General features: G+C 43.3%; 152 protein-coding genes across 166 annotated transcripts in view; 82 read left to right on the plus strand and 70 right to left on the minus strand.

The window, feature by feature from the left end:
- Positions 1-4,063: 4,063 nt before the first annotated feature.
- On the minus strand, positions 4,064-5,416 carry BCIN_06g01430 (hypothetical protein). Its single transcript, XM_024693342.1, has 2 exons — positions 5,015-5,416; positions 4,064-4,948 (listed from the first exon to the last, which is right to left on the minus strand). Exons 1-2 carry the CDS (start codon positions 5,066-5,068, stop codon positions 4,388-4,390), a joined length of 615 nt encoding a protein of 204 aa, XP_024549128.1. The 5' UTR covers positions 5,069-5,416; the 3' UTR covers positions 4,064-4,387.
- Positions 5,417-6,182: 766 nt separating this feature from the next.
- Positions 6,183-9,184, minus strand: BCIN_06g01440 (hypothetical protein). Its single transcript, XM_001560245.2, has 2 exons — positions 8,991-9,184; positions 6,183-8,800 (listed from the first exon to the last, which is right to left on the minus strand). Exons 1-2 carry the CDS (start codon positions 9,112-9,114, stop codon positions 7,131-7,133), a joined length of 1,794 nt encoding a protein of 597 aa, XP_001560295.2. The 5' UTR covers positions 9,115-9,184; the 3' UTR covers positions 6,183-7,130.
- Positions 9,185-9,614: 430 nt separating this feature from the next.
- BCIN_06g01450 (hypothetical protein) lies at positions 9,615-12,373 on the plus strand. The gene is made up of 2 exons (XM_024693343.1): positions 9,615-10,132; positions 10,202-12,373. The coding sequence occupies exons 1-2, from the start codon at positions 9,870-9,872 to the stop codon at positions 12,333-12,335; spliced, it is 2,397 nt and encodes a 798-aa protein (XP_024549129.1). The 5' UTR covers positions 9,615-9,869; the 3' UTR covers positions 12,336-12,373.
- A 538-nt stretch (positions 12,374-12,911) lies between these two features.
- BCIN_06g01460 (hypothetical protein) lies at positions 12,912-16,763 on the minus strand. Its single transcript, XM_001560248.2, has one exon. It carries the CDS (start codon positions 16,448-16,450, stop codon positions 13,445-13,447), a length of 3,006 nt encoding a protein of 1,001 aa, XP_001560298.1. The 5' UTR covers positions 16,451-16,763; the 3' UTR covers positions 12,912-13,444.
- Positions 16,764-16,792: 29 nt separating this feature from the next.
- BCIN_06g01470 (hypothetical protein) lies at positions 16,793-17,754 on the plus strand. Its single transcript, XM_024693344.1, has 4 exons — positions 16,793-16,995; positions 17,062-17,131; positions 17,225-17,408; positions 17,474-17,754. The coding sequence occupies exons 2-3, from the start codon at positions 17,113-17,115 to the stop codon at positions 17,356-17,358; spliced, it is 153 nt and encodes a 50-aa protein (XP_024549130.1). The 5' UTR covers positions 16,793-16,995; positions 17,062-17,112; the 3' UTR covers positions 17,359-17,408; positions 17,474-17,754.
- Positions 17,755-20,307: 2,553 nt separating this feature from the next.
- BCIN_06g01480 (hypothetical protein) lies at positions 20,308-21,951 on the minus strand. Its single transcript, XM_001560251.2, has 3 exons — positions 21,771-21,951; positions 21,300-21,695; positions 20,308-21,241 (listed from the first exon to the last, which is right to left on the minus strand). The coding sequence occupies exons 1-3, from the start codon at positions 21,831-21,833 to the stop codon at positions 20,864-20,866; spliced, it is 837 nt and encodes a 278-aa protein (XP_001560301.1). The 5' UTR covers positions 21,834-21,951; the 3' UTR covers positions 20,308-20,863.
- Positions 21,952-28,313: 6,362 nt separating this feature from the next.
- Positions 28,314-31,026, plus strand: BCIN_06g01490 (hypothetical protein; the record flags this gene model as incomplete). Of its 2 annotated transcripts, XM_024693345.1 has the most annotated exons (3): positions 28,314-28,605; positions 28,769-30,266; positions 30,319-31,026. In XM_024693345.1, exons 2-3 carry the CDS (start codon positions 28,790-28,792, stop codon positions 30,804-30,806), a joined length of 1,965 nt encoding a protein of 654 aa, XP_024549131.1. In that variant the 5' UTR covers positions 28,314-28,605; positions 28,769-28,789. The 2 variants fall into 2 exon arrangements, with proteins under 2 accessions (XP_024549131.1, XP_001560305.2); XM_001560255.2 differs by lacking the exon at positions 28,314-28,605 and having other exon boundaries at positions 28,643-30,266; positions 30,319-30,806.
- Positions 31,027-31,502: 476 nt separating this feature from the next.
- Positions 31,503-32,811, plus strand: BCIN_06g01500 (hypothetical protein). Its single transcript, XM_001560257.2, has 2 exons — positions 31,503-32,387; positions 32,494-32,811. The coding sequence occupies exons 1-2, from the start codon at positions 31,547-31,549 to the stop codon at positions 32,592-32,594; spliced, it is 942 nt and encodes a 313-aa protein (XP_001560307.2). The 5' UTR covers positions 31,503-31,546; the 3' UTR covers positions 32,595-32,811.
- A 33-nt stretch (positions 32,812-32,844) lies between these two features.
- On the minus strand, positions 32,845-34,891 carry BCIN_06g01510 (hypothetical protein). Its single transcript, XM_001560258.2, has 2 exons — positions 33,653-34,891; positions 32,845-33,443 (listed from the first exon to the last, which is right to left on the minus strand). The coding sequence occupies exons 1-2, from the start codon at positions 34,706-34,708 to the stop codon at positions 33,285-33,287; spliced, it is 1,215 nt and encodes a 404-aa protein (XP_001560308.1). The 5' UTR covers positions 34,709-34,891; the 3' UTR covers positions 32,845-33,284.
- Positions 34,892-40,303: 5,412 nt separating this feature from the next.
- BCIN_06g01520 (hypothetical protein) lies at positions 40,304-41,556 on the minus strand. Its single transcript, XM_001560260.2, has 2 exons — positions 41,081-41,556; positions 40,304-40,994 (listed from the first exon to the last, which is right to left on the minus strand). The coding sequence occupies exons 1-2, from the start codon at positions 41,312-41,314 to the stop codon at positions 40,866-40,868; spliced, it is 363 nt and encodes a 120-aa protein (XP_001560310.2). The 5' UTR covers positions 41,315-41,556; the 3' UTR covers positions 40,304-40,865.
- A 671-nt stretch (positions 41,557-42,227) lies between these two features.
- On the plus strand, positions 42,228-44,182 carry BCIN_06g01530 (hypothetical protein). The gene is made up of 2 exons (XM_024693346.1): positions 42,228-42,792; positions 42,842-44,182. The coding sequence occupies exons 1-2, from the start codon at positions 42,517-42,519 to the stop codon at positions 44,051-44,053; spliced, it is 1,488 nt and encodes a 495-aa protein (XP_024549132.1). The 5' UTR covers positions 42,228-42,516; the 3' UTR covers positions 44,054-44,182.
- A 34-nt stretch (positions 44,183-44,216) lies between these two features.
- Positions 44,217-46,867, minus strand: BCIN_06g01540 (hypothetical protein). The gene is made up of 5 exons (XM_001560262.2): positions 46,612-46,867; positions 46,267-46,544; positions 45,852-46,205; positions 44,730-45,786; positions 44,217-44,672 (listed from the first exon to the last, which is right to left on the minus strand). The coding sequence occupies exons 1-5, from the start codon at positions 46,790-46,792 to the stop codon at positions 44,350-44,352; spliced, it is 2,193 nt and encodes a 730-aa protein (XP_001560312.1). The 5' UTR covers positions 46,793-46,867; the 3' UTR covers positions 44,217-44,349.
- Positions 46,868-47,086: 219 nt separating this feature from the next.
- On the plus strand, positions 47,087-48,635 carry BCIN_06g01550 (hypothetical protein). The gene is made up of 2 exons (XM_001560263.2): positions 47,087-47,615; positions 47,673-48,635. The coding sequence occupies exons 1-2, from the start codon at positions 47,153-47,155 to the stop codon at positions 48,362-48,364; spliced, it is 1,155 nt and encodes a 384-aa protein (XP_001560313.2). The 5' UTR covers positions 47,087-47,152; the 3' UTR covers positions 48,365-48,635.
- Positions 48,636-49,025: 390 nt separating this feature from the next.
- BCIN_06g01560 (hypothetical protein) lies at positions 49,026-51,068 on the plus strand. Its single transcript, XM_001560264.2, has 2 exons — positions 49,026-49,406; positions 49,554-51,068. The coding sequence occupies exons 1-2, from the start codon at positions 49,168-49,170 to the stop codon at positions 50,878-50,880; spliced, it is 1,566 nt and encodes a 521-aa protein (XP_001560314.1). The 5' UTR covers positions 49,026-49,167; the 3' UTR covers positions 50,881-51,068.
- Positions 51,069-51,616: 548 nt separating this feature from the next.
- BCIN_06g01570 (hypothetical protein) lies at positions 51,617-54,992 on the minus strand. The gene is made up of 2 exons (XM_001560265.2): positions 54,584-54,992; positions 51,617-54,459 (listed from the first exon to the last, which is right to left on the minus strand). The coding sequence occupies exons 1-2, from the start codon at positions 54,760-54,762 to the stop codon at positions 51,942-51,944; spliced, it is 2,697 nt and encodes an 898-aa protein (XP_001560315.1). The 5' UTR covers positions 54,763-54,992; the 3' UTR covers positions 51,617-51,941.
- A 7,319-nt stretch (positions 54,993-62,311) lies between these two features.
- BCIN_06g01580 (hypothetical protein) lies at positions 62,312-64,552 on the minus strand. The gene is made up of 6 exons (XM_001560270.2): positions 64,099-64,552; positions 63,927-64,046; positions 63,735-63,874; positions 63,559-63,666; positions 63,126-63,482; positions 62,312-62,999 (listed from the first exon to the last, which is right to left on the minus strand). Exons 1-6 carry the CDS (start codon positions 64,227-64,229, stop codon positions 62,416-62,418), a joined length of 1,440 nt encoding a protein of 479 aa, XP_001560320.1. The 5' UTR covers positions 64,230-64,552; the 3' UTR covers positions 62,312-62,415.
- A 548-nt stretch (positions 64,553-65,100) lies between these two features.
- On the minus strand, positions 65,101-67,144 carry BCIN_06g01590 (hypothetical protein). Its single transcript, XM_001560271.2, has 2 exons — positions 66,561-67,144; positions 65,101-66,507 (listed from the first exon to the last, which is right to left on the minus strand). The coding sequence occupies exons 1-2, from the start codon at positions 66,706-66,708 to the stop codon at positions 65,426-65,428; spliced, it is 1,230 nt and encodes a 409-aa protein (XP_001560321.1). The 5' UTR covers positions 66,709-67,144; the 3' UTR covers positions 65,101-65,425.
- A 2,176-nt stretch (positions 67,145-69,320) lies between these two features.
- BCIN_06g01600 (hypothetical protein) lies at positions 69,321-71,446 on the plus strand. Its single transcript, XM_024693347.1, has 10 exons — positions 69,321-69,426; positions 69,478-69,563; positions 69,617-69,895; positions 69,981-70,033; positions 70,084-70,118; positions 70,177-70,324; positions 70,444-70,579; positions 70,664-70,754; positions 70,802-71,222; positions 71,305-71,446. Exons 1-10 carry the CDS (start codon positions 69,361-69,363, stop codon positions 71,340-71,342), a joined length of 1,353 nt encoding a protein of 450 aa, XP_024549133.1. The 5' UTR covers positions 69,321-69,360; the 3' UTR covers positions 71,343-71,446.
- Positions 71,219-72,671, minus strand: BCIN_06g01610 (hypothetical protein). Its single transcript, XM_024693348.1, has 2 exons — positions 72,315-72,671; positions 71,219-72,256 (listed from the first exon to the last, which is right to left on the minus strand). Exons 1-2 carry the CDS (start codon positions 72,451-72,453, stop codon positions 71,376-71,378), a joined length of 1,020 nt encoding a protein of 339 aa, XP_024549134.1. The 5' UTR covers positions 72,454-72,671; the 3' UTR covers positions 71,219-71,375.
- An 883-nt stretch (positions 72,672-73,554) lies between these two features.
- Positions 73,555-75,685, minus strand: BCIN_06g01620 (hypothetical protein). Its single transcript, XM_024693349.1, has 2 exons — positions 75,106-75,685; positions 73,555-75,044 (listed from the first exon to the last, which is right to left on the minus strand). Exons 1-2 carry the CDS (start codon positions 75,257-75,259, stop codon positions 73,732-73,734), a joined length of 1,467 nt encoding a protein of 488 aa, XP_024549135.1. The 5' UTR covers positions 75,260-75,685; the 3' UTR covers positions 73,555-73,731.
- A 4,546-nt stretch (positions 75,686-80,231) lies between these two features.
- On the minus strand, positions 80,232-82,394 carry BCIN_06g01630 (hypothetical protein). Its single transcript, XM_024693350.1, has 5 exons — positions 82,034-82,394; positions 81,359-81,980; positions 81,101-81,302; positions 80,996-81,048; positions 80,232-80,940 (listed from the first exon to the last, which is right to left on the minus strand). The coding sequence occupies exons 1-5, from the start codon at positions 82,191-82,193 to the stop codon at positions 80,358-80,360; spliced, it is 1,620 nt and encodes a 539-aa protein (XP_024549136.1). The 5' UTR covers positions 82,194-82,394; the 3' UTR covers positions 80,232-80,357.
- Positions 82,395-83,002: 608 nt separating this feature from the next.
- BCIN_06g01640 (hypothetical protein) lies at positions 83,003-85,321 on the plus strand. The gene is made up of 4 exons (XM_001560279.2): positions 83,003-83,579; positions 83,645-83,799; positions 83,865-84,079; positions 84,129-85,321. The coding sequence occupies exons 1-4, from the start codon at positions 83,372-83,374 to the stop codon at positions 85,141-85,143; spliced, it is 1,593 nt and encodes a 530-aa protein (XP_001560329.2). The 5' UTR covers positions 83,003-83,371; the 3' UTR covers positions 85,144-85,321.
- A 172-nt stretch (positions 85,322-85,493) lies between these two features.
- BCIN_06g01650 (hypothetical protein) lies at positions 85,494-86,516 on the plus strand. The gene is made up of 4 exons (XM_024693351.1): positions 85,494-85,617; positions 85,678-85,782; positions 85,835-86,084; positions 86,153-86,516. Exons 1-4 carry the CDS (start codon positions 85,577-85,579, stop codon positions 86,366-86,368), a joined length of 612 nt encoding a protein of 203 aa, XP_024549137.1. The 5' UTR covers positions 85,494-85,576; the 3' UTR covers positions 86,369-86,516.
- A 237-nt stretch (positions 86,517-86,753) lies between these two features.
- BCIN_06g01660 (hypothetical protein) lies at positions 86,754-88,709 on the minus strand. Its single transcript, XM_024693352.1, has 3 exons — positions 88,404-88,709; positions 87,796-88,357; positions 86,754-87,635 (listed from the first exon to the last, which is right to left on the minus strand). The coding sequence occupies exons 1-3, from the start codon at positions 88,577-88,579 to the stop codon at positions 87,000-87,002; spliced, it is 1,374 nt and encodes a 457-aa protein (XP_024549138.1). The 5' UTR covers positions 88,580-88,709; the 3' UTR covers positions 86,754-86,999.
- Positions 88,710-89,911: 1,202 nt separating this feature from the next.
- Positions 89,912-90,801, minus strand: BCIN_06g01670 (hypothetical protein). The gene is made up of 2 exons (XM_024693353.1): positions 90,467-90,801; positions 89,912-90,398 (listed from the first exon to the last, which is right to left on the minus strand). Exons 1-2 carry the CDS (start codon positions 90,764-90,766, stop codon positions 90,342-90,344), a joined length of 357 nt encoding a protein of 118 aa, XP_024549139.1. The 5' UTR covers positions 90,767-90,801; the 3' UTR covers positions 89,912-90,341.
- A 66-nt stretch (positions 90,802-90,867) lies between these two features.
- BCIN_06g01680 (hypothetical protein) lies at positions 90,868-92,155 on the minus strand. Its single transcript, XM_001560283.2, has one exon. It carries the CDS (start codon positions 92,028-92,030, stop codon positions 91,083-91,085), a length of 948 nt encoding a protein of 315 aa, XP_001560333.2. The 5' UTR covers positions 92,031-92,155; the 3' UTR covers positions 90,868-91,082.
- A 94-nt stretch (positions 92,156-92,249) lies between these two features.
- BCIN_06g01690 (hypothetical protein) lies at positions 92,250-95,843 on the minus strand. Its single transcript, XM_024693354.1, has 6 exons — positions 94,822-95,843; positions 94,568-94,766; positions 94,298-94,517; positions 93,770-94,241; positions 92,791-93,725; positions 92,250-92,724 (listed from the first exon to the last, which is right to left on the minus strand). The coding sequence occupies exons 1-6, from the start codon at positions 95,505-95,507 to the stop codon at positions 92,510-92,512; spliced, it is 2,727 nt and encodes a 908-aa protein (XP_024549140.1). The 5' UTR covers positions 95,508-95,843; the 3' UTR covers positions 92,250-92,509.
- A 148-nt stretch (positions 95,844-95,991) lies between these two features.
- Positions 95,992-98,428, plus strand: Bcmsy1. The gene is made up of 3 exons (XM_001560285.2): positions 95,992-96,347; positions 96,400-96,840; positions 96,891-98,428. Exons 1-3 carry the CDS (start codon positions 96,103-96,105, stop codon positions 98,284-98,286), a joined length of 2,082 nt encoding a protein of 693 aa, XP_001560335.1. The 5' UTR covers positions 95,992-96,102; the 3' UTR covers positions 98,287-98,428.
- Positions 98,429-98,593: 165 nt separating this feature from the next.
- On the minus strand, positions 98,594-100,600 carry BCIN_06g01710 (hypothetical protein). Its single transcript, XM_001560286.2, has 3 exons — positions 100,372-100,600; positions 100,161-100,323; positions 98,594-100,109 (listed from the first exon to the last, which is right to left on the minus strand). Exons 1-3 carry the CDS (start codon positions 100,418-100,420, stop codon positions 98,726-98,728), a joined length of 1,596 nt encoding a protein of 531 aa, XP_001560336.1. The 5' UTR covers positions 100,421-100,600; the 3' UTR covers positions 98,594-98,725.
- A 710-nt stretch (positions 100,601-101,310) lies between these two features.
- Positions 101,311-102,490, minus strand: BCIN_06g01720 (hypothetical protein). Its single transcript, XM_024693355.1, has 2 exons — positions 101,702-102,490; positions 101,311-101,620 (listed from the first exon to the last, which is right to left on the minus strand). Exons 1-2 carry the CDS (start codon positions 102,211-102,213, stop codon positions 101,569-101,571), a joined length of 564 nt encoding a protein of 187 aa, XP_024549141.1. The 5' UTR covers positions 102,214-102,490; the 3' UTR covers positions 101,311-101,568.
- A 4,849-nt stretch (positions 102,491-107,339) lies between these two features.
- BCIN_06g01730 (hypothetical protein) lies at positions 107,340-108,099 on the plus strand. Its single transcript, XM_024693356.1, has 5 exons — positions 107,340-107,530; positions 107,577-107,587; positions 107,637-107,728; positions 107,782-107,862; positions 107,917-108,099. Exons 1-5 carry the CDS (start codon positions 107,444-107,446, stop codon positions 107,952-107,954), a joined length of 309 nt encoding a protein of 102 aa, XP_024549142.1. The 5' UTR covers positions 107,340-107,443; the 3' UTR covers positions 107,955-108,099.
- Positions 108,100-108,672: 573 nt separating this feature from the next.
- BCIN_06g01740 (hypothetical protein) lies at positions 108,673-109,943 on the plus strand. The gene is made up of 2 exons (XM_001560291.2): positions 108,673-108,848; positions 108,904-109,943. Exons 1-2 carry the CDS (start codon positions 108,722-108,724, stop codon positions 109,737-109,739), a joined length of 963 nt encoding a protein of 320 aa, XP_001560341.1. The 5' UTR covers positions 108,673-108,721; the 3' UTR covers positions 109,740-109,943.
- A 21-nt stretch (positions 109,944-109,964) lies between these two features.
- BCIN_06g01750 (hypothetical protein) lies at positions 109,965-112,585 on the plus strand. The gene is made up of 2 exons (XM_024693357.1): positions 109,965-110,089; positions 110,144-112,585. The coding sequence occupies exons 1-2, from the start codon at positions 110,039-110,041 to the stop codon at positions 111,893-111,895; spliced, it is 1,803 nt and encodes a 600-aa protein (XP_024549143.1). The 5' UTR covers positions 109,965-110,038; the 3' UTR covers positions 111,896-112,585.
- Positions 112,586-112,669: 84 nt separating this feature from the next.
- On the minus strand, positions 112,670-114,099 carry BCIN_06g01760 (hypothetical protein). Its single transcript, XM_024693358.1, has 3 exons — positions 113,702-114,099; positions 113,238-113,625; positions 112,670-113,175 (listed from the first exon to the last, which is right to left on the minus strand). The coding sequence occupies exons 1-3, from the start codon at positions 114,059-114,061 to the stop codon at positions 112,877-112,879; spliced, it is 1,047 nt and encodes a 348-aa protein (XP_024549144.1). The 5' UTR covers positions 114,062-114,099; the 3' UTR covers positions 112,670-112,876.
- Positions 114,100-116,010: 1,911 nt separating this feature from the next.
- BCIN_06g01770 (hypothetical protein) lies at positions 116,011-117,150 on the plus strand. Its single transcript, XM_001560297.2, has 2 exons — positions 116,011-116,158; positions 116,215-117,150. The coding sequence occupies exons 1-2, from the start codon at positions 116,057-116,059 to the stop codon at positions 117,019-117,021; spliced, it is 909 nt and encodes a 302-aa protein (XP_001560347.2). The 5' UTR covers positions 116,011-116,056; the 3' UTR covers positions 117,022-117,150.
- Positions 117,151-117,161: 11 nt separating this feature from the next.
- Positions 117,162-119,704, minus strand: BCIN_06g01780 (hypothetical protein). The gene has a single exon (XM_024693359.1). It carries the CDS (start codon positions 119,544-119,546, stop codon positions 117,738-117,740), a length of 1,809 nt encoding a protein of 602 aa, XP_024549145.1. The 5' UTR covers positions 119,547-119,704; the 3' UTR covers positions 117,162-117,737.
- Positions 119,705-121,064: 1,360 nt separating this feature from the next.
- On the plus strand, positions 121,065-122,137 carry BCIN_06g01790 (hypothetical protein). The gene is made up of 2 exons (XM_001560299.2): positions 121,065-121,530; positions 121,621-122,137. The coding sequence occupies exons 1-2, from the start codon at positions 121,226-121,228 to the stop codon at positions 121,895-121,897; spliced, it is 582 nt and encodes a 193-aa protein (XP_001560349.1). The 5' UTR covers positions 121,065-121,225; the 3' UTR covers positions 121,898-122,137.
- Positions 122,138-123,318: 1,181 nt separating this feature from the next.
- Positions 123,319-124,298, minus strand: BCIN_06g01800 (hypothetical protein). Its single transcript, XM_001560300.2, has 2 exons — positions 124,115-124,298; positions 123,319-124,060 (listed from the first exon to the last, which is right to left on the minus strand). Exons 1-2 carry the CDS (start codon positions 124,245-124,247, stop codon positions 123,414-123,416), a joined length of 780 nt encoding a protein of 259 aa, XP_001560350.1. The 5' UTR covers positions 124,248-124,298; the 3' UTR covers positions 123,319-123,413.
- A 1,904-nt stretch (positions 124,299-126,202) lies between these two features.
- BCIN_06g01810 (hypothetical protein) lies at positions 126,203-127,133 on the minus strand. The gene is made up of 3 exons (XM_024693360.1): positions 126,806-127,133; positions 126,634-126,721; positions 126,203-126,574 (listed from the first exon to the last, which is right to left on the minus strand). The coding sequence occupies exons 1-3, from the start codon at positions 127,064-127,066 to the stop codon at positions 126,354-126,356; spliced, it is 570 nt and encodes a 189-aa protein (XP_024549146.1). The 5' UTR covers positions 127,067-127,133; the 3' UTR covers positions 126,203-126,353.
- A 449-nt stretch (positions 127,134-127,582) lies between these two features.
- Positions 127,583-130,930, plus strand: BCIN_06g01820 (hypothetical protein). The gene is made up of 5 exons (XM_024693361.1): positions 127,583-127,691; positions 127,753-127,884; positions 127,947-129,178; positions 129,246-129,533; positions 129,588-130,930. The coding sequence occupies exons 1-5, from the start codon at positions 127,629-127,631 to the stop codon at positions 130,780-130,782; spliced, it is 2,910 nt and encodes a 969-aa protein (XP_024549147.1). The 5' UTR covers positions 127,583-127,628; the 3' UTR covers positions 130,783-130,930.
- A 76-nt stretch (positions 130,931-131,006) lies between these two features.
- On the minus strand, positions 131,007-133,760 carry BCIN_06g01830 (hypothetical protein). The gene is made up of 4 exons (XM_024693362.1): positions 133,549-133,760; positions 133,315-133,490; positions 133,128-133,226; positions 131,007-132,992 (listed from the first exon to the last, which is right to left on the minus strand). The coding sequence occupies exons 1-4, from the start codon at positions 133,705-133,707 to the stop codon at positions 131,174-131,176; spliced, it is 2,253 nt and encodes a 750-aa protein (XP_024549148.1). The 5' UTR covers positions 133,708-133,760; the 3' UTR covers positions 131,007-131,173.
- A 1,910-nt stretch (positions 133,761-135,670) lies between these two features.
- BCIN_06g01840 (hypothetical protein) lies at positions 135,671-137,781 on the plus strand. The gene is made up of 4 exons (XM_001560306.2): positions 135,671-136,155; positions 136,334-136,625; positions 136,686-136,904; positions 136,954-137,781. The coding sequence occupies exons 1-4, from the start codon at positions 135,917-135,919 to the stop codon at positions 137,278-137,280; spliced, it is 1,077 nt and encodes a 358-aa protein (XP_001560356.1). The 5' UTR covers positions 135,671-135,916; the 3' UTR covers positions 137,281-137,781.
- A 203-nt stretch (positions 137,782-137,984) lies between these two features.
- Positions 137,985-139,919, plus strand: BCIN_06g01850 (hypothetical protein). The gene is made up of 4 exons (XM_001560307.2): positions 137,985-138,417; positions 138,512-138,780; positions 138,855-139,347; positions 139,434-139,919. The coding sequence occupies exons 1-4, from the start codon at positions 138,370-138,372 to the stop codon at positions 139,743-139,745; spliced, it is 1,122 nt and encodes a 373-aa protein (XP_001560357.1). The 5' UTR covers positions 137,985-138,369; the 3' UTR covers positions 139,746-139,919.
- A 600-nt stretch (positions 139,920-140,519) lies between these two features.
- BCIN_06g01860 (hypothetical protein) lies at positions 140,520-142,086 on the plus strand. The gene has a single exon (XM_001560308.2). The coding sequence runs from the start codon at positions 140,885-140,887 to the stop codon at positions 141,821-141,823; it is 939 nt and encodes a 312-aa protein (XP_001560358.1). The 5' UTR covers positions 140,520-140,884; the 3' UTR covers positions 141,824-142,086.
- A 701-nt stretch (positions 142,087-142,787) lies between these two features.
- On the plus strand, positions 142,788-145,175 carry BCIN_06g01870 (hypothetical protein). Its single transcript, XM_024693363.1, has 3 exons — positions 142,788-143,276; positions 143,340-144,413; positions 144,473-145,175. Exons 1-3 carry the CDS (start codon positions 142,853-142,855, stop codon positions 144,994-144,996), a joined length of 2,022 nt encoding a protein of 673 aa, XP_024549149.1. The 5' UTR covers positions 142,788-142,852; the 3' UTR covers positions 144,997-145,175.
- Positions 145,176-145,637: 462 nt separating this feature from the next.
- BCIN_06g01880 (hypothetical protein) lies at positions 145,638-146,875 on the minus strand. The gene has a single exon (XM_001560310.2). It carries the CDS (start codon positions 146,756-146,758, stop codon positions 145,850-145,852), a length of 909 nt encoding a protein of 302 aa, XP_001560360.2. The 5' UTR covers positions 146,759-146,875; the 3' UTR covers positions 145,638-145,849.
- Positions 146,876-158,939: 12,064 nt separating this feature from the next.
- BCIN_06g01890 (hypothetical protein) lies at positions 158,940-162,030 on the plus strand. The gene is made up of 4 exons (XM_001560317.2): positions 158,940-160,070; positions 160,132-160,412; positions 160,529-160,606; positions 160,704-162,030. The coding sequence occupies exons 1-4, from the start codon at positions 159,941-159,943 to the stop codon at positions 161,376-161,378; spliced, it is 1,164 nt and encodes a 387-aa protein (XP_001560367.1). The 5' UTR covers positions 158,940-159,940; the 3' UTR covers positions 161,379-162,030.
- A 2,346-nt stretch (positions 162,031-164,376) lies between these two features.
- Positions 164,377-165,804, minus strand: BCIN_06g01900 (hypothetical protein). Its single transcript, XM_001560319.2, has one exon. The coding sequence runs from the start codon at positions 165,734-165,736 to the stop codon at positions 164,561-164,563; it is 1,176 nt and encodes a 391-aa protein (XP_001560369.1). The 5' UTR covers positions 165,737-165,804; the 3' UTR covers positions 164,377-164,560.
- Positions 165,805-166,399: 595 nt separating this feature from the next.
- Positions 166,400-168,182, plus strand: BCIN_06g01910 (hypothetical protein). The gene has a single exon (XM_001560320.2). The coding sequence runs from the start codon at positions 166,541-166,543 to the stop codon at positions 168,134-168,136; it is 1,596 nt and encodes a 531-aa protein (XP_001560370.2). The 5' UTR covers positions 166,400-166,540; the 3' UTR covers positions 168,137-168,182.
- A 2,849-nt stretch (positions 168,183-171,031) lies between these two features.
- On the minus strand, positions 171,032-174,052 carry BCIN_06g01920 (hypothetical protein). Its single transcript, XM_001560321.2, has 2 exons — positions 171,664-174,052; positions 171,032-171,561 (listed from the first exon to the last, which is right to left on the minus strand). The coding sequence occupies exons 1-2, from the start codon at positions 173,587-173,589 to the stop codon at positions 171,262-171,264; spliced, it is 2,226 nt and encodes a 741-aa protein (XP_001560371.2). The 5' UTR covers positions 173,590-174,052; the 3' UTR covers positions 171,032-171,261.
- A 331-nt stretch (positions 174,053-174,383) lies between these two features.
- Bcgo1 lies at positions 174,384-178,413 on the minus strand. The gene is made up of 8 exons (XM_024693364.1): positions 177,838-178,413; positions 177,327-177,493; positions 177,102-177,273; positions 177,022-177,050; positions 176,878-176,968; positions 176,766-176,827; positions 176,383-176,673; positions 174,384-176,328 (listed from the first exon to the last, which is right to left on the minus strand). The coding sequence occupies exons 2-8, from the start codon at positions 177,476-177,478 to the stop codon at positions 174,672-174,674; spliced, it is 2,454 nt and encodes an 817-aa protein (XP_024549150.1). The 5' UTR covers positions 177,479-177,493; positions 177,838-178,413; the 3' UTR covers positions 174,384-174,671.
- An 812-nt stretch (positions 178,414-179,225) lies between these two features.
- Positions 179,226-180,675, minus strand: BCIN_06g01940 (hypothetical protein). The gene has a single exon (XM_001560325.2). The coding sequence runs from the start codon at positions 180,607-180,609 to the stop codon at positions 179,878-179,880; it is 732 nt and encodes a 243-aa protein (XP_001560375.2). The 5' UTR covers positions 180,610-180,675; the 3' UTR covers positions 179,226-179,877.
- A 1,461-nt stretch (positions 180,676-182,136) lies between these two features.
- Positions 182,137-183,383, minus strand: BCIN_06g01950 (hypothetical protein). The gene is made up of 2 exons (XM_001560326.2): positions 183,034-183,383; positions 182,137-182,982 (listed from the first exon to the last, which is right to left on the minus strand). The coding sequence occupies exons 1-2, from the start codon at positions 183,112-183,114 to the stop codon at positions 182,491-182,493; spliced, it is 573 nt and encodes a 190-aa protein (XP_001560376.1). The 5' UTR covers positions 183,115-183,383; the 3' UTR covers positions 182,137-182,490.
- Positions 183,384-186,253: 2,870 nt separating this feature from the next.
- Bccab1 lies at positions 186,254-188,234 on the plus strand. The gene is made up of 3 exons (XM_024693365.1): positions 186,254-186,675; positions 186,741-187,023; positions 187,093-188,234. Exons 1-3 carry the CDS (start codon positions 186,367-186,369, stop codon positions 187,935-187,937), a joined length of 1,437 nt encoding a protein of 478 aa, XP_024549151.1. The 5' UTR covers positions 186,254-186,366; the 3' UTR covers positions 187,938-188,234.
- Positions 188,235-188,503: 269 nt separating this feature from the next.
- On the minus strand, positions 188,504-190,680 carry BCIN_06g01970 (hypothetical protein). The gene is made up of 2 exons (XM_001560329.2): positions 190,432-190,680; positions 188,504-190,369 (listed from the first exon to the last, which is right to left on the minus strand). Exons 1-2 carry the CDS (start codon positions 190,453-190,455, stop codon positions 188,768-188,770), a joined length of 1,626 nt encoding a protein of 541 aa, XP_001560379.1. The 5' UTR covers positions 190,456-190,680; the 3' UTR covers positions 188,504-188,767.
- A 602-nt stretch (positions 190,681-191,282) lies between these two features.
- Positions 191,283-196,536, plus strand: BCIN_06g01980 (hypothetical protein). 2 transcript variants are annotated; one of them, XM_024693366.1, is made up of 3 exons: positions 191,283-192,192; positions 192,649-195,269; positions 195,326-196,536. In XM_024693366.1, exons 1-3 carry the CDS (start codon positions 191,768-191,770, stop codon positions 196,012-196,014), a joined length of 3,735 nt encoding a protein of 1,244 aa, XP_024549152.1. In that variant the 5' UTR covers positions 191,283-191,767; the 3' UTR covers positions 196,015-196,536. The 2 variants fall into 2 exon arrangements, with proteins under 2 accessions (XP_024549152.1, XP_024549153.1); XM_024693367.1 differs by lacking the exon at positions 191,283-192,192 and having other exon boundaries at positions 192,483-195,269; positions 195,326-196,501.
- Positions 196,537-196,937: 401 nt separating this feature from the next.
- On the minus strand, positions 196,938-199,322 carry BCIN_06g01990 (hypothetical protein). Its single transcript, XM_024693368.1, has 4 exons — positions 198,925-199,322; positions 198,377-198,863; positions 197,710-198,329; positions 196,938-197,659 (listed from the first exon to the last, which is right to left on the minus strand). The coding sequence occupies exons 1-4, from the start codon at positions 199,007-199,009 to the stop codon at positions 197,157-197,159; spliced, it is 1,695 nt and encodes a 564-aa protein (XP_024549154.1). The 5' UTR covers positions 199,010-199,322; the 3' UTR covers positions 196,938-197,156.
- A 2,138-nt stretch (positions 199,323-201,460) lies between these two features.
- On the plus strand, positions 201,461-205,696 carry BCIN_06g02000 (hypothetical protein). Its single transcript, XM_001560333.2, has one exon. The coding sequence runs from the start codon at positions 203,385-203,387 to the stop codon at positions 205,218-205,220; it is 1,836 nt and encodes a 611-aa protein (XP_001560383.2). The 5' UTR covers positions 201,461-203,384; the 3' UTR covers positions 205,221-205,696.
- Positions 205,697-205,856: 160 nt separating this feature from the next.
- Positions 205,857-207,609, plus strand: BCIN_06g02010 (hypothetical protein). Its single transcript, XM_001560334.2, has 3 exons — positions 205,857-206,228; positions 206,397-206,606; positions 206,705-207,609. Exons 1-3 carry the CDS (start codon positions 205,947-205,949, stop codon positions 207,134-207,136), a joined length of 924 nt encoding a protein of 307 aa, XP_001560384.1. The 5' UTR covers positions 205,857-205,946; the 3' UTR covers positions 207,137-207,609.
- A 909-nt stretch (positions 207,610-208,518) lies between these two features.
- On the plus strand, positions 208,519-210,563 carry Bcap11. The gene is made up of 2 exons (XM_001560336.2): positions 208,519-209,024; positions 209,147-210,563. Exons 1-2 carry the CDS (start codon positions 208,685-208,687, stop codon positions 210,349-210,351), a joined length of 1,545 nt encoding a protein of 514 aa, XP_001560386.1. The 5' UTR covers positions 208,519-208,684; the 3' UTR covers positions 210,352-210,563.
- A 332-nt stretch (positions 210,564-210,895) lies between these two features.
- BCIN_06g02030 (hypothetical protein) lies at positions 210,896-212,814 on the plus strand. The gene is made up of 4 exons (XM_001560337.2): positions 210,896-211,209; positions 211,323-211,594; positions 211,737-211,847; positions 211,996-212,814. Exons 1-4 carry the CDS (start codon positions 211,112-211,114, stop codon positions 212,655-212,657), a joined length of 1,143 nt encoding a protein of 380 aa, XP_001560387.1. The 5' UTR covers positions 210,896-211,111; the 3' UTR covers positions 212,658-212,814.
- A 2,972-nt stretch (positions 212,815-215,786) lies between these two features.
- Positions 215,787-222,911, plus strand: BCIN_06g02040 (hypothetical protein). Its single transcript, XM_024693369.1, has 6 exons — positions 215,787-216,483; positions 216,545-216,605; positions 216,734-216,835; positions 216,892-217,092; positions 217,141-217,782; positions 217,844-222,911. Exons 1-6 carry the CDS (start codon positions 216,218-216,220, stop codon positions 222,380-222,382), a joined length of 5,811 nt encoding a protein of 1,936 aa, XP_024549155.1. The 5' UTR covers positions 215,787-216,217; the 3' UTR covers positions 222,383-222,911.
- A 1,076-nt stretch (positions 222,912-223,987) lies between these two features.
- BCIN_06g02050 (hypothetical protein) lies at positions 223,988-226,359 on the minus strand. Of its 2 annotated transcripts, none has more exons than XM_024693370.1 (5): positions 226,124-226,359; positions 225,997-226,066; positions 225,722-225,939; positions 224,897-225,644; positions 223,988-224,842 (listed from the first exon to the last, which is right to left on the minus strand). In XM_024693370.1, the coding sequence occupies exons 1-5, from the start codon at positions 226,255-226,257 to the stop codon at positions 224,165-224,167; spliced, it is 1,848 nt and encodes a 615-aa protein (XP_024549156.1). In that variant the 5' UTR covers positions 226,258-226,359; the 3' UTR covers positions 223,988-224,164. The 2 variants fall into 2 exon arrangements, with proteins under 2 accessions (XP_024549156.1, XP_024549157.1); XM_024693371.1 differs by having other exon boundaries at positions 225,710-225,939.
- A 1,625-nt stretch (positions 226,360-227,984) lies between these two features.
- On the minus strand, positions 227,985-229,568 carry BCIN_06g02060 (hypothetical protein). 2 transcript variants are annotated; one of them, XM_024693373.1, is made up of 3 exons: positions 229,337-229,568; positions 228,358-229,294; positions 227,985-228,297 (listed from the first exon to the last, which is right to left on the minus strand). In XM_024693373.1, the coding sequence occupies exons 1-2, from the start codon at positions 229,473-229,475 to the stop codon at positions 228,588-228,590; spliced, it is 846 nt and encodes a 281-aa protein (XP_024549158.1). In that variant the 5' UTR covers positions 229,476-229,568; the 3' UTR covers positions 227,985-228,297; positions 228,358-228,587. The 2 variants fall into 2 exon arrangements, with proteins under 2 accessions (XP_024549158.1, XP_024549159.1); XM_024693372.1 differs by having other exon boundaries at positions 228,358-229,568.
- A 686-nt stretch (positions 229,569-230,254) lies between these two features.
- On the plus strand, positions 230,255-231,946 carry BCIN_06g02070 (hypothetical protein). Its single transcript, XM_024693374.1, has 4 exons — positions 230,255-230,657; positions 230,722-230,874; positions 230,923-231,510; positions 231,569-231,946. Exons 1-4 carry the CDS (start codon positions 230,434-230,436, stop codon positions 231,717-231,719), a joined length of 1,116 nt encoding a protein of 371 aa, XP_024549160.1. The 5' UTR covers positions 230,255-230,433; the 3' UTR covers positions 231,720-231,946.
- Positions 231,947-232,266: 320 nt separating this feature from the next.
- On the minus strand, positions 232,267-234,000 carry BCIN_06g02080 (hypothetical protein). The gene is made up of 2 exons (XM_024693375.1): positions 232,624-234,000; positions 232,267-232,560 (listed from the first exon to the last, which is right to left on the minus strand). Exons 1-2 carry the CDS (start codon positions 233,789-233,791, stop codon positions 232,481-232,483), a joined length of 1,248 nt encoding a protein of 415 aa, XP_024549161.1. The 5' UTR covers positions 233,792-234,000; the 3' UTR covers positions 232,267-232,480.
- Positions 234,001-234,764: 764 nt separating this feature from the next.
- On the plus strand, positions 234,765-236,763 carry BCIN_06g02090 (hypothetical protein). 2 transcript variants are annotated; one of them, XM_024693376.1, is made up of 3 exons: positions 234,765-235,191; positions 235,301-236,597; positions 236,696-236,763. In XM_024693376.1, exons 1-2 carry the CDS (start codon positions 234,998-235,000, stop codon positions 236,436-236,438), a joined length of 1,332 nt encoding a protein of 443 aa, XP_024549162.1. In that variant the 5' UTR covers positions 234,765-234,997; the 3' UTR covers positions 236,439-236,597; positions 236,696-236,763. The 2 variants fall into 2 exon arrangements, with proteins under 2 accessions (XP_024549162.1, XP_001560397.1); XM_001560347.2 differs by lacking the exon at positions 236,696-236,763 and having other exon boundaries at positions 235,301-236,664.
- A 16-nt stretch (positions 236,764-236,779) lies between these two features.
- On the minus strand, positions 236,780-238,204 carry BCIN_06g02100 (hypothetical protein). The gene has a single exon (XM_001560348.2). The coding sequence runs from the start codon at positions 237,779-237,781 to the stop codon at positions 237,023-237,025; it is 759 nt and encodes a 252-aa protein (XP_001560398.1). The 5' UTR covers positions 237,782-238,204; the 3' UTR covers positions 236,780-237,022.
- Positions 238,205-239,273: 1,069 nt separating this feature from the next.
- Positions 239,274-241,327, plus strand: BCIN_06g02110 (hypothetical protein). Its single transcript, XM_024693377.1, has 3 exons — positions 239,274-239,692; positions 239,745-240,047; positions 240,204-241,327. Exons 1-3 carry the CDS (start codon positions 239,370-239,372, stop codon positions 240,985-240,987), a joined length of 1,410 nt encoding a protein of 469 aa, XP_024549163.1. The 5' UTR covers positions 239,274-239,369; the 3' UTR covers positions 240,988-241,327.
- A 610-nt stretch (positions 241,328-241,937) lies between these two features.
- Bcsec21 lies at positions 241,938-245,330 on the plus strand. Its single transcript, XM_024693378.1, has 5 exons — positions 241,938-242,117; positions 242,165-242,475; positions 242,521-243,835; positions 243,886-244,704; positions 244,758-245,330. The coding sequence occupies exons 1-5, from the start codon at positions 242,042-242,044 to the stop codon at positions 244,988-244,990; spliced, it is 2,754 nt and encodes a 917-aa protein (XP_024549164.1). The 5' UTR covers positions 241,938-242,041; the 3' UTR covers positions 244,991-245,330.
- Positions 245,331-245,503: 173 nt separating this feature from the next.
- BCIN_06g02130 (hypothetical protein) lies at positions 245,504-247,260 on the plus strand. The gene is made up of 5 exons (XM_024693379.1): positions 245,504-245,937; positions 246,011-246,153; positions 246,205-246,481; positions 246,540-246,942; positions 246,992-247,260. The coding sequence occupies exons 1-5, from the start codon at positions 245,630-245,632 to the stop codon at positions 247,088-247,090; spliced, it is 1,230 nt and encodes a 409-aa protein (XP_024549165.1). The 5' UTR covers positions 245,504-245,629; the 3' UTR covers positions 247,091-247,260.
- A 529-nt stretch (positions 247,261-247,789) lies between these two features.
- Positions 247,790-249,947, plus strand: BCIN_06g02140 (hypothetical protein). Its single transcript, XM_024693380.1, has 5 exons — positions 247,790-248,307; positions 248,364-248,620; positions 248,680-249,074; positions 249,134-249,250; positions 249,370-249,947. Exons 1-5 carry the CDS (start codon positions 248,041-248,043, stop codon positions 249,573-249,575), a joined length of 1,242 nt encoding a protein of 413 aa, XP_024549166.1. The 5' UTR covers positions 247,790-248,040; the 3' UTR covers positions 249,576-249,947.
- Positions 249,948-251,090: 1,143 nt separating this feature from the next.
- BCIN_06g02150 (hypothetical protein) lies at positions 251,091-251,596 on the plus strand. The gene has a single exon (XM_001560354.2). The coding sequence runs from the start codon at positions 251,284-251,286 to the stop codon at positions 251,536-251,538; it is 255 nt and encodes an 84-aa protein (XP_001560404.1). The 5' UTR covers positions 251,091-251,283; the 3' UTR covers positions 251,539-251,596.
- A 25-nt stretch (positions 251,597-251,621) lies between these two features.
- Bcyap3 lies at positions 251,622-253,341 on the minus strand. The gene is made up of 3 exons (XM_024693381.1): positions 253,057-253,341; positions 252,783-253,006; positions 251,622-252,706 (listed from the first exon to the last, which is right to left on the minus strand). The coding sequence occupies exons 1-3, from the start codon at positions 253,165-253,167 to the stop codon at positions 252,199-252,201; spliced, it is 843 nt and encodes a 280-aa protein (XP_024549167.1). The 5' UTR covers positions 253,168-253,341; the 3' UTR covers positions 251,622-252,198.
- A 3,972-nt stretch (positions 253,342-257,313) lies between these two features.
- BCIN_06g02170 (hypothetical protein) lies at positions 257,314-257,995 on the minus strand. Its single transcript, XM_001560356.2, has one exon. It carries the CDS (start codon positions 257,815-257,817, stop codon positions 257,464-257,466), a length of 354 nt encoding a protein of 117 aa, XP_001560406.2. The 5' UTR covers positions 257,818-257,995; the 3' UTR covers positions 257,314-257,463.
- A 2,235-nt stretch (positions 257,996-260,230) lies between these two features.
- On the plus strand, positions 260,231-261,325 carry BCIN_06g02180 (hypothetical protein). Its single transcript, XM_001560357.2, has 3 exons — positions 260,231-260,498; positions 260,667-260,870; positions 260,954-261,325. The coding sequence occupies exons 1-3, from the start codon at positions 260,340-260,342 to the stop codon at positions 261,164-261,166; spliced, it is 576 nt and encodes a 191-aa protein (XP_001560407.2). The 5' UTR covers positions 260,231-260,339; the 3' UTR covers positions 261,167-261,325.
- A 2-nt stretch (positions 261,326-261,327) lies between these two features.
- BCIN_06g02190 (hypothetical protein) lies at positions 261,328-263,952 on the minus strand. Of its 2 annotated transcripts, XM_024693382.1 has the most exons (9): positions 263,706-263,952; positions 263,618-263,638; positions 263,438-263,562; positions 263,185-263,375; positions 263,098-263,132; positions 262,893-263,013; positions 261,967-262,839; positions 261,699-261,906; positions 261,328-261,624 (listed from the first exon to the last, which is right to left on the minus strand). In XM_024693382.1, the coding sequence occupies exons 1-9, from the start codon at positions 263,766-263,768 to the stop codon at positions 261,579-261,581; spliced, it is 1,683 nt and encodes a 560-aa protein (XP_024549168.1). In that variant the 5' UTR covers positions 263,769-263,952; the 3' UTR covers positions 261,328-261,578. The 2 variants fall into 2 exon arrangements, with proteins under 2 accessions (XP_024549168.1, XP_001560408.1); XM_001560358.2 differs by having other exon boundaries at positions 261,328-261,906.
- A 2,578-nt stretch (positions 263,953-266,530) lies between these two features.
- On the plus strand, positions 266,531-268,089 carry BCIN_06g02200 (hypothetical protein). Its single transcript, XM_024693383.1, has 3 exons — positions 266,531-266,766; positions 266,825-267,399; positions 267,449-268,089. Exons 1-3 carry the CDS (start codon positions 266,671-266,673, stop codon positions 267,888-267,890), a joined length of 1,113 nt encoding a protein of 370 aa, XP_024549169.1. The 5' UTR covers positions 266,531-266,670; the 3' UTR covers positions 267,891-268,089.
- Positions 268,090-269,306: 1,217 nt separating this feature from the next.
- BCIN_06g02210 (hypothetical protein) lies at positions 269,307-271,073 on the plus strand. Its single transcript, XM_024693384.1, has one exon. The coding sequence runs from the start codon at positions 269,792-269,794 to the stop codon at positions 270,941-270,943; it is 1,152 nt and encodes a 383-aa protein (XP_024549170.1). The 5' UTR covers positions 269,307-269,791; the 3' UTR covers positions 270,944-271,073.
- Positions 271,074-272,343: 1,270 nt separating this feature from the next.
- BCIN_06g02220 (hypothetical protein) lies at positions 272,344-276,228 on the minus strand. The gene is made up of 3 exons (XM_024693385.1): positions 275,318-276,228; positions 273,715-275,169; positions 272,344-273,658 (listed from the first exon to the last, which is right to left on the minus strand). The coding sequence occupies exons 2-3, from the start codon at positions 274,822-274,824 to the stop codon at positions 273,131-273,133; spliced, it is 1,638 nt and encodes a 545-aa protein (XP_024549171.1). The 5' UTR covers positions 274,825-275,169; positions 275,318-276,228; the 3' UTR covers positions 272,344-273,130.
- Positions 276,229-276,824: 596 nt separating this feature from the next.
- On the plus strand, positions 276,825-278,695 carry BCIN_06g02230 (hypothetical protein). The gene is made up of 2 exons (XM_024693386.1): positions 276,825-277,953; positions 278,056-278,695. The coding sequence occupies exons 1-2, from the start codon at positions 277,539-277,541 to the stop codon at positions 278,502-278,504; spliced, it is 864 nt and encodes a 287-aa protein (XP_024549172.1). The 5' UTR covers positions 276,825-277,538; the 3' UTR covers positions 278,505-278,695.
- Positions 278,696-280,661: 1,966 nt separating this feature from the next.
- Positions 280,662-282,467, plus strand: BCIN_06g02240 (hypothetical protein). The gene has a single exon (XM_001560367.2). The coding sequence runs from the start codon at positions 281,161-281,163 to the stop codon at positions 282,199-282,201; it is 1,041 nt and encodes a 346-aa protein (XP_001560417.1). The 5' UTR covers positions 280,662-281,160; the 3' UTR covers positions 282,202-282,467.
- Positions 282,468-284,312: 1,845 nt separating this feature from the next.
- On the plus strand, positions 284,313-285,849 carry BCIN_06g02250 (hypothetical protein). Its single transcript, XM_024693387.1, has 2 exons — positions 284,313-285,013; positions 285,070-285,849. The coding sequence occupies exons 1-2, from the start codon at positions 284,555-284,557 to the stop codon at positions 285,199-285,201; spliced, it is 591 nt and encodes a 196-aa protein (XP_024549173.1). The 5' UTR covers positions 284,313-284,554; the 3' UTR covers positions 285,202-285,849.
- Positions 285,850-288,616: 2,767 nt separating this feature from the next.
- BCIN_06g02260 (hypothetical protein) lies at positions 288,617-289,683 on the plus strand. The gene is made up of 2 exons (XM_001560373.2): positions 288,617-288,947; positions 289,015-289,683. Exons 1-2 carry the CDS (start codon positions 288,662-288,664, stop codon positions 289,617-289,619), a joined length of 891 nt encoding a protein of 296 aa, XP_001560423.1. The 5' UTR covers positions 288,617-288,661; the 3' UTR covers positions 289,620-289,683.
- Positions 289,684-289,732: 49 nt separating this feature from the next.
- Positions 289,733-291,883, minus strand: BCIN_06g02270 (hypothetical protein). Its single transcript, XM_001560374.2, has 2 exons — positions 291,308-291,883; positions 289,733-291,244 (listed from the first exon to the last, which is right to left on the minus strand). The coding sequence occupies exons 1-2, from the start codon at positions 291,421-291,423 to the stop codon at positions 290,062-290,064; spliced, it is 1,299 nt and encodes a 432-aa protein (XP_001560424.1). The 5' UTR covers positions 291,424-291,883; the 3' UTR covers positions 289,733-290,061.
- Positions 291,884-291,912: 29 nt separating this feature from the next.
- Positions 291,913-293,550, plus strand: BCIN_06g02280 (hypothetical protein). Its single transcript, XM_001560375.2, has 2 exons — positions 291,913-292,503; positions 292,579-293,550. Exons 1-2 carry the CDS (start codon positions 292,451-292,453, stop codon positions 293,255-293,257), a joined length of 732 nt encoding a protein of 243 aa, XP_001560425.1. The 5' UTR covers positions 291,913-292,450; the 3' UTR covers positions 293,258-293,550.
- A 1,737-nt stretch (positions 293,551-295,287) lies between these two features.
- Positions 295,288-296,043, plus strand: BCIN_06g02290 (hypothetical protein). Its single transcript, XM_001560377.2, has 2 exons — positions 295,288-295,514; positions 295,566-296,043. The coding sequence occupies exons 1-2, from the start codon at positions 295,399-295,401 to the stop codon at positions 295,927-295,929; spliced, it is 480 nt and encodes a 159-aa protein (XP_001560427.1). The 5' UTR covers positions 295,288-295,398; the 3' UTR covers positions 295,930-296,043.
- A 118-nt stretch (positions 296,044-296,161) lies between these two features.
- On the minus strand, positions 296,162-297,534 carry Bclys12. Its single transcript, XM_001560378.2, has 2 exons — positions 297,468-297,534; positions 296,162-297,377 (listed from the first exon to the last, which is right to left on the minus strand). The coding sequence occupies exons 1-2, from the start codon at positions 297,490-297,492 to the stop codon at positions 296,326-296,328; spliced, it is 1,077 nt and encodes a 358-aa protein (XP_001560428.1). The 5' UTR covers positions 297,493-297,534; the 3' UTR covers positions 296,162-296,325.
- Positions 297,535-298,599: 1,065 nt separating this feature from the next.
- Positions 298,600-302,016, plus strand: BCIN_06g02310 (hypothetical protein). The gene is made up of 2 exons (XM_001560379.2): positions 298,600-299,369; positions 299,421-302,016. Exons 1-2 carry the CDS (start codon positions 299,270-299,272, stop codon positions 301,523-301,525), a joined length of 2,205 nt encoding a protein of 734 aa, XP_001560429.1. The 5' UTR covers positions 298,600-299,269; the 3' UTR covers positions 301,526-302,016.
- Positions 302,017-303,230: 1,214 nt separating this feature from the next.
- BCIN_06g02320 (hypothetical protein) lies at positions 303,231-305,969 on the minus strand. The gene is made up of 2 exons (XM_001560380.2): positions 305,290-305,969; positions 303,231-305,217 (listed from the first exon to the last, which is right to left on the minus strand). The coding sequence occupies exons 1-2, from the start codon at positions 305,446-305,448 to the stop codon at positions 303,793-303,795; spliced, it is 1,584 nt and encodes a 527-aa protein (XP_001560430.1). The 5' UTR covers positions 305,449-305,969; the 3' UTR covers positions 303,231-303,792.
- A 42-nt stretch (positions 305,970-306,011) lies between these two features.
- On the minus strand, positions 306,012-308,870 carry BCIN_06g02330 (hypothetical protein). Of its 3 annotated transcripts, none has more exons than XM_024693389.1 (3): positions 308,402-308,870; positions 306,452-308,313; positions 306,012-306,395 (listed from the first exon to the last, which is right to left on the minus strand). In XM_024693389.1, the coding sequence occupies exon 2, from the start codon at positions 308,302-308,304 to the stop codon at positions 306,739-306,741; it is 1,566 nt and encodes a 521-aa protein (XP_024549176.1). In that variant the 5' UTR covers positions 308,305-308,313; positions 308,402-308,870; the 3' UTR covers positions 306,012-306,395; positions 306,452-306,738. The 3 variants fall into 3 exon arrangements, with proteins under 3 accessions (XP_024549176.1, XP_024549174.1, XP_024549175.1); XM_024693390.1 differs by having other exon boundaries at positions 308,378-308,870; XM_024693388.1 differs by having other exon boundaries at positions 306,452-308,870.
- A 2,842-nt stretch (positions 308,871-311,712) lies between these two features.
- On the minus strand, positions 311,713-313,158 carry BCIN_06g02340 (hypothetical protein). Its single transcript, XM_001560384.2, has one exon. The coding sequence runs from the start codon at positions 313,033-313,035 to the stop codon at positions 312,133-312,135; it is 903 nt and encodes a 300-aa protein (XP_001560434.1). The 5' UTR covers positions 313,036-313,158; the 3' UTR covers positions 311,713-312,132.
- A 133-nt stretch (positions 313,159-313,291) lies between these two features.
- On the plus strand, positions 313,292-315,753 carry Bcnog2. The gene is made up of 4 exons (XM_001560385.2): positions 313,292-313,457; positions 313,511-314,261; positions 314,628-315,382; positions 315,436-315,753. Exons 1-4 carry the CDS (start codon positions 313,360-313,362, stop codon positions 315,683-315,685), a joined length of 1,854 nt encoding a protein of 617 aa, XP_001560435.1. The 5' UTR covers positions 313,292-313,359; the 3' UTR covers positions 315,686-315,753.
- Positions 315,754-315,896: 143 nt separating this feature from the next.
- Bcfab1 lies at positions 315,897-324,552 on the minus strand. The gene is made up of 7 exons (XM_024693391.1): positions 324,357-324,552; positions 316,815-324,300; positions 316,666-316,764; positions 316,533-316,614; positions 316,425-316,477; positions 316,320-316,368; positions 315,897-316,265 (listed from the first exon to the last, which is right to left on the minus strand). Exons 2-7 carry the CDS (start codon positions 324,048-324,050, stop codon positions 316,177-316,179), a joined length of 7,608 nt encoding a protein of 2,535 aa, XP_024549177.1. The 5' UTR covers positions 324,051-324,300; positions 324,357-324,552; the 3' UTR covers positions 315,897-316,176.
- A 427-nt stretch (positions 324,553-324,979) lies between these two features.
- Positions 324,980-329,804, plus strand: BCIN_06g02370 (hypothetical protein). Its single transcript, XM_024693392.1, has 4 exons — positions 324,980-325,446; positions 325,504-325,668; position 325,751; positions 325,808-329,804. Exons 1-4 carry the CDS (start codon positions 325,264-325,266, stop codon positions 329,560-329,562), a joined length of 4,104 nt encoding a protein of 1,367 aa, XP_024549178.1. The 5' UTR covers positions 324,980-325,263; the 3' UTR covers positions 329,563-329,804.
- A 237-nt stretch (positions 329,805-330,041) lies between these two features.
- Positions 330,042-331,588, plus strand: BCIN_06g02380 (hypothetical protein). Its single transcript, XM_001560389.2, has 3 exons — positions 330,042-330,477; positions 330,544-330,923; positions 330,979-331,588. The coding sequence occupies exons 1-3, from the start codon at positions 330,426-330,428 to the stop codon at positions 331,426-331,428; spliced, it is 882 nt and encodes a 293-aa protein (XP_001560439.1). The 5' UTR covers positions 330,042-330,425; the 3' UTR covers positions 331,429-331,588.
- A 593-nt stretch (positions 331,589-332,181) lies between these two features.
- On the plus strand, positions 332,182-334,517 carry BCIN_06g02390 (hypothetical protein). The gene is made up of 4 exons (XM_001560390.2): positions 332,182-332,609; positions 332,663-332,936; positions 333,030-333,978; positions 334,041-334,517. The coding sequence occupies exons 1-4, from the start codon at positions 332,504-332,506 to the stop codon at positions 334,224-334,226; spliced, it is 1,515 nt and encodes a 504-aa protein (XP_001560440.1). The 5' UTR covers positions 332,182-332,503; the 3' UTR covers positions 334,227-334,517.
- A 2-nt stretch (positions 334,518-334,519) lies between these two features.
- Bcerg9 lies at positions 334,520-336,878 on the minus strand. Its single transcript, XM_001560391.2, has 4 exons — positions 336,469-336,878; positions 335,353-336,412; positions 335,120-335,302; positions 334,520-335,071 (listed from the first exon to the last, which is right to left on the minus strand). The coding sequence occupies exons 1-4, from the start codon at positions 336,534-336,536 to the stop codon at positions 334,934-334,936; spliced, it is 1,449 nt and encodes a 482-aa protein (XP_001560441.1). The 5' UTR covers positions 336,537-336,878; the 3' UTR covers positions 334,520-334,933.
- A 154-nt stretch (positions 336,879-337,032) lies between these two features.
- BCIN_06g02410 (hypothetical protein) lies at positions 337,033-339,137 on the plus strand. Its single transcript, XM_024693393.1, has 4 exons — positions 337,033-337,982; positions 338,036-338,257; positions 338,319-338,768; positions 338,829-339,137. Exons 1-4 carry the CDS (start codon positions 337,786-337,788, stop codon positions 338,956-338,958), a joined length of 999 nt encoding a protein of 332 aa, XP_024549179.1. The 5' UTR covers positions 337,033-337,785; the 3' UTR covers positions 338,959-339,137.
- Positions 339,138-339,282: 145 nt separating this feature from the next.
- Bcadp1 lies at positions 339,283-343,737 on the minus strand. Its single transcript, XM_024693394.1, has 3 exons — positions 342,859-343,737; positions 342,697-342,809; positions 339,283-342,643 (listed from the first exon to the last, which is right to left on the minus strand). Exons 1-3 carry the CDS (start codon positions 343,002-343,004, stop codon positions 339,651-339,653), a joined length of 3,252 nt encoding a protein of 1,083 aa, XP_024549180.1. The 5' UTR covers positions 343,005-343,737; the 3' UTR covers positions 339,283-339,650.
- Positions 343,738-343,749: 12 nt separating this feature from the next.
- BCIN_06g02430 (hypothetical protein) lies at positions 343,750-345,298 on the plus strand. The gene is made up of 2 exons (XM_001560394.2): positions 343,750-344,053; positions 344,111-345,298. The coding sequence occupies exons 1-2, from the start codon at positions 344,021-344,023 to the stop codon at positions 345,266-345,268; spliced, it is 1,191 nt and encodes a 396-aa protein (XP_001560444.1). The 5' UTR covers positions 343,750-344,020; the 3' UTR covers positions 345,269-345,298.
- Positions 345,299-345,703: 405 nt separating this feature from the next.
- On the minus strand, positions 345,704-346,818 carry BCIN_06g02440 (hypothetical protein). The gene has a single exon (XM_001560395.2). The coding sequence runs from the start codon at positions 346,532-346,534 to the stop codon at positions 346,028-346,030; it is 507 nt and encodes a 168-aa protein (XP_001560445.1). The 5' UTR covers positions 346,535-346,818; the 3' UTR covers positions 345,704-346,027.
- Positions 346,819-347,616: 798 nt separating this feature from the next.
- On the minus strand, positions 347,617-349,518 carry BCIN_06g02450 (hypothetical protein). Its single transcript, XM_001560396.2, has one exon. It carries the CDS (start codon positions 349,465-349,467, stop codon positions 347,710-347,712), a length of 1,758 nt encoding a protein of 585 aa, XP_001560446.2. The 5' UTR covers positions 349,468-349,518; the 3' UTR covers positions 347,617-347,709.
- An 823-nt stretch (positions 349,519-350,341) lies between these two features.
- Positions 350,342-352,018, plus strand: Bcgst4. Its single transcript, XM_024693395.1, has 9 exons — positions 350,342-350,571; positions 350,626-350,713; positions 350,766-350,837; positions 350,889-351,061; positions 351,111-351,119; positions 351,250-351,301; positions 351,361-351,507; positions 351,562-351,656; positions 351,702-352,018. The coding sequence occupies exons 1-9, from the start codon at positions 350,518-350,520 to the stop codon at positions 351,747-351,749; spliced, it is 738 nt and encodes a 245-aa protein (XP_024549181.1). The 5' UTR covers positions 350,342-350,517; the 3' UTR covers positions 351,750-352,018.
- A 579-nt stretch (positions 352,019-352,597) lies between these two features.
- Positions 352,598-354,455, plus strand: BCIN_06g02470 (hypothetical protein). Its single transcript, XM_024693396.1, has 3 exons — positions 352,598-353,069; positions 353,130-353,728; positions 353,823-354,455. The coding sequence occupies exons 1-3, from the start codon at positions 352,977-352,979 to the stop codon at positions 354,208-354,210; spliced, it is 1,080 nt and encodes a 359-aa protein (XP_024549182.1). The 5' UTR covers positions 352,598-352,976; the 3' UTR covers positions 354,211-354,455.
- Positions 354,456-356,192: 1,737 nt separating this feature from the next.
- On the minus strand, positions 356,193-356,979 carry BCIN_06g02480 (hypothetical protein). The gene has a single exon (XM_001560401.2). The coding sequence runs from the start codon at positions 356,929-356,931 to the stop codon at positions 356,263-356,265; it is 669 nt and encodes a 222-aa protein (XP_001560451.2). The 5' UTR covers positions 356,932-356,979; the 3' UTR covers positions 356,193-356,262.
- Positions 356,980-357,034: 55 nt separating this feature from the next.
- BCIN_06g02490 (hypothetical protein) lies at positions 357,035-358,209 on the plus strand. Its single transcript, XM_001560402.2, has 3 exons — positions 357,035-357,274; positions 357,338-357,467; positions 357,526-358,209. The coding sequence occupies exons 1-3, from the start codon at positions 357,257-357,259 to the stop codon at positions 357,573-357,575; spliced, it is 198 nt and encodes a 65-aa protein (XP_001560452.1). The 5' UTR covers positions 357,035-357,256; the 3' UTR covers positions 357,576-358,209.
- A 348-nt stretch (positions 358,210-358,557) lies between these two features.
- On the plus strand, positions 358,558-360,897 carry BCIN_06g02500 (hypothetical protein). The gene is made up of 5 exons (XM_001560403.2): positions 358,558-359,541; positions 359,595-359,698; positions 359,751-359,805; positions 359,855-360,558; positions 360,634-360,897. Exons 1-5 carry the CDS (start codon positions 358,985-358,987, stop codon positions 360,705-360,707), a joined length of 1,494 nt encoding a protein of 497 aa, XP_001560453.1. The 5' UTR covers positions 358,558-358,984; the 3' UTR covers positions 360,708-360,897.
- A 518-nt stretch (positions 360,898-361,415) lies between these two features.
- BCIN_06g02510 (hypothetical protein) lies at positions 361,416-363,838 on the plus strand. The gene is made up of 4 exons (XM_024693397.1): positions 361,416-361,878; positions 361,960-362,135; positions 362,200-362,553; positions 362,609-363,838. The coding sequence occupies exons 1-4, from the start codon at positions 361,695-361,697 to the stop codon at positions 363,554-363,556; spliced, it is 1,662 nt and encodes a 553-aa protein (XP_024549183.1). The 5' UTR covers positions 361,416-361,694; the 3' UTR covers positions 363,557-363,838.
- Positions 363,839-364,732: 894 nt separating this feature from the next.
- Positions 364,733-367,023, plus strand: BCIN_06g02520 (hypothetical protein). The gene is made up of 2 exons (XM_001560406.2): positions 364,733-365,519; positions 365,587-367,023. Exons 1-2 carry the CDS (start codon positions 364,956-364,958, stop codon positions 366,682-366,684), a joined length of 1,662 nt encoding a protein of 553 aa, XP_001560456.1. The 5' UTR covers positions 364,733-364,955; the 3' UTR covers positions 366,685-367,023.
- A 550-nt stretch (positions 367,024-367,573) lies between these two features.
- On the plus strand, positions 367,574-370,172 carry BCIN_06g02530 (hypothetical protein). Its single transcript, XM_001560407.2, has 2 exons — positions 367,574-368,810; positions 368,867-370,172. The coding sequence occupies exons 1-2, from the start codon at positions 368,045-368,047 to the stop codon at positions 370,036-370,038; spliced, it is 1,938 nt and encodes a 645-aa protein (XP_001560457.2). The 5' UTR covers positions 367,574-368,044; the 3' UTR covers positions 370,039-370,172.
- A 122-nt stretch (positions 370,173-370,294) lies between these two features.
- BCIN_06g02540 (hypothetical protein) lies at positions 370,295-371,640 on the plus strand. Its single transcript, XM_001560408.2, has 3 exons — positions 370,295-370,866; positions 370,982-371,082; positions 371,164-371,640. Exons 1-3 carry the CDS (start codon positions 370,709-370,711, stop codon positions 371,409-371,411), a joined length of 507 nt encoding a protein of 168 aa, XP_001560458.1. The 5' UTR covers positions 370,295-370,708; the 3' UTR covers positions 371,412-371,640.
- A 417-nt stretch (positions 371,641-372,057) lies between these two features.
- BCIN_06g02550 (hypothetical protein) lies at positions 372,058-374,552 on the minus strand. Its single transcript, XM_024693398.1, has 3 exons — positions 374,219-374,552; positions 373,546-374,169; positions 372,058-373,417 (listed from the first exon to the last, which is right to left on the minus strand). Exons 1-3 carry the CDS (start codon positions 374,330-374,332, stop codon positions 372,242-372,244), a joined length of 1,914 nt encoding a protein of 637 aa, XP_024549184.1. The 5' UTR covers positions 374,333-374,552; the 3' UTR covers positions 372,058-372,241.
- A 53-nt stretch (positions 374,553-374,605) lies between these two features.
- Positions 374,606-377,560, plus strand: Bcmef1. The gene is made up of 2 exons (XM_001560410.2): positions 374,606-377,070; positions 377,133-377,560. Exons 1-2 carry the CDS (start codon positions 374,711-374,713, stop codon positions 377,185-377,187), a joined length of 2,415 nt encoding a protein of 804 aa, XP_001560460.1. The 5' UTR covers positions 374,606-374,710; the 3' UTR covers positions 377,188-377,560.
- A 46-nt stretch (positions 377,561-377,606) lies between these two features.
- On the minus strand, positions 377,607-379,022 carry BCIN_06g02570 (hypothetical protein). The gene is made up of 2 exons (XM_024693399.1): positions 378,539-379,022; positions 377,607-378,479 (listed from the first exon to the last, which is right to left on the minus strand). Exons 1-2 carry the CDS (start codon positions 378,618-378,620, stop codon positions 377,635-377,637), a joined length of 927 nt encoding a protein of 308 aa, XP_024549185.1. The 5' UTR covers positions 378,621-379,022; the 3' UTR covers positions 377,607-377,634.
- Positions 379,023-379,233: 211 nt separating this feature from the next.
- BCIN_06g02580 (hypothetical protein) lies at positions 379,234-380,859 on the plus strand. The gene is made up of 3 exons (XM_024693400.1): positions 379,234-379,427; positions 379,492-379,579; positions 379,833-380,859. Exons 1-3 carry the CDS (start codon positions 379,371-379,373, stop codon positions 380,501-380,503), a joined length of 816 nt encoding a protein of 271 aa, XP_024549186.1. The 5' UTR covers positions 379,234-379,370; the 3' UTR covers positions 380,504-380,859.
- Positions 380,860-381,429: 570 nt separating this feature from the next.
- Positions 381,430-383,892, plus strand: BCIN_06g02590 (hypothetical protein). The gene is made up of 4 exons (XM_024693401.1): positions 381,430-382,447; positions 382,529-382,782; positions 382,837-382,964; positions 383,019-383,892. Exons 1-4 carry the CDS (start codon positions 381,961-381,963, stop codon positions 383,731-383,733), a joined length of 1,584 nt encoding a protein of 527 aa, XP_024549187.1. The 5' UTR covers positions 381,430-381,960; the 3' UTR covers positions 383,734-383,892.
- A 280-nt stretch (positions 383,893-384,172) lies between these two features.
- Positions 384,173-385,529, minus strand: BCIN_06g02600 (hypothetical protein). Its single transcript, XM_001560413.2, has one exon. The coding sequence runs from the start codon at positions 385,366-385,368 to the stop codon at positions 384,439-384,441; it is 930 nt and encodes a 309-aa protein (XP_001560463.1). The 5' UTR covers positions 385,369-385,529; the 3' UTR covers positions 384,173-384,438.
- Positions 385,530-388,285: 2,756 nt separating this feature from the next.
- Positions 388,286-390,121, plus strand: Bcrpn5. The gene is made up of 4 exons (XM_024693402.1): positions 388,286-388,482; positions 388,544-388,600; positions 388,653-389,372; positions 389,421-390,121. Exons 1-4 carry the CDS (start codon positions 388,396-388,398, stop codon positions 390,036-390,038), a joined length of 1,482 nt encoding a protein of 493 aa, XP_024549188.1. The 5' UTR covers positions 388,286-388,395; the 3' UTR covers positions 390,039-390,121.
- On the minus strand, positions 390,122-391,625 carry BCIN_06g02620 (hypothetical protein). Its single transcript, XM_024693403.1, has 2 exons — positions 391,047-391,625; positions 390,122-390,985 (listed from the first exon to the last, which is right to left on the minus strand). The coding sequence occupies exons 1-2, from the start codon at positions 391,114-391,116 to the stop codon at positions 390,201-390,203; spliced, it is 855 nt and encodes a 284-aa protein (XP_024549189.1). The 5' UTR covers positions 391,117-391,625; the 3' UTR covers positions 390,122-390,200.
- Positions 391,626-392,254: 629 nt separating this feature from the next.
- On the minus strand, positions 392,255-393,331 carry BCIN_06g02630 (hypothetical protein). Its single transcript, XM_024693404.1, has 2 exons — positions 393,258-393,331; positions 392,255-393,209 (listed from the first exon to the last, which is right to left on the minus strand). Exons 1-2 carry the CDS (start codon positions 393,284-393,286, stop codon positions 392,495-392,497), a joined length of 744 nt encoding a protein of 247 aa, XP_024549190.1. The 5' UTR covers positions 393,287-393,331; the 3' UTR covers positions 392,255-392,494.
- A 5,450-nt stretch (positions 393,332-398,781) lies between these two features.
- On the plus strand, positions 398,782-404,452 carry BCIN_06g02640 (hypothetical protein). The gene is made up of 3 exons (XM_024693405.1): positions 398,782-400,087; positions 400,436-402,504; positions 402,553-404,452. The coding sequence occupies exons 2-3, from the start codon at positions 400,956-400,958 to the stop codon at positions 403,737-403,739; spliced, it is 2,736 nt and encodes a 911-aa protein (XP_024549191.1). The 5' UTR covers positions 398,782-400,087; positions 400,436-400,955; the 3' UTR covers positions 403,740-404,452.
- Positions 404,453-404,823: 371 nt separating this feature from the next.
- BCIN_06g02650 (hypothetical protein) lies at positions 404,824-405,461 on the plus strand. Its single transcript, XM_001560422.2, has 2 exons — positions 404,824-405,253; positions 405,317-405,461. The coding sequence occupies exons 1-2, from the start codon at positions 405,076-405,078 to the stop codon at positions 405,352-405,354; spliced, it is 216 nt and encodes a 71-aa protein (XP_001560472.2). The 5' UTR covers positions 404,824-405,075; the 3' UTR covers positions 405,355-405,461.
- A 2,339-nt stretch (positions 405,462-407,800) lies between these two features.
- Positions 407,801-408,476, plus strand: BCIN_06g02660 (hypothetical protein). The gene is made up of 2 exons (XM_001560424.2): positions 407,801-407,883; positions 407,939-408,476. Exons 1-2 carry the CDS (start codon positions 407,864-407,866, stop codon positions 408,300-408,302), a joined length of 384 nt encoding a protein of 127 aa, XP_001560474.1. The 5' UTR covers positions 407,801-407,863; the 3' UTR covers positions 408,303-408,476.
- A 102-nt stretch (positions 408,477-408,578) lies between these two features.
- Positions 408,579-410,399, minus strand: BCIN_06g02670 (hypothetical protein). Its single transcript, XM_024693406.1, has 3 exons — positions 409,765-410,399; positions 409,174-409,705; positions 408,579-409,125 (listed from the first exon to the last, which is right to left on the minus strand). Exons 1-3 carry the CDS (start codon positions 410,326-410,328, stop codon positions 408,704-408,706), a joined length of 1,518 nt encoding a protein of 505 aa, XP_024549192.1. The 5' UTR covers positions 410,329-410,399; the 3' UTR covers positions 408,579-408,703.
- Positions 410,400-411,059: 660 nt separating this feature from the next.
- BCIN_06g02680 (hypothetical protein) lies at positions 411,060-412,173 on the plus strand. Its single transcript, XM_024693407.1, has 3 exons — positions 411,060-411,435; positions 411,485-411,720; positions 411,774-412,173. Exons 1-3 carry the CDS (start codon positions 411,213-411,215, stop codon positions 412,119-412,121), a joined length of 807 nt encoding a protein of 268 aa, XP_024549193.1. The 5' UTR covers positions 411,060-411,212; the 3' UTR covers positions 412,122-412,173.
- Positions 412,174-412,631: 458 nt separating this feature from the next.
- BCIN_06g02690 (hypothetical protein) lies at positions 412,632-413,681 on the minus strand. Its single transcript, XM_024693408.1, has 3 exons — positions 413,158-413,681; positions 412,871-413,102; positions 412,632-412,809 (listed from the first exon to the last, which is right to left on the minus strand). The coding sequence occupies exons 1-2, from the start codon at positions 413,231-413,233 to the stop codon at positions 412,900-412,902; spliced, it is 279 nt and encodes a 92-aa protein (XP_024549194.1). The 5' UTR covers positions 413,234-413,681; the 3' UTR covers positions 412,632-412,809; positions 412,871-412,899.
- Positions 413,682-416,934: 3,253 nt separating this feature from the next.
- Positions 416,935-420,824, plus strand: BCIN_06g02700 (hypothetical protein). Its single transcript, XM_024693409.1, has 13 exons — positions 416,935-417,824; positions 417,887-417,939; positions 417,992-418,526; positions 418,576-418,796; positions 418,849-418,991; positions 419,045-419,414; positions 419,473-419,545; positions 419,603-419,661; positions 419,708-419,717; positions 419,782-419,988; positions 420,060-420,162; positions 420,215-420,306; positions 420,363-420,824. Exons 1-13 carry the CDS (start codon positions 417,008-417,010, stop codon positions 420,668-420,670), a joined length of 2,991 nt encoding a protein of 996 aa, XP_024549195.1. The 5' UTR covers positions 416,935-417,007; the 3' UTR covers positions 420,671-420,824.
- An 840-nt stretch (positions 420,825-421,664) lies between these two features.
- BCIN_06g02710 (hypothetical protein) lies at positions 421,665-422,666 on the plus strand. The gene is made up of 3 exons (XM_001560433.2): positions 421,665-421,746; positions 421,810-422,298; positions 422,362-422,666. Exons 1-3 carry the CDS (start codon positions 421,716-421,718, stop codon positions 422,499-422,501), a joined length of 660 nt encoding a protein of 219 aa, XP_001560483.2. The 5' UTR covers positions 421,665-421,715; the 3' UTR covers positions 422,502-422,666.
- Positions 422,667-423,166: 500 nt separating this feature from the next.
- On the minus strand, positions 423,167-424,180 carry BCIN_06g02720 (hypothetical protein). The gene is made up of 2 exons (XM_001545162.2): positions 423,957-424,180; positions 423,167-423,894 (listed from the first exon to the last, which is right to left on the minus strand). The coding sequence occupies exons 1-2, from the start codon at positions 424,024-424,026 to the stop codon at positions 423,419-423,421; spliced, it is 546 nt and encodes a 181-aa protein (XP_001545212.1). The 5' UTR covers positions 424,027-424,180; the 3' UTR covers positions 423,167-423,418.
- Positions 424,181-424,302: 122 nt separating this feature from the next.
- On the plus strand, positions 424,303-425,887 carry BCIN_06g02730 (hypothetical protein). The gene is made up of 3 exons (XM_024693410.1): positions 424,303-424,442; positions 424,513-424,698; positions 424,813-425,887. The coding sequence occupies exons 1-3, from the start codon at positions 424,377-424,379 to the stop codon at positions 425,461-425,463; spliced, it is 903 nt and encodes a 300-aa protein (XP_024549196.1). The 5' UTR covers positions 424,303-424,376; the 3' UTR covers positions 425,464-425,887.
- A 1,608-nt stretch (positions 425,888-427,495) lies between these two features.
- BCIN_06g02740 (hypothetical protein) lies at positions 427,496-428,464 on the minus strand. Its single transcript, XM_024693411.1, has 3 exons — positions 428,085-428,464; positions 427,713-427,954; positions 427,496-427,656 (listed from the first exon to the last, which is right to left on the minus strand). The coding sequence occupies exons 1-3, from the start codon at positions 428,370-428,372 to the stop codon at positions 427,620-427,622; spliced, it is 567 nt and encodes a 188-aa protein (XP_024549197.1). The 5' UTR covers positions 428,373-428,464; the 3' UTR covers positions 427,496-427,619.
- A 209-nt stretch (positions 428,465-428,673) lies between these two features.
- BCIN_06g02750 (hypothetical protein) lies at positions 428,674-430,838 on the plus strand. Its single transcript, XM_001560436.2, has 3 exons — positions 428,674-429,474; positions 429,611-429,774; positions 429,821-430,838. The coding sequence occupies exons 1-3, from the start codon at positions 428,956-428,958 to the stop codon at positions 430,521-430,523; spliced, it is 1,386 nt and encodes a 461-aa protein (XP_001560486.1). The 5' UTR covers positions 428,674-428,955; the 3' UTR covers positions 430,524-430,838.
- A 2,202-nt stretch (positions 430,839-433,040) lies between these two features.
- BCIN_06g02760 (hypothetical protein) lies at positions 433,041-435,297 on the minus strand. 2 transcript variants are annotated; one of them, XM_024693412.1, is made up of 3 exons: positions 434,265-435,297; positions 433,914-434,198; positions 433,041-433,844 (listed from the first exon to the last, which is right to left on the minus strand). In XM_024693412.1, exons 1-3 carry the CDS (start codon positions 434,455-434,457, stop codon positions 433,360-433,362), a joined length of 963 nt encoding a protein of 320 aa, XP_024549198.1. In that variant the 5' UTR covers positions 434,458-435,297; the 3' UTR covers positions 433,041-433,359. The 2 variants fall into 2 exon arrangements, with proteins under 2 accessions (XP_024549198.1, XP_001560488.1); XM_001560438.2 differs by having other exon boundaries at positions 433,914-435,297.
- A 13-nt stretch (positions 435,298-435,310) lies between these two features.
- BCIN_06g02770 (hypothetical protein) lies at positions 435,311-436,528 on the plus strand. Its single transcript, XM_024693413.1, has 5 exons — positions 435,311-435,404; positions 435,483-435,641; positions 435,737-435,766; positions 435,894-435,944; positions 436,029-436,528. Exons 2-5 carry the CDS (start codon positions 435,605-435,607, stop codon positions 436,094-436,096), a joined length of 186 nt encoding a protein of 61 aa, XP_024549199.1. The 5' UTR covers positions 435,311-435,404; positions 435,483-435,604; the 3' UTR covers positions 436,097-436,528.
- Positions 436,529-437,068: 540 nt separating this feature from the next.
- On the plus strand, positions 437,069-440,639 carry BCIN_06g02780 (hypothetical protein). 2 transcript variants are annotated; one of them, XM_024693414.1, is made up of 4 exons: positions 437,069-437,950; positions 438,011-439,931; positions 439,995-440,156; positions 440,299-440,639. In XM_024693414.1, the coding sequence occupies exons 1-4, from the start codon at positions 437,318-437,320 to the stop codon at positions 440,319-440,321; spliced, it is 2,739 nt and encodes a 912-aa protein (XP_024549200.1). In that variant the 5' UTR covers positions 437,069-437,317; the 3' UTR covers positions 440,322-440,639. The 2 variants fall into 2 exon arrangements, with proteins under 2 accessions (XP_024549200.1, XP_024549201.1); XM_024693415.1 differs by having other exon boundaries at positions 439,995-440,639.
- Positions 440,640-440,870: 231 nt separating this feature from the next.
- BCIN_06g02790 (hypothetical protein) lies at positions 440,871-442,820 on the plus strand. Its single transcript, XM_024693416.1, has 4 exons — positions 440,871-441,071; positions 441,132-441,998; positions 442,056-442,182; positions 442,302-442,820. The coding sequence occupies exons 2-4, from the start codon at positions 441,146-441,148 to the stop codon at positions 442,537-442,539; spliced, it is 1,218 nt and encodes a 405-aa protein (XP_024549202.1). The 5' UTR covers positions 440,871-441,071; positions 441,132-441,145; the 3' UTR covers positions 442,540-442,820.
- A 570-nt stretch (positions 442,821-443,390) lies between these two features.
- BCIN_06g02800 (hypothetical protein) lies at positions 443,391-444,378 on the plus strand. The gene is made up of 2 exons (XM_024693417.1): positions 443,391-443,555; positions 443,614-444,378. Exon 2 carries the CDS (start codon positions 443,710-443,712, stop codon positions 444,283-444,285), a length of 576 nt encoding a protein of 191 aa, XP_024549203.1. The 5' UTR covers positions 443,391-443,555; positions 443,614-443,709; the 3' UTR covers positions 444,286-444,378.
- A 225-nt stretch (positions 444,379-444,603) lies between these two features.
- BCIN_06g02810 (hypothetical protein) lies at positions 444,604-445,440 on the plus strand. The gene has a single exon (XM_024693418.1). The coding sequence runs from the start codon at positions 444,654-444,656 to the stop codon at positions 445,344-445,346; it is 693 nt and encodes a 230-aa protein (XP_024549204.1). The 5' UTR covers positions 444,604-444,653; the 3' UTR covers positions 445,347-445,440.
- Positions 445,441-445,945: 505 nt separating this feature from the next.
- Bcdps1 lies at positions 445,946-448,923 on the minus strand. The gene is made up of 3 exons (XM_001560445.2): positions 448,167-448,923; positions 447,751-448,115; positions 445,946-447,700 (listed from the first exon to the last, which is right to left on the minus strand). Exons 1-3 carry the CDS (start codon positions 448,837-448,839, stop codon positions 447,023-447,025), a joined length of 1,716 nt encoding a protein of 571 aa, XP_001560495.2. The 5' UTR covers positions 448,840-448,923; the 3' UTR covers positions 445,946-447,022.
- Positions 448,924-449,050: 127 nt separating this feature from the next.
- Positions 449,051-451,629, minus strand: Bcspe1. The gene is made up of 4 exons (XM_024693419.1): positions 451,361-451,629; positions 450,911-451,306; positions 450,309-450,857; positions 449,051-450,254 (listed from the first exon to the last, which is right to left on the minus strand). The coding sequence occupies exons 1-4, from the start codon at positions 451,569-451,571 to the stop codon at positions 450,085-450,087; spliced, it is 1,326 nt and encodes a 441-aa protein (XP_024549205.1). The 5' UTR covers positions 451,572-451,629; the 3' UTR covers positions 449,051-450,084.
- Positions 451,630-452,919: 1,290 nt separating this feature from the next.
- On the minus strand, positions 452,920-455,324 carry BCIN_06g02840 (hypothetical protein). Its single transcript, XM_001560448.2, has one exon. It carries the CDS (start codon positions 454,878-454,880, stop codon positions 453,228-453,230), a length of 1,653 nt encoding a protein of 550 aa, XP_001560498.1. The 5' UTR covers positions 454,881-455,324; the 3' UTR covers positions 452,920-453,227.
- A 1,709-nt stretch (positions 455,325-457,033) lies between these two features.
- Positions 457,034-462,865, minus strand: Bckog1. Of its 2 annotated transcripts, XM_024693421.1 has the most exons (4): positions 462,685-462,865; positions 461,871-462,589; positions 457,821-461,464; positions 457,034-457,768 (listed from the first exon to the last, which is right to left on the minus strand). In XM_024693421.1, exons 2-4 carry the CDS (start codon positions 462,420-462,422, stop codon positions 457,549-457,551), a joined length of 4,416 nt encoding a protein of 1,471 aa, XP_024549206.1. In that variant the 5' UTR covers positions 462,423-462,589; positions 462,685-462,865; the 3' UTR covers positions 457,034-457,548. The 2 variants fall into 2 exon arrangements, with proteins under 2 accessions (XP_024549206.1, XP_024549207.1); XM_024693420.1 differs by having other exon boundaries at positions 461,871-462,865.
- Positions 462,866-465,432: 2,567 nt separating this feature from the next.
- Positions 465,433-472,207, plus strand: BCIN_06g02860 (hypothetical protein). The gene is made up of 4 exons (XM_024693422.1): positions 465,433-466,349; positions 466,455-466,848; positions 466,896-467,178; positions 467,234-472,207. Exons 1-4 carry the CDS (start codon positions 466,089-466,091, stop codon positions 471,108-471,110), a joined length of 4,815 nt encoding a protein of 1,604 aa, XP_024549208.1. The 5' UTR covers positions 465,433-466,088; the 3' UTR covers positions 471,111-472,207.
- Positions 472,208-488,129: 15,922 nt separating this feature from the next.
- Positions 488,130-491,723, plus strand: BCIN_06g02870 (hypothetical protein). Of its 4 annotated transcripts, none has more exons than XM_024693425.1 (5): positions 488,130-488,479; positions 488,838-489,041; positions 489,342-489,903; positions 489,965-490,454; positions 490,572-491,723. In XM_024693425.1, the coding sequence occupies exons 2-5, from the start codon at positions 489,030-489,032 to the stop codon at positions 490,576-490,578; spliced, it is 1,071 nt and encodes a 356-aa protein (XP_024549209.1). In that variant the 5' UTR covers positions 488,130-488,479; positions 488,838-489,029; the 3' UTR covers positions 490,579-491,723. The 4 variants fall into 4 exon arrangements, with proteins under 4 accessions (XP_024549209.1, XP_024549210.1, XP_024549212.1 ...); XM_024693426.1 differs by having other exon boundaries at positions 490,584-491,723; XM_024693424.1 differs by lacking the exon at positions 488,130-488,479 and having other exon boundaries at positions 488,551-489,041.
- Positions 491,724-493,637: 1,914 nt separating this feature from the next.
- On the minus strand, positions 493,638-494,898 carry BCIN_06g02880 (hypothetical protein). Its single transcript, XM_001556218.2, has 2 exons — positions 494,036-494,898; positions 493,638-493,967 (listed from the first exon to the last, which is right to left on the minus strand). Exons 1-2 carry the CDS (start codon positions 494,454-494,456, stop codon positions 493,735-493,737), a joined length of 654 nt encoding a protein of 217 aa, XP_001556268.2. The 5' UTR covers positions 494,457-494,898; the 3' UTR covers positions 493,638-493,734.
- Positions 494,899-495,480: 582 nt separating this feature from the next.
- Positions 495,481-496,652, minus strand: BCIN_06g02890 (hypothetical protein). Its single transcript, XM_001556217.2, has 3 exons — positions 496,502-496,652; positions 496,186-496,248; positions 495,481-496,109 (listed from the first exon to the last, which is right to left on the minus strand). The coding sequence occupies exons 1-3, from the start codon at positions 496,502-496,504 to the stop codon at positions 495,927-495,929; spliced, it is 249 nt and encodes an 82-aa protein (XP_001556267.1). The 5' UTR covers positions 496,505-496,652; the 3' UTR covers positions 495,481-495,926.
- A 117-nt stretch (positions 496,653-496,769) lies between these two features.
- Positions 496,770-497,821, plus strand: Bcplp2. Its single transcript, XM_001556216.2, has one exon. It carries the CDS (start codon positions 496,913-496,915, stop codon positions 497,684-497,686), a length of 774 nt encoding a protein of 257 aa, XP_001556266.1. The 5' UTR covers positions 496,770-496,912; the 3' UTR covers positions 497,687-497,821.
- A 360-nt stretch (positions 497,822-498,181) lies between these two features.
- Positions 498,182-499,446, minus strand: BCIN_06g02910 (hypothetical protein). The gene has a single exon (XM_024693427.1). It carries the CDS (start codon positions 499,097-499,099, stop codon positions 498,572-498,574), a length of 528 nt encoding a protein of 175 aa, XP_024549213.1. The 5' UTR covers positions 499,100-499,446; the 3' UTR covers positions 498,182-498,571.
- A 4,050-nt stretch (positions 499,447-503,496) lies between these two features.
- Bcpex4 lies at positions 503,497-505,279 on the minus strand. The gene has a single exon (XM_024693428.1). The coding sequence runs from the start codon at positions 504,852-504,854 to the stop codon at positions 504,351-504,353; it is 504 nt and encodes a 167-aa protein (XP_024549214.1). The 5' UTR covers positions 504,855-505,279; the 3' UTR covers positions 503,497-504,350.
- A 326-nt stretch (positions 505,280-505,605) lies between these two features.
- On the minus strand, positions 505,606-509,627 carry BCIN_06g02930 (hypothetical protein). The gene is made up of 2 exons (XM_024693429.1): positions 509,332-509,627; positions 505,606-509,209 (listed from the first exon to the last, which is right to left on the minus strand). Exon 2 carries the CDS (start codon positions 508,993-508,995, stop codon positions 506,425-506,427), a length of 2,571 nt encoding a protein of 856 aa, XP_024549215.1. The 5' UTR covers positions 508,996-509,209; positions 509,332-509,627; the 3' UTR covers positions 505,606-506,424.
- Positions 509,628-514,052: 4,425 nt separating this feature from the next.
- BCIN_06g02940 (hypothetical protein) overlaps positions 514,053-514,668 on the plus strand; it is a 2,953-nt gene continuing 2,337 nt past the window's right edge. The window contains exons 1-2 of the mRNA XM_024693430.1: positions 514,053-514,565; positions 514,616-514,668. The exon at positions 514,616-514,668 is cut by the window's right edge and continues 911 nt beyond it. Of these exons, the coding sequence (XP_024549216.1) occupies positions 514,089-514,565; positions 514,616-514,668 (530 nt within the window). The 5' untranslated portion in view covers positions 514,053-514,088. The remainder of the gene's footprint in view (positions 514,566-514,615) is intronic.

The following is a 514,668-nucleotide window of genomic DNA, read 5'->3' on the forward strand; positions in this document are numbered from 1 at the left end:
CATGCGCACAAAATATGGAGTGCATGGATGCCACATGGTCTGTAGGAATAAGATTATGGAGGAATCTCTTCCTAAGCGTTGATGTGTGATGGAGGAGGAAGTTGAGGAAGAAGATTCAGGGAAGATTGATGTAAGAAGGTCGATGAGCCTCATTTCTGGTCTTTATGTACTGGACATATCTCCCAGTTTTCGTTCACATTTTTCACTCTTGGTACCGATAAGTTTGCGGCCACACTTTCTTTCTTGTCTTTCTTTAATCGATCGCATTCGTTTTACTTTTGGTCACTTTGCGTACTTGGCATTATTGAATGACGTGCGTGTTTGTTGTTCGTTTTTGCTGCTGGAACTTCATTGGATTGTGAGAGTGCATTCTGATACACATTCTTTACTTATATCACACACTCCACGTCTCGGAGAAACTATCTTTAAATACTTATTCCAAATCACCGAATTCGATTACACTGCGTCACGAACATTGCCCGAAATGTCTTCCTCAGCTGCCTCCTACGATCTCACCTCAAACCCTCCTTTCACACCAAAAAGCAGAGCACCGGTTCGATCCTCTTCAACTTCCTCCACAACCTCCTCGCCATCACCATCACCCTCATCTCACATCTTTCAATCTACTCCCAAACCACTCGTTCTCATGCGTTCCTTCTCTGCATCCTCGACATCCTCCATATCCTCAACGCAATCCCGAACTTCCCAGCCCTCATCACCATTCCTCGAACCACCTTCACGATATGAATCAAGACATCCTAGTGAGCTCATCTATAGACGAATGCCGGATAGTCCCAAACCTCATTATTTTTATGAGAGACCTGGGTTTTTCATCCCAAAGAGATCGGCGCCTAAAGCGCCGGGTGAGCCAAGGTCAAAGGTGATTTTTATTGGAGGGATGGATGGGAATGAAGAGGACGATGATGAATGAGTTGCGTGTGGTGGAGCTCTGTTCGTATGAAGATTTCACAAGAAGTATCAAGAAGTATCGGGAACGGTGCGATGAAGAGATGATGACGCGACACGTTTATTCGATTCGAGGAAAATGGAATACTGCACAAGCAATCCTTCCCACCAAGGTCATCGAGATATACGAGTCTAGAGTTTCTGGATAGAAACCTCAATCTTTCATTCTTGTTTGGGTTGGGATTGGCGATGGACACTATATTGGGGGGTTGGGATAAAATACATGAATTGGGGCGCTATCATTCGTTTATACCAGGGTTTACCATTCTTTTTACCATATCTATCTATCTAACATTCGTTGAATATGTATGGGCATATTTTCATTTTACACCAGTACCCGACACTCGTTTATATTGGGGGTTACATTTCAGGAATTTATTTCAATCATTCATTTCTCAGAAGTACGAGCTTGTTTTGAAACCTTGTTGAGAGTGATTGAGAATCGTGATATTAAGGGGAATCCTGTGATCATACTTATGATTGATGCGAAAAGTAGTCGTTTTGATATCGAACACTATTTGAATCATCCTCATCTCTTCTAACCCAGTGATAGTTCATTTCCTTCATTGTATCCCATTCATATACCACATCTAATTGACACCTCAATATCCATTTCCCAGCTTCTCCGCCCAATCTACCCTGACTGTAACTATCCACCCTCTTCCTGAAACTCCTCAAATCCGCCAGCGAATTTTATATCTCCTCTTCACACCAGGCGTTATTTGCCTTACAAATAAATAGCCTTTGCCAGCGGTTCTCTTAACCGATCGATAAAATCTCTCTTCAAAATATGTGTCTCATTGTCTCTCCTCCTCTCCTCCTCAACTTCACATCCTTCTATACCACAATAACAACCAGTACGAGCGACCTCCTGCATTGCACCCCAAAATCATCAAGATGCGATATACTCAACGTACAAAAATCCGGTATGTAATCCGAAAAATGAAAAGCGCAGTCAGCAGAGCGCACGAAACAGAGATATTAGCTAGATTAATTTTCAAAAGCTATTTCTTAGACATAAACTAATACAGTTTCACCAGCAGGATAGAATTCCAGGTAAAAATCATGATTCGGTGGTTGATTCGACGTCGGACGTCTTGTGTACTGTATACATAGCATCTATGTATCAAAATACAAACTATACTTTTCCATGATCTACCCATAGTATGCATTCTGTGTATGGTCTGCTGTATCACATAGGAAGAGGTATAGAGATGGGAATAAATTGAACGCCATGGCTTTCCCTCATCATTCGATCCGATGAAGATTAATCCAGCCGGATGAGTAGCTTTAAGAGTGCGATATCCCGGAGCTTGAGTATAGAATCAAATCATAGGATTGATTATAGCGTCTCTGATTTATTTACTTGCTCTTTATCTAGATCTAGATCTCGAGAGCGAATTTTATTGCTAATGTGTCGATCATGAGAGTGGATCAAGCAGTTCGTGAAATACACTCTAGATTCGGTGGAGATTAGTCTTTGAATCCTGATGTTCCATGGTTTACTGAGTCGTTGGTGGAATGAATGGGCAGTTAGTTGATGGATATGGGGGAGATAGCGAGATTCCAGAGACCTTGTTTCTTCTTGGTATGAGATGAGATGGGGTGCTCTGGAGTGTTATGCCAGGGTGATGATGATGAAGTCTAGAGAGTAGAAAACATCATCACCCTTTTGGTATCTAATTACTTTCAACAGATTTATCAACCCGAGGAGGGGGAAAATGTTATTAAGGAGAAGAGGACGGATGTTCACGGGCCGTGGGAGTGTTTGTTTGCTGGGAGAGAATTGATATGTCCTGCTCACTATGTATAAGTCGACATCAATATTGACAACGTACGAAACTTCCATACGAGAAATTCACCACAGTCCCATAATTCGATTCTCCGTTGGAGACTACACGATCCACACAAGCATGCCCAACTTTTCCCATCTCTACACGACGCCGCTCAAATCAACACAACTTGAGCCGAACCGCGAAGTATTGTCAACGAGCCAGCCATTACCCCCATCCTCATCTGATCCTTCAACCTTGTGACTTTCCCACTTTGCAATATCTCGGGCTGTCAAGATTTGCAATATCTCTTGCTCAAACTCTTGACTCGTAACTCGCAAAATACAAAATCTGAAATACTATCTATTACCTTATCCTAATGCAGAACACACTCTCTCTACAAACCTCCTCCTATCCTCTCGCATCCTCATTTTTCCAATCCTCCACCCCCCAACCATCCATCCTTCCCATCATTAGGGGGAAACCCCCAAACCCCCTTCCCTCGCTGCGCTCGAATCTCACCCCCCGTCAAAAGATCCACCTTGAAGTATCTACATAATTTCCAATACTCAATATTATACCTATACTCGCTCTGACACTTGCAGCTATGTAATAAAAAAATATTATTTAATAAATTATTTACTAACCATTAGGGAATGCGTGAGCGGGACATGCTGAAGATGTTGGAAATACTAGATATATAGTGCGGAATTGGATAGATGTGCATCACATAGATAGATACAGAGATGTAATAGTAGTGTAAACACACACACACACACACACATATATATATATATATATATATCTAACAACAGAAAAACAGACAAAAACGAGAAAGAAAAAGAACACATACATACTCTATACACACTAACCCTAGTCCTAGCATCTCGGGTCTCCAGTTCTCTTCTAACTATCCGGTTGCTAACCTTATGATATGACATGATATGATATGATATGATAGATATTTAATTTAGTGGGAGAGGAGAGGCATATCAGATATGTGTATGTGTATGCATCTGGTTTCTAGATTGACTTTACAAGATCCAGATCGAAACCCCCATTTTAATTTTGATTTTAATACGGATTTTGATTTCAGATATCAGACATAGCTGGAAAAATACGGGGTTGCTAGTCTTGAGATTTCATTGTGCTTTTCCTTCATACTGATGCTATCTCAGACGTATGTATGTGTATTTGGGTTTAATACTAGGAAATAGAGCGAGCGAAGATGGTTCCAATATGTGTCTGGTCGGCGCTTGCCATGTTTGTTTGTTTATTCGTCGCGAGGTGAGAGAATTCGGAATGGAAAGAACAGTGCATGTGTGTGTGTAGATTATCGCATTGATTCATTATCCTATCCTATCCTATCCTATCCTATCCTATCCTATCCTATTTCATTTTATTTCATTTCGTCCTCGTTATCAAAGATGCATAATGACATATCTTATCCTATTGATCCATCCAGAGCAACCTTATCTTTTTCTCATTCCTTTCTTTCCCAGCCCCAGCCCCTCATCTATTCATTCATTCCATTCCATGAAAAAGTAAAACATTAAATCGGCCGTAACTCCCCATCTCCTTCCCATCCCATCCCATCCCATCCAATCCCATCATAACATAACACATCCCCCTTTCCCTAATCCTCCCCCTCAAACATACGTTCTCCTGTGACTTCCACTTCGTCTACTCCTGTGGCTTCCACTTCTGCGGTGACCATGTCTCGTCACATGGGTTTCCCTAACATAAACCTTCTCATCTCTCCTTCCCGATCTCTCATGCCCCTTACCCACCATACAAGCCAGCAAGCTCGTAATGAAAAAGAAAATGCAATTCATGATTCCAAACGCAAAGCACGCTTTCAGCATCGCGCACGTCTTGTCAACTTTGACACTCACACCGTTGATATTCGCGTTTCCAAATGCTCCGAAGTTGATGTAGTAGCCGGGAGTAGTGGTCAGGTGCGAGCAATCTGAGTTGGTGATGAAGCGGAGTTCGTAAACGCCGGCGATGAATGCCCCCACGAAACAGAGATCGATGAAGGAGACGAAGAGCGCGTTGGAGCGGGCGCGGTGGTAGGTGAAGAGGGTTGCGATGGCCCAGGCGCAGGCGAGCACCGAGACGATGAACAGCACTAGGATGTAGTTTGGAGTGAGCGCATTGTTGGATGCGTAAATATTGACGAAGAATGCGAGCATTCCTAATGTTGGGATCTAATGAGGAAGAAAAAAATTGTTAGTTAAATGTGAGGAGAGGGGGACTAATGAGTAATCGCATACCAGAGTTATGATCTCGCAGAATCGCCAAAAGGCGAAGAACATTCCGAAGAGCATGGTAAGGAGTTTTGTTTTATCTCTTCAGATTTTGGTCGAGAGGTGAGGAATATATTATTATTGATGCGACAGCGACGGTCAAATTTTTGCGATTATTTTTATATGTGATTATTGCGGTGGTGATATGGTTATGGTGGAAAAATAGCTTGGAGCTGAAGTCGGCTTATCTTATGCGACAACGACGATGACGATGATGAGGATGACGATGCTAGATGCCGAGTCCCAAACGTACGAATCAAATTCGCTTTCCACACAATGTGCTTGCTTACTCAATTCGCAAGCAGCAGGAAGACAAAAGCAGTGAATACTTGATAGATAAAAAGAAAGAAGAAGAAGAAAAACTTCGTCTAACAGAAGGTGCGAAGCTATGTCCTCTTATCAAATCCCAATCCCATTCATACCCACAGACACCGACTGAATGAATTGAGGTTGGGGATGGATTTGCCCTGCTTTTGGCTACGATGCAGCCTTGTTTTATTGTCCTATTTAGGGATGGATGGGGGGAGGTAGATGGTTGGTGGATATGGGTTCTTGGGTTTGGGGATGGGATGAGATGTGAATGGTGGGCTTTGCGTGTTTTGTTTGCCTGCTTGCTTGCTTACTTGCTACTTTCTTGCCTCGAGCTTGCTTGTCTGATTCCTTCGAGACGCAGAGGAAGAGTTGCAAGGGTGGAAAACAAGAATGTGGAGAGCAGGATGGATATGCGATGCGCTGGGTAAATGCTGACGACAAAAGTGACAAGGCTCGCTTTGGGAAAAGTTTCTTTTCTTTTCTTTTGCCTTGGGATCTGGATTTGGACGGGTCGCGTGTAACGGTAAGGGTAACGGTGTGTGAAATACGGAGTGATCTGTGAGGCTTTATATGACGTCGGTGAAGATCAGGTTGGGTTGATTTAGATTCTTATCGATAGCAGAATCTTGCTTGCTTGTTTGCTTGTTTGCTTGAATTGCGTAGTGGTTTAGATTATCTCGTCTCGTCTCGTCTCGTCTCGTCTCCTTTTCACACGATATACACTTCGCTATATTGTACGCGTACGGTACCGATGTCTGTACAGTCTACCATTCACAAAATGTGCACGTCAAAACACCAAATTAAAGAGATGGCTGGATTATGATGGGTTGTGATGGATTATAATGGGAATACAATCCTAGATACTGGATACTAGGCAAAAGAGTCCTTTGTATACATAATTAGACTATCTACGGACTATACCTACATTTACAAGCTGCATCCCGTTTTACATCACAAATTTACTACCAACTGACAGTTTTTACCCCCCTTCCCTCTCCCAAAATTCAATTTCGTTGCTCTCATAAAAATGGCGGGGTTGGGTTTAGTGTATCAAAATAAAAGAAGTGGCAGGTTATTGGCGCCCAAAGATCCTTGACTACTAGGTAAATGGTAAATGCAGGGTGACAACATCGGTTTTTAATATCCGATGAACTCGAAACAAAATCCAGATGTCAGTGAGAAGAGAAGGGAAAAAAAAAAGAAGAAAAAAAAGGCACCGAGATTATCATGTTGGAAGGAGATCTTGGGAAGCTGGGTAGTTGGGATAATCCAGTATTACATTTTGATCTAGGATCAATTGGATGTTGAGTCTAAAGTTTCATTATGTTTTTTGCCAACTCAACAATATGATTCGACTATTCTCGACTTTTCCAGGTACCGATGTACCGACAGGCACAGTGGTGGGGAATATCATATGTACCTATTCGTTGTACCTGTTCGCCGAGTTGATGAAACTTATTGCTTCATCGGCGGTGAATCGTCAAGAGCTTCCATAACTTGTTGTTGACTCCATTTTTCGCTCAATTTCTTCGCCTGATGTTTCAATTGCCCGAAAAGTGCAATTTGAGGGTTTAGTGCATGCTGCAGGCCAGGCTCGTACCGCTAGATCGATTGTTAGGTCCAGATTTAGTCAGATTTGTGACGGCAGCTCCAGTATTTCGCACGAGTCATGTTTGGATTAAGAAAAAAGGGTATCAACATTTTAGATCAGCCTTCTGCCAATTTCTGTTCGATCTTGGCCGTTTCAAACTTGCATCTGGGAAGCAATTGTTCAACTCCGCGAGGCGTCTTCGCCAACCGTATATCCTCTTGCTACACCACTTCTCCCTTCTTCAACAACCGCAGCAACTTCTCTTTCTCTGCCTTCATCAATAGCCTCTTTATCGTAGTCACTACCCAGGCCTGTCCAGGTCCGCTTCTCTCTTAGATATTCTGCACCAGGGCTAACCTCTCCATTGACGGTCGCCATTTCCATCTTTGCTCTCTTGACTAGTTTGTTTGATGCGTTGGGTTGTAAGCCATTTTCCAACGCTTTCTTGGGCTCTGAAGAAGTCGTCTGAGAGGAGCGCATAGGTCGAGAATGTGAGACATATCGGCCAGTTCGAAAATCGAATTCGGGAGGCATAGATTCTTCCTCGGAGTCTTCTGCGTCCTCGGTTGGATTTACTGCTTCAGAATCCTGAGTTTTTGTTTCAGTAGGGTCCGCAGACGAAGTAGGAACAGCATTAGCTTGCAGATTCAAAGCATTGAAGTCTGCAACCCAATCCCCACCCCAAACTCGCTCATCATCACTCTGCAGGGCCAATGCTAATTCGAAGGGTGTAATAACTGGTTTGAATAATGCTTCCCCTTCTACCAAACTACTCTCCCAGCATCCTACCACTACCCATCCATCAATCTCACTGAAATTCGCCAACTTCGCAGCATTGACCTTACCCACCACAAACGTGTAGGATTTCTTTCCCTTTGATCGTATGAGTGATGCCAAGGAATTGACCGTAGGTAGATAATTCGTTACGCTCAAGGTGTTTATCAGAATGCCAAATACTGAAGAAGAAGACTGCGATGTCAATAAGGCATATCTCCGCATGAGTGCTCTTGCTGTGTTCGTTTTCGTGGTTTCGTTTCCGGTCGTAGAATCCGTAGAATATATATGCATCTCTTTAACTCTACTCGACAACGTAAGTAGTAACGCAGATGGTGGCTCGCTAATGTGAAATAAACTATAATCCTTCATATCCACTCCTTCATCTAGCTTTCGATTCGGTATTGTGGCACTGGGATTGTGTGTGATTTCTGGCGCAAGTATATTTTCAAAGCCTCTATCTCGTAATTGGGCGACTAAAGATGAAATATGCGAATGATATGTGATATCAGCCATAATGACAATCTTTTCGGATTTCTCCTTGTATGTGTTTTCGAAAGCTTGAATGACGGATTCGAGGTTTAGTGGGCGAGATGTGAAGACGTAAATCACAGGCAATCGTGCGGTAGGAGATAGACAAGCGCGGCCATAATGAATGACGACCTGCGCATCGACATGCTCAGCGGCGATTTCATCCACACAACAAGATCCATAAGATGTATCTGCCAATATGTATAATTTATGTCGTACATTCGATGTCGCGACGTTCGCGGGTGGACTGCTGAAGTCGGTTTCTAGGCTCGAGCCTTCATCCTTTGGGATTCCGCTCGAACTTGGTTCCGCAGGTAATTTTCGAAGTCTACTCTCCAGTTCCTGGAAAACCCTAGGTGCATCTGATAACATTCCATCCGAAAATTGTAAAGCTATTTTCTTCCACCCTCCTTCTCGAATCTCATTCACCGTCCGCGAAATCTCGTAAACGTCGTACAACTCTTCGTCGGAAAGTTTAGGGAGGTCATCTTTTCTGATCGAAGGTGTGGGATCTTCGAATATATGTACCTCTGGAGTCGATAGAACTGGTGCGGTGGTTAGTTGTTCCATCGTTTTATTTCGTATGTCTGAGAAAATTCATATGGCGGGGTTGAAATTATATTGCCGTTTTCACGGCGGGGAAGGGCGGTGAGCATGGCAATATATTTTACCAAAGAGTCCACTCTCTTTCTCGCACCCTTTATTATTCTATCATGGATCGAAATGTCTACTTACTCACAGCGTACAGCTCAAAGTCAACAAATACGATCTCGAGAAGCTCTGTTGACGGCAGAGCTAGTCTTGCAGCGAGTGCTGACAATAGAATATCAAGATCCAACCATAGCGATTCTTGACACATCAACACTGATAGAGTCTTAGAAGTGAGCTTCGAGTCGTTTGAGTGGTTCTGATTCTGTTTTTACTCTGCCACTGTGTCGATGTAATCGTTTAAACGATCGATGATGAAGGTGGTATCAGATACCAGGAATTGATACTTCGCATTTGTGCATCGGTAGATACTGAGTCACGACATGAAATCTCTCTGCTCCTGGATCTGAAGCTGATACTCGTTGCAGACATTCCTGTTTTTGGTTCCGTCACATTCGGGTGATGGCAAGGGCTGTCAGCGAAGTACACGTGCTGTGCGAAAATTGCCAGAAGGGATTTCCGTTAAAGATGCTCATAGCATTGGCTCAAATATATCAATTCACCGTTCATTGTCTGGAGAGTTCCAGCGCAGGTTATAGTCATGATGCAAAAACGGTACACCAGCATCATATAGCTAGTTCACTAATTGACAAGCCGATCGATGAACAGTATTTAGAAGATTTACAGTAAAGGGGCTTGTGAGCCTTACCAGTTTTATAACAGGGGTTTTGGGTAATGCCACACTCAGGGGCGATAAGACGCCGTCGTTGTGCAGGGCAGTGCTGCTCAGCCCTGGCTTTACAGCGTTAACAGGTGGTTGGCAGAAAATCTATTAAAGATGATTTAAATATTCCTTCTTCACACTATACACATCCACAATGAGCTAATCGCCCTTTCTCTTCGTGAAACAATTCAGCGTTCCAATTATCAGCTCCATAATTCCTTCATTTTAGTATTTGTACGCTCATGGATTATTCGAAAGTCTCCTCAATGGAAAAACGTAAAGTCTCATCAACATCCGTCTATGGCATTGATGATTCCCAGATCCCCGAACCTCGGTGCTTTGCGTCAGGTGCTCCAAAGCATTTCCCACGCCGCGAGGGGAAAGAGATTACCGATGCAGATTGGCCTGGTCTCAAATCGATCATCCATCGTCTGTACATCATCGAGAATTTGACATTCCCCAAAGTCAAAGAAACGCTCCATTTAGAGCTGGGATATAACATCACGTGAGTCTAATTCGCAATCAACTTCGCTCATTTTGATTGAAATTGAGAAGTCAGATCTGACGAAAATAGGAAACGACAATTTACTAGAAAAATCGAAGTCTGGGGCTTCAGAAAGAACTTTAGGAAAAGTGAAAGAGATGATATTGTGAAGAGTGGAGAAATTCCTCAAAGATTTATACACGACTCGCGAATAACCCAAAAACGAATCGAGCGCTTGCGGAAAAGGAATGGTGTACAAATGCGCCCAGGAATTGAAAGCGAAGATGACGAGATATTTTTCGTACAGAACCAGGACGTTTCCAAAAAAACGAACGCACCCCAAGAAGCTTCATTGGACGTTGAATCCTGCTATGCCATGATCGGGGACCAAAACACACCACTTCAAAACCACGACATGATCATTAAACAGACACCTATTTCAGAGTTTCGTCATGACATAGTCACACCCAATATCGAAGATCAATGTTCTTTCGGTCAGTCTGCTGAAGATGATTTCGAACATTCATGGTTGGCTGAATTATTTGTGCAGCTCGAGACTGCAGAGATAATTGCGTCCACAAGTCTTGATAATGAAACCGAGCAGGGTGTAAAAGAAACACAACACCTATCTAGAACTGAACTGAAGGAACCTTCCAGACCATATAGTAGCACTTCATCATGCGGTGGGTCTTTCCTGGCTCAAGCACGTAGCCACTCTTCACATCACCATTCCGCTAGGAGTACCTCGCTACAATCCCACAATCCAGGAATGCATCAACTATACTGGAGTCCCCTATTTGAGATTAACATCTTCCCAACATTGAGAAACTTCAATAAACGATCACAAGAGAGCTGGTTCCATTTATTTGCATCATTCAAAAGAGAGTCAATAGTGTGTAAGGAGAAATTTTCAAAATTGAAAAGAGTGTTGCCACCGAATTCTCCGGCAATCATTTCAACCTTAGAGTGCATGGCTTTTGTGTATCACCAACTCGGCTACAGCAGAGAATTCGAGATGACATGCAGAACTCTCTTGTATGCAAGACAAAACGAACAATGTCCTAACACATACAAAATGGTAGAAATATGTCTTTGGATTGTCGATTCCTACATTGTTTCACATGATCTAAAGATCGGGATGAATTTGCATACCATCCTACATCCAAGGATAGAAAATGCTATGGATTCTCGACATCCATTACATATTCATTCATCTTACTTGATGGCCGAAATTCTTTATCGTCTTTGCCAGTATAACGAAGCTGAAGCTACAATCCGCCCCGTAATGCAGATAGCTTTGGCCGCATTAGGGCCCAACCATCATTTAACTATAAGAGTAATGAATTTACTCTGTTGGATTCTGCGAAAAAATGGCTCTCTAGCAGAGGCCGATAAGCTTGCTAGGTACTGTCTTCAAGTTTTGGATAAGTCGGAATTGCTCGTGGCTTGGCTGAGATGCGCAGAAATACTCATGCAAATATTGGAAACTAGGGGACTTTACAACGAAAGTGCCAATCTGTGTCATCGTATATTTGAGTTAGCAGTCGAAGCGTTTGATAATAAAAAGTATACATCCTTTCTTTATCACACGAAAATGGCCAGAGCCCTCTTGAAACAAAATGAGGCATCAAAGGCAGTTGATATGCTAAAGGGCATCCAAAATTCCCCTTACGCAAATGGAGGGAAGAAAATATTTATAGAGGTAGAGTTTAAAGTTGTCTTAGGTAGCGCTCTTTGGAAACGGGGAAGTGTCTGGGAAGCTATAGTCTGCTTCAAAGAATTACTGAAGTCAACGGTCAGAATGTACGGATGGGACCATTCAGTTGTTTTTGTACACTGCAAGATGATTGTAAATTGCTTGGTACAGCTTTTACAATATGATGAAGCTTTGAAGTTTTTTGAGAGATTTCTGGAAAAATGTAGAGGTTTTGTTAAGCAGGGCTCATCCATTGCGGGATGGATTGGTGAAATCGAAGATAGGATGTACAAAATGCAAGGAGAGGGTAGAGATGGCGACAGCAGTATTTCTGAAGATTATGAGGAAGACGAAACATGTTTTGAAAACACTGAGATGAAAGATTATGATATTCGTGAAGAAGGAAACGATGACGAGGTTCAATTTGAGGGTCGTGGGCCAAGGTTGGATGATATATTCAATACGGAACGAGACATCTCTAAGGACATAACCTTTGAGGAGCTAGGTCTTGAAGATATCTTAGCATAGTATAGGGTAATAATAGAGGAGCTTAATAAACTTGCACAATGGTATCCCAAAAGTTGAAAGTTTTGGTCAACTAGCACAAACAAGCTAGTCGCGCAACAATGCATGCACATGCCATTTCCCGACTTACAATAGCTTAACCTCTGGTATTACGAGTACGATGTGAGCTTGGCTTTTGATAATCCCAACGCCAGAAACTGTTTCTTTGCGTAGTTGACTGACACTGGGCCATAGCCTTGATTTAAGAGGAAAAAACACCATAAATGACCTATGATTTCGAGATATATCTGACTTGCAGGATTGCAAACAGTCTTTGGCATAAGCAGGGCTAGATGTATACTTTCCGCTCTCGGACTCCCGGCAGGATAGTTATGTGGCGTGTGAATTCAATATCTCAGGAGAATAACTATGGTTTCCTAATTTTTATCCCATTCAAAACGTGAGAATCTCTTATCATTATTGTTCTTCTTGGATGGCGTCAGATTCGGACTCTTAAGCATTCATCTTGCGCTTTCCTGTAATCCCTCTACACCCCCCCAAAAGAATCTATCTCACGACAGTCTTGCACATCACACCACTTGCAAGAGTTCTATGTTTCAATATTGAATTCATACAAATACATGTCGTATCTATTCGTCATCACCCATGACCTTTTTCTCCTCCCCCTGCTCCCAGCCCCTCTCTAGAAGTTTCGTTCATCAAGCATTCCCAACCAGCATATCCTCCCAACCCAAACCAAGATTAAAGAAATAGACGCCAAAGCTTTCCATCTACAAGTAGTTCCAAATTTCAAACGTCCCGACAGATCTATGATTTTCTTTCGGAGAATAGAATGAAGCTGATGAATATAAACAGGAAAATTCCCCAGGAAAAGAAAGAAAGAAAGCCTGGGAAAACAGAAGGACAATAAAGAAGAAAAAAAGAAAAAATCCACCATGACACCCCCAAAGCAACCATTGAATTTTGGGTATCCATAGAATGATCTACCGAATCTGATCAGAACACATTGAATCAGATCGGGTTAGAAAGAAAAAGAGAAAAAAAAAAGAGGGAGAGAAAAGAAGAAATAATGTAAGGAGAAGAAAAATTGATGTTCTAATGCGATGCGTCCCTCAAGCCTGCTCGTCGAAATCCCGAATGTGCTTAGTGTACATCCCTTGCTGACCGGAAAGTTGTGCATTTCTTCCTTTCTGATGGCCCTTGTAATTCTCAACAGGACTACTATTTCCACTGCTACTCCAAACCGGGTCTTCTAATTTCTCAATTCCAGGTGCATATCCAGTATTGCTTCGTTGCGGAAGGCCAGGAGGATGAGAAGAAATTACAGGAGAGGCGACTGGAGTAGAAGAAGCGCTTTTGTGAATTCTCAATCCCATTATTTCTCCCTCATTGCCCGAGGGTGCGAAATAAGAAGGATTTTGGTGCGTAGGTGTTTTAGCACGAGATTGATGACTAGAAGAACCATTGCGGCTTGAACTTGGGTAGTTGCGTGTAGATCCATAAGAGGAAGAAGGGGTTTGCGGAAGAGGTGATTTGGGGGGGAGAGACGGTGGGTAGTTGTTGGGGGTGGTATAGTATTTGTCGGATGATCTTGAGGAATATTGTGGATCAATGGCTTGTTTTGGAGGGGCAGGGAAAAGTGAGACGGTCTTCGGTGTTGGTGATTGTCTAGCCTTGGGAGATATATCTCGTGTGCGGATGCTCAAGTTTTCCGGTCGTTGAATAGTCTGGTAACTTGCTTTGCTCTCAGTGACAGATACAGCAGTTGAGGTACGAGCGGTATCCATGTCATTGGCAGTTTCTGCTTCAGAAAATGTGGTTGTTCTAGCCATACTCTCGTAGCTAGAGACGGAAGACAAAGATCTACCTGTGGCAGTCGGCTCGAGTCTCTCTGGTACAGAATCAAGTCCATTGTTTTCAAAGTTTGATTGCTTTCGCCATGCTGAAGACACGGTCCAGCAATGACTTCGACTGTGTTCAGCTTGCTGTCTGAGTGATTGGTCCTCAATCCATGCAGGTTGTTGCTCTATTCTGCCGGACAAGAAGTATTCGACTTCGTCGGAATAATCTAATCCTGGGGTGTCAACAACGAGTGTTGATAAAGTCTGCAAGATGAAATAAACAAGAACCCAGCGGGCTCTACGAGCGCTTCTTGGATCATATTCGCCGATTCTGTCTGTCTTCTCCCATTGCATATACGCTTCCACCATTTCATTGCCCTCGTATTCGTCTCCAAGGAGAAAAATATTTGTTGCCTCAGTATATGCTAGAGCAGATTTTCTAGCTTCCAATGGTGTGATTCTCCCTAGAGTAGGTGGACACGATTGTGGCAGTTGAGCATAGGGATGGGGAATGGAAGGAATATTGTGATGACTGTCGAATCGCTCGATCAGACCGACGAAATCACAGTCATGGCTATTAGGACGAAAATCTGGAGAACCAAGGCGAACGATGTTGGACCTGCGACTGTTAATCTTGGATGAGCCATTCCAGACAACTTTTCGATCAACTAGATAATCATAAAGTGCATAGAAATCGGTGGCGAGAGTTCTGACGATAAGTCTTGTAAGCCACCCATCGACGTTCCTAGAATCCGGCGGCATAGGAGGCCACGTTCCAAACATATCCGAGTAATGGTCGCGAAAGAATCCCTGGAGTCTGACAAAAGCCTCACGAGAGCTTACGCCATGATGACCTAAAGCTTCTGGCCAGTAGGATCCGTAGTCAAACCTAGCCAACAAATCCTCACAATAAGCTACCTGACTTAAAGTTTCGACGCTGGCCTTATCAAGCATCAGCTTTGTAGCTGGTGAAACACTCTTCCAGCTGGGTAATGAGGCAACTTGGTTATACATTCCTGCACAGTGTACAAATGCCTCGTGCCATCCTTGCTGCCAGTGTATTTTCTTGTGTTCGCTCCAGATTAACGTGCTACAAGCCAACTCCGGGTCATCACGAAGATCGTGCCATCCCATTGACTTCGTGTAAGTGACTGGAATATGTGACAGGTTCTGGTTCCGAGGCATGATTGCCAAGAAGCGCTCGAATACATCGGTGATTGCTTGATGCAAGGTGTATCCAACAATTCCTTTGCCGGAACATACAGCAAAGACATTTCTCCAGGAAAGCTTATATCTTAGTAAATCCTGCCTTGAAACATTTCCAGCAGATGGTAGTACAAATCTATACGAGATTTGGGAGGAGTCGAAACTTTTACTGGATTCGGATCCTGGAGGAGTCGGTTGTCGAGGTCTTTGAGGCCCATTTCGGTAGGATTCGGAGATGCTCATGTTATCGATATCGTCTGTCAAACCGTCGCGAAGTAGTGAATCTACTAATGGGGATCCTATTGTTTCGATCAAATGAGAGCCCAGTCTAAAAGCGGGTTGTGGTATCTCATTGTCTTCTGCCTCACTGGCGTAAAACACCAAAGCGTCTCCTTTTGTGTCCCAAAGATCTGGATCTCTGACATCAAGTTTATCCCACAATACAACTGGTTGTCCTTTTCGTCTCCACAACTTCATTTTTTGAGGTAGTGGCGGAGCGTCTCCCTTGAGAGCTCTACCTCGCTTGTAGGATGGCTGGCTTTCATGACTGGGGGCTCGTCTTAAGGGGCTGGTAGGTCGCTGATTCATATAGTGCATTCCGTCTGCTGCCAATTCATGCTTCTCCTCTCCATTTGGTGTTGTGGGTGGGGTTTCATTTGGTACGTCTTTGCCTTTCTTCTTTTTGAAAACGTTTGCGAAATTGTGACGGAAACTCTCGCTGCTCTTCTCCATCTTTGAACGAAAAGCTGATTTTTCGATTCCAGAGGTTTCGATGATCGGCATCTCAGGTCTTCTGATTCGAGCATAGCCAGGATTGAATTCGGGTTCATAGTGACCGCTGTTGAGTGATCTCGCTGAAGGATCATCTGATTTCATAAAATCATGATGATCTGAGAAATTTACTGAAGCGCCATTATCCATTCCATGAAAATCGGAGATTGATGGATCGGATTTGAAGGAGGGGGTACGCTCTTTTCCTTTGAGTGTGTCATCTTTGTTCAGGTAGTCATATCCTGCTTTGTTGTTCTTGTCCACCTTGACCTTCCTAACATAGGCTGATCGTCCAGACATGACGACTATTGGCCTGTCGAAAGAGGTTTGTGTTGTTCAACAGGTGGATGGCGAGAGTTGAGTTGGAAGTTTGAGAAGTGCAATAAGAGTTTCGAGTGGAACTCAAGTAGTTGGTTTTGGTATGTGAATCATCCAGTAAATTTCGAAAGCAAAGGCAGTAAAACAACTGAGCCCTGCAAAGAAAAATTGAATGTAGTGAATAAGAGGTAAATGGATTGCCAGATGAAGTCGAACTGCCCTTCACAAAGAGTGAATAGAGCAACTCTTTTCGGTCTATTAAATTTGTAGATAGGAATTATTTGGTTAGAAGAGCAAGACGGTATTGCTTTTCAATTAATTATTGTTGCGTGGGTGTTGTGATATTCGGACATATAGTTGTTCCGAAATAAGAGGTTATTCGGATGGAACTTAGACTTCACTGTCGCCATTCACTCCAGACAAGGACAACCAAAACACACTTCCAAGGAACTTCCAAAGTGAAGACACTCAGCTCCCATACCAAGATCTAAATATATATGAATCGAAGAGCGGCCGGTATAATTAGGGTTAGGCGACTTTTCAACACTCCGAAGATGCTGTGATGCTCAGAGAACTAAAATATAATGATACAGAACGAGAGGAAACGAAACAAGTGAAGTCAATGTTGAAACTTTTCCAACTGGATGATGGTGGGGAAGAGAGGTAAGTTGTACTGGGGAATGACACAAGGATTAGGATGATGATTGCTCTTAGTCTATTGCTTTTTTTCTTTCAAGGCTGACAATGTACTACCAGGAAAGAGCTTCCTTTTCCCCATGCAATGTGTGAGATTTGACATGAATGATATGATCTTGCATATGAACTGGGGGTCAAGATACATGAGTTGCGCTCGTAGTCGAGCTAGTCGCACGAAGAAGGAAACTTTATAACTGGATCCTCTGGTGGAGCATCTCGATATTGGCAGTCCCCCGCAACTTTGGTATGGCACCCCTCTCTGCTTTCCGTCCCCTTGGTATCCTTTATCTGACGGAAGAGACTGGATAGGTTAGGCTGATTCAAAACGGAAGACGGAATACCACGCATTCCAAGAAGCTAACGGTGGACTCAAGGGCTAGAATATGAGACCTTGTAACCTTTATTGGTTTATATGGGAATGTCTGAACTAGAAACTCAGAAGATTTTTGCTTTTCCCAACCCTAATAATACTCTGTAGGTTATCTTTCAGATCAGCACCTAAAAAGACTATAGGGTTTTTAGGGCTTTTGTCTTTTCGATAACCTCATTTACTTATTAATTACAAGAATCATTTGAATTTGAATCAACCAAAGCTATTCTGAAGTCTTCGAGTATAACATTGGGAGCTTAGGTATAACATTTGAAGCTTAAGCATAAAACTTGAAGCTTAAGCCATGATTAATCTTGAGTGTAATTAGTTGAAAGGTGTGCTGCGTTGCTATATTGTTCAAGAGAATTGGATTGGTTATACACACCACTATGATGTTCTTACCGAAAATGGTTTAACGGGATTGTAAAGATCGATAAGGGGCTTGGCGTTTAGCTGCTTTTTTTCCAGACAGATGCTTTCGTTTATATCCAATGAGTGGTTCATGTACGAGGTATGTATTCAAGGATACAGCGAAGCACACACACACATACCAATGTCGAAGGCAGGATTCGTCAGGTCGGCGTCGCTTGGGGGTCGAGGAAGAGGCATGTGAAGGAAGCAAGACAACGCTTCCGGATAGGTATGCATAAAGTAAGCATAAGGCAAGAGGAGCAGGTCGACGGCACCGTTCAGTCTGCCGAGCTATGGACTCCCGAGCTTCCCCTACGAGCATCCTTATACTAGACTTTTCCCTTGCTATCACTTACCACAATTGCCTTTTTTCATTGTTTGTTTACAATTTCGAAATCTTGAAGCAGGCGAGCATCATTCCTTTTCTTACTCAATGCAATTTCAAATCCGTTCCCAGGCCGCACCTCGCAGCACTTATCCGTTATCTATGTCAATTTCAGTGGGTTTGTCTTGATTTATCCATGATGTTTGCATTTACGATCTCCACTCTGGTGACAGGGTAGGCACGATACGTCCAGCCCCGCTGTCTGCCCTGGATTGTTTATGGGTTTAGAACCTTTTAGAGCTTCGATTGCATGAAACATCCGGAGGGGGATCAGGAAGGCCTGGGGAGAATGAATAGGAGGTCTCTTCCACATGGTTCATCTTATCTCATGTGCTTACCGTGTTATTTGTAAGGACAGCTTCACAATTGGCCCGTCGAAATTGAACTTGACTTCGTGCCTGTATGGATTTATGGCTCCGTTCGCTGTCGTTTCTGAACCATTGTGCAGCGTTCCATCGAGGTAGCGACGTAGTGGCAATTAACTAGACCTCCTGCACTTTCGCAATTCGGCCCCGAACAAATGATCGAGGAGAACGCCTTCTCGACCTACCTAGCTACCTAGCTAGCCACCTGGACATCATGGCAAGATCGGTCTGATCCAATCGGGTCTCTTTATCGACGATGATAAGAAGTGCATGCTGGGAAGTTTCTCCTAACTGTTGTCAATAAGATGGGCTAATCAATTCAACTCATCGCGTTTCGAATTTCATCTATTTAACATTTGGTACCGAAATTTACGTGTACTTGGCTTACATTGCTAACATATTTGGTCTTCGGACAAACCCCAGCAAAGTATTCACGTCCGACGACTGTCCGGATTCATTTAATGCTACTTGTTATCTCGGTATCCAGACCCGGATCTAGGAGAATATCACGGATGGCAGGGTCAAACCCCGTCAAACGTCAAGTATTTGAGAACAAACACCGTCGGAGCCTCATTCCCCTTTCTATCATCATCGTACGAGGGACTTGTTACATTTGTACGAGGTACTGCACGTCAGCATTCGTATCCACTATGCATGGTCAACACAATGTACACTCGCTGTCCGTTACACATTCAGGCATTCACTCACCTAACCTTCCATTTCTCAAGTCTCAGCTCATCCCATCGTCAATTGTTCGCATTGGAAAATCAAGGAATCGAATCTCAACTCAACGTTATACAGCATGAGTTTCCCATTCCCAATGCGTGCATCTGCCAGCTTGTTGTCAAGCCATCCATCCAAAAAGAATCGATTTGCCCCGCCGCTATACGCGTAAGACCTCCAATTTCTTCTTAGCGGGCAGCTTACCATGTAAGTGCGTCAGTTGTGAGCGATGTCACATCCCATTATGGCAGTACCCTCCAGCCTTCCCGTGATAAGGCAATCCCCACAGCTTACAACGTTTTACTTCTCTGAAAGCGGCAGGTAGTCGTTCCAATGTTTCTCTGCTCTGCCGGGAGAAAATCAAACAACATTGCATATCTTGGCAGCATTGGAGAGAAGTCTACTCCTTTGTTCTAGGAGCAAGAACTCGCTCATATTTCAATTATGATTTTCCAAAGGCCCACAAGGCATTGATCACATCAGGGTCTCTTTGAAAATCAATGATAAACATGATCACCTTGTACGTAGATCGCCTCAGGCTTTTCTGGGGACGAGGCACTGTTCCACAACGAGCCAATGTTCCACATTTTGGTGGGCGGACCGAATGGATTATTCTTTCATGGATGTGATCTAGATCAGAAATCCACATGTGGGTAGCATGCCTTGCGAGTTGCAAGATCTCGGTTGTAATTCTTCACAACACCGGTAGCACCCGAAGAATCTAAATTCGTATTATGATTTCCTGCCCCTGAGGAACACATTGAAGGGCAACCTCCTAAGTTTCAGTTTAATTTACGTTTGATTATTGGTAATTCAGGGTGTCCCAATCTTAGCATTGCAGTCCAGCGCAGGAGTAATTGTATCCGCTGGTTTATGGCATGTTTTTCCATAAGTCAAAGACTTCAATTCTTGTGGGCGAGCACATTGATATGACATGTGTACTGCTACACAGCACATGTATAGGAAGTTTACATACATGGAGGCTTAGTCTGTCCTATGCTGTGGCCTGTCCTCTGCAGAAGGGCTGCAGGAACAGGTGCAAATCTGATCTTTCCCTTGTCTGTCACTCACAATTGTCTCTATATCCATGTAATTTTTTGTCCACCTGTTCTTATACTGATTGAAGTTGAGACCTACGATGATAGTTCAATATTGTAGAATGCAGGAGGATGCGGCTATGCCAATATCGCAAGTTCGTTCCGAGGTATGACTATGGTAAGCTTTGACAGTGAGCCCCTCTCCCCCTTCCTCACCACGAGGCAATTATCAAATAGCAAAAGCATAAAACATATGAAAATCCATCGTCACAAATAAACCCATCGCCAAAGATAAACCCATCGCCACAGATAATAAACCCACCGCCACAGATAATAACCCCATCGCCACAGATAATAACCCCATCGCCACAGATAACCCCCTGAAATAGATATAATCAACCACGTTGATCAATTCTCAGTTTCATTGGTTTTTTTTCTCTTATCCATTCTATCACTCTCTCCTAGAATGTAGCCTTCTCCATACTTGAAGAACCCTCGTTTCAACCCACTTCGAGTCGATTTTGTAGGCTTATCCGGCTTTGAATAAGATCGAAAATCGGCACGCTTCAAACATATACGACACCCACATGGCTTGAGGGCTGCATTGTTCGTTGCGTTCTTTACCAATCGAAAAATTTTCTTGCCTTTCTTAGTGGTTTTGCCACTATCTTCCCACATCCCATTCGCACATAGCTTATATCGCGCCTCTCTTGTCTTTGCAGACAACGACTTCTTGCCAACATCTGACATATCTATAGCTGAAAAAGCTCTGCCAATGTTTGCCTCCTATCAATCCCAGTCAATAACCATGTGAATATTGGATAGCTAGTTTGATCAAACTTACATGCTCCTTGATAACTCGCGCTGCTCGAGTCATACCATTCTTCATTGATTGTTTATATCTATCATCGCCAAGAATCCCTTCCTTTTGTTTCTGTTTTCTCGCCTCTTCTGACATTTCGGGTTTTGATCTCTTAACTTTCTTCGTTACCTCATCAATGGTTTCGATGTAATCTTCGCCCAGTGCTTCATCATGTTGCACCTCTTCTGCAGACTCAAACTCCTCTTCTTCATCTCCCCCTTCCTCTTCCCCGCCTCCCTCTGACTCGCTGGGATCAGCATCCGCAGCCGCATCGACTTCGTCCTCACAATCTGAGACAACTACTTCATCCTCATTGATATCCGATGCAGACGAATCACTCTCACTTGGATAGTAATCCTCGTTGTCGTTAACGATGACCTGGAAATGAAACAATTATCAGCTGATGATTAAGTATATAGATAATCGACATGGTCGATTATAGCTGATACGTACCTCGCCTGATGTTAACTTTCTTCCGGGTCCAGTAAAGTTGGACTTTGCTTTTTTGCCTGCCATAGCAACTATATGCTTGTCTAGAATTGGTATCGCAAAGATTGTATTGTTGAAAGAAAAAGAAAGTATTTGATGTATAATGGAAAGAAGAGAATCAGAATAAAAAACTATACCCGTTCTCTTATATGGACTTGATTTTATGTTGAAAGGTGAACTATTTAAAAGTGAATCTATATCGCTTTATCACATGCAAAAATGAAGTTCTGAACGTGGGGTAGTTTAAGATTAAGATGCACAATCTCTTTATAATATTAGAAACGCTTTCCCCAACAATCAACTGTCAATATCCCTTCCATGGTGTAACGGTTAGCACACCAGATTTTGATTCTGGAGATATTGGTTCGATTCCTATTGGAAGGTTGCGAATAGAATTTTTTCATTTCATGATCAGTTTAAACCTGTTGTGAAATGTTATCGTATTCTTTTTGTCGAATTGTTTTTCCAGGTCTTTTATCCCCTACAGGTTTGCTTCCAAAATATTCCATGCAAGGACTATGAATGTGAATTAATGTCCGTTCCGGAAAATATCCAGTTGCAGGACCCTCTAGTGGTTCCCGATCGAAGGTTCGAATTGCAACATCTAATCGGCAGCCATGCCAAAGTCCACAAGGGTATTAAACAACTCCACGATTGTTTTGGCGCATCACTCTGTGCCACAAGCAGTTTTTTCAATCATGACTAGAATTGAATGGACTGACATCTTCCTGAACAATCGCGTGTAAGTACACGTTTCACCGCCATTTTTATTCTGCCCACACGCTCACAAATACGACGCGCTAATAAGGGTTTGGAAGTACAGTACCAAAATATCATTGCAAAAATGAGTCGACCAAAAGACCATGCGATGAGACACATGGACAGTTTCCTCCTGTAGTATACAGGAAATTGAGACGAGTCTACTGAGATATACTACATTCACTGCCATTGATTACGTTGAAGTTTAGCAACGATGATTTCTGGGTCTGGAAATGCCTGTTTTGTAAGGGTACTTGTGAGGCTATAGGCGCTATTCTATTTGTTCAAATACATATATCATATGATATGAAATCGCTAGAGAGCCGGTACAATAAGGAGGTTAAGGGGGAGGAGGTTGGATAATTTGAGGTTACACTAGCGTATTTGTCTTTTTGCAAACTCAACCACAACTCTTGAATAAATAATTAATTGTTGTTCCCATCAAGGTATCCAATACTCCGGGCTGCAGTTCAACAATATAAGGGTTTCAGTGTCCAAAAGCAATTAGAAATCTGAAAATGATTCAATATTCCAATCAAAATCAATATCTTAAATGATTTGAATGTTCAAATTGATTTGGAGATTTGATAACCTTCATTATTGGATTGCAGTCCGGACTATTGGACACCCTAGTTCCCATGGTAAAGTTGAGCTTTTGTTAGATATTTCTAGCAATGGATTAACTTGGAATCGATCTTTAGCGACAAGTAGCTTGAAAAGTCTTGCTATACATGCTCGGCTTGTTGCTCGGCTACGTGTTACCCCTTTCCTTTTGCCTAACTACCTATGATGCTACCGACACAAACATTAAAGCACCAATGATCCACCAGCAATACTGAATCGACGAATTTTGGCGGCCTCGATAATGGTTCATCACTGTCGCAAGTTGCGAGCCAGGTGACTAGACAAACAACTTGGAGCTGCTGGAATCAACTGGACTTTGTCAGAACGGGGTATCATGAATCTTCAGCAAGAGTGGACCAGGCTCTTGGTGTCACCCTCGAAATCCTGTTCTTCATTTAAACCAGGCGAGTCTCACACTATATCTCACATCATGCCTCCCATGTGGTTTACCAATCCAGCTTTGATAGAAACGGAGACGCGCAAGTTTTTCTTCGGGATCCATACACCAGGATTCGGTTCGTTCGTCTGGTAGTTTAGCTCAAGGTCTCCAGGTTATGCTCACCACGGCAAGCATCGTCAGATATTATGCGTTGTGATTTGCCTTTGATGTTTTCATTCGTACATGGGTATAAGTGCCGAAACTAACTTCCATCAGCCTGCTACTGTTCGAGATCCCCGGGGATACCTAGATTCCCGATTCGATAGACATCTACGTCCAGGCTCACAAATTGGGTTGTTTCTCGTCAGCGTAGTCCTAATTGTTCATAGTGACCGACATGACCATCGCCGAGCTCATTCTTCCCCAGACCAAGTTAACCATGCTCGGGGAAAGATGGCAAACGCTTGCCCAGCTGAACTCGGAATGTGCGCGAGAGCTATGAGAGCCATGAGTCGAGTCATATTCAATGACTGTTTTGGCCGAAGGTCAATAAAGAATCTTGATATGATACATGGTTTAGTCGTGTTCTTTCATCACGCTGATATAAGGGAGAACTGTTGCATTGATGCAGATATTTAAGAAGTGGAAATCCATCGCCGTAGCCTGTGCCTCGAACGGCGGTACAGTGATTCTACGTGTTTAACTGAAGATAGGTTCTGTTGACAACCAAAGAAGCTTTACCAAATATTTTTATTGAAATTTACTGAGACAACTAATAACACCTTGATGAAATTGAAGATATCAGAACCAACTTCATATCAACCCCATGTCGAGGAACTTCCTAATCCTTCACTGATCACCAAGTCTCTCCTACCAAACTACAGTTCTCGATATTTTGTTGCTCGTCTGATTTTCAAACCTGTTTATTCAGATATGTTCGATATCATCATAATCATCATCGCCGTCGTCATGATCACCTTCGCCATCAGCATCATCATCTTCACCGGCTCGAAAATCAAGGAACCAGATCCAAATCCAGATATGCAACAAAACAAATGTAGAGTCAAGACCACGATTTTCAGACATCAAAGGAGTAGTCTTAGAAGAACATCAAAATACCAACACAGCATTTCCAATGCCGATCTTTGAATTCATTCGTTTTGTTGCTTATCTCATTTCTAAACCTGCTTTTTGTTGTTCAAATATGCTGTTCAATATAACATCATCACCATCATCAGTAGAGGAAATAAAACCAAGGAAGTATCATCAGATATGCAACAGAATGTGAAATCAAATAAAAAATCAAGAATACACCATTAGATGTGCAACAAAATATAGACGCAGACGCTGTGCTGAAGATGTTTCTAGACTTCGAAGCTTCAATGTATGGAGCAGACCTTCCGATCCACAGGTCTAGACTCGAAACATATACACCAAAGCGAATTGTACTCATATCTCTAGGAGTTCTAGAACCATGCCAAAGTTCACAATACATATTTTCGAATTCAAACTGTTTTGTTGCTCATCTCATTGACCGCAAACCTGTTTTTGTTGCATGCAGAATTGGTATCCAGGTACTCGGCCCTCCACATCCGCCGTCATCACCATCATAGACAACCGTCGATGATGATAATAGATCGTCGCCAGCCACAAAATTCAGCCATGGCTTTTCTAAAGCAAGGAATTTTCACAACAGATGTGCAACAAAAGCGCCTTCTGGACGACATGTACTCATTTTCTTTATCCTCCTGTGTAAAGCAAGGAAATACATACATTTGTAGATGAGCAACAAAATACCGAAACATCTCTTCCAGACATATAGAAGCAAGGAAATTTCGTTTCAGATGTGCAACAAAAGTAACTTTCTTCTCAAATATGACTTCTTCCCATCAAAAACCAAGGAAATAAATCTATAGACAAGCAACAAAATCTGCCCTCCTTCGAATTCATGAGACATGAACCTCAAAAAAGCAGGGAATGAACTACAGATGAGCAACAAACCAATTCTGCCTTCGAAATACAACATCCTCACGGCAAAAAAAGCAAGGAAATCTGACCCCAGACCAGCAACAAAGCCATTCTTTTTCCAAATCCATATAACATGAACCTCAAAAATCAAGGAAACAAATCTACAGACAAGCAACAAAAAGCTTTTGGTGCGATATCATCAAGGAAAAGAGGCTCAAGTGGTTCAATGTTGTGAAGATCTATAAAGCCTGGAACATTACGGTAGTGGTGGCGGAGCGGGAATGGCTACCGGTGTGGTATGTTATGCATTACATCAACCTTAATACCTTGATTTGCGAATTTACATCGTCATTCTTCAAGATCTTGTTGGCTGGTCAATTAGTCGTTGTAGAATCTGTATGATGATGACTTGGGTATAAGAAGGAAAGTAGTCTACTAAATAATTTCAAAAAGAAACATCAATTGTCTATTGATGCAGACATATCATATGTTCATTCATTATATTAGGTTATTTAACCCACCGATTTTTTTTTTTTTTTTTTTGATTTTTCGAAGCCCAATCACGTTGATTGTCCAACACGCTTTTACTCTGGGAGATCTAGAACATAAACGATCGTATCATAGACTCAGGAACCAGATCTAGCTATGGGCGAATTCTTGATGTGAGGCTAGGCCGTACAGAGCATGAGCTCTGATATTTCTCAAAACCAAGGCACGAGATGACTCGATAGTCAGCAATCGAATCGAAGACGCTTTATCCGATGTTTATCCGTTCGGAAGCATTGGTCCTATCGACACAGAACAAGAGAGAGAGAGAGGATCAATTGATCTCGATTCAATAAACGCCGAGCTCGATTAGTGATCAACGCAGCGCATACTTCACTCACATGGGTGACTAGATATTTAGGTGGGTGGGGGTAGACTTTCAACCCGCATCAAATCGATTTAAAGCCGAACCTGTGTTGAGTCTTGGAAGGAAGGATTCTGTCTACTCGAATGCACCAAGCGACCTTTGATACGGTGGAGTGTTGGCAGGGGATGTTTTGTCTACCTCTGGTTAGTGGAGGTTCATTATTAACAATCGATGGTATGAGTGAAGCTGTATAAACTCCACTAGATTCGTACTCACTATACTAGCTTGCTGAGCGCTGTGTACAAAACATTGCTTTCAACTAATATTCACACCACATGATCAATTAACATCCAGCTAATTGTTAGTCGACTCGGGTTACCGAAGGATCTCAGGTTCTCTCTCCCATCAACCGATGCTATTCTTTTACCACTCCAGTCAGTACTCGGCCAATTTGTGGAGGTAGCTCATGCCGATCTGAGTAATCTGGATCAAGATATTACATGGCACCTCCGGATTTTCCCCGCCTCCGCCTCTCCACTACGCGTATATGCCATTTGCTTACGTCGGAACAAACGGGCATTCTCAACGTTTTGAACCTGTTTCTGCACGATGATGAAAGACATAACAGCCGGGCTTCACCCCAGTCTCCAGATAAGCGCCTCATTGCCTTGTGCTTCATAATAGGGAGTAAGATAGATTGCAACGACAGCGAGTAGACGATTAACAAGCATGTAGCTTTTTTTGAGACATAAAATAAAATTCCGTATCGATTGAAGAGACAGGATGCGTTGTGCCGAAATCTCAAAGTCAATCCGAGTGCTAGACTGCTCTTTGGCAAATCGGCCTCAGTCGCCAAGCGTTGCGCTTATCTGAGCCACAGTGATAGTGGCAACCCAGTCCCATAAGCATTGGTATATACACTCTCCAAAAAGCTTTTTCATTTATTGGCAAAGATGCTTGATTGAATGAATGCCGAACATGAGGCGGCTCATTTAACATCAAGGAACTTGTGACAGATTTACTGAAATTCACATCTACTCTACATTTTAATACCAATATCTATGATATCTAGAGATTCAAAAGAGGACGATACAACAAATCCATATCGCCTCACAGCTCACATACATACCCATAATAAATACTTTTCCCGCACGGTGAAAACTGGGGCAATGTCATTCAAAGATGCAGATGCAGATGCAGATCAACGTCGGTGTTGAGGGGGAAACTCAAACCCAAATCGCAATGCTTGAAGGACTGCATGAGGGGGTGCTTAGCGATCCTGAGCGATTCTTGCCATCAATCAACATCTCACTGAAAACACAAATCCTACGCTTGAGTGGGCATGCCGTTATTTCCGCATTTTCCAAGTCAGAAAGTCCATCAGAAATTTGTATGACTCGCAAGATCATTCTGGGGCGGTAATTCTAAATCTAAGTATGTTCCAGTGTTGTTGGTCCTCGAAGTAAATCAAATTGTTCTCAAATTTTGAATTTAATGTCCATTTTTATTATTATTAATATGGATGTGTGTTACCTATTCTACTGCAACCTCGCTCCACTCGCTCTGTTATTCGTGCGAGTAAGTAGAGAAGTCGCTCTATTCACACTCTTTATCAATCTTGGTTGCTTCTAGTTCTAACTCTAGGTATGTCTGACACGAACTATCGGCCGAAACTCAAACTACAATACACTCGTATGATAAGTTTACTCGTGTAAACCTTGAGCCCCATCAATTTTTTGCAGGAGAAGACAAGTCCCGCAACTTGATTGGCTGTCACTTCCAAATCAAGATGATGGGGTTGATCCTACCCCCGGGGGGTCTCCAACAAGAAAAGTTGGGCAGTCACATTGAAGGGGCCCTGCATATAAAATCCAGAATGACGTACGAAGCGGGAAACCATGAATTGATATTAGATACATTGAACGAATTCACTCCTACTTCATCTTCTGCATCTCCTTCATTGAACTTCTTGCACTCTTCTTAATATGATAATATGATATTCTCTTGAACTATTATCGAAAAAGATCAACTAATTTTTTGCTTTTCTTTTCGGACATTTTTATACGAGGCATTCTCATTAGTGTTTTTGATACCAGGTCTAGAGTGCGGGGGGAACGAAAAGTCCTAGAAGCTCTTAGATTCACTGCTTTGACAACTAGTTCTAGCCCTGTTTTTAGTATCCATCTTATCAATCGATAATCTTTTTTATCAAGAAAGTATGTATCCCGCTGAGCCATATATATTCCCCTTCAAGAACCAGAATTCCTTCAAGGAGTTTCTTGCCAATACCCCCTCGCACCTCTTACGCACTCTTGCATCTCCAATCTTCAATATCACAAAGGAAAAATCACACCAGGAGACTAACGATTCATCGAATAGTATTAAATAATACAAAATTAAATGGCGGGTGGTATTCATACGCCAACCTCCAGTGACGGAAAGGTCATACTGGAGTCCGACCTATCTTCACAATCATCCAAACATGGCGATGCAGGATCTCACCTCGAAAATCCTAGTACTCAACCTCCCCGTGCAAACCGTGTAGCACGTTTCCCATCCGGTGACAATGAAAATGCAGTAACGAATGTCAGAGAGTCCGACAAAATCGAAATTAGCGAAGAAGATTGCTGGGGCCAATTGGGATATTCTTTTCCTTCCTGGAAAAAATGGATGATTCTGTCGGTTATTTTCATGGTCCAGGTTTCTATGAACTTCAATACTAGTTTATACTCAAACGCCATTGGTGGCATCGTCGACGAATTTGGTGTCAGCGCACAAGGTGCAAGAGCTGGTGCTATGATTTTCTTGGTGCTATATGCATTCGGTTGTGAATTGTGGGCTCCGTGGTCTGAAGAACTGGGTCGCAAACCTATTTTACAAGCTTCCCTATTCTTGGTCAACATCTGGCAAATTCCTGTTGGAATTGCTCCCAACTTTGCCACTATCATGGTTGGCCGTGCGCTTGGTGGTCTCTCATCGGCAGGTGGTTCCGTTACTTTGGGCATGATTGCCGATATGTGGGAATCAGATGATCAACAATATGCCGTTGCATTTGTAGTGTTCTCATCTGTCGGTGGAAGTGTTTTGGGACCCGTTGTTGGTGGTTTCGTCGAGGCTAATCTGGCTTGGAGATGGAATATCTGGATTCAACTCATCTTCGGCGGTGCCGTACAACTTCTTCATTTGGTTCTTGTACCTGAGACTAGATCGACCATTATGATGGATAGAATCGCCAAGAAGATGCGAAAGAGTGGTGAAAACCCAAACATTTACGGTCCAAACGAAATCACGCCATTCAAGGAGCGATTCTCCGTTAAAGAGACCTTGATTACTTTCATCAGACCTTTCAAGATGTTCTTGACAGAGCCAATTGTCTTAACCTTGAGTTTGTTGTCTGGATTCTCTGATGCACTTATCTTCATGTTCATTCAATCCTTTGCTCTTGTTTACAAACAATGGGGCTTTGGAACTGTCGAACTTGGTCTCTCTTTCCTTCCTATTCTTGTCGGATACTTCATCGCTTGGTTTGCATTCATTCCCGCCATCAAACGCAACATCAAACAACGCGCCAACAAACCAGACGATGAACACGCTCAATTCGAATCTAGACTTTGGTTTTTGCTCTACACGGCACCATGCTTACCAATTGGCCTTATTGGTTTTGCCTGGACTTCTACAGGTCCACCAATCCATTGGATTGGTTCATCAATTTTCGCAGCGATTGTCGGTATTGCCAACTATAGTATCTACATGGCGACGATTGATTATATGATTTGTGCCTATGGACCATATTCAGCTTCTGCTACAGGTGGAAATGGATGGTCAAGAGATTTCTTAGCAGGTGTTTTGACCATTCCTGCTACCCCCTTCTTCCAGAGTATGTATTCCTTTTATGACCTGTGTCGATAAATGCTAACAAACAATTCTAGACATGTCATCCGACCCATCTCTCTCACTTGCCTACGCCTCTACCATTCTTGCATGTATTTCCTTCGTCCTTGTGATCGCCGTCTATGTCATTTACTGGAAAGGACCTGTTCTCCGCAAACGCTCTCCTTTCGCCCAACAGCTATCTGACGCCAAAGCTGCCCACAATGAAGTAGTTCACGAGAAAGGAACCCACATCGGTGAAGGATCAACAGCGGTAGATGGCACTCATCTGTCAAGAATGCCAACCGGAGCAAGAGCAAGAAGTTTCGCTCGCAGTCAACAAGATCTACGAGTAAGACAAAACACGGGAAGCAGACCGCAAAGTACGCATGAGAAGAGTAATCCAAATAGTAGGGCAAACTCCAGGGCAAACTCTAGGGCAAACAGTCCAGTCAGGAGGGAGGTGGCGGAAGCAAATCATGCAGCGGTGATTCGGGAAGCGATGAACCATGAACGAAATGACTTGAATGAGAAGAGTATGGTTTAGAAGTAGAAGGTAATCAGATGAAAGCAATGAAGGCTGCTAATGATGGGTAATGTCACAATGGCATTTCGGCGTTCGGTATCGATATCCTAAGTTAATCGCATTTATAAGCAGTGGAGTTTGAAAGGAGCCAATGATGGGAGAGGAGGAAAATAGGATTGTATAGAAATGATGGTACCCAAGATGGTAGATAAGTACACGAATAAATGAATAAATGAAATCATACTGCTTGTCCCAGTAATATGTGATTCATTGTGAAACTTCTTTGCACATATTCGAGTTTGAAAATGATATTGTACCAACAGCTTCAAGGAAACATAGCGGAACCATGGCAATTTCCCAGCCCTTGAACAGAATTCCATTGAGAGATACTATTTCTCCAAGGGTTTCAAGTTTATGTCTCACAGAGATTTATAGTAGATATAAGAATATCATCAATTATAACAGAGTGAGTTGTGTTCGCGTCAACCCGTGAAGGGCAAGCAATAACTCATCAAAGTTTCTATGCCAGTATTGATGAAGACGCTGAAACTTTCACTTGAGTATTCAGACAATAATCAGAATCTATCGACAAACACAGTACTGAACAGAAAGAGAAGAAAAAAACAAACAAAAAACAAACAATTGAATAAAAAAGCAAATAGCTAAAACAAACAGAAAATCAAAATCGCAAAAAAGCGCGTTTGCGTTTACCGACGTGAATCTTCACCAACCCCGCCGTAAGGTTATGTTATCAATTAATAATGGCGGCTAAGAACACTGAAACTGTCGCCAAAAAAAGAGCAAGGCCTAAGAAAATCATTCTTGATATATCAGCAACATTTTCGCTATCTGACATATTGACTTCGAAAGCTGAGAAGTCTGAAGGATTGAAATTTGGGATTAATAGTACGTGGGCAATACGAAGAGTGAGTGAGAGTGAAAGGAAAGCATCTCCATCTCCATCTCCATCGACGAAATCGAAATCGAAATCGAAATCGAAATCGAAATCGAAATACGGAACATCTGCCATTGTAGCCGCGATTGCGTCTGCGCCTACTACGACCGAGGACTCAGAAAAGATTGCCATACCTGCGATATCTACTGCGATTGTCGCCATACCCGCTACCACCGAGGGAGAAAGTGACGTGAAATTTGAGGGGGTCATAGATTCATTGGATCCGAATATGCCGGGAACACCAAGCTCCAGGAATCGATCTTCTCTGATCGCAAACACAAATACGATGATAGCTTCTCCGATAATCGCACAGGTGCAGCGTGTCCAAAGCATACGTTCTGTATCTACTCAAGAATCCTCTTCCTCTTCCCCTTCGCCATCTCAATCTTCCAAATCAAGATCCTCCCAATCGCAGCCCAAACCCGCTCGAACAGCGGCGAAACCCACGAAATCCGAGCTCCCCCTCAAAGCTTTAAATCAATCTATAACCTCGCGTCTGACCACGCCTTCGGGCGCCCGCTCTATGGGTAAAGGAAGGGGAGAAAAACCTCTGCCGGGAAATTATCAAAGTGTAGCGAGGAGAGTTACGATGACGATTGTGGCCTTGCCCATACTGTTTGTTACGAGTTGGGTGCTTTGGGATAGGTGTGAGTTGTTTTGTTTTATTGTATTTTTCTGGGGCTTAGAAGAGGGGAGAGGATGGGATTTGGACAATGAATCAATGAATATCTGCTAATGAATATGCGACAACAGTAGTTCTAGGACAGGAGAAAAAATCACTTCTCCGCGAACCGCCCATGGTACCTGGACCACCGATGGCTGCGGAGATGGAAGCGCGGAATAACAGGGAATAATTGAGTGTGAATTTAGTGGTGAGTAGAGGATTCAATGAGATGTCTTTACGATTTATGAGGGTTGAATGTGGTGGATACATATATTGTGATGATGGAAGCTCCGTCTCCCAATGAAAAGTCTGGTTATTCATGGATAGATGGATGGATAATGGGACAGGAGTTTATTTTGGACGGAATGGCATGAAAATGGCGAGAAATAATATTTGATACCCCTTCATCAGGATAATATCGTTGCTTGAAGCTGTTGCGTTGTGTCCTAGTGGATGCGCATTTATATGACTGAAAACTTGGAGGTTGGATGCATTGAACCGATCATTTGATAAGGTGTAATCTTCTGTTTGGATATTGGCAGCATGCTTATTGTGCATAAAGCACAATGCTCTTAGTTGGAGTGTCTTCGTTCTATTATATACCCACAGCTGCCCCGCTCTCCAAGACCCCTAAAGAGACGTTGTGGAAATCCACTAAATACCCCTTTCTAGAACATGTAAAATTTAACTCCTTCTCTTTTGCTTCTTTGTCTCCTTTCTTAAATTCTTAAATATGGGGAATCTTGCGCTCCAATTCCAAACTCCAATGAATGCAACCAATCATCTATCCAAGCCCCAAACTCCGTACGCAAATGCTAGTGCAAATGTCCTCATAAAATATACCATATTACAACATTAAAGAGTTCATCCATAAAAGTTCTCAAATTAAATCCATCCCCTTTTTCTCTTTCTCAATAATTTCCTCGTAATCGACAAATCCGGCTCCTTCACCGTCGCGATCAACCATGTATCCAAATTTGGATCGGTGGTCCTTGATATAGCTGGGGATGTCATTGTTGTTGTCGACTCTTTTGTACCACTGTTGAAGAGAGAAGGTCAGTGAAGTTCTCTTTCGTTGGTAAGAGATAAATAACGTGAAGTTCAAAAGGTGAGTGAATTTGACGAGGCTCGCTTGAGACCTCTTAGATTCTTCAAGATAGAATGAATCTTCAACCATAATTCCAAGATTTCACCTGGCAAAATATTCCACCGCTCCAAACCTCGAAGGAAGAATCATTGTTCACGTACCTGACCAAATCTATCCCATAAATCCTTCCCTTTTCCGACTCTGTCCACAATTCTATCCGTCATTCTGAACTCCTGCTTATTCAGATTTGTATGACTGAAACTCTCCATCTTTCTTCTCATCTCCTTGAGTGTGCTAAAACAACTACTGCAGTGCCAAGCCGCATTCCACAAATTTCCTACCACTTTACTATCTCTTTCGTCCACGTGTACATGCCCTCCATGACGACTACGGAGACTATGTGGTTTGATGGTATTTTCCAGACCCTGGTAAAATGTCGCTTGGGGATGCGCCCACTGTTCTCCTCGGTGTCGAAATTGAAAGGAATAATAGTAGAATTGTGAGCGCAGTGTAAGGATCAAGGGGAAATTGCAGTTGCGTAGGACTTGAAGGGTAGCAGGTCGAATTACCTCGTCAATATCGGAGACGAGTATCACATCTCCTTCGATGGGCTTCTGTTCGTGCTCCAGCTTGGGGAATACCTGGGTGAACATGGCGTCTCGTTGGAACTTCTCTTGGATCCATGCATTCGCTTCGTATTCTTTGGAGCCGGGTAATGTGGTGTTGGCGACTGGGGGAGGAGCATCGGTCAAAACGTGATAAATGATTTTATCCTCGAATGCGGAGAACTTTGCTCTGTTTTCTTGGAAGGTCATATTTTTTGCAAGACCGGTAAAGGTAGTTGGTGCTTCGAGAATGACGAAATAATCCACTTCGGTGTTCATTTCATTGAGACGGATTTCTAGCCAATCGAGCTCGGAATTGACCATGAAAAGATCGTAAATCTTACGTTTTTGCGAACGATGGGGATAGGGTGTAAGGGAGTGAGAAGCACATAGTTGGTCTGCGCTGGAGGCGGGAAGGAAATTGTTGGAGATGTGACTGGTACGTTGTTCGAAGGATATATCTTCTTCGGTGATAGTGAGAGGAGAGGATTGGATCCGGGGTAGTAGTAAGTAGGTGCAGATGTAGAACAGGACGAAGACAGAGAGTATTTTAAAGATACGAGTGGTTTGGTTCTGGAGAAAATATCTCGGTTTGGAAAGCTGTATCGCCATTTTGGACAGCAAAATATTATGAGATCTCGGAAAGTAAATCAGAAGAAAGAAGGTAAAAGAGAGAGGAGAGAGAAGGATCAAATGTAAATTTCACAGCTTTGCCATATCTGAGTGAGATTTCTTGTACAACAAATGCAATGCCATACCTAAACCTATTCGAGTAAATCGTAAAGAAACATCACCGAGGAGCTTGCACTGCACAGTCCTTCGTGGCACAGCGTTTGCATTTGCTTCATTTCATCTCTTCCTTGCGGAGATTCTTCACCCTAAACTCGCTAGGCTGAAGGAGTGGTCTGCGCGCCTCGGGGAAATTGGCTCGGTAGCCACCAACCGATAAAATATCGCAATTATTCTATTAAACTTCGGCCCAAGAACAGCAATCCCCAACGAATTATGGTCCCAATGCCTCAAGTTGCACAAAATCACTAATCGGGGGTACAAATAAGTGTGAACTTCCTCGAGATGAAATTGTATCTCCTGCCTCGTATTACTAGCATCAAGTAAGCATCAGCCTCCGACAGTTCGCTTGGTGCATATATTTCGTACAAAGTGCACCGAGGTATCCTTACTCGTGCCTTTGACTGTCATGGAGGCCGTGGGTCCGGTTTTTGGCTAGTGTCCGTAAAATGTGTAAACGGGGATGGGATTGACATTGAAGAGCCACATATAATTTTGGAATGAAGAAAAGGAAGGGGCCGTTTATTGGTTGGTCCGTATGTCACAAGCCTGGTGGCTTTCTTAGTCTCCCCTATGTTTCAAACGATGTAAGGTAAGTCTGTGTAGGAATCTACATGCACAACATTTGGAGATATGAAACGGATTTGAATCCTTCATGCATACAAATAACTCTGGAAATCTGAGCCCTTTCTCCAGTTTGGTTGTCTTCGTCTTCTCACGAAATACCAAATCAACATTTGGCTCCGAATAATGTGCATTGAGACAAACCACTGTCAGAATCATTAGGTTTTGCGAAGTAGGGAAGCACTAGTAAGTTGAAACCCTGGGCTTTGACTTTGTCCGATATAAGAATTTCATCAGGGATGGCAAGGACCAAGTAATCTTCAAGGCATTCTCTCATGCGAAAACGCACTGCCCGTTAAAATTCGAAAAAAACCTTATTGCAACCCTCACCATGAGTTGCCTCCACATGGGTAATAGGCGGAGGAAGGTGACGGTGTAGAATACCAGTTGCGTGTTTTTTTTAAACTCGGTAAGATTACTAAACTCAACTCCACAGCGCTATTTAAACGGGACCTGATCGTCCAAACTAAACGGTAACGATATTCGAGAACAAAGTAATTGGGGCTTAGACCTACCGAGTACATTAATGGCCCAATAAGATGATTGTTGTCTGTCAGTTAATTTAATTGGTACCCATATATTTGATGAATATTAACCCCTCACATACTCCATTATTCCGTATTTTTATGCTTGTTGATTAAGCTTCTATTCTTTCAGAAGGCCGGTGGGGGATTGTCAGGTCAGAAAGCCGGTGGAGCTGTCAAGGCAGTAGGGGGTTGAATACATCAAAGACTGAATGTATCTCCGTGGGGGTGAGTAGGATTTGTATGTCCACGAAGATACGAAAGGAAAACATCGGTTGCGATGGGGAAGAGTTTGGAAATCGCCTCGTGTCCGCAACAAATGTCTGCTCTCATAACCAGACAGTGTGAAAGAGATGCGGGAGCAAAGGGAAGATGAGAACTGCAATAAGTGACACCAAAAAGGATTCCTTGGGTTGTTCATGCACTCTCTCTTCATTCTTTCGAGAGGCGTGTAAAACAATCGGGAGTGTTCTAAGCCCTCCCTCTTGAACCATTCATCAGTTGTTACGTTGGACTAATTGGAACGCATAAAACTTGTTAGCAACCGTTTCTCAAGCGATGGAAGAACAATGAGACAGCGCATTGAAATGCGAACAATCTCAACCACCCATAACAGCACCAAAATGCTGTAAAAACATCCCCCTGAATACTGGCTGCAAGTGGCAACTTTAGTCATTTTAGCCGTATGCAAGAAAATTAGGGCACTGGGGAATTACAAGACATGAGGCCCAGTCTCTGCTCGTGTCGTTTAGCACCTTCCTAATTCGTCCTCATTTCCACAGCAATGTAAAGAATTGAGCGAGTAGGTACCCGAGAAGCATCTGCCTTTTACAGTTTGAGAATGATAGGAGAGAATGACTAGACTTATTCTGTTTGCAAGCTTAAACCTTTGTCGGAATTCAGACCCCTGTTAAGTATCTTAGCTTAGTGTTGGAGAGAATATCATGGTTACCCATCATTGATGAGATACTGAGGCTACTGAAGTGTGGGTGGGTTTTTGCCCTGGTGGAATCTGAAGAAAGGAAGTGGACAAGATGACGGAGAAAAGATTCAAGCTAGATCGAATATTCTTTCATCTTGTGGAGAGAATTTAGCTTAGGAGAGGAAACTCTGGTCGTATTTGCACCAATCGGCCACGAAATATGGAAATAGAAAGCTTTGCACTATCACAGTTCTTCCATAGCCAGTTGTTCGAGTGCTGCCTATTCTCATCAAGGCAGCAAGACTGCGTTTTCTTTTCAGGTAACAGATCGTCTTCACGGACTGCAACATGAAGACTGGCGATTATAATCACTGCAGCGATTGGTTATAGTCATTGCTCTGGGGGTTTTGAACAAGAAATGCCAATGCTGGACTTTCATATTGATTTCAGTTGATTGTGATCAAGTGCTCTATTCACACTTAGCTTTTCGCTCTGGAATTACCTCGAGGCATGCATAATTTTTCGTGGACGGGCAAATATGAGGAAGCGTGCAAGTCACTTTTCAACTTGTCATAAAACTACAAGCTCTTCAACTTCAAGCCCGGGTCGTACTAGATTTAGTAATACTAGTGGCCTAGATATAATAGGTACGGCACCATGAAACCCTGCTAGCCATTTGAAGTGCATGTAGAGTTGGTTCTTCGAAGTCCTCAATTTCGAGCTAGATAGATCCAATGACCGTTGCACGAGAATTTGGTACGGCTGAGCCACGACCACACAGTCTCTTTTAATAAGCCTATAGTTGTGGACTTGAACTTGAACGCCTTGGACAATCCTTTCCGCTTTGCACAAGTTCAAGTGTGATTTAGTTGATCATTTGAACCCACACTACTACGCTTAGGCGTCGCTACCAGCACCGTTAGCTTTGATTTGTTTGCGGCTATCAAAAACAGTACCTCATGGCTATACTCACAAAGATAGTGCCGACCTACCCGCATTTATTTGAGTGGATATTGGTAAAAATTGGTCTATGGAAGATCATAAACTCACGAGTTCTTTGCAGCATGTTTTGTTCTTACCTTAACTATCTCTACTCCCAGGACTCTTCAATATAATAATCGCGAAAGCATTATGGGTCAACTATATGACAAACTCGAATTGCCCAGTTGATGACACACCCAGTTGATGACACATTTGAAATGTCTCTCAAATATCCTAACTGCAAAATACCCGGCATGCCACACCTCTTCGTCCATTTAGAAACGAAACATGACCCTCACCACACAACACTCTCCCATATCTATCAAGCTATCTATTGTGTGACGACGCATATGAAAGGCATTCAGACGAGACGAACAGACTGTTTTCGAGATCAAAGTTTGTCATGCTGTGAAAGAACCGCTAAAGTGAAGCTCAAGTAATGAACGATATCCAGATTCAGACAGTTAAAGGTGATTATAATATCATGACGCTGCTATCGGTGAAGATGACCAAACATGTCCAGACAGCCAAAATACTCTCAGTGTGGCTATTATTACAGGAGATGTTTCCATGGTACGAGAACTACTTGAATATCATGACGCTGATACCGACCTAGACAACAGATATTTTGGAAACCCTTTACCTCTTGCGAGTTGCCGCAAGTTATGGACGAACTGATTTTTTTTTAATAAAAAAACAAATCTGCTTTGATATGGTTCAGAAGTGGTACCAATTCGGCCACATTCAATCCCTCGATCAAAGGAATTCACGATGCACCTACAAAAATTCATTTGCAATTTCCGAAGCTCATTACGAATAGTTGCATTGAATGGCCATCTCGAAGCTGCAATGCTCTTTACGCAACCACGTTACAATACCATGTTACCATATTTAGAAGAGGAAATCAAGAAAAAAGTTCGCGCATCAGTCAAAAAGGGGAGCATGGTTTTAGTTTCAACTCTCTCACCGAGCCATCTCTAGAATTACCACCCTCGATTCTATCATCGACGATCTAAAGGAAATTAAGATGCTGTCCATGTTCATTGCAATCGCGGGTTTCATTGGCAAGAGGCAGAGGGTACAGCACTGCACTGAAAAATTTAGCCTCATCTCAGAGCCAACATCATATCCTGCGTCTATTGTCGAGGAGTGTGGCAGATTTCGACAAAAACACATTGACAGAACGGCTTTATTATATACTATTGAAAGTGGAGATCTCCTAACTCTACGTCTCCTGGTCGAAGCCGACTGCCCTGTCAAGATCATCAGAGACCGCTGAAACTAATAATTACAACTCTTCCCCAGTCCTTCTAGAAATGAAATGCGGATGGCCACATACTCTAGAGTACCTGTTCAGTATCAGAAGTGAAAATATTGATCTGTTAGATGAGGAGAAATTTCCCCTTGGCTCGAGTGTCAGAAACGATTTCACGATTGGACGATATCATCGCAGACATTCACAAGAACTATATCAGCTTCGGCATACACAGGACAGATATCCAATCACCATAGCCTTTGAATCATTTCGACTTACACTCCCTAGCGAGTCATTACATGAGCGTAGGTTTGGGAATTTTATGCTAGTTGAAGAGGGAGAGGAGGGAAAGACTCAACTCATCCTTCGAAAGGTTGACTATAATCAGAAGTAGCACAGTACTTAAGTGATTAATGCATTGAGATCACACAGAACCATGTTCATTAAACCCCAGAAGAACATAGTTCTCGCTTAAAGAGTATCCATGCAACTTCGTGTACAATACAACAGTGTGCAGCCTTTACAATTGAGCAAAAGCAAGTAGAAATTAGGCGGGATCCCGAAGAATGAATGGATACAGAAAGAAGTTTGAAGGAAGAGAGAACATAATATGGACATCAAATATCAAAACTTCCAAGCGCAACCCTTACGGTGTTCTACAATACGAACGATACGGTCAACACAAGGGCGGAAACTCACTTGAATTGTTTGAAAGATGTAAAGACGGAAGATGAGTAAATAGTGATGCACCTCAGGCTTTTACCGATACTTCTGGAGTTATGAGCAAATCTTGGAGTTGGGGATTTATGCCCGTTTCATCACTTATGCTCAGTATAGCTTGGTAGATGAGTGGGATGCCAGCGCCAAGTTGTTTTGTAAAACACGTCATGCTAGAGATGATATCTTTTGATTTCATCCCAGCTTATGTAGTTCATAATGTCTGAGAAACGTAATACATCTGTTGAGACCCGATTTCCTGATACATGTCTCTGCGTTGAGATCCAGAGCTACTAGGCTACCAACAATTGAAAGTTCGCATTGCAAGAGCTTACTACATTGAACGTAGAATGCAGACTCTCATTTACCCACCTCATCCATTTTGTTAAGTAACGTGCACATGTATATTGACCGATTTTCATGACCCACTTGAGCACAAAAGAGTTACCAGAATCTCAACGCATCCATGTAAAGGTTGCAAGGAAGAAGTTGAGGATGGGCTAGGATGCTGGCGTATGGTCTTGATGATTGGAATTCCCTGAATTTGGGGACTTGTTTATCTGGGGTGAAGTTGCATGTATTCGCGACATCAATTCGATTGGTGATTGGCAATATGAGGAGACTCGATCTTTTTTTGAACTGAATGTTTGAGTTGTGCTTTGTATGTTACAGCGACCCTTTTTCTTGATTTTTGAGTAAATATCTCCCAGTGCTAGAAGTGCACTTCATTTTTCTGTAAATTTTACTCAACGATGAAGATTTTGTGTGTGAATGCGAGCATCGATTGTGACCCGGACTGAAAAAAAGATTTTTGCGCTCTCAAAGGATGTTTCTTTGTCCAAGACTGCAATTATTTTTGGCCATAGGGAGCTTCGTGTAAACTTCCTAGAAAACGCCGCAGACCGTCGGATCATTTCCTTTCATATACTGTTGTAAATTTTATTCCACCAAAAGTCATTATGGTTTTTGACCAGGTGCTCCAGCTCCTATAACTCCTGGCATCTCTTGCGCCCCTTCAGCCTTCAACTTTTGCAATGTCTGTTCGCGCTGGTGTTCCATCACCCTTCGTTTCTTGAAGTATTGAACCTGATGAGGGAGAGGGCGAAAGTCAGTAATGAGCCAATCCATAACGGCAGTTCGAATGTCTCTCTGCGGCGAAAAAAGAAACTTACCCAGCTAGTTGCACAATTTTTCTCGAATACTCTCGCCTCTGATCCGCAAGACTTTTCGGCTTTGGTATTCTCCGTGAGGCTATCAATGATTTCATTTTTATCCAGACACTTGAAGTATGCATCTCTTGCTTCCCAACATTGCGATCTCTGACTTCGGTCGGGTGCTATGGGCGCACCATCTGCACCGATCTTTGGAGGTGGCAGAGAGGCTTGTGAAGAGCTGAAAATTCCCATGTTCAATTGATGAATAGAGTCAACCGTGAGACTTTCGAGAAATTGAGCCTTTACTACCTTGGTATGCCATGTTTCTATGCGGGACGGCAGAATAATTTGAGCTAGGCCTAATTGGCTTCTCCGCTTTTACCTCCTCCCGGTGAGCTTGATAACTTTATCATCTCCAAAGAGCATTTTTGAATTCTCCCAGAGAGCTCATTGTATGCTCGAGGAAACCTAATGTTTCGATGGACTGACTCGTCGACAGCAAGACTCATATCGAATTGAATTCTAAGACAATGATATTATCTTGCGTGTAACTCCTCCCACTTATTAAAGGATAAGCTTCGGAAAAGGGATTGTTTATCTGAATCCGGATAGCTCTATCTACCCAAAATAGAATATGCCCAGCGCCTTCAAAGCCATTGCTCTGTCCAATTGCTCCATATAGAAAACAAAAGCACCGAAGAGAGTCAAGCATTCAGTTCCAATATGGTGGAATACCAACGTTGCTAGGTATATTAATAGTAAGGAACCAGATAGTGTCCTATTTGGAGATCTGGACGACTTCCGCCCTCATTGGCACCATACGTTCCATATGCCGATCTTTACCTTATTACCTGACATTGTGCAGGTCTAAGAGCAATATGCGATAGCGTTCTCTCATACCACTGTCGCGTCTGCAACAAGCTTTAGTGCAGATTGCGCAGCTATTTCTTGTAGAGCGAAGCATCATGGCATCCTCGATGAGCCTGATACCGTTGAACAACGCATCCTCAATAACATCACGGAGTAATCATTGGAGCTCACCGGCGACAATTCCCCACTATCGAATTGCCTTAGGCGAACACTTCCATGGCCTTGGCCTCTTGCTCGCGCATAACATTTCCATATGAGGAACATTTCTCCCTCTCACCAATCTTTGACGACACAAGGAAGATATCTCCCACGTCATGCTTGCACCATATTTGCTATTTGACTGATGAGTCCACTAACCTTGAAAGTTTCACTAATACTTCTATTCATAGATGAATACAACACTCGACTACAGATAACATGTCTTTCCCGGTACTTTTGTACTTCAAAATACCTTCATTGTTTTGGATGTGCATTTTACACTGATAAACCACTTTGCAGACTTTTATGGTATTGAACCCCTCTATACTATCTAAGAGCCGATTGTGGCCGTTCCTAAATCAACATTTTGATCTGATGTCGTGGGCATGGTCATGGTTATGAATGGTTTGATCCCGGCTCCAAAAGGTCGAGTTCGAACAAAAGTTGGGCATAGATATCTCGAAGCTCTACAGTCCAAGGTAAATGGAGGTTATCGCAGCTCAAGCTCGTCATCTTCAGATGATGGCGTGCAAAATTCTGTGGGATTGAATTTATTGGTTCTTGGTATCACGTCTGGAACTGCTATGGATGACATTGATTTTGCGCTCTGTCGTTATACCCAAGAGTCTCCAGAAGCACCACTGCACTTGGATCTAATTCAGGTATACAGGAGCATTTATCCTACCAAAATAAGAAACTAATATTTCCTAGTATGATTCGGTTGTCATGCCCTCGAAGATTCGATCCGAGATACTGTCCATGTTACGAGAAGATGCCGCCCCGCCAAGTATGTTATCACAAATGGATGCAGAAATGGGACATACTTTTGCGAACGCTATTCATATATTCGCACATAAGCATAGAATTTCAGTGGATGACATTGATTTGATTGGATCTGGTGGACAGCTCGTTACCTTGACAGGTGCTCCACCACGGGGACAACATCGATCGAATATGTGTCTAGGAGAAGGGGCCGTAATATCTGCAAAAACAGGTATAACGACTGTCTCCGACTATCGAACGGCAGAGCAAGCAGTCGGCAGACAAGGCGCTCCTCTATTCGCGTACTTGGTCGGCCTCCTACTACACCATCCTACCAGATTACAGATTTGTATAACAATTGGAGGGATAACAACTATATGTTTCATCCCATCGGACAAAAAAGGCGGAATAGACGCAATGTACGATTGGGATACGGGGCCGGGCACTTGCATGATCGATGCAGCCTATCGTCACTTTGGCCTCGATCCCCAAAAGGACCAATCTTCTTTCCTACATGGTACAATCTGCCACGAAGTAGTGGAGCAACTTCTTACCAACGATGAATACCTCAGTACACGACCCCCGAAAACTACGGCTAGGGAAATCTATGGTGACGCTATGGCCTTTAAAATTATAGGCATGTGCGCTTATCGAGGTTGTTCCCCTGCAGATACAATATCTACCATCACACGCTTCACCTCCGCCAGTATCGCCCAACAAATCCTTCTTTTTGGTCCTGGTCGCGACGCTGTTAACGCAGCTGATATAACTGTCGATGGCCGTGGCATGTCCCACACTCCCCTTATATCGGATCTTCAAGCCGAATTTCCAGGAGCCCATTTTGACAGCTTCGATAAAACCGGTATCCCATTAAACGCAAGGAAAGCAGTAGGCTTTGCGATGCAGGCAATGGAAGCATTATTGGGAAGAGCGTTACCAGTTCCGACAAATGCGGACGTTAGAAGACCGAATACTATTACTGGAAAGTTGGCGCCGGGGCTTAGGTGGAGAGAGGTCATGGAGAAGAGTGTTAGATTTGGAGGGAATGGGAGAGGATGGGAGGGACTTCCCGAGGTCAAGGAGTTGATTGTTAGACAAAGAGATAGGAGTAATGTCTCGGATATGGAAAACGAGAAGGAGGGGTTTGTTAGGTCGGTATAGATTCCGCGGAAAGTTTCATTTTTCTTACTTTCTTAGTAGATAGTTCTAATGAGCATACATACATTTAATTTATAATTCCGAAGTAGGGAGAAAGTTATTCATCAATGGCTTAATATCCCATCGAAAACATTCTCTCCCCCAAACAATCTCATTGCTCATAATATAGGGAATTTTCAACGATTATTCAACCACAACGTTAAAACCCCACAATCGACCACGTCGATCCCCGCCCCCTGCCCCCAGCGCATCTCCATCCACGACGTCATCTCGCATCAACTGAGTCCAGATTTTAATATTCATTTCCTAATGGGTGCTGTCTCCGGGAACTCGACATGAGGAACAGGTGGAGTTGTAAGGATATCGTCGAACTTGGGTTGCTCATTGTGCTTCGTGATCAATACTTTCATTAAGTCTTCATTGACGGCGACCTTTGCTTCAGCCACACTCAAGACTTCTTGGTCAATTTCGCTATTTAACCCGAAAAATCTATAGAGCAGCACATTCTTTTGCTGGCCTTGTCTATACACTCTGGCGATTGCTTGCTTCTCTAAGTTCCTGTTCCACCAGGGCTCACACATTATAACAATGGAGGCGGAGGTGATGTTTAGACCAATACTGCCTAGAAGAATTAAAAGTCAGCCATACTTCTTCATATGACAGGAGAATATATATATACTTGATCCAGCAGTCATCAACAATGGGACATTGCTCTTTGATTCACCATAAGCCTCTTCTATTTTCGGTCTCTGGTCGGTAGGTGTGGTACCGTCATAGCGCAACGGTTGTATTTTGTAATCTCTCAAAAGACCTTCCTCCACAACGTCGAGGAATTTCAAGAAACAGCTAAACATTACCATTTTTCGTTCTGGGTAGGTGATTGTGAGATGACGGTAAAGTTCCATCAACTTGCTTAGTCTACCCGATTCTTTTACAATGTTTGGGCGTCGCTTGACTCTTTTGAGCCAATCCTTTCTCTCTTCAGGCTTTTGGTCATCTAGTTCTTCTCCTGAGAAAACTTTGAAGTGAAGGCTCTCCAGATGATGAAGACGCTGCCAACGCTCGGCTAGATATTCCCCCATCATGGGATGTCCAGCCTTCACCTGCGCCTGGATTGCATAAGTAAACAGTCCTAGGCCTTGTTCTTTGTCCCCACCATCAATGACCACATCTGGCTTTCCTATGGCGCATTTCTTGTACTCAAACACGAACTCCTTAACTGCCACGGCCTCCTGTGGATGGAGGTTAAATGATATTCTGAAAGAACTCATTGGAGGCAAGTTGAGGATTGAGGAGGGATGTACTATGGTGAAAGCCTGCATGAATCTTGATAAGCAAGCCAATTTCCTAGCGCTAGTATTTCTTTCACCAGGTAGCCCAAATACACGAAGGAATTCTCTTTGAGTATTGAAGGGGTGGCCCTTCAAGAAGTTCAAGTACCCAAAGATGTCTGTCCATCGGTTATGCGGCAAGGTTCCACTCATCACGAGAACTCGTTTCGCCTTTAGAGCCATCAACGCGCGTGCCCATGCTAAAGCTGGCTTGTTAACCATTTGAGCTTCGTCAAGGACAAGTAACTTCGGCTGTAAATTGATTTCATGCCACATATCACTTTGGATGGACGTAGTTGGTCTCTTCGGTCGAGTGGCCTTGCCATCATTTGCATACAGCGCGATGTCTCCCGCGAAATTCTTAGGCTTGCGTTTATTGGTCTCGACAAAGTTGTAACTCATGACCTAGCTCCCGTCAGTCCAGGTACACAATCGACGACGTCGATGGACACTACCACAGAATCACTTACCAAGACATGGCATCCCATGCCTTGCACATCATGTGCAGTAAGACTGCTGTCATGTAAATGAAAAGCTGTTAGACCGTGGCCTTCCTTCCAGGACGAGTTGATTGCCTTTACCCACTGTGGGCACAATGCCGCGGGACAGACAACATAACTCATTCCCGGCTCATCCTTCATATGATACATAGTAACAATGGCCTCGATAGTTTTACCTAAGCCCATGGCCGATCCATTCATGAAACCCCTAAATGGGGAGTTCAAAGAAAATAGAGTCTGTGCAACAATTTTCCTCTGGTAATCGTGTAGTACTATGTTCATGTTCGGGGGTTGCTGGATTGGTTCCACACCGTAAAGTTCCATCTATAATACCGAGTAATTAGCCATCTATTTTTCAGATCCAAGGTTAACATGCGAGACTAACGATGTGATCCATATAGCCAAATCCCAGATAATCCCAAAGCCCAAACACGATACCATTAACAAGGACATGTTTATCGTCAAAACGTGCGGTTTCTTCTTCTTCCTCTTCGATTTCTTCTCCTTCTGACTCTACTGAACTCGGTGGTCTGTTGGGTTTGTAAGGTCTGTGGCCTTGTTCAACATTGTCTATATCGCTGACGGCATCCTCGTCTTCTTCGCCATCGTTGTGCGCAACCTGGCTTGATGATTGTTCTGTGGGAAGTTTTGCACTCGGGATCTCTAAAAATAAATATCTGTTAATAAGTATTCATAGAATGATAGAGAATGCAAAGGGTTATAGACATACTTCTAGCTCCGAATGTCTCTTCTTCTTCTTTGGTTCCTATCAACCCTCTTCCAGGCCGGAGGTCTTTCACGAAGAGCTTGCTGGTCTCCTCAACTTTCTCGAGAGTAAGAATACCGGCCGCATTGATGGTGATTTCTTCTATTTGTTTGAGAAGTGCTTTCTGCTTCTTTGATAGACTCATTCTTACGGCTATCGACCGGGTTGATTGAATGCTTTTGAATTAAAGAGACGATATCCTAGGATCTTGGAGAATATCGAGGGAAGTTGTAAAAAGTCTAGGAAAAGGGAAGTATTCGTTGGTTTTGGGAAGCGTTCTGTGGAAATTGAGATAATTGTCTCCTTTCCGAGTATCAGAGAAGCAGAAAACAAGATTGGGAAGAAAATACTGAAGGGGGGGGCTGTGTACAGCAGTGAATTATGCCGCGTCATTCAGATAACAAACACCTCACCTTTACAATCTCAACATATCAAAATTGTACTATTGATTTGATTGATTTGATTTTTCTTTCCATCAACTTTAACAAACTATACACACAAGCTAATGATGGATGAAACTAATCCCCCAAAGTTCCTCGATCTTTTGGAGGAATATGAGGCTGATGATATCGCCACCAAGATTTCTGAGATACAGACGAGTATGCAGGATATCCAAAGCAAATTAAGCAAGAGGAGACCTGTTCAGAGGGAGAGAAAGGCACTTAATATAAAGGTAAAGGATTTGGTCGAGCAATTTTTCAATGTTGGAGTCCGGCCCATTATCGCAAATTCAGATGCAAAAGGACGTGTTTTGGATCTCTCGAAAGAGAGTTCCCTTTTATTACGAGATATTTTGGTGCTGGCCACAAGTGGTATGGATGCACAAGAGTTGAAGGGCAAGATTATGGATCATACGGCGAAGTTCGCAGATTCGGTTTGGAAAAGCAGTGGTGTGACACACATCGACGCGGTCGATAATGAAGATCACATGTGGCAACCTGATCCAACCATAACCCATTATGAAGATGGTGAGATGTCTGGGTTGCTTTCTGTTACTGTTTTTGGCTAACTCAAGTCTACTTTAGACAATGGTGAGTTGGATAGATTCAACGAGACATTTTTTATCCCAGAGCTTGGCGCAAGCGAACGGCATCGACAAAATCAACATGCAGAAGACGACGACCCTTGTGCGATAACGTTGGAATACAAATGGGAAGGACAGGTGTTTTTCGACGACCAGAATGAAAACAAAGAGGAAGACACATGTGGACGAAGAGGAGAAGATGTTGATATGGAAGAGAAAGTAGAAGAGCCGCCAGCGATGCTTCAGCCATGGTATAATCCGAGCGTATCCAGTTCCAAAAGTGGTCATTCTCCACCGGATTCTGATGACGAGAGTGAAGGAGGACCAGAATCCGACGTGGAAGAAGGTTCAAACGACATGGTCGATGGCCATAATGATCAATTGAACATTGAACCAAAGACACAAACGAGGTTATCTTCACCCATGGATGCATATGAGGATGACAATGAACAATTGAATGAGGGAGGACAAGAATCCGACGTGGTAGAGGGTTCAAATGACGTGGTCGATGGCCATGATGACCAATCGGACTCTTCACTATCCCGTGCGATAGAGGAACCCAAGAGATTGGAAAGAGTTATGTCAGCTGAAAGAGCTGAAAGGGCTGGGCGTGGCAATAGTGGTCAAGTTGGTGTGCGTCGCGATACTATGGACGAAGATGAGGACTGGGACCCAAGCCCTTTGGGGCTTTGATAGTTATATCGAGGAGAGTAGAGCCAAGTCGACCACGTGCAAGCCACTTGGCATCTATATCATGGAGAGCACGGCCAGTGCGACCACTTCAAACACCAGGACAGCGCGACAGTGAGGGATATATGATTGAGTTCGTTAGGTCAAGGTCCATGGAGCGAGAGAATTCAAGATATATGCCATAGCCACGTCGCTAGAATTTACCTCAATGGGAGTGGGATAGTCTTCTTATATGATGCATTGCCTAGGTAGTATAAGAAATTTCAACAATGCAAATAACTCCGAACATGATTCAGTATTCTGGGAAATGACTGATATGATATGTTATCGACCGCGTTCTTTGTATATATTCTCAACTCGTTTTATATGATTCAATCAGCCACTAAGACTTTTACTCTTGATTTAAATTTCCAATTCCAAATGTACTTGTAAATAATAGTATGACACAGTAAGAATATGTACTGAATTGTGACTTCTTAAGCGAGTTTGATTGCAGTAATCTATGACAGTGAATTGTAATACTGTAAATGGGCGGTCTCGGAGCGAGGTCGGAGAGATACCATTAAATCCTAAACTGGAAACAGTTTCAAAAACACGCATTATAAAATCTCACCTTTCACTTTTCTTAGAGACCAACCCACATTACTTTTCTCAATTTAAACTTGCAGAAAACTTCAGCCTCGGGATCAAATTTATTTTGGTCGATAATACATCCAGGCCATTTGCTCGTAATCAACGACGTCGCAAGACCATAAGATACAAATTCCTCTCATATTCTCACGGATACGTTTCAAAACATATCAAGCATGGCTTCTTCATCCAGGGTCTCCAACAGGCGTGCAGAGCGACAACAACAGGCACCAGAGCCCATTAAAGGTTTCGCGTTCACAGTACGAGGTGTCGCACTCGAGGATGGATTCGAAAACCGTGGTGTGAAAACTACAATTTGTGCCAGTTCCGAGAAGAAGAACCAGTTCCAAGAACTGAAGGTCAAGGCACAAAATGGGGAAGAAGGTATCCTAAGAGACAAACCAGAATTTACAAGGTTCGTAATCGCTGCACAATCTTATACTGCTTTCACCTCCTCTCTCTCCAACTCAAGTGATCTTCACGGAGCTGGAATGCAACCTTTCCAAGCATAAGACTACACTTTGATTTGCAAAACATTACTGACACTTGATTCTGGATATAGTAGAGAGCTGGGGGGTTTGGAGGCTGGGTTGAGTGCTTATCTTGTAGTAGGATATGTCCTGCTTGAAGAGGACCACAATAGAGCTTTTGATCAATCGGAGACCAATAAGAAACAACCGGTGGGAATCAAGCAACCAAAAAAATTTAGAAAGTTTGATGATAAGACGATGCCAATTTTGGTAGTCACGGAAGTGATCGACGCAGTCGATGAGAACTATCAGATGAGATACTATGCGTTAATGTGTCCAAAGAATGGTATATCCACACCACAAAAGGTCAAAATGGATTATGTCTATTTCTTTCACGAGTTCCGCGACCTCGAAACTTCGTTGAAGACAAGAAAGACCACTTGGGGACGATTAGCACTCGCTGCCGCCGTAAGACCAGACGTCTTGGCAGCTCCAACGAAAAGACAGGTTGACTTCAAAAGAAGTAAGGCTACATCAAAGCTAATCTTTGAACGCCAAATCTCTCTGGCCAACCATTTGATTCTATTAGCACAGAGTTTCGCAGCTAATCCAAACAAAGCGATCTTGGACGATATCGATGCGTCAGTCAAAGACGCCATTGCGGACTTCCAACACAGACCCCCGCCCAGCTGTGTTAATATTAGGAATTTCTGTGAAGTACCGGGAGATATATCCATCGAGGAGGCGCGGGGAGTTGTAGCCGAGGTGCAGAGTTTGTGGCCAGAGTTGGGTGAGGTTAGATGGGAAACAATAAGGTTGATAAAGCGAGGACTTGATGTTGCTGAGATTGTGCTGGAGTATCGATTGGTCAGGGCAGTCATAGCGGAAGGTGATCATTTATTCCGACACCATTCTGATTTTGATGAATGTCCATCCGAAATTGAGGAAGTTCCCTCCGAAGATGGCGAAGGAAGAATGGATCAAGATGGAGTTGCTGATGATACAGTGATGCCGGATGCATATGATGAGGTAGGAGACGAGGCACTCGCAAGCAAGGTGGAGGGAATTGTTTCGACTGCCGGTAGAATGATCCCACTTCCGGAATCGACAATGTCGATTCTCACTAAGGGAGATCGAACAATACTTGGAGGGGTGGTGAAAAAGCTGAAAGAACTACTCAGAGCGATCGTTGATGGAGACCAAACAATTCTCGACGCTTGCGGAGATACAACACTTGGTGCATATTCTATTCACGAGATTTGGGGAAAATTCTCCGACGCTATTGACACAGATACCTGCAAGATGGCATTTATGACCGTTGTGAAGCGGTTGATGATGCACTTGATGGAAAAGAACCGAGGGGTAAGAGATATGTTGGAAGAGTTGATTTTATTATTGGATCGATTGCTCGAAGGATGAAAGAATGAGAATTTTACGGGGGTTTGAGCAAAGGGAGACAGATGGTTATCGTGAGGTTTTGGAAGGGGATAATTACTGAGGGAGCTTTGAATGAAACAAGGTTATGGTTTATATAGTCGTCTTCATATTGCTTAATGAAGGGAAATTAACAGAAGAGAATGGCAGACAGAAAATAGATTAAGCGTTCAATGAATTTATCTCGTTTAATCGTTTTCATTGCTATATATGTTGGTGCAAACAGCGATGGCGTGGTAAGAATGGAGAATCTTGCCACATGATGCCAAATCCTGCCATTTGATAGATAAAGTAACTAGTGTCTATTAAATATATCAGCGTGCCACAGAAGTGGAGATATAGCTAGCAAACTCCATAGAAAAACATGACGTTAAATCCACCTCGACTGCTGTTTCAATCTTGTCGATTATATCAATATCTAAACTATCTCCTCAGATTTTCGCTTATTCTCCTTCTCCTAGATATGTGGTTAGGGGTAGATAGCAAACAATAACGAATCTGATCAAAAGTATGCATGTCCAAAAACACCTCATCAATCTCCCTCCTAGATATCATGCATCGAATAAGAGATAATGATGCAAAACTTGTGACAAACGACCTTGTCGATTAGATCAAAAACTAAAGAATCTCTCACTTAATGATGTGTAGCGTGCGTAAGTAGCAAGAATAGTGGGCTTGGAGTTGATCACAAGATGCTTGGGCTATAGTTGTATTGAATATATGTGTATGCAAGTTTTCATATGATTGATTTAATTGACATAGAAGAGATAATATCTAATAGCAATCTAATGATATATGAGTAGGAGATGGCTCAGCTAACAGCTCCAGCGAGTGATATAATCAGAAATATCATCAGGTAACAATCTTGATACCGCGCTCGACATTTCCTCCACAACGATGCACAATATTGTATTCTCAGATTCTCACAAAAAAGTGGCAATAGCACTATGATCTCAAAAAAACTAGCCACTCAAGATGATGACATTTCCCTTGTGTCTCCTCCTGGGAACAAAGGTGCGTCGATAGGTTATTGCGACGCGATACAATCACTGAGGCTCATCGACATTGTCGATTGTATCACGTTTTCTCTTCCTCTCCTGAGACTGAGCGTCACTTCTTTCCGGCTGGTCGATTAAACTTCGCTTCCGAATCTCCGCTGGCATATAGCCTGCAGAAGAGATTTTGTGAGTTTTTTTGATGTGACTCCGCAAGCTATTCCTACTTGCGAACTGGCGCTGATGCTCGCATCCGTCGAATGTACACCTGGTTGGAAACCCATGTGTGTGTCTATGAGCAGCTAGCTCTTTGACAGTGTACATGACGATGGGGTCACAGCCCCATGTTTCCGCATCTTTGCAGGGCTTTCTGGTAGCAGCATGATTGTGATTGGTGTGGTTGGAGAGGTCATGTTTGCTTGTAAAACTGGCCTGACACCCAGCACGATTGCAGGTAAACGGTCTGGGTACCGCCAGTTTCGCTTCGATCTTCTCTGTAGTACATCCGTCGACATGTTGGGTCAGGGTAGGCTTTGTGATGGTGGAATAATCACAAGTCGGGGTGGTGCAAACGAATTGAAACGGTGTTGGTGAGTCTCTAGTATTGCCAAATTGGCAAAAGGGACCAATTGAATCTTCAAGTGAGACTCTTCCTTCGGTACAGCTCAACCATGCTCGCTCAAATCGTGAGTTGCATACGATGTTAACTCTCGACCACTTTGCAACGAATCCATGAGCCGAAGTTACCTCCCCTGATTGATTGTCGGGTTCATCTTCTTCAACCCCCAATAATGCATGCATCTCATCCAAGTCTACATCACCGTCATCCTCGCCATCGCCATCGACGTGGTCGATGGTCTGCGAACCGTCGGATACCATTGGTGCTATTAGAATTTGAAGCTTAGCCAAGTCTGAGGAGACAACTTCAACTTCACTAAGGTCATGTTCCGTCATGTCAAAGGTCGCTGCGGTCATGTATCCCTCATCCTCGACCATGTGCGACAACTGATCAATCTGATCTTGAGACAGGAGAGCAGGGTCAATTTGACTAATAAACGAGGTCTCCAAGGGGTGTGGCATGGGAGAAGCCGGAGTTGATTCGGATCTAATGGACGCTTCTTTTGTGGCACTCGAGGTCACTGAGGAAGCAAGCACCATTGGATTGGTCGGCAAGTCTCTCAAAATAGTATTCGATGTCGTCTGTCTAGTGGACGGTACGGTTTCCCAACCCTTCTCTAATCGACCGTGTCGCATCGCGTTTCTTGCGTTTCGTCGAGAGTTGGTAGAGTTCGGATCAGGGTCATCAGGGCGATTCTCTGCTTGCCATAGCTGAACCTCTTTGAGTGGGATTGGTTTTTTGTAGAGAGCAGCCATGTCTTCGTTGGTTACCTTAGGCAGGCCTCGCGGGGTAGGCATGACCTTCGCACGCGCATTGAAAACGAGAGCAGTCTGTTCACCAGCGTAGTCTCTCGATATTCCCCTGTTAAAGGTGGCTGTGCTGTGGTTTAATACGGCTGCGACTGAAGAGCTTGTGATGCCTACACCGTCGAAAACTTTGCTTGGTAGATGAGCGACATCTCGAGCAGCCCCGGTTCTCAAGCTGTGTCCAGTAATAGTGCCGATAATGCCAGTCATTATACCCATAAGCTTGACTGTCTGTGTGATCTGATTCGCCTGTGCCGGAACTTCCAGGCACAATCGAGAGTGAGCTAAGGAAGCCATGAGGGGATAGGTGGGCTGCACCCACTCAATCGCTCGACTTTCTGATGCTGCTGCGTAATCAATGACTTCTTGCAAAGACGTGGCACCGACGGGCATGACCAATCCATGTCTCATGGCGTGCAGAATCATAAGCGTGAGCGGACAGATATGATTTGTGTCCTCATCATCAAGAGGTGACAGATACACAATGTCATTGTTGCGCGGGGTATCTCTCTTGAACTTGGTATATCGCAATGTGAATTGAGCTTCAAAGTCTTTCCAGCCGATCGTTCCCGGTGAATCTGTTGGAATGGCGATCTCCACATCTTGCCACCTAGCGTATTCTAAGGTATACGATAGCGTCGATCTGGCAAGATCGCCCACGCGACATGCAAGTGCTGATGTGAGCACCACACTGAACAATTTGTAGATTGTAATATCCCAGGAAATTGTGCCATTCTTGACGTGAAAACTTAGCCAAGCTTTGCTCATCATCGACAGTGTCGATATACCAACTCGAATTCTTTCTGCCCACTTGCCAGTTGTCAAACGCCCATTTTTCTTGGCATCGTCATACCAAGTATGGATTCGTGCCTTCTCTTGAGGTGTGAGACTCCGATTATATGTAAAGATTGAGTATTCCACAAGAACTTGAATCATGGCGGCAGCAGTTGAGGCATTGGGTACTGCTTTGTTCCTTCTGTTAGGTACGATGACTCCAATAATCGAGTCCATGAACCTCAACATATCCTCCCCGCTAGGGGCAACCTTGAGATCCACTTGCTTGAGGGAGTGTGTGCGGAAGTTGTTGAGTCGTTGAACGGCACGATGCTTGACGTCCTGGGTGTTTTGCCTCCCTGTGCCGTAGCTGAATGATTTCAATTAGCACGTTGAATGTGAAATGGTAGAGTAATGCAAAAGGCGGATGTTTCAATGCACCGAAAGACATGGAATGGCAAGAAAGGTAAGTGGATATATGTCTTCGTACTTACGATAATTGCTTGGAGGTCTTTTTACTGCTCACTCTGAGTTCTTGGGCGTTCTCTATGATTTTGACAATACTCCTCTGACCAAGGATTCTGCGAGACTTTTCGACAGGAACATCGTATTCGAGATCGGATGAATTGAACTCTTCATCAACAGGAGCCCGTCCAGCATTGGAAATAGACATGGCTGAGGAAGTATAACACAAAGGATTGATGGCTAAGTATGAGGAAAACAATCAGCAACGACGTCGTCGTTTGCTCTTTGCAGGATATCGAATATAGGTTGGAGAATAAACACAATTGATGTTGGGATAGATGTGAACTCGATCTCATCTTACCAAGATGGTGTGGAAATGGAGGAGTAAAAGATGGAAAGAAAAAAGGAAAGAGGGGAAAGCGGGGATAAAAATTATCCATGTTGCTGCCTGTGAATGAGGAAATTTCATTCAAAAGGGAAGGAAGAGCTCTGTATTTATGTGCGGTTGATGTACAATAGGGATTCAATCCAAATGGGAAGGAACGATCGTCGTGTTATCGGGATTGTTTTGTCCATAGTCCCCGTACCGGGAGTCGAAACTAAAGCGACAGTGTCCACGATTCCACAATAGTAAACCTTTTGAATAATACAAACATCTTGATTTTGAACAATAATAAACTGTTTTTTTTTTTCAATGAACTGAGTATATAACGTAGAACAGAGCGAAGGATATTTAAACTAACTTCCCTCCTCTGCTCTTAAAAGCCTACGGAGATGAAGGAATTATCCAGTCTGCAAGAAGAGGAAAACCCGGACTGGAGGTTGTAGAGTAAGACATAGGTCTATAGAGCTCCCACATTTGTATACTTATAATGTTGTAGAGAAGCTCCGCTCCTATTATTGTCAATGGTTCTCATTGATTATCGCTGTGGGAAGCATATCGACGTTGTCGATTGCGAAGTAACTATGAGCCACATAACTTTTTCCTAAATGGAAATATAGAAATTGATCTTTCAATTCCATAGATTATAGGGAACAAAAGTAGATGGATATAAAGATAAAAATATGACAACAACAGGATACCGCTTATTCTATAAACAATTGAATCTCAACAAAGTAATTAGGATCAAATGCTTATTAAACGATCCAATCATAAAAAGGTATATTTTACTGTCAGGTCTTCGTATTTTATATCGCAGAACTTGTTGGATGGCATGTGGTTTATATGCTTACAAATATTTCTTCTTGGCTTACCCGTAGTATAGCTATGGGATTTGTGATTCAAGGAGTGTATTTATTGTGATCTTCATGTTGAATATGGACATAACCTAGATACTTATATTAGTAAACACTGAGGTTAACTAAATAATTAATCCACCTGTACTATTTTTCTCAAATGGGGCAGCCTCGCAGCCAGCCCTAAATAGCATTGTACATATTTACATTCTTTTACAGATAAGTATATGTAACGAGTGCTGTGAGGTATTCTAAACATCAGTTAGGGGAATTTCTCACGGAAACTCCCTATACCTTCCCTATACTCAGTATAGGGAATTTCTTAAGGAAATTGGAGAAGATTAGCTTCAAAGGGGGGCAGCCCGGAATAGAGGGTAGTCCCAAATAAAGGGTAGCCCCAAAAATAGAGGGTAGTCCCAAATGGAGGGTAGCCCCAAAAATAAAGGGCAGCCCGGAATAGAGGGTAGTCCCAAATAAAGGGTAGCCCCAAAAATAGAGGGTAGTCCCAAATGGAGGGTAGCCCCAAAAATAGAGGGTAGTCCCAAATAAAGGGTAGCCCCAAAAATAGAGGGTAGTCCCAAATGGAGGGTAGCCCCAAAAATAAAGGGTAGTCCCAAAAATAAAGGGTAGTCCCAAATAGAGGGTAGCCCCAAATTAAGGGTAGCCCCAGATTGAGAGCAATCCCAAATAGAGATTACCTCCAAAAAAAAAAAAATGTAACCTCAAATATAGGACATCCCAATTGATGGGGGCAAGCCCCCAAACCCCCAGTCCTCGCTCCGCTCGTTTTCTTTTCTTCCTTCCTCAGGTCAATTTTACGGACGATGACAAATGTAGCCGCTGACGCGCCTACATTTGCATCGTCCGTAAAATTGTTCTATGGTGTAATGGTTAGCACGTCGGATTTTGATTCCGGAGATATTGGTTCGATTCCTATTAGAAGGTTCTCTCATGAACATTCTTTCTTCCATACCCAGTTTGAAGCTGGGATTCAAGGATTTCTCGTCTTTCTTTTTTGCAAATTTTTTGGCGAGCAGTGGAATTTTGCTAGTTTGGGAAGCGGTGGAGTGGGGATTCAGGGCTCGTTAGAGTGGTGGGGTGGGGTGGGGTGGGGTGGAGATGAAAAGGTTGCCACTGAAAATGGAATGGTGGGGCGAAGTGTATGATTCCTCAAAACAACCTCTTCTAGTTTTCAATTGAATAGGAGGAATCCTTCGATTAGGAACGGAGTTGGAGGACAAGGTATCTTTTTGAGTGTTTTCAGACTTCTTAAGGCTGTCCATTTCATCTACCCACTGTCTCACCCTCGTATGCAATGATACAACGTATCGTTATGTTCGCAGATTTTGAATCACTCTCCGTATAGTTTACCAATGACGCTTCGATTTGATGGAAATTAACACCTGTATGACCTATTACCATCCAAAACCTATGCAAAGTGACAGTCAACAATCATAGACTGTCTTCCAGGGTCTGAGCATCGAGTCTCCTGGCTTCGTCTCCGTTGGGATAATATTGACTCATTCTGATTAAGTGATGCGCGTTAGAAGACGTGTATCAGTCTTGTTGATTAACTTCATGAGAGGGGAAGTAACAAGAAATCTTCTTCCCAGAACGCTTGTTCCCAGAATCCGGTTTCAATTCTGTTGTTTCGAGGAAATCCGTTCATAACCCAGCTAAGACCTTTGAAAGCACTATGGCTTATTCCCCTTTACTTTATTTCAACGGCATCTACAATTGATATTCTGCAGCTATTAGCCTCTTTCATGTTGACCAAATCGCTTGAATTGTACTGGTAGAATGTTGTTGATGTAAGTTGTATGGGATAAGATCACCAAATGCTTGGTAGGCCATTTCGCAGGCATTGTTCAACGTTTCTCGAATCGCTTTGACGATTTCTGGCTCTGGCTCACTACTGTTCATAAGTAACGTATTCAAGATCAGATTCTTCTACTTCTTTTTGCACAATTCGAAATCCGGGTGTTTAAAAGGAAGGTTTGAGTGTCCCACAACTTCCAAGTCTCGTTGGGACTTCAAGCTTGCTATTTGTATAAGATGGATACGGATGATGTAGCACCTACTATGGTAGATCCTAATGTTAAAATTTGATTCTGTCTAAAGGACTAGCTATGTATAGGAAATAGCAGACCTTAATCGAGGGCTACCAAAAAAGCTAGTCTATTTCACACTCGCTTAGGATTACAATACAGTAGCCATTGAATTGAAGTTATTCACTACGTTCATACACTTGCTTCATTAATACACATTAACGAATTCATATGCCCAGAAAGTCTCTAATGTGGCCCCACTGGGTTAAGATCAGAGAGGAGGCCGCCATCCAAATCTATGAAATTTCAAATTGGACAATTCTTCGTCGCTCTCGATGTTATGCATGGATGTGGGCATGAGAATCTTGCAAAACGAATCCCCGAGTTGGTAATTTTGCCAATCTGTACTAGTAGTTCGTTTGCTAATGCCAATTTCTGATAAATAAAAGTCTGTCGGACACCATGCTCAAAAGAACAGGCTGCGTTAATTGCTTGCGTTCATAGCTTTTCTCACAATGCCATCTAGAGTGAGGATATCTATGCTTGAATTCGACATTGAGTGAACCTGACATTCTATTGTTGATTACTGATATGTTATCTTTGCGATTAGGGTACTCCAGCCTTACATTTATCCAGTATTGATCAAGTTGATCAGTGCTTCAAGTAGAGATCAAATTGGAGATCAAAAGCATACTGAATATTTCTAATGCATCTTTAATACTTGCCGCCATGGAAAGACGCTGTCGATTCCATAGGCCAATCTTTCGAATTAAGGGAAGAAAACTATGAGGAAGGAAGACTTGATAGGAAAAGGACTACGAGTGAGATTGAAGGAGTGATCGTTATAGCTCTAAAATAAAGGCGACAACATCATTTGTATTCTGCCATGAGAGTATAGAAAATTATGACAGATGAACGATTTCAAGCAGTCATCTTGCAGAACACTATAAGCATGCCTGATGCGAGAATAGATGTACTCCAATATCCCCCTCATACAGAGGCATCATGAAAACACAAGGCTCATTTGATTGTCTGCTCAATGAATGCAGGTCGATTAGGAGCTACTGTACGAGTGAATTACAATCTTACATGAACTAGCATGCACTCTGGGGAGAGACAGGAACCGAATAGCCCAGAAACCACCAAACTCGAAACACTGTAATTTCAAGAGAAATGACTCACCACACCAGGGCTCAGAGAGGAATGGGATACTGCGGCAGATATTCCCACCTGAAAGACCGTTTGGAAAACCTTGGGTATAGGACTTTATTATGTTTCAGACTTTATGAGGAACAAGAACCAAACCAGGACGGAAGTAGAGTATGAAGCTCTATGATGATATTAAGACATGTCATCTCTGAATGCCAGAAAAGAGGATCTGAGCTATCTTTAAAGCATCTGATAGTCTAGATCTTCGAATTATCGCTTGATCGGGTAGATGTCTCGACCCTATGGAAGTATTTAAAGAGTATGGAAGCACGCCACGAGATATTTGACGATGTTGCAACTGGTTTATTCTCAGTTGTTGAGGAACTGGTCCTCAGTCACTCTATCTTGTCGTCGCAACTTTCATGCACACCCAAAGCCCTTGGAAGCCCCGCCATGGGAACACACATTGTCCCTTGGAACAACTGATCCAGATCACCATGGGGCTGTGGCCGGATTCAAAGCAGATCTTTCTACCTATATAGGAGAAAGTCTTATTCTACTTTCCAGAGTTTTCGAATAGCTTTATTATTGTCTCCTTGCCAAGAATAAAAGCTGTACAACACGATATGGAGTGATTAGAGGCAGGTCTGTTAACTTGATGGTGGGTTCTGTCTACCTCTTCCTTCTCGAATCATTAATCAAAGTAGTTCATTTCTATCATACACTTACTAGATATGACTTCAAGAAGCCTTCGGTATATTATCTAGAATATTTTAAAGGGATGAAGCCTTACCCGCGATGAACTATCGTACAGCTTTTTGATTGTCCAAGTTACAGTCTCCGGATGGGACTGCTACATTATTCGCCTACGAAGTACTCTCTGTTCGAAATGCCACTCAGTTTTTGACCGGCAGATTAGGCTCACTGTTCAAAACATGAAATTCAATTTCTCTGGTTATTTCTATGATTGTTGAATAAGTCTACTTTTCTAGCAGAGGAAGACACCCTACACGGCAGAAGCCATCTACACTGCCAACGATATCTGCACAAGCTGCCGTATTGAAAGATACGAGGAGTATAGTCTAGAGGGTTCTAGCTGTTAATCGTGTTAGAATGACGCAAGATAAGTCACAATTGCCAGCACTGCAAATATGTGCCGTTCTCGTCATGACTGCATGACTACAGTGCGGCCTCACTGAGGCTTAGCAATTTGGACAATGGAAAATCATTCCTAGAATTTATGATTTTCATGTTCCAAGAACTCATCTCCTGCATACCACCCCTCAACAATCAATATTCGGGCCGCTTGACCCTTGGGAAAGATTCAAAAATGGTCGACCAGTGAACTTTGAGCCGTGAATATTGATTTGAAGAGCGACTCATGTCTCCAACAGTCCCAAACCATAACTAAATGAGTATCAATAACGGCCTGGCAGTTTCGATGAGCTGATATACTATATTGTGATATAGAATATCGAGCATCGTGTTGTAAACTTAATCCAAACGAGGTATATACAGCATGAAAGCGGGAACGAACTACAAAGTCGAATGACCAACAGTTTACTGTCATGATGCATGACGGAGCGGAATATCACGTCCTTCTTGGATGCATATCATAAACCCATACACTTCTTGTGTTCGTGTATACGAAGTGTTCCCCTCCACAGAACGATCATTGCCGTTGAGGATATACATGCACAGTGGAACTCTATGTCGGCGGAAGAACCCGGAGAGCGGGATGCACATTTCCCTGAATATATCTTCTCGAATTTAATCACAAATCTACGTTAAATAGAGTAGTAATATTTGAAACAAGCAGGCCAAAAGGTTGAGGCATTTTTTTGCACATTGAAGTTTATACTTGAATATATTTGTTGATAGAAAGCCAATCGAGAGGAAAACTTAAAAAGATGTTCTTGCCCCTGTCCTGTGAATAAAAGGCCTGTTTAAACTCTAATAAATCGTCACAACCCACCACCCCCACTCACCCCCACCCAGCAAAGTTTTTCACATACTCTCATCTTCTGCTTGAATTCTAGAAGAAATATAATATAGTTTTTGATCTCTCCTTTCAACAATCAGTAACCAATCAGGTCGCTTAGCTCAGTTGGTTAGAGCGTGGTGCTAATATCTGCTCTGTTCATTCAGATAGGTTTGGCACGCCAAGGTCGGCGGTTCGAAACCGCCAGTGATCAGTTCTTTTTGCCTTACTCAAGAGCTTCATTTTGACACCGAGTTAGTCGTAATTAGTTGAATATTGAAGAATTTGTGATGGAATGAAGTTGAAGCAGGCCTAGAAGGGAGACTTTTGCGATACTGAGTCTAGACCATTGAGATTTTGTTTCTTCACATGCAAAATTAATTTCACGCAGATTTCCTCAAGAAATCTTGATCTTTGTGAAACCCTTGGCTTCATTGTTGTATCTCTTTGAATTTGGATGTGGTGGGTTTGAAGGATGCACAACCTTGATGAGTGGGTTCCACCGTGCCGCTGAAAAACTTTTTTGTTAAGTGGAGAATTGCTGCACGAACGGACCGCAGAAACTAATAAGTGCATTAATAGGTGAATTTTCGGGAGTTGAGTTGAATGATGTAACTTTCTTCATCTTTGCAGATATCATACGAAGGAAGTATAAGTCGTATGATTCATGTAGTCGTCTGTGTAATCCGCGGACAGAATCTCTATGCATTAGACTGACTGACTGATTGACTGATTGGCTTCAAAAACCAAATTAATGAGAGGTCAAGACTCTAGATATCAATTTCCTTACAAGATTCGTAATCACCTATGTTCACGATGCGATCTCTGAGAAATGAAACACTATCTATGCACCCTTGCGATATGCAACCCAATCTAGCCCAACGAAAAAAATTGGCATTATATCCAAGCCACATTCATGTCTCGTATTCATATCATTCTCAATCATAAACCACATTCTTATCAACTTTTCCAGACCGCGTTTGTATCATTATACTCAAGCATCTTCTAGTATCGAAAAAGGGTTCAAAAAGGCAAAAGTTTATTGACTTGGGCCTAATCCGGGATCGAACCGGAGACCTCTTACAACTTAGATTGATTAACCCAAAGCAAGAATTCTACCACTGAACTATCAGGCCGAGGAGGGAGATGCTAGTCTCTTTTGATGGAGGCTGATGAGCTGTCTGGTGTTATCAAAAAGAAAGTGATGGGTGGGTGGGGAGCTGTGAGTGAATGTAAGGCGAGCCGCGAGAGTAGTCTATCTAATTTAGCTATCGGGCTGTAGGAAGCTGTATTATACGGCTATACGAACTTCACACACGATATCAAAATCGAATATTCAAAGATGTCATTGCGAATATGATTCGATTATTTCTACTCGACTATCATGTCATGTTGCATCTTGCCGTGCTTGCTTAGCCCTCAACTACCTATCACCTCAGACTTACCCTCAAAAATAAACCAACAAAGCCTCACTCGCCGCAACCGTAAAGCTCGCAGTGCCAGTACTTCCCACTGTTCCCGTTTCAAAAGTCTCCGTTCCACCAATAACACAAGTACCATTGGCGACGATTTGACCTCCAAATGATGGATTGGATCCCTGATCCACCCTACTCAAAGCACTTCCCGCAGTCAACCTCTTCGCCTTTGTTCCTTTACCTGCTGTCAATCCCCCAAGAACAAATGTCTCACTTCCTCTTGTCCCAGTCCCGGCGTAACAATCACTGTTGATCAATACTGCTTTGATTGGAGCCTTATCACTGTTGTATAGTACGTAAATACCGTAATTAGAACTGCCGGAATCGATCTGTTGGATATAAGAAGATCCGGCGAAAGCTGCAGCTGCAAGCCAAGCGCCATAGTAAGGGGCACCAGCGTCATATCGACCCCACCAGCAGTAGTAACAAGCGCCAATGGTTCCGTGATGATAATATATGGTAGTGATGTTCAAAACTGTGGCCTGAAGTGTGTAATCGAGGGTCCAAAGGGCGGCCCCAAAAGTTGGAGAGACAGTTGCAGCTCCTCCGCCGGAGACTTAACGTAAATATCGTTAGTATCTGCTTAAATATTTACCCGAAATCCCATCGAGTCATACAAAAATTGGGGAAGAAAAGAATGAGAATGAGAACGAGAATAACCAAAAAGAAAAGAAACACATACCGGAATTTGTCTCCCCCAAAACATATTCCTTCCCAACGGCATTCGCTGCCTTACCATCTGTTCCAATTGGTGCCAGATTACTAACAATCCCACTGTGGCTCATCAAACTCTGAAGAGTGCCACCTGGATAATTATGATGTGCATAATCTTTCACATAAGTCCTTACAGTGGCGTTCCCACTAGCGATGAGTTCAGCAGCTCCCCATGTAGGTGGTGAAGCATTGGAGTTTCCAGCTTGAATTATATTTGTGGATTGAAGAGCTGTTCCTACTTGAATGTCCCAGTTGTTTTGAGAGGCGGCATCAATAGCAGGGGTCCATGAGGGAGATGCGATAGGTTGGCCATCACTGGTATAATCTGGATGGGGTAAATCAGATTTGTATTCGATGCCATGTTGATTAAAGATTGGATGATATAGTGGAAATAGACATACATTCTGGTTCATTACCAAGTTCAATGGCTTTGAGATTTCCCATACTACCCTTTGCGGATTTTGCTGCCGCAATTGTATTTGTGATATCATTATGACCACGATTTAGTCCTTTGGTCACCTCAAGTCAGACGGAGAATCATAGAAAACTTAGAGTTACAAAGGAAAATGAAATTTACCTAGCACCACAGTCCCGGGATATGTAGAGGCAAGTTTCATAAAATTAGGACCAAATGTCAATGAAGCTGGTGCATCGACAGATGAAGCAACACTGTAAACAACATATGCATTTGTATTTGCATCATACGTTGCACGATCTCTATTGATTTCTATTAATTCTGAAGTCTCATGAACTCTCGGAAATAACATACTGTGTGGTACCACCAATTCGAATAGGAGGCCATGTTCCACTCAAATCTTTGAAATTCGCTAAACATTGGTTTGTAGCTGTAACATTGGTAAAGTAGGATGGGTATGCAAAGAATTCGAAACTGATAAAGTGTTAGTGAAATAGCTATGAGATATCATGACATAGAAACTTACGATAGACCAACAGGAGCAGGAGCAAGTTTTGCTGCACTGGCTGCTGCTGTCGATGGAATTGCATAATTTACTGTGGCAGCTTGCGCAAAGGCAGGCAACAAAACCCAGAAAATTTCCTTTAATAATGCCATCTTCGGCAAGATAACGAGATCTATCCAATATGCTTCCAACTCAGTTTCATCCGAATTTTCAATGCCAGAAATTGGGGCTTCAAGCACATACTTATGTCACCCTTTCACCCGCCACCACAATCTCGCGGTGTACCTGCATTTTTACTTTGATCCCAGTATTGTAGCATGGCAATGAGCATCCAGAAGATGTCGGGCTCAATTACCCCGGATTTTCTTGGGTCGTCTTTCAGCAGGGTGTGAAGATACTTCACAAACGAATACTCCAACCGTGCAAATAAAGTTGCCGTCGGTCAGTGCCGAATGATGAAGATCGTCAACTCTCCTTCATCTATCAAAGTGCGGGGTGTTCGGGGATGAGTTCGGATTCCTTGTATTTATCCGGACAAGTAATCAACTACTTGCATATTTTCGGCTCTTCCCGCAATTAATCCTCGAATAGAGTAATCGAACCCCTCCTATACAAATATGGAAGAAGAATGAAAATAATAATACACAAGTACGTGCTAAAGAGAAGCCGGCCGTGCTCGGAATACATTGTGTGCTGGTTTGACCTATCACGTGCCTTTGTCTGGAGGACATGTTGGCATAGCAAATGTTGATTTCTGTCGCTTGACCAGCGAGCAAACTTCGCAACTTTTGTGAGACGATTGAAGAGTTTAGTTTCTTCAAATCATTGCTAAGTCTATAATTAGGATTCTTTGGTATTATTCTCAAACTTGCACTCAAGAAGTCTGCTTCAGCTAAGTCCTGTTAGTTCTTTCTTTTGGTGAAACCCGGAGGGCTTCCACGGCCCCCTTCCCCCTCCCCCCTCTCCCCACACCTCCTCCAAACCGGAGGAGGGTGATATCGTTTCAGAACACCCACTCCCCAATGGTCCAGCCAAAATCTATAAATTAATTACTTATCACATGATTGAAATTCCCGAAGCATTTTGTGGTGAGGGACCCTGTGGTATGTGTGTATTGAATGAAAGAAATCTGTAATATTTACATGTAAACTCCACCCGTCCAGTTTTATACCGATCCAATCTAATTTTGGTCCATGACCTGTATATCTAATTATTGATCCCATGCCCGCTATGCTATGCTCATTAAACCTTGGGTCAATTAATGTCCCGCGGTCGGTATTTTTTAAAAGAATGAATGTACACCTTATCGCTAACCCATCACTGCGTCCAAAAATTGAATTGAATTTATTCAGTGCGCATCCTCGTCCTTCCCAGGCCACATTATCATCTTCTTTGAGAAAGCTTTGATATGAGCAAATACGATCAACATCCATAACAGGAATAGCACAATTCCCATTGCAGTTCCGACACCTAGTATTGGAGGGCTGTTTAATCTTTCTCCAATCTTTATAGTTGCAATAGTGAATCCCACATTTGGGAATACGTAGGCATACCAGTTCAGATGGAAGTCATTTCTCGAAAATGCTTCAATTGCTGCAAAGGTTGCGATGGCGAAGAACCAAAATGCGAGAGCCCAGAGGAAGATTGCAGACAAAAGTGCGCCAAGTTGTAACATATCAGGAATTGCAGCTGGATTGGTAATGCCTGGAAGGTTGTAGTATTCGGTGAAGACCTTTGTGGTTGTCGCATCTTGGGCCATACCAATGAGTGCAAGGGCCGTGAAAGACGGAGGTCCAACTGCGATAAACATGGCAGGCCGAGATGCATCGGCAGGAAGTCCAGAAGTGAGGAGTCGACCGAAATAAATCCCATACATCATGATAGCCAACATCATTCCAAGACCTTGGAATGTAAGACCAGCCACCAACATTTGTGCTGCAGATTCTACAGGTTGCGTCTTGGCAATGGCGGATGCGAGAGTACCGACCAACATGGCAGGGAAGATGGGAAGAACCCAACCTGGTAGGACGTTGGTGATGACAAGTTTCTTGACAGTAAAGAGGACATGGTAGTAAACGATGGCGAGGAGTGTGGCTCCAATAGTATATAACCAGAAAGCGAATCGTAGGGCACCGATGAGCCAAGGGCCAGTGTTTGGGATACCATATGCAGTAGCGTTCGTCATCATTGTCGCCATGGTGAGAAATCCTGTAGCGAAAAAGAATCCTTCGTGTGGGTTCGTAAGTGAATGTGTAAATGTGCCGGGGTACATTGAAAACCGAGCGATCAGGAGTGCGATGATGGTTAAAAAGACCATTATGTTGATAACAAGCATAGCTTTTCCTAGTGTGAGGATTGCGTCCGATTCGATAGGAAGGACAGAGAGAGTAAAAGCTACTCCTCCTGTAGACATTGTACATGCGAACCAGGCTTTCAGAAGTTAGTAATGCAGAATACATAGGGAGACCTGGAGCTTCAAGTACCATAAGTGAAATGTCTTAAGCGCTCGGAGAAAGTGAGGTTCTGAATAGGTTCTTCCTTCTCTGGAAGTTCCTTATGGCCAACTTCGACATCGACTTCTTCAAAATCTCTTCCAAGGGTGTTTTCATTTGGAGCATTCGGAGGAACCATTTTGGCTATATTGAACTGAGCCAGCAGTCTAAATTTGTGGTTTCTACAGAGGATAAGGAGAAGGAAGTTGGGATGAGCAAAAGAGGAGAGAATGAGAGACCGTTAGGTAAACACAGATACATCCAACTACTTTTGTTGTTGAAAAAAGTAGCTCGTATTATATTAGTGTTCTAATGAAGTTAGGGAAATCGACTCTGGGGAAGCATTTGACAGATGTGGGATGACGACCTCATTTTGAAGAACCTCGAGTTCACGGATACAGGAGGCGACAATCTCCATGTAGTGGAGCCCCCTTTGTCTCGTAATTACTACCAAGAATCCAAGCTGTCGAAGATATAACTAAAACGACACCAAATGGAGCATTCGATGGCCAAGTTTGTCGTAACACAAAGGAAACAACGAAAATATGCCCGAAACTGAGAAAAAGTGGATGCCCAAGAGATAAGAACTTCAGATGAAGAGCCTCAATGAGTATCTCAGGGCGACACTCTTCACCCAAGAAGACGATCTTTAAACTCCCGGTACTTTAAAATCGTCGGAGCCAAGTAAAGTTTAACTACTGAGCCTTGGCTTCGAGGGACGTCGCGGGTGGCTTCAGGCTAGGCAAGCACCCTGGACTACCTGCATATGCGGCGGTATTATCAGGAACTTCGATGTTCCGTAATGTTCCGAACACGCCAATGCCACTGCCAGCTGTTCTAAATCTGTTTAACTTTGTAAAGGAAGTATAAGTATCCTATGAAAGGTCGAGATGAAGAACAGTGAACGCGTCGACGGAGACTTGGCAGGGACATCCGGTCAGGGAAGCCCCCTTTCATATGACTTATGAAGACCTGGATCTCATTTCATGAATCTGGAAGCCAGAAATTCATATTGTTAACAGCAGTTAGATTGCCAAGAGATCTTCGCGCCAAATGAAAAAAGTTCGAGTAAAAATAGGACTGTGCCTATATCCCGGGAGTGATTTAGTATGCCGCGATAGTTCGCGCTAACAAACTACCGTGACCGTGTCTAATTGGGCATGAGTAGCCCCTATGAACAAAGGGCCAAGATGATATGGACCCTTGGTGAACTGCATTGATGGAACTGAGACCAGCGAAGGTGAAATTGATGACGAAGCATTACCGTGAGTGTGCCTTGCCAGTCTACCATATCATGATAAACAGTTGCTGTCTTGGCCATCATTTCAATTCAATATGATTGTCGACGATCAATCTACCGACGTGTGATATCGTAGCACAGCCACGAATGGTATCAAGCCGATCATGGAACGTGTGGAATGACTATAAGATACTAAAGATTTAGCATGGAAGAAATTTCCATTCCAACGAAAAAACGAAGAGATGGGAAAAAATACCCAAAAAGGAATGAATGGTGGTGGTTTGATGTTTTTTTTTGAGGGGTGTTTTGATGTTTTGAATCGCACATTGGTTTGAGTCGCGCGTCTTCCAGGGATGCACTAAGCCCAATGTAGATAGATGCACACTAGCACGTGATTTATCGATCTTCCACACAATCTCAAGCCTTTCCTCAGTTTCGTTTCGTTTCAACATTTGCTCGCAATGGTTTCGACGCTGGTCTGGTTTGCCATCTATATTTATAGATCTTGCCTACCGCGTGTGATCGCTGTTTGCGACTCTATCACGTGATATAGACCCCGTCCCTTTTGCGCCGTCCCATGGTTTCTTTTACCCCTCATGTCAACAGTTGCTCGCCCAATCATTTTTGGAAGGCTTCACAAACATCTGCAGTCGTCTGCAGTCGTCACGCTTCTAATTCTCCATGTTGCTACAACTCAGTCCGAAGTGTATTATCATTAACCTTTGAGCTCCGACGCGTTTTCCGGGAAAATTGAATGCCGACATGACAAGATCAACGATGCAACGGTACAATAGCCACAAACAAATCTGGGATGCGGGGAAATGACGATTCTGCACCGCTGCAGCGATATATTGTATCGGCTAGCAATGTGTCCCTCGATCTTATGACACTCGTTCGGATTTTGAGAGGAGAGACTGCTTCGAGTCTGAGTTGAGTGCAATGGCGCGATAAGATTCATTCAGCATTGAGATATTTTTCATTTTGTGTTTCTTAAGATCAGGTGCGGAGTAACGGAGTATTGTTTCGAGAATCGTTTCCACAGCTCTCTGCACCGCTGCCTCTCTCATTCCCCGAGCTCCCCGGAGATCGTATTAGTTGATGTAATATCGAAATGCCTATTTTCTCATCATGAGATCTTCCAACTTTGCGGATAAAAGGACGTTGATTAGAAATTGGGGTTTTGCGCCTCGTACAAGTGGATTTATCCATGTTTGCACATGCCTTGTGGGGTTGCTTTTGGGCAATGAATGTGGTGGCATACCCACTGCGGAAACCAAATAATCACAATTCATATCATTGGGGCGCCAAAAGAGTTTTGGCACACTAGAGCATGAGGTATCTTCATGCAGATACTGCTGCCGGTGATCATGCCGGAGCATAAGCTTGATTGAACTGGTGAACTATGATCTCAAGATCCAAGCTTGGATTTGGCACCCTCTCCGATTTTGGCGAATTCAGAATGGTGTATATATATGAGGTGGTCTCAATCCGTGTCCGAAAGTCAGTATCTAGTCACCAATATATCATATACTTTAGGCGCGAATAATTAAAATGTTGTTCGGTGCCTTTTTGCTACTTTCCTTTTGGAGCAGTTGCGTATTGGCTTCCCTTCAAATTGTAAGCACCTCCCTAGGCGATTTAAATGTAATAGAGCTTACAAATTCTCAGATACCAGGTGCAACATGGACAGCTTCTGGTCTTAATCAGCATATCCAAGCTCATGGAGGTGGAATAATCCAAGTCGGATCGACCTAGTCAGTAATTGGTCTTCCAATATCTACTCCAAACTAATCAGTATTCACCGTAGCTATTGGGCCGGAGAGAACAAACTTAATGGAAGTGCTTTCCAATCCATCAACTGCTACTCGAGCACAGATCTTGTGAACTGGAAATTCAATTCTTATCTTCTTACATTGCAATCATCTGGAGATCTGGGCCCTAATCGAGTTGTGGAGCGTCCACACATAATGTACAATGCGGCAACTGCTAAATATGTTATGTGGATGCATATTGATAGTTCGAATTATGGTGAAGCAAAGGCTGGTGTTGCAACTAGCGACAGTGTTTGTGGAACTTATACATACTTGTGAGTTAATGAGTTCCACAGTGGCGGAAAACTATGACCTTCAAATGACCTCAACTGAAAACGAGACTGACGAGAAATTCAACAGAGGAGCAAGTCAACCATTGGGCTACCAAAGCAGAGACCTAAATGTGTTTAAAGGTGTGTGGACATGATGTTCCGTGCCCTTTCTATGATTAACGAAAAGTTAGACACCGATGGAACAGGTTACCTATTGACTGAAGATGTAATATTCTTTCCCACCTGTTATTTTTCATTGAAAGCTAGCTCTGATCATCTTACAGCGAGCAAACGGTCTACGAATTGACAAGCTCTCAGCTGATTATACATCAGTCGTCTCGGCTGTTTATCTTTTTGCCGATTACGAAGCTCCTGCCATATATAAAAGTGGCAGCACTTATTTCATGTTTGCCAGTCACTTATCTGGTTGGGGTATGCATGCTTCTTTTCTTAGTCATATTTTATTCACCTCCCTGATGATGATTGTTCCGATCTTAACAAAAGATACATTCTCCTGAAATCATCAATGACTGAAATCGTGCTCACATTAGATCCGAATGACAATGTTTACACCACGGCGACAAATCTGTCGGGGCCTTGGTCTGCCTGGACCACTTTTGCAACAGTTGGATCAAACACCTATAGCAGTCAGACGGCTGCTGTGGTCAGTATCAACGGGGTTGTCATGTAAATCTCTCTTTCTATCATTCATCCTCGACCTTGAAAAAATGAACCTGCACTGCCAGAAAGCTCGGTGCTAACCAAGTACAGGTATATGGGAGATCGATGGAAGTCATCCAACCTCATGACCTCCACTTACGTCTGGTTACCTATAACAATATCCGGAACGAAGGCAACTATGGTATATAATAAGGTACCGACAAAAATGTCAGAAGCTAACGTAAACAGAGTAACCAAGTAAACTGGATCATCAACCCAACAGCAGGAACCTGGACTGCCGGTCCTACTGAAACAACTCCAGAGGCCGAGGCTAGCACAAATACTCTCGCCAACGGTGCTATAACCCTCACATGTTCTGGATGTTCCGGTGGCGTTCAAGTGGGATATATTGGCGGGCCCAGTCCTGGGGGCACTTTGACTATGAACGGAGTGAGTAGCTCTGTAGCGACTACCACCTCTATTCGAATTCATCATACGAATGGTGACTCGGTACAACGCTACGCGAATGTTGTGGTCAATGGAGTTAGCAATATTCTTGCATTCTTACCGACAGCTGATGGCAATACACCTGGCACAAGCGTCTTGACTACAGCGTTAAAAAGCGGGACTACAAATGTCATTCAATTTCAGTCGTATAATTCTGGATGGGGTAAGTCTATGATATTCATTATTCGTTATTCGTTACTCGCTGATAATACGCCAATGTAATCCGGTACTAACATGCTATGCAGCGCCAAACATCGATCGCATAATGGTTCCCGTCTCTTAAAATCGCAAACACTCCTTTCGCCTGCGGAGGCGATCATGAATCTCTCGCCCCACCCATACTAACTTTCTTCTTCTCCAATCTCAAAACTTTATAGCTCTCACTCAACAAATCAATAGGATCAGCATCCCCTTTCTTAAAACTTTGCATGACCCGTCCAGGCAGTGAATATTTCCTTCTCAAAACTTTTCTATCCCCCCAAACCTCCCAACGTCCCCTGATCATACTTCTTGAAATAAGACTCACCACACTCGTCGGCGGCATCGGGGCATTCGTACAAATCTCCCTCAACATCCTTTCCAAGCCCCTGAAAATCCCGGGATCCACAATCCTCAGATGCGCCAATTGTTTCCTCGTTTCCTTGATTGCATTCTCAGCCGCATATTCATATTGACATCCCATCATTCTAAATCTCAAATACTTTGCCAGTACCGTCGAACATAGTAATGATAAATCTCCATTCATATGTGCGACTACTTTTCCAGTGCGATAATGACACGGTATCTCAATCGTGGTAATTGCTTTCTTGCGCAGCGCAAACGTCCCAATCTGTATCTCCAGTCGTGAAAATTCGCCCCATCCCTCATCCGCAGCCTCGAGATCGTCAACAATGCTACTGGGCGATACATATACCCATATATAACCCGTCGCACACGCACAGAGAGAATATGTCGCCCCGTCACTCATATTTTCTTTTTGGAAAAACGCGGCTGAGCCATGAGCTTTTATATCCGCGAAATTGGCGGTCAGTTCGCTGCCGAATTTGGAAAGGATGCTCTCGTCCGTTAGGGTAAGATCTGGCATGCTGACACTGGATTCGTTGCTGGGTGTAATATAGAACATTGGCTGTGTCATGAAGCCTGAATCGATAGTGCGCGCATTGTGTACACGACTGATTTTTAAATTGGGCGCCGAAACTATGTACATCGCTATTAGTGATTTCTCGCATCTTCAAGCATGAGTGATATATCTTACATTCGGTAGAAACGAGAGCTTCTTGGATCATATCAGGTAACTGAGCGAATACTCGCTCATTGTGCGAGGTGACATTGATAATCGACGGCGCTTTATTGCGACTGGTGACCAGGATTTCTTCTTCGTTGCTAACACTCATGTTTGCGATTTTTCGAATTCGATTACGGGTGCAGCTTCATCTGATACGGTTCGGCGACAGGAGGGACGGATACTCTGGGTGCATGATGGGAACAATATATACCTCACTGCTCCTCATTCTCCGCACGATTCTCCTCTATATATATCCCTGAGCTGACCTACGTACATGATCCATCATTCCTCGCGTAACCTTATCGATCTTGCAATTTGCCAAATCCCATCCTTCGAATTGCAGGTTCATCTCGTATCAATTCCTGGTAATCATCCCCACTACCACCCATCAGCTCGTGTGACTCTAAAAATAGCACCAATGATAAGGCTACCTAACACTAAACACGCTGTACAAAGAACCCCCCAAGACACGAGACACAACACCAGTACAGCGACAATTCGAGTTTTTGCTACGTGTGCAATCTATACGAACATGAAACGGACTAAGAACTTCGTAAGGCGTGCGTTTAATCCTCCTGTCTGAAGAACACCTGCGGCATGATGGATGCGGTACTTGGAAACAATTGTGAGATACGACATGGGGGCCAAACAATAATATTGGGTCTTGGATTTATGGTTATTAGAACGCTCGCAGGCAGCCGCAGCAGGCACTGCCTCTTGCCGACGACCCGAGTGCTCAACCTGGTTTATTAATACGCCGACGGTACTTTGGTAGGTAGGTAGTAGGTATATTAAAATTTGAGGTCGCGAATAATAATAATTGTAAGATTACGATTACCAATTGAGACGTATGACAGTGAATAGATGCTCTACGAGTTCTTTTTTGGTCGGCGAACTGTGGTACAACAATTTCGGCTAAAGATGAAAATGAAGGGGGTTTGACGTAAATATCACTTTACATGAAGAGATGGAAGAAGAAGCAGCACAATATATTCACGTGATGAGATCACGAGAGACGGATTTGGAATTTGTGCGGACACACTGGGCACTATAAGCCTTGTACTTCCACACATAAGTAGGCTGTGTGGGCTATGCCGAGGAGGACTATATAAAGCCGGAGGATTCAAGAAGTTCAATCAAAGAACTTTTATTAAAAAAAGAATCAAAGGAAGGACAAGTTTTGCTTAGCCTTGATATGTGTTGCATCAAATAAAAACGATATTGGAAGCGATTGATATTGATTAAAAATTAAGACATAAATTGCTGTGGTATCAATCCAAGGTCAAATACTTTTGAGCTTTTAAACGCCGCGTACCATGTTCCCATAACGCCAATTCATGATGGTGACGAAGGCCAAACCTTCTGCAAAACTTTTCCTGAGACAATATTAAACTTTTCGTCTAACTAAGAGACATCTTCTCCCATCTCTCTTTACCGTCCATCCCACACTCGCGCAAATCTCCTTCAACGTCCCCTCTCGATCCATCAATCTATCATTCACAGCAATCACATTCAATGCCACTGATTGTTTGCCTAGCAATATTGAAGATCGAATCTTGCTCTGCTCTGCCAATGTCATTCCTCTGATATCAAGATATCTTAAGCTGTGTCCGCCACCGGTGAAGGTAGGTAATGGGGTGCTGGATATCCTTCGTCGTAACTTGGTGATAGCTATCGCACGTTCCATTGGCTCAAGGACAGTGGTATACTTTGAGTCGATCTCTGATGAATCCATTGCCTCTTCTTCGTTTCGTGAGTCATTGTCTTCAGTATCGAGAAATATAGATTCAAGATCGCGCATGCGGAGACCGGTGCCTATGCTTAATTCTTCCACTGTTTGATTCAACACCTTTAACTGAGCAACACATGCTGAGTCCATCTTCCATCCTCTTAGCTTGAGAGTTTTGATTGTCTTTGGTGCATATTTCAATAGGCGTTCTGTATCCTTTTCGTGTATTTCTTCACCAACCGTGAGGTCAGCAGAGGCATCGAGGTATTCCAATGTATTTTTCACCGACGGATGTGAGGTGATAAAGTCGATCAGAGAGACGTCTTCAAGGAAAGGGCAATGATTAAGAGCCAAATGTGATACTTTGGCCGTAGGAGGAAGAAGTTGTAAAGCTTCTGTCGTGATATGAGTATGCGATAACGTCATCGATTGTATGGAGGTAAGCCGTGAAAACAGGGAGTCGAAAGATGAAGCTGGTAGAGCTTTACAATTCTCCAAGGATAATGATTTGATTGGGAGTGAAACAGATGCTGGCATGCTATCAAGTATGCTAGGTATGCAATCTAGTGTTGATGACGTGCAATTACCTAAGTCTAACGTCTTTAAATGAGGTAACCCAACAAAAAGTAGTCGAAGTAAGGACTCGCTTAAGAAACCATTTAGGTTGGTATCCTTCGGGATTCGGAATTCTCGAAGGTGTGGAGCGAGTGAAACTATTCCGTAAAGGTAGTTGGAAAACTCTCTCATTGGGCGTGCAGTTTTCAGCTCGGAGAAATCAAGACATCGAATGGTTCTACCCAGGATGGGATTTTCGGTAAGTTGAGCAAGTATATGGTTAAAGGCGGACATGTGAGTAACTGTAACACTTCGATATGTAATGAAAAGTGCATTCATATAAATGGCTCTTGATACGCGAAGACATGAGAACAAAGTAGGTCTCTCCAGGTGGGGGCAATTGATGTCACCGGAATCTATGGAATATCAATACCAAGTCAATTGAATTTCACTGCAGATGTCGAGGTGAAGTCTTACCATTGCTTGAACCTCCTTCTCTGTGATCATATTTCAATTCCAGATTTCCAAGTATCTTTTGAAGAAGCTCAGGTGGAAGCAACTCTAAGGGAGATTGCCCCGCTTCATATGCTTTCCTCCTGTTCGAATTATTTTGCAGTGAAAAACGAGACATGCTGTTCTAGTGAGGGTCTGAAGTGTTGCAACGTTTGAGACGCTAGATTGTGTGTTTGAAGTTTTTTATATCTCAAAATTCGTATGGTCAACAATCCGCCGAGGTCCAGATATTTGAATGCCGATGTTAGAGGGTCTGTGAAAGTATTTCTTTGAGTTTCTCGCCACTCCATCTTTTTGTTGCGAGGTTGTCGTGAGCCTCTTATACCTGCTCAACCGTTTGTAAGGAAGAATCTAGCCCGCCCAAGTCAGACGCCATCTTCCCCAATGCATGAAGATTTTGCATACCAAACACTGGGGAAATTGCGAAATCACCTCCCATGACTCTCTTCCCATCGTCAGAGCTCAAAGCACAGCTCAAGCAGCTATCCAATACTTTTCACCGCCAACACGCACTCGTTTCATTGTTACGTAACTGTATAGCAACAAAGAGGAAAAACGTATTAAGACGACATCATGAGGCAATAAGACATTAATAATTGGTTCGTTTTTCCTTGGAAGCCAAAGAAATCACGAGTTGAAGCGATTGGTGATTTCCCCAGAAAAGGTTAAAAAGAGAAAGCACGATTTATAAAAAGGCGGGGTTAGCGTCTTGGCATCCCGCACGTAGAATGAGGAATGTTTCCAATCCACGTGATTTGGTTCTACCGCTAAGACTTCCGAGGACCCCTTGAGTCCTTCTCGCCCTTTGACTCGCTGGCCATTATCAATTGATACCAAAAATACACTTTTTTCTTACTCAATCCCGTACTATTTGGGATGAGACTAAAAGGACCTGGATGGCTTGGATAACATCACACCCCCAGACGGAACGTTTCCTTTCCTTGTTGTTGATCATCTTCCTTGCCCCTTTTTTCTTTTCAGAATTTTCAAATCCCGCATTGAGTCATTTTTATATGCATTTCGTCACCCCGTACATATCGATCTCATAGCGAGAGCTACCATGAGTTGTTTACTCTACAGGGCTCATAGACAGTGTCTTCAACAAGCCACCTCTCTTTTCCCCTGCTGGTGAAGTAGTGCTCTCGCTCTCACATTCCGATGAGATGAGACTGCATCTGCCCTCATATTCAAAAGCTGGGGCCGAGTTGGCGTGTATCATGTAGGTACGTACCTTGCATCAACAATGAAACCGTGCTTTCCTCACCGACCCTGCAACCTTGTTCTCCGTTTACCACCGGCTCAAATGAGAAATGACTAATGTATCCACTAAGGAAGCCATAGATCTTGCACCTGATCCAACTACCTTACTAGTACCAACAACGTGGACAACTTAGATGGTTGCAGGCTCATTTTGATCTCACAATTCTACACTTTTCTTGCTCATACATACTTTTTTACTGTCAATTGCTGAAAACGCACCCCTTCAGACGTTTAAAGTCGACATATGTTGTCTCAACAACTTGAAGCAGCTCATGCATGAGTAGTCTACATGTCAGTTTCATCCATGCCATGGGGTAGCAACGAGCATTAGATTTCCTCACAAATTTATCGAGTAAAGTTGCTTTAATAAATAACATTGACTATATTCACGAGGTTTACTATTGTCAGCTTCTGTGCTTTACAAGGTCTCACGTCTCCTTCATACTTACTCTCTGAAATCCATGATCATCAAAACTAATTTGTTCCGCCAATGAACAAGAACAACCAAAAATTGCAATGCCATCAGAATACTAATGCAACATATTACGATACATACATATAATTTAACTTTCGCTTTCTTTTCATGCTCCAGTATTTGATGTGGAGTAGTCGGACTCCGAAAGAAATGCAGCCACTGTTTAACTTAACACGACCGGCAATGTACGGAAAACTCAGAAAACTCAGAAAATCATCACCTTGGAAAGCGGTTCCATAATTTCATCCAGGGCTTGCAATGACCCAGCATACAGAGATGCGAACACGTCATTTTCATGATTCAGGTCTCTCAAAATCTCAGATTGCCTTTCTTGCAATCGACTGTCTTCCAGTCAACCCATCGGAATCCTTTGCAGGTGTCTATTGGTCTGAAGCCTATCCTCGAGAACCCCCTTCATTTCAGCAGTAACTTGATTGCACAAGAGACTTCCCATATGATGGAGTATTTGACGAATTTCGTCTAAGGAGTCAGCACGCGTTTTATCTTTGATCATCTTAGTTGTTCCTATAGCATCAGATACCATCTGGTCGACATACAAGAGAGGTGGCTTCTTTCGGTGAACCAAGGTGTGACGGATTTCTTTACACTTGCCCAGTAATTTATGATATCGAGGAATATCATTGGAGTTTTCGAAAGCTTCAACAGGGATCACAGGTACCGCTAACCATTTCTCCCAGAAGTTGAGCTCTACTTCTCGCCCCGATTTCATATTCTTATCCTCAAAGGATTCTCGTACCCAGCGCTTTATAAATTCGAATATTGCGGCCTCAAGCGTCCCGCAAACTTTGTACAATATGGGCTGTTGGAGGTCAAAAGGCAATTGCCGAGGATTTTTTAAGTAGACTTCATCATTTGAGCCAAACTCCAACGAAGAACCACCACGCGCCAAAGCTTGAGTGATTTCTTGGATCTAAGGCGATTGTTCGAGAAAGAGACACATGGAAGATTGTTGTGACTGGATTTCTGGTGGCGTGTGGTCTTCTCTTTCTTCAAGATTGCTTCGCGATGTTTATGCTTGGGCTTGCGCTCGTTGTTCTTGTCGTTTCTTTCTGACAGTTAGAGTTGAGAAAGAATCCGAGGGGCTCCTAATAGACGGCTCCGAAGATGAAAGCGGCATATCCTGGAGTATAGGTGTTGATACTTTTCTCATACTTGGTAGTCTTGAAGATGTTCCGTGGAAAGTAAGCCGACGAAATCTGAGAAGTTTGTTAACGACTACTTTATAAGCTTCAATTACCTTTGTCATATCAACGGTAAGAATTGTTACTATTCTGAATCTCCAAATAAATGAATACCCAAAGCTGCAACAGTAACCACATTCCCCTCAAAGAAAGTGAAAGGGGGGATTTATCAAATCCAGACCACCTGTCAAAATAGAATAAATCAATCCATTACGCTAATCAACAGAAGGTCTCACAAAATTGAGGCCCACATTGAGGTTTTGCTTTCTCGAAACACCAACAGGTACCAATCAGCTTTGTCTTTTATCTGAACTCTACCATACAAAACGCAATAGAACATGGAAAAGACGAAGACTTCAGGCTTCAGGCCTAGAGATCCTCGTAATATCACTCGACCTAGCACAAAGGCCTTGGACTATGAAATTAGTCGTCAGTAAATGTATCAGTCAGAGGCTGCATCATCTCCTCCAAAGCTTGTAACGCATTGTCATACAACGCTTCAAAGCCCTCCGTATCATGAGTTAAATCTCTCTTGATTTCTATTTCCTATTTCTTGAGTCTATTGGTCTCTAATCAGTCGATAGACATCTCCTGTACCTGTCTCCCAGCCTGAAGTCGGTCCTCAAGAATTGTCTTTGTCTCATTCGATATCTGATCCCTCAAAAGACTAGCCATATAGTGGACCATTTGATACATCTGATCCAGTTTGTGTGTACGGATCTGATCCCAGATTATAGTGGTCAGCTCTATGCTATCTGCAAGCATGTGCTCGAGGTAGAGAACTGGTGGCTCCTTTCTGTGAACGAAAGTGTGTCGTACCTCTTTCAATCTATCCAACATTTCATGAAATCGCGGAATACTGTCCTGGTTCTCGAATGCGATCGAATTAATAACAGGTGCTGCGAGGAATCGCTCCCAGAAATTCAGTTCTACCTCTTCCCCGAAAAAAATTGTTCATCGCCAGAGCATCAGGTGTTCACTTATTTGTGAAATCGAATATGGCATTCTCAAGTGTTCTGAACATTCGGAAAGATATACTCCACTGAACTTCGAAAGGGAGCTTTCTACGTTCTTTAACACCGCCATCCTCGTATGGACCAAATTCCATCAAGGAAGGGCTTTTTGCTTGAGTTCGTACTCGATTATCATGCATCTCGATAGCCGCTCCTGAGAAATCTGTCGGACTTGAAACTGCAACTGTTATGAAAGGTGTTCTTTCTTCTTGAAAATATAATTGTCGTTGTTTTGATCGTTCAATACTTGACCAATGGCTTATAGAGCTCTTTCGATACGAGTCTGAAGACATGTTCAGTTGTACCATTGGTGATTCTTTCTCAATACGTGGTGGTGTTGGAGATCTTTTGTGTTTGGAAAGGGGAAAGATGTCGCAGAGACTTTTGTGAGATGATTCGTGCGTTTTTATAAGATTTAGCATGCTGATGATAGGAGATGATGATATTTCTTAAGCTGGATGGATTTAAGCGGAGGTTAATATATGGTGCGATGACCGTACGAACTTTCGTCGCTCATCGGTGTTGCGGTATCTACGAGCTGTAGCTTGTGCACTGTACTCCTGAGTTCTGCAAAGCAAAGTCCGTTTCTCATAATGATCTTTGGGATTTGAGGAAATGATTGGGATGTGATATCTAAATTCATCATATGGAGTGGTATAGTATCGCTTTTCAATATGCCATTCACATAAAGAGACATCCCAAGGCTTTCCACCGATCAAAAATAAAGAATCATTTCGCTCGATTTCAGTTTTTGGAGTCAAACAATTTCCCGCATAATAATAAAATGTCCTCATAGTCCATCTAGCCCTCTTCCGTACGTAGTTCTGAGTTTCATTACTCGAATGCTGTAGAAGAAGGGAGTGTAGCAGAGGGAGTGGCTACACATAATTCTGGAAGTCGAAGCGCACAACAATGAATGATCCCCAGATCATGGCCATTGAAATCTTCACAGATTCATTAGTAAAAGCGATTGAAAGCCGATCTAGTATGACTACAAAGGATGAGATTCCGAGCGTTAGCATTTCTTTATAGGGGAGGTAGCAGATAAACTACTTGTTTCTCTACACAGAAAGGATGGAAAGCGGAGACAGACAAGTACAATCTAAACATCAAAAGTCTCATCTCGCATCAACGAATAAGTACAGGAGACGAGGTTCACAAAGGTTTTGTTTTCGTATATTCTAACTGCAATATTGGAAGAAGCCAGATAGGCGGTTTAGTTTCTACATCCCCTTGTACACACCATCAAAAACCACAATGCACCCACTATGCACCAAAATCCACCATTACCGCCCCCGAATCTTCAACTGGTACGGTGAACTTCCCGTCCGCAACCTTAACCGTATGTCCAACCGTCACATTGTGCAATCGTACAGGTTTTCCATTATCAAGTTCATAATTGTAAGAGTATCCATCGTACGTAATACCGGTTATTGCATCACTACCATTTGCATGAAGGGCTCTCAATGTTGCGAACTTCGGCAGCGCAGCTGGTGCATGGTGGCCCGAGGATCCGGTTGTAGAATTGGTCGGGATTGTGATTGTGTAATTTCTGATTGGGCGCGGGACTGGGTTCACAACTGTAGAGGTTCCGTTTACGGTATAGTTGTATTGATGCATGTTGATGATTATGACGCGCTTGAGAGCACCATTGACATATGCAGCGTAAGCCGATTCCAATTCGTTGGAGAGTGGGATTTCGGCTATGGTTGTGGTGGCTGCGGTAAGATTGGAGAGGAAGGCAGCCGCGGCGATGTTACCGTAGTATGGTGGCTTGGTGCCCTTTGGGACAACATCCGTGTCTTGGGGTTGCCAAGCCCCATAGCGGAATGAGAGTCCGGTGTGAAAACTGGACGAAGGGTCAATATGATATTCAGGAATATTGATTGCTAAGAAGTACATACTGAATGCGACGAATGCTCGTACTTGCACCGTATAGAGCGAAGTCCAAATTCCACTAAATAAAAGTTAATATGATGAGATGGAGATCTACTACAGACAGGACGTACTAGAGCAGCACCGTATGCATTTGACAACCCTGGCGCACCTTCGTTGTAAAGAGAATTCGTCTCTCCCAGGATGAAGGGTACGTCAGATGAAGAAAGGATATTAGATACGTTCAGCTGTCGGCCCACAGATACTACAGTTGACGTGTGATTCATAAGGGTTCCTTGGAGTGTTACGCCTGGTTGCGTCGCACCACCAATATAACTTTGATAGTTCTGTTAGTACTCAATAATAATAAAAAATCGTGAATGGTACCATACTTGTGTGATGATATCAATTCGATGTCTTTATCCACGTCTAATCCATCGTTCCATGTGGTGACAGGATCGAGATGATTTTCAACGCCAGCAAAAGAGGGTGCTAAGAATCCATAGGAGGCCAAGTCAGGACAAGCTGCTGCGACGCCTTCCTTGATCTGTCGACTTCCATTCAACCATTGGCTCACGTACGTTGATTCATTCCAAGTAGGAGGTCGAACTGGTCCTTGGGCAGAGGTGGAGAATAAATCTGGTTCATTTCCATACTCCCACATGAGAAGCTTTCCGCCCTCTAAAGCTTTGCATGCCAAGGGGATCGTGTCTAGCAGAGTTTGCCATCCAGCAGAATTGTTTGCGCCTAGTCCCAAGTTGAATCCATGACTAAATTTGACGTCGGACCAAGTATTGTAAGACTCAAAAAAGGATGGACCAAAATAAACGGTTGTTGGATAGTCTGTCGCCTTTGCTGGATCGATTGTGCCATTCACAGCATACGGAAGACTTGCATTGTAAAGAGCATAATCCTGAGTGTTCCCCCCAACTCGAATGTGCGGTTTAGTCCCTTGAAAATTCCCAAGATTGTTAAGCAAATTCTCTGAAAAAGTATTGGGACTCGAGTTGTTTCCTGAACATGTAAGCATATGAGCCAAGCGATGTGTCCCTGAACCCTCAACATACCCGCGTAATCCGGGAAGAAGCAAAACTCAATAGAGTAGCTTATGAAGGCCGGAAGTGGGGTACCGGCGTTTTTTGGGGCGGTCCTTGCAACAGTGAAGCTACTTTGTGCATGAATTGCTTGCACAAGGCTTAGAAGGACGACTCCCGTGATGCGGGCCATTGTGTAAGTACTAGGTGTCTAGGGAATTTCTATCTCCAAAACATCAACTGGGAAAAGAGAACAACTAATAGTACACGCGATGAAGAAAGCAAAGGCAAGAGGGAGCGTCAACGAAGTTTAAGTAATCATTCCACCGTCTGTCTCTTGCAGATCTCTGGCTCTTTCCCAGTATCTCATTGCTACGCATAGCAAGTGCATATCCTACGTCGTACTCGCAGTATATCATACCGGAAACCGAAGTAAGTTTGATGAACGGAGCTGGATAAATTACTGCTTGCATGCCGATTGAATTGAGTTTGACGTTGACGTTGTCCTTGATCGCCAACGCGGGGAGGTCGGGGAACGAGTACACGCAAACAAGGTCTAAGGTCTAGGGGTGCTGGCTGACGTGCTATACTAATACACAGCATGATGCATACTACGCACATACATAGTAGAGGTACCGAGGTCGTATCAGCAGCGGGGAGTCCATGCTATTCATGATTATGATTACTCACTCCCTTTCTCCCTCCCTTTCCACCAATACCAACAAGAAGGGGGGGAATCGTAGACGACCCACGATGAGCAGCTGGATGGATGAACAGATACATTTAGCCCTAGCCCTCCTCTAGATCTTGCAGGAAGCACACTCATGCCTCTTCAAATGATATCTGGTAATATCTTTATGCGTATCATCAAGGTTTATCATTCAGAACATGACTATCACGTCAAGTTGTATGTATGGAACGATACACTCCGCCATTATGTAACAATGTATTCTAACACATTCCCACCTCTCTCGTTCTCTCGCCTGTTTTGTTCTGATGACTGTGTATACCTTTCCCAATTACAAATGTTGAATGTGCTATCACCTGGATTAGGTCTAGTGACAGCCCCGCGGCGAAAGCTTATCACAGTTTCACTCCCCTCACGATCAATCCGATAAACGAACGCCCCGTCGTCGTGAGCTCCATGATCCCATTGAGCCCTCCGTAACTCCAGTTGCTCAACTTGTTTCGATTCCGGTGCATTTTCAATCGGGTCTCAGAGAGATCTTCTGTTCGTTCCCCCAAACCAACACTCGTCTCTGCTACGCCTCAATTGTCAGCAGCAGCCAACTGTTATTCCATGGTGACGTTAGTGCTGGATTCTGGAATTGTTAGAATAAAAGCCCCCAGCTTGGCACCCCCTCTCTCAACATGAACAACATAATAAGATCAACCGCAAGAATACTACCACGCTCACGATTTCAACCGTCGACTTTACCAATCATCAACCTACGAAAAGCTTCCACGATGTCCCACACAGTCCCAAAACTTAACGATCCAACACTCTTCAAAACCGGAGTTGCGTACGTGAATGGAGAATGGGTCAAGGCAGCTTCCGGAAAGACATTCGACGTTCATGGTATGTTTGGCAGATCTATTAAGAGTCGATGCCGAGGAAGAAATGCTAATCTCTCCATTCTGCAGATCCGTCAACTGGAAAATTGATCGGAAATGCCCCAGAGTTCGATGTAGCTGATACGAAAAAGGCAATCGATGCTGCCGCCGCAGCATTCCCCTCATTTAAAACTACAACCGGAAGAGAACGAGCCAAGCTATTACGAAAGTGGTACGATTTGATGGTATGCTAGAAGAATCACAGTATGGAAAATGAAATGCAGGATAATTGTTGATTAATGCCATACAGATTGAAAACAGTGAGGATCTTGCTAGGCTCATAACATGGGAGAATGGAAAGCCATTGGCAGATGCGAGAGGAGAGACAACATACGCAGCCAACTTCTTAGAATGGTTCAGTGAAGAGGCTCCCAGAAACTATGGAGACGTTATTCCATCGTCCACTCCTGGAAATAGAGTCATTACCTTGAAGGAGCCAGTTGGTGTCGTTGGACTCATCACCCCGTAGGTTTATCCTGCACCACAATGATTGCACTACGCTAATTTTGTCTAGATGGAATTTTCCAGCTGCTATGATAACGAGAAAGATCGCCCCTGCATTGGCAGCTGGTTGCACAGTTGTTGCAAAGTCGCCTGGAGAAACACCTTTCACCTCTCTCGCTCTCGCCGAACTTGCGCACCGGGCTGGAATTCCCAAGGGCGTAGTAAACTTTGTCAGCTCTCTGGATAATACACCCGCTGTTGGAGAGCTTCTCACTACATCCCCAATCATCAAGAAAGTCTCTTTCACCGGATCTACTGGTGTAGGCAAGATTTTGATGAAACAATCATCTTCGACATTGAAGAAGTTATCTTTCGAGCTTGGTGGAAATGCACCATTCATTGTATTTGATGATGCAGACCTCGATCTTGCAGTAACTGGTGCTATTGCATGCAAATTCCGTTCCTCTGGACAAACTTGCGTTTGTGCTAACAGAATCTTTGTGCAATCTGGAATCTATGACGCCTTCGCCGAGAAGTTTGCCGCGAAAGTCAAGGACTTTAAGGTTGGAGGTGGTTTCTCTGATGGTATTACGCATGGACCGGTTATTCACGGCCGCGCGGTTGACAAGGTAGAAGCTCATGTCCGAGATGCAGAAAAGAAAGGAGGAAAGGTTATTCAAGGTGGACAGAAGATCCCTGAGCTTGGAGCAAACTTTTTCCAGCCTACTGTTATCACTGGTGTTACTACAGATATGGACATCGCAAACGAGGAAACCTTCGGCCCTGTTGCAGGTCTTCTTAAATTCGATACTGAAGAGGAAGTCGTTCGAATCGCAAATTCTGCCGATGTCGGCTTGGCAGGATACTTCTTCACTAAAGACGTTGAGAGAGCTACCAGGATCTCAGAAGAGTTAGAGCTTGGAATGGTTGGTGTAAACACTGGATTGATCAGTGATGTAGCATCTCCATTTGGTGGTGTAAAGGAGTCAGGGTTTGGACGCGAAGGAAGCAAGTATGGAATCGCAGAATACCAAACCATTAAGGTGGTTACATATGGAGGCATGGGCAAGCCTTTACAAAATTAGACGATCAAGGCAGTTTGGAATAGGGAAGCAAAAATGATACCACATGATTTAATGTTGCCGTATAACTGAGACCACGCCGGGTCCTCGATCTTTGTTAATCGTGAGCCATTGTAATATGCTCTAAGTATTTGATGTTACTAACAGAATCACAACGGATAATCACCTTCTCTTAGCATCACTCAATGTATGACTAGTCAACTGAGTCGACTTTTCAAGCGCAAGTGAATGTACATCGCGCGTATCATCGCAAACACACCAAACAGAAACTATCATCTCGAAGAAAACATCACAACATAAAAATTCTCAAAGCTTGAGATCTAGTCCCCGTCTTCAAAATGACCGCATTTGGCGGGCTCACTTATGATATTACTGACCCTTTGACTCACAGGCTGCAGCGTATTTTGTGCTAGAAATTTACGAGCCTCTTTTCACCATGGCACTCAAGCCAGATTTCCTAGATGAGGATGCTGTCATGTTAGACAAGTAAAAGACTCTTACCCGAGACACAAAAGACCAGGATTATTATTTCCAAAGTCTCGAGTTGATTCCTGGATTTCCCTCCCAGGAGTTTGACGGCACTTCTGCATTTCAAAACAACGCGGACATCCTTGACATATTGCATCACAATGTGAGCAAGAGGTACGTCGAGCAACGCATTGAGGCTGAATTTCGATTCACTGACTCTAGGTAGGTTCCTCGATTTTATCAAGCGTACATCACCGGAGATTCGTACAAATATTCTTGCTCAAATACCAACCAGGAGAGTGGCAGAACACAACGATCTAAACTCAGATGGGCATTTCAAGAAAAGTCCCCATCGTATGCAAGATTACTCTACTCTCTATGGTAATCTACAGTTTTCACCTATCAAGTACTCCATTCAGGTCACCAGCAAAGGCAGTTTCAACGAGGGCAAACGTCTTAAAACTCGAGATGCGCAGGTAAAGATTCCGCCTAATAGCGATGGTTTCGAGAGAGCTTTCGCAGTGCTCACGGATATGACTTATAGCGAAGACAAGAAAAAAAACAATGGGCATCGTTTATGTCGAGAACGACTATCCAACTAGCTTTGCCCGGTCTTATGTCGTCAAGAGGAGCGAATCTTCATGCTGTGTATTGGGAAAGATTGAGACAGTTGTTAATGACGCAATGCTTGTGCTATGAAACTACAGATGATGTGCCGGATCATTTGGGCATTCGGGAAATGTTTGCTATGGAGGAATAGTAGCTAGCGTATGGAATGTTGGGATTCAGTCAAGGGCGTTTCTGTGTTTGGATAGTAGAAGTTAAGATATTGGGATATATCCCTCATTGGACAATCACTTTTCTATCGACATAGCTGATTCATCAATTGCAATCAACCGCACTACACAAGGTGTTGGTCTATATGAAATGCATATAACCGGTGATATGGGTAACAAAATTAGAGATTTCGTACCCTCGCAGGAACCAGTGTGCAGAGAAAGCAGATACTCTAGACTCTCTTCTGGGAAAGAACACGTTCAAGTGGATTTTTGATAGCCAGATCTGGTCCCCAGATTGAAAAAAAGAAAGAAACAAAGAAGGATGTGTACCTCAGATGGCACACAGCGCGTGAATTGTTGATGCAATGTTCAATTTTTTATTTATTTACTAATTGCAAATCTCCTGGTTTTGTAAGCGTAAAGATGCTATAGAATCATTGAAAGCATTGACAAGTATTCCTATGCTTTCCTTCCTAGCACCCCATGAGACCTCTTCTATCATTTGCTTGACGCATCTTTTCTCTTTTTGGAATATAAATGTATCACTAACAATGCATTCTTAATTCATTTGCATCCACAAACCCAAATTAGAAACAATGCAAAAGCCCATACTCAAGCACCAAGATCTGAAAATAATTCCTGAAGTCCCAAATTTTCTGCCAAGTCATCCGTGTTTCCCTTCAGCAAAGAATTTGGCATCAGGAGACGACGAATACAATCCTGCACTGCCAGCTGGCGATTGTGCAAAAGAAGAGGCGTATCTGACGCATCATTATCATAGTAGTAATCTTTAGGATCATAATTCTTATAGAGAGATTCATCCCAATCGTAATCGTCCTCTCCGTCATCATCACTGCTATTCTTATCCTCAGTTTCGCGATAAACATCAAAAAGAACCTCAATAGACTTCGAAAGTTTGACGTTTTGAAAGTGTTTGATGAGGCGTCTTGACCAGCTAGTTCTCATTGAATCGCAGCGAGTCTCTCCAGTGCCTTCCGTGTGGTGATTTCTATTCAGATACGTGATATTTCGAAGATTGGGAAACCATGAGCGGTCTCCACAGCCTACTTCCCCGCAGATTTCCCCTCTGCAGCCTGTTGCGCCGCAGCTCTTTTCTGATAAACTCATCATGAATTGTCGCATGTTCATGTGCATGGCTCCATTTTTGAGATTGATTGTCTTGGTGGAAAATCGCAGAGTTAGGTGCTCTAATCTATGGTATCGTAGAAGGTTAGTGGCTGTAAAGAACTAAACTTGTTGTTAGCGAGTTCTAGCACTATCTTATAACTGAAGGGCTTCCGATCTTCTAAACTGTAGCCCGACGTTTGTAAGTTTTCATTTTCTGAGTCCCAGTGACTAACTAAAATCGTTTATGCTGATGCCACTTTGAAATTCGTGGGATCATTACCTTTGGATACACATTCCAATTACATGTGTTTATATACAGACCAAAGTGGCTCCAAAACCATCCTAGAAACCCCTTTAGAAGACTATACTTTCTCCCAGGAGACCACCAAATGGGATAATTGTAACCGAGTTGGAAATCCTCGTGGAGCGCCAAAGAGTACGCGAATTGAACTATTTGGCTGTAAGTGCCCTCTAATGGATTTTTGAAAACACTCCTCTCCAGAATTTGCTGTGTGTTTCTATGATCTTCCCAGCCCCTACTGTTTTGAATCTTCCAGGCCTGTGTATCTAGTCCTTCCGTAGGTGTATACCTTGCTTTTGTTTCCTTTTTGAAGATAAAAGCAGTGATTGGGATTGGATATGACGTTGTTGGTCCACCTCCCCCTTCCTCGTCGCTATACGGATAGCCATGAAGTCGTCTGGATAATAAAACCGGATCTGGAATGAAACTGCTTCCTTTGATATAGGTTTCTGCAGCTAGATCGATCGACGGCTCTTCAATAATATGTGCATAGACCATTGAAATGAGCTCTGGAAAAATATCTCTGAGTCTGTAGAGGAAGCTTCTCACTGTCAGTTGAAATCTTACTCGATTACAAAGGGGCTCACTATGGAGATAGGTGTTTATCCTGTTCGAATCTTCCATAGGGTAAAGAGTATCCGAGTATATTCAGATGATAGGCCCGGTATGGGAAATGGGGAATTAACTCTTCACCGTCAAAGAAATAATCGTCATGGTCTCTGTTGAAAAATAGGCTAGAGCTTTCCGTTTCTGATTCTGCCATGGAAACATCTGTTAAGGGATGGCTGCTGGTTGATGTTGAATTTCTATTGATTATTGTATTTTTGTGTTTTTGTCCTAAGCCGTATGCGATTTCTGTTGATGAATCGAAATGTAATTATCATGAGGTGATCATTAGATGTCAGAGTTCAAAAGACTGGTATCGAAGAACTGTAATCAGAATTTCAGTGCTAAATCAAGCACATTCGTCACTGCTGTTTCGGGTCGAATGGATGTACAAACTCTCTTGTTTCCAAACCCCAAAGAAACAACTACCACGATACAGAATTAGGAAGTTGCAATCAGAGGGCGCTGAAACGCAGAGAGGGTAGGGTCTGATATCACCCATCAACTCCTACGCAGCCGTGTACTTGAAACATTGCAATCGCATCTTCGAAATACTCGAATCTATAGTGAAGAAATGTACCTAAAACTCTCCACTTCGACTTGTCTAGATTATTGATTATAATCCATTCGATTCCCTTATCTTTCGGGAAAGCTATTGTATTTGGTTCATCATCTATACAGATAACTAAAGAGTCATCTTTCACACGATGCCAATAAAATTCTCTAAGCGACTGATGACTAGATACTGCGATGATAATTTGACAATGATATGGATAGGGTTATTGTGGAGAGCGCTTCGGGGTGGTGATGGAGATATAGGATAGTGGATGCTATGTTGGCTAGAATTCTTGTAGGCCATATATGATATCGATTTAAAGGTAAGATCTGAAAGTAGCCAAACAAGATTGCTTTTACCTCTATCAAGTGGAAACCACCAACGTTGATGATCCACCAATCCTAAATGCTCCACCTTCTAGTGCCAACCAAACAACAGGCAGGCCCGAGGAAGATTGTATGCCACTATATCCCACTATAGGCAGCATTCAAATCAAGTAAAAATAGTTTTGAACGATGATTCTTACGGAACTTCTATGGAAAGTCCTTCTGAGCTATCAGGAGTTAGTTGGTATTGTATAGTAACCGCCCTTAAGCGGAGAATCTCACCAAACTTCGAGTTGACCAATTCCAGTACATCTCAGTAACAACAATCAATGCCAGAGCCATTATATTTCCTTATAACTTGATAATCAAGGCTTGTGGAAAAAGACCGTAATTCGTTCAATTATCCTTGTATGTAATTTATGAATTATTTAAGGAGAATTTCTCTAAATTTAATATAAACATCCAGCTTTGAGGTATGATATATATACCCCGCTTTCGCCTACAGCGCCTATATTGAAATCCCAATCAGCCGAAACTAGCCAACCATCATAGTATATGGAACAAAATTGGCACAAAACAAAAGCAAATTTCATCATTCTTCGAGGAGTGATTATAATTGGGACTAGTTCTACATCTATTTGTAACAATCTAACTATCTTACATCTAAATCTCAAGTAGTCTGCGTAGTGCGTCTAAGACTTATGAGAGATATGAGACGAAACAGCTTTGCTTTTGGCGGTCTTTAACCTTACGGCTTTATTAACCATATCTTTGGTTAGAGTTATGGGCAGTCTATCTTCATTTCTTGGCTTTTGATAGTGATCATTGATAAGTTTGGTCAACATCTTCATCCCTGACTCCTTTTTGTATCCATTCATCTCCTCAAGAATATCTTTTTTGTCCCTTTTACGTCCACCTGGGGCTGGTCTAAGGTTGATTTCCCTTTGCAGCTTTGCAAGTTTAGAGAGCCAGTAAAGACGATCTGTCTCCATATCTCCAATAAGATCAAGAATATATTTTCCTCGTTCCTCAATAGCCTAGATTACCTCCCGACGCGTAGCTTCATGAACAAAATGTGACATGAATTTGAAACCCTGCGATCATAAAATTAGATCAGTATATCCATACAATGAGACAAATTAGAGTATTGGGATGGACATACCTGTGGCGAAATATGTTTATTTTCCGATTTTTTGTTCTTTTCTTCTGCCCATTCCGCCTTCGCCAGCTTCTTGAGTTCATCCCAAGACTTGGTCGTACAAAAATATCCCTCATGATGAGTCTCGGACGATGACACATCTTGCAAAGTTTCCGTTATCACTCCTCCTTCATTAAAACGAAGGACTTCTTCGTGCTTGCGACTGCGCAGGAGAAACATAGGTTTGTTTTCTGCTTTGGGTAGAACATGCACCCACACCCAGTGAATGGCAACTGGGACATCCTTCTTTGGAGAGTTACTCATAGCTTTGAGATTTCAGGTACTGTGGTAAACGGTTCTAGTGGAAGAGAATTGGATGTTATCTTGAAAAGGTTCTTGTAGAATTATCGTATTTTTTTTTTTTTTAGCTAGCTGGTAGTGAATGATTATTGTTTGACAATGAAAATGAAATGAAATAGAATGAAACAACAGACTTTATTATATAGCTTATACAACAGGTAAACAGCGGGCCAAAAAGTTTTGGTCGGCTAGAAGATTGATGACCATCCCTAAGGATTTTGAAACAAGGCAACAGACCTGGCGAAGAGGGCTGATAAGCGACGACAACTTAGCTAGCTAATTACGTCCTTATGAAAGACGCCATGTAAGTCAGTTCCTCTGGGATAATGACATGTCCTAAACCTTCATAGAGTTTCCACTCAACACTATACCCCACAATCTCCAATACTTTCTTCATATCTTCACCCCACTCCAACTTTACTTTCGTGTCATTTGTACCGTGGGCTAAGAAAATCTTCATATCTCCTTCTGTAGCTACCAACATATCATCTCGGGGTTGCAGAGATGGCAGACCCAACTCACATCTTAACCAATTCTGAACAAGAATCCTCTTTTGTCTCCAATCTTTTCCAGCAGCAGCAACTTCAGCAATTTGTTTCGCAAAAGGCAACCATCCACTGAACCCTACAAACCCTCCAATCTTGTGCAACACCTCCAATCGATCCAATTCTCCACTTAGTAATAAAACTACGCTCATAGCACATCCTTGACTAAGACCTCCCACAAAGACTTTTCCATCTTCATCATGAGATTCATTGTCCACAACATTCTTAATGAGCTCGCCCAAATACTCCACGCTTTCTCTTAGCCCCTCCTTCTGTTCCTCTTCTCCTATCGTCCGGTCCGAGAAATCGGCAATGTCGAACCAAGCATTAGTCAAATTCCCACCAAAAACAGTAGTCTTTCGCAGGGTTCCCGATGGAAAAATGAGTTTAGTGTATGGGAGTAATACATCAAAGTGAACCAGCGCCATGAGCTCCTGGGCAAACGGAACTCCCCAAGATGATGTTCCATGAAGTAAAACAAGAGTATTTTGATTCGGGTTCGGTGATTCGACAACGAACGGCGGCGGTCGAAGTTCTGTTTGTACAGTGGGAGGTGATGGCATTTTGTGTGCTTCAGCCATCAAATTGAGCACTTGCTGTTCGAGGTGAAACGGGTAGTACAGCAAGATACTTGATAGACCCAACAGAAGTATGAGTAGGAACCTGTCTTTTATCATACCCATAATGGATAGGTTGCGAATATGTCCTGTGGTTGTGGTTAGAAGTGGAGCCTTTCGCGCACCATTGCACCTTCTTCCATTGGTTACACCACTTCACATGCACGTGATACTCACAAGCACGCAGCTCCATCTGGTCGTGGTATGCCCAATTCCGCATTCAAGCTCACTTAAAGAAATGAGAAATCAATAGCATATTATTTCAAGGTCAAATCAATTGTCAGTTGTTGATTCAGTAAGTCAGAATCTACTATTACCATTCTAGATTATTGAATGATGTTGAAAATTGATCTACATTTGGTGTATTGTATTGAGCGGTGGTACTTAACAATGTTCACGGAAACTATGATTTGTTGCATAGCTATGAACAATCTTTGCTATTGAGTTTTGAGCTAGGCGGCGCAGTTGCGAATTGTTATTCTATCGGAGCAAAGGCTAGAGAGGTTCGTTGGAACAAATATTAAATTTGACGGAGGAACTGAGATCTATGCTGTAGAGTTGACGTATATCTTTACCTCCACTTCATTACTCCATCCACCCGAAAGCTCAAGTTCCTTCCATGCAGCCAATGTGTCGATTTCAAAAACACGGGGATCAGTTTTGCTGACGCTGACTGTGTGAAGTGGTACAACCTTACCAAGGATGGTGACCAACAGGGTTTCTTCGTATGAGAAATCAGGAAGAGTCGAGATATAGATCCCTGAAGGTCAAATTAGAACTTGGTTTTTGTTTCTCTGAAAGAGAAAAGATGACGAATTTAACTTACCAAGAGTTCCTAGGGCTTTGATATTTGTGTCAATCAAAATATTGCCATTCTCTGATTTCGTCATCTTGGTGCCTACAATCGCTGCAGCCCCGGCCATTTTACCAAGGAGACCTAAGTTGGCTATCCATGTAGTATTGTCATTCTTTTGGTCAACAAATCCGCGCAAAGGGTAGGCTGATAAGATATCGTATCCTCTCACAGCGAGAGAAACGTATACCAAAGCCTGAGGGTCCACAACTTGCATAGGCTGAGAGATAGCTCCGCTGGAATGGGCACGGATGACATAAAATTGCGCCTCTTCAACACCAGGAAACTTTGACAATGGCACCAATTCGCTTAGTGGTCTCTGAGATACGTTGAAGAAGCCGATTATACCAGTTCCTGTATACGCAGCGCCATGGTATGTTCCAATTGGGAGTATGTGATCATCGTCGTACCCATTATACTGATCTAGACTCTTACCAACGATACTAGGTCTAAAAATGATAGTCTTGCCTCGAGGAGTGGGGCCAGTCATTTGGTTGATAAGATCAAGATCATGTTGACCTGGCACATCTGTAATGTATATTGGACCACCGCTAACACATCTAGCAGCTGCATGAAAGCCAGAATAGTCATGAACGGTCTGAAACATGTCCCAATCTGGGATGAGGTTGAGGTGCTGGGTGAACAAGGAATTGTGGGCATTGGTGAAAACGTGCCATGGGTGACTGGTTGGAATTTCGGGGAAAAAGTCATCAGAGTTCCGTATGAGAATTGGAGGTCTGTTCTGGGGCAATTGAGAATGGAAGAGAATTTGCGGAATTTGTGACATGCAAGAGATTGCTTTGATACTGAAATGTCGAAGAGTTGAAAGTGTCCAGGCATCTTGATAGGCAGATATAAGATCACTGCGATCTTCGGCAGACTCAAAGAGATCAAGCATAAATTGAGCACTACTTCATGTTAGCAAGAAATTAATAGATCCTGACCCACTTACTCAGTCTTGACCGCATCAACTCCACAAGATGAGAGAAACGAATAAAAGTCATCATAGAACTGCCGAACATCTTCTTTGGCTACCACTGTCATTTTACCACCCAAAGGCAGATTTCGTCTCTCTGAATCTCGGCGAATGACTTCCACCGTCTTGTAAGTCTCAGCAATTTTACCATCTGCGGCAAGACCGCCCCAATAGCCTAAAATCGCGTGCCATACAGCAACGTGCTGAATGCTAGGCTGTTTCTGTCGGATGAGCGATATGGTGTGTTTCAAGCCATTTGGAAATGCTTCTCTTTCTGCCTCAAACTCAATCCAACCGTGTTGAAACTGGCCATGTCCTTTATAGTCAATGGCCTGCCAATTATCGTCAATGATGAAGTTTGTGACATTGATTTTGTTCTCTGCTAGAATGTCGACTGCTTTGAGTATCTTAGCTTCAGTTAGTCGCTGTCCAAGCGCATTCCATGTGCCTGGATAGTTGATTAGTGATTTGTTTAAACTATGTCGGGAGAGTTGTTGGGTGTACAATAAGTCAAGCCATCACACCAATTTTCAGCCCAAACCTTCGTTTTCTCGTCTCCTTCTTCGAGTGCTTCGATCTCCTTTTGCGTTTGTCCAGACTCACTCTCGAAAGCCGCAACGACATCTCTAGCATGATACATTACTGCAGCGTTGGCGGACTCATAGTCATCTCCAAGTCCAACAAGGATATGAGCAACGGACTCCTTAGGATTATCATTTCGAACCTGTCTAAATTAGAATCAAAATCGTCAAGCCTTGGAGAGTTTTAACATACTTCCATGACAACATTGCCATCACTGCCACTTTTGAACAAAGTCATGACGTTATTTACTCCACTGATAGCTAGCAAAACAATGTGCTTGCCATCTGAGTTCAAGAAGGAACAAGTTATGGCCTCTTTATCAAGATCAAAATGAGTTTTGCCATGTCGAGGGGCCAACCAGGGTGTCCAAATGCGAATCAGAGCAAACCATCTAGCTATATTAGCAAAGGACTGAACATTGGATGATAACGAAGAGTCGGACCAACCTTGCCAATTTGTCTTGGCCCCAAGGCAGCCCAAATTTAATGTCCTTTAAAGCAGACTCTTTTCCAACAGCTCCCTCAATCGGAACCTGTACTGACCATAGAGTAGTGCCTGGGGATTGACTTCGGTAATTTTTAACCTCTAGCGATGTATTCAAGCCCTGAACATAATCGGACAAGTTACTGGAAATATTTTCCTGGGAAGTAATTGTTTTCAAGACGATCCTTCCATCTGATACTCCCTGGTGGTCCTTTATGAGCTTCCAGGATTGGTTCGAGTTGCTTCGGAATTTAACCGTGAAATTCGCTGGGAGATGAGCAGGCAAAGAGGTTTTGAAGTATAGTTTATGGAGTCCCAAAGGTGCAACGGTTTGCAAATCCTTTGGTTGAGAATCTGTCTTATCTATGGACTCCATAAGAGATTCCTCCCATTGGTCTCCAGTGTTACTATACAGAAGTGAAACTTCCCATGGTTCTGTGGCACGACTCTCATCAACCTCTAGTAAAGCTGTAAAGACTTTGGCATGGTCGAGAACAGTCGTCTGCTGGCCCAAAGGGGGATAAGTTGAGATGTATGCCTTCAAACTCGGATGGTCTGCAGTGGGAGGGCCTTTTTGTTTTGGAATATACTTCGCTTGAAAGACTTCATTGCCATCTGCTCCACTGATGAATGTCTGAGCCTCAGTCATTTTTGCGTGAAGGGTAGAATCAATCTGAATAATTGGATCGTAAGGTTAAGTTTGGGGGGAAAGCATGTATGATTTTCATGGGAGGAGTTTCAAGAGAACGGAGGAAAACCAGGCAAGTCTGCTAAACAGATGGAGAAGGAGTGAAGTGTCAACGAATAGCTTTTAAGTTGTGGTACAGACTTTCCTCTCAAACCCGTGACTACCTGTGTGAAACTGTTCTTTTTCCTCTGTGGGATGTGGTTGGACGGATGAATAGTCCCAGATATGTTATTCATACTTGCAGTGTGCGAGTGTACTAGCTGCTGATGGACCATGGAGGTTGTTCTTCCGTGCCTCTGAATGTGGACACGGGAGAGCACGTGGAGATAAACACAGGCGCGAACGGAGAACCCCTGACTAGCGGCGGGGTGATCTGTTTCTTGGCGGTCGGATAAACGTATACCGGATTGCCGTGAAATTATTTTGGCTCGCAAGAATTGCAAATGGGTATCGAAGCAGGATCTTTGTCGTAGAAGCCGTTGGTCGAGAGACCTTTCTCTTTTCTCCGAGATTCTTCATGTATTCGTGAAATACTTCTCTCCTTTAGTCACACAAGATGGCAACCACTTCCCTCCTTCGGTATTCGGCTCGACCTGACCTCTATGTTTGCGCAAGATGCGCTTTCAGAGCTTCTCGGAATTCAAATAAAGCGTCGAGAAGATGGATTGGAATGAAATACCTAGCGAAAGCCGCAGATGCGCAAGTGGCGTGGGCCAAAAACGCCGCGGAAATCAAGACGGGGAAGAAGAAGAGCATGCTTTCAATTCTGGAGGAGCGAGGATATGTACATCAGATCACTGGGTAAGTACACCTCCCTGGCTTCTTCAGTGCAAAAGGTTAATTTTCATTTTAGTTCGAGAGACGAACTTGACCGCGCGATGACGGAAAACCGGCTTGGTGCGTATGTGGGTGTAGATCCTACGGCGCCTTCACTCCACGTTGGCCACTTGCTACCTTTCATGTCCCTGTTCTGGATGTATATACATGGTTACCACACGGTATCGTTAGTTGGGGGTGCTACTGCGAAAATCGGCGACCCGACTGATCGTTTGACGACCCGAGAGAAAATGAAGAGTACGACTAGGAATGAAAATATATTGAAGATGCATTATCAATTGAAAGGCATATGGTTGAACGTTGAGGCATACGGAAGAAAATATGGGTATCAGTGGGAATGGGCATGGAGAAGAGGGTTGGTGAATAACCATCACTGGATGAATAAATTGACAGTAATGGAGCTTCTCCAAATTCTTGGACCAGGCATGAGAATAGGTGCGATGATTGCCAAGGATACGTAAGTATATACCTTTTGTGCGTCTGTTGGAACCTCACTAATATTCACAGTGTCAAAAATAAAATGAACAATGGCGATGGCATGTCCTATTCTGAGTTTTCGTATCCTTTACTACAATCGTGGGATTGGTGGCACATGTACAATACGAAAGGCATAACTATGCAGATTGGTGGCTCCGATCAGTACGGCAACATTACTGCTGGTATTGATGCTGTTAAATACATTTTAGCGAATCATCCTGATCCTGTAGTGAAGGAACAACACAAAAAAGCAGTACCACCTATCGGATTTACAGTTCCTCTCTTGACCACATCGGCAGGAGCCAAGTTTGGAAAAAGTGCTGGAAATGCTCTTTGGCTGGACAAGGATATGATGAGCTCGTTCGATTTATATGCGTACTTTCTTCGTACATCAGATCAAGATGTAGAGAGATACCTTAAACTCTTCACATTCATGCCCATGGAGCAAATTAATAAAACAATGGAGGAACACATGAAGGAGCCCCATAGCCGAAAAGCCCAGCACGCATTGGCACGAGATTTCCTAGAGCTGATTCACGGAGTCCCTGACGCCAAAGCGGCCGAGCTCAAACATCGACTTCTTTTCAGCAAATCTAGTAATTCGGCGAATGTGGAGGAACTGCAGCGTGATCTAGAGAGCGTCGAAGGCACAGTAACATCTGGCGAAACAAAAACAGGTAATATCAACGCATCTAATAGACCAAAAGCAGACCTTAAACTACCACGTTCATTTGTCATGACTCGAAGTATTGCAAGAATCGTCGTCGCCGCGGGCTTGTGTGCCACAGCTTCGGAAGCTAATCGTTTGTGCGGTGCTTCCGGACTTTATGTCGGTGGATCCAGACCTTTAGGGTATCAAGGAAAGGATGATGCTTTGGTTTTTACCCCAATTAAAACATGGAAAAACTCGGATACTCATCACTATATCATTGATGGCTCAATGCTTGTTCTTCGACGTGGAAAATCTAACATTCGAATCATCAAAATCGTTCCTGATGAGGAATATATTTCAGAAGGTCTATCCTTCCCTGGAAACGAGGACTGGATTAAACAGAAGATGCCTAAAAAGGTAAACGAGGAAGGCGAGATAATCGAGGAAGAGAAAAATCCAAATATCCTCAGCACTGGGGTAGACATATCAGATAGAGATGAGATTAGGCGGCTGAGAAGAGAAAGATCGCATGAGAAGTCACAACAAAGATGGCAAGATAGAGAGCCACGACGTCTTGAAAGAATGCAACTTCTCCAAGCCGATCTTAGAGAGACAGACCAACTTTCGTCAGAAAAGATTGATCTGGATAAGTTGGTTAAGAGAGTGAAGTCGGATGTATCTGTAGATAAGGATCGTTTAGTCAGGAAGATAGACTTCGATGAGCGTTCGAAACTGGAGGATTTCCCATGGAGAGAAGATGAAACGAAAAGTTAGTGGAAATGTATAATTATGTATCAAAAAAAGGTTATCCACTCGATGATGATTTACTCGTGTTTTCTCAGCATTATTGCTTCTGTGAGTTTGCAAGTTGGAAATGTTGAGATAACTTTTATACTTTGGAAATTATTCCGGCTTATTTGTTTGCCAATTTTAGAACGAATTCGGGTACGATGTTGTGATACATTTTTGAAGTTCATAATTTCGAAAATGTTTAGCCCTGAATCATGATGCTGTTAGAAATATCTACGCAGTCAACAAATTAGAAAAATTCTCCCAAGTCCATACACAAAGCTCTGAAGAGTGGAATAAAATCTAATGTATCTTCTATCTAATATCTGTATTCGCACAAATCTACATGATCTCACGCAGAGCAGATCAAAATTTCTTTTCGTAGGGTATCTACTTTGCCATCCCCAATCCCCAGACACTCCACCTAGCTCTGATTTGGTAATCCATTCCCATTAACAACAGCGACTTCACCCACACCCTCCGCCTTCCTATTCATAACAACCCCTTTGAGATTTCCCCGCTTGCTCGCTTTCCCATCCCGGACCTCTTCAGTCGTATCAACTAGGATATCAAAAGCTTTGCGGATATAACTTTCTTCCGCCTTGGGATTCGCACTCACGACTCGGATTACATATGCACCCGCCACCACGCCAGCTGTGAGATAGATTTCGCTTCGTTTGTTAATCAGCTCGTAGACTTCTTTCGTGAGACTATTCTGTGCATCCGCATTTGTGGATTTGGGAACAATGTTCAGAACAGTGAGGGCGAAATTGGGCCCTGTAACTATATTGAATAGATCTTCTCGTGTCTTGAGCAGGCTGACAAGTAATTCTCCGAGCTTCACGTGCTTTCGGATGTGCTCTTGTAGGCCCTTGACTCCGTAGGTTCTGAGGACAAACCAAATCTTTAAGCTTCGGAAGCGTCTTCCGAGAGGAATTTGCCAGTCCCGATAGTCGGTTACGAGTCCACTCTCTGAAAACTCGTTGCGAAGATAACTTGGTGTTATGGAGAGTGCATCGATCAGATCTTTGCGTTTCTTGACATATAGACAAGAAGCGTCGAAATTTGTCAGAAGCCATTTGTGCATGTTCATATCGAAGGAATGGAAATGCTGGAAGGACGATGTTAGATGATGGTATTCAGGGCAAACCAAAGCTGCACCTGCATAAGCAGCATCGACGTGAACCCAGATCTCGCCTGCAACATCTGGAGGTGCATATTTTGAAAGTACTGTTGCAATAGATGCGAAGTCGTCAACTGCGCATGTAGATGTTGTTCCCAAAGTCGAAGTTAGATAGAAGGGTTCCAATCCTTGAGATTTGCATTCTTTCAATACCTTCTCTAAATCATCACCCGTCATGGCGAAATCATTGGATGCGAGTACTGGAATCGATCGGAATCTAACGCCAGCTATTTGCGCTGCTTTCTGCGTGGAGCTGTGTGCCATTTCGCTCCCTAGTGCAACTAGCTTACTCCTCTTATATGCAATCGCATCCTCGAGTTCAATGCCCGACAGACCTTCAGTAGTTTCACGAAGATATTTATCGCGGGCAGCAACCATAACGGTAACGATAGCTTCCGAGGCTGATCCTTGGATGACACCACCACCATGAGTCGAAGACAAATAACAGTCTGGGAGATTGAGAAGCTTGGCCAGCCAATCCATTACAACCGTCTCCAATTCTGTCACAGCAGGGGAACAGATCCAATTGAAAGCAGGTGCTGTGAAAGCTGCTGAGTATAATTCTCCCAGCATTCCAGGGTAGGTAGATGATGCAGGGAAGAACGCCATGAAATTAGGTGATTGCCTTGGTATATCAGTGTCTATCTTAACGCTCAAATACAAAAGTCAGACTCACCAATGTGTCAGACCAGGCATAATTTTAGATTCGATATCTTTCTGGATCTCTGCCCATGATTCACCCTCTTCCGGTGGACCATCTGGAAGAATCTTCTTCAGGTAACCAGGCTCGACATTTGAAATTACTCTTCGTTCATGAATGTTATCATAATATTGGATGACTATGCTGGTCAGTATACAGTACTTCATCTTGGGAAGCAGGAACTTACTTTCGTCAATCGCCGACGTCGCCGCCTCCCTAAACTGCTTCGAATCCATTTTTATTGACAGGAAATATGTTTGTATCTACAACGAAAAGAATGGAAAACGACAATATATATATATTTAATCCGAAACGTCGGAGCTTTATTATTGTAAGGAAGAACGTGCCTCTAGTCAAAGATAATGCTATCGCCACAATGTCTTTAAAGGGCGTAGAAGTCCTTGTCTTGACATGTCAAAATGTATAAGAGCAATGGTGTGAGAATTTCCCGTCCACTTTGAAGGTCCTAAAATTGGAGTCGGAAGCCGGAGAGCGGAATTTGCTCCGCTCTGCTCAACGAAGTAACTGAAATTCCAATACCTTGAATAACCTCACATCTCATAAGAATCCTTGAATCTCAAAAACGATTAGCTATAAAACCTAGATTAAATTTCGAATTTATTATAAAAGATTACATGAAACTATTAGTATATCTACTATCAAAAAATATATATGATAACGATTATTCAACATCCTAGATACAAGATTTTGAATTTACATCAGAGTGTAACGAATATCACATGTCTAGGTGATGTCTCATCACTCTTACTTTAGTTCAACATGCTTAAACTAAGCGACCCTTTACTATGTAAGAGACATAGAGATCCCTTAAGGGTCGTTTTGCTCTTTAGCTGTATTATTCTAGTTATTTGGCATCTATCGATTTGCTCTAGTATGTGATCATGACAATAAACTAGATAGTAGTCCGACCTATTGAAGATCTTAAACCATATAGATGCACTGTCTATCCAATGTATAATAATTGAAAACAAACTCGTCTACTAAATTCATTTATCTAGTCTGTCCTATAGTCCAAACCATTAGACACGCTGATCAGGACATCAGAAGGACATCACCAGGGTATCAGTCAATCAACGACTGAGCAAAAATTCAATAGATATAGTCGAATTGTGTATAAAGATTAATCAAGGTATACGTATACATTGTAGCATTATCCACCCCCCTCCTCCTAATCTGCAAGAATCCCAGAAAATGAGGAGATTCACATCAAATCGAACTCAAAAACGCTCTTCCATAGCAGCCATCTCACTACCTCCAGTAGCGTTTCAAGAACATTAGAAACATGTTGCCGTCGGGTAACGAATGATCCCAAGATAATAAAAGTTAAGGAACACTGATAAACACCCCAGAAAAATGTATGCGCTCAGCACCCCGGCGCCTCAGTCTCCGAAAAGTCGTAATCAAGACCAAGGTTACTGCTCAAGAAAATCGCTGCTTCCTGTATAATTTATCAGCTTCGCATCCCAAAATCAAGAATGTATCCACGAGTAACTCACTAATAGCATTTATCACCCGGAAGACAAGGTTCCTCGTTGAAAGAACTATTGATAGACCACCCTTGCGCTCCCTGATCCAGGTATTCTGGGCCGGGACCTCCACAGCGATGACCAAGGATCTTACCAACCGGACGAGCAGCTCCGCCCCAAATGCCGTCCGTGGGACAAGCCATATGGCCGGTCATGTATTCTGCTAGAACTAGCATGTAAATGGTGTTACCCTCGCGGGCCTGCTCAACCAAAGGAAGGACGCATGCGCCATAAGTGGCGTCGTGGGGTAAGAATGGTGGTTCGCAAGAAGCGGTGCGAGTTGCGAGGATGGCACGAGCCTCGAGGACGTCGCGGCTCGTGATGTTGGCGGCAGCGACCATGTCCTCGGTGAGACCGAACACGGGCAAAACTTCAGCGGAAACTTGTGGTATAGCATCAGAAGCTGGAGCTGGAGCCGGGGCAGCGGTGGAGAGGCCAAAAAAGAGAGCCAAGATGGCAAGTTTCTGAATGGAGGCAATCATGTTGATTTTGGTTGTTGTGGTATGAGTTGCAGAAGAGACAGTAGAAGAGTTAAGACAATATGGGTTTGTTGAGATAAGAAAAATGATCGAATGATTGAAAGACTATGCTGTGTTGCTTTACATGGAAAAAGGTCGCTCTTATATAGTCTCTTGACACCGCCCTGAGGAGCAGATCTCCTCTACTCGAAGGTATTATCTTCGGAGTCTGCAGACACAGAACGATAGAGTACTCGTAGGGACATCCCGAGTCTACGATATGATATCCACATAAGCTCTCAACTTTGGATATACTACCCCCCCTCGTAATTTGTCGACGAAAGGTTTCTAGTTGAACTTCCGATGAACATGTTCCCTGATGATAGGCTAGCAAAATGCCCAGGGCTCCCCACTAAGCAGAAGCATGTTTGAAGAATTGTATCTGACTCGTGTATTCAAGTATATTCCATAGCTCGCATAATGATAATGTAATATGAAGATATTAAATGAACACGGGAAAATGCGGATTTGACTTTTGCTGTTGCTCAAGATCCAATTTAACCAGGAGACTGGAAATTGCAAGTGCTATTGTCGATCATATGATCTCTGCCAGTGAACTAACAATGCTGGTGGCTCGGAAAAATAGAACCTGCAATGGATTTCTCGAGGTTCAGCTTCTGGAACGATATAAGTCTCTTAAGCAAGGAGCCGAAAATGCGTACATACTGCTACGAATTCCTATACTCTAAACTGACCTGTAAACTAATTACTATGCAACCAATTTTCCTGAACCATTCATACAGTTGTCCAGCGGATAAGATTGGTTTGCCATACGATTAAGCATTGGAAGCATTGACGGCGTCAATGCTTAATCTGACGGCACGTAAAAAGGAGGAGATATATCAGCCGACGAAAGAGGTACATCAATATGTGCCAAGGAATGGCTTCTTTATGCCTTCCAACTGGGTATCCCGTGCAGCCAATAAGATTATACGAGACACCCTTGGAAAGTATATATGTATGCTTATCTGCCTCTTACATGGCTGCTGTGTGAGAAATCCTCGGAATTAATGCGGCCACACGATTAAGGTTCAATCCTTAAATTCGGTACCAGATATTTAAGCTTTCCCCAAACTCCCCCTCGACCTAATTCATCCGCCTCATTTGCGGAATGTTGGAACATATAAGCATTGCAAAGTGGATTGCATCGCGACTGATGATATCCACAAGAGAGACAGAACGAATCTTTGCCATGTTCCTTCCACGTGTCGTGTGAATGTTTCATAGGAACTCTCCTCGATTCTTCACTCCTTTCATATGCCTTTTATTTCGAGCTACCGAGATGATTCTGACAACCAAAGACGTCGAAGATATTGTAATGATTACTTCAACGTCAGTCCACCCAATTGTCGGCGTCGTCCTTAGAAGGTTCTCGGCGCCAACGATCTCCTGGTTACAGAGCTTGCTATGGCCGCCGCAAAAGTCCGTGCAATAAAGTTTGGTGTGCTGTGGTGGGCTATGCTACCCATCTAAGACGCTTGCGAAAACTCAATGCCATTAATATGGTACCTTTTGCTCGAAGCAATCTTCCGCCGGCATCACTATCTCATTAGAAGCCCAAAGTGGTGCATGACATGTCGCCCATACGACCAGCCCAATGACCTTGAGTCCATTGCTTAGTCATGGTAGAACCCCTGACAGGTAGTCAGGTGATTAGCGTCACTTTAAATCCCACCCGCTGCCGCCAGTCCCACCGTGATGGGACTGATGGGATGACAGAAAACGAAGATTTCTACAACCGGATAGTATTTCCTTAGTATATGGAGCTTCTTGATCCACCTGAAATTACAACTTGTTACCTATCATTCCCTTATTGCGATCAATTCCCTGTGTAACTATTATCAACAATAAATCCTAGGATAGTACCACTAGTCCCATGACCAGCAGTATTCGAGATAATTTGTTTCACCTACCGTCTCAATGTACTTGACGTTCGAGTAAATCTAATATGGTAGAATAATCTCGGTCTTCTCGATCAACGTGCGGCTGCCCAATGGGTCCACGATAATATCGAATTTTTCGGCGGTGATCCTACGCGCATCACGATATTCGGTGGATTAGCCGGCGATACATCTGTTGATCTATATAGCTACACTTTCATAAGAAATCCATTAGTGAATGGTTTTATTGCTCAGTACGGCAATGCACAACTCGAACCTCCTATTAACGCATCTAAAAGTGCAGATCTTTCGTTCTCAGCTTCATCTGCTCTTGGTTGTGGGAACAGTACTTCTAACTACACATCTTTCTTGGCATTTGTGTGAATTAAATGTACTGAAGCCATTTCTGAAACGATTGGGAATCTCTCCAACAGTAATTTTAACCCTACGATTGATGATATCGTTGTGTTTTTAGAGAATCCATCTTGATATCTCGCAAGAGATCCATCAAAAATCCCATGCTAACCGGGAAAAATGATGCTGAAGAAAAACATGTTCTCCCTCATTGCGCAATTGAAAGGTATCACACTTCCCGAAATATGCTGGTCGAGCTGCGAAGTTTCAGCATTCTTCTGTCTTGCAGCTTTCCGTGCCAATGTTTCTGCATACGATAATCTACCTACTTAGAGATGCAGGTATTTTGGCAATTTTCCAAACATGCAATTACAAGAAAATGATGACTCGGGAGCTTGCCATGAAGCCGAGATATATCCATTACTCGAAATACGCCAAGAGGAGTTAGTGCTCCCTTACCAACCATCCAGGAGGTTGATATAGGCCGGTTCATGATGAAGGCTTGGGCGACTTTTGCAAAAGACCCCCACAAGCGCTACAATAAACTTGCCTGGGTGATTTTTGATCCAGGGGATAATGCATTGGTTTGTCTAGACTTTGGGAATACAACTGCGCTTAATCTGAGAGGTTCGGTTGAGTACGACGCGGGATATCCTTCTACATTTCCTGTTTAATCTAGCTGACTTCTTACAAGTTAGAGAAGGCGCAAAGCAATTTGTACGATTATTGCAGTAAATTCCCTAACACTTAAATTTGAGGCAAATCATTTCTGAGTACCAAGCTAGCTTGATGATTTAAGCCTCAATTTACTGATTAAAACTGATAAATGAGGTTTCAACGTACAATTCCATCCGATGATCAAAGTTTCGATGTATCGAGTCAAATAAACGCCTGAAGGTTCATTGTATTCAAATAAACTGTTGAGTGAAGCTTTATCATTCAACTATGATTCTGCTAATAAAAAGTATGATTTAACGAGTAAGATATGAGATCTGACGATGTATGAATTCAAGTCGAACGATTGACACAAAATGTCGAAATCCTGATCAGACTTCGTTCGCAATTCAAGACTATATGACTGTGCCAGTTATATTTGGACACCGAGAAGCGCGCAAAATACATAGTTTCAAGATGAAAAGATGCGATAAAGCCTGCAAATATTTTATTGTTCAAGTGGATCTTAAACATTCTATTCGATATTCTCCAAATATTCTTCAGATGTTATGGTGTAATCTAAATGATCAAAGTGGCATATGCCGCCCAAAATCTCGCATGATTATCCAACTAATAAATCCTTCTAAACCGATTTCAAAAACACAAATATTCAATACGAAAGAAATCTATACGCCTTACGCCAAACCAGTTCTAGTGGGAGCTTGATGGCTTATCTCTTAGCGACACTTCCAATATGCCAAGTCTTCTAGGAAGCCTCAAGGACAGCAATTTTGTTGGGTTTGAACTCGACGGTCCTTGAACTTCATATGCATACTCCATGCCCGGCTCTAGCCCTCCCTCGATGAAGTCAATCTCTTCCTCTGTTGGATCTGCAGGCAACCGTGCAATCGATCTCTCAACATTCTCCACTGACGAAGACATTGAACACGCGTCCTCACGTTCCTTGATCACTGCATCCCTGCCATAGTTGTTTACACACTTGCATATGCGCCTCTTCTCACACAGTGAACGCCTAGATCTCATTTCGCATTCTTCATTAGGGCAACACCACCAACCCTCCTGAAGTTGTATTGGATCTCGCTCTGCTTCTATTCGGCCATCTTGCATGTATCTACCCTTGCTGCCGAGAATTGGGCACAATCTTTCCCCGAGATCATGAGCACCAACGGGACATCCGACATATGTACATTTCCACCATCCTTTGGGGAAGATCCTAAATGCATCTATGCAAAGAAACTCCGGTGGCTGGCGGCACAGAGGGACTATGCTGTAGATATTTTTGCTTGTTAAGAGATCATGATCTGCTTGTCTAAGGCGCTGTCCCTCGGTAGATCTAGGATCGATGGGTCCAGGAAGGACGTTCTGGTTGTTGATGTATGGAGCTGTGTTACTTTTTGGGATGTTATACTGAGACATTTTGAGATTAAAAAGAGCTGATTTTTGCAGGTATGAGGTAAGGAGATGGTTGAATGGAACTTTGATGGTGAAATCGTTGTGTTTGCGTGGGGTTTGATAGAATTGTGTTGTATTTGAGGAATGGTTTTGGTGAAAAAGAAAAAGCTAAAGTAAAGGGAGGTATCCAGAGCTACTTAAGCACATTTTGATAGGTTAGCTAGACGCCAAATGACCGTAGAATGTATCATAATGGCTCCAGGATGACTGATTGGCGATAAAATTACTACAGTATGAGATATACCAAGAGCCGTAGCCCAGAAATGACTAGAGTACGGGTAGGATGGCACGTAATGGCCGGTTGTGTCTTTGATGACTGGAACCACAATGGCTTCTTCACGATGAATGGGAAACTATATCTTCAGGGCCAGTCATGTCCCTATCACACGACGCGATGAATTGACTCGAATAAGTGAATGTAATTCACAAGGCTGGTTGCAAGGCTGTACGCATTTCAATTTGCATTCAGAATTGAAGGGTTCTCATCTTGTGAGTCGAGCCGAGAAACCCCTATTTCACGGATTCGAATTTACATTATATCACTCCTCTTGAATCTATTGGGCCAATAACACTTTTTCATTCGAGACTAGATTGAATCTTCAAGCACTAAGTATTCAACGACTAAGAATGTAGTCGGATCGGAGAACAAACCCCGCATTCGGTTGATTACTTAATCGAAAACGCGGGGAATACCCCTTCAAGCTACCCCTCATTATTACAAACCATCTTGCAGCTCACTTATCGACTGTCAAAAACCTCACTATCACAACGCAACGTCAATCAGAGTATCAATCCAAACGTTTAGGAAACATCATCACGCACATATAACAACAATGCCATCGGGAAAAGCGATCGCGACAATCAATGGCCGTACCATTGCCGAAACAGACAACTGGGAGGTTGTAGAGGGAAACGTTTATGTATGTACTTGATTTTTGAAGATCCGACATGGTGCTAACAACGTAGTTTCCACCATCGTAAGTTGGGCCTTGCAACTATTCCAAACGACGAATACTGATAATTCAGCTCGGTGAAACAAGCCATGCTCTCTAAGACAGACCATAGTACACATTGTCCTTGGAAGGGTGATGCCTCCTACTATACCATCACGTTTGACAGTAAGCTACCGAACTTCGTGTCTATGAGTAAGAAAAGGGCTGACAAAGTATAGAAACGGAGTTGAAGAATGCAGCTTGGTATTACCCAACCCCGTTCGACAAGGCTCAAAATATTAAGGATTATGTTGCTTTCTGTAAGAGACTCCGTAAGTGTGAAGACAAGGTTTGCACAACTGACAAACACATAGACAAGAATTTGGTTGACGTGAAGGCGGAGGAGAATTAGGAGGCCTGGGTCTGAATCTGAACCTTGAGGACTTGTTTAAGGCGTGGGTCTTCATGAAGGAATCTTGCCGAGAATCAGACAACAGCACACCAGATAGCAGTATATAACAGTTCAGAACAGTGTTTAAGAGCTTTTTTGACTTTTATCATGAGATGCAAACTTCGCATATGAAACTTGCTTTGACAAGCAGAAGGCATGGAACGATCTTATTCATAGCTGGCCTTCCCATATTCAATAGATCACAACGATGTCCCGATACCTATATCAGGAATCATAAATAGGCTACTTGCCCTATTGGTAACATTGTGGCTCGAGGGACCTGTCTCAAAGACTGAGTACGAACTCCAGGACCGAATGATGATCCATTCCTCTAACCATGCCACCAAACTATAGAATGGATATGCTGGACTGAGACCTTGCACAGCCAACTTGGAGAGTTTTTGGAGTGGAGGAAATCTGGAACTCAAACTATTTTCCGACTTTCTTGTGCCTCGAAAATGTACTTGCCATGAGACTGCAATCGGATGGCCCCCTTGAGACTCGAACTTGTCTGTTTGACAATATAGGATTGGGCAATTTGATACCAGAATACAAACAAAATTATCTGTTAGGAGCTTGGGCCCCGAAACCCCGAAGAAAAACACGCTGAACACGCTAAAATTATTTCGCGACCACAAACGCGTCACCCCGCACAGGGCAGAGTATCTCTATCATAATTGTTTCCACGACATATAATATTGCAAACGAAACTACAAAAAGGATCCATCATGGAGAATGCTCCGGAACAGTACGATGATACCAATCGTGCATTTCTTCAAGCATTATTAGCGCGTGGGACTTTGAATCTAGAAGAAGGCAAAGATTTACTCGCCCATATTTTCACAGTTCAAGATGGTAATTAGAATTTCCTCTTATCTTCCCTCCTCTCAAACTGACATACATCATATAGATGGACGAGTCACTTCAGCAGACGATGTCACAAAAGACGACCTAAACTCCTACATATCCAAGGCAGCTGAAGCCCTCTCGCCGTTCGATTACGAGATTAGAAGCATGAGGCATCAGCGAACAAATGAACAAATCTGGGCTCTTGTCAACAGCACCAGCGACCCTCTCACTCAGATTGCGACCACTTTTACAACAGAGGAAATGTTCTATATCAAGCGGTTACTGGATTCCATGTTCGAATCGTACAATACTAAGGGAAAGGAGGTCATGGCTATAACTAGCACTCAGGCTATACACTCATCAGTCATCGGAGGCTCCGGTCGGCAGAGCATAGGTGAAGCCGACATGCAGACAATAGATAACGGCGTAAGGAAATCAGAAGCCGAGAAAGTATTGGAAGGTCTGGTAGCACAAGGGTGGTTTGAACGAAGCGATCGAGGGTATTATTCTCTGTCACCCCGCGCGATTCTAGAGCTCCGAAGCTGGCTGGTCGATACATACAACGATTCGGACGACCCGGATGAGTGGCAGCGCATAAAAAACTGTGAAGCATGCAAAGGAATCATTACAGTTGGAATGCGGTGTTCGAGGAGGGATTGCAATGTGCGACTACACAAGATCTGTCAACCTGCATATTTTAGGTCACGTCCCAATCAGAATTGTCCAAAGTGCGAAACCGAATGGGATGGGGAGCATTACGTTGGAGAGAGAGCGGTCACATCAACGGAAGACAACTTGAGGGAGAAGCGGAGAAGTGGTGCTTCTTCGCAAAGGAGAAGAGCCCCCGTTGACGAGGGAGAAGAGGGCGAAGAGGGCGAAGAAGAGGGCGAAGAGTGATGAAATTAAAAACAGGAGATATGGCGTTAGGGTGAACGGTTATGATATCCCAAATGTTTAAAATGTTTTGAATTGTTGGTGATAATTTGTGGTAGGATAGACGACAAGTCAATTTAAAATTCATGCCTACATCACTAATTGGTCAATACTCTGATGCAAGCATGCTTGGCGGAATCGATCCCAGTGCCTAATTCGTGCAACACAAGTGTCAGCCTTCATTTAAAAGAAAGACGACTGTTTTGGTTTTATGTGTCTTCTGTCAGCATCCTTCGTATTTCGTTACTCTACTTTCAATTGAAATGCAGCGATTTTCTTACAAACCTCTTGACCCACTCGTAGACGGAATTCGAGTAAGTGGTTGACCAATACCTTCAGGATCGTGATTGCTAATGAGGAATATATAGCTTCTGCATCTATTGCCTGGCAATTGTACCCAGCAACCGCGTTGCTTTCTTAAGCATGCAATATTCGGGGAACGTCCAAAGTACAATGCTGTTTCCTATACCTGGGGCAAGGAAGCTGACCAAATACCCATCGTTATTGATGGCCAATATTTTCTTGTAACGGAAAATTTGTACAAGGCACTGATGTGCTTGCAGCAGCAAAGTGCTACAGAATATGTCCTATGGGTCGATGCTATATGTATAAATCAAGACGACATTGCGGAACGGAATCGTCAATTGACTATCATGCCTTATATCTATGAGCGCGCGAAGCTTGTGGTAATTTGGTTAAAAAACGATGAGCAAATATCACCACCAATTTGGCCAGACCCAGATAAGATATCTCCGTTTGAGATATCAGGACATACTCAACAATATAAAGACCAACGATCATTATTCAACTACTTAATGATCGTATGCTCAAATGAATATTGGAGGCGACTTTGGATTATCCAAGAGATTGGAAAAGCTCGAAAACTCATCATCTTCTTTGGACAAGAACTGATAGATTGGCAACGATTTGTGGAAACCATCACTCTTGACTGGCCATACCCTGCATGGATCACGCCCGAAATAATGGAAGAAAACGCATTATCTCAGATGGTTCCATGGAATCTGTATTATCAATTACGAAACAAATATGATGGTGGTCATAAGCTGCAAAACCTCATGGCAAATCATCGTCAGGCTTTGTGTAAAGAGCCAAGAGATAAAGTGTATGGATTGGTTGGTTTGGCTACGGATTGCTATGCTGGATTCCCTATGGATTATCGAAAATCCCTCTACGAAGTCTGGAAGGATACAGTAATCTTTAGAAATTGTGATACTCGAGTTCATCAGAGTGATATTTTGAAGTTTGGTAAACTAGTTCGGGACTCTCTTGGCGGCCCTAACATCACGACAATAGACGAAATTGCGGATGATGTCTTTTTGAAAATACCTAAGAAGTCAAACCTTGAACCATATTTCAAAATTAGCAACCCTACAGTGTTGAAAGTTCCAGCTCGTTTGGTGGGACGTATTGTACATCTGGGACCTTCGTATGTACAAATCATGACGGAACTTTCAAAAACTGCAGAATGGAGATTGAGTATTCAGAATCATTTGCCAGACAGACTTCAGCCCAGCGTTCAGGAAGAGAGTGACATCTTCTTGGAATTGCTAGAAGATTTGGATGAGACTGGCCTCAAAATCGTGTCGACATGTGGTTCCGATGTTTCTTGGCCTTGTGAATATTTTCCAGGAGATATTTCCTTACCTTTCAATAAACTTGACAAGAGAGATATAGAGAATATGCCTCCGATGCGCGACTTGACTTTTGATACATCGTCAGAAAGGTCTGAAATTTTTCCTGCGTTGCCAGTAAAAGGAGCTCGTTTATTCCTCTTGGACAAATCTTTTGAAAATCTTCCAGTTTCAAATGATGCAGCTTCAAACATGGGCCTCGGACCGTCAGCAGCTCGTGTAGGTGACTACCTGTGTGAGATTGATGGAATTAAAAAGGCAGCAGTCATAAGGAGAACGAAAACTAAATTGAGCTTCATTGGAACTGCTGGCTTAGCACAAAAACCACAACATGCACGCAAAAGTAGAAATTCTACACTCGGCGAAACCTCTTCGCCATTTGGCCTGCCGGAATTCGAAAATCTGACGTTGGAACAAACGGTAGATTTGTATCTTTATGTACCGTTGGCATACCAACTCTTGGATTAGCTTAGTCTTTTCCCTATCTGCTCATAATGCCTCCAGTTTAGAGCTTCTTTAAGAATACAAATGACATTGGACAACCAAAGGATTGGGATAACCTTACAGCTCATCCCGGAAGTGACATGACCATGACAATGCGTCGTGTAAATGTTGTCAAAACAAGCCAAACAAACAAACAAACTGATCGAAGCTAGAATATATAGAATAAATCTTGAAGCTTACTTCACGATCTCCTTTGCAATATTTGTCCATCTTCGGTAGTCGTGAACATGACGGCCCGCAAAATCTCCACATTTAGCCGATGTATCGAAATACTTGTCAAACTTCGAGAAACCCAAACCCGAGAGCACGAATGTGAAAAGAAGAAGAAGAAGAAGAAGAAAAGCTAAGGAGCCAAATGGAATTAAAATAAAAAAAAGACTACTTCTAGTGAGCTAAAAGCGCCAGGTCGGTGGTTCGAGCCCACCTACAAATGATAATGGATAGATACCCCACATTCAAGCCACCAAACCACCTTTTTTTATATTCGAAAATCAAAAAGACAAACCACCTCAACATTCCAGAATCCCTTTCATCAAAAAATGTGTTCAAAAATGAAACTGAATTGCTGTTTCTCCCTCGGGTGGGCTCGAACCACCAACCTCTCGATCACGTGATCAGAGACTAGTCATGAATAACAGTCGAACGCGCTAGCCAATTGCGCCACGAGGGATGTTATAATTGTTGGAGAAACGGAGATTGAACAAATATATATTGCTTACACAAAAATAGCTCACATGTTAACCACGAAATCACCAGACATTACAAATTGATGAAAACAACAAGATTCCTCAATAAAATGGGACATGATAATACATACTTTACAGTTTCTCCAACACATAAGAAGCAAACCCTTACCCAACGTACAAAATGGAAAAATTCATGCACAAATCGAATTCTAAACAGAAGAAGTAACTATCTCATCCAACAACCAATCTCACCAAACATCTAACAAGCACCCCAAGCCAATTCACCAACCACATTTCCCAACCCATTAGCAACTACACTAATACCGCTGGTCGTCACAGTCGACGCATCTTTAAATGCGGCTTTGATCGCAATACTGAGCTCGCTGTCAACTTTCCATTCATTCCCCTTTTCCACGGCGAAAACAACCGTATCTCTATCCTCCCACTCCAGCATTGCCTGTTCCGCAACTTGCACTTGGACTTTAATCTCTTTGGGGAAAGGAAACGTATGTGTAGCTTCTGCAAGGATTTTGTCTCCGGAAGGCCATGCTCTTTCATCTAAGGAGACTTGTTAATTTTTTATTCTTTTTCCCATGCAAAATTTGTAAGGGGGAAGCTACCGCTCATTTTATCCTTGGTCCATAACTCAGGAAGCATTTTCTCCGCAGTCAAATCCGCAACTTGGTTAATGCGATCGGTTTCATAATATGGATCTCCCTCTTTCTCCATCCGATTCACCGCATATGCCATTTTGTAATTCTTGCTACCGAGTTGAAATCCTTCCCCATCCGCAGCATTACTCTTATAGTGAGTTTTTAACCCCAGAAATGCTCCTTTAATCTGTTCCTGTACTCCAAGATCATCCGTGGCATCGTGATTCTGTTTTCCCAGAAAGGGAACACTTTGCATAGTACTAGAAGTCGTCACAATCGTACGACGGATCTGGCGTGAATTTCTTATGCAATAGTATTTCGCACTACATTCGACATACCTCTTTTCTCCATAATCCTGTTTCCAATATGAGGCAGAGTTGTTGTAGCAACGGATGTGCGTGCCTCCCAGGTCAGCATATCTGGCAACAAACGTCTTGTGGTCTCCCATTTCCTCGATGCCCCCAAACTTTGAAGGGCTTTTTGTCGAGTGTATCGGCTATGGGATGCCCTTCTGTACCGGAAGTCCAGTCTACGGAATGGTTTTGATCATCGGCGTTGGAGGCATAGGGTTCGTCGAATTGCTGTCCTTTGATAGAATCATCGTAATTTTTGAAGTACCAGAGTTTGTCGTTTCTGCCGTTAGGTGTGGCGTCGTTGCTTTTCATATATATGAAGCAGGTCGTGAGAAATACTGCTTCGTCTAGTCGTTCATCTTCTCGTGGTAGAATTGGATTCCCTAGCACTAGTGATGCAACTGCAAGGAGGATTGTTGCAAATCCTGAGAGATGCATGATGGGAGTAAGATGTATGATACGAAGAAGTGAAATTCAAAGACAGACTGAAGTGATTGAGATGTGAAGAACTAGAGTCCAAGAAAATCTTTTTGGACGAACAAAAGATCAATGGAACTCATTCTCATCATATATAACCCCTATCAGAACTAAATAAGTGTCTTCAGCTACTCAATCATACGAAGGAATGCTCTTCAAACATAGAATCTTACAGTTAGGGACATGCGAATATTGTCACTCCAAAGCATTCACTTACTTCTGTCAGTACAGTTCTACGCAATAGCAAATGCAAGCCCGATAGACGGCGACCTCAGGAAATTTCGAAGTAGTGAGAATACTTGGCAAGAAATGATTTCCTCTATACATCACAGCAACTGTATCTGATATACGCATCGACTAGGAGGATACATGATGGGTCTTTTCTGAAAACTCTACTACTGTTGAAGCGGGACTTTACACAAACCCCAAAGTGATCAGGCGTTAGTTCATTTCATGTCTGGTGTATACAGAATATAGTACGATATCTTACTCTTTTATTTTCCCATTCCCCTTGGACGCCAAACGTTTTAATTATCAGTCATCAACTTAGCTACGCCAAATATATCTTGTTGAGACATATTTGTTGGAACTCTTACTACAATATTTCCCAAACGCCGAATTGTAGGGCTATCAAAACTAATTGGAAATTGGTTGGAATAAGAGAATAATCTAAGGTTGACCATTCAGTAGGCTTGATGACCCAAAATTCTTACTCTATTTTGCTGACAGGATAATATTCACAAGGCTGATTCCACGCTGACTTCCCTCAATCTTTGTGCGTTGTGTAATGCTTTTCAACCAAACTCCTTCCTCATCGGGCTTCATTTGAAGTTCCTTTGCCCGACAGATCAACCACTGAATAGTTTCTATCTTTTCACTCGCGGATAGCTATAGTTCTGGCAGAAGTCGAAGTGGATGAAAGTATGAAGGATTTTTCTCAACCAGTATGCGTTTAAAATTGGAACATGCGATTCTGGTAAATCTGGCACTTGTAGTATAATTCACCGAAAGTGAGAATTGAACTAGTTGAAAAAGTGCGTTGATGATCATCATCTCCTGGAAATTTCAAAATGAAGTTTGTCGCAGGTACCGATCTGTTGCTGACCACGATAACTTGGCGTACATGATGTCGAGGTGAATATCAACGGCTATTTGATATGTGAGTTCTTGCTTTGTTAAACCTTTCGTCGACGGCATTCCTATCTTCGAGAGATATTTCTTTCGATCGTCAAAGTCTGTTTTGAACCTCGATATATGAGAAATACAGAAGCTGCATGCTCTTTGAAAACCCCTTGATGATGGGTTGACAAACTACTTTCCATGTTGGCTGATGATTTCTGAAAAATTAGTAGATCTCCTACAAAATCTCTCACTCGCCCTTAAAAGATTCATGAGGAAATCCCATTCGAGATTATTAATGTACATTCTGTAATTCTGAGCCGGATTTCGAACACAAGAATGCATAGCGAACGAAAATTCCAATCTAAGCCCGGTTCGCACCTGAGATTTTGTAGAATTGGAAAGAGTAGAAGATTGTCCTGCCCATGAAGCAAGATATCTGGAATAGTGGGCCATTTTGACGATTGGCAAGATGGCGGCTCCAGCTTTTTGAAGAAACGTGACTACTGCAGTGCATAACGGCTTGCAAATCACATTCTCATTGTGTCTATCAATGAGTGCTGCGATGGAGATGCCGATTAAAGAAATAGTGTTTGTACGGAGAAGTTGTTTTCTTTGGGCACTTGTGACTGACCACCTAAGTGCCTAATTCCACGGCTTCTCATGCACCTTCCTTTTCTCCTATTGAATCTGTAGAATTTGCTCGAATTATAGGAAAGAATATTCCTGTTTATCAGTAAAGAAACTCTCGATGACTGTGTAATAATTCTTAATACTTCTACCTGAACCAAGAACCACGTACTTTATCGCAGCACACTGGATCTTCTTCAAGTCAACATGGCTTCAGAAAATCATGGAGAAATTCATGCAGAAGATCAATCGGGCCACATCGCGTATCAAAATCGTGGAGACAAAGCCTACCACTGTCCTTTGTATCTTGTAAGATACATGAACAAAGACAATATTGTTGTTTCTGCTAATTTGATATCTTGCAGGGATCAGGACGCATTCCTAGCAGAATGAACAACGTTGCAGAAAGATCTGTAACCTCCGTTGACGGACAGATGCCCGAGCAGAGAAAAAGTGAGATCAGAGCTATTGAGATTTTGTGGGCGAGACTGAACAACAAGGAGAAACGCGAGTTTGAACAGAAGCGTGAGGATGAGAAGAGAAAAACTCCAGACTCAATCAAGCCAACTCAGCAAAGCGTCGTTAGTGAAAGTACAGGACTTGGAAATGAGAAAGCGAGACGCGAGAGTAAAGTGAATAAATTCTTACGGGCTTCTGGTAGTGAAGGAAACGAACTGAAGGATGAGAAAAAAAGGGCTTTGAAAAGCATGAATAAAAGCATGGATGAGGCCACTTTCGGGGAGGATGAACTTGATAATCATCAACATAGAATACTCTCGGAAAGAATGAAACAAGTCGCAGAAAACGCCGCGAAATTGCAAAAACTCCGGGGTGAAGATCAAGGACTTGAGGAGCGAGCGAATCAAATTATGGAAGCTGACGGTGCTGAAGGTTTAGAAGAACTCGAGATCATGAACAGGTTCTATGCTCATCAAATCAATAGACTACAAAATATGAATGGAAGAAATAAGGAAAGAAAAGAATTTGGGAAGAGGGTGAACAGAAATATTGATGTCGATTTCGATGGCGGACAAGAGCTTAAAGACTTGCACAAATCAGATGATCACAACACCAAAACACTTGAAGATGAGGAAAGCAATAATATGGGTCGGATAGACAGCCTTATAAATCACAAGAAAATAATCGAGGATGTAGAGAAAGGGAACAGTTGAGGCAAAGAGCTTCGTGGTTTATGAGGGAAATGTTCATCGGGTCCCCGAGAGGAAAAATATGAATGATTGCGAGGTAAAAGGTCGAGACTTATTGACAAAACAATTAAGACAGAAAAGCTTCGTGGATCATCGTCATAAAATAACTGATCATTTTCTTGGATATAAAAGTGATAAAATCTCCGCAGTATAAATTCAAGCTAATTGAAAGTCCAACGCCCCAACTAGACTAATGCCTCTCAAAAATCATTGTCTCAATTAATCATTTACGCACCTTGAAAGCAAATTGAAAGCAAAGAAAACGTGTTCATAGTCGAAGGCCACAATCCAAAGCCTACAGCACAGTTTGCGAGCTTTCTTCTCTCTCACTAGTCGTAATCAGTCTATGTCTCATTCACCAGGCCGATATACAGATATCACGTCCTTTCTATCATCATCGTCGATTCCAAGAGCTGTATGTTTGTGGACCTGTAGAGGATTGCGGCTTAACTTTGAAGGAAGGTGTCATGTTCTATTGTTTCTCGACGATCCATACAATTGAGGATCCCAGATCACTTGTCAATTTTCCGAGGTTTAAAACAGTGACAGGAATGTCCCAGTCCGTGGTTTGACAAGTGATAAATCCCGGATTGAATATTCCACTAGCATATGATGCGGAGGGTTGACAGAAGAATCTAGATGTCCTAATTTCTGGAGCGAGTAACATCCGTGCGGTCCGACTAATTCGGAAGGATGGGACTGCTACTTGACTCTATCACACTGGATGTAGGGGATCTGGTGTAAACTTGAATAAGTGTATAAACTGAGCTTAGGTATGTTGTTGTTTTTGATTCCGCCATATCTCCTGGAACAAAGTTGACAGTGACAGGAACAGACGGGACGGAAAGAGACTGTGCAGTTGATTCCATGTTAGATTGAGGTACCGGAGTCGGATTGGTAGAGATTGCGGTTGTAGAAATGATTATTGGGGTCACGGTAGGGAGCGATTCGATAAAGAAACCTGATATCGAGCCACTGGTAGTACTGATAAGCGATTCATTGTCACTGCTAATGGTCTCATCTATTAGTGATGATGACGGTACCAAATCAGTCAAAGTAGGAGCTGTGGTGGTAGAAGTGTCTAACGTTGAACTGATAATTCCAGTCGTTGATGGGCAGAGGGTGTGGCTCGCTCCAGAATACGGTTCTGTGTTAACCTGAGTTGTACTAGAGTTTTTTGTAGAAGTGTCAAATCCAGACAGAGTCTTCGAACTGACGATCTCACTGGATGATAGTGCTAATCCTGTACTGCTGGTGGGCTTAGTACCAATAGGGTCTGTGCCAGGTGAGATGCCTGTGGGTGATGCTGCAGGTTCGATGATGGAAGGTACATCACTAGTTTTTGTGGAAAGCACAGTGTCGATATCTGCTGTTGAGGTCTCAGATTGATATGAATTTGTTGTATCAGAATATGTTGTAAAGATCTGCGGTGTAATAGTTGCTATAGAATCTGATGGAGATGAACCATTTCCCGACCCGGAGGCACTTAGGGAAGAATCATTTGAGTCTGAAGCGCGTGCGGATGAACCACTCCCACTATTTCTTGATGGAGGTGAAGGAACGGTTGTAACAGGCACAAAACTGCTCGGACCAGGTGTAGTGACCGAAGGAAGGGTAGATGAGCTTAATATTGAGGAGTTGATTGGAATGGTAGATAGAGTTGCTATAATTGTGGAGGAGATTGTTGATTCAGGTAAAAGGGCTGTACTAGAATCCGGTGTAGAACTCTCATAGTTTAATAAAGTTGTTATGCTAAAATCCGTTGTGGATATGGCAGTAGATGAAGCTAAAGGCTCAATGCTACTTGATAAGGCACCGAGAGAGGCGGAAGGTGCAATACTACTTAATTCAGCAGAAGAGAATGGCGTTTCCGTTGGTATGCCAGAGATTCCAGTTTCAGATGGAGTTAGTATTGCAGAGTTGGATGTAGAAAGAGCAACAGAAAGCGCTGAGGTGCTAGTACTGATCAAGATTGATGAAGATACCAAAGAAGTGAATTGTGGAGTACTCAGAAAGACCTCAGAAGTACCTGTGTTGGTAGATGAAGTAAAAGCAGAAACCGAGGTCCCAGATTCAGATAAAGCAGTTTTAGATTCGATCAAGGGGAATGTAATGGTAGTGGTGGTGGTGCTAGGTGGTAATGAGGCAGTAATCCATTCGATCGTGGTACTAGTAGCCCGGGGATTTGACTCAGAGGGCAGAATTTGAGACAGATCTGAGGAACTTAATCCTGGCTCAAGCGTTTCCGTTATATTGATGGGTTCCAATAGCTCTGTGGAGGTAGCAGAAACAAAAGAAGAAGGTTTAACGCTGATTCGAGTCTTAATCTCTGTGAACGAGGATGCGGTGGTGCTTTCTGTAAGTTCAAGCACAGGTGCACTAGAATTTGGTGATAAAAAGGGGCCGATGTGCGATACAGCTTGAGCAAGTATGGAAGGTAATGAGTCACAAACGAGGAAATATAATAATATGGAATATGTGATGTACATATTTCATTAGGGGGTAGTTCAAATGGATGAATCAGGTACGCATGCTCTCACCGTTAATGCTCAACTGGTTCAACTAGCTATACTGTGAGTGGGATTCCCACAAACCGTTATCGACGAGAATTAAGAAGATGTGACTCGTAAGTAACAACAAAATCTTCTGCCCAGGGTGAATTTGAAAAATCATGTCATCAAATCATGATAATAATCTAACCGAGCTAGTCTCGGGAGAGTTCTGACAACTTCACAGAACAATTGTTTTCCGAACGACTTCAATTATCAATATTAAATAGTATATCGAACTTTCAATCCTCTATCCAATAGTATGTCGAGCTTTCAATAATCAGTATGAATTAGCATGGCGGAATTCAGATATTACTTTTCTTTGTAATTGACCAAAGATATCATATCGATCTTCTTATTTGTTTTGGGGCGTGTTTATCTGCCGTAAAATAAGAAAAATTACTCAACGGAATTGAAGCAATCACACACAGGTGAAGCATCAATCAACCGACCCGTATTATACAAGGGGCTCCGTGTTGATATTCAAAGACGGAGATGAGAACTGTAGGTAATCTCATTCGTATTCGACATTCTTGTCGGTGAACAGAAAACGAACGGGAAGTTGGTCCAAAATTGCATAAATGAATTGACAAGGCCACCGTAACACAACCTATCAGTTCGTATATCTATCTAGCTCCGTAAATACCTACATAGCCAACCAACCAACCAAACCACTTTTCTATGAATAATACGGATTCTAGGAGTTTGCTTATTCATGATGATCGTTCGAGGGAGGCTGGTCGAGCCTATTTTTTGTTCCAGACATATAGAAATACAATTTTGGTGAACGCTATAAGACAACGCTTCCAGGTCGGGATGGAGTGGTCGAGGTAGTCGAAGTAGTCTAGAAGGTAGAGATCATCGAAAGGGGGCGCGGGCTGCACTTGTAAATCTCCACACGTTGTGTAACTGTCCAGTCGGTCAATTCCTTGAGATCATCGTTGGCCCGCTTCAGCTTCGAATTATTGAATTCGCTGAGATTCTGAGACTTGGAAGAATTTTCACAATACGAGTTCGCGTTGTACGTATCAGTTGTACGCAGCCTTCTTCTGTTGTCTAAAATAGAATAGATGGGATGCCAAGCCCCCCTGTCAAGTTATTCTCAGGGTCGTAAGCTCAGGGGGCCGCGAAACCTTACAAAGACTGGGGACAGACTCCACTAAATGACGACTTACAGGGTTAGGATTCCATCTAGGCCCATTAATATCCCCAAACAAACAAGAGCATCCCGTAATATCGTGCATCAAATGAAATTTTTGCTTCCTATGATACGAATAATGAGGAAAGTTCCTTTCGTACTGGACGCCCCAATCATGATCGTCTTCAGTCAATCATGCCATATAATAATCTAGTGAATATTGACAGCCTTAAACTAGCCTCCGCCATGGGTGGGCGTAGTAGGGCTGGGGTCAAATGTTAGTCGTTTGCTGTAGGATTCGTACATGTAACACGAAAAGTGGCTAGGTATCAAATTGCGGCTGTGTGTTGGTTGCACTGGAAAAGTATTACTTATAAGTCCATCATGCCATCACCAGTCGTTCCCTACTCCTTCTTTACTCCTCAAACACACAATCTTTCCAGCGTTTAGATTTCCTATCAAAAATAATATCATTTTCATTATGCGTTCCTCAACTGTCGCTTTCGCCGTTACCTTGGCCTTGGCCAACTCCGCATCAGTTCTAGCTGCTGGTGGTTCTGCAGCTACAATCACCTATGCTTCTCCTACCATTCTCCAAACTGGAGACAGCGAAGATATCAGCATTAGCTCGACCGCTGCCAGTTTGGACGCTACCAGCACATCTTTGTCTGCTCTGGTCCCAATAACCTCGACCGGTGCCAGTGTGGATGCTACTAGCACATCATTGTCTGCTCTGGTTCCAATAACCACTGTTGCCTCCGCTCCGGAAAGCACTACTTTGTCAACGTATGAATCCTCCTTCACCTCCTACTCCATAAACTTTATCACCTCCTATAAACCATCTGGATCAGTATACTCATCCGGTTCCGTGTCCAGTTCCAGTGTCTCCGGCAAGCCAGGCGTTTACTCTAACTCCACAATTATCTCTACCGCAACTGCCTCTGTCTCTAGCGTCGGCACATCTACCGCTACCGCCGTCACTGAAGTATCCGGAGCTACCACCAAAGCTAGCAAGACTGGAGCTGCATCAAGTGCGAGCGCGAGCGCCTCAACATCGAGCTCCGCTGCCGATGCTTTGTCGATGAATGGAGCCTCTTGGAGTGTTGGTAGTCTTATGCTTGGTGGAATGGCTGTTGTCTTTGGTTTCTTCTAATTGCATTACAAAGTTTAATTGAGTTCACGATGAGATAATTGTATGATGGTTTATGTATGGGATCTTCGAATCATGGAACGGAAACTGGAATGGGAGTTTAATGAGAGAGGTTATTCAATTTGAGCTTGGCGTTTTACATACATCACTCTTGGATTTAATCTTCTGATCCTACTTGATGTTGAACGCATACATGTTCTGAGGCTATAGATACCGGGTTGTATTAATATTAAATGAAAAGTAAGCTGGTTTCTTGATTGAATTTATTTTTGCAGTGTGTACATCCTGAGATGGGAAAGTATTTGGCTGTGATTGTTGCAGGCTGTTAATCGTCATTGGATAATCTGTACTGAATATTGACTGAAAATTCGCATACCATTGCTTTGGTCTCGTTCTCCCAACCAGAAACATCTTCTCTTATAAAACTCACAGCACTCTTTTCACCATCTATCTCAATAGGTCCGCAGAATCTCGCTCCTCTTATCCACAATTTATTTATCTATACTTTCCAGTGAAGGCCATAAGATGTAAAAAATAACTGAGATATCAATTATTGCTGCATGAAGGGTATGTCAGGAAGCTAGATTGTTAAAATACCCACTTGATAACTACTGGAAGAATTTATCAATACTATAATGTGAAGTTGATGAAGAGTTCCTCAGTAACTCTCCACTGTAGAAGTCTACATACTTAACTAAGCTCACGCATATACAAAGACCGAACCTGATGTTTCTATGATATATGGCCAGCGAATCTCACACCTACGTTCAAAGCTGAAAATATGCTAGATGCTACACACATCAGCTATTGGATTATAATTTTTTTGTTTTCCGCAGCACACGTCTATGGGCCAGCTGCACAGGCAGGGCTAGTTAATCGTGCTCAGAGATCAAGATAGGGTATTTGAAGGATCTTTTAGATGATGCCATCGCATAATGCAAGAGATATGCGGCATGAAACTTTGAGCGGTACTTTGTAGCTGGTGAAAAGGTCAAGGTCTAAGATTGGTTTGCTTGTAGGGTCAAAATGGATAGTCTTGTTTGATGATGAGTGCTCTGGTTGGTTGATTTGTTTCATGAAGTGTAGTTTTCCATCCAAAAATGCATGGCGTATTTCATCAGGTAATTTAATACCAATTCAATGCAAATCACACATCACTTCACTCGAAGTATTCTCTTAATCAATAGATCTGTATGTCTTCTATATTGATTTCAATTAAGCATAGCTCGATTTGGGATAAGTCAAGTCGCTCGCTCACAATCACATTTGCAATCAGACCTGGAAAGTTCTGGTATATCACAGCAACTCCTATCAGACTGAGCCACTCTGAAATTCTTCGTCAACTGTATTGATCTTCAAGATTCACTACTCAATTTTCGTCCCATTCTCAAACATGTGAATGGTTTACTCTGTATTTACTAGACTGAAAATTTGATTTATTATGGTATTTAAACACTGTCTAGGATGTTGTAGAGACAAGACCATACCATTAAATACATCTTATCAAGAAGAACAATTATCAAAATCCTATCATTTCTCTCCATTCAGCATAATAAGACCAAGTCCTCTCTGCGATCCATTCCTCTCGCCAGATAATAAGTTGTTCATAATACTCATATTCATCCAATCCAAACACATGAAAGTTGTTCCAATAAAGAAACCATGGATAGATGTCATCAAGGCGTGATTTTAGATCTTCCTTCATAACTTGGAAAGCTTCCTCATTCCAACTGACCCCTTTGTTGCACGGATTTGACAGTGCAAACGGATGGATACGCGTTATGTTATCTTGCATGGATCGATGATAATCGATGTATCTGTAAGCCAAATATCTTTCCGCCTTAACAGCTGGTAGTTCTTGAGTGTGTCCATACACGGATTTAAGAAGATAATGATGTGGTATCAAAACCCCACGTCGATACTGGGGGCCAATCCAAGTCTTGAGAAGTGAGTAGAGAGCTTTGTTTGGGATTCCCGAGCCCGCTCTCTCAGATAAGTCGACTAGCTTCGGGTTGACGTATTTGAAGTACTGATACATGTCTCTACACGTGACTCCAAGACAAGCACGCATACAGGGCGTGAGTTCGCGCATGATAGCTGTAATTATTTCAGCAGGCATCTTGTTGATGATGCATGGTAGGTCCTGATTTCGAAAGGATGCAAGACCTAACAGAATTGATTAGTATAATCAATCTGAAATAAATATTTCAGAAAACTTACTAGCTACCTGCGCGGGAGAGATCTCTTTGCGATCTGAATCTCCATCAAGGACTTGAATTTCATCTTCCTCATCGGCTGGTTCATATTGCAGATACTTTGCAGTGCTTTTGTTATAACCCCCAAAGCTGCTCATATTGGCGACATAGGCGATGCTTTGACGTTGTATGCCGATGGATGTATTTTCGAAGATTATTTATTGGATAATCTGTTAACGGAAGATAATTTTTTGGTCAAAGAAGTGATTAATAGTTTGTTTGAGGGAGAGTCCATGAAATTAAGTTGACATATATAATCCACAACCCGCACCATAACAAAGACAAGGCTGTACCGCGATCTGACGCGCCAGTGTGTGAATAACCAGTGCCGTATGACTTGCTTTTATGATTCTTTTCGATAGTACTCTAGCATTCCAGCAACAACCATCCAAATGTATGGAATGACCGTACTATCGTGCGAAGAAAGCTGATTAATCAAACCTATTCAATACTAGCGCAAATCCGAAAACTATCTTGCTACGCTCTCTTGGAACATTTGGACACTAGTACCGTACAGTTTAAACAAAGTAATGTACACTCTGTATTAGTAAATCAAGATGTCTTCCGCCGTATTACTTATAACATCATATATATCATATCTAGGAGCTCTAGAAATCCATCTAAATTACAAAATCAAAAATTAAAAACCATCAAATCTTGTATTACATGAAATATCAGCTTTCAAAAGACCAAGAAATACGGACGGCAACCGAGACTGAAGGAACCCAAGAGATTCTTTACCGAGACCTAATTGTGAACTTCGAAGTCATGGAGTCACCTGAATATCCGGTCCAAGTTAACGGCGGAAAATTGATCTTAAAATCTGCCAGATCTACAGACACTCAAGCTTTTGGTATCGAATCCATTGCTGAACGCCAAGATGGTGTTTCTAACTCCAACTGTTGTGTAGATGACGCTATCGAGACCAAGATTCGCAAAATTACCATTGATCATCTTCCGCACGATATTCTCATGAACATATTCGACGAACTGACTCCATGTATGATTGCTTCTTTAGGGCTTACTTGCAGCCGCCTCTATACTTCTTGCAAGATATACCACCCGAAACCCTTCAGCCTAGCTCTGCATGTTGATCAAACGTGCAATCATGATCTATCCATAGCTTTTTGCAATCCACTGGGCTGTTCTAGCCCTTCCGTCAAAGGGACTTACATTCCATTGTATCAGACAGTCAGGGGGTGGTATCGAGAAATACCCTGTCCAGTTATCCGTAAGGAGTGGTGTCCTGGTCATGGAAAGCATTTGGCCGACTTGCTCGAAGACTGGCGAGGACTCCGTCATTATCGGAAGGCTTGGTTAGATATCGGGAGATACCCTTATACATTCTTCCTTCCAAGATATCTTTCGATAACTGCCTACAATCCCAGCAACGAAAATTGCAAGGTAAAGCTGGCTCTCCAAGATAGATATCGAGATCATTTACTTCATTTATCCCTGTGTGGTGATTCCCGAGTCCTACTACTCTCTAGATCGTATCGACCATGGCGCGGCTTGACAAGACCTATTTTACCTAGTCCTCGCCAAATGGATCCTCGAGCTTGGTTCCTTGAAGCAAAAGAAATACTCCTGCGGGACAGATGCAACCACGCGCAGAAGAAAAGATGGGTATTCCACTGGAGACACTATACCATTGGGCAAGGCTGTGGAGATTGGCCGGAACAGGAAGCGGTCGAATTCTTTTCTGAATGGAGGGCAATGATCGACCTGTAAAGATAGAAAGAGGGAAACAATCCAAGGAAGGTTAACAATCACGCAGAATGGCTACCCAATCTCAAATATTAGCCAGATACCAACTTAGTCTTAATCTAAACTAAAATGCTTCATACAATGGTCACTGATAGGAGAAAGATCTTGGTTCTGAGAAAGTGCAAGATTTTCCTGAAAAATGCTCTTATCTCTTCACGTAATGTCAATACCAGAATTCAACAACCTTCATTCCGAAATTACATGAAAAATAGTACAAAAACTGAAGTCATTCTTATTCCTCGACCAAATCATAGTAATACTAGAACAGAAAAGAAACATAGAAACATGACTTCCTTCTATTTTCACTTCCAGTAAATCTTATATGACGCAATCTTGTTGATGTTGCATATTTATATCTTCTCCGAAACGCCTTATCTTTTCAGACCTAGTTTCACAGCCAATGCCGTAGTGACATTCTGAACTCTTGATCAAAAGCTTCAACTAGATATGTTTAACTGTTGCGGTTTGCACAGCAACGATTCATCAGTAATAAGCGTCGCATTCTTACATTCCCACTCTTCAGTCCCTGGATCCACACTATTCAAAGCCGAAATTACCCTTTGAGGATCTGTGTCGGGAATATTGAAAATCGCAAAGGTGTCTCTGAGAGCACCGTAAGAGGGAACACACAAGGAATCCATCGGTTTTGCATTCGGTCCTAGATGATCCCATAATTTAGTATGGCAGTTACGAGAAGATATGGGTAAAATTTCTCACCCTCATCAAACAATTTATTCCACAGGTCCATAGCACAGTATTTGTCGTCAGATATTCTGTGATTCTTTTTCTGGTTTGTGTTTCCCCACTATTTGGCATGTAAGCTTTATAATTTATAAAGGTTGATCGTATAAAGTGTTAAGCAGGGGAACGAATATATATATCTACTTACCCCAGCGAGATTTAAAACGTAAAACAGATAGCCATCACCAATCGGGGAGAAGTGACAACAATTTGTATAAGCTATACTGGTGTTAGCAACAAAAGAGTTTACCCGATATGTGCGTGTAAGAGCAGCAGAACGGGCGGCAAGCTCGTGAGTTTTGGTGGGCATATCAGCGTTGGGATATATGGCTGGTATCGTATGAGCTGATGCAATGAATACTGTTGTGATAAAAAGCGCCACTAATAGTTTGAGTGAATTGGTACCCATGGTGATTTTTGAAAGGGATTTCTGAAAGCACTTCTTAAGGAAAACGTGAGAGAACTATGAAATAACCTAAGAAATATCTTGTCCGATAAAAATTTAGAGATTGAGTGGAACTACTGAGCCCTTTATATGTTCCATGCATGGCTGTAGCCATATTACAGCCCTCTTTCCCAGACTCGAAAAGGATCCTTCATCCCGAATAGATTAATCTTAAAATTAGAAGTACTTCCAAAGGCATCTTTGCTTGCAACTCTAGAGCCAAAGTTCTTGGAAAAAATTCCAAAACCCATCTTCACACCGGCTGGCAATGAATTTGTCCTTATTTTTCTTGGAAATTGATCCCTTCATAGGCAACAGGGCGATTATACTCCTGAAGCGGTAACGAGATCCGCCACAACCCCGTTAAACACAAGGTCCACATCGCTAATTCGTAGACTGTCAGGGGGCGCACGGTTGTGGGGTTAGGCTGCTGTGGCGCGTACCTTAATCTTGAGCACCAACAATTCTTTAACACAACTCGGGTTCGTACTGTAAAGTAATTGTGATATTGACATTATCAGCCAAAATGACTGCTCAAGTTATTTGCTACCCGCTTCTAGGCCAGACTACAGTTATTGCGGAAAAACAGGTGAGATTACATAGCATACTTCCTGTGTCAAGAGCAGTTTGCCCAATTAACACGTGCGTAGGTTAACATCACAGTTGCGTTGTCTCCAGATAATGATGAAGAAACCAACTGGGAGGCGGCATTATGGTATGGCTCAGAGGACATGAGCTGGAAACAGCTTGATCTCGCTCGAAGTGATGATGATATAACAATAGTAAGGACACCCGATTGTCTGCCCCTCCTGTGATTTTGAATGCAACTGACAAAAAATCAAAGTTTGCTGCAGAACCTAAGAACTCAGTTTTGTTCTTCACAAACACTCTGCAACAGCAGTCATTGAATGGACAACGGGCTTTTTATACTATCAAGTACAGAAAGAGCGGAGACTCGACTTGGAAATGGGTGAATGATGATCCCAATCCCGTTGGTAATGCAGAGATTATATTTCAGTCAGCTACTGTTCCGTCATCTTCTATTGAGGAATATATCTCCAGTCTATCAGTTGATCTCCACGTCGAGTATAATGGACAGCATGGAGCATCTAATTCGCCTGTATGGACTTTGAAGTACCCGATACATGCTCCTGTCGCTTCAGCTACCGAGTCAAGTATTCGACGAACTACCATTGGGTTCCCAAAGCATGTAGTCAGATATTTTGCGCTTGTCAAACGAATGAATTTCTGGCTCGTACCACGTCATGGGATATCCAAATTTGACTTGGGCGAAGATGATTGTCAATTCTACACGGGAAACACGGAGCCAAAAGCGATTCTGGTGTCCTTTCTAACAAGTGATGGGATGAATTTTGTGATGCTTGCGTTGAGTATGAATGGGGTAGTGACAATGCTGACATCTGGCGAGAATGGAAGCATCGAGTTTGTAGGAAAGAACGAGAACGAGCAGCAAAGAGATGGAACTATTATTTGTGCCGTTGGCAAAACTGTAGAGGAGGGTATTACAGCTGTGATGGACCATGCGAAGAAGGTTGTTCAACTCAGCTTAAACACAGAGCCCATTACGAGCGGAAAGCTCGAGAGATCTCTAGCTTCTAAAGACCAAAAAAGTTTCCACGATGAGCTAGTATATTGTACATGGAACTCTCTAGGTCCCACCTTAACATCTACTACTCTCCTTGCCGCGCTTGACGATCTGGGAAATTCATCAATATACCCATCTACAATCATAATAGACGATGGATGGCAATCCACAACGCCATTCGGGTCCGAAACTTTCCCAAATCAACATCGATGGTCAAGATTCGAAGCGTCATCAACATCCTTCCCAGAAGGCCTTGGCGATCTCTCACTACGGATTAGAAAATCTTACCCATGGATCAGAAATATTGGGGTTTGGCATGGAATCTTTGGCTATTGGGGAGGGATTGAGCCTGAAAGTGAGATTGGAAGGAAATACAAGTTGCGATGGGTAGAAATCAATAATACGCGCCGCAGTGGAATGTGGGTGATTGATGTTTGCGATGTGAGAAGATTCTATGATGATTTTTACTCGTACGTATTGTTTTCCAACTAACTATTCATTCTAATTCAGTATACTAAATAAATAACATCTCTATAGATTTCTCGTCGACTCTGGCATAAACGCGGTCAAATTGGACACTCAAGGGTTACTAGACGATCTCAAAAATGCCAAAGATAGAAGAGAATTAATACCAGCCTATCAAGACGCAATTCACGCATCACTACTTTCTCATTTCGAAGACAGAGTAATATCATGCATGTCCCAATACCCTGCCAATATCTTCTCTCCTCAAATACTACTCTCCTCATCAGCCCATCCCGCAAACAAAATAGCCATGCGCAATTCCGATGATTTCTGGCCCAACGACCCTGCTACTCACGCTTGGTGAATTTCCTCTCCTTGTTTCCATCCCAGCTAAATATTAACTCAACACCCTAGGCACATCCACACCAACTCCCACACCGCACACCTAACCACGCATCTCGAAAACATCATCCCAGATTGGGACATGTTCCAGACCTCCTCCCAAACCCTCCACTACTCCTCATACCACGCCGCCGCGCGCGCTCTCTCCGGCGGTCTCCTATCCATAACCGACACTCCATCTCACCATGATACCTCTATTATTTCCCGCCTTTCCTGCACTCCCTTCCCATCATCTCTCTCCTCAACCCCCTCTCCCCTCACCATCCTCCACACCCACCCCGCAAAATCCACATCCGTATACCCCAACTCGCACTCCCCTCGTACACTAAAACTGCAGACCTCAACCCTCCAAACCAACATCAAAGTCCTCGGACTCTTCAACCCCTTTTCCTCCCATCCCCTCACCGAAATCATCGGACTCGAGGATTTTTTCCCTCTCTCCCATTCTCTCCACAGCCACAGAGAAGATTCCACCGACGAACATCCCGAAACCCAAGAAACCGGAAACCAATACATCATCCACAGTTCCTCAAACAACCAACTTTCTCCCCCCATATCCCTCCATTCCCGCGGAACAAACGCGAGTAGATTCATCATCACGCTACCCGAATCTGGATGGGAAATCCTTACCGCGTGTCAAGTGTATACTATACCTCTTCCTCTACCTGCGACTTCCCTTTCCAACCCCGATTCCAGAACTATCTCCATTTCGATCCTCGGACTCCTCGAAAAATTCATCGGCGCGGCCGCAATTATCAAGAGTTCTTTTTCGATCTCCTCATCAACCTCACCACCAACCACAAACCGCTCTTCACCCCCCCTCCAAACCCTGCACCTCCATCTTCAACTCCAAGGCACCGGAATCCTCGGTCTCTTCCTCTCTTCCCCCTCCCCCTCCCCCTCCACCCCACCCCCCCAAATCTCCAGCCTCCACATATCCCACCTCCCACTCTCCCACCTCCTGCCCCAGCATACTAAAATCAAACACATGCCTCACGCAGACGGATATATGGTTTCGATTGATCTATCGAGTATTTTGGACAGTAGCTCTAGATCTAATCACGATTTCGATTCTCATTCTCATTCTCATTCCGGGAGTACCGTTGTGGAAGATGGAGGGGAATTTGATGGGTTGCGGATGTTTGATAGCGGGGATGAGGATGGGGATGGTGAGGGGGTGGTAGTTGATATTGGGATCTTGGTGTAAGGGACTACTATACTGTGGATTTTCGGCGTTGTGTGGTGGAGATTGCTGGTGTGCGGATTTGGTAGTGATATCTCACATGTACCTAGATATAGAGGATCAGAGTAGAATCATGGGTAGTTATTCAGCATGTGGAAATTCAGGAGGTTCATTATGATCCTCCTTTCATCAAGGTAGTGATATTTTCTATTGTACAACACAGTTTTTAGTATTACCAAAACAATCGCTGTGAAAGATCTTGGAATTTATGCATCGTGATCCGTTTTAGCAGCTTTCAACTCATCTATTCATTACGGGAATATAATCTTCGCACCATTTGAAGCATTCCGCAATAATTACTACACGTCAATCCATAGCACTATTTCTTCTCAATTTCTACCTACAAGATCATCCTCTACCAAGTCTCTTGTATATATCTCTTCAACCTCTCCATATTCGAGATGAGATCCTCCGCTACCTCCATACTCATTCCTGCATGCATTTGCAAGGCAAATAAGAAAGCACATCTTACAGCCTTTGGCATACCACCTGAGCTACCACAAACATAAATCAACACTTTTTGACTCACGAGCAAATCTGCAATCTCCTTTCCTTGTGCCCCAATCTCATCTTGAACGTAAATTTTCTGTTTTTGATCTCGCGAGAATACTGGACTTGCATGTAGATAATCTTTTGCTTGGGCCGATTCCCAGTCATCAGCGTAGAAATAATCTGCGCGGCGATTGCGTCCACCATATATAAGATGGACTTTTCCGAACTGGACCATATCCTTTCTTCTTTCGATTTCTTTGAGGCGTTGTAAAATCAAAGATCGTAGAGGTGCTATTCCCGTGCCTGCACCGACCAAGATGAGGGGAAGGTCTGGCAGGAGCGGGGGTGCTTTATAGAAAGAAGGGTTCGCATTGTACTGGAGCGTGAGATTTGTTCCTTTGGGAAGAGTGGCTAGATAACGGGAACAGAGGCCATTGCGAACCTTTTGAAGAACGGTGCGGTATTTGACAATGGCGACGAGAATTTGGAATCGATAATCTCTGAAGGGTCTAGGGTCACGGAACGCTCCGTAATTGTTCAATTCTTTAGATTTTTGGGAATCTTTATCCGAAACTATGCTGGGGTTGTGGAAGTTTCCGCCTGAACAGATACTGAATTCGCGACCTCGAATCGTTGGGAAAATGGTAATGGCATCTTTCCAAGGAAGCTTGACACTTGGGAAATCCTGGAGACATTCGAGAATGCTGCGACGAGGACGAGTTGTGTAATCGTAAAGTTCATCAGTATAGAGAGGATTTCGAAATTCAAGGAGGCGTGCTTTATGTGTCGGATCATCTGTATAACTGGCAATAAGCTCGAAGAAACGACGTTTAGGAATAGCCTGAAAATCAAGATTATGAATTAATAATTCTCTGAGTGTTTGTTCGTCCCTGATTTGATTGAGACCATCTGGAGGCATTATCAAATTTTGAGCGCCAAACCAATCTGGTGATTTTGGCTTAAAATGTAATTTCAGATCCGCAACATCGTTCCATCCCATCAAGTCAATGAGGGCTTGGACATCTTCAGGAAAGTTCTTGGGATAAATAGATATGGTATCCCCAGGGTTTGACATGAAATCTCTGCCTCTAAGCTTGAAGGTGATCTCGCGAACATCCTGCCAGTGGTCTGGAGGAGTGACGCGCTTGTTGTCTTCCATTGTGACGATAAGTGGTGAACGATTCTTCTTCATCCCTTTTATAAGTGCGGGTGGTGGCAATACATTGTCATCTTCTGGCTGCTCTGTATGGTAATCGGTCAACCGATTTGATGGTGGTCCTGGTGCGTCAAAACCATGATCATATCTAATCCCGGAGTCCAAGCCAAATCTATCTCTCATTGTCGCTGTGTTTGGGACGGAAGATTGGTGAGCTTGAATATGTGCTTCTCCAAGTGTATCTGGATCAGTAGAGTTTTTAGGTAAGTTGGAAGCTCCCCAATCTTTGGTAGGAGCAAGGTTGCCATTTAATAAATCAGATTCTGTTTGGCCATCGTCATCTGTGTTGTCAAGCAATGAATTTGATTTCCCAACATCTGTAGAAGATTCGTTTGCCAACTCTAGCCAGTATTTTGGGGGTAGAAGAACATCATCAGGAATTGGATCTAAGCCATCGGGCAATGGATATGCTTCGAGGAGTTTCTTCCTAAGATCAATATACCAAGAGAGGAAAGTTCCATCAATACTATTTATGTTAGAGTCAGGCAGGTACAAAAATTGAGAAGAGAGAGAACGAGAGACTTCTACTATGGAGTGTGTGGGCTAAAAGTTTCCAAAACAAATAGAAGAAGCTTCCCTGGAGAAATGGAATTCCACTTACCCTTCATCATGTTGCTCATCTGCTTCACCTCTAGGATATATTTCATTCCCACCCAGCTGTTCCAATCGTTTATGTAATTTACGAGATGCAAAATTGAATCTAAAGAGTGGTTAGTATCAATTTATTTGGCAAGTGCCTTTCCTCCTCCCTTTCAGTCTGCATTACCTCCTTCCCAGTTTGTACCTACTTTGCATAAGAACTATCACCGAGACCAAAAGTGGTGAAGTTCACGTGACTCAAACAATTGGGAGGCAAACGCTTTCTCAAAAGACTATTCCAAAATTTCCTTGCATTCTTTGGAAATTCTCCTTGTCCTGTGGTTGATAATGCGAATATGACAAAAGTATACTTTGATAGACCTTGCTGTGTGATACATTCAAATAAGTATATTTTGACTGGATTCGGCGAAGAAATCACATACAATATCAACCTCATCCATCTCACACACCCTTGTCAAGAAATGAAGTCTTTCAGTAATGCGTCCTAATTCTTCGGCCACATCTTGAGAGTTTCCAGTCTCCGTTCCGTAAAGGATGAGTGCACTCCTATCATGTCGTTGGCCATTGAGCATGTCAGACATCTGGTACAATTGATTGATTGCTGATTGATTGTGGCAACGGCAAGTATAGATTCATGATTTGATATGTCTGATATGACTGAATTTTGATAAGGAAAATAATTTTTGGTCACGAGACATTGGTTAGTTGGCTGTTTTGAGTTCCCATTTCCCCATGTCATTCACCAATACTGCTTGTGGCATGAACAATTAACAACACAGCTAGATACAATTTCACGGCGAATCCATGTGGTATGATATTCTGTGGTCTTGCAGTCTTTGAGAAGGAGACAAAGTCTTTGTATTGTGTGAATGCGAGGTAGACGACTGGCTTTTCCCTTTCCCTTCGACAATCAACGGTCAACGAGTTCATGCGTCCAGGACAAGGCAAGACAAGACAAGCAAGACAAGCAAGACAAGCAAGACAAAGAACGGGACGGGTACCAACAGAAAGCCATAGAAGAAAAGCGTTGTTTCCAGCTAAGCAAGCGGCAATGCAGGCATACTCATGATTATGATGTGAGTACATAATGACAACACCACACACAAAGAGTGGGAACATGGAAAGTTAGCATCCCCCAACGATTGTGGTGCTGTACTCTGTATGTGAATTTAGATACTGTTGCGAGATTTACAATGCAAAGACAGGTAGGACTACACGCGCAAAACCATAACCAAAGACTATTCTTTCTAATAAATAGAATTTACAAAGATTGATGAAGACATTTCTGTGATTATATACTGGCGACGCATCTTTATCCTTGACAGAGTACCCACCAGCCACCACGATGTTGTGGATATTGATATTGATATATGCACACCGCAGTAGCAGATCAACCCACTCCGCACATCGCACATACGTTAACACTCGAGTATTTAAGTGGTTCTAGAACGTATTTTGATGTCATAAGCAGAAGAATGACATCTTTGGGTGTGAATCATCATCTATCGAATCTATCACAGAGCGCCCTCATGATTTCTTGATATTGGATTTTACACCCATCTCCTCTGTGCATCATAGAGGTCCCTCCTCATCAATTGGCATACGCCTGTCCAGTGTTCACGTCACATGATAAAACCATCAAGCATTTCCAGTGACAACACTTAGACTGGTGACGGGAAATCCTGTTGATCCATACAGCGGCAGGTACCAGGTAGGTGCTAGCGACGCCTCTCCAAAATAATGCTCTTGACCATATAGAGGTAGACAAGTAATCAACCGCCCAATCGCCAAGTCAGCAATCCTTCCCCTTTTATGATGTGACTCCTCACCTTGCCTTGCCTCGCCTTGCCTTTCTCGCTATTTCCCCATGTTATGTGGCATTCGAGAACAACATCGAATCTCACACCGTAATATCCATTTCTCAACTTGATGGAGCAATAGATGGGAGTTGTACATTCACTTGCTATGGGAGTTGATTCTTGGGTATCGCGTACCCAGTATCAGCAGGAAATATAATCAATTGCAATATCTAATCGTGGTACGCCGTGATTCCTCCGTGCCTAGGTATCTCCTATCTCGCCCATCCACCCATGGCTATCATATATCTCAATCCCAACGCAACATCAGCTTCCCTCGCAATGAGTAGAGCGTAGAATACAGGAATCGCCCATGGGATCAGCCCATGCATTCCTCTTTGCCTCCTTTTCGCCATTTCCCCATGCCCATTCGATATCAAATCTCCTTCTCACCGTACCACGCGTGCCACCTGCCACCTGCCACCCACCTGCCTGCCACCTTATCAATGGCTCTCCCTTCCCTGGTCAATCAGTCAGGGCCGTCTTCTCTTTTCCTTCTGGCCGTGGCGTGTTGCTTTGCGTCGAGCCTTCTGTCTAATCTAAAAATTCTCTAATCGAAGAGAATCCCCATCACCAGCCCTGTTCAGCCACTGGCTTTAATCCAATTGCGGTAAGTGCCTCTCGCTAAGATGCGGCTGCCCCAGCGATTCCATTGGAATTTGATATATTCTGCCCACTGCGCAATCCCGACTTCTTTCTCCCTTTCCTTTTGAACACATCAACTTCAAGAATTCCATCAAGTGTCAATCACAACAAAACCTCAACCAACTCCCCAAAACCAGACCACTAGGGCACCTAGCTACCCTTTTCCAACTCCCCCAAATTTGTTCAGAGAGTATTAAAACACACTCCCAGCAAACGTCGATCAATTTTCAATTCAATTCAAGCTTCTACTCAGTCTTAACTACCACACACCATCAAATCAATTATCATCATGTCTAACATCGTGGAGAAAGTTTCTGACGCCGTCACCGACGTTACTGCCGCTCTTGGCAACACATCCATCTCTGACAAGCCCGCCGAGACCACCACTGGTGAGAAGGCTGCCAACACTACTACCGACAAGGAAGCTGTTTTGGCCAGTGCTGCAGAGGGAAGAAGACTTTACATCGGTAACCTCGCATATGCGACCACCGAGGGGGAGTTGCAAGCCTTTTTCAAGGGATACTTAATGTAAGTGTTACCTCGATATTCACTTGCACACGTCATCTTCAACGTCACCTTCATTCTCTATCAAAATTCGTTTGCCATCTGAAATTGGCGGATTTTGGGAAGTTGCGACTACCCCAGCGCCTTCCGAATATGTTCAATTTGTACGATTTTTACTACATAAGCTGATACTCTCACACAGTGAATCCACCTCTATCCCAAAGAACCCACGTACTGAGCGTCCAGTCGGATATGCTTTCGTCGACCTTTCTACCCCAACTGAGGCCGAGCGTGCTATCTCTGAGCTTTCTGGAAAGGAGATCTTGGATCGCAAGGTCTCTGTTCAACTTGCTCGCAAGCCAGAGACAAACGACAAGACTGAGACTGCTGCAAGCGGAGGAGAGGGTCAATCTGGCGGTGAGGGTGGACGCCGCAGACAATCTGGTCGTGGACGCGGACGTGCCCGTGGACGTGGAGGACGCCGTAACAATGCTGTAAGTTTTTTTTTTGAGAGATGAATTTCCCAGAACGACTGTTTACTGATATGGCTATAGTCCCGTACGGAGGAGGGCGCTACCGAGACACCTGCTACCACTGAGGTTCTCCCTTTGACCGAAACTACCAACCAAGCCACTACTGAGTCCAACGAGGCTAAGCCACAAAGCACTCGCCCACCCCGTGAGCGTCGCGAGCGTGGTCCACCAGCTGATGGAATTCCATCCAAGAACAAGGTCATGGTTGCTAACCTTCCATATGATCTCCACGAGGATAAGGTATGTTCCAATTAAGCCTCTTTTGAAGGATTTTCTAACAACCTCGTAGCTCAAGGAACTCTTTTCCGTCTATGAGCCAACTTCTGCCAAGATCGCCCTTCGCCCAATCCCCCGTTTCATGGTTAAGAAGCTCCAAGCCCGAGGTGAACCCCGTAAGGGTCGTGGCTTTGGTTTCGTTACTCTTTCTAGCGAGGAACAACAACAAAAGGCCGTTGCTGAGATGAACGGAAAGGAAATTGAAGGACGTGAGATCGCCGTCAAGGTCGCCATTGACAGCCCAGACAAGACCGATGATGATGTCAACGCTGGCTCTGCTGATGCCAGCGCCGAGACTGCCGCTGCCCCACCAGCCGGTGCTGAAACCGTTTCTGCTTAAGCAGGAAACGTTGTATGATGTGAATGAGAGGAGAGTCCTACAGGGCTGCAGATGATAGACTAATGCAAAGCTATGCGTTGCTTTTGGACCATTATCGGCGCGTTGTGGGAGCTCTCAGAGGGAAGGATGGATTTGCTCCTTTGATTTACTCACTGGAACCGATCATCTTTTTGACGATTTTCTTTTAGGTGGACATATGAATACTAACTCGGTGGATTTGTTGATGGCGTCTAAATAGATCTTTGGGCTTCTACGCTCTTTCTTTCCGACAGACTTAACTTTTCCATTTCTGAGTATGGGTTCATAGTTCTTCATGACTCTTTTTTTTTCAAAAACTATGTCTTACTACAATTTTGCTGGCATTCTGTGGGTGTACACTAGATTTTTTTCTGACGTGCTTCCATATGGAATGGGTGGGCATGGAAAAATTATTGATTAATGACTGATGACAACCCTATCATTATCAGATCAATGATAATAAAGTGAACGATTTTACCAGCAGAATGATAACTTTCTAGAGTGATATAAAACATATGACGTGAACTGCCATGCTTCCAGCCAAAACTATGATAGGAAAGTGTCTCAAGTTCATGAACAAAACCTGCCACGTGCCTGCTTCCCCGTTCAATGATTGAGTAGCTCCCCTTATTTCGGTTGCCCCTTTTTCTCCAAATCCCAATCCCAATCCCAATCCCTACAATCATGAGATCTAGGTAGGTATTTAACCTTGGAAAGTGATTGGTCTAGATTTCATTTAGCGTGGTTTGACCTCCATCGCGCGAACACTCCCAAATTTAGAACTTCAATTCCCCTTTGTAAAGCCCCACCACATTAAGACTACAAGCGATCTACATTCAACGACAACCATCTATAACCACTCATACATACCTCCCAATCGATAAATTGAATCTCGCTCACTGAACTCTCGACACTCGCGCAAGGCAATCGATACCAGAAAATACGTCATTAAGTAATTGAGATTTGGAGCGCAAAGAAGCCTGGGCAGGCAGTTTACCGACCGTTCGACGTCGAGAGATTAGAGGAACAGGAAACACGCAGTCAGCAATTGATTCAACGCCAATAGCAGAAATGACTTCCAAGGCGATGTGGGAGGTTGATCCGGAGACGAGGTCAAAGGTATTCACTTCTCTTTGGGGCGCCCATCCATGAGCGCAGACATCCATTGCCTCCATTTCTAACAAAACTCATACTAAACATATCTTGAACGTAGCTCCTTGATATTTCCAAAACCAATGGCAATGATCGATGTATCGACTGTGGCGCACCATCTCCTCAATGGGCTTCCCCAAAATTCGGCGTTTTCATCTGTCTATCTTGCGCTGGAGTTCACCGCGGATTGGGAGTCCACATTAGTTTCGTGAGAAGTATTACAATGGATGCTTTCAAGGCGCAAGAAATCGAGCGAATGAGAGAAGGAGGGAATAAGACTTGGAGGGAATTCTTTGATCAAGATGATAGAAACGTCATGAGTGGTATCACGTAAGTGGACTTTGTTTGCGACACAATCATTACGGTGGGCAGTGGGCAGTGGCACATAACTAACACATTCACAGTTGGGATGATGCAACTATTGCCGAGCGATATTCTGGCGAAGTTGGAGAGGAATACAAAGAACGACTCACTGCTAAAGTCGAGAAGCGCGAATACGTCCCCGTACCAAAAGCCCCTGCTTCAAAATCTACAACTGCTGCCACATCTTTCTCCAACCATAGTTCCAGCAACTCCCGGTCACAAACTCCTCTTGGGGCAAGAAATAGCAGCCCTTCTAATGGCAAAGTGAAAGTTGATGATAGATATTTTGCTGGACTTGGAGCAGCGAATGCGAATCGATCTGAGGATTTACCGCCTTCACAGGGAGGCAAATATGGAGGATTTGGCAGCCAACCAATCGAGAGAGAAGATAATAATGCGAAACTACCTGGCTTTGAAGATCTACAAAGAGATCCCGTGGCGGCACTTACGAAGGGCTTTGGATGGTTCACAACTACTGTGGGAAAGACGGCAAAGACTGTTAATGAAGGCTATATACAACCTACTGCTGCGAAGGTAATTTCATTTCCCTGATACCACATATCGGCTTTAGCGTTTTAATGACCGCATAATGAACATCAACTGACAACTTTTCTCCCCAGATCGCGGAATCCGACGTAGCCAAACAAGCGCAACTTACCGCTGCTCAAGTTGCCCGAAATGCGCAATCTGGAGCCAAAAACGCCGCAGATGGATTCAATCGTTTTGTTGAAGGTAGTGGAGGTGGTCCTTCTAGGAATGTACCTATTGATGAGAGCAAGAAGGATTTCTGGGATAGTTTCGCTGATGCTGGGACCAAGAGACAACATGCACCAAGTGCATCAATTGGAACTGCGGCTGTCAAGAGGAATGGCGGTGGTGGAACTGGAAGTGGCGTTGTGGCAAAGAAAGATGATGATTGGGAAAAGTGGTAGATAGGGACTTGGAAGGGAACTTGGTTGAAGAGACAATGGGGAGATGTTGATAAAGAATAACGGTTGGGTGAATGTATATACACATAGACCACATGGTCGAAAGAGATGTTTTAGCGAGACATGCGAGAAAGAATTGAAGATTTTACGTTCTAATGGCATTTGGCTGCCTATCCATATCTCATTCAAAAACCAACCATGATGTTGTAATGTATATCAGATTTTCAATATGAGAGTTGGTTATTGAAATCATAGTTGAGCTTTCAGCTTCGTATTGGAACTAGGAATTGGACAAGTGTCTTGTTTTTGATGGTTTAAGAAGATTGATATTCGTCTCGTTAGACGAATATAATGCGAATTGATGGGGCAACAATTTCTCATTGTGAATGCATGGATATATTAGTGGCCTGCTGTTATCTCAAGTTGTTACGACACTATCTATATCTTCTCTTCATTTTCAAGCAGCACTCTATGTTTCTTATTACAAGGATTGTGCCGCAATGACCAGTAGCATCTATACTATACACCATCGTCCACTTTTTCTTTGACGGACCGCCTCGAAGTTAAAAGCCTAGATACAACATGTAGATCAACAAATCTCCCTACCTACATGTTATCAATTGGTATACCTAGGTATTTATTTCTACTTGAGAAGGTTGGCCAAATGGACAGTTTTTGACGACCGTGGCTCAATTTCAGATATCGTAATTTTGATTCTGAAACATCACCCAACAATCTCCATAATTTCAATTTTTTCTTTGCCGTGGTCAAATTCCAGCCCGGCCATGCGATTTGGAAAGTTTGTCGAAGCGCTTGCGCTTATTCTCTCCATACATTGTTGTTCTGGGTGAAGTGCCCTCAGTTCATGTGACCGCGGCTGGTATACATGTCGAGGGATTGTCGACCGCTTCCAACAGACCGAGATCCTATCGCGCGCGTAGAATATTACACCGCCACCATTCACACCCTTGATAAGTCTTGCTTTCCCTATTGAATCTAGGATTAATAATTGAGCCGCATATGAAACAAAAATAGCATTAAGTGAAATTCGGACAATATTTTAGAGTTGTCTTTATTGCTCATTGCCGAGATACCCCTTACTTTCTTTCCAAATTTCTCGGAACGGATACTCACTCATAATCATGTCATTTGATCACAAATCCATATTCGCGAATTCAGACGAGGAACCTCTTTTCCCACAATTTCGTAATCTGCCACCAGAGCTTCGTCTACATGTCTGGAAATATGCACTTCCCAGCGGCCGGACGCTCAGGGTAAAAGTCGACGCCTATGACGATACGCGAGCTTCCCTGCAGGGAGACTTCTCGGCTATTCCTTCGATCTGTCATGTCAATTCCGAATCTCGATCTTTAGCTCTAAGCATCATTCGCAATGGGCTCGGTCCCAACACTGAAGAATCCGATTTCTACTGGAATCCAAATACCGACACCATCTACTTCCCACCCTCTGCATCCTGGACTAGCGGCACGATGGAAAAATTTCTCTTCAAAGAAAACGTTCCCGCTTCGTATCGAAACGACGGTATCACGCCCGTAGTGCAACATATCGCCTTACCCCTAAACATATGGCTCGCGCAAGGCCTCTATCTCGAGCCTCTCGAATCTCGCTGGCTTCTCAACTGGCTGTACAAATTCCCCATGCTGCAATCCGTTACCCTGCTCATCGAGCCGTTTGATCAATGGCTCGGCCTCCCCAATACCTCGATCGTCTACCACGAACCGCTCGACGTTCCCATGTCGCAGCTGCTCGGCCACAAACCCTCGCACATACAAAAGATGCTGGAGAATTCGCTCTCGGAGTATCGCGATGCGAATGATGGGGCTTGGGAACCGCCCGCGGTGGAGGTCTTGGTGTTGGGTATGAAGAAGTTTAAGCGCGCAAAGAAGTGTGTTGGGAAGAGATCGAATTTGGATCGTGATGATGTCACGGGGATTTATGAACATAGGATTTCGAGGGAGGAGAAGAATGCGAGGAGGTTGGCGAATAGGTGGCCTGCGGAGATTCATGCGGTGGAGCAGTGGAGTTTGATGGGGCAGCCGGAGGAGGAACCGGATTTTTAGTTTTTTTTCTTGGGGAAGAGATGGCGATTGCCTGGGCTTGCCTGGGCATTATGTATAGGGAGATGATGAGAATTTGTTCGTAGGAGTAGATTCCAGATTGACTAGTATATCTAATAATTATCAAAAACCGATTTTCAGTATTCATTCGATCTTGGTGTCTGATTGTTAGATGTAGAGTTTATAACTCCTCTCTTAGAGATGGATATGTCCCGGCTCCTGGTATTTGATAGTGCCCGAGTGGGTTCGAGGTGATGAATTATTCAAGAAGTTGTACGAGGGACCGATGTTGGAGAACTTACGTATAGCCAAGACAGCTAGATATATCGTTGATGTAAATTGTAGGCTTACCAAGCCTTAGCGTCTCAAAAATTCTCTCATAGACAGGTGACAATTTACTTCAGTCTGAACACCTGACTAAATGAGCTGTCAATTTGTTTCAAGGAGAAATTGATGTATATACCATTGACATGATGCATGATATTGTTAGGCTCACAGAGTATGAAATGTATAAATGGGAAAAAAGTATCAGTTCTGAGTCGGCACTGCGTGATATTTTTCTCGTGGCGATTGGTATAAGATTGTATGATATCTCTCGCTCAGTTGTTCCGTCAATTATGATAGCTACAATAGACTTTTGGAAAGATCTGATCTACAAAAGTCCACTGTGCTCTATGTGATGGCCATTTCAATATAATTGGATTTTTGATTCGCTGATAGAGCCCCGTGTCTCTTTCATTGCTGTCTACAGAAAGTATCGGTATTGATAAAGCATTTGAAGCAAATCATCTCCCCTCGACGAAGAATATATCAAGACTGAATCTTGATCAAGAAATAGACATAATGAAGTTATTCATGAAGATACAACAGCTAGGGCTTATTGTTTGGTGCCACTTGTCATTTTACTCAGCCACAACTTCCGCGGTTACATTACTCCTCATCTCATCTGTCGCTGACTTTCATCCAAGTTGGTTTTCATGAAAACACAAGAGCATTCATATCCACAAGATTCTTCAAAAAAGTTAATGTGAAATGTCTCAACGAGATTTCGACGAAGCCGACTGCTTGCTTGTGAAATCTCAAACTCCCTATGCGAATCTCCTAGCTGAGCCTTGCCTTACATGTAGGAAAATCTTTCATCAACCTGGTGACAATCTTTCATACGAGCGCATCACCCATTTGAATGGCCAAGAATTTTTAAAATCAGTCCAAGGTAATTGCGACTGGTGCACAATGCTTTGGGAGAAAATTGAACGTCGAGGTTTAGCTCGCGCAATCGACATATCTCGATTATTGGATACTTTCATAAGTTTCAAGTTTTTTCCGACCACAAACGGAATTGGAAACTTCAATTCTGCTTCGAAAGAGGCCACTTACCTATTTTGTTCGGTAAAACCGACTCTGAACTGTCCATATGACAAATGTTCCTTGATTTTCGTAATGACGAAAGTTCCCAGTATGTCTTGGATTCCTATCTATTTTGTTGACATTGAAGGAAGTCTATTTATGTCTTAAAAAGATTTACATGCAGATAATCCAAGATACGAGCTTCCTGGAAAGACTTCCGCCCCTTCATGTCGCATTCTTGCATCACAATGGATTAGTAACTGCGCGCAGAATCACGAAAAATGTCGCATGGATAAAATATCATGGCTACCAACTCGACTTGTGGATGTTGGGCTTCATGGTGGCGTGATAAGACTTGTTGAGACACAGAAAATCTCAAAAGACCGTTATTCACCGTACTTTACATTAAGCCACAGATGGGGAGCTACATCTGATCAATCAAGACGACTATTAAGCAGCCACAAATCAGCGTGGATGAAAAGCATACCTACAGATCAAATGCCCGCCTTGTTTCAAGATGCTATTCAATTCACTAGAGATATGAATGTCTCATATATTTGGATAGATTCTCTGTGCATCATACAAGATTCTCCAGAAGACTGGAGCATTGAGGCTGCACTTATGGACAGAGTGTACGCCCAGTCACGATGTAATATCGCCGCATCTAGTGCTTCGGCTAAAGATTCTGTTAATAAAGGACTCTTTCATACTGGCAGCATAGAAGATATAGCTTCTTTGGCAGTGGTCCGTAAGTCTCTCACGAGGAAAGACCATCAAGGGATTTTTGAAATATCTATAAGCGATAATTCCTTTATTGATCCATACGGCTCTTTACTTTATCGACGGGCTTGGGTGCTACAGGAACAGCTTTTGAGTCCCCGAACAATACACTTTGCGAAACAGCTAATGTGGGAATGCAGGGAAGAAAGAGCTTCCGAAACCTTCCCTATGGGTACATCCTTGATCGTTTACAGTCATGACTCCAAAAATCTTTCGAAAGATTGGAGATCGGGCTTGCAAGAACATGGACACAAATTTTGGGAGGAAGTTATAAGTGAATATATGAGATGCTCTCTTACATATCCATCTGATAGATTGGTAGCTATTGGTGCAATAGCTCGGGAATTTGAAACAGCGCTAAATGATGTCTCTCTTGCGGGACTATGGAAGAAGAATCTACCTTTTAATTTGCTCTGGTCTGTAAACAATTACCATTCACATCCTACACGATCAAATACCTATCGTTGTGAGTTGAACATCTCACATATCAAGTTGTATTGACCAGATTTCCTAACCAAAATTAAGGTCCCACTTGGTCATGGGGATCACTAGACTGGTCTAAACCCATTTCCATGGAATGTTTGATGGGGGACGGCGGTAGAGTCCTTGCGGAAGTTGTCGAGGCCCAGGTTTCAAGTCTACCAGGTCGCGCTTACACCGAGTATTACGCCGGTTACATTAGACTCAAAGGTAAGATCTTTTCCATCGCATCCACAGATTCCTATGAATGGCTTCATAATGATGAAGAATTTGGAATTAACAATAAGACATACCCTCTGAGATTGTGTCTTGATATCAAAATTCAGAAATCTGAGTGTTCAAGATTATATTTAATCCCAATCACATGGGATTTTGAGCCATTTTGTTTTGTTGAGTGCCTCATAATACGATCTATCTCGATTGTTAAAAGGGAATTTGAGCGAGTGGGGACTCTTTCTTTCAAGCCTTACCATTTGCTCGAAGGTGATACGCAGCTGCACTTAATCTGGCAATTCTCTTCGGCTGAAGATCCATTTTTGGGAGATCTCGATACTATAACGATAATCTAGTCATTCAGTCAATTACGATGTAAGATGATGTCCATGTTTTTAATTGTGGTGTTCAAGGACCGCACCAGGGAAACTTCTGTGTTTTCATTTCACCTGCCACGCATTTTTTACACCGGTCAGGATCTATTGAAGCACAGCACGGGTTTCAAGATTACCGACTGTAATAACTTGAAGGAACAAAGACTGAATATTGCAGTTAAGGGAGGACAACACACTTTGAACTGAGGTCAACAAGGTCTAGGCCGGGTGAGAGCATGGAGTTGTGATCAACTACTTCTCAGTGTTGGCTCCTACCGCCAGTGTATTTCTGTTTCCTCCACAATCGATTCCTACAGTTCTTTTTCTGCAAGCTTCTCAGCTATGGCCACGCTTGTCTATATGATTAAAATGAGAAAAATGTTGATTCTCCTTGAAAGAAGCGAGATGACGTGCCAAGTTTAACCAGTCTTCACAACCATGCATGTGAAGCATGAGTTCCGATTTGTTGATGACTTCAATTTCTTTGATCTTGAGTCTTGTATGTGTGAATGAATTCGATTTCAGAATAGACTATCCCGCGAAATATTGTCAAATGCTGAGTTTCACGACGCACCATGGGATGCGGCATTGCGAGAAGCAAAAGAGGGTATCGATCATCGAATTAATCCATCATTGATTTTGCAGTTTTGGCATGAAACTATCGAGGTAGAAACTTCTTGAGACCATGAATTTGATACCCAGATGTAAAAATATATCTAAAAATTTCTATCATTGCTTCCAATAACAGAATTGCCATGTCGAAAGTTTCTTCAACACCACACATACTGTCATGCGAGAATTCCCACTCACAACTCCTTATCAAACCCTCTTCCCATCATCCTGAAGCCAATCCAATCCCCAAGCCCATCCCAATCGTCCCCCTCCTCCCAATCCTCTGTCTTTCCCTCTCCACAACCACACACCCTGTAATTAGAACTCCCATTTGAAACTCCCGTTTCTCTTCTTCACTCTCACCACCGAGACTTCCCCTGTACTGTATCCCCATCATATCTCGCCCCGCAAAAACATCATACTTCATCACTGCATACAGATCCCCCGACTCTTTATCCCTTAACTCCGCATTTGGGTTTGAAAATGAGAGTTTTTGCGCCGTCGATGGGATTTTTTGTTGCCAAACTAAGATTCTCTCTTTGTCTTCTTTACTCTTTTCCTTCCCTCCCTCATGACCTCTAGGCAATCTCCAGTCATACCTTCCCTCATTCTCCCTCCCCTTCCCACCCCCAAAGTGCTCCATCCCCGATTCCGATTCTCTCTGTACCCCTTCTATCCCTAACTGCTGCACCTCTATCTTTCGATTAAATTTATCAAACTGTGCACCTCCTAACATCACTTCCTCTTTCCTCTCCTCATTTTTGATGCTTCCGCCGTATACATACATACTCGTAATTCTCTTCATGCCTTCGATTGTCATTTTGAAAATAGGCGATGGTTTGGTATTTGGATAGCGAGGAGAATCGTAAATTAGAAGAGTTGTTTTGAATGCGTTGAAGAGGGTTCCCGGGATGTAGTCGATGGCTAATTCGGAGAGGTGGGCAGGAGACGAATGGGGTTCGGATGGTATAGGAGGGTGTGGAGTGGAGGAATAGGGGGGAGGGGGATGAGAAAGCGAATTATTGGTGGAGTAACGAGGGGGTGGAGATATGTTTGGGTTTGGGCTTGCTGATTCATCGTGGTCGTGATCATGATCGTGACCTTCCCTCCTTTTGAAAATCGAAAAAGTCATTTTCCCCCCCCCTTTTCCCTTGGAGTCTTGAATGAACAGTAGATAAACTCCAAACGCCAATATAATTGATTTTTGAATATCACCCTAACGAATAAAATACGAAATGCGTAGCGTAGCAAAAATCAAACAAATCATCAGGACTTGAATCATTTTCAAGTACATACATATATATACCCCCCAATAATCGAAATCCCTCTCAGAATGTGGCGAAGCGAATGATCCAGTGGCTTAGAACATTTACGCAGTAGCATGTGGAAGGAACATCCTGTATCTGACAGGTTGACAGCAATTCTGCCTTGTAATTAATCCCTAAACTTTCTCATCTAATGGAGACTTTTGTTTCAATTGATAATTTACATCTAATCTGTAAGTTTACAGGTATATTTGTTTGATACTGTTTTGGTAGTGTTGCGTTAACTAAATAGGTAACCAGTGGGTGTACGGACTGACGGGACACTGCACAAATGGACTCAGAAATATCTTTTAAGAAATTGATTTTTTCTATGTTAAGAATTGTTTTTACGATTCATTAGAGATTGGATATTTAAAAGACAGATTTTGATATCGAACAATTGTAGAATATAATGAATTAATTAATTAAAATTTTCGAAAATTGACCCGTGTCCTGGTGGCACTAGACAGGTGTCTTAAACCAGATTTGACCACTTCAATAATATCATAATGAACCTACCACTTCAATAGGATTAAAATCCAAACTCGGCTTGCCTTTGACCAGAGCATTATTCAAAATAATATTCAATTCAAATTGGCAGAGAACGATTAAAATGTTGAGCGGTTTTCGATAGTAGTTAATCATGGTAGCTACTGTAAGGCGGGGTAAATATATACCTGCTTACTTTTCCGAGCTTGGATTCATAGAGTCGATTGTAGCATTTTAGGAAGCGAATACATATCAAAAGCAAGAAATAAAGATAGCTAGAACCATCCCGATCGTAGCACAGTACATTAAGCAATCAATCATCAAAACCAAGATATTCTCGAGGTAATTGCAGAGCAAGATATCTCCTACCAAGTTTCCTATTCGCTAAATAGCTCTGCTGCTTGCCTCAAACCATACACAAACGACCACACATACTTATCAGTGCATGGTATTACAAAGGTTTGTTGATATCCCACTGTTGTTATTCCAGAATTTTGAATTCAACAATATTGCTTCACTGTCCTTATAAGTACATTATCAAGATAGAACCTCGTTGAAGTGTCCCCTATCCCTAGCCTTGATATCCCGAAACCCCATTCCCAATATCTACTCTCCTCATCATTCCCATACCCATAATCCACCACACAACACATTCAACATTCGAAATGTCTACCCCCCAAGTCAGACCCACCCTCTTCCTCCGCTCGGGAACCTGACACAACCCCCAAAACTATCAAAAATTCGTTTCCGCACTCGCCACCCGCTCCTACGACCTCATCGTCCCATCGCTCCCTACCATTGATGACACCCAATCACCCACCGCCGACCTCTACACCGGCATCACCTTTATCTACTAGTTAATCTCTGATCTCGTTTCCCAAGGAAAACTCATCATCATACTTATGCATTCCTACGGCGGCCAAGTCGGTTCCAACGCTCTTAGCGAATTCGCTGTTTCTACTCGCAAAGCCCAGGGTCAATCTGGCGGTATTATCCATCTCCTCTACATCAGCTCATTCATGATGTTAGAAGGCTAAGCTACGATAGATAAAGTGCGATTATTCGGCCACGAAGAGCTAATCTCCATCGTATTCAACATCGCAGAAGACGAAACCCACGTGCATAGTGATCCTCGTACTCTTCTCATCGGATCAAATCCAGACGCCAAAGTCACAAAGACAGAAATCGAAGAAAATATCTCGAATCTGAGTCGCTGGAATGGGAAAGCGATGTATCAGCCTCTGAAAGATAGAGCGGCATGGAGAGATATTCGGATGTCTTATGTGGTGACGAGGATGGATATGACTGTGTTTTTGGATTTTAAATCGAGTATGCTTGAGGCGGTTGAGGAGGAGGGAAGGGAGGTGAAAGTTTGGGAGTTGGAGACGGGACATTCACCTATGTTGACGATGACGGATCAGTTGGTGAAGATTGTTTTGGAGGTTGTGGGAAAGTATTAGGGGTGGTATGTAGCTAGGTGGTATCTGGGAAGGGTAATAGAAGCCTTGTTGGTTTTATGGGCCGAAAAGCTTCTAGTAACTGTGGTTTGCTTCTTTCAATGGAAGAAATAGTTCATGGGTCAGGATATCCTAACTTGGAAAGATACAATGAATTTCAAAAATTGGTGAGTGTTAGTGCCACGTAATGCAGCCTTTGAAACAATAAGTGCAAGTTATGCATATGGTATAAGAATCGAGTAATCGATATACTCTGAACCGAAAATGCGAGTTGACTCCACCCCTAAAAAACTTGAAGGTTTATGCGTTGGAGAAAGATTCCAGACTCAAATATATTGTACTAATGCCAATAGGAATTTAAGAGAACGCTGGAACATACGTACACGATATATGATATACCAGCTTAAAATCTCCTCATGGCCGATCCAAAAACTTTCATACCAGAAAGCCATCTATCTCACCATCTTATGAGGATAATAGCACCCACTCATCCAGACCCATAGACAGGGTGATTAATTTATCACTGCGCATTCCACAGATCACAGACACTAGATCCAATTACCATAGCAAGCAATAGTTTCCGCTCTCCCTCCCAGCTCTCACCCATATCTCTCTCCTATAACCCTCGAAACCATTTATCCACATTCAGATGCTTGATGAGAACCTCCTTCCATTTCTCAGTCTTCAGTGCCACCCCCTTCGGCAGACGAAACAAATCCGCCAATGACAATTCATCTCCCGCGACATACTTCCACCTTGAAAAAAACTGTGCTGAAGCAGTCCAAAATATTATCCAAGTCTAATGCGGCCTCTGGGGAACCTGTGTTGAGCTGAGATACAAAAATACTACAGAGACTCGAGACTCTGCAAAATACAGGATTGAGGAAATCTTTTTAAACTCCTTAGTCCCATAGTCTCTTATTGCGTACCGATCTATATCAATTGGTCTAGTAGTTTTCTTCTCGAGAATCGTGAATAGCGCGCCGGATGTGGACATAATTGGGCCGTACAGTTTGAGAACCATTTTCGCTAGCTGAGTGTCACGCTTGAGGATAGGGGGGTGAGCTGATAAGTGATTAATGGAGTTGAAGTTGTCTTGCAATAGATAGAAAGGAGTTGCTGGGGATTGTGGATATGAGGAATGAAGTTGAGGTACCTAGGGATGTATGCAGCTACTAGTGCTCACTATTGCTATAGTTCCACACTATCCAGGCAATAAACATACCGCGTCGTACATAATCATTCTACTCATATACTGCCTATGAAATAAGTATCATTTCCAAACAATTCGCATATGCACCCATTGAGCCTTATATTACTTGGCATGTTAGGGAATCCTTCATCGAAAGGTAATAGACCACATAGACATGGAATTGAAGAATAAGAATTTATCCTCAACATACTCTTGCTCACTGATAGAGATGTTATGTATTCGGCAAAGTTTTAATAGGCTGACGCAATGCTTGGGGAAAATCTTATGTGGAGGCGAAGCGATACTTCAGCATTCAGCTATATGAATTTCATTGAATTGAACCACGGATGATTGTTTTGAAATTCAAGTTTTCAATACATAGAATGTGCTTAATATCTATGCCGTCAAGTCTTGAAAGGCCGTGTAGAAAACGGATCAGGTCCTTTCGATCTCGATTTCACCCAAACTGATCCTTAGATTGCGTAGGTGAAAGACCACTGAATGCAAGCCGTGATGTTCCCTCCATATCTCTAGACAATCTGAGAGCCTGGATTACTGCTGTATGAAGCGGCAACCCATCCATTCCTTTAACCTGGTCCATATCTCCTTCGTTGTTAACGTAGCTGTTTATGTTTCGAGATCAGCAGTTGGCGCTTGTTGGTCAAAGACTATTCCCTTGTGGTTGTGTGCCCATGGCTTCATACCCTAATACTATCAGCACTGGTCTCCATACATTTATTACGCTCTCATTCATGTACTTGTACTTGATGATTTTTTCCTCTAGTCGCTCGAACTGTTATACCACACAAGCACATATTCCAACGACAATCCTCTTTCCACTGATTTCCTTTATCACTATCAATATCATTCATTAGCATACATAATTAGATACAAACTCTGATCGGCTTTCTCAGCTTTCCAGATTTTAATAGAATGGCAATTTGGAAAAGAGAGAGTGAGAAGAAAAAGAAGAAGAAGAGTTGAACGAAATGAGAGAGTTACAGAGTAGAGGTAAGAAAGGTAGGAAGAGTTAGAAGAGTTAGAAAGTTGAAGTAGTAACAAGAACCAAAATCCGAAAAGTTAAAACTGAGAATCCAAGAAGACTAAACTCTACGAAGTAACTTTTCTTCGTATATAAATAATCCAAAGACGAGTTTCTTGATCTCATATTTAAACCTCCACCGTTGATAAAACGTTGTGTATAAGGCGACTCAACTCAACCTAAGCCATCCCGATCACATATCTTCATCCACATCCTTATTATTTGCGTGGCATACCACTTCTTAGATTTCGTTACGCTGCTACATTACCATCACCATCAGTATCTTAATCTCTATTTAAGTCCTTTTTGGCCCTTCGAATCTCATCACTACCAATACCAAATCAACAACAAACTAAAAAGATACCAACAGCATTTTTCTCGGTTCTTCTCTTTCTCCTATCTCTCTCCTATCTCTCTCTTAATGTCTCTCTTAATCTCTCTCTTAATGTCTCTCTTAATCTCTCTCTTAATCTCTCTCTTAATCTCTCTCTTAATCTCTCTCTTAATCTCTCTCTTAATCTCTCTCTTAATCTCTCTCAACTTCTCCAAACTTCCGGTTCTTACTCTGAGCTATATAAGAGAGAGGTGAAGAGAGATCACCCTTCCCTACTAACCCTCCCTCACTTCCAAACTAAAATGTTGAAACATCAACCAATACCCATCAATACTCATCACGTCACTTCACACTTCACATTTCACACCAAAAATCATTGACTTTTCCTCCAACGCCCGCGACGCCAGTAAGCAAACAGAAACTCTTCTATCTTCTACAAAGCGACTTGGTGTGATTGCTCTGCTTGCCGGGCTAACTGTACTTTCTGCGCTTAATATATTTGCATATATAATATCGTTTTTATCTATGTATAGGGGTAAAAAGAAGCGGAGGATTGGATATAAAGGCTCAAATCCACACCCAAGATCTCAAACCCAAAAGTTGCAAACAAGCAAAGAAAGTAAGCAAGCAAGTAAGCAACAAAAGAAAGACAGTGCGCAGGTGAGTGAGTAGATAGGATCTGATGAATAGAAAAGATAAACACACATCTCTATACCACAAACCCAACCCAAATCAAGCCCACACCCGATCGATAAATCACTAATACGCTTACACTATTGATAGGCAGTTGAGATACTATTTACAATCTATACTACCACCACGCTCCCCTATTATTATCACTCTTACCCTCACCCTCACCCTCACAACACAGGATTTCCATCCTCGACGTAACATAACGACACTTGAAATCCCGAGAGAGAGAGAGAGAGAGAGAGGAGTAGAAGGGTCGAAGCGAGATCCATTCTTCTATCTATATATGTAGCAAGATAGCAAGGTAGCAAGTAGCTATATAGCTTGTCAATCTTAAGCGTCAAGTTAGTTTAGGTAAATGACTGGTCGGTCTACTTGGATTCAAATCTAGCAAACCAACTCCAAAGCACTGAGAATACACAGAACAGATAGAGCAGAACTGAATATTCAGCAGGATGAAAAGTCACAAGATACAAGATACAAGATACATAACAGGAAAGAATATACATATAATACAAAAGACAAACGAACATGAACGAAAAAGATAAAGATTATAAAAGTGAGAAATCTACATAGCTATATATATATATATCATACTGTTTATTGATTATCATCTTTTCTCCCTCCAAAATACAATGAAAAAGAAATGAATGAATGAATGAATATATTTACATTTGGCATATAAGATATAAATAGACGCTGCCCCTGCAGATACTCGTATTCAGATCACATCACATCATATCATATCGTATTCCCATCCATTATATCGTATCGTATGCGGATAGCAAGTGAGAAAGGAGAGCTGGCCGATAATGAATCTAGCAGTTTGATTCGACACTATCTGTCTCGTCTCTTCGTATGTATGTATGTATGTATGTATGTATGTATGTATGTATGTATGTATGTATGTATGTATGTATGTATGTATGTATGTATGTATGTATGTATGTATGTATGTATGTATTTAATCTGATCTGATCTGATTCGATATAAGTTATACGGATAGTTAGTTAGTCAGTGAGTTAGTTAGTCAATCCTCCCCAATGATCTCTCTTCAAACACGCATTGTGTAGATATTCGATACATCCAGCCAGCCAGTCAGTCAAATCAGACAAATCAGTAGTCTAAAATCCTTATTCCATCCCATCCATCCCATCGCACCTCATGTACGTCACCCACCATACATACACCACACACCCATCTAGAGCACAAACACGTAGAATACAACACGACCCAGTACAACACGAACGTGCCAAAAATAGCATCATGAGCAGTAGCATTCGTATTAGCATTCTCATTGTAATCACGAGTGGATTGAGATGAGTTTGAACTCAATAATCCAATCCAATCCAATCCAATCCACCCACCTACACAGCACACCACTTTCCAAAAGCGAACACCATCACCACCACCATTGCTGTTGCTCCCCAAATAATCGACAATTATATCAAAAAGCAAAAGAAAGAAAGAAAGAAAGAAAGAAAGAAAGAAAGAACCCCCCCCCCTAAAAAGATATCAATAATCTCTCCCATCCCATCCATCCCATCCCTCCATCCACCCACCATCGCTCGAAAAAAAAAAGAAGCAAAACAGTTTCACAATATATCAAAGCAACTCCATCAAGTTACTATAAGTTATCCAAAACCAATCAAGAAACGAATTTCGCAATCTGAACGGTTAACAAGCCAACTGCCGACTTGTTATTATGTGGTTGAGAGACATTTTGATATTTTGATACAGGAGTTGAGTTGAGTTTGTTTTGTTTTGTTTGGGGATAGATGGATAGATAGATAGATAGATAGATAATACAAGCTCGAATTAAAGAGATGGAAGATAATGAATTATCTATTCAGTTTCTGAGAAAGAAAAGAGATATGAACTCGTCATTGCTATTCATGTATGTATATGTATATATGCTAGTAGAATATTCTACTCTCCTCTCCTCCCCTCTACCTACGTATACACCATCCGGCACTTCCACTTCCACTTCCACGCCCTCCCCTCCCCTCCCCTATGTTTAACAAAGAATTTACCGATTTGATTTGATTTGATTTGATTTGATTTGATTTATTAATCGGGATTCAGGTATCCCATCAGGTTAGTCAGTCAGTCAGTCGATTACTTCAATTGATTAATTCACGATTTATATACTATACCAGCAAGACAGAAAATACTCCATGGGAGAGAATGACTGACAGGCGGATAGATGATCAAGGAATGAATGAATGCATCATCATTCATTCATTCATCATCGTCCTTCCTCTTCGTCGTCGTCTTCGGATGGATAATAAATAAATAAATAAATATGTATTATGTGTATGTATGTATGTATGTGGATCGAGCGAGGAGGGTAGACATACATACATGCATACATACATACATATCCACTCATCATACGAAACTATTTGCGGGGTTGGGATGGATGGATGAATGGCGTGAGTGAGCTGATTGATGGGGAGGAGACGGTAGAGGGGAGAGGTACATTAGGTCCATGACATGATTCTTTCTTTCCCACCCACTCTTGAGGGATGTTCGCATGTGAATGAAGACTTCGCAGTTCGTATATATGTACATACATATCTGAGTTACTATCGATTAACTCACTGACTGGCTGGCTAATAAAGATTCGATATTTAGTCAGTTAGTCAGTTAGTCAGTTAGTCAGTCAGTCAGTTAGTCAATCAGTCAATTAGTTAGTTAATCAGCCAGCCAGCCAGCCAGCCAGTCAATCAGCCAGTCAGTCAATCAGTCAATCAGCAAAGCAAAGCAAAACAAAGAAAAAGAGGTTGGTATATCTGTATGTACCGTATATACCGTATATACGCACATAGTATGTACTCCACAAATGTGCAAACATGTACCTATATGATTATTCTAGTGTGCATGCATGCATATGCATATGCATACTACACACATTATACATACAAACATGGGATCTAGATACGAAGGAAGAAAGAAAAGAAAGAAATTTATTTGTATACTTTTGTGCAGAGTGTATTTTGTATATGTATATGTGTGTGTGTGTGTGTGTTTGTGTACAGTATATGTATATGTATATGTATATATATATATGTATATAGTAAGTATAGTTAGAAGGAGAAGAAGAAGTATGTATAAGTTATAGTATCAACCAACAAGGAGAAGATAGAAGAGTCGGGAAAGAGACAAGTCCGTGCTAAACAAACAAGCTTTTGGGCTGTGTGGCGCATTTATGGATGGATGGGTATGGGATTACACTGGCACACTGGGTGGGTCGGTTTGGTTTGGTTTGGTTTGGTTATATCATATGATGGATGATGTGAGGTGAGGTGATTTGATAGGTTGGTGGGTTTGTAGGTGTAGGTATCGATCGTATCGTATCCATAGGAGGGAGGGAGTACGAGGGAGGTGTCGCCGGAAGAGAGAGGTTCGTTTGTGCGAATTAGATACCGGGACGGGAACTGACTGACTGACTGATGCGAGATGGATGTGCGCAGAAGTGGGCATGGATGATCATAGATGGGTGTTTATTGGAATTGGAATTGGGATTGGAGCTGGGTTGGTTTACAAAGTGCGAGATTCTATGGAGGAGGGAGGGAGAGAGAGAGAGAGGGATGGATGGATGGATATATTATTCGGGGTGAAAAAGCGACTCTGTCATGTCCGTCTCGATGATATCCATCCATCTATTAGCCCAAACCAAAAACCAAAAAACCAAACATCAAAGAGCGGAGCGGAAACCCACCCGAAAAAAAGAAGGGGTTCGCTTCTTCATTTCTTTTCTTCATTGATTCGTATGTGATCAGGACAAATTACGCGTTTTTTTCGGAAGTTTATATTTCGAAATGTAGTGTGTAGTGGGTGTTGTGTGAGTGGGTGAGTGGGTGGGTGGGTGTTATCGATCGAGCACAGGTAAATAAATCTATTAATTGATTGTGTTTGGAAAAATAGTAGTTAATAAAATAAAATAAAATAAAATAAAAGTTAATAATAATACTTGAGTGAAGAATGCGAATTGATTTCTGATTTCTGATTTCTGATTTCTGATTTCTGATTTCTGATTTCTGTGTATAGAGTTGGATTTCTTCTGGGGGTTTTTGGTTTATACTGTTTGTGTCCTCTCTCTCTCTCTCTCTCTCTCTCTCTCTCTCTCTCTCTCTCTCTCTCTCACACACACACACACACACACACACACCCTCTCATTCGTTCTATAAACTCATCTAGCATCGACTCCTGAGTCCTGACTGAGTATATAAGAAATTATGTATTCAATTCTCCTGTGGACTCTGCGCTGTAAAGGCTCCATGCCATCCATGGATGACCCAAATCTAACCATCGAATTGAAAGGAGTGGGTCTAGGAAAATTATCATCGACAACACTTGCAGCACTAAAGCATGTCAATGACGACGAAAAGGTTTCAAATAGAAGTGGATAAGGGAAGGGAAGGGAAGGGAGAAAGAGAAGAGAAGAGCAGTATGTCCGGGTCGTACGAATCATCCGTTATGTGATGTGGTCGAGATGATGTATTGGGATTTGTTTGTGTGTGTGTTTGCTTGGGGGATGGGTATTATTACATCTTATATCGAGATTGCCATGTATCACATCATATCATTTCACATCGTATGCAGCATCTAGTTGATGGATATGTATGTGAATGTGAAATCCAGAGAACGGACTCCGGAGAAGTCACATAGAGCGAACGACCAAGTAAAGTTTGCACACACGGCCATGCCGAACCATTTTAAGATGCAGCAGTTATCCTCTCTTGCCATTGTGAATCTGCTCGCTTGGATTGGATCGGAGTGGATTGTGGAATGGTCTGCAGCTAGTCCCTGACTATCAAGATATCAAGGTTAGGTGTGCTCGGCAGTGCTGATTATTGACAGCAGTGATTTTCACTCCATTGGCGAATGAGAGGGGGAGAATGAAAGACACGGCAGGGTGGGTGGAAAAAAAGAAAGGAAAAGATGGTTTGGAGTGGATCACGAAATGGGAAGGAAGAGGTGCAAAACAGAAAGGTAAAGAAAGGACAAAAGAAAAACAAGAAGAAAAATAAAATATAAAAAGATAAGAAATTAAGAGAATTGAGATTGAGATTGAGATTGAGATTGATATTTCGGGCGTCTCGGGCGTTTGAGCTTTCTCGTTTCCGTTTCCGTTTCCCTTTCCCTTTCAGCTGTACCGGGGCATGAGTGGTTGAGTTTGGATGTTGTATAACTGAAAATGCATCTCGCACATCTTTTGCTCGATTGGCGTTGACGATTGACGATCGAAGGGTCAGAGATATCTTGTACCTGGATATGCTTGATAGATGCTTGGAATGTGCACCGTCGCGATGAACTGGTGGTGGGCTGTGAATGGTTGTTGTGGTGAATGGTTCTCGGCATGAGACTGCGACTACTCGAGTACCTAGCAGCCAGAGAATTGACACGGCGGGAACGGGAGGGTAGTTAGCTCGACGATATAATGCTGCTTTTATGATGCATGTTGTATATTTAGATGCGTGTTTAGATGCGTGTTTAGATGCGTGTTTAGATGCTGTTAGACGCTGTTAGAGACTGTTAGATGCAGTGGAAACTTGGATGCATTTACTATACATTTACTATCCATTCACTAGATGCATATCTAGTCCACTGTAGTAGAATCAAATGTCCGCTAGGCTTGGTATGGAGCACATAGCGAAAGCAAGTCATCATTAGGTCCAAAGAGAGTACCGTGAGTCCTGCTCCTTGCTCTCCTGATGAATCTAAAAACAGGATATCTCGAAGGAGAAAGAGGCGTTCTCAGATTCATACTATCATGTACCTATCTATAGTAGCGAGCATAACCAATAGTCACAATAAATAGCAATACAGTTTTGGACGGATCAGGAGAGTTCGAGTGGTGCACATCCATACTATTTGATCGAGTAAAAAAACATCTACGACAAACTTTCGAGCGCAGCGAGCCATGGGGGTTTGGGGGCTTGCCCCCGTGAATAAACCATGTAGCTACAGTACACAGTAAGTACACAGCAATAAGTACACAGCACCAAATGCAAATTGGCTGAATGGTGGGTGGATGGTGGATGGTGGATGGTGGATGGTTCAAAGTCAGTGTTGACTCTCCCAAGAAAGCCAAAAGTTACTTTTTGCATCTCGCTCCTGCGGTTCTGTGTATCACCCGCATATTAATCAGATGGGAGAGTGAGCACTCAACCAAGCACACGAAGGCGTTTTTCGTTTTTCCAAGAAAGTGTCCAACGGTTCAGAGGCCGCCAGAGTGATCGGGTCGAGCATCCCCTTGTCCGATACGAGTGCCACCATGTCATGCCATGCGGGAGGGGAGCGGAGCGAAGAGATGGTGGGCGGTGGCTGGGTGAGCAAGATAGATCCAGATCGATCATGTTCTCTTCTTCCTCCTCTCCCCTCGCCCTTTGCATCACCACCGGTAGCTACCGTCGTCGACTGACACTGACACCACGACGGGTTTTGAGTTTGAGAGGTTCAAGACATTTCCCTCTGCTCATCTCCCCAACACATCACCTCAACACTGGCCTGGGACCTGGGTACCTGGGTGCAGCACTCTAATTGAAACTATCGTAAAGCTAATCCAGCCTCACACACCAGAGCGATTAGCAGCAGCTCGTCGCTCTCCACGGGACGAGACCATTTTATGAACGCCTAGGTCGGAAGAGGAATCAAAAGCAACGCAGCGAAATCGCGGGCGTGGATTGGCCAATCACGCCGCCCTGCGAGACACATTTCTTAATATACACTAAACTCAACGGAGGGTCTATCGGTCCCACCACGAAATGCTACTTGCCGCTTTCATTTCACGTTGGGCGGACAGATACGATACGAAGCGATACATACGACGCTTCTTGCTGCGATGGGATGGCATAGCAAGTTCGCAAGACTAATTCTTCTGGTGCTTCTGCTGGTGCTTCTTCTGCGTACTTGACAAATCCACCCCGACTAGCTCTGCGGAGTATGGACCAGGAAAAGCAGACGGTTTACGAACGGCCATGACCATCCACGACCATCCATGACCATTGCCATTACCATTGCCATTACCACTACCATCTCCCATCTCCCGCTTTCCCTTGGAATTTCTTGATCTATTACTTTTCCCACCTCTCCCTGTCTATTGGATAGGCTATCTTTCCATCCCATCCATCCATCCATCGCTCTTTCTCTTTCTCTTTCTCTTTCTCTTTCTCTTTCTCTTTCTCTTTCTCCTTCCTCTCCTCTCTCCCTCCCTCTCTCCTTCCAGTTCCATACTTCTCTCCTCCGTCCTCCACCTCCCTCGTCGTCTCTCTCTCTCCCTCCAATTACCATCTGTACCACCACCTCGAAACTCCACATTAAATTAATCTCCTGCTGTCTGCCCATTTTCCTTTTTCGTCCTCGTCTGCGTCTTCGCCCTCTGGCTCCTCTTCCTCCTCCTCCTCCCTCGACCCTTCTCGTCCTCTCTGGTCCTTTCGTCCATCGCCACGACCCTCCACTTTACATTCGTCCTTGTTCCTTTCACTTTCTGAAGGCGGGAGGATTTCACCAATCTCTTCGTAATTTCAAATTGGGGGAAATGGCTATCATTTTCATCGCTGTATGACGGATTGATCTGATTAATGAACTGGGTGATTGATCGACTTCACTCGATGGGATACCTTGATTGATATCTCACATCCTCATCCCGTTCGTGTGCAATTCCGCATTCCACCTGGCCCGACATTCCAATTAACGGTTTTTTCCGGCAACAGCGAAGACACATACGATCATCGATAACCCCACGATTGGAAGAAAGACGAAAGCCATACACTCAACACGGAGAGACTTTCAATTACCATGTTTTATTCACTGCAAGATGCTTATCGACGGGGCGTCGTCGCGATATGCCTCGTCGCCTTCGTCAAACATGTCCAGGCAATATCGATGGAGTATTGCTCAACCTTGAATACAGGCTCTGGCAGTGCCAGTAAGTCTACCTGCGTGAATCAATTGAAGTTCGACAATTACTGATCTTGCTCCCCGTCTAGATTCCTCCATCTATCAATCCGATGGTCTATGTCACGATTTCTGCGTGGATGAATATGCATTTGCTGTGGTACAAGGGTCAGATTGTTGGTGTTCAAATTATGTGCCTGGAACTACAACTTCTTCGAGCGATTGCGATACCCCATGCCCAGGTTATCCGGACGATACGTGTGGTGGAGATAGTTTATATGGATACATGTCTTTGACATTATCTCCATCGGGAACAAAAGGCGCGGCGACTACATCATCAACATCATCGACATCATCGACTTCATCTACGAAGGTTAGTACTTGAATGCAATCCCTTCGTCTCCTTGCCTTTCCCAACCTGAACCGCCATCTTCATGATCTATCGTGTGCCTTGAATGGCAACCCATTTGACTTGTTTTTCCATGTTAGGGAACTACTTCGACTTCGAGTCCTGAACCAGTGACAACTTCTTCTTCAACTGCTGAAGCCACTTCTTCCGTTCCACCCGTACGCGACTTTCTCTGATTCCAAATTTATTTGATTTTTTATCTATTGGAAAACAAATCACAGCCTGTGAGATGATCAAGCTAACTTTTCCGGACAGAAAACTACTGAATCAACGAGCTCCATAGAAGCACCCACTACTTCCTTAGCATCACCAACTACCGTTGCCGCTCAGAAGTCGTCTACATCTGGCTCGACAAGTTCTACATGGACACCCACTCCAATCATATCTCTCGAAACTATTACCGGACAAGTTCGAACGGTTACTGTTACCCCAACTGCGCCACCAAATTCCAGCAGCAACTCGTCGGTTTCGAAAAGCAATGGAGGGTTGACAACTGGAGGTGCTGTGGGTCTCACGATTGGTCTGGTAGCTTTGATTGCAATTATCGCTGGTGTTACATACTTCTGTATAAGGAAGAGAAGACAAGAAAAGGCGGAACAATATGCAGCCGTCAACAGTCGAAGGGAAAGCCTCGCCGGCGTGGGTGGACCAATACCATCGAGAACCATGAGCGAAAATTCACGATATGTTCTCGGCACGGATGGAAAACGCGTTGTCGAAGCATGGGAACCCGAATTGAGTACACCTGGATCTAGAAGGAGTCAATTGATGCCAGTGGATCCACGATTAGATCCTTTCGCTGCTGTCTATCAACGTGGAGATAATAAGAGTCGGGAGAGCCTCAATACTATTCGAGATGATCACGATTACTCCAGGCGAGTCCATCAACAAGGACCAATACTTCGAGCTGTCAACCCTGATCCCGATTAACAATGATTGTATCCTTTCCTTTCTTGCCACACACGATATTACGAACCTTCTATTTTCACCTTCAGAAACATACAGGATTTGCACGTTTTCACCGCAATTTAGGTGGACGTTGGAGTTTACAGCGAATCATCTCAGATAATACCCTTCCCGAAGAAGCCAGATTTTAATTGAAAGATTTGGGACTCAACCATAAAAAGCACTCGGAATGAGTATCATATATTCATCAACACTTGCCAAATTAATAATGGTAATTTGTCATATGACTACAACAATCCTTGGCGTGGCTAGTTCCGGCAAACCTTTTCATTTTTCGTTTCAAACTGTATTCATAGATTTTACCTGCACACGCAATCGCCTTGTTCAACATTGGATGAGATGCTCAAAAGAGACCTCTTTCATTCTTTGAACTTGTTATTAAGATGCATATATGTGCTTAGTGGAGGTGAGAGGAAATAGGTTAAAAAGCAAACGGTGGATTGTACATACATTGGGGATTGAAGATTAATTCATCTCGAAAAACTTCTGGCTTGTTAATGAGTTGCTGGGATGGGTGTAAATGGATAGGAATATGAATCCTGGGATATTCCAGTGAAACATAGGTAAATGGACATACAATATTAAATATTAAGAATTTAGTGTGTATTAATTGATATTTGAGCTTAATGTGTGAGTGTGAGTGTGAGTGTGAGTGTGAGTGTGAGTGTGAGTGTGAGTGTGAGCTGAGTCTCTTAGTAGTGGATTTGATCAAGTGGGATAAATTTGAATACTATTTTAGGGGGCTGATGTGTGGGTAAGAGGGATGAACGATGAGAGATGAGAGATGACAGTGTGAATACTTTAATATTTTTGAATTGGTTAAACAAAATATTTGAGCGTCTATGTAATTCTTGTCGCTCTATCACAGTCAACAGCGTAGAAAATACAGTTGTAGATATACAATGATATGCACACATGGAATCACTCACAAATTTCCTACCTTCAAATTGTTGTCGATTCGCTAATTTTTGCGATTCTTACGCGAGTTGAGTATTGCGACTTCTCTTATTCATATTTTTACTTCCATTTAGCTCGCAACTGGTGAGATGATGTCACACTTCTGTCAATACTTGAACGCATTATACGATGGAAAGGATGGTTTGTTTGTTTGTTCGTTCGTCAATGTTTCACTTGTGAGTAGAGTAGAATAGAGTCAGTGTCGAGATTGAGAAGAGGCCTAGGGATCACGAGGGTGTTGGAGAGGTTGGAAAGGTTGGATTCGAGTCATTCGCTAGCTGGTAGTGTTGAGTTTTGGTCTTGATAATGTGTGTGTGTGTGTGTATATTTGTATTTATATACTAGAGGAAATCTCACGTGTAGTTTCTCGGTTCGATATATGGATTGGTTGTAAATTGGACCAATTGATGCTGTTGTGGGGGTGTTTTGATCGGGAGTTGGAGTTGTGTTATGAGGAGGAGTAGAATTTGGGGGTTACTCGGTATAGTCAGTTGGCAAATACTCGTCTTTCATTTTTTGCTTGTGGGTTCTTTTTTTTGGTTGTTTGTTGTTGGTTGTTTTAATGTATATATATGAGCTATGAGCATCAATTCTTGATCAATATTATTTCGTGGGTGTGTGAATAGATAGATGACCGTGACAAGAAGAAAAGTTTACGTTGAATTATGCCTGGATTGGCGGTGAAGAGAAATGGTTAAAGAGTATTGCGGGAAAATTATCCTGCAAGTAAATGGATCTCTTTACTTTGCTAGTTTGATGGCGGATACTCTCAATAGCTGGGTGGTTTATGTAGGAGTGGTAGACTTTGTGGATTAGAGAGAGAGAGAGAGAGTACATGCGCTTTTCTAATATTGGATTGAGAGATCAAGCATGTGGATGGATCTGCGAGTGCAAGATCTAAAACTCGGTTGATAATTTATTACATGCTAGGACTCATGGGGAGTCATAGAAAAGGACTGTTTCCCTGTTAGCTTGAGGTGTGAGTATGACGATTATTGAAAAAAGGTGTTTTCAGACTCTATGCTATGAACTGTCTGGAGTCGCGGATCTAGAGGGGTTTGAATTCTAATACTGTGGTATACTCATAGTGGTATTGATCTCGCAGTGTGATTATGAAATCTTATATGAGAAGTTGTTGAAGTTGGCGCGTAATGCCGACGGTGATGATGATGATGATAGAGGAGAGTTCTTCACAATGATAAACGACATCGTTCTCGCTTGTTATTTTCAAATTTATGAATATAATAGAAAACTTCATAACAACACTGTGAGGAGTTGACTCGGTAGTAATAGTGAATAACCCTAAATCAGTTTTCAAAGAAGAAACCACAGCTTTGAAGATTCTCACTTGGGAAGTAATCTGTATGATCTAGTTGTCTATGACAGCCTAGTAGAGCTAATGGGAGAACTTAAATCGCTCCTTGTTACATCTTTCTTTACAACATGCTAGATCACAATATCCTCGATCATCAAATCTTGAGATTATCATGTGGTGAAATTTGGATTTCCGTCGTATATCGAGATTTAGCGAATGAAGAGGTGTAAATTGACCACGATTGTGCTTTGATTTGAATTTTCAGCTATAATTGAACTTTTGTTGAATATATTATATTGTCTGCATTGAGAAAATGGGGGTGGTTATTCAATGAGATACGATACTCACTCTTGAATGAGGGGATTGATTGGGAGAAAGGGGGGGCACTGTCTTTGTGGGAATATCGATCTAATACTCCTGTAAGGGTGTTACGATCATTCAATAATTGTTGTCGTTTATAGTTACTAATGCTTTTGGTTGCAGTTCTTCTGTCATTGAGGCCACAGGTTGACGAGATGTTTCTTCGTTCTCTTGAGATCTGACTTGATTTTTTGGAAACAAATGCTGGTTTTCAGACTAGCACGATTGAACCTGTTGGTTTTGTATGTCGTTTTTGCCATCAGGCATTGTTTAGATTGAGTAAAGAAATAGTGCTATTTTATACTCACGCGGATACCATGGAAACCAGGGTACCCTCCCAACATATTGCTTAGTATGGAGGCATCCAAGACTGCAGACTTATAAGCTTGTGGGTTTCCTCAAAGCTATGCTTTCAAGCTCAATAAATCACTATATAAAGTTACCAAAGTAACAACAAGAACGACTCTACTCGTACTTATAATTCACAGGTTTTTATTATCAACTATCCATCCAATCATTTATAAGTCCTATCCCTAAACCCTCCAATAACTTCCACCGTCCTCGTTCCATCCTCCGCATCTTGATACAATCCCTTTGCAAGATCTGGATTTAACTGTAATCTCTGCTTTGCTCTAACCCACTCCTCCATCGTGATTTCCTTCTCAAATCTCGGCTTCACACCCGCCTCCTTCAACACCGGAGAATCCAGAATCGGCTTCAAAATCGTGTCATTATGCGGTCTCGCAAAATACAAAAGTCCCGTGCGTTCATACTCCCACTGATCCTTGGGTGGCGCGACGACTCGATGAATCGAAGATTTCAACCAGCCGCCTGTGAGATGCGAAATTGTATCTGCGAGGTTTACGGTAATGGTGCCCGGCTGTGCGGATACCCAAGTCCAGTTTCCATCGTCGCCGAGGATTTGGAGTCCGGCAACGGGTTGACGGAATAGAAGTGTTACGGTGCCGAGATCGGTGTGGCCGGTTGTTTGGCCGTAGCCGCTGGCTTCGTGTTCCTCGGGGGTTCGCTTGTGGTAGATCATGTAGCGGAAATGATCTTCGCTTTTCTTGTCGTAGGTGTGTTGGTTGACGAGATATTCTTCGTCTGGGAGTTGGAGAATGATGGCAAAGAGACGGAGTAGGGGAAGAACAACGTTGGAATGTAGGGCTTTGGAGAAGACTTCGATTTCGGGGAGATGGGCTTGCACGAGAGGAGGTTGGGCATATTTGCCTTCGAAATCTTTGGTGAATTTGGGAATGTTGTAGATCTCGATATTGTCCTTGACCTTCCCAACTTGATGATGATTGTTTCGTCGCCAGCCGTTGTAATCCGCGTTTGCGTAGTCAACTTCGTACTTGGCTTTCTCGTCCACGGGAAGTGTGAAAAAGTTCTTGGCGAGTGTGAATTGACGATCTACTTGATCTTGAGAGAGGCCAAAGTTCTTCACATAGAAGAAACCAACATGGTGGACAGCATGCTCAAGTTGCTTGGCGAGACGTTCTTTTCCACCTTCATTGTTGAAGTCTGAGAGGTCTAGAGTCACGAGTTCGGCCCAGGGAAGATCTTCTTTGGTCTCAGGTGGATGTTCGTACTTTGGAAGGTGATCAAAGTCGTATTGTTTTGGATCTTGAAGGGTTTGAGTGACCTCTGGAGCCGATGTCACGACAGTCTCGGTTGTGGTAGTAGACATGATGTATAAAATCCTGCAATGAATGATGATTATGGTTTCGATCAATTGGCGACAATGACTTACAATTCATCAAGTTCTTAAGTATTAGCCATATCTCCATTTTCGGCAATCCGGCACACCACACTGCATCTCTCGTTTTGTGGTTATGAGATACCTCCAGAATTTCGTCATCTGCTCCCCGCATGACACCATCACCAAATTGGGCGCTCAACCCCAATGAAATGACGATCATCCACCATGACTGCGGCAACTAGTAGATTGATTTGTGCCATTATCGCTGATGCTTATCAATCCATGGCGTTAACAAGCTCTATTGGCGTGTCCATATCTTAAATTCTCCGGTCCGGATATAAAACCGGGGTAATTGTGGAATCGTCTAATCGAGGGGGTTCATAATGCAACACAACGACAATTCTTCCAGATGTCACGTCAAGCAGACTAAGATGATAGACGTATCTAATAAGTGGGATAAATGCTCGCCCGCACCTGAAGCATGAATTCCAGAAAGTGATACATCCATTAAAAGTTACGTTCGAGTCTTACGAGGCGTTGGGATCAGATAACAATGACTTCTTTAATTGGAGAGAATGCGAGAATACCCAAAAGACGAATGATACTCGCTGATGTCGCCATATGATATCCATTAAACGAGCGTAAAATCTAGATCCACAAATCTGAATGGTCGAGAATGGGTTCGAGATGGCGAAGTGTTTGAGAATCATATATATGTAAAAGCCAATCGAAACTTTTAAAAAATACACCCACGTTAAATTCGGACTCGATGTTATTTCCTGGTAATCGAGAATGATCATGTCCGAAATCAAAGAGAAGGGTCTCGGGTCAGATATTTTACCTACAGATGCGACCTCAACAGATGGCTCGATAACATCGCCATCGCCACACCAAAACGCCAGCATCGAAGCTCCACTCAGATCATGGGAAAGGCCTGGATTCAAGGGTTCTTTCCGTCGCTTTCTAAGAAATGTTCAAGGCTACGTCTGGGACGATCCAGACAAACCAGCCATCGAGAAACGTTTCCTCCTCAAACTTGATTTCTTCCTCCTTACCTATGGCTGCCTCGGATACTTCTGCAAGAATCTCGATCAAGCCAATCTGAACAACGCCTATGTTTCCGGCATGCAAGAAGCTATCAATATGAAAGGCAGTCAGCTGACATATATGGGAAATGTCTTTACTGCTGGCTATGTGATAAGTCAAATCCCGGCTGTCATTCTAGTGACGCATGTTCGGCCATCGATTTTGATTCCTACGCTTGAGGTTCTCTGGTCTATCTTTACGTTCTGTAGCGCAGCCGTTACCAACGTGTCACAGTTGTACGCGCTGAGATTTCTCATCGGACTTTGTGAAGGAGCTTTCTTTCCGTGTATCATCTATGTGATTGGCTCATGGTATACAAAGCAAGAGCGAGCGAAGCGTGTAACATTATTTTATTGTACCGCAACATTAGCCACAATGTTCAGTGGCTACCTCCAAGCAGCAGCTTATGATAATTTAAGCGGACATCTTGGTCATGCTGGGTGGCAATGGCTGTTCATCATATGTGGTACCATCAGTCTTCCTGTCGGCGTCATTGGATATTTTTTCAACCCCGATTTCCCCGAAACCACTCGAGCTTTCTATCTCACAAAGGATGAAATCAAACTAGCCAAAGAACGACTAGTTCGTGATGGGTACAACACTCTAGGATCGTCAGCTTGGGACAAGAAAAAGCTCTTTCGAATGATGACACAATGGCAATTTTGGGTCTTACCGTTCGGTTATTTCTTCATCCAAGCGAGTCTTCCATCCCAACAACCGGCATTTGCATTATGGTTGAAGGCGAAAGGAAACTCGGTCTATGATAGGGATGTTCTTCCAACGGCTCAGGCCGGCATTGGTGTGATTGTTCAAGTTGTAGCCGCCATGATTTCAGATTCTAACCTTTTACACGGAAAACGTTGGCCACCGATACTAGTAATGCAACTTGGAACATTCTTCAGCGCGGTTGTGCTAGCCATCTGGACTGTACCTATCAAACTGAAATTTGTTGCATTCTATCTTGCATATTTCTCAGCCGGTGTACCGGGGATTTGGTTCTCTTGGTATCCAGATCTTATGTCCCATGATCACGAGATGAGAGGATTTTTGATTGCGACGAGTAATATGTTTGGTTATATCATGCAGATTTGGTACTCGGATGCAGTATGGAGAACTGCAGAAGCGCCTGAATTCCGTCCGGGTTGGATTGCTGCAGCAACTTTTGGGGGAGCGACTGCTTTGACAGCGTTATTGACGAGATTTCTTGAAAGGAGAGATGAGAGAAAAGGAATTGGAGCTTTTGGTGCTAGACCAAATGACCTGGAAAACTCGAGGGCTGTAGGCTCAACAGAAATTCCGTAATAATTATTTACTAGATAGACATCAATAATTATAATAATATACTACACTTTATAGACCCACTTACTTTAATATTCTAGCTATCTCCATCTAAATGCCTGTCCTTTGTCAAAGATGGTACCAGTTTTAAAACGAAATTCAAAACCATGATCCGTTAGATGCGCATCAGAGAACTCACCAATCATCTCTTGTATTATCAGTCTGCAAAGTGGCTTCTCTTGCTATTTGTTGCATATTACTCCTGTGAAAAGCACGCTGTCTTGTGCTTGTGAGAAGTCTAGCCCGTGCCGTAAAGAGGCCTTTTAAGAAGATCTCAGACTTCGGGACCACTTTCATGCCTTCTTCAAGTGGTTAAGCCTATAAGAAATTTAATTGTGGCTAATATAAGAACCGAAAGCAATGTCGGCTAAGGACAGTATACATAGGTACAAGTGATACTTTTGATAATTTGACCCACAGCAGATCAATCCCATTCCAGAAACTGGTCTGATACGCTACTCTTAGATATGAACAGCAGAAAGTAGTGGTGATTGGGTTCAAAGTTTCTTGTTAATTCTTTCGGATCGAGCATGGTGTTCAACATTCTCAGATAATCTGCCTGTGATCGTATTAGTAGACATCTCGAAGCCGTGAGTGCTTGATCCGATTGTCATATTTCAATTTTTGACTACCTAGGTATAGCGAGTAAACTACAAGAACGGCAGTATTTTAATCCAACAGTGATATTACCACAGCATTCTCTTATTTTTTAAGTATTCCAGAGAAAATCCGATTGTATCAACGAACATTCCATATTGTAAATTGAAGCTCGGCATCGAAAACCCGAGCAACAGTCTCTGGCTTGGTAATGAGAATGCCAGATTAGGGAAACCGGCCATCTTTTTTTCCTGAAATTTCGAGCTGTTATCACATATGTGACTTTAGATCATTACGAACTTCACAAATTGATATATAGAGCAGCGAGTATTAATCTACCAAACACAATCGCAAACGTCAGACATCGTAGGAACCCTCCCTCAAAACCCTGGAAACTTCGAAGATTCGCAGTCTCCTTCGAGTGAAAGATACGGAGCACCGCATAGATGGCATCTTTTCACTATTCATAGATGCATATCAGAAGGAAAACAAGCAAAAAAGATTATAAAAGTTTGCCAGATTTGAGGAAAGAAGGAAGTAGGCAGCATTTTAACTTACTACGCCGCTTGTGTGCATCACCCAGCATATGTGGATCAAACACGTGGAGCGCAACGAAACATGATAGTAGCACTTCACTAATGAGAGACCAATTTTTGTGTTTTTGAAAAACAAAAGCTTGCTGCAAGGACTCTGATATTATTGTGATTATGGAAGCTTGAAAGAATGGTCAATATATAGATGTAGTACTCAGAGAATAATGTGGTGTTTGAGCGAACCACCGACTACTGAGTGATATTCAATACATACTACATAGCATCTTTCATCAATCAAAAGAAGTATAGTGACAAGCAAGCAAACGATGCACGAAGAAACCAAGAAAAGTGAATACTTTCACCAATCACACCTTCATATGAACAAACCACCAAACTATCAACCTGTCGAAAAGCAAGCCCCGAACCCGAAAAAGAATGGGGAAATCCAAAAACGACAGATCAAACTCACAATTAAAACCAGAGCCAAAACGCACAAAAGAATACATCCTGCTTGGTGGGGAATTCGAATCCCCGTTTCCTGCGCACTCTGACAATATTTTCATCTGGGAGGCAGACAGGTTAACCACTACCTCAACCAAGCTTTCTACCACTGAACCAGCGTGAGGAGTTTGATGCAAATTATTAACGTTTGATGGGTTTCTTACCATATATTCGGGAGAAGAAGGAAGGAAGGAGTGAATAGTATGTCTGTTTGTGTGAGTTTGTAGAGTTGAGATGAGAAGGTGGTGGATGGTGGCTGACGTAATGGAAGGATGGAGGGATTTAAGTCGCTTGACTATCTATTCGGCAAGATGTCTGTAAGTGGATATTGAGTGGAAAGTATCAATTCTCAGGAGTGGAGTGAGCCATTGTGGATGGAGTTGTCTTTGTTGCTGAGGAAGGAGCAATTGTGAGAAAGAGACGGGGAATTGTTCGATCTACTGCTCACCTGACCTCTTGCTCACTTCACCAACTATCTACATTCAACAAAACAGTCTGATGTTTTAGTTTGGATATCACATAGATTTCTTGGAAATCTCAAATCCAGCTCCATACTGTGGAAACCAAGCACACCACTTCAATGTAAAGAGGCAGGCTCTAATGATATGCAATGCATTCTCTTGCTTCTTCCACAGATTTCTACGTTACAGTACACACTCGAGTCCTCGCATCTCACTATCCTAATGAGCCCTCACAAACTACCACAACACTCTCTTCCATCATTGAATACATGCTCTACTCAATATTTACCATCTCACATCAAAGCCCATCAGGAACTACCACTACAGGTAGAAGAGAAAGACGCACTCCTCAACTCCTCAACTCAACCTCCAAAAGTATCGAACTCTCACCAAAGACCAACAACTACCCTCCAGCAGAAAACATACAAGTAAACACAGACAACCCCAAGAATTCCAGGACCCGATAACTTACAAGAACACTCCACTCATTCCACACTATCCACTCCATCCAACCCCATCCCGAAAATTCAACACGGCCTATAATCTCCTCTACACAAAAGACTACTCAATCCCATAATGCAAGTAGACACACACACAATAGAATCCACAGACAGCACTTGCTTTTACATATCCTATCATCACCATCTCCCGGAAGGAACTTTGCTTGACTTTTCTCTATTGATATCCTCGGTAATATTGCTTCCGCCTTCACAACCTGATCATATCACATCACATCACATCCCTATCACCATTATCCAGGAAGGACATGAATTCCGAATCACCATTTCTGAATCGCATCGACTATGAATCACTGCACATCGTGCAACATACTACGAAAAATCAATTCCATTCCTTTAACCTAACCGGCCATGTATCATTCCTTGTCATATCATTCTATAATCCATCATATATCCATCAAGTAATCATCAATCCATCAAACATCCCTAAACCCACCAATCTTCCACCCCTCCCTTTCCCCTTCTGAGCCTCTCACCCCCTAAACCTCTCTAACCCTATCCCTCTCCCTCCACATACACAAGCCCTCCAAGAATCTCCCCACATCCCCCCTCACTCCGTCTCTCACCGCATCCTGCATATCAATGCCATAGCGATCCCTATATTCCCTCTTCACCTCCTCCAAATGCTTGCGATCCCAATGATATCGCACCAATCGACTGATCAACAATTCCGTCTTGAGCGGATCGCGCGTCGAGAGCGTCAATGCATGATGTACCAATAGTGCATCACGAACTGGTTTATTGATGATTCCGTTGAGGATGTGGGCGAGAAGTTCACCCTAAGAGAAGATATTAGTTACATATACTAGAAAGAAGAAAAGGGTGGACAGGCGAGAGAAAAAGATGCGGGTAAGAAAAAAGATAGAAAAGAATATACATACCACAAGATTCGTACTCTTCGCCAACATTTCCCTCGCAAAATTCTTTCCGAATCTCTCCTCGTAACCCCTCAACACCTCTCTCAAATGTGTATCACTCCTCGTACAAACAATCTCAATCATTCTCGTCTCGCCTCCCCGCTCACTCGTGACGCATTTCTCCAACTGTCTAATATCCTCTCGGAGCAAGTCCCCATCAATTCTTCGACTCTCCTCCATTTTCTTCTCTTCCAGCACAAGGAGCACCGCTTTCTTGAACTTATCCTCCTTGAGTTCTTTTTCCATGCATTGTCTTAGAGAGTCTCTATATTTCTTATCATTAAATCCATCCTTGATCTTCTCGATTTCGCGATTCGATCGTCCCATTAAACTTTCAATGAGTAGTTCTCTGCGAGATTTCTCGCCTTGGTACCAGAAATTAGCCCAATAGGCTTCACTTTCCCATCGTCCCAAAGCAACTGCATAGCATGCTTTCATTAAACTTGGATCTTCATCTTTGAGACGGAGCTTGATATGTTTAGCGATATTAACACCTTTTCTATCATGGCCCGTTTTGACAATCTTCTTATACTCAGCGCGAAGATCGAGTATTTGCTCGTGTGTCAGGCCCGGAAGAATGGTAATAAGAGGCTGAACATCCGGAGCACGATTTTCGCCCTTGAGTGCATCACGGAGAATCTCAGCTTCATCTTGAGAATCGTGGAAGCGGGCTGTGCGGCGGAAAGAATCTCCACCAGAGGGAGACAAGGGAGAGAAAGTCTCGGAGATATCAGAATGTGATGTGACAACCAGCATTGGCGAAGGCATGGGGGATATAGATTGATATGTTCCCTTGTATGATTCGAGGAGAGGGGAATTGGGAGCATTTGCCAAGCTGAGAGAGCCTGAATGGGAATGACCGCCAGGCGATAAGCTCAAGGAGCCATGTGACGAGTGGCCTAAATGACCACCGGTATTGATGCTTAGGGTGTTGAGTCGATCACTCAATCTAGCAGGATTTGGTGAGGCATCGCGGCGACGTGCTCCAGGATCGACATTAACGACTGATTCAGAGACCAAGCGAGAGCTACTGCTTCGAGCTGATGAACTTTCGTGTCTATGATGTCCATGTGGTGAAGAATCCCTGTGGCCGTGAGGTCGAGCTGAAAGTGGAGGACTTCTCTCTCCAGGGTGTTCCCCACTAATAACTGTTTTCCTCGTGGTGCTCGAATAGGATATCTTTTCACCCGTGTGCGAATATTTGTACTGCGGGGAGTCGGCATATCTGTGTTCCTCATCCCTCTTGCTATACCCTGAGAATTGTGACCCAGCTGGAGACTGAACATGAGATTCATGACCCATACTCAAGCCACCCGAGATAGCTGCATGATGACTGCCCACCCCCGCAGAAACTTTGAAGCTCGCTGATCTCTGACGACCATGACTATCTTCAGTATATCTGTGTGTGTCTCTCTCATATTCATGGTCGCGGGGCGAAGCTAGTCGGTCACTGTGAGTACTAAAGGTACTATAGGTAGGAGTATGGATGTCCTTTCCATAGCCAGCACTTCGAGGAACAGCTGCTGGCGATGGATCGCGGGATCCGTAAACATTGATCTTCGCTGGGGTGCCAGGTTCATATCCCTCTCCATATGCCAAATTGTCAAACTGGGCAGGAGTATGCAATCTCTCATTATCCCTATCCCTCTCTGTATATTTCACCTCATCGATCTTCAACGTGTCAGGTATACCGGAACTGTCAACCTCTCCATATCTCGAAGCACCAAACCCTGCTGCGGGGTTCGCACTTGCATTTCTGAATCTGCCGGTGCGAGGCTCTTCATACCCGTATCCATCCACTTGATCATATCCAGATCTCGAACGAGATCTTTCGCGTCCGGGGCTCTTAGACCTACCCCTCAGTTGTAATTCTCGCGGATCGAGCGACATCGTTTAGCTTGTTTGATTGTGCCAGGCTTTATCGAAAGGTAGAGAGCTTGGTAGCTTTTAAATCAGCGAGTAAGAGCCGATATAGATAGGAAGCCGCGATGTGTGTGATTGTCTTGTGCGTCGTAACTATTCCTCGTTCCCCTCGTCCTTAACTATTTATATGTGCCTTAACCCCTCCTTAAATTCACCCAGTTCCTGAGCTGAAGTCCCGAGGTACCAAGCAAAATTCAGGCGTTTAATCTATTCGAAACGAAGCTCTTGTGATCAAAAGCTCTTTCACCACAATTCTGTATTCTTCAGATTTCAAAACTCTGTTAACCTCTCAGTCATTCAAGAGAAACCTTTACTTCCCTTTAACTTACTTGCCTTTCATTAGCTTCACATTCGAAACAAAAAAAACAAGAACACAAATACAACACCGTGTACAAAATCCTACTCTCCCACCAATCTTTTCAGCTCCCCCTCTTTATTGGGTCCTTCTGGATCATCCTTCTGGGGGGCTCCATTATCCTACTCTTAAACTGCGGGCGTTCATAGGACCAGTGGGAAATCCCGTCACCTCACACAAATTTAGTCTCATTTATGTTGTCAGCATATGACAGGCTGCATTTTCTGTGCTGCATGCACATATGACCACTTAGCTGCATTGGTATCTGCCCCCAATTGTACGAGGAAATGATAGGTACTTAGTTATTTGATGATGAAAAGTTTCGATCGCTTCTTCCGCGGCAAATTCATCAAAAGTCTAGGCACGCTCGACACGGAAATATTACGATGAGTGGACCCTCTAAAGATACAGGCTTGTTATATTATAGTATTGGCATGGAGAATTTCAGCCTCTCAATACGATGTGGATCACGTAGGAACATTCTTTATCTAATCGACTTCACTAGTCATAATCCATGGGAACCTTAATACAAAATTGAAGAATTATTAACATTATTCGCTATTGAGTCTTAACTCTTAGCCCTGGCCTTATTAGCCCTGCGTACAATTTTGGTCATCCGGATATCACACCATATTTCATCCCAAACCAAAGCTATGCGGCAAAATCTCGTTGAACCTCATTAAAACGCAATCCCTCAAACCGTAACAAACTGTCCCATGGCAGGAATGCCGTCTACAAGAATGTAAACAACATATGGACCTGGAGGTGCAACATTGTTGTTTGGTGGTCGAGTAACAGTCAACTTCTGCTGTGTGGCACCAGCGACGAAGCCTGTGTTATCCAAGTGCAGCATGCGATGACCCATATGTACAGAGTGAGTGACGAATCCACCGTGGTACAAAGTTACAGTAACTGCTTTCGCGCCAGCTGGACAATCAAATGTGACATCAAGTGTGCTACCATCTGCTTTGAAGCTACCTGATGACAATTTTACATTGGTAGGACGCTTCTTTGCATTATCGCCTGAGAGATAGGGAGGAACATAGTTCTCAACTCGGAACTCCGTAACATATGGATCGGCTGCATCTGGTTGAAGCTTTGGCATCTCGACAGGGTTTGAGCCAGCGACCATTAGTGTACCGTCAAGAAGGAGGAGAGAGACAGAATGGTAGAGACGTGGGATAGTTGATGTGGCAAGAGTTGAGAATCTTTGACCCTTAGCTTTCGTAGGATCGTAAAGAAGAGCTTCCAATGTTGGGTCTTTTGCAAGTCCAAATCCTTGAGCACCCAAGTTCCCTCCATTAAGCCAGACAACTGTTCCATCTGGAAGTAAGGTTCCTTCAACCATACCACGGCCTTCAGGCATAGCGTCCAACTCCCATGTGGGGTTTGCACTCAATGGCTGGATTCTTCCACAACTTGGCTCTGTTGGACTGGTAATATCTTGATATGCACCTCCGCCGCAGATGATGATATCAGGGTTCCATTTGTTTGCGCTTGACAAAGGGAGTAAAACACTTCCACCAGTGTTGGGATATGTGCGATAGTCTCCAGCAAGTTCAGGTAATTCCTTGACGATAGTGTTGGTACCGACATTGAGTACTTGGGAAGACTTGGAAACGAAGACGAACAAATTTCCATCATTGAGGAGATGAACAAAAGGATACATATAATATGGCTGATTTTTCTCCAGAATTTCCATGTCAATGTTCTTACCTTGCGACACAGCGGTAGCACTGAGAATCTCGTATGTAGGATTGTTGTTCGTTTTGACAGTCGGATCGAGGCCGTTCAAACTTCCAGAAGCGACAAAAATGGTTCCATCACCCATAGTTTGAGCAGTAGCATACCAACGAGCACTCGCGAGCTTGTTACCTGGTTCACTCCAGTCTTTTCCATTGAGGCTAGCATCGGTAGATGATCGTTCAAGATATCTAATGGCGTCGAATCCATCCCCAATGTTTGGATCGAGCCAATCTAAAGGCGCGTTGCCTCCAAGAGAAACAACACGTCCATCAGCAAGGAAAGTGCCTCCGGAACAAAACGCATTTGTTTTGTAAGCTAAAGGAGTGGCGACTGCGTTAGTGGCTGGGTCGTATTCTGAAGACATGGCGTAGTATCCATTTGGCAATTTCAATTGGGTGTAGTTCTCTAATTTGTCGAGGAACATAACTCGACCGTTTGGCATAAGTGCAGCATGCATAGCAGGAACTCCAGACGACCCGACGATATTAAAGGCACCTCCTACTGGGGCAGCTGGGGCAGGGCTTGCACCAGGAGCTGCAACCGCAGGCGCATTCAAACAATCTCCTGATTGGCATCCGGCACCGCAATGCGCATTGGTACTGCCACTACATTGTGTTAGATTATCGAAGATTCGCGGGTGAGTGAATGATTGCACTTACCAAAAACCGTACATGGAACAACAATTTCCATTTACCCAATTGCCACAAACGGTACCTCCATTGGCAGTACCACATGATCCATCAGTAGTTACTGGTGCACTGCTGGCTGCGGCAGGCGTAAGTGTAGAAGTAACTGGGGCAATCACTGGTTCTTGAGTTGTAGATGAAGAGGGTGCGCTGCCTGCTGCAGCTGTGGTAGTAGTCTTGGCGGCTGATGAAGATTGTGAGCCTGTGCATCCATTCTGGCAACCATTGGAAGCCAAACAGTGATCAGTTGTAGATCCACAATAACTAAAAACGGTAAAAATTAGCATCCGTTTATGATAGGAAATGAGGTTGTTAATATGAAACTCAAGTTGAATTTTAGTAAAAGCATGACTCACCCATACGAAGAGCAACAACCACCATATTCACCGTTGGCATCGCAGGTAGCACCACCGAAAGCCTAGTAAGGTCAGCATACCACAACCATAACAATACATCATGGATACTCACACTTCCACATCGGCCATCAGATCGAGGAGAGGTACCGCTTGGAGTTGTAGTGCCGCCAGTACATCCTGATAAACATCCAGTTCCACAATGACTACAAGATGTTAGTAAAAATTCAAAAATGGTAAGGATTGCGAGTATACTTACGCTTCATCATTTCCACACCAGCCGTATGACTATCATTGTAATCAGTTATCGATCTTCCATGATTTATTGGGATAGCCTACCGAGCAGCATGACCCTTTGTATACTGTACTGTTTGGATCGCAGAGAGTGTTACCGTTGGCAGGACCACAGGTACCATCTGTTGAGTAGACAGCTTGTCTTGGCTCAATGGTTCGATCTTTGACTGGGACTGGATAATAACGAGATGGCATTGGAGTAGATGGGACATAACATCTGGAGAAAAAGTCAGTTCTGTGCTTCTGTTGTACTTGTCTAAGGATCCTTACTCATTAGTTCCGTCATCTGTACAATTTTGACCTTCGAGACAACCATAGTATAGATTACTGCTTCGAATATCACAGCTTAATGGGACATGATTGAAGACAATATTGGCGGAGACAGAGGCAATAAGGCCGAAGGAAATGAAGGTCGCCTTCATGGCTGCTAAGGATTACTTGAGAGAGATCAGTATGGGGTGCGTCAAACTCAATGCGAGAAGATATTGGCAGGTAAAGACAAGTAAGTAACTAGATGTAGCTTGAATAGAATGGAAAATAGAAAGGGAGGAAGATTTGTGTTGCAAGATGTTGGAAGTATTGTGTGTGAAGTATTATATCTCCCAGCCTTGCCTTGTCACATCGGAGGTAAAGGCTGTGCAGATCAACAAAAGTCATTTACCCATTCACTGGGCGACCGCAATTTCCTGCGCCGGTTGGCGATGCAAGTGATAGAGTTGAATTGTATCAAGTGGGAAGGCTGAAGCATAAAGTGTGGAATGAGACAGGTGTGACAACTCACCTCGTATGATAGGGTGTTTAATTAGACACAAAAAAGCAAATGCGAGTGCTCGTCTGAAGGTGCGTGGTGGTGTTGTTTTTTCGACCCGATGAATCAATTCCAAACGATCAGAAGTCTAGCATTCGACGATAGAGATATAGACAGTCTTCAAAGGAGTGAACAGCAAGCCCATGTAAAGATTGGATCTTTGAAATAGGGAATGTATAGGGAAAAAGAATGTGAGGGCTTGCTAGGAGCGACGACGAGAAGTGCGAGGTTGGAGGTGGATGGTGAGGTTGAGGTTGAGGTTGAGGTTGAAGATGGAGGCGTAGGTAGAGGAGGGAGGTAATTATTACGGATGAGGGAGAGGAGGGAGGAGGGGAGAAGAGAAGAGAAAAGAAAATGGAGAGACAGAGACGGAAAACGAGACGAGATGATAGGACCAAGTTAAGTAGGGACTAAGTAGACATGTCCGAAAAGAGTAACACGTCCCCACTTACATAACGAGGACTAAAAGTCGCTCTTGCCCTTCTTGATTGGATCTGATACGTATAGAACGTATAGAACGGATATCCGTACCGACTAGATTGTGGCATCGGCGGTTTTTTCACATAGCATTTGGAGTAGCCACGAAGGAGAGTCAGGACGGAACGAATCGTCTGTGGAAGCACCAGGTATGTGCCTCAGCTAGATGCTCAGGGACCAATGTCTGTGAGTTCGAGCTGGAAAACACGAAAATGCTTCTTTTCATCCCATGTGTCGGGGCCGTTGTTGCCGGCTCCTTGACCTCCCTTGGCTCTCAACTAATCTACTCAGATGCCAACAAGAGTTTTCCGAACGGTTCCTCCTCCTGCTGCTAGGCCTTCTGCTTCTCGACAGCCCGCGGTCATTGTGCACATCGCCCACGCGGAGGAAATCGCCTTGGTCGTTGAGCTATGATCGGCTGCGAGGGTGACATCTTCTAGTTTTTGCTTATCCATCTATTGGCGAGATACTTTTTACATGAACATCGACAACCTTGACTTTTATGACATGTCATTGGTGGGGATAATCGCAGATCATTAAATTGCCCTGGTCGATCCGTGCCAGCGCTACATCTAACTGGTTCGGCGATTTTAAGCTTCTTTCTCTGCTAGGTACTTTCAATGGCGCGTTTCATGAAAGATACTACCAGGAGTTGGAAAGGCTGGCTACGAGCCTACCTGTGTGCATTGACCGCAGTACGCAGGGTGGTCCTCTGTACAGGAAAAAACCCTCCCCCGGCAATTGGGCCTCTTTAAGCGCTCAAAGTTGGATATCTGGTTAGATTCTCGTATCTTGAATTAAATAAATGGAGTGCAGGACAGGTCAAAGATCTATAGGTACACAGGTGACATAGATATCAAATTAGCACACGAAACGGCATGTTGTGTGTATGATTGGGTAGGGCAATTCTATTATTACAGTTCCAATGCCCCGTGGCCACAGCTGGCTACAGAACATCCATCTCATGGTTAGATTAATTGATTCCACGCGCTTTTTTAACCTTAAAGTGTGAATTGGTGCATAATCATCTCAAATTAGACAGACACCAGGGTGGGTTGGAGGGGCCCCAAAATGCTTCTCGTCAATTTTAGCTTGTCCTTAGCGATACATGTTGGCGTACGCTTGGGTCCTTGAAAATTCATGTGTCTCTTCAAACTTCCGAAAAAGGTGGCGGCCTTTGCTTTGAACGTGTGATCCCGAGGTCACATCCGCTCCATAGAGGGCTGGGTGAGTCCACGAGGCGTCGTTGCTGGGACCGATTAATCTGACCCTTAGGCCTGCTTGCATCAAGTTGTAGACAAGATGAGGAAAGGATGCATGCTGTAAATGCCTCCGAGCAAACAGAAATTAGGGTTTTGTCCGACACCAAACCATCAATTTCCTTCAATGTGTGAATATCGATGCTTGACAATTCATCTTGGTTTGAGGGGCAGGTAGTCCCAAGATGGTATCTGCTGGCCAAACCTCGTATATGCCGTGAAAATTCGGATTCGCCTACAAGTTTAATCATTTGAGTTCCGTGTGGTCACTGCTCTTTCACCAATTCAGATCCGTTTTTGCAGCACCAATCCTCTGCTCCACAGCATCAGCTTTCACATGCTGTCCCACAAGCACAACGTCCTCTTCATTTCCCTCCATCAAGTCCATATCCAACGACCACTTTTGTATCTCCTCTTCCACAATCCCTTCCCATTTCTTGAGCAGAGGATGTGCTGCAGCAACGTCGGGGAATACGACATCCTTCCCTTCCTTCTCCCCTGGAACTTCAAATTTCCATATTCCATCCTCGCCCCACCACTCTCTTGCAAACACCTTTTCTGTTTTTAATTCATTCTTTGCATTGTTGGACAATTCTTCTACTCGACTTTTCTCTTTCGTCCACTCTTCACCTTCGGACTTGCTCGCGGATACGGAAACTGCCCCAGAAATTCCCTCAAGAATTCCTATAATCTTTCCTATCCTCAACCCTAACACAGCACCTAATCCATAACCCTCGTCAAATCCCTTTTGGACACTCTCCGATTTTCCTTTGGTAACGCCATCTCTATATCCTTCTGTTTCGTGCTTCTCCTTTAATCTTGGTATATCTGAAATCTCTGTATTTCCAACCCCAAACATATCTCCGTCGCGCATATCTCTGCCGTCAAGTGTGGGAGAACCTGGTTCTGATCCGAAGACATCGTCAAAGTCGTCATTATGAGGGGTGGATTCAGACTGTGGCATGGTGAAAGTACCAGAAGATAGTGGAAATTCGGTGTCGCGAAACATCTCAATCGTGAATCATTGGTTAATTTTGAGGATTCGGAATGCAATGATTCATTCCACAGGTATTTCAAAAATTTGGTGATGAAGAATGCTTATCTAATCTACGCGAGTTGTGACTGGCCTTTCTCCTTAGTGCGGGGTCGCAGAACTGGGCGATAAGATAGAAATGCCAAGTATCTTGTCTTATCACTTTTTTCACCATTTATTTGCTCGGCTTGATATCCTGTTGCTAGGTACTACTGGGCAAGCAAGTTGATTTTATCATATTCTGCAAGTGCGACAAAAGCTTTTTGAGTCTCTTGAACCCCAGAAATCCAACATGGCACTCGCTGTCTCTACTGTCACGTTGTCGATCACCAGTACCTCATCTTATTAGCTGTTACTCCGTTCAACTTTTAGTCCAGACAGGCTCACCAACCAAGTTCTTGTATGTTTGAGGGACTAGTATCTTTTCTCCTTTTGATTCCTCACCGTTCAACAAGTTTGTTACTGAAGCATCATAATCGTGGAATAGTATTCGTCTGATGAATGCCGCACTACCCATTTCAAACCGAGAAGCAAGCGAATGTTTACTTGGTGGTCAATTCCCGTGATCAACTCACTTCAGAAAAGCTTTTCACATCTAGTTGATGGAAGGAAGAATGATTCTTGTGTCTTACCACACCACTGTTTCATATTTCGATTAGTGGAACTATGTCGGATGAAAATTACACTTATCATATTAAACTTCTTGCAAAGACCTCAAAAGACCAATCCTCAGATAGAGGAACCAGGTTAAAGCAGGAGGGGGCCCTGATGCCATACCATAAGCATTCCAAAAGATCCAAGTCATAGTATAAAAGCACTAAATGCAATTTGACCTTTTCGAAACACAGCTAATTGTGTAAATCTGTTTTGATACCTCCAGCAAGCTTCCGTCTACCGGATACCAATGTTAGTACTTTCGGCCACAAAGACACCAAACCACAGTATTAGCCTTTCCTGGAATACATTTAACTATAAATTGCACAAAGCCGTTGAAATAGAAAATGATAGTGCCAAGCGCGGCGGATAAACTTCCAAGCAAACTACCAAGAGTAGGCCCACAGATGTCAAAATCTGAGATGCAATGTCTTGGTATGGAAGCTTTCCAACCGTGGTCTAGGTAGCAGGGAATGTGCATTTGTCAACTATCATTAGTCCGATAGTTAGCCTTTGTTAGTGTCTAAAATTTGGAAATGTTTCCACAATGTGTTTCAAACACATTGTCAACCCAGTCTATCTAGAGTATTTCCGTCATCAAAAGAACATTTCCCTTTATGAACGTATGCCGTGCCATCCAATCTACGAGTTGTAACTTTCCCAGTACATGTACTGCTACAGACACGGCAGAACGGCTATTCACAACACATCCGAAGTAAAGCTGATGCATAGAGAGCGAATGGATGAGGTGGGGAAGATTCAAGTTTGAAGAATCGCATAGCCGGGATGTAACAAGTGGTCAGGCGCCAGCTGCTTCGCCTCGGATTTGCTTTTCTCTCTCTTTTGGTTTGGCAAACTTACCAATGAACGCAGATTATCAGATAAGTTACTGGGAGCGATCATAGATGTGAGTTGATTTTATTGAACCTTACTAGCTACATAATGAATAAAACGAGAATTTTGCCATAAAGGAATGTCGTAAGTTTGTCAAGTCTCGCCGGGCCTAGGATCGTTCCCATGAAATTGTCCATTCCCATCCAGATTTTCCATCAATACCCTCAGACAACGTGATTAGAAGAATTCAAATATCCAATAATTATTACATCCTCCTCCGTTTTCCTTTCCAAAAAATACTGCAGTAATACCAAAAACATCGCATACTGTACTGTGCTATGGGGTCACAAGTCTAAAACACAAGACCATCTACAAAGCAGCGACCACAGCTGCAAGAAGACCGACCATACCACCGACACCCGCAAGCCCAACAGAGTGTCCCGCATTCGCGGTGACCTCTCCAGCTGCACTAGAAGTAGCCGTAGGACCTCCGGTAGTAACCGTCCCATTCCCAGGTCTCGAAGTAGTAGCCGGCGCAGTGGTCAATGAACCTGTCCCAAAAGTCAAAGCAGGGCCCGAGGAAGATGAAGATGAGCCTGGAGATGCGGACGAGGTAGAGCTCTCTGAGGTACTTTCTGCGGTACTCCTAGTTTCGGACGCGGTTGTCTCTGCAGGTGCTATGGTGCATCTGTTTGGAGCATTCTGGGCTTGCTGGATCTCTCCGGCTGCAGTACAGGCGCCGAGAATACAGGGAACGATGGCACTGGAGATACCAGCGAGATTAGAGGCTTGACATTGGCAGGCTGTGTCTTCGATATCGCAGTTGGTGCCTTCTGCAATGGCTTGAGAGATACAGGCACTCTGTATGGATTGTTAGTTAAGCGATTGGGAGAACTTCTATGGGGAACTTACAGCGCAAACTGGTTGGCCTGGAAACTCGGCCGCGGAGGCAAGAGTAGCAGTAATGGCCAAAACAACGAGTGAGAACTTCATAATGAGGTTGGTTTTGTAGTTAAAACTTTTAAGAAGAAAAGTATGCAGATGATATGAGAGGCTGAAGTCGAAATTGAAACGAATTGATGGGAAGTGACTTGTAGATGAAGAACGATAGAGAACAAAAGAAGCGGAAGAGGGATAAATGATGGATTTATGTAGGAAGCGTGCAGACAAAGAGTTTCTTCCCAAGGTATACATCATTCCTTTCGATGGCGAGAGTTGATTCGCGGCAACGAGCTTCATTCCTTAAAAAGGAGAAATAATTCAAAGAGGGTATGAAATGATCGCTCTTGTAATAATGATTCACATTGTTTTCTGCCATTTCAATTCTATCCATCTTTTTCGTCGATTCATTCCTTCTTGAAGATGAAAACCCATTCATGTTGGCCTGCCAAAAAAAATCATGTTGGGAGCAGGAATGTACAGGTGTTCCACATAAACCCGCAATGGCGGGTTTTCAGACATGCGGGTATGTATGGAGGCTGGTATCAGGTTTGCACACGCCGGAACAGGTAATTCCACATGGCAATTGCAAAACTGCCGCAATGAGATATCAGCCTTCAGACTGGTACATATATGTGTGTGGCTGAATTTTTTTTTTTCAACGGTGGGGTTCTTTGTGTGGAATATAGAGAGGTGGAAAGGGAAAGTTGACGGGGTGAATGGGAATGGCGTTCTTCCGAGGCGGCCGGGTTGGGAAGAATGAGAGAGACATTCTTCGAGAAACAAATGTCTAAAAATAGACACGTTTTTACTGAAAACTGGTTATTTGAAATTTACCGTGGTGGTTTATGGGTTTATTTTTAAAAGTGGCGGGAGCAGATTAAGGAGCTTCGTTTGGGAAGCGCTGATAGCTCCTTGAGCTTTTCTTTCGAGGTATTTACTTGATAGAACTTGTGTTCCCTTCATAGCTAGGAAATCGGATTTTATATTCCGACGATTTCGAGCTATCTTAGTATAGGATTATGGGTAATTGTGATTGATTTACATACGAACAATTGGACAACTAGATCAGAGATGAAATTATGATTCGGTGTTACATTGATTTTCGTCTACCTGAAATGCAGTTTACCGAGGGGTTTGGAGTTTTGTAAGCTTCTGAACGTAGTGTAGATATTGAAGTTCGCTAGCCTAGGGTTATGATGTGGCAACGAGTATGTAAATTTGACAACAAAGTTTCCAAATAAATGAATGCACTGCTTTCCAGCATCAACTTTGGGCTATTGCAGAGCTTTTCGAGTCCCTCAATCTTACATCATTTCTCAACTTTCTTCTTCCATAATTGTGTTTATAATGCCTTTCTTACTTACTGAATTGAGAAACATCTTGATCAAATTAAGCGAGATCAGATTAGATTGAGAATAGTGATTTGAAAAAAAATTCAATTGACTGAAGCCAGGGTTCTATGCACCAGTGCGTATGCCGAATATCTGATGAGTTCTCAGTGAAATCAGTAATGTCGTTGCTATATTCCTGTTGGCGATCTTTTCGGCACGAAGTAGTCCAGCTCCCGACTACCTCTATGTCACCTCAAGTTTATCAAGGAAATGATATGTGTATTGGCATTCGAAACTGTTTGCATTAACTACTCTTTTCGCAACGAGACATTTCGAAGTTTTCTTTGTTGCAAGGAAATTGATGATATTGTTATTAGAGCATGCCTCGATGATGTGGTATAAAGTAATGTCTCCTGCCCCCCTTTACCCTCTTCTATGTTCGTCATAAGCTGATCGCCAAATCTACTTATTTGCTTGCTATAATCCCATTTGCTAGGGATGCCGTATTTCGAAGAGATGGTGCTACGTGCCAGCTATTTAATTACTGTGTTAAGCTAGTAGATACCTATTGTAACAAAAACATCATGCGCACAAAGTTGAATCAAGGGGGCTTCTGGTGCCCCGTCTGTTGAAGTCACCGAATGGAAATAGAGAAGATGTTATTTTGAGAATATTATGAAAATTGTGAAGACGGCTGACATTAAGAAGTCGTAGTGCTGGGTGTTATTGAAATTAAAGTATACAAGGTCTGTCTCGTCGAAGTTATCAGACTCGATATTTCGAAATCTCCAAGGTCTGTTTTATGCCATTATTTATACTAGTGATGTCTTTTGCTATATGAAAAGGTCGAACATATGACAGGCTACTAGCAATTTCTGAAATATCTTGCTGGCATTTAGATCACACCACCAACACAAGTTATGGGTCGAGTTTGTTTGGTAGATGATTATGCCATGGTCTTTTATAGTATCCGTTGAATTGAAATGGTCGCAAGAGGAACACGCGCGCTCCATCATGGAGTTGGGCATCAGTCGATGTTCTTTTTAGATAATAAGGGCCCCGTTCATCAAAATAATGTCTGCAGCTTGGAGAACAGGCAAATGCGTTAGAAATCAGTTAATGAAACGACGTGACTATGGCATTTTCTGTGAAAGTTCACCACAATGATTTCCAGCCGACTTTATATGAGGGACAACCAAGAGGCGAACTAGTCAATCTTGGAATCATCTTGATTCCTACCACTGAAGTGCCAGATACACTTAAACGAATCCGTGTCTGCGGCATTCTCGACATGTGCTTCACATACACACGGAGACATTGTTCAAAGACAAACAAACAATATTTGATCGATTCAAATTGAGCATAACATTCAATGTTTGTACTTGCAAGAAGACGTATGCTGGATATAAGGAAAACAAGGAACAGACCACACAGCAGCAGATATTACATAAATTCCAGATGAACTTCTCCCATGCTTGTGTTCATTGCGTTGTGGTGTATACCATGATGAACAAGCAATCCAGCAGCAACATTGAATGCGTGATCATTGCTGGGCATGTTGTTCCTAATGATGATGATGCAAACTGAAATCAAACAATGGGGCTTGTCTTCTCCTATTGTTCCTGCACAGATCGGACAACGCAGGAGCGTTTGCGTGATCACCTTGATCATTTTGAACCAGTGAGAAGTACAACCCCAGGTTGATCGTTGCATTTTACCGCGAGCAATACTCGAGCAAAAGGGGAAGACAAGCGCGTGAGTGCCGAAATCTGACGGCGGCACTTGATTGCTTATCGATAAGAAAGACCCCTGAACAAATAACCTTTTAGTATTTCGGCCCAGCAATGACTCTTCCCAAAGAGCAATCATTCGGCCTCCGATCAATCAATGTCAGATTCTTCTTCCAACATCTCCTATTTATGTCTTTATAATCACTTCAATCTCCTGGCATTTTAGCCAGCAATAATCCGTCATGTCTGCGGATATCCCGCAGACTGAAGAGAATCTCATTCCCTCCCCCTCGAACTCCAATAATGAAAACCCCACCAACCTCTCCTCGCAAGCTTCGATGGGTGGGCATATCCGCGCGAGAACGAATACGGCGGAAATCGATAGTACGATCATTCATCCAGGAAGCGTGAAGATCAATGTTACGGGCGCATTCATCGTCGATCAAGGTTCCGTTTCTCCAAAGGAATTGAATACCAATGAGAGGAATTATGATACCCAGGACATTCGACTGCCGAATCATACGGCGGTGGTCAGTCATATTGCTGTAGATGTATGACTTCATTTTCTCGGGTCATAGTTATGAATTGGTGATTGGTATGCTGACATGTTTTCAAGATTGGAGGCTCTTTAGCTAAGCTTGTATATTTCTCGAGAGAGGCACATTCGCGCGAGCCAGGCGGTCGTCTCAATTTCATGAATTTTGAGACGGATCGCATAGATGAATGTGTGGAGTTTATGAAACAGCTGCAGGCCAAGCAACAGAAACTCAATGGATCGAGACCTGGGGATTTGTGCGTAATGGCAACTGGTGGAGGGGCATACAAGTACTATGATAAGATCAAGGAAGCTTTGGGTGTCGATGTTATACGAGAGGATGAGATGGAATGTTTGATCATCGGTACTTTTCCTTTCCCCATGGCACGCGACTTGTTGATGTTATACAATGCTAACGGAGAATGAACCACAGGCCTCGATTTCTTCATTACCGAGATCCCCCGGGAAGTATTCACATATAGCGAAAGAGATCCTATGCATTTTACCTCGCCCAGCCCAGACATATACCCGTATCTCCTCGTTAACATAGGGAGCGGTGTGTCCATGATAAAAGTATCTGGACCACGAGAGTATCAAAGAGTTGGCGGAACCTCTCTGGGCGGTGGCACGCTCTGGGGATTACTCTCTCTCTTAACTGGTGCTCGAACATTCGATGATATGCTCGGAATGGCGGAAAGAGGTGATAATGCCAAAGTGGACATGTTAGTCGGCGACATTTACGGTACAGATTACGGCAAAATCGGGCTCAAAAGTAGCACTATCGCAAGTTCTTTCGGGAAAGTCTTCCGCATGAAACGAGAAGCCGAAAGATTAGCCGAAGACTCGGGAGGTCAAAATAACAGCAACGAACCATCTAGCTCTTCCCATTCCGCCGAGGAACCCCCATTTTGCAACGAAGATATATCAAGGTCCCTCTTGTATGCCATATCCAACAACATAGGACAAATTGCATATCTGCAATCGGAAAAACACCGTTTATCGACGATATATTTTGGAGGTAGTTTTATTAGGGGACATAGACAAACGATTAATACATTGAGTTATGCGATCAAGTTCTGGAGTAATGGAGAGAAAAAGGCAATGTTTTTGAGACATGAAGGATATCTCGGGAGTGTGGGTGCATTTTTGAAAAGGAAGCCAGAGGGTTGGGGAAGGAGGATGAGTTTTGAAGAAGCTGCGGCTTCTGGGGAAGGGGAAGTAAAGGATGTTAGGGATGAGCTGAAAGCCTTGAAGAGGGAAGTCAGTAGAACCGAATAAGCCGCCGTGCGAGGATTTTTGGCCATTCGAATTTACTAGTTTACTAGGGATTTGGGATACATCTTCTCTTTGTGGATTGAGTGAGAGAGTAGCGAAAATGCAAGAGCGCAAATGGACTTGGATTTCTAGATACGGCAGTAAGAAAATTCAAAGGGGATGTTTCAACACTATTCCAGTCTTGAGTAGGTATACAAAACATACATACGTAAACACGCACATACATATATACATTGGAACACAGGACGCTGGAAAACTCGTGGACTGAAGTTAAGTAGAGAAAAATGAATTTATTAGAGATGTTTTGATGAATGCTTGTTCTGTGTTGTGTTGTGTTGTGTTGTTGTGTTCTGTGTACATCTTTATTGTGAATTTGTCCAAGGTAAGTTCTATACGTCGTCTCAGTCTCAGTCTCAGTCTCAGTCTACTTCGTTTGTTCGTTTGTGAGTACGAGTACGAGTACGAGTACCACGCATCACGCCCCATAAACATAACGACACGGCACGCACAAAACAATTTGCGGGATGACACTTGCGTGTTGGATTTGAATCGCTGATATCGACCACACGTGCACAGAGATGTTAGGTGCGGAGGGTATTTGATTTGGATGTGTGATTAAATGGGATACCATACGTAGGTTTTACATAGATGATGAATAATGGATGATGATGCTAGAGATTTCGAAATACCTTTTACCTTTTGCCGTTTCCTTTTCCCAATTTACCTTCCAAGTTGAGACAGCTATTGACGCTTTACAATCCTAAACGCTTGATGATGATTCGAAAAGGATCCCTAGTATATCGCAACACATTGTGAGGATGCGTTTGAAGCACCTATCCTGCCATGAATCTTCCTCCGCCCACTTCCTTCGTATCCTTTCCTACCGGTTTATTTGCACCGCTCCCTGCTTTCACACTTCCGTCCTTCGATTCTACTTCTTTCACACCTAACTCCTTGTCTCTTCTGCCCCTAGCCCCAGCCTTTAATGCATCGAATTTTTCCCTATACCTCAAGAGCGTCTCTCGATACCTTTGGTTATCGCGGAATAGCCTCTGGTTTTCTTTATTTATGACCTTCATTTGTTCTTCAAGCTCTATCACTTTCCTAGCCATCTCATCGTTCGATTTACCGCCTGGGCTCCTATCATCAGGTCGCATTAGACGAATACTTTCTTGTAACGCCATACCGTTATTCTGCGCTGCCATTTCGAAAGCATGGAGTCGGTTGCTGAGTTTATCGATACATTTTTTAAGACTTTTGTTTTCGAGATCTAGCTCCTCGATTCGAATATCTGTCTCTCTACCCGCTATACGACGATTCTTTAATTTGTTGGGGGAATTAGGCATGGGCGTTTCCCGAGCATCGACAAAATCATCCTCGTCATTTGGATCAGGGAAAAGTTGCGGATCTATGCCATGCATGGATGCTGCTAAACGACGTTGTTCTTTCTTTTCAAAGGAGAGTATTTGTGCATATGATACCATGCCGCCCGTGGTGGGAACTACGTAGAAGGAATCATTGCCTGGATGCCCATCACGAGCAGATGCACGAAGAGCGGCCTTGGATATGTATTTGGCAAGATCAGGCTCCTCTGTGGGCAGCCTTTCCCTGCTTTGGGGTCTACTTTTGCGAGTGGTTGTAGGTAACACTTCTGGTGGCTTTGCAGATGGTTCAGGCTCTGAGAATAGAGGCAATCCAGCAAACGCTAACGGGGCTGATAACTTATAAACGACACTATTGAAGGCACTGTAGAATTTCGAGAAGCCGTCATCTTGTGCAGTCGCAGGAGTCGATTTCGGCTCAGCGACCGCGGATGTTCTTGATGTAGAAGTTTGAGCATCTGCTTTCGCTTGAGTATGTTGAGGAGGTACCCAACTGGGCTTTAATGTGGCGTTCTCTGGAATGGATTCAACATTTGGCTTTTTACCCCCTTCTCGGCGTCCGTCAGGGGTACCTGGAGCCTGTAAAGCTGATGTACTTGGTGAGAGCGGCTGGCGACTATGACCTGAGCGTATACCCCTTGCAGAAGCTAGATTACTGGCGATTGATGAAGATAATTCGCGCGGAGGGAGGCGCCTGGGAGTTTGCAAGCCTGAGGTATTTCGTGAGCGAGGACCGAGGTCTGATTTGGAAGAGCGTAACTCTGCTACTGCTGCAGATGTCGATACTGGTTTCTCCGTGACCGATTTCACTTCTGTTTCGCTCGCATTCGCGTTCGCGTTCGGAGTTACGGGATGTTCAGTGGGGTATCGAAGGAGTTCTGAGAGTCGCTGATGATGTTGTTCTAAAAGTCTTAAAGTCCTAGAAGCCTCTGCGCTCCCTGTTCCAGATGCAGCTTTTGCAAATTCCCCCGCAGCTAATGCATGTTCATTTATTGCAACCGTTGTATCTGAGCTGTGCGTCGCGAGCACTGCAGCGCGAGCGTGATCATGGGCCTATACTGGTTATCAGCTTGAAGTGATCGTGACGTTTGAACGTAAGATGGGAATGTCTATACCAGCGCCAGTGAAGAAGCTTCCATGGTTATCGAGGATTCCAAACTGAGCAAGTCATATAGTAGACTTCTATTCCGAGAGACCGTAGTCGAGTGAGGAGGGATTCAAATATTGTTTGTGTATTTGGACGTTTGAAGAATGAGGAGGAGTAGGTCTGGATGCGACCATTGGATAGGGATCACCAGATAGATTAAGCTGACTGGGGTAGTCGGCATTGCTTATCTTTCACGCTGACTCGGCTAGTTCTCCCCGTACAGGAAATGCTGGATACTGAAAACACATCGAACACACCAAATGCAATCGTACTATTGAAGTCTCTCTTCCATTGGAAATACAGAGAAACACGGCGTCCCATGCCCGAGACTCGCGTGTCTAGATAGGGAAATAGAAGTGGCGAGCTCATGATGGCCATTTTCGGGTATTCTGTGGTTACTGGGTAGCGAGGAGAGGGAGCTTGAGAGGGAGCTTGAGAGGGAGCTTGAGAGGGAGCTTGAGAAGTCCAAAGCATCTTGGAGAATGTACCTGGCACAGCATAACTATACTAGATACTCACGTCAAAGGTTCGAGTTTCAAACTGGGGGGCCGTAACCTTCTTTCCTCCCTGCCATGCATAACTTGGATTCTCGGCTACCCATGACGTGAGAGCCGGGAAGGATAATGAGTTCATACGCAAAGCTCGTGTTGAGGGAATGCCTGGGCAGGGGCAAGCAAGGTCCGGAGCAGTGGCCAAGGTCGTGATTGAACTTTCTGGCTGCAACTCAATCAATCAAGTAAATACTGGGTACCCAGCTACTCTACTGGCAACTTAATACTTAATAGGGAGGGAAGACTTCACCAAAGTCTTTGAGAGTGTGTTGGAATCTAACGTCTTTTGTTTGGTTTTGTGTATACCGGACGTGCCGTACCTAGTATTTGAACAATTATACTACTCCGTGTGAAATTCAATCCAATTCAAGCATCATCACCTATTAACGCGTCATATCGTCTGGTTTGCTCTCGAACGGAGAAGTGCAGTCAGTTAATACTTTTACGAAGGATCTTTAGTTCGTCCCAAAACCAAGTCTCATTCCAGTCGAGCCGGTTCTGGTTCCCGCCCGTCATACTTTCTTATCGTGGATCCATTTCATGGACGTGGAACCTTGAATCTACATGTTCCAACCTTCGAATCTACCGTACCACTTACTCAGTACCTACTATTCGCATATCGCACTGCACGAATTACACTGCATATCAACATCTCCATCTCGAAAAGACTGTCCCTCGACCGCGAATCCCCTCTTCGGTAGATGGTAGATTCCAATTACTCACTCTTGCAGATTTCTGGCTGGCACACCCGCCATGGACGACATTCCCACATCGCCAACGGCTTCAGAATCTTCCAAATCAACCGGTATCTTTTCGAAGTCGCGGAACGGGAGAAGGCATAGAAATTCAACATCGCACTCGGTGAGGAGCGGCGGAAGTGAGGCGTCGCATGGTTTCCGTGCCTCGTTGGAGCAAGTGATGGATAAGATCAAGAAAGATTCGGAATCCGAGGAGGAAAGCCATGCGTCGAATAGCCTCAAGAAGTTCGTGCCGAAGGGATTCGAAAAGAAAAAGAAGCGGCTGCAACGAGAGGAGGCCGAACAACGTCTGGCAGAAGAAGTAGCTCGTGGGAAATATATTGCTGAGCGAGGAACGCTGGAGAACGATATCAGGAATCCCATCAACAGAAACCTCTCTGGGGGAAGTAGTCTGTTAACATATGATTCGGAAACGGAGTCGTAAGTAACCCACTCTTGCCATAGGTGTTCGGATTTGATTGCTTGCCCTCCTTTTTCTTTTATTATTTCATTTCCTTCTGCTCTCCTGACCGATAATTCTCTGTCAATCCCGCGCGGTTCTTTCAAGGTTTGGGGATTACAATGAGACATGGTTTAAAAGGCGAAAAGGTTTGGGGGGACCCATTAGGGGTATCTCAGGCGTCACAACCACAACATTGCAGGCTTTATCCCCCATTAACATCGTCAATCGTGCATGCAGCACAACACTTGTGCTCTAAAATCACAACATCGACATTGCATTGCCACCGAGTCGCTTGATTTGCGATTTCTATCCATATTTTGATCCATCTCACGCTGCCGCTACTTATTTTTAGCACGCCTCTTTGCTTTGACGTGTGGAGAACTGATCTTAGCTCTGGGTAATTAAGTTTCTAATTCAAATTGCTGTTTTGATAGGGCCGCCGAAACACCTCCACCATTGACTTCGCACCCTTCGCACACCGGATATCTTACTTCTTCGTCCCCACTCATACACACCTCGACATTTCCACAAATCGGACCCTTACCTTCCCACTCAGAAGGAGAGCCATTCGCAGACTCCTCAGACAGCCTGGCTACCTCCGAGTCAGCTTCCAAGAGCCTCTCGCACAACCTTCGAGCGCCCATCGACGGATCTCAAAGGCGGTCATCTTCGCCAGTTGGCAGACTCAAAGACGTATTCAAACCAAGACGCGGGTCAAGCACAAATACCAGTCCAGAACGCAAGGCTGGAGGGGGCGGGGCTGATCAATCACTGAATACAAAGGACGGTGGGGCTGATTCCAGGCGGGGGAGTCTCATTAATGTTAAAGTTGGTTCCATCCTTTCTGATAAACATTTCCCCCCCGGTAAGTCTCGATCTACAACATCGTCTCCTGAGAGGCCACAAATTGAAAAGGGCAAGCTCATTACTATCGATACAACCCCACGTCCTCAGACTCCACCATCTGTGAACAGGCCGGCCCCTGTTATCGTTAATACACCTCCAACGCCAACGGACACAAGATCGCCGCAATTTACTTCTGTCACTAGCCCAGAGTCCCCTACCAAGTTCGGTCCAAATGTTTTAGTTTCTCCTTCTGGAAATATGATATCACATCGACGAATTCGATCAGGTTCTGCTTCAGGAGTCCCAAGTAAATTATCGAACATCCAGTCTGCGCCATTGACACCCACACCAGAGAACGGAGCAATTACGCCAGGACAAAATCAATCGGGTTTCTTCTCATCAGTATTTTCTGCCGCTCAGAACGCTGCAAATACATTGAGCAACAGCATCACGAACACGTCAGTCCCAGGGGGGACGAGGAGTAAGAGTGGTGCACACGCAATATCAGGTATACAGGAGATTGAGAGCCCAGAAGTCGAAGCATTGGGAGAGAAGATAGATACAGAGAATCTTATGGAAGAAAAAGAGCCAGCCGTTAAGACTTTGGGTATGGGCGATCTCAGTTTGAGCCAATTCGGGATTTCAGAAGAAGGAAATACTCCAACAATGCCGAAGTATCCAGAGGAGGTCCGCGGAAGGTCTGATCATGCTAGGGATGACCACTTTTTCGCAAATCGTTCTGCCACTGCCCCAAACATGTTGACTGGAGAAAATCTCGAAGCGGTGGCTACCCCTCAACTTGACGACTTGCATACTCTTGCACGTCCACGTTCCGTCTACGAGCCAAGCATAAACGGAGATCGAACTCCTCCAAATGGAAGTTTATATGAAGGGAAGTCTGGTAACCAACGTAGTGGCAGCATCCAAAGCGGTAAAAAACATAGGAAACGGGGCAGCTCTGCAGCAACTGGTACAACAATCGGGGCGGCAATTGCTGCAGCTAATTCATCTATCGGAAGCCCAGGTTCATCGGCGCCCAAGATCACTGGATTTGCAGTGGCAAGCAAGAAGAGAAATAAGGATTTTCACGCTCTTTTCAGAAGTGTACCGGATGATGACTATCTCATCGAAGATTATAGCTGCGCTTTGCAAAGAGAAATTCTCGCCCATGGTCGATTATACGTCTCCGAAGGTCACTTGTGTTTCAGTAGCAATATCTTTGGTTGGGTAACAACATTGGTTATGAGCTTCGACGAGATCATTTCTGTGGAAAAGAGAAGCACAGCACTGCTATTCAAGAACGGCTTAATGATTTCGACATTGCATGCAAAGAATGTGTTTGCTAGTTTTACAAGTCGTGATTCAACGTATGATCTCATAGTCGGTATTTGGAAGATTGGCCACCCGAACTTAAGAAGTTCGTTAAATGGCGTTACTCTTGAAGGGACTGGCGGTGACAAGACAGTGAAAGACGATGGTACTGTTCCTGTTTCTCGTCCAGGTAGTATCTCACAGTCCTCAGATGACAGCGAAGGTAGCGGGGAAGTCTACGATGAAGATGAAGACGATGAAGACGGCATGAGTTTCACGCAAGCCGACGGTAGCGTCGTGGGTAGTGAGGCTGGTGAAAAGGTTGTCAGTAGAAAGGCATCCGCTGCTGTTATGGCCAATGGGGCTCAGTCCGATGGAGGTAAACAAGCTAGTCCGACGGCTGCAGTAGACTATCCTGGTCCAACTGCACATGCCCCAACAACTTGTGCCGACGGCGACACACATTATGCGAAAATCCTCGCGGATGAAACTATTCCAGCTCCCCTTGGAAAGGTTTATAGTCTTATGTTTGGACCTGCATCTATAACTTGGATGCGGGATTGGCTCACTAATGAACAGAAATGCCTCGAGCTGACTTACGAGGAGAACGCTAAAGTTCCTTTGTCCTTGGAGAACAAGGTTCGAAATTACTCCTATATCAAGCCTTTGAATGGTGCGATTGGTCCCAAGCAAACCAAATGTGTCTCTACAGAGACTCTGGACGCCATGGATCTTGAGAAAGCAATTTCCGTAACAATATCAACAGTAACTCCGGATGTACCTAGCGGCAACGTTTTCAGCACCAAGACTAGGTATTGTCTTTCATGGTCAGAAGGCAATGGTACTCGATTGCAAGTCAACTGTGCAATTGAGTGGACGGGCAAGAGTTGGCTGAAAAGTAAGTTCTCTTGTGATCTTCCGAGATATTGAATTGTCATACTAATATCAACACAGCTCCGATTGAAAAGGGTGCGAATGATGGCCAAGTGCAATACACGAAAGATATCATAGCCGCGCTCAAAGCAGCTGTCAGTACCAAACGCTCTGGAGCACCAAGCGCTCCAGCTAAAGGCAAAAAGAAAGGACGCAAAGGATCGAAGGCAAACAATCTTAGCAAAGTTACCGATGGTGCTTCGGAGACTAAACCAGAGGCCACTAACTGGGGTCTCTTTGAGCCCGTTCGTGGTATATTTGAGCCGATTTTCGATATCGTCAAACCATTGATGACAGGGAATATACTTTATGGACTTCTCGTCGGACTTCTAGTAGCGAGTTGGTTCCGTTTTGGACTACCCATTGGAGGTGGTGGCGGGAATAGAGATATGGGAATGAGCTATCTAGGCACCCCGGAGAGAATCGCAGCATATGAAGAAATCTGGAGAAGAGAGGAAAGTGAACTTTGGCTGTGGTTAGAGGAGAGGGCGGGGATGGATAGATTACGAGAAGTGGGGAGAATGCCTATGGAGAGGTTGGATATAGAAGATAGGTTAAAGAGTGAGAGGATGGATGAGAGAGAGGTAGAAGATGCGATTAGGATCACAGAGGAGAAACTGTTGGTTCTGAAAGATGTGGTGGGCAAGAAAAGAGACAAGTCGAAGAGGGTACAAACTCATGAGCAGGAGAGTTCAGCCAGTGCCGCTTAGAGTTTCAGCTGATGGTTGAGCGGTCAAGGATAGAGGTAGGCAGGGAAACAAATGGTGTATGCCAAATAGCATGTTATACCATATCTACAGCGTAAAGCTCTACTCAGTACAACACTCCACATAGATATTTCTGTTGTGTATTTTCTTTTGAGGTTTTCATTTTCATATGTTTGGGAGGACTGAATCATGGTGGTTGTACATCATTGGTGTTTGGGCATATATGGGGAAGTACAAGAAGAGCATATGGAGAGGGGCATAAGAGGATTGGCATATCTGCCACAGCGTTTCTTTAAATCTTTTGTGTCTTTTTGTTGCATTTTTTGGGATGGGGAATAACATATTGTGAAGATTTAGCGAGTTGTTGTTAGATATCATATCTTTTAGCATTGTTGTTGATAGATATGAGGGTTGTGTAGCTGGGCTAGTTCCAGCGGGGGTGAGAAATGCAAAAAGTAGAGAATGGAAATGGACATACATGGACATACATGGACATATCAAATTTGATGTAGAAATCGATTAGGATGCTTGATTGTGCAGTTTTGTGTGATGTGATGTGATTTTTTGGTTTCTTATGTTGGGATGGGATGAATTGTGAAGGAGTAGGAAGGGGGAAGGGGATATGGGGGGGGGGGGTTAGTTGGATGGAGGAAATGAGTGAGCTTTTGAAAGATTTTGGTAATGGGAGGGGATTAAGTGTGGAAGCGGGGGGGTGAGAGATTGCTTGGTTGGAAATGGTTTGGGTGGTTTGATTTTGGAGAGAGGGTGGAGTGGAGATGGAAGAAAGAAGGAGAAAGTCCTAAGTTTGAAATATGTGAAGATACATCTGTAATACAAATGTGTGAAAATAAGGTCAATAATGCGAAGTAACCCCACATGTTTTATAATATTTATTACGTTTACTCTTCTGTAATCTATCTGATTTATGAAGCCTAATAAATTAAACACGACAATCATTTACAGCTCAAGTTAGAATGATATCGTAAGGTTAAAGGAACCTTGCTTGGGGTGTAAAGCTTCTAGTTAATCCATCTAAATTTTAGCTAATTTTATACCTACAGAGAAAAGAAAACAGTCTCCTTCTATTTATTGATAGTATTCATTATTCCACCTTCCCCCTCTCTCCTGAGCCATCACCCTCCCCCTCAAACTTGAATCTTTTCGTTCTTCAACTTCCTAACCGCCTCCTTCAACGTCTCCGACGTCTCAAACGGCGCATCCCTCGCCCTATCTATCACGCCCTGATTATCCTTCCGACTCACCACCCTCAGCACATCCACCACACGCCCCTTCCTCGGCAAACCGGAACACTTAATTGTAGTATAGATTGCATACACCACGAGCACCAGACTCAAGCCAAGCGCCAGCGCATACGGCAGTACGAGCTGCTTGTAACGGGATGCAAAGCTGTAGGTTGTGAAGTAGGTCGTTGTCTGGACGGAGGTGCTTGTCTCGGCGTTGGCGATGGATAGCAGTGAGATCATTACGTTCTCGAGCACGTTTTGCACTGTGGCTGGAGAGATTTTTAGGGTGGCTGAGAGGGTGTCGGCTGGGGTGTAGCCGTCCGCGTAGATGTGTGTGGATGGTGCGTATTCTGCCATTGAGGATTCCAGGATCATGGTGTTGGAGACGAACAAAGCTTCGTTGCCTGGATTGGCGTCAGTGTGAGTTATTTCATGGGAAAGCAAGATGACAGACCGTACCCGCTTACGGCACCGCTGAGAGCCGAAGTCACAGAGTCCAGAATGGCGTAGATGTTTGTATCACGGTACGCTTGTCCCAGGGCATACCCAGAGGAGAGGATATGGTCATCCGAGAACGAAGACCCGTTGTCTTGCTGGGAAAGCGAGAGTGCTGACAGCACGGCACCAGTGATGACGCTGGTCTTGTTGACCTGCGTGATCACGCTTTGGACGCCGTTGCTGTACGAGATTTCAAATGTGTAATCTGCGTACCACGCCGTGCAACTGAGGCTGGATAAGGGCGGGACTTCGTAGGCGCCGAAAGTGCCATTTGCATATTGGATTTCGAAGATGGCACTTGAGTTGTGGTAAAGAGCGCTGCCGTTCATTGCGGCGAGGTAATTGATTAATTTGGGGTTGAATTCGGTGGTTGTGAGGGGTGTAGTGCTTTTATTGCCGTAGTACTCTGTTGTGAGAGTACGGAGGTCAGAAGTGATACCTTCCTTGCATTCAAATGCTGGGCCTTGAATTGCGACCTCGTATGTGCAGTTGCTTCCGCATGGACTTGTGGTGGGCGTGTACTGGCCCCCGTGGATATTGGCTTTGGCCAGCTTGTTGAGGGAGAACCTTGGACTTCTGTGACAGAATCAGCATCCATACCGTCGATACAAAGAGAGACTCACCTGTACGCATCTCCATACCACATCTGGAAGAGAGCGTGGTTTGTCATTTCTCTCACAGAGTCATTCGCCCCTCTGAAACTCGGATTCCATGTAGGTACGGTGCGGATCGACTTTGACACGTACGGCATGGAACTCGCAACCAATGCTCCGGGTGGAAAACTGGTTGCCACAAGAGTTCCTTGCAACACCAAAGCCGTAAGACAGATAGGTTTCGACACACGCCACACCTTCTTATGTTGCAAGCCCATCAGACCGGTTTGTAAGGCCAGCATACGATCGATTGTCTCGACAGTCTGGGAACTTGCTTGTAGGCTCTTCCATAGCAAGGGCGCGAAAGCGGCGAGAAGTGAACACCCGAGAAAAAAAGACACTAAGCGAGCGAGGACAGTGGAGAAGTTCGTTGCCCACGATTGGGAAATGGTATCAATGTCGCGTTTTCCGTTGAGACAGCTCAATATTTTGTAGTGCAAGGCTGCAATCGCCAGAGCTGAGTAGTGGCATGTCAGTGAGGTGAGGGATACGTAGGTGCAGGAGAAAGTAAAGATCACCTGCAATCCAGCTCCAAAGCATCATTATGGGGCTCAAAGCCACCTTTATAGAGTTTAAACTCATCTTTATAGATCTCCAATTCATCTTCTCCTCTATATCAATAATAAAAGTGTTGCTATGATGTTTTGATATAGATTTGTAACTTTTAGAACAAGAAGCAAATGATTTTGGAAGTCAAGCCGGCCATCCATCTCTTCTCCCTCTTCCCTTTTATGTTTCTCGTGTCATAGTCCGGGGGGCATGAAAATATTGGCTGAAGGCTTGGAGCTAGCTGCTAACAATGGTTGAGAATCAAGAATTGGGTTGTCGAAAAGAGTCGGGGTAGAAGTTCAAAATGCATCAACATTATGGTAGGAGTTTCGAATAATCTAGGATCGAGATTGAATAGAATAGATCCAAAAGAACTGTGTGATTTTTGACTTAATTCTCCATCGATTGATGTGAGAAAACTACATGAATTCATTTGTGGTCGAATAGATATTGATTATTGAAAATAGTCAGCTTTTGGTTGATTTTTGGTGAGTAAGGTCAGTTGAGTAAAAATCAACACAGCCCTCTCCTCATCCAATACGAGTCGTTCACTTGTCGTTTGGCGTTTTACTCTCACAGGCAGGCAGACAATCAGTATTCTGAGCATCTTACTGGACCACTAGTCAGAAGCAGATACCATGTCCCTCCTGTCCCAGCTGATGTTCAACAAACTTAAAATATGCCATGTTCCTCATTGTGAATAATGGGATTCTCAGGCTTTGTGAACCGCTGTCTTACTTTGTTGTGTATTGTTTATTTTTGAAATGTTAGATGCGTCGATTTTGTGGTATTGTAGTTTATCTGTTTTAATGCTGGGGATTTGCATCATTGGGCATACGGTGCTGTGATATAATCTGTGATCTGTAGATTTCCCCTTCTCAGAAAGAGGGATCGGGAAGAGTTGATGGAAGAGTTCATCCAGGGCTGATATATTGATATGTGATGCATGGGAGCAAGTATGTGAGTGAGGCTCACTCAGTAAGCAAGCGAGCACATGAGATGAACAACTGAAGCATGATTCTGTATCATTTTATTGAAGAGGCCTTTTGTTAAACTCTTTCAATCACCTCTATCTACGAGTGTTAGGATATGAGATTTCTGGCTGGAATAATTATTGTTGGTTTAATAATGGTTTGCTGAAGCTCTTCAGAGCTCTGCCGTCTCTAGACTGTGGTATTGACTTCGTTCCCCTATGCAGGCTTAGTTTTGGGGTAGTCGGCGATGTGCTCGGTTAAATGCGGATAGGCGTGGGATTGTTGATGGGATGGATCTAGATTGTATGTTGATCCATTGGGGAAGTGAGTGGAGTTTTGGGGGAAGCTGGGAATGGGGTTTGTGTGTGGTGGGAGATTGCTTGATTGGAAATGGTTTGTATGGTTTGGTTTTGGGGTAGGAGGCTTAGGAGATAGAAGAGGAGAGAAAGGATGGAAGTGAGCGGAGTACATATAGTTTTGTAATTTTAGTAAATGTGAAAAAGAGAGTGATTCCTATTGGGAAGATGGAAAAGTCTTGGGTGAGTATATGAAGATAAATTCTAATCGATATATCTGTAATACGAATGTAAAGGATCAAGACGACTTTTGATTATTGGACTTGTTAAATTCGGGCGGAAATCGTTTTTGTTGGAGAAAGGAGGTTTGTATGTTGATATATAAGGAGTTCTGAGATATTTGCTTGGTTGTGATGTGATTCGATATGATTGGTTTTTGTGTGGACCTTAGACTGGTGGACTGGTCGGTGGGACGGGTACCTACTTGAGCATATCTCACGCGGGTGTAGAAGTAGAAGAGGGAGAAATTGATCTTGGGAGGAGGTTTCTGGATGGATCGAGAAGGTCTAATGTTTGGCGATGTGTGATATCATTCTATTATCTTGACCGGTAGATATTTGAACGATCTTTTGGAGTAGATTTGTTTAGCGATATTGAAATTCTAGGCGTATATTTCATAGCTCTCTCGTCAACGGCAGAAAGGTTCTTGATTGGACATCAAATATCGTTCGTATATTAATTCTAAAATCTGTATCTACACCTTCAGCATAATACTAATAATTTAATCGTCTTTGAAAGTACAGCCTGTACAGGTACCACGAGCTATGTGTGTTGAACAGGACGGGATCTTAATATAACAAACTCGATGGATAGTCGAAGGGGAAGAGGTTTCTTGCGTCTTTTCCCGGTTTGCTTTGTTCAATTAGACGCTCTTGAATGTATCGCATAATTGGTGTAGCAATAGCTGTAGATAGGATGGATCGATTGAGAATTTATTGTTACTACCATCTATATCTATATCTACATCTATATCTACGTCTATATCTACGTCTATATCTGTGTCTACATCTGTGTCTACATCTACATTCACATCTACATTGTACTCCCAGCATCCACTTTTTATCCGAGTAGAAATAGCGGAACCAATCCTTATTATACCCCTTGAACCATGCAGCTCATGCTATGCTACAATGCCAGCACAGCACTAAAAGCTCCCGTCCCAAAACCAAAACCAAGTTTCATGGAGACCTTTGACGTCGAGTAAAGAAAGCTTTTTCTTTTCTTTTTGCGACGGGATTCCATAATTCTTCCTCCAAAGTTCTCCAACGCCACCATATATATATTTCTTTTCCAACCTGCTTGAATCGTACTTGGATTTTCATCCGGAATTGCCGATACCATTCATTACCCGAAGAAAAAAAGGTCTAGTTTCAAAACAAAGCGACTACATCTCTTCTAGACGTCAAGAGAGAACGTATCTTGTCTTGCCTCTGAATGTCTTGGTCTGACAGAATGATGTTATGATTCAAAGTTTATTACTCTGAAATATTCGAGGGAGCCAGAGCGCTCTATGTCACGATTGATTGATACCTAGAACGAACCTCAGATCAGAGCAGACATGATCAATAGAATTTGATATTCGATATTCTAATTGATAAATACTACATCAATTGAATCACATACACCATTTCCTTCAGACTCGATACCTACGTACATCATCGCATCACATTTCCAGTCCTTTCAAGTCTCACCCAAGCATCTATTCCACCAAATCATCGAGAGGCGTTGCGTTGCGTTGCGTTGCGCATTGACGGATACCCACATCTTCTTCATCCATGTGTACCAAGTACTCGATTCTTCACCACTCACTCACCTCCAGGAACGGAAACGGTAACGGTACTCCCTCTAACCGCCCTCGACACGAAATTTGCAATTAAGTCCAGTCACTGTGCGAGCATGATATCTTCATGCCCATCGATACACGCTCTAACTTCTCCTCTCTTCTCGCGCCAATTTCCACCGATACCTTCATTCTCCAGAAGTCGTCGTTCAATTTGCGATTCAAGAGCTCTCCTGCGCAAAATACCGAGGGGGGAAATATCCTTGCAACCAAGCTTATAATCTTGGGAGATCTTTATGCGCGCGAATACGTAATAAGCCGTCCAGCTTTCCACATTCACCCTCGATATCGATTGCGGAATCAATACCAATATCGACGACTAGTAAAAAGGCCAATTCCTTGGATTTGCGAGCAAGCCAAAGGATCCAGCTCTCCTGTATCCTTTCTTATTAGCTCTACAATAGCTGCTTGTTGTTGGTGTTGTTGTTGTTGTTGTTGAAGTGCTTTGATTCAACTAGCCCAGCCTTCCTCTTTTTAACCTCTCTCGTTTAAAAATAGCCCACCATTCGTCCAACCTCTTAATATCTTATTCACACCGAAAAACCTCCTTCTATCTATCTATCGTCTTTCGACTCTTGAAATTCACTTCTCTGTTTTTCACTTTTGGTCCTCCCTTCAAACCCTGGGAGGTACAAAGTCTCAGTCTCCATCTCGACCTTCTTTCCAAACAACAACCTCAAAAACCAGCAACTTGCAACAAAAGCAACACCACCGATAACTTTAGCATCAGACCGCATCCTTTCTCCTTCTATCCTCTAATCTTACTAGCTTCTCTTTATTTTTACACTCAAGCAACGCTTCTCTACTTTATCCCATTTCGGGCATTCTATTGAGCAGCGTTCACCTTGTTTTCCTCTCGCCCAAATTCAACAAATCCAGCAGAGCTGACGCTCCCACCCGCCCCCATATCTAACGACCGTCACGATACCCACGACCTTACCACACCGAAACCTGAACAGCGCCAGCAGCGAAGAACCCTTCGAAGAACTCACATTGAAGCGGCTTCAACTGGAATCTCTCCTTTACCTCAAATCAAATTCGCCCATCGGCAATCAAGTGAAGGCGACTTCACTCATGACATCGCAGACGATCCCGATACTGAACCTCATCCAATAAGTCCCTCTCCGGAACCGGAAAAAAGTCCTGCCTATCCTCCACGTATCGATAAGCACACTGCGAGTGCCATCCTTTATACCCTTGAAGAAGCCTTGCGCCAACCCAATCAATTCACTCCAGATTACATCGAAGAGAACGCTTCAATGTCAGATATGTTAGGAGGAGCCACGAGCTCGGCTAGTAATGGCGCTAGACCTGTAGCTTCTGGTTCGCCCCATATTCGTGGCCCAAGAGATATTATGAGAGATAGGCAAGCTCGCGAAGCTCGAAAAGCATCTGAAGCGTCGGAACAAAAAGCCCGAGCCGCCGAGCAAAAAAGAAACGAGGAAGAATTAATGCGGCAAGCAGAGAGAAGAGCAGCTGCTGGCGCTGCAGCACAAAGACTCGAAGAGCAAGGACAACCACGAATTTCGAGCAATTCCCAAAGGGTAGATCGAAGAGCCACAGATCGAGCAACAAGTGGCGGAGAGAGTATCAGACCAGTCGATCAACCCATGCAAAGACGTGGCACGACATCAAGAACTCCTACAGGCCCTGAAATTGCACCTCTCAGATTACCAATGGCGCATTCAAAACCCGCCGAGACTGGTCAAAGTCAACCAAATCTATCCACTGGAGCCGGTCCAGCTCAACCTGCGCCTTTAACCGTCCCTAGCCGTGATGGCCCAACTCGATCATCATTCCCGCATGCATTCGAGCGCTGGGAGACTCTCTCTGCGCATTGGGAGGGTCTCACAAGTTTCTGGCTTCGCAGACTCGAAGAAAATTCCTCAGAAATCAATCGCGATCCATTGTCACAGCAGCTATCCCGACAAAATACTGATTTATCAGCTGCTGGCGCCAACCTTTTCCATGCTGTTGTCGAATTACAACGTTTACGAGCTTCTTCTGAGCGCAAATTCCAGAGATGGTTTTTTGAGACAAGAGAACAGGAGGAACGTGCGACAGAGAACTTGGCAGTTATGGCAAAACAATTGGAGGATGAACGTAATTCCAGAGCTCAAGCTATTCAGGACGCCGTTGATGCATCCAGGCGCAAAGATCATTCCGATAAAGTGATCTCCGAGTTGAAGAGAGAGTTGGAGATTGCTAGAAGTGAGGCTCGTAGAGCATGGGACGAACTTGGTCGTCGTGAGACGGAGGAACGCGAACGAACAATCTCTTTGCGAGAAGGTCAGCCAACCTTGCTGGGTGGAGTCCAGGTTGTTCCAATGATCCAAGGTGTCCCAAGTCGTCACGGAAGCACAGCTGCTCGAGATCTTCCACCAACGAGACAAGGAGGTCCTTCTGATTCTGGAAGTGGAAGTGGAAGTGCGCGTACAGGCGGTCGATTCGCAGATCCCGAGAGTCCAGCTGGATCAAATGAAGCTTACCAACAATATCAGCGCTCTCAACGTGCAGAACCAGCTGATCCATTCATTGACAATGCTCGTCAGCGTCGAGGAGCTGCTACAACATCCGCACCATCTTCATCTCAAGCACCAGCCGTACAACCTGCCTCACCAAGTTCTTATTATCAACAACCTGAAGGCCGTCCAAGTACTCAAACCGGCAGGACCGAAGGACAGTATGATGGATCAAACAGTGATGAGGAATACGAGGTTGATGGGCAAGGCAGATACGTTCTCGACGCTGCTGGGAACAAAATTCCATACTCAAATGACGATTCTGATGATGACACGGCTGAGTATGAGCACAGCCCTCGTCAACACCGTCAAGGTCGTGCTCCGGTCACTGGACCTCCCATCCCAATGGCTGGTGTTGAGTACGGACAAGGCCCAACAAATAGCACAGCCGGCAACCCAACTTCTACTCCCGCTGCTTCAGCCGATTACACAGGATCTGGATATGGTGCCGGTGGCTCAGGTGCAGGTTGGGAGTCCTTTCCTCGTCATCATCATCCAACTCGTCTCAGTGATGTTTTGGAAGAAGATGAGAGAAGCCGTACCAGTGCTAGCCAAGTCAGCCGACGTGAATAGACGACGTACAATGATTATATCATTGTGATTTTTCAGTGGGTCACAGAGGATCTGTCATCACATCATTCTTAGTTCGGTTTCCTGGATTTTTTTGGATTTATCTACACGAGATGAATTATTTTATCGAGATAATAAAACCCCTAGAAAGGGTACCCCATAGGCGTACTTACTTCGTGGGAATGGCGGCCTATTTTTGCTTTATTTCTGTTCATTTTCCTATCTAATAGAATATCCCAGGAAAGAACAGAGTGGATTAGTTCCCTGGGAGATGCATATGCATGGAACTGGCGTTGCAAAGGAGTTTTGGTACACTAATTTCAGCGAAGAAGGAGCATATTCTAATCGATGCATCAAGCAAGAGAAAGGGAGGCACCCTTTTAATGTACCTCTGTAAGATAGAGGAAGAAGCTGCATATAGTATTCACTAGGAGTTACAAGAGCAGTAGAGATAGTTAATAATGAAAGAAGAATTAATAATGTGACTTAAAAATCCGTTGAAATGTGATCTTATGCTTGTAGCGAGGGGGTTGATCTGAGGAATTTAGATGAAACTAGATGACGCTGCTTTGGCCAAAATAATTTGCCATTGTGAAAATCGAAACGTGCCTAAAGCGGCGTCCCAAAGGTGGGCTTACTGATCTGAAGCTCTAAATTTCAAGCTAGCATCATCAGTCCATGATCGCTTCCCCTCCCTCCGAAGCTTTCTACACTATAGCCACAGCAATCATGTCAAACGCCATATTACCCACGAGTAGGAAAATGCTCTCTACTATCTCGAAGACGGGTGCAAAGAATGCGAAAACATTCGGGCTTCAATGTCAACGATTATCTACGATTTGCGCCTCGAGAATTCCGAGGGGTGTACAGAATAAAGCTTGTTTGAGCGGATTGAATGGATTCAATGGGTCTGCGAGTGCGGGGGTGAAGACTGTGGGATTGGGTGAGGGGAGTGCGGGGAGGAGGGGCTATAAGACGGTGCAGGAACAGAGGTCAAGATATAAGTCTGGGGTAGGGAGATTCTTTCTTTTCTCTAGACGGATGGATGGATGATATTCCAGGGAGTGTGTGGATGGGGTGGGAGATTGCTCCTCCCTGGGGAGAATGAGCTTCTATTGAATCCTATTCAGCATGTGTTACGCAGAAACAATAATCGCTAACGTATTATATCTGGAACAGCCTTTTTCATGGACAGCGGGAGTCCTCTTTCTTGGAGCAGGCGCGGGGCTGATCTTCTATTTTCGATATGAGAAAGCGAGGATGGAGAGGAAGAGGATAGCGGAGGCTGCAAAAGGTGTTGGGAGACCAAAGGTTGGCGGACCGTTTGAGTTGCTCGATCACAAGGGAGGCAAATTCAGCAGTGAGGACATGAAGGGAAAATATAGTTTGGTACGTTTTAGTTTTTCCACTGCGCAGTCGGCGGCTGTACACGGGGGAAGATGGTGCAGAAGAAAGGGAAAAGAATGCTAATGTATGACTTTGAATAGGTCTACTTCGGCTTTACTCACTGTCCGGATATCTGCCCGGAAGAACTCGACAAAATGGCTCAAATGATCGATCTCATCAACAATTCTCCCACGCGTACCTCCTCTACCCCAGCTCTCCTCCCTATCTTCATCACTTGCGACCCCGCACGCGATACGCCAGCCGTGCTCGCCACCTACCTTGCGGAATTTCATCCTAGCATTATCGGGCTCACGGGCACGTGGGAACAAATTAAGGATATCTGTAAGAAATATCGCGTTTACTTTTCTACGCCCGAGGGCGTGCAGAAGGGACAGGATTATTTGGTCGATCATAGTATTTATTTCTATTTGATGGATCCCGAGGGTGATTTTGTCGAGGCGATTGGCAGACAGCATAGTCCGGAGCAGGCGGCGAGGATTATTCAGGAACATGTAGGTGATTGGAAGAGGTGAGGTGAAGTGGTTGGTTGTATGAGTTATGTAGGTATGATGGATCTGCGATGGGCAATTTATGGCGTGCCGGATGTGGGGAAGGGGAATGAATTGTGTCACTATTAGATGGGGGGCTTTAGATGCCGTGTATATGAATATTTATTCGCAAGTGTAGGAATACTGAAAAGGCGCACGCAGCTCTATATTTGTATATGATTTGATTTGATATGATATCTTTACTGGAGGATAAGGGGTAGTGGTTTGTATATTTTCCTGAGGCATCTTTAATGGCAAGTCGCTGTGATGTACTTGGATTATCTGGGGTGTATGGTCATGTGTTTGTGTTTATCGGTGTGCGTGCATGTGGGTTTTTCGGCTTGTGTTTGTTGTGTTTGTATTACTTTGTAGTGAGATTCTTAGGGTGGGTGAGAATGGAATGGAGAGGGGAGGAGATGGGAAAGTTATGGAGAAATAGGGTAAGAGGCGGCTTGGGAGATGGGATATGGAAATAGGATGGGTTTAGATTGTTGGGTGGGGGGAGGAGTGCTGGCCTATTGTGTGTGATGGAGAGAGGAGAGAGAAGCAGGGGAAGATCTGGTGAGGTTGAATGATGGAGTGAGGCGTGGATGTGTTTGTGATCTGAGGTTAGTGGAGATGGGATGGATGGATTGAGGTGGGTTTTGCGAGGGGCTTCGAGAAGAAAGAGAGTAGTTGGGGATCTCCAACAGTTGGGTTTGGAGGCTTGGGTTTTCGATACCAGCACAATTCGACATTTACAATGATATCTTCCCGAGGGCGGGGCTGTCAGTGTATTCATAAATATCCGCTCGTGTGACACTACCTTCGTACATGGTTGGGAGACTTGGGGTAATCACATTACTTTTCTCATTCTGTGCTCTTCGGGGAAGGAAAGTCAACCCTGGAGTGGTAAGCTTTCTAGTCCCTTATAACAGTTGCGTCTATTAATAGTTGTCTTTCTTCTCTGGATACATTGACTCGCTGTGTCGGATTGGGAAATCGGCTTTTTGCATATTGACTAAAAGCCACGCAGTCCCTTCTGCGTCTTTCCGGTGTGGAATATTGGGGCAGGGCAGGGCAGGACAGCGAGATCAATTTTATGGTCATTGGATAGGGATCTTTCTGCCATTGGCGATGTGGCTATGTTGCAACCCGAGTGTGAGGAGCCGAAATGCAATTGCATAACTAGTATGCTTTATTAAGTCTTTTGTGTGCTGTTTCAAGTAGGCAGTGTAAAGATGTTTTTTCTTAAAATTGTCCACTGCTTTTTCCTTTATGTTTTTGATATATTTATTATTCGAGTATGGAAGTTGAAATGTCTAGTTAAGTGTGTTATGTCATGATAAAATCTAAGGGCGCGTTTGTCATTTCTAAAGTTAATCCAAGTTAGTTGACGAAGATTAATTCACTGCTGCTATATTATGGTATATTTTGGGGCAATGAGTTGGCAGTTTGCTAGCTGTATTCTCACAACTTCTTGCACTTTCAAGTCTATATAACTTGTCTTCTTGATACATATATGTATACCAATACCTGCCATCGATTTTCATAATGGGCACCTTAATCTACCACACATTAATCTTCTTACTTTTGATCTCTCTCACGCTCGCTCAAGTTCGCATTCCTATTACGAGACAAAGCCATGCTCCAGATCCTGCTCTCAACCGCCGTTTTTTTACCCGCGACTCGGTCTCTACATCTCTTGCAAACGATGCGACACAAGCAAGCTATGTGATCTCTGTCAAAGTCGGAATCCCGCCTCAGGATGTTGATTTGACTATTGATACGGGGAGCACTGATACCTGGGTGATCCTCAATACTGCTACTTCGTGTACTGGTGTTGGAATACCAGATAATAACGGATCTGCTCCAGTTCTATGCAGGACTCCATGTAAGTGTTCTCATTATGATATGAGTTATTAGCTGCTTCGGGGAACACTGTCGTTATTTATTACCCAGACAAATTTTTTAGGGAGTGGAAGGAAATGTTGGATTCTTACTGATATGTAACAGACAACTCAAGTGCTTCTTCGACCGTCGAATTAAACATTACGACCGACGAATTTAATATTGCGTATGTGGATGGTGGTATTGCTCAGGGACCTTACATAGCCGACACTTTTGTGCTCGGTAATGTCACCATTGAGTCTCTCCAGATAGGTCTCGCCAGCGACACAAACATACAAATGGGAATACTTGGACTTGGCTATTCTATCGGCGAAGCCTCTAATACAGTGTTTCCCAATGTCATTGACAAGCTAGTCTCCCAGAATCTCATCGGTTCCAGGGCTTATAGTCTCTATCTAGATTCACAAGACTCAGCTACTGGGTCTCTTCTTTTTGGTGCAGTCGATACCACCAAGTTTGTTGGCGAGCTGGTGAGCATAGATATAGTGCCCCAACCGTTGTGGAATGGCTCGATTCTCTACTCGACATTGTCAGTTGAGCTTGCTGCAGTGGGTATCACAGATCAAGAGGGCAATGCCGCAAATTTGACAACGTCTCCCCAAGTTGTACTTCTGGACTCTGGAACCTCGATCACTATATTACCAGCCGAGGTGACGAATGCCATGTTTAAGGAACTCAACGCCTACGATGATACCAACTCCACTGGCAATGTCTACCTCCCCTGTTCGTTGCTCAATACTTCGTCCTCTTTGACAGTCGACTATTCTTTCTCCTCCTCTTCCACCTCTGCTGTGATTAGGGTTCCCATATCAGAACTCGTGTTTCCACTGACCAACCCGGTTTATGCACTGTATCCCGAGGATACTCTCCCAGATTTGCCATTTAGTGGCGAAGCATGTGCGTTTGGGATACAAACGTCCAACGATATACATATACTTGGAGACACCTTTTTAAGAAGTGCATATGTGGTGTATGATTTGGACAACAATCAAATCGGACTCGCGCAGGCCAATTTCGAGAGCAATTCTGTGAGTGCCAGTTCAAGCGATGGGGATGGACATGAGCATATTGTGGAGTTGAAAGCGGGAGAATCCATTCCGGCTTTGACGGGCGTTAGTGTGACGAGTTCGGCGGAACCTAGCCCTTCCAGTAGCGCTAGCAAGACTGTGAATTCTCTTGCTGCCACGGCAACGGCCGCAGCGACGAGGAAGTCTGGTGACGCTATATCGACGATGGGGAATGTAGATTTCAGAATTCTCGGTTTCTTTGTACTAGGAGGAATCTTTTTAAATGGAGCAATCGTCGCGTGATCATTTCGGGTTACATGGTCCTGATGAGACAGGGAGGATGCAACAAGGAAGAGGAATTTTCTTTTCTTACTGAGGAGTAATCAGAGGATATAATAGACATAATGAGTGTATCATCTATGCATTCACAAATACAGAAATCCATCTCTTTGCAAAGTAATCTAGAAACAATAAATAATAAGCATCACTACCTATATATAGTAATACCAGCGTCAGAATACTCTTACATTTACGCTATTTTATACTATCTCCAAGAAATTCGTGCGAACACGACACGAGCACGGCAGAACCTTTATCATGCCCCTCGCCATACCCCTCCAATTCCGATTGCCTGCATATGCACACCCCGCTTTCTGTGCATAGTAGATCCCCTTTTGTCGACCTGCGTAGCATGGGGTTTATCCCTCGCTTCTCATAGGGTTGAATAGACAGGGTTTATATTTCTGCAACCGAGCCCGATCTTGGTATGAGTCGTGCTGGCTAATACTCCTCGGTTGTATATAAGGTTTTCGGCAATGATGTCAAAGACTATTGTACGTAGAATGATGGTACAATTATACACTATGAAGAAATCAGGGGCACTATTGTTAATATTTTCAAATAAATCTTCAAAGAAATCTGTTCCGTAAAATTTACTATAATATCTAGTGACGTTCTCCTTTGGGAATTTCTTTTTTTTCTTCACGGTTTCGCTGACGGCGAAAAGTTGAGCATTGGAAAACGTCACAAAATCGAAGAAATATACCAAACTGAGAATACCATCATGACTTCTTTAGAAACTCCCAAGGTTGCACTTATCACAGGAGCAAATGGAATCTCAGGATCCGCCTTGTTGAAGCAACTTTCCCAGAATCCGGTTTGGTAAGTATGCAATAAGGGGGTATTTTCCAGCCTCGAAACAAATACGATTCCTTCATCCTTCTTGTCTCCATCTCGACCTCAGACCTCGAACTAAATTTTTCTCTTGATACTAGGACTCGTATCATTGCCCTTTCACGATCTCCACCCTCTAATATTCCATCCGATCCCCGTGTCGAATTTCATTCCCTCGATCTCACAGCTACTGCTGGTGAAATTGCCGAGGCCTTGAGTGCTAATGGACTTACAAATGTCACGCATTTCTTTCATTACGCCTACATACATACCGACTATGACCATCCCAATCACTTGGAAGAGATGACCAAGAATAATGTGCCTCTATTTGCCAATACGCTCACTGCTATCGATCTCACTTCTCGTGATAGCTGTAAGTATATCCACCGTTTACTTTGGCTCTCCTGGCTGAAACGTCAAATTCATTCGAGATCTTTACACTGTTCCATGCCATCCGATCCGATGGCTCATTTTTCACCAATCCTCGCAATCAAATGCTGACTCCTCTAATATAGTGCAACGTGTGGTTCTCCAAACTGGAGGAAAGAATTATGGTTTACTTACCTCCCCACCCGTATCAGTACCCCTAACCGAGGATGCTCTTCGGGTGACCGATCCTCGATCCCGTAAGCTTCATCACTTCATCTCTATCCATTTCTCAACTTTAAGCTCGCACTTTTTCGAAGACACTTGCATCCCATTTACTCCCAGATATATTTTAGCTCTGGATATCAAAAGTTTCTCTGGTGAATTACTAAGTTTTCATCATCATAGTCCCCAACTTTTACTATCACCAAGAAGATTTCCTCTGGTCACTCTCTGAAGAACGATCTTGGAGTTGGAATGTCACAATGCCTTTCTGGATATCAGGGTATGTAGGGAAATCCGGAAACAGCTGGGTTACATCTGCAGCCATTTACTTTAGTCTCTGTAAAGTTCTCAACAAACCCGCCATTTTCCCCGGCGGAGAAGATGAGTACTATGGAAAGTGGGACAAGGGACAGCACTTCAGTACTAGTTGGGTGGTTGCGGAATTCACAGAATGGTTAGCGTTAAATGAAGAACCGACAGTGAAAAATCAGAAATTTAATATTGTAGATGATACGGTTACAACATTTAAAGATGTTTGGGAGGGCATTGGAAGGTATCTTGGGGTTGAGACGAAGGTGAAACGGAAATATGATCTGATGAGTGAAGTGAAAGAGATGGAAAAACAATGGCCGGGAATTGTAGAGCAGTATGGAGTAAGAGATGATGCGTTGAGCATTGTTACATGGGATGCGTTTGTTCATGGGATGGACGCTGGGGAATGGGGAAGTGTGGTTAATATGGATAAAGCAAGTAAAGCTGGTTGGACAAAGAGGGTCGATACCATTAAAGAGATGGAAAAGATCTTTGGGGAGATGAAAAAGGATGGATGGATTCCGAATGTCTGAGGGGAATTTGGTCGAGATATTTTTCATCATCTAGAAATAAATCTAGGGAATTATATTGTGTTCCTAGTTGGAATATCTAGTGCAAAAATCCATCATCTGTCGCTTTCTTAAATGAGGATTCCGCGCTGTGAAAGTTGAGATAGAATCTCAAGACGCATTCTACTGAATTTGATATTAGCCATTTCGATCATCAGTGATAATTATTTGGAAAACACTATGAAGATCGGCGAGTGGCAAACTACCAGTCACACTAAACTCGATTGTAACTCATGGCCTCCATGTATATGTCTTGTCCATTGTTCCATAGAGTCTAATGTTTACTAAAGCTGGAATGTTTTACAATGCCCCTATGTCTGATTTTTCTTACGTGTTGACAAATTCATGGGGTATTGTGTTCCTTGGTATAATCATCCGAAACATCTAATACATGTATTCAGACACATCTTACATATACTAGTCATTCAAGACTGTTGTATTCCAAACCTAAGCAATATTCGCGGTTCAAACGCCCCGAATGATTTTTATAGGTCAAGTCTTCATCTACGATTTGAGAAGGAATTCTTTTCAAGATTCGCATTCTGGGTGTAAGTTGCCCAACTTTTCTTGTTTCCTGAGCGTTTCTTCACCCAAAGAAGAATTCCACTGAGAAACATTGACTTAATGGTCCCGAAGCTGTCTTCCAAAAGTTGTATTTGATACAGGCTGATGCTTGCTTTTCGAGATCCAATATCCGAGGGACCATAATTGGTTAAGTTGATTCAGAAACTTAATGTGTTATGTATGACTCAAAGCGGCAGTAGCGATAACATTGTCCGATTAGAACCAGCACACTCGTTTGCAAGCTAAAATCAAGAGACGTCCCTCAAAAAAGTAAAGAATTATTGTATACGTATACGAGCGAATGATGCATTGCGGGAACCCGCATTCATAACCCAGCAGTCCACCGCAACCAGCTCATATTGGATAAAATTCTATAGTAAAAGCGCTAGCTTCACTTAAGAAACCCTCGAAGAACCAATTGATAGTAAGAATTTTCTTGTTCTCGTCATCGAACTTCCAAAAACTATGAGCTAACACAAAAATCAAAAATCACCCTAGTGTTGTCGCGGCACTGATCGTTATAGATATTGATTTTGCCATCCGAGAACATTGCCACCCCTATCGATCGAACTGAATTAGTGGTGACCAATCCGCTAGGTAGACAAGCTATTGATTAATTCTGTATATCGACGTAGCAGAATGCATCCACGTCGTCTTCCGAATGTCGAAGTTCTATTGATCAATGTGACAAAAGTCCATTTAGGCATGAAGCACGAGTGCTCCACTAATAAGGGAACCACCGAAGATCTTCGTTCAACACGACTTTCAGTTGAGACAGACCACGAAAGACATTTAGGAAGACAGACCGAGTGAAGACTCCTTAGAAGTTTTGTGTATAGTGTCAAGTGTTGAAAAGTAAATCGAGTGCATAAGCACGAGCCCTTACCTAGTTTCATCTGCCACGTGATTAGAGAGAAAGGAATGTATGTAGGGAGGTGGCGATAAATCTTGTTAGTTTCTTGCTGGTTGGTTTAAGGCTTGTCAATTTGAAGCAGGTACTTATAGAAAGGTACCTAGTGTACATGCGATACATGATTAGGAACATGAGGGCATATGCAAGATGAAGGCAGAATACTCCGCACGGCAGCACGTACCCGTTCATGAGAACTCACGACATTTTTCTTTTTTTGGCCGTTTGCTATGTTCCATATATGTTGGCTAACACCTCTAGAGTGTTCATTCACCTACCGATTAGCAACCTCACCGCCGTTTTATTAGCACAAAAGGAACGCCAGCTGTATCTTGAGTAAGCTTCAGCATCGCATAGTGATCAATTGGTGGCCGAGCAAGAGATCCCAATGGACCTCCCAGCCTAGACTTCCAAAGCGTCGACGTACCTGTTGCATGTGTATCGTTTATCTTTTGATGATTATACCTGCAAGTATGAAAGTACCTTCTGCGTATCATGTTTTGTGTGTGCATTTCCAGAGCTCTTGTGGCTATCAATTTCTTGACTAATATGATCATCTAGGTCAATATAGCATGTCATTGCATAACTTTTCCCGCAATTCAAGGTTCCAAGAGATGTTCCAACGAGAATCCAACATTAATGTTTGGCATCAGTGGAACACCAATTTTTTTTTTTAAACCATACTCCGTACAAGCAAGCAGCTTACATTTCTCCACTATCATGTCTCGTTAGCTCCTTGTCATCTGCGTCAACACTTGCAATCAAAGTGGACTCGAGAGATATGAACGATATCTTGGACCGCTGCTTGTTCTTACCAACATGGTTTAGACATTTGGACATCTGAACGTCACATTACATTACATTACCTAGGTAAATCCGATGGGGTAAACATCTATAAGGTTAGCCCATTATGCACGCCATTAGATCCGGATTTTGGTGGAGTGCCTTTTTGTGGGGGCTGGTGAATAAATCTCACGATACTAACAAAACTACCAACGATGTACGTATGTATCTATTCTAGAACTGATCAATCAACACACGCTTTAACACTATCGGTAATGACAATCTAGTCCTGATAAATCCAGTGGTTGGAAAATTCCTTAGATCAATAAATGATTACTGCAAGTGCAGATAGAATCAATCAATTAATCTTGGATATGATAAATTTATATGTATATCACCTGTGTGTATTCCTCTTCCGAGTCTCGTTCGGAACGTTTGCTCTTCGGGAAAAGTACCCCAGGAAGCTCGGCTATAAAGACATTCTGCATGCCAGCATGGCTGGCTCCAAGACTAGCTAGCTATCCCTAGACGAAAATCACACCTTCCTAGTTCTAGGCGACGACACCGTCATCCAATGATAGAAAAGTGGCCTTGCAAATTATCATTTTATCCATTGTCATATGCAATTCACAAGTGGGAACCGTTTTCATCGCGATAAATTCGTGAACTGAAAAGGGAGTGGAGAATTAGCAAAGAAACTACATAGCCGCTGCATGTTTTTGGAGAGAAGCTTCACATGTTTGTTTCTCAACGCTTACAGCTGGTACAGTTGTGTGTCTCGTACAATTCCAACCAGTTATATTCTTGAATTTACCATCGGACAGCTGTCCAACTGCGGAAATGAAGAATAAGATCAAATTGGGATTTCGGTCACCGGAACATTATGCCGGGGGGTAGACGTTTATCATGCTGCCGCATCTGCGCTACGAACTCAATTATGCAGACTACTCTCATGTTGCACTTAAATTATCTGGACCAGTTATATACTTCATATCTTCTCTACTTCTATACATTTCCGCAGTTTCCTTTCCTGCAGTTGTCCGGAATTCTTGTCAGAAATCCTTGCTGCATACATATTATGTTTATGCCCCACCCTGGAGCCACACCACAGAATTAGAGCAATCAACAAATACTCGCACACTGCACCTGCAAAATGGACTCTATTCCTAGTCTTTTCAATAAAGTTCATGGCATGTCACCGAACATCGTTCCTCATTTCGATCATCATTTTACCACTTGATGAACGATTCTGTCAAAATCAACGACAATGGGTAAAAGGGACGACATATGTTCCTTTCTTGGCTATGAAAAAGATAACCCTACGAAAGATCGTCGGAATCTATTAAAATCTACTTCTGCCTTTTTGGCCGACTACGAAGCTCGTGGGAACAAGGTGTATGGTCGAAAGGCCGAGTCTATTGGAAGTCGACTATGTGCTGTGAATTTTCTCGAAGAAGAAGGCAGAGGGGAGAGGTTTTGGCCACCAACATCAGATGGAAGCCTGGTTTACGAACAAGCTCGTGATAAAAAAATGTGAGAGAAGATTTGTTTTGCTTCTTCTCTGTCGCTGTATTCTGAGAGTTTCGGTTTCTAGTATCATCGATCATGTAGCCGACCTATTTCTCATCCACGCAAGATCCAACTATAGCAAATTGGTATGTGCTGCTCTTGTCTATTTTTGTCTTATGAAATATGGCACATCTGATAGATGGTCTCGCTTCATTTCTGATGATTTGCGAGCATGTTAATTTCCCGTGTGGGAGCTAACGCCACAATCATGCAGCATGCGAAACGGAGGTGCCAAAAACACAATGTTGCCTCCCCACCATCAAATGTTAACAATGAACATATTAGCAACAAACCCTCGGCCTCGAGTACACCTGAAGTATTTCTTTCTGTAACACTTTACCCTTCAACTCCAGATACTAATTGTACATATAGGAAACGTACCTGGAAGACGAAGAGCCACAATTTACTTATAGTTCGTCTTTAATGACCATTAAGCCAGAGTTGTGCCTTACACCATGGTTAGATCCGCCAAAAAGGTTTGATCGTAACGTGGCTATGCCGTGGGCAGAGCGTATTGACCCCAAAAACCTTCCAGATCCACCGGTTCGATTGGGGAAGGATTGGTTGTCACAGGTTGTTCTCTCAAATAGCAAATTTTTGTGGAAGCTAACTTGCGCTTAGAAGAGTGTACAATGGCCCAGTGCAGTTGATAAGGAAATTCAGTACTTTATGCATAGATGGCTGTTTTATTACACACCTGATCTAGAGAATGGCGCAGATGACGGAATTCAAAGCCTCGTGAGTCTCTTGAGGAAGAAAGAGGGTCCAAGTGCGGAGCTTGACGGCACGCAACTTCGAGAATTCAGAAAGCGAATTATCGATAGAGTAAAACATTGGACAGAGACATTCATCAATCATCAGTTTATCGAATTACAAGGCGACGGTGTTCCTCAGATGAGTGCAAGATTTCGCGCAATATGGACCACCCTAAAGTATGACACACCTACTCCACGCGTCAGTAATCGAAGACGTAGTGTTGAAGAAGAATTGCCGCCAGAGACCCATCGCAAGCGACGAAAACTTTCGAAGAAATCCGAAGACAATGCACTAGATAGTAGTAGATCAAAGAGAAAACCATGGACCGAGAATGCATGGAGACGCAAGACAATTCCACCCCCCGCGGACATGACATTCCCGAATCTTATATCTAGAAAAAGCTCTAACATCGATCCCGTGACTGTGATGGTGACGGCTGGGGAAAATGTTAACGAAGAAAGTAATGAAGAGAGGTTTCAAAAGTTGGAAGTGCATGAAGTACCTGAGGTATGATTTATTCACCGCAAATTCAGTTTTCATTTTTGTTACTATATCTGACCATGTTTAGCACACGATCCAAAATTCAAAAATCTCTGTCGAAATACCTTTACCTTGCAAAAGCATATCTAACAAAGCTGATGTATTTATCAAGATGGAAGAGGAATCGACGATAGAGGTGTCACAGCTAGGGACGACAGTAACCGAATTATCGGACGATAATCGATTCAGCGAAGCAAAAAGAGTAGCAGTACCTACCAAAGGGGTAGTCATCAAATCCCCATCTCCAAATCCAGATGATACAGTTACACTTGAGACAACGCCTCCACATGTGCAGGACAACATACAAGGGCCCGAAGCCAAGTCAATTCTCTCACATCAATCAAGCAATACGTCAGAAGGTCGAAATCTCTCACCACAATCTGAATTGCTGGATACCATTGTCATGCCAAACCAATCATCGGAAACGATCGCAGATGGTCCACTAATTGACAAAGTTGTCGGTGCTCAAGCAGAAGTAATTGACTCTCAGTTATCAACCCGGATCGAGCATCCGAGTCAACTTTTACAGACTGCAGATGTACGTTCATCTCCAAAAGTCAAAGAAGATCTTGAACTTCGTATCGAAGTGAGCACTCAGCCGATTGAGCTAGACGGGGAAGACTTTACAAAAGGGCCGACCCCAAAGCAATTGGAAGACCAGGTTGATGAGCCTCGAAGAGCCGTCCCAACAATTCATCAAATTATAATGGAGAATGATGATCGCAATACCTCTGATTCTATCACCCCACCAGAGACTCTATCATCAGAAAATTCAAAAAAATGCGGCCCTTTCAACGACACCAAGATTTTGAACCAGCTTTTCTCGTCCAATGCTTCCCGAGCCATCGATACCCAACGAACCCGTGGCACTTCCAGTATTTCACCAACATCAAGCGCTGATATGCATACGCATGAAATGGACAAGAATCTCTTTCCCAGAACCACAACCCAGAATAGTGTATTGCCACGTGCCTCGCCATCGATCGAGCTTGCTCCAAAAGAAAGTCCTCCTGAAAAACTCTCACACCAGGGCGATATAATTACAGTCAATAATGCATTCACAGAGGGTTTGAGCAATTTGTCACAAATTCCAAAGACTGCCAAGCCTCAATCTGGTCATTCCAATCAAATTCCCTCGTTAGATGTTCTAGAAACGAGCCAGAAATCATTCGAGAGGAATGATTCTAATTTGACACGAACCCCCTTGCCGTCAGGTCCATTGACGTCGGAGACCGGCCAGGAAACGTCAACTCTATTGCCTATTGTCAGGCAATCTACAACAACCATATCAGACTACCCCAAGTCAGACGTATCGTCTCCAGTACTACCTCAAAATCCTGTCCAGGAACCTCAAGCAGCTTTCCGTGATCCATTGGTTTCAGGTTTTCAACCTATAAATCGACCGATGTCAAGTCTTGCTTTGCAATCTTCCCCTGCCCCCATATCCCAAAGTTCCGCGGGGGTATATAAGTCATCGATTGCACCACAACAAGTTCGAGATCAACGACAAAGCAAGCAGATGAATGAGACACCAAAACAAAGTGAAGCCATATTCCCGCAAATTATTACACGCGAACCTGGCAGGTCATCAGAGCCCTCTTGGACCCGGAACGTACATCTCAACTCATATCCAGTGAACTCTCAGAATGGCGTCTACCCCATGGCATTTGTTAGTAAACCGACAGCATCAAAAAACGACATTTGGATGCAAGAAACTTCACGAAAAAGGCAATTGGAGCAAACGAATACCAAGCCTCGAAAAACAAAGTCAAGAAAGAAGTCAACGCCATGCGAAAAGCCGACTATGGAATCTGGCACTGCTCAGTATCCACTGGCTTCGTCAGCTCCCGCGAGCCAAAATACAACACCTTCTGTGATTCAAATACAATCTCCGCGACAACCTGAATATGACCAAAAGCGTTCTCCTAAGCCACCGCATCCAGAACTCATCAATCATCTGAGAATTATGGACGAAAAGATGGGTACGAATTCTGGTGCATCTTATCAGTACCATCTTAAGACCACAAACTCTCCTTCAATAATCTCAAATCAACAGTCGAATAATCATGGTCGGAATATGGATCAGAGTAGGACGAACAATTATGATTCCAGGCAAGAGAATAGTATCTCGAATCAGATCGTCTCGCAAGAACAGGTGCATTTAAATCGAAAGAGGTCGTCAGAGGATTGGAGTAATACTAAGAGTCCTGTGGGTATGCATCACTCGACTTCTGTTGGGTCTCCAGCACAATCTCAGCGAACTTCCAGCATGTCGCAAAAACGAACGTCAATCCCCGAAACTATACAAATCTCTCGTATGGAGCAAGAGAGGTTCCAACACGGTATGCAACAAAACAGAAGATTGCCCAATGCTGGAGAAAATAAATTTGATTCTCAAAATGGCAAGCAACAAATTTCGAACCTCCCCAAACTCGACATACAGATCAAAATAAACCCTGTGGCGTTTACAACTCAGAATCAAGTACCGTCCAAGGAGAACGCTCAAAACAGAGCTGACATTGAAATTCGTAATCAGTGGCCCGATTCTGCACATATGGGTCAGTCCGAATCCGTGCGTTTGCGGGAGGCAGAAGCGAGGCATGGGGCTTCTATTAATAGTGGAACGGGGCGTATAATTTCCAAAAGCCCTTCGATGTCAAGTCCTAAGACTTCGCAACATCTCAAGGACTTACAGGGGACGCAAGACAGAGTTTATAATCATGCCCAACAGTCAAACCCAGCACAAACCAATCAGCATCCCAGCCAACAGTCCCAAGGACCAAAGACTCACAGCCAGACTCAAGTCAATTCTTCCTCTCCAGAATTGTATCGATCCCAGGACCCATGGTGGAACTCGTTAGCTACGGATTATAACATATCCACAATTCCCAAACAACCATCAAGATATGTCCCTCAAACTAGTACTAATGTATTACACAATCGCACGATGGCCAATACTACCCCAGTCTCAATAGTACCAAGTGCGTCACAGGTACAAGTAGGAAGTCAAGAGTCTCTACCTGACATGAGACAAGCTGCACCCCAAGCAACAGAACGTCCGCATTCCACGGGAAGTCAGGCCTCCAAAGTATTTCACCAAACACCAGAGAGCCAACGCGTCAAGTACTCTTCGACAACGCCAGCTAATACACAGAACTCACCACCGCAAAATTACTCTGTCGATGAAGATGCGGCACAGCCGTCACAGACTCAAATTTTTAATCCATCTGGTCAAAGTGCGCAATCGCAATTTGGTGTTCGACCCTCAACTTCCCAAAATGAATTCTCCAAGCAAGCTCCGAGTAAGTCATCGAATGAAAGCACGCCGTCACCAAGCAACCAGTCTCATCAGCCTGTAACTCAACCTTCGAATCGTCCCCTCACATCTTCGAAAAGCCAATACAATAACAATGCGACCAGTCAACATTCTCATACACAAGCGTCTAGCTTTCACCGTCAAGCCACCAACCAGCATCACGTTCAGCCCGCTATCATCCAAAGTCCAGTGACACAAAATCAGTTTGCCAATCGCCCCCCTGCCCAATTCTCTCCTGTACAGCCGTCGTTTCCCCAGAACCGATATACCGACCCATCTCCAGTACAACAAGCTTCTACAGCTCCAGGCTCTTACACTCCAGAGCATAATGGGCAACAGAGAGCAACTTCACAATATCAGTATCCGAAACGGCCACAGCAACCGCAACAGCCAGCTGAACCTCAAATTACTTCGACACACGCACAGCAAAATTTTTACAATGAGCAGAATCCTCATGATCGTACAAAAAGCACATTCAATGGCGCCAGTCCTCAAACGATAATGCATTCAGTCAGTGCATCTCCAATGCAGTCCCCAATAAATCAGATCCCTGCATCTCAGCCGTCATTGGCAACTACGATGTCTGCTATACTAAACCCTAGGCTTCCGCCAACACCGCCAACACCAGCTATTGTTCTTGCTACTGGATCAGATCCCATGTCAAAGTTCCCACCTATTAATCAATCTATGTCTGGAAACACTCCGCGACAACAAGCGTCTGCCATTATAACAACTCCGAAAATTAACAACAATTCTCATCATTACCATCCGGCGACATATCCTCCACGGCAGCAAGCAACTGTTATGAACTCTGCACCTAAGCTCGACACCACCTCTAAATATTCGCCCTCCGCTCAATCTCTAGCTACGCCACAACAAACACCGACAACACCTCATGGTGCAAGACCGAAACTCGATTTCTATCTCCAACGTTCCAGTTCCTTAATTGACACTAGTATATCTTTCTCTTATCAATATATGGAATCACTTTCCTTACCGAATTTGTTTGCCTTTTTCTCCCAACGCTCCGGTATACCTTCAGAGAGATTAGACGACCTTACTTTCCGATGCATGTTTGGAGAGTATCAACAATTTGTGATTGGAAAGAATATGGGAGACGGAGAATGGAAGCGAGCTCGAAAGAGAATATGGAGGAATTGGGACAGAGATGTTAAATCTGCGAAACAAAATGGAGATGATGCAGATGAAGAATTTTGGGAAGTTAACATTTTGATTGGGAGGTGTGCATAGATGGCTGGCCGCATTTTCCACCTCGATTAATTTCATCCGTATTATATATTGTACATACTGATTATAAAATCTTTGAATATCTCATTTGGATGTCGACAGTGTCTCAATTGACTGTTGTGAAGTCTTTCATTGTATGGACCACATAGCAGGATATTCATTGGTTTGCCTACCACCTCTAAACTACACTCACTGCAAGCCACGCCTCAGCCAGAGTCAGTATTTTTACGCCTCCGGCAGCCAACCCGAGATTGATGTTTCGAAAAACGCCAAGGGGTGAGACTTACAACCGATATCCACTTTAGCCGATAAACGTCGTTGTAACGATGTCTACAGCCGTTAGCCGACATCCGTTACAATTTTATGCCGTTACATCGAAACATTTCGAAATAAATTGAAATGTTGGTGATTCAATATTCTGCGCCCCTTCAAGATCTCAACGTGCATGAAACTAATAGGTAATACCGACCAGCATAGAAAATGTGACGAATCTATCATCTGCCTAACAATAATACGCGTGAAGGCAACCCCATTTGGGAGTAATGCGTAACACGTACAGGATTAATATATGCATATGCACGATTCCTGGTTCGCGTGATCATTTTTACCAACCAACTGTTGGTGTTCACATGCCGAACAAAGAAAACAGATGGTTATGAGCGGAAGAGATTTTTTTATGCAAATTTCAGACGAATCCAAGAAATGATTAAGATTGGTGACTAGAGTGATTGGATGGAATCTGTATCAGATTTTATGTGTGTGCATGTGTCCGCCAGGGGAAAGAGGCAAATACGAATTGACAATATGTCGGTATTCATGAAGATTGCAGGGGAGAATATCTAAATCTAACAACTTGGTGAGATGCATGACTCAGTCATATAATATTTGAGCATATTCCTATGAGCCTTCCAGTTGGGGACTGTCAAGACAATCATATCATTTGTCAACAAAGAAGATGTGTTGTCAGTTTCCTAGCTCTAAATTGCCAAGAACAGAAAGACTTCTCTGCAAATCGGCTCAAGGGTATATGATATTTTCCTGGACTACGCATCGATTCTATGGATATCGGTTAGACTTGTTGCTTTTGAGAAGAATTATGGCTAGTCTCCACGCTGTGCAACCAGGTGAGTAGAGTTCACTCTTGAGAAATTGCGCATGTGATAGCCGCAATAAAAATATCTAATAAAGATACGAACCCAACACTCAGTAAAAGGCGCCATCAGTAATGAGCGAATATCTAGTGACTTCAGAAAATACGACCACCATTTATCTCAGACTGCAGAACTGGCTTGAGTCTTAGTAAACTGCTTTGGATGTAACGTATCCATTTACTGGCATGTCGCTTGGCAGCCTGGCAAGGCTTGCAGAGGAAGAACGAGTAGGCTCGATCAGAACTAACACGTGTTCAAGAGCTTTCTTTCTGAGTTTCACTTTCGAATCGAAATCAGATGGCAATGTCTATTTGCAGGTCTCCCCTGATATCTTACTTAATATAACGATGGTTCTGCGATGAAAGTTCTGGGAATGCAGAAAGATAAAATAAGAAGAGAAGAGGCCGATTGAGGTTCCGAGGCCATTGAATCCTGTTTTTGAAACGGTCTCCATACATGTGACTTTCAATCCCAGTATTAGAGTATAATGGGATTCTTTCCAAATACTATGTGTAGGTGTGGGAAAATCTGAATTTTCACAGTAAAAACAGAAGTGGGTTAAGAATGTTTATTGGACAAACGCATTTCTTCTCGGTAAAGGCTCCATACAAACATGTTTCCCATCAAGTCAGTCTCACAATGCTCGACTGAGTATCCTCTCAGTCAATATCCTACAGACCCTGCTCTTCAACTTTGTACCATTAACCCATTGTATCTTACTATACTTCCATAAGTCTCTAATGATCTCGACTATATTCTCCCACTTTCTCTCATCTCCCTTCATCACTGTCTCCAATCGATCGTCGCCTAGTAAGATGGTAAATTTCAAGCCGTCAACTTTAAGCATATTGACACCCGCTCTCTGAGCAAAAAGGGAGATAAAGGAAGATAGAGAAAAATCTTCAAGGACTTTGATATTGACTCTGAGGGGGTTCTCGTAATCGAAGTTTTGCTTCGACAGAAAGATGAAGTCTATGTCATTCGAGAAAGTTGCAAGTGGAAGATCATCTTCGGATGCCGACTCGTCTGTCGTTTGAGTTATGGGTTGAAGTGGTGTAGTGAACAGTGGAGAGGACTTGGGGTCTGTGGAACCCGGTTGAAATCGTGTAGACAAATGATCGGAAAATGGTGAGTAGGATGACAAGAATCCACTGCGCGGATTCGAAGCTGAATAGGGCTCTGATTTGATTTCAGCTTCGCTTGATATAGCTGTAGGACTGATCGGTCTCGTCGAATTCAACTTAGAGTTGCTCGTCTCAGGGCTGCACATGGTGGCCAGAGTTGTTGTTGCCGTCGCATGTGCTGAACCATCCTGAAATTTCAATTGATTAGAATAGGTCACTTTGATAATGAATCGATATCTTACTTTGAGAAATCGAGATTTCTCCTTTAAGTTACTTTGACCTCTATCCACCTCTTTTCCTTTGTCCCTTATGATGGGAGGTCGATTGACATTAGATGTTGAAAGTCTTCGATTCTTTGCCACGTTAACTTCTCTATCCACATCATCACCTAGTGTTGTTGATTGGAAAGTTCGTTTTCGTGATAAATTCACTGAGCCTTTGGGATCTGATGAGCGTTGTTGACATGTGATTGTAAGCTCATCGCGGTCTGGAGATACAGAAATCTCGTAAACACCTCGACGGTGTGTGTTTGAGAACTCAGTCTCTTCACTGATTCCCTCGGAAGGCTGGTCCCAAATGTCCAATCTCTGCTCCCATGCTGCGTCTAACTCCTGTGTTCGTGACGTTCTGTCGCCACTGTGATTGCGGAATAATAATTTTTCGACAACCAACGCATCGGCCAACTCTCCCACCCGGGCTTGAAGACGACCCTTTAGTATCTTGTCATGTATCTTGTTTGCAATCACTGGCTCGTCCTTAAAGAGGCGAACGAAATTCAGCAAACTCATGTTCTGATCTGTATTGTAATATAAGAATCCATGCATAAATCTGAGAATGTATGTATCAGGCTCAAGGCCTCCTTGGGCCGTCCAGGAGAATTCCTCATTTTCCAACCATTGTGGCGAAACAAATTCGGCCATCATCTTCTTGTCGTCCATTGGTTTTATGTTACGAATATGAACAGCGCATATTTCTTGATTGCAAGTATTCCTGGATTACAGCAACAATTAGCTTCAACAGACTTCCAAATCTCAACTTGAAGATTGACGGGTTACCTTTTGACATACTTTAGTTCTCTCAATTTACTATTATCAATAGTTCGCCTGACCGATCTCATTGCTGAAGATTTGGCGATGGTATTAAAAGTTGCGCCAGCTTTTGAACATTCTTGGCCAGTCTTTGGGTGTTGAGTTCGTCTTAGTGGGTTTTGATGTCCCGGAGTGGCCAAGAGTTCGTCATCCGAATCCAGACCTCTTCTACGATCCAGACTATTCTGTTGGGCTTCCTATCGAGGCGTCAGTCATAGAAATGAACATCAAATTTTTTACTTGATTGCACAAACCTTTCGCTGACGGCTCTTGAAATAGTAATGCATTTTCCATGCGAAAATATGGGTAAGTGACTTCAAGATTCTAGCCATAAATTATTAAGTCATTGTCACCGTACCGAAGAATTCGCAAGACACTCACTTTATCTTATCATTTTCCCATTTAAGCCGGCGATAGTTGCCATCCAACACCTCTGGCCATAGAAACTCGGCTGTTTTCTTGTCTGCACAAAATGATTCTGCCAATTTTCTCGCCTCCGGGTGCTTTTTCGACATGACTTTTAATGGTGGAATGTGAATAGATTTGGCAAAGACGTTAATCTTCTTCTTTAATTCTGAGCCAGCGGCAGGATAAAATCCTAACGATTTGAATAAATCTTGGATCCTTTTGTCTTTGCCTTTTGATGCTGTTGTGCTCCTGCTTCTCTTTTCGGAAAGAACAGATTTTGCTTGCAATGTTGACGACACCGTCAGCAATATCACTGCCCCAGAATTTCCGAGAAGACAAAGAAAAAGTAAAAATTTCAACACAATAGATCCAAAGATCTGAACGAAAGCGTGGAAGGGAGAATGCTAAGCCCTTTTGTAACTTCTGGACTATGCTCTTCAATTTTTAGCGAGGTGTGTTAGTACCATGAGCACGTTTTATTATTAGAATATACCAAGCATTATGAATAAGAAATAGCGTTTTATTAACTTTCTTACTAGATTCAGGTGCTTCTTGTGAAAAGTCAGACAAATCATGTAACTAATGTGATCCAAGGTGTTCAGTTTGTTGGTTTCTAGAAAGTTCAACAGACCGATTTTACTCTTAACGAATCTGCCTTACTAGGAAGGCCAAGAATATTCAACGATCTGCTTCTTATGGTTGAGACTATAACTCTCTAGAAAATTGCTCTTCTACTATCGATTGCGTTTCCTATCAAACAGCTGGACCTTTGTAGATGTCTTAATTATGAAGAGAAGTGATATAATACATATAGCCAGAGGATAGGCGGCGCTAGCAACTAGTTACATATACAATAATAAGGGTCTGATATTTACAATCATAATTACATACCATCATCTAATCCAATGGATTGAAACACTAGCAATAAGTCCTGTATGAAAAACAAAAGATTGAGAGACTATGTGGTGATATATGATATTCCAGAGTATAATTGCAATAAAATAATGGGAGTGTCCAAACACTAAAATGGATGTCTCGAATATAATTGTGGACAAGATGGTGTTGTCAAATAATGTGCCATTTTTTAAAGTCTTTGTTCTCTGCCTGCAGCCAGCCTCACGCCCTGTAGCTTCCCGCAATCATGAATCTCTTCGGAAACTAATTGACAAGCAATCTTTCGTGCTCAAATGAAATGTGATCAACATCGAAACTTCGCATTGACCTGCCTTCAACTTCGTCACTACTAGAATAAGTATTGGCACGGCACAGTGCATAATCTCTTTCATCATAATAGACGGGGATACCGTCGGCACTCATATTGGCTTATTTTTATTTCATACATTTTCGGCTCGTGTGAGCAGCCACCTTAATGGGAGGAGCAACTGTTTGAACTAATGTTAACATGTCCAGTTTCCACAAAGATGGCTGAGGTGCCACTTCTTGATGATGGATCCATCTTTCTACCGTTTAGTCATTGTATGAACAAGGATTTTGGAAACTATACCAAAGTTTAGGGCAAGACTGTATTTACCAGCGTGATCCTGCTAGATGAAAGTTTCTGCATACTGCCGCAAGTACGCTATGTACCAATGGGAGTAGGTGACTGGATAGACTGCGAGTCCACTATGTCCCTCCCGTTCCTCCTGTTCCTCCTGTCGTGCTTCTTCCCCATTATGAACGAAAAATAGACAATATACCCACGCCCCCTTCTCAATACTGCTGACTACCAGAGTAACTCTGTAGCTATAACACATAGAAACTGTACTGAGAGATGTCCTATCATCTTCTTGAGTTAATCACTGCCACCACTACCACCGACACAATGGGATTTTTTTGCACTATTTGAATTTCTCTTCTATCATCCTTAAACCCTGCACCTGAGCGAAGCTGCACGCCCATCTTCCCCTCCACTCTTTCTCGCTTCCCCCATGCATGATACTTAATGTTATACAGCCGATCCAACGGATTCAGATTCTATCCTTCTGTGATTCTATCAATAATTCTTCTATCATTTTTTTCGATCGAATTCCCTCACTTGATCTCGGTACTCTTATTTAATTCAACATCCCATTTCAACATTATATAAACTTCTTGAAAATAAAAATATTCTAAACATTCTAAACACTTGATCTATAACCAACCATACTCTAGATCGGTAATCAGTATACAACAAATATCCAGAAATGGCAATATTAGAAAGTACTAACTGTCATTGACTTGATACCTATTGAAAACCAAACCTTTGTGCACTTCATATTATCCCTCCCCGTGTACTAAGAGTACTGACTGTAATCAACCAAAACGGTTATCCATGTTCAACTCCTCTCTAACCATCCACGTTACATATCCATTGTTTGTATTTCATATCATTATGAAGACGATATCTCCTCACTTTCCTCTACTTCATTCCCTTGTTTTCCTGAAACTTTACCTTTCTTCACCCTATACTCTCCTTTATGAGTGGAAGCAGACCTCTATCTAAGTAATCCTCCCAAATTATCTTTTGACACTTTTTATTTCCGGTATCTCTCTTCGCCTCGTCCTCTTTAAAAGCTGTATCCCATTCTCGAACTAATTTCTGGACTTCAGACTTTTGTTTTCGAACGCAACTTTTGTGATCAGAGGATGCTTTGTTCATTGTAGCTGATTGTATGTCTTGAAGACCGCGCACTGCTGATAACCATGAATTGAAAGGCTTAACACAAGTATCGGCATAATGGTTGTGAAAAGCTGACCCGCGGTCATCCAAGATATTATAAACTTGGTTTTCGCCAGTCTTGTCCGCGTCAAGTAGAAGTTTGGTTTCATTCTTTGGTACTCCGTATATCGTATCGAAAAGAATATCAAAAAAGTCGGGATATTCGCAGGCTAGCATCAACACTGTGTTCAAATCAGGTTCATGTGCCGAGTAGTTTCGTTTCTTTCTAGCGATTGCCATCCACTTTGGCTCATTTTGTTGCTGCTGCTGAAGGGGTACACGGGATGACGTCATTCGAATTAGTCGATTTCGCATGCTGACTGTCTCTCCGATATATCCTTGCTTCTTCTCTCTATATGTTTTCTTCTTATCTCTTTCCAGCCTCTCGATTATTTGATCCGAGACTCTTTTTGACTCCTCTGAATCTCTTTTCAACTCCTCAGTATCTATTTTCAACAGCTCAATATCTCTTTTCGACTCTTCAGTACCTCTTTTCAACTCCTCAATATCTGCTTCCATCCCCTCCATTTTTTTTTCAAATGCGAGATTCAATATATTGTCAAGGCTGGGATTGTTTGTGATTATCTTCTCGTGTGTAATAGTATCTGTGTGGCGAACCAATTCCATTCTGTCCACTTGTTCCTCGACCTTTGGTTTAATTGACTTAAAATGACCCTTTCCAAATAGCTTGAAGTCTTCATGACCGAGAGAAAGGTTTCCTAGGAGATGATGCGTGGGGCGATGATGAGGCAGTGGTATTTTTGCACTGGTTGTTATAATAATGGTCCTGAGTGTAGATGGTCCCGATGAAATATGTGTGTCTTTGGTCGTGTTTGTATTTGAGTTTGTATTCAAGACTAAATTAAATGTTGATCTAGACTGCTGTACCGTTCAAAAAGCTCGAGCCATGGCTGAACTCTTAGCCACAAAGCAAGTGGTTTGGGCCAAAGTGAATTTGTAGAGTGGAGATTTGTTTTAGATTTCGACAACCATATGGATCTTATAGGTTGGCGGTAGCAAAGTTTTGTTGAACACTGGGTGAGTTCAAGAATAGCAGATGCGCTGCAAAGGAAGGCCGTAGGCGAGTATTACGCACTCTCACCTCAATGGAAACGATGTGTGATATTTCCAGCCACCGAGAACATCAAAAGACGAACGTGAAATGAGTCTGTGGCGAAATTTAAAGTCGGGATTTGCTAGAAGGGTTTCTTTGACTGGTCTTGACAAAGAATCAGGAGTCGAGGGGGCGAATCACGTGTCTCGTCATTTATCGCGCCTTCCCTTGTTGTCGTTCCTTCCCTGCTTTACTCTTTCATTAATAAACTTCACTTTACCTGCTGGGTAGCATATACTCTTTATCTTCGATGACTATATAAGTAATCGATAACTTCTATATTTCTTCTCCAGGTCATTGAGCCCAACTATTGTAGTTTCGGAACGACGACGATCTGGTCATATAGAAGTGATCAACATCACTTTTGTTAAATGCGAAAATAATTCCGTTTTGGCTCTTCGTGAGCATCTTTTCATCTTTTCGTTTTCAGGAATCAAACTTTCGTCTGAAGACCATCAGCCAACAGGCAAGATGTTCAAATTTCAATTTCAGGTTCCGGCGCCCTGTCAGAATTGTCGTCGTTTTCATTACGGATACTGTCATGATGCCCCGAGACAATGCTGGCGTTGTAATGATTACAACCACATCGAACGCTATTGTCCACGTCGTCGTACAAGATGGCCTCGCGATCAAGCACTGCCAGGAACTCGTCAATGGTGTGATTACCACGGCTTGAGTACTGATCCTACGCTTCGGTGAGTACACAATTGACAATTGTATTTAACATCCAAGAATACCACTGACGTTCCTTCTCCATAGGACTAAAGTTCTCAACGCATTGAAGGTTTCCCCAAGCTGCAATATTTACATTGATGATCATTGTATCTACAAAGGTTGTGTAGAGCATCATTTCCGGCGAGAAGAAGTAAGAGGCAGACCTTTGGCAGAGAGAATGACTCGCCGTAGATCCAGGTGAGTAGCTCTCATGAATCGTAAAGACCGAAACATTGATTCAAACAGATCTCCTGGACGAGAGCAAGTAAAGCGAGGTAGATCTCGTTCACCAATTCGTCGAAGTTCGCCGTCACAAATGGAAAGACAGTTCAGGCCTCAGAGACAGGTCTCCCCAGTTCGTCCAGTACGTGGACGACCTAGAAGCCCATTACGACAGCCAAGACAATCACCACCACACACACCAATGCGACCTCGGGGACGATCTCCAGTTTTCGGTATCAATGGGGCTACTAACCGTCAAAATAATACTGCAGCCGCAGATTTCAAGAATTTCCAGTCTTCGTATTTACAGAATCAAGGCTTGTCTGCCAGCCAAAAGCAACTACCAGAGCAGAATATGCAGCAAAGCATCGGAAGTGTGGTTTCTTCAAATATAGCCAATCTCAACCCATTTCCAGCTTCTCAGGCCCCATTTGGCACAGTATCGGCAAATGCACCCCTACAAGAAACCGAAAAGGGTGGCTTTATTCATAGTATTGTCGCTCTTCAACAGCCACTTCAAAACGTGCCTTCAAAGGGACAAGACAACGAAGAGGTGTACGTCGAGGATCCATATTTCGTACTAGGAGTCAGAGAAGAAGCTCTCGAGAGGGAGTACGTCTGCAAATTCATTTCGAATTTGCCAAATGCAACTGTGCTAACACTGGAACAGGATTCTCGAGGCCTACCAAAAGCGTATGTGGGAAGTTGAGCTTGAACGAGTCGCAGACACAGAATACACAGAAGCTCCTGGACCAGATAATGTTTGGGATCAGAGTGTAGCCATATTGCGAGCGGCGAAGAAGAAACTTGTGGGTTACTGAGGCTTTCGAGGTTCCGGGTTGATACGAATGTACCCTGACTTTATTTGGCTCTTGTAACGAAGATGAGAGGTTATCACACGAAAATTTGGGAATGGTATGTGGGATGTTATATTTGTGAATAAATACTGATGTGGTTGAATCTGATTGACAGGCTGTAAAGGGATATGAGAAAAACGAGTTGACAAGATAGATGACCAGAATTTAGTTTTGCAGAATATAGCTTTGCAGATTATGGCTCGTATTTAGTTTTAACGGCTATACCGCTAGACAGTACCTTGTGAAACCTTTGCCAATACCCTAAGTATGCCATCACTCATTATAGTATCTGAACATCACTTGAGCCTGGCGCTTAAGCGCAAAATAACATGCATACATTCATTTGATTGAAGCGTGCATCCCAAATTCAGAGGGTAGTAATACTGGCTGTTTGTTCCTCGAGTCGACAATAGTGTCAATCGTGTCATTCAAGATAAGAAGACGGTCGATAGAACTTCTAAGTAGGCATCATATACCATAGTTATTGTAAGCGACATACCCCAGTCAAGCATGGTTTAACATTTTGTGACACACTCAGGGTATCCAGGAAACACATGGGAATTATTGAATGAAATGCCACGATCCAAACCCTGTTGTAAGCAACTTGCTAAACTGGTTAAAAATCTTGGGCGTAGTGTCCTAGGTACTACAAAATACCTCAGTGTGTTACTTGACTATCTGTTACAACTTCGAACATGAACCGATGAGAAGTACCGCCTAGCTCATCAATCCGTTGAAAACCAGACACCTATTGGCTCTATCCCAAGTGGAGTCTCATTTTCGAGATCCTCCATTGTTTCTATCACTGCAAGCGCATTAGCGCTGGCTTCTATGCAATATTAAAAATCAAAAGAAAATGGGGACTTACAGTCAATTATATCTTGCCTTCCACTCTGAGTTGCATTCCAAGCCAGCCTAGAGCTAACCCTCACGCTCCTCAAAAATGGCAATCTTCCTTCTTCCACTGCATCGTAGACTGCCCCAGCAGTAATATTAACCTCCGTGCCTGCTGTGCCGCTGCAATCCAAATCTAATATTCGCAAGGGGTGGCCGGGGGTAATATTTTCGAACAATGCATCTGTGATAAAATCGGCAGATATTCGGAAAGCGGTTAAGGACGAGCACGCCAAAAGGACGTAGTCTAAGGCCCCAACACCCATACGATTCATCGGGTGTCGAATTGTTAGGTGTTGCAATTGAGGTCCCAGGTGCTCTAAGGTTTCTAAAAGTGCAGGAGCATACACCATACTGCAGTGTTGAATACTGAAACGTGAAAGTGTCGATGGGACATGGCGAAGATGAGTCCGAAGGAAGTGGTCATCGACTCCGCCTGCTAAATGGAGGCCTTGTAGCTTTGGTGGCCATTCATATACTTCGTCAATTCTGTCTTGATCACTATTCGAGGTTCGCGGAAAAAGTAATGTTTCGAGTTCTAGCAGTGTCTTGAGAGTTTGAAACAGTAAGCGGGTCGATATCGAAGCGGAGATCAAGGAAAGATCCAGGTATCGGAGTTGGGTACATTTGCTGAGAGCGGGGAAGGAGTTGATAGCGAATGAGGCCTGTGGTGCTACAAATTCGACAAGATTCCCCTTTAATCGGCCCAGTAAACGCGCAGTCAAGCTCCTAGAACTATTGTGAACTAATCCTCCCATATCAAGCCGGCGGACCAAAGGTGCGAGTGCGGATTGCCGTATATGTGCATTTTTGGAGGGGCAAACAGTGGCTACAAAGTTATTAAAGTTTGTGCCACTAAGATATGGTCGCTCATATAGAATAGCGATAGATGCCGAATACCAGATCCTAGATACCAGCGCGCATGAGTAGAAAGTGTATTGAGTATCCAAGCGATTAGGAATGTAAGATAGGATCTGAGAAATTATCTCCATCGGGAGAAGGATCTCCTGCGCAGGAGCTTTACGATAAAGCTCTGCCATTGTTCCAGAAGCCAGCTTGGGCTCTGAATTTTGTGATCTAATGGATAACTTGAGAGGCTGCGACATCTCCACATTCCAATTACTCTGTGCGTCGAGAGCCATTATTTGGGGTCCAACGTCGAGGGTGCTTCAATGGTTCCTCAGTGGTCCGACCTTTCTGATCTTACAGCGCTGTTAGTGTTCGTGTTCCGGAATTATTCACGGCTTAAACAAAGAATTTGCCAATCTTTCAATGAAGCAGAGAGGAATCATTGTGATGGAAGCAAAATAAAGGTTTCGTATGGCAGATGATAGTATATTTTGTGGCTTCCGATATACAGGTAGCCTCGCCACAGCGTGTGAGGCTTTATTTCGGGAGGATTAGTCAGCCTTATCGCTTGCGGGTACTTTGACGACAATAACGTCATCTGGTACTGAACTCGAATCTAAGACTCGAAACTACAACACCAACCGTAAGGACTAACATCTCATAGTCGTATCTTGGAAAGTCTCCTTCTTGGATGCAAACGACAAGTAATCCAAGATTCTCTTCTCAACCGTCGCACGAAATTTCGGTCAAATCGCTCACAGCAAACATGTCAAACGTGCACCGAATACTCATCTCGTACAGACTCTTCACACTCCCAAACTAATTCCAATTTACATGTCTATAGGTATTTCATTCCACTGTGTCTGACCCCCAGTCAGTTCGCTCATGTGATCCACCTGAGCGCTATCCGTCGCGTTGTAGTCTATTGCAAGTTTCTTAAGAAGATAAAAAACACGAAAAAGACTTTCAAGAAGCAAAGCTAGCCGTGCTAATATCTGCTATGAGGTTAACAGACGGTACGAAAGGACAACTGTAGACTTGGACTTGCCATGAAATAGATATCACGTACCCTCCGCTTTATACTGCCCCATATGAATCCGGCAATACGAAAGAAAGTAGTTCAAGGACAACACATACTACCTTGATGTCTCCTTTTCTATGAGAACCAAGCCGTCTTGATTTTGAGGTTGGGTTATGTTGCGCTCGAGACGGCAAAATCCTGGCCGCCTAAAAAGCTTGGACCTTGAGGCTCAATGATTTAGTTGCGAGTGACTTGCTCCAACCACAATTTATTTTCATATTGATATGAGGATGAGAAATATCGAGTTTCGGATTTGCAAGAGAAGCAATCTTTGTTAAAGCGCATATCTAGAAAACAGGGAGACCTCACGATCTGGAAACCGAAAAGCACCTTTTCGAAGATTTGGAACAACGGTTGAAAAAGTCTGTGTTAGGCGCGTGTTGCGAGACGGAATTGAGAGAGTCAATTGTTGGAGATCATGGCCGGCACGAAGCGCGCTCGTTCACCTTCACCTCCAGGTTCTTACCTCTACTCAAAGAAGAAATCAAATTCCGCGATAGAGGCACGCGTAGATCCAATCTATGGGCAGCGGAGTGCGCTTCCAGCAGATGATGATTCTCTCAGCTTAGACGAGGACGGTATAGATGCCTTAACCTATCTGAGATCAGTTAGGTGAGCATGCCCCTTGTGAACTTCGATGTTTGCACATAAGAACATGAGAACACAAGATAGTGCTGAATTATTACTTTCAGTTGGAATTGTCGCTAACTGTAAATTCCAGGGCCGAAGCAGAAGACCTCCCACCCATATTCTATGCTTCCGCAGAGACTGGGAGCTCAAATGACAACGGCGAGTACGATCGATCAATATATGAGAGTGGTATGGGCGATTTCAGAGGGGTTTACAAGGATGGTGCTTATTATGCAGCGGCCGAAGCTGAAGAAGAAATGGAGAGTGAGGTACACGAAGGCCAAGATCCCCGATCGGCGTATTTCAACTCTATCTTGACGCGATTCGAAACTTTACGAGACAAACTGCACCAAGTTCCCCCGACAGACCTAGTGAAAAATCTAGATGCAGATCATCCCACATATTTAAACGTGTTGAGCACCAAGCTTTGTAGGTGGTGGAGATGGAAAATGAAGACAGTTGATCCGCTACCTGTGCAGATAGCTAGTATGGACAAGGACACAGTTCTGAGACTACTGAGGCTCCTATTGACTGGCACGTTGTTACAAAGTGGCTCTGATATCAATTTGAAGGTCAGTATGTGGATCTGGGCATTATTAGCTAGGCTACCGGTAAGAGGGGAATTGAGTAGCGATGAGGTAGGAGTTGTAAGAGAATTAGGGAAGAAAGCTGTGATGCTTGGTGTTGGATTAAAGGCGGGTGGTGACTTGAAAGAGGGCTTAGATGAGGTGGAGAAAGTATTCGAGGCCGATAATGAGGTCGAAACTGCGGATGATGAAAATGCCACTGGCTACAAAGATAAGAACACAGAGAGGATTGAGAATCTGCCAGAAATGGAGCGCCAGATAACACAGAACAGCAATAATGCTTCGCTGATATTAGACTCGACGGACAACTCTATGCAATCAATCACAACAGCAAAGCCTATTGCTCCGGATGGAGACGCTTTGGGAGCGACATCAGATTCTCATGAACTAGAAGCATTCAAATCCCGCTTACTCGCTAATCTTGCTTCAAATCCGCTTGTCGGTCCCACAGCAATCGCAGATTTTCAGCCCCCCGAAGCAGAAGAGCCTACCAACTCCACAACCGAAGCGTCAGCGCTCACAGCAGCGCAAGAACCATCTGACTGGAATACGAGAGCAACGATTGACATGATTATCACGATTTCAGGTGAGGTGTACGGACAGAGAGATCTGTTGGAGTTTAGGGAAGTATGGGGTGAGTAGGATTCCCTCGAGCGGCCTGATGACAACATTTGAACCATGCGGCAGCCAGAAACTCATTTAGCAGAAATACGTCAAACAAATTTCAATAGGTGTTGCAGACAAGTAGAGTCTAATCTTTGCATTGTTTTCTTGCTTTAGCTTGAAGTGTTATGCGTGGCTGTAAGTATCTCCGTAGTAGGTTTTGCGGCAAGTAATATTTCTTTATAGATACAAATGGGGCGAACTAGCTTGATTTTCATCAGCTGAAGATAATACAGGTTTCTAGTTCTCATTGTCACATTCACCTGTTCCATATCATCGGCGATTATGTCAACATTAATGATCAGTTATGTAGAAATAAATGTGAATACAGGAAGTATTGTATGATATACAAAGACCGATGGAATGCTAGCAGCCTTTCCAGATATTGCAGCTCTAGGCTATACAATCATGCTCAAATAATCCATCCAGAAACGCCTTCCCAAATGTATGCAATCGGCACACAGCTCATTCCGAACCATTGATACCCATAATGCAGATCCCATCTCCCATAACACGCAAATATTGCCCGAAGTCATTGATAGCACAGTGTTTGCTGGTCTTTCTTAAACACCACCCATTTGAACTTCGTCTGCTAAATTATAATCCAAAAAGTCGGCTTCTTCAAAATCCACATCCGCATTTCCATCTCCACCAAACCTCATCATTTCACTTCCTCTGTCCTTCTCACTCTTCCTGGACCTCGGCATCGCAATTCTTCTATCTCCAACATCCATCAAAGCTCTCCCCCCATTTCCGCCCTGTCCAAATGCATTTTCTCCGTCTTCTTCGTCAACAAATCGCCTCTTGGAGCCATTGCCACCTCCGTAACTTCCGACACTATCATTACTCAGCATGCTCTCTTGACTGCTGTCCCATATTCTTCCTTCGTAGTCTTCCTCATCCTCATCTTCAATTGTCTCGCCCGATTCATGGTATCCTTGTACACTCATTCCCCCAACCTTCATCAAACCGCAGAAAGGTGTCAGTTCCCTAATTCCGGCACGAGGTCTTGTTCCTTTGTATTTCGGTGCTGCGGGTGTCGAAGAAGGGGATGCTGATGCAAAGTTTGATTTTGTGACAGGTGTGGTGTCTGAGAATAGATTGAAGGCGGAATAGGAACCGGTTTTGTATCCTTCGGGGACCGACTTGCGGATGCGCATGCCGACGGATAAGAGGGAGGACTGAATTTGATTTGGGAGAGTAGGTGGTTGGTATTGGGAGGGAGTCGGAGGTGCAGGAAGAGATGTAGTGCCGGGAGTGAAATAGGATGTTATTTGGGACTGAGAGCCGGCGTAGGGGCGTTTTGCTTGGCGGGCGGGCATGATGTTATTATTCTTGGTGGGTGAGACAGTATGGGAAGTTTGGTGTTAGGTAGATGTCTCCCCTTTGATGAAGTTGAGGTCGGGTTAATAACAAGATGTTATTGAGTTTGTTGTGATAAGTCGAAAGGAGTTACGGTGTCAAGACTAAGGACAAAGATATCCGAACTCAATTATTGGATTGGTGGCCGCTAAATGAATGTTTGCACAATGAGATGAATTTTGATAAATTAAACACAAAAGCAACTGAGATGATGATAACGACAATGGATTTGATATTGGTCAAGAATGAGAGGTTGGAAATTGTGCAATGGTTTTGTGAAATGAAAGAGGGGCTCATGCAAAATGACTTTCCCTGCTATTCAATAATGAAACCGGCTGGGAAGCGCGATCGACCGCGAATTGTCGCGTTTAGTGGTTTTATGCTTACATAAGTAGTGATTGCGGGAATGGACCTACAGAGTAGTCTGTGCTTCCCGACAAACGATAACTGATTGTCTTCTCAAGAGCGTACGGGAAGCAGAATTCCAATCCTTCATAGTGAAATGCCGGAAATGTACTTAGTTTTATGTTGTGTAAGTAGAGATTGACAAGTGCCAGTATTATCTATCCGAATGAAACGGGATTCAGCCTCATGTTGCAGATACGCATACACAGCCGTGAAGGAGTGGATCCTGGAGCTTGAAGATCCAACAAGCAACCAACTCAAAGGAGACGTGAGATAGTGAACTCAGACTCAAAGATATGGATGGTGCGGCTCATTCCGATCATTGTAGCCTTTTATCAGATACCCCGACGGTCCTCTCGTCGACGGAACGTAACCTTGAGCTGGGGTACATCTTCCCCAGTTTGATCCCCTGAACAGTGTTTTCCCAGGGCCGTCCTCGAAAATGTGATGGATCTGGAGATCTTGAAGTGATATGTGCTGGCAGCAGCATGTCAGCTCGTCAGACGATATGTGACTGGGGAGGTAGCTACCTGCCCTACTTGTGCATGCGTCACACAGTCGCATCAACCCTACCAGAGATAGAGATAGGGTAAATTAGTAGATCCGAGGGAAGGGTGACGTTAGATATCTTGGCCTTCTCATTGGCCCAACCGGCTGTGCTGGACAGCCAGATTGCCAGGTTGAGAGTACTCTGTATGGCTTTGTAGGCGCAAGGATTGGCCGAGACCACTGTGAACGAAGCTTTCGAACATTGCGAGCAGTTTGATCTTCTGGACAATCAATAGTGCCAAATGCGGTGTCTGTTCTAAGCAGCAGGAATCTTGTCTCTCGTCCTAGGAGAAATCAAGAAGCATACTCTGCATACCGAGGAGCAATCGTGCGAGTAGCTACCCAATTGTTCCAAGACTGACTCGACCGTATTAGCTAGACCTCCAAGAATTTGTAAGGATGGATGCTGGGCGGGGACCCCTGAAATGGAGCTTTGACCACTTAGAGATAAAGATAAACACCAAAAAATATATCTCCACACTCCAACTCATTCACTTCGTACGCGCTTCACCCTTTTCCCTCACACCCTTCACATGTGCCTCGCTCGCATCCAAAGATTCGTTGAACTGTAGCACCCACATACAAACGTTAAAAATGTCCCTTATCGCCCAAGCATCCCGCCAGCTTTCCGTGAACTCCCGGCGCTACCAGCTGCTGAATCCGACAATATTGAAAAGCGGGAAGTCTGTGAATAGGATAACCAGCTTTATCTGGAACCCTGCTAAGCCAGCTTGTACCCAACGAAGATCTATATATTCTTCTCGATTGCCATCGACCTCCTTCTCTTCTTCTGCCACTCATTGCTCTCCAAAACAATCCATCAAAGCTGCAATGGCTCCCATCACTCACCTACGTCGGTCTAGCACTGCAACTCCTGTAGCTGCAAACCTCCTGCCAGGATTTGCTTTTGCTTTTGAGTATGTATTTTAGCCTTTAGCATACATAGTTTCCAACCTGACTGGTCTACAGCATTGATGGTGTCCTGCTTCGATCCTCTTCGCCAATCCCTGGAGCATCCGAAGCTTTGAACTTACTTCATTCAAACAACATCCCTTTCATCTTATTGACCAATGGAGGAGGTAAACATGAAAGTGCTCGTGTCGCAGAGCTGAGCAAAAAGCTCAATGTTCCTCTTACTGAAGAGAACTTTGTTCAGTCGCACACACCATTCAAACAACTTGTTGAGGAGTCGGATACAACCGAGAGTCTTAAGGATAAGACAGTTCTTGTCACTGGTGGAGATGGAGATAAATGTCGCAAGGTTGCAGAAATGTTGGTCCCCCTTTTTCTTTCCTCCGAGTAGGCTGTTTTGTTTCACAAGATAACCTTATATGGTGAATTCATTTGGGTTTGAGACATCAAACCTAGTAAAGATCCCAAGCAAATACCAAACATGTCTGGGAGACGAAGCTAACCTTGAATACACAGGTATGGTTTTACCAAGGTCGTCACACCTGGCGATATCCTCATGGCTTATCCTACCATCTGGCCCTTCAACCAAATCTTTAGCGAGTATTATAGCAAGGCTACACGCCCGCTTCCCAGACCAGTTGATCTACAAAACCTTCCTGAATCTCTCAAATTCGATGCAATTATGATCTTCAATGACCCTCGTGACTGGGCATTGGATACTCAAGTTGTACTCGATCTCCTCTTGTCTGAAAAGGGCATTCTCGGCACCTATTCCTCCAAGAACGGCGACACTTCACTACCTAACAACGGTTGGCAGCAAGATGAGCAACCAAAGCTTTTTTTCTCAAACCCAGATCTCTTTTGGGCAACGAACCATCATATGCCTCGTCTTGGCCAAGGAGGCTTCCAGGCATCTCTCGAAGGCGTTTGGAATGCTACTACCGGTGGAGCGAAGTTAGAACGCACTGTTATTGGTAAGCCACATCCAGCGACATACAAATATGCTGAGCGTGTACTCCACAAATATCGTACACACATGCTCGGTGGCAGTGGCGAATCCAAGCGAAAGATTCCACACCTGAAGCGCGTATTCATGGTCGGTGACAATCCAGAATCGGATATCCGTGGTGCCAACGAATTCGAATCATCTCACGGTACAGACTGGACCTCCGTTCTGGTCAAGACTGGGGTCTATAGAAGTGGTACAGTTCCTGCCCACAAGCCAAAGGCGATCGTCGGAGATGTCTATGAGGCTGTTAAGTGGGCTTTGGAGCAAGAAGGTTGGCATTCAGCGTTGTAATCATTTCATTTTTGTTAGTTGCTCTTTTTGCATTGTTGTGGGCGCGGCATATTTACTTTTGGACATGGGGATGGATAGGTTCTGTTTTGACACTGAAAAGCGAGCGAACGTTCCAAAAACAGACATGCATTGCGAATGGTGTTTCATAGAGTGGGGGAGTTTCGGTTGCATTTTGATTTTTGTGATGTGCAAAACCATCATTTGAAGACAATGGATGAGATACCAATGAGGAATGGCAATAGCCAGCCACCTCACTTATATAGATTAGATGGATGGAAATATAAAGAATTCCAAAGCAAGAAAAGGTGATAGTATTATGAATATCATCGTATTTTGTACAAATGTGAGCTACCTTTCCAGATACGCGAAATTTGCAGAGTAGTGTCATCTTCATGAATTTGAGGCTAGTTGCGATTCACTTTGTTTCCGCCATCGTGATGTTCAAAACCTCTTCTTCCATGAACAAATCGAAGCCGGCCGATGATTTCCCTGACTGAGGAAAGTTCAATCATGTCGTGGTAAAGTACTACTTTAAGAGGGTGAATTAAATCAGGGTCGAAATGACATGGCTTTGTAGACTTTCAATTGAGATTAAGACGGACATAAATCTTTTGATTTGATATGTCTCGGGAGGACAAATCTAATAATTGCAAAGTCGAGGCTTGAGACGTGCTTCTTGGGATGCTAGGGAATCAGAAATAATCCTCCACAGATTATCATTCTTAAATGTCCGAAAGTAATTCGTTCATCATATTTTGTTCTTGGATTTCTTTTCATGATTCAAACTTCCCTCGAGCTTCCTCTGCGCAACAGAATCTAGCCCGCGGTAGAGTAGCGAGCGGGGCGGAATTATCCAGAAAAGTGACATTCTCGGCAAAAGCCGTTCTTTTTACACCGACGAAACGTCTACACTCACCCCTATCAAATTATTTCCCTCACGCCAACACATAGTGGATTTGGCGACGTATCGCAACCTCAAAGACCACAATTGCAGCAATACTCGACTTTCTTTTGATTCTCAATTCATGACGCTGGGGAGCATACCTTGCACATCATGAGTTATAGTAAAAAAGATGAAGATGGCGAAATGGCCATCATGCGTGTGGATAGAACCTCTGTTTTCCAAGAAGGTCGGTGAACATTCCCAATAACAGGCCAGCTAAGCTAACATTCAAAGCTCGATTGTTTAACTCTTCCCCTATACAACCTCGAAGATGTCGTGTTCTCCTTACGAAGATTGCGCTTTTATTATACACCGGCGAGAAATTCCCTACCAACGAAGCCACTACCCTTTTCTTTGGTATCTCGAAGCTGTTCCAAAATAAAGATGCCAGCCTGCGGCAGATGGTCCACCTTATCATTAAGGAATTGGCGCATTCCGCAGAGGATATTATTATGGTCACAAGTACAATCATGAAGGATACTGGTGGAGGAACAGATGCGATCTACAGGCCAAATGCCATTCGGGCGTTGTGTCGTATCATTGATGTGAGTGCGCCGGCTTATTTTAAGGGATATCATTGACACAGCCAGGCCTCCACAGTCCAGAGTATTGAACGAGTAATGAAGACCGCAATTGTCGACAAGAACCCTTCCGTATCCTCTGCTGCCTTGATATCTTCCTACCACCTCTTACCTATAGCTCGCGATGTTGTTCGAAGATGGCAAAGCGAAACACAAGAAGCTGCAACAGCTACGAAATCGTCGGGTGGCTTCTCCCTTGGTTTCTCGACTTCCAGCAGCCAAATGCCAGTTAACAACTCAACAATGGCACAATACCATGCGATTGGTCTTTTATATCAAATGAGGATGCACGACAGAATGGCATTAGTTAAGATGGTTCAGCAATTTGGGGCCGCAGGTGCTGTTAAGAGTCCCGCTGCAACTGTCATGCTCGTCCGCCTGGCAGCACAACTGGCAGAAGAAGATCAACAACTCCGAAAACCAATGATGCAACTCTTGGATGGCTGGCTCCGACACAAGAGTGAAATGGTGAACTTTGAGGCTGCCAAAGCCATTTGCGACATGCGAGACGTCACAGATGCTGAAGTTACTCAAGCCATTCATGTCTTGCAGCTTTTCCTTACCTCGCCAAGAGCTGTCACCAAATTTGCTGCGATTCGCATACTTCACAACTTCGCCTCCTTCAAGCCCCAAGCTGTTCATCCTTGCAACCCAGATATCGAACTTCTCATCTCGAACTCCAATAGATCAATTGCTACCTTTGCCATCACCACCCTTTTGAAGACCGGCAACGAAGCCAGTGTTGATCGATTGATGAAGCAAATTTCAGGATTCATGGCTGATATTACAGACGAGTTCAAGATCACCATTGTAGAAGCCATCCGTACCCTCTGTCTGAAGTTCCCCAACAAGCAAGCCGGCATGCTAGCATTCCTCAGTGGTATACTTCGCGATGAAGGAGGATATGAGTTTAAGCGCGCTGTAGTGGAGAGCATGTTTGACTTGATCAAGTTCGTTCCAGATTCAAAGGAAGATGCGTTGGCACATCTCTGTGAGTTCATTGAGGATTGTGAGTTCACAAAATTGGCTGTGCGCATCCTTCATCTTCTCGGATTGGAAGGCCCAAAAACATCCCAACCCACCAAGTACATCAGATACATCTACAATCGAGTGGTTCTTGAGAATGCTATTGTACGAGCTGCCGCAGTCACAGCATTGGCAAAATTTGGTGTTGCACAGAAAGATCCAGAGGTCAAGCGCAGTGTTACCGTTCTCCTTACCAGATGTTTGGATGATGTTGATGATGAAGTTCGTGACCGTGCTGCATTGAACTTGAGATTGATGTCAGAGTCTGATGATACCGCGGATCGTTTCATCAAGAATGGTATGTTTTGATAATTATATCTTCCCCTGCATCACTCTAACCATTTACAGAAAACACTTTCGCTTTGCCATACCTCGAGCATCAACTTGTTATGTACGTCACAGCTGATGACAAATCAACTTTCGATGATCCTTTCGATATTGCTTCGGTTCCGGTTGTTACCAAGGAGCAAGCAGACGCAGAGGAGCGAACCAAGAAACTCACAACAGTCACACCAACAATCAAGGCTCCAAAATCTGGTCCCACCAAGACTTCACAATCTGGCGCCGAAGCTGTTGCTTCCGCTTCTGCAACTGCTCAGAAGTATGCCCAGGAGTTACTCAAGATTCCAGAAATTACGCCATATGGTGCTGTATTGAAATCATCTCCTGTTGTTGAATTAACAGAATCGGAGACTGAATACGTTGTCACCGTCGTCAAGCATATCTTCAAGGAACATATTGTTCTTCAATATGAGGTTAAGAATACCCTACCAGATACTGTTCTTGAAGAAGTGTCCGTGGTTGCGAGCCCATCTGATGAGGAAGAGCTCGAGGAAGATTTCATCATTCCTGCTACCAAGCTCGTCACTGATGAGCCAGGTACTATTTATGTATCTTTCAAGAAAATCAGTGGTGAAGCTGCTTTCCCTTCAAGTACCTTTACCAATATCCTCAAGTTTACCACTAAAGAAATTGATCCAACAACTGGTGAGCCTGAAGACACTGGTTATGATGATGAGTATCAAGTCGAGGATCTCGAACTTACCGGCAGCGACTATGTTGTCCCTGCTTTTGCTGGTAACTTCAATCACATTTGGGAGCAAGTTGGTGCCTCCGGCGAGGAAGCCGAAGAGACACTCCAATTGAGTGGTGTCAAGAGTATAGCAGGTATGTTTTCTTTCTGGAAAATGCTTTTGATTGAAAACCTAATAATTTTACAGATGCTACTGAACAACTTACCAAAACACTTTCACTACAACCCCTCGATGGTACTGATGTACCAATCAACACAACTACTCACACACTCAAATTATTTGGTAAAACAGTTACCGGAGGAAGAGTTGTGGCTAATATCCGGATGGCTTATTCTAGTAAGTCGGGGGTCACAAGCAAAATTGTGGTTCGTGGTGAGGAAGAAGGGATTGCAGCTTTGGTTATTGGGTCTGTTGCTTAGGGGTTAGCGATTTCATGGAGTTGAAAGTTGGGTGCATTTGATGATTGTTGTTTAGATAATGGGTATAAGACGCTGTGGAAAAATGGATTGGCTTCATCTCATGGAAGATGGAGGATACAGCATGAATCATCGAGTCAAAAATATGAAATGTGTCACAATTAATAAGATTTGGCATGTTCGCTTTTTCGTAGTACCCATAGTTCCTTTGGTTTTCCAGATCCAGATGAACAGGTGGAGAAGTACCTAGTCTAATGTTCAATAGTGCGGTATTGATCTCATCTGAGTTGATATACAAACAAATTTGCAACTTGAATTGATACGATTCACTTAATACTATTCACGATAGGAGTATTTTGAAGAAAATTCTGCAATCAATTGCACAATGTGTTGGCTCTGTGGCCCTGGGTTTCTTTACTGCTTGCCCCTATCAGAATGCCTGAAAAGCTCGGTACTGATATGACGTTGCATAACTTGGGGCTTGGCACGTTTTCTCGAATTTAGAATTCTTGATTTGAGGTGTCTCGATTTTTCCTCACATACGACAAAGAACGAAAGAACATCGTTGAAGAATTTCAAATCCTTCTCATGAAATTTATCCTTACTCGAAGATCCTCCTAAACAACCCAAGGTCTCGTCACAATGGTGTACGTACGACAAGAAAAACTTCCAGGCCTCAAGCAGTACAAATATTCTGGTGTCGACCATTCCCTCTTATCTCGATATGTTCTCAAGCCATTCTACACAAATTTCGTGATAAAATGTTTCCCGATGAGCATGGCACCGAATCTGATTACCCTTACGGGTTTCAGCTTCGTCGTTATCAATATCCTGACTTTGCTGTGGTATAATCCGACGCTTGATGTGGATTGTCCACCTTGGGTGTATGCCAGTTGGGCTGTTGGATTATTCTTGTATCAAACCTTTGACGCGGTCGATGGGACTCAGGCGTATGTTTACATTCTTTTGCAATTGACACGAAAGAAAGAAAAAAAGCTAACACGGCGCGCGTCGAAATTACAGACGACGAACACATCAAAGTGGGCCGCTTGGAGAGCTCTTCGATCATGGTGTTGACGCAGTCAATACTTCTCTCGAATGTTTGATTTTTGCGGCTTCGCAGAACTTTGGAATGGGCTGGAAGACAGTCATGGTCTTATTTGCTTGTGCGAACTCAATTTGTGACCTCTTGCCAGCATTATGCTAACGATTGACAGCTCTCCTCACATTCTACGTACAAACCTGGGACGAATATCACACAAAGACATTGACATTGGGCTTGGTTTCTGGACCTGTGGAAGGAATCGTTATCCTCATCACAGTCTACGCGTTTACTGCAATCAAAGGCGGGGCGAGTTTCTGGAGTCAATCGATGTTCAGAACTGTTGGCATCCCACATTACGAGTTTATTCCTGAATTCATTTATGAATTGCCATTCAATGAGTGGTATATGGTTCAGGGTGGAATTGTGCTGGTTCTCAACACTGTACAGAGGTAAATCTACCCCTCCTTGACCCTTGTCAAAATGTCTCACAGCTAACGACCCCTCCAGCTCCATAAATGTGATCAAAGCTCGCAGAGCTCGTGGAGACAGATCTCGAGGCGCGCTCTTGGGTCTCGTTCCCTTCTTCTTCACGTGGTCGCTCATTCCAGCCTACCTTTATCTCAATCCGGAAATTCTCTACAATCATCTCGTTCCTTTCGTTTTCTTCGCTGGGCTTGTCAATGCTTATTCGGTGGGCCAGATGATCACTGCCCATTTGGTCAAATTGCCATTCCCTTACACGAATGTGTTGAACCTACCGCTTGCTTATGGCGTCTTTGACTCTGCAGGGCCATTTTTGAAGGAGAATTTTGGATTCGGATGGCCGAGTGCTCTTGGTGGCGGTGTATACCAAGTCGCATATCTCTTCTGCATGCTTGGTGTTGCGGTTGGAGTTTATGGAAGCTTTGTGGTGAGTATCCGTTTCTTCATCTTCGAATTTCGTTTGCTAATACCGTAAGGTTGATGTGATTGTTACAATTTGCGATTACTTAGACATCTGGTGCTTAACTATTAAACATCCATGGAACGAGGAAGAGGAGGCAAAGAAGGCCAATTAGAGTAACCACTTACAACGAATATAACGCGAACACGACGGCAGGGGTTTTGAGCATAGGTCGGAGCTGGTCTAGGGTTGGGATGGCTGGGCGGATACTTGCAAGAGTATAATATTCGGTTTGTATATATGCCATTTATAGCAATTTAACAGACTAATCCATCTACCTTTACATTCTTTCTCTTCCTCGTTTGTGCTGCCAAGGATACAACCTTCATTCTACGTGATACATATATCAAGAAGGATAAAAAGGCTAGCTAAAATTAGTTTTTTAGTGCCTGCGAAGTCGTGCACAATTTTGCAATTCGATCTGAGATGCTAGGCGAGGCTCGCTTTTAGAATATCCACCTTAATTACCCATGACATCTTCGCCTTTGCTTCTCCCCGCATGTGAAACATTTTTTCCGTTGAACTGTTTCTTATGCCGCCCTCGAGACAATTCAACGGACATGGTGAAATGAATTTTTGCAATTCGGACGACCGGATGCAGCGCCTCAATATCAATATGTCACCCCGTTTCTACACAATTAATCATTCAATACTGCTGAAAGGAATTGCAAATCTCGGTCTATGTGAAGCCGAAACCGCGAGTTGTGTATTCTAGGGTTGTAGTGACGATGAGCATCCAGGTCGATCTTGTTTCGATCCGCCATAGTTAAATTTCATGCATTCTGCATTCCTAATTCGGAGGTCATATTTCTCCGAAGGAAGTCAATTGGATCAAGCTTGATCTGAAGTTAGATCTGAGCCTGTAATTCCCTGTTTACTGTGCAAAATCTGCATGGTATTAGCCCAACCCCGCACAATGCAATGGAGATTTAGAAATGGCGAAGATGCACAGTCACATTTTGCCGAATGTTTGTATCTATTTAAGGTTCTATAGTGTCTCTGTATTACAACCCACATATAATTTATTTTTTATCTATACTTTGAGATAGCTATCTATCACTCATAATGAAATCGCTTCATTATCTCGCGATTTTGGCTGTCTCGCTCTTCAGTAGCATCAATGGAAATCCGACAGTCCTTACTTCTCGAGCTACTTGTACCGTTCAACCCAGTTTGAACGGTACGGATGATGCTCCTGCTATTCTATCTGCATTTAAAACATGCGGTAAGGATGGTACTGTCGTCTTCCTCAATCATACATATACCATCAATAGTATCATGAACACCACGGGACTGTCCAATTGCAACATAGATATCTATGGAACACTATTGGTGCGTTTTCAAGGCTCCTCGTACATCAACTTCGTCAACTGACTTCCTATATTAAGTGGTCCACAAATATAACCTACTGGCTGAACCACTCCATGGCTTTCGGCTATCAAAACCAAACTTCAGCATGGTGGCTCGGTGGCGATAACATCAACGTGAACGGATACGGATACGGGACTTTGGATGGCAATGGACAAGCTTGGTATGATTTTGTCAAGGGAATTTCGAACTATCCAAACAGACCTCACGCGCTTACGATATGGAATGCGACGAATTCTGTATTCAAAGGGTTACGATTCGTGCAGAGTCAGATGTGGTATGTTTTATTCCAATCATCTGATTTTATGGTATTCAAAGATTTAATGAATAAAATAGGACCATGACAGTCTTCAAGTCCTCCTCGATTCTCCTCCAAGACATCTACGTGAATAGTACTTCCTCTTCCGGCAGTCCCTCGCGTAACACAGACGGTGCAGATACCATCTACAGTGACAATATTCACTTTGATCGCTGGACAGTTGTTAATGGTGATGATAGCATATCTATGAAAGCTAATAGTACCAACATATTAATCACAAACTCCACTTTCTACAACGGGCTGGGAGTCGCAATAGGTAGTATTGGACAGTACAAGGGTGTATACGAGAGTATTGAAAATGTGACGGCGACGGGAATCGTATTTTACAAGACGTTGCATGGAGGATATGTGAAAACGTGGACTGGAGAGCAAGTGGGATATCCACCCAATGGTGGAGGTGGGGGTTTGGGATGTGAGTATTCTGGGACATGTTCTTTGGGGATCTTGAGAACGTTTCTAACATGAATGCAGTTGCGAAAAACATAACATTTGAAAATTTCTCCTTCCATTCCTTAAGGGGACCACCCTTCTCTATTTCACAATGTACGACGTTCTCTGGCACAGTAGGAAATTGTTCTTCGTCAGCGTGTAAGCACTCCAGCTCTCATTCTCCTCTTCTCCCCTTTCCCAATCCTACTACTTCATGGTTCTAAAGACATCTCCCCATGGGGAATATTACCACGTCCTCCCGAGCTAATGCCTTACAGTTCAACTAAGCGATCTGAATATGTACAACATATCCGGCAGCATGACGAATCCTATAACCAGTTTCCAATGTAGTGCTGTCGCCCCTTGCACAGACATCACTATGGAAAACATCAACGTCGTAGATGCGAATAAGACGGCTGGTGTAGGGTATAAATGTACAAATGTAGTTGGAACGACAGGGTTCACTTGTACGGGCCGTACTTGAATTTACGAAAATGATGAAGAATTTGTGGGTCTCCCTATAAGGACATCGGGAGAAGAGACATTCATGAGAGTTTTGGGATACGACCTGGAAGAATGATGGATTAGCCGAATGGATTGAGATAAATATATTGCTTAGGTGCATTCAGTAACTCTTTACTAACTGGAGGAAACTCTAGCACAACTCAGAATGCACCTCTAATAAGTATGCACATCACTTTGTGGCCGTACAGAATAATTGAGATGTACACAATAGAACACTGCATATGCACTGCCGGGCTACCATTGAACCCATCGGTGTCGACTCCGAGATTCTCGTATGGCCTATCAAGAATGATTGTCCTATGTGATTGAAAGAATCTAATTAGTCGTGCCAGTAAGAGTAAATAAAAGAGTCATTGTAACATTAATGTGTTGTACAAAGAAGTCTTCAGCGAATTTTGATAGGAATTGCGATATACTATATGCGTGCGACAAAAGCAGCATATTCACGTATATTATATACAAGCCTTCGAGCATATTACTGATGAAGGCGAAATGTAATAGTGAAGCTGAATTGAATTGGGCTGAGTTTGAGCAGTGGTTTGAACTTGTGTAGTATAGCTACACGAAAGAGGATTGGAAGATGATTTTGTAGGAACTTCAAAATTGACTAATTGGATAGGCGAAAGCTCGAATAGTTAAATAGGTCTGGTATCTTCATGACATAACTGGGTAATATACATGTTCGGAATCATTCTGATGATCCGCCAGATCTGGCGCAAGCCTCCAGGCGAGTATGGGGTTCCTTTCCAAATTTGGATGGTTTGGATGAGATGAATAGCGTGGATTATATTGAATGTACAGTTTAAAAACTTGGGCAACGACGAGTCTGACATACTATCCTATTGGGACTCTTAGAAAGTTCGCAAACAAGAGCCACGGATGGCTTTCATTCAATTACCACTTGTTTGTTTTATTGATCTCTGCTGGTATATATTCTCTTTGGCTTTTATCTCGGTCACAGCCTGCCCTTTGGTCGGCGGTGGAGAACCGACGAACCATTCAAGCATCACTTTCGTGAGACCCGTTAGTTTTAGATGACCACAAGACTATTTTGCTGAAATTTTTATCAAGCTTATTGTAATTCTGTTATGGTTCAATATTCAATACACAATTTCGACACTCTACAAATATATCATCGTTTCACATCGATTCTTACAATAATAAACACATTCTTGTCATCACGAAGAATCATTACAGTAGCGAATAAACATGGCACAGCGAGTCGATGTTTTTTGGTATCAACTGCCAGATAATTCAATCGCTCTCACCGAAGAAGAAACTGAAGATACATTTTCTTCCAAGCAAGATGGAAAATGAGAGATTGTTTTTGGCCCGTACAAAGAGGCGGAGAGAGTTTTAGGGACATAGGACTGTGGTGATGAGTCAAGTTCTCTTCAAAAGCTAGCGAAAACATGGATGGCACAAGATACCACAGGGACAAATGAAAAAAAAAAAATGGAAAATAAGAAAAGCAGATAAAAAAAACTGAGATATAACTTAAACTGCATCCATGAAAGCTATTATTTATCAATACGCGTATGTTCTAGACGTAGAAAAAAACCATATCCGTCATCGACTACCTAAACACTGAAAGTCACTTGAGCCTTGAATGGAATGAATCGTCTTATGATATTCTCAATGCTCGTGCGGATAGGCTCCTATCTGAAATGTTGATATCTCGATACAAGACGAAGTATAAGGAATTAAAGAAGGCGCTCAAAGAGGCAAAGGAAGAGAACGTGGATGGAAAAATTGAAGATGCCTCCGCAGCCGTGAAGAGAACGGATTCGAAGATCAAGAGTTTGAACTCCTCCATTGAGAAATACACCAGCAAGAGTAGGGGTTATGAGAAGAAATATGATGAGGAGTTCAACGGAGGATGTAGAGCCAATGATAAGAAGAGCAAAGCAGTGGATGAATAGTAGCCAGTGGGATAAAGATGAGGGAGTATGTCTAAAATCGAGTGGAGAGTAGATCACAGCTGTAGTAGAACAAACTTGAAAGTTGGATATACACGGACTTAAAGGGTTTTTATTATTCCTCAATTATTATTCATTAAATACTGCCTTCTTTATTAAACTCGCCTTATAGCTCTTTGCTAAATCTTATTGTCAACAAATAATAAATAACCAAGTCATTTATAGATGATGGGACTTCAAGGCTTGTATATTACTATAAAATGATAGTAGATCATGGAAACTCTGTGAAAGTTTAGGGCATGCCATTATTCATTGTTCTGAGGATCCGGCTTATATGGAGACTTTCATATGACAGGAACAAAGTAGCTAGGATTCAGTCGCTTATCAGTCAATCTAGTATGTAAACTGGCCATTCGAAGAATCGAATATGAATATCCCAGAAAATCCAAGAGCGAAACGACTTCAAGAATGAGGTGTAAATTGAATAGCGTTCACTAAACGCTCTTATTATTTCATAAAGACATACTACCGCCCAAAACTCCAAAAGGTGAACGCAACTAAGAACTCCTTGACGTACTTCACTCGTCTTGAGCAGTCTATCTCGTCCCATATATCCAGCAACCAGCCTAAACACCTTTGATATTCTCCGTGCCATCTCGTAAATCATAGTAACTCATCACTGCCACTTGCGACACTGTTCTCGATTGCATCCAGTATTGCGCTCTCCTCAAAAACTGGTCCTTGCCCATCGCACTTCGCAGCGTTCTTCAGCCTTTCACTAACAATTCCTACATCCACCAGACCTTGCTTGTACAGCGGATGTTTGATAATATAGTCCCACGTCGCACCCGCAGCCAACAACCTTTCCCCCTTATCACTTGTTACAATTCGATGGCTGGGAAATTTATTGTCGTGCGCATGTAGAACCTCGGTGTAGAAGTCCGTAGGTGTATACTTCATGGGCCCGACATTCGATAGAGGTTGCGGACTTCCATGATTAGAATGCCTCGATGTCGCTTTCAATATTTCATTTTCCGTCGCGGCTTTTGTAAGCTGTAGTTTCAAGCGCTCGTTTTCTTGAGCCAGATCTCCGGTATTTTTTTCCAATGCCGCAAGCTTGGCTTCTAACTCTTTTACATGTCGCTCTTTGCGTTCGCGGAAGGCTCGTTGTCTGATTTCTCAGGTCTTAGCATAGTATGGGATGGAGTGAAGCTTCAAAATGAGTGAGCTCAAAGAGATGGTCTTACGCTTGGCGGTTTTGGGCTTTGCGCCGGGATTGTGCCGGAGTCAAATTCTCCTCTTCGTCGCTATCTCGTCGCATCGCATCGTCCATTACGTCGGTAGGCATCTCGGTATACATGGGATGGGAGATCGACGGTTTGTGCTGTGAAAGCGGGGTTGTGACGTTGGGAATGCGCGAGTCGTACTGATTGGCATAATCATAGGGTTGGAACTGATCAAAGGCATCCTGCTGTGTGATGTTAGCAGGAACATTCTGCTCACAGGAGATGGGAGAAATACAGGCGGAGAGTTGCTGAATTCATCGGTAGTTGATGCGTTTGTATGAGTTGGGGTAGGAGGGAGGAGAGGGAAAAACGACTGAGCATTCGGAGTGTAATATGAATAATCCATCTTGTATCTTGTATGTTGAGAGGAGATCGATACGCCAAGAGCGTTATCGAGTACGAGCTATACTATCAAACAGTATTTAATATCTTCAACGAGAGATATCTTTCCGATTGTATCGATATATTCGCCCGCTTCCACAATGATATGAACTCCTAGAATGAATTCGCTGGCTTGAGAAGGCTTGTGAGGTCGTAGATGCTTGGAGCATTTGTGGATATGGATATGGATATGGATAATAAGGTTACACGCTAGGAACCCTGGGATTTGGTAAGGATGGCGACAAAAACGCCTGAGCATCACAAATCTTCCCCCCTTCAATAAATTCGGCAAAACAGGATAGCATCCTATTGCACAGATACTACATGCTTATCCCACTCCAAGTGTTTTGCAGACTTGTACGTTTGATGCCAGGAATGTCAATCATGAGACCTCTGCACTTATATCCCCGTGAGTAAGTATGCTAATTGCATGATATGTGTAATTACCCATGAGCCCTATGTCTCATTAGACGATTACCGTATGTTTCGACGAAAACTTGGGCATGGTCGACGAGAAGAACAGCTTTTTGTGTTTTTGAGAGCAAGCTGCCTGTGAGTCTATCATAATTGGAACACAAGTAACAGGTTCATGAGGGACTGATCCGATATCTGATCTGATACTAGAGTATATTCATCTCACAGATTTTCTGACATCACATTCGCACGGTTTCAGACTGAGTGCTTTCGAGAGAGAAGGAGACGGTTCATTCCATAAGCGGTGCTGACTCATCGCGCGACCAATCTTCATAAGTTTTTACGCGATCAAAGGTAATGCCCGATATCAACGTTACATACAAGTACAACGTTAGACTCTCAGCAGTACTATCTCACATCGTGAACCAGTTTAATCTCTGGATCGGACCAGTATCTCGAATGGCGCCTACTGACTAGACATATTAGGCATGGCCATAATTCCCTTGTTAGTATGAGTTTTCTTACATACTTGGACGCATTCAGCTTCGGCATATCAGCAGATTCGAATGGCTACACGTATGCTGGCATGATAAAAGCCATAATTTCTTCCGGGACGACAGTCCCCTCTACAATGACCATTTTGGAACATATGTGATCATACACCTCAGCCAAGCTTTCGACTTGGTGGTACAATTTTCAATACACCCTAATGACTGGTAGTGGCGTCAGAGCTGTTTAGACGACTCTATTGTCACGTTCTCCACGGGGAAGAGATAATCTATGTAACCGCGTGGCCACAAGATCCCCACAGTCTGCAGTATAGTATTGCCTAGCGCAGAGAGAGCTAGCACTCAAAGGCAATCTTGATCTGTGGTTATGGCGGAAAGACAAGACAATCATCGTAAATATAATTTCATGGTCGCCGAGACGTACCAAACCAACGACGCTGAAGCGGAAATATCATCAAGACATGTTGTCTTAATAGATTGCCACAACCATATATAATGAACTACGTGACATCAGTTGTCATCGATCTTTTGGCCTACCGTATTCCATATTGTCTAATGGTATAATGGTCGAAACCCTCTGTCGATTGTGAATTGAGTTCTCTTCGACTAAGGTATAATAAGTAGCCCATTTCCCCACAACCGTTTCAAGAAAGGCTATTTAATTAGAGTTGCTTGTTAGATTGCCCATATGCTATTCTTTCATTTCTCAAATTTTCTGGATGTCAATAATTCAATTTCCTTGAGGTTCAACAACTAGTGTCATTAACTTTGGCTGCGCTTCTGTCTTAGAGTCAATACTCACTTCTTCAAGCGTGTACAGATCACTCAATTAATCGTGAGAATTTGAATGAATATTTTGGCCAAGATTGATATCGTCGCACAGCAGTTGGTAGTGCATTTCCATTCCATGGATGCCAGCTTCTCTGGGGCGCAAGGGCATGGAGGGTCAAAAGCCGGCCTTCGAATATTCCAAGTAAGGAGATATATCTTCGTTCCGTCCTCTCACTTAATCACCTCACACACTTGCCAGTAGTTTATGAAGCTACCTAATGATTTTTTAACCTATATTTTTCAATAATCTAATCGGTGCCCATCAAAGAGGCCATATTCTTGTTTTTGATTGAAAGGTAGCACAAGTAGAGTTCCAGTTGAGCAATCAAAGTCTGTTCTCTCTTGAGGGCATGTTCAGGTGTGGCAACCGACCTCCTCGTATCTGCATTCATTATCTAAAGTTCAGGAACAAGCAATACCCGATATCTGTATGCAACGATACAAGAAACCGCTTGATATATGATTCAATCTGCTGTGTATATTCATCGAATAAGACAAATATCAGCAGCCACGTTAAGCATGCGGTCATAATTCCTCCCAATCCCTAAGGGCAGTGGTCTGTAGAAGGATTCGTGGGTTCGAACGAATCCCTCAAGTGGCGTCCAATTTTTATTTTTTTTGGACATTTTTATCATTTCAGGATAAGGAGCTATATTCAAAAGTGATAATCTGCATTGTGAGCACTCTTTGATCACGTAGGGTGTGACTTGAGTGAGGCTATTCGCGGGTCCACTATGCTCCTTCCCTCTTCGACAGACGTTTAGAACATTGGAGCTGTAGCATCTTTCAATGCATTCGGGACATTAAATTTGTTGAACAGTTCAAATTGTCTATATACATGAGAATGTCCACAAGATTTGAAAGTGATTAGTTGTAATTCAGATGATCTATTTTAAAAGCTGCTAAATAAATTGCTTCGAAACTATTTACTGGGTTCCTTCTGGGAATCCAGAACAGTCATCGTCTTCATTACCGTTATCCGCCCAAATATTGAAGCTCGTTTCTCGGGACGATTTCTTTCGAGCGGTGGTTGCTTCCTTCGTCGTTTTCCGCAGCTGCCATTCGGTAAGGGGCGCTGCCTCACGAGCAACAGCCAATAAGCCTTTTTATGGTTCTGCTTTGGGCTCCAACTAAATTTCTGGCAGCTCTCTAGCGTGAGCACGATAAGAGCTTTTAGAGTCAAGCTTGCGCCATTGCCAGCATGGCGAAGAGAATCATAGCAATATCGGATGTGAAAGAATTTTCAGAATCACCCAGAGACATGCTCTCATCTCTTCCTTGAAAAGACGCCTAAATGTATCGCGTGTATCAACTACGAAGTCTTTTTGGAACTCTCTTAGATCCGGCATCAGTGCCATATTTCTCAAAATAACAAGTCATGGAAAATCCCGTTAGCTATCAGGATCACTTGACTGTTCTCTATTGACTGAGGGGAAGGGATTCCAGTTCGTAAGTCCCATTGCAACAAATCCTTGACTTTATTTTCTTCCATTTATTCGGCCTCGCCACATCGAAATCTTTTGCTTATCTCTTTGAAACAGTGGAGTTCAAAGATGTATGTCGATAGGAGCTTATTCGTGTCAGACCTCGGATATTGCTTTGAAATTTCAAGGTCTCTAGTATCCAGCGTACAGATGCCGATATCGTTGAGCTGGGTTTGCTCCTTGCTCATCCCGAGGTCGATGGATACAACTATGTAGTCTCTAAAAGTATCGGGGCTGTCAGCCCGAAAAGGTTGGCAATTGCATTGTGGCATTTGTAATAGCACTTCAGAGGGAAATTCAAAATTTTGTTTAAGTGTTTGGAGGACTTTATCCTCTCGACATGGTTGGCAATAGGCCTCTGAAGTTTTGCAGCTTCCTGTTCGAAGAATGTTTAAATCCTTGAGATGCAAAGCTTTTTTCGAGGCATTTGTTTCGGGCGGTGCGGTAATAGGTGCTAACATAGCTAGATAAGTGTGACATAATTAGATATTATAAAATGATTAAATATTGTAAGATAGTAAGAGAATTGTGAGGTAGCTAAGTGACCATGTAATATACTGTGAAAAAGCAGACGATTAACGTCTTTGATAACAACAAGAGAGGGGGGACCTGAAAAGATTTATACGAAGCATACTCAGTCTGGCTAGAAATCTACTAATTCACTAGGTTAGGCCTAACACTAGGTGGTAGTTTACGTGCGGGCTCATACATTATTAATAGTGCGTTCAGTAATCTAATTTAGATAGAAACTTTTAACTCTCCGCTACATGTAAATCACTGGGCAACCCTTAAAATCATAGTGCATTTCGTACATGGATCAACCGGAGATGAAATCGATATGTCATGTGAAACCTTTTTGCAATCTTGAAATAGTGTAAAATTCCTCATATTTAACGACTATCCAAAAGCTTTACCCTCCCAGACATAGTCCAATAGTGACCAATACCGGTACCAGAGCGCGATATTGTGATATAGCTGACTGTATCACTCATATTACAAGAACAAGTGACGCAAATTCTTATCTTAAATTTTTCTTCGTTTCTCCGAGCTCTCGCTCCCTGCTGGACTTTTCCCTCTCCATCGCTTCGCTTCTTTAATTGACTTTCCTGCTGCTATCGCCGCCCATATTTTCTCCTCTTCTTCCTCAACCATACGTTTTTCGAGTTTCCGACAAGCTTGATTGAGACTCTCTATGAGCTCTAGAGAAAGATCCTCGCGTCCCGGAAGTTTCGAGTGGTCACTTTCCGAGTCCGAGAATGAGGCGGATAGGGGACTCGGTCCAGGCGCCATCTTTGGATTAAGCCTGAAAGCTAACTGGGAATGATACATTGTAGAGGCGTTATTTGTATTTGATGTTTTGAGATTTTGAGGTTCCATGTTAATGAAGATGATGAGAATGCATCCAAGGTTGTTAAATATTCTAGAAGAGGATACTGCGAGATGTACGGGATTTCCTGCTTCGGTACGGCGTCGTTATGTGAAAAAAGAAACGGTGGTATATCGAGTGTAATTGACCAGAGCTAAATGAGAATATATGTGTGTCACCTATGGTATCAGTGATGTGGATTTTAAAGTATACTTAGTGTCGATAATTGAATACCGTAAAAGTGAATGTGGACGAAGCTAGGTATGGTAGGCCACCCAAGCTGCTCGGCTAAGCGAACTCTAGTACAAGACGAACTTCATTACTAAGAGATTGAATGAAGCTAAATTTACTACGGTACACGTACGACATAAGCTTTTTCGGTCTTTCATGATCAACATGACAGTTTCGGGCTGTGGGGAAAAGAGAGGAGAATGGAAAGTTGAAAGATAGGGGAATTTGGATTTGGGCTTCTCCCAAGGATCTGAAATATCTGGAAACCCGATGAAAGTGAGGCTCTGTATTCTGGTTGCTTTTTGAACCTCAGTTCAATTAAAACACCTAGACCTTGTGAAAAGCTTATGGCTATCCTGAAGCTCTGTGAGATGGCATAACACAAACATCTAGATCCAACTAGACACAGGGGCTTGCCCCAAATATCTCGAAGTCTCCACACTTTCTTACAACTATTTCATGAGCTTAGAAATTAACACCCCAAGAGCTTACTTGCACCTCTTCATTTAAGACACAGTTCTATAGAGGTTTCTGGGCTTTCGAAGAAACCAGAAATCATTGGATACTCCTTTTTTCCCCCACCAGTTTCCTCTTTATTAGTGAGTGAATTTTATTCACATTGACTTACGGATGGTGATTTGCGAGAGTTTCATTGGATCGGAACTTTTCTTGATGAGTTTCATGAATTTCTTTCACAATTCAATATCTTATTGCTGGAAAATACTATCTATTTCTGCAACAATCCGATTGTGCTGTGAGCGTTTCATGTTACAACCCACAAAGGCAGGTGCTTATGTATATCATCCACTACATAAGTGTCGAAAACGGGCTGAAATAAACACACCAGTTTACATCCATCCCTCTACTCCATTATCACTACAACCAAAATCCAAAAAATCTACTTTCAATCACAAGCACCACATCACATCACACATTCTTCTCGATGTCTGCGATATCTAAGATGCCAACACAGAAGCAATACTCTGACAAACTTCTCGACCTTAAACTTCAAATGAAGAGAGCATCAATCAGAAAAATCAATGCAGAAACCAGGAAAATAAAGGCAGAAGCAAAATGGTTAGATGCACAAACAAAAAGCGTCGTCATTTTCAACAAACAGGCCAAACAAGCTGCCAACGGTAGCAATCCAGATACATGAAGGGAATTCAGGAGATGGAATTTGACTCGGGGTGCTTTTTGAGGAATTGAATCGTGGTATGAGAATTTTCTTAGAGGCGTGGTCAGCGAGGAGGATGCGAAGGGTGCGGATGGGTGGTAGGTGAAAAGAACTTCTCATTCAGGATGATGGTTCTTTTGGTGGTTGATAGAAGATCCCTCTTTCCGTTGCTCCTAATCATACCCAAGGTGTAATTTGAGTGCTTTCAACTGTCTTTATCTCTTGCTTCATAAGTTTTGCTCTCCCTTAAATGACGTGAAGTCTTGAGTGACTGTATGAACAATTCTAATTACAATACCCTAAGCAACGTTATTAGATTTCTGTAGCATAGTTGATATCGACGTATAGTGGAAGTTCAGGGGAGCTCTGAGAATTTTGCCATCAAACCTGTGAAACAGCCTTTGTTCTCATGATGCAGAAGTGCTATCCTATCGTTTTCGATTCCTATCAGAAAAGGTGGTAACATCTTTGATAAAATACTATCATGCTTGGAATTCAACATTATAGCTCAGTACTATTGGTGTTTGTCATTGAAAATGGAAAACGAACTAGTGATCAAACATAGTAAAATCAAAATTCCTTGTGGAATATGCTTGCTACTTCAATGTCTTGTTTCTGCTTGCAAGATATTGTTTCACTAACGACTGATCAGATACCAATAAGACGATAACCTGCAGTATTTAGAGTTATACATAGTATCTAATACTACAGTCCAGGCCATTTCTATAAGGTATTTAAACTGTAGAGGTGCAGACCTTTGTATAGCCACATTTTGAATGGTCAAAAACATTGATAATTTGATCGTCAGGCCTTCAGCCCAAACAGTGAATAGTTAAGATTGTCTGTTAATCTTTATTACCGTAACAGTCCACCAATTCAGTCAAGAGCAGATAAAAGAAAAACCAAAGTAATAAAACGACACGGTTGAAGCTTCCCCAGCAAAATTCCAGCCAATACAAGAGCAGGATCTCGAACCGAGAATCTCCTTTCTACAAAACACAACCACCATCTTTCCAGCACAAATTGTTTTTGAATAACTACTCTGAGATAAACCATTCTCTAGACAAGGACTTCTTGATACCAATATTTGTTATTTCTGTACTCCTCGATAATCAATCTGCCATTATGTCGTCATTTTCTGCGCCCGCCGTTCGCAACGCTACTGGTACCTCTGGTGAGAATAGCGTCACGGCAATCAATATGCGCAATCGAGCGATTCTCTATGAAAGCAATAATCCCACCAGTTCTTTCAATCCCTCCGTATTGAATTTACTCAACAATATGGTATGTTATCTTCTATCTGCACTCAAATCTGGGGCTTTCTTTTCATTATCAACGTGGCTCTCGAAGAAATTTCTATCGATCTACTCAAGAGAGAAGGAAAGACTCATCACGCGATACCTTCCCAATTCATTGTACTCTTTCCAAGATTTCTAGCTAACGCAATCAAAGCCCAACGACGAAGCTTCCGAGTCCAGATTATTTGCCCGCGCATCCGAGAAAAGAAAATCCCACATCGACACCACTTTTCTCCTCGATGGCGCAGCCGACATCCTCCAACAGTCTGCTGAAAAATCCCTCGAAGCTTCGAGCGCCCAAAATGAAACCGTTGATGATGATAAATTCACAACTCCTTCTTTTTTCCGCTGTTGTCAAGTAAGTGTTCCGCTCTCCCTGCTTAATCTTTGGCCATCACATTGGCCATCTTGTGTTTCACATAAGCTAACATATACATATAGTGTCAGCAAACATCCGGTTCGCCAACTTGCCGAAGAGAAGAAGAGAAGATCGGTGTGATCCAAGGAAAAGAGCAGAAAATTCTTGTTGTCAATAGTGAATGCGAACATGAGAAGTGTTCTCGATGTGTTAATGTTGATGAGACTGGTGTGCGTGTTGGTGTCAAGCCTTGGGAGTTGGAGTGGACAGGTCCTGTTATTTCCAAACAGACGTAGAATCTGGTGTGGATCTGGAAAGTGCAGTGGGATGTGGCAAAGACTTGTTTATTGTGGAGGGTTGAGATGTTTGGACAAGCTGAGAAAGGATTTTGCAGTACTGCTTCAACCTAGGTGGTAATTGTTAATAACAACAAGCAGTATAAATAGTAAGCCCCAGATGCGGCAAGAAGATTTATTATCTCAGAACAACCCAGTGTGCCAACTTCCATCAGTAACTTAAAAGCCAATAATTGCAGATTGTAAATTACAGTTTTAATCATTTAAAGGCCAGTGGAATCTCAGAAAATCCATGTGTAATCCGGCCCCAAAATATCTAGGTATTATTATTCTATGTATACGAAACCATTCTCAAGTATATCTTGCAACGATTGCCGTTCTTTCAAATCTATATAATCTCACATCAGTGTGTTCAAGGACTCCTTTGTTCCTGCGCGGTCCCATCTAAGAGCCCTCCACTTTAATACACAAAAGAAGATCAGTATCTTGATTCTTCAAAAGGAAAAGTCAAAGCGGTCATTGAGTATCTCACTTCTCAGAATAGGTAGCTGGGGTCGCATCCCCTTCTACTTCAGGCACCTGAAGCTGTTCATCTGGTTCTTGTCGAAGACCTTCCGCAGGCGCCCCTTCACTTTCCACGAAATGTGTTATGCGTTCTCGTGGAAGCCATGATCCTACAGGTGTAAACCACCAGGAAATCAGAGCTAGGATTGTTACACCGGCCATAATTATTGGCGCATCTGTTTTGTATTAGCATATGGAGAAGTGATGAGCGGCTGTAAGAATTGTCGAGTACTTACAATTCAATGTAGCTCCAGTGACAGGAAATTCATAAGGACTGAAAAGGATCGCCACAACCCAACCGTTCCAAAAGATTGAGATAAATTGAAATGGTCTACTCCATCTACCCAAACTCCATCTTGGCTTAGGGAATGTATTTGGTGTCAAGAAAAATCTTCCAAAAGCAATAAGTCCATAAGCGGCGGCCGATGGAACACCAGCAGCAGATATGAGAGATGTGAATGCGACTGCAGAAGGTAAGATGGTGCAAGTCACAAGCGAGGCACAACCCCAAATTACAAGAACTGCGTTACGGGGTTGGCCTTCAGGTGAGACACGTGATACCCAACCCGAAAATGGAAGAACGCCATCACGCGCTACTGCAAAGACAAGTCGAGATGCAGCGACAATGGCGATTGCGGTATTGAACCAAAGTGCGACTACTGCAATGATGTTCATGAAGACGTGCCCGCCTTGTCCCAAGACAACGGCATAGAGTGGTACGAACGGTTGAGGCGAACCGTAAGAGAACAGAGTATCCGGATCAGGTGTGCAGAACAAAAATAAAATGATGGTGGCAAATCCCCCTATTCCACTTACAATCACACTCCAGAATATACCTCTAGCGGCTGTGATTGAAGCATTTTTGGTTTCTTCAGCAACGTGTCCAGAGGCGTCAAACCCAATGAGAATACCAGCAGTAGCGAGATAAGACAAACACCAATTCCAGCCAGCGGGTGCACCGGTTCCATTGTAAGTTGTCATAAACGCCTCCTCTGCAGTTCGGAACCCGATGGTTCGGGCAGCGCCTATTGGCAACCAGATGAGGTTGAGAACGAAATCCAGCATGACTAAAAAGCTCGATATCCAGAAGACATACTTAAAAAGACGGGCTGATTCATATGTCAGTATTCAACAATTATCCCAATTAAATGTGACAACTCACGTGGTAGAAAATTCACGATTGCGGCTAGTGCAAGGAGAACCTCAGTACAAATCCATTGAACTGCTCGGAACTTGATATCACTGGTATCCGTTGGGAAATCAACATTGAAGACAACAATTTCCTGATGAATATTAGAAAACATCCGGCCATTGCATTCAGAACTCGCTCGTAGAGCTGTAGGGATATCACGTGAACGTGAACTTACCGAAAGCATGTAATTGACAGCTCCTTGGGTATTGCCTGCAAGTAATTAGAATATTTTTTAGGAATCATGAATCCGAGATGAGCTTACTTGCACAAAATGTCATCCAAGCAGTAGTACTCCACCACGCAACAACAAATCCTAAAAGTCGGCCATACTTGGCTCCTCCAGCTTCAGCTGCCCAAAGATAGATAGAACCAGCTGAGGGTGACGCAGAACAGACTTCTGCTATAACTGCTGCAGTGATGAAGGTGAAGAAGCATGTTACAAGATAACTCGTCCTGTGTAATCAAAAGTGTCAGAAGTCATGTGGGGAGTTCTAGATTTCAGGTGCACAACTAACCAATAAGCTAGAGGACCTCCGGAGGCGATTCCAGTGGTGTAAGTAACTCTTACACCTCCAACGAAGTACAAGGCAGCGAACGATGTCGAGAAATTCTCAATGAGGGTGTAGGTTCGATGTAGTACCTGTATCTTTTGTGAGTTTTTGAGTCGTTGTATTTTGGACAAATTTTTGACTTACGGGTTTGTAGCCAAGAGTTTCCTGATCGAATAGATAAGATTAGTTTCACCATCATCGGGCTTGATTGAGACTGAAAGCGATTACTAACCAGTTGAGCATCATCTCTTGCCTCAATTATGACACTCTTATTGTCTTCCCCATCGCGAGCCATGTTGTCACTGGCTATCTAGTACTGGACTAAATTTTACCTATGAATGGGATTGGGAAGAAGGAAACAAGAGAAGACAGAAGCGATACTACGAAGCAGTCACTCCGTACCTAGCAAGACATTTAGTACTCCGTACTGTGCCGCGTTTATATTCCCGAGAATATCCACTACGACGTTCAATTAGTCCAGAGTACATGCATGCATGGTGCAAATCACGACAGAGGACAGAGATTTCAATGGCGCTAGCCATTTCATTTTAGCCGGAGAGCCAAAATCCTAATTAACGGTCGGTCCGTTTGTCATCGATTTATACACCTTTGGCCCGTTTTCTATTTTGATGTATAATTATGATTGTGTTAAGATTATTACACTTTTGTCGTGAGTGATTGGTATAATATGCATTATTTACGATCAATTACTTACTCTGTACTCAGGTAGGTGCATACTCCAGAGCAATAGAGCACAACATCGTGGAAAAGTGATGGCTGTTGTGCCCCGCTTTTAAAGTCTCCCCACCGAGCCCACTTCAACGGAATCCTTTGGGGAAAAAGGTTTTTGTGTTTCGAACAATATGTCTAACTTGACTTGTACAAGACATCGTACGTAGTCTTCGAACCTTGTTGATATGACTTATTTTGATGCCGACGAAATACGTCCCTCATCATTCCAGATGAAGATGAAGGCGATAGGCAATCGATGGACAACCAATGGATCGAGACTTCAACGCCAGAAACAGTATGGGGGGCACAAACAACCCTTCGACCTATCTCCATTACGCGCTTGTTTCAATTCCAAAATGGACTTTACTCTCCCACGGTGATCGTCTGATCGTGGCAGTTTCCAACGGCTACCTTTGCAGTTATTTGATTCGTTGTTCTCTCGGAATTGTGCGTGCAATTGAAGCATGAAGGGTTAGATGCCCACCACAAACACAAACTTGCGGACGATCATGTTGAAAAACAGAGCTTCGGGCCTTAGATCATCCCTTTGCTCCGAAAAGAACAAACTCGTCCTCTCTTTTCCTTCCAATTTACACGACTTCAAACCGCTCCGTTCGTTTCCACCGCACCCATCAAATTTGATGATGGCCCAGTGTTACATCTGGTCGATCGCTGAGCGTCCCTCATCGTACATTGATCCACTCATCACCACTCTAAAAAAATGAACGAGCAAGAATAGGCTCAACGATTTTGTTTGAAATACTACATGGTGCCATTAAGAGATCGAGATGAAGTTAACCCCTCGCTTCCATGAAGTATACTACTAGCTCTGGTTAGAATTGCACTTCGTTTTGAACCGCCTGGACAATCATGTGTCACGCAAGTGTGTTGCCATGCATGCATTTCAATCGATCTGCATTATGTGAGAGGAATACTTATTGGGAGCGAATCTTACCTCGAAAGAAGCATAGTACATCATCAGAGAGACGTATTGCAGTGCATATTGGCACTCCCAAAAGAAACTTGGTTTATATGCCATAGGTATTCATCTATGTGATCTAAGAAAAGATTGAAACTTGCTTATAAGCAATTTTAAGTTTCTTGTAGATATATGGCTGGAATTCAATACCTGCTATTTCATCTACCCATTCCATTCTCCTTTCTTATCATCTCGATCTTCAATTGCCAGCCTCTACATTTTCAATGTCGTTTACTTGCTGACAACCATGTGTCTACCTACACCCGCCTCAACCTTTCCGCTCCCCATCGCCGGCAGTGGCTATTCTTGTTCTCTCTCTGCGCACTTCTGGTCTCAGATTCTTGAAACTATTTGGCTCTTCGTACCAAGATATATTCACAGTAGCATCTTACACTATTCGACTTCAACCACACAAAACTATGATTGCATTTGGGCTACTGCTTGAGGCTTCTGTTGATTTATCGTTGTCGAAGATAAGATTCATTATTCAGATGATTTTTTTCAAGTATACAAAATGAAGATGAGTATCATTTTGGAGAAATAGCACAGGAAGAAGCATGACATTTCATTCTTAAGTCAGCAAGGACTTAGGCAATCATGCATCAACTGACATTTATCAAATCCATTTTTTCGCTAGAGATACTCTACCTCTCCATATAAAAAGGAATAGATATCGACCATTTCAAGGCAACAGCCTGATACCATTATTCACACATCAGTGACATTATAGAATAACCAATGATTGCTGGTATGCAATGGCAAATTGGATCATGATTGGTCGCCACTTTACATCACAAACAAGAACGTTTTTTGCACCGTAGACGAGCATATGCAACCAATGCAGACTAGAGGATTTAAAGACGATATGGAATTCCAGCGCTAGATTTCCTTTGCTGAAACCAAACAGGTTAAGTCGTCGATATTAAAAATCAGATAACAGACAATAATCAATTGCTATGGTTCATCCTAGGCCCTCTAATAATTTCTTTCCACAGACGTCTAGGGTTAGAAATGAACATAATTTGGTGTCCTAAGAGCTGAAAGAACAATACTGCATGTAGCCCAATGCAATAAAGCCCTTCTGAAACTCATCTAGGATGCTAAGCGAAAACAATTTATTACGAACAAGGCCCTGAACAATGCGTTGTCACTGTCGCTAAACCCCTTTCGCAAACCCTTTGGAAAATGGATGAAGATAGCTAAGCGCATAAGCGCAAAAGATTATCCAATCCCGCTATCAGTCGATACCAATTTTCTTATAAATCGCGAGTTCTTCTAATGCCATCACTTAATTCTTCACTGGAGAATTGAATCATTGTTTTGGCTTTTCTTCTACAAATCCTCTAGCTGAAATCTCAAAGCGACTTTTTTGATTTAATTCCTGTAGATTTCATTTATCACAGCCCTCTGATCTATCCACACGATTTCCAGGCGACCAAGCTCCTAAATTCTTTCGGTTCTGATAAAGTTTCTCCCTCGTTTCAGCATGTCGAGTAATAAGCACACCGTCGGTAGTATTATTCAGAAGCTGAAAAATTACAATGTAGAACAGACTGTAGAATATTTGTTGGATCAGGAAGAGGTATGTGGTATCGTTCTCTGCAATTTGTTAAGGGAGATATATATAACCCCGTTTACAGTTTACTAGCTTTCTCTGCGATATCCTCACATCTTTACCCACAGAATACAAAAGAGCTGCCCAAGAAATGTTACGCAAGACCAATCAAACCAAGAACAGGCAGAGAAAAAGTCCAGCACTGGTAATCGTCATGACTCACAACTTTGCTCTACCTCCCAGTGTACAAGATCACTATCGAATATGGAAAGAGAATCCCTCCCGTTTTTGGCAGCCCTTTGAGACTTCGAACGCCAATCGGTTAGTGGGGGACGTCGTTGTTGAATCATACCTTGTGGTTCGAAATTTACGTCTGCGACAGGCGCACGACATCATCTTTCGAAGGTTCCACGTTAGCTTCTTATACCAGCTCGCATTATTGTTTGGTCATGGGCAGAATATAATGACGAATAGAATGCATAACATTCTAAATCAACGACTGATCACAATACTCACACAATGCAATAGAATTACTGATGAGGTGGATGTCATTAAAGCGAACCTGCAAATCTGGGTCGCTGCTGGGGCGAGATATAATAAAATATGCGAAGCTCTTGACAAGGGCGCTTTATTCTTGATCCCACAAGTACCAGACGAAATGTAAGTCGATATCACTCTTGCCCTGAAGATCAGTATGCTAACAATCTAGGTGGGAGAATCCAAACTTTCTAAAAGGTGCAGATTTCGATGAAGTGATGACCCATCTAAAGAACAAAGGCATCATGGAGCTATCCACTCAGCTTGACGCTGACTTTGTGGCCAACCAAATTCTAAATGCCGCGCTTGAACCATTTAAATGGGAGGTGGTTGATTCAAGAACAGTCACTGCCAATCCATCAATCGAGTCAAGAACCGTTCCTGTTGACCCATACGCCGGTCCGAGAATCATTAGAGCAGATCCAGACGACCCATCCCCAGCTATCACTGCCATTCCATCTATCGCAACAGAGGCCCTTGACACCAAGCCCATTTCAATCTCTTCGCTATTAAACCCACCAGAAGCGGTACAGGAGTCTGGCAATACATCCAGAGACATAGACTTAAATCTGGAGCCGCGCAACTCTAGTGGAAAACGGCAACGTATTAATTGAGTCTCCACTTATGATCCAACTACTACATAGTACCTGTGGTTTCCAGTCCCAGGCGTGACTGTGTTGGGCGGATGAGGGGATCATAGGGAGGAGGCTTTTGTTCATACTATGGTGAGGGACTGGTTTCACAGTTGGTGAATTTGTTATACAATAGTTATATTTTTTCTAAGTTCTCATTAATAATTCAAATTTCTTTACATCTTCTCCAAACACTGGACCGCTGAGAAGGATGTAATCCTGCTTGAATAACCTTGTGTGAGATAGTGAGTGGAAACTGCAACATCCGGTATCTGTGACAATACTTGTCCAGCTAAGACCCGAAGCAGATGTAGCTTCCCATAAAATTAGTCTCGTCAATTTATGCTGCCATGCCCTGTTTTTGTAATCACCACCAATGTCCATTTACCTTGAAACCTCTATGTCACTGAGTGCGGGACGAATCGCTCACCTTTACAGCTATTGTACTGACCGGTGATGATGATAATAATTGCAGTTCAATTAGTTATCCATGCATCTGGACGGACCTACCGATAGGTGCTATCCTGCAATAAAGCCATAAGATGAATCGATTTTAGATGGTGACGCAATGGTAGATAGATATAGCTCGAGCTGACTCAATCTAAATACGTTGGGGTTGGTATCATGATGGACGATGCAAAAAGAAAATCATTCAGAAGGTTCCATTTGCCTCAGGTTATCTTGAGTAAAAATATTCCAGTAACCAAATATCTGGTAATTTGAATAAGGAGTGACTAACTATGTAAAACGAGAAGATGGAGGAGGTTGAAATGTAGTTGGCTTGATCAATGTGCTTACATGATATTGGTACTGGCAGAACGAATCCCTTACCCAATGGAATGGACAGTCAAAGTACTTATGGATCTTGGCGTTAAGGTACAGAATTCAAAGACAGGAAAATATAATAAATTATACCTGTATTAACCATGGGGATAAGGATGTAAGATGTTTGTTTACGAGAGATGGAAATGAGGGTGCAAATTGTAGTAGGCTATAAGATCATTTTGAAGCTGATGTAACATTCAATAGGTGTTGTGGTTTAGTGGTATAATTCTTGCTTAGGGATTTATTAGTCTTCGTTGATTAATTCTCCATGTAAGAGGTCCCCGGTTCAATCCCGGGCAACGCCCCAAAGTTAGTCTTTTGCATTCCTGGACCTTTCCTTTTGCTTCAGTCTTCAACACAAGAAATATATACATGCATTTTTGGATCAGAATCAGACGCAATGTCAATCAGCGTTGTGATTGTTAGCCGCTTTTTCTTTTACCCCTCAGCAATCAATTCTTTAGAGAAGATGAAGTTGGTAGGTGAGTTCTTACATAAGCACGACCCCTCTGTACTCACTCGAGCGTCGATCGCGTTGTAGATCTAGACGTAGATACATTTTTGACATACATTGATCTTATAAGATCTTGTTGACCACTCACTCATTCATGGAAGAGTTAGAGACGGAAACATTACATATGCGATATCATTCTCTCATCATTTGCTTGTTGCACATATGTACATGGACATTCATACATAGTCTATCTATCTCCTCCTTCTCCTCATGATCATTATCGTGAGATGTATGTATATCCATGTAGGTCAATATCTTTGGAGAAAACAACTACTTGTGTCAATAATTTTCGACTTCGATTGCCCAATATTCTGTTCAAATTTTGTCTTTCTAGCACGATCAGTCATATTCGACGTGGAAAAGCCAGCTGATGAAAATAGATCAAAACAACAAATAGTGATGAGACAAATTCTCCGCTTGGCTGCACCCCTTACTTGCTTCTTAAACACGATAAGTAAGGCCAGCCAAGGTTTTCCACTGTAAAATGTGTTCTTTCACTTCTGTATTCAATCTTCCGGACAGTTGCTCCTCATACAATTGAATCATGAGTTCCTTCGCCGACAACCTCCTCCCAATCTATATCGTTGGAGAAACCATACGCGCAAATTACGCATACTTTGCCTTTCACACGGCTCCACAGATAACTCCATCATTGATTGCGCTTCTTTCCGAGACTCTAAAGCTAGCCATCGCAGCTATAATCATCAATCATTCTGAGGAGGGTCTTTCTTCTATAAGAAAAAGGTTTAACAGGAATGGCTTCAGGGATGTTCTGCAATACGGTGTTCCAGCAGCTTTTTACCTCATCAATAACCTGATATATTTCACAATCATGCCCTCCACATCGCCAAGTCTTCTCCAAGTATGTATGCTTGCGAAAATTCCAGCGACGGCGATCCTGCATCACTTCTGGGTTAGGAAGCAAGGAAATGCTCGATCGTGGATATCTCTTGGGTTCCTCTGTTTTGGACTCTTTCTCTTCAATATTCCCTCGGGTGATGATACAAAGGGCTGGCTTGTTGCTCCTGTGGCAGGGTTAGTGATAGCGGTATTTTCTGCAATCGCCAGCATTGCTAGTGAGTCTCTTACCAAGACTGGGTCCTTTTGGGAATCTCAACTATGGCTCTACCTTTGGGGAGTTTTCTTTTCCATCATCTCATACCCCATCGCTACTTGGATGACGGCTGATCGCGGGACGAATTCGAATCTCTCGGTAACATCCACTGCAACGATTGCTATATATTTCTCGTGTCTCACATCTGGTGTTGGTCTGATCGTTGCTGCTATGCTGCGGAAAAAAGACAATCTTACGAAATTGGTTGGAACCTCGATCAGTCTGCTCACGATTGCGGCAACTCAGTATGTCATATTCCCAGCATTACGATCGTCGGGCTTCACGGCTTGGAAGATAATGGGAGGATTGGTAGTCATAATCTCGACTGGCTGTTACAATTATTTCAAGGACACATCTCCAGAGAATCTCAATTCGTTTAGCCGGTTACTTCCAACCTCCAATGAATATACTCAAGATGGCGAGATTCTAAGATCCGAGAAATCAGGTACTACATCGGCACTGACAAAATTGTTCTCGTGGTTTCCTTCGATGCACCGGAGATCACCGTCGACTTCTTATGGATTGGTTGAAGCTCAGGAAGTTGAGAGCGAAGAGAGCTTACCATCTGCCAATAAAGATTAAACTTAAGCCTCGGAAACTTGCTTCAGAGGCAGATTTTGGTGAAATGATCATTGGGAAATCTAAAAAATTCCAAGGTTAAATCCGAGTATTCTTAGAGCTAGTAATACAAGGATACTACCAAGTCATACCATAACACAAGATATTTATTAGTTATTGCCATCGATCTTCTGGTCGTATGCAGGCTTATTTCGTATTTTCTCCATTACTTATTACTCCCAGCCTATCTCTCTCTCGTCTTTATCAATTCAATCACAGTCCTGTAAATGAAGTATGTTTCGGCTTGAGATAGAATGATTTTATTCAAATAACTCTTCCTACACGCTTCGTCTCCAGCCGCAAAATCCGCAAAATATCAATATCAAGAACCGTAAGTTCAAATAAGAACCTCAAAATTCAATTAGAAATATTTTGATCGAGTCACATTCGAGTCAAAAACCTTCGGTGCCTTCTACTTTTACTTCAAGCAGACAGTTCTTTCCAAGCTCACAGTTGATGATGAGACTGACATCGATATTCTAGACCTCGTTTCTCTACTATCTCACCTCCCAAATACATCTCTATCTCTACAATCCCAAGCTTTCCCGGACTTTCACACAAGCCTCCATCCCATAAACTCACACTCCTCCCTTGCCCCTTTAAAAAATAAATTATACACACCACCCACTCCCACCCCTCCCCAAATCCAACATCTCGCTTAGCGAGCACCTTCGACATGGAAACCAAACGAACGATAACCCCTCAGATTCAGCCCCTCTCTCTATTTTGACAACTAGGACATTCCAATCCATTCTATTTTGTATGCCTACCCCGCCCCTCCGCAGATAGTCGAGATTTCCCCTTTTGTCGAGGCACGAAAAGAGATCGTCTGGGGGGGTAGGCGGGAGGGCGGGGGCTTTCCCAGGGTAACTAACTTATTCTTTTTTTTCCCCCCTTGACTCAAAATCTCAAACCCCTTACAAGTAATAAATCTCATAACTCCAATAACTGCATTTCATACATGTCCTACACCACAATAATACCCTGCTTCCCTCCGCCTATATAGAACTTTCAAAGGAATTCACACCGGCAAATGTATAAATGGAGGCCAGACAGCATTAGTAGGGAGTCTTCTCACAGTAAAAGTTTATATATTCTGATGATGATAAGTGTTGAGACGAGAATAGAAGAGACTTTGGAGCTACCGTTTAAGTGCGTACTGTTTACGATAGGCATTTTATCTCAGACTTACCAAATACTTCATGGCGAGATCTTGATTTTGAAATTTTTCTTCAAAGAACCTGATCTTCTTTGATTCAAACTTATTCTCACTACACTACTTATTTCAACCAGAGAAACACGAAACAAGATGTAAAGCATGCAATATACAAAACTCTTATTCACATCACTGAAATAAGCGCGCATGTATAAAGATCAGAAATTGAAGAACGCTTAAAATCTCATATCGTTTCGTCATCTATCGACTGCATCAATTGATGAGTAAGTTGATTTAATCAAGACCGTGCTCAAGAACTACCGTGTTTCTATGCCATTTCATCCCTCTCAACAACTCCCGCTCCAACGATGCCACTGAGTTCTACTCTACCCTCAGCCCCACATATTATGAATACCAGATACACCAGTAACCCAGCATACATACCTACCATTCATCACCCACCTACCCATCTGTATGTTCATAAACAGCGATTGTGTACTCTACAGAGGTGAAAGAAAAGTAGAGTTTATGTTTGTGATCCTCTGTCCCCCGTTCGAGACGTACCAAAACAAATAACGCCAATATAAAATGTATCCGTTTCCATGTCGTACTTTCGAGAAAGGGGAGAGCCTGTTAATATCGCGGACAAGAAACTATCCGCAGGAAAAGAAAATAAATCAAATGTGTGCATATAACATCTAGAGGAAGCTTCCAGCCTCCAGCTTCCACTATCTACCTTAACCTTCTCGATGTCGTGAAAAACGAGTCTTGACCTTTGAGACATTTTAACGTGACTGAAAACTCTTCTGGGCCGCGTTTTAGTCCTGTATGTACTTGGCCACTTTTGCATGACCTCTGTAAGCGCGTAAATCATGGCATGCCCCGTCACTGTTGATATCGCATCTTGTTTTGGGTTTTCTTCGTCGAATGTATAGGGTGTTCCATCCAGAGCAATCTTTTTGTCTATATTTGTCTGAAAATTATCCGACAGTTCATTATACGCTCTGTGGAGCAAAGGTTCCAGTCGGCGGAGGACTGTTGACCATACTATTTCGTTTGTTACGGCTCTTTTTCATCTGGCTCTTCAACGCGCTGGAGTCCAATGGCTTCAGCAGTTCAAAGCTGCAAAGTAATTCTGTCGAAACACTCATGACGGCTCCATAATTATCGAACTCGCCACAATAATTTGGCGCAGAGAACACCGTAACAAGGACTCGACCTTCAAAAAATTCGTAACCATCTTCAACAACCATATGTGCCCGACAGACCAAATCAAAATCATGTCTCAAGAGAAACTCCTGAATGACCTTCTTACCAAAGGAGTAACTAACGCCTCTCTCGCTCTGCTCCCAATCTGCTTCCTGATCTGCAGGATCGGACCACAAAAGATCGTTGAGTAATCCATAGTCAGGTACATCCGTTGGTCGAGCAATATTTCTGATATCATCCATATGGCTAAGAGCGGGAGATAAGCCGCCATGAACACAAAAGATTTTCCCTGCGACAATTGCGGCGATAGGTAGCTGGCCACAAAGTTAGTCAAAAGGTATGCATACTAGATCAAAAGGCGGCTACATACACAATTAAAGACATCTACAAACGTCTTCCACACTTTGACATTAGCTCTTCGTTTACACTCATCATAGAATCCATAGACTCTAGTAACGTTTGCGCATTCGTGATTACCTCTTAGCAAAAAGAAGTTCTCTGGATACTTAATTTTGTAGCACAAGAGCAATAAAATTGTCTCAAGGGACTGCTTTCCCCGATCGACATAGTCACCCAGAAATAAGAAGTTTGAAGAGGGAGGGAATCCACACATCTCGAACATGCGTATGAGGTCCGAGTATTGCCCATGTATATCACCTACAATCTTAACTGGGGCTTCCAATTCGATCAGTGGCGGTTGCTCTAATACAATCTCTCTCGCTCGAAGGCAAATTGAGTTGATTTCCGCACTCTTAAGACAAACTCCCTTTGTGCTTTTTCCCTGGTATCCTGCATCCAAAAGGCGTGAAATATAATCGTCAAGATCTTTATCTTTCAAACTACCCATAGAAATCTGCGCAGAGTTTGACGTTGAGAGTGCGGTTTCATTAGATCCATTCATGGGAGCAGCTAGCAAGGTAGCTGTGTCAACAGGATTAATTTCATTTGCTCTTCTAACCAGTATAGATTGCCCGGCACGACCTCCAACTGCGTAAGGATTGACTGTGCCGGAAGGGGGTTGGTCGGAAACATGATCTACTTCACCACTACGTTGTGCAGCGCTGACATCATGATGTCCAGATTTTACCGAAGGAGATTGAACGGGCGATGGAGGAGGTTTGAGATCATCGGCTGGTGAAGGAATGTCTTCCGAGGAGTCTTGAGGTAATGTTGGTGAGCCTGGTACAGATGATGTCCAGCCCGATTTAGCACTTTTTCCCGATTTCAATGAAGCAACATCGGACTTGTCGTTTGAATCTACAAGGCTACCTATTCCAGCAATCGAGTTTCTTGGGCTGTCCTTGGAGCCTGGTATTTTTGATCGAAGGGCGCCTCTAAATGATTTGTTGGATTCCTTGGTATCCGCTTTGCTGAATGAAGGATAAGACGATAAATTATCCGATCCTCTGTCAAGAGAAGTTTGAGATGCACTTCTCCGCGGGGTTGCAGACCCCGAACCTTTAGAGGGTTGGTTTCCCATCGTTCCAAGTTCAAATATGCGAGACCAGCAGATCTTTATCGGGTATCAACTCCGTGTAATTTGGTATGAGTCAGAGATGTCGCTGCCGTTCAGCTGTCAATATGAGCCAGAGAGGTAGGAGATTTGCTTTGGTGTTGATGAGGAACTGTAATATATCGCCGAACACTGCCTTGATTGTCTTGGGCGAATATCGTGTACTTTATTTGTATGGTTGCCGTAAGGTGATATTACTGAGGTGGACAAGCCGTGGGGTTCTGAGACAGCCGTATGCAGTCGTAATAGCAAGTTCGTATGGCTTTCAAAGAAGGCTTTGTGCCGGAAAGGTGGTAAACTGTGATGAGCTGTCTATCAGATTGTAAGCATGAGTTCGGCTGTACAATCTCCTTCGAGAGCTGTTTGATATCTTGAGCGGGATGAAGCAAGTCACCTTTGTATATTCAAGCAGTGAAGGAAGATGTTACAGAAGATTATGGACGTGAGAGTTGGTACGTACATTTACTGAAGATTAAGTAATTCCTAGCGTTGAGGCTGAGTCGATCTTGCGTTGAAGCCAAGGTCTTCGTCGAGATAGAGATCCGTTCCGTCAACACCGCGATTATCGAGAAGACCGTCCCGAGTGCCTAGGTATATTGGCGAAAGCAACTCTCGACGTATTACCAGAGTTGTGTCGACTAGAGAGCCGTGGGGGGACGGAAGCGGCTCGTCCCAGAACGTATAGGTTGTAGCTTCCTGAAAGGCAGGCAGGTGTGCTTCAAAGACGATGGGATGTGTGTAGGGTGGGTAGATGGTACAAGAGGGTGTGGATGAGTTATAAATGAACTTCTCCCGCATCCAGGACTCAGCGGAGCACGAGAAAACTTAATCAAGAGTCAATAAGTGATGGTGGATGATAATATGAATGTATCAAAAAGGCTTCGTTATGTAAAGGATCTGTTGGTTGTTTGGTCTCTTCCAATTCGTTCCTTTGAATGGGGTTGTTGGTTTGCTTGATTAGTTTTGGTTTTGGTTTTGGGCTATCGGGAACCGGGACCAAAAAAGGCCCAAAGGCCAAAAAGAATGATGGATGGTCTTGCGGGATTGCATGCAATGATTGGGTGCTGCGAAGAAAAAAATGCTTGGCGATCGCACTACATATTTTGATGACGAGGGAGGAGAGAGGAAAGAAAGTTAAGAAGGTTGAGAAGGTTGAGAAGGCCAGGAAAGGCAGGAAAGGCAGGAAAGGCAGGAAAGAGAGTGAAGCTTGAGTGAAGTCAAATTTAGTAAATCTATCCACGTATGGCTCCAAAATATCACTCCAACAACGACTGTCCGAAGCACCCACGGAATGGTTCTATCGTATGGTCTATCTATCGACTCTACTGTCGATTCACTCTACCACGATTGTATCGTATTATGATGAATTTGGGTCAAATATCTCCTTATCCTCCGAGGTTCAACAATATGTACTCCAGGCCGAGTGTCAAGATGAACCTATGACATCTGTCTCCATATCCGTTCCATTCCAAGCCACCTACATTCTAGATGATTCTAGAACCGTATTACCCTGGGTACAGAGTACACGATATCCTAGTTTGAGTTACCACGGTAATATTGGGAGGTAGGTCACAGAGCCGTTGGAAGATTCAATGCGCTGTCGTCGAGGCGGTATTCACAAGCGACAGTAATATCAGAGATGTTTGGGAGAAAGCGAGAAACGCTACAAGTCATTTTCTTGATATCCGTAAGGACGTTCAGCGGCGTACACGGAAGAGCAATTGCATCATCCATTATACCATCGGATGCCTTTACATGAGGAGGAGGCTAAGCTGGAAGAAAGATTGAAAACTGAAGTTGGTATTCGTCTTGCTGGTATCACTCAATTCCTCAAATTCAACACCGTGGTCAAGAAAAAGGCATCTCATCATGGACCTGACGTTATTCCATGGAAGAAATGCGACCCATAGAATTGCTATATAATACACCCGATCAATCTCCTCGAAAAAAGGCATCACTCTTTCCACGTTGCTAAGTAGCAAAAATTGGTGACGTGCAAGAACTCCAAAAATCCATGGGGTTATTCCAGAGAAGGACTTCCAGTCTTCTTCATATCTTTCTCCACCATTTTCCTTGCTTCTCAAAAGCAAAGGGATTTCCGGGGAAGGTTACATCCACAACCTTTGCTTTCTTGTGTGCTCCTTCTATCATCTGGTACATGTGACGGTATATTCCAGTTATGGTTGTCATTATCACTTACACTTTTTGTTTTAATTTCTACTTATATCTTCGTTCTTTCCATCTCCTTGATGTCCCCCTCTTCCGATTTGTTTGTTTGTTCATTTACTCATCTAGGTCCCAATACTCTTAATTCGTAATCTTCTTCAATTTCATACAAAATCTTGGAGTATTGCAATAATATATCTACCCGAATCTTTACCAAAGACACCATTATAGGATCACAGTACAGTTGAACAATGGATCTTCATGGGAATAATCATTGGAGCAATGAGTGTAAGCTCGATCACGAATGCCACCAGGAGACTGAAGAGGCGGTTCAAAAGGTGCATCGGCAAGTGATTCATCGGAACAGTAATAGATATGAGCTCGGTCATGAATCTGATCAGGCGGCCCGGCAGGCAAATCAAGACCATAACAATAGGAGTGAATAAGGTCATGGGCTCGATGAAATACAGCCTCAGGGAAGCTATGGGGATGAAGACAGCCATGGATCAAGTCAGATGAACGTCCAGGAGATAAGCGTAAATGGGCACGATTGCGGATACGCTTGGCCTTTCAACCTTAGAGGACTTGATTGGAGAATTCGATATCTAGAATGGACAAGGAAAATTCTTCACAGACGTATCGATACCGCCTCTGTTGCTGTCACTGGCGACGCCATAGATGCTGCTTTGCCCGCCGAGGAGCTTTCTCTTCCTCGCACAAGCACTCTCTTTCCCAAAGATGCTAGCACACTTAATACATGGAGCATGGTCACGCAGGAAGTCGCTGGTGATCCTTGCATCTTCATTCTTTATTGTCCACGGTCCCGGACTGATACAATATTGGTGGAATGCGTTAGCCCAGATGAGATCCAAAAACTTTGTGCTCGCTCATTACACTTGACAAGATCTCCGCAAGGAGATAGCTCTACTTGTAAGTACCGTCCATCTTCTTTGTCGTACACCATAGTGTCTAGCCACTCTTTAGACAACTTATATTGCTGTAGTTTTCCCACTGGTTCTCATGTGTTTGTAGCACGGGCTCTCATAAACTTCAATATTGATCTTGTCATTGTCCCCGAGGAAGTAATAGATCTCTACCGACAGATTGAATACTGGGATAAGATACAAAAGCTGTGCGTGATAATAAACAATGTTGGCAACAACCGTGTATCGCCGCTGACTATGCAACGCCTCAATCAACTGTCAACCCCACGAAAAGTGGTGACTGCCTGTTCGTGGAATTCCGAACATGCTCAGTATCCTCTCCATGAGGTAGGATTGAGACGCTACGCTCAAGCAATTCAAAAGTTTCTGGCCCTTCGAAAAACGTTTCCACATATCGACCGGGTTCTGGTGGAGCCACATGACGGTGAATTCTTTGGATGCTGGTGTGGACCAACTCAGAGGGTTTCAATACTATTGAGCGTGTTGATGAAACTGGCATTAGTAGCGGCAGCGCTTGCTATATTATGTCTTTTTTAAAATTGTGGGTGTTAACCTCCCTAATCGTGACAGAGAGCATGAAAAGAATTGATACCATTTTGACTGGTAACACAACTCTAGAAGCAGATTCATGCCTTGTACCCGAGTACAGTATAGCCCCTCTCTTCTATGTTAATCAGCCATCATTGGTATAAGTAAGACATCCAATACATATTAGCGAATAGAGCTCATGATACTCCTCTTCATATTTTATTCCAGGTTGAAGATACAGCTCAGAGACCTAACCTACACTTTCCCAGGTCCCATTTCAAAATTTAGAATTAAATGGTCTTTGCATTGGTTCCCCCACTGACAAGCCATACTCACATTTAGATGATACCTCGTAAACAGTACTACCTACTATTACCTAGGCATAGTGCGAGATAAGCCTCTTTATATACCGGTATACGTACGGTGACACCCGACGTTGAGAGAGTTTCCCATGCAAAACAAATCTCCCATCAAAACTTAATTATCGGTGTCCCCGCACACATGAAAATATGTATCGTATAACCAAACCAGCAAATTCTACACTGAATGCCGGGTAAGGGGGTCTATGCCACTTCCAACCAACACAGGGCCAAAGCACAAAGCAGCAGGGCATTGAAACGGTATTAATCCCCGCGCGCAGTGCCATGTATCAACGCTTCTACAGATGAGAAAGTAGTCAAGAACCTAAGATCTGAACTGTTCAGATCGAATCCAGTTTTATATATCGACCTTCTAGCAATATTTATTCTTCCCCATAAAATGTGGACGAATATCATCTCTGCAAAAGTGTCAGCCACGTCCAGGATTACGTTGACACGGCTGGACTTGACACTTTGAAGGACTTGGCAACTCTAAAAGACGCGTGGGAACTTTCTTTGGGCATGATATGATATGATAAGGTGGGATATCTGTGGTATCAAGTTTTTAACAGCAGGCTGGGAGGCTTGAGCAAGTATGTCAGAATTTTGCGATCCACCCTGCCGAGCCTGCCCATCCTCCCACCTCTCGAGCCGTTCACGCGGACTACCGTAGTATGACTGCGAGGTTTCTCCATGCTCTTGCTTGATGGATTGACAGTGATTGACAGTGATTGGGGTGGATATCCACATCTCTAGATGGGCTGTCGAAGAGAATCAATTAAGGTTTCCGGAGTGATACCGTGCTTTTTACGTACTAAGGGAGGAGGAGGTGAGAAGGTTAGATATGGAAATGCGACTTGCTGTTTGATGTTGAGAAAATGATACTCTTCCCAGACACGGCATCAAGCCTCATGTAAGAAACTTGATATTACCGATTCCATCATCAATAAGACGCCGCTTTTCAACTCTCCCAGAATTCTCACTGAACCGTTCGTTTTTCCAAGTTGGCGGACCATGTATTTGAGACCCCCAAGCACTTGACTAAGCTGAAAATGGTTATCGGTAGGGTTTAGGAAAAAAGACAATGGCGAAGAAGAGGGGATATAAATAGAATTTTTTCGGTCAGTCCAGCTTTTTTTTCCATTGGCTGACCCACGTAGGGCGATGAATCAGGTACGAATTCATGGCAAAACTATTCCTATAGAGGCTTAAGGCGGAGCAGTTAGGAAGAGGATCCAGCCACACGGTGATATCAATGTTAATTTGGTGGTGGGTGCGAACACGCAGCAAGGTAAAGTAGGTGTGTGGTGTGTGGTGTGTGGTGTGGTGTGTGCGTGTGTTTGCGTCGCGTTGCCGTGGCTTATTCATGATGTTTGTATCTTCGGGGGGGGGGAGTGGGAAGGGAGTGGGAAGGGAGTTGGAGCAAGTTACACCGTGAAGGGTGGTGAGGAGTGCAAGGTGTTGTGGGGATAAGCAGGCTCGAAGGGGGAGAAATGAAATGGTTGTGGTGTGATACGACGGTGATAGTCCTGGGAGAGATTAAGATGGGAGTCGGTGGTCGATTGATACGAGGGGGGTGTTGAACAGAATATTCCTTTAGCCGGGACAGGGCTGAATGTAGGAATGGGATGACTAATAAGGAAGGAAGAGGGAGGGAGATGAGGACCAAATACTTATTAGGTGGCTATCAGATGCAGAGTACGGAGGCGTGGCGTGGGAGCATGTTGTTGGTTGTGCAGACTTGGTACTCCAGACAATATTGATATGTTGATAATAAATATATATCAAATCGAATCCATTCCCTTTCGTCCTCTGCTTCTGTGAAAACATACCGTGAGCACTTCTCTCTCTGTGTCCCCCTTCGACTGCATATTAAACACCATCGAAGATCCCTTAATGTCTCATATCTTTCGACAATCAACCAGGATTTCCCCATAAAAAAGTCTGTGTTTTTTCGTCATTCACGCAGTTCACAGTTCACAGCCCCATACATGCTGCGTTGCTCTGCTGCACCGCCTACCACAGTACAGTACCCTTACTTTACGCCTGCTAATAAGTAACAATAAATATCAAACCTGCCCTTCCACATTGTTTCTCTTTCCATCTTATTATACCAACAAATTCCAAAGTGACATCGATCCTTCGTCCGTTTTCTTCATTTGATTTCTTCCATCTATCTACCTACACATCGTAGAAGAAACAACACATTCGCTCTTTCTCTTGGTATTTGATTCTACGGCATCCAAACAATCAACCAACACCAACACCAACACGAACACCAACAATCGTTACAGCATCTCGCAATCATGGGTTTCGGTCGATTTCTTTGCGTCGGTGTGCCGTTTGGCTTAACTCTCGCCAGTTTAGTCTGTCTTCTCATCGCATCGCTCGCTGGCGTTACAGACAAATCTCTCGACATCTTCGCAGTAAACACTACCAACCTCTCTATCTCCTCCTCCGCCCTCCTCAGTCTCGAGAACTCTTTCCGCAAACGTGGTCTTGCAGATCTTACCGTCGCCGCCTTGACCCCTTCCACCACTACCTCTGAGAAGTCTACTATCGAATCTGCCATTGCTTCAATCACTGGAACCGATTCGGCGACCAACATTACAGCCAAAGACTTGGATTTGGCGGATAGTTACAAGGTTAGTCTTTGGGGTTACTGCGCTGTCACAGGCAAGAACACCACATGCACCAAGGCGAAATTCAACTGGGCGGCCACTTCTCTCAACACTACCTCCATCGATACTCTTGCTTCTGCGACAGGTGTCAATGCCACTCTCCCAAGCGAAGTCAAGCATGCTTTGAAGACCTTTACCGTGGTATCAAAATGGACACAAGTAGTATACATCATCGCCTTGATCGCCACAGCATTGGAACTCTTCCTTGGTATCTTCGCCATGTGTTCTAGAGCCGCTTCATGCGTTACATACATCATCTCTGGTTTCAGTACCGCCGCTGTCATTGCCGCATCTATCATGGCTACCGTCCTCTCTTCCGTTACAGTCGGTTCCATCAAAACAGCCGCCAAAGCGTACGGAGTCGAGGCCTCTATCGATACCCATTTCCTCGCTGTTACATGGCTCGCTGTTGCCTTTAGCATCGGAAGCAGTTTCTTCTGGGTCTTCACTATCTGCTGTTGCGCATCTGATCACAAGAGCAGCAAGAAGAACAGACGCAGTGTCAATGATCAAGAGAAGTTGATTCCACAAAGCATGGCCTATCAAAAGATTGATGGACCAGAAACTGCATATGGTGGTCAACAACAGGGTGTCTATCATCAACAACAATACCCTCAACCTACGCGCACTGGTGCTTATGAGCCTTATTCTCATGGCGCTATTTAAGTGGTGGGAGTCTACGGATAAAAATGATCATTGGACGGAAAGGAGGATGTAAGGAAGAGATGAATGAGACAAGATATTTGTTGCATTTAGCGTCGGGCGTTCAGGTTACTTTTATGACGTCTTGTGTAATTCGGTTGGGTATGGATCGAAGGGTGGATATCCTGGGGAAATAGGAAAGGCAGAAAGGAAAGATTCGAGAAACATAGTTATTTGCATTATTCTTGCAACATTGATAGATGAATGAACGATACCCTTCTTATACCTCAAACATTCTCCCTCTATGTCTCGAGTGCTCTCTCTCTATGTTCGAGTGAGTGAATGCCAATTTTCTCTAACCTTCGCATACTTCTGATTCTACCACAAGTGTCTGGGCACTCGTTCCATAGCGCAAGTAGGTGGATGTTTCAGTACCTCTCTAGAGTTTCTCGCATAACTCCCAAAGCAGTTTAAGACTACCGTCACCATTCTCGATCAATACTATGTATAGCATCTCATCCATATGGAAAACTAACAATGTGGCAGAAATGGGCGCTTGTTAATAGTGGTATAGTTGGATCGAATCAGCACTTTGTTCATCTCTCGCCTGATTGTTGTCGATCAGACTCTCTTCGCATTTGGTCATACTGTCGTTGAGCTTGACGTAGAAATTGACTATGTGCGGATGTATAGCTGGAAATGTCTTTGACACGTTCGTGTAGCTCTGTCGTTGGCTGGATAAGACAAGTCCCGAGCAAGTATTTTCCCTCCTTGTACCTTTCGGCATCACTGGGAGCGCGATCGTACCTCCACCCTACCTCTGTCGCGCAGACCCGACAATATATGCTACGTATAATGTGAAGTCCTGTCGTCGCTTTCAATTCCTCCGCTTTGCCGAAACTAATATTGAACACATCGCTGAATATGAAAGCTTCGCCTGTACGGTCGAATAAATGCTGTGGCTTTGGTTAGTAGAATTTCATTTTCATCTTGCGAGCATTCTCACCCGGCTTATCGTATGTTTATGTTAACTCAATTCGGTGTTTCCATCACAGTTTTTGCAGCCATACTTATATTTGCCCTGCAACTTTACGAGTCTGCCAATTTTAATGTTTCTGAATGCCATGAGATCATCTATGTCATCTGATTTTGTCTGTAAAGTCTAGCAGGGGATTTCAAAGCCAGAACTGGTGTCAACTATGGGAGTTTCGAATGCTGAGCTATCGAGATTGGAAGATTCACGTCGTCTCGAACCAGACTCGCTGTCAAACCAGATTCCACACTCGTCACTAGGTATAGTTAGACAATACGAAATTTACGACAGTAGGATGTCAACAGTCTGGGCTGCATGGCATCCTAAGCAAATAATGGGACTTTACGCGTGTAAAACTAGCCAAGTTCTGCCTGCTCCTATAACTGGGCTTGAAGTTCGTGAACCAAATCGTGGCATTGGACAGAGATCTTCTCCTCGCTTAAAAATATCATCCAGAATGATCGTCATAGTGAGTGTACTTCTGGTAAGAATTCACGCCTCTCGCCGTATCCCCCAGAGATGACCTGCTTCCTATTCTTGCCGTTCAAAATGTCATAGTTACCACTTGAAACTTGATAATATCCAGGACCTTCTTTAAAACGACTAAGAATAATCGCACTAAGACCATCGAAAGAGTATTCAGATGGTATAGGAAAGACGCGTCCAAGTGCATCTTCCACCTTGAAAGGAGCTTGAAAGTAGGTGAACCTAGTATCTATGAAGGGCAAAATGCCTCAGATTTCACTCGCTATGAGCAGTATTTGTTGAGTAGAGGTGCTATTATGAGCCAGTCTCAAAATACAGGGAAATGAGGTCGGGCTTACAAGTTTTGGGTCGCTACATTTCCCAGAGACTTCAGCGGGAGAATTACTTCACTGATAACGCCAGACAGTGGTGTCAGCATTGATTAGTTACTGCTAGCCAAGAGTGATTGATCCATGAAGCTGTCCTGGATTGTGGTTACCGAAATCTTTGCGTGGAGGGTATCCATTAGAGCGTCTTCTATTAAGTTTACGATTCTCCAGAGGAAAACAAATCGTATTCGGAATCGAACTGGCAACCTTGCGCTTGTATCTAAACTCGATATTGGGCTACCCTCAAAGGACTTCTTTCGCCGTGGAATCATGCGTCCTGCGAAATTGATCGTACATTCACCTATTGTTTTATCTACAGCGATATACACTGGTGTGATAAATGGCTACCTCTATTTACTTTTTACTACCTTTACGGTGGTATTTGAGGAGACATATGGATTCAGTTCTGGACTTTTTGGGCTAACGTATCTCGAGTTCGGTGTCGGTTCCATGGTCGGCCTAGTGTTTTTTTGGGTACTTCTCAGATCGTATGATGAAGAATTCTACCGCAAAAGCTAATGCTCACGCTGCTGAAGCCGGCCAAGAACCACCTGGTATGAAATCTGAATACCGTCTCCCACTTCTGATTCCGGGTTCCTTTCTCATTCCAATGAGCCTTCTTCTCTATGGGTGGACGGGCGAATACAAAATTCACTGGATTGTACCCATCCTCTCCACCACTCTTATCGGTGTCGGTGATATGTTTGTGTTCATGTGCATCAACCTTTATCAAGTTGATGCATTCACGATATTTGCTGCAAGTGCTTTAGCTGCTAACGCACTTTTCAGAAGTGTAATGGGAGCAGTGCTTCCTCTTGCTGGACAACAGATGTATGAGACATTGGGTCTGGGATGGGGAAATAGCTTGTTGGCTTTTCTGGCAATCGGGATGATTCCTGTACCATTTGCGTTGCTGAAATGGGGGGAAATCATAAGGAAGAAGTATTCGGTAAGCAACCTGTGAATCTGATGAGTTGAAGATTCTTTTGAAGTAACTGTAAATAGGGGTTGCAGACATTGATCATATATATTCACCTGGGCTTACCAAAATCTTTTCAGCAAAAGCACTTGCATATGTTCGTTCCATGTTCCTATCTCTTTGCTTCGACTTTAGTACTCACTGCAATTGCAATGTAAATCAAGGTGTTTGCAGTATTTTCGCAACGCCCGAACAAGCAATCAGTGATTTCTTCAAGCAATTCTTTATTTCGCGAACCTGCACACCATTCATGCATGCTCTACTATATATTCCCATATAAGTCAGGAAACTCCAACAAACAATGCTGTCTAGCCCATCTCCTCATCACCATAAATCGACCTCCAAATGGCCATGACTAACGATACCAGACCTGCAACCTCAACTACGGAAATTCATTTAATAATAGATTTCCTCTCAAAAATTCGAACAAGAACATAGACCGAAATTTCCAATGACAATAGAGCTCACTGTGTCATGGAACCGCCCATTTCCTGATCTTAATTGGCGACAAGCTTCACAGCAGTACGATGTCGTAGTGGGCTTGCAGCTCCTTCTGCGTGTTTTCTGTGCCGGGAAGGATGAAAGAACGTATTGTTGTCTGCTGGTGGGATTAGACGCATGTAGTTGAGCTGGCGTAAGTTACAATCCCTGTTCTTGTGTAGGGTAAAGGATGGGTGAGAGTATTATCTTTTTTAATAGGGTGTACCAAGAACTATTGCAATGAGCATACCTGTAATTATCTAATCGCAGAGCCTAGTACCGCTTACCACTAGACCAACTACAATGACATCATGCTCCTGACTCCACCCTAATCTATTAGTGTGAAAACTAGTGTTTGGACTAGGCATCGTTTGAAGATGCTAATCGTAAGGTTGAAAAAGAACTATTGAAAATTTCTCAAATTTATGAAGTGACTAAAACATCATAGCTAATAAGGGTCTTTCAGAAACCTGTTGCTAGTGAAAATGCTAGTCCGGAACTTGCATCTGCTCAATCACTTTGTACCATTCCCTTCTATTGATTAGCATGAAGAGTATTGTTAAAGTAATCAAATATATTAGCTATCAGCTTATCTAATCTGCATATATTCCCACTCAGCGCGCATCTCACTAGGACAAAGAAACATGGAAATGACGCGGAACTATCTATCCATTCACCATTAAGCACCAATTTGCAAGCCAACAGTCTTCAGACAACTAATTCAAGTCTTACCAGCAAAAGCTCTAGTAGCGTTCGAGACTCAAGCTCCGAGTTGTTGTAAAAGTGAAATCTCATCCCATCCCTCGAGATTAGTAGCACTGAAACATCTTATGTAGCTTGGGTGGGTAAGACTTAAACCCGGCAGGTACATTCTTGGGGACTTCTACCAACCGTTAGTCCATAAGATTGTCTGCAATACTTGACTCATCAACATCAAGAGCGCAAGTACACCTCGCTTGCCAACGAGCAATGATATGGAAACTGAAATCTCTACTATCAAAACAACGTGCTGGTAAACGAACAATTCGATACCAACTAATCATATCTTACACCCCACACGTTGTGTTTTCTCACCTCATATCTTACATAATTCCCACGTATCTCTTCGTCTGTAAGCTACCGAGAAATAAGCATCGGCAGTTCACAACCAACAACCAACAACCAACATGTTGCATATTATACCTAGGCAATCCCCAATCTCCTAAAGTAATATAAACCAGTCAAATTCAATCAAACCAAAAGCGCATGCATTTGTGCAGGCAGCCTTACGGCGCACAGTCAGCGATCCCAATTTCAAAACAAATCACAATCCTAGAGTCTAGTAGATTCATTCCAATGGATATCAAAAGAAATCATACGTGTGGCACATTGCCACATTTCGAGAGCTACATTGATGGTCGACCACACTGCATGGAAAAGCAATTTCTTTCTTGTTGGGTCCGATCATTGCATCTATGCCTTTCTCTCAAAAACTCTAACCTACCTTGCATACTTACTTTATGTACGTGGTTGACGGCACGGTTCTGAAACAATCTCTCTCTTGGAACAAAGACAATCTCAACATAGCACCATATAAACTCAAGATGTCTCTCCGCTTTTCGACTTCCCACATCCCATTTCAATTTCTAACTACATCCTCAAGTCGCAGAAAATCCAACACCGAGTGGGAAAAATGTTTTACACTGTCCCCGTAGATCTTGGCTTCAGCATCACATTACCCATTCGAGAACTCAAGAAAGTTCGTAAGAATAGCAGCAATAGTCAACGCCCGGCCAGATCTCCACGCCGACTATCATTTCATTTCAAACATCTGATACCTCCTACTTTTACGGTACGGCGATGTTAGCTCGATTTGCTGGTTTAGGGGGAGGAAAATGACGATCTCTGATGACCCTGGCTTTCTAATCCTTATACTGGCAGATGAATTTAATTAATTACACTTCTAGTATGGTTCTTCCTTTTTTAGGTCTCTTGCCGTCGCTAACAATTTTCTAGATAAGTGATGAGCAAGATGTCAAAGATGCCTCCAGCAATCCTTCCGAAATCAAATCTTAGATCTCTATTCGACTCTCTTATAGTCTTTCAACCCGGTGGCAGGTGTCTGGTCTCGTACGCTCACGAAATTGGTCCACTCAACTTTGAATGTGGCATTAGACGTTTGGTTTGTGGTGAGGGAATCAGGATTAGATCTTTCCCTGTAACATGTTTGCGTACTGGGTTTTAAGGGAGCTGGAACACCGAAGGAGACCACGGATCTGAGCACGAAAATCGTTTCCATATGGGCGAGTGGCGTTATCGGTGTTGAAGAGAGTACGCATCAAGAAAGAAAAATTTCCCCAAAACTAATAGGAGATCGCGTGCGCGGTACTTGTGAGTTGTCTTCTTGCTTCGGAAGCACACTTTATGAGCATTGCATTAACCTCAATTTTCGGTAATGAAGTTTCAAACAATATTTCCACATGTTTTTCTCATGACTACCAAATACCATTCCTTGAGACCTGCCAGAAGAATGTGATAGAAAAATTGTCGAGAGCATCAAAGAAAACACTGCACTGGCAGCTGTTCGGGTTTGATACACTTGTGATAACCCCTGCTCAATATAGGTATACGGCGTTGAGCGAAACCAAATTTTCTGGTACCAGAATTCGAAAACTGGCCATACCTAAGTTATTGGAAAGTAAACATCTAATGATATATTTCCCTCCGTATATCTTCTGACCCAAGATAAGGTGGGGGCTGTCAAAGGCTGAAAATCTGACATCAGAAAATTGACCTAGTACTTCCAAAGAATCCTTCAGCGGTAACCATCCCTATAATCTACGATGGTAATATGCCCCCTATTCTTGTAGTAGCGAATCAATCAGCTAATGATAAGCCATCCTTCAATTCTGTAACCGCCGCATGGGAATTTCCTGTACTCTTCATGCCGGGTAGGTATTTTTGACGTCAATCCTTCACTTAGAGCCATAATTCAGAATACAGATAGATATCTTGTGTATCCGCGCTAGAATAATCTGATTCGACTTTACTTTTCCTGCCTTCGAGACTTTTAGTTTTGCACTTACAATTGCAGAATGCGATCGATTAAGTGTTGGTGAACTCTTTGCCATTTTACGTGACACATCACAATCGTTAATAATGCTTCGAATTATTTCTCTCGTTTTCATTGGTTTGCTCAATGGATTTGTGGAAGGACAATGCTATAGCTATGGGGGTGTCGAGATGGATTCGACATATAAGCCATGTAATGGCTCAGCGCCCGTTAGCATGTGCTGTCATCTAGGGGTTATCAACAACGGAGGAGACGAATGTGGCTCTGGATCTACGTACGGTCTTTGCGGTATAAGTGGAACGCAACTTTGGAGAGAGTCCTGTACGGATAAGACATGGCAGTCTCCGCTGTGTTTAAAATTGTGTGTCGGAGGTATGGAATCTCTAATGTATAGTGGACACTGTAGCAAGAAACCTTAGCTGATAATTTTGGTATGCAGCAAACGATACCGAGATTACAGCATGTCCAAATGGCAGTTATTGTTGCGGGAAGAATGCAGCTGATTGTTGCAACGCGAATGAAGGAAAATTCATAGTCAATAACCAAGTGTCGGATACAGCAGCCAGGGATTCTTTGAGCTCTCAAACTTCCCAAACTACAGCTGCATCTTCAACACCAATCAGCATACAAGCATCTGAATTTATGTCAACCACTACTTCTGGAATGCTATCAGCTGTAGTCCAAACAAGCACCGTCCAGGCATCAGTCTTGATTTCAACAGTATACCAACCTCTACCGTCATCAACCTTGACGGCCTCCTCCTCAAATACACCCCAGTCTTTGTCGATAGGTGCAAGAGCTGGGATAGGAGCAGGCGCTGGGGTCTTCACCGTGCTAGTTTCCTTACTCGCATTATTATTGTGGAAGCGAAAGCAACCCGGGAGCAAATCGCATGAACTCCCAGCTACAGAAATTAAACCATCACTCTTCAACCCCGGAAGGAGACCGAAGCATGTGGATAGAGTGGAAGTGGATGGTACAACGCCAAGGGCAGTGGAAGTTCATGAACACGGAAGGCAAATCGAGCCTACTGAGATGCTGTGAATTTAATCCTTCGGATGAAAGACCTGTCCTTGGGTGAGGATGGTGTTATTAATTAGGTTCTCCATGAACGAATTGAAAATAGATGACATTGATTCTCATCAGATTGTATTAGTTGAAGTAGTTTATTCACAGTCGTCTCTGACTCAAAAGAAGAAAAGTAACTACGGTTCTGTTCATTTCCGTGTTCTGTCCTGAGAAAGGAAGGAACGGCCACTAGCACGACATTAAGCCCTCCCCCCTTAGATCGAAACTTGTTTCGAACCTTCTGTTCTTCTTTTCATCGAATTCATTAAGCAGTGCTTAATGGGAAATCCATGGGTTGTTATCTGATATATAAAATTGATAATGATTTATCTTCCCATTTGCATGCGGCCCATTGATGCATGGTTTCTGATTGATTGATTCTCACAATATACTGGATTGTCCCAATTCATGAAATCCACTAAACGACTTCCGGTGCAAACGACGGCCCGGGCGACGACATAGCATTTCCAGATAGACATCTGCGCTCAGCATTCTCTATCATTCTGTCGACACTACCATCGATCCAGGATGGTGAATTCCCTGTCCATAAGCCCACCAACCTTCTATATTTTACCAATAGTCGATCAATTTTGCTTCTCTCCTGAGCTGCTAGAGCTTCATTCCATTCAAAAATCTCCAGCGAGTATTTGTAAAAGGATAGATCAACATCGACCTCTTGATTGCGAAAATCCTTCAAAATATCGACGTATTGTTTATGTAAAGATTTTGCCTCATCAATTTTAGCGATAGTGAGTGGCTTCAATGATTCGAGTCTATTCTTGTAGTCCTGCAGTAGTTCTTCGCCCATGACAGCAAGAGCACAGAGATGGAAAACCGAGCCTGGCTCTGCGATAAATCCAGATGACGCATCCAGAAGGTTGTCTTTTACAGTTTGCCATTGATCCACGTATCTAGTATAACCCCAAATAACACTCCAGATACTCTGTGATGGCGATACGTTGTGTAGAATCGAAGCTTTGAGGAACGCTTTGGTCAAAGTGATGCGCTCTGGGAAAGGAACATTTTCATCGATAGATTTGAAATAATTGCCGCCGGTGAGAGAGGAACCGAGTAGGTTTTTGCAATGGTTGGGATTATTCAACCAAGAAATGGCACAGGCCAAATATTCCCCATCCGATTGCCATTTCTGCAACAAAGGTTCGAAGACATGTTCGGCAGGATATAAAGTATGTATTAAAGGAAGTAGCTCCGAAAGTTTCATGGGCCTTGAAGGAATAGATATTTCTGGGGCCCGACCTCTCGCGGGACTGTGGGGTTTCGAAGGGATGTAGTAGCCATATTGGGGTTTCTCAGACGAGCTATGAGGATCGGATGATGACGTTGGCGTATTGGTGTTATGTGATGAATCGTTCCAGATACAAGACTGAGTAGGATATTCATTCATGAGTAGATCCGTAAAGCTATGGGGATGGGATTGATGATTGTTCAACAATAGTAAGAAATCCGCATCTTTCAAATCGTCTTCAGCAAGTTCCGGTTCAACAGAGGAAGTCGATTGTGGATCTCGGGTGCGGCATCTGTTATTTGATTTGTATTTTTTGATTCCCCATTCACGAAGCATCATTCGGTACGAGCGAATGCTAGAAACACATATTTAGCATTCCAGAAGACATCCCGAAGAAAGAAAATAGTGATCGACTCACCTTGCGCCAAATCCGCGAGTCGATATCAAAATTTCCCTAACTTGCTCCAACGTTTGCCCTTCCGTAACATAGAGCTGCTCCAGCTCTTCCTTTATGCTTGCCCAATCCTTTGGCATTGCCGCGGTTTATTCATTTGATACGTATAGGCCTTTGATGCTGTAGAATCGAATCGACTCGAGTTTCCATCTTGCTGGATTCTTCAGATGTTGAACGGGCGAACCCCTCATAATAATAATGAGTGGGAGCAACATCAGATAGACAAGAGCCGCAGCCTCGTCTCGAGCGAGTGGCGTGGCGAATAAATACTGTGTCATTCATTCATCACTTTCTGCTGTTACTGTTGACGCGTTCCGTTCTTTTGCGCAGTCTGCCAAGTGTCTCGCTCCTTCCCTGTTTCCGACGATGATATAAGCGGACACCTTTTGCCCTCGCCACCACGATGTGAAGTATTTCTTGTGCTACGTGCTAGTACAGCGCTGATGTTAGGCGGTTTTTTGCTGCTTTACAAAGGAAGGCTTTAGAAAATGCTAAATATCCACGAAAGTGCAATTGCACTTTTGAGAACACAAGGGTCTCGTGTATGTTTGTACGTGCGAATCGTACAAGAAAGGGTGTATGATTGGCTCGTTTACACTCCTAGCTCTGTATCAAGATTGAAAATCATGCTTACTGCAGTCATCCTTTTTCTCCAAGTTCTAATCGTGAGCACCAATCACCAGATAATCTCATGGCGATGAATGATTTTACTACCAAGAGCGGAAAGAGCGGAGTATCAGGTTGAGTTTTTGCTGCTCTCCACGTGTTTGTTACATAGCTACTCCCCGCCTGAATCGGCCAAGAGATCCTTCGAGTTATTTACTACAGAAGCATTGAATCCGAATGTCGTGGCGAGTGACGATTCAGTAGGCAAAATGAAGTTTTGCCCTTTTTGCGGATTGCACTTTCAAAACTGCGAACCATTTCACATTTGCAAAGTGCAAAACCGATTCGTATACTGAATGGCATTAAGTAGTGCCCAAATCCCCAAGATGTTGATTCTCTATTTCATAACCTTGTGCTTTCAATGCGAAGAAAGCTCCTCGCAATCAAGAATCTCAGCAGCGATTTCTATTCAAACAAATTGAAGTTGTCATTTTCTCGAAAATGGCCCCCATGTACTCGGGGCACAGAAGTGATCTTCGCCGAGATCAAGCAAGGTATGTATCTTATCAAACATTTGTTTACATGACCTCGGTACGGCTTTACAACTTTTAATCTAACTAAGACTACAGCACTCATGGGGTCAAGCATCAATACTCATCATTTCAATCAACCAACCATTCCCCCATCAACGATGTTCGTCAAAGACCACATAATGTACCCACAACCACTTCAAACACTCAAATCCACCCACAAATTCTGAGCCATGAGGCCCTTAGTCAACACACTATTCACCAGGCTCAACTCTTCCAAAACCCATATCATACGCACGTTATCTTACAAAACGAGATCCGGAGCCTTCAGAATGGGTTCACTTCCCTTGGTGTCGACGTTCCATTTGATCTTTATCAAAATGAAATAGGCGGATACCACGCCTACAATGATAGGATAGAGAGTACTCCTCCGCAGTATTTCACTGCCGACATTTCATATAACTCCCATAGCCAATTATACACTCCGAATTCGATCCCCACACAACCTCATCCACTATCCCACGGAGACTCAACTAAATATCTCGCTCCCGCAAGCACAGCCCCACACACTACCCAGCCCAAAGAAGACGATTGCACATGGACCGAAATAAGTCTTGAGTACGATAACAACGAGCAAGATGTGATGGGTTCGAGCAACGAGCTGTATGGTACAGGAGCTCAGTTCCAAGTATCTTCACATGACATTCCACAATACTTTGCTTCGGTCTCTCAACTGGAGATTGATACAACGCAAGGATCGCTATCGCCCACTACCTGAATTAAAATAGAACTTCTAATTGGGATGCTGCGATCGAGTAGAATTGGTTTGGATCTTGGAAATGCAAAAGATGATATCCGGGCAACAGGGGAGATACTCGACGGGCTGGTTCTCTGAGGGCATGAGCGACCAACGATTCGGGCTTGGGATGTTCTCATAAAACATAACACAAAAGAGAATGCAAATGTGATGATAGACAGATATAGTAATGGTAGCAACAATCCATCTCCTGACATCCAAAATTGCGGCAAAATCCTGTGGAATAGATCGAGTTGTCATACTTTTGATAACCATAGCAGACCTCAAATTTCTTCATCACTCTAGCTACCCTGTAACCAATTTTCAAAGTTCAACTGTAACTTTGTCTATCACGCCACATTTGTCTCATTCTAAGATATGCTAATCAATTGGGCAGATTACTCGATATCTCGGGATTGAAAACAACCGAAATCACATTGCGGAGTATACCAATCAGTTGATTCTTCAACCGTACAGCTAGGGACAAACTCTGATAGACCCTTGGTTCTAAAAATCAAAATGGTGTGGCTGAACCCCCATCCTTATACCATACACCGATGGCTCGAAAGGTGGCGGAAATCCGAACCGTTCATGCGAGCATGCATGCTGGAAATGCGAACACGCACATGAATGACATGATTGGGGATCGTATTCGTGTCAGCCACAGCACAACAATCTACTGAACGTGATTCGGTGTGGCTTGTTTTCAATCCTTGTCAATTGGCTGCTTTGCCAGGAGACCGAAAACGCGTAGGAATCTTAAATCAATAGAGTAGCGGAGCAAGTACAATGATGAGTTAGGGTATGACCGTCTGGATTGCTTGAAGATTCTGCCCCAAAGTTTGTGACCATCAAACTCAAATAAGAAGAAATGATTCTAATTCCAATAAATTCATTCACATCAGATGCGAGAAGGTGGGCACGGCGGGGTAACTTTGTTAATCCTTAGCGCTGAACCTTAGTGTTCTCTCGGCGTTTACCCTGTTTTGAATTAACCCCCCTCTCTCAAATGATTTGTCGAATAGAAAATAATAATAAAACATCCCAAGCGCCTCGTACCAAATCAATCAGTTTTATTTCTAGAGCGCAACGCTTGAAGTATTTCTCACGAAGAAAGTTTCTCGACCTCTTGAAGTTGCATCTTCATGGTTCCGGAAGCCGCTGAAGATTTTGGGGAGATGCAACAGACCTCTAGGTTTGAAGAATCACTGCCAATTGTAGAATGAACGGGCCAGCGACCGATGAAATACTTTGGTCTCAAAGCGCTACAGAGAGCGAATGATGAGGTGATGAGCTGTACAACTAAAAACACGATTTAACCTCGACGGCGCCAAAAGTGGTGGGTGAAGTAGCAGTCGGCGCATTTCTTGTCTGAGGTAGCCAGAAATGAATATTGGCTTATGACGCGAGGGTCTTGGAGATTTACCCAAGAGCGCGACGCCGAAGGGACGGTTCAGTGATATGATGAAGATTTTGGCACTAGAGCGCCACACTACGCCGCGCAAGTGCCGGTGGATTCGACTTTATGAACTTGTGATGCGAAATTCTCTGAAGGAATGCATAATTCCTTCACTGGTGAAGTAGATAGATTGCAAGCAACGTTATCTCGTGGGGGCAGCACTCCGTGTTCACAAACCCCATAAAAATTCATTATTCACCATCACCAAACTCCCACTTTTCCAAATTGAGCGCCAATTTGCAATTCAGCGCATAGGAGTGTTTTCGCTATCCAGTATGCATCTTGCACAATTGGACGAATCTTCTTTATCGGTGCCATTGTTTACTGGAGTGTGTTAATTGTAGAAATGTTAACCGCTGAGTGGAGGCGGTTACCCCTCTAGGTTCCCAGTAACAAACTCCAGTAATCTTCAATTGCCATGCTTTCATGCACGTCATGTATGACACTCGTGAAAACCATTGAGCGCGCTTCCCCACTATGCCAATTGTACCTATCAACAAAACAATGTCACATCAATACCAGAGACATTATGGGCCAATAGTTTTTCGTCGCAGGGAGAGCAGCAGGAGAATATATATCTCCCCATTTGCTCTTTCGAACAAAAACAAAAATTCCAGAATATCAAAGACACAAAAATTGTACTTCCTCAAATATCATCCGCAACATGCAGAACACATTCGAACATCATAAAACCGAAATCAAGCATCTGTTCTTCTCGGAACATTTGACTATGTCTGCAATTCAAGAAATCATGAGGAAGAAATACGACTTCAATGCATCGTGAGTAGAACTATCGTTGAGATACCTGAGTAAATACTGATAGTTCCACAGGTTATCGGCATACAAAACCAAGCTTGCTGAGTGGAATATGTTTATCCCACTCTCAAACAGTACCAAAGTTATGAAGAATCGACTTCTTCTGGGTAACAGAAAACGACCCGAGCGCCTATATGACCTCTCGAGGTCTACTCCACGCTCTGTTCCATTGACACCTCCGTTGAGCCCTCCGGCCTTGAAATATCAAAATGGGAATACTCGCATCAAGCAAGAACGGGTCGCCCCTTGTTCCATATCTTTAGTCGTCCACTCGGGCGAGAAGAATTCCAGGGAGTCATTTTATCAAGACGAATATATCGTCATCCTTGCAGAGCTCCGCGGAAGACTTGGAGCTGCACTTGGCCGGGAATCAGGCTGAAGAAGTTTAAGCACGCAAAGAATCACCAAGAGAAACCATGAGTTTGTAGCAACGCAAGCCAAGCATAGATGTAGGAGGAGAGCAGGGGGAAACTATTGCAATTGGGCAAAGGCATGGGGGCAGAGGAGCATAAGGCTTTCGCCAAGAAGACTGAGATGAAGAGAATGCATGGTCATCGTGGAAGGCAGAATACGCAAAGGGGTGGCAGTGATACGGTGATCATGTAGGCGATTGGGGATATCATTTTAGCTCATAGCTCCTAGTCCAGGATCTGTCTAACCAGATACCTCCTCAGAAGAGGACTTCAAATACCTTCTCAGAGGGGGACTTCATTTCCAGATAGACAGCCTCAGACCGTTCGAGGAGAAACAACTCTAATAGAAAATTCAAACCATTTTACAAGCGTCTAAGAATGTCCTCAACAACCTCTGTTGTCGTAGCTTTGCCACCAAGGTCAGGGCTTAGCAACTTGCCTTCCTCCAAATTGCCGTCAACAGCAGCATAGATCTTAGCGGCAGCGGCCTCCTCCTCAAGGAACTCCAACATAAGAGCAACACTTCGCAAAGTTGCAATTGGGTTTGCAATGTTTTGACCCATGATATCAGGAGCACTACCATGGCATGGCTCACCAATAGCAAATCCTTCACCAACATTGGCACTTGGAACGAGACCCAAGGAGCCAACAAGAGCGGCAGCTCCATCAGACAGGATATCTCCATAGAGATTTGGTGCCACGATGACGTCGTAGGTCTCGGGTTGACGGAACAATTTGTAAACCATAGAATCGACGATCTGCTCCTCTACACCAACGCTCGAGAATTTTGAGAGGGCCAATGCCTCTCTGGCAGTGGATCGGAAAAGACCATCCGTTTGACTCAAAACGTTCGATTTGTGCGTAATGGTGACCAATGGTGACTTGTGGATGCTTGCAACTCCACTGTCTCTAAGCTTCTGTCTGCGCAATGCGATGTCTCCTGCCATTGTAGCAATTCTGGATGAAGCTCTCTCGGAAATTCTCTTGATTGCTTCCGCGACCTTTCCACTTCCATCAACAGCATCATATGTTCTCTCTTCCTTGACATAAAGATCCTCGGTATTCTCTCTCACAATGACCATATCAATTGGGTTGGCAGCTGTCATGACGCTTTTGACGGGTCTAACATTTGCGTAAAGGTCGAGACGCTTGCGGAGTGCGACGATTGGGGAGGAATAGCCCTTGACAGCTTTGGAAGGAGAACTGACTGCACCAAACAAAGCTCCATCGCATTCAGTCTTGAGAATTTCGACCGTCTTATCTGGCAGAGCAGCTCCGGTTTCTTCGAAGGTTTGAAATCCGGCTTTCAAGTCAACAAACTCAAATTTCAATTTGAGGGAAGCTGGTAAAGCTTCGAGAATTCTTCTTCCTGCTGGGATAACTTCTTTGCCAATTCCATCACCAGGAATGAGACCTTAATGAACCAGTGAAACGTTAGTTTTTGTTTCCAAATGTCAATTGAGTTGGAGGTATAAAAAAAGAGCATGTTTCAATCCTTTCTTACCTATCCTCAAAGTTCTGGAAGCCATGATTTTTGACTCTGTTGACTTCTCGGTTTGCTTTGACCAAACTTTTGAATTGATTGTGGTGGTGGGTGGGATACCCCAAAACTAGACACTGACTTGCGAGATCGGTCTCCAATGAATCTGTGGCCCGACCCTCGGACCACCTTCTCGGCTATTCACACACTCGGATTAAGTGTGTGTTGTCTATTATCACACCTGCAGAGCGCAAACAAACATTCATTCCCCTTTTCTTTATTCACACACGCCTTTCTTCCGAAACCCCTCTCCCTCGTGCGCAGCTAGATACACACCAGGGTAGATTGATGAACGTCTAGGAGAGATGGTAGATAGACGGTCGATGATATGATAGACATTCGACAGTAGACAGTAGACGATAGACGATACAAACCTGTTCAGACATTCGCTGCACTCTCCTGTCTCTCTGGCTGGCTCGGGTTGGACTGCATCGTCACGTCTATCTTCATCAATAGTACTTGTCTACACCTACCTGGGACCCTCCCACCCACCCATCTGCCCCCCTAGATGCTTTCCCGAGTCCCAATTTGTCCTGAGTAGACACAGATGCCCAGTACGACCCAGGGATGCATGTATGTACGGTGTGTATGTCTATGTGTACAACGGTGTATGTAGCTATATATTCCCTCGTGCCTCCTAGTGTTTATTCAAAGTTTCAAATGCTGAATGGATGCACGAACGAATGCACAATCTCAATCATCACCTACATCACCTACCGAGCCCCCATGTAAATTGCAATCATTCTCCATTCTCGAACCATTTCGAATCATCCGTAGAATGTTTCACTTCGCTTCAAAGCCCAATCAAAAGGAGGTCCAAGCTAATTGAGGAAAAGAGTGCCGTTAACTATCCTCATTCACGTACTGGCTCCTGCTGGCTCCTGCTGGCTCCTGCTGGTGCCAGACTGGTCCTGATACTATGACCGATTGTCCGAAGGTTAATTTAAATCACCAAATGGATGGACACAAGACAGTCTTGATATGATCGTTGTGCCTTTTTGTGCCTTTTTGTGTCTTTTGGTCCCTTGCACACAAAATCACATCCTAGTCCCATCATGAACACCCCTATTTCTCCCCCCCCCCCCCCCCCATCGTCGGGATTACAATTTGCAGGCCGTTGAAATATTGAAAAGAAGAAGAAGAAATCCCATCTCCACCCCTGCAGTATCAAGGCCGGGTGATATTTATTCGAGACATAGAGTGTACGACCGTTCATTCAAAACCCCTTCTTACTTTCCTCCATATTCTGGGAACAGACTGGTTCATCTATCTTCTAACTTCTAACTTCCATCTTCTAACTCCTAACCCTTTTCTAATAATATTGCATTTTGCGTTTGTTTACTGCCAGCCACCACCCATAAGTACGACGATACTGCCAGACTGCGAGACCGTACATCGCGTGTGTTACGGTGGCTTCTTTCACTTACTCGATCCAATCCAATACCTGAACCAGTACAAGACAAGCACCAGTGCACGGCAGATGTAATATACCAACAGCTGGCCCTCAATGCCTTATTCGATTCACCACTTGACCAGCTGAGATTCAATACTCATAAAAACTAGTGTCTCTTCTCCTAATTTTAAATACTTGGGGAGACGCAATTGGATACACCTTCCTTCTTCCGCATAGTTAGCAGATCATTGCAACTAGTTTGTGGCAATTACTTCATACTGGGGCTTGGATTGTAGCTCCTTCTGCCTTGGTTATATCGATTTAACTTTCAAGCACAAGTTCAAGAGCCATCGGCTCTATAAAACTCGTCAACATGTCTAACATAAAAAACCTTCGTGCAATGTTCGAACAAAACAACAAGGAGGCTTCAGTGTCACCGCCAGATAGAGGTCGTTCTTCAGGAGAATATACATGTAAGTATTTCGTCACACATTGGGCAGCTTTACGTACTGATTCGCATTTAGTATTCTCACCAGGAAGTAGCACAACACCCCCGAGGCCACTATCGAAAGTCAGAACGAGTTTTGTGACTGTTGAACGAGGCGCACAACAAGCCGGTCAGGCAATACAACTTGGTCTCAAGAGACAAGATAGCAATAGTGAACCCAGCATGGCGAGCGGTGGCAGTATGGCAAGGAGGAGGACGAGTTTCAGTCTAGATGAACAATCTCATCCAAAGGAGACTGAAGAGAGAAAGAAGTCAATATCAGAAGAGTTCGAGGCAAGAAAGGCCAGTATCATGGTTGATGAACTCATTCCCGAGTCTGCCCTGGCAGAAACTCCCGCTCTCGAAGTCAGCAAGCAAATCGGGGATCCGGAACCTACCAAACAAACAATTCCTGAACGTGGTCGAGAATTGGCGGAGCCAGCAGAGATCAAGGAGAATCCAAAGAAGTCCGACGAGGAACCAAAACCAGTGAATACAAGCCCTCCTGCAACCAAAGCAAACAAAAGCCCGACATCGAAAACGGGTCCTTCGAAGACCAATGCAACTGCGAAGGCCTCGGACAAAACTACAAGAAACAAGTCTGCAACGCGGCCTGCACCCATATCTACAGCTAAATCATCCACCACTCCAAAAATTTCTCCAAGAGTATCATCCCCTCCAAAATCTTCCAAACAAGCTCCAAGGACACCAACAACGCCTACAGGTCCTGGGAAGGATGGAAAGCTGCAGAAGAGCAAAACACCAGAGAGAAAACCAGTAGTTACAGCAAAGACTCCAGATAAGAAGCCGGCCAAGAAGACCAGCAGCAACTCGCTGGCCCCCTCAGGTGGTGCGCGAGCTTCAAGTAAGCCAAGATCGGCCAGTCGACCAGCTGTCAAGACCAGGATCCCACCATCGCCTCCACAAAGTGGGCTCAGCAAACCCAAGGCTAGGTCACCCACAAGGCCAGTGCAGCTTCCAGCTTCGCTACTTGCCCCAACAGCTTCTTCTGGCTCGAAAGGTGCTACCTCGACAGCACCTGCCAGACAAACCCAGAGTCGTGCATCTGGAGCTATTAAGAGCGAAACTGCACCACGTTCTCAAAGCCGTGCTGGAAGTGCACCTAAGTCATCCGGCACCACGGCAAAAGCATCGCACCCACCAGTCGCACGTAGTGCTTCGCAAGTGAAGAAAGCAACCACTAGACCATCGCTCGGGACATCTTCAACCCTACAAAGAAAGACTTCAGCAGGAAGTTTACCGCCTGCTTCAGCACCATTGGCCGAGGATGGGTTTTTGTCGCGTATGATGAGGCCTACAGCTTCTTCTGCATCCAAGTCGACTGATAAATCTCCTCCGCCGAAGCGATCGCTATCTACAAAGCGACCATCCAGCAGTCTCGGTCACTCCAAGGTTCGTGATGCTAAGACTGCTTCTCAAGCAATTCAAAAGGCGACCAGGCCTATCACAACTAAGGCGGCTGTTGCAAAGTCCACGGCCCCTGCTACCAAAACAGGTGCCAAAACAGTGCCAAAAAAGAAGTCGGCAGATCTACCCAAGCAAGAAGCTAAGCAACAAACTAAGGAAGCAGAATCACCAAAGGTAGAGGCCACTCCTATGGAATCAGATGTTCCATCAGCTGGAGATGTAACAACTGAAAAGTCTGAGGAGACCATTGTCCAACCTGTGGTTGAAGAAACAGTGGTCGAAGAAAAGGCTACTGCAGCCCCAGTAGTTGAGGAGGAGAAAATCGAAGCTCCCATCGCTCAAACAGAGGCTGCCGTTGCTGAAGAACCAAAGGAGGAGGTTGAAGCCGTCGTTGTCCCAGAGCCAAAGGAGGAAGTTGAAGCCGTCGTTGTCCCAGAGCCAAAGGAGGAAGTTGTGGTCTCAGAGCCTGTAGTTGATGAGGCAGCCCCATCTCCGGAATTAGTTGTCGCCGAGCAGCCAAGCACACCATCTAATGAAACTGAAGCCGAGACTGAACAAATTCAAGACGCGCCTTCATCTGATGAACCATCAAAAGTCAATGCTCAAGTTGCAGCCAACCCAGAAGATGATGAGGACCCTGAGGATGCTGCTGCTAGAGCAGAGATTGCTAGAATCAATGCGGAGATGATGGCTGCTTTGAACAGTTCCGAGTAAAGGGATCCTTTGATTCTTTGAATTGGGACAGGAACATTGTGGATATAATGTATGTCAGTGACTTAGCCAATGAGATTGAGCTGAAGTCATGTATAGGCTGTTGCGCTGTTGTGTTTACGCTGGGTCGAACAACGGAGAGTGGTTTGGAGGACAGTTACAGAGGAATGTTGAGAGAATCGTATGCATTGCTTGATACCTAGTTACGGGAATTTCATGCATCAGTAGGTGTTTGCATTCGTTGCAATGTATGTAGTAGCTTCGGCTTTGTTGTGCAGATATTTTAGGGGAATGGAAGGTCGGTTTATCACAGCGCTGAGTACAGAGATATCAATTTGGGAAATGAAAAAAAGATAAAAATTTGGTAAATTCGTTTCTCGCGATGTTGCCTGCTGGTGACTACGGAGGTGAGGTGAGAACGCTGTAGGGTCTTTGGGGGAGCTGTATTGTTCCAGATACGTGCGATAATTGAGAAGTAATACTCCCGAGTCCCAACGGGTCTTGATATTTGTGAAGATATGTGCATAGCAATGATAGATACAATGTGAACAGCTATGTCGGCTGGGATAGGGGATTCCAACATTATTCCTACTCATCCGGCACAATGAGATAGATGTAAATGAGATTCGGTAATTAATAGATTCGGAAATTTCCCCCTCTAATAAATCATTGCGTTGTTAAGACAGAGAGATGAGTATCCAATTCCACCATGAATCGTATCAAGTACATCTCTTTCATACACATATTACTGTTATTATTATTGTGGTTGCAAGGGATCAAAGAATTGAAATTTAGGGTTTGTAAATGATGATATGTGTGGCGTATGTGACATGTGCGATATGTGCGATATGTATAAGATCATCCATCTTAACTGTATTGTATTATCGTATTTGTACATCCAGCTATCCTTGTGTAAATGTATAAATGTATAAGCCTATCGTTGACCTGACATCTTTCCCCGCAGTATCCAATAATGATACACCGAATCCTTCTGACTAGATATATGGAGATGACTCCAGCAGTTAGCAACTAGCAGTTCATACGCATATGAAAGTATTGGCTGTCTTTGCCTTTCTCCTTCGCTGGCCGGTAGAATGTGATTTTCTCATATCGTAATTGATGTTCTGGATTGGTGATGCTGGTATTGTCGAGTGGGAGTTTGAGATTTGGGGGAATCTTTGAGGTTGGTACTACAGATCTGGGGGAAAGGGGAAGGGAAAGGAAGGGAGAAAAAGACAGAGGGGGGAAGGAAGGGGAGGGAAGATGAAATATGGGCGGAGTAGAGGATGAGCAAGAAAGAAAGAAAGATTAAGAAGGAGTTCTCTAGAAGAGAAGAGAAGGGAAAGGGAAATGATGGAAGAAGGGAGATTGACAAATAGAGCGATGAAATGGTTAGTTGGCATGGGAGTGGTGGAATAGGGGGTTTCAGAAGGTATGAAGAAAGTTGCTTGAGAGGATAGCGTTCTTCTGAAAAGACGTCAATTTAAGCCAAGGGAGATGGAACTGCTGGCTTTCGGCAGGAGTGTGAATGGAGAGACTTGGGGGGTGAAGGAGAAAGAGGTGCGGGATATGAAAAGAAAGACGCAGTGTATAGCGTTGTAATATGCAAATTGCTAAGCTGAATTTCCATCCATGAATCGGGCCACGATCTGCTCTTGGAAATATATTCTCTGACGACATGAAACACATGTTTACATAGCAACCAGCATGAACAACAGACAGGAAAGATAGATTAATCAAAGAATCAACAACATATATATATTGACACTAGAACCAACCAATCGATGGAGTTTTTAAGAGCCGAGTATAGTATAATCTGTGACCAAGCGATACTCTTCCGCCTTTCCCATCGACCCCATCATATCCAATATCTGGAAACTTTCCAATCCAGCTCATCCATAAACTCCTCCGCCCCAATTAGAATTACTCCGGTCACTCCATCCCACTTGTTTGCCATTTGCTTGCTTTTATATACAAGAGGTCTTGCATTAAATTGCATTCAACACCAAACAAAGGCTCAAGCTGAAAACAAATCAATAAAGCAAGTGTCTGGCTCTAAATGCCCCCCAAAAGCGCCATGCTCAAAATCAGAAGTATATAACAATTATTACGAAAGAAAGCGGGTATAGAAAGGTAGGGATTGCTTGATGCGGAAAAGGTAAAATTTGTGTTGGAGAAAGATTATACGCGTATCAAAAATTCGAAGGTTCAACCTGATTATTCAAGATTCATTATTCGTGTCAAAGGTCTTGACTGATTTTGCAAAGAGCTTAACCGAAATGCGTTTGGCTATGTGGGCTATGACCTTCCTCCTCTGTAGTTCCCATAGTCATCGGACTGCCCGGATCGACGTGAATAGAAGGCAAAGATCCTAATCGTAAACTGGGTAATTGCGGGATGCCACCAACACCTCGAGTTGATCTTGTAGATGTACGTCTCTCATCCCGAGGGAAGAGGCCCGAATTTGTGCTGTGGGTGCTTGTCCTTCTCTCCGTCATTACTCCGTCTAGATTCTGCGATCTTCGAGAGCCCGTGCTTTCTAGACTTGGTCCCTCCCCTCTCCCATATATTGGACTGGTATAATCAGGAGGGGGCTCCGTCATGTGATGTGGTAGAGCTGACGCCTCCTCGTGTGGTGTGTCTAACGATACGTTTTCATATCCAGGAGGGCTGCTCAATGGGACATCGTCATGATCTATCATCTCGGGGCTGCTTCCAGCCCTATCTTCATGATTATCATTCGAGTCCCCAGGACCTATGGATCGACGAAGCGGACTTTCCGGTCGGGAATCAGCCCGAGACCTGGTAAATCCCGGAGAAGGTAGGTCCGAGTTCACTGTGTCAATACTTAACACTGAACTTGCGCTGCGATCTCTCCGATGATAACGGCTACTCGCGGCCATACTAGCTGCATCGCCAAGCAATCCTTGTCGTTCGCTCTCATCACTGTTTGCGCGTAATCGTGTACCGTCATGTCTCGCGACCCCCAGATCACCATATGCAACCGATGAAACTGCACGTTGACGTTCTTTCTTGATTCTTTCATGTTCTGCTCTGAGCTCTTCGACGGTTGGTCCAGTACTGGTATTCGCAGGTCGAGATTGAAGTTCTCTCAATGCAACATGATCGCCTCGTTCTCTAGCCTCTCTCCTTAGTCGTCTTCGCTCTTCTCGTTCTTCGTTCTCGCGCCGTCTCGCAAGTCGGACCTGGTATAAAGCCTCCATCTCTGCCTCCCGTTGTGACTCTTCTTCGTCGATAGTTTCCGGGAATTCTAACACGACGTCAATGCCCCCTCGGTCGCCCTCCCTTCCCAGCACCTGCTCATTTTGTCCCGGTGTCATATTATAAGCTGGTAGCGTCATTACCGAGCGGACTGAAGTATTCCTATCGACTCCCGCCGCATCGTTGTTTGCGACATTTTCAACAGTAGTTCGGGCGGCAGCATTGAACGATGGGGGTGGACGACTGGATAAGTTTCTGCCAGCACCAGATACGCCGGCGGCTCCTGTGTATTCGTGGGGATCATTATGGCCTGGCAGACGATATTGATGAGCTTCCGGGTCCCAACTTTCCCATGCCTTTTTCAAAAATACTGTAGGTATGTATTTTGGATTCTTGTGCTTGATCCGAGTTCGACGTATGATGTAAAGTGCAAGGAGCAACAATATAAGTCCAAATAAAGTTACTGTGATTGCCTATAGAGATAATCATTAGAGTCCATCTTTGCAATTCCATTGGTTCATGAGTTATATATGCGAGGCACATACAATAATATAAGTTGGCCTGGTACTAGAATCAGATTGAGACTGTCCGGATGGAGTGGCCGTTGTTGCTGTAGAAGAATGATTGGGCTCCGCGGTGGGCGATGAAAGTTCATTGTTAGACGGGCCATCCTGCCGCCTTGACAGTCTGCGGACGGGGAGCATCGTAGAACAATAGAAGCAATGGATCAAAATATGTTTTCTAGGCGCAATACCAAAGCTCTTTGTGAAAGATTGGTCACCTCATCGACGTCTAAGCTGACATTTGATGACCTTTTCTCGCTGTAGGTAGAGATCGGTAGGCTGGGCTGAGGATGCGGGCGGCAATTGCGTGTTTTTAATCGCGCTGACAAGGTTGATTTGACTGAGGGCCTTCAATTTCTCCGATCCTTCGATATTAGATTGCTGCTGAGTTGTTGAATTGTGCTGGTATGATATATTGAATACTAATCAATTAGGAGCGAATCTCTCAAAAACCTCACTTCGAGTACATGGCTGAATGGTCTGCGTATACAAGATTAACAGGTTGGTGGTGAATGTGGTTGGGAAGAAGTTACAAGTTAGAAGTTTATTAGAAGTGCAGAAGTGAGGGTGTCTCGTCTCTTCTTTCGTCCGAAAGCTCCATGAATGCGGATTTCATTGGATGAACTACTTTCTCACTGTTCACAATACCCTTGTTGAGCGCCACTGTGTATATTTATAATGATAATGATAGATTGCCTACTCCGTACAACTAGTTACAGGTAGTAAAAGTGGAACCGTTCATATTGTTATTAGCTAGATCCCTTTTCTAATTATAAGAATTTTAGTATTAATCTTGCTAGTATCGTATCGTATCTTGGGTACTTTGTTTTTTCGCTTCCGTATCCTCATGCTCATTTGTGAACCCCTCGCGTTTAGATGATACCTATAGTTATGTATAATATTGCTGGTTATCCCAAGACTTGTCTTCCCCTTTCTTCCCTTGTTTCAAATAGATTTGTTCATCGTGAATAGAATGCATTATTATTATTGTTGTTGTGATTGTTCACCTAGATACCGGTACTCCACATCATGGAAAGGGTTCGCTAGAAGAATTGACAAGCATTTGGTCTAAGCTGTAAGATAAGCAACTGTTTTTTGTTAGCCTCCGTTTTTGATTAACTGGCAAGGTAAGAAGATCACATACAGTATTCAGTTGGCCAAACCATTCGTATACATGGAATGCTTTATTAGTATATGTTGAAATCGCACAACTTTACGCTCCGTACCTTTTTGGGACGGTCTCTACTATTGACAATACTGTTCAGCACCCACCTAATCATACAAGTGAAGTTGGCATTCTAAAAGGTGCGCTCTACGTATTCTAGACTACCTACACATACATATTCAAGATGGAGGTGTCTTGTTGCTTCTTCGCTGTTTACATCATCGACCCTTCTGCACACGATTTTTGTAGGCTTATATTATATGAAGTTATATTTTTACTCGCTTAAATGTATTGCTACCAGTTCCTAGGCTTTTTCGAGAAAGAGGTTTGCTGTTCTCTCCACTAATATCAGTGGCCGGCTTGATAAACTCCATGAACACATGAGCAACACAAGCACTTTTCTGAAGGTCGTACTTGTCTTTGTTGTATCCAGAGTGTAGAGCAACAGTGCGAGCAATATTGCCTAGCTTCACAAAATCATTTACCAATAACGGATTCATCTCGGCGCCATGGTGAACTTCATTAGCCCATTTGATCAGTTTGGCCATATCTGAAATTAGCCATGAATTCTTCTCCTCCCATAACACAGGAGAATTGTCGGAATCGAACGGGTCATAGAAAAACAGCGCAGAGCACCAGGGTATAGTAGCGTCGAATACACCAGTATTAGACGTACGGACACAGTTACCTAGAATTGACAACTTGGTAGTCAAACGTTTGTGTGCGTATACATTCGAATTTATTTGCATGGCTGCTTGTATCCATTCCACAAACTTTGACTCAAGTATCTTCGAAACTTCTAAATCTTGATTAAATTGCTGACTTAATTCTCGAGAATTGAAGTTAGCGAGACGTTCCTCATCCGAATCCACTTCGAAGTCCATTTCGATATACCTCGAATCGTCTTCCACAGATCTCAAGTCCTTTTCGATATCATACGAGCTCACTCTGTCATTCAACGAGTCTTCGATGCTAGGAGAAAAAATGCCATGCAGCACCGGCGGAAGGTCCGGGCTGACTGGAGTGCGAGTCGGTGTTTCGGCAATAGCCTTTTCGATAATATTGATCGATGGTGCTTCCTTCTCGAAAGTTATTGGTGGTGACCGAGGAACCTGCACTTCCGGAGACTCTAAAGTATATGGTGGCGGTAGTACATGTTGTTGCTCCTCAGATAAGAATTTATTCCATTCTACTAAGATAGCCCCCTGCTGAATGTACATTTCCTTTATGTTGGTTTTACATGTATCGATGGTAGCACAAGCGTTGACTAGGTGCGTGCGAAGCTTTTCCAAATTCACTTTCGCGTAAGTGCTTGGTCTGATGTATACGCCAAAGGTGGTTGTATTAGACAGAGATTCAAAGCTACGAACCAACTTCTCTGCAGTCGTAGTGCTGGGCCTAATGATCGGGGCAGTCTTCTTCTTCATAACGACAAATCCCTTAGCAGTCAGATTAAATTGTATGAGAAAGACATGTTGTGAATCGGTTAAACCAGCTTCGTGAATTGCAGAGGCGTCGTGTGATAAATCATCAATGCTTGATATCGGACGAGGTGTAGAGGCACTTGCGAAGTCGGCGTCTGGAGGAACAACCAACAACATATCCATTTGTTGCTTCTTGCCAGCGAGCTTGATAGAGATCTGGAGCTTAAAGTGAATATGAACATGTCCTTCTGTGTCAAGGTATGCAGCCATAAAAAACTTTGGATTCTGCTTGTTACCATACAAACAAGAACCTAGCGTCACAGTTGTACCTGATTGATCTACCCATTTTAAAAATACTCTCTCCTCAAGGATCTTTTCTAGCTGAAGCTTCTCAATCGGGACCGACATTATTGACCTCTAGAACTAAAATTAGCAATAAAACATAGTGAAGACTGATTACATTAAAAGAATGCTAGCCCACACTCTACGTGTGATTCCCACCCACCCAGGCTATAGAGCAGCCTTGACTCTTCGGACAAAATGAGGCGCAGAAGTGATCAATAATGGCTACTATATAAAATTAAATTGTGTTGGAATTGTTCTAAGCAGTAGATACTGAAGGACGTAACCACTGCCAGGGTTGTTCTAAACAGCAAGTACTGAAGGACGTAACCACCGCCAGAGTTGTTCTAAACAGCAGATGCTGAAGGACGTAACCACTGCCAGGGTTGTTCTAAACAGTAGGTGCCGAAGGACATAACCACCGCCAGGGCTGTTCTAAACAGTATATACTGTAGGAAACAACACAACGCGATATAGGACCGATTTTGTCGGAGAAACTATGCTTGTATGTTCGTAATTGATGTTGCGCGATGGGAAAATATAGCGATAGCGACAGGCGAACCACGTTCGTATAAAGAGGTATAGAGACGGCGATGATGATGGCGATGAAGATGGGGGGATATAGAGATGGCGATGGAGATGGAAATGGAGGGAAAGATAAGCAAGCAAAGATGAGCACAACTTGCGTAAAACTGCTTAGGTAAGCACTCCAGCAAACGAGACCAATCAGAGCCACCGAATCACCTATGCTTCACTGCTCAAATATTCACGTGACTTTAGCTAATACTTGGCTCTCCGGTCTCGAGGTATCCCGACTGTTCTGCCTCAATTGTTGGTAAATTAAATAAATTAGAACATGGGCTTCGGAAAAGACAAGTAGGTGGGTGCTGTTCTCACCAGAAACGAAATTGGATATCTCAAATATTCCATCTAGGAGACTTATACCTAGGTAATTCTCCACCGTTCGTATCAACCTCATACAGAGTACAGTCATCGAAACTGTAGTGTTCGGTAATCGAATTGCATTGGCTTGAAAATGGGTCTTTTCGAGGTCGAGATTTTCCAAATCTTATGACAAGGATAACATCACTTGGGTACGTACCCAGCGGAGTCAAAAAGTACAGGGTGAAGAGAAATCATTCGGAACTCGGAGGGTGCTTCAATAGAAATTGTTCTTCTTGTTTTGTGAGTATGGGAATGTGAAGCCATTTTGGTCTCTGAGTTGACATCCCTCCAGATTTTCAATACATACACTTGTTTGTGCCTGAAAGCACAAAAGCAGTACTTTAAATCTCACGCCGTAGTTAGATGAATCAATCAATCAATCGCAGTCTGCAGGATGCAAATATACATGCTACGTGCCGAACAGGGAAAGGGCAATCGATACAATAATGTACTACGTATACCATCGTTTGTTCGAGTTACTACAGCATCGTCTCTCGGCACGATTTTATACCTTTGATAAATTGTTGAAAGCTCAAAGCTAAATGATAGGCTATACATGGCCTCCGCATGGTGATGTCACCATCAATTCTCCTCGGATAGATCACAACTTATCAACACCTGCTTCTATCCAGTATTTGGTCTTCAAGCTTGGTTGCATCGTCTATATCCCGCTTCTTCTTTGCCATGTTCAATCCATAATTTGAATGGAATCTGTTTGAGGGCTTTGTCCTGGCTTCTACTGATTGCAGAGAGCAATGAAACCCAAGACGTGAGCACTGGATTTGTAGGAGGAAAGACTTTTACACCATCTTCTTCAACAGAGCCAGATCTGTAGTAAGCGATGCCGAAACATCGTCAATGGTTGACTCGAGGGTGCTCGGTAGCTCTTGAATTTGTGCAACAGAGCTTGCAGACAAGAGAAATTGATTGAACTGTAGACACAGCGAAACATGCAAACTTGACGACACCTTTGATATTGGGGCGAAAGGTTGAAAGTGATAAGTTGAAATTGACAGTCCAAGAGTCATCAATTATGTCAGTCACAGATTCCTGTAGCTTGTTGTGGATCTTGAAATCAAGACCCAAGTCATTCTTCGAGAGGTTAGTTTCTAGAAATGTAACATGATCTGTGGAAAATTCTGTTTCAAACCCATGCCCATTACTTTTTCCGACTTGAAGGGACGGCTAATTGTTTCTATTCGGACAGAATACGTGCAAAACAGAGCTAGAATGCAGGATCGTTTGCAGGATATAACACCCAATCGAGCCTGTGGAACTGGTAAGGGCAACAACACGCTGGTCAGACCGTCGAACTTGTCGAGGAGTAGCACGCTAAAGATCTATAGCATAATTTTTTTTTAGGGGGGGGTTCGTTTACTTAGTCAAGACTGTCTCCCGAAGGGGGTAAGACTGCAGTTATTCAAAGCACACTCGATAAATCTAATTGTAATGTTTTGGTACTTTTTATTGTCGCCCTACGCTTTTACTAAACTACAGTCAAGATTCAAGAGTGTAAAGTTTAGTCTACATGATATACTTGTAACCATCTGCTTAACTACATTCCTGGTTTTCAAACGATTTATTGTTACTAGGAGCACATCTCATATCTAGCTGTAATTTGCAAGAACGCGACCCAGTCATGGGAGTGCAATTACACATGGGCTAATTTTCGAAACCTTTCCCTCTATCTGTTCTGATAGATGATTATGCTTCAGAGAGCTTAGGCAAGTGCACACTGCAATGTCAGCTATCGTCGACTCAATCCAAGTAAATTTGTCGTCGAATCCTCGGCCATCAAATGCGTACGGCATGCATTCGGAGGACGATCGTCGCTACAATGAGTTTGCGCCCCCCTTCGGTCTCGGCTGCCGCCGTGTCATTCCCGAAAACGGTTTGAGAGAAGTTATTCACCAGTCCAATATTTTGCTGCAGCTAAAGGACCAAAGATGAACACTATAGTAAATTATAGCTCAAGCTCCATGCCAATCAGCACTGCTAAGTGCTCAAATGGCTTAGATACCTCATACCTACCGCGCTTTCATTCATTGCCCGCGGTGGAGTAAATCATGAATGTCAATGGCCACATCATTGACAGGCGTGTTTAGGGTTGACAGTTCCAGATGCGCCTAACTCCTTTATGTCCATGGGCCCTTCGTGGCCTGCCTGTTCGCAATGACTTCATTATGAGACCCGCGCCTCTGCAACAGAAATTTTCCATACTCACGTGCAAGCATTTTCGTAAAAAACGGTACGAGAATGTCAAAGTTAATTTGGGGGTTCTGGGGGTAGAGTAGCAACTTTATGGCTAGACACGGCATTTCATTTCACGTAAGCTGTGAGGTGGCTACGCTGGGAAGATTGTCAAATTGAATCAACTTTCGGCCATAGCAATGAGTGGAAGACTTTGAAGAATAGTTGTACATGGACGGAAAAACAAACGGGCGGGGATGGGACACCATTTCTGAACGACAGAGCATTGGACGAGAGATGAAGGAGTGCAATATTTGACAATGTCACTGTCAAAAATAGTGTAGAAAGGCGATTCAATTTCTGATATTGAAGCTGTCTTATAGAGAACACTTTGAAACTTTAAGCGCTTAAATCTCGAGGCTTGCTTCTCGAACTAGACGAATTATTGCTCGTTCATAAGCACATTGAGATTGCCGTGACATATCTGAAAGTCGCCAATTAGATTGTATCTAAATGCGTCTCTTTTGAAACACCCTTGCCAAGCCCTTCGCAGTATGCAAGAGAGCCTCACACTATAATAAACGACAAATTGATGGGCATTGAAATCACAAAAACAACGCAACAATCTATGATTGCACTCGAAATGTGTGAAGGATTGGCATACAATTGGCGTGAGATGTAACATATCTTTGGGTACCTAGGTACTGTACAAGCAATCGTTATTGAAGCATCCAAGATACCCCTCATGATGCAAGCCTACTAGTCCATCTTCCCACCCGTCAATTCTTCTGCGATGTGCTGCATTCTGGTTCCGGTAATTACAGCAGGATGCGAGTATTTTCCGACCGCAGTCTTATGAGAATTGTTGACGCCTGAAAGCATATCCTGGACAGTGGGTGGTTTCTCGTGCACCTCCCAGATATTCCTCTTGTAGGGTGCATTCTTATCGAAAGGATTCGTGAAGATCTCATCAATCTTAGCATTCAATTGCTCCTCCGTCGTGATGAATGACCTAGCCTTCATGTACAGCGTATGCAATGCATTCTTTCTCTGCTCCTCTCTCTCAGCCGCCCTAATTTGTACCCTTGATGCCTTTTGTGCCAGTTCACTCTCTCTGTCTGGATCTGGAACAAAGCCTACTTGCAGTTTCGACATGGCTTCCGTAATCGTGGGGTTCATCAGTCTTTCGTCCTCTCGTTGGGGGGCCCGGAGTCTCTTTTCATTGGCCATTCGTTTCGAGTAGCTCTTGTGTGCAACTATGCGCTCCTGGGTCAATTTCCTCTTATGGAGATTTACCAACGCTTCCTTCAAGCTCTCACGTCGTTGAGTTGCTAGCCGATGCTTCCATGCAACATAATCGTTCGGGTTCTTGGGAGGTTTCGAGGGCTCACGAGTCACAGAATCTAGATACTTTTTGGAGATCTTGTCGGGGCCGCGGTTGGGGAAAAGATTTCGTGGAGGAGGTAGAGTTCCTTTAATATCTCTATGTCCCCGGGCATCTGGCTGTCGAGTGGTAGGTATTTCGATAAATCGAGGATTTTCAGGTCCAATAGCGCTACATGAAGTAGTGGTGGAGAAATTTCGAGATGAGACCGCGGTTGATTGACTGGGCCTGCATCGCCCAATGAAGCTCAAAGAACTCTTTGACATACTTGACGACATTGTGTTCAAATGATACCGCAAAAAAAGACGATGCTATGTGTCAAAAGGGAGAGAAGTAGGCCGTGAGAAGATCGGGTTCAGTATTCCGAGGTCATTCTGATAAAGGCACTCCTTCCTTACCTCACAATCGAAGTTGATAAAATATCTTTGGTTAGTGGAGATATATTTTTGAAGCTAACGCGGCCAGCCACACCTTAGCGCGACGCACATCAGCCACAACCCCCAAAAATCTCTAAAACTTTTTTTCCTGACCTTCGACTTCCTCTTTTCATACTTTTTTCTCAACCTCAAAATTTTATAGCGCATCGCGCAACAATCATCATTATGGGTACCGGTAAGAAAGAAGCGACCAGAAAGGTCAAGCAAGGGAAAGTAGGAGATGGCATGGCCAACGTTAAGACCAAGGGCGAGAATTTCTATCGGTATGTTCCCGCTATAACCCACGTTGACGGACTGAAAACTAACCATTTCACAGCACAGCGAAGCAAGCCAAGACCTTGAATATGTTTAATGAAGGCAAAGCTCGTCACAATGCCGCAGGAAAAGTTACTCAAGCCGCTACCTTCCAAAGTAGAGAAACAAAACCCGCACGAATTGAACCCAACAGAAAATGGTTTACAAACTCGAGAGTCATTGGTCAAGATGCCTTGACCTCTTTCCGAGAAGCCATGGCTGAACGCGCGAGTGATCCTTACTCGGTATTGCTAAAGACTAATAAATTGCCAATGTCACTGATCCGAGACGGACAAGGGAAGAACGGACTGAAGCAGCATCAAGCCAAGATGGCAGTCGAGGCGTCTCCATTCAGTGATACCTTCGGTCCCAAAGCACAAAGAAAGAGAGTAAAGCTCGGTGTCAGTTCATTGGAGGATCTTGCCGACGATAGTGTCAAAAGCCACGATACATATCTGGATCGACTCGAACAAGCAAAGCTTCTGAGTGGAACTTCAAACGATCCCGAAGCTGTTGGTGAAGCTGCTGCAATTGATGATGGACACATCACCAGTGCTCGAGAGGCGATTTTCAGCAAGGGTCAAAGCAAACGCATATGGAATGAGCTCTACAAAGTTATTGATTCTTCAGATGTTGTCATACACGTTTTAGATGCTAGAGACCCTCTGGGAACTCGTTGTCGGACTGTGGAAAAGTACATCAAGGACGAAGCACCGCATAAGCATTTGATTTTTGTACTAAACAAGTGCGATCTTGTACCCACCGGAGTTGCTGTAAGTTTGAATATTTCCCACATGTCAATCAATTTCACCAATCTATTGCCCCCGTGTTTGTTCCATCGTTAAGTCAAGGCATCTTCTGCACTATGTGCTCCTCACAATGGAAGGCAGTCTGTTACAACTTTGGTAGATCGAGTTCATTCTCGCCGCTCTTGACTCTCGGGTCTTGAGTAGGCAGCTCACCGTCTTGGAGAGTCTGTCGCAAAGAGTTCGATAATGTTTCGTTTGAGTTGAAGTCCACTTCCTCTTTAGCTAGTGGCTTGTGGTGGTTTTCTTAGTAATGATTCATACATTTCACCAGTGCACACAATATTATTTCACAAGCAATATATTTTTATGACACATGCTAATATACTGCAGGCCGCTTGGGTGCGATCACTCTCCAAAGATTATCCAACTCTTGCATTCCATGCCTCAATAACAAATTCCTTCGGAAAAGGATCCCTTATCCAACTCCTCCGCCAATTCTCTTCCCTACATGCCGATCGCAAACAAATATCAGTTGGCTTTATTGGATACCCAAACACTGGCAAATCATCAATCATTAACACGTTAAGAAAGAAGAAGGTCTGCACAGTTGCTCCAATACCGGGTGAAACAAAAGTTTGGCAGTACATCACTCTTATGAAACGCATTTATCTCATTGATTGTCCTGGAGTAGTTCCTCCTAGTACTACCGATACACCCCAAGATATTCTACTACGAGGTGTAGTCAGAGTTGAGAACGTTGAACACCCAGAACAATATATTCCTGCAGTTTTGAGTAAAACTAAACCACAACACATTGAAAGAACATATGCTCTTAAGGGTTACAAAAACCATATTGAATTCTTAGAGCTTCTTGCACGAAAGGGGGGAAGACTGTTACATGGAGGTGAGCCTGATGTTGATGGCGTAGCCAAAATGGTCCTCAATGACTTCTTGAGGGGTAAAATTCCATGGTTTACTCCGCCTCCAAAACTCGAAGGCCCAGAAGAAACTGGAGTTGAAGGACGAGAAGGTAGATTGGGCGAAATGCCACGGAAGAGAAAGCGTGACGAAGCTGGAGAATTGGTAGCTGACACATCTGTTGGAGAGATCGCCTCGGTGGCCGAAGCCGACAAAGGAGATGATTCGTAAGTTCTTGAAAGCCCAACACATCCGTACTTTACGCTAACATTCATTGCAGATTTGAAGGCTTTGATAGCGATGAAGAAGAAGGCGGTGTCGCGATAGATGATATCGCTGATGCTGAAACTATCGACAAGGCTTTTGGCATAGAGTCTGACGAGGAAAGCGAAGCTGGTGATGCTGACGAACCCGCCGGGGAAGAAAATGACGCTGAAGCTGTCAATGAGCAACTTCGCAAACAACTTTCAAAAGACTCAAATCCCCCGAGGCGGAAACAGCCATCTAGGAAGAAAGCCCAAAAGACTTGAGAGCTTATGTAGTTAGAATATATTAATGTTAATGCCAATGATACCCCCACGATGATTTTGACGTCACAATCACAAATGGTCTTGGCATGCTTTTCTTTTCTATACATAAATCGCTAAGTTTGAACAAATGTTATCGGTCTCGGGCCTTCTTAGACAATTACCCCAGTCAGTAATCCCATTTCCAAATCAAACACCAAGAGCTGTTATTACCTGTGTTCTTGAATTTCTGTTATATATTTCTAAATCCGAATCTTGGTTTTATGGGCTTTCTTGGATTATGTTTTCGTCTACAGTTGGCATGAAATACATAGCCACATCTTGACTGTTCGCCTCCCCAACCTAGCCTTTAACGGGATTGATTCTCTGTACACCGTCCAGTTTAAATGCCCAATTCCCAAATAAGTCTGTACATCTCCTAATGCAAGCCTGGCTTCATGTTGTGCCAAGCGCCAATTCTACCTGGCTCTATCACAAAATCGTCCCATCACATATCACAAAACTGGCGTTCTTGCCTCCTGCACCATCTGCCTTGAGTCTCTTCTCGGTCTTCCATCTAGAGGTTGGTGCCAACTATTTGGGGCTATTCATTCTGATTAGCAAATATAAGATCGCCAGGGAAAGGAAACAATGATACCTTGAAGGATATATCTATTCATCGCTTCTCTAAAACGGCTTTTGTATTCCTGTTTGCTTGTTAAGACAATGTAAATGTTAGTTTGGAAAGGAGGATTGAACGGACCTTAGGCGACGTGACGGTAGGTCGATTGCGGCCACCACCAGCGAAACCACGGTCTAGAGGTTCTCGTTAGCATGAGATGACAAGATCTAGCTTTGAATAAAACAGTACCTTTGATCCATGATTCTAACTTCTTGTCCCATGTGTAAGTACGAACCACATCAATAATTCCGACGACAAGTTCTTTTCGTGCCTTCATCATGTAAGTAATATGTTAAATCCCTATCAACTTAGTAGCACTCACCTCATCCACAGCCACCATCAGCGAGTAATCCATTACATCGTTTCGTTGCAAGAAGAGAGTATCATTGAAGATGGCAGATCGAAGAAGTTTTTTAGAATGCTTTACACAAATCAGTCACATGAACCTTGCATTGCTTTTACTTTACTTACTTCACGTGCAAATAAAGGAGACTCATAGATGAATTCTACCATGTTCTCGTCCAAAAGCACCTCATTCTGCTCCCCTGTAGATTGAATCTTTCTATTCCGCATAGATCCCTTCAGGTCGAAAATGCGTGTAGGGGAACGATCATAGAAAAGATTTTCCATTACCAACACATCCCACTTGATTTCCGTGCCCGTAGCTGGATTTTTAATAACAATCTGGAAGAAACCAAGCATTTTTGCAATGGCCGTAGGTAACTCATGAAATAATGCCTCGGATATAATGTTGAAGTAAGCTGGCGCGAATTTGAGGAATGCCTGAGTTTCAATGGGGGATAATTGTTTCAAGACCAGTCTGTCATCGAGTGTTTTCAAGAATACAGATTTGGTCTTTCCTCCTTTGGAATCCCATTTCAAGCACCGAGATAACGATTCTACGATTCGATCTGCTACTCCACACTTTCTTCGCACAGCATCAAATTGTTCCGCAAAGAAAATTTTGCATTGCATTCTTGCCGAAGAATCGACGAACGAGTACGCAAGATGAGTACCCGTGGCACGCAATAATGAAGTTTCGACTTCTGCTTGGTTGATACCATCTTCGCACATGTCTGGTGTACCATCTAAAGGCTCAGAATCATGTTCTTGAGCTTTTGCACATGCTGGGCCTTGTTGTCGAAGATCATCTAACTTGGTTAGATAATGTTCTGATGACAACGTAAAAGCTATCAACGAGCTTGGCTCATCCTCTCTAATGATAACATCAGAATCGACAAATATATGCTCACCAGCATTGATGGGATACTCAAGCTGGGTCCAACCACTGGCAGATCTCTCCGCCCAGAAATTAGTTAACATCTTCATAAGACTAGACTTCTCATGTTTTGGTATCTCCAGCGGAAGGTCGGCATTTGGTTTGCCCACACGAAGCGATTCAGCTAACTCCTCCGCGCCTTGCAAAAGATCACCAATCAAAGAATGATCCGCATCACTAACAGCACCTTCATCATCTGAACCAGTCTGACTAAAGTTTTGATGGCTGTCATCCGCTTCGGTGTCGGCAACAGCGCCTTCATTGGCAGCAGAAGTATCATTGGGCGAATTCGGCTGAGTCTCGCTACTAGGAGGATTCATATTAAGTTCGGCAAGCCCTTTGGTCATGCTAGTAGACTCTGTACTAACTCGTGTGGGCTCGGCGTCTAGAGAAACTTCGTCGGGGGGTCCGCGCTCCTCGACAGCTTCGTTGATATCCTTGTATATCTCAACAATCGGCTTGGAAGATGCCTTGGGGAAAGCTCTTGATTGTGTAACTTTCGCTGCCATTCGTCTCCTGTCACGTAGACGTTCTTTTTCAAATTCTCTACTCAACTGTTCAAAGTGCTTTGCTAGCGTTGTAACTTTGGATTCCTTTCGTTTGCTTTGCACAGACCTTGGAATGAGGGAGTGTCCCGCCTTGCGATTCTGTTTGAGCGACCCCAAGCCCAATCTTTCCGAAAGTCTTTTGTCGGTGGGTCTTACCGGCTCTGTCGTAGATGGCTTCAAAGGTTCAAGCAGTGGGATTTGAGTGTCACTAGACTTGCGCGCATCTCCTAGACGATGATATGCCTTGCTAGAAATTGGCTGCATGCGACGCAAGGTATTTGCAGGCTGCGACTGAGTACGATTGAGAGGAGGCGAAGCACCACTGCGGCGCGAGGTTGTACGTTCCGTTGGTCTTGGAATTCCAGAGATCTCCATTTGTGATTGCCCTTGCTCGCCAGAATGTGATTGGTTTGCCCTTCGTAGTCTCTCAATTTTCTCGGATAAGGTTGCTTCTAAAGGTGCTGTAGGTATTTCTACATCCGGGGAACTCTCCATTTCAGACGGACTAGATGTGAGGAAGTCAGATGTATCTGTCGGTGTCAAGAGGTCCGAAGAAATTTGTTGATCTGCGGTTTCTGGGATAGCGAGATCAAGATGTTCTACTCCCTCATGCCGAGGCGTTTGAATTTGATCCTCTGCCATAGATGATTGGGTTCCATCGGAATGCTGCGAATCAACCGTTGCTGGATCTGGGATTGAATTGTCTTCGGGTACTGTCAGCTGATCCTCGGGCGGTTCTTCTATATCCTGGCTTGGTTCTGTTGCCGTTTCCGTTGGTGCTTGGATTACGGATTTCTCTTCGACATCAGACAATGGTTCATTTGACTCTACAGACACCAATGATGTTTGAGATTCATCACGGTCCATGAACATCCTCTTGAGTTGTATCGCGGCGAGGCGGCGAATGTCCTTTTCCGAGGGAAAGAAGTTTCCGTCAAAATCTTGAAAGGCGTCGTCCCACTCCGCAACCTTTTCTTGCATGGCTCTTACAGCTCTGTTTAGTGGGATGATTTCATAGTATTTCGATTCCATATATTTATCCTGCAACTTGCGCAACAACGCAGTGTGTTCTTCTTGCGCACGTTTCGTTAAGCGTTCTATTTCGGCTTTGCATGCTTCCGCCTTTTCGGGTGCCACGCTATCGATGTTAATCCCCTTGATCCTCGAAACTACCGATGTCATAAACCTGTTCCATCGTTCTTCTATTTTTGTAAAAAGGTCGTTTTTCAACCTCAAATCATTATCTACTTTCCAGGTAATTCTTGTTCGAGGCACAACAATTTCGAGAAGGTCGATAGGATCATAGTGGATTCTAATGGCGACGTTGCGAAAGCCAAAATATCGCAAATGATCACGATGCAAATCATGGGGACAAAATCCTGCCCTGAGATGCAACTCGCTGCTCCAAAAAGATAGTTCTAAATACTTACCAAAAGAGTATTTCCAAGTACTTTCAGACATGGGCATAACTTGAGTTTCCTTCTGACATTTTTTGCAATAGCTCCACATCAAAATGGAATCCTGAAGTCCTTTGATCTTACAAGGTGATCTTTCAACAAACACAGTTATGCGTGCTTCGCCATGAACATAAGTTCGATGGTGCTCCGACATCTTACGATCGCAGCCATTAAACGTACATGTATTGTTGATCGTTAAGCACAAATCCTCCACATACTGGCCCAATGTACAATCGGGATCTATTTCTGCCGATATTTCATGCTCAGTGTAGAATGCGAGGGTAAGAAGATCGGGCCCAGCGCAAGGAATCGAAGTTTCCGTGCAGACGACTGTGTATAGCACAGTAATATTTTGGTGTTCATATGGATCGAACAGGTTGAGATTCCCTTGAATAGAATTCTCCCATTGCCGAGTCTGTGTCTGGTAATTATGCAAAGCCTTGTCGTACTCAGCATCATGTACAGCGTGCAGAACCTCCATGATTTGCCTAGGTGCATTTTTAATACTCTCATGGACCATGTCGGGCTTTATGAGCTGAAACTTCTGCGGCTTCGACTTTTCTGTATCGGTCTGCTCTTCAAACATGTCTTGGTCACGAAGTCTTTTCAAATAAACAAGTCTTCGCTCCTGCTCTCTAGCCCTAACCAATAGATAAGGTTGCATAAACTTCACAAATGGAGAGGCAGATAGGATTTTAGTTTGGTGCTTGGCAACCATATCGCTATAAAAGGTTGGCATGGGTACATCTTCTGGTAGATGGTCGTCATGGGAAGAGTGAACATGTGATTCATGTGCAGAGATCATTCTGGAAATTTCCGGCTGTTGGTCAGTCGATATAGCTGTCTGAGTCTCCATAGTAGAGTCCGGGTTAATGTGAACTTTATCAGCGGATACACCTTCATTGTTGCCTGCCTCATCTTGAGAAGAATCTTTGACTTTATTCGACTCAGTAGCAGCCTGCAATACATTGCTCGCGGCCACAACTGTGTCTTGTTGAGGTATAGCATCCGAACCTATGAGTTTCGAAGTCTGTCCATTTTGTCTTGCTGGCGAGAGATTGCCAGTTTCTGCCACAGACGGGATCAAAACAAATTCATCCCTCATTAGGCATGTTTCAAGCTTTAAATTATAGACCACGTACACCATGAATTCAGTGATCTGCTTCATTTTGGCAAGTACAGGCATGCTAGCACCCCGGAGAGCGATGGTACATCCTAGCTCTTTTGGGCATCCAGATAAATATATGTAAGTCTTCTTTCTTCCTGGAATATCGCCATGGACATAAGTTTTCACATCAAACCCAGAACTCTTGCCTATGTGTACTGGCTTTAGAGCTACCATGTCGATAGACGAGATGACCTCTGTCTGAGCACATCTTGAAACCGCTTCTATTACTGAAGGTTTAACATTGTAGATAACAGCAATGTTTGCCTCGGCGAGATATTGCAAAGCAAGCCCGGAAATATGCTTCTGAACCAGAAGAAGCTGGGGACGCAGAGATGCAATTCGATTCACCATGTTTCTCAAGAACTCTTTCTCTTGCGCGATAACAGGCTCCAGACTCATAAAAGACGATTGATGACGTTGATATTCAATGGGAAATGATACAATAACAATGCGGGGATTCGAAATACTCCTAGGCATGCTTTTCAGAGCCAGATTCTTGGTGAATACGACGCCCGATACATATGAAGTGTCACCTGGTTTTCCACCGGGTATCTTTTTTAACTTGACGTAATGGCGAATATCTATATCATCACCGCGCCGGACGTCTGGATTTACATCGTCTGTGCACTGAAGAAGAATAGGTATTAGGGCCTTCTCCCAAGAAGCAACGTTTGGAACGTCTGCATCTTCAAGTAATTGATGTAGCAGCCGCCGGACATGATGTAAACTAGCATTATTTAACTCTATAGCAGGAGCCTTAGCATCTCGCATTGATGCACTTCGAGTCATTTTTGAAGACATGCCTGCCGGCGTGGGTACATCTGATAAGAGTTCCGATGTAGCGATGTCTTCATTCACATTCCCAAACCCCTTCGCTAAGCCTGTTGGCTTCATTTGTCTTGGCGAGGGCCGAGTATGATGTAAAGTGTTACTAGCAACGCTCAAATTACGACGACGATTCGGTCTTGTAAAAGCCCCCACAGTTGCACTAGCATCTTCTAAGCCTCGACTTGTGAAACTGATTCCACTGACACTTTTATCACCAGTTCTAGCCCTATGTCTTTTGGTAGCGTTCAGCAAAGAGCCAAAACCCGCTCTGTCATTTTCGAAAGGAGAAGTTGTAGTGTTACCATTGTTCAAAGTAGCAAAAATACTCATCTGTTCATCGGCGCTTGAGCCTTCATCCGACATGTATGGTGCCAGGTCTGGGTCAATAATATTATCGTCATGGAAGGCTGGTAGACGTGTTCCTTTTCCGATATCATCGGTTAGTCCCCGATGGAATGGTGCTCTGTCTCCGGCAGGGGATTTGAAACGACCAAGAAAATTGTGTTTTGACTGGTGTCGCCTATGGCTGGAAGATGGAGGTCTCACAGCAGCAGACAAAGCTTTCAACGATCTGGATGAGCTTGGGCGACTCAGTTGCGGTGCATCTATTTCTAAAATGGCGGAGCGCCTGTTGGAAGAATCTCCAATTCGTCGCGTGGCAGGTATGGCCATCATTGGGGTCGCTAGAGGTCTAGATTCGTCTCCTATCTTCACTGGATCATTTAAACTCTCCGGCAGATCTATTTTAGTTGATGTGGAGGAGTCAAACTTGGCCTGTTGAGAATGGAAGAAAGTCGGCAAGCCTGACTCGTCATCCGAATCGTCAGAACCGCTACTATCGTGGCGCCTGTTTATAATATCGAGGCAAGTCGTACACATCCGAAGTGAGCCCTGAACACCAAATCTTTGACCTGAAATAGTCTGTGTGCATTTTGAGTCAAAGATACAGCCGCACGTTCTGCAATGATGTTTTCTGCGAAAGGCAGTGAAAGGATCGCCGCATAAGAAACACTCTTTGCAAATGTCATCAGCCATCCAAAATTCCTTACTGAGGACTTGTTTTCTCATTTGTTCTAAGCGAGCGCTGACTACTTCTGCACTACCTCCATTTGTAGTGGTGCCGGGTATGCGAGCTCTACCAGAGTAAGTGCGTGAAGAACGCTCATCTGTACCAAAAGAATCATGCCGTACATGATTATGTGCAGATGTATGAACAGGACTAGCTTCTGCCGTACTGCGGTCTGTCGAAGAGGCACGTGATCCTTGATAGCCAGGGAGATGTGACTGAGTTATACGTTCGACAGCAGGGGCTCGCCTGGAAGTTTCTGGGATGAAAGGACGCGGTGTTGCATTCGGTCTTGGGTCTGAACTCTTTATGGAAGAAAGTGCAGACGATGCCGTTTTAGGGTTACTCTGAGATTTGGCCCTTCCTGTAGCGCTGCCATCACTAGCACGAAAGTTGATCTCCTGGGAATCCTTTTTGGGGTCTAAATTGCCTAGCGACATTCGCCCAGCCGATTCGCTTTTCATGTGCTCAAAATCAAAAGACTCCGAATCGTCTAAGCCCGAAGGATGGCCGGAAAAACGTCTACTTTCGGATGCGCTAGCTGATCCAAACGTGTTAGGGTGAGTGTAATCTGACGCCGAAGCTGGTTCGGATCTGTCTGAAGCACCTTTTCTATTTGCTTTGTCTGTAACATTTCCATCCGAACTTCCCAACCGAACCTTCTCTCCCTCTTTGAATGCAACCGCGTTGACAGGTGCAACGGTAGGGACAATAGCTGAAGACGAGGCGTTCTTGACCATTGGATTGAGAGGAGGCCTGGTTGCCGATTTTGAGGTTAAGGGTGCCGACGAGAGCGAGGCTTTTGACGATTTGATAGCATGTGACTGCATTTCAGACGAATTTCCCATGAACGAAGATACGGATGGCGACTGAAGTTGTGAAGACGTGGTTGAAAGTTGGATGGGTGAAGCAGTAATGCCCGAATCCTCGCGCGCAAGACCTGCAGAACCTTTTGAACCCGGAGTAATATTCGATGCATTTTGACTCTTGATTGAAATCGTATCGAAGCTCTCATTGTCACCTTTCACGGAGGTGCTTCCTGCTTTATCTTTTCCTACTCCAACTGCGCCTTTAAAACGACTGTATAGACCACTCAACCCATTTTGCATAATATCTCCAGCTAAGCCTTTACTTTCAGGGTTCGAGGAAGATGGAGGTGGGGGAGCAAACTCATTGAACGTGGTAAGGGTCTCTGACTGACAAGCAGTACTATGTATTTTATCAAGAGCTTGTGCCAGCTGTTCCTTATCGACGGGGGTGGTCGCAGGAAGTGATACTAACGATTCTCGACGAGATCGTGCTGCTAGTGGAATCAATAGCGGCGCCATCACAGAAGGCTTTGGGGATCCATGAGATGACATCTTCTTTTCCTACACACGCTGGCAAGCTCTTCGTTGAGCGTGGAGAAATTGTGAGGGTGGATTCAGAGCTCTTGGTTCTTAGCAAACCGACGCTCTCTCTCCTATCAAGAGCAAATCATATATTGTGTTCGATAAACCACAGTTGTGCGACAGCTTAGACCGCTTTGAGTTTGCGCATTCACGGCATGAAGTTGATTTGTAAAGGTAGATGGGTTGTCTTGCGGAACGAAATGTGCAGATTGCTCTTTGGCTGGATGGATGGATGGTCAGCCAGATGAGATGAACGACCTGGATAGAATCACTAACTGGAAAGTGGTGGCAGCATTTCTTATGACAATGACAATTTACTGGTATTATTGCATACGCTACAGCAGTATTTGTTTTCGCTTTATGAGTCGAAGAGTAAGCTGCATTTTGGGAAGGATCAATAGAAACGAATGCACTTTGTTTGAAAAGCGTTGTGAGAATATTGGAATTTCCCCTCATGCAAGCAGTTCACACCTGAGTGGTAGGGTCGCACGGGTAGCTTCACATGGTCGAAAAAGCGCCCCACCAAATCACGTTCACTTTGATACCTAGGCGTCTGATAGCAATGTAAGGAGGTGTTGGAGTCGGAGTGGTGTGTTTATGGTAATTTGGAAGGCTGTAGATGTGTTCATCCCGCTTTCGGTTCAAAATCATGACTTTCTGAGTTGTTGTCGAATATTGAAAAGAACGTCTATTTCCTGACGATATCTACCCTTCAGTACATAGAGAACAAGGTTTGCAAACTGCTATGACGGCACATTGGCATTCCGATCACCATCAGCCACAGCCACAGCCACACACGCCAGCCACATGACCCTTACATGCTCACTCTTGCCTAGCACGTGCCTAGGAGGTGCCTACTCCACTCTATTTGATATCGCGAACGCGTCTTCCAGATTATAGTCAAATCAACTCAAATCAACTCAACTCGACTCAACTCGATCCATTCACTACACTCTACAATCTGAATGCTATGAGTATTGACTGCGTACTGGAAATACTGTCGCTACAATAATCTTCTTTTATACTTTCCAGAAGGTCCACCTAGGTAATTTAACAAAATGTTATGACACTACATTGTCTTTGCATCTATGAGTTGGTGAGATTGTGATTTCAGATTCACAGATTCATATTCGGATTTGATATTACAACACCGGGTATCAAATCCACAGCAATCAACTTCATCATGACTCTCTTGCGAGGCTGGCTTGCCCAAAATATTGAACAATCGTTGGAAGAAGCACTGGTTTGGCTGAAATCAACGTGTGTGGCACATGAAAATTCCTACAAGTCTCACGAACAATTCTCTTACGAGCAGGAAAGACTCTCCATCAAGCTGGAAAAGCCTGGATTGATTCATCTGATAAGTGTGGGTCCATCACTTGAACCTTTTTCTCAACAGTTCTGTCTATTGACACATGTACAGGACAGCAAGGCGCAGGATTCAATGCAGTCTATGATGGTATCTGATGGTACCACTAAGATCGCAGCAATATTCCAACAAGACTTTCTGAATCGCTATTTGGAGAAGCACAAAAGGACACTGGGCGAGTTTATTGGAGAAACTCTAGCGGCGGAGAAGTTGCAATTGGTACGATGATCTCGCCACTTTATAATAAGTTCCTAGGAGTACTAACTTCGACTTCGGGTGTGTGAATTCAATATTCCTGTAGAGCTACCAACCAGGTTATACCTGGAGATCCCAAGTTTTAAGCCCAAAGGGCCGCAAGATGTTTCTGGCTCAGCACGTGCTGTAGACATTGGAGGAACCATTGGTAACAAATTAGATGCAATCAAGGAGTTCCTGAATGCTGAAAATCGCGGGAACACTGTTTACCAAAATTTCGAACTCGAATCCCAAAACACTTCAACACCTTCACAGTCTGTTATGCTTGCGACACAGGATCCCGCCAGTATTTTGGAATTAAGAAGAGAAAAGAGTACTGTTTCTGATCTGGATCGACCAAACCTGCGCACTGCGAATTCTGATGTCCTAGCAATTCTTCAGAATGGTACGGCCGTTCAAACTGCAGATGACAGTCCTCATCTCAGTAAGCTAGAACAACCACTTGACTCGGCCGATACTACGGAATTGGCACAGCGACTTTCGCCAAAATCAAGTTTTGTTGTTGCCGGCAATTTGGAAACAGGTAATGAAACGAGACTCATAAACGATTTGCAGGTCCAAAAGTCTCCCAGGCCTTCCATAGACGAACAAAGTAATGGCAACAATAGTATGCCAGGGGATGGGAGGCCTAATGCAAACAACATGACACTCGAGGCTATGGAACCTTCCAGTGGGAAAATATACGATAATTCTCCAATCAACGAAGCATTGCCATTTCAGAAAACCCTTTCGTATAATCTACACCCTTATGGTCGTATTTCAAAAGAACAGAACGACTGGTGCAAGCGTCCGGACTCGGTTGCTTCGTTCTCGGATGGTCGTAGATCCACACCAAATCTACCCCCAGCAATTTTGAAATCTCAACTAGCTTTTTACGAGAATTTGCTCACTACACGAGCTTCAGCTACTGCTGAGAATGCAGTACAGAGCAGTCAGGCCTCCAAGCCAGACTCGAGCCAGGACACCATCGAGACGGAAAATGGGGATGATTGCAAGAATAATCCCGGTGCCCTTCGTCAGTCGAAAGACACTGAAGAACATGAATGTACTCTTGAAAATCCGCAGTCTAAAGCTCTGCTTGATAGTGATGATGGTCATCAGTCGGATAGTGACTCAAGTGACATGACAGAAGTTAGTTGCCCTAGTCCAGAACGAAATTCAAGACCTAGACAGGCGATCGAGGAAAACCACACCTATCAAAATTCAAATGGAAATCGTACAAACCCACCAATAGAGCACAGCGATGATGAGGATCATCATTTAGATAGCGAGTTGAGTGATGCGACGGAAGTTAGCTGCCCTAGTTCAAAACGCAACTCAAGGCCCAGACAAGTTGTTGGGGAAAACGAAAGCATGAAGCGGATTGCAGATCGAGAGAATTCTCTAACGATGGAAAATAGTGACCGAACGCATAGTTCCGATAGTTCTGATGTGCCAGTCTTAGAGGCTCGTCAAGAGACTATCCCGCAATCTTCTCCCAATGTCACAGAAAACAACGCGACTTGTGCCATTAAGGTCAAAGCATCTACAGCACCAGTCCCATACCCATCTAATAGTCTTTCCGATGATGAGGAACTTGAAATGGATATTCCGCATGTCTTGGGCGACGAAATTCGGAGCGAAAATTCTCCACTTTCTGCTGACGTAGACAATGGGGTCCAGAGTCGCAAATCACCTGCAGATGATCTCCCACAATTTTCACAGCATCAGCTCGAAGCCGCGCAGCGTAAGTCTGAAGTACAGGTCGAAAAGACTCCGAACCACAAAAAAAGGCTGAACACAGAATTGTTATCAGATTTTGTGATTCCTGGAACTTACAATAACCCACAAAACGAAACAATTGAAGACAGTTTATTTGTCCCCGAATCCGGTCGAATCCAGTCACCCACACTTCCGAAAGCACCTTCTCAGATGATCGACACATTCGGTGAGACGCCTCAAGACAAAAACGAGCCAGATAACTCTAAGATTCAACACTCTCGTGACCAGCAGGTATCATCAAGGCCTAGTGATCATATAGCTTATCCGAGCGCACCAAGAACTCAGTATTTCCAATCTGTACCAATTCCCAATCTTGATGGGGCTATTTCTGATGGCTTGCACTCTCCCAGTAGGAGTCCTTCTATAAGCTTTCTACCATTAAGCCAGAGTTCTCCAGAGCAAGGGCATGATGGGGACCGTCCTGTCAAGCGGCAAAAACTTACAGACCCTCTAGCTCTACAGCAGGTTTTAGGTTTCAGCCAAGAGGAATCGCCATATAAAAACAGGAACGAAATGGTTAGAGCCAACAGGCGTGAGATACGAGAGGTCCTACAAAGACGATCACCAATGACAGGTTCAGGAATACTCAGCAATGATACCGAGGGAACACAAAATGTGGCACTTCCAGAAGATTCCCAAATGAGCCGCAATATATTCGAGAAAGATTTACCTGGTTCAGTAATCTCTGATCAGACCTTCACACTGTACAAAAACCTACTTCCAGGCCAATCATCTCCCCCTTTTAACGGTCGCAACACGGCCACAACTTCAATTCTACCCGGAAGAACTCGGCCGAGCTCAGAGAATTCCTACCAGTCGAAACAGCAGCCCACTTTACTCTTTGAGAAGTATTCTAATACTTATCCACGCTACAAGGGTAGTAAGAGACAATTCATTTGTGCACTTGTATATCTGGAGTGGCTTGAGACCCCCACCAGACAGCCTCGGGCATCATTATGGGATGATTTTGTTTGGTTCTATACTTTGTACATGGACCATGTCCTCGACAGTAGAAACAGATTGAGTGGAATTAGATTCTATAATGAATTGGGGATTTCTGATCCCTATTTTACTCGCTCTAATAACAGAACAGGACCGATAATCACTACAGAAAGCCTCAAAGCTGCTTTATCGCCCGAATCTCCAGATTATGGTGTTATTGAAGACTTGCGTGGAAAATACAGAAGCACTGCTTCGCATCCGCTGATTGGTCCTGGGAGCATCAGAGCAAGCTCTGTGAGGCAACAATCGAGTGAGCTCAATCCTGTTGCAAACACTGATACCCCTTTACGGTCAGAAGCCTCTACTCATATTGAAAAATTTGCCTCACAAAAATCCTCCCAAAGTTCTGATCGACCGCCATCATCAAGAAACGAGGGACTCTCACCAACGTTGCAAAAGAAGAGGCGGAATCATTCAAAAACAATAGCCTCGAGGAACGGAACCCCAGAAGACCTTTCACTGCCAACTGTAGCGTCAATATCACAGTCAAATTCATCTAAAATGCCAGAGACAAATGAGCCGCCATCAAGGGCTTCAAAAGAACCTGGAAAAGCTCTAGGAAGGTTTTTCGAAACCCCGAGTCAATTGTCATTCTTATCAGATGTAAGATCGCCGCCTCATAACAGTTCCCCGCCTCTTCAAAATCTGGCATCACCACAGAGTTTGCGGAAGACTCCGGATGGTCCATCATTAGTACAAACAAACTCTTGTGAGTTGGCAAGCCCAATTCACAGAGGAACTCCACGTATCGTGAGTGAAACAGATTCTTCGAGAAAACGCAGGTCGCAGGAACGTTTATCAAAATCCTCTCGTGGAAGATCAGCATCTCCACCGCCGCCACGGAAGATCCAGAAATATACGACAGACTCAAATCTACCGGAGAAGGTTGATGCAGGCCTCGAAAACCAAGAACAACAAATGAGCCTTGGAAAATCAACAAAACTCTCATCGATCGCATCGACCTTCAGTGGTAAGTGGGAATTTGGCAAGTATCTCGCGCAAAGACGAAGGGAGAGCGGCGTTCGTCGTTCAAGATTGACGCCAAGGACTAGCTTCGGCTTGAAGCCAAGATCTGGCAGGGACAATAAAGGCTAGCACATCTAAAAGCGTGCGGGTGGGGGTCGTTCCTTCTTCGAAGCTAGCCCAGTGTTTAAGAATCTGTACTTAGTAGTTGTGGAGAGAGGCGTGTCAACTCACAAAAGGTTATCAATACTCAAGAATAATACGAAACACATTAACAAATTGTGTTCGAGCACCAATGTGAGAGAGCTGCTCTGCTATTCCATTCAAACATCGCTGCCCTTATGGCCCGGGCTCAGGCCATAAAATAAAATCTAGTCTAGGGAGGGTGTGTAAGTGGGGAGCTGTCTACGTGATAGGCTAATGCTATTGAAATATGAATTAGAGGCCCACAGGGACTGCATGGCATGTAAAACGAACTCTTGGAAATAATTCATACAGCACAACGTTGAATGAGTTGGCCAATAGCAAACACCATTTACTACTGCATGCATTGTGTGAAACTGAATGCACATGTGTATATATGTTCTCTAGACATTAAAGGAACACATTTAGGTAGATTCCCGTCAGAGAAATGGGGCATTTCAACAACATACAAGTTACAATGGCATCAATATTAATTATACGAACCACTCCTAAAGGACCCCTCATTGCCACATCTGATACGATTAGAGACTAACTCTCACCGTCCAGGGATAATAAGGAGGTACATAAGCAACTCCCTTACAGCTCACATCCTCGTATCAATTCATTTCAATCAATCAATCACGTTGCTTTTTGGGCCCTCCTTGCATGAGATCCAACGCCTCCTCCTTAATCCTTTAATGCTTATGTAGCATATTACTTTCACTCACCGTCCTTATATCTTCTTTGCCCACATCTCTACTTCGTCGCTGCTCAACAAATATTGTTTAGAATCAAGTCAAGCAATTTCAAACATGTCATCATCAAACCGTTTTTTGATCTGGGGAGGAGAAGGTTGGGTTGCTGGTATGTCGAACACCCCCCCCACCCCCTTTCAAGAGCTTCTGAACCGTGCTAACCCAGTTTCCCCAGGACATCTCAAGACTCTTCTCGAAAGCCAGGGAAAGGAAGTTTACACCACCACTGTTCGCATGCAAAATCGGGAATCTGTCATTGCAGAAATTGAAAAAGTCAAGCCAACTCATGTTCTTAACTGTGCTGGCTGCACTGGACGCCCCAACGTCGATTGGTGCGAGGACAACAAGGAGGAGACGATTCGAAGCAATGTTATCGGAACATTGAACTTGACCGATGTTTGCTACTTGAAGGGTATTCACATTACTGTCTTCGCTACAGGATGTATCTATACCTATAACGATGAGCATCCAATTGGCGGACCTGGATTCTTGGAGACTGATCCAGCCAACTTTGCTGGCTCATTCTACTCGGAAACTAAGGCCCACGTTGAGGAGGTTCGTACAATCTCTTCAATGATTTCGGAGACAGATGCTGACAATTACTGCGCAGGTTATGAAGACATACAACAACACCCTTATCCTCCGACTTCGAATGCCCGTCAGTGATGATCTCCATTCCCGTAACTTCGTCACCAAGATTGCCAAATATGACCGTGTAGTCGATATCCCCAACTCAAATACCATTCTCCACGATCTTCTCCCTGCTTCCATCCTCATGGCCGAGCACAAAGATACCGGTATCTACAACTTTACCAACCCAGGAGCCATTTCTCACAACGAGGTTTTGGCTCTCTTCAAGGAATATGTGAGACCAGATTTCACATGGAAGAACTTCACATTGGAGGAACAATCCAAGGTCATCAAGGCGGGACGAAGTAATTGCAAGTTGGATACCACTAAGTTGGTCAAGAAGTTGAGCGAGTATGGATACGAGGTCCCAGAAATTCACGAGGCGTACAAGGGATGTTTCCAAAGAATGGCTGCTGCTGGCACCAAATAGATGGGGCTCGCATGTGGCATGTAACATGGGCACACGCAACGGCTGTAATTCTGTGTCTTGTCGTCTGAAGTATTTCTCTACCCTAAAACGTGGTTGGATATCTTCTTCGATATCTTTTAAATAAACATACTTATTATTATTGTCCAATATGGCCGGCCTATGATTTTCTCCCATGTACACTTGTGGTATATATGACTATAGCCACGAGCCAGCATAACATTGTTGTCAGAGGGGCTACGATGATACACAACGGTTCTACGTACGCCAGCATGAATTCTGCAGCTTAATTGTTGCTCCCGCATGCCATTGATACAGATGAACATGTTCACAGCCTCGTATTGAGCAGCCAATCCATGTTTTGCGATGATAGCCACCCAATCTTTCCCAATTCCTCTTTCTTTTATGACGTTTCCGTCTTCCCCAAGCTGATTCGCCGGGTGCATTGATGAAATCTTAATCTCAAAAGTACTCGCACACTGTATTTTATGGATCCTTGGCTGCCCCTCCATGAACGAAAATTTCATGCAAACGAACTGAGACAACACTAGCCTTATTACTGTGTAAAAACAAAAGTACTAGGTAGGCAGGTAGGAAACTTGACAGCAAATGACCCGATAATCAAAATCCGATATAAAAAGAAAACAATAACAAAGCCATCGTCAGATGTAGCTAATGAGTATCCAACTAGCCAAATCATATAAATAACGTCTCTACACAAGAGAAAGAAGAAAAGGAATGACAGACATTGGAATCGTTCGTAATCGTGATTGTGAATACCTGCGTGCCCAAGCTCATCAGCCACCCTCGCCTTCGCTTTTATGTCAGTCAGTCAACAAAGCCTCGCGTCATACTGTCACAATCTCGGCATTCCCATTCTTGAATTGCGAGAGAAAATAATTTCAGCCTTACACCAAAATCCTACCAAGTCACTGTATATTCATCCCATCCCGACTTTCCTTGTCAGTAAAGTCGCGGAATATACTGTTTTCTCTCTACTCTATCTGTTTACCTATTACAACCAACCGTTGGGCTCAAATAGCCTCATTCCCTAGAGTACCCCTCAGCAACCGTGAAAATGGTTGTCGACACCACATACTACGAGGCCCTCGGTGTCAAACCCGACGCCACAGAATTAGAAATCAAGAAAGCATACAGGAAATTAGCTATTATCACCCATCCGGGTAGGTACTTCTCCGCGACCCTCTGAAGCCGTGCGATATTGATGTAACCGCAGATAAGAATCCCGGCGATGACACCGCTCACGAGAAATTCCAAGCTATTGGCGAAGCATATCAAGTCCTCAGCGACGAAGAGTTGCGCAAACGATATGATAAATTCGGAAAGGATTCTGCGCAACCTGGGGAGGGATTTGCAGATCCGGCAGAGTTCTTTGGAACGATCTTTGGAGGGGAAGCGTTCGTGGATCTTATTGGAGAGATTACTTTGATGAAGGACTTGACGAAGACTATGGATATTACGATGCAAGAAGGCGCGGAAGAGGAAGAAGAGTGAGTTTGGTTCTATTGAGACTATGGGGCATGGCTTGCGGGGCTACGTGATGCTGTCTGGTTATATGGAGGAGTTGGCTAATGCGATGATAGATTCCCAGGAACCGAGGCAGCGAAACAGGAGAGTATGGCCGCAGGAGAGGAAAAGGCTGGACCATCGGCGACAGAAGCAGATGGCAAAACTACCCATGTCCCCTCCGCATCTGTGTCTGATACCGCAGACATTCCTACGCCCGCATACTCGGAGAAGCCACCAGTTGTTCCCAGCCCGGCTGCATCGGGAACATCAACTCCCAGACGTACCACACAAATTCCTCTCCGTCCAGCTATTATGAACCAAACCGAAGAAGAAGCTCAAATGGCTGCCGCAGGCATTACAGAAGAGGAGAAAGAGCTGAGGAAGAAAGAGAAGAAGAAGGGTGGTCTCTCCAAGGCCCAGCGTGACGAACTCGCAGCTTATGAGAGAGAACGTGCTGCAGCTCGCAAAGAGCGAGTCGACACATTGGCAAAGAAGCTGATCGATCGTATCAGCATATGGACAGAGACAGATAAGGGACCCGATGTCACCAAGGCTTTCCAAGAGAAGACACGCCTCGAAGTAGAGAACCTCAAGATGGAATCTTTCGGTCTGGACATTCTCCATGCGATCGGTCAAACTTATCTTCAAAAGGCTACCGGACTCCTTAAATCCCAGAAATTCTTAGGCATTGGTGGTTTCTTCTCTAGATTAAAGGATAAGGGAACCATCGCAAAGGAAACCTGGAACACTATCTCCAGTGCTATCGATGCGCAAATGACCATGGAGGAAATGGCCAAGATGGAAGAGAAGGGTGGCGAAGACTGGACTGACGAGAAGAAAGTCGAATATGAGCGTCGCGTTACGGGCAAGATCCTCACAGCCGCATGGCGTGGAAGTAAATTCGAGATTCAAGGTGTTCTTAGAGATGTCTGTGATGAGATTCTCAACGATAAGAAAGTTCCCATGGCGAAAAGACTTGAGCGTGCTCAAGCTCTCGTTATTTCTGGTGAAATCTACTCCAAGGTATATTTCCCCCATTTTTTCCCCCTTTCATGATTATCGAACTACAACTGACAAAACCCCAGGCTCAACGTAACCCAGAAGAAGAAGGCGATTACATGGCCTTTGAACAATTAGTCGCCGAGGCAGCTGCAAAGAAAGAAAGCAAGAAAAAGGGAAAGGATAAGAAAGAACATGGTCATCATCATCATCACTCACACGGAGATGCGCAAGCTGCTGCAGATGACTTACCTAACGTTCCTAAAGCCTAAATCCAGGTGAAGAGGTTAGATAAATCGGGGGTGAAATGACAGGGGAGTGGAGGTAGGAGAGAGGCGGGACTTCAGTAGTAGTATATTATACCTAGCTAAGGGACCTCATATTACTGCGTTGATCAAAGATCAAACGTCTTGATTAGGATTGCAGTGTGCCAAGAGCACGATCTGTGGATTTGGGCGTGGAAGAGTAGTGAGTAGATGTCATGTCTATGTCATTCTGGTTATTTTGCATAGGGAATGGAAGGGAATGAGAATGATAGACTTTCAAATGCTATATGAGATTTCAATGTTCGTACCTGTTAAAATTGTTGAATTAAATTGGCTACTTGACAAAACTAGACAGAATAGATGAAAAGAAATAAAACATGATAGTAAGCACCACAGCGAGATTCCTTCCCCCAGGGAGTGGACGATCTCATTCTTATTGTTTTTGTTGTATTGCTCGTCTGAAGCTTCCACACGACAGTTCAGAGTTATTGAACATTCCACAGCGGTAGAAACCCCATTTTTTATATCAAATTACACATTAACGCTCAGAAAATTCGAAAAGAATAGATGAAATAGTCGTTAATACACATCCCATTATTTCCATCAGCATCGTGACCCAAAGTTATGGTACATCAATTAACGAATCTCGGGTACAATGAAAGAGTAGAAGTTTTATATGAGTTAAAAAGAGGTATCGCAAAAGAAGTAAAGAATTAGAGTTCCGCATGATCAAATGCAGGTGCAGTGTTTTGCACTTCTGGAATACCTTGATCTTTAGGTGCGTAGTTTCCTTTTCTGATTTCGTTCAAAGCGACGTCGAATCGAGCTCCTGCAAGCCATGCTGCTCCAATCTGGATAGTGTTAGTGAAACTTTCATCGATCTAGGGGAAGAGACATACCATAAGTCCAGAGACGAATATTAGGGTTCCGAATACTGCCAACATGAGGTAGAAGACATCTTTCTTGGCCTCTGCTTCCTCGGCTGCTGATTTCTTTTGTGCTGCAGATGTTTCACCAGCTTGTTGTAAAGCGATCGCCTGAGGATTTTGGGTTGGGAATATAGATTCAATGAATTGTTCGATCTAAAGGAAGTTAATCTTGGATGTTTGCACAGTAGAAGCGAGACACATACCTTGCCGCATGCAATGCTAATCTTGAGGAAGTTAGGGTCCTTAGGCGAGTTCTTTTTATTTATCTTTCTTGCATATCTCTGGAAGATATCACAAACAGTACGCAAATTCTGTGAGGACTCCATCATCAATTGGCAAGCATCACCCTTTGTGATCTTGACATTCTTCTCAAAAATAGCAGGATTCTGGAAAACAAGCTCTAAGGTTGCGATTGCCATGGCTTGTGGGATAGCAACAAAATTGAAGACACTCTGGTCTTTAATGCCTGCCATGTAGAACAAGCATTCATCGGCATGGCGGAGAGAATTCAAGACCATTTCTGAACTGCAATTCAAAGCGATTTGTCTATTTTTGGGGTCAAAAAGGTCGTCAAACTTGTCGACATGCTTCGACCAGATCTCCTTGGGCCAGAAACGTCTCTTGTCATCAAAATCCTCCCGAATATCGCGGATGATGTTTGTCTTTTGAAGGAATTGGCCCATGGATTCGGACAATTCTGGCTTGCCAAGCAACGCTGGGTTTGCAAACTTGGCCTCGATGAACAATCTTGTCAAACCATCTCCTACGAGACCGGCTACATAATGACAGTATAATTCGTAATCTTTGATAGTGTTAACACCATTGATGTTGTGCTCTGCATTGTTCGCATAATCGGCCATTCCATTACCCATCTTTTTGGTAATATCCTTGATAATGACTTGATATGCTGGTTTGCACTTCTTGAATTCAGTGATGACACAGTCAAAGTGAACCAAGAGTTCTCGATCCTTTTCATTTGGCCCGTTCTCGTTGAATGACCATCCATCCTCCTCAATAATGCTGTCAAAAGCTCTTAACAAGGGTTCTTTCTTCCCTAATGGGATGGTCATATCATCTTCAATAGTATCCAATCCTCGAAGAACCAGATAGAAAAGGGCGACTGGCACAAGCAATTCTGGGTTCAATTCTTGGATAACCGAACTAAAACTTCGACTGGTCAACTCGAGGTATTTGAAGCAATCCTTGAGGGATTGAGGCTCCTTGGATGGATCTCTGGTGTGAACTGGGTCGTGCCATAGCTTCCTAGTTCATGTGTTAGTGATGGCAGATGAGGAGATGGGTGTATTGGGAATATATACCATTGTAAGATTGCTCTCAGCTGATTTGGGTGGACAGAAAAGTGAAGGAGATTCTTGACGAGACCCATGATGAACGAAGTGGAGATGATTTGACAAATGGTTTATCAAAGTTTCTGAATACGTGGGATACGTGCAAGAGTTGAATTAAAGTTGTTGTGGATTATCGTTTCTCTATGCTATGGAGTTGAGTTGATGTGCTCGACTGTATGTGGAAATGTGAACGGCCGCGGTAGTCAATTGTTGATCCGAGTCCGTCTATTGAAATTAGAATTGAATGACTGTGTCTTGAGAACGCCACAAGACAGGAAGATGAAGATGAAAATCCAATTTCAGAAAGCCAATAACAGATAAAAACTGGGTGAAATGGGTGAAATGGGTGAGCTTGATGAATTTGGTGAAATGTATCTGCCAGCAAATTTCAGGATATTACTGTCACCGCCCAATCCCAATCTGTGCAGCAAAAAGAACGCTTTGGAGTTTAGGGACTAGTGACTTTTATGCTTTAGGGGGTGCATAGAAGGAAGGGGGGAGATGCAGTCGTTCCCAATACATTTCGATGCAAATGTGTGGCATCTACCTAGGTATACATATTGTACATACACTTTCTAGTATTCAATCACGGTCTACATTGCATTCTATTGCGTCGTCTTACGATGGTGATGCCGGGTGTGTTGGGGAGAAGGACAGCAAGAACGCAGTGGGACGACTTGTTGGCCTCTCTCACTTAACCGGTTTTCTACACACAATATACCCTACATCTATTTGCCCCTGACACCTGCACTCTCGAAGATCTTTTTTTTTTGATATTGAATATTGACTTCCAACCCCAGATTCTCTTTGGTTCGGTGCAATGCACATCTTGCACATCTTGCATTGCAGATCAACCAATCAAATCATGGCAAGAAACATCTCGAAAAAGGAGGCAAAGGTCAACGGACGAGGCTGAGCAATGCCAACTATCCCATCCCACTGTTCAGCCGGTATGCGATAATCTCATTGTTTGAGAACGTTGTTATGCAGCGACTCATAACGCTTGAAGATTGTCGTAACATTGCCCTCTTTCTCCAAATTCCAGGTTTCATGACTTCTTATCTTTAACTCTTACCCCCAACCTAACCGCATTCTTCATGACCATGGCACATAGTGCCTAGTTGTGAATTCTAACCTACTGCACGCCGAGCCATCGCCAACGACAATCCAACTCGATTGACTTACCATTGCAATATACATACTCGCCTCAATTTAAGGTTATCGGGATAAGGCTGGTGGATATCCTCTCAACGTCCTTCGTTCAACCGCGATTTGTGACTTTCAGCAATGGCCGACGTAGATCCCTTGGAGAAAGATGTGGAACAGGCAGAGTCGAAACCGATGATTGGGGAAGAGACACACAGCAACAGATATGAGAGCAACGAGGGGAAAAGAAAAAAGAGTCTAGCGAGTAGAATTGTCGATGTTGCTTGCATTGGTTTGAATATCATCAGTACAGTAGTTCTCGTTTTTCTCAATAAATGGTTTGTGCAAACCCTTCCTTGATCCCAAGATCTAAAATCTAATGATAACGCAGGATATTCAAAGACCCCCAGCTGCGGAACATGCAAATATCCTTTGCGATGTGGCATTTTACATGCACAACCGTTGTGTTATGTATAGCTAGTCGTTCTCCCTTCAAGCTTTTTGTTCCCATACGACTGCCATTTCTCCAAATGCTTCCACTATGCTGCTTCTTTGCCGGCTTCCTCATACTTGGAAATTTAAGTTTGGCATTCAATTCCGTGGGCTTCTACCAGTCAGTTACTTACCCTAACTTCTTCGTCCCAATATCCTACTAATTCTCCCCTTCAAACCAGACTCGCCAAAATAATGACCACACCCTGCGTTGCCCTTCTCCAATACATATTTCTCTCCAAAGGCGTCTCCGCACAAACCATCCTCGCGCTCGCCAGCGTCTGCGTAGGCGTAGGTCTAACTAATACTGGAGCATCTGGAACTACCACATTTGGCGCATCTATCGCCATTGCTGCATTTGTAGTAACCGCATTCTACCAAGTCTGGATTGGCAAGAAACTCACCGATTTCAAAGCCTCTTCTCCGCAACTTTTACTCAATCAAGCCCCGATATCTGTTTTGATTCTGGCGTTTTTGGCGCCGTTCTTCGATACAAAACCAGATGTGTCGGTGATACCGAGGGATACACTTATTGCACTGTGTTTGAGTGGACTGGCGGCTGCATTACTGAATTTGAGTCAATTCTTGATTATTGGAAGAATGTCAGCATTGACATTCAATGTTGCTTCCAAGTATGAGCACCTTTCCTGTTATCTTACCTCCAAACATCATGTGCTAACCCATTTATCCAGTGTTAAAACAATCATAATCCTTACCTACGGTTTCATGAGCGAAGGCCGAGTCCTCACCGTCAAAGACTCCATGGGCATATTACTAGCTTTGGGCGGTGCAACAGTGTATAGCCAGCTTTCACAGCGGTGAGAGAAGCATATTGTAATGTGTAACGAATCTTGAGATCATAGGTGAAATCTAGGCGTTGTTGGAGCATGAACTAGGTGTTTGGTGTGTAAAATTTAAAATCTTTGAGTTGGATAGGTAGGGACAATACGAATAATAAACACTGTTTTAAACAATGAGCCTGATGAGAATACTGAAACTTATCTGTCAAATTCGTTAGAAGCAAATATCCTACACAGGATCTATCAATACATGTCCAGGTGTATAGAATGAGCTTCTCGTAATGTATGACGTGGAGTTAAAGATTTGACCATCCACATTAAACTTCAAGTGATCACTGTATAGGAATATAAAAAGTAGATAGATTCCCAAAATGTGCATGAAGTACACATGTATACATGAGATAAATATGAAATACACTAAAGACTCAGACGTCCGTTTACAAATGGCTATATCCATTATATTGCTTCCAAATATACATCTCTAAACTCCTTACGCCTCATGCCTAAAACCCTTTAGACAATGCTAAGGTTCAAAAAATGACAACATGAAGAAAGATAACAGTGTTTACTACGCTAATTCATAATATGTATCACAACCCATTTACCATATCCATATCATACCAATCATACATTCTACATGCAGAATCTATTCTCGTTTGAACTCAATATCAACTCATCTGCAACACGTATTCATCATCCGTCCATCGGACTGATTTACCGTCTCTCTACCAACAAGAAATGCATCGCCACATATGCTAAGAAGATAAACGCACCGGCGAAAATAGCGAGATTGATTGCATCTGGCCAGAATGCCTGCGTGTTAAATCCGAAACTACTCAAGATCACCGCTCCGGGCACGGTAATGTCGAGTTTGTATTTCTGATCCACAAGTGTCAAGTATGTGACTTCGTTAACGATTAGAGATTCGAAGCCGTAGTGGAAAATTGACAAGGACTGGAGCCAAAGGGCAGATTTGGGGATGGCATCGTGGTTGAGGAGAAGACCAGCAAAGAGAAGACTAAATAACATGACAAGACTTCCGATGAGACTTGCGACGCCGTTATCTTTGAAGACAATCCCGAGGAAAAGACAGATTGCGGCCGCTGCGAGATTGAAGAGGACGAGGATGAGGAGGAATTTGAAGAAATTAGGAGCTTCAGCTACAAGTCCAGTCATAGGGTATAAGATAGAGCCCATAATGAGAGGAGGAATAATTCGGAGTGGTACGATGTCGAAGAGAACTTTGGCGAAAAAATAAGTGACGGGAGAGTAGTAGCCATTTGCTCTTTCTCTGACGAAAACCATGCGCTCGGTAGCAAAGACGTTCAGACTAGAGAGGGTACTGAAACCGAAAAGTGCTAGAATGAAGAAGAATAGTCCCAGGCGATTTTGGAATCCAGGAATATCGTCCGTCAGGCCATAAAACAAGAATCCAGACAGTACAGCCAACAAGATTGCGATTGCGTAGTGTGTCAACATCAACATCGGATTTCTGTAAAGATTGCGCCAGGTACGTTGTGAGAGAATAACAAATTGTCGAAGGTATCCAACTCTTGCATATCCTCTGCCCATCGTAGTTGTGGTTGTTGCACTGTTCTCTTGTACATGTCCATTTGTGCTGCCATTGGCATTTTGAGCGGCGGAAACGGCGTTCTTGAGGTCATCTTGGAGATCTCTGGCGATTGGCGATTGTGCATAAGAAGATACTAGAACATCCAAGTCCGAACTAGATCCAGGTGCATCGGGTGGTAAATTATCTGGATCTTCCGCAATTGATGAGTGTTGTCTCGACATCCTGAGCCAGTGCTGATTGGCCTCTGGGTCTACAGGTGCCTCATCAGGTTGGGAAGTAGGGGTCTCGACTCCACTCTTCTTACGAGTGAAAAGCTCCCGTTCTTGCCTTGCCCTTACAGAGTCACGACGTTTGCCTTTGGGTCTTAACAGAGACTCGCTTGGGCTACCAACAACAGGCTCCTCTATACTACCGCCAGAGATGCTTGCAATCGACTTCACCGCCCTAGTACTGCTTGCTCCCACGCTTGGTGTAACGCCGTGTCTGAAATCGGATGCAGTATCATCAATTGGGGTGCGAGGTGCGCCAACATGCATTGTCAAATCAACCAAGTAGTCAGCAATGTTGAATCCAGGTGGGCAGGCGTATCCAATGTGATCGAAGTATTCTTGGCAAAGATTAAACTCGCCAGAATATACCGTTCTTCCTTTTGCGAGAAGTAGCAATCTATCGAACAGAGCCACAATGTTAGATCTTGGTTGATGAATGGTAAATATGACCGTTCTTTTATAGTTTTTAGCCAGATTGACGAGACATTCGATGACGTTGAATGCATTGTATGCATCAAGACCACTAGTTGGCTCATCGAGGAACAATATACTTGGACTGGTAACCAATTCACAAGCGATTCCAACTCGACGTTTCTCGCCACCGGAAATACCACGGCCTTTACCATCCTCAGAACCAATCAAAGAATCCTTGATGTGAGAGATACCAAGCTGTCGCTCAACCTCAAAAACCCTCTGTTCCTTAGCTGATCTTCCCATATCTCTTGGCAATCTCAAAAGAGCGCTAGTCATGATCGTTTCGTGGACAGTGAGAGTAGGTAACATAGCATCTTCTTGATCAACAAAACCAATAACACTTCTGTATTCGTTATCTGTGACCTTTTCGCCATTGACGTAGAAATTTCCTTGGACAACACCTCGCTTGTTTTTACGAGCAAGAATGTCAAGAAAGGTGGTTTTACCAGCTCCAGATGCACCCATGATGGCCATGATCTCGCCAGGGTGAGCTACTCCTTGAACACCAGTCAAGATCTGCTTTCCATTTATATTGTACGAAACATTCTCGAAGTATAGGGAGGCAGGCTTGTGATCGGTCATTAGCTTGATGCTCTCGTCATCGGAATCGTCTAGATGAATAGGGCCGTATTTGAATTGCCTTCGAGACAAGTACCAAACTAGAAGAATAACTCCAACAACAAATAGGGATGCAATGGCGATGACACCTGCGATCAAGGGCGTGTTGATTCTCTTTATAGGGCGTTCGTATCCTGGAACCTCGGTTTCGTAAAGACACTCTCCGGCCTGGCAATTGATAAAAATGCTGCTGTCCCCAAACATTTGTTGAATAAGCAAATCCATCTGAGGTTCCTTGAAGGTACATTCGTTGCTACCATCCTTCTGCTCACAATTAAATGTCGCAGGACCTCTAATTTCTTGATCGAGGAAGTCAGAAATGTCAACCGATCCATTTTCACCGCAGAGCATTCGGTCCGGAACACACTTGCAAGCAATGTTTTCACATTTTGCGCTGGTCGAGTTCCGGTCATAGTCGTTTTGGGAGCCCGATGTACAAGTATCCAAGGAACAGTAAAACGACTCTCTTTCGTCGACCCAGAATTGAAAGTCGCAGGTCTCTACTTCGGCGTTGCAGGTAAAAGTAACCTGGGGCTTCTTGCCATCCAAGATATCCAGAATCTTTCTGTTTGTGACGTCGCACATCTGGTAGTTCTCCTTTACAACCTCGCCATTTTGATAACACACGCCTCCTTCTTTTTCTGGCATCAGAGCATTGCATGCCTTGTTGTTCGTACAGACATTGCAGTTGATTCCAGTCCAGCCATCTTCGCAAGCGCATGAATCTTCTGTTCGCATCGGCCGATCCTGCCCATCTGCCAAAGAACCACAAACTATCAAGAGTTAGGAGGAAAGAATTTGCGCACATGCTAATAGTTTAGCTCACCTGGCTGAAGACAGTCATCGCCACCGAATCCTGGTGGACAGGAGCATTTGCCATTGTATTGATTGCAGTCAGAATATTGCCCGCAAGTAAACGCGGGTAATAAACAATTGAAACTAGATTCCGTCAGCAAGAGATTTTGGCCTAGAAGAAGAGGCGCAGTACCAAGGAGGACAATCGTCAGGTCGGTCATCCATAAGAGATAACTGGGCTTTCATCGAGTCTATCGACGAATAGTTCGTGAAAGCGTGCGCATTCCATGATAGAGACAGAGTGGCGAGGACGACGGTCCCCAGTTGCAGTCGTTTCATCGTTCGTAGAGATTTGCGAAAATCGCGATGGTTGAAAGTGGGAGCTTGCTAATGGAACCAGCTTAATGCTGCGGTGAAGCGACGACTCTCGATGCCATGTAAGTAGTGCGATCCGAATGATGCTTGGAACGGATAAATCGTAGTGAATTTCAAAGAAAGCAATTGCAGAGAAATGCCTGTGTGGTAACTCGATAAGATTTTGAATGAGAGAATAACGAAATGAAGAGGGATTAGGTAGAGGGAGAGCGCGTGGAGGTAGAGGTGGAAGTCGAGGTGGTCTCGTAGTGTCATATCATCGGAGGGAGTTCTAGCTTGTCCGTCTCCTGCCCTGCTCCGTCCTGGGCTAGCAAGAAGAATAAGCGGGGATTGGGATTGATAACACCAAACCTGGAGCAAGCAAGGCCGCAGCTCGCTGTCAGGAACGAAAAGATGGAAAGATGGAAAGATGGAAAGATAAAAAGGATACGCCGGGAGGTTGGAGAATGGATTAGAAATTACGACTGCATAGGATCGAGGGATTTTTGTTTATGTTACTTATGTGCGGTTCACATTTCAAACAGATGATGAAGATGGAACGCTTCGTGAAAATCCATCTGTCCGTCTTCCAACACCAAAAGCTCCTATCAATCCTCAGATGCACACAGCCAGACGACGATGCAGCCAAAGCTTCTCGACCGTATCAATGTGCTCCGCCAGCACAGAGTACGTACGAACTTATGTAAGGGCAAACGTCGTGGTTGTGTCTGAGCTTCACACAATTCCCAACATCCTATTGGTTCTGATCCCTCACCTCACTTCTTCCTGGGATGACCGAGGTTTAACAATCTCCACAACACCATGTCATCTACGCCTTTTATGTCTCCATATGTCGACTTACTGCTGCGATATTAGAAATTGAGGGTTGTTAAAAATACATATATAAATCAAGACTTCCATTTCAAATTCCAGCACAGCTTCTCTTAGTCTTCTCCTCTAGATAACACTCTCCCAACCATTCAAAGTATACCACCTCAAACATGGTCAAGATTGAGCCTTTCGCCGTAGAACAAGTACTACCCCTCCATTCTCCACCAAAACTGAAAGTGTCTCTAACATTCTGGTTTTAGTGGATGGACAAGTATGAGGTCACACCTGGCGTCCTCAATATTGCCGAAACATGTGCAGCTTCCATCTCCATTGATGATCTCGTAAAGTTATCCGAAGATCCAAATCTGCCGCATCCAATATCAACCTCGACCAAACTCACATATGGACATATCCGTGGATCGCCCGCTCTTCGAGAACGTCTAGCGTCTCTTTACTCTGCTAGAACTGCGTCGGCTCTATCACCAGAGGATATACTTCTCACGCGCGGTGCAATCGAGGCGAATTTCCTCACACTATACACCTTGATTGGCCCTGGAGATCATGTCGTTTGTGTACATCCAACTTATCAACAACTATACTCCGTTCCACAAAGTCTCGGCGCGGAAGTCTCGCTATGGAAATTACACAAAGGAAAGAAATTCATTCCTGATTTAGAGGAGCTGAAGCAATTAGTCAAGGATAATACCAAAATGATTATTATCAACAATCCAAACAACCCTACCGGCGCTACGATTCCCAAGTCCGTTTTACAAGGCTTGACGGAGTTTGCGAAGGAAAAGGGTATCATTATTCTAAGCGATGAAGTATATCGACCATTGTTTCACGGAATATCAGTAGCTGATGCAGAATTTCCTCCATCAATGGTATCCATGCCTTATGAGAAAATCATAGTTACTGGCTCCATGTCCAAAGCTTACTCTCTGGCTGGTATCCGCATCGGTTGGATCGCATGCAAGGACAAAGCTATCATCGAAGCTCTCGCGGAAGCTCGAGACTACACTACTATTTCTGTCTCGCAGCTGGACGATCGAGTTGCCTCTTATGCCATGAATCAATCCGTCATCCATGCACTCCTTGGTAGGAATATCAAACTTGCCAAAACAAACGTGGCACTTTTAGATGCTTTTGTCAATGAGCATAGCGAGAATCTGTCATGGGTCAAGCCAAATGGTGGCACTACAGCCTTTATCAAAGTGGAAAGTAAAAGGGAGCCGGTGGATGATGTTAAATTCTGTGTGGATGTTATCGAGAAGACGAAAGTCATGTTCTTGCCAGGTTCTAAATGTTTTGGCGAGGAATTTAAAGGCTATGTGAGAATTGGATTTGTGTGCGAGACGGAGGTCTTGAAAGAAGGTCTGCAGAAGTTGGGAGGATACATTAGGGAACACTTAAAATGATGAATAACGACTATATATCATGATGATTCAAGAATTTTTTCAGTGTGACAGAATAACGTGATAAGTGAAAACATACTTTTTCCCATTTCTTTTTTTTTAAGTGCAGTAAACTCCTCGTTAAACTGCAGTCCAGACTTCTGGACATGGTGCCCAATAACCCGGACTCGTAAATTGATGCCAGTTTTTCAAAAACAGATAGAGAATTGAAAACAGCAGAACATTCAATTTGGAATTATCATCCCTAACTATCTAGATCATTTAATCACTTCAAACCTTGAAAGCTTTGAATTGTCCGCTTACACTCTGAACGGAATCATCAAACACGCTATACGTACACGACTTATGGCTAACAAAGCCATCGAAAGCTTATGTGTACCCTTACACAGGAGTCATCTATCCCACAGACACAGAAGCAGAAGAAGAAACAGCACAAGCTCGTATCAAAATTCAAAATTCTTTCCTAATCTTTGTATTCTCCATTGGGTATAAACATATATCTAAAGCATAATCATAATCATAAGCAAGCAAACATCGCAATCCCTCCATTCCTCATGGTCATTATCATCTCTCGATCCTTCATCCTCCTCGTCGATTCCCTCCCATTAAACCAAACGCGCCCATCATTATTCGTTCATCAATCATTGTCCTCATACCCGTTCCTCTAGCTCGCATGCATCTCTCCCCAAAGACAAATACAACAAACATAGTCCTCACTCAAGTCCTCCCCCATCCTTTCACCCTCTCAACACCTAACCCGCCTCAAGAAATCTCAAGAGCCATTCCCTTCCCCGCCACACCAAGCCCATCCATCATGCCCTCCTTTCCCCCAGCAGAATAACAAATCTCTCTAAACTTAATTTCCCCCTCCCTCCCCTTCCCACCCACACATTCAAGCCCCGTGCTCGCATTCTCCCATCCCGCTCTCGCACTGCTCAACCCAATCATACTCTTCACCTGTCTCATTCCTTTGATTTGATTCAAACCACCCATGGCAATATCCATCCCGTCCATCTCAATCCCCATGTCTTCTTCAAATTCAACAGCGCTTCCGTTCAACGCCTTGCTGCCTGGAAATCCCGTGATTCCATTTCCGCTATTGACGGATGCTTCGAGTGCAGCGGCTCTCGCCATGGCTTTACTAGAATGTACACCATAGGTGTAGAGAGCGGTGAAGACGAGAGAGGTGCCGAGCATGACGTGGAGGGTGTAGAGAATGTAGAGGGTGATAGATTTAGAGCTGAGGAGGTAGGCGAGGTTGGAGAACATTTTTATTGACGTAGGATTTGTGTTTGAAGGGCTGTTTCTTGTATCCCGAGTAGTCGGTTTATGGGTGTCTTGTTGTAGAGTATGGTTGATACTCGAAGTCGAAGTCGAAGTCGAAGTTGAGGTTGATGATGAGAGTAAGAAAATGGGTGGTTGTTGATTGGGTGGAAGTTGTATGAGGAGATATTGATAACGTGAACTGATAGTAATTTATGATGGTATGGTATTTGTTTTCGTGAATATTTGGTAAGTTGTAAGTTGTAAGTTGGATGAGGTAGAGGGAAGACTGATGTTGGGTTGATTTAAATGTAATGTTTCGGAAAAGGCAAGAGCAGATAGCTTGTATCTATACTTCTTGATTTTTGAGAAACGCGCGGTACAATAAAAGAAGAAATTTTTCTTTATTAATTTTTTTCCCAGAGCATTGCTGGGCCATTATTTATTGATTGTTGTGATCTCCTTCAACCCCATATTCTGAAGTCATCGTGAAGTTACTACGATCAATAAATTTCTCCTCGCAAGGAATATGCTCGCAAATCAATTCATGCCCATAGAACCAACAAATCATTCCATAATTGTTAGGGAGTGAAACCCCTCAAGCGAGCCCAACTGCCAGCACATCCCTCGCGTGGAGGGAAAAGATACAGCCTTATTTCAGGGGTAGCCACGGTAAATGCATTCATGTCAATAATATGAGCCGCGAATATAGGGCTTAATTTTCAGCGCATAACGTACTTTTCAAAGCCGTCTAATCTTTTCGCCGAATGCACTACGTCAGTGCGGAGTCCTTCTGGAACATCTGAGAGAAGGGCATGGTGATGGGAGATCGTGAGATAGAGATGAAATCGAAAGAGGGGGGAAATAGAGTTTGATAGTAAGGCTTGAACGGCATTGATGACCTCAAACTTCGAATGTCACCCAGCCACCACAATATATCGAGTTCACGACTCAGATGCTTGGCTTTCATCGATCTATGAATGGTGGGGAGTCAATAGAGTCCGTGTATGGTAGGAGTACCATTGAATGATGGGTAGTTCATCGTATGTCTGGTGGTTGGGCATTTCATCGCTCTAGAATGGCGGGTCTGAGGGTTTCGTAAGATATTTGACCTCCTGCCATTGACTTTTACTTGATGTTCACATGAATCATTAACAGTGATTTGGAATACCTAATTACCATCAATGGATTTCGAATGTTTCCAGCTCGTATAGTCCATTTTCAGCTCCTCGAATCCCCTCTCCATACATGAAGCCATCAATATATGCCTCTCCAACAAGAATGTAGTGATTGTCAGTCTTTCTTAATATGACAGGAAATCTACAACCTGGAAGAACGCAGATCACATCATTTTTGGAGCAGTTCCATGGCCCAAGCCCAATGATTCCTGTGTCGGAAACGATGAAGCGGCGCCTGTTCATTGTCCAACAAGCGGAGATAAGAAGTGCTAATCGTTCCTTCTCGTCGAGAGTTCTCCCAGTCGTTGAGACAGGAGATAGCGGGAAGCTAAGTTGGGATGTTTGTTCCGACAGCATTGTCGCAAGGGCCTCCATTCGAATAGCGTATTCGGCGTGGTCGCTGAAGGTCCAATTGCCACAAGAGATCGTTCTGCAGAATGCTCCTTGCTCTCGTAAGGAGGGTTTTCTCCTAGAGACAACGATACTCCACCATTCTTGCAGAACTTTCAGACCCCTACTATTGTTATCTCTAGAGTTTAATTCTCTTCTGAATGGCAAGCCAGATTTCTGGACACTCCCCAAAATAACACCAGTAGTTCTCAAAACATATCCATCTTCGAGAAATTTGACATTAGCATGACTGTCACCAGAAGCCATAAATTGAGGTTTGCTATGTTGAAGTCCAATTATTGTAGGCTGGCGGCTTTGGGGAGGTCTTGTCCAGTTCGGTACCCACGAAGGAAGGCCGTCATTGACGGGCGCTGTTTGGTTTCTTTGGTTGACACATATGACATCCAGTCTTTGAGAATCCTGAATTATATGCCTCGCAGTGTGCGTATATACCCGGCGGATTGACAATGAATAATCGATTTTACCAAAGGATTCCCTTGAGTTTGATATCCCTACCAATGCATACACTTTATCCTTTGGATCTGACGATTTCTTACTCTTGTGGGAAAGCAAAAGCTCAAAAAGAGGAGAACCGACCGCATCAGGGGCCTGATCTCTTGATACTTGCAAGCTCTTTGGACCCCCGGTGGTGAGAGTTCGCACAAATGATGGTGATTTCAAGTAGATAGACAGCAGTAAGTGTTCTTCTCTTTTTAATATATCGCAGGTGTTACAAAGCTCCATCATAGGTATACTCTCGTCCCCACAAAGTACAATTGCTTCTTTAGCACAGGCAACTTCTTGAATAACCCATATCCTCCACCAATATTGCCGACGAAAAAGAGTCATCAAAGCCATCAATTGATCCTGTGTTGACGGTTCATGTAGCATTTTAATCACTTGATTCCTTGTAGCCTTGCTCATTTTTTTGGCCAGTCGGATTGCCAAAGAACTATTGTCCTTCTCGGAACCAATCCAAACAGGCACAGATTGAGCGTTCTGAAAAATGGTTCTCATCTTAGCTATCTGGTTATTTCGCTCTGGTATGTTGCTTTGGTCGATACAGATGGCATCAACCCACAGAAAGCTTTCGTCATTTTCTTTCTGGGAACGTAATCTCCTCAAAGCTCCAAGGAGATTTTTGGATGCGGAAAGACGTTTTCCGTTGACAACTATTGACTCTGAGCAAATTTTGGCCCCCCAAGTATAAGAGAGTGCTCGATAATGAGGAGCTCTGTGAAAAGCTGTGTGAATAAGCCGACAACAAACAACATCATCCTCCGACATCGAGGGAAGAATTCGTAGTAACCGAATCTCATCAAGGTCATGTTTCAGCTCCTTGTATCGAAACGGGTCAATTGGTTGATTCATTTTTATGATGCTATATTTATGTTGATGTGTAAGAATGAAAATAATCTTCCCGGGTCGATTGTGTAGCCAAGGAAATCGGTGAAAAAAGCCCGTCAACGCCGAAGAAGTACTTTTATGATACTATTGATGGATGGGCCACGCAAACAGCTCGATCAATCCTCTATCGCAATCCGAAACTAGAGACTTATTTCGCAGCCTTCGTTTGGCTGCTATCGGATCGATGCGCGACAACTTCAACATACTATAATAACCATAGCAACGGCTCACCAAGACCAAGGATGGCAGAAAGTGGGGCTTGTAGGATCCCTGGTTACCCTTATCTTAAGCTCACCGTTTTTCCACAGCTCTTCTCGGCCCTCTAGGGAAGTTCACACCTGGTTAAAAGATATATCAGCTCCCTGCGGATTTTCTATCGACCTCTTGACCCCAAGACTGTGGATGTGATACAATTGTCGGCGTGGCAAGCTTGAGAAACCCAAGACATGTCAGGCCGGCTATTGGTTGGCGACCTAGACATCTCATCGATATTCATAGTTTGGGTGAGAGCATATGAGAAATGTGTATGTGAATCCGGAAACTTCACCATACCCGCAGACGCACACGAAATGGCACATTAAAATATGAAGCAGATGTCAGAGTTTCCCTATTTTGCCGCCTCGTCCTCGCCCTTGCCCCTCATTTTCTCCCCCGGGTTATGTTCATGTTCATCTGACTGTCAAACCAAGTCGCTTGCCAATCAATTTATACACACTGCGGCGGGTAAATCATAAACATTTGTCAGGATTGGGCAACTAGTCCGGCTGTGCGACCATGATGAAGTAAACACTGGTCGCTCTGGATTAATAAAAGTCGATGACGCTGGTGAGATATCCCCGCATCATCCCCACTACTCATACTCTCAATTCACTTCACTTCACTTCACCTCACTGCATCTCTCCACTCTCCATCAAAGTTCACATTTCACATTTCACATTTCACATTTCAAATTTCAAAGACCTCGAGCCTATCTCAATTATTCAGAGTATTGTCACGGACAAGGACGATTCCAAGATGTCTTCCAGTTTCTATCTTGAAGGTACCCCAGATGAAGTCAAGAATGCGAAGGTTAGTTACGATCGGCTTGTCTGCCAAGCTATACAGCTGACTGAGATAACCAAGGGACTTCATCTTGTAACAATGTCAACGCCTAATGGCAAAAAAGTTCAGATTATGCTCGAGGAGTTGAAGGCGGCATATGGCACCGACTGTAATGAGTGCCACCTGGAATCGCGCGTATAGAGTCTTGCTAACTAATTTAGACACCCACACTCTCATCCATATCTCAACTAATGAGCAAAAGAAAGACTGGTTCTTGAAGTTGAATCCGAACGGTATGTTAAGATAGAAAGTTGTGTGGGGGTTCGATGCTTAGTATCTTGCAGGTCGAATTCCCATTTTGATTGATAACACCAAGACCCCTCCATTTCCAGTAATGGAGACCAGTGCAGAATTACTCTACCTCTTGAAGGAGTTCGATAGCAAGGATATTTTTGGATTCAAGGACGAGCTTGAGAGAAATGAGTGCCTTCAATGGATGTTCTTCTGGCATGGTAGTGTAAGATCTTCGTTACTCCGACGATATTGCCCGGCTAACAGTTTGATAGGGTGCCCCGGTAAGTGCGAGCATCGAGATGTTATCTATACTATCACCATTCTATGGAGGATTCCTCAACTCTCCACATTCTCTGGAAATTCCATCCAAAGTCATGATGTTTAAGCATTGCTAATGACTTCAATTTGTAGTACCAAGGCCAAGTGAACTACTTTTCCAAGATTGCAGGCGAGAAGAATCCAGGTCAGTAGTTATTCTTCACCTTTATGCGCAGGATTCAACTAATCCCAATGGATACACAGGAGCCATAAAGAGATTCAAGGACGAGACCCTGCGTATTTTTGGGGTGCTTGAGATTCGCTTGTCAGGAAAATATACTGGCGAGCCTCGTGATTACTTGGCTGGTAATGGGAAAGGAAAATATTCCGTTGCAGATATTGGAACTTGGCGTAAGTTGTCTCAATAGTCTGTATGGGGCCTTGTTAGTTGACAATGACTTTCAGCATGGTTGAATGCATGGGACTTCTCGGGTGCAATCACAAAGGAAGAGATGAATGCATTCCCGCACTTATTGAAGTGGATTGATAGGATTGCTAAGGTTAGTAATGCACATCTTAACGATGAATCTTGCTAACAAAATTAGCGACCCGCCGTTCAAAGTGGAACTTCTGAAAAATGGCAAAATTGGTGAAAGTAGTTGTCTAAATAATGGTGGTTAGGTCATTCACATATGGCATGCACTTGTGATAGCAGTGGTAGCTCTACGGAGTTATCAAAGTGAATTGGGAGATCTAAATGACTAATTATTATTGCTTCAACCTTCACTCGTATGTATCTATGATCTTCCATCTCAGTGCTATGGTCCAATCAAGAAATGCTTTATCGTTGGCCATTGAAAATCTGTCCCTTTAAGCTTTCGCATTCGAGTTCCCATTCTGTATGATAAATCTAACCGTCTTATCTGAGAATATACTTTCTAGATGTATTTTCTGCTTGCAAACACTCATTCATCGCCTGGCCATCTCAATAATCGAAATATTGGAGAATGTAATTCTCGACGTAAGTGATTCTGAGGCAAATGAATCAATCGGCTATGTACTTGCCCGTTTACTAAAGTTTCAACAACCTGCATAAAGTTCGGCTTCCGGCAGAGAACTTTCTTTTCTTGCAACAAGAAATGGCAAACTTCCCGTATTTCCAGCATGGAAACTTCTGTAATTCTTTTGCGTCAGTTTCTGCTTTGCGGGTTTGTTTTGACTTTATCTGCTTTCCAAAGGTGCTTTCCAAGTGAGTGTCAATGATGCTTGTTGCTCGTTGCAGTTTCTTCTTTTACCACTTCTTATGTGTGTTTGTTGTCAAACATACTACTCACTATCTTTGTCAGAATATGACACTCCAGCTATAATTTTCTCAATCAAAAATAAAGAGAGAAAGTGTTCTCTTGCAAAGTATGGTAGATCTATTCTTGTATCTAGAATTTCCCACCAACAAGAAATTACTGCTGTCTGTGGACGTGAATATAGGCTCTTTTCTTCCGCAGGTCAACTTTATGAGCAGCAACCAATAAAGTTGGTAAAAGGAGTCACTTCCAGATATTCCATTCTCAACGCAACCGCAGAAAGAATCCTTAGCTTGAACTTATAAAACGCCCCTAATTTCACTTTTGGGTAGGCACAGAAATCCCTCCTGACCCGAAATCACAGTAAAAATCAATTTGCACACATTCACCGTTTCTCCCCCCTCATTTCTCCACCTTGATTTGGACATTTAATTAGACGGATTCGCATACCAATCCATATTTATTTTAAGAAGACTCTGTACTGCCACATCTTCGTTTCCTCTCAAATTTGAACCCAATCTACCAATCTTCTTTACGGACAGAAACACATATATTCAACCCATCCACCTTTATTCGACAATGGATGCTACCACCGCTCACATACTCCCACTAGCGGAGGCCAGTCATTTTGAAGAATGGTTCAAAATAGCCATGAAGTGGAAAACGGGAAAGGTAACGAACTTATAGCTCGCCTTGTATCATAAATTTCATTAACCAGCAATTTTATTACAGAGTTACAGACGTGCATCCCCAGCCAAAGAGAAAAGGCTCGATGGGAGCAAGGGAGAACTGATGGGACTCTTAACGCCACCAGCTTCTCCCTTGAAACCAATATACTCGTCTTCCTTGGACTCCCCAGTGTCGACCCGAAAAAGCTCAATCACATCTTCCTTGGTCTTTCCTGTCTCTGAATCATCGTTGTTGGCCCCACTGTGCCTGACGCCACCCATGGTAGTTACACTGCCCGATTCCACATTAACAACTGATCCCAAGTCTTCATCATCACATGCAGTTGATCTCCCTCCTTGTTCCAAATCATCACCACCTCTACTTCTGCCTCCTTCTCCTCCTCCAGAGAAAGCGCCAACATTCGAGAACGAGTTCTACGAAGTCAAACGTTCTCCAAAGGGCGGTCTAGGCTGTTTCGCCAAAGTAAATATTGAGTCTGAAACTATGATTCATTCCGAGGAACCTTTGTTCTTATCTTCTATGGTGCAAATCTACTATCACTTTGAACAGTTGACGGCGGAACAACAAGCTGCCTATCTGAAATTGCATCATTGGCATGGTCTCGCTGCGCACAAGGTTCTTGCAATCTTTCAGACTAACCGGTATGTGTATCCGCCCCAATTACCAAAGCTATACACCGTCCAGCTTATCACGTGTGAGATGATTGCATGCATCACTGACTTTCCTCGTCTATAGTTTTCACGTACCCGGAGGCAAATCTGGAATCTTCCTCAATTCGTCTCGTTTCAATCACGCATGTCCCGGGTTCTGCAATAGCACGTATGGTTTCCGTAAAGATATTAATAAAATGGTATTCACTACCCTCAGGGACATAAGCAAGGGTCAAGAAATCACCATCTCGTATGCGAATGTGCCCACTCATTTGTATCAAAATTATGGGTTCTTTTGCGATTGTCCGGGATGTCCTCCGGGGAGTTTCGCGTCGAAAAAATGGGAGTATGAAAATGATTTGGTAAGGCAGGCGGAGAAACCAGTTGGTGATGCGGATGAGTTTGAGCAAGAACCGTACCCGGGGAATGAAGTTGAGGCGTGGGAGCTTGAGCGTGATTCGTTTGAGTGGTAGATTGGGGGTGTGAGAGGGGGAGGAGTGTGGAATGGGCAAGAAAGACTGGGTTGTTGATGGATGTCTGAAGAAGATTTATGGCAGGGGAGAAAAGCACTTTTATTCATTGCTGCTTCAGCGAAAGATATCAAGTTGTTGGATAAGTTACCGTGGGAAAGTTTGAAGATATGCACTTGACATAGCGCTGGATGTTACTGGTCTTGAGGTTACTGACGGAAGTCTGAAATCGACGTTAAACTATACCATCTACTAATTATGGGAATGTTAGGGATGGAGCAGCGCTTGGTTATCTTTTACTCACTGAAAGGTTCAATTATTTAGAACTGAGAAGTTTAGAAGACTTGCAACGATTTATGAAATGTTTGCCATTGAAGACTAAAACGATTTTCGGTGGTGGTGAAACTCGGGAAACTCTGTTGAGAACTTGAAACGTCGAAGTGAAGATTGTGAATTTCTGTTTGTTATGAATGAATATAACAGAGATGGTAGAAAGTAGAAACGGAGACTCGGATCGAATTTGATAGTCTGTACCAACTACAGACGTTCCATTCTCGGAGATTCTAGCTCCCACTAAAATTGTGCTTGTATATCTCCAAGTTCCTCTCTCAACGTGCCGCTTCTTAAGTGCGTGTATCCATATCCCCCACACCCTTCACAAATACATACAATAGATACAGAAATCAAGCTTCAATCTTCTAGTGGCAAGGAGAACAGGGCGCAAAGAAGACCCGGCATTGACATCAAGATGTACATGCGAGATGAATCTTCCCTTGAGTTCTCGTGGATTTGGGAAAATCAGAAAGGAAGATGAAGACGTGAAGAAGACCCAGAGGAAAGAAGAGAGTAAATGGTAAAGTAATGTATGTAATCTTCCATTGTCATGCATTTTGACAACTTAACTACGATTTATATCGATCCATTGCAAAGACTCGCAATCAGAATGAAAATGCAAGACTGCGTTTGGTTATCAAGTTTGGTATCTGCTGTTTTGTGAGGCTTTCTAGATTATCAAAGACAGATTTGAAGAGAATGAGAGGCTGAGGATTTGGAAGATGGAAAGCTTGCGTAGGAGATCCGAGTACATGATGATAGGAAATTAAGGAAGTGGTAAGAGTCAAGAATTTCGGACTGATCCACCAACCAATTCACACTTCACTCTCACCTCATCCTCTCCTCAACTCTCATCTCATCTCATCTCAGTTCAACTCCTTACTTACTCCATCCACATGCTCCACTTAAAACCAACGTCCCTCCTCCAAAAACATCACATTCTTCTCCACCGCATACTCCAAAACGATTCTCCGTACCATCCATCATCCATCAATACATAAATAAGAAGGAAGCCTCTCCAAAAAAGAACTTCCCCCGCCATTCCCTCCCACCCATCCATCAAACCAGCAAAAGCTTAAGAGCGCGACGCTCTTTAGCCCCAATGAACCACCATCGGATATGTTATACATTAGATAATTCATATATCCGATCGGTGTCACTGTCCGAATCGAAGCCCTGACAATGCTAAGTAGAAAGGTGGACAACATTCTCGAGAATGATGAATTCTACCGCTGCGCCATCGAGGCGTGTGGGTGCTTGTTGGGTGATCGCGTACTTGGATATATATCGGAGAGCTGGGTGTGGTCTCGCTTGTGTTTATTGCCGGCTTTGTGATGTTTTGTTGAGTTGCGGAAGTTGATATGGGTGTTTAGATCGTGGGTGGTCTCTCACGTGAACTTCTGTATGTGTTTCTTTGATCTTGTATTGTATGTTTATCTCGAGTTCAATGATGGCAGATGTAACGTGATTCAACGTCTACCTGGTAGACATCCATTTACACGTCTACTGGTTGTGAACTTACTCGCTGCATACCGCGATGACTCTCAGATCGTGTGAACGGCGAGTCCTTCATTATTGATCATATTTTCCTCGGAATCAAAAACTGCACGGAATACCTCGCACTCGCATAGTCTTCGCGTAGTTGATCCTTCTGGGTTTGATTGATGTCCATTTTAAGCATTATCTGTTCCTCTGTTCCTCTGTACACCTACTCCTCAACGTTCAAACTCCGTTTTCCACTTCTCCAATTGTCAGATGGCCCTCCGACTTGCCAGCATCCTTCCTCCGATTCTTATCCTTCGCTTTTCCCTTAATCTTCGCACTAACCGCTTCATGCTTGTTCTTCCACATCCCTCCATATCTATACGCTGGATGTTTGCCATCACCATCTACTTTCCCTCCGCTAACATCTTTCCAGCATCTACCTGTACATACGAAATGCCATTTTTTCGTGTCGTCAATTTGACATCGTATCAGTACATCGCGAGGTGTATGGCATACGGTACAGGGCTTGCTATGTGGCGACGGGGAAGTAGACGGCGAGGTTGAGTTTGTGGATGAGATCGTGCAGTCTTCGGTATTGATGCTGGAAGTATGCTTGTTAAGCGCTGCGGAATCTTGTTCTTCCATATTCGTTGCCGCATACGCGGCTTGGTGCTTCTGCATTGTTACGACCCTGATTTCATACAATGTGATCTGATGCGATATGATGTGATGTGATATGAATAGAATCCTGGCATCTTTGAACATCATGAGTTCTCCAAAAGTAGAGAGTTCGGAAGTCAATGCCGAAGCTCTCCCCATATTTGTGGCTGTAACTGTGCATGTACCGCTGCTGCTATAATAGTATGATGTGTATATTGAGGATGTTGTTGAATTATCCATGGACATAATCCTGGAGCTTGGCAAAAAGCAGCACCATCTTAGCCACACTCAGCCATGGTGAACATACGTCATCTTGACTCCAAATTATCGAGTTTAACTCATCATCCATGCGACCGGTCTTGCCAAGATTTGGAGTTTTTGTCTTTGTCGGGGGAGAGCGCAACAGTATATAATGAGGACGTTTTCATGTTCTCCGCAAATGTTAATACTCTCAATCATAACAATTGACTAACTACATCGAACATCTTCCTACATTCATCAACCAAAACATCGTCACCAACACTCGCTCACATACCAACCACTCCAACTCAATTCCAATACTAAAGACATAATGGCGGCATCATCTTCTGTAAGTGTACCTTCTCTCATCTCATGCTAGGAATTATCGGAATCCCTCTAACAAATTTCACAGGCGGATGTATTTGCATACATTGTTGCCATCTTCATCCCGCCTCTAGCTGTCTTTTTGAAGACTGCATGTGGAGTTGATTTTCTTATCAATATCTGCTTGACTATCCTTGGCTGGATCCCTGGTGTTATCCGTAAGTTCATGACCATGTCCTGTGCTATGTATGTGTTGATGTGCTGACAATCGCACAGATGCCTGGTACGTGATCTCAAAACATGACCCAGCGAAATACGCACCATAAACAGGGGCACTATAGGGGGAATGCCGGCGATGATTGGTGACGATTGGTAATGATACCTTGGAGGCGGACATATCTAGGAGCGATTGGCGTTGAGGGTCGGAGGGAATCTCATCGACAGTTCATTCTGAGACGAGGATATCCCAGGAGTACTATGTTGTTTTTATACCATTCAGGTTTAGGCGTTGTTCGAACTGGTCACTCATACCGCAATAATAAGCATGTAACCGTACACAATTCATTTTTATCTTCTCGAATCGATACCACCTCACCAACATACCGAAATGGCTGTTGTTGTGTCAATGCTTGGAAGTCTGAAAGATGCATCCAGCGCCCACCTAAGCCCTACGCAAGATCGGATAAACCGGATGGCTGCAGTCCACTAAGTTGAAACCGATTGATAATATTTGGTAATTATTCGAGGGCGGACACGCCATTATCTCTTGGACTGCTGGACTATCTGACTCGAATGCGGCCATTTACTGATAAAACTCTTGGAATGATGAAGGTCAAGAGATTAATGAGAAAAGATATGTCAAGCATAGTTATTAGGCACATGTAGTTAATCATAGCCAAGCGAAGGTCCCTTTATTTCGCCCCAAAGAACATATAAATAAATGTCATCCCCTCCGTCTTACTATTCCGCTCTCTCACCTAATCCACGTTTGAAAAAAAAAAAAGAAAAACACACCTCGTTTTAATTCTTCACACAGGAGTTCGACCAATCTGTGTACTATACTATATTGTGTTGGGTGATTTGACTCCATTTCAAGGTTTGTAAGTGATTGGAGGAGTTATTTCTCACTCTCCCATCACCTCAGCTAAATAGTAGGTTCTTCCTGCAAATACACTCGTGGTCACTGCTTTGGGGCGTCATGGTTACAGTGTAGAGCTCGGCGCACATCGCCATTTCTTCAATTGGCGTGGGAGAATGCCAGCAAATTGCTTGAGCGAGAGCAGCCCGATGGCTGAGAGAACCATTGCCGGCTCACTCGTCTCTATTTTGGCTGCTCCATGCCTCAACGGCTAAAGGCCTGGTTGTATCTTAACAGAAGTAAAATATCATCTTTTCTCCAAAGCCGGTTTGTTCAAATTGCTGTCGCCAAGCGTGTCGGCTGGGTGCTTGGCAGCTGTGGTGTCAAAAATGCCTCGAATTGTTTCTCCTCATTTTGAGGGATTATTCACGCTACAGTACAATCTTATTTTACTTCGATTTCACCGCCAGAATCCGGGTTTTTAATAGTGAATAGCGCGTCGTGTCTTTTGAGGTTTGGACCCAATTAATGTCGCAGGAACGAACGAGGAAACAATCAGCAAAAAACCATAACAACCTCTTACAGAGAACGAAAGACGGCAACGACGACCTTCAATTTCAAGTCATTATCTCTACCTTCCAAATCTAGATCTCCATCATGGCGCAAAAAGCTCAAAGACGCAAACACCATACAACCAGTAGTTCGACGGCGCCAAAGGAGGACATCGAAATGGCCACGCCACCGCGAGTCCACGGCCACGTTGCAGAGGTTTCGGTGGAAACTAGTACTGGACGTTCGACGACCGCACATCATAACTTATCGGAAACTCTGCACCACATGCTACCTACGCATAGAGTCAACCACAAGGGCTACAAAGTTACAAAGGGTATTCAGCCTGACGGAGAAAGTGGTAGACGCGGCATACACCCTTTCCATTTCTTCAAGATATGCTGGACTTCGACCAGTGATGCTTCTCGACTTGTCAACATTCTGTGGCCTGTTGTGCCTGCAGCACTCGCCGTTCGATATGCGAGGCCAGACCTCAATCTGGTGGTTTTCATCCTCAATTACATCGCCATGGTGCCCTGTGCGAATTTAATTGGCTTCGCCGGACAAGAGCTGGCGAGAAAATTACCAAAGGTGTTTGGCATATTGTTGGAAACAACACTTGGAAGTCTTGTTGAGATGATTCTTTTCATAGTCCTTCTAACAAGGTCAGGAAGTATTGTCTCATTCTATATTTACAATCACTAACCCGCTCAAATAGAGATGAATATGAGGTCATTCAAGCTGCGATTTTAGGCTCAATGCTAGCTACCTTACTATTATGTTTGGGAATGTGCTTTTTTGTTGGTGGTCTGACACGAGATGGTAGGCTCAATGTCTCGTATCCTTTGGTTTCTGTTGCTAAATCACATTTTAGAGCAGGAATTCGACGAAGCTGTTAGTGAAGTTGGAAGTGGACTGTTGTTAACGGCGTAAGAGATATTCTTATAGACAATGCGCGTATCGCTGACTTTACAACAGTGGACTTGGTCTCATCGTGCCCGCGGCATTCGCAACGGCCTTGTCATTGAAACAATCCACAGAACTGACAGCCGAAGTTATCGCAGAAAAAGTCCTCAACATTTCTCGCATCACATCCGTACTTCTTATAATTGCCTACGGTACCTACGTTTTCTTCCAGATGCGAACCCATCACGGCATCTACGATGCGATTCTAGAAGCAGACGAACTTAGGGACGAGGATCGTCATAGGGATTTGCAAAAAGACAAACTCACCTTCACTGAGTGTGTCATTGCTCTTGCAATTTCGATTGCTCTAGTGACTCTCATTGCCATCAGTTTGGTCGAACAGATTCCAACAATTGTAAAAGAACATCATATTTCTGATGCATTTATGGGCCTTATTCTTGTTCCTCTCGTTGAAAAAGCTGCCGAACATCTCTCTGCGATAGACGAGGCTTACGACAACCAGATGAACTTTGCCTTATCTCATGTTCTAGGCGCAACGATTCAAACAGCATTGTTTAATGGTCCTTTGGTTGTCATCATTTCCTGGGGGTTAAATAAGGGATTAGATCTCGACTTTGAGGTCTTTCAGATCGTTGTCCTGATCCTATCTATTCTGGTTGTAGGAAATTTCCTGCGAGACCAAAAGAGTAATTATTTAGAAGGAGCTCTGTGCGTGATTGTTTACATCATCATTGCAGTGGCGGCTTTCTTTTACCGTAAGTAAAATATTCGATCGTGGAGATCTTCGTGGTACCAAACCCATATTTCAGTCAAACTAACTTGTCGTTCAGCTAATCCGGAAGAACATGCTGTCGAAGGCGAGGCGGCTGGTGCAGCCATAGAGGCTGTTCGTCGTCTCCTTTAATGTTATACACGAAAAGATTTTGGCCAGGAGTTTTAAAATGTAAATCTGAGCCTAGCAGTATTGAGATGTCTCCGACACGTACTATTGACACCCATCATGAGTACGATTGTCAGAATGTAGAGTTTGATGTAAAATTACACATAGGTTTCACATTTTTAACGCTTTCTAGCGATCAGTCACGAATACTACATGAAGTTCGATTGTTTATCTTTTGTTCCACAACACTGCCAGAGACCCGCAAGGATTCTCATCGCTTTGCATTCCCGTCTAGTGTTAGACATGGTGACATTATGTCGCTGAGTGTGACCAAGAAGTATATACGATAGAGACGACTCATATTTAGACACCAGCTAGCAAGGAAGCAAATGTAGTCGGACCTTCGATAAAAGCTTGATTGAGTTCTTCAGTGTGCCTAATGACGGGTCCATGCGATATATCCTTGCCGAGTGGTTGGTTCTGGAGCCAAGGTTCGCCTATCTCTGCGGGAGCTTGGAAGGTTTGGGCTTAGTGGCACGCGGGCTTTTTCCTAGCTTCCTTTTCGAGCTTAAGTAAGGTCCCCCACTGATTCCCCCCTCAGTGCCTCGGACCAGCACTTACTCAGCTAAGAAGGCGTGAAGATTGAGTGCGAGAGATTTGATGATTTTTTAGGTAAAGCGACATACTAGAGACGTTGATCGGATGAGGAGGCCAATCGCTCTTTTTTCCCATGGGTAGCTATCTGCCGTCTAGGGTAATTGACGTGGTGGATGTGTTAGCAACGGATTGTCAAGGTATAATGGATGATGACATACATGATCCGGATGACAATTCGCAAAGGCAAAGAAAAATCTCGTGTTGATCAAGCTATCTCTACTACTCGACGTACCCTCGGCACCCGTCCTGTGCTGGGATGAATGTATAAATATGTCCGGATTCCTTCTCTCCTTCCTACAACCTCTTGTTGTGTGATTCTCGAGTTCTTGTGTATTGCTCACTGATATCTACAAGATGCGCGGCTTAAATTCCCTAGCAGTTTTGCTTGCTGCCTCTGTGACTTCAGTAGTAGCTGTTTTGCCACATCATGAAGCCCATGCAAAATATGCCAAAAGAGCACAGCCAAAGCATGTTCTCCCCAGGCAACCTGCATTGAAGCCAAGATCAATCTCGAAATATTTGACAAATTCAACAGCTTGTAAGTTAATCTCCAATCCGTGCCACAAATTTTCTTAGGCGGGTGTTGCATAATCAGAATGTGTACTGATTCCAATTCTAGCCTTTGCCGTCAATGGAACCGCGCTACCCGAGATCGACTTCGATATTGGTGAATCATATGCCGGAACTTTACCTATTAGCACCAATGCTAGCGACACGAATCGATTGTGGTTTTGGTTCTTCCCATCTGAAAACCCTTTGGCGGAAAAGGAGATCACAATATGGTTAAATGGCGGTGTAAGTTTATATACCCAAGCCCTTCCTCTCCTACCCCCAGAGACATTACTAAATAAGTCTCTAGCCAGGATGCTCCTCCCTTGATGGATTGTTTCAAGAAAATGGACCTTTCAGTTGGCAATCTGGCACATATGCACCTATCCCAAATCCATACTCATGGACCAACTTGACCAATATGATCTGGATCGATCAACCCGTCAGCACTGGATACTCACCCGGAGATATCCTTGTTGACGATGAAATTGATGTTGGAAATCAATTTGCCGCATTCTGGAAGAATTTCATTGATACCTTTAGCATGCAAGGCTACAAGATTTACATCACTGGCGAGAGTTATGCTGGTCAATATATCCCATACATTGCTAGTAACTTCTTGGACCGCAACGATACCACATACTACAACTTGAAGGGTATTCAGGTGTGTAGCTATGGCAATGGATGAATGGCCATGTTTTTTGCTAACCATATACTAGATCAATGATCCATCTATCAACGATTTCGATACCATGGGTTCGGCCCCTGTTACAGCTGCAGCTCTGTATTATCAGAACGTTCTCAACCTCAACGATACTTACATTGCAAACATTACTGCACGAGCAAAGTCTTGCGGTTACACTGACTTCCTCGAATATGCATCAGTTTTCCCTCCAGCAGGACCAATCCCAACGGCTCCAAGTTCATCGGAATATGGTTGTGATCTTTATGATGATATTTATAACGCAGTCTACTATGTCAATCCATGTTTCAACATCTACCACCTCACAGATTTCTGTCCATTCTTGTGGGATGAACTCGGATTTCCATCTCTTGCCGGAGGACCCAACAACTACTTCAACCGTACCGATGTCAAAGAAGTTCTCCATGCGCCAGTCGACGTTGATTATTTCGTCTGTACTGGTGGACCCAACCTATTCCCAGAAGGAGACAAATCCATTGATTCTGCTCTCGGTCCCCTCCCCTCCGTTATCGAACGCACAAACAATGTCATCATCGGCCACGGACTTCTCGATTTCCTCCTCTTCGCCAACGGTTCTCTAATCACCATTCAAAACATGACTTGGCACGGTCTTCAAGGATTCCAAGAGGCTCCTTCTTCGACTCAAAACTTCTACGTCCCATACCATCAATCCATTGGTGAAATTCTCTCTATTGTGAACGATGCTATTCCCAACTCACCTCCACAGTATGATACTGCAGGTGCGGGATACCAGGGAACTTGGCACACCGAGCGAGGACTTACCTTCTCGACTGTTAACTTGGCGGGCCACGAGATTCCACAATATACTCCTGGTGCAGGATACAGACATTTAGAGTTTTTGTTGGGCAGAATTGCCAATCTGAGTGTGGTGGGTGATTACACGACTCAGACTGGAAATTTTACAGGGGTTAGTGCGCCGTTGAAGATGAGGGGGTTGTATTGAGACAATGAGACGATGAAATAATGAATGGGGATAAGTAGAGGATGTTAATGTCAATATACTCGCGCTTGTATATGAAGTCTAGGGACATGGCGTTGAAAAACATGAATGGACGTCACATAAAGATCTCATAATACGTTGGTATCTAGATGATAATACCAAATGGTTTCTCGACAAACCGAATCTTCTCCCTGCACTTGAAATGACATCATGAGAGAATACCAACACTATTTTTTAGTCTTCGGCACTTGATCTAAAATGGAAAACTTTAACCTTATAATGCCCATCTCTTATTCCTTCATTATTTTCGCTCTATCAAGATATATATATCTCTACCTGTCTAATCCCTTCCTTTCCCACTATTCTGTCTTCCTCACCCCTCGAAAACAAATCTAACAGCTGAAAAAGTCCGCTATATTCAAAGTAGACAAACCACTCTTAGTTTTAGATTTTCGAACAGCATCAAAAAAGTTCAATTCTCCTGTAGAAAACCCTGCTACTCACCATCAATAGACACACTCGCTGACTATATCTTCCTGGTGCCTAGACAATCGTTGTCATAGTCTCGGATGGCGGACGTTTGGTACTCTAGAAATCAGCTTGCTCCCTATGAATGTCTGTATACATAATCAGGAATCAAGCACCCAGAGAATTTGCTCGAAAGTGTTGGTAGAGTACCACGAAGTAAAGTACCTCTTGGCCATGGAGAGAAGAAGAGCCTGCAGGGAATCACATCGAGGTGTGCACTTGCGATAAGCTTTACGGGGGTGCGAGCGGGAGTGGGATGAAAAGGGTGAGCGGATACAGTTTATGGCCGTTGCCCGTTCACCCCGCTTGCTCGTATTTTATACTCCGTTTCTTTAACCTGGGAATGTTTTCAAGGCGAGGAATAGCAAAGTTTATTGGAGACTGGAATTCTATCATACTGTTGAGACTTTGAATGCGGGGCTTTGATCTCTCGTATTGCGTTCTTTACAGACTATATGTGGAGTTGGAAATTATGGTTTAAGACAGTTTATGAGCCCATTATCAATACACTTGTCTATTAACTATTCTTTTTTTTTGCGAGAGATATTGGTATATAGAGAGCGAAGTGTACAAATGCGTAATACGCCACGAGCGCCACACTTCATATTCATCATTGCATTGCATTGCTCTAATTCCATTATTGACATGTGAGCCAAATAAAAATGTACCTAGGCGGGAATCGTCGGATTTCCCAACACAAGGACGATCCAACGGCACAGCTTTGACAATATCCATAAGTGCTGAGCTGTTCAATCCTCCTCGACACATTTTGTTGGGTAATCCTGAGACATTCCTCCATGACCTCCGCGTCGAATCTTCCATATTCTCTTTCGATACTTGTATTCCACCAAGTGTTCGACACTCCCAATCCACCATGATTAACAATTCACGGGCTGAGTATGTCTTTATCCGGATTTGCATCTTTGCCCTGCAGAGTATACCACTTGTTAGTTTAGCATATTGCTTCAGTCTCGCATGTACGACTTTCTTCACGAATTATGAATTTTACAGAGTCGCGCGCGGTTTGGAATGGGTATTTCTGGCCGAATCTTTCTTCTTCCTCTTTTGCTTCCTGCCGTATCGCATTTGGCTTCAACGAGAAGCTATACATCCACCCGCACCTTCGCGAGGAGAGAGAGCGATTTTATACCAGAGGTGTGCGGATAATATCACGGATCCGGAGGCGTATTTGCAGAAATGGTTTTTGGGTGCGGATATTGGGGAGATTAGGAAGGAGAATGTAAAGGAGTTCTTTCTTTGGGCTTTCTTCAATCGGGGTGGGCCGCCTGGGGACGATGAGGAGGAGTTGGAAGAATATATTGAGATTTTGGAGAGGCAGCTGGGGAGAGAGATTCCGGAGGGGAGAGGAAATGCTAAGTGTTTGAGGTTGACGTTGGATGAGGTTGTTATGTCGCATAGGAGTTTGATTTGGTATTGTGTAAGGACTCTTATTCTTCGTCTGCAGACAAACAAAAAGAGGTGCTAATGTTAATCACTACATACAGTGTGTTGGATTCGTTGATTTCTTAACATTTTGCTCCCTGCGCTACTATGGCTTCAACTTTTACCGTACAAATCTCAAACAATCCCTCAGCATCATTCCTATTCGCCCGCACAGTCTTCTTACTACACATCACTCACCTGCTCAGCATATATCGTATTGGCACCGGCCGCACACTTCGAAAACCAAACTCCCAGTCGTTTTCATCCATGGCATCGGTATCGGTCTATATCCCTATACCCAATTCCTTAACGAACTCAATGCCTCCGCCGGCACCCCCGATGATCACATTGGCATTCTTGCTCTCGAAATCATGAACATTAGTTTTCGTCTCACTCATTCTGCGCTCTCGCGCGAGGAAACTGCTCTCGAGGTATCTCAAATTATCAGTCAACATTTCGGGCCAGATCAGAAGTTTGTCCTAATTTCTCACTCGTACGGCACGGTGGTGACCACACACCTTCTGCAATCTCCGATTTTATCCTCGCGCATTGGCCCGGTTGTTCTCATCGATCCTGTCTCCATCTGCTTACATTTACCTTCTGTCGCATTTAATTTCACTCGTCGGATCCCAAAAGATGCGAACGAATACCAATTATACTATTTCGCAAGCATGGATCCAGGAGTTAGTCATACTCTGGGAAGAAAATTCTTTTGGAATGAAAATGTACTATGGAAGGAGGATTTTGAGGGAAGGAAAGTTACGGCAAGTATGGCGGGAAGAGATTTGATTGTGGACACGGAGGCAGTGGGAAGGTATTTAAGCTGTGGAAATTTATCCGGTAGATCGATGCTGAGTTTGAGGGCTGCGAACGGAGATGCGAATGGGACAGTCAAGAGTACTTCGAATGTAAATGTGGCGCCATTGATAGATATTGACGAGTCAGATGCAAGAGAAGTTGAAAGACCCGTAGATATATATGGTACACGAGCAGACGAAGTGGATATAGAAGATGAGGACGAATGGAAGTACAGAGAATGGAAAGGAGTAGGAACAGAAGTTTTATGGTTCGGGATGTTGGATCATGCGCAAGTTTTTGATAAGATGTCGACAAGGAGGAGAATTATTGATGTTGTGAGGAATTATTGCGAGGAAGATTAGGAAATAGGGGTAGCGGGGTTGTGAAGAAAAATTGTCTGCGGTTTGAAGAGTTTTGAGGGGTAGAAATAGGGAGAGATTAGATTCGATTAGATATCGAAGACCTAGACGGAAGAGATGTGTAACTTGGTGGAATGGAAGTAGAGGCAGAAACGGAGTAACAATTTGATTATAGACCTGTAAAGAAAGACCTTTGGTTCTTGTTGGACACCTACCTCGAAATTGTACCAAGGATAAAAATGATAACGAGTAACGCGTAATCAGCGAAATAAACTACTGTACATCGAAATTGAATGGAGCGAACTCTTCAAATCCCCTATTGATATAATACTTGTTAAACCATTCCAATCCAGATTCACACATGATTTTGTTCTTGAAAAATACTCTTTTGCAAGCAAGCCAAAAGGCGTACGTAGTCTTGATTATATTTTACACATGAAATCCTTAAAGGTGTTTAGGGGGGTTTTTCTTGGTCTGCATTGTTAAGGTTATGAATAGATAGATAGACAGACATCTTGATCGTTAGCTCTCCCCTCCCCTCCCCTCAGGATCAAAGTCCATACTTCGTGTTCGCATAATCTAACCCGTAAAATTGCAATTGTGAAGCTACACCCTGAAGGAACTAGCTCGTTACCTATCAGTCAGTCAGTCAGTCAGTCAGTCAGTACTCATACATAGAGTAATAGAATATAGTACGATCATCTCATTCTCCATTTCGCATTCTATTTAATTTCCACACTCGAGAATAACTACAGACAGACAGACAGACAGACAGACAGACAGACAGACAGATAGATAGATGGACAGATAGATAGTCTAGAACCGAACCGAACGAACCATAAAATCGGGAACCCTACCTAACTACCACATGCTTATTTCAGCTTCCCCGCACGACCTAAAATCGCTATGAGAGTATTTCTTCATCCTCCTCCGGCGACACCGGCGACGCTCTAGCATAGGTATCTACAAATATGGAATTCTAGGGTCTACATCCAGAACGGAGACGTTGTGAAAAGGGCTAGAGCGCGGGATGCAGAATGGAGAGTGGGTCCAGCTGAAAGAATCGCAGCTGAATGGTAGGGTGCGCGCGTGCGAGTATTTAGGTTCGGGGATACGGATGGGGCTAGAACTCTATAGATTTTGGGGAGAGAGGGGGAGGGGGAGGGAATTATTGGATTTTTTTGGGCGCAATGGGTGATTTGGTGGCGGCGTGGAGCTGGCTGAGTTGTAAATGAGGTGGCTTTGTGATTAATGTAGTGTGTGGGAATGGGATACGAGGAAGGAGAATGAGAATGAAGATAAATAGGAGACTCCCATTATATGCAATGTTGACGGTGGTTCTGTATCGAGAAGCTATTTAAACATGGCGTTTATCAGTGAAAGTATTATTCCAGACAGCAAAATCAAGCCTGCCCGAAAGCGCATCATAATTTGCTGCGATGGAACCTGGCAATCCGCCGTTTCTGGCAAAGAGAATTGTCCATCTAACGTGACACGTCTCTGTCGCGCCATCAACAGCGTCGCCCGAGATCCACAAGATGGAGAAAATTGGCAACAGGTCGTTTGGTATGATTCTGGAGTCGGAACTACATCTACGGGTCTAGGACCTGGGCTTGAGGGAGCTATTGGTGAGGGATTGGAAGGAAATGTTATTGAGGCGTACAATTTCTGTGTACTGAACTGGAATCCGGGAGATAAGATTATGTGTTTTGGATTCTCTCGGGGTGCGTATACGGCGAGGACGATTGCGGGGTTGATTTCGGATATTGGGATTTGTTCGAAGAGGCAGCTTCAACAATTTCCCGAATTGTGGAAGTTGTATAAGCAGAAAACATGCGGAGACGATGGAGCCAGGAAAAGGTTTTATGGCAGTTCTCTGTACTATAGTTGGCGAGAAGGGAGAGTTGCTGATCCGCAGCCGGATCTGGAGGATCGGCCTCATGAGGGGTTAGTTTTTGATATAAAGGCTCATGGTGAATGGGCCCCCGAAGAATCAATGGAAGTAGAGGTGGTAGGAGTCTTTGATACTGTCGGAGCTTTAGGGTTGCCAGAAGTATTTGGGATGGAATTGCCCAAATGGACGACGATTGGTGACAAGCCTGAATGGCACAATGTTGAACTTTCAGCGAGTAAGTCCTGCTACTTGATAGAGCTGCATTGATTAAGAAGCTAATTCACATGTCAGACATCAAGCATGCATTTCAAGCGCTAGCCCTTGATGAACACCGCGAAGCATTCACACCTACACTTTACTACATCAAAACGCCAAAGAATTTTACAGACACTGAAATAGAGGCACAACGGACTATATCTGACAAGGCAAATGTAGAATGGAATGATATGATTTCCAGTTCTGAACCTAACCTCGAAAAACTGCGCGATCTGGCCAAAGATCGAGACGACGCTACTGAAATGGTCGTTAAGATGGAAGAAAACAATAAGATGAAGAAATCACTAGCTGATGAGAAGGCTGAGAAGATATTGGAACAAGTTTGGTTTCCTGGCTACCACATACACATTGGTGGAGGATCAAGTGATACGCTATTGAACAAGGACAATATGGAAGAAATGTCCAACATTACGTTAGCATGGATGCTAGACCAAATTGAAAATTATGTGTCGATTGATAGGGAAACCATAAAGGAAGACGGTTATGATCGCCAGGGGAAATTCGCGCGACTGAACAACGAGCGACAAGCTTACCTAGATAGAGAAGAGGAGCGTGAGAAAGAAGGCTGGGGTCCATGGATTTGGCGAAAAGGCAAATGGGCAGCTTCCAAAGTTGCCCACCCTCTGACCGACGAAAAGAACATTCACTCTGAGGCCCGACGACATGCGTGGGGCGTTGGAGATCTGAATGATAGTTTCACCACCATGTACAAAGCCAACGGCTCGAAACCACGCACACCAGGTCGTTATGCTCTTGATAAGAAAGGCAACAAATTGGGCGACACACGTGAATCCATTCACCCAACTACGGGATTCAGAGTGGAACAGCTGGACAAGAAAGCAGAAGAGGCAAGAAATCAGAAAGATCATAAACGTCACAAGGACTGGGAGAAATTGAGATACAGACCTATTGGGCTAGAGGGTAACAAGTACAAACGCCAGAAGAAAGTGGATGAGCAAGGAAAAGTGACAGCGTACGAGTACATTTTCGAGTACAAAGATGGCTCAGAAACGCTGCCAGAATGGCGGTTGGGTGACGCGAATTGCTATGAGAGGCTAGCAATTGAAGGGTCTGCTGCGTACGACTATGTCGATGAGCTTGATCGAACCTTGGAAACCGACGTTAAGACTGTTCGTCTTGACTTTTGGGGCGATAAAGCATCGTCGTTTCAAGTCGTCTCTAATTAATCAAGGCATAAAGTTGGCTATATTTCGGGTTGTAAGCGCTTGAAGTAAGTAGTACATAAATAAGTTATATTAGGGGTCTTTGACTGAGACATGTATAATAAACAAGATAGTCCTTGAATATCACAGTTTAATCAATATGAGAGAGTGAGAGAGAGAGAGAGTGTGAGAGTGTGAGAGAGAAAGTTGACAAGATCTTCTCCAAGATCTTCTCCAAGAGGGCAGTGGAGGGCAGTGGAGGGCAGTGGAGGGCAGTGAAGGGCAGTGGAGGGGCAGATGATAATCAGGGACCAACTGAGTAGTGCCACACTTTCTCCATTAGCGGTCGAGCCCCGCACCTACACTGAATTTCGTCATTGGTTGCTGGGGGCAGGTACCTCCCTGGTCTTCCAAGCTGCAAATAATAACAAACAAGGCTCAAACAAGGCTCTCTACTCGAGACGATTAGCCCAACTATTTAACTAGTCCTCACGCTTTCTGTTTCTTTCCTTTCTTCTTTTGTTCTGCTGTAGCAACCAGCTTGACAGCCGAGCTTCACTTGAGTATCCTCCCTCCCTCGAAACAATCTCTTCACCAAACGTCTACACACCCAGACGAACGATAGATTCGAATCCTTCATACTCTCTTGCCACAAACCCACAAGCTCGCAAACCCATTCACCATATTCGCAGAAATGTCGGAGCAAACCCAAGAAGCCCTCGTCGATACAAGTTCCGTTGTGCGACCAGCACAGCACGAACGTCAAAAGAGTTTGGAGAAGTTGTATGCCGATAGGCCTACGGCTCACGAATTGAAGGAGAGACACATTTTGTTAGATACAGATGCTGCACCGTATGTTTTCCTGTCTTTCTTTTCCTACGATCTCCCATCCCCATACTCCCCCATTCTGCTATCGTGTTCTAGCAGCTTGCTCGCCAACGCGCTAATTGCGGGGTAAACACTATAGTGGTATTCAAAGTGCTCAACATGCACTCGAACAACAAAGAATTTCGGATAGCTTGAAGAAAAATTTGGAGCATCGTCCTACTAAAGAGGATTTAGTTGAACGTATGCATTTTCCTCCCTCACAACCTTCTTTACATCTAATATCTAATCTCGATCGAAATGCAAACTGACACCGCAAATTAGGCAATATCCTCTCCTCCACAACCGCCGCCCCAGGCATTCAAGCGCAACAAAAAGAATTGGAAAAACACATGCGTGCGGACAGTTTGAATGAAAAATTAAGTCATCGTCCGCAACCGGAAGAGTTAATGAATAAGGGTGTTTTGAAAGAGGATCCCACGAGTCCGATTGAAGGCGGCAATGCGAGTGCCGAGAAGAGATACGAGGAAGCTATTGAAGAGGAATACGCCAAGAGAGAAGGAGGGGCTTAGATTTACGACGAGATTATTGTGATTGGGCTGAAGGGAGTTTTTGATTTATACGTGCGAGGGAGTTGAGTTGTCTTTAGCATGTATGCATGCGATATGATTGCGACAGCCAGAACAGAGGAATACAAACGATGAATATGAAAACGGGAATAGGCATCGGAGTGCGAATAGGATGGGTTGAAATGCGGGACTAGTATTTGCGATTTTCTAGCAAGCAATGAAATATACCACAATTCTCGCATGTGATTGCCTCATTGTGTCTCTTTGAGCGTGTGTCTCCGGCCTGTTCGTTTAAGGGTCTTTCTCTGTCCTAGTAGGTGAGTCTGTCTTGTGGTTTAATTCCAAAAATATAACACGCGCTTCCATATATCCCACAAAGCACTTGATCGGGGCCTAGTTGCTCGTGCTTAATATACCTACCTACCCACCCAAGTCATCACCTTCGGTAGCCCATATTGTACTACAGACTTGACTCTTATATTCTTATCAGCTAGCGAGAAGGGGGAATATATTATGATGTCATTGGTTGGTGAATTTAGTTCTAGGTGCATTGTGCTACTAGGAGGTATATTGGATGGGTGTGTACATAGGTAGGTCTATCACACATACTTTATGTTAAACGTTTCACTTCAGTCAATACACTTTCTGTTGGTTCCAATTACAGCGGCATAACTACTATTAGTGAGCTGGTAATGTACATCGACGTATTTTTGGGTATCTGAAATTTATGCAAAAAAGAATATGCTCTGTCCATCGTAACAGCGCGTGAAATGAACTCCCCCGAATGCCAAATCCCATCATAATGCATCATTGCTTCGCTGTGACACCCCGTTTTAGAAGCACAATTTTCGCTGTTTAGGATCACTAGGAGTATTTCCTTTATCTTTTGATCTCTCCCCTGCCTTGGTTTTCCTTGAACTACCAATTTGAGATTTGTGGCCACTTCCGGATGCAGATGATGTCTCAGGTACCCCGGATGTCTCTTGCACTGCATCTCTAATTGTCTGTCTCGAAAGACAAAGATCAATATGCTCATTGAATTCCTTTTCGTTTGTTGCTTGTGGCCGCTGACAGACGGGACAGTCCCACCATTCCTCTTTTACCACAGCGCCGTCTTTGGGCTTGGGATTCGGCACAATTTCTTTTCCGTGATGTCGTCGTGGATCATTCTCCTCGAGTTGACTTAGACTTTCCATTTCCTTAAATTCATCTTCTCGTTCCTGACGCTCGGCATCTTCGAAGAGGAGTTCTTCGGGCCACACTTCCCATCGCTCCTCGGAGTCATTGTCTTGAAGATCCGATGCTTTTCGTTTTATCGTAGAAGAAGATGTGCGTTCATTTTCGCCAACATCGTTCTCCCGCGAGTCTTGTTTTCTAAATCCAAAAAAGGCCATTGCGTCGGGCTTTTTCATGCTGATTAAATTTGTACAGCGGAGTCCCATTAGTCGTAATGTCAACCCCGGCATCTCCGCCTCCAGCTTTTCAAGCATAGGAAGAGAATATTTGTAAAGATCGTCAGCTGAGAACACAGCTTTTGGTGGAGCCGCTTGTCTGGTAAGCACCTCATACGTCTTTAGTTTTACTTTAAGAACTAGAGTCCGCCCCTTGAACTGTGTTCGTTGCAGGTCTTTTTCCAACTCCTCAGCTGTATGCCGAAGTTTGCTTCGAAGTTCTGTAGCATCATTTATGTCATTAAATGTACCTTCTGTGCCAACACTCTTGCGGGTATACTCCTCGGCTGGCTTGACGTCCGTTCTCCCGAGTCCAAGATAGCATTGCATCAGGAAAATGAATGCCTTTTCTCCAAATAATTTGGGTAGATAGTGTCGCACATTGTAAATATCTCCGCATGTCTTGACGCCTATGGCACCTAGTTCCCTTTCGAATACTCGTCCGATTCCGTTAACTTTACGAGTTGGAAGGTCTCGCATAAATTTCATAATCTCAACTCGATTATTTGCAACACGATATTGGCCATTGGGTTTATTGTAATTTGAGCATATTTTAGCCTAACCATATATAGTCAATATATTGAAATCTTAAACCATTCTCGAGTTCTACAGTAACGGTTGAATAATAATAGCGTCTCGCCTCGCCCTTCATACCACTGACTTCTGAACTTGCCGGGTGTACTCACTATCTTAGCATTGGCTGCAATCCCAGCAGATATGGTTACCTTCGTCTTCTCATGAACCTCTCTTCTTAGCTGTTCAACAGCAGCCTCCGGGTCAATATCATTCTTTTGACAGTACTCCGTGATGTTGAGATATGCCTCATCAATACTAGCACTCTCGAACCTTGGATCATAGTCTACCAAAATTTCCCTGACTTCTTGTGCCTTCGCAGTATATTTATCGAAATTCAGAGGAACCTGGATTAGTTGTGGACACAACTTCTTCGCTATGAACCCCGCCATCGCACTTCTGACCCCAAACCGCCGCGCGTGGTAATTGCATGTTGTGACAACTCCTTTCCCAACAGAAAATGGAACGTTTTTCAATTCCGGACGATCAAGCTCCTCTACTGCAGCGTAAAAAGCGTCGCAATCAATATGAACAATTGTTTGGGTCAGATCCCTCGTGAGTTCGAGCTCTGCAATCGCAGTGTCTGCTCGTCGACGGTCGTGAGCTAAATCAAGCTTCTCCAATTCAGCCTTCTTTCCCAAGATTCGTTCAATCTTCACGGTCAAGGTCTTGTCTCTTTCCTCCTCGTGATTGAAGTATTTGGACCCCTTCGAAGCATTGTAAATGATCTCGGAAACCTGGCAATAAAGTCAGAGAGACTGCAAACATATTTTGGTCGTCGCATACCTTTGACTGGTCTACAGAATCTTGTCCAGATTTTGTAAGAGACGGGCCTAGTAGAGAATATTTGAGAGACTTGTGCTCATTCTCGTCCCTTTCTGGAGTTGTTTCCGATGCCATGTCTCGATGTCCATGCTCGACTCGTGGCGAGTGTAAGAAACGCGATAGACATAATTGTTTGACGCGCTGTCATGCTTTCAATGTAGTTACCTATTATGTAAGCGATTCAGAATATCACTTTCTCAAAAGGTGCCTTTGTAAAATAATTCGAAGATACCCATGATGTTAGATCGTCCTTCAAGGAGTACTTCTTTTTTATTCATTAGGCAATGTTAAATTCTAGAATGTCTAAAATTCCACCAAGTCTTTCAAGAAGCAAGTTCATCGACAATTGATTGTGAACGGGCTCGGCTAAACTTACTCCGATATATTCAATCGATAAAAAAAAGTTAAGCATGTTATCGAATGGATGAATGATACCACAATCCAGTAGCAACCATGAGTATGCATAGAGTAGCCCGCGCTGTGGCTTCAACGGAAGCTTGCGCTGGAGCGCTACGTGGGAGTGTCCCCAGAGCAAGATTTTTGTGCTTGAATTCACCTGTTCAAGGGCTCGGAGCAAGAAATGCGATCCTCGGTGCCAGATTGGGAGGAAAGAGACATTTCTCACAATCGCCCATTATTAGAGCTGGTGTTGCCCAAGCAGTGTTAGAAAAGGCTGCCGCAGATCCATCAGCTCTGACCCAAGAAGCAATTGTCGACAATCTGAACGCAGCAGAGAGGGATCGATTGAGGAGAGTCAGAAACATTGGTATCGCAGCACACATCGACAGTGGCAAAACGACCGCTACAGAACGAGTTCTCTTTTACACTGGAAGAATCAATGCTATTCACGAAGTCCGAGGAAAGGATGCAGTCGGCGCAAAGATGGATTCTATGGAATTGGAGAGGGAGAAAGGTATTACAATCCAGTCTGCTGCTACATTCTGCGACTGGTTGAAGGTTGAGAATGGGAAGGAGGAGAAATACCACATTAATTTGATCGACACTCCTGGACATATTGATTTCACAATTGAGGTCGAGAGAGCTTTGCGAGTACTGGACGGAGCTGTCATGATTCTTTGCGCTGTCAGTGGAGTTCAAAGTCAAACGATTACTGTGGACAGACAAATGCGAAGATATAATGTTCCTCGTATCAGTTTTATTAATAAGATGGACAGAATGGGTGCCAACCCTTTCAAAGCCGTCGAGCAGATCAACCAAAAATTGCGAATCCCAGCGGCAGCACTCCAAGTTCCAATTGGTTCAGAAGACAGCTTCAACGGTGTCGTTGATTTGATTAGAATGAAGGCTATCTACAACGACGGACCCAAAGGAGAAATCATTAGAGAGACTGATGAAATCCCAGAGGAACTTAAGAAATTGTGCGAAGAGAAGAGAGCTCTGTTGATCGAAACATTGGCCGATGTCGATGACGAAATTGCTGAGATTTTCTTGGATGAGAAAACTCCATCTATCGAGCAAATGAAGGCTGCTATCAGACGGGCAACCATCAATTTGAAGTTTACTCCTGTCTTGATGGGAAGTGCTTTGGCTGATAAGTCAGTGCAGCCCATGCTTGATGCAGTCTGCGATTACCTACCAAATCCTGCTGAAGTTGAGAACTTGGCGCTTGACAAGCGAAGAGCTGAAGCCCCTGTGAAGCTTGTATCTTATAATGAGCTACCATTCGTCGGCTTGGCCTTCAAGCTCGAAGAAAGTAATTATGGCCAATTGACCTATATTCGAGTTTATCAAGGATCTTTGAAAAAGGGCATGAACGTGTTCAACGCTAGAACCGATAAGAGAGTCAAGATCCCCAGAATTGTGAGAATGCATTCCAATGAGATGGAGGAAGTTCCTGAAATCGGAGCCGGAGAAATCTGTGCTGTGTTCGGAGTTGATTGTGCTTCTGGAGATACATTTACCGATGGTGGCTTACCTTACTCTATGTCTTCTATGTTTGTACCAGATCCTGTCATTTCTTTGTCCATCAAACCAAAGACAACCAAAGATGGATCCAACTTCAGTAAGGCTATGAACAGATTCCAACGTGAGGATCCAACATTCCGTGTACATGTTGATGCCGAAAGTCAGGAAACCATTATCTCTGGTATGGGAGAGTTGCATCTTGATATTTACGTGGAGAGAATGCGAAGAGAGTACAAGGTCGAAGTTGAAACCGGTAAACCTCAGGTCGCTTACAGAGAAACTATCACTGAGCATGTGGTCTTTGATCACACCCTCAAGAAACAAACTGGAGGTGCTGGTGATTACGCTCGTGTCGTTGGTTTCTTGGAGCCTATCGAGCCTGGTCCAAATGGTTATGCTCCGTCAACTTTCAAGGAAGAAGTCACTGGAGGTTCCATTTCTGATAAATTCTTGTTCGCTTGCGAAAAGGGATTCCTCGCCTCATGTGAAAAGGGTCCTCTTCTCGGTCACCCCGTTCTTGGCACCCATATGGTTGTTAATGATGGTGCAACCCACATGACAGATTCTTCTGAAATGGCTTTCAAGAATGCCACTCAACAAGCTTTCCGAAAAGCTTTCAAAGAAGGCAAGCCACAAGTTCTCGAACCTCTCATGAAGACTACCATTACAGCTCCCAATGAGTTCCAGGGTAACATCGTTGGGTTGTTGAATAAGAGAAACGCTATCATTAGTGACACAGAGATTGGACCAGAAGATTTCACTCTTATTGCGGATTGTAGTTTGAATGCTATGTTCGGATTTAGTTCGCAATTGAGAGCAGCCACGCAAGGAAAGGGAGAGTTTGGTATGGAATTTAGCCATTATGCTCCTGCGCCAGGACAGCTACAGTAAGTATTCTCTTGCATTTTCGCCGTTATTTTAATATGCTTTATGCTAATACATCATTTAGGAAAGAACTCATTTCCAACTATGAAAAGGCACAGGCTGATAGACACAAGAAGTAAAGTGGTTGGCTGAAGATGATTTGGAGGACTTCAGGAATTAGTTGAGCGTCGAAATGTGTCAATGAGTGACGAGATGGATGCCACGAAGATACAATGGGACACGAAATCTTTAGCACAGTTCCACGGCGAATGTAATGCGATGTACAGATATACGGACATGAGGGGCGTACAAAATAAAAATTTCCATGGGTGTTTGAGTGCATGGTTTGAATGGGGGAATTACGTTTCTGGACGAATGGATGGATATTGGAATATCAAGTGGGGGATGGCCTGACGAAATAGATGGGTATATAGAAGATACCTATACTGTATATTACCCCAGCGAATAGATGAATAAAGACCTCTCGACTTTAGGAACCGAATAATTGGTACACGCGCCCCATCATAAGTTAAATCAAAGTTCAAATTGGCATCTAAAATGAAGGCTTATTCCAAATAAATTCCCAATCAATCCACCAAAGCTTTCTCGGTCCATTCCCATAATTCCTTTGCCAATTTTAAATCTTTTGCCGTTGTGTCCAACGTTGAATTGCTCTCAACACCCACCGGCATGTAAAATGCGCCATTAGCCAGCTCATCCTTTTTTGCTCCCGCGGCAGCCCATGTTTGATTCATAATGCCTTGCTCAACTGATATAGTTTGGCTTACAGTAGTAACATAGACAAACCATTTATGCCAAAAAGATAGATTCGAGACTAGCCCCGTATTGATGACTCCTGGATGAACCGCTACAGACGTTATCTGCGGATAACGACGAGCAAGCTCTGCTACATACAGTATGTTGGCTACCTTGCTTTGTCCATAGCGGCTCCACGTCCCAAAGGGTAGATCCTCCTGGGTTGTTTTTAATTTATCGAAGACAATGCCTTGACTCGGACGAAATTTCCACCCCAAGGAGGTATTCAGTACAATTCGTACGTCGGAGCTAGGAAGCTCAGCAGTTTTGAGCATGATTGGTAGTAAATGATGGAGAACGGCAGCGTTGCCGAGATGATTTGTTGCGAACTGGATTTCGTATCCGTCTTTGCTGAGAGCAGCTGGCACGGCCATGATACCTGCATTTCCCATGAAAATATCGAGACGATCATGCTTGAACATTTTGATACCGGCAGCGATTGATGAGAGTGAAGACAAATCAATAGGAAGAAAAGTCAGGCCCGCTGATGGGATATCCTTCTTGATAGATTCTATAAGAGCTGACGCTGCATTGCCATTACGTCCCGTGAAGTAAATGTGTGACGGGTGGTGTTTTGCAAGAACTCTGACTGTATTGCTTCCTAGTCCTGCTGTGCCTTTGAATGCCATTAGCTACCGTGAAAATCACGACCAGAGTAGCATTTAAGGTCCTCACCTCCAGTGACCAAGATAACCTTGTCCGTTAGAGTAGGAATATCCCTCTCCGGCCTAAAATTAATATCCTTAATCCCGCCCATACTGGCAACTGGATTCAAAAAATGAAGCAGGTGAAGGCTAAAGTAGTAGCAATGGAAGTCAAAATAAAGGGAACAAGAACTTAGAATTAGCTAAAATGGGTTCTTGGTGCAACTTGCACGGAAGACTCGAAGACGATTGTAAAGGTAGATGGCTGCGATTGAAACAAATGAGATATGAGCAACTCTGTACTTGAGAAATTGATTGGAACTTATACAATTGAATCCAAATTAGGGAGCCTTGAGCATGGCGTCGCTACTGCCATCGGCTTACAGGCTACTTTCCTAAAGGATACTAGGAGACCATAACTAGGTGGCGAACTCTGGCTTACACACGAATGCCACTGGATCACATTGATCAGGTGAAAAGCTATTATATCAGAATCGTGATGGACATATCGTTTCGCAGCGTTGTGTAAGAATGGGATCCTTGAGGTGTAATGGCTCGCTTGGTAGCTCGTGTGGATGAAGCCGTGCGAGGCTAAACTGTATTGAGGTGAATTTGTGTAAGCAAGATGCATCAACCAATCAAGAGTTTGTTATCTACCCACCAGCCCCCTCGGGATAATGATTCCTCCTTCATCCGAGACGTCATTAACTCTCCTTCATAGATGGTGGAATTATTTATATTAAAGTTCACTCTTTTGACTCAAAAGCTGTAAGCAGATTGCAGAAAATCACTTCTGTTATCCCAACCGCCTATCTTCTGCATAGCATGCTTCATTTGTTTGGAAACTGCATCAAACAGAAGTAATGAATACTACACAGAACCTTTCATTTAGAATAGAGCCAATGGTTCAACTGGGCGAGGTAGATACCATCTCTTTCTTTTTATCGCCGCCTAAATTCAAAAAATGCTGATTTCAACACAAAGGCCAAGAAGGACGAGGATGATTGGACGGGCACAACAATTGCAAAGGAAAGGAGAAAGCGACAAAACCGTTTAAACATTAGAGCTTTCAGTACGTAACTTGTCAGCTAACTTTTGTGCTTTACATGTGTAAAATATCAAGAGACTCCCATCATTACTCCCTGTTCATCTTTTAATTGCAGTAACATTCCAATTGTATCATGAAAGAGGTGTAGTCGGCGTTCACCACCGCAGATACCTTGGCCGTTCTCGGACTAACCTTTTTTTAACCCTAACTTTCTAAGATATTCTCAGAATCCCTTGAATATGTAAATTTTTCAGTCACTTAGCTGACTTTGCCGCAGGAAAACGGAAGGCACTTGAGGCAAAGTCCACCCTCAAAGACCAATTCATTATATGGAAGCCACAGCCCCAGCCCAGTCCTTCAGCTCAAAACTCTGTATCTACAGCAAAACCCCTAGAGAAGAAGCTCACAACCACAATAATAGCTTCGGGTGTACCAGAAGTAATGTTTCCATTTTCTCTGGATCACCTTCTCACCCTCATTCAATTCAACGTACTCCGCGCCTGCATGACAAACCTATCCATTCTAAACCTGCTTCATACCACTCCCAATGAGTGCCACAACATGCTCAACGCCCCCATGTTTCCTAGCCCGTCCACCATTCCACCCTCTCTCTCTCCGACTCCATTACAACTCAGTACTTCCCACCCGTATTGGATAGATATACTTCCATGTCCAAAAATGCGAAACAATGCCATGCTTACTTTCCATGAAATCGATGAACATGATTTGTGTAGGGATCTGTGTGGAGGTCTTTGTGAAGATTGTAATGATTTGGATGAGAAGGGAATGCTGGTTTGGAACGATCCGTGGCATGCAAGTGGATGGGAAATTACAGAGGGGTTTGCCAGGAAGTGGGGTTTCTTGTTGAAGGGCTGCCATGAACTCGTCGAGGCTTCAAATAAGTGGAGGAAATTGAGGAATGAAGATAGATTGATTATCGAGGTTTGAAATGATACCGATCTTTGCTCTGTAGATGTTTTTCACGGGTCATATTTGTACATTACTATGATAGGGCGGAAGGTTCGGTGATGTCTAATATAAGGCCGGATCTGAGCATAGAATGGTATCGAGATATTTGTGCGTGCAATATGTATACCCACTTTCTTGTTGAATAACAAGCTGTGGCCTTGACCCGATCGGTCGGTAATGATATGACATGCGATAGTTGTCTGAAACTGCGTATGATCGTACTATTGAAAAAGTACGAGACGAAAGGTATGTAGGGAGGAAAGTTGGCACGATGACTGGAGTGTTCGAATGCTGCCATCTCCGCGAATTGACCAGAGAATTACTTTAAAACTGCATTGTAAGAGAGAAATTACTTGGCACAAAAATTTCGATCCACAATCCCGAAGATCGGTCTACCCATAGAACACAGCAGCAACGTCATAGAAAGCGACCAAAACCAGTGTCTGCCGAGGAGATACTCATATCTAGCATTTCATGTTCTCGCTTGAATGAACTTAACCAACAATGATAGTTTAGAGGATTTGAATCCGAAATTCGTAAATCGTCTTGCAAAATCGATAGATCGGATGGTAATAAATCGCTAAATATAGCGTCTGTAGGATTTTCAGGGGTGCGATCCTCCTCGCTAGGAACCGCTAAATCCTCCGCATCTGCCGATTAATTGAAGCGGTGGTATAATTTCTATCTTTGGCGGCATAAGGATCTTCCACTTAGATGCAACGCTCATGACATCGAAACATGCTGATTTCTGTAGACAGATGCAGCTTATGTGTCCGATGGGTTTCCAATATTGTTCAAGAAATTTTGATATCAACCAGCGGAACAAGGTACCGATGCAGGAAAAGTGAGCATAGATGTTGGCGCATCCTACGTTATTAACTGTCACTCCTGGCATGAATTTGGACGGGGTTGTAATCTCTAGTGTACAATCAACAAACACGATAGGACAGTGGCTGCTAACTGACATCATCATGTCAGACATAGAAACGCGCAAAGAATAACAATGTCACTCGCTTGTAGTAATCCGAGTTACCCGTGAATCTTTAAGTATGGAAAGACACAATCTTGAAGTCCAGCAGCCCCCAATAATATGCTCTTAGCGAAAGTGACTGATACCCCATTGATGCACGATAGATTGAGATGGGCCTATAGAATTGCCTAAATTCAAGAGAATGTAGATGAACAAGAAACGGCGTCTATCTATCCATATGGAAAGGGACTGTATCTTCCGCACTTTTCCATAACCATCCCATGTTTGATACTTGGTTTCATTTTGATGTCGATGGTGTAATTTTGAGCTGAAATACTGCCCCAAATCCCTCAGAACGGATCGCAACTCGCGTTGAATCTAAAGTTGCAAAACTATTGACAGCAAGGGTTTCTAATCGGGGCGTTTTAAAAATCAAGATCCATGCGTCAAAGATTACCTCGACAGTATGAAAGATATACCGGAATCGTCCAACGTGTATGTGCAAGAGTCAACGTCTGAAGAGGGACCTATGGCTATACAGTTCGTCTCTGGTCGGGCGAAGGATCGTACAACCCAAAGCTTGATACGATCGCATGCAATGTCTGCTTTTCGAAATAAGCAACGACAGCAGAAATCTAAACGAAGAATTGCCGCGCGGAAACTTATGCCAGTTGAACGCATCTACGACTGTTCAAAGACTGATCTTAGTCCATCAACCTCATCAGACGTAAGATCATTGGTGTGTAATACACCTGATTCAATTTCCGAAATTGGTACCGAGAATCACCAATACAAATACGGCCATGACACTTCACTTGAAGTCACACAAGTGGGAATATCATCATTATTCGCTTTAGCGCCCGCTCAACTCGACCCATTAAGCATCGCGCCCCATCCGCCACCTGTTATAGTTTTCAGATACTCGCAAGAGGTGGGTACGATTAAACAACTTGGTACGTTGTTTCATGGCTTCTTGAGGTGATTGTGATGCCTATGATCACCAGGCTTGTGTCAAGAGCTAAATATTGATACAGCTTTGACATTTTGTTCGCCAGGGCCCGAGATATTAGATGATTTTCCAAAAGCTGCCGGACAAGCCTTATCGACAAGCATCATCTACATGATGTATGCCTATTCATGCTCGGTCCGAGGAATGATAAACGATGAACTGGCTACAGGTTTGAGAGATGCAGCCATTGCACAAATTGGTCAGAAACTAGCTCAAGAAGGGACTTTATGGTCCGATGCTACAATAGCCTCAATAGCCTATTTTTCAACAGGTATCTGGGTGGGTGGGGGGTATCAGATGTGGGACTTTTGACGGCTAATGATGATATTTCAGGCAATTGAACGTGATGCAGACGAAGTCGAGGCACATATGACCGGGGTAGAATTGTTGGTTAAGAGACGAGGATTGGATAGTTTTGGAGTTTATCCTTTTGGGCAAATAATCCGAAAGTACCTAGTGATGTAAGCCGCCTATCCTTATGCGAATACCAACTTTGTGATTAATGCAGACGTAAGGCGTCACATTGTTGTGAAGGCTATCAGGGCCGAAGAGCTTCCTCGGAGCTTCGGCAACTCTTTTATTCGATCCAAAGAGAATGAACATCAATGTAGGCGATTCATATCCCCGTTGTATTGTCCATCTGGTTCATTTGAGTCTGTCAGACAGTTGAAAGGATTCGACGGCTCCCTGGTCCAGGTTCTATACATTGCCAAAGATTTGATCGACTTTATTGTTGGGGGACACGAGCAAACGGTCGATAATGTCGATTACCAGAGCCGCTTATCTGCAGCTTTGTACTCTCTACAATGGGGTGTTGTCAAACTGAGCCCTTCAAACTTGCCACCCCAGTACTGGATCTTCGAGTGCTGTAGACTTGCTACCCTCATGATATTTCAAGCCAAGGAAGCTTGCACCCCTCTTCCTTCAAGCGATGATTGCCTCACATCGGCAATGATTTGCGCCATAGAAAGAACGGATATTGACGAAGATTGGGAAGACGTGTTAGGCATATTGTATTGGGTGACTATCATTGCTTGCGCGTCAAGTCAAGGTCAACCAGGCCATGTAATTCCGGATTCAAGATTAGGTCGGACGATATTTATGATAGCCTCTTCCGTCCATAATTTCGAGTACGCAACAGGGCCCACGCAGAAATTTGCGCAACTGCAAATGGTGTTGGCAAGCAGATCTGAATTGGCTGCAGCTGGAAAGATGGAAAAGAATCATTGAAATAATTGAATGGAGGAACAATGGCGGTAGTGCTTCGAATTAAAAGTTGAACCATTTCATTCTTGCGATAATTACGAGATAAATGCACAGGTGGATGGAGTAACGTAGTTTATCATCGAGTGGACCATATCATCGAGTCGGCCACTATAAATATATACAAAATTCGTCTGTGCGTAACCGTGCACTTTCTTCATTTAATAATATAATTTTATAAAATTTGAATTTATGAAATCTAATTATATAAATATTATAGAAATCTAATTTGCTTTTCAAAATTCCAATTAATATAGGAGTTATTATTAAAATAATATTTTTGTAACGAAAATCGTGACAGTTTATGATTTTTATAGAATATAATACAAATTTTCATATAAAAACTAAATATTTGTATAAGAAGTCTTTTCTTATTAATAAATCTTTTTTCTTTTTTAATAAATATTGATTTATTATTAAAATGTAAATATTAGGAAGAGGCTCATTTTGGTGTATTTTGAAGTGGTCCACTCGATGATATGGTCCACTCGATGATAAACCACGTTATGTGGTGATCTGTGCGTTGCTGACAATTTGACCCCGTAGCGTGACTGAAAATGGGTTACACGGTTGACCATCATAAAATCCCTATGCCTTCAAAACCAAAATCACCTATGTCGGTGTTCCCAAGGTGATTAAACTGGAATTCCTCCAAATAACCAATAAAACTAATCATGAACTCAAAGTAGTTCCCCAACCCTTAATCAGAGGCACCAATTCCCCACAATAACTCCTCTCGAACTTGACATACCTCTTTGTCCCTCCAAAACTCCACGCTACAGCATTCATCTCTTCCCTATCATAACTAGGTGCAAATTGCGCAAACTTTTCCAACTGTGCATTAATCACTGGCCAGTTTTTCGTCGCTCTATCGGGCAGTTTCAATGCATAGTAGCCCACCCTCTCAATGTCTCCGCTATCAACCCTAATTGTAACGGCAAATGTATACCCCACTGCGTTGAGAAATTCTTGCATTTCCAAAAATTGAGTTTGGCTCGGTGGTCCCGCACCAGCTAACGCGTTGAAAGAGGTAGCTTGTTGTAGAGAAATAGGGCCCTGGGCTCGAAAATATAAATTAACAGTTGCCTTTTGATAGTCGACCGCCACATGTCGAACTTTCTCCAATTCCAATGCCTTGAACCTTTCCTCATGTTGCTTCAAGCTCTCTGGTACCCCCTCGGCACTCAAAATATCACCGAGTGGTCTCATGCCTCTCATGTATACCCATGCTTTTACTAAACCCTTCTCGGCATCGAAATCACATGATTCTTCTGGTAAGCCATCATACAATGAGCTCCAAGACGTGACCAGTCTCCCTAGATTGCTGACGACATCTGGAGACAAAAGGCCAGCTGACGAGGCAATGGTTACAGTATCTATGGGTCTTCGGGAATAAAAGCGATAATTTAAAGCATCGCCCACGCGGTCGGTTGCACGCCATAGAACAACACCATCGTGGAAAGAATCAGAGAAGACAGAGAGAACCTTTTTGGTTGTGGATTCGGAATACGGTGCGTTGATCGCAGCTGAGAGGATTTGGATATCGTTGAGGAAGCGCGATTGATCGAACTTCAAAGATTCGGAGACCGCTTGGACAACCATTTTCCCTGTAAGTAACAATTACTGATTGAGATATAATCGACTCATGATTGTGGGTTTGGAAATCCAGATATTTATATCCCCAGGCCCTTACACTCGCTGAAGGTCGATGTAGTGAGTGCTGGTGACCAACGCCATAATCTCGGCATGCATGCAAAGTACCCAGACTGGCATTCAATTCCCGAGTCTTTCAGGGAGTTTGGCTTTTTTCTATGGTAGAAATCTTTGCCACTCCACTCGGAGTCAAGTTGGCTGCTTTGCGGAGGGTGCAAAACACAAGGATTGAACTCTCACCGCATGTTTCCACTATTAACCGATGCACAGAATTCGCAAAGGCGCTCTGAACCATGGTATTGGGAGGATGGGTCAGTGGAGACGGTTCCATCCATTCTTCTGGAATTGTTAGCGGTGTTGGTACTGGGCATAGTTGGCTTGGGATGTACCAGATCAACGTTGTAGCGTGGAATCATAGCCTATTTTAATTCGGGATTACGTGAGTCCCCACCCGGAGGTGGACAGTATCCGGCAATGACCCGGAACCCGAAGTATAATGCGCCTACCCCTATTCAGCACAAAGATGGCTTTGGGTGTATCTCCTGCCATAACCTCATTAAATTCCAATCCGCTCCATGCGGCATTCAGTTGCTTCTTGAAGTAAGACATGCACGGATAAAGCCGTAGTACAACTTGACTGTGTGATGCGGTTTGCACCCAATTGATATTTTGGTCAAATGGTATGAACGTCTATGAAAGTTAGCATCATATTCAAAGAGAGGTATCAATATGTAGCGAAGGCTTGTTAACCTCTTGATAGGTGACCGTTTTCGTATTTCCCTTCCATATCTCTGTTGCCTACTTCCCAGCCGGGATACCCGCCAAGAACTGGACGATGTCAAATTCGATTTCGAGCTCTTGACGCATCGTTTCAATGCATGCTGCTTATCAGAAGACCACGATCTTTCTTGATGTTTCACTTTTTCTGTCTAAGCTCTCCCCCTCTCCCGTTTTTCTGCTGTCTCATCCTCGTGGCTGAAGGATGTACTACCTCTATTAGTAGCATTCAGATCATCGCTTTTATGGCCTATGAAAAACAAGGGCTTGGCGCGGAGAACCGTATTCACTAAAAAGAAAACATGTGGAAGAACACACATCAGATTTAAATTGCATAAATTCATATAGATGAAAGTTACTACACAACAAAAGGTCAAAATAGCATCGTCAATCCTTTTCCCTCAGAACACCAGCTTCTACTGCTCCTTTTCACTCTCAAACTAAGTTTGAACACCTCCTTGCCAATTTTATGCCAAGATTGATTGGCCGCTCCTTTCCTGTACCTAATATCCGGTGTTAGCGAGCCCTTCCCATTTTGTTTTTCGAGAGAGAGAACAGCGAAAGTGGAACAACAACGCTTCCTTTATTCGATACTCTGCTTGCATTGTTTGATGAGCTTGACTGAAATTAAGAGCCCCAGGAAGTATTTCACCTAAAGTACAAACTGTCTGGAAATTTGAATTAGCCCGCTGTTCTATAACCTTCTATTCTCTCGACCATGCCACAGCACCAGTAACGCCGCTTGTAACCAGAATAGTCTCCAGTTTTAAGGGGCTGCATAATTCGTAAACTTACGTATCAAAAACGCAGACTGGCACATATATAGAATAGTATTTTACCTAGTGCTGTAGATATCTTGAAGCTTTGTGGCCTGATATCATGTCTTGAAACATTGCATGAGGATATGCGGTCAGCGTCGGTCCGTAGCTGTATGACTTGTCTCGGAGGTTGTTAGATGCGGCTGTCAAATCAAACCGTCAAAAGCCTGGAGTCATCAGGATCAAAGATAAGTTCAGATACGAAGATGCAGGGGAGTTTTCGTAAAAGCCAGGGTAGGGCTCGGCCCATTCGCTCGAGTAAACCAGGGTAGACTCTCCGGGAGGAAACTTGAGTTTGACTTTGATCATGAACGATCCATATTCCAACTGAATTTATACTGGGATTTGAGTACCTGAAACACATACATACAGCGGCGACGTTCTGCCTAGTAGAATGCCAATTCCTCTTTTGAATGTGACCCTAGAACTCCAAGCCTCTTAAACATTGGTTTTGCCCCTCAAGACTTCAGGAGATACATGCCTGCCAAAACCGATAGGTAGTGTATTAACGTCACCTAAATATAGTCTTCTCATCATGATTGTTCTGGCGCACTGATATAAAAACTAAACGGTGAGGATTAAAACTGTTCCGACCAAATTCCTAGATCCGTCGTGATTGTATTGACAGCATGAGTTTAGATCGTTGCAGCAAACGGACATGCAGTTTTCTAAACAGTCGATAAAACCCCGGACATTATGAACTTTATGACATGAATATATGATCATATTCATCAAAGTTTTGTGTCAATGCAGTGGGTTAGGAAATAAAATCCAATGATAATTCCGTTCCTTGTCAAAAGATGGTAGGCGGTAAATGATCTGACACCACAATTTGACAGTTTACTCACATAGTTGAGAGCTCATACCTCGAGGGCCCGAATCGATTCTGATATGCGACTATAAGATCGTCACTTGACGATGTGATATGGAGGCATTTGGTGGCAAGTGGAAAATGTAGACTGTTGGTAAGCCTAACAGACTCCAAGTTCGACGTTGAATGTGAAGAAGGTGGGCATTTCCCCCCAAGGTTTGAGAGAACTCTAAGCTATGCACATGTGTTCAAGCAGTGAAGAGAATTCTTCATATTCTACAAGAAATTCAGAAGGCCAGATCAATAACACGTTGATGCTTTTCGTCGATGAAGTTCTGGCGCCCAGCAGCGTGATTAGTAAGCAAGATGAGGCTGTCGAGCGGTCCCTCATATTCCGGTGACCGAACTGGCCAAGTGCGAAGCTAAGCTCAATAGTTGCCGCGTCAAGGTTGACAACCTAGAACTCTCAAACAACTCCTTCTTCATACCACCACAACAAATTTACAGTCTTTTTTGTAATTGTTTGTTTGATTTGATACCCAAAACTAAATCAATTTATCTTTTGCCATAATGTCGGACGAAACTATTCGTAAGCCTGATAAGGACTTCTCCAAAGAGGTTGACACACAGCTTCCAGAAGCTGAACAGCTTGCACAGGTATAGCTCTCTTGTGATTGGAATCGTCTACGAGATTTTCTGACTTATTTGACTTCATTAGACAAACGTGCAAGGTGCCATCGAGAAGCTTACAGTGTTGGAGAAACAAACAAGACAGGTCAGACTGAGACACTTTACACATCGGCGCAAGCCATTAACATTTCCAACAGGCCTCTGATCTTGCATCAACATCCCGAATTCTTGTTGGAATTGTCACTATTTGCAAAAACGCCAACGATTGGAGTTTATTGAACGAACAAGTTCTGTTATTATCAAAGAAACATGGCCAACTTAAACAAGCTACAACAAAGATGGTACAGGTTGTTATGGAGTTTCTGGATTCGACACCAAACCTCGAGACGAAGCTTACAGTAATCGAAACATTGCGTACGGTCACGGAGGGAAAGATTTTCGTCGAAGTTGAGCGTGCCCGTGTTACTCGAATTCTCTCCGACATCAAGAAGGAACAGGGTGACCTCAAATCTGCAACAGACATCTTGTGCGAGTTGCAAGTAGAGACATTTGGATCTATGGAGAGGAGAGAAAAGACGGAATTCATTTTGGCACAGGTCGCATTATGTATAGAGAACAACGACTGGACACAAGCTGGAATCTTGAGCCGGAAGATTAGTACCAAATATCTGTCAAGAAAGCCAAAGAAGACACCAGAGCAGTTAGTGAAGGAGGCAGAGGACCGAGAGAAGAGAAGAAAGAAGGGAGAGGATGTTCCAGAGCCAAAAGAAGACGATGTGACTGATCTTAAGCTGAAATATTACGAGCAACAAATCACTTTGGCGAAGCATGATGACAAATACCTTGATGCCTGCAAGAATTATAGACAGGTTCTTGATACGGAAGCTGTTGAAGAGGATCCCCAGAAGCTTCATTCCGTAAGTTTTGGACTCTCAACTATCTCTAAACAGAACTAATAATCGCAGGTTTTGCAAAGAATCATCTACTACGTCATCTTAGCTCCCTACGATAACGAACAATCCGATCTTCTCCACCGCGTCCACAAAGATACTCGCAACAGCCAAGTATCTCTCGATGCCCAACTCCTTAAGCTATTCACAGTTCCAGAACTCATGAGATGGCCCGAGGTCTCAAAGGTATTTGGACCACATCTCTGTGGAACCGATGTTTTCGATGTTTCAGAAGGCCAATCTGCAGACCCCAAGGCAAATAAGCGTTGGGAGGATCTACGCAAGCGTGTGATTGAACACAACGTCCGAGTTGTTGCCAAATACTATACTCGAATTCAAATGCCCCGATTGACACAACTTCTCGATTTGACGGAAGACGAAACAGAGAAATACATCAGCGAGTTGGTCACTGCCAAAACTGTTTTCGCCAAGATCGACAGACCTGCTCGTATCGTCAACTTTGCTAAGCCAAGAGATGCGGATGATGTCCTCAACGAGTGGAGTGGAAATATGAAGAGTTTGTTGGGATTGCTGGAGAGAATTGATCATTTGATCACCAAGGAGGAAATGATGGCTAGAATCCAACCAAGCAAGTCATCAAAGGGCTCAAAGACTGGAAAGGTCAAGGCATAATGATCTTTCCTAATCTACCATTAATGATACCTACCTCTTTGTACAATTATTCTAGATTCTAAATGACATGAATCCTTTGCCCATGCCCATCTATCTATTTCTAGCTCTGTAACTTCATTGATCTATATATACTTAGCCAATTCACAAAAGCCTTTTTCCACCTTAAAATGGCACATCCATATCCTCGACGCTCTCTTCAACCACTGGCTTCTTTTCATCCAAACACTTGACCATAAACCCTACAGCCACATTACCAAACTCCTTTCCCATTGGCACAAAATGTCCCCCCGGATGATAGCACACCTCCCTGCTTTCCTCCTCACTCGCCTCTACCAAAGCCATACTCCTATGTTCTTCCACAACCGTATCCAAACTCCCAATGACATGCAGAATCCGTGTTTTTAAAGGGGGATTATAAAATGCGCTGTATCCATCATAAGGTGCGTAGAAGCCAGAATAAGAAATACAGAATTTGAGAGGAGGGTGGTGGAGTTGTTGTTTCAGGGCAGTAAAGGAGGAGGGGTAGGGGATTGCTTCGGATGGGAGTTTGACGCATTGGAGCGCAAAAGCGCTTTCGCGATTTGCCTCTAATAAACTGGCCACAAAATACGCGGCGCATGCGCCTTGAGAAAACCCAATCACTCCATCAATTCCTCCTGCTTCGCGGATTGTGGTTGCGATTGTATCGAGGCCCTTCTCAATGCCAGCATATCTAGCCCCGCCGGTCTCGCGTTTCCACCATCCGTATGCATCAGTCGGTGCCAAGAATGGGTCCGAAGAAGGTGTGTAGCCGGGAATATCGGCTGGTAATAGGGGGATTGGAGCGGTAGGATAGAGGAGTTGGATGCCGCCTGGGTAGACGGGATGAGAAGGAGGGAATTGGCGTGTGAGAAGTTTGGTCAGGGCCTTGGTTTTGGAATTGAAGGAGGGGCCGGATTGAGTGTAGCCTATATGGTATTAGACATTTGAGGTTAGACGGATGCACAAAAGGGGGAGAAAGCTATATACCATGCAGCATCAAAATCTTAAGTTTCCTTGGTCCTGGCCCCTCCGCGGGTGTTGTGCCATTTGTAGACATACTTTGGGTATCTGAACAAAACCTACGGAAATGTGAAAAAACTATGGGCCTAGAGGAAAGGGAAAGAACTCGAGTGTGAGAGAGAAACGGAGTTCGAGAGAGTGAAATCGAAAAGACATGGTGCATTTTTGAGAGGATATCTATCAATGGAGATAAGGAGGGGACATGACAAACTCGGGTCAGCCTTGCGCTAGGCTTGTTTTGGGCCGGCGAGGTTGTGTGGTTGTGAATTGAACATCTTTACAGTAAGTAGATTTTACTTTTGAAATTGAGAGACCGTTGATATGGATGAGTATCGATACTGCTATTCAGCGTTTGTGGTTATGCCTCCCCTTGTTTCGTAGACTGGTCGTCGAGCAAAGCTCGATTGTGATGTTCGCAAAGCACTAAATTCGGTAAATGAAGACATCATCAGCATCCTCTAATATATAGTGCTGAATAGTATTCACAACTATAAGTTCGCAATGTATTGATAATGTGCAAATTCTTCTTTGACATAGATAATGTCCTTAAAGATATAGGAAACAGCTCGTCGCCGCCCCTTGCCCCACTCTGTAGGTGAACTTTAGCGAACATTATCCCTCTCCTTGGACTGAAATGTCAACTTAAGAAAAAACTCAATCAAATGCCGCAAACTCGATTCGGCTATGATATTTAATATCCTGCTTTTTAAAATCTTCTTGAAAAGGAATTCGATTATATTGGCTTTCGTCATCTCTACCCATTTCCGAGAGGAAGGAACTCTACGTCCTGAAGTACGTGAAAAATTCCAAGGCTTATGGCCTTCCATCGAGTTGAAAACTAGATTCTCTCGTAGCCTGAACGTCGTACTGCCTTTTATTTATAGGAATTTCACAGAATTCGTAAACAATGAAAATCATTTACGGGGTAAGAAATGGTATAGTGAGACGACAATCTGCTTGTGAGAACTCCAAAGGAGACCCATTCATTGTGAGAGATCTGATGTCTCAATTTCTCTGAATGAATAAATAGGGTTCCAGAAACTCAAGAACACCATACAAAAGTGTTGCTAGATGTTTAATACTACTGCTTCAACTTCTAGATGGTTCTTGCGGTTTCAGCTGATGAATGAGATAAGTAGTTCGCAATCATCTCGGTCGTCGATTGACAATCTTTCTAATCAATTCAAGGCAGGCAGATATGGAGAGCTGGAACCCGACTGCTTTCGTTTTTCCCTGGGATTTATAACTCTAATTTTCAAGAACCCCTCTTCAAAATTCGAATGGAGTGATAAGAGCAAGCTTCCCAGATATCACTACGACGCCTTATTACTGCCTAGCATAAAGAATGGCTTACCACACTGCGACTCAAGTGAATGAAGTAAACAGTCAAATATTTCACCATATCACCACACGCACTAATCGGCCTCTACTCTCCAGTATCCGTCACCAAGTTCCTCTACGTCCTGTTCGGTTTCATAGAAACTAGCATTATATTCCCGCATAATTTCCACCCTCTCATCCATATTCATCGCCATGTTGATTCTCCCGAAATCTCTCGGCAACAAATCCTCATTGCATTTATGCGAATTATATCTCAGTACCCAAACACCTCCCTTTGATGGCCATCCGAAGACTAAGCCTATTTTCTGTACATTCGTAGGCATTGGGCGCTGTACACCTGCTTGATCGTAGATATCTTCTGAAGAAGTCCATTGTCTCTCGTGAAGATGTTCGCTACTCCACCAGATTGCCCCAATCTTTCGCATCAAGATACAAAATTCATCCTCTTCGATGGGATCAGGTGATCTTGGAGTTGAGTGAAGACGGTCCAGAGATAAAAAATTCATATCAACAATATTCGCATTTTCTTTGATGAAAATACCACCGGTAGAGGGATACCCATAAACTGTGCAGCCGCTAATGTGGAAAATAGTACGCATAGTGTAATTGAATCTGGGGTGGAGTAGATGACGTTCGGCTGCCATGCGAGAGGCCGCTTCTAGTATTGGGTCTACTGAACGAGGCTTAGGACTTGGGAAAAGAGATGGGAAGGTGCGATAAACTTTGTCGATAATCATGGGACTAATGCCGTAGTAGTTCGCTGTGTGGCCGAGTAAATAGATCCCGGCGCTAAATGTATGTAAACAGTATGTCAAGTAAAAAGAAAATGAGTCTTACATAGCACCTATAATTGTTGTTAAAAGCATTTTGATGGAATAGTTTGAGCGTATGAGTAATTTTCCGCGGGCTGCAATCGAACAATAAATAAAATTCTATTAACTTTCTACTATCTTGTCCATCGACCTGACGTTGTAAGATGTTGCCTAGTCTCGCTAAGCGGCTAAGTATGATTTCCATAAGCTGCGACGAAAAGACTTGGGCTAGACTTTAGAAGGACAAGCGTTTGTCATGTATTTTTGGTTTTGTGCATTGCATCATCTTCAAATCATACTTTTTGTATTCAAAAATTCATTCACATGTCTCCAAATCTATAACGCCGTGAGGTTTAAATCTTGCAAGTGCAACCACTCAAATGTTATGTTCAGCGGTGCAGTCACTCTGACTGTCTATGGTCCCCTATATGAAGATTTATTCTGAGTCAAAGTTTATTCCCTCCAGAGCTGATGAAACTGTTCATGAATAATTGCAACTTTTTTGCTCCGTCATTTTTGAATTCAGATTCTTCTCGTCTCAAAGAAACTCGATCCCCTAGTGATGAATACCAGGTTCATTCTCTCCCTTTCACTTATGAAGTGCTCTTCTCCACAAGAATTCCATCTCTCATCAATTTATCTTAGAAATACCTTAGCCCCTGAAATTGCGAGGCCATGAAAATGTCTTCCCAGATTAGCACGAGCGATAATAGCCATTCTCGAACCTTACAAAGGTTTCCCCTTCAAAACTCCATCACCCAGTGTTAGATTAAGTTCGCGTGTATAACATGCAATATTATGGCTTTCATATTGGTTTGCGTGTGTAGGCCACACTCCAATGCGTGCCTTGAATACTTCACTCTCTTCATATCTGTTTTTCACTTCCTTTCGTTGTCTTCATTTCCTCGTCGAATGTTGGAAAGATACTGTTAACTCAAGAGAACATCATCTTTCATGTCTGATCTGCAGGTTTTGTGGGTTTCAAGAAATGGGAATGCAAGAAATTCAATTTACCACTCTTGACAATACTTTTTACTAAGTCAATTTCGTGATTGTTGGATCAGACTGTACTGCCTATATCTCACGTCACCTGGATGAAGCCATTTTTATACATCGGTAGAGTTTGCCACTGTATTAAGACCGACGTTATATCAATACTTTGCGCTCTCTCAATTCATCAACTCAAATTTCTCATGTTGTCCATCAGTCGTTTAATATCCCCTCGTTCCAAGGAAATTTTATCTGACGCAAAAGCACCTTTGCCTGACTCCTCAGTCCTTACTGAGTCTCCTCATTATCTGAAAGCCGAGACTGGAACATCTCCACGCTGAGTTTACAAACTTTGCCCAACATAATGTCCTTGGAAGTGATTTAGTTTAAGCTGTTAAGCCTGCCGCCCAACTGCCGGTTACTAACTTGAGCTTTTATTAACCTTCCATGTCCCTTTTGAGGATGATTTATTTTATCCAGTATATTGCCCACTTCCATATCCACCGGCTTGACACTTGGAGCGTAGCAGAAGCATAATGAGCTGACGCATGAATCCACTTCGTAAACCCGATAGAAAGCTCCTATAGCGAATTACAGATTCATTGCTCTGTACTATACAAGTGCTTAAATATTTTTATATACTGTGGAAAGTATGGTGAATGTATATCAGGTGAAACGAGATTTTCTGAGACCAAAAAGTCAAGAAGCTATTTTCAGATTATGAGAAGGTATATTTATATCAAAGAAGCACAAAATATCTGTATGATTGATAATCTGAAGAACAGAAGCTGAAGTATAAGAACTGGCTTCCAAACAAACATTATTCTGGTGATCTAGGCCGGCATTAGAATTCTACATATGAAAAAAGCAATCGAATATACCTAATCATACAAAAACCATTTTCTATTTGGAATCCATAAAACAAGGAATACGTAGGATCCTGCAAGAAATGAAGAAGATTCAATTAAGCAACTTTGTTCTAACAAAACAATGTTTGAAACAAATTTGAATCTATCCGAAATTCCGTACACTTGCTCCATTGATCAAGGCAGGAAGAGAGATTTCAATTTGTGGGATTATACGCGTTAGGAGGCCTTTCTCTTACTTCCAAGCAAGATTCTTTGTTATTTACAACATCTCTGCCAAAAAGACACTGTCAAAAGACCACCCGTCCTTCCTGTTTCGAGATGGGAGATAAATGTAAAATGATAACCAAGCTTCCTCTACGATTCTTCGTCTTCAGATCGATCTTACATGACCTCCCCTATTCTCTTTATTTCAATCCTCTGGATCGTTGGGTGTGCTTAATTGAGGACACTGACCAAATACTGATTGTTACATATTCTTGATAGTTGAGAGCCTTCAAAAGATCCTCTGAGGAAAAAGTTACTTGAAGCTAGATTAGGATGATAATACTCGCATGGTTATGTAGAATATATCTTGGAGATGTTCATCAGTAAATGGAAAGAACTCCGCTGACTTCGCTATCGCTACTGGGAATTTACAGTGGTCAACTTTGCTCTTTATGTGAGATTGGGATGGGCAATTAAGATGGGAAGTGAAGACAGAATGTTCTTTTTCGGTTGATGCCGTAGGAGGTGATTCGGTGGTGACTTGTAAGTCGTCGAGGTAGAGGAAAGAAGGGTTTCGGTGAAATAACGAGTAATGGTGCATGAAATTGCTTGAATCTGTAGTAATCTTGCGTGTATGAATAGAGGGTAAAATAATGAAGAGACTATGGAGAGGTAGGAATCGATAATCTACATGATAATTATCAACGATATGACCAAATTATTGCTGTGTGAGGACATTCATAGCACCCAATTGTGTCTCCTTTGATGAGATCATTTTTTTTAACAGAAACAGTGAAAGATACCATAATAGAGTGAGTTGTGAAATCACGGTCAGATCTATCATTCAAGCGGATTTCGGCTATCCATTTGTTGTATCAATAGTAACATATGGTATGGTACTGGATATATTTACAAGTTTTTGAATCCTGAAGATCAGATTATACATGCCCTCAGTCATTCGAGATTCACATTACAATTGAGCAGTTAGCTTTGCCCAGTCACTCATCGATTTGAGTATAAAATCACAACTGAACACCCATATCGTAGAGATCACTGGCCCGCGTAAAGTGGGTAGTATCACGAAAATTTCAAGGTCTGTACAATCTCGAACGTTTGGACTGTCGTTATTCCACGTGTGATGAGTGACAGAAGATAATTTGACAACCGTAACACGTAGATGCTACGACAAGCGTGATTGGTACCACCACAAGTCTCACTGCAATGGTAATCGAGAGGCTCAAAATGCAAGTGTCACAAACATACGAATAAAGACGAGACATGCATATATGCCGGCGGGAATGTTAGGATGAACACGGTACCTGCGTTGAAAGCCGATTCAAAGGATCAAGTCCTAGGTTTCACGACAGCGTGGTATGTACTTCGTAGGACACTGGTAACACTTTACAGCATGAATTTCGAACCACCACCGAGATTGAGGAAGAACTCGTTCGCTGCGCTGGCAACTACGTTCCACTGTATAAGAAAGAAAGAAAAACCGGATCTCTGGAGTCACGACACACGGGATCGTCAAGCCGGCATAGCGTTAATTTTATTTATGAAAGGATGAGAGGGCTAGAAGGAAAGAATCTTTGGAGCGAATGCGGAGAAGAGCTACTTTGCAAATTTTCAAGACAAACATGCTGGCATGCAATTTCGGAAAGGACTGGAAGAGGTTTTCGTGGAAGGGTTTTTGAGAAGGATGAACATTGAACAGCAAATTGAAGAAAACGAATCCAAACGCGTATCCACTCTGGTACCTAGGATGAAAGATGAAAAATCTACGATTCATTAGTTCCACCAAATTAGTGAAGTTTTCTCCGTTTCTCTCCTCCATCGGTTCGCACCCGCCTTGCGCAAACACAACTCCACCATGACGATATCAAGACTCGAATCGTTGAACCTGGGCCGATTATTCAATAAATTGAAAACCGCGTAAATTATATTGAACTTTAATACACATAGTCCGTAAATTGAAGGCCAGAGTAAATATAGTATACAAACCCCATAGTTCATTTCCGCTTATCGCTAGGAAATGTCTTGGACTTTTAGGGGCGCTTGATATCGACACTAACGCCATTTTAAATCTCTTAGTGTATTGCACGTGAGTAGATGGAGGATGTGCATTTGCGTTATAATTAGGTTTATCGTTGCGCAAGTTAAGAAAGAACGTTGCAATGTCTGTGATAAATCAAAGAGAGCGGCGAGCGCGGAGTTTTTTTTTTGGTGAGAGATAGGAGAAAGGAACACGATCTCGTATTACCTCACCTCACCTCTTAGGCATCTGTTACTTGTCGCCTACGGAAAGACGGTGTGATGAGAATCCGATTATCTTGCTTGTACATGCTTCCCGTGTACTGCACCCTTTCTTTCCCCCCCTCGAGTTTGAGTAAGATGCAAGATGTGCGTACCTGCATATTTTTTCTGGATGTCTTTGATGCACGCAATTCGCCAATGCAAGGCGAGCTCTGGAGACGGCTGACCTAAGACTCCCAACCTCCTGAGCTGATGATACATTAGATGAAAATGAGAATATGGCGAATACGCAATTTGCGAAGAGAAAAAGATCGAACTTGAAGTAACAAGAACGAAGGATTCTTTCGTACGAAGCAGATGCCTATTTGGACTGGGGCGGAATTTCAAAGCCTCTTGAAGCAAAATGAAAACAGTTGATTTGTTATTGAACTCTGTAAAGTAATCAAAGATGGGTTTCAACAGGTTTTTGGCCCTTGTAATGTAATCCTTGATCCTATGGCGAAGCGAGTTCGAATGTATTTAATCTGAAACGGTGGAACGAGATTGCTCGGACTAGAGTCTTGGATAGGAAACCACGAGGGTAGCAGGGATTGTGATTGTGATTGTGTGAGATAGAATAAGATAATTGCCCAAGAGGTTAGTATGTTACTATGTAGAAAGTGGAAGAGTGGAATGAAGATGTCTAATTTGAAGATTCGAAATCTATTGACGAGCTCCCGGCGTTTCGCTGGTATAGGGTACTCCGTGGTAGAGAATGTTAGCGTGTGATTGGCATGCGTAGGATTTGACTGGATCTTTCTGAGCAAGTACGTACTGTGCATCGTGCGTGTGAACGAGTGTGAGTGTGGGTGTGGGTGAGTACCGGTAGCAAGTAGCTGTCCCCCAGAGTCGACTATTCTGCTCGCATTCGGCTCTGTCGTGTTGTGTTGTGTTGCTTATTCCACGCTCCTTGCGTGTTCCTGGATTCGCCCGTTTCCCGTGCGGCCGTTACTCACAAGCTAAAAAGGAGATGGCAGGAGCTGGAGTGCTTTGGTGTTTGGTATCGAGATACGTTGGTGACTAAGATAATGCACCATGATAAGGAAAGTGTAACTGTGTCAGACGAGCGGTAAAAGCGGCCATGGATATTGCTCTCTTCCCATGTATGCAATTGGCTGTTGGTGCGACGTGAACACCATAACGTGCAAAAAGAAATGACGCTGCTTTGACATTTCGTTCTCTTCTAGAACAATTGATCAACTAGACCGACTGAACCATCCAAATCAACTAATAAGACCTCGAAATGTGCTTATTACTTCATAGGCATGGCGTCGACTTAGCTTCTAATCCACCAATGAAATCGAGATGCAAAGACTTAAATCTACGACATTTCGTCTGGTCCCTGCAAATGTTGTGACCCGCAGCGAACTCTCGAGACCTCTTTGACGACCTGTAAACAAAAAACCTTTCCAAGAATGCAGGTCTGATCAATGACCACGGTCCCTTGCAACTGGAGCCTTTCCCTTTTCAACTCGATTGGTACTGTTGTTGTTTCCTCTCAAAGTCTCTTCTATCACCTTGCATACGCAGGGGACAGAATTTGTAGTATGGCGAGAGACATGGCCCTTATCCATGGACCAAATGGGATAGGGCATGGATAATTCGGGGAACAAGGTATAGAAACTTTGTCCAGATTGAAGGCCTTCCTGCAAAGATTCATGCCCGTCCGCCAGTCAAATCATCACATTGAAGGGTCACATAGAGTACTTTGAATGTCTACCCTGCACGGTACTGTTTTCTCTGCACTGCGGTTCATACCAAGTCCTGCGTCGATGTACTGCGTGCCCCCATTCCCCTCATTTATACGAAGAAAACATAGCATGCACCCTTAGGAGCCCCCCAATCTGCTAACTGCCAGGTTCTCATCAGGGGAGTAGGCACACGTTGTATCGATCGGACCATTTTCTCTGCTGACTGGTTTGCACAAATTGGCGTGGTTCGAAGAAGATACCGTAGATCCTTCCTTCCTATTTGTCGAAGCATTTTCCAAACCACAACTTCCTTTCTCAACGCCTTTCTCAATTTCGGACTCGAACTCGAACTCGAACTCGACTCAATTCGTCTTCCCGTGGCTTCATTTCATTGTCGATAACTTTCTTTAAATTCATACCCCAAGCCTTGCGCTTCAGCATTGCTTGATCGACCGAAGGGCTCGAAGCTCATTTTTGGATACAATAGGCTGGCGATAGGATCTCGATTCTGAAACGACCACAGAATTTCTACCTACCTACAAGCTTCGAAAGCTTCTTTCCACATACAGTCAATTCCCTCATCAAAATAAATACTGGCACCCAATCTTCCAACTTGTACCTAGAGAGACTGGCTTCTCCCACAATAAGCAGGTTTGAAGACCAGAACGTTTGAGGTCGACGAAGGGATATTTATACACTTTCTCTTCGACTTCTGGAAGCTATCGGTGATATTGGGAGTGCAGAAAGAACCATTCAGGGAAGACTTCATACCATTTCAAGGATCCACGCAGGCTTGCGAAACACCAAATGTATGTGAACGATTTCAACACATTCGATGATTATCCGTAGTGTGCCGTAGTGAGGAATTTTCGAGCTCTTGGTTTAGTTGTGACAATCTCGCTGCATGGGATCATTCTCATGCTTCATACTGTTCTTACCTTTCTCGATTGATCACCAAGGCACACTATCTATTTGAAGTTTCTTTTTAGCTAGAAAGCCCTTGAGAGTTGATACCGAGACCATCTTATGTCTTGCCCTATGGCCCCTCTTCGTCTCCAGTCAATCTTTTGCCCCTGGTTCTATTGTCCTTTCTTACTTTCATTGCGCGCAGGTCGTTTGTCGCTGGCGATAGTTACTAATTGATTGTGCTTGAGTAGTTTACACTCTCTAAAACTGCCACACAGTGCACATTCAACTTTCCACGTTGCCTTGATTGGCTTTTTCTATTCACTACATACGAATCACCTTCGAACTTTGATATGCGAAATTATACTTCGGTCCAATAAATATTCAATCCTTTATTTTCATTAACGGTTCCCAGTGAACCGAAATTACGCTCTTTAGCAATTTTGTATTCTTCTAGCATCAAGGCTCGGCTTCCACATCTTTTCAAAAAGAAAAAAGAAAAAGAAAATCAATACGCAAACTCGATCGCCGGCTGAAAGTTTCATTGTGGCGCGGCATACCCTAGGAAAAGCTATTCGTCATTTGCGAGGTCGGGGAAAAAGCAATCTATCAAAAGTGCGAAAATAATAATCTCAACGGAACGGCTTCATGCAGATACGGACGAAATAAATACACGGAAGGATCCGACTGATTGAATATTGGGCCGGATTTGCGGATACCTCAATATCATTTCACTATAGGTAGTACCGAACGGTTTAATATCTCTATCAGATGAGTCAACAACAATGGGATGCGCCGACTAGGGGTGGATCAGTGAAGAGAGCAAGAGAAAGAGCGGCAGCAGGTAGGCCTACCGAGTCGATACCTGCACCAAGACCTTACGATCCTTCATCACCGAGCAACATTCCAAGTCCACCAAGAGCAAGATTTCAAAATCCATCAGGGATGTCCAAGAATGGTGGTCAAAGTGCAGTTGGTCTGGCGATTTCTCGACCTACTCAAGTACCACAATGGCCATTAATGGGAACAAATCCCGGTCCAGATCCTCAACAGTATCAACCTCCTCCTAATCGCGGCCCACCTCCTCAAAGACCACCAAGACCTAGTCATGTACCTTCAATTCTTGATTCGTCTAGAATACAAGATATTACCCCAACCTTTCAATACCAACCGCAACCACCTCCACAACCACAAAATTTACACCCACCACCACAAACTCGTGGCTCACCACGAAATCAAGACGATGAATTTGATCAGAATTATCAATCATTACAATCGCCTCTGTCATCGTCACGTCCTTCGACTGTTTCTTCAGTTGGTACAATACCCGACTTTCCTGTTCCCGTACCAGCTATCCCACCATCGGCAAGAAGAAGTGCTAATCTAGGACCCCCACCAACTTCCCGAAGAGGCGCCTCGTCATATTATTCCCAAGCTTCTTTTGTGTCCCCAATCCCAGAGGTATCAGAGGGCATGGGTCTCAGTCCACGAACGCTCCCAGGCTCACATAGTTCATATGCATCAAGTGCAGCTATACCCTCGAGTTGGGGACCAGAATCGCCTGGTTATTATCGATCAGATGAAGATGATGATGATTATGAAGATGATAGAAGGTTCGATACAGTATCAGAAGGTCGAGAATCTCGAGGATCAGATGACAACGACGATCGAGGATTGATTAGAAGTGCTAGTATTGGCAAGCGAGCGAGACCATCCATGATTGTGACTCGGTCCTCAGGTCAGATCGACCCAGCCCGGCTTGCTGCAATGCCTATGCCGCCATCCGAAAACAGGAGATTGGGCCCAACACCATTACAGCAGTCAACACTTAGTCCTGTAGAAGCTCAAAGATCAACACAATGGCCAATGCCCGGAAATATAAATTCACCTTTAGCTGGTGGCACTGGTCTTATTGACCCTACCCCATCAAGCTCTGACGAATCAGTTCCAACAATTGCTATGGCTGTAACGACTGACCTACCTTCGCGAGATGGAACAAAGAGCCCGGGTGCAAACGCTATGCTCGGGGCATATCAAGCAGCAAGTGCATTACCTAGTGATTCACTTCGGACTAAATCGCCCTATGCAAACGAGGGAGGACCTTTTAGCAGGCTATCAGCAATCCGTCGACCACCACGTCTCAACATCGATGCGGTAAGAGACGCGGAGGCAAGAGGTAGTTTGACAAGTTTACCGGATCTAATTAGGAGAGCAACAAGATTAGCGTCAATGATGGATCGCGGTAAAAGACCAGGAAGTCGAATGGGTCTTGATGATTTTCCGAGTGACAGAGACTTTCCCAGCGAGAAGGAAATTGAACGTAAGTGGCCGTTATGTCTATTATAATACAAGCTCTAACATATCTCAGTTTCTCCCAACTATGACAGAAGGGGTTCTACACTTTCCGGAATGTTATCAGCTTTTCCACCTCCCGGTCGTGAAACGCCTGCACGCGATGCTCCACGACCTTTATCGATGTGGCCAGAATACGATCCAAACGATCCAAAATCTGTCGCATCCGGAAAGAAACAAAGAAAGTGTTGTGGTCTACCTTGCTGGGGGTTCATTGTCGTTTTAATAATTCTACTTATAATAATTGCGGCCGCCGTCGTCGTACCTCTTAAATTTCTCGTAATTGACAAACCCTCCAAAAGCACCACTGCAGCCGCAACTACCCAACAAAGCTGCGCTGCAAACACTTCGACTGCCTGCAAAAATGGCGGAACCTCTTTTGTCGACAATGGAATTTGTTCTTGCCTATGCATAAATGGATTTACAGGTAGCACATGCGCAGTCTCGGGATCTTCGGGCTGCACAACGACGTCATCAAGTACTACCACAAACACCACCATTGGTGACTCGATACCTCGACTTATCTCAGCCGCCCAAACCAATTTTTCGATCCCCTTGTTTGAGAACACAATTCTAGCAAGATTCAACAAAGGAAATTTGAGTTGTGCGTCGGAAAATTCCCTAGTCACTTTTGATGGAAGTGATGAAAGAATGGGAGATGCGAGTGCTCAAGCAACGCCTGCTGCCGACAAGGTGAAGAAGGACGTGCAGCCAGACCCCACAGATGTTGAGATTCGCGCAATTGCAAGTCCAGACTCAACTTTCATATCTACAAATATCATCTCAATAGACTCTTCCACTACTCAAGCAACAGCCACTTCCCCTCAGTCTCAAGCCACTCAAACTGTCTCAGCAGCATCGACCTCTGCTGCCTCGCCTTCTACAACTTCATCTCCAACCACAACAGGAACTGCATCCGCAACTTTGACAACCTCCACTATTGATCCAACAGCCGCCTTCACTATTACTGAGGAGGTGCTTGATTTTGCAAGAGTCACAGTCCTTTTTGTTTTGCAGCAAGAGAACTTGGATAATGCAGTATCTGCACAAGGGCAACTGCAGAAGTTTTTCAACCAACAAAGCTCAGAGAACTTAGCTGCAATGAATCTCTCTATGGGTGGAGGTAATACCGTTAATTTGGTGGAATTCAAAGTAGATTTGGGTAACGGAACAGTGGGTCAAAAGAACATTGTTACAAAATAATTGTGCTTAGCTGGTTGACCGATCAGATACCAAGTACGAGGGGAGTGACTCGGGGGGTGACAGGGTACGGGGCTAGAAGGAAAGTAACGAAGTTTTGTATATTAACTGTAGCGATTAGTAACTGCTCTGCTTTTATGGATACCAAAAATGCAGAGATAGTGTGGGTGGGTGGCGAGAAACTTGTACATAGAATCGAATAATTTTTTTTTTTCGGAAACTCTTTTGTCAACTATGGTTTCTGCATGGCTTGTATGAATATAATGTCTCTTGTATTTTACTTCCTTTTTCAAAGTTCTATTTCAATGCAAAGAAAGTCAAATTTGAGAGCTGGGCTTGATGGGGAAGGATTTGTGGTCGTGTTCTACACAGCAAATCCGATCTTTAAGAGAAGTTTTCTGGGGTTTTACTTTTGTTCTAGGTGGTCTTTGAGTGTCCGTGATTTGGGATTGTGTACCTGGGCGTGAACATGGAAGGGAACAGGAGTGGCATGCAGAAGAAAAAATAGTGAAACGGAGTGGGTGGCACAGTGGTATACAGAGTGAAGACGGGGTGACTGAAAGACTACATGTAGCGTAGAAATGACGCCTAGTTTGAGGATGGAGAGAGGAGAGAAAGGAAAGGAAAATGTAATCTTATTATCGAGGTGGAACTTGGTGGGGGAATTAGATGCGATTAGGTGATCGAATACAAATGTTAATGAAATGAAATGAATACCCTTTACTTTAGCTTCCTCCTCCGACTTTTGCTGCGTTGCTGTGACGACATCAGTGGCTTTGTGGATGGTATAAAAGAGTCGTGATTGCCGAGTGAAGTGGTGGAGGAATAACGATTGAGGAAAGCTATATTTCTACTTGTTCTGCCACTGTAGAAATGCAGTTACGCATTGATGGGTATCATGACCTAGTCGTTTTGCTGACCTATTGCAAAGGATGACAGAAAATTTTGAAGCTTTTCCCCTGGGGACAGTTATAAGTGGGAATTTCAAGTATCAATTTGAATGTATTCACTAGAGCGGAGTAGCCACTTTGTCATGTTAGAATACCTTTTTGAAGTCACACAGCCTCCTCGTAAGTATCCACTGTCTGAGAATTAAGAAAGCCATGGATTCAAACAAAGGTCAAGCCCTGGCCGCCGCATCGTACATTTTATAAGCTTCTATGAACCCTCGATAGTCCCACCGCAAATAGTTTTACTCAGAATCTCCACACAGTACACTCTACAGAAAAGTCAAGATATCTTCCCACCGCAGGAGCTCATCTTTGCCCAAGAAGTCACAAGCTGATAGCAATCGAGTAAAAAGATCAACCTCGACCAAGCATTATTTGGACCATCAATAATGATGGGCGAAGAATCAAAGGTCAGTAACCCGACTGAAGACAAACCAGCCAAGGAAAAGAGAGAACGAAAGCACCGTCAAGGATTTTACAATCGTGATCGAAGAATGCATGGAGTCCAGAGTGCATATGGATTCTGGAAAGCTCCCGGTCGTGAAGGCGCAGAGCAAGACGCAGCAGGTGTGTAGTTCATCTTTAACATGACTTCACTCTATTCTGATGAATTATCGCTAACTGACAAAGATGCTTCCAATTCCGACTGGACTTCGAACTCAGAATAGGACTCTGATGCATCATACCCTCCTCCAAAAATCAAGAATTGCAACCTCCGCGACTAAAATATACCCGTCGCTGATAAAACACCCATGAATAATCTTCCCCTGAAGTAATTTATACTTAAGCGGGCGAAAGATGTCCTTACAGGCTCATGCATTTCTTGGTTGCGAAATCGCCATCCTCATTTGGTGGCTAAGGAGGGATAGGGTCATCGCAGAAGATGCTCTTTGGAGCTGTAACATGAGATATGCGAATCTTAGGTCGAGATAAAAGATGTCAATCTACAGCTAGTCGACGGAAAGACTGCAGATACCTTCACACTCCTCAAGAAGTCGCGACAGATTAGACACTGAGTCTTCTGTCGCGGTCGTTGTATCGGCATGCCTATCATTATTGTCGAACTGATGTTACAGGATGCGATCCAATTTAAAAGAATGACAGCAGAGAAAGAGGGCATGCCAATGTTAGATTTGTTCCGCACTCGACTTGCTAGGGAGATAGCTTTGAATAAGGATATAAAAGTTGCATCGAACGGATTGAGATCATTGTTTCGAAAAGAAGAACCTGACATGAACAATGAGATTCAAGTTCTGGAAATCAGAGCAAAAACAGCTAATCTCAACCATGCGATTGAGCGGAAAGAGCGCCGCCTTAGGGTTGCCGATGATGATACTGCGGATATAATTGAGACTGGGTCCTACGATGCACATTTTTATTGAAATGAGAATGATATATTTATTTCGGCTGGCCGAAAACAGAGCTTATACGAAGACCTTCATTAAGAAGGTTAATTATTGGATATGATAGATACAATCTCTATCATGTCAAGCTGCATAACAGCTCACGGATCAGTACATCAATCCTAATGCTTATTACTAGTTACAATATATTAAATATGTACATTCCACATAAGCAATTAAGTATTCTGGAAAGTCTCAGTCAGGATGATAAACGTCCGTCCTTCGAAGGAAGATTCAATGCATGTATGAGGAGAAAGGCGGTGGTGAAGCAACCCCAGCAACGCATTCGATGCAAATAAGTGTTAGATTGTGCTATTTAAACCTGAGCCAACGAATTAGATGAATTTCTCAGATTTTCTTTCCTCAGGATTTTGCTGTATCGAGATGTCGAAGGATAAGATATAATGAAGTAAAATGTAGTCAAATTTAACGAATCGTCTAATGTCGCTATATTATCGCGAAGCCCCACTCTTATACCCCCAGTCCGAGTATGAGCCGGTGTAGCGAGTGTCTGACTAATCAATTCTTCAACAACTTCTAACTTGAGTTCCAGGGAACTTGCGCGTTCTCTGTATTGTCCTGATCGAAGTTAACTATAATTATAATTGTATTGCTGCTGATTTTAGTACTCAATGGTCTAACAGAATGGGTCGTCAATCTTCTTTGGTACGATTCTCTCGAATTAGAACGTTTATAGGCGAAGTGTTGGTAAGAACTCACTACCATCCAACTCACTATATCTCTCGACCAGCCAGGGAGAGAGGAAAAAGCAGAAAATTTCCAGAAATATTCAACGTGACATTGGAGAATGTGGAGATATACGAGAAACAAATTGGCAAAAGTGGAGTGAAGAAGAGGGTGTTTCAATTCAAGGGGTGTAAGAAGTGACCTTGTCGACGAGATCCCGGGAGAGTTGTCAGATGTCAACCTAATAATCATTAGGCCAGGGTGACAGACCCGTAATGGCGCATTCTTTATCAAGTCTTGTTTCACTATATAAAGACTAGCACTTGACGAGCTTGATAGATTGTCTATTTCATATATGTTTCGAAAAATTCCTCACTGTTCTTTTTTCAGTTGACTCCACATTTGAGATCAAAGAAGAGCAACAACTCTCAGCATCACCATCTTTATAAACTTTCTCATTCTTTAAATCATTCAAGAAATGCTTTTATTCACTAATCTATTTCGCAATTCTTGCCCTTTTCAGTCACAAATTTTGTGTTGACTCGCTTAATCGATGAGGCCCAGAACTTTGACAGGTTCCTTCAGTTGGGTTGGGGCCTCGAAGAGGGGTTTCAGGACAATAATAATTACTTCGAGTTCGGATCACAAGTTTTCCATCTCATAAGTCTGTAAATGTCTCTAATTGGCGTGTTACTCTACATACACAAAGCCATGTGAACTGGAATCTTACTGATTGAAAAATAGAGTGCTCGAGAACCCTTCTCATGTAGTATTGAATATGTGAATGTTGTTAGTGCCAAGTTTTGTCTCCTCTGCGATAAATTGTTTTGCACAAGTGTGGGAACAAAGATAGTGAATTAATTCAGCCTTTGGCGGTACGGTAGATTCAATCACATACTTTCCATGGATATTGACTCGATTTATTATTTCATACTGAAATTCTTTGCTTCGAGATCTGACATAGGAATCAAAGGTTGCGCTTGTCGGGATATCCTCTCTTTATAAATGGAAAAATTCTACAAAAGCTTTTAACTGTCGGACGATCAAATATTTAGACAATAATTTCAACTCATTACAAACAATCGTCATGTTCAACAGACGGGTCGCGTGAGCTTTCCATGATTATCTCTAGATGAAACTAGTGCTAACTTGCTTGTTACAGTAGAAAGCCTGGCACAAACAGATTCTCCATTCCGGATCGTTCCGCTATCTCCAATCGCACTTCTTTGAATGCTGCTACACCAACGGAAGATCTTACTATTATCAACAAGGATCAAGAAGCCAATATAAACTATCTCAATCTTCGTCTTGAGAAGATGGAGCAGAAATTTAAGACTATCGAAGGTATCTTGACTAGGGTCAGTGCTATTGACCATACCGTCGAATACGTCGGAAATGAGTCAACACCACCGGCAGATGGAGATATAAATGTTGCCCAAAAACATCAAAAGTCTGAGGTTTCTCTTAAGAAGCAAGAGAATATGTATCGTGCCCTTGGAATCAAACCTCCTGCAAGTAGCGTCTAGGGCTTAGAAGGCGCGGTACAAAGGACGTGTTATGGGGAAAGGCATCGTGTAGAGGAATTCGAAACAGGGTCAACTAGAATTTATAGCAACATGGACTTGTTGAAGTATCTACCAGTAAAGTCTTGCGTGGGTACTACTGCTGTTTTGAAATTGAGGAGGGAATAGCATCTTACATCTTACTTGCGAGAGAATCTCATTTCCAATGAATCAAAGAGGTTATCACTGGCATTTCTAGTTAAAAAAATTCAGAACCTTGGGTTTCGTGTCAGACTTCTTTCGGCTCTTCTATTTATGGTCCTCTAAAATTGAATGATTATCTGCTACTTGCAACTTAAAAGCAGTGCTAGAGGGGAGGGGTGTTTCAAGTGCCAAAAAGTTCAATAACTTCTAAAATGATTACATCAAGCCACCTCAAACCCTACTTTCACACCATTTTTGCTCTCCATAGATAACTTCATACCTGCAACAAATTTCTTCTCCGGATCTCTATTCTCCATTGACTTAAATTCTTGCATAAATCGAACCACCAAATAAGAAATTTCGGTCAAAGCCATCTGTTGCGCTGGGCAAATCCTACCACCCCCAAGGAAAGGTATATACTCCCACGTTGTTCGTAAATTCTCCCATCTCTCAGGACGAAACTCCATTGCATCTTCTCCCCAGATATCTCGATCTTTATGTAGTGCGTGGAAAACTACTCTAATTTCCGTACCTGGACGAACAAGAATGGGGCTCTTGCCATCTGGTCCACCTCCTCTTGGAAGTACACAATCCTGCACACATGTTCGTATACTGAGACCTGCCGGAGCAAGAAGACGAAGACCTAGATTGTCAGTGTCTTGTAGTGGGTATAAGGTTATGTTATACTAACTTTCATTAACTACGAACTTAAGATACTTCATCGACTTCAGTAGGTCGAATGTTATAGGTGCGTCACCTATTCTGATAACTTCTTCGCGCAACTTCATCCAGACATCCGGATGACGTGCTAAATGAAAGAATATGAAACCAGTTGCGCTAGAAGTAGAATCACGAGCTGGAAGAAATATGTTCAACATTTGATTTCGAAGTTCCGTTTTATCTTTCGTTTCCTTGACGAGCTTATCCAGATATACATAGTTGGCTGGCGAGACTTCTTTAACATTTTCCTCCAATAAACGCTGCCTCTCGATAGCCATTGTAACGTATCTGTCAATAAAAGCATGGACATACGATATGTCTTTTCTCAATTGTGTATCACGCCCACGGATGAAAACCAGTCTACCAAGAAACATACGAGTGTGTAGACCTACCAAAGACTTATCAAATATCGAGATAAAATCCTCCGTAGAGTCATCTTTTGTACCAACAAGAAGGGAGTCTTGTGATACCCCGAAGAGGAATTCAGTTGTTCTGTCTAAAAACTGCATCACAAATCAGCGTTTCAGTATTTGCACTTTCGGATTCAAACATCAATGCTTACCATTCTTTTCAAAAGTGGTTGAAGATCAACTGTTGAGCCATCTTGGGGTATCAATTCCAGCAAACGATTCACATGTTTCTCAAGTGATGGGATGACGGAGAATCTGACCCCAGTGAATATCTGTTTCGCGATGCTTCTGTGATATGCCCATGATTGACCGTCCGCGGTGAAAATACCGTCTTGCATCAAAGGCTCTACTACGGGTATCCGGGACGGTGCGACGCCAAACTTTTCCGAGCTGTTTGCGAGAACTGTTTGGATCACCAAGGGATCCATGGTGTTAATAACTGTTGTTCCCCAAGAGTTTGACTGAAATGTTTTGCCATATGTAGTGAAGAGTCCTTCAACTGTCGCAAGCATGCTTCCACTTTGCATGGCCTTCGCTAATGCAACAAACATATCGATACCGAAAAAAGGATCTTTGTGCGCATATTTCTTGGGTGTAGAGCATCCATTCGCCAGCATCGCATTACGATAGGAAAAGCGACGATATATTGAACTTGCGCTGAACCACAAAGCAACAAGCCCTATCATCCATGGTGTACTATTGATGAGAGTCCACATCGTTCACAGTGGTTTAAGTGAGAATGCGATGCTTGGCTTTCCAAATCTGAGGAGGTAGGCAAATAGTGTACGAAAGAAAAATACAAACTACAGATGGAAAAACTTAAAGGAGCGCGGAAAAAAAGATCTTGGATGCTTCAGAATGTTTGATGGGTGTGACTATACCGTGGAACAACATTCACGTATCGGTATGAATACCTATGCAGACCTTGCTAATTATTAATCCTAATCCTTGATTGCCCCTCAAAACAGGAAAGTGTATATATAAATTAGGATATACCAACATACACGGAATAATTGCAGCTAATCTCAAGATCAATCCTTATAGTTCAATAACTTGCCTGCTGTCATGCGGCGCGGTGAAGCCCAAACATAGCTGTCCGCTGCACTGTACAATCGGAGGAGCACAAAAATGGTAGGTGATAAAGTATGATACTACTCTGTTCAACGCCACTATCAGTGAAATCTAATTGAAAAGCTTTTTGATGGAAATGTGTTTGTTATCTAAGAGTCGTGCCCTCTAATTGTGCGTCACATATTCTCATGGTAGAATTCCCTGCAGTGGGGTGAAATAGTTTTAGAGGATTTCAGCCCCAAGAATCTCGATTCCCCCACATTAAATTTGGCGAGGAAATACTCCGAATGCGACCTCGTTATCAGTACTGAAAATCAATATGCAAGTCTCGTCTAACAATCCAATCTTCGTTTTCCGTCCGGGACAATAGCTGCCCGGCTGACAAGCAATCCGTTCGTGGTTGGAGATGTTGTCTCTGGCTTGAGATATCCATGCGCAAGCTGACTATGTTTTTTTTTATCCGTACTAATTACTGCTAGACACTTCTAGTCATTTCTAATTGTGTGGCCAAAATTTTCGAATCAACAAAATGTCAAATCTGGAGCAAAAATACGCGCTTCTTGAAGACGATACAGGGAGCGAACATGAATCTCAGGACTTTGATCATCCATCACCAAAAACAACACGGAAATCAAGCAATACAATACTTCTCGCTGGATGGACGCTTTTTTGGGTTTTGAATTGTGCGATTCTGGGCATTCAGTGTTTCAGGCTCATGAATAAACTAGAGAAACTCGAACGGACTGAATTTGGTGAGTCAAGCAGCTGCATTCTTGAAAACGAACACTAATCTGGTGCCAGCTGGTCTCAAGCGTAATGTACCTGTCCCTTGGTCAGTCTACGGCCCTTACGATAACCGAAGTGACCCTGAAGCTACCGACAAAGAATGGGAAAAAATTAGCAACATACGTCTGGGTGTAATTGCCCTGCCTGATTCTTATGTTGAAGAAAAGGGTCTTCATAAAGCTCAAAGATTTCCATGGGATGAATCAAAAGGCGTCTACCTCATAAATGCATATCATAACCTCCATTGCCTGGTAGGTGGATTCATTGCACTTTACTGAGGAATTTGGATACTAAACGGAAACAGTTGAAACTTAGGACTTCTTTGCTGGAGTTCCACCGCGGAGAAGAACAAAGCGGCAGCTTTGCGCACGTAACTCACTGCCTTGATGCTCTCAGACAAGACATCAAATGCAATGCGGACGATACACCTCGATGGTCTGGCTATGGACATCGTATCACCGGGGTTGATCAGGTCCGTATGTGTCGTAATTGGGATCTTCTAGACGAATGGTCTAAGACCTTTCCCTCATGTTGGAATAAGATTCCATCTATTGAGGATATAAATGAGCGCTTCTCTTATTGCCCTGTAGACTCTCCCTATGCGGATCGGATAATTGAAACTCTTGGTAGTAAAAATCACTTAGGCGAATAAGCGAAGGAGTGCGGTTGATACTTGGCTTTAGACGATTATGAATTACGGATTACGGATCTTCTTTTTACAAAATTTGTCATTTTCCGTTATGAATGAATTACGGACTTCAGATCAAATTCTCACCTTGTGATTCAGAATAAAAAAGTGTCTTGACCGAAAATTAGCTTACTTGATTGTTATTTGTGTTAGATCAATACCTCTTCCAAGCCGTTTGATCCTGTATTACACCCATTAATTTTTTGTTTTAGCAGCGATCTTTACGAATTTTATCTCTGCGAGAGTGTCAGACTTTTTCACCTTCGTTGATAAAAAGCCATACAACGCATTCATATTGATAGGACAATTCTACGTAGTCGATTCATTGTCACTAGTATTGTTCAAAGCAAGTGGACGCTGGAAGATAATAAGCTGGGAGGGGTGAAAGAACAATTAAGAACTGTGAAAATCACATTTTTATTGGAAAGGGCTCTACATGATGCTTATGGAGGAAAGATTTGTATTGCGGCTAAATGGGACAAATCCTAACGTGTCTAATTCAAGAGAATGCGTCATTATCATCATAGTCATATTCATAGTCATAATCATCACCCTCCCCCCTTCCCTTCCCCCATCGTTGTAGTCATCATTTTTCAACGTCTCGATCTCGTTATTCCTCAAATTCATAGAAAGGAATGTAAATTTTTGGGGCCTGGGGGGACACACCATGGGTTAGCATCATGATTTGCTTATGGGAAATTGAATTAACTCACTCGTGGGATTTTCGACAAGTTGAATAAAGTTATTTCTTGAGAATTTGGCAAGTCCTCTTCTTCTTTTCGATTCCAGTTTCCCCAGCCTCATATGCTGCCGGGGCGTCCACCTCTTCGCATCCGTTCACTTTTGGAGTCGCTTCTGCCCGCTTTAAAATTGCGCAAGTTCTTCCGACCAAGCCAGTCTCCCCATTCGCGTATGCGCTTGGTGCTTCGACTTCTTCACAACCATCTAGAGATGTAAGAGTTAAAAGGAAAAACTGGTCAGTTTGGGGTGTGAAACTTACTTTCAGATAGGATTGGAAGAGCAGTAGCAAGCACAGTAAAGCCCATCAGAAAGCTGAAGATCTTTGAGAACTGCATGACTGCTTGAGTTGTGAAACTAAATACAATGCTGTATAAATGTTGATCTTGACAAGAACGAAACAAGTGTGTGAAATCTGTTGCGATGAGGAATTATGCATTGAGTCGGCCAAACCAAACGCTTTATACAGATCTCGCAACCAGCTTTAAGTTTCTCCCTTCTCTTGATCACTGAGAACCGAGGCTCTCGTCTCCAAATCCAGGAAGCATCTTCATGCACCGATATTGTATGCTTTCCACTACGATCGAAGGACTCTCGTTGACGCACATGCTCGGTGCTGTCTCTCCATTTGAAATTTCTTGCGGTTTTCCCATCAGTTACAGCTTGTCATCGCGACGAATGACGCAGAATTGGTGCTAAAGATACCTCAAGCATATAGATTACTGGAAAAGGATGGTAGCACTCCTCGTGTATTGACTTTTTAGATTTCAACATGCGCTTACATGCAGAGGAACCCAGCTTCCAGCAGCTTAAAAATGCAATTACAAAATTTGAATTTCAGTATCGTATTCAGAGCCAATTATGACCTTGTTCAAAATCTGATTCATGGGCTTGTGACTTCACATTCACGCAGTCAAGACTCTGTTCTCATCTTTTCTATCTTTTTCATGATACCTTCAACGGAGGATTGTCCCTAATAGTAAGCTAGTTTGGTTATGCCCGAAGATAGGATTTTCTCAGAAAAGACTACCTTTAGCCAAAAGCAACATTGAAGTGTTCCACACTACTTTTGACAGGCTTGTAGACACAACCCTGGAAGTGGGAACCACTCTTTTATTCAACCTTATGATAAGCCTTCGGAAAGATCGATCCGTGCCCCAAAACCATACCACAAGCAGCTAATATTGTGATCAAGCTTTAGACGATTATCTTGATAAGAATATCTGTGCCATAGATTAGACCTTGACGCCCACACCATACATCTGACGACTAGAAGACGACATTGATTTGATAAAAGTTGCTCCGCTTCAATTAAATATAAATCCAATCACAATTGTGGCAGTATCATAAAAACATAAATAACGACAATTGCCTATAATTGTTGCTTTCATTGATGCACATTCGCCTGGCCGATGCGATCTTAATGCTGCTGGAATATCCTGAGTTCCACCAATAGAACCAACATTAATTTAAACGATGTTCAAATTTCGTAGTGAGAAGTGAGATTAACCATGGGCCATCGTGTAATCTGACACAAGATCAGTTATAGTAAGATGTGAACATAGCATCTCATATGGCTTTGTCAAATCGTCCAATAGATTCAATACATCGCCGCTTTCGAAGGATTCGTTATATCTGTTAGTGTAGGATGTATTTTCCAGGAAAGAGGAGGCTGTCTAGATGCCGTTCAAAAGGGGGTTCATGCGGAGGTTTTAATCACCATTTCCCTTCAAGCAGGTCTTTTTGTTACCTTAATTCTACAATTAATCGTGCAGTATGGCGGCCCCAACACACACAGGAAGTTTTTATCTTTATGCTAATGCAGGAGAAATCATCGCTGTGGGATCTGTACTCCCCTCATTGGCCATCTTCGCTGTTGCAGCAAGACTTTATACTCGGCATACCCACAAGGCTGGAGTGGGACTAGATGATGTTTTGGTAGCTGCATCTCTCGTAAGTTCCTTCAAAGTGACTGTCCTCAAATGCAGGAATGAAATACTGAGAAAGGCATTGGTGTGAAGATTATCGTGATCGGAATGGGCATCTCCCTTATTATCGGTATGTTCTTCCAATACCTGCCCTCTCTAGGAATAGACTCTAACCATGCACTTCTAGGAGTGAAGAAATATGCTTTGGGTTATCCAACTCCTACTCCTCCAGACCTAACTCCAGAGGCGATTTTCTCCCAGAAACTGCCGCAGATTACGATCACCCAGAAAGTGAGTTCATGATGATAGCACTCGTTTTTATTCAGAGGAGTGTGTTCGTGCTGATGAAATATGCGCTGGCAGATCCAATTCCTCTTCCAACTTTTAATGATAAGTGCACAAGGCCTTATAAAGTTAAGCATTGTGGCTCTTTACCGCCGAATATTTGTTCACTCGAACAAATCTGCTTTTGGCATAACCACCTTGATAGCATACTTCATTTTAACATGTTGGACCTTGGGATTTTTACTTGCTTTTGCCTTCAATTGTAGACTTCATTTCTTTGCCCTATGGGGTTCCGAACTTGATCTTTTAAAGTACTGTAATCAAGGGTTTGGCGGGGAGCAGGCAATTGTGATCAGCGACTTTTTGATTGATATTTTCCTACTTATCATGCCACTACCAATGGTATGGTGTCTTTCCTTTTTTATCACTCAGTTCTCTCTTCATTGTTATTTGATTTACTAAAGTCTCTAGATATTCCGTTTACACTTGTCAGTCTGGAAAAGAGTCGGTCTGGTCGGAGTCTTCTTGTTAGGAGGAATGTAAGTGAACTTGTGAGAGAAGATAGTGATGAAGAAGAAGATCTAATAGTTCATAGTGCAATAGCGGCATCAATTGTGAGACTCGCCGTAATAATGGCCATCACCTCAAGAGGATTTGACTACACCGAGGATGAAGATTGTATGGCTGGTTATATTCTATTGTCGTAAGAATCAAACTGACTGTGAGAATAGTGACTGTTGGAACTGCACTTTATTGGGGTATGATTGAAACTGGATTGGCACTAGTTGCTGCTTGCCTCCCAACAGTCAGTTCTGGGATCACAAAGCCCTTTGGGAGGCTGATTTCAACGACTCGAAGTCTTTTCTCTCTCCAGTCACGTTCCACAAAGACGGGATCTTCCGCAAAAGGGATTCAAAGTGCGAATCAATACTATGAAATGGATCAGACATCAATTGCAGCTTCAAAGCTTTCAACGGGTGCGCAGTCCAGGGAAGGAGAAGCAAATTTCAGGACCGAAGAACATTTTACGGGAGATATAGAAGCTGCAAGATTGAGGCCATAGTTATTTGCGAAAAGATTCTAAATGCTTGGACACTACTTAGTGCAGAATTTTTGGCGATTTTCTCTACATTGGCTAAATTCGCTCAGTATATAAGAGCTGGGAACAAAAGATTGTTGGAAAACTGTTGCTCTTGATGCAATATGTTCTCTGTTGAAATATGTGGTGATTACTCAGCCGTTCAGACCTGCGTTTGTATTTAGAAGATTTGAAACACTTGGTCAATTCTCTAAAGATTGGCTTCAATTTTAATGTTTTATACACCACTAACAATAGTGATCAAAACCAAATTGAAGGAAGACATCAAGAAAATTAACTTTTACAAAGCTGCATGCAAACACGGGTAGTCGTGTTTAGCTTATGCCCAAGACCGCTAAAGATTGAGCTACAGAGAAAACTTCCGGGTTAGAGCAAAATGTTTAAACGAATCTTCTGCATTCCTTTTTTTCATGCTCTGTTCGTAGATCAAAGATCAATTGAAAGGAATTTAGTAGTTTTGGGGACTCCACGCGTAGTGAAGGCTCATGTGGCTTCATCTTGGAGTATTAGAGCACCAGGGCAAATAATTTCTCAACGATTCGAGTAGCTCCAAGTACCAACAGTTTGTTCTAATTATAGAGCTGGGTATTATAGCATTCAATGGTGGCCTGCCTTGTTTGTGAGAGGGGTAAGCGAGTATTCATTGGCTAGGGTGCTTCAAAGCTGCATTATTGAAACTGATGCAGAACGAGGCGCATGGAATGCATCTTCAACATCTTTTAACCAAGTGAGGCAGCTGCTCCCATCTGATCTTCTTTTTCTTTTTCCTCGCATTATTATCGTGATGGTTAAAGGCAACAATGACATCTTCTAATTCACCGAATCATCTCTCTCTACGTAAAATTTTACCGCTTCCGAGTAAATCACGAAACAGAAAGACTTCAAGAAGCAGACAAAGTTCGGACCCCAGATCTTCCTCTAGTGGTGAGGCAGACGAACATGCTGCAACACCAGAGAGTTCAAAAGATGAGTCCTCAACTGTAGACCATCGGATTGAAAGAAGCCACAGCCCAAAATCACAAGTTGGCCCTGTATCTGTCACAACTCTAGTCGTATCAAGAGTTCGTACAGAGAGCGCCGTAACTCCCGAAACTTTGGAGAGAGAACAAAGCCAAGACACATCAACTCGAAACGGAGATTTAAAGAATTTTGTGACGCCAGACCATGAATTGCCTCAACCCCTACATACACTAGAGACGGAAGAAAAAATTACAACTAGCGATGGCTCAGAAAATCTCCCTGAAGTCGTGGAAGACTCTCACCATCCATTTTCCTCTGATGGTATTGAAGTGCGGGGTAGTACCAGCCCGCAAATCAGTCACTCCCGAAGATCGTCCGAAGCCTCATCTGCTAATAGCGAATCGTCAAACGAAGACGTAAAATACGCGGTTGAAGACGAAAAGGCACCACTCGAACCCTATTTTACCGAAGAATTCCAATCCCTTCTTGGAAGGAGCTACGATATTGCACTTCAAGTGGCCAATGAACTGGGAAAATTAGAGAATGTCTTTGGAGAAGATATTGATTTTCGAAGACTATTAAACGACTCAAAAGGACTGAGCGCACGCGATATATCGAGTACGAGAACCATTGCTATATTAGGCGCATCAGGAGAAGGTAAGCTTAAAAATCTCTTCTGATTCTGAAGTATGATGGATCAAGCGCTGACTTCGTTACAGGAAAGAGTAGTCTAATAAACTCGCTTCTACATGTGACAGAACTGGCGAGAACCGTGAGTTCACTTCAGACTACTTATTTTGAGTAGGTATTGATCAATTTCTCAGAGCGATGAGGGTTCTGCTTGTACTTCCGTTGTCACAGAGTACAGGCAAAGGAAAAGTAGTACCCTCGAACCGTTTTCGGTCGAGGTAGAGTATCTTTCTAAACCAGAGCGTCAAGAGATGGTAGAAGAGTTGTTGTGGAGTTATCGACAGTTGTTTCTTCCAGATTCAGATAATGAAGGTAATAAGCTTGATTCTGATGAACAGCAACGTATCGAAAGAGAATCTGCAGTAGCATGGTCGGCTCTTGAGGCAGTGTTTAGCCAACAAGAAGAGTTCAGTATCGATTTCATGAACGATAAGTCGAAAGGCGCATTTGAGAGGATCAAGAACCAACTGTTAAAATGGATGCAAAAAATAGAGTTTCCTGCAGATGATGAGTCTGGTTTATGGACAGCTTGTGCGCATGATTCTGATGAATGTCAAGAACTGACCAGTGTCTTCATGGCGGATAAGCTTTGGCCATTCACCAAGATAATTCGCGTCTATCTTGATGCTGAAGTGCTGAAAACAGGCGTTGTTCTCGCAGATCTGCCAGGTATAACCAGTGTTACTGTTTGCTACCACTGGCTGATGTGTCGTTATAGGTTTACAAGATACCAATTTGGCGCGTGTTCGAGCAACACAGAAATACTTGCAGAGTTGTGACCATGTGTTCATCGCAACCAGAATTTCGAGAGCAATTACCGATGCAACTCTAAAGTCAGCATTATATAGTGAGCTTAAACGCCATGTTCCGCTTGCGTGGGAGGAATCGGGAGGCACCAATATCAATTTCAAATTGGCCGTTATATGCACAAGATCAGAGGTATGTATTTACCTGGAGCTGGAAAAGACTCATTGTGGCTTATTCTCTATAGGATATCAACCCAAAAACGGCAAAGAGGACTTTTGTTGGCAATGGAAAAGAGATATCTCTGATCGAAATGAAATCAATTGAAAAAGATATCGATAACGCGAAGCGTATGGGTGACAAAGACCTAAAAGCCTACCTTGAACGCAAGTAAGGCTTGCTCTTCCCCTTTGAAGATGGTATTGATCACTAATAATCCATAGAAAGTTGTGGCTTTTTATCGAAGCTCGAAACCGGCATGTTACCAAGGGACTCCAAGCCGCGTATCGACAAAAGACCATCAACGGCCATCTAGATGTTTTTTGTATATCAAACACAACATATGAGGACTATGTAGAGGAAGGAGACAATGAAATGATCCAAAAGAGTGGCATTCCAGAACTCCGTCGCTTTTGTCGAAAGATAACTGCTAGTGCACAACTTATGCAGGCACTGCATTTCATGCGGTCAACCGTACCAAGCTTATTGAATTCAATTACGCTTTGGTTAGATTCAGTTCAAATAAATGCTCAAGTACAGGATGATGGTACGAAGACGGTGGTCTTGGACTGCTATGAGCGTTCCAGAAATGAGGTAAGTGATAAAATAGTGTAGGAAATCTTGTATGTGCCATTTCTCTAATTATCAATAGGCCATTGCATCGATCAGGAAATACAATAGGGAATTCCGAAATGCCTTACAGAATGACATACTTCGCTTCTTTAGTGGGTTACTTTTCGCCTGCTAATTTAATTGCTGTACTAAAAAGAATCCAAACAAAGATAGGGAAACTGTACATTGGGAAGCTACTGCGACAAAGAGGGCGGAAGTATGGTCTGAAGTAAGTGAATCAGATGCTCTTTCGGAAAAATTCTGACGAAGAATAGTGGCATCATCGTATGATCTCTTAGATTTTGAACACTCACCCGAAAAGACGACTAACGTGTTTTGGGTTCGATAGAATCATACAACGCGTGGTGTAGAAACAACGGAGAGCACACCACTGCTACACGGAGTTATAGAAATTGGAACGCAGAAATTGTCGAAAGGATGAGAGTGGAGCTGAAAATGAAATGGGACCTTCTTGAAGAAAAGATTCCAATAAATATGGAGAGCCTCTTACAAGAACTCAAAGATCAACTTCAGAATTTGGAGACCCAAATTGAAGGTAGGATATATCAACAGAATTATAATTTGAGTTACCACGAACGCCACATAAAACTGACAGCGTTGAAATAGGGCAAGGTAGATCAACCCCGATGCAGTATGGAATCGACTTTCGCATACAAGACCTAGAATACAATTTGGGTCTCATACAACAGGAATTTGAGAGAGGATTAAGGTATTGCATTGTTCCCATACGTCTTTATCGGCTTTCTTAACTTTTAGTACAGAAAAATTCGACAGCACGTTGAAGAACCAAATGCTTCGTCCTTTGTTGTTGAGGAAATGGTTTCAGCTTATCGTGAAGCCGGCAGTCAAGGGGGTAAGCCTTCTCGCTTGCTCAGACAACCAACCCCTACCGTAATAACTCAAAATTAGGTAGAGGCATGAAAGCACGACAAATATCAATTATTTCGAATCAAGTCAATGGCGGCACAATGTTCCCTAATATATCTGCTAAACTGCGTCAAGAAGCAGTCACCTTGATCGAATACGAATTCAACAAACTCAAACTGGAATTGGATGAAACTTATGATTTGATACACAAAGACATTGATATGTCAATTGCTAAGAGGCCGCAACCCCAAAACTCTGCTGCTACGAGCAAAGGCAAAGAGTTGGTAGTAAGACTTGCAAAAAGGCTTAATATCCTAAAATCGAAGTACGATGAAATTCTGCGCGTTTAGGAGAGCAAAGTGGGAGCTGAGGGAGGTATCACATGCTTTATTGATGATAGTTTGTGATAGAATTGCAATAATTTATGTAGCCCTGTTGTTGGGCCCAAATTGACGAAATCTAAGTTATGTAATTTATCTCTATCATTATGTTACTATTCGCACAATCTTTCTAGTTGCCTTAGACTGAGCGATACCATCGCTTTTCATTTTCCTCACCTCTTTAAAATTATTCAGCAATGCTGTGGCAACATAATCTTAGCAGTGAAGCTGAACCTCACAAAGCCACAAGGCTCAACACACATTGTGTGAGCTTATGAAACGATTCATGGATTTTGGCGGAAGCTTTATTTCTATAAAGATATCCAGCAAGAAGCCCAAGATTCATTTCCACTGTATTCATGATGTTTGAAATCTCATCAGAACTTGGTAGAACTTCAAAACTCTTGTATCCAAAAGCTGTTGTTGAAAACGAAATTATGCACGGCCATTCGCGTAGATTCAGGGGTAGAATCTAGTTGTACTCAAGCAGTTTTTCTAGAGACGAGAATATCCCGAATGAAATCAGTTTCGACAAATGCTCGCCGTAGAGATAAACAAAAACCAAAAATACTGGTCTTGAAGTGGCTCCATATCCAGACTATAAACCATCATGATCCAATCTAGTGATGGTATTCCAGATTTAGGCCTAACTTTTGCCGTACCTTGTGGAACCAGAGAGTGTTTCTGGCAGCTTTATGATATGCGAGGCCAATCACTCTCGCAGTAGTGCTGACTTGATACAATGCAGCAAATACGCTTAAAAGATTCTATATAATTCTTAGCTGTATCGAAATCATATATATACATCTCATAGAATAGAACTTTCCTAACGTTACAAGAACACAAGCAAGAGTTCCTTCATATTAAGATTTCATCTCGTGAAGAACACTCCCTGAGCCATATTTTCAAAGTTTCCCACAGAATAACCAACATATAAGTCCAAGTAAGTCTCCAAACATCATACGGCAGAAGACTGTTGGTTTACATCACGACTTTGAACTAACCCGATGGTAGAATGAAACAAGCAGCTCCAATCCGAGACCTTGGTTAGTGCTCTAAAATCACAAAATTCGGTAAAAAGAGAAAGTCAGCTAAACATGGAACTACAGGAAATCAACTACTGATCGAAACGATCGCACTCGGAACTACAAATTTCTCAATAAACGCGAGAGATGAGAGACACATAACTCTCGACGAATCAGACAGCCTTCGAACAGATCGACCAGGACTTGAGCGATATCAACTAAATCAAAATGCAGCCATCGGAGGTCACTCGTATGACTTCGCCGAGCTGTATGTTGAGCATCGCGAGTGGCAAGAACAAGTGAAGAAAATCAACCAACAACTGAATGAGTGCATTTTGCATGCTACAAATCTGCGCGATGATCCAAAGCTTATGAACGAGACATATGCTTTGATAAAGCTAGTCGAATCTCTTATATGCGACCGAGATGAGCGAGGGATAAAATTCGAAATTGCTTTACATGCTAGAGAGTTGGCAGATGCGGAAGATGCTGAATTACGGAGAGAAGAGAATGATACTCCGGTTATTTCAGAGGAAGAGGAGCCAAGAACAAAGATAACCACCGCAGATATGAGTATATGAGCCCCTCATAACCCACATCTAAACTTTTCAACGATAGCTAACGTGTTTTTGACAGTTGAGTGGTTTGAAGCAATCTCTGAACTTTGGGAGGAGGATGTACGGACGGTTGCGAGTATCCATGCCGCATATCGTGCTGTTCGAAATGGAGAATTCAATAACATTCGAGAAGCGTTGGAGGATGCAGTTAGTTTTTAATATTGGCTCTGATCATGGTCGTGGTGTCTTCAGACTCTAAACCAGACAACAATCAAGAGGCTAGACAGGTCTGTAGATTGAACGTTGTTCTCAAAACACTTGTTGGCACCTTGTCCTTCTCTCCAAAGCCCAAGCACGAAGAAAGGTCATCATAATCGTTATTTAGGAGGAAAATGGGGAAATAACGCCTTGGGATCCAACTCATCATCCCATATCATTCAGAGGTGGAATCTATCTCAAATTAGTAAATAGTATAAAATATGACGAATCAAGTAAAGTTTTTGCTCTCGTTTGTACATGGTCCCAATTGCCCTTACATTAGCGTGATTAAGGGATTTCTATTCTTCTATTGGAACTTCCTAAGATTAACTGAAAGCAACCATGCAGAACTTCAGACGTAAGTCGTCGTTCAAACCATGCACGCTAGTGCTGGCTTCATTCTATTCGTGCATCTTGAGCTGTGTGATTTCTGTTCTCCTCAAAACGAGTAATGAGGCAAGATCACGATTGGCTACTACAACCCATTGAGAAGAAGACTTGCTGTTAGAAAGCCCCGGATCAGCAAGCGAGGAGCATAAGCCAAACAAGAACTGGAAAAAAGTCGGAGTAGGATGATCCACCCCTTTCTGCTAAAAACACAACTTAAACTCGAATCTCTGCAAGTTTAGGAACAGGGCCCCTCGAGTGCACAATTTTACGTTCATTCGTACATTACAATCCAAGCTTTAGTCATGTACATTTCGTTTTGGTATCTAGCACCAGTCCATTCCAAGTATTCCATATCGTTGCGCCTTTTTGCAATGTACCATGACTCCATACTTAAACTCCAAACCCAAATAATCCAACAAACTCGGCTCTGCTGCAAGATTCATTCTCTTGGTCGCGAGATCTGCTTTCAATTAAATTGAATCCGTCAATCAAATGTAGGAAACGGCAACTTCCAGCACACTAACCCTCCTGACCCTGCTCTCACTCTCCTCCATATCGTCATCCTTATTGTCAATTCCCACAATATCGTCAACAGTCGCTACACTCTTCGTCCTAACTACCACTCTTACACCTTCTTGTTGCTGCCACCAATGCGCTAACATTAAGGTTTTCTCAATTGCTTTCCCCGTTCCTTTCATTACTACTTCTTCGCCATTACCACTCCCTGATTTTCTTTCCATCCTACTTGTCTTAATGCCTTCTTCGATTTCTCTCATCAACTCTCTGTCTGTACTAGGCAAAACTGTAGGCCCGGCACGAAATTCTGCGCCATCTAGGTATTTACGGACTCGTTTCACGATGGCAATGAATTGCGATTTGTCAGAGACGTACACGACTTTCTCGGAAGAGGAGCGGGGTGACGCGATTGCGGGGTGCAGAAGGGGTCGCTTTTGGATTCTTTGGTCTGCGCATACGAATTAGCATCAATTAAGAACCAGAGAATCAAGGGAATCAAGAGAATCTTACTCTTTCCTATTCTTGGCAGTTTAGGTTTCTTGTCGTCCTTAGCGGAAAGTGAAGGTAGTGTGCGAGCCATTTTTGTGCCGGCCACGATGCGGCTCTGATTTTGGTTTTGGCTGCGATTGTTTGTTTGCAATTCGTGCTCATTAATGTAAGAAAGTATGAGTAGAGTATGTGGTGTGAGAATTGATGCACAAGGGATCAGAAAGTAGATGTGAGAGTAATGAAGCAGTATAGAGAAGGTCTGTAATTGCGATTTGATACATTAAATTGATACAGCAAAGTTCTGAATTAAGACACTCACCGCCCGGCAGAATCTATCTTACACTAACGTCATAGGCTATAGATAGATGGGCAGATCCACCAAAGTGCAGCAATCTACATCATCCCGAAGAACATTTAATTTCGCATCGACAATATATCGATATGTCTACTTCCGTCTGGCCGTCTTTACCTGTCCATGAGTTGAGGAAAGAAGAGGACGATTCCACGGTATATATCCACTTGCTTCCCCCCACACAATCTCATCTAAACAACAAGCAGAAACTAACTGTCAATCCAGGAACGCGAGCTATCATGGCTTCTAGAATCACTACAGGAAACATTGGCTTCACTAAAGACGGGCTTAGAAGATTGTTATGCCCTTCTCGCGCCTGTTGAGCCGGGGTCTACACTTGTTATGTCGTCACCTCGTTCCGAGTATTTGAAGGGCCATATTACTCGTGTTGGTACTCAGGTCGTTAAAGGAGTTTGTCTTCCCCTTTTCCTTACGTTATTCATATCTTCAACTTCCTTCTTCTGCCCCAAGCCTCAAATTCCGAATTGAAGCTCTTTCAGCGATCGCTAATAGTCATCTCTTCAGACCCTCCACCTGCGCCTCAAATCTCTCCCACCGTCCTCATTTTCACTGTCGCCGACTTTACCCCTTCTCCTCGAACCGCTCACTCAACTCCGCACACTCCTAAATCAAAGTCTTGATTGCGTTGACATAACTCGCTGGACTGGCGATCGTCATTCTGCGCCTTTTATATCCTCCCAGTTGCATCTCCTTCATAGTATCCTCACCGAGGCCAAGCTCGTCCTCAAAGGTCCCTCTCTCCTCGAATCCCCCACACAAACCCCCGCATCTTTGAACTGGGCGCATAACCCTGTTGATCCGAATACTTTCGCCCCATCCTTACCATCCAATGTCTCTCTCGATCTTACTATCTCCGATGGTTCTTTACTGCTTACGATACGAGTTCTTGAACCTGTCGCACAACAAGTCAATTTTGGGAGCAGGATAGCTTTCGCAATAGGAGCTCAGAGAAGATTGGAGCACGATGAGATGGATGAGGTCTTTATGTTCAAAGGGGAAGAGGTTAGGGTTAAGGAAAAGGTCAGGGTTGAGAGTGCGGATCCAAGGTTGATGAGTGTTTTGGCTAAAGTGGCAGCCCTGGAGCATACCGTTGAAGGGGCGAGAGCAGGCTTGAAAATCGTTATGGGAAGTGATGGACTGGAGGCTGAAGACTAGTGGTGTGTTTGGTACTACTTCTAAAGAGTACCAGTAATCAAAATCTGCTTAATATCAGACGATGATTTTTCATGGCATCACTTAATTTAGGCTTGAAATCTTTGAATGTAATGCTTAGGAGGTCTACATGGCACGCCTGCAAGTTGAAACGAAAGCTGTTAAGGATTATCATAGAAGTATTTCCAGCCAGGTAAAGTGCAGCTACATTAGGAGTTAATCTAGGTTCTGCGATGATACCATTTGAATTGTTCTGCGGTTTTGGACTTTATATTTTCATTTCTACCAAGCTTATTAGCGAGCGATTGGAATAGATTTCGATCAGTCAATAATGTCTGGCTCTGCAAATTCTACTCCGGAATATGTATGCATACTTCAGAATGTAATCTTATGTTTCAATTTGCAATAGATATAGATTATCACCTCAATGATATCTCCCGAAATTTTTGGCGGCATTGCAGTTGAAATCTTCTCCAAATTCCAAAGTCAATACATCGAAGTCATTCACGACAGTTTTCCAACCCCTTCCTTTTCAAGCGCCCACCTACTCAAAAATCCACTTTGCAATCCACTCCCTTTTCACGCCCTTGAAGTCGTTCAAAGCCTTGCTTGCCTTCTTGGTCTTTTCTGTTTCTAATACATTACCTTCCTCGCCACCTCCAAGCACATCTTCGTAGAACTCTAACAGTTTGGCTGCGGGATTATTTTCCAAGATCTTATCCAATTCTCCATCCTTCAATACAGTCCCAGCTCCTGCTTTGAGCTCTACATCTTGCCTGAATTCGCGATCCAGATATCGAGTGAAACGACATCAATTGATTTGCTGGAAATAGAACATAGATCCATAACCAGCTCCTCTCGGACATCTTCCCAGCTCTTGGGATTAGGATTCAAAGAATAAAAGACCCGAACTGACCTTACTTCATGTTGGACATTATTGGTCAGAGCCAAGTCTGCGATAATATCTGCAAGTATATCTACCGGTACCCAATCAATTTTTCTAAGGCTCGAGCCTAAATAGCTAGGAATAGAACATAAATGTATACAACTGAGAACGAGGCTTGGAAACCATTCAGTCTTGTTCCACAACCCTTTACATCTTACCGGACCGGCTATTTGACCGACTCTTGCGAGGGAGAATTCATACCCATGAGGTAAAAACTTATCTGATGCGTAAGAGATAAGAAGTTTGGAGATGTATTTACTTTCCGCGTAGCCATTTGGACCTACGATAAATTTATCTGGCTCGATCGATGGGTGGATTATATTCTTGGGTGTACTACCAGGCGAAGTTCTGTATCCCATGACGCAACTAATCGAGGAGATGAAAAACAACCTCCTACCTGCACTCGATACTGCAAGCGTAAGAAGATTGATCAGACCTTCGATGCTCAGACGGAAAGAAGGCAATGATAGATTGAAATTGACAAGCCAGGCATTATGAATGATGCGAGTTGCTCTTATTAAGTTGATATAGTCTTCTGTACGAAGTCCAAGCTGCGGTTTTGAAAGATCCGTAGTGAGGAATGTAACTCAAGAATCGGCAATGTCTGCGGATTGGTCTCGAGAGTCTCTGAGATTTCTACCTAATGATGAGCGGTTCAAACAGTATATATGAGCGACTCCTGGAGTTAAGAGAAGGCTCCCTAGAATATAGGAACCAAGCGTGCCTGTAGAGCCAGTCAAGATGACGATTTCATGATTCGTGTCAACTTTCCTGTGGGAGGTTGGGGAAGGTAGAAGAAGCGAATCGATACGGCTTCGAAACTCTTTGAGCATACTGTCTCTCAATTGACCCGTAATCTGTTGACTGTCTATAGATTTCTCGTCTGTCAAAATCTTCACGGCAGTGCTTGCTAATCGAGCAATTGATGGATTTGTATAGAGCGTACTTGAAGTAATTGATGCAATTCCAAGGCCATGACGAAGCTTTCTTACAACTGTGAGAGCCTGTAGTGAGTCCATTCCCCAAGCGAAAATGTCCTCGTTCATATCTAGACTGGTTATCGGCAATAAAAATAAACTGGAACTCACGTGGAAGGGTGGGAAGGTTAAAGATACTCTTTTTCCCTCATACATTCGATGTTGACTCTCGTAGCCAGCTGGTGGGTCTAGGGCCATCAACGCGATCATTCTTTGAGCAGTTTCATGAGTCCAGATCATAGGCTTTGGAAATCCAGTTGAACCAGAAGATGCCTTTTTTAGTTGTAGAAGCTTTTGATACACAATGATTTTGGGATCACCCAGCTTACACAACGACGAAGGGCTCTTGATTCGCTTTAAAGAAAGTTTTATCAAACGTAAAACATCTTCTCTCATTCTTAAGAATATCTTCAACATTTGGAACCTCAACGACACGAAGATCAGGATTAGCTTCGAGGGTCTCTGTGATCTCAGGGGGACGGGGAGTCGGTGATAGAATAGTTCTACATTTTAGGCGACCGAGCAGGTTTGTTTGAGCTGCGACGCTATTTCTGGGGGAGGTGGGGAATATCTTTTAGATTTTAGCATTGCATGTTCATGATAAAAGAAGTATTTGAATTCGATGAATATAGAGAAGGATATTAGCAATTGGGGGCAGACTGGTGCCTATGTATAGAAAAAAATACAGGAAAATTTCTCACCAAATAGCCAGATTTTACGGCACTCAAGATCAGTGCTGAATATCTCAGATCATTGGGCCCGATATAGGCTAGGACCTCGAAGTCTTTCGCAGGACCCAAGGTTTCGTGCATCCACCACGCAACACAGTCAACAGCGCTGGCAAAATCACCAAACGTGATCTTGCGATAGCCATGATCGTATGTCAAAGTAGAAACCGGATACTCTGCATAAAAAGCCTCTGGATCAACCTCGGCTATATGGTCAATAATATTAGGAACGAGTTCATCTCTCCAATTTCGAGAAGTCATAGTTAGCGAGCCCCTAGTAGTTAACAAGTAGATCCCTTATACTTTAACCGTCTGTAGTCTCTGGAGCGCGACAGTCAAATCGTGATGTGTACAATTATGAAGAAATTCCTTGGCTTCTGTTTCATTTGGCAGTTTATAGAAAGGTGTTCTTCAGATGTACATAAGTAGCTGTCTGCCGGCAATGACGGCATCAGTAATACTGGAGCCAACCAACATGTAGCCAACAAACGATTGGAAATTTATATTACCCACCGTCATTCAGTTTGACAAGCAAAGATATACAACTAACAAGCAATCAATTGACTGGCGCAACAGGACTCATTATGGAGAAGGCAAAGATCTCGAGGACAGTACGTACAGGCAATTGCAAACGAGATGTAGCCTGGTAGCTCATAAAGTGGATGAAACGAAAATCACGTGTGATTCTCTATCCCCAGCCACACCTCACCCTGGATTCCGATTTGGCAGTGATACAGTTATTGATCAAACCATCAAAAACCATCAACAGCGGTAACTTTCCAAGAAGCAATTACAACCCTTACAACCAAATCAAGTTATTGTCACAACCTTCCCATTCATCAAAATGACAATCCGGCCTCCATTCGGCCATCGCATGCGTGACACCCATTTCCAATTCTCTCCCAGCTACACACCTCTAAACCACGGCTCCTTTGGCGCGTACCCACGTCCTATCCAACAAGCTCAAGATGCATTTCAGAAGCAATGTACTGAAAGACCGGATACATTCTACGTCTATGATCTCCCGGAACTTGTTGATAAATCACGAGAAGCCGTTGCGCCTCTTCTAGGTGCTGATCCCAAGGAAGTGGTTCTGATCCCGAATGCAACGACAGGGGTAAACACTGTGCTGAGAAATTTAAAATGGGAAGAAGGAGATATGATCGTTTATTTCAGCACAATATATGATGCGTGTGAGAAGACAATTGAAAGTGTAAGAGAGATGTTAGGAGTAGAAGTAGCGACGTACTGTCAGGTATTGGAGTTTCCGATTAATGAGGAGAGTCAATTAGGAGAGTTCAAGGAATTTGTAGAGTTGGTACAAACGATGGGTACAAAAGTTAAGTTGGCTATATTTGATACGGTAAGGTTGCCTCAGTATTACAAATGGAGTCACTTCAAACTGTCGGTAGTTCTGACATTACCCCTCATGTATTCTTTCAGTGCATCTCATTTCACCTTGACTGCTGATCATGATTATCTTACAATGTTGATAACAGGTCCTGACATTCCCCGGTGTTCGCATGCCTTGGGAGAAGCTAGTACGGATATGTAAAGAACTAGGTGTCTTGAGTTTAATTGATGGTGCTCACGGTATCGGACACATCGATCTCACACACCTTGGTTCAGTCAGTCCCGACTTCTTCGTCAGTAATTGTCACAAGTATGGCATCTTCTTCTAATCAAAGCCGCATTCTAACCTGTGGCAGATGGCTATATACCCCTCGCTCGTGTGCAGTTTTCTATGTACCCCTTCGCAACCAAAATCTCATCCGCACTTCCCTTCCTACATCTCACGGCTACCGCAAAAGCTCCGAGAATGACACTCTGGAAGATATCAATAACTATTTCGTCTCAATGTTTAACTTTGTCGCAACTATTGACTACACACCATATCTATGCATTCCCGCAGCAATATCCTTCCGTAATACCGTTTGCGGCGGCGAAGCATCGATTCGTCAATATTGTTTTGATCTCGCTAAAATCGGCGGTAATCTGTGCGCTTCAACCCTGAATACGCATACTCTTCCCATCTTGTACGGAAGAGAAACAAGTTTTACTAATATCAAGCTACCAATACCCTTTTGGCATGATAGCAGCGACAAGCCTCATGTAACATCCGAGCCGACAGCATTCAAACCCGCTGATGCAGAAAAAATCAAAGTATGGCTCAACAAAACCGCAGTCAAAGAATTTGATACCTATCTGCAAATTGGATGGCATGCGAATGTACTCTGGGTCAGGTTGAGCGCGCAGATATATCTTGAATTGAGAGATTTCGAGTGGGTAGGGGAGAAGTTAAAGGGATTATGTGAGAGAGTTAATGAGGGAGAAGTGGAAGGAACTAAGAGATTAGATTTATCGGAGGTTCCGGAGGCTCAGGAGTTGGGCATCTGTGGTGGCGCTTTGTAGTGATTAGCTTGACGATTGGGCTGTGAATCATTCGCCCGGGTGGATGAAACGATTGGTAGTTGATTCTGCCGATGGAGAAATCATGAACCGCATTTTCTTTTCGCCAAATGTGAGGGGTATGGACGATGAGATATCATCGTGAGAAGATTAAATGTGGCGCTTCGCTTTTATTTCAGCAAGTTTCATGTGACATATGTCGTTAATGAGAGGGATTCAAGGACAGGATTTTTCTATATATTAATAGAGAGACAACTCTACATAGACCGTGATTAACAATTACATTCCTACCTTTTTAGTTAATTGATCGAGATAACAGCCTGCAGATAAGACCATTTTCACCGCTGTTCAGGAAAGTCACACCAGCGATCACTTGAATAGCTTTCCAAAGAGAGTAAACCTTCGGTGATGCGTTTCAGTACTCTTAAACTTCTTAGCTATCTCTTCGAATTAGACCATATGTAATAATCACCGGAACACGATAGGTTTTCCCAGGAACTTTTCTTCTCTGCTCGAACCTTAAGAATTCGTACTGTAGCTTCCGAAGATTATATATATAGAACTCATATTACATCTTCACATTTTCCCCTTGAAAGTTTCACCCACCAAATGTCGACAGATTAACAGGCATAAAGACTTTAACTACATCACCCATCGTCCCTATCTTTCACCCACCGCCCATCAAAATCCCCCACATAAAACACACCACTCCCCATCTCCTCACTCGTACTATTCCGCCACGCAACTCCAAACGGTAGATCTGACGGCATTCCCTCCACAGCCCTATTCCAGGCTACACTCAGACCTCCACAAACCACCATGGCGAAGAAGCCAGGGTGTGTGGTGGTGTAGAGACCGCATGAGGTCGCACAAGTTTCAAGACCCGCAACAAAGACTAGAACGAGCATGCAGCCGAATAAAAGGACGGTGTAGATTTTGTACCAGAGACTTATTGTACATTGGATAATGGTGGTGGTGGAATTATTGGTCAGGAAATAGAATGTATAAATGGGGATTAGACAGAGGAGGAGTAGGGTGAAGAATATGACGACGAGGAATTGGGTAAGTGTGAAGAATAGATTTAGAGGGTAGGATGAAGCTTTATAAGGTAGTAGATAGAGAGCTAGAGCCAGAAGAGCGAGTAGCGGAAGCAGAAAGAAGAACCGTACAGTTATACCACGCCAGCTACGGGGAGGGTAGAGATCGAGCAAGTAGACTGGAAATGGTTCGAGAAGCCCGAAGCTGAGAAGGGTACGGCTTGTTGATGATTTGCGCGGATTTATTGTGCTAGTGAGGCTGTATCGATCACAACTTTCCATATCTGCGTCACTATCGCCATCGATATCCATATCCACGTATGAATAATCATCAGATATCCAGACTGCGGCAGGCAATCTTAATAATCCCCATATATAGCTAGTGGTGAAAAAAAGGTTCCTAGAGAGATTGTATTAGAATAGCTATTCCGTTCAACCCGTTAACCAGTTGCAGAGTAGCTTGCAGCCCTTGCAATGAAGTCGCCGTGGTTTCAGCTGAGGTCTTCGAAACCCAAACCGCATGCGGAGAACTAGGAATGCGAGAACAAAATCGTCCACTTTTCCGCATCATATTTTCGGAGCCATCCCAACCACTCGAAGTTCAAAATTTGCATTACTAGCTGCCATATTCGCAGAGTTACATGCCTTCGACCGTGTTCGTCGATCGATGACTGAGAAGTAACGCCATAGTATCGAAGTAGGATTATAGTGGCCGAGACGCTCGTGCCAACGAGGTCGTGGGTTAGAGAGATAGACGGGCGATGGAACTCCAGCAACGATATGAACGATGAGGGGAGCTAGACAGAGTGTAAACAGATTTATCCATTCTACAAAGAGGATTCCAGATGCTTGGTACGTGAATGGAAGAACACCATTGCATGGAAAGTAACTGCTCATTGTATGATCTTGAGATTGGTAATGAATTGGAATCGACAGAAAATAGAGACTATCATTATCGAAATGAACGTCTGCGAGAAGTTCGTTATTCAAGTTAACATTGATGCAAGGCTCAGATGATTACACTGGGGGAAAAAAAGGTTGCAATTCAATGTCGCACAGCAAAGCTCATGTTTGTCTTGAGCACCCACTATGCCACAATTCTTATCGGGATAGGTAAGCAGCATACTGGAGATAGGTATATAGGTAACCCAGCTATTGATTACAGAACGGAGAAGAAATCAAAAATTCTGGTAACAGGCACTCGTCGTGTACTGAAACTTTCATGAAGTAAGTCGACATCGGCCCTTTACACCCCTTCGTGGAGGCCCAAATGCAAGAAAGTTTGCAGTGAGCCGGTGCTGCGCCTTAATCCACGTTAAGCAAACACCACTGCGTTTATAGAGCTGAATAGAGCTTTTGAAGCTGATGAGATACAATCGATGTATAATGTCGTGTATGTGAATACAGAGTGACAGAGTACATACTGCAATACTTTTGTCATCTCGGTACGAGCCGAGACTGGCGGGAGCGCTAGCGTAACCCTTGTTTGATAAATTTTCCATTCAATCTCACAGCATTACCCAGTAGAATCAAGCTTGACTCCACCTGTTTATTGTGTTAAAATATTTGCATTTAAATTCCTTACAAGCTTCCTTGGGTTTTGTCAATTTCTTAATACATATATTAACCAGCGTGCTGATCTTGTCCCTCAAGTTCAGAGCTTGGTATCGTCCATTCAACTTTCATCGCTTCAATATCGCACTTCAGTAACTAAATTTGCCTTGGTATCCGCAACGCTCACGTTTAATGCATAAGTTCAATTCTCCCGCCGATTCTGATGTCCTATCCATGCAAATATTAGATCAAGCAACTGGACTCCATGGCATTGGAATCAACACTCGGCTCTTCATATTTTGAATCAATGGCACAGTCTTGTGAACCGTATCTCCCCAGCCCTCTATCTCCCAGCTTTGCTCTCTTCTCTTTTTTCTCTCCTCTAAATCCGCGAATTGCCACAAATGATGCACAGTGTTTAATTCTCCGATTTGTACAAACCATGCTCCAACGCCTTCCATGACTTCTCTGCGAGCCTTTAGACCGCGGCGCCAATGAGTCTCCCACTCTAAGAGGTTACCGGGATGCAATGTGTACGAGCGTAATTCAAAGAGACCACCAAGGTCACGGGGTGCAGTGGTTGGCCAGAAGGAGAATTCTTGCATAAGAGAAACGTTCTTCTTTGTAATGAGAGACTTGAGTTTCTTGTCGAATTCCTGGAAGCCAGGCTGTGATGCGATACTGTGAAGGGAGTCATGGTAACCGTGATATCTTTGGTATTCCCAAATGTGAACTACAATCATTTATCTGTCAGCGTCTGTAGGTGGAATAAATTCAAGGGTAAACGAGGATTGGAGCGTACCAAAAGTATCACAATCTCCAACCTCTGTTCTCCAACTTCCAACTAAGTGTACTTTATTCTCTTCCATTCCCGCCATCTTGGGATACCATTCCCCGACCAGTTGGACATACTCATCAACCTTATCTGGCTTGACCTCATGAAACACGATCGAGTGTACATATTTGCCTCTAGCCAAAACCTGACTGAAACTCTGTTCAATCTCCTTTTCCATCTCACGACCTTCAGGAGTGCCATAAATTAAACTACTTAATTTTCCTTTCTTCTCACCATTTTCGTTCGTGTGCTCTACTCCATTTAGTGTATGGTCCGCCGAAGCAGAGTTTTGAGCTTGGGAGGACAGTTTGGACTCACTTGCAGCTTCTTTCTTACGATGTTGTTCTGCGATTCTTTCTCGAAATTCTTTCTGCTTTGCATCGAATGAGGCCACACCTTGAGGGGTGATATTTGACAGGGCTGGTGTACGAGAGAGAGAGGTAGATGTAGTCGTGAAGGCTCTAAGAGGTTGACTCGTGATAGAGCTGCGTGCGATTCGTCGTGTAAACATTCTGAGGTTCTTGATTGATTGTTGGTGTGGTCAATAGATGTAACGATTATTGAAATTGTTGGATTGGTTGAAGGATGAATCCGTTTTCGTAATTGAAAGTTCCACAATCTTGGAGACGTGATGGAAGGAATGTCGCTTGGTTAATTGAAGAATTGAGGTTTTGTTCTCCAATTGTCATCCAATTGTCGTAGAATGGGTTATGTTGTATCTCCGTACTTTCCAGAGCGCGGGTATGATGTCGTTGCCGTGGTTTATTTACCTCTTCTCGTCTCGTCTCGTCTCGTCTCGCTCGTTTTTCGAATGCAAAGCAGAAATGGTATTCAATGTTCTCTTAAAGAATCGTTCTTGATTTCTCCTATCTATTTCGGAGATGCAATCAACAGAAACAAAGGAAGATGGAAGCTGCAAAGTAGGTTTGGCTTAGGTTCAACAAGTTCGGCGCACAAGAAACCATATAATTGGCTAAAATGGAATCCAACAAGAGCAAGCTTGTCTAATACCCCGCACTTTTGGCTGTTTTGTCCGTCTTAAAGTATAAAAACGACTATCAAATGGTGAATAGCTCGAGCGGGAGAGAATCCAAATTGTATGTGCAGAAATAGATTGGTTCAAAGTTTTGTGTGGTTACAATGTTTTGGAGGTGTGATGTGAGAGAAGAGAGGAATTGGTGAATGAACTGAAAGAGGAAAACAGGACAACCAAGCTGCAGCTGGGCAGTGACGAAAGTGAGGAGTAAAGCAAGGATGTGGTGGCTCCATTTCGGATGAGGGTCTGCGGGCGTACGGGCGGCTTAGAGTTTCTTGCGGAGACCAATCAAGATTGAGATTTCGCCTTGTATCCATTTGATTTGTATGGGGGAAGGGAAGTCAAGCTGAAGATACCGACACACGTGAAGGGTCCACGTGAAGACAGGCCAATGATCAAAGACTAAACCGAATGAGGAAACTGTAAGCTTTGAGCCTCATATTTCAGGCATTTGGCTTCTCGGGAAAACGTGATATGCCACTAACCCAAATACATTCTAGCCTTACTTTGTTGCGGCCATTCCCATAGTCGACCTCACTACCCATTATCGACATCACCACCGTCTAACCTCCAATCAGTCCTCCGGTACATTTTCAATCGTATCCCACAGCACAAAATCACAATGTCTTGGTTAGGAAAGAAGTTCCCTGCGCCTGTCGGTATGTGAAGCCATTCAATCGCAAGCTGTGAAAAGCTTTCGTTCCGCACTTTTCCGATCTCCAAGTAATGTTTACTGACAAAACTGTGTTTCTAGCAAAGCCAATGGCTCCTTTCTTCGTTGCCGGTATGTTACTTTGAGAGCCAATCATCCCGGGTATATCACGAAATGCGAAGGTCGAAAGCATCTGAAACTGGGGAGGAACGGCAAGGCTAGAGCGTGAACTATGGGCTAATATTACTTGGGGAACTAGGTGCCGTCATCATGTACGGAATCAACTCTGCTGCTATCGCAATGTCCAACAGTACGTCTATTCCATTGCGTGTCTGCGAACATGGACCGTAAAAATATGCTTGTGAAGAGATGCTGACAAGAATGGCTATCATAGGCGAGGAGTTCAAGAACGACCCTAGAAACCCAAACGCAAAGACCCCAAAGCCAGCCGAGAAACACTAAATGGGAGAAACGTATGATGGGGGGCATGATGACTGGGAACTTCCATAGATCGAACCTATGATAGATCGGTTGAACGGGGCATTCGTTCCCGTGATGGATGATGTGTAAATTAGGAGACAATGAAATCATCTGGTGTCCTATAAAGGAAGATGTTACACTGTGATCTATCATCCAAGTTTGAGGATACTAATGATATCTTGAGTTTGACCTGAAAATTAGTCGTTTCGAGCAAAACTTCATGGCATGAGGGTGGGGGGACTGAGGGGCATTGAATGAATAGCCTCGAGCGGGGATATTGCATGCCTAATAAGTTCTATTGTATCTTCTCCTTCTCACCATGGTACGAGTATAAGGGTGTAGTATGAAACATTTGTCTTTGAAGTTGTATTTTCAAAGATGTGAATTGCTTTGAATTTAAATTGATTAGTGGCAATCAATGATTCCCGTGTTGTTTTCATATTAGGAAGGTAGTCTTGCAATATCAAGTCCAGTGAATTGATGAAGCATGTCTTATTTGTCTATGCTGCCCTTGTCGATTTCCTGATATACTTTAATCATTCATCTGTCTCCATCACGTAGCATGAATATACAATTTGCAGGTGTTAAGAACCTAGGCCTTTACGTTCAAGAATATCGAAAACCTACCTAATAGTCATGCATTCTCTCTCTCTGTATGTGCATTGTCTGTATCAAAGTAGACCAACTAGTTTGTCTAAAAACTGAAGTCGAGTCATGTGAAGTGTCTCATAACCAGTAGCACTCATCTCTGTTTGTCTGTTGCCCAAAATTATTCATACAGAACTCATCTCCGACCTGACAATTCCCGGAAGAACCCGAGGATATAGTGAATTCAAATTATGACACTTATGACACCTGATTGACCTTCCTGTTGCCTATGGCTCGACCCTGCACGGACCCCATAGCAATCTTGAATCATAATAAACACTCCTCTTCTCATCGATTCTCAACTTCGATCTACAAACCTTTTACTTATACTTCTAACAAACAACTTCTTTTTCGACAAACTTGCAAATCTATTGTTGTTGTGCTTGTCACAATAACTGTAGTTTTTGGACTACCCCTTCTTTGACATTGTACAAAACCTCCATCCTTTTGCAAGCTTCCACAAGTCTTCAACTTCGAGCCCTTGACGTGGAAAGTTGAAACTCCAGTTGATCAATCCAACTTACAGAGATCGATAAGCACCTAAGCACCTACTGTATGACTTACTGCAGAATGACACGCCAACCTTCCGATCAGTCTCTTGACGCTCCTCACCAACCCGCCAACCCTTTCCCTATTCCTACTACCCAATCTGCCCTTCCTCCCCAAAAGTCTGCTGCTCAACAAACATCATCATCTGATCATGTTTGTAAGTCCACCAATGTTGTGTCCTGCAGCGTTGAACAAGGCCAAGAAGATGTTTTCGTACCACCTCCACGATTGACATACTTGGATTTGTTGATCATTGAAAATTCAGGATTTCCAAGTATGGCTGAGTTCGAGATCTTCCTCCAGCTATACCAGAAATCATACTATCATATGGAACTAGCGGAACGCAAAAAACTCTTCCAGCAAGTAGAGATTCTTCGACAAAGCATGCGCCATCCGCAATCAATTCAAGCGCTGGTAGAAGCACAGCAAAGTATTCAAGCCGGTCAACCATTCCTCAGCCTCAAACATTATGCGAACTTCAGCCGAAACGGATACATGCTTACCTCCATGATCAGTCGCTGCCTCAATCTTACCTCTTTTGCTCTGCAGCGAGCCGTTTTTAACGCCGCAGCAGAAGTAACTAGGAACAGTGACAAGTCAAGCATAGCAACTATTTCAGGCAAAACCTGTGAAGACATCGTAAGCATCCTTCTCTTCGTCTTCGTCTTTGTCCACGAAATGAACTAACGTTCATATCAGTTATCTCGTGGTGTGCAACACTGGACTGCTGAGGATATCTTAAAGCTTGAGACAATCGTCTACATCCGCCCCTCTGAGCACCACGTCAACAACCCTCCATCTAAGGTCACTACACGTACTGATTTGTCACCTTTCTCGTACAAACCACTTCCTCATTGCCCAGATCCTCCTATGTATCGAAGTATGAAAACCGAGTCAAACAATTCAGCTTTATCCTTGCAACAACCTTGGACATACAGCCAGTGTTTGGACTACCTTGCTGGTCGCACAATAGACTTCATGAATTCTCGTAATCCAGAAGCTTTCTTCTTCAGCTTACCTTCCGACGACAAGCTGCAAGGCATGACAGCGGATCAACGCGCAGAGTTTGTTCGTAAGCATATTATAGAGCAAGATGCAAAGCGTGATCTATCAAAGTCAGGCAATTGTTTGTGTCCTGTTGATTCGAAAACCTCCGAGCGTCTCATTCAAGGTACACAAAGCAGTCTACTTCCGGAGCTTGATACTACTGCATCGACCTCAAAAGGCAACCCTTACATCCAGGGAACCCTTGACAATTATCGAAACCGCAAAACCCACGATATCTTCAGTAGTGGAGGTAGACATGGATTTCAATCACCATCCATCTCTAGTGCAGATTGTGGAAGTGGAATGGGATATAGACGTCAGCAGACATCGAGCATTGCCGCAGATGACGGATGTTGCGATTCAGACCTAGGAGATGACGATGATTCTGATTGGGCTCCTAATCAATCTGAAAATTTGAGTCCACCATCGAGATCAACAAAGCGCGTATCTTTCGCTACATCGGCGACAGATATACCAGGACATCTTCGCGAACGGGAAAATACTATCATTGCGTCTGATTTTATCTCTTTTACAGAATCAGAGTCAGGGAATGATCATGCAAACACTAAAGACAATGAATCATTGAGCGAAAGCATTCGCGATCGTCAAGATTTTCTTTGGACAGCTCCTGTAACTCATGCTGCTTCTGCGGTCGACGTTTCACTCGCTTCTGGTGATGAAAATAATATTCTTGTCCCAGTTAGCCCACCTCGTGCCTCTGTCTCAAAGAGAAGAAATAGAAAACACCCATCGACTCGAAGTCATCGAGTAGCTCAACCAGGTGCTCAACGACGCGGTGGGGACTTTAATGCTTTGCTCGATACCTTGGAGAAACACCAGTTGCAATTGGCCTCACTTCCAAAATTAAACAATGAGAATGTCGATTTGTGGAATGAAAATCTTCAAAAGGCAACCAAAAAATCTCAAGGTCTTAAATCCCAAGAGGCTTTGTTTCCCACTTGGGAAGAGGTTCCGCTGCAACAAGGCAATTCAGATGTTGGACATGCTGTTCAAGAAGACTCGATGCTAGCCATGCAAGAAATGTTACTGGAGCAACAAAAAAAGAAGAGAATCCAATTATTGCGAGATCAGGCTGTTCTACAAGCTATGCTTGTCTCAAAAACTGGTCCAAAGAATGAGCATGACCTTAAAGCTTCAGTATATAAACCGGCATTGTTAACAGTGGAACAGGAAAGCAAGAATCAAGTTGAATCGAAACGCCAAGAACAGGTTACTATGCCAGCTACTTCTCTCTCCTTGGAGAAAGCTAGTCAAACAAAGCCTGTAGAATCTCTTGCTTCTCTCGAAAATGGCCAAACTGTTTTCAATGGTCCCCCAAAATCTGACGGTCTCACGTTGAAGGAGGCTCCGCAATTCGAACTTGGTCGGTTTGGAAAGCTTAAGAACCGTTCCGCGCTCCATGCTCCCCGTGTTGGAAAACTCTCTGCTTCTTCCAGGGCTCCCAAAGACTTGAAAAAAGATAGGGCCGCCAAGTTCGATGACCTTAAGAAATTTGCGGATGAGTTCAAGATGTCCACTCCAGTGCCAAGTGACATTGCCTTTATCAATCACGGTGAGATTCCCGTAGATGGCTGGCAAAATCACTCTCGAGACCGTGCTAATACTTGCGATAAAGGCCCTCTTCTTATTGCTATCAAGGAAGAGAATCTTCTTCGTGCTAAGGGTGCTGCAATTGATGAGTCTAAAGCGAGAAGAATCTCAGTTGAAGAAGCTACTCGTCTTCTTGCTGCTCAGAAATTGGCTAAAGAAATTTCGACTGCTACAAATTCCGCAACTGGTACAACTCCTCCCATTCCTGCAAGTCATCGATTGAATGATTTCAATTTCGGCATTACAGCTACAACATATGATCAAGACCGTTTCATACGAATTACCAATAGCAGCTTCAAGAGTCATAATGCTAACCATGGTATTCACAGTTTCGAACAAGGCGGTTCAATGAATGCTGAGTGCAGTAGTCGTTCTGAGAGATCGAGATTGAGATTGAGATTCGATGACTTGAGTGGCGAATTGTTCTAGGCAAGCGATGATTGATGATGGATACGAATATTGCGAATTGATAAATGGATAAGATATAATGGGAAAGAAACAACTCCTCGAAGTTCTGAGATACATGCCGCTATAAGGGTTGTGAAATGGAGGTCAAACGAGTTGTGCCACATATTCAAAGCCAGGGAGACTCTTAACTAGTTACTCTATGGAGAATTGGACATTAACGTGGACATCGCAGGTAGTCTAATTCATTAGTTAAGCATATACAAAAGGATCTTTGGTTCTATTGATTGATCTGAAAATTCCAGTTTCTACTCAGGTGGCTCTCTCTACTCTATCCATTACTACATGACCACGTGCTAGTGGCTAGCGTGGATAACGCGAATTTATTGAATAGATTCACTTGCGAGAAATAGTCTGTAGATAAGATTTGTGGTTTTCTTTCCCTTCTGTTTTCTATGGCTGGGTAAAGTCTTTGACCGCCGAGAAGTTCCCGGTAGAATCCAGAGAAATACTTTGAGGGCGAATTTTGAGTCTTTAATATTTTCAAGTCGGTTTTATCTAGAAGTCACCGTTGCTCTCCCTTTTGCACCAGTTGCCACCTCGATTTACTTCCCTCTCCTTCCCTCTCACACTTCTCTCCAGCTTTGCAGTATTACGTGCAAGTTGAATTTATCTCGTCGGATATCCAATCTAAGTGGTATGTTATCGTTTAAATTCATCATGTGTATTGAAATTCTGACTTGCCAATCCCCTCTAGATTCCACAAACAAGATGTATTCCCTGTTTCGCGTTCCCAAACTACATTTCAACCCTCAAGTACATACCGAAAGACTCATTGTTTTCCTGGCATTTCGCAAAGACTTCTTATTGATGTCCTATGGTGACCTCCTTCACTATGACAAAAAGAAGAATCGAGACGAATTATTGAAATCTTTCGATCCTCAATACATTGAACAACATCTACATGGAATTTCATTCAAACATATGTGTGATCTAGTCAAGGATATGTGGACCGCAAGATACTTCCATCCCAATTCGGAAATAACTAGGTTTTTCGAGGGCGCCTCCTTTGAGCGACAGCAAGATCCTGCTTTTCGAAGACTTATCAATGTTCCACCATTAGGAGAGGCATTGGAAAGTGATATCTGGCGATTGAACCACCAGCCATATTATAAGCCGCGTATCACCAAATCTGGCAGGATTAGAAAATTGCATTCAACACGTCTACGTTTTTTGCCAATTAGGGAACCCTTTGGTCCCGATCTTATGTTGAACTTTTCACCAGAATCCGGTCCTTTCCAACCTTTCCTTGGTCCTTACGAAGATGATTATGAGTGCAGCACAGCGCTTCCCTTCGCTCTTCAACATTCCATCCTCACGACACTCCAAGATCTCACCGAAGAATCTCTATTTAGCTTCGCATCCCGATACTTTCCTGGCTACCTAGCTTTGAACTTCAAAACTTGCCCTAAGTCTATGGAGCTAAACACCTGGAGATCGCATCTACACATGAACGCTCCTTACATCCGGCAAAATCTCACCTCTGGTTTTGTTATTGACGACTTGCATTTCTTTTTGCATCGTTTGGAAACAATAATAGACCTAATTGTGCGTCGGAAACAGGGTAAGCAGACTGAATCCACTCTCAGTTTTAGGATGGATCAATGGCTAACATAATCAGGGATTCCTATTGAAGCAATCAATAGTATGTGCGCAGATAGCATTTGCTTGGCAAGAGCTTTAGGAGACCCACGAGCATTTCTGCTGGGAATCATACAGGAAAAGGTGCTCATGGTTTCGGAAACACTGTAAGCCATTTATCAATATATATCGTTTCTCTCACATGCTTTGAGTTTCGAAATATTCCTCCTCGCTTCTTGATAAAGCCATTACCGGTGCTACGAACTAACTCATTTTTTCACACTAGGCTACAAATACAACCTCTACCTCTCCATTTTTCCTCCCTTGAAATCGGTCTGACGAGGAAATGTAACCTTCAGATCTTCATCCAGGCCATATCTGCTTCACGCATCCTCATACGCTCCGCAGAAGGAACAATACTTTACTCGGAGAGATACTATGAAATTACTAACATGCTACATCGCTTAGAAATTTATAATGAAGAGAAGCGCGCACCTCCGACCTATGCCCCTTTCTATTATTGATACTAAAACTCAGAGCATTTATCGATCGACTGGGAGACTTATGAGCAAGAATCAAACGAATGAAGTGTCTGACCTTTGGTCTTCCGTCTATTATCGAGGAGCATAATGAGCAGATTTCGAATGATGATGAGAACACTGAAGCATAAAACCATCAGTAGAATAGTGAGAGGAGTTAGTTTCTTTTGCGAGATAGATAAATCCTTGGTGGAACACTTGATTTTTCACTGGTGTCAGATCGAGGATTGTGGGTGGCTCGAGTAGGATGATGAAAAATGGATGTAAGTGAACATCAACGATACTTTAATGGATACGGAAATTCATTTATTGAAAAATTCCTTCCATTAAGTGATATTTTATCTAAAGATGTTGTTCTATAGATTGGCAAAAATGCAAACGAATTTTAAGATCAGTTTACTAGTTCTTGAGAAATGCAAAATTCCCGGATTCTGAAATGCTTTTGATTCGATCGCTCGTGGCCCAATAATTCAGAAGACATCATAAAATAAGAAAGGACATATTCCCGCAAAGGAGATCATGGAAGAATAAAAAATGGACTACGAATGATAGGCTTCTCAAAAACTATGAGATAGGGGTGAGATGACGGGAAGGAATAAAAGCCGCTTTGATCCTAAGTATGTTTTTTTACTACAGGCAATATCTGAGAATAAGGAGACTTTCTCACATAGATAATAATCTTTAACATCTACTCGCTTTCACGGCGGAACAACTAGGTTTTGCCCTTTATGTTATATCGGTTTCTTGTTTTTGAACTAATCGTCAGTTAGACTTCACAATACATTCTGAACAAGCCCGTAGTCAACCTCTCTATCAATGTACCATAAAACTTCTTTGTACTTCTTAGAGCATCCCAGCCTTCATGGCCTTACATATCGAGTATCAGGGTTCAGTTGGCAAGAATCAAATTACAGAGATGTTTGATGCTTGATGTGGAGCTCTTTCAATCTACTTCACACGTAGTTGCTTCTTTCATCATTGGTTTTAGGAAATTTCTTTTTGTAAGTGATCCAATCAATAATTACCTTTCCACCACTTCCACCCTAACCATATAAGCAGATGAAAGTACTCTAAAAATGATCACACGAGATTTCAGCCAAAACATTCCAATACAAATTAAGTCCTCCAGACTTCTCAGCATTAGCACAATTCAATATGGACGGTGGTCTTCTTTGTCTCTGCGACATCTGCTGTACTGAAGACATGTCAGAAAACTCAGAAAACTCACTATCGCAGTCGCCAGATGACGGTGCAAAACAAACGGAAGAAGAGCTAGATAAAACGTATGGCCACTCGTGCGCTAGCGTCCTTGAATCTGAAGAGGATGACGAAAGAACGAATCAAAATTTAGACCACGAGTATGAGTTTCTTGAGAATAACTTGAGAAAAATAGAGAATAGAAAGTTTGGACGGATTTCGGATGATGAAGATGAAGTTATGGAGAAGAAGTTCGAAGAAATGGATAAGAGGAATGGAGAGGGGTTTGAACGCTACATGATGTGGCTTTCGAGGGGCGGGCATGGGAGCGACAGCAGTAGTGACTGTGAGATGGATGTCGATAATAATGATGTGAGTGGATTTGAGAGTGACAGAGATGAGAATGAGTACCAGGATACCGGTGATGGTGATTGGGAATGTTCTGCTGAAGAGTTGGAAGAGGCTATGTGTGAGGATGAGCTTTTAAGGTCATTGTATAGTGACGGTGGACATATGATGGAGTGCTGTATATGAAATCTACTTGACGAACAAACCCAAGATGAAGGAGGTAATCTCACGTGGGATGACGAGAATCGGACAAATCATTGAAGTCTCTAAATATGACACACCCTATTATGCGCTGCAGAAGCAAGTTGAAAATGGGCTATTTATTTATTTTTTGGTTCCAATCCATTTTTGGAAAATTGAACTTGTTGTACGATGTACTTATTATGTGGTGCCGTGCTGCCATCTCAAGATTCTAGTACGGTCAATTCCTGTTTCTTGTTACTTATTAAATTGATATTCACGCTTTCCACAAGCCGAAAAAGTACAACCACACCAAGTATCTACGCATTCACGCTCATTGAAATTCATTCACTTCTCCATTGTAGAATCCAAAGATGCCGGCTCCCAAGCCCCATAAATTACAGAAACCAAAAAGGAAAGACCCAGGCACAATTCTCAAAAGGTCGCTTTCCTCCATTACTGTATCTTTGGCAAGATTTAGAAAAAGAAGGCCATCAATTTCAGGAACAAAAACTCAAAGCTCGGTGATCACAGCTACGCATGAAAACATATGTGCTCTTGGTCAAAATCGTGTTTCTACCAGAGTGCTCATCGAGATCAAAGAATATTCACCATCATTAGAGATCTCTATAGGATCTATCATGTCAATGAACCCAGAGACAAAATACACAGGCTGCTGGAGTTCGGGCACAAAATCTACCTCATCTCTTTCGAGTGGTTCAAACATGGAGACTGATATGCACATACCTCGAAAATTCCTTCGACCCATCACTCCTCTGTCGTCAGATGCAAGTTCAGATGATGAACTCCAGGGCCGCAATTTTCATTTCCCTGCAAAACTACCTGAATTTCAGAGAATGAATATGCAGGATGATTTTATAAAGAGTCTGATAAGAAAGCTCACGAGAGAGAGGCGAGAGACAAAGTTGGTATTGCGAGGCTCAAAGAGACACAGATGTCTGGCTACGGTGAGAAGAGTTATGGATAGTGGGTGGATCATTCAGTCGCAGGTTTTAGGAAAGCTCAAACAAGGGAGGAAAAGGAAGTTGGATGAACAGAGCATCTAGCTGGATTTTGGTGGTAGCTTTATGCGTATATTTGATCAGGGAGTTGGAACTTGCCATACTGTCAGTTACCGCATGATAGAAATATCAAAGTTCACCCCTGCTGATTACTTCAAATGTTTTGATCGATTTGTTGCACTTTGCATGACATATCAATGGTTCCTTATATCTAAGTTTCCACTCCAGAGTCGACTTACTTTTGGTTATCGGTGACGAAGTGAACCGATTTGCAGAATCTGGACTCTATAAATTAGATCTCGTTGACGTTTTCCAAATGATCTCTCAGACTCAAGCCGGTACTCCCGGTTGATCATTGAACCAGTCCTGCAACAATCCTCCATTCCAACATGCTAGCATATATACGTACAATCTGATGCTTACATAATGTTACGGGTCTGGGGATGTCTATTAAATGGTATGCGGCCTATGAATACTGAAACGATGAAGTGCAAATTTTGTGAAATCTCTCATTAGTTGTATTGCAGTGTATCCGATAATATGTTCACTTTTCAGACTTTGTCACTATTGGAAGCTCACTAAAAGATAGATAAGTACATCTAAACGTTAACATTGATGAAGAGTTTAAACTGTAACGTGATGAATGTATCGGTGATTTCTGCTCTTTCCTGCCCAACAACATTTAAACCAATGAACAGAAATGCACTCTTCCCGCACACAAGATCTCCGGGCAAACAGAAAGAGTGAAAGATACCAGTAGCCAGTAACTCCAGAATAATAGAGATGAAAACACTCCCCCTTATTACCATTAAGTAAATAAGGGTGGAAAAAATAAAATAAAAATAAAACAAAACTCCGCCTACAAACAAATCCAAACCCATCATAAGGAGTTTAAGATTTAATCTACAGATATCATTGACCCCAATCGCTAACACCTCCAAGCTATTTATCACAAAAAGTATTAACATATTGGAATTAACACAAATCGCCGCAGTTCTCCACTCGTTCGACCCCCAGTTTTCGCTTTGTTAATCAACACAGCGTCACCAATCGAATTGTATATACGACGAATTGCTAAGCGAGGTGCAGTGAAGAAGCGCCCCATACATTTACAAAAGAAAACTTGCGCTCTCGAGAAATTGGATCGGGGGTATGTGGGCGTTTGCTGGAAGGTTCGTTTGCGTATTTGTGTCGTGTTGCAAAGTAGACATTAAGCGAGGGGTTGGCCATTCTCCACTTTGACTTTCAAAAATAATGAGATCATCAATTTGCATGTGAGTCGATGGAATCGGTACGAGTGAAATGCTTATTTGCCTTGCAGATTGCGAAAATAGGGTCACGATCCATTAAATCCTTTTAGCGATACTAATATCAACTTGGGTATTCACAGTACATTATAACATTAGAATGTCGAGCGAACACGAGAGCGCTTCTCGAAGAAGTTCCTGTAAATATTGACTTTATTCAGGGCCCAATAAGCGTAGTGGAAATTTCGAGCTGTTCATTAATCTTTCCTTTACTCAAGAATTACTGAGCTCTTGGTGATTCTTGTTGTAGTCTGTCTATTAATGTTCCATGCCGAAGATGATTCAATTATTGTTTCAAGGTTATCGTCACGCGTTGGCAATAGGAAACACATAGCTTGATTCTAAGTTTGGTGAACTCTGTGTATCTTCAAAAAAAATGCCATTCTCGAATCTTATATTCTTCAAAGGACAAATCTAAGGACTTAATCTCTTTGGTGTTCTTGGGTAATCGCAAACCAAATGCACACTTGGCAAATTCAAATACCAAGCCACAACTCTATCCAGACCAATTCCTCCGCCACCGTGAGGTGGTACACCGACACTCTTAAATACATCGACATATTCTTTGATACCAGGTTGGTTGGGGTCCAAGCCCTTGGATCTAATTACTTCCTCCAGTTGCTCTGGTAAATGTAATCGTTGACCACCACTCAAAATTTCTTGTCCGCGCATCATGAAATCATATGCATTGGTGACGGCAGGATTTTCGGGATCCGGCATCGCGTAGAATGGACGGGCATCGACTGGGAACTTGTCGAGGACATAGAAATCGGTGTTAAACTTCTTACGAACGAGTGCTCCGAGGGCCTTTTCCTGGGGTGTGCTCATATCTTCAGTGTCGGTAACATTTCTAAATTCTTCGGGGCCTTCTTCGCGAAGAAGCTTTTGACCTTCGGCGAAAGTAAGACGGACTTCCTTGCCAGCTTCGGGAAGAAGGAATTCTTCAGATGGGTAAATTGAGCGGACAAGCTCAATTTCTTCACGGTAGTTCTCGGCAAGGTTGCGGAAGATGAAGAGAAGGACACCTTCGAGCATGTGCAAAACTTCGTGATAATGTTCATCAATTTCCATCTCCAAATCAAGACCAATGAACTAAAAATATTATTAGTATGTCATCGTCTTTATAGAGTGGGATTCATTACCTCGGTCATGTGTCTTGGAGTATTTGAATTCTCTGCACGGAAAACAGGTCCAACACAGTAGACTCTCTTTCGGCCTCCGGCGATTTCAAATTGTTTGTAGAATTGTGGGGATTGGGCGAGATAAGCTTCTTTATCGAAGTATGGCATTCTGAATACATTTGCACCGCCTTCGGAAGCAGCTCCGATCAAGCAAGGAGGGTGAAATTTCTTGAAGCGATGGCTTCTCAGATAGTCGCAGAAGTAGTCCTCGACAGCGATTCGGATGTCAGCGATAGCTTGGCTGACAGGTGCTCGTTTGTGCATAGCGGGGTTGTTAAGGTGGGAGGCCAGACTGGCTGTTGGGGTGCCTTCTGTGACACTGAGACCTATACAGATGTTAGCTTATTAGTAGTGGTCATTGTAGCTTATTTACTTACCGGCAGCAGCTTCACTAAGATCTTCTTCCTCATCCAACTTGCCTACAGCTCTGCTCGCTGGTCCTAATCCCAATCCCAACATCTCGGGCGCTGCAGCTACTAAGTAAACCTTTCCGAGATGCAATTCGAAATTCGAAACCTTTGTACTCTTAACGGGCTCCAATGGTTTCTGCACAACAGCCTCAACCGCAACAAAACTCTCCAACTTTAACCCTCCAATCCATTTGACCATTTGTTTGCTAACTGGCTTCCCCTCCGCGCTGGCACTCACAACACCCTGGACTGTCCAGTTGCCCTCCTCTCTCAGCTCGACGAACGCCATCTTTGCTCCTTGCATTCGTGCATTTTGAATCCATGCGCGAACCTTGATTGTCTTGCCAATGTGCTGTTCTCCGATCTCCCTTAGATGTACACTTTCGGCTTCAATCTTAGTGGTATGTTTAATTTGTCCGTAATTATCTTTCGCAAGATCTTCGGCGGCAGCAGATCCAGCGGCAGCTTGTTTAGCAGCTTGCTCGGCGGCTTTGCGTGCCTTTTCTGCTTCCTTCTTGGCTTTGGCTTCTGCTTTCTTTGCTCCTTTCTTAGAGGGTTGTGCGGGGTCTTCACCGGTAGGTGGGGCCCCACCAGCTGCCATGGCGGGGTCGGTTGGAATTTCTTTACTTGGTTCCGCCATATTTGCGAATAGCTGTAATACCGAGTGGTGTTGAGTAACGACCTTCGCGTTTATAAATAAAGTAAAAAAAGATTGAGGGGTAACTTTTGTATAAAGTTGTGGTCATGTTATGAGTAATGCGGCAAGAATTTTAGCGCCAAGGTCATAGCTTTTTTTCTGGCAGGGATCCTAAAATCAACAACTTCAATCATGGGAACGTCATCGCCGACGTTGTTGTCTCTATTGTTTCTTGAATATAACACATTCTAGCTGCTGAGAGAAGCACATTCAACAGTCACTTCAAAATGTAGGCAAAGAAAGTCATTATCATATCGACTTTAGTTGATATCATAACACGTCCAGCCACCACCTCAACTGCAATCTTTGCCCGGCTTATCATGATGGATTGATGCGGTTTGTGACGAAACAGGTACCCTCAACCCGCTGCGAAGAGTCATTAGGGGAACTTACAGATACATAAAACTTGTCTACTTCCCTAGCTAGAGTAACAACGAGGTCTGAAGGCCTTTCTGGGCTTTCTGGTTTGCTGGGAACAAATGTCTCCCCTGAGTTAAGCACTCCTTCAGAATGCATTTCTTACCAGATATCATTACCTCTCTTGAGTTTAGTGCCTTTACTGATTTTGACAGTGCTCCTCTTGAGGTGAATGCTGCTTCTGGATCAATTCTTTCTCCTGGATGGATTGGTTCTCAGGAGTCGTTCGCTCGTTCGTTCTTGGCACAGTGTGACTGCTAGGTCAAACACACTCTCTAATTTATTCAGCACTTCCTATTTGAATTTTTTCTTCAATCGATCTATTTTTTTCTTTCTGAATCTACTGCCTGCACTATATTGAGAAGTTTCTCTAAGCTCGGAACTCTTCTTGAACTGATTAGTTCTCCTTTTAAGTCAAGGACTTCTCTTAAATTAACTGCTAAAGTCTGTATTCAGACGCCATAAACTAATGAGGAATTCCAACAAGCATTCTTTTGCCAAATACCTTTTAAATTCACGAATAAATAAGGATTTATTTATCAAGTTTGAACACAATTTTCGAGTAGTTCTACTTGGGAATATTCTACCTGCGATGGATAATTTTGCGCATATGTCCTCTTCTCCCGTACTTCTAGATGACCGACATAATCATCCCATTCATCATTAACTTTTCCCGAATCCTTTTCCCAAAGAGAACATCAAGCAAGTTTATAAGCCAATTGATACTTTTTACAAAACAAAAAAACACTACTTGAGTGATATGCCAGAACATTACAATTCGACAGTAGGGACTCTGAACGTCGTGCTCATTGGTGAGCAAGTTCCCTCCTCACTGCTAGATTCCTCAATCTGGGTGAAATCTTGGGGACTGCTACAGATATAGATAGTACCCGTTTGGTTGGAAAATCCGTTAAAATTTGTCGCTGTAACTGAAGTATAAGCTGTAATTATAGTCAGTCAACCATCAGGAAAAGCGGGTCGGTCTGATTTTTTACCTCCCATATTTTTGTACACCAAAAAATCCCCAATTTTAACTTCGCAACCGAAAGTGGTGCTCCGACTCACACAATCTGTACTATCACATGTTGGGCCCCAGATCTTGTACGTGTGATTCCCAGTCTTGCGTGCCATCGTGGTATTTAATTTGCTTCTGATCAATGTTGGCATAAATTCTTCCTTTTCAATAAGCCCATTCATAAAGTTTCCGTATATACCATCGTTTTGATATAACATTTCTAAAGTTTTGGAAGATTCTATCGTCGTTGACACTCGGCGTGCTATAATTTTGCAAACAAGTGTGAATGCGCTGCGCGCATAAAAACGTCCAGGCTCTGCAATGAAAGTTGTTTGCTCTGGAAATGCTGCTTCGGATATGGCGCTAGATACAGCTACGGCCATTTTTTCAAATGCAGATTCTGTGGACTGAAAGCCGCCGCCAATATCGACAATTCTCAAGGAGAATCCTAAAGATTCTGCAATATCCCAGACCACTCTGGAATGTTCAACGGCTTTTCGAATCACTGCAGGGTCTGAAGCACCCGATCCTTGACATAAAGTTAGCTTCTTAGCACATCATCATTATGGGAGGGCTCGCTACCAATATGAAAACTAGTTCCAACGACGTTCATACCGAGTCTTTTTGCGCGTACGAGAAGTGCTTGAGTCGATTCCAGCGGCGCACCGTATTTGTCTCCTAGAGCAACAAGAGCACTGTTATCATTTGCAAAAATTCTAAGCATCAGTTGTGCGTTGGGCATGTATTTATTTATGCTATCCAGCTCGTCGAGGTTGTCAAAGGTTGTCCTTCTGACGCCGACATTGTAGGCAAAAGCAAGTGCTTCGGGTGCCTTGCATGGATTTGCAAAGATAATGCTACCAGGATCAGCACCCAATGATAGGACAGTATGCATTTCCTCAACGGAAGCGCAGTCAAATCCAACGCCAAGTTGCATGAGTATTCTCAGCATGACAGTGTTAGTATTGCATTTAACGGCTATTTTTGAACATCAGTTCCCTAGAATACAAGAATAGCTGAGCTTCATCTCACCGTAAAATGGCCGGACAAAAGGCAGATGAGATACCCAAAGATCATGTTGACGCCGAATCGCTTCTATATCTACAACGAAGAATGGATCGTTGAAGCCAATTATATGTGGAAATTGTTCTATGTGAGCAACATGTTGGTATATGGTATTATTCAATAATTGTTCCGCGGATTCTGGTGATTCTCTGAAAGTACTGGTAGTTAAATCCGACATAGCTGAAAGATATTTGTTGATTCCACAGGAATTCGAGTCTGAAGCACGCAGCATCTTCGTGAGTTGGATTTTGTAAGATTTTATGACAATCAATTTTAGGGGAGACCCTGTACGTATTTGTGCCACACTAAACTTTAGACCTACAGGGTACACTAAATCTTAGATATTGGCTACACCAAATCTGAGATCTATGTCTCACATCATACAGCTCGTACCGAAAATATATGTCTTACTACGGGAAATTTTACTTGTGGCTTAATACCTTGACAACTGCACTTTATAGAATCCTGAAATTTTGGATATGGCTGTTACAGACATATAAATGAATTCTCTTTTCATTTGTTACGAATTTTGCAATGGCCAACAGAAAAAATTAACGCGGCCAGTTGAAGAAAAGACGGCGGCAATTATAGGTCATTTTCTCAGAGATGACATGGTGGCACCTCTTTCAATTCATTTTATATTTACTTTATAAGGTTCTGCCAAAATTCCCGGCATATTAGCCACGGGTTGTTCAAGTTGAGGTTTATCTATTCAATTTTGAAGACATCATTGCCATGGCGAATAAATCAGAAAGATGAAATGTCAACGCGGAGCAGACACTATCGGAGTGAGACAACTTTCTTCAGGGGTATTACTCTTGCAAAAACAACCTTTATGAAGACCATTGAAGCGGATCTTGGAATCCAAGAATACTAAATTCATGCGCTCTAGATGTTAATGCTGTCAATACGCTTCAATAAATTTCAGTTCAGGGACTCTAAAAAAAAAAATAGCAGCCGCGGCCGTGAAATGTGTAAGTGATGATTCTGCCAAATTACTATTGGAGTATCAACAAATTTCCAAGGAAACATGACGAATATTTTGATGTTGCACAGTGTTCCTGCCTATTGTTGAAGAGTATACCCTTATTGGGCCTGACAATCACGCCAATTCATGGGGAAATACATACTATTTAGAGAAGATCGATGACCATCTGAAACATTTCCATTTTTTCAATGCCGATCAATGCTTATCCTCAGGAAATTGCTTCCGTTTGTGGCCCGTGTTACAGTGACTTGATGAATGGTCGACAGAGCAACATTGTCAATCTACATGAATATTTCTACGTCACATGGTCCAAAATCAGTTTTAGACATTGAGGTACTAGGTACACAATAAAAGAACAGCCCATTACAAATAAAAACTACATTCGTGAAGCGTCGGTAGAAATGAATGCACACGTAGCCATCAATGAATTACGAATTTGTTTTATGCAAGAATTTTTGCAATTGTGGAATTAAAATGCTATCTACAAATCTTTGAATAGTACTCAGATTTCTTCAAAATCTTCGCGCTAAACTACGTTTCCATCACCCCATATTCCTGCCTATTCAACCCTTCTTTTTCCCGAATCAAATTTTGATAAAAAATATTCATCTCATCCGATAAATCATTTCCCAGCCATATGCAGTCAATCTCAGCAGCGGGGATTCTCAAAGCTTATTCGCCCTTGTCCTTCAAAATGCTCTTCCTAGTTCCCCATCTCGACCCTTTTCATTCTTTTTTTTTTTTTTTACCTCACCTACTACAATTTTCCCTCCAAATCCGACCCTGATTCCTCCCTCAGAGCTATCTGAGCTTATTTCGATAGCCTGTTCCCAAAACACCAATACTCTAAAGCTTGCGAGTATTCAAATCCTCCCATTTTGTCACAGCATCTTGTGGAGACGGCGGTGAGCGACGAGCTTTGCGTAGACTTCTTACTACTTTTGAATGATTGATCTTCATTGCATTCATAACATCAGAAGTAGACGGTGAGTTGTTACTAATGGGGCTTCGTCTGCTACTGCTGGGAGATGTAGCTACAGACCCGGTCTCGGATGCCCTGCTTGCTGATTTCAACAACTTTTGATGTCGAGTCAGGGAAGTTCTTCGTTGGCGCTCGGACAATGGAATGTCAACCTCCATTTCATCATCAAGATCCATTGCGTCTCCATCGTCGAAGTAACCAGAAGTATCATTGGTTAATTCTGTCGGGATTTGAATGGGGGCAGGTGAGGTGTTTGTCATGCATGGAGAGACAGGATCGTCGATTTCCATGGAATCTTCATCGTAAACTGGATTAGGAGCAACGATTGAAGGAGTGTCAAGCATAGCATTTGGAGTTTCATTGCTAGCTGAGACGGTTCTGGCTCCAGCCCAAATATCTGGAGTCTTTTGTTCGGGTTTCTGCTTACGGAGACTCTCATATGGCACGTATTGACGAATCTCAGGCGCAGAAAGGGAGTGATTTGGGGCGCCGTTCCGTGAACTACTATGACCCTCAGAATATGACCTTGATCTAGGTTTGGGCTGTGTACATTGAGACTGGTAAAGGCTCTTCCATTCACCATTGGGAGGTGTGTCAGATGTAGAGTAACGACGGCCTGTGGTGAAATCCTTGAGCTTGGGCACAGAAATGAATCTCGAACCGGCATTTGTTGGTTGTGCAGCCTTGTGGTTCTGGATTGGAGCAGGTGCGCCCTTTGGTCGACGGAGAGCCGATGGGTTGTAAACGTTGCTCTTTCCTCCATGCTTGGAAGTTGAGGAAATCATAGTCATGTAAAGACTTTTCGTAGGACGTGGTGTACGACTGCCAACTGTAGGTTGCGCGACGTTTGATGGACGGTTTGGCTTTGGGGCCGCGGCCTTGGGAGATTGATTGGTTTCTCCCCGTGATTCAGGGAGACACTCATTAGTACTGGGCGATTTCGAAGAGCTGCTTTGAGTTGTAGATATGAGCCCGTCCTTATTGAGAATCGGCAACCCAATAGCCGTTCTAAACCAATCGCTCACCAGATCCTCGTCTGTGAACTTCTGAAGATCACTCATCAGGCTCAATGATGGCGAGAAAATCTTATCCATCCACAGTTCATTGACAATATGCTGCAGTCTACCAAGGTCAACTCCATACAGCTTGCAAATGTTCTTCAAGAATTCTCTTCCGAACATTTCAAGCAGAGGCAAACTTTCTAATCCCCAGCTGTAGCTGTTTTGTTGCCTGCGTGTCAGCGTGGAGAAGCGAGTGCGGAACATGAGAACTACTGAAAGACGCTCGAAGTTCTGAGCTGGGTCTTGATGCAATGGCAGTAGAGACCTCAGTTGTTGAATGTCATCCTGTTTGGATGCTTCGGGTTGTTTGGGAGCCTCGATTTGATTCGAAGCAAGAAGGTGTGCAACATATTGCTCCCTGTTCCTCTCCCGAAAAATGTTCTCTTCAACCTCGCGTTCGGCATTGAATTTTCTACCAGCTTTGCCAAATTTTGCAATCCAACTTTGTAGATCCATCTTGTATCTGGCTGTGACCAAAGAGTCGAAGTGGAAGTTGATAGAAGTTTTTGAGTTTTGTTTGAAGTTGTTTGAAGTTGTTTGAAGTTGTTTGAATAACTTGTGAGTGTAATTTGATATCGAAATTTGGGTCGATGAGAGACTTTATATGTTTTGAAAGTGTCTTTTGACAAGAAGCCAAATGAATGGGATATCAAATTCTTCGATGGAGGAGCAAGACCTTAATATATGAATGGGGACCAAGAACGACAGGTGCTAGTGTATGATTTGCTTATCAAATCGCCGTGTGTGTATGTGTTTACGGCGTTGGTATGGTAGGGTGAATATGTCAGCAAAATGTCTTCGGTGCAAGATCTTTGCTGCAGTGAGAGTCGTATCAACTAGTTTCTGTCTCTTTCTATGGTGGGAGCGATAGCAGACTTATATACTCAAGACATTTTCAACATAATATCCTAGTTACGGTTCAGACCGTACCAACTACTTGATGTTTCTCAAATTCGCGAGCCAAATGCTTACATTAGCACGGTATTTTCAGTAGAATATCTCTACTGTAGTTCAGACCGTACCAACTACTTGATGTTTTTCAAACTCGCGAACGAAATGCTTACATTAGCATAGTGTTTTCAGTAAGCTATCTCCACTACGGCCAGAACCGTATAAACTAATTGATGTTTTTCGAACTCGCGCAACATTATGCGCGACATCATTCTTATAACAGCACAATACTTTACCAAAACCTCTTTCCTACACTGCAGACCGTATTTGCCCCCTAAAGTGCCTTATAATTTCGCTACGGTTGTCCCGATTCCCAATGTGCCATCACATCATACCCAGAAAGCGTGCCTCCCAATATCCAGGCAGCTATCTATCTACAACCCTAAGATTCACCGTATATAGCTCGGTTAATTCACTCTAACTACTCACTCCAATTATTCGAGAGAGGGTAGGTATGATACATCATTCTAAGAAAGTGTGACTAGGCTATCATCGAGGAAATGGAATGTTGAAACTGGTTGTATAACTAAACTAGATGAAAGAAAGCGTAGTACTACCCTGACGGTCACAATCGACGATATTGCTTTTTATCTAGAGAGGCAAGTAATGTTAAAGGAAGAAATGTCTAGTTCCTACTTACATACATTTCACTACGCAACTAGCGCTCTCGCTAAATCCCCACAGTAGAAATGTGCCGTGGGTCATTCACTCTCGTGCAGACAACAACCAACCAACTACATAGCTAACAATCACGAAGAAAAAAACCACATGATATCACAATCTATTACCAATCCTTCCTATCCGCCGTGAGAAATCCAAAGGTTCCACAAGATACACACGCAAATCCCATCCATTCTCATTCTCATTCTCATTCCCCTCCTATCCTATCCTAACCAACCCATCTCTCCACCCACCAGCCCGAGCCTTCAAATCACCAAAACGAGCAGGAAGCATTCTCCCGCACAAGCAAAAACAAAAACCAAAAAAAAAAAAAAAATCGCAAGCCTCCCTCGGTACCCCCACTTCGAATATTGCGAATCGCGTAATCTCCCCAACGACCCGTCCAAAGCAAACCATCAGGCGACAAGATCCGAGGAATATGAATCAGGGGACTGGAAGCACCCAAAGATTCATATATCCATCCAACCTACTAATAATAATTAACTTACCTCTACTTCATCCACAACCTTCCCCTTTCGCATTCTCTGTTCGCTCCAAGCTCAATCCCTCAATCTAACTCAATTAACTTGTTTCCTCCCATCTCCTCACTCGCCCGCTCTACAATCAACACCAAATCCCCACGCTAACAACTGGCCACTCAAAAAATAATTCCCTCCAACCCCTAATCCACATACACCCTCCCCCCATCCCTCCCTCCCAATCTCACAAAATTTTCATATCCTCCTCTCTTCCTCTGCTTTCCGCCCACTGAAAAATGGCCTACCAACCCACAAAATCCCAGCATCTTCACAAACAAAGTACGATTCCATCCAGCATCAACTACTTGCCTATCCAACTTGCAATCCATTCAATTCAATTTAATACCTTAAGATGGACTCAGATACAAAACACCATATACTCATCGATGCAAAACTCTTCAGATTACATCACATCACACCCGTATCTCAACTCCCCTCACGTTTCAACCACCAAAGATTTGACATAATATGTAAATTGAAAAGAAGCCCCAAAGTTCTACATACATACATGCATACATACAAACAGCAAACGTCCACTATTAATCATTACCACAGGCATCATCAAAAAGAAGTCAAGGGTAGAATGATTCCCTCCTTGCCTTCTTCCGTTGCACTTTCTCCATATCTCCAATCTAGCCAATGTCAATCTAGCTAGGTAAATGCAAGTGAATACCAAACCCAAGCCAAAACCCAAACCATGCGAGGACATACATGCCAATTAAGTTCAAACCAATCCATTATGTAACCTCCAAACGCCCAGAAAAATATCAATTAGCCCTCAAAACTTCCAATGGAAGTATGTCACTCTCAAAACCCTTCTTGCCCAATGAATTCATGCAACGCTATTATGCATTTAAGTTATTTACCCCCAACTCCCTATACACCGTACAATATGATAATTGATCAAGACTCGCTCTAGCTTATCAATCCATTAAGCAAATCTTGAAAGAACATGTCCTACCTCGACCATCAGATCAATATTCCGTTGATGGTACTTTACGCTCCGCACATGAGAACAAGTTTATATGATTATCGCCCCTCGCAGCACAAGCCAACATCATCCGATGCGGATGAAAAGCCGTAGCTGAAATGGGTGATTGACGAGCTTGATGTAAGAAGCTCGAGTATGGCTCTACTCTTGAGAGTTCTCTGCCATCGAAATTAAAAACCTTGACTGTATGGCTTCCAGTGCCACTACAGATAAAATTAGTATTAATTCAAGGAGACAGAAAGGAAGTAAACTTACACAGCAAATACTGGAAGATGTTCATGGGTGCTTGCAGTACGTAGAGTATCCTTCGTAGCCTGAATAACTCGCAGTGGTTTGTCCATTCTAATATCCCAAAGTTTAACTTTCCCGTTACGACTGGCGGACAGAAGCTCTCTTTGACCACCTCGTTGCATATGCACACTCTTGATCCATACCCTGTCAGATTCGTCTTTCCATTTCTTAACCATAGCTTCTTGTGGCTTGTTTCTAGCATCAAATACTCTTATGGCTCCATCACCAAAACCTGCCACGAAAACATTACCTGTCATTTGATCAGAAGTCAAGGACGTGACACAAGAACCAGACCGAGCATTAATATCCACGACACAAAGCTCTGGCGCCGCAGCCCACACTCTGATCACCTTTACATCACCGGCTACCAGAAGCTTTCCAGTAACTTGTTGCCAGTCAAATACCATTCCAGAATTGACGTTACTTGGGACGAGATGTGTCAAAGCTCTCCATGCCGAAGCGACCTCAATCTTTTTGTCAGAATCATAATTCCTATAGATACGAATGACACCATCCGAAGACCCCGTCAACAAGAAGGCTTGGTCGTCCTCATTGATAAATTGGAGATCGCTAATTCTGGAACCTTCCGGATTACCATTTGAAAATCGGCTTAAACGGTCTTGCTTCTTCCAATCCCAAACACAAATCGTATCGCGATCATCAGACACAGCAAGATGATCTTCAAATTGATGGAGAGTCATTTTTGTTGGTTGGCTAGAGTTATTGAAAAATCCAGTAGCATGTGTCCATTTGCCATTACCAGCGATTTCTTTCTGGGGTTGAGTGTCGCGGAGAATTGCTTCATTCCTTGATCTTCGCCAAAGTCTTTCGTTGTAATCAGTACTGCCGGGCTCCTCAGCTTCGTTTGGCTTCATTTGGGGTTCGCGGAAATATTCAATCGACCATTCCAGGAAAGTGCTTTCCAATGGTATGGTACATGGTTCTGATAGGTTTCGAGGTTGAAAGCCGCCCGATGTTGGCTCATTTGCTGCATGGTATGTGCCTGGGGTCGATGCGATGTCATTTTGCTCCGGTGGGGAGTTAAAGTCTGGCGGAAGACGTGATCGCGCTGGCAAAGAATTTCGATTTAGGCCAGGCGACTTCAAACCAGATCTTCCGGTTGAGTCAGGTGGGGTCACTTCACCAGTAGAACCACCGAAAGGTAGGGTAAACAAGTAACTAGCTGTTCTTTTAAGTAAGCCTTGCTGGCTCGACTGTGTGCTTGACAAGGTATCCTGTCGAGTAGGTGTACTGGGTCTTGTTTCCGATGTATGTGATTTCGATGCCTTTGGTTTTGCTGAGATGCGACTTATGTCATCAAATAATTTACGGGCGGCGGCCCCAACTGGCGAGCGAAGGAGTGATAAATGGAGGGCATCCACGATAATGGTTGCATTGCGCTGGACTTCAGGATGTGGATCGATTGCCATTATTAGAACGTGTTTCCAAACCACGGCAAAAATGGAATTGTGAGACAAGCCCTGAGCTGTGGCTTTGATGGTACCATCCTTATTTCTGTTGTCCATACGAGCATAGTGCAATCCCATTTTGTGATCATTTCCATCGTCGAGAGGGGGTGATTGTCTATACTCTCGTTCCTCCTGCAGCTGTTCGAATGCCACTACCCAGAATTTACTCTCATATCGATGTATAAACTTAGAGAAATACACTAGCAGTTCTTTGCGGACCATAGCATTTCCATCATTAGCTAGTTCTATAACGGTCCACGATATTGACTCCTCATTTCGAGCAACTTCGTCTGTCAGGTCGGGGATTCCCAGAAAAGTTGTCATGGCGTATAACATGGCAGCTCTGACTTCGCAGCATACATCGCGAACCAGACCGGATAATTTTGCAGGCGCATTCTCTCTGATACCTCGCCATTTCGCTTCAGGGAGATCATTCCAAAGCTGACTGATACATAGACACGCCCATTGTCGCAAGAGTGGGTTGTCTGCATTCTGCAAGTGCGTCAAACAGTAAGTCATGATATCTGTTTGGTTGCAGACATTTTGACCTTGCTTGTATCCATTGCAGAGCATAGCTAGAATAAACGCACACATAGCTTTGTGTTCAAGGCTATCCACTACTGGAAGACCTTCATTGGGCTTTAATATACTTGAGAAGTAGTTGTAGCCACTATCTTTCAACAAATCTTGCTGACATGTGAGATCAACAGCCAGTACACGAGTCCAGATAAACACCATCACGGGCTTCAATTCTGCTGCGGCTGATTGTAACAATTTCAAAACGTATGGAAAGATGCCTATGCTCAAAGCAAGGTTTACAGCCCAAGGGCCCATGTCAAGGAACTTCCCTAACAGTATCAAAGCTCGTACTCGATGCTGTTGACTAAGGAGAACTTGAAGAACAACTGGAAGCTGGTCGGGAGCTTTGTGAGTTACAGCGCCCTGCGTCAGATAAACCTCAAACGCTGTTAGTTGTTCCGTGAAGAAACTGGAGTTCTGGAATTCATAATCTGGAAGTTGTCCAGACTCCTTCATCTCTAACGATGGCAATTGAGCCAAAGCCATTTCTACGGCTAAATCCCAACTTTCCCAAAGAGAATGTTGATGAGTGTCTGGAAGCTGCGGGTATGATTGTGGGTGGCATCCATAAGCTGACATGATTCTCTGCGCTAACAGAAAGTTTCTGAATAGAGCTGCGACCATCAAATCTTGTCTGAAGAACTTCCTGAACAAGGGCCTAGGGAGGGTAGTCCAAGCTATGGTATCTGTAATGGCTGTAAAGATCCAGTTTAGCTCTCCTAGAGGAGTCCGCCTTTCTTGTAGTCTACCGGGAAGCTTTTTGGCTCGCTCTGGTGATACTTGTGATGGGAGAGGATTTTGTAGAACGAAAAACCACAAGGCCATTTCAATAGGGGTTGTTAGGCATGCTGTGAAGACATCAGCAGGAAGTAGAGGATTTGTAGGTAGGTTTTCCTTTATTCCACATGCTGCCAGGTGAATGTAAGGCTTATAGTTTGTAACTACATAATTTGGATCCTTTTTCGAATTTTCAAGCTCTTCTTGTTCATGCTTGTCAACAAAGCGATGAAAGTTATTCAGGATGTTACCGGAATCTGAACAGTCCCAAACGAAGAAAGTGGGTGCTTGAAGCCATGTTTGTAGATCATACAATGATACCGGAATGTACTGCGTATAGTTCTTGTTAAATACCCAAATTTCACCAGATGAAGTAGGCTTTGGGACACCATGGCCATTGTAATGAAAGAGAACTCGTTCTTCTTTAGCATTCCGACGAAGTGATATGCAGAACTTCTTCGTCTCTTCAACGGATGGATCCAAATATTGCTTGTATCTTGTTCGAATGGCCAATGTCTCGTATTGGGCTTGTAAGGATTTTCCAATTGTCTCGAGAGCCTTTTGTACAGGAGGGTGTGAAGGATCCTGCCAAGCCTCCAACTTTGCACCAGGTGTAGTCTTCAGTTGATCAGGCGGTTCGACTCCAATATTTAGGCATATTGCCAGTGCTGCGGACACGGTTTTTAGACGATCCTTCATCCGCCAATCCTGAAGTTCATATCCCAGTGATTTAGGGTTGCCCGTCGTTTCGTGTCGTTTATCCGTAAAGTACATATACCAGTTCTGTTGTACGATATCAGTACTTGTTTCTAAGCCTACGCCCACAAAGTCGACTCCAAGCGCCCAGCCCAGTGAAGATCGGAGGCGGCTATGTTGCGCTCGACGGAATGCTGAGCCGTTTTTGGAGACTGCAATCACACATTCACATTTCACACAGAAATAGTCTGCGCCTTCCCGATCTTCATTTGCTACGGGCGAGAAAAAATCGAAGCTTTCAACAAAAGAGTAACTTAAACTCCAAACATCAAAATAATCGCCCATGCTTCGGAAAGGAAAGGATGTTATGAGATATACGGGATAACAGTTTGCTTAGGTCGAGGGGTTGTCGGGCTGAAAGAGTGGCATAATCAAAGGTGTGGTAGACTGATGCCGGACCGAGATACCATCATTGAAGGAAAGAACAACTTACATTTGCTAGTTGCGAGACATACTCTTCAGATGCATAATTAGTTCCAAACCCGTGCCTTTCTCCCCAATCTTGTATATCTTCTTCCATATCTACATTTGTATCATCGCCCCTCGGTCCATAGTCACTCTTGGATCTTTGAAGTAATGCAGCTGGTCTGCGCCGTATTCTATCCGGCTCCGAATCGTCTTGTGACGATTCTGCGGTAGCTCCAGCCGAAGTTGTTGGCCGTGTGCTTGATCCATTCTGGGATGTACTATTACTGCGATCCAAGTTCGCCGGCGCATATGCAGATCCAGCTTCTACGCCGTTAGCAGGCTGGATTGGATCATTGCTCACAGTATGCCTCGAATTCATGGTTCCTAACGTGCCATTCATACCATTCATTGCTGGGCCTGAATGTGGCAGCTGTTGTGAGTTCGGCGCAGTGGCAAACGTATGGTTTTGAGGTTGTGGTTGTTGACCTGAAGGTGTATTTAAATTTGGAGCGGGATTTGATCGGTGTAGGTTGTGTTGTTGGCGGGGAGCTCCATGCTGAACGGCAACTGCTGTCATGATCTTAAATGGGAAAATTTACCATTCTTCAACGTGAATCGCTCATTGGATACTTCAAAGTTGCAAAATTAGATAGATTGAGGCGGTCGAGAGGGCGGTCGAGGTATCGGTAAGGCTTCACGATGAGTTGGTTGGAGGTCCGCCGGAAAGATAGTCTGTATCTGAATCTAACGACCGTTAGGTGGGAATTAACCTTCGAAAGACAGTCGCACGCGTAGATCAAGAGAGCCAACAGCTGAGTGGTGATTACTCAATGACGTACAATTGGTGAATTATATAATAACACGAGTGAAAAGAATTCAATTTCGAATCGAGGCCGAATTTATATTGTTATAGCCAAGTGAATTTGAAGAATATCTATGTGTGGAGAGGGCACCTAGGCATGTACACTGGTGGTACCTGTAAATTGTGAAAGTAGCAGTATCTTTATCACTATCATACCCTGAAATTAGATGTCACGAGCTGGGAATATTTATTAAATGCAATACAACGACCGCCTTACAAATTCGACTTAGCACAACCGAGATCCCGCACTATGTACCGACGCCACAATATCATGTGGCTGGTGTGGGCTATTTGTCTAGCTTCCAGCATGGATGACAAATCATGCAGTTCCTTGTCGTAGTGGCTCAGAACCGATGAGGTGGGATGAGATAAGCTGGCGATGGAGATGGAGATGGCGGTGCTATACAGGTTGAAAGAATCGGGAAACCTCAAACCATATATATTATGAGTAGCTATTGAGATTCTCAAGGTGAATGAAGTAGACCTTCATTTCCACTTGACCCTCTCCCCTCTTCTTCCTTCTCAGTGCATCGAAAGAACGACCTGATACAACAACGTTGCACTCATTCTCAATCTACCTGACTCCCCAGCTTTCTCCTCCACTCAACTACTAGCGATCAATATATCAACTCTGGCTGTGAATTTCGTATATTTCATACACGATGCAAGATATTGTGACCGGAATCTTGAGGTGCGCAAAGGAGATCTGATTGTTGCCTACCACCCAGAGTTTCGGTTACCAGGGAGGAAACGTAGGAATCGTTGTACCATCCAGCACCTACACGTTCGTTACCTTGTTCCAGATAGTATCTTTAACGTCCTTGGAGGATCACCGTCTACCATGCATTGGCATAAGTGTATTCAATATGTAGGTCATCATCTAGCAAGCAATTTCATAGGATTTTAGCCGCCAGAACTTTGAACCCCCAAACAATACACCTCCAATCATATGCTGTGTGTTCTGTTTCTTCTCCAGAGTAGGTGCTAGACGAAAATAGAGGGAATTGGTTTACATGAAGGTGTAACCGTTTCCCCGGATCCTCCTCAGCTTGAAAAGATCTTAGAATGGTACTGCATAGAGAAACAGAAGTGGCCAAAAACTTTATTTGTCGATCTCGTGGATACATCGCCACTGCATCGCCCAGATCTCTATCTCTCCTCATTTGTTGAATGAGGATGTAAGAAATATGACAGCATGCAGCCGGACATTTCAAGATCAAACGCCTAGCCATGATTGGGCCTATAGGAAAGCAAACGTATTTGGCCGAGCCAATCTTCTGTCCACCTATTGCAGCAATGGACGCCGACGCACTGCCAACCCGGGATTATGAATAGATGATCGCCTTCGTGAGAGATATTTGGTTGGCTGGATAAGTCGGATTGGAGGCATTGCTGCATGCTAACCAAGCGGGTGCCGACATATTTTGTAGCTACGATTCAACCCCCTTCCACATGGACCCCCTCAGAGATTCCATCCATTGTTCGAGAAGGATGAAGATAATTCTCTCTGGCGAAAAAGATGTCTGGTTCGAGGAAAAGGAAACATTGAAAGATTTATCGCTATTTTCACCGTAGTCCGAAAGCATCGCAACGCAAAGCAAGGGCCTCCAATGTCGATACTTAATTTGATAGCCCTACCCATAAATTACTTGGGTGTTAAATGAAACTTCTAACCGTCGATCGAATGGAGTAAAGTGCGCATGAGTGAGAAGATGATGAGTGGAACAGAAATGAAGGGGAAATGGCCCAGAGTCAGGGGTACATGACAATGGCTGGACGTGAACGATGAGCGATGAACGATGAACTATGAGAAATCCCACGTCGTACATCGCACATACAATACATATCCTATTAGCTTTGGGGAGTTGGGGGACATTGACGAGGCATCGGTATCGATCGCAGAAAGGTAGTACTCCGTGCACACATATGAATGAACGTGAATATGATATGATACGGGTGTACAGACGCGGAGGCTGCAGCACTGGGGAATCTTGATTCAGTTTCTTTTCCGCCATTGTGATTCCATTGTGATCCTCATCCTCATCCTCTTCCTATAAGACAAGCCAAATTGGGACGTCTGCGGTCTGTCTAGGGACGGAGGAAAAGGGCAATGGCAAGGTTCATCTCAACGTGAACCGTTTCCCCCTTTCCCATCTCTTCCTTCTGGCTGGGCAGGAAGGGAAGGCCGTTGGGTGGGCAGACAAGCAGACAAGCACACAAGCACACAATACACTTTCTTGCACGTCAATATTAAGCCTTTATTTGCACACCATTTGACGAATCTATCCATTGTCAGGGTATTGTCAGGATTGGATTCTCAACCCCTGGCACATCTCATTCCAAAATTGTGGTTCTTTGGTACCTGAACGATAAAACAAGGCGTATCACCATGCTGGACGGAGGAGCAGGCCATTAGATGCAGGGTAGTAACATTTTATACTTTGGAGTGTTTCTGTTCGACGACTCGTTAAGAGTCTGTTGGACTTGTGTCCTCCTGGGCAAGTCAGTTCTTCGTAGACTCACCCACGGTGCTTGCGTGCGTCGAGGCACGGCGGGCTTCCAGAATCCGGACAAGCGATAAAGATCAGTCGTAGGTAGATACCTAGATACGAACAGGAGACCAGGAGAGGAGACGAGACGAGACTCAACGCATTATCCACCACTCACTCACTCACTCACTCACTCACTCACTCACTCACTCCCTCTCTCCCTCCCAATTGACCCAGAAGAGTTTGTCTTGGAAGAGAGAAACTATCACATCGCATCCGATCTCATCCCATCCCATCCTGTCCTGTCCTGTCCTGTCCTGTCCTGTCCCATCCTGTCCCATCTCATCCCATCTCATCTCATCCCATTCCATTCCATGCCATCATCACGCTCCTAATCTCCCCCATTTTCATCATCGCCAAACCAAAACCACTCTAATAATCCTCGGAGCGTTGTGCTACCTTTTCTTTTTCTTCCCCAATAATTTCACCGGGTGCTTCGAATCATTCACAACACGATTCAACGGTTTATTTGCTTTTCATTTTTATTTTTATTTTCATTTTCGTTTTCACATTCATATTCATATTCATATTCACATTCACATCGTTTCCTTCATAGAGACGCGGAATAAAATACCATAAAATAAAAATAACCAACACTTCTAAATCCCAGCCATTTCTAAACAGCAAGAACCCTGGACGTTGGCTCAGACTTAATCCCTTTTCCTGAGACTTTCCAAACCAAGTTTAATAATAATCTCGAATTTCTCAAACATAAACAACAATCGTGTGTATTAAACGAATTCGCTATCTCGTCGAAAAGAAAAGCAAACATTTATCCACTTGCGCCGCCGGCATTGGGAAGAAGTGAAAGTGGTTGGCCTCGAATGGCACGATGGCATTCCTCTTCAAGAGTAAAAAGAATGCAGATAAGGCTCAAGCCTTGAGAGATGGCGGGAATGGGGCTCCTGGTTCACAATCGTCCCTCCAGAGTGAGAAAAGTCGTATGCCGCAACAAGCTGAGAGGACGACGACCCCTTCGAGCAGTGTCAACAATTCCATTACTTCGCTGCAAGGAGGCAATCCAGCGACGCCAAGCCCCGAACAATTAAACGGACGACGAGGACCAAACCCAGAGCAAGCGCAGGATCTCGCGGTGAGTGATTAGCAATATTTTTTTTTTTTTTTTTTGAAATTCGCAGATCGCAATTACCATGTTGAGATTGGATCCAAATACTGATTGATGATGTCTGTGGTATAGCTGCGAAACGGCGCGCCGCCGCCAACACAGCCAATGAATTCAAATCCCAATTCCTCATTATACCCGTGGTCGCAGCGAAGAATAACATATACAACTAATCATCCTCCTCCGTTTCCTCGATATGGCGCCGCTGTCAATTCCATGGCCTCGAAAGAGGGTGAGATATACCTCATGGGAGGTCTCATCAACAGCTCAACAGTAAAGGGGGATTTATGGATGGTAGAAGCAGGTGCAAATATGGCATGCTACCCATTGGGCACTACATCTGAGGGTCCAGGACCAAGAGTCGGCCACGCGAGTTTATTGGTGGGAAATGCTTTTATTGTGTATGGAGGAGATACCAAGATGGAGGATTCTGATGTCCTAGATGAAACTCTATACCTCTTGAATACCTGTAAGTCAGCCCGGCTACAGATTGGAAACATGCTAAAGAGTTATTAGCTACGAGACAATGGTCAAGAGCTGTCCCAGCAGGACCGAGACCGGCCGGAAGATATGGGCACTCGCTGAATATTTTGGGCTCAAAGATCTATGTCTTTGGTGGTCAAGTCGAAGGATATTTTATGAATGACCTGGTTGCATTTGATTTGAATCAACTGCAAATTCCGACAAATAGATGGGAAATGCTTATAAAGAATAGTGATGAAGGTGGACCTCCTGTCGGACAAATACCCCCCGCCAGGACAAACCACTCCGTGGTCACTTTTAATGAGAAGCTTTTCCTGTAAGTTTCCAGTAACGAAACAGTTGATAGCCCGAGCGACTGCTGATTCTTTTAGATTTGGAGGAACTAATGGCTTTCAATGGTTTAATGATGTTTGGTGCTACGATCCGATCACTAATGCATGGACTCAACTGGATTGTATTGGATATATTCCAGCTCCTCGAGAGGGTCATGCCGCTGCAATTGTCGACGATGTAATGTATATTTTCGGTGGTCGAACTGAAGAAGGTGCAGATTTGGGCGATTTAGCAGCATTCAGAATCTCATCCAGGCGTTGGTATACCTTTCAGAACATGGGGCCGTCACCTTCTCCACGCTCTGGACATAGTATGACGGCGTATGGCAAACAAATCATCGTTCTTGCCGGGGAACCAAGCACAGCAACTCGTGAAGCTCAAGATCTTGCAACCGTTTACGTTCTCGACACAAGCAAAATTCGATACCCCAATGATCAGCAGTCATCCCAACAGCCTCAACAAGCTGCTGTTAATGAACGTGTGCCTGGTGGTAGACGTCCAAGTGCAGGTGAGAAGAGTGGTCCAGGTCCGCGAAACATGGGCTCTAGGGAAAACTCCGCATTACCAGAGCCAAAGAAAGGCAACGGTCCACCCAGAGAGGGCACCAATAGCCGAAATGGTGGGCAGCCAAATGTGAATGGTAACGACTCCAACGGCATTGCTCCTGGTTCGGCTCAACCTCAAGGCCCACAACCCGGTTCGAAACTACCTAGAGCATCAATGGGACAGCCTGGTCCACCACCGCAACAACAAGTACCAAATCCTCGAGGTCCTAACGCTGGTCCTAATGGTAGAGGCCCCAGAGGTCCCCAAGGTCCTCAAGGTCCACAGGGTCCACAGGGTCCACAAGGTCCACAAGGTCCTCAGAATGCCCAGGGTCCTCCAGGGCAAGGAAGACCCAACAATCAATTTGGTCCTGCTATCGATACCTCTATGCGAAACCCCAAATTGGAGAATATTCCTCTGGCTCAACGAGCACTCTCGCCCGCACAAGAAGAAAACTCCCAGGCTCGAGAGAGTCCAGTCACCAGTGGCCCACGTCCTCCACTTCAAAATGTTTCACAGCAGGAGCACCAATCATCACAGAACCAAATTCCTCCTCAGATGCAAGCTGGAGTTCCACCACCATCACAACCACCACCACAATCACAACCCCAACAAATCGCCAAATCCATAGCAAGGCAAGATTCCGATTCCCGGCAACCTCAGCAAATGCCAAAGTCAATAAGCAGGCAAGATTCCAACTCTCAGCAACCGAGTGGCACCAACTCGAGAGCTTCGTCGAAACAAAGACAGCCTCGTGGTCAAAGTTCAGTGGATAGTAATACAGACGCTTCTTTGAGAGATGTTATGAGTCGTCAGGTGTCGCCTCCTCCGCCTACAAGACAACCAAGCAACCCTCTTAGTCGAAGGACTTCGGCCAGGGGTTCTCAAACTGTGACGTTGCTAAAGGAATTAGATGCTGCTAGAAACAGGAATGCTTGGTATGCTTCGGAGCTTGAACTTGCACGAAAAGCTGGATATACACCCAACCCTTCAACCAGTCCTATGCTAGATCAAAAAGCAGCAGAGTCTTTCGATGACGATGACAAACCACTCATTGAAGCACTTTTGGCAATGAAAGCAGAGCTAGCCAATGTCCAAGGCTCAATCGACAAACAAGCGGTTCTTGCAGCAAAACAAATTGCTGAGGTCGAAAAGCAACGAGATGCAGCCATCAATGAAGCGGTATACCATAAAGCAAAACTTGCAGCTCATGCTGGAAGTCAAAGTAGCACGCCGCAGCCCGACAGCGAGAACAGGGACATCGAAGCCATGACAAATGATCGATCTTCGGACATCAGTAGGAAATTGGCTGCCGCTCTAGCATCGCAACGAGATCTGAAAAACAAGGTGGATAGTCTTACCGCTGAGCTCGAAGCTGAAAAACGTGGGAGACAACTCGCCGAGGATACTGCCAATATCACACAATCGCGAATGGCCGAGCTACAAACATACAAACAACAGAATTCTTCCGAGGTTGAACTTCTCAAAGCAGAGTTGCACGAATTAGAAGTTGCTGCCAGGGAAGAGGCGATTGTTTGTCAAGAAGCCGTCGCAGCCGCGCAGCTTATCCAAGCTGAAAAGGATGAATTGGAAGTACGGCACAAAGAAATATTAGGCACTGCGCAAGATCATAGCGAGACATTCGAGTCGCTCCGGGAAGCCATAACGTCGTCCGCCGATATGAAGAACCTATTGGAACGAAAACTCGATGAGGAACGTGCTTTACGCGAAACGGTTGAGGAAAAACTCTCTGCTCTTAGAGCTGAGCACGAAAATCGTACTTCCGAGTTAGAATCCGTTACCCGACGTCTGAGAGATGCCGAAGAAATTGCTGAACAACATGCAATTGAAGCTCGAACTCACAAAGAAGCAGTGCTATCTGGCCTCGATAAAGTCTCGAGCAGTAAAGATCTTGCGCCAAAGGATTCCGCCAGAGACGACCGCGCTTCAGCCCTCGAGGCACAAGTCCAGGCTTCTAATGCCTTGGTTCGTAAATATCAAGCTGCAGCGAATACTGCTTCAGACAAGCTTCGAAGTGCCGAAGAACGCATTGCTGGGCTGGAGGCTTATCAAGAGCAGGCAAGTCGGGAAGGCATGTCTATTCGAAAGCAGCTCCAGGCATATATGCGTGAAACACAATCACTCCAAGCTGCTAACTCTGATATGAAACATCAGCTTGCTAACCAACAGTTGGAGACGAATGCAGTCAACGTACAACACAACACTTTGAAGGATATTCTTGGTGAGCGTGGCATCAGTCCTGTAGGTGCATCAAGGACTCGAGGATTGTCTAGTCCTCAATCGGGTTCCAATACACCAGATATGGCACGTCTCCGTGAACTTGAACAACAACTTGCAGCTAGCATGCATTCACACCAAGAAACCAAAGAAGCCTTTGAGAACCGAGAGCAAGAAGCCGAGAGTGCTTATCGCGAGAAGTTGAGTCAACTAGAGAATGACTATCAATCTGCCGTCCACTACGTGAAGGGTACCGAAAAAATGCTCAAACGAATGAAGGACGAACTGTCGAGATACAAGCAAGATAACACACGGTTGAAGGAACAGCTCACGGCTGCCGAGGAAAGATCTACAGCAACGAAGTCGCCTACGAGCTGGGAGAGTGAGCGTGCCGGCTTAGTTGGTCAGATCGAGACACTCCAGTCTGAGATTAATACATCCACTATACAAATGGAAAAGCAATTGACAGATGTTCGAAAGGAATTACAAGACACTCAAACTAGCAACTCTGAACTGAAGCAGAAGTATGAAGAGTTAGAAAAGCAATTGGCCTCTAGCAGTGAACAAGCACGTCATGAGCTTGACCAATTGCAAGAAGAAAACACTCAGTTAGAAAAGCGTGCTCAAGATGCTGAGGAAAAGGTCTCATTGCTACTTGATCAAGTTGAGTCGTCAGTTGATAACTACCGTCGCCAATCACGTAATCTCGATAGCATGGTCGGAGCGACTGCTCCTTCTACAAACCAACGAAACTCAATTGGTCATGAATCGGTATCTGAATCGTCGATGTATGGCGGTGCGAACGATAACCGCAATAGCATGGCTTTAGATAGTCTTGCCTCGGAATTAGAAACGCTACGAACGCAATGGGAAACGACAAACAAGAACTATAGACTTAGTGGTTTCGGTGATTTCGAGGAACGACCTACTACCAGCAAATCCGACGCCGAAAATGGTCCTCAGTTAAGTGGTAGTCTTGCAGATTGGAGAAAACGATTAGATGCCGAAGAGCAAGAAGCTAAATCAAGAAAGGGAAGCTTGACTGGTTCGGAAAGAATTATGAGTCCTACTGGCGGTAGAAAGGATTCTAATGCTGGTGCATCAACCTCAAATCAAGTCAATGTACTTTGATTTGGTAGTAATAACATTGGGGGTTGGGATTTCGGATAAAGATATTTGTTTAATTGTTTTAGATTGATTGCTTCATTACTTTGGGAAGGGGATTTTGAGCTGGGTATCGAATTATATACATACATGGAAAGAATTCGGGATGGCCACCACATTTTAATGAATTTATGAGGATAGGGAATAAGATAAAGATACCGAATGGAGAGGAAGATATTGAAGCAAATTGTGTGTTTTGGTGGTCCGGCTACCTTCTTTCTTCGTTCTTCTTTATTACTGTTGTTTATTTGGCAATTTATACACTGTTGCTTCTTGCATATAATTCATTTGCTTGCTTGGTGGGTTATTTTGCTGGACATGGAGAAAAGATGAGGGGAAAATATCACATTTGCATTGCTTTCTGACTTTTTATGTGTTTTGTAACTTTTCTTCGTCTTTTGATTCTCCTCTTTCTAATGGCGTTGCGGTGCATTGTCTCATGAGTCAACTTCTTTATCATATGATGGGACTTTGTTGGATTGCACATGGCATTGCACTGCATGGTTTTTTTTTTTTTAAGCGAGGGGTAGGATCTCTTGGATCTCGTCGGAAAAAGATCTGATGGGTGGTGGAATTGTTGTAGAGAGTTAGTCATGCATTTGGCTGAGGGTGGTAAGATGAGAGATACATTCTCTTTGAGAAAGGGGATTTGCTTGGGATTGAGTTGGCCGGTGTGATTAATATGAGGCGATGTGGTAGGAGTAGTTTATGAATAGCACTAGTAATCTTGTTACTAAATTCATTATTGCTTCTGGTTGTTGTTAAAAAAAATTGTTTGCGAATTTGGGAAAGGGAAAGGGAATTGGAATTGAATTGAATTGAATTGAATTGGGATTTGAAAGGTGGGTAGAAATGATGATGAGGATAACGTACTATAGCATTTTACTTTTGTGGTAGGGTGGAGTGTTGCTGTGAGAGGGAGTGTTTGTGTGGATTAGAGGGTGAAGATGGGTGGATAATGAGATGGGGGGTGGTTGTGGAGAGGAGGGGAGAGGGAGGGTGGTTATGGAAGATGGGAGATAGGAGACATTAGCGAAAATTGAAGAATTGATGAGGACTTTTTATATTTTTGAGATTGAGACTTTGAGACTTTGAGACTTTGAGACTTTGAGACTTTGAGACTTTGAGACTTTGAGACTTTGAGACTTTGAGACTTTGGGACTGGATTGTGAGACTTTGTTTGTCTGTTTGTTTGTTTGTTTGTTTCTTGGTGATTATATATTTATGTGTGATTTGTAATGCGTAATTTGTGAGTTATTATACATTCCATATTACTATATTGTATATAGTAATAATCCAGATATAATCCAAGTGCAGATGCAAATTCAAGTCGGGAGAATAACTCTTTATTTGAAGTGCGGAAGTGCGGAATGGAATTCTTTCTCGGGGTTTGGTATGTGTGTGTGTGTATTTCATCTATTTGTATGTGTATGTTTGGAGCTTGTTTTGTTTTGTTTGGTTTTGTTAGGGGAGAGATTGGTGTTGGGGGTTGGGGGTTGGGGAAGGATTAGATAGATGGTTATAAATATAAATATGGGATTTGTGTGTATGGGTTTGTTTTTCTGGGGATATAGTTCTTTGGATAGAGTAATAGAGAAAAGGGGATTGGGAGAGGAAAGGGGAAGGGGGAGGGAAAGGGGAAGGGAAAGAGGTATTCATTGGATGGGAGTGTGGTGATTTGATATATATATTTGTGTGTGTGTGTGTGTGTGTGTGTGTGTGTGTGTATCTGTGTGTGTTTATGTATAATGCTCTTTTGTTATATATACTTGGATATTAAATACTTGATCTTCGTTGTTTTCTACGAGAAGAGGAGAGGAGAGGAAAGGAGAGGAGGATAGAGAAGTGCGGTAGATGGATATCTAGAGGTGAAGACTATTGGTTGTAAAAAAGGGGGAGAAAGAAATAGTATAGGAATTATAGAGGAAGAATAGAGATATATTTGTAAAGCTTGTGTTGTAGTTTTGTGTAGATAGATGTATGAATAGATAGTTGGATGGGTGATGGGTGTGTATGTGTATGTATCTCGATTCTTGGGTTGTGTAAATATGAATTTGTTGGATTGGATTGGGTCGGATAGGATCGATCTGATTTCATATTTGATTGTTTATATACTTTTGTTATTGTGGTGGTTTATTCTCTTGTCTCGTCTTCTTCTTCTTCTTCTTCTTCTTCTTCTTCTTCTTCTTCTTCTTCTTCTTCTTCTTCTTCTTCTTTCTAAGACTTTTTTTCATTTTAATTTCATTATTTTATCATATCATATAATATCCTATCATCATTCCATCATATTATACCCACTATACTCACCATATCCATTCAGATCTCCAGATCCCTCGATTCACTTCCCAAACCACAAGCTGAGAATCGGGGCTTTGGTCAAGGCTCAGAGGATATGGTTGTATCTATATACCGAGTGTTATGTATAAGGGATGGTTCATAATGTGTATTGTGTGGATTTAACCGATTTTGTGGGTTGGATTGGATTTGGATTTGGATTTCTAAATTTTGAGATTTTGAGATTTGATGTGATGGGATGGGACGGATGGATTTATAGGGCTTAGGGTTTAAAGGGGGTAAGTGTTGGTACGAGAAGGATACGGAAGACGTAGCACCCACGAATATCGTAGGTCCTGTATGTCTAATTGTATTCTGTCTAAAGAGCTAGCTACGTATTGAAAGTAGTAAGCCTTATAAGGGCTTACAGAAAGAGCTAGTCTCTTTCGCATTCGCTTAGGGCTTTATTATAGTTGCTATATTATAGTGGCAATTGAATTGAAGTTATTCACTCCGTTCACACAGTAAGACGTATAGACGTATGAATGGATGGATATATAGTTCATGATGAGTGAGTGCTCGCGGGTGTTTAGTTGAGTATTTTAAGAGAGAGAGAAAGGAAGGGGAGAGAGGTTAGTCTAGATTTGATATCGAATTATTTTGCAAATATGCCCCTGAAAAAATATCATTTGATTTCGAAATCAATATTCTCGGGTGACATCATGTTGTATTATTACATCATGTATGTATACATCCCTTTAATCTCGGGAAGCGAATCTAGCTGTAAGGTTCAAGATCTAACTATTTCGACAGCACTGTACTATATACATCCCCCCCTCGACTAACAAAATCATAATTACAATCACAATCAGAGAAGGAATATACACACACACACACATATACATTAGAACACCAAGTAATCGATTAATTAATTAGTTAATTAAATCAATCACACTACAAAAGAGATAACAAAAAGATGAACATACGTACTTGTATTTCGTGATTACACTGGGTAGATTAGTGTCGTTATATGTTTTTTTCTTGCTCTATTCATCTATCTGTTTATTTTTTTAATGGTGGATTTGAAAAATCGTTACGAGAGACTCTTCTCTTCTCTTCTCTTCTCTCCTCGTTAGATCTTCTAATCTTAATCTCAATCTGAATGAATCGCGTTCTTCGCTCTCGGGAACGAGAATTTTAAATTCACTTTTCCGGTCGGTGAGATGGAATGGAATGGGATGGGGTCAGGATGACGAATGGGGCGTTGGGGCGTTGGGGCGTTGGATGGTGGTGGTGATACTGGGAAGGTGGAAGGCAAGATCAGGCTAGCTGGTAGGGGGTCTGGGGTGGCGGAGGGGTCTTGTGTAATGTGATGTGAGTGTGTGATTTGAAGAGGGGTATGTATGTATGTATGTATGTATGTATGTATGTATGTATGTATGTATGTATGTATATGCGGCGTAGAGTAAAGGATTGATTCAGCAGGTCGGATTCGGGGTTAGCTGAATCAATTTCGCCTCTTTGGATTTTCTGATTTTGGTTGAGGCGAATTCGAAGAAGGGGCGGAGAGGAGTGGCTGTGAGTTAATGTGATGTGTTTGATAGATGGATGGATGGATGGATGAAGGGGGTGATTGATGTGGTTGAAGTTAAATTGATTGATTGGTTTGTAGATTAGATCTTCGAGTGTCTAGAACTATATTTATATTTATATTCATATTTATCCGGAATGGATTGCTTGAATTACTTAGGTGTAGGTACCTGGGTAGGTAGTGAGATCAATATCAATATCGAGATCAGTATTATTAGTATTAGTATCAATACGTGTAGATACTATTCAAGATGAATAAGGTGTTGCTATATTAGTTTATAATGAATATATAATTATTAATTACTCATGTTTGATATCTAGATAATGAGCAAGTAGATGTCTATCTATTTATATTCTACAACAACACATACCGCACTAATCTCTCTTAATATTTGAGAAGGTTTCTAAATATTCATCAAGTATCTGACTACCTAATATATCTAGATATCCAAGGAACCAACCGAAACAACCGGGTTTCTAAGATTACTGATTAGGAGTCAACTATTTTATCTGCCGGTAGATCTCTTTCTCTATTTTCTTTTCCGAGAATCAAAAACGGAATATGGGTTTCGGATTTGATTCCGGATGTGAATGAAGAATGGGGATGTAGGGGTTCTAATTTGGGGGTTCTTATAGATAGGTAGGTAGGTAGGCACGTGGCAGGTATAATGTGATGTGATATGTGATATGATATGTTGTGGATGGAGAATAGATTTATATTTATATTTATATTTATATTGATTGCGGGTTTATTTATAAATGAGGGGTATGATTCTTGGTTTTGATCTTGGCTTGGTATCTTTTTTGATGGTGAGGCGAGGGAAGTGAGGTTGATAGTGGGTGCGTGGATGATTGTGATAAGAGAGGGGAAGGGAGGGAGGTAGAAGTAATGGATAAGGAATCATTGGCTTGGTGGATGTATAGATGGAATGATTATTGATGAGGCGGATCGATTGATTGATTGATGAGTGATGAAAGGGTGTAGATATATATATGATATATATGATATGTATGATATATATCCACCAACGATTGAATGCATATATATCTCCCCCCAAAAAGTATCCAGCAAACCTATCTACTCACACAAACGAGGCAATCAATCAACTCATCCCCATCCAGCCCTACAATTACTACTTCTCCCTCCTACCTATTATCAATCTCAGCCTTCCCACGCCTACCCTACCCAGGCCCACCATATCAACCCATTTTCCAGACCGACCGATATATTGATCTTGTGATACGATACGATACGATACGACACAATAGGATAGGATGTAATACGCACACAGCTCACACAGATACAAATACCGACACCCATAAATTTCATCTTCAGCTGTACGTGTAATCTAATCTGTGAGTGAAAAGAGTAATATGTATGGATGTAGGTAAGACGTCCGTCCACTAGGACCCTCCATGTATGTCAAATCATCAGCCTCAACCCGCAAGACCAAGACCAAGACCAAGAAAATCTGTCTGTCAGTCATACGGAAGGAAGAAAGGAAGGAAGAGGGGAAAGAAGGCTGAGTAAATGAGTAGAGAGATTTTTCTTTCTCGGTATCGAGATTTGGAAAGGTAGTATTACGGAATCTTGATATAGGATTGGCATCGGTGTGTCAACGGATTAGTAGCAGGCTGTAGAATCACCAACTTACAGGCCATAATAGTATAGAAGAGTAGAAGGTGATAGAGATTATATAAGAAAGTCTTTATATATATCATAGTCATAGTCAATCTAATAGCTATACTTAGTGATTGAAAGTGAATCACTATATAGCGATAGTAAGGTATAAGAATGTATTTGAGCTATAATATAATATAAGAGTTAAAGTAAAAAAGGAGAAAAAAAACAATGGATTTTTAGTTTATAAAAAAGAGAAGTTATAAGTCCTAATGTTGTTTGGTTATGCGACTCATAGGTCACGTGTTTCTCCGCGCATAATAGGTTTATTGCTATAGAATTTAATAAGATTTCGAAGATATATTAATATAATAGAGGGAATCTATCGAATAAGTTTTGAAGCTTTCAACTCTTTTAAAACTCTCAACTCTTTTAAAACTTTCAACTCTTTTAAAACTCTCAACTCTTTTAAAACTCTCAACTCTTTTAAAACTTTCAACTCTTTTAAAACTTTCAACTCTTTTAAAACTCTCAACTCTTTTAAAACTTTCAACTCTTTTAAAACTCTCAACTCTTTTAAAACTTTCAACTCTTTTAAAACTCTCAACTCTTTTAAAACCTTCAACTCTTTTAAAACTTTCAACTCTTTTAAAACTCTCAACTCTTTTGAAACTCTCAATTCTTTTAAAATTTTCAATTCTTTTAAAACTTTCAATTCTTTTATAGCTCTTATAGCTTTTGAGAATAAAAGCTCTAAAGGGAATAGTTTTATTATAATATATTAATATAAAATTAATATTAAATCGATTATTTATTCAATATAAAGTTTTTATATTATATATATAACTTTATTTTCAAAAGAATATTAATAAGGAATTAATAAAGAGTCTTCTTATACTCTTTTATACCCTATTATAGACTAGTTGTTATCTTATATATATATATATATATATTCTTTATAAATGAGAAGATAGAAGAAAGATGAGGAGGGATTCGAAAGTAAAATATATTTTTACCTATTTTTATTTTTATTTTTTTATATAGTTAATTATATAAAAGAAAAACCAATAGTGACTTATAAAAAATATAGAATTATATCTATCTATGATTTATATATATATCTGTTACGACGGATTGGTAACAGGTCAACAGAAGTCACGGGACAACAGATCAATCTTGGAATTAAGAGGAATATAACTTTGCAAACTTCTCGCGAAGTTATATTTAGGATTAGAAATGTCCTAGGGGACTAATTTCAGGGATAAGAACGATAAGCTAAGACATTGGAACTCACATGACTTGGGCACGTGATGGAGCGTCAGGGAGCGCCAGCGCTCCTGGAGCGCAGTGCGATCCATTGCGATCCATCATGTTGAGAGTATTCGGGGATTAGCATACTGAGGACGAAGATCTATATAAGGGAATGGGTTTCATTATAATGTAGAGCTTCGTGCTCAAGAACAATCATTAGTTTCATTACTATAGTTACGAGAATTGCAACCCGTTACAACCTTATTGAATTCCTACTTGAAGTCTAGTCTAAAACCACCTCGAGAGATCTCTAGACACTTCCACGTGACCCTAGAGGCAGCTCCTGTAACACTTTGAGCACCATTTCTGCTTCAAGTACCGATTCGATAACCAACCGCTAATATGGCATCCAGAGCTACCGCCACAGGTCAGCCTACCGGAGATACCAACGACATCGAGATGACCGATGCCCCAAAGGAGATCACTATCAACGAAACCCTTAAGATCGCCTTACCAGACAAGTACCAAGGTAGTCGACAAGAGCTCGATACTTTCCTCTTACAACTTGAGATCTACTTTCGATTCAATGAGGACAAGTTCACTACCAAGGAATCCAAGAGTATATGGGCCGCATCATACCTTCGAGGTGAAGCAACCAAATGGATCCAACCATATTTGCGCGACTATTTCGAGCATGACGATAAGGATCGCATGCAACCCACCCGAACAATCTTCAATAGCTTTGAAGGATTTAAGACAGAGATTCGTAGAATCTTCGGAAATTCCAACGAGCTAGAGGTAGCGGAAGATAAGATCTTCAACCTCAAGCAGACAGGATCAGCATTGAAATATGCTACGGAATTTCGAAGATACGCTGGAACAACCAAGTGGGACGAAATCGCTATCATGAGTCACTACCGCAAGGGACTCAAACCAGAAGTCAGACTGGAATTAGAAAGATCTGCCGAGAGTACAGATCTGAACGATCTAATTCAGGACTCCATCGAATCAGATGATCGTCTCTACAGATATCGACAAAGCCAGAGATCATACAAACCCCAAGGAAATCAGAAGCAAGGGCGTTACCGCAAGAATGAGGGTAGACCACGTTACAATCCACAAAGATACGGAGACCCCATGGAACTAGACGCTACGCACTACACAAACGGGAACGATGACTCAGAAAAGAGACGAAGACGAGAAAACAACTTATGCTTTGAATGTGGAAAAGCAGGGCACCGAGCAGCAGACTGCCGAAGCAAGAAGACAGGAGGAAAAAGGGGCAACTTCAAACCTAAGTTCGGCAAAGGCCAACTTAACGCTACCTTTACAATCCCAGAAAACCCAACTAAATCCGAAAATACTGAGACTTTCACCGTTGAGGAATTCCAGCAATTACTAAAGGAATTACCACGAAATAAAGAGGGCATGAATGCAATAGACTTATGGGAACAAGAGTATTACAGAACCCCAACACCCTCTGTGACAGAAGAAAGTCACCAGGACGAGGCAGAAGCGGACCACGCCACGATGAGCTGGACAGCTTGCTATGATGAATTCTGCGGAATCCATCGATCAGATAAAGAAGCAACCGGATGGTTCCCCAAGAAAAGGAAGACGAAGAACCATCAGAATAATGTAACATGCACGGATTTAACTTCAAATATAACTTCGCGAAAAGTTCGCAAAGTTACCCAGCAGTTGAATGCTACGGGACAAGCAGGACAGATATACTGCAAGGTTCAGATAAATGGACACATACAATCAGCCATGATAGATTCAGGGGCTACAGGAAATTTTATTGCACCAGAAGCTGCAAAGTACTTGGAAATACCACTTCAGACGAAACAATACCCCTATCGATTGCAGTTAGTTGACGGACAGCTAGCAGGGTCTGACGGAAAGATTTCGCAGGAGACAATCCCAGTACGAATGGGCATAACCCAACATACAGAGGTTATACAGCTTGACGTTGTGCCATTGGGCCAACAACAGATCATCTTAGGAATGCCATGGTTGAAGGCACATAATCCGAAAATAGATTGGGCACAAGGAATTGTGACATTTGATCAGTGCAAAAGCGGTCACAGGGACACGCTAGAGGCGTCCGCGAGACGTAACACGCGCCAAGGAGAGTTGAACGCGAACAACACCGGCGACGTAGGACACCCAGTCCAGGGTCCTCCATTAAGAGCGAAGGCCAGTACACCTCCTCTACAAATGCAGAAGCCAACGACACGGCACGAAATCGCAATCGAGGCAAAAGAAAGGCCTACGATACCAGAACAGTACAAGAAATATGAACATGTTTTCAAAGAACCAGGGATCCATGAGGCTTTACCGGAACACAAGCCATGGGATCATGAGATAATATTGGAGGAAGGCAAGATGCCTGTGCACACCCCAATTTATTCAATGTCAGCCGATGAGTTAAAAAGGCTCAGAGAATACATCGACGACAATTTAGCCAAGGGATGGATCAGGGAATCCGCGTCCCAAGTGGCCAGTCCAACTATGTGGGTACCCAAGAAGGATGGACCCGATAGACTAGTTGTAGACTATAGAAAGCTTAACGCACTCACTAAGAAGGATCGATATCCACTTCCATTAGCTACGGAATTAAGAGATCGATTAGGCGGAGCTACGATATTCACCAAGATGGACCTACGTAATGGTTACCACTTGATCAGAATGAAGGAAGGCGAAGAATGGAAAACCGCTTTCAAAACAAGATACGGGCTATACGAGTACCAAGTTATGCCGTTCGGGCTAACCAACGCACCAGCTACTTTCATGAGGCTTATGAACAATGTGTTGTCACAATATTTGGATACTTGCTGTATATGCTACTTGGACGACATCCTAGTATATTCAAACAACAAGGTTCAACACATTAAGGACGTTAGCAGCATCCTCGAAAGTCTATCCAAAGCAGACTTGCTGTGCAAACCAAGCAAATGCGAATTCCATGTCACAGAAACAGAATTCTTGGGATTCACCGTATCAAGCCAAGGGCTCAAGATGAGCAAAGACAAGGTTAAGGCAGTGCTCGAATGGAAGCAGCCGACCACAATCAAGGAAGTACAATCCTTTCTAGGATTTGTCAACTTCTATAGAAGATTTATCAAGGGTTATTCAGGGATTACTACACCCTTGACCACGTTAACCAGAAAAGATCAAGGAAGCTTCGAATGGACTGCCAAAGCACAGGAGTCATTCGATACACTCAAACAAGCAGTGGCAGAAGAACCAATACTGTTGACTTTTGACCCAGAGAAAGAAATCATAGTGGAAACGGATTCCTCAGATTTCGCTATAGGAGCAGTTCTGAGCCAACCGGGCCAGAATGGAAAATACCAGCCAATCGCATTCTACTCCCGAAAACTATCACCAGCCGAGTTGAATTACGAGATATATGACAAAGAATTACTGGCGATAGTCGATGCATTTAGAGAATGGCGAGTATATTTGGAAGGATCGAAATACACAGTACAGGTGTATACAGATCATAAGAACTTGGTTTACTTCACCACAACGAAGCAGTTAAACAGACGACAGGTCAGATGGTCGGAGACCATGGCCAACTACAATTTCAGAATTTCATATGTCAAAGGATCAGAAAACGCTAGAGCCGACGCTCTTAGCCGAAAACCAGAATATCAAGAAAACAAAACGTACGAGTCATACGCTATATTCAAGAAAGACGGCGAATCACTGGTCTACAATGCACCACAGCTTGCAGCAACACACCTGTTGGAAGACAACCACCTCAGAAAACAGATTCAATCACACTACGACAAGGATGCTACTGCCACACGCATACGCAAGACAATAGAACCAGGATTCACTATAGAAAATGATACCATATACTTTCATGGAAAAGTATACATTCCGAGTCAAATGACCAAGGAATTTGTGACGGAACAACATGGGTTGCCGGCACATGGACACCAAGGAATTGCAAGGACATTTGCAAGAATACGGGAAATCAGTTACTTCCCACGAATGAGAACGATAGTTGAAGAAGTTGTTGGAAATTGTGACACCTGCATACGAAACAAGTCATCACGACATGCTCCGTATGGTCAGCTCCAGACCCCAGACATGCCTTCTCAGCCATGGAAGTCCATCACATGGGACTTTGTGGTCAAACTACCACTCTCAAAGGATCCTACTACAGGAATTGAGTACGACGCGATACTCAATATAGTAGACAGGCTAACGAAATTTGCATATATGATACCATTCAAGGAAACATGGGATGCTGAACAACTAGCATATGTGTTCCTAAGGATCATAGTAAGCATACACGGAGTACCAGATGAGATAATCTCGGATCGAGACAAGCTCTTTACCTCAAAATTCTGGACTACCTTATTAGCACTTATGGGTATCAAGAGAAAGCTATCGACATCTTTCCACCCACAAACAGATGGTCAAACAGAGAGGACCAATCAGACAATGGAAGCATATCTTAGATGCTATGTAAATTATCGACAAGACAATTGGGTAGAGCTATTACCCATGGCACAGTTCGCATACAACACATCGGAAACGGAAACCACGAAAATCACACCAGCACGAGCTAATTTCGGGTTTAATCCACAAGCGTATAAAATCCCGATACCACAAGAAGTTAATGCCGAATCAGCGATAGTACAAGTCGAACAGCTGAAAGACCTCCAAGAGCAACTGGCTCTTGATCTAAGATTCATATCTTCCAGAACAGCAGCGTACTACAATACGAAACGTAGTATGGAACCTACGCTTAAAGAGGGGGATAAAGTTTATCTGCTACGACGAAACATCGAAACCAAGAGACCAAGCAATAAACTCGACCACAGGAAACTAGGACCATTCAAGATTGATAAGGTAATAGGAACGGTTAATTATCGATTGAAATTACCAGACACAATGAATATCTACCCAGTATTCCACATATCCTTGCTCGAACCAGCACCACCAGGAGCGCCAAATGCGCCATTTACAGAAATTGAACCAGTCAACCCAAACGCCATATACGATGTCGAAACAATACTAGACTGTAAATACGTCAGAAACAAGGTCAAGTATTTGATCAAATGGTTAGACTACCCACATTCAGAAAACACATGGGAATTCAAGGAAGATCTCAGCTGCCCTGAGAAGTTACAGGCATTCCACCTGAAGTACCCACACCTGCCAATAAAGCCTCAATCTCAGCGTCAGACAACGGGGGCAACGAAGGATCAAAAGCGAAAGAATCATCGCCAGCAGCAACGGAGGAACTAGAAGCTTGTTCCTTTTCTCTCTCAATACGCTCATTCTCCAACCGCTGCTCCTCAGCTTCAAATTCCTCAAGGGCTTCAATTGTGTGAAGGTCATGCTGAAGCATCTTCCCAGCCTTCTCTCGCAAAACTCGCTGCTGACGACGAAGTCGAAGAATCTTGGCCATGGCCTCCTCCTCCTCGCGACGAAGACGGTCTTCCTCGGAATTGACACGAGACCAGTCACCAGCAGAATGGCCGTACACATCACAGCGACCACTACCCACGCTCTTTATACATTCACCACAACGTGCAGCATTTGGAAGAACTCGGCACTCGAGGTTCTTCTCCAAACATCGACTACACTTGTAAGACATAACGACACCTTTTTCCTTGGAACGAAAATAAATATTTTGGCGACTAGTAACAGATTTGGAAGTACGAATAACGGACATTGCAAACACTACGGATGAAATAAATCAAGTGGGAAGACGTACTAATATAAACGCTTGGGGCAAGCGCTAGGCTAAGAAGGGGATAGTGTTACAACGGATTAGTAACAGGCTGTAGAATCACCAACGTATAGGCTATAATGGTATTATAGGCCTCAGTGATTCAGCTGCAGTATACCGGGGGACACTAGGCACCCAAGGAAAGCCTCAGGCATGTATATAGTATTAGTCATAGGATATCCTAGAAGCGTAGGATACAGTTCCTAGGACAATAGGTCCTAGGAAGCACTGAACATAACTTTGCAAACTTTTCGCGAAGTTATATTAGTAATATCCCAGGGGATTAGCCCCAGGATAACAGATAAGCTAGGATACGGAAGACACGGGAACAGGTATCACGTGATGGATCGTCCCATCAATCCCACCGATTATTATCAATGGGATCAGTGGGATCCCATCACTCCCACCGCTCCCGGTGAGTGGGATCGATGGGACAACAGAGTACGAAGGTCTATATAAGGGAATGGGTTTTCTTGTATGTAGAGCTTCGTGCTCAAGACAACAATCATTAGTTTCATTACTATAGTTACGAGAATTGCAACCAGTTACAACCTTATCGAATTCCTACTTGAAGTCTAGTCTAAACCACCTCGAGAGATCTCTAGACACTTCCACGTGACCCTAGAGGCAGCTCCCGTAACATTAATCTCTTACTTCTAATTTATATAAAGATATTAGAAATATAATTAAATTTTAAAATCTTATATCTCTCTTTTCTTTTCTTATTCTCTTTCTAATTCTCTTTCTTAAATTTTTCTATAAATTCTAATTCAAATTCTAATATTGAAAAACATCTAAATGTTACGACGGATTAGTAACAGGCTGTAGAATCACCAACGTATAGGCTATAATGGTATTATAGGCCTCAGTGATTCAGCTACAGTATACCGGGGGACACTAGGCACCCAAGGAAAGCCTCAGGCATGTATATAGTATTAGTCATAGGATATCCTAGAATCTTAGGATACAGTTCCTAGGACAATAGGTCCTAGGAAACACCGAGCATAACTTTGCAAACTTTTCGCGAAGTTATATTAGTAAGATCCCAGGGGGTTGGCCCCAGGACAAAAGAATAAGCTAGGACACCAAGAGTCACGGGATTAGTGTCCCGTGATGGACAGCTCAGGAACGACAGCGCTCCAGGAGCGACCGGCTGTCCCAGCTGTCCAAGTGAGACGAAGATCTATATAAGGGAAGGGGTTTCATTATAATGTAGAGCTTCGTGCTCAAGAACAATCATTAGTTTCATTACTATAGTTACGAGAATTGCACCCAGTTACAACCTTATTGAATTCCTACTTGAAGTCTAGTCTAAACCACCTCGAGAGATCTCTAGACACTTCCACGTGACCCTAGAGGCAGCTCCCGTAACACTAAAACAACTATACCTCAAACATTATATATTTGCTTACAAATACATCTTCAAATCTATCTTTATCAATTTTTTTCAATTCAATCAATTGACTCTATCATTATTATAAATCTTACCCTAAAACTAATTAAACCATTAAAAAGCTTTCAATTGCTTTAATCTAATTAATTCTTTTTTAATCGAATTTTCTTTTCTTTTAAAATTGTATACTGAATTGAAATTTCAAACTTCCTCATCAATCAAAACAACCCTACCCTAACATCAGCATATTATTTATAATCAATCAAAAGAGGTTTTATAAATCTACAAATATAAAAATGGCCTGCTATATAGATATATGATTATATAATACATCAGTACTTTTCCACTTCGTTTGCTTCTACGAATCCATGATTACATAATACATCAGTACTTTTCCACTTCGTTTACTTCTACGAATTCATTATCAAGCCTCAGATAATCCATTAATCGATAGTGTTTATTCCATCTTCCTGTAGAAATCTTGACTGGTGCTTATTTTTGCTCGGGAGTCAGTCAGTGAGTGAGTGAGTGAGTGAGTGAGGCTTTTCAGTTGGATTTGAATTTGGATTTGGATTTGACACAAGTGACTCGAGTAGATAGGTATCTAAGGTAGATAGGTATCTTCGCTACTCTTACTATCATATCCTTATCACAATAAGTATTTTTACCTATCCATCTATCTATCTGTCTGTCTGTCTATCTGCGTCATGCTTTTTTTACACAGTAGTTTCAGTATCCGTTTATAAAGTGGAGGACGGGGATAGATACTAGATACGTAGTCAGGTACGTACGTAGATAGAGGTCTTTTGCCCCTCTTTTAGGCTTTCATTTATTCATTCTTTCGGCTGTCAGGCTTTCCCCCTTGGCGGTTGGTTGGGCGTTGAGTGGAGGTTTTAGGGTTAGTTTTGTTTTGTTTTATGCGTGGAGGGATGGGATGTCCTAGATAGATAGATAGATAGATGGTGGTAGTATGTGTGTGTATGCATATATATGTAGGTATGTATGTATAATTTGACGATGATGATGATGACGACGACGACGACAACAATGCTGATATGAATAGAGTGAACAGGGTAATGATATTCAGAATACTGATATGATATGATATGATATGATAGTTATCAAGCATACCAAGATATTCTCTCCCGTCTACCCCGTCTAGCCATCCATCCATCCATCCTCATCTCAACCAGATCGATTTGCACAGTGTTGATTGAGCACTGATATCTATAGTTAATAGATATCTACAATACTAATGATAACTAACCAAAGATACTTTGCTGATCTGAGTGTGAGTTTGGGTGAGGATCTCGACTGTCTGTGTGTGGGGGGATAATGTGAATGTGAATGTGAATATGATAACAATTTTTGCATAGGTAGGTACGTATATAGTGGTAATGAATATATAACTATGTTTTTTTTTATTGTGTGATACTTTGGAGTGATTTTTAGGTGTATACGATATGTGTGCATAGGTAGTTTTATTAACTAGCTTTGATCTTTGATCTTTGGGTTTATAAATTTGATCTTTATCAGAGCGTGAGAGTTTGATCTTGATCTTGATCTTGATTATGATCTTGATTTTGAGCTTGGACTCTGAAAGTTATGGCTTGTTTGTCTGTCTGCTTGCTTGCTTTCGTGGAGTTTGGTAGCATTGGATAAAGGAATACCTACAGACTTGGAGATGGTAAAGAAAGATATGCTTGCTTGGGTTCTTTCTGTCTGTTGGTTTTGCTGAATGCATATCGTATGAATGTGCGTATGGTATAGGGTCGTGTTTTATATGTGATGTGTAGGTAGTGCTAATATCCTTCTATCATATCCTCATATACGTATGTATTCATATACTCATAGTCAGTCTCAATCACATCCATCCTTTCACCATCAATCCCATAATCTCATCCCGTCCCATACTCAACCGTTTCACCAATCCCTCACTCACCAACCCATTCGATTGTGTTGTCGTTGCATTGAAATTGTCACTGCAAACCCCAAGCACTGTTCCATTTCTGATACGTGAGTGGACTTCCCTAGACCCATTCCCTCGCTCCCTCCCTCCATCCATGGCTCCAGGAAAGATCTTTCAACCTATCAATGACGAATGTCCAGGATGTGTTCGCGATGCTTGAAATACCGGTCACGGATCTTGCCTAGAATGGCTTGGGGAGAAGATATCTTGGACCCGAAAATGTCTTGGTGCTAAACTATTTATGGCATCAGGTGATGAGGGTTTTTCTGGACTTGCGCTGTGCTGTGTGTCGGTGGAGATGGAGTTGGAGGGGATTATGTAAGGTGGTTTGGGTTGGGTTGTGATTGGGTTTGGATGGATGGTTTGGATGGGAAGTTTGGTAAGCAGGTAGGTAAGTGGAAGGCAAGGAGGAAGGCAAGGAGGAAGGCAGGGAAGAAGGCCGGTGGGAAAGCAAGTGGAAGGCAAGGAAAGTAGAAAGGCAAAGCAGAAAGTAAGAAGGAAGGCAAGAAAACAAGAAAGTAAGAACGTAAGAAAGTAAGAAAGGGCAAGTCGTCCTCTTTCCTCTTTCCTCTTTCCTCGCCCTCGCCCTCGCCCTCGCCCTCGCCTCTTTTATTAGCCAGGCGACGTATTCATGGAAAGTGGAAAGTGGAAAGTGGTACAACGGTGAAATCACGTTAAAGCATACGAGTACGCATGATGGAGAAAGAGAGAAGAGAACAAAGGGCTGCATGATTAATGAAGTGGTGAGTGAGAGAATGAGAGAATGAATGAATGAATGAATGAAAGATTGAAAGAATGAAAGAATAAAAGAATCCAAAAAAATCAAAATCAGATAAATTCGATGCCTCTGTTTTATGTGATATATTGATGAATATGATTGTGTACCTACAAATATCATACCAATCGATACATCCATCCATCGATATAGATCGTAGATACATCGTAGATACATATCAACGTAAACCTTTCACTCCCTCTTATTATTATTATTATTAATTGACAAAGGCATTGATTGACGCCCTTTGATTATTATTTTTAATAACATTATTATTATTATTCAATCCATTCAGCATCATCATCATCATCTTCTTCTTCTTCTTCTTCTTCTTCATTATATCCTACGCCCTTCCGAGCCACCCAAACGAGGCCACGAATTCGTCCTACCATTTTTAACGTCTGCCATTAGTCTACGACTCTCGACTCTCGACTCTCCATTCCCTACCACCGCTTTTCGCTTTTTGCTTTTCGCTTTTTGTGCGTGCGTGCGGTTCTTACAGTCAGCAAACTCAAAACATCGAGACCCTTTCACCTCTTTTATACCTACACCACCATCAAGTCAAGTACTGCCACTGCCACTGCCACTGCCACTACTTCTACTTCTTCAATTCTCTTCCCCCCTCCCTCCCTCCCTCCATTCTCCATTCTCCATCTTTTCATCCTCGCTCGGGTCACGATTGGATCACCAGAATCATTTTTCAAGGTATGCCACGCTTCTCGTTCCCCCCTCTGGCCGTATTGATTATTGGAACATCACATCATCTGCGTGCATTTGATTTCACATTCATTTCCCATGCACTTACTTATTATCCTGCGTGATTGATTGATTGATTCACTGCGAGCGGATCATTCCATCATTTTCCCATCCGGCTCGTGGCGGTACTCGCGTTAGCCGCTTCGTTTCCTTCGTTCCCTCCATCCTACGGTCCCAGTGGGAAAAACACTGCTACTTTTATTACTCTCACACACACCGCTTCCCCTTCCTCACCTACAAAAATATCACACACACACACAACATACAACTCAAACCCCACAACTAATCTGACACGACTTCTTTCTAGTGTCGATTCTTCCAAATCCTTTCTCTCGACCCTTTCAACCGTGCCTCCCTCCCTCCGCAACCTTCTTCGCATCCATTAAATCTCGTCGGATCCTCGCCATCCATTCTCCATCTTCATCTCTCGATCGAATCCATCCTCCTCGACTCTGGTATCGGATTTCCCGATACACTGAGTCCATAGTTCAACTTCAAGATGACTACTATGGTGGGTGCTAAGCCAAAAACATCCCCTCTGGTTTATACTCCCATTTTCCAGCCCTTCATATACACATTCTTGTTGTTTTCTTCTTGTTCTTGTTCTGCTGCTGCTGCTCCTCTTGCAAATTCTATCGCTGCCGCTGGAAATTGACATTGGTGCATGTTTTAATCCCTCACCTGGGGATGTAAATATCACACAGCCTCGTCTCAGTAGCGTGGCACATGCTCTTGCCCTTTTACCACTCCCATTAATTACATTACTCACATCGTCGTCATTACACAATGCTAACCTCTCATCTCTCTGTAGGATCTTCGCGTGGGTAATAAATACCGCATTGGTCGAAAGATCGGTAGTGGTTCCTTTGGTGATATCTACCTTGGTACCAACATCATCTCGGGTGAAGAGATTGCTATCAAGCTTGAGTCTGTCAAGGCTAAGCATCCTCAACTCGAATATGAGGCTCGTGTCTACAAATCCCTCGCCGGTGGTGTCGGTATCCCTTTCGTTCGCTGGTTCGGTACCGAATGTGATTACAATGCTATGGTCCTTGACCTTCTCGGACCCAGTTTGGAGGATCTCTTCAACTTCTGCAACCGCAAGTTCTCCTTGAAGACTGTTCTTCTTCTCGCCGATCAACTCATCTCCCGTATCGAATACATCCACGCCAAATCCTTCATCCATCGTGATATCAAGCCTGACAACTTCCTCATGGGCATTGGTAAGCGTGGTAACCAAGTCAACGTCATTGATTTTGGTTTGGCCAAGAAGTACAGAGACCCAAAGACTCACTTCCACATCCCATACCGTGAGAACAAGAACTTGACTGGTACTGCTCGTTATGCCTCCATCAACACCCATCTTGGTGTCGGTATGTTCCCCCCCCCACCTTTTCTCTCCACCTCCACTCGCAATGCTAATGTGTATTCTAGAGCAATCCCGTCGTGATGACATGGAATCCTTGGGATATGTCATGCTCTACTTCTGTCGTGGTTCCCTTCCATGGCAAGGTCTCAAGGCTGCTACCAAGAAGCAGAAGTATGACCGTATCATGGAGAAGAAGATGACTACCCCTACCGAAGTCCTTTGCCGTGGCTTCCCAAATGAGTTTGCCATCTACCTCAACTACACCCGTTCCCTCCGATTCGACGACAAGCCAGATTACTCTTACCTCCGAAAGATCTTCCGTGATCTCTTCGTTCGTGAAGGCTTCCAATATGACTATGTCTTCGACTGGACTGTCTACAAGTACCAAAAGAACGCTCAGCAACAACAACAGATCAAGCCACAAGATGGTGACAAGACACCTGCTGAGGGTCAAGCCAGTGCTCAAGCAACTGCTGGAAACACTGCTGGTAGACAACGCAAGACTGTTACTCCAATTCAGCAACAGGGACAAGCTCCAGAAGGAACCGGTCACTAGTAAGTCTACCCACACTCTACTTGTCTCTTGCATAGAACTCTTTTGTTCTTCGCGTTTGGCTTCAATAGCGCTGGCCGCGAAGAGGACATTACGCTAATAGACGGCTGACGCTTTAGTTATTAAAATAGCCTCCGCTCTGCCGGCCCCCCTCCACCAGGCAATGGTCTTTGAAATCCTGGAATGAATGGTCTTTGGTAGACGTTTTTATTTTCGATACTCGACATTCGGCTACTGGAGACTGGATCAGTCCCACCAAATCAATATCGCTGACCATTACAAGACTTGTTTATTGACACATTCTTGAATTTGGCTCGATCTCCACTCCAACAAATATCTCTTTTATGGACCGCTTTCTTTTTTCTTTCATGGATCGATTACTGGCTTTCCTAATGGCTCGAGCACTTTGGTTTTCATCATGTCATATGACTCATTTGATTATTCCTTTGGGAATGATTGTTTGATGAGCAGCGTCATTGGAACTCCAAAATAATCGAACGGCACGTCGATGGCATAATTTCCCTTTTTTCGAAGTCTTCACACGACAACATCCAATCATCAGATGCAACACTTCGAAATATATCTTTTTGTCATCTATCAAATCCGTCATGATCCCGAAACAAGCGAGTACAAGGCACATCAAGTCAAACATGCAACCATTCAATTTATTGCTTTGTATTGGCAAGCCCACTGTTTTCCTGAGATATTTTGTTCCGATGGATTTTATTCTTTTCTTTTCTGTATTCGTTGCTTTTCATTGAATGATATTCGGACTATGTGTGGTAGAGGGGATGAGGATGGAGGTGGTAATGAAGGGGTGATTGGCACTCGAAATACCAATCTGGAGGGATGTTGCATTTCTTTGACAACTTATCTTCGGGGACAATTTTGCAACAATCGAGATGAAATACTTTTTCAAACATCACGGAGTAACCACACATGGGAAATAGCAGCTTCTGGGGAGGTCTCTTTATTTGTTGATTGACGTTTCATTTTACAAAGCTTAGTTGTGTTTCATGGTGAATGGATGGGTAGCTGATGTTGAGAGCAAGGCAAGGAGAAGTGAACTGATATGAAGTTCAGAAATTGTTTAAAGCTCACATACAAAGTTGCTGGTCGAAGATTATCAAAATGCCTATACATACACGCGCCTATACGTTGTGGAGGAACCGGACCTTGGTTAGGTACTTTTCATATTGTGGTAGAGGACGTATTTGCTATAGGTTATTAGAATAGTTGAATGAAACATGAAACCACTAAATTCAAGTCTAGAGAGTATATTGATATGTGATTGTGTGATGATGATTCTGGAATATGATGCAAGGTTTAAGGTGTGGAGTGTTAGATGTGAGATGGTGTTCTAATTAGTCTTTTGAAACTGAGTTGATGTCTAGATGTGTGGTGTACATGTATATAGGTTGATTTCATTGATCTGAGAGCAACTTACCGGTCGAGAGAGGTAGTAGTAGGAGTAAATTCTTGATCGATTCAGTCTATAGAGGGAAGTATGAATATATGTGCATATGTATATTATTGAGGAAGCGAACTCGGACGAAAGGGGGGAGTAGTATTTAATTTGCAATTGTGGTTTAATATAGAATTGGAATTGGAATTGGAAAGTTTTGAGATATGATGGTAGGGAGGAGGGAGGAGGAAGGAGGGAGGAGGGAGGAGAAAGGGAGAAAGGGAGAAAGGGAGAAAGGGAGAGAAGAGTGGTTATGTTTATTTGTTTCTTTGCTTGTTTTGGATGAGTGTATCGATTGCACAGATCTAGAGGTGGAATGGAATGAAATGAAATAGAATGAAATAAAATATACTCAATTGAGAGAAAATTCTTACGGTGGATTTTATGATGTTGGGATGGAGAGATAAAGGGAGTTGGTAAAAGAAATAGGGGAGAAAAGAGAGAAAAGAAAGAAGAGATTTTTTTTTTTTTCTTGTCCGCGGAAGGGATTAATTGTATGTATGGTATGATGAATGGGCTGTGTTGCATGACTGTCTATTTAGTTAGTTATTAGTTAGTTAGTTAGTTAGCTAGATAGATAGTTAGTTAGATATTAGAGTTCTTTGATCTTTTGATCTTTTGATATTTATAAGATGGGAGTAGGGGTATAGAGGGATGGGATTATATAAAGAAAGAAAGGTAGATAGATATGCTTGTTTTGGGAGGTCGCTGTGGGAAAAAAGACGCAGAGATGTGGTATCAGCTATTTCTGTCTGCTCATGGTGTAGGTATTTCTTCGGGCTTTTTCCTGTGTAGATTGGATTGGATTGGATATATTATGTAACTTATGTTGGCTAGAAGGTGAGATGAGATGAGATGAGATGGGCGTGCATCTTTCTCTCTCTGTCGTGTTGTCTTTTCTAAAAAAATTTTTTAATAAAAAACATTGGTGTTAGGTTGGATTTCTGATACACCATGCATCCTCTAATTGATATCTGATTTCACGTGTTTCCGCCGGCTCTTGGGAAGCGGAATCAAAAAAAATATATAATGGTATTATGTATAGTTGTTTAGTGCGTGCGCGTGTGGAAAATTGGGGATGGGAAATCATCAAGCTAAGGCTGTCAAGCGAGGGGGGGAGGGGGGTTGCCTCGTCTGCCAGGACCAATTGTCAAGCCAAGGTTCTTAATCTCATCAATTTTCGACGGCGTGATTATCGCGTAGGCCATTTTCGATGCCGGAAATGTCTACTTGGTGCTTGGTTCTGTGTAGCGAAACTTTGCTTTGCTTCGGGTATTCTCTGAGGCTTGCAAAAGATAAACTGAGTTTCTGCATTAGAATGAAGCACTGCCGTTGTGCTGCAAATGATGGATCAAGACCTCTAAAGAATTTATTGCTCTACCGTAAACAGACGTTCTTACAACTTGTTAAACCCAGCAAACCCCTCAGGTTGAATGATAATCTATGTTAGCTTGCCAGATTAGAATTATCGTTACTCGGCCGAGCTCTAGACATTTGAGCTTGTATTTCCTTTCTAACTATAGTGATTTCGAAAAAGGAGTTAAGTTTACTTCGCTAGAGGAGTGTGGACTTGATATCAAAAGCCGCCGTCGAAGTGAATGCAATGAATGGCAACATACTAATTTACCTCATGTTGATTTGCAAGGCTGATAACTACCTCGAACAGACATAACCCACACAGCGAAGACTCACCTAGAACTTTTCGCATAATATACAATTCTAGAGAAAGCAAAGCACGGCATCTTATTGTAATATGAAGGCATAAATACATCGGAAGCTGGCATCAGCATATACATTCGCACAGTAAAGATTGCACGCTAAATCATATGCACTTCATCATCATCATCATCATTTCCCTTCGAGTCTGCGCCACGATTTCCTCCATTTAAAGTTGCTGTGCGTCCCTCAACACATAAACACATTCTTTCCATCTTATCACAGAGTTGTGATTCATCACGCATCAACTTCAATTTTCGACAGCCCTCACAATTCGATCTTGTCCTCGTGGATATAGGTCCCAAGTCCACCATTCCTCCTATCTCCTGTTTCACTACAACACAGACGTGTTAGTAAATACCCATGCCGAAAATTCACATGAAAATCAACAATAATACGCACACGGAGGGAGAGAAACCGAAGCCCTCCACTCGACACTCCGGATCTGTTCAGCAGAGAGATGCGCAAAACGTTTATTCATAGTCGAATCTGGCGCGAGATGACCAAGCCCGAACAAAACCTCAGCAGCTGCGAGAACCCTCTTCTTTTTCATGCGATGCAGCCGCGATGAAACCTCTGGCTTGCCAATCAGGTACTCGAAGAATTCGCGTCTCCTGTCGACAAATTTCTTTTTGTTGCCGAGAAACGAATTTCTCGTTGCCGGCGCTGTGTGCGCAAAACCTTCTCGGAATGCGAGGAATACTGCGAGACGTTCTAGGTGGATGCGAGGATTATGGTGGAAGGTGGGAAGTTGAAATTGAATACCATCGTCCATGACAGTGTCGGTCGAGGTCGCATCTGGAGATTCAGTCACTTCTGCCATGATTTTTGTAGTAGATGGGATGAGGTTCGGAGGAGAGCGCCGAGATGAATAAGAGAATTGATGGAAAGAAGCCGTGCTGAAAGAATCCCTTAAGCAGTCTGTGACGCTACTGATGCAGTGAATATCAAGAGTATATGTCGTAATATCACTCGATCGAAAGTTTTCTAGATATTCACCCAAGGCGGGATATGAGGGCAAAACCTTAAAGAATAGGCAATGTGTAGTATTGATACGCCAGGTTGAGTTGCTTTGTCAGGCCATATCGACAGTGTGAAGATGAAACGATATACTATATGGTTGGTTGAAGGCTGTTGAGTGAAGATATACTTTCCGTCTTAGCTCATTACACCCACCCAACCATAATTGTCTAACTTTAGAAGGGAATACCCAAGTTGAAGATGCAGAAGCATTGTAGAATTGATTTGAGTCTCGGCTTGTCGCCGAAAGAATAGACTGAGTCGAGAGAATCGGTGTCGAATTGATGACTTCACTTTACCCCTTTACTTGACGGCAAAGATGAAACTCATATAGCACTTTCGTCGAGGTAGATAGAACTTTCTCTATCTCCTAGTTTCTGCCAGTATATCAGCTGCTAGGGCTTGGAGGACATATGGATAGTGATCCATTGCATCGATAATGATTAAGCGTGAAAGATTCCATATAGCGATATGCTATTATGTGTATTGCCCTTAGTGTGTCAAAGGAGTCAAGTATTTGGATGTGGGGTATTCGACAAACATCTCAGGGGTATCGTCAAAGTTTCCCTCAATGTTAGCTGGGAGCAAAGGTGACAGTTGGGAATGAGCTGTGTTTCCAGGATGCGTGTGGGCTGAAGCTATTCCATGTTCTAAAATTCACAATCTTAATATATCACTCAAGCCTAAAGAGAGAATCTGGAAAATGGCCAGGCAAGTTAGGAAAATGTTCATCTGGACAGACGCGCTTGCGAACCATCTATCACAACAATGACACATAGTCAATCAGTCTTCATACACTATTCACGGAATGGGCATTGAAAAGGGAATGTGAAATCATCGTTGATTGATATAGCACAAGCTCCCTATCCATTGAGAATATGTCGAGGCCCTCAAGAGACAATCCAAGTTCTCGCAACTCCAGGTCGTTCTATCATCGTAGAATATTCGTAGCATCGTCATTTCCTGCCTTTCATATCCACCAATGGAGGTTTTTACGTTCGCGATCAATCATATCACAAACGACTCGTACACAAGAAAATAAATCAAATTTTATGAGGGAATCGTTTTTGATTTGATGCAAGATATCCGGATTTTCCCAAACGCCCCTCTGCTGCTTGTTGCATCGATCTTTCGCAAGGAATTTTGGGTGAGGTCCATCTTCTATCCATCAAATTGCGTATCGAAAACTAGAACCATGTCTAAACCCTCATTGAGCCATTGCCATTAACCGAACAGACGAAGCCAAAAGAAAAGTAGCAAGAATATATCTGATCTACTTTCTTCTGAACGAGCAGCCCTCAGTCAAACGAGCCTTACCACCTGTTGGTTGGCAGAGAACAGTTGAGCATCCAGCGCAGATGACAACGGTTTGGGCGTGGCTGAAGACGGTGGTGATGGTGAAACATCCTGGGCACTTAACATCCATGAAGAAGGATCTTGGGGCTGGGACAAGTTGCTATAGTGGCAAAAAAGATTAGCTTCTGCCAATTTTATATCGAGTCGAAAATTTAGTGAAAGGTGTTGTCGCATACCTTGAGCTTGTGCTTGCGTGCCTCAGCAGCTGGGGATGGGTTGAGGAGATCGATTGCGAGAACCTAAGGTGGCAAACTCTGATTAGCAATTGGCCTCATCAAATGTCAACCATCAAATTCCATCATCAATGCATCCATTCCAGCGATTCGATCCAACCCAAGGGCGAACAAATAACATTTTCCAATCCATTTCAAGCTTGTTCTCCTCCTCGTGATTGTCGTGTGAATGTCGTGTGCCATTGTGCAATTCCACCTCATGCCTTGAAGCCATAATCGATGCGTTGATGTGGGGATGATTGATTGAGTGATTCCTTACCATCTTGACGTATTTTGATCGAAATTGTTATTCGGATATTGGACTGACGGGTCTTTGTCGAAGTCTCGAGTTTTTTGGACGTAGAGGGCGAAGGTCAGTCTATTGTCGATGGGTCGAACTGGTAGGTATCAAGAGCGGAGAAAATTGAACCAATTCTAAAAACCCTAGAGTGTGCCAGATTTTTAACCGAGACGTATCACGTGCAGACGAAATTCGACCCGTTAAAGTAGCTCGTGCTTTTAAGTGGATCGGCTTTTGGGTCATCTTTGCTCCGACTACCCCTCCAATTGCTCAGAGCTAGCCCAGGCTGCAGATTGTGGATTCCACGTACAATTGTCTTGGAGCAAATTTAGGTCAAGTATCATCATAATAATACAAGAATTCCTCAAATCTGCCTCAACTTTCACAATCATGGCAGCTCCCATGGATCAGAGAATCAATGTTCCTATAGATGATCCAAATGCCGATACAGAATGGAATGACATTTTGCGAGCCAAGGGTATCATTCCCGAGAAACCTCCTTCCCCCACGCCCCTTATCGAAGAGGCTATTCTCGAGGGACGTCGTCTTGCGCACGAAAACCGACTTGAAGGAAAGGATCTCGACGAACTAGATGCTCTTGAAGATGAAGAAGATGATGCCTTCCTCGAACAATATAAAAAACAACGAATGGCAGAATTGTCATCTATATCGAAGAAAGCCAAGCACGGCGCAGTATATCCTTTATCGAAGCCTGATTATCAGAGAGAGGTTACAGATGCAAGTCAAGACTCGCCAGTATTGGTCAATCTCACGAGTGGGCTGGGAACGAATGTGGAAAGTAGGGTCTTGACTGAGTTGTGGAGGAGAGCAGCTGTTGAGTTTGGGGAAGTTAAGTTTTGCGAGATGAGGGGTGACATGGCTATTGAGGGGTATCCCGACAGAAATTGCCCTACAATACTGGTGTACAACAAAGGGGATATCGTGAAACAAGTGGTTACATTGATGACCATGGGAGGTGTGCGAGTAGGAATGGCAGAGATTGATAAGCTGCTGATTGAAATCGGAGCTATCAAGGATAACGACATGAGAGTTACGAAGCGGAGACGTGATGCAGAGGATGAAGAAGAAGAGCGTCAAGAGAAGGGCGGTATTCGAGGTTCGAAGCTGCCCAATGTTGAGAGTGATGATGACGATGACTGGTAAAAGGAGATCTGGAATCACACTGCATAGCATTTGGAGTTTTGGTGCATATAGAAAGACAAAGGATCAAAACTTATCCTTATTTGCCGCAATTCACACGCACATCCCTATTTAATGGTCCACTAATTTGATGGGCCAATTCTTCGAGTGCAGTAACATGTCTTTCTTATTGTCTATTTACTTCCAATGGTGATTCTCCAAGTTGAGAGCCATAGCATGCGCTGTGTTTCGGTGTTGAATATACTCGCAAATTCGTCCAGTGCCAGTTTTCCAAACTCTTCTCTCGGCAAACCGGCCAACAAGCATCAACTAGGTCCACACCTACACGATAACACTCTCTTCAATAGGCCAAAGTGCTTCACAGGCAATTAGAAACTCGCCATCTCTCATCGAATTGTTTCCGAGTCCCACACCTTCGACTTAGGAAGCATGCTCGAGAATTCACAGATATATCGTCTCAAAGCCGGACAGGAGCTTGCCAAGATACTTCCAGTAGGGTGTCTACAGTGGGCAGGTATTTTTTTTAGACATTTCGGATTGAAAAGCCGCCTGATTGGAGGTGAAATCTTTGAATCATCACTCAGTCATTGCACTCTCAGAACTGTGCTCTTGGATGTCTCTTTTCTGGGTTTCAAATATACCCGTCCATTTTCCAGACCTCTGGAGTAAACACTTCCACCGTGGCTTTCCTGTCTCCCCTTGGCGTGTACCCTGGTATGACATATCCATACACAATAGTAGGCTGACTGGTAATCGAAGTGCTTCTCATATGATCAATGCTCGTCATGCTGAAGGCATGTTCCTATCAGTGAATGATTTCCGGGAGCTATCGTGTCGAAGATGTCTGAGTTCGTCACACGCTGATTCAATCTCCTTACAAGCAATTTCTCAGCTTACAGAGGTGGGTACTTTTCGTTGCTTCAAAATAGCATCATCCCATTCCTCTGGAAACACTCCTCGAAATGATCCATCAAGCTGCTTCAACCACCGGTACTCCACACCTTTATAGAGCTTTATTCCACCATGTTGATATCCAAATTCATTCTTCGAAATCGGCGTAATCCTCGCCGAATCAAACGTTCGAATGACATTGAATGACTGGTATTTGATTTCAAGGTTCTCGCTTTCAATTCCAACACATCCACTTTCGACTCGTGCAATGGCATTTTCGGGATTGCAGTCTTGCGAGGAATAAAAAACAACCACTGTATTATCGTCCGATGTCCCAGTATTCGTGACAAATGCCGAACTGGCTTTTCTCGGAAAACGTGCCTGACATCCTCGACTTGTTGATCCGCTCCATGAACGCAAAGTTTCTTTACTGGCGCATCTGGACTCAGCATTGAATTGTATCCAATAAGCGGATGCAGATGCCATGAGAGAAAGTAACACGGGAATGTGAATTTGATACAACATGTTGGTTAACCTTGCCAACCGTGAAGAACGATGAAAGACAATATATGGTTTTTCATGTTCGTCCTGGTCTCTATTATGAAGAATGAGCCTGTGTTAATAAGCTACACTAAGCTGTGCCAAGGTCAGCAAATGAGTGAGGTTTATGGTCAGCACTATTTCTGTCTTATGCGCGCGTGGATAATCTTCGTCATTACCTATATATTGAATGAGTAATATGAAATTACGTTTCTATAACATCGTGGGAAGCACAGCATAATTTGAGGTCAACACTTCTTTCTTTTAGGGATATAGTACATCGTGAAAAGTCATCAATTGCATAAGTGGCATGCCGATTTATTTCGTGGAACATGAAGCTTTTGAAGAAAATGAGAGCTGGTGATGTTAATCCTTGTCTTTATAAATGGCTGCAATCCTATGGGATGAGAGTGGAGATGGCTGCGAGTTGGGGGGCTTGGCGCATGATATCAAGGATTGAAGCGCTTCCCGGTGAGCCATGTTTAGAATACGCTAGGCTTGCAAGCAGCAAATATCTGCTGTGACACAGAAGACTATAGCATAAGTGGTAAAGTATTACCAGCGAGCATCTCAATCGTACTTCAACATCTAAAGGTTGTCAAATACAGCGCAATGATGTCAGACTGTGTAGATTCATTTGATTTGTATCGATATTTTCGAGTTACTCTCCAGAAAGAACTCAAGGTATTACTTTACTAGTAAGCCCTAGAAGTTCGATCTGAACTATGTCCGTTACACCTGCTACTCCCTAGGACATCATTCTCTGTAAATGATCATTTCATTCAAGTTAAAATGAGAATGATAAAATGAGTCCAATATTTCAACATCAACGCTCTTGGTATTGAGGTATTATTCTGACCCATGTACCATATCCCTCTCTCGCTCACCAGATTTACAAATACAACAGAGTGTAAACCCTATCCTACCATTTCATCAATTCTTCAGCCCAAGAAAAGACGACCAGCTCTCAGATTTCACAACAAGAGAGGCTGGATACTCGATCACAAGATCCCCTGCCGCCTATAAATGATTCGTAATCGGCAAAGTCGGAACCCCCTTTCTTTTCGCCAATCTCCTCTTTAATGGCTTCCATGCACTATGGTAGACCAAAGCAGAACCAAGCACAAGTACCAATAGTGCCAGAACGACTACAACAAATCCTTTCATCTTTCTGTTGTTATGTTAGTAATGTATTGGACTTCGGCTTTTATTTATGGGAGAACATACTTGGTATTTATAACCCGATAATAAATTTTTGGTATCGGGTATCATTCCAATCGTTTTGAGGTGATTACAGAGGCAGGTAGATATTGTTGACGATTGGTTCGAGAAAGGTCTTAACGTCGTGATGAACAGAGACTTAAGAAGACTTGCAGTGAATAATGTCTAGGTGTCTCAATTTTGAACTCTGGGAATCGTGGAATCTAATGTCTGTTGTAGTGAGGAAAAAGAGGGAAATTTTTGAAGAGTTGTATGTAGATCTTCGAACTCGAGTATGTTGTTCAAATAACGAGAAGCATCGATCAGTATTGGTGAACACTGAAATCTCTCTGTGTACTTGTTGCGTGGCGTTTATGTAAAGTCCAGATTAGACCTTGGGCAATTTTAAGGAAGCTGGAGTCAAAGATAAGATTCCATCGTTAGTCTTTCGATGACTTCTTGTCGAGTCAAAAAAAGTCTATATCGGGAACAAATTCAGTCATACCTGTGACTCTCAAGACTCAGCACTATTGCTCGTATTCATTCACTCAAATATTAATCAAGGTAGGCAGTGTCTTAGAAAAATGACAGTACCATTTAGTATATCGGTCGTCGCTCATATATATTTTGCAAATCACTTATTGTATCACGAATAAGTAGCCAATGATTTCCTCCTGCCAAGTTCAACGCCCTTAGTATACAGAAATGCTCTTTGACTGCAGATGATAACTCCCCTCAACTCTGATACCAAGGACTATGAAAGCCAGAAACGAAAAAAAAAACCTCCGGCTCTGTTAATTCTCGTCCCTCCATTCCTCCATCTCTCCATCGCTCCAACCCTTCCTCCGACCCCAGTGACCCATCACCTCTTAAAACTTTCAACCACCAAAGAATCCCTACGAACCTTAAGAGGGAGAAGTATACACAATTCTTGGAACCTGCTCTCGGGTCCTCTGCACTTCTGCGATTTCACTTTCTCGTTTCTTCTTAATCTGTCTCCAAACCGCAAAAGCGGCGATACATAGGCCAATCATTGCAAGCGATGATAGAGCAACAATGGATACTGTCCCAAAAGGCATTTTTGACCGGTTGATGATGTGATGTTTTGCTGGTTTGAGGGTTAGAAGAGCTACGAGGTTCACAATATGTAATGGGTGCGAAAGGTAAAGAATGGAATGCTCACTCAGGATATGATGTGTATTGTATGATTTCACTACCAGAACTAGAGACAAACATGACTGACTGTACTGCGAATTGAAGTTCGGATATCTTGGAATGAATGGGAGGATCGGTATTGCGAGGATAATCAGCTGATGCGTAGTGATTTGAGAGTTGTAAAGATGAAGTTCCGCAAGGTGCTTTTTTTTTTTTTCGAAGGTAATAGCCCTAAAGGCGCCGGTGAAATTGGAATATCTATTGGATCGGATACGATCTTTGAGTATATTTGCAGTTTCTCTGCAGAGGATATCACCTTGATAAATCTAGCTACGGTAACAGACATAACTAATAATTTGACTCTTATCTTGACACGGATATGAATCAGTTATAGAAATTACTTTGAACGTATTATCGTCTCCAAATATTCACTCATTTCACTTTATCCACTACACCAATAGAAAATCAGGTAGACTTCAATCTGTTGTATTTGAACTCGAGTACAACAAACTATAAATCCAACCCTAGCACATAAACTTCAACGCATGTGAGTAGTTGATCTCTAACCCCTCGCTTAGAATCTTTCCATCCTTTCTATACCATCAACCCAACAGCAGACCAGACATAAAGACGATTCTCACTCCCCCTTCAATCCATCACTTCATCCGTATCCTCCCACCCAATTCTTTCCTCCACTCCCTCTTCACTCCCCCTCCACCACCCCAGCATCCATCCACAATACTCAAGTAAACCATCCATTCCATTCCATTCCATTCCACTCCCCCTCCAAACCCCATCAACATCGCAATGATCCCGCAGCCACAAGCTTCTTCTTCTCACGAGTATGATACCAGGCAGCGCCAAAAAGAACAACAATTATTATCGCCGCTGATGCCATACCAATAGTAGCGTAGTTCATGTTCAATATAGTGCTATTCTCAGGCTAGAAATACTCGCATACTTGTCTACACATAAAGGAGACACATACCTAACGTACGTGTATGATGCGATAATATAAATGTGAAATCAAGTGTGTAAGCGACACGATGCGATGTAAACGTGCCGTAGAATAACATCTTCTCGCGTCGAAAGCGAACGGGTTAATGTTAAAGTGATCAATAAGGAGATTTCGTAATTGCTAGTAAAAGGATCCAGATAACAACAACAACAACAACAACAACAACAACAATAATAATAATAACAATGGATAAATCTCAATCGAAGAATCTGGTTTGAGCTCCAGAAAATAGTTGGAGCCAAGATCTATCAAGTTTACTTCAAGGAGATTTTCAAGCTTCTCCAACTATATATTATATCATTAGATCACTTGAATGCTATTCCTCCGACTCGAAGTGACTCGAAGAACAATGTGGTCAGCCATACAAATGACTCTTGAACCACGATTTTTAAGTACTTATCCAGTCATTCATTGCATTCACTTTCCATATTGGGATGTGCGCTGAAAACGTTCTTTCACAGCTCATAGACTTGGAATCAAATCTGATCAAGACTCAGAGAAGCCTCTTCTGATCCCTCCAAATCTCTGCCATGAGAAGTTTCCCTAAGCCATACGAACACACTCCTAATCACACCTAGATATTTGCATCTAGGAGGGATAGAAGATACGGCTCTTTGGAAACACAGCACTCTTTTGTAAAAAAAAAAATAAAAAAAAATAAAAACCTCAAAACTGTGAATTTCTCACCGACTCAAGACCATGGATTTGTGATTCAATTTCTTGAAATAAAACTCCAATACTTCGAATTCCACTCTAAGAATATCAACGCCGTAACTATCCAAGTCCAAATCCAATCCCAACCCTCGAATCAAACGACTTGCAAATCATATATGTGTTTCCCATACCCTCCACGCGCTCTTCCCCAAAGATGCAAAATCCATCCCTCACCAAACCCCTTCCCCCAAAAAGAAATGGAAAAAAGAAAGAGCAAGCAAGAAGAAACTATTCCCCAACTTTATACTCGCATATACATATACATACGTCACATACACACCTACACCTACACCTATACAGAAAGAACAAAACAACAATATCTATTCACCTCAAGCCATCAAATCCCAAAATTTCAAACTTCCAAACTTCCAAACTACATTACAATCATACTCATCATCACAACAACCGCCGCTACAACCCAAAATCCACGAGTTAAAAACGCAACGAGGTAGATAAATACCCAGGAAGGAAAATATACATCTTCTCTTTACTTTCATTCCTCTCTTTCTCTATATATAAATGAGAATATGAATAAGAATTCATGAATATAAACCCCATCTCATCCTCAACACTCACTCACTCACCAATCTCTCAATAATAAGTTTGTATATACAAGAAACTTTATGACTTTCCCAACCTTTCTTATTCCTTTCCTAGTTTCGTGTAATGTATGCATATATGTATATATGATGTAATACCCATCCCATCTCATCTCATCTCATCTCATCCCACCTGCATCTCTTTCCAAACGAAAGGAGAAGAAAAAAAAAAATCAAAAATCAAAATCAAAATCAGAATATTCTCCGCCAACATATATGTATGAAAACCCAAACACCGTGCTAATATGAGGAAACAAACTCCAATTGCTGTATTCGTTCAAAGTATTCATTTCATTCTCGTAGTCTCTTGTATGTGTGTGTTGTGTGTGAGGTAGCGCTTGATAGAATCCGTGGTTGATGTGATGCAATACAACACAATGCGATGTAATGTAATGCTAGTGCGTTCTCAAACCGTTTGCAAACTCGCTGTCTCGTGGAAGATATTCCGCATCGGGAGGTATTCGACGAAATATACGTCTTCATTCCCACACACCAATTTCCATTCCCAATTCCCACTTCCCACTTCTCACTTCCTACACCCCCCTTCTCTCTAATCCAAACTCCCCTCAAACCTCTCCTCCGCACACCACCACCCAACCAGCGCCCTCGCACCCACCGTATCCCCCACCCCCCTCAACTTCGCAATATCCACATTCAACGGACTCGTCTCATCTCCGCCCCCGGCAACTAACGACGCAATCGATTCCAACGCGCCAACAACCCCCAAAACCGGCGTCCACTTATCGCCCAGCACATCCAGACAAATCTCGCCCGTCTCCCACTTCACATTCGGATGGCAGATTTTCGTCACGAATCGGATGATGGGAGCGCCGATGGGGTAGTTGGTGGGGAGCGCGATGGAGAGGAGCCAGCGACCGCCGAGGTAGCCGAGGGAGGGCGGGGAGGAGGCTGGACATTGCAGGATGGCGGAGAGGGAGAGGATGGAGGCCGGAGAGGGGGCCAGTGCTACGATACCCGTTTGGCTGGCCGAGGGAGGGGAGTGGTTGTAGGCGGAGAGTTCGGTGAGGATTCGCTTGGTGGGTGACCGAGACATGTTTGCGAGTGAGATGTGAGGAATGTGATACGATACGATACGATACGACACGACACGACACGAGGCGATTCGTGTAATATAAAGCTCGAATGAAACCCCCAGTTTTCCGCAGGAAGAAGCACAGGAAAGAAGCCCGTGGTGATCCGAAGAAGAAAACAAAAGGTATAAAACCTATCCTCCCACAAGTATCGTAATTATAAATCGATAGCGATAGACAAATCTAATATTCCTCGAAAACAAACACCGCACGGCCTTGGGAATTCTATCCAGGAGCCTTCCTTACAAACGTATGATAACAGTCAAAGAAAAGTATCGAGATCGAAATCGAAATCGATATCGTCGGGGTTTCGAAGATGCTATGCTATGCTATCTTTTACCAGCCACTCGAGGAAGCTTAACCTTGAAAGCAAGCAAGCAAGCACATCGTTTTTTTTTTAGTTGCCGAGGTCGAGATTAGAGAGGCTCGTGCACAAGGCAATGAAAGGCTGAATTCTGAACTATCAAACTAGCTATCTGAAGACCATCTCCCCCTTTTAGCTCAGGAGTAAATTCGAAATGTGCATGTTCATTTGAAACAAAATAAGAAATAGAAGTCGAAAGAATGAGGCCAGTCTAGAATTTCGTAAACTGAAGGGATGAGAAATATGATGCTCTCGCTGACAGAAACATCATCAAAGAGTTGTAATCTTACATAGACATACCATAATCATACATATCATAAAATCATGTCACAATCCACATATCAAGACCTTATATTGCATAAAAGAATGTATATTTCTAATTTCAGTATATTCATTATGTTAGTCGCATCAACCATACTTTAGTATGAGTGCTCTCGCAGTCTACTGGCTACAGACATGCCACCCTTCCTCCATCCCATCATTCCAATCTCTCATGAAGATGAAGATGAAGATGAGAAATATATTTCCTATCAGAGATAGATATTTGCGCCCCACACCAGCAGATGTAACCACTCCTTCCTTTAAATCCCTATTTGTAAAATTCCATGATTGAAATGAAATGTGATCTTCCTTCCCGCACGCCCGGGAAATAGAAGTCATTGAAGCAAAATCCAAAGCAAACACTAAATCATCTTCATGCTACCCCATACACCCCAGCTTTATCATTAAAATAAGAGAACGTTTCGAAACTAGCCGCCCACACATCTTGTCCTCAATGCAAGAAGAGTCTTTCCAAATCCCGGAAAGAAATTTAGATGCGCATGTAGTAGTGTAAAGTTATTCATCTGTATCGCGCCTGTTCAAATCTGAAGAACGCCAAATTCTCGCTCAAAAGTGCAAAGTGCTCTGCCAAGGTGTAAACCAATGAAGCTCGAAAAAAGTAGGATACCAATCAAAGGTCGATTGATCCTTAAATGTGAATAGATACACATTATTCCCGCCCATGTTCAATCATTTGAATATCAATGAGGACAGGTTATCGTTCCAGTCATGTGTACCGAATTCGTGTCATAAGGTTGAATTCGATACTCCCGCACAAGTTGTAGAGCTGTGTGTAAGTGAAATGGTGAGTCGGGGACAAAAATTATATGGTACAGCACAATCAACAATCATGTTGATTCTTTTGACTCCTTGGGCTTCCAGAATTGAATCATGCGGCTGATCCGTTTGCTCCTGCTTGCTTTATCTTTTCTCTCCAATTCGGGATTGCTGGGAGCACGAGATTCAATGGATAACTTGCTTCTCTCCCCATGAGAACTGCTAATTAATCGTTGCAAGCTGGCCATGCTAGAGCGTTTGCGGGTTGGACCACTAGCAGATGAGACAGAAACCGAACGTTGACCATCGCGAAATACATAACCTGGATTCGCACCACTCTCCCTCGTCATGGTAGAATTGCTACTTGTTAGTGATGGAACATCATCAACAGACATTCTCAATTCTGGTCCAGGTTCGCCAAGTAGTAAGGATTGGAAAGCATTTTCATCTGCAATCGACGATGGAGCCGTGGATATGCGTTGAGTATCATATGAAAATGGGGACCTGGGGGATGGAAACGAGGAGTGAGTGGTCGAGTGGGGACTGTTTTGGGTGAGATATGCAGGCTGTAGCGAAAAGGGATTGATCTCAACGGGCGCGAGATCTTTGGCAGGACGTGGTCGAAAAGGCGGAGTCGCTGTAGATTCCGAGGATTGTGCACCGGAATCGGGTCTGGGAGGAATAGAGTCATCTACAATTTCGATTGGGCTAATAGATTCTTCTTCCATTCTTGGTTCATCCTTTAAAGACATATTGGAGTGGCCAGATTTCAGGCTCGCACTGTCCTTTTGGTTTACACTTGGTGTTTCGTCGAGAGGCCAATCCGTGTTCTTGTCGCTGTTGAATGCTTCCGCGTCAACAACCTTGATGTCGATGCCAAGGGCATTTTGATCATCATCCTCGGTTCTGGCCAAGGAATCTTTGTCGGAAGAAGCCTTGGTGTCCTCCCATTCATCATCTTCCTCGTCTTCTTCAAATACATCAGCCATGGTGGAGCTGCTACCAAGACGATGTATGCCAAATCTATTTTCGAATGGAACCATCTCAGGAGCACTTTCAGCTCTTCGATGATAATGCATACCCGGTCCGATAAATCCACCCATGCCTGCCGCACTGTGCATTCGTCTCTTGGATGATGTCTTTTGTGACGATTCCCATTCGGCTCCGTAGGAGGAAGGGGTGTTGAATGGACCAAGAGCGGCATCTAGATCAATAATAGGACTCATGGCATCGTCGTCAGATGGGTAAGTCTGTCTTGGTTTCCATGACGCATAGTCTTGTGGCTCGGGAGCGGTGGGCTCTTCAGCATGAACAGGCAATGGCTGAATATCAACTGCCGCGGAGTCACTCATTGCCGAATAGGGACGCAAAGGAGGTGTCGCAGAACGGCGGCCTCCCTTTTTCTTCTGACCGCGACTGCGAGATTTCCTCGACAATATCGATCCTGCCCATGACTTGACTTTCTTTTGTTTCTTGCCAGATTTTCTTGAAATTGAAGACCTACGTGAACTTGAGGGTTCGATGGATGGCATGTAGTAAATATCATGGTCAAATCTGGGAGTTGCTGGCGAGCACACTGGCGCACTGGGTTCCGATCTATCCATAGAAGTTGAGCTAACAGGACGTGATCGGCTTGGCGAAGAATTACCAGATACGGGCTCGTGTCCGAAAAATGTCCACTTCTTCCTAGGGCTTGGAGGGGCAACGGTCTGGATATCATCAAGTAGAGGCATAGATCCACGTCGCCTTGAAGATGGACAAGTCTCTGTTGATTGAGTTGTATCCTTGATCGGGTCCAAGATGGCATTGGCAGTTCTGGGTCGTGAATCTGCTCCTCGAATATTGGGCGATGGTAAGGCGAGAAGATCCTTATTTGGAGGAGTGAGATTAGCTGGTGGAGTTACAGTTCCTCCCGACACAACAGAGCTCAGGGAATTCGATACCGAGTGAGATGGTCGCATTGTGACTGTGCTAGATGTGTCACTAGACACGACGCTCACGGGCCGAGGAATGAATTCCACGTTATCCGAGAAACCAACGCGGGCACGATTGAAGGGTTTCATGGAAGAGACTTCGTCATTGCTGGGAGATTTAGCGAGGCCAATTGCACCTTGTTGACTCTCATGACCAGATGGAGAATTTGGGGCGGATCCTCCTCGTGGCATTGCCGGTGGGTTTGGAGCGGTAGGGTTCAGAATCATCTTGATATCGTGTGCGGATACAGCAGCAGAACGTCTATGTGCATGTCCACGTCTTCCTGGATTAGGTGGAGGCAAAGCGTTTTCCACTTGAGTTGGACTTGTGCTCATCAATCCCGTATTCGAGCCTACCTTGCCATCTCCACCTATGAATTCACTCGTACCTCTGCGATGTCCAGCCGCTCTAGGAGAATTTGATAAATCAAAATTGGCGAAACATGGAGAGATTGGTGGAGAAAGCCCGGGGCTCGCGGGCGATGGAGTTGTCGAAGGATTGAAGGAGAAACTTGGCAATTCTGTAGGTATAGACATCGGGCGCCGACCTGTGGTTCTTGGGAATGTTGCTGAGATAGACGATGGAGAAGCTCGTGCAGGAAAGACGAAGGTAGGCAGCTGTGAAGGGCTGCTAACCTCACTTTGTGTAGTTGTTGATATGGTAGCCATGTTGCCTAAGATCGGATCGATAACCAACAACCGAACAAACCCTTAGAAGAATAGCATATGGTTAAAGTGAAAAGTAAAATGTTGTCGAAGAAGAAACCGCTCGCAGTTCCAAAAAAAATACAAGGCGAGATGTACGGGATTCGAAAGGAAGAATTATTCGATTCAAATCGTTCAATGGGAATGCGAGCGATAGACACAACGACAACGATCCAATCTGCGACCATGAATTAGCACACCCTCCCTTCAACCAACTCAAAATAAATAAATGCGAGAAGAGGCAATGGAAAGTCAATCGCAATGGTAGATGATGCATGCGATGATAAATTCTCGACATACATTGGGAGGCAGCCAAGGTGAGAAGACTGTAGATATTGGGACAAATTGATTCTTGAAAATCGACAAATGGATGAATAAGTGACTTCGTAAATTCGCAAATGAGAAAGGAGTGATAAAATGTACGTTAGTATTAAAGGAATGGACGGTAGAGATCAGAAGCAAAGCCCTGGTGATATGGACATGCAACTGAATCTACTACCAAAAGAAAGAAGGAATTTTTGTTGGAGGGAAGAGGGTGGTGTGGTGGGTTGTTGACGAAGAGAGAGAGAGAGTGAGAGAGAGAGAGAGTTGTGTCCGAAAAGGTCGAAGGACTAATAAATTGAGTTTCTACAAAAGGACGGAGAGGTGGTATGTGAGTTCTGAGATTCGTCCCAAAGCTGGCGTTGCTAGTGAGAAAGGGCGCTAGAGCTTAGAGTGTTGGAAAAGTGGACCCGAGAAATTAGGACGAAGCTGGCGACCAAAATAAGAGAGATTGTGAGGGCGAGGGAGAGGGAGAGGGAGAGCAGATAAAATATAAAAGATGGATAATAAAAGTGCTTGTGCATGTATATGCATGGAAGAGAGACACCGACGAGGGAGAGTGAGGTGGTGAGGGAGAGTGAGGTGGTGAGGGAGAGTGAAGTGGTGAGCGAGAGCATGAGAGTCGAGTAGCAAGTGGAGGAAGAGAAGTACGTACCAGGTATCTCCAGCTAGGCCGGTGCTAGGTACCAGGTAGGTAAACTCTACAGAAGAAAGAAAAAAGAGAGAGGTAGGTGAGTGAAGGCAAGTAAAGGCAGCAAGTAAAGGCAAGTAAAGGCAAGTAGGTAAAGTCAAGCAAAGCAATCTTATTAATTTGGGGAATTGAATGTCATCAATCGTGTGTTTGGTCCGTATTTCACAGTGCAATTCACTCATGTCGGCATCCAATGTCCAATGTCCCATGTCCCATGTCCCTTCTTCTGACAGTATCGTGTCCATCACCCAAGACGTAAGAAACAAATCTCACGTCGACGAGAGCCCCGACAACATTTCTCATTGGAGAGCGCCCCCAGAGAAAATGGCATCATGACGATGGAGTGGTCGTTGTCACGATGCTATCGATGCTATCGATCGGTCTGCAACACAGACATCTTCACTTCCTTGGTAACCATCCCTCATCAATACACTACTCTACCGTACCACCCGACCTGGGTCGTAATCTTGGTCAAGTCTATTCAGAATTCAGATAGATCAGAAAAACAAGCGGAGAGAACGTGGATCTTTCCCGCCCGCTTGCCCAGGAACCATTTTTATAGATTCGTATCTCGAATCCAGGACAAATAATACCACCGTGCAATACCACTCGCACTCCCACTCCCAATACCGATACCGTACGTACAAATACGTATACGACGCACAATGGATGCGGTGCACAGTAGCAACCAGTAGTAACCCTTTCTCCAGACGCAGTGAGAGCCTTTCATCGGAAGTATATCTGAGACTTCGTTGTCCTGGAGAAATCATCACTTTAAAGTCCTTTCTTTTTTAACGTCCTCATTACGGGTTACATGTTGCACGGTGAGCACTCTATCTTGTACTCCATGTACACAACTAATAAAACCCACCATGGATGCGATAGTAGGCACAGTGAGAGTGTCCTAGGTAACATCGAAGCCAAAATTCCATATGGCAACAACCATCGAATAGCACCAAGTTTATGAATGGCGAAGGGGAGATTATGCAAGAAGACAAAATTGACAGCACATTTCACAATCGACAAACTGCCTCCCAGGGAGGGAGGGAGGTGTTGAACAAAGCGTCCAGCCACAGTCACTCACTAGGTCAGTAGCTAAGCAACGACTCATCGTTGGTGGATGGGCTAATCGAATGTAACTTTTGGTTATTACCCCATCGTAACCGCAACCGCAGCAGCTGACCATCAAGATTTCGTCTGATGAATGGAGCCACCGGTGGACTTCAGAAGAGATAAGATGAAGATGTACCTACACTGTGCTTTCTTTTGCGGGGGTGGTTGGACTTGGAAAAGTGCTCAGATGTCCTTCTAATGAGCCGTGGGCGAGTTAGCCGAAGCTTCAAAATGATAAAAATAGACTAATCCTAGCAAAATGTTCCTGGTCGTTCCTGATCGTTCCTGGCTGTTCCTGATGTCCAGGTAGTTCCTGGATAAACACGAGAGCATTGAGTATTGGTTGGTACAAAACTCAATCATCGTACTCGGTACCCTGGGCCATCTGGACGAAGGCAGGTATGCTCGGTATGGTAACCCTTACTAAAAATTCTGAATATTTGACTCTTGTTTCCCAGCATCATCTTATTCACACCGTAATAAACCTCCGACAATATATTATTATTATCAAATCTTAAGAATCGCGATACCAGACAGACCGGGTATGATGACGCTGAGTTTGCTACAGTTTTGTGTTTGGGAAAAGTAATTTTCCACACCTTGCCTAGGACCTGGGTATGTGTGTGTGTGTGTACATTGATCGAGTGATTGATTTCAATCTCGACCTCTGTTACCTTCAATGCCCTCATGTAAAGTGTTCCCAAAAAAGTATCACTGCAAATCCGCATGGAGTAAGTAGTATGAAATTCCAATTCAGTCTCTCTGAACCGCTGCAGCTTCTCTAACTTTTCCCGGGGTGGCCGAGGATGGCGCTGCCAAACGTATTAACACACAGCTTAAACTGCTTTGGAGGGAAGTTTTCCCTTACTTGCATTGTGCAGATATCGTTCTATGCTGAAGACAGGAATAATTCTATGCAGCTACTTGAGAAAGGATGCGTAAGATGTGCGTAAGATATGCATTTCCATGTGCATAAGAGTCCTTCTCGCTCGGCTACCATTGGATCGAATTTTAACTTCCTCCCGGTTGTTCTGCTTATCTTTTGACTACTGCAGTGTTGTGAAAAGTGGACATCTAGCCAGGCATCTTCTGCATAGTTGTCTCATTATCACTCGTGAGTTCCTGTGCAAGAAAAGAAGGAATCGGATAATTCGAACGCATTAGACATTTTGATTCACATTAGCGCTCGCATCCAGTCTAGCATCTTCAATTAGTTCTTCGTGCGCAGTGCCTTATTCATCCATCGATTCTATCACTTACCTACCTAGGTGCTCCAAGTCTCACCCACGCCATCTTACTCATTATTCTGATTGACCATTATTTGACAAACTGACAGTCCCGAGTCATTTGATTAAAGGCTAATATGCCGTACAAACTAATGACTTATCTACCCAAATCCAGTGACTTTACCCGAATTCTATGCACTAATCAAAGTTTTAGCTTTTAAGGGTCTTTCAGGGAACTCAATCCCATTTGAAATTCGGACCTGCAAAAATCTTGTGGCTAATGAGTGTATGAAATCGTGAGGATGGACAGGCTTAATCCTTCAGCCGCGTAAGGCGAGAGAACACATCAGATGCTGTATGGAGAAGACAAGCATGGATTCCCAAGTTTCCCCATCAGCGTCATATTGATTTGTTCCTTTTGGAAGTTTTCGAATGAGACAAATGACACCAATTCTCTCATCTCCCACCATTTTGCATACGAATAACTCCTGTCCCTCAAACCAACCTTAAATTCACAATAATCTCCAGCTCATCAAGGACCTGCGTCTTATATTATACTTAATTTACCGCAACCAAACAAAAGTACACACCATAGAGATCGTTGGATCTCGGCTACTGATATGATTTGATTATTTATTCCTGACGGTCGGTTCACTCTGCCGTGTCCTCCCTAACCACGAACTAGATACCCTTCCGTCTTTTTAACCCCTCTCTCCCCAATCTTGGTAAAGGATAGTCACCAGATTATCCCACCTGTTTGTACTCCATTAGGAAATCGAGGAGGGATTCAAATTTGATTATTGCTGTACCAACAGCCAATTTTGAAGTACTGACCAGTTATCATCAATCATTGATCACCATCCTTCTCACCCCCTACCCGAACTACCCTACCATTTCTCCATCTCTTGTTCGCCATGCATGCATCAATCTGGAATCGGAATTAGTGTAGCCTTTCTGCACCTCCATACCACAAGCTATCCTGGTTATGGTCAAGTACGTTTTAGATCCCCCAGCCCAAATCGCCAACCAGATCTCTCATTGGCCACCCTCGATTCTTGTGGTCGAGCCTCTTCCTGCGTCGTTTCTTGAACAGCTGCACACGCTGCAGCATGAACAGCCTCTTTTGAAGCCATACTCCGTACTTACGCCATCGGATGGATTAGAGATAGCGGTCTGAACGAAAATCTGGAGGCACCGAAGCAAGTAACCGAAGCGTTGCTCTGTTCGGGTTAATTACGATCATTTTGCTTTTGATGATATCAGTCATGTATTAATGAAGAAGTGCAAGGATAAATCAAAGTTACCTCATCTACATTAAATTTTTATTCAGTATAATGAGATATTTCGCCGTTGTTCAAATCAGCGAAGGACTATCATGAAGATCCAATTTCGGTTCGTCAAATCGCCTTTCTTGGGCTGGGAATCACAATAAGCAAATATAAAACCTCGGTGAGGTTATTGAATAAGAGAGTAAGAGAAACATGTTGTTTTGGAAAATACGATTGATCGAGATGCAGCTCATCGTGCCTAATGTTTTACTTGCCATCCTAAACTAGAACGTCGTGAACCTCAAGCACCAAGGTAACAAAAAGATTGGGAGAATAATTATCACGTGAAATAAATGACTAAGCAAAATTCAATGATTTCACTTCCTCGCGTGGCGGTTACTCGACCAGAAAACAGAGAAACTGCATGACTCTCTCGACATGGGATATCAGACCCTCAATCTCTCGTGTCGACGAGTAATGATCTCGAGTAGAGTTATTCATAATGTGGGTCGTTGCCCACGCCGACAAGGAATTGCCAAGCGCGCATTTTCTCTCACTGCCAAAGTTGGCGACGTCACAAAAGAAGACCACGAAGGTGGATTCAAAATATCTCGAGTTGGGTCAAATCGAAAGACGCTCGTAAGATCTATGTTTGAATCCTCCAAATATCATCCCTCTGTCTCTGGAGAGACGGTCGTTGGGGACCTGGTTGATGATATTAAATCAGACCTACAAAAGAACTTGGAGAGAGCGTCCCTCACAGGCGGGGGGCGATCTCGTACGAGACAAATCCGTACTAATAGAGCCAACGATGATAGCTCTACTTCAATCGCCCCTAATATGGTTCTCGACCGGAAACCTTCTTCGCTGAGTCCCCGCCAATTTAGCATCATCTCTCCGGATCCCAAGCGCACTGTAAGCTACATTGGTACTCTTATAATGCCACCATGACTCATATCATATAGACCAAAGAACAAGTTCTCCAGCTCATTTCTAATCGTGCTCGCATGACGAAAGC

This window comes from Botrytis cinerea, chromosome 6, assembly GCF_000143535.2.
Source record: "Botrytis cinerea B05.10 chromosome 6, complete sequence".
Taxonomy (NCBI): Eukaryota; Fungi; Ascomycota; class Leotiomycetes; order Helotiales; family Sclerotiniaceae; genus Botrytis; species Botrytis cinerea.

Coding starts and splice junctions, on each gene's coding strand:
- BCIN_06g01980 (XM_024693366.1), top strand. CDS start 191,768: ATGGACGACATTCCCACATCGCCAACGGCTTCAGAATCTTCCAAATCA. Junction 192,193..192,648: donor TATGATTCGGAAACGGAGTC/GTAAGTAACCCA, acceptor CTGTTTTGATAG/GGCCGCCGAAACACCTCCAC. Junction 195,270..195,325: donor GGGCAAGAGTTGGCTGAAAA/GTAAGTTCTCTT, acceptor ATATCAACACAG/CTCCGATTGAAAAGGGTGCG.
- BCIN_06g02110 (XM_024693377.1), top strand. CDS start 239,370: ATGTCCCTTATCGCCCAAGCATCCCGCCAGCTTTCCGTGAACTCCCGG. Junction 239,693..239,744: donor GGATTTGCTTTTGCTTTTGA/GTATGTATTTTA, acceptor ACTGGTCTACAG/CATTGATGGTGTCCTGCTTC. Junction 240,048..240,203: donor TGTCGCAAGGTTGCAGAAAT/GTTGGTCCCCCT, acceptor TTGAATACACAG/GTATGGTTTTACCAAGGTCG.
- BCIN_06g02230 (XM_024693386.1), top strand. CDS start 277,539: ATGAACGTCCAGGAGATAAGCGTAAATGGGCACGATTGCGGATACGCT. Junction 277,954..278,055: donor GCAAGGAGATAGCTCTACTT/GTAAGTACCGTC, acceptor ATGTGTTTGTAG/CACGGGCTCTCATAAACTTC.
- BCIN_06g02590 (XM_024693401.1), top strand. CDS start 381,961: ATGAAAGATATACCGGAATCGTCCAACGTGTATGTGCAAGAGTCAACG. Junction 382,448..382,528: donor GGGTACGATTAAACAACTTG/GTACGTTGTTTC, acceptor ATATTGATACAG/CTTTGACATTTTGTTCGCCA. Junction 382,783..382,836: donor ATTTTTCAACAGGTATCTGG/GTGGGTGGGGGG, acceptor ATGATATTTCAG/GCAATTGAACGTGATGCAGA.
- BCIN_06g02140 (XM_024693380.1), top strand. CDS start 248,041: ATGAAATCGCTTCATTATCTCGCGATTTTGGCTGTCTCGCTCTTCAGT. Junction 248,308..248,363: donor ATATCTATGGAACACTATTG/GTGCGTTTTCAA, acceptor TCCTATATTAAG/TGGTCCACAAATATAACCTA. Junction 249,251..249,369: donor AAATTGTTCTTCGTCAGCGT/GTAAGCACTCCA, acceptor AATGCCTTACAG/TTCAACTAAGCGATCTGAAT.
- BCIN_06g01530 (XM_024693346.1), top strand. CDS start 42,517: ATGGTCATGGTTATGAATGGTTTGATCCCGGCTCCAAAAGGTCGAGTT. Junction 42,793..42,841: donor TGCACTTGGATCTAATTCAG/GTATACAGGAGC, acceptor AATATTTCCTAG/TATGATTCGGTTGTCATGCC.
- BCIN_06g01900 (XM_001560319.2), bottom strand. CDS start 165,736: ATGTCTACTACCACAACCGAGACTGTCGTGACATCGGCTCCAGAGGTC.
- BCIN_06g01800 (XM_001560300.2), bottom strand. CDS start 124,247: ATGAGCAGCTTTGGGGGTTATAACAAAAGCACTGCAAAGTATCTGCAA. Junction 124,061..124,114: donor CTCTCCCGCGCAGGTAGCTA/GTAAGTTTTCTG, acceptor CAATTCTGTTAG/GTCTTGCATCCTTTCGAAAT.
- BCIN_06g02440 (XM_001560395.2), bottom strand. CDS start 346,534: ATGTTCTCCAACCTCGCCTACCTCCTCAGCTCTAAATCTATCACCCTC.
- BCIN_06g01560 (XM_001560264.2), top strand. CDS start 49,168: ATGGCTTCTTCATCCAGGGTCTCCAACAGGCGTGCAGAGCGACAACAA. Junction 49,407..49,553: donor GACAAACCAGAATTTACAAG/GTTCGTAATCGC, acceptor TTCTGGATATAG/TAGAGAGCTGGGGGGTTTGG.
- BCIN_06g02490 (XM_001560402.2), top strand. Junction 357,468..357,525: donor CTGGATCCCTGGTGTTATCC/GTAAGTTCATGA, acceptor ACAATCGCACAG/ATGCCTGGTACGTGATCTCA.
- Bcnog2 (XM_001560385.2), top strand. CDS start 313,360: ATGGGTACCGGTAAGAAAGAAGCGACCAGAAAGGTCAAGCAAGGGAAA. Junction 314,262..314,627: donor TTGTACCCACCGGAGTTGCT/GTAAGTTTGAAT, acceptor AATATACTGCAG/GCCGCTTGGGTGCGATCACT. Junction 315,383..315,435: donor GCCGACAAAGGAGATGATTC/GTAAGTTCTTGA, acceptor CATTCATTGCAG/ATTTGAAGGCTTTGATAGCG.
- BCIN_06g02530 (XM_001560407.2), top strand. CDS start 368,045: ATGGCGTTTATCAGTGAAAGTATTATTCCAGACAGCAAAATCAAGCCT. Junction 368,811..368,866: donor CAATGTTGAACTTTCAGCGA/GTAAGTCCTGCT, acceptor TTCACATGTCAG/ACATCAAGCATGCATTTCAA.
- BCIN_06g02730 (XM_024693410.1), top strand. CDS start 424,377: ATGTCTACTTCCGTCTGGCCGTCTTTACCTGTCCATGAGTTGAGGAAA. Junction 424,443..424,512: donor AAGAAGAGGACGATTCCACG/GTATATATCCAC, acceptor CTGTCAATCCAG/GAACGCGAGCTATCATGGCT. Junction 424,699..424,812: donor GTACTCAGGTCGTTAAAGGA/GTTTGTCTTCCC, acceptor TCATCTCTTCAG/ACCCTCCACCTGCGCCTCAA.
- BCIN_06g01690 (XM_024693354.1), bottom strand. CDS start 95,507: ATGACTGAGGCTCAGACATTCATCAGTGGAGCAGATGGCAATGAAGTC. Junction 94,767..94,821: donor GGCCAAGACAAATTGGCAAG/GTTGGTCCGACT, acceptor TAATATAGCTAG/ATGGTTTGCTCTGATTCGCA. Junction 93,726..93,769: donor GTTGATGCGGTCAAGACTGA/GTAAGTGGGTCA, acceptor AACATGAAGTAG/TGCTCAATTTATGCTTGATC.
- BCIN_06g01840 (XM_001560306.2), top strand. CDS start 135,917: ATGTCTAACATCGTGGAGAAAGTTTCTGACGCCGTCACCGACGTTACT. Junction 136,156..136,333: donor TTTTTCAAGGGATACTTAAT/GTAAGTGTTACC, acceptor ACTCTCACACAG/TGAATCCACCTCTATCCCAA. Junction 136,905..136,953: donor ATGATCTCCACGAGGATAAG/GTATGTTCCAAT, acceptor ACAACCTCGTAG/CTCAAGGAACTCTTTTCCGT.
- BCIN_06g02090 (XM_024693376.1), top strand. CDS start 234,998: ATGGCCGGCACGAAGCGCGCTCGTTCACCTTCACCTCCAGGTTCTTAC. Junction 235,192..235,300: donor ACCTATCTGAGATCAGTTAG/GTGAGCATGCCC, acceptor TGTAAATTCCAG/GGCCGAAGCAGAAGACCTCC.
- Bcmef1 (XM_001560410.2), top strand. CDS start 374,711: ATGAGTATGCATAGAGTAGCCCGCGCTGTGGCTTCAACGGAAGCTTGC. Junction 377,071..377,132: donor CCTGCGCCAGGACAGCTACA/GTAAGTATTCTC, acceptor TACATCATTTAG/GAAAGAACTCATTTCCAACT.
- BCIN_06g01740 (XM_001560291.2), top strand. CDS start 108,722: ATGGAGAATGCTCCGGAACAGTACGATGATACCAATCGTGCATTTCTT. Junction 108,849..108,903: donor TATTTTCACAGTTCAAGATG/GTAATTAGAATT, acceptor TACATCATATAG/ATGGACGAGTCACTTCAGCA.
- Bcspe1 (XM_024693419.1), bottom strand. CDS start 451,571: ATGTCGGATTTAACTACCAGTACTTTCAGAGAATCACCAGAATCCGCG. Junction 450,858..450,910: donor TGGAACTAGTTTTCATATTG/GTAGCGAGCCCT, acceptor CTTTATGTCAAG/GATCGGGTGCTTCAGACCCT. Junction 450,255..450,308: donor GGTGTACAAAAATATGGGAG/GTAAAAAATCAG, acceptor CTATAATTACAG/CTTATACTTCAGTTACAGCG.
- Bcmsy1 (XM_001560285.2), top strand. CDS start 96,103: ATGGCAACCACTTCCCTCCTTCGGTATTCGGCTCGACCTGACCTCTAT. Junction 96,348..96,399: donor TATGTACATCAGATCACTGG/GTAAGTACACCT, acceptor TTTTCATTTTAG/TTCGAGAGACGAACTTGACC. Junction 96,841..96,890: donor GCGATGATTGCCAAGGATAC/GTAAGTATATAC, acceptor TAATATTCACAG/TGTCAAAAATAAAATGAACA.
- BCIN_06g02210 (XM_024693384.1), top strand. CDS start 269,792: ATGAGTTCCTTCGCCGACAACCTCCTCCCAATCTATATCGTTGGAGAA.
- BCIN_06g01570 (XM_001560265.2), bottom strand. CDS start 54,762: ATGTCTATTTCCAATGCTGGACGGGCTCCTGTTGATGAAGAGTTCAAT. Junction 54,460..54,583: donor AAGACCTCCAAGCAATTATC/GTAAGTACGAAG, acceptor GAAATCATTCAG/CTACGGCACAGGGAGGCAAA.
- BCIN_06g01780 (XM_024693359.1), bottom strand. CDS start 119,546: ATGTACATCACATATTCCATATTATTATATTTCCTCGTTTGTGACTCA.
- BCIN_06g02280 (XM_001560375.2), top strand. CDS start 292,451: ATGGCCCCCATGTACTCGGGGCACAGAAGTGATCTTCGCCGAGATCAA. Junction 292,504..292,578: donor CTTCGCCGAGATCAAGCAAG/GTATGTATCTTA, acceptor CTAAGACTACAG/CACTCATGGGGTCAAGCATC.
- BCIN_06g02010 (XM_001560334.2), top strand. CDS start 205,947: ATGTCAAACGCCATATTACCCACGAGTAGGAAAATGCTCTCTACTATC. Junction 206,229..206,396: donor GGTCAAGATATAAGTCTGGG/GTAGGGAGATTC, acceptor TATCTGGAACAG/CCTTTTTCATGGACAGCGGG. Junction 206,607..206,704: donor TGAAGGGAAAATATAGTTTG/GTACGTTTTAGT, acceptor GACTTTGAATAG/GTCTACTTCGGCTTTACTCA.
- BCIN_06g02710 (XM_001560433.2), top strand. CDS start 421,716: ATGAAACAAGCAGCTCCAATCCGAGACCTTG. Junction 421,747..421,809: donor AGCTCCAATCCGAGACCTTG/GTTAGTGCTCTA, acceptor ATGGAACTACAG/GAAATCAACTACTGATCGAA. Junction 422,299..422,361: donor GATAACCACCGCAGATATGA/GTATATGAGCCC, acceptor TGTTTTTGACAG/TTGAGTGGTTTGAAGCAATC.
- BCIN_06g02580 (XM_024693400.1), top strand. CDS start 379,371: ATGAATACTACACAGAACCTTTCATTTAGAATAGAGCCAATGGTTCAA. Junction 379,428..379,491: donor CAATGGTTCAACTGGGCGAG/GTAGATACCATC, acceptor TTCAACACAAAG/GCCAAGAAGGACGAGGATGA. Junction 379,580..379,832: donor TTTAAACATTAGAGCTTTCA/GTACGTAACTTG, acceptor ACTTTGCCGCAG/GAAAACGGAAGGCACTTGAG.
- BCIN_06g02810 (XM_024693418.1), top strand. CDS start 444,654: ATGCCGGCTCCCAAGCCCCATAAATTACAGAAACCAAAAAGGAAAGAC.
- BCIN_06g01610 (XM_024693348.1), bottom strand. CDS start 72,453: ATGAGTGTTAGCAACGAAGAAGAAATCCTGGTCACCAGTCGCAATAAA. Junction 72,257..72,314: donor AGCTCTCGTTTCTACCGAAT/GTAAGATATATC, acceptor CGATGTACATAG/TTTCGGCGCCCAATTTAAAA.
- Bcadp1 (XM_024693394.1), bottom strand. CDS start 343,004: ATGAAACGACTGCAACTGGGGACCGTCGTCCTCGCCACTCTGTCTCTA. Junction 342,810..342,858: donor CCTGACGATTGTCCTCCTTG/GTACTGCGCCTC, acceptor GACGGAATCTAG/TTTCAATTGTTTATTACCCG. Junction 342,644..342,696: donor CGATGACTGTCTTCAGCCAG/GTGAGCTAAACT, acceptor AACTCTTGATAG/TTTGTGGTTCTTTGGCAGAT.
- BCIN_06g02380 (XM_001560389.2), top strand. CDS start 330,426: ATGTCATCATCAAACCGTTTTTTGATCTGGGGAGGAGAAGGTTGGGTT. Junction 330,478..330,543: donor AGGAGAAGGTTGGGTTGCTG/GTATGTCGAACA, acceptor CAGTTTCCCCAG/GACATCTCAAGACTCTTCTC. Junction 330,924..330,978: donor CTAAGGCCCACGTTGAGGAG/GTTCGTACAATC, acceptor ATTACTGCGCAG/GTTATGAAGACATACAACAA.
- BCIN_06g01860 (XM_001560308.2), top strand. CDS start 140,885: ATGTCATTTGATCACAAATCCATATTCGCGAATTCAGACGAGGAACCT.
- BCIN_06g02880 (XM_001556218.2), bottom strand. CDS start 494,456: ATGGCAGAAGTGACTGAATCTCCAGATGCGACCTCGACCGACACTGTC. Junction 493,968..494,035: donor TTCGGTTTCTCTCCCTCCGT/GTGCGTATTATT, acceptor TCTGTGTTGTAG/TGAAACAGGAGATAGGAGGA.
- BCIN_06g02410 (XM_024693393.1), top strand. CDS start 337,786: ATGGCCGACGTAGATCCCTTGGAGAAAGATGTGGAACAGGCAGAGTCG. Junction 337,983..338,035: donor CTCGTTTTTCTCAATAAATG/GTTTGTGCAAAC, acceptor ATGATAACGCAG/GATATTCAAAGACCCCCAGC. Junction 338,769..338,828: donor ACATTCAATGTTGCTTCCAA/GTATGAGCACCT, acceptor CCATTTATCCAG/TGTTAAAACAATCATAATCC.
- BCIN_06g02180 (XM_001560357.2), top strand. CDS start 260,340: ATGTCGTCATTTTCTGCGCCCGCCGTTCGCAACGCTACTGGTACCTCT. Junction 260,499..260,666: donor TGAATTTACTCAACAATATG/GTATGTTATCTT, acceptor ACGCAATCAAAG/CCCAACGACGAAGCTTCCGA. Junction 260,871..260,953: donor CTTTTTTCCGCTGTTGTCAA/GTAAGTGTTCCG, acceptor ATATACATATAG/TGTCAGCAAACATCCGGTTC.
- BCIN_06g01880 (XM_001560310.2), bottom strand. CDS start 146,758: ATGACTTTTTCGATTTTCAAAAGGAGGGAAGGTCACGATCATGATCAC.
- BCIN_06g01460 (XM_001560248.2), bottom strand. CDS start 16,450: ATGTCTGGACGATCAGCCTATGTTAGGAAGGTCAAGGTGGACAAGAAC.
- BCIN_06g02030 (XM_001560337.2), top strand. CDS start 211,112: ATGACTTCTTTAGAAACTCCCAAGGTTGCACTTATCACAGGAGCAAAT. Junction 211,210..211,322: donor CTTTCCCAGAATCCGGTTTG/GTAAGTATGCAA, acceptor TCTTGATACTAG/GACTCGTATCATTGCCCTTT. Junction 211,595..211,736: donor TCTCACTTCTCGTGATAGCT/GTAAGTATATCC, acceptor CCTCTAATATAG/TGCAACGTGTGGTTCTCCAA.
- BCIN_06g02840 (XM_001560448.2), bottom strand. CDS start 454,880: ATGGATCTACAAAGTTGGATTGCAAAATTTGGCAAAGCTGGTAGAAAA.
- BCIN_06g02760 (XM_001560438.2), bottom strand. CDS start 434,457: ATGTTTACACGACGAATCGCACGCAGCTCTATCACGAGTCAACCTCTT. Junction 433,845..433,913: donor TGGAGATTGTGATACTTTTG/GTACGCTCCAAT, acceptor AAATGATTGTAG/TTCACATTTGGGAATACCAA.
- BCIN_06g02520 (XM_001560406.2), top strand. CDS start 364,956: ATGATTAACAATTCACGGGCTGAGTATGTCTTTATCCGGATTTGCATC. Junction 365,520..365,586: donor GGAGTTTGATTTGGTATTGT/GTAAGGACTCTT, acceptor CACTACATACAG/TGTGTTGGATTCGTTGATTT.
- BCIN_06g02190 (XM_024693382.1), bottom strand. CDS start 263,768: ATGGCTCGCGATGGGGAAGACAATAAGAGTGTCATAATTGAGGCAAGA. Junction 263,133..263,184: donor TTGGATGACATTTTGTGCAA/GTAAGCTCATCT, acceptor AATTACTTGCAG/GCAATACCCAAGGAGCTGTC. Junction 263,014..263,097: donor CTGTCAATTACATGCTTTCG/GTAAGTTCACGT, acceptor AATATTCATCAG/GAAATTGTTGTCTTCAATGT.
- BCIN_06g02550 (XM_024693398.1), bottom strand. CDS start 374,332: ATGGCATCGGAAACAACTCCAGAAAGGGACGAGAATGAGCACAAGTCT. Junction 374,170..374,218: donor ATTCTGTAGACCAGTCAAAG/GTATGCGACGAC, acceptor CTTTATTGCCAG/GTTTCCGAGATCATTTACAA. Junction 373,418..373,545: donor TTGCAGCCAATGCTAAGATA/GTGAGTACACCC, acceptor ATATATGGTTAG/GCTAAAATATGCTCAAATTA.
- BCIN_06g02910 (XM_024693427.1), bottom strand. CDS start 499,099: ATGTTGTATCAAATTCACATTCCCGTGTTACTTTCTCTCATGGCATCT.
- BCIN_06g01550 (XM_001560263.2), top strand. CDS start 47,153: ATGATGGATGAAACTAATCCCCCAAAGTTCCTCGATCTTTTGGAGGAA. Junction 47,616..47,672: donor CATAACCCATTATGAAGATG/GTGAGATGTCTG, acceptor AGTCTACTTTAG/ACAATGGTGAGTTGGATAGA.
- BCIN_06g01650 (XM_024693351.1), top strand. CDS start 85,577: ATGGCACTCAAGCCAGATTTCCTAGATGAGGATGCTGTCAT. Junction 85,618..85,677: donor CTAGATGAGGATGCTGTCAT/GTTAGACAAGTA, acceptor TTATTTCCAAAG/TCTCGAGTTGATTCCTGGAT. Junction 85,783..85,834: donor CATCACAATGTGAGCAAGAG/GTACGTCGAGCA, acceptor GACTCTAGGTAG/GTTCCTCGATTTTATCAAGC.
- BCIN_06g02630 (XM_024693404.1), bottom strand. CDS start 393,286: ATGCTTTTAACAACAATTATAGGTGCTAT. Junction 393,210..393,257: donor ACAACAATTATAGGTGCTAT/GTAAGACTCATT, acceptor ACATACATTTAG/CGCCGGGATCTATTTACTCG.
- BCIN_06g01660 (XM_024693352.1), bottom strand. CDS start 88,579: ATGGCAGAATCAGAAACGGAAAGCTCTAGCCTATTTTTCAACAGAGAC. Junction 88,358..88,403: donor GATAAACACCTATCTCCATA/GTGAGCCCCTTT, acceptor GACAGTGAGAAG/CTTCCTCTACAGACTCAGAG. Junction 87,636..87,795: donor ATTGGAATGTGTATCCAAAG/GTAATGATCCCA, acceptor CAACAAGTTTAG/TTCTTTACAGCCACTAACCT.
- BCIN_06g02130 (XM_024693379.1), top strand. CDS start 245,630: ATGGTGTACGTACGACAAGAAAAACTTCCAGGCCTCAAGCAGTACAAA. Junction 245,938..246,010: donor GCGGTCGATGGGACTCAGGC/GTATGTTTACAT, acceptor TCGAAATTACAG/ACGACGAACACATCAAAGTG. Junction 246,154..246,204: donor AGTCATGGTCTTATTTGCTT/GTGCGAACTCAA, acceptor AACGATTGACAG/CTCTCCTCACATTCTACGTA.
- BCIN_06g02750 (XM_001560436.2), top strand. CDS start 428,956: ATGACAATCCGGCCTCCATTCGGCCATCGCATGCGTGACACCCATTTC. Junction 429,475..429,610: donor AGTTGGCTATATTTGATACG/GTAAGGTTGCCT, acceptor TGTTGATAACAG/GTCCTGACATTCCCCGGTGT. Junction 429,775..429,820: donor TTCGTCAGTAATTGTCACAA/GTATGGCATCTT, acceptor AACCTGTGGCAG/ATGGCTATATACCCCTCGCT.
- BCIN_06g02500 (XM_001560403.2), top strand. CDS start 358,985: ATGGCGCAAAAAGCTCAAAGACGCAAACACCATACAACCAGTAGTTCG. Junction 359,806..359,854: donor AGTGGACTGTTGTTAACGGC/GTAAGAGATATT, acceptor ACTTTACAACAG/TGGACTTGGTCTCATCGTGC. Junction 360,559..360,633: donor AGTGGCGGCTTTCTTTTACC/GTAAGTAAAATA, acceptor CTTGTCGTTCAG/CTAATCCGGAAGAACATGCT.
- BCIN_06g02040 (XM_024693369.1), top strand. CDS start 216,218: ATGGGTAAAAGGGACGACATATGTTCCTTTCTTGGCTATGAAAAAGAT. Junction 216,606..216,733: donor GATCCAACTATAGCAAATTG/GTATGTGCTGCT, acceptor ACAATCATGCAG/CATGCGAAACGGAGGTGCCA. Junction 216,836..216,891: donor CGGCCTCGAGTACACCTGAA/GTATTTCTTTCT, acceptor TTGTACATATAG/GAAACGTACCTGGAAGACGA.
- BCIN_06g02150 (XM_001560354.2), top strand. CDS start 251,284: ATGTTGATATCTCGATACAAGACGAAGTATAAGGAATTAAAGAAGGCG.
- Bcerg9 (XM_001560391.2), bottom strand. CDS start 336,536: ATGGGTCTCGTCAAGAATCTCCTTCACTTTTCTGTCCACCCAAATCAG. Junction 336,413..336,468: donor CTGAGAGCAATCTTACAATG/GTATATATTCCC, acceptor CACATGAACTAG/GAAGCTATGGCACGACCCAG. Junction 335,072..335,119: donor TATTCGTCTCTGGACTTATG/GTATGTCTCTTC, acceptor AACACTATCCAG/ATTGGAGCAGCATGGCTTGC.
- BCIN_06g01680 (XM_001560283.2), bottom strand. CDS start 92,030: ATGGGTATGATAAAAGACAGGTTCCTACTCATACTTCTGTTGGGTCTA.
- BCIN_06g02540 (XM_001560408.2), top strand. CDS start 370,709: ATGTCGGAGCAAACCCAAGAAGCCCTCGTCGATACAAGTTCCGTTGTG. Junction 370,867..370,981: donor TTAGATACAGATGCTGCACC/GTATGTTTTCCT, acceptor TAAACACTATAG/TGGTATTCAAAGTGCTCAAC. Junction 371,083..371,163: donor TAAAGAGGATTTAGTTGAAC/GTATGCATTTTC, acceptor ACCGCAAATTAG/GCAATATCCTCTCCTCCACA.
- Bclys12 (XM_001560378.2), bottom strand. CDS start 297,492: ATGGCTTCCAGAACTTTGAGGATAG. Junction 297,378..297,467: donor TTCCAGAACTTTGAGGATAG/GTAAGAAAGGAT, acceptor TGGTTCATTAAG/GTCTCATTCCTGGTGATGGA.
- Bcsec21 (XM_024693378.1), top strand. CDS start 242,042: ATGAGTTATAGTAAAAAAGATGAAGATGGCGAAATGGCCATCATGCGT. Junction 242,118..242,164: donor AACCTCTGTTTTCCAAGAAG/GTCGGTGAACAT, acceptor TAACATTCAAAG/CTCGATTGTTTAACTCTTCC. Junction 243,836..243,885: donor GGATCGTTTCATCAAGAATG/GTATGTTTTGAT, acceptor AACCATTTACAG/AAAACACTTTCGCTTTGCCA.
- BCIN_06g02260 (XM_001560373.2), top strand. CDS start 288,662: ATGCTTCGAATTATTTCTCTCGTTTTCATTGGTTTGCTCAATGGATTT. Junction 288,948..289,014: donor TTTAAAATTGTGTGTCGGAG/GTATGGAATCTC, acceptor TTTGGTATGCAG/CAAACGATACCGAGATTACA.
- BCIN_06g02200 (XM_024693383.1), top strand. CDS start 266,671: ATGTCGAGTAATAAGCACACCGTCGGTAGTATTATTCAGAAGCTGAAA. Junction 266,767..266,824: donor ATTTGTTGGATCAGGAAGAG/GTATGTGGTATC, acceptor CCCCGTTTACAG/TTTACTAGCTTTCTCTGCGA. Junction 267,400..267,448: donor CCACAAGTACCAGACGAAAT/GTAAGTCGATAT, acceptor CTAACAATCTAG/GTGGGAGAATCCAAACTTTC.
- BCIN_06g02070 (XM_024693374.1), top strand. CDS start 230,434: ATGTTCAAATTTCAATTTCAGGTTCCGGCGCCCTGTCAGAATTGTCGT. Junction 230,875..230,922: donor ATGACTCGCCGTAGATCCAG/GTGAGTAGCTCT, acceptor TGATTCAAACAG/ATCTCCTGGACGAGAGCAAG. Junction 231,511..231,568: donor GAAGAAGCTCTCGAGAGGGA/GTACGTCTGCAA, acceptor ACACTGGAACAG/GATTCTCGAGGCCTACCAAA.
- BCIN_06g02390 (XM_001560390.2), top strand. CDS start 332,504: ATGGTTGTCGACACCACATACTACGAGGCCCTCGGTGTCAAACCCGAC. Junction 332,937..333,029: donor GGCGCGGAAGAGGAAGAAGA/GTGAGTTTGGTT, acceptor ATGCGATGATAG/ATTCCCAGGAACCGAGGCAG. Junction 333,979..334,040: donor CTGGTGAAATCTACTCCAAG/GTATATTTCCCC, acceptor ACAAAACCCCAG/GCTCAACGTAACCCAGAAGA.
- Bcdps1 (XM_001560445.2), bottom strand. CDS start 448,839: ATGGCGGAACCAAGTAAAGAAATTCCAACCGACCCCGCCATGGCAGCT. Junction 448,116..448,166: donor TCTTAGTGAAGCTGCTGCCG/GTAAGTAAATAA, acceptor ACATCTGTATAG/GTCTCAGTGTCACAGAAGGC. Junction 447,701..447,750: donor CTCCAAGACACATGACCGAG/GTAATGAATCCC, acceptor TAATATTTTTAG/TTCATTGGTCTTGATTTGGA.
- BCIN_06g01710 (XM_001560286.2), bottom strand. CDS start 100,420: ATGGATTCGAAGCAGTTTAGGGAGGCGGCGACGTCGGCGATTGACGAA. Junction 100,324..100,371: donor GACGTCGGCGATTGACGAAA/GTAAGTTCCTGC, acceptor TGACCAGCATAG/TCATCCAATATTATGATAAC. Junction 100,110..100,160: donor ATGCCTGGTCTGACACATTG/GTGAGTCTGACT, acceptor TGATATACCAAG/GCAATCACCTAATTTCATGG.
- BCIN_06g02480 (XM_001560401.2), bottom strand. CDS start 356,931: ATGTCCATGGATAATTCAACAACATCCTCAATATACACATCATACTAT.
- BCIN_06g01510 (XM_001560258.2), bottom strand. CDS start 34,708: ATGGCGATACAGCTTTCCAAACCGAGATATTTTCTCCAGAACCAAACC. Junction 33,444..33,652: donor TATGGGATAGATTTGGTCAG/GTACGTGAACAA, acceptor TCTCTTCAACAG/TGGTACAAAAGAGTCGACAA.
- BCIN_06g02100 (XM_001560348.2), bottom strand. CDS start 237,781: ATGCCCGCCCGCCAAGCAAAACGCCCCTACGCCGGCTCTCAGTCCCAA.
- BCIN_06g01820 (XM_024693361.1), top strand. CDS start 127,629: ATGACTGCTCAAGTTATTTGCTACCCGCTTCTAGGCCAGACTACAGTT. Junction 127,692..127,752: donor CAGTTATTGCGGAAAAACAG/GTGAGATTACAT, acceptor ACACGTGCGTAG/GTTAACATCACAGTTGCGTT. Junction 127,885..127,946: donor GTGATGATGATATAACAATA/GTAAGGACACCC, acceptor AAAAAATCAAAG/TTTGCTGCAGAACCTAAGAA.
- BCIN_06g02670 (XM_024693406.1), bottom strand. CDS start 410,328: ATGTGGACTCTCATCAATAGTACACCATGGATGATAGGGCTTGTTGCT. Junction 409,706..409,764: donor AACCACTTTTGAAAAGAATG/GTAAGCATTGAT, acceptor TTTGTGATGCAG/TTTTTAGACAGAACAACTGA. Junction 409,126..409,173: donor TAAGTTCGTAGTTAATGAAA/GTTAGTATAACA, acceptor CTGACAATCTAG/GTCTTCGTCTTCTTGCTCCG.
- BCIN_06g01750 (XM_024693357.1), top strand. CDS start 110,039: ATGCAGCGATTTTCTTACAAACCTCTTGACCCACTCGTAGACGGAATT. Junction 110,090..110,143: donor CACTCGTAGACGGAATTCGA/GTAAGTGGTTGA, acceptor AGGAATATATAG/CTTCTGCATCTATTGCCTGG.
- BCIN_06g01580 (XM_001560270.2), bottom strand. CDS start 64,229: ATGGCATTATTAAAGGAAATTTTCTGGGTTTTGTTGCCTGCCTTTGCG. Junction 64,047..64,098: donor CCTGCTCCTGTTGGTCTATC/GTAAGTTTCTAT, acceptor ACACTTTATCAG/TTTCGAATTCTTTGCATACC. Junction 63,667..63,734: donor TCCCGGGACTGTGGTGCTAG/GTAAATTTCATT, acceptor AGGTGACCAAAG/GACTAAATCGTGGTCATAAT.
- BCIN_06g01440 (XM_001560245.2), bottom strand. CDS start 9,114: ATGTGTCAAGAATCGCTATGGTTGGATCTTGATATTCTATTGTCAGCA. Junction 8,801..8,990: donor CTTTGAGCTGTACGCTGTGA/GTAAGTAGACAT, acceptor CCACCGCACCAG/TTCTATCGACTCCAGAGGTA.
- BCIN_06g01500 (XM_001560257.2), top strand. CDS start 31,547: ATGGCGGCTAAGAACACTGAAACTGTCGCCAAAAAAAGAGCAAGGCCT. Junction 32,388..32,493: donor TTGGGTGCTTTGGGATAGGT/GTGAGTTGTTTT, acceptor ATGCGACAACAG/TAGTTCTAGGACAGGAGAAA.
- Bcpex4 (XM_024693428.1), bottom strand. CDS start 504,854: ATGTCTCGGTCACCCACCAAGCGAATCCTCACCGAACTCTCCGCCTAC.
- BCIN_06g02700 (XM_024693409.1), top strand. CDS start 417,008: ATGACATCTTCTAATTCACCGAATCATCTCTCTCTACGTAAAATTTTA. Junction 417,940..417,991: donor TGACAGAACTGGCGAGAACC/GTGAGTTCACTT, acceptor TCAATTTCTCAG/AGCGATGAGGGTTCTGCTTG. Junction 420,307..420,362: donor TGAAGCCGGCAGTCAAGGGG/GTAAGCCTTCTC, acceptor ACTCAAAATTAG/GTAGAGGCATGAAAGCACGA.
- BCIN_06g02310 (XM_001560379.2), top strand. CDS start 299,270: ATGTCTAACATAAAAAACCTTCGTGCAATGTTCGAACAAAACAACAAG. Junction 299,370..299,420: donor TTCTTCAGGAGAATATACAT/GTAAGTATTTCG, acceptor ATTCGCATTTAG/TATTCTCACCAGGAAGTAGC.
- BCIN_06g01990 (XM_024693368.1), bottom strand. CDS start 199,009: ATGAATTGGAGATCTATAAAGATGAGTTTAAACTCTATAAAGGTGGCT. Junction 198,864..198,924: donor GCTTTGGAGCTGGATTGCAG/GTGATCTTTACT, acceptor GCCACTACTCAG/CTCTGGCGATTGCAGCCTTG. Junction 198,330..198,376: donor TGGTATGGAGATGCGTACAG/GTGAGTCTCTCT, acceptor ATTCTGTCACAG/AAGTCCAAGGTTCTCCCTCA.
- BCIN_06g02570 (XM_024693399.1), bottom strand. CDS start 378,620: ATGGGCGGGATTAAGGATATTAATTTTAGGCCGGAGAGGGATATTCCT. Junction 378,480..378,538: donor GGTTATCTTGGTCACTGGAG/GTGAGGACCTTA, acceptor TGGCATTCAAAG/GCACAGCAGGACTAGGAAGC.
- BCIN_06g02330 (XM_024693389.1), bottom strand. CDS start 308,304: ATGTCGGTCCCGATTGAGAAGCTTCAGCTAGAAAAGATCCTTGAGGAG.
- BCIN_06g01590 (XM_001560271.2), bottom strand. CDS start 66,708: ATGGTTCCTCCGAATGCTCCAAATGAAAACACCCTTGGAAGAGATTTT. Junction 66,508..66,560: donor CTTAAGACATTTCACTTATG/GTACTTGAAGCT, acceptor AACTTCTGAAAG/CCTGGTTCGCATGTACAATG.
- BCIN_06g01920 (XM_001560321.2), bottom strand. CDS start 173,589: ATGTCGCTCGATCCGCGAGAATTACAACTGAGGGGTAGGTCTAAGAGC. Junction 171,562..171,663: donor CGAAGAGTACGAATCTTGTG/GTATGTATATTC, acceptor ATCTTCTCTTAG/GGTGAACTTCTCGCCCACAT.
- BCIN_06g02930 (XM_024693429.1), bottom strand. CDS start 508,995: ATGGCTACCATATCAACAACTACACAAAGTGAGGTTAGCAGCCCTTCA.
- BCIN_06g02430 (XM_001560394.2), top strand. CDS start 344,021: ATGGTCAAGATTGAGCCTTTCGCCGTAGAACAA. Junction 344,054..344,110: donor AGCCTTTCGCCGTAGAACAA/GTACTACCCCTC, acceptor TTCTGGTTTTAG/TGGATGGACAAGTATGAGGT.
- BCIN_06g02270 (XM_001560374.2), bottom strand. CDS start 291,423: ATGCCAAAGGATTGGGCAAGCATAAAGGAAGAGCTGGAGCAGCTCTAT. Junction 291,245..291,307: donor ACTCGCGGATTTGGCGCAAG/GTGAGTCGATCA, acceptor ATGTGTTTCTAG/CATTCGCTCGTACCGAATGA.
- BCIN_06g02660 (XM_001560424.2), top strand. CDS start 407,864: ATGTTCAACAGACGGGTCGC. Junction 407,884..407,938: donor ATGTTCAACAGACGGGTCGC/GTGAGCTTTCCA, acceptor TGCTTGTTACAG/TAGAAAGCCTGGCACAAACA.
- BCIN_06g02600 (XM_001560413.2), bottom strand. CDS start 385,368: ATGGTTGTCCAAGCGGTCTCCGAATCTTTGAAGTTCGATCAATCGCGC.
- BCIN_06g01600 (XM_024693347.1), top strand. CDS start 69,361: ATGTTGTTCGGTGCCTTTTTGCTACTTTCCTTTTGGAGCAGTTGCGTA. Junction 70,325..70,443: donor CAGTCACTTATCTGGTTGGG/GTATGCATGCTT, acceptor TGCTCACATTAG/ATCCGAATGACAATGTTTAC. Junction 71,223..71,304: donor GTCGTATAATTCTGGATGGG/GTAAGTCTATGA, acceptor CATGCTATGCAG/CGCCAAACATCGATCGCATA.
- BCIN_06g02060 (XM_024693372.1), bottom strand. CDS start 229,475: ATGGAATTGGTTCGCCACACAGATACTATTACACACGAGAAGATAATC.
- BCIN_06g02250 (XM_024693387.1), top strand. CDS start 284,555: ATGATGAAGAATTCTACCGCAAAAGCTAATGCTCACGCTGCTGAAGCC. Junction 285,014..285,069: donor TCATAAGGAAGAAGTATTCG/GTAAGCAACCTG, acceptor AACTGTAAATAG/GGGTTGCAGACATTGATCAT.
- BCIN_06g02740 (XM_024693411.1), bottom strand. CDS start 428,372: ATGACTTCTCGAAATTGGAGAGATGAACTCGTTCCTAATATTATTGAC. Junction 427,955..428,084: donor CCGTAAAATCTGGCTATTTG/GTGAGAAATTTT, acceptor AAAATCTAAAAG/ATATTCCCCACCTCCCCCAG. Junction 427,657..427,712: donor CAAGAGCCCTTCGTCGTTGT/GTAAGCTGGGTG, acceptor CAACTAAAAAAG/GCATCTTCTGGTTCAACTGG.
- BCIN_06g01790 (XM_001560299.2), top strand. CDS start 121,226: ATGCGTTCCTCAACTGTCGCTTTCGCCGTTACCTTGGCCTTGGCCAAC. Junction 121,531..121,620: donor GAAAGCACTACTTTGTCAAC/GTATGAATCCTC, acceptor TTCCGTGTCCAG/TTCCAGTGTCTCCGGCAAGC.
- BCIN_06g02870 (XM_024693426.1), top strand. Junction 489,904..489,964: donor CAACACCCATCTTGGTGTCG/GTATGTTCCCCC, acceptor TGTGTATTCTAG/AGCAATCCCGTCGTGATGAC. Junction 490,455..490,583: donor CCAGAAGGAACCGGTCACTA/GTAAGTCTACCC, acceptor TTATTAAAATAG/CCTCCGCTCTGCCGGCCCCC.
- BCIN_06g01640 (XM_001560279.2), top strand. CDS start 83,372: ATGAACAACATAATAAGATCAACCGCAAGAATACTACCACGCTCACGA. Junction 83,580..83,644: donor AAAGACATTCGACGTTCATG/GTATGTTTGGCA, acceptor TCCATTCTGCAG/ATCCGTCAACTGGAAAATTG. Junction 83,800..83,864: donor GAAAGTGGTACGATTTGATG/GTATGCTAGAAG, acceptor AATGCCATACAG/ATTGAAAACAGTGAGGATCT.
- BCIN_06g01450 (XM_024693343.1), top strand. CDS start 9,870: ATGGATTATTCGAAAGTCTCCTCAATGGAAAAACGTAAAGTCTCATCA. Junction 10,133..10,201: donor GAGCTGGGATATAACATCAC/GTGAGTCTAATT, acceptor TGACGAAAATAG/GAAACGACAATTTACTAGAA.
- BCIN_06g02680 (XM_024693407.1), top strand. CDS start 411,213: ATGTCAAATCTGGAGCAAAAATACGCGCTTCTTGAAGACGATACAGGG. Junction 411,436..411,484: donor ACTCGAACGGACTGAATTTG/GTGAGTCAAGCA, acceptor ATCTGGTGCCAG/CTGGTCTCAAGCGTAATGTA. Junction 411,721..411,773: donor ATCATAACCTCCATTGCCTG/GTAGGTGGATTC, acceptor AAACGGAAACAG/TTGAAACTTAGGACTTCTTT.
- BCIN_06g02370 (XM_024693392.1), top strand. CDS start 325,264: ATGACTCTCTTGCGAGGCTGGCTTGCCCAAAATATTGAACAATCGTTG. Junction 325,447..325,503: donor GATTGATTCATCTGATAAGT/GTGGGTCCATCA, acceptor ACACATGTACAG/GACAGCAAGGCGCAGGATTC.
- Bcgo1 (XM_024693364.1), bottom strand. CDS start 177,478: ATGAAGGCGACCTTCATTTCCTTCGGCCTTATTGCCTCTGTCTCCGCC. Junction 177,051..177,101: donor ACAAAGGGTCATGCTGCTCG/GTAGGCTATCCC, acceptor TTACAATGATAG/TCATACGGCTGGTGTGGAAA. Junction 176,828..176,877: donor CTGATGGCCGATGTGGAAGT/GTGAGTATCCAT, acceptor TGACCTTACTAG/GCTTTCGGTGGTGCTACCTG.
- BCIN_06g01910 (XM_001560320.2), top strand. CDS start 166,541: ATGATCATGTCCGAAATCAAAGAGAAGGGTCTCGGGTCAGATATTTTA.
- BCIN_06g02450 (XM_001560396.2), bottom strand. CDS start 349,467: ATGAATCAACCAATTGACCCGTTTCGATACAAGGAGCTGAAACATGAC.
- BCIN_06g02240 (XM_001560367.2), top strand. CDS start 281,161: ATGGGTTTCGGTCGATTTCTTTGCGTCGGTGTGCCGTTTGGCTTAACT.
- BCIN_06g02170 (XM_001560356.2), bottom strand. CDS start 257,817: ATGGAACCTCAAAATCTCAAAACATCAAATACAAATAACGCCTCTACA.
- BCIN_06g02290 (XM_001560377.2), top strand. CDS start 295,399: ATGCAGAACACATTCGAACATCATAAAACCGAAATCAAGCATCTGTTC. Junction 295,515..295,565: donor AAATACGACTTCAATGCATC/GTGAGTAGAACT, acceptor ATAGTTCCACAG/GTTATCGGCATACAAAACCA.
- BCIN_06g02640 (XM_024693405.1), top strand. CDS start 400,956: ATGAGTCAACAACAATGGGATGCGCCGACTAGGGGTGGATCAGTGAAG. Junction 402,505..402,552: donor CAGCGAGAAGGAAATTGAAC/GTAAGTGGCCGT, acceptor AACATATCTCAG/TTTCTCCCAACTATGACAGA.
- BCIN_06g02790 (XM_024693416.1), top strand. CDS start 441,146: ATGTATTCCCTGTTTCGCGTTCCCAAACTACATTTCAACCCTCAAGTA. Junction 441,999..442,055: donor AATTGTGCGTCGGAAACAGG/GTAAGCAGACTG, acceptor TAACATAATCAG/GGATTCCTATTGAAGCAATC. Junction 442,183..442,301: donor CTCATGGTTTCGGAAACACT/GTAAGCCATTTA, acceptor TTTTCACACTAG/GCTACAAATACAACCTCTAC.
- BCIN_06g02720 (XM_001545162.2), bottom strand. CDS start 424,026: ATGGCTCGCACACTACCTTCACTTTCCGCTAAGGACGACAAGAAACCT. Junction 423,895..423,956: donor ACTGCCAAGAATAGGAAAGA/GTAAGATTCTCT, acceptor TCGTATGCGCAG/ACCAAAGAATCCAAAAGCGA.
- BCIN_06g02770 (XM_024693413.1), top strand. CDS start 435,605: ATGTCTTGGTTAGGAAAGAAGTTCCCTGCGCCTGTCG. Junction 435,642..435,736: donor GAAGTTCCCTGCGCCTGTCG/GTATGTGAAGCC, acceptor CTGTGTTTCTAG/CAAAGCCAATGGCTCCTTTC. Junction 435,767..435,893: donor GGCTCCTTTCTTCGTTGCCG/GTATGTTACTTT, acceptor TTGGGGAACTAG/GTGCCGTCATCATGTACGGA.
- BCIN_06g01810 (XM_024693360.1), bottom strand. CDS start 127,066: ATGGGTACCAATTCACTCAAACTATTAGTGGCGCTTTTTATCACAACA. Junction 126,722..126,805: donor ACGTTTTAAATCTCGCTGGG/GTAAGTAGATAT, acceptor CATGCCAAATAG/TGGGGAAACACAAACCAGAA. Junction 126,575..126,633: donor GAATAAATTGTTTGATGAGG/GTGAGAAATTTT, acceptor GGGATCATCTAG/GACCGAATGCAAAACCGATG.
- Bcgst4 (XM_024693395.1), top strand. CDS start 350,518: ATGTCTTCCAGTTTCTATCTTGAAGGTACCCCAGATGAAGTCAAGAAT. Junction 350,572..350,625: donor ATGAAGTCAAGAATGCGAAG/GTTAGTTACGAT, acceptor GAGATAACCAAG/GGACTTCATCTTGTAACAAT. Junction 351,657..351,701: donor GGATTGATAGGATTGCTAAG/GTTAGTAATGCA, acceptor TAACAAAATTAG/CGACCCGCCGTTCAAAGTGG.
- BCIN_06g01830 (XM_024693362.1), bottom strand. CDS start 133,707: ATGTCTGACATGCTCAATGGCCAACGACATGATAGGAGTGCACTCATC. Junction 133,227..133,314: donor GGTGATAGTTCTTATGCAAA/GTAGGTACAAAC, acceptor ACCACTCTTTAG/ATTCAATTTTGCATCTCGTA. Junction 132,993..133,127: donor GATGAGCAACATGATGAAGG/GTAAGTGGAATT, acceptor TAACATAAATAG/TATTGATGGAACTTTCCTCT.
- BCIN_06g01630 (XM_024693350.1), bottom strand. CDS start 82,193: ATGGCCCGCATCACGGGAGTCGTCCTTCTAAGCCTTGTGCAAGCAATT. Junction 81,303..81,358: donor GAATTGATATCATCACACAA/GTATGGTACCAT, acceptor GAACTATCAAAG/TTATATTGGTGGTGCGACGC. Junction 80,941..80,995: donor ACGAGCATTCGTCGCATTCA/GTATGTACTTCT, acceptor CCCTTCGTCCAG/TTTTCACACCGGACTCTCAT.
- BCIN_06g02050 (XM_024693371.1), bottom strand. CDS start 226,257: ATGTCGAAAAAGCACCCGGAGGCGAGAAAATTGGCAGAATCATTTTGT. Junction 226,067..226,123: donor TGGGAAAATGATAAGATAAA/GTGAGTGTCTTG, acceptor ATTTATGGCTAG/AATCTTGAAGTCACTTACCC. Junction 225,645..225,709: donor GAACTAAAGTATGTCAAAAG/GTAACCCGTCAA, acceptor GCTGTAATCCAG/GAATACTTGCAATCAAGAAA.
- BCIN_06g01950 (XM_001560326.2), bottom strand. CDS start 183,114: ATGAAGTTCTCACTCGTTGTTTTGGCCATTACTGCTACTCTTGCCTCC. Junction 182,983..183,033: donor CAGGCCAACCAGTTTGCGCT/GTAAGTTCCCCA, acceptor CAATCCATACAG/AGTGCCTGTATCTCTCAAGC.
- BCIN_06g01430 (XM_024693342.1), bottom strand. CDS start 5,068: ATGCTCTTCGGAATGTTCTTCGCCTTTTGGCGATTCTGCGAGATCATA. Junction 4,949..5,014: donor TCTGCGAGATCATAACTCTG/GTATGCGATTAC, acceptor CTTCCTCATTAG/ATCCCAACATTAGGAATGCT.
- BCIN_06g01850 (XM_001560307.2), top strand. CDS start 138,370: ATGACTTCCAAGGCGATGTGGGAGGTTGATCCGGAGACGAGGTCAAAG. Junction 138,418..138,511: donor ATCCGGAGACGAGGTCAAAG/GTATTCACTTCT, acceptor TCTTGAACGTAG/CTCCTTGATATTTCCAAAAC. Junction 138,781..138,854: donor AACGTCATGAGTGGTATCAC/GTAAGTGGACTT, acceptor ACACATTCACAG/TTGGGATGATGCAACTATTG.
- Bcrpn5 (XM_024693402.1), top strand. CDS start 388,396: ATGTCGGACGAAACTATTCGTAAGCCTGATAAGGACTTCTCCAAAGAG. Junction 388,483..388,543: donor AAGCTGAACAGCTTGCACAG/GTATAGCTCTCT, acceptor TGACTTCATTAG/ACAAACGTGCAAGGTGCCAT. Junction 389,373..389,420: donor ATCCCCAGAAGCTTCATTCC/GTAAGTTTTGGA, acceptor TAATAATCGCAG/GTTTTGCAAAGAATCATCTA.
- BCIN_06g02860 (XM_024693422.1), top strand. CDS start 466,089: ATGGCATTCCTCTTCAAGAGTAAAAAGAATGCAGATAAGGCTCAAGCC. Junction 466,350..466,454: donor AGCAAGCGCAGGATCTCGCG/GTGAGTGATTAG, acceptor TCTGTGGTATAG/CTGCGAAACGGCGCGCCGCC. Junction 467,179..467,233: donor TTTAATGAGAAGCTTTTCCT/GTAAGTTTCCAG, acceptor TGATTCTTTTAG/ATTTGGAGGAACTAATGGCT.
- BCIN_06g01970 (XM_001560329.2), bottom strand. CDS start 190,455: ATGGAAGCTTCTTCACTGGCGCTG. Junction 190,370..190,431: donor AAGCTTCTTCACTGGCGCTG/GTATAGACATTC, acceptor TAACCAGTATAG/GCCCATGATCACGCTCGCGC.
- BCIN_06g01770 (XM_001560297.2), top strand. CDS start 116,057: ATGGCTTCAGAAAATCATGGAGAAATTCATGCAGAAGATCAATCGGGC. Junction 116,159..116,214: donor ACCACTGTCCTTTGTATCTT/GTAAGATACATG, acceptor GATATCTTGCAG/GGATCAGGACGCATTCCTAG.
- Bcfab1 (XM_024693391.1), bottom strand. CDS start 324,050: ATGTCATCTCATGGATCCCCAAAGCCTTCTGTGATGGCGCCGCTATTG. Junction 316,615..316,665: donor TGATGGTGGCTGTGGATGAG/GTGAGTGCTACT, acceptor TACATGATGAAG/GCACGAAAAGAACTTGTCGT. Junction 316,266..316,319: donor GAATAGATATATCCTTCAAG/GTATCATTGTTT, acceptor CAGAATGAATAG/CCCCAAATAGTTGGCACCAA.
- BCIN_06g01670 (XM_024693353.1), bottom strand. CDS start 90,766: ATGAGTAACTCTCCAAAGAAGGATGTCCCAGTTGCCATTCACTGGGTG. Junction 90,399..90,466: donor ATAAACATATTTCGCCACAG/GTATGTCCATCC, acceptor TTATGATCGCAG/GGTTTCAAATTCATGTCACA.
- BCIN_06g02340 (XM_001560384.2), bottom strand. CDS start 313,035: ATGTCGTCAAGTATGTCAAAGAGTTCTTTGAGCTTCATTGGGCGATGC.
- BCIN_06g02320 (XM_001560380.2), bottom strand. CDS start 305,448: ATGCTCCCCGTCCGCAGACTGTCAAGGCGGCAGGATGGCCCGTCTAAC. Junction 305,218..305,289: donor CCAGGCCAACTTATATTATT/GTATGTGCCTCG, acceptor TTATCTCTATAG/GCAATCACAGTAACTTTATT.
- Bckog1 (XM_024693421.1), bottom strand. CDS start 462,422: ATGACAGCAGTTGCCGTTCAGCATGGAGCTCCCCGCCAACAACACAAC. Junction 461,465..461,870: donor ATGTCTCGCAACTAGCAAAT/GTAAGTTGTTCT, acceptor ATCGTACAACAG/AACTGGTATATGTACTTTAC. Junction 457,769..457,820: donor CATCTTCCAGTATTTGCTGT/GTAAGTTTACTT, acceptor TTTTATCTGTAG/TGGCACTGGAAGCCATACAG.
- BCIN_06g02470 (XM_024693396.1), top strand. CDS start 352,977: ATGGATGCTACCACCGCTCACATACTCCCACTAGCGGAGGCCAGTCAT. Junction 353,070..353,129: donor TGAAGTGGAAAACGGGAAAG/GTAACGAACTTA, acceptor ATTTTATTACAG/AGTTACAGACGTGCATCCCC. Junction 353,729..353,822: donor GCAATCTTTCAGACTAACCG/GTATGTGTATCC, acceptor CCTCGTCTATAG/TTTTCACGTACCCGGAGGCA.
- BCIN_06g01730 (XM_024693356.1), top strand. CDS start 107,444: ATGCCATCGGGAAAAGCGATCGCGACAATCAATGGCCGTACCATTGCC. Junction 107,729..107,781: donor CTATACCATCACGTTTGACA/GTAAGCTACCGA, acceptor GACAAAGTATAG/AAACGGAGTTGAAGAATGCA. Junction 107,863..107,916: donor TAAGGATTATGTTGCTTTCT/GTAAGAGACTCC, acceptor ACAAACACATAG/ACAAGAATTTGGTTGACGTG.
- Bcap11 (XM_001560336.2), top strand. CDS start 208,685: ATGGGCACCTTAATCTACCACACATTAATCTTCTTACTTTTGATCTCT. Junction 209,025..209,146: donor AGTTCTATGCAGGACTCCAT/GTAAGTGTTCTC, acceptor GATATGTAACAG/ACAACTCAAGTGCTTCTTCG.
- BCIN_06g02800 (XM_024693417.1), top strand. CDS start 443,710: ATGGACGGTGGTCTTCTTTGTCTCTGCGACATCTGCTGTACTGAAGAC.
- Bcyap3 (XM_024693381.1), bottom strand. CDS start 253,167: ATGGATTATTCATATTACACTCCGAATGCTCAGTCGTTTTTCCCTCTC. Junction 253,007..253,056: donor AATTCAGCAACTCTCCGCCT/GTATTTCTCCCA, acceptor AACATCACACAG/CAGGATGCCTTTGATCAGTT. Junction 252,707..252,782: donor AAAGCCCAAAACCGCCAAGC/GTAAGACCATCT, acceptor CTGAGAAATCAG/ACAACGAGCCTTCCGCGAAC.
- BCIN_06g01620 (XM_024693349.1), bottom strand. CDS start 75,259: ATGTCTCGTTTTTCACTGCAAAATAATTCGAACAGGAGGAAAGCATAT. Junction 75,045..75,105: donor AGAAGGAGGTTCAAGCAATG/GTAAGACTTCAC, acceptor GATATTCCATAG/ATTCCGGTGACATCAATTGC.
- BCIN_06g02620 (XM_024693403.1), bottom strand. CDS start 391,116: ATGTCTACAAATGGCACAACACCCGCGGAGGGGCCAGGACCAAGGAAA. Junction 390,986..391,046: donor TAAGATTTTGATGCTGCATG/GTATATAGCTTT, acceptor AATACCATATAG/GCTACACTCAATCCGGCCCC.
- BCIN_06g02890 (XM_001556217.2), bottom strand. Junction 496,110..496,185: donor CACGCAAGCACAAGCTCAAG/GTATGCGACAAC, acceptor TTGCCACTATAG/CAACTTGTCCCAGCCCCAAG.
- BCIN_06g01940 (XM_001560325.2), bottom strand. CDS start 180,609: ATGTTTCGCGACACCGAATTTCCACTATCTTCTGGTACTTTCACCATG.
- BCIN_06g01760 (XM_024693358.1), bottom strand. CDS start 114,061: ATGCATCTCTCAGGATTTGCAACAATCCTCCTTGCAGTTGCATCACTA. Junction 113,626..113,701: donor GAAATGGGAGACCACAAGAC/GTTTGTTGCCAG, acceptor TATTGGAAACAG/GATTATGGAGAAAAGAGGTA. Junction 113,176..113,237: donor GACCAAGGATAAAATGAGCG/GTAGCTTCCCCC, acceptor AAGTCTCCTTAG/ATGAAAGAGCATGGCCTTCC.
- BCIN_06g01480 (XM_001560251.2), bottom strand. CDS start 21,833: ATGGCAGGCAAAAAAGCAAAGTCCAACTTTACTGGACCCGGAAGAAAG. Junction 21,696..21,770: donor GAAAGTTAACATCAGGCGAG/GTACGTATCAGC, acceptor TTTCATTTCCAG/GTCATCGTTAACGACAACGA. Junction 21,242..21,299: donor CGCGAGTTATCAAGGAGCAT/GTAAGTTTGATC, acceptor TGGGATTGATAG/GAGGCAAACATTGGCAGAGC.
- BCIN_06g02000 (XM_001560333.2), top strand. CDS start 203,385: ATGTCAGATATGTTAGGAGGAGCCACGAGCTCGGCTAGTAATGGCGCT.
- BCIN_06g02220 (XM_024693385.1), bottom strand. CDS start 274,824: ATGGGAAACCAACCCTCTAAAGGTTCGGGGTCTGCAACCCCGCGGAGA. Junction 273,659..273,714: donor TTGTAGATGTCTTTAATTGT/GTATGTAGCCGC, acceptor CTTTGTGGCCAG/CTACCTATCGCCGCAATTGT.
- BCIN_06g01720 (XM_024693355.1), bottom strand. CDS start 102,213: ATGATTGCCTCCATTCAGAAACTTGCCATCTTGGCTCTCTTTTTTGGC. Junction 101,621..101,701: donor CCGGGTGATAAATGCTATTA/GTGAGTTACTCG, acceptor TTTCTTGAGCAG/TAACCTTGGTCTTGATTACG.
- BCIN_06g01870 (XM_024693363.1), top strand. CDS start 142,853: ATGTCTCAACGAGATTTCGACGAAGCCGACTGCTTGCTTGTGAAATCT. Junction 143,277..143,339: donor CGTAATGACGAAAGTTCCCA/GTATGTCTTGGA, acceptor TGTCTTAAAAAG/ATTTACATGCAGATAATCCA. Junction 144,414..144,472: donor ACGATCAAATACCTATCGTT/GTGAGTTGAACA, acceptor ACCAAAATTAAG/GTCCCACTTGGTCATGGGGA.
- Bcplp2 (XM_001556216.2), top strand. CDS start 496,913: ATGGCAGCTCCCATGGATCAGAGAATCAATGTTCCTATAGATGATCCA.
- BCIN_06g01540 (XM_001560262.2), bottom strand. CDS start 46,792: ATGAGTCTATCAAAGAAGCAGAAAGCACTTCTCAAACAAATAGAAGAA. Junction 46,545..46,611: donor AGAGACATTCGGAGCTAGAA/GTATGTCTATAA, acceptor ATTTATTTTTAG/AGATCCCGAGTGCAAAACTT. Junction 46,206..46,266: donor TTGGCTATATGGATCACATC/GTTAGTCTCGCA, acceptor TCGGTATTATAG/ATGGAACTTTACGGTGTGGA.
- BCIN_06g01890 (XM_001560317.2), top strand. CDS start 159,941: ATGTTTTATTCACTGCAAGATGCTTATCGACGGGGCGTCGTCGCGATA. Junction 160,071..160,131: donor TACAGGCTCTGGCAGTGCCA/GTAAGTCTACCT, acceptor CTCCCCGTCTAG/ATTCCTCCATCTATCAATCC. Junction 160,413..160,528: donor CATCGACTTCATCTACGAAG/GTTAGTACTTGA, acceptor TTTCCATGTTAG/GGAACTACTTCGACTTCGAG.
- BCIN_06g02650 (XM_001560422.2), top strand. CDS start 405,076: ATGATGGGCGAAGAATCAAAGGTCAGTAACCCGACTGAAGACAAACCA. Junction 405,254..405,316: donor CGCAGAGCAAGACGCAGCAG/GTGTGTAGTTCA, acceptor TAACTGACAAAG/ATGCTTCCAATTCCGACTGG.
- BCIN_06g02690 (XM_024693408.1), bottom strand. CDS start 413,233: ATGCAGTTCTCAAAGATCTTCAGCTTTCTGATGGGCTTTACTGTGCTT. Junction 413,103..413,157: donor TCTTCCAATCCTATCTGAAA/GTAAGTTTCACA, acceptor TTACATCTCTAG/ATGGTTGTGAAGAAGTCGAA.
- BCIN_06g02780 (XM_024693415.1), top strand. CDS start 437,318: ATGACTTACTGCAGAATGACACGCCAACCTTCCGATCAGTCTCTTGAC. Junction 437,951..438,010: donor GCAAAACCTGTGAAGACATC/GTAAGCATCCTT, acceptor CGTTCATATCAG/TTATCTCGTGGTGTGCAACA. Junction 439,932..439,994: donor CATTGCCTTTATCAATCACG/GTGAGATTCCCG, acceptor CTTGCGATAAAG/GCCCTCTTCTTATTGCTATC.
- BCIN_06g02080 (XM_024693375.1), bottom strand. CDS start 233,791: ATGGCTCTCGACGCACAGAGTAATTGGAATGTGGAGATGTCGCAGCCT. Junction 232,561..232,623: donor AAGGCAAGATATAATTGACT/GTAAGTCCCCAT, acceptor ATGCGCTTGCAG/TGATAGAAACAATGGAGGAT.
- BCIN_06g01520 (XM_001560260.2), bottom strand. CDS start 41,314: ATGGGAATTTTCAGCTCTTCACAAGCCTCTCTGCCACCTCCAAAGATC. Junction 40,995..41,080: donor AAAATTGTGCAACTAGCTGG/GTAAGTTTCTTT, acceptor CTCCCTCATCAG/GTTCAATACTTCAAGAAACG.
- BCIN_06g02510 (XM_024693397.1), top strand. CDS start 361,695: ATGCGCGGCTTAAATTCCCTAGCAGTTTTGCTTGCTGCCTCTGTGACT. Junction 361,879..361,959: donor TTTGACAAATTCAACAGCTT/GTAAGTTAATCT, acceptor TTCCAATTCTAG/CCTTTGCCGTCAATGGAACC. Junction 362,554..362,608: donor ACAACTTGAAGGGTATTCAG/GTGTGTAGCTAT, acceptor ACCATATACTAG/ATCAATGATCCATCTATCAA.
- Bccab1 (XM_024693365.1), top strand. CDS start 186,367: ATGTCTGCGGATATCCCGCAGACTGAAGAGAATCTCATTCCCTCCCCC. Junction 186,676..186,740: donor TCAGTCATATTGCTGTAGAT/GTATGACTTCAT, acceptor CATGTTTTCAAG/ATTGGAGGCTCTTTAGCTAA. Junction 187,024..187,092: donor GATGGAATGTTTGATCATCG/GTACTTTTCCTT, acceptor AATGAACCACAG/GCCTCGATTTCTTCATTACC.